Genomic DNA, 453,325 nt, shown 5'->3' on the forward strand with positions numbered 1-453,325 from the left:
ACATTCCCTGTCTTTGTTCAGTTAGGATCACTATTTTAAGAATGTGACATGTTAGAATAATAGTAGAGAGAATTATTTATTTCAGCTTTTCTTTAATTACATTCCCAGTGTGTCAGAAGTTTACGTACACTTTGTTAGTATTTGGTAGCATTGCCTTTAAATTGTTTAACTTGGGTCAAACATTTTGGGTAGCCTTTCACAAGCTTCTCACAATAAGTTGCTGGAATTTGGGCCCATTTCTCCAGACAGAACTGGTGTAACGGTTTGTAGGCCTCCTTCCTCGCACACACTCAGTTCAGCCCACAAATTTTCTATCGGATTGAGGTCGGGGCTTTGTGATGTCCACTCCGAATACCTTGACTTTTGTCCTTAAGCCATTTTGCCACAACTTTGAAGGGATGCTTGGGGTCATTGTCCATTTGGAAGACCAATTTGCGACTGAGCTTTAACTACCTGACTGATGTCTTGAGATGTTGCTTCAATATAGCCACATAATTTTCCTTCCTCATGATGGCATCTATTTTGTGAAGTGCACCAGTCCCTCCTGCAGCAAAGCACCCCCACAACATGATGCTGCCACCCCCATGCTTCATTGTTGGGATCGCGTTCTTCGGCTTGCACCCTCACCCTTTTTCCTCCAATCATAACGATGGTCATGGCCAAACAGTTCAATTTTTGTTTCATTAGACCAGAGGACATTTCTCCAAAAAGATCTTTGTCCCCATGTGCACTTGCAAACTGTAGTCTGGCTTTTTATGGTGGTTTTGGAGCAGTGGCTTCTTTCTTGCTGAGCAGCCTTTCAGGTTATGATATGGGACTTGTTTTACTGTGGATATAGATACTTGTCTACCTGTTTCCTCCAGCATCTTCACAATGTATTTTGCTGTTGTTCTGGGATTTATTTCCACTTTTCGCACCAAATTACGTTCATCTCTAGGAGACCGAATGTGTTTCCTTCCTGAGTGGTATGATGGCTGCATGGTCCCATGGTGTTTATACTTGCGTACTATTGTTTGTATAGATGAACATTGTACCTTCAGGCATTTGGAAATTGCTCCCAAGGATGAACCAGACTTTTGGAGGTCCACAATTATTTTTCTGGGGTCTTGGCTGATTTCTTTTGATTTTCCCATGATGTCAAGCAAAGAGGCACTGATTTTGAAGGTAGGCCTTAAAATACATCCACAGGTACACCTCCAATCAATACACCTCCTATCAGAGGCTAATTGCTTAAAGGCTTGACATCATTTTCTGGAATTTCCCAAGCTGCTTAAAGGCACAGTTAACGTAGTGTATGTAAACTTCTGACCCACTGGAATTGTGATAGATTGTTTCCCTTTTAATTGACTGTCTGTAAACAATTGTCCAAAGTGGACGTTATAAAAGACTTGCCAAAACTATAGTTTGCTAATATTAAATCTGTGGAGTGCTTAAAAATGAGTTTTAATGACTTCAACCTAAGTGTATGTAAACTTCTGACTTCAACTGGATATACAACCCAAATTCTGAGAAAAAGTATGAAAAATGCTAATAAAAACAAAAATGGAGTGATTTGTAAATGATATTCACCCTTTGCTATATTGAAAGCACTACAACTACACATTGATGTTTTAACCTGTGAATTTTTTTTTTTGTACAGTAATTTCAAATCAGATGATTGCAACACGCTCAAATTTGGGACAGTCAAGTGTTTTCCACTGTGAAACATCACCATTTGTTCTAATAACACTTAAGCATTTGGGCACCGAAGACAAGTTTAAGTTTAGAAAGTGGAATTGTCCCCAATTCATCCATTATATAGGTCTTTAGCTGCACAATTGTACGGGGTCTTCGTTGTCATATGGTGTGCTTCATAAAGTGCCACACATTCTTATTTGGAGACCGGTCAGGACTACAGGCAGGCCAGTCATACTCTCTGCTCACACAGCCATGCACTTGTAATCCGGGCAGTATGTGGTTTGAAGTTGTCCTGTGGAAAATGCAGGGACATCCCTGGAAAAGATGGTGCTGGATGGCAGTATATGCTGCTCCAAAATTAATACATATCTGTCTGCATTCATGGTGTTCTCACAGATGGGCAAGTTACCCATGCCATGGGCACTGACACACCCCTGGCCAATACAGACACTGGCTTTTGGACCTGATGCTGATAACAGCTTGGATAACCCTTTTCCTCTGGCCCGGAGAACACGACAGCTGTGTTTTTCAAAAACTTTTTGAAATGTGGACTCTTCGGACCAAAAAACAGTTCCACTGTTCTACTTTCCATCTAAGATGAGACAGAGACCAGAGAAGTCAGCAGAATTTCTGGACAGTGTTGATGTAGGGCTTCTGCTTTGCACAGTAAAGTTTTAACTTGTATCTGTGGATGCAGCGGCGAGTGGTGTTGACTAACAAAGGTTTAGTAAAGTTATCCCAAGCCCATGTTCATGATATCCATTACAGATGAATGACGTTTTTTAAGACTGTGATGTCTGAGGGATCAGAGATCACGTGCATTCAGAAGAGGTTTTCATCTTGCACTTGACGCACTGAGATTTGACCATATTCCTTGAATCTTTTAACTATATTGTGCACTGTAGAGGGTGAAATGCCCCAAATCCTTCCAATTTGTATTTGGGGAACATTGTTCTCAAAATGCTGGATTATTTGCTGAAGCATCTTTTTAGGATTATCTGGTTTACAATGGAAGTGAATGGGGCCAATCCGTAAACATTAAAATACTGTTTCAAAAGTATAGCCACAAGACAATATGAGTGTTAACGATTTCAGTTTGATAAAATCACTTACTAACCTTTAAGTGTAAAGTGATATCCAGTTTTACAACTTCATTGCCATGATGGGTAACACCGTAAACCATTACTACCGTGAAAACGACATTACACACAACTTTACAGCTCAAATAATACACAAGTTGTAACAGAAGAATTAATGTGATTGCTTTTATAAAATGATAAGCTTCACATTTATGCCTTTAAACCCTCCATAAATTGTCCCCAGTGCCTCACTGTAACCTAGGGTTTTGCTAATTTTAAGAAAGCAAGTCAAAATTATTTTTGTGATAATCAACATTATGCAACAGATGCTATTGACTGTGCTTAACTTGCATTTAACCAAGAATATTCCTTTAACTTGGGCCAGTATTCAACCACCCATAATCCTGCTAGAACCCCACATTTAAAAATGTCAGATTCTGGATTAATGTTCATAGTACATTACAGGTATTATTAGATTGTTGCAACTGTTGTAATATAAAGTGTAATATTTCATCCATGCCTTCTTATAAAGTGGTGTTTAGTTTGGTGTGCAAGTTTGGCTGCTATTCAGTCGTATTTTTTGTGTGAATCGGAAGTTATGTTTGAAGTTGGTGTCATGGTGTATTGCTTGAAGTTTCTCACACAGTCCTAGTGTGGCTCTCTAGGCTTTCTGAGGAGAGCATCAGTGAGACTGTTGTTCTTTTCTGAGACCCATTATGTCTCCTGAATAGTAAATCTCCTATTCCATGAGAGCACATCTCTATAAAATCCCCAGTTCACTTAAAACTGCTCTTTTCGCTCCATAGCCGTCTAAAAATAACCTCTACTGGTAAAATCCCTAAGTAGCAAACACATAAAAAAAAATTAACATTGTTCGCACACATCAGACATACTTTGTTATACATGAAGGCCAAACAGCCCGTTTTCCTTTTATCCTGTTCTTCTTTCTCCCTCACCCCACCTTGGCACATCCTTCATGTTTTCCTCCCAGCCCGATTTGTCATTTGCAATGGTGGTATTACTTATTTTCTCTCTTTCTCTGCAGGTCATGCAGTAAACTGCAGTGCTAGTTGAGGGAATATGTTTATGAATACTAAAGCCTGCTGGTTTTCATGCCCGTCAGTCACTCATAATCACGGAAACAGGCTCGGTGCTCTGTGAGGGAGTGAGCCTCGTGGACCCTCAGCTCTAAATTTAGAGAGAAGCACTTCTAGCCCATATATAAAGTTGGACTGACATGAAAGAGCTTCTATCCTCTTCTCTTGCTGCTTCATATTAAAGGGATAGTTCACCCAAAAATGAAATTTCTCTCATTTACTCACCCTCATACCATCCCAGATGTGTATGACTTTCTTTCCTCTGCAGAACTCAATTATATTTTAGAAGAATATTGAGAAGGGGTTCAATCTAAACTGGCTGGCAGAAGCTGCCACTGGTGGATCACCTGACCTGCCACCAACCACTGGCAGATGGAGTGATGGCAGTGACAACTCTCAAGACCTGCCAGTCCGTACTGATAGGCAGCCCTCTAGTGGCAGTTCACGTGATCAGCCACTTAGGAAAATATCAGGAACCATTGACAACTGTCAGGTTTATGAGGATTTTTTTATTTCTTAAATCTATTTACAAAGCAACAAATTTTGCTCACTTCCTTCTACTGTCAATCATTTATTCTCATGGATCTAATCTTATGCATTAATGCTGTTTTACAGAACTTGCCATTAAAGCTGTCAAATTACACAGCCGCTATTATGTTAAAGAGCTCCAATTTTTGCATTCCTTCTACTCTCACTACAAGGAATTACATTAATTTAATCTTATGGATCAGTTCATGAAAGTCTTTTTTATGGAATTTACTTGCCATAAGAGCTGTCTAATAACGGTGATCTCAACTGGTAAACAGACGCATGCACTTGTCGGTAAGTTCAGTCAGCCGCTATTATGTATATTAACCCAGATTTTTGCAATATTCCTTCCATTATCACTCCCAAATAATAACATTAATTACTTCTTATGGATCTATTCTTCTGCATTAAAGCTGTTTTGTCTGTATTTATTTGCCATTAAAGCTGTCTAATGACTGTGATCCTAACTGGTAGAAAATTCCGCTCGTACTGGTTAGTCAGTTCAGCTCGCCAGTTGCATTTAATTTTTGCAATATTCCTTCTATTATCACTCCCCAAAGAATAACATTAATTACTTCTTATGGATCTACTCTTATGCATTCAATTATCATGGTCACATTGTATACTACTGCATAAATTTTAAGATTCTCAACGTAAATTTTATTAACTGTATTGATCACGTGAACTGCCACCAATCACTAGGTGTGTTCGACTTGAACTGCATTTCTATTTACCAATTGGCAAGATTTGCCGTTTGCAGTCGGGGGAGTTGAAAATTGAGCAACAAAGCAGGACACTTTGCTCTTCCCATCGTTTGCTGAACCTACATCAGTCACAGAAGATCACGTAATGTTTGCAGACGAAATGGGATTCAGATAGACAGATGCTTGAATTTTACACAAAATAATCAAACATTATTCATTGGAAATGTTTATTTGCTGCTTAATACAGTGCCTATTTGGTGTGCAAGAAGAAAGTACAATAAAAGCCTGTATTATTTTAATACCAATAAAGGAGTCAGTATATGTAATCATTTTGAATGATTTAATAAACATGATGTGCGGTTATGAAAGTTGTGAGAGTTTTTGCCGAACTGGAGGTGTCAGAATAAACACCATGCGCACAACAAGCGCACAAAGAAGGTGAATCGCCAAAAACACAAGAAGAATGTGAAAGTGATCTGTTTTTCACCCACACCTATCGCTTATGAAGATATTGATTTAACCACTAGAGTCTTCTGGATTACTTATACAGTTGTGCTCAAAAGTTTGCATACCCTTGGAGAATTGGTAATATATGTACCATTTTTAAAGAAAACATGAGTGAGCAGGCAAAACACATTTCTTTTATTTCTTATGGGATTCATATTCAACTGTAGGTTATAACAGAATGGCACAATCATAAAACAAAACATGGCAACAAAGAAAAAAATGAAATGACCCCTGTTCAGACGTCTGCATACCCTTAGTTCTTAATACTGTGTATTGGCCCCTTTAGCATCAATGACAGCGTGCAGTCTTTTGTAATAGTTGTCTATGAAGCCCCATATTCTTGCAGGTGGTATAGCTGCCCATTTGTCTTGGCAAAATGCTTCCAGGTCATGCAAAGTCTTTGGTCATCTTGCATGAACCGCACGTTTGAGATCTCCCCAGAGTGGCTCGATGATATTAAGGTCAGGAGACTGTGATGGCCACTCCAGAACCTTCACCTTTTTCTGCTGTAACCACTGGAGGGTCAACTTGGCCTTGTGCTTAGGGTCATTGTCGTGCTGGAAAGTCCAAGAGCATCCCATGCGCAGCTTTCGTGCAGAAGATTGCAAATTGTCTGCCAGTATTTTCTGATAACATGCTGCATTCATCTTGCCATCAATTTTCACAAGATTCCCCGTGCCTTTAGAGCTCACACACCCCCAAAACATCAGTGAGCCACCACCATGCTTCACAGTGGGGATGGTATTCTTTTCACTATAGGCATTGTTGACCCCTCTCCAAACATAGCGCTTATGGTTGTGACCATAAAGCTCTATTTTGGTCTCGTCACTCCAAATTACAGTGTGCCAGAAGCCGTGAGGCTTGTCAAGGTGTTTTTTTGTGGCATTGGCGCAGTAAAGGCTTCTTTCTGGCAACTCGACCATGCAGCTCATTTTTGTTCTAGTATCGTCTTATTGTGCTCCTTGAAACAATCACACCGTCTTTTTCCAGAGCAGCCTGTATTTCTCCTGAGGTTACCTGTGGGTTTTTCTTTGTACCCTGAACAATTGTTCTGGCAGTTGTGGCTGAAATCTTTCTTGGTCTACCTGACCTTGGCTTGGTATCAATCGATCCCCGAATTTTCCACTTCTTAATAAGTGATTGTACAGTATTGACTGGCATTTTCAAGGCTTTGGATATCTTTTTATATCCTTTTCCATCTTTATAAAGTTCCATTACCTTGTTACGCAGGTCTTTTGACAGTTCTTTTCTGCTCCCCATAGCTCAGTATCTAGCATGCTCAGTGCATCCACATGAGAGCTAACAAACTCATTGACTATTTATACACAGACACTAATTGCAATTTAAAAAGCCACAGGTGTGGGAAATTAACCTTTAATTGCCATTTAAACCTGTGTGTGTCACCTTGTGTGTCTGTAACAAGGCCAAACATTCAAGGGTATGTAAACTTTTGATCAGGGCCATTTGGGTGATTTCTGTTATCATTATGATTTAAAAAGGAGCCAAACAACTATGTGATAATAAATGGCTTCATATGATCACTATCCTTAAATAAAAGATAGTTTTGCATGATCAGTCATATTTTCAAAATCAATGCCAAAATGTCACAATTTCTGCCAGGGTATGCAAACTTTTGAGCACAACCGTATGCTGACTTATGCGATTTTTGGAGCTTAAAAATTTTGGCACTCATTCACTTGCATTGCATGGACCTACAGAGCTGATAAATTGTTCTAAAAATCTTCGTTTGTGTTCAGCAGATGAAAGAAAGTCATACACATCTGGGATGGCATGAGGGTGAGTAAATGATCAGAGAAATTTCATTTTTGGGTGAACTATCCCTTTAATGCACCTTTGTTTTGGTTATGCATATGGACATAATGAGTGATATGTATTTTGTATAAGCCTGTATAAGTTCAGTCTCGGAATGGAGGCGAAAAAAAAGTTAATTTTGAGAATTAAATTCCCACTTGACTAGATATCTTGCATGAGGTTCACCCAAACAGTGTTTTAATACTGTCAAAAGAATGTGACATCTTACTAATACACTGTTAATCAGTGCAGGCTGTAATTTTGGGGGAAAAAAGATTATGCTTTTAGGGATATTTAATTAACTCAAATTTGTGTACAAGCAACATGAAACAATATTTTAAAGTGAAAACCTTGTTTAAAGATGCACTAAGGTATTTGTCCTCTTAAACATAATGACAGTGGCCTCTAGGACTTCAAACTGACATCTATCTGCAAGAGCAAAAGTTTCAGTTAGTGATGAAGACATACTTTAAGTGTAAGCAATTTTTGTCACCCATGATTAATTATTTTGCTAAGAAAAGTATCTGATACTAAGGGGATTACTGAGATAAAGTGACTAATATCAGTACCTTTCAAGGCAAGTCAGTCCACTTTGCTGCCATCTTGGAAGTCTTCTGGGCAACTGTTTTCTATGGAGACAAGCGGCATAAAGCTCCATAGCTCCCATTCTTATATAGGCTCCATATACTTGGATGGGGAAAGACTGAAATCTCCAAAACGGTTAGTCAAGATAATGATCAAAGAACATATTTCAAATCAGCAGTAAATACTGACAACAGTGGCTTCATAAATGGTGCTTCTTTAGCTCTGGTCATACTAAAAAAAATGCAAGTTGACTGACAGGCCATGTCTGTATGCAAAAATTGATTGGCTCTTTTACCTGGAAGACGGGACTTCATGCTCTTCATATGCCATTTTTGCCGTTCCAATTTCTCCCATTCATTTTACTACCAGTGCTCCACCTTGGACTAAATAGTCTTTGCTAATATTTAGTAGGTGATGTGATCTTTGGGTGAACTATTCTTTTAGTGGGAAAGATTTAGAGCACCATCTGGCAGCAGTCTCTTTATAGGGAATACAGAATTTCAAACCCTTTGAATATTTTTTTTTTTCACCCAATTGCGTCATTATATTGTTCTATTTTTATTCTCTTGTTAGACTTCTCTTGACGAAGCCAAATGGATAAAAGGTTTGTCAAATGCACTTTTAAACATCTTGAAAAGTGTAATAAATCAGTTAAAGTGATAATAACATACGTTTCTGCCAGAGCAGGGAAAATCATCTCAGATGCCTTTGAGAGAAAGAGATGCATTCTGTTAATACCAACACTAGGAAGGGGCTCTTGGCAGGTCTCAGAGCAGCAGATAAAGGAAGATGTGTATGGTAATGAAGATACCAGTTTGCTCGGTTGTTTCTCTGGAGTTTGGTCTGTGCAGGAGTTATGGTCTGCATTGCACTGAGGCCTTCCGTCCTTATTAAGACCTCAAACATTGATTTGGCTCAGGGGAGCGATGAATATTATCTTGTGGGCTTGCACTGGTCTACCCCTGCTTATTGTGACAAGGCTGAGGAGTACAGATAGTGTGCAGAGTGATCTCATTCCATCAAATAAAGTTAAGGCAAACTTCTGCACCAAACATTAAACTTTAAATGTATTAAACTCCTACTGAAACCTAGTTGAAAGTTCTTCAGCTGAAATCGGTCTGTGCTTATTTTAACTACTGCCCACAGTGGCCGAAGCTATGGCCTGTACTATGAAGCCAGTTTCGGTGGCTAGCCAGGAAAGTTTTAGTTTAGTTTGCCTCAACCCTGGTTTTTAGGTACCATGAAAGTTGGTCAGCTTTTAGCAGTGTTCATCGGCAAAGCAACTTACATTACACGGCTAACCTGCTCCGTAGCAGATTTCGTTCTGGATTACAGATCGCTAACAGATGCTGAATCAATCAGCTGTGAGTAAAATGACATCTAAAAAGCAATCAAGTCACTCCACCATGTCTCTTAAAGCACACTTTACAAATAAAATCTTAGAAATCCACAAAATCGACTCTTCATTCACTCTTTAAAATAACTAACATTTTTATTGGATTAGTTGTATCAATTATATAATTTATTAATGGATGCATTTCCTTTTTTATTTCTTTTACTTTAACTTCTGTTAATAAATATCTTCTTACCTGTAAATAATTTAAAAAAAATGTGAATCTGGGAGCTCATTCTTTTTTGCTAGGTTTGAAAAGGTATCCAGTGAACAGTTGGTTTTCAGACCTCTATCTGCCCAAAACTTAAATGTATTATCTAATCTATTTGGCATGAAATCAGGATCTTTAGGAATTTCTAGTAAATTAACTATATCTTTCTTAATTTTAATATTTTTATTTTTTTCTAACCAAAATAACTAAAAGTACTATTAATACAGATATTATCTATTGATCTAAATTTGTTGCTTTGTTTGGGTAGGAACAAGGATATACTAATAGGTTCCCCCATTTGATACATTTCCATACTTTAACTTCTGTTAATAAATATCTTCTTACCTGTAAATAATTAAAAAATTGTGAATTTGGAAGTTCCTCCATTTGATAAATTTCCTCCTTCCTCCATTTCACTTTAGATTCTTCATTCATCCAAATTAATATAGGCTGAATTTGGGCAGCATTATAATAATTTATTACATTTGGTAATTCTAGTCCTCCAAGCCTTTTGATAACTTAAGAATTTTAAGATTAATTCTAGGTTTCTTATTATCCCATATATATTTATAAAGTTGTTTATTCCACTGTATAAAAACACTTTTTGATATACTAACTGGTATATTTTGAAAAAAGAAAATAAACTTATTCATCTTTATAGTCTCTATTCATTTTGTAATCAATAGTAGCCTGTCTTTGTTTGTAATAGTTTTGAATGATAACGTTTTCAATTCAAATTGAAAGTTTTATATATATATATATATATATATATATATATATATATATATATATATATATATATATATATATAAAAGCTTTTGAAATGAATAAGCCTGTGTGTTCTTGAAACACATTTACACAACAAGAAGAAACAGCAGTTTCTACAAGAGCTCAAGAGGACTGCTGCACAGAAATTCTTAATGTGATAAAAAAAAAAAAAAAAAAATGAAAAAAAAGAAATAAAAAAAAACAGCAGGTATATCATTGCGTAAGTGAATTCATATAGGCTTACAACAAGAACACACAGGCTTATTAATTTCAAAAGCTTATTTTTATTTATTTATTTTTAAATATAAAAGCTTTTAATTTGAATTGAAAACGTTATCATTCAAAACTATTACAAATATATATAGGCTACTATTGATTACAAAATGAACAGAGACTATAAAGATGAATATTTTCCCTAAGTTTATTTTCCTTTTTCAAAATATACCAGTTAGTATATCAAAAAGTTTTTTTATACAGTGGAATAAACAACTTTGTAAATATATATGGGATAATAGGAAACCTAGAATTAGTCTTACAATTCTTAAGTTGTTAAGAAGGCTTGGAGGACTAGAATTCCCAAATTTAATAAATTATTATAATGCTGCCCAAATTCAACCTATATTAATTTGGATGAATGAAGAATCTAAAGTGAAATGGAGGAAGAAGGAAATTTATCAAGTGGAGGAACTTCCAAATTCACAATTTTTTTATTATTTACAGGTAAGAAGATTATTTATTAACAGAAGTTAAAGTAAAAGAAATAAAAAAGGAAATGCATCCATTAATAAATTATATAATTGATACAATACAACAAATCCAATAAAAATGTTAGTAATTTTAAAGAGTGCACTTGAAAGAGATATACAGGACACTCTGAATAAAATTATGTGTAGGTGGGAGGATGAATTAAAAATAAAAATTAGTCAGCAAGTCTGGGAAGAAATGTCATATAATACATTCCATACTACTCAATCCAGTGTTTGGAGGGAATATGCTTGGAAGATACAAATGAGATTTTTGTTATTTTGTATAACACCTGTTATTCAAAGTAAATACAATAGCATGGTAAAAGGGGTTTGTTGGAGAAATTGTGGAGAAAAAAAAAAAAGGCTCATTACAGTCAAATTCTATACCAGTGCTCTAAATTGACAACTTATTGGAATGAAGTGATTAGACAGGTTAATTTAATATTTAACTGCACAATAGAAATACATCCAGAAACCCTTATTTTGGGTAAAATGCCACTGTCCTTAATAAATAAAACTGAACAAAATATATTTAGGGTAATCAGAATAGCAGCTTTGGCATGCAATAATAAGACGTATTTGTTCTTTTTATAAAAGACGTATTTTGTGTACTACTTATATTGCTTATTGCTTATATTATTATAACCAAGTAAAATACTGTATGTTCATCTCGAATCCATGAAAGAAAGAACGGGTCTGGATTGCATTCACACCTTTCCATAGCAATCTTGAGCTTTTAATATTTTAAAAATGATTATTGTTTTGCAGGTATCATATTAATCCATCTTACTGTCTGATTTATAGATAACCTAATATATTATGTTTATATTTTCAAAGATATTTTTTGCTAAAAAAGGCTAAAGAGGGTAAATGAAAAGCAAATCAATTTTCAATAAAATACAACACTCTATCTGCTGAAAATCTACATTTAGACTGTCAAATAAATAATTTATCATGAATATCCAAATTTTGTGGATTTTATTTGTAAAGTGTGCTTTAAGAGACATGGTGGAGTGACTTTAGAGATGTCATTTTACTCATAGCTGATTGGTTCAGCATCTGTTAGTGATCTGTAATCCAGAACAAATCCTGCAACGCACCAGGTTAGCCGTGTAACTTAAGTTGCTTTGGCGATGAACACCGCTAAAAGTCGACCAACTTTCATGGTACCAAAAAACCTGGGGTTGATGCAAACTAAACTAAAACTTACCAGGCTAGCCACAGAAACCAGTTTCATGGTACAGGCGACAGCCAGACATTCTGCTGAGTCTATGAGTAAGTTAGTTACACAGTCCCCATTGTCTTGTCCTTTAAATTTGATTGTAAAAATTGCACTGACAATTATGTGGTTGGCAAGTGGAAAGCTGATACTTTTAATAATTGTTGAGATAAAATTAAACCAGTCTATGTATCCTGTGAGAAAGTGTCTGAGATTGAATTTGTAGATACAAGTGACATTGTGACTCCTCTCCTGTTCTCCTCTGTAATTGGATTAGGCTTTAGATAGTGTTTTTGTTTTCTGTTGTCAGCCACAGGATTACTAAGATGTCTTCCTTCATGCCAATAAATAATACATCTTGGCAATGATAGGGGTGAGTGTTGTTATTTTGCTGTGCTGCGTCTATATCTGTCAGACAGGAGCTTTTTATTTTACTCCAAATGTGGATCATTCCTTTTATTCAGCTTCAGTCTGTTAATCCTTGTCAGTCTGTGAAAACAGATAAATAGAATTTCTGAGAAAATCCTAACCCATCCCAGTGACCCTCATGACAATAATTTGTATGTGGATGGAATTTTGAAGCAGCTTCAAAAACACAGTGTTAACAAAAACAGTATTCTGATGTACTGCAATGTATTTGAAATTCTCCTCAACCCTTACAGATGTTTTCATGATTCATGTGTTTCTATTTGAGCATAAACTGCTAAAAACATTCACACAGTCTTTGTCAAGTAGACATGGTCTTTTAGACAAATTAAGTAGTCTGTTAATCTTAAATAGCCCAAGGAGTTCTAAAATACCAGAAAGCTAACCATTAGCATTCCCAGTAATTTCAATGGCATCTGCGTGACTAGCGCAGGGTTCCCCGGAAGTACACGGAATGTAGGCCGTCATCTTTGCTCATGGGTGCTCAGTTCTGCGATCTGGTATTATGTGACCAATCACTCGTCAGTGTCAAAAGATATGACGTGAGTCCCGAATCGCATGCTTCTGCACTATTCTACACCGTTCAAATCGCATGCTTCTGCACTATTCTACACCGTTCAAATCGCATGCTTCTGCACTATTCTACACCGTTCAAATCGCACGCTTCTGCACTATTCTACACCGTTCAAATCGCACGCTTCTGCACTATTCTACACCGTTTGATAGAGTAAGAAGTGCAAGTAATGTTTAGACTGAAAATGCAACAAAAAGAAGTGTACTACAAATACCTATGGATCATTACTTCTGGTCTAGATGGTGTATTTGATGAGTGTGGAATGTTAGACACTTCATGCACTCAAAGGTTGCGGCTTGCCCCACGTAGCGGAAGGGGTGGAGCTACCTGGCTGAGATGCTGGCCTGACAAAACGATTGCAATTAATAGTGACTAGCAATACTTCTGTAAAGACAGTACCTTACAAATGTAAGTTAAATGCTTCACCGTGACCTCACACTGTGTGAATATGTACATTATTTGTGATAAAAATGTTGAAGAATGTTTGGCTAACATGCTAAAGCTAGTGGCAATGCATCAAATATGTTTGAAATGCCACTTCCGTCAGCTGAAAAATGGTGAATGCTTCCTTATAGTAAAAAAAAAAAATTTAGTAACTATTTAACACTATTAAATAGTGTTGAATTTGGGACGATACTACACTTTGAAAATTCACATACATGGCTGAGTGCATAGTGTATATTGAAAGTACATAGTGTATGGTGCGTCATGTGGAACACAGCTCTACAAAAATACAAGTCCATTTTACACTTTAAAGAGCCACTGATAAACAATCTGTCACTGAAAAAGGATGTACTATAATGCTATGAAATAATTGCAAGTTTCTTGGAAAAACATTTATTTGTTCAGAAAACACTGCCAATTTTAAATTGCCGCTAATGGAGAAACATGCTTTTTGCCATCATAGGGTGTAGTTCTAGCATCTACCAGCAGGGACTAATTCCTGACCCCTTGGATAAACCCAGCAAATACAGAATGTTCCCCTAATGTTAGTGTATGGTTGCCATTTGGTTAATTTTTTAGAACTGCTTCCTAACGTCCTAGTAATGTTATTTAATAGGTTTTGTGGTTCTATAACATAGAACGTCCTAGAACGTTGCAGGGAGGTTTTTGTGTGGCAGCCAACAAGAACTTACAGAAGGATGTCTAGTACTTATTTTTAGGTTTTATTTTATAACCAAGAGCTAACATTCCCAGAATGTTCAAGGAACCAGAAATCAGTTATTGGTTAGACAACAAACTGGGCTACTGAAAAGGCCATAAATTCAGAAAGAAGAGAATGCAATCAAAGTATATATAGTACGTGCTATCATACAATAATAAAAGTGTATGGATTTCAAACAAAAAAGGCTTCACAGACTTAGCACGATGACATATTGTAACAAAGGTTCAGGTTGGGCAAATATAGGAGGAAGCGGGAAACGGTTTCCACAGTTCACGTGAGTCCGTTTTATTCACAAATAACCAGCAATCGCTGTACAGCTTCACTCAAAACATAAGACGGCTTTTCAGCGTCACTCAAATAAACAATCCGCTCTTCAGCTTCACACAACACAAGACTCTCTCTCAGGGGCCAGACATGAAGACTCTAGTCTGTCTGTCTCTCTCCTCTCTCTGTGAACTGGCTATCTTTTTATCTCCCCCGACTCTCACTGTGAACACAGAGATGGTCACAATTCATCTCAGGTAGATGTCCTTACCGCTTTCTCTCTCCCCAGACGGGCGCTCGAACACGCCTTCACCTCCACACATATGCTCTACAGCCTTAAAGTTTTGCTGGACTATTAATATGCATATATCACTGTAATGCATAGATGAGGAGACTACAGCGAGCAATTTAAAGTGTGTCATTGTAATGAATTAATATTTAATAAATGCTAAATGGTTACAAAATGATCTAACAGGACAGAGTTTGAGTTATGAGATATAGAGAGCTCGAGACAGATAATTTTCTTCTGGTCCTCCAGCACTGGAACATGTGAATCAGCTATTCAGAATTTAAATTACAATTCAGTAAACCGAGCTAAACCATAATGTTCCAAACTGAGATGAATAGATAGTATAGAGCAGTCTACAAATAGGAGACTAATAGAGCCATTATGATGAAACACCATATCCCTAATATTTATTGTGACCAAAGAATGTGGATTGATTTCCTCAGGATTTTTGTTAAGAGGTTTGTGTTTCTTTGCACGAAGCAGGTGAAGGGTTTGGAAGTGGGATTTTCAAGATGCACGATAAATCATGAAAGAAACATAATACAAAGGCAGAACATCAAAGGTCCGTCACATCGCTGCCGTGTCTGCGCTTCATAACATTCTCCTTTAAACCCAACTTTGAAGTTGCATTGCCCAAGTTTTGGTAATCTCACAAAAATTCCTTTGATAATTCTAGCTATTGCTTTGTATATGCAGATGTTGTAGATGCAGTCTGTGTTTTGCTTTATTTAAATTAACCGAGCTTGTTTTGTCGAGGATGTTGAATGAAATGCTAAATATCCTTGTACAATATCAATGGTACTTCTGAAACTTCCAGGAACATAGTCATTGTTGTTCAAAGTTAATTTTTTTTTTTTTGCTGGCGGCACTAGAAAGACAATATTAGCATGGAAGGTCTTTGGCTGTGTGTGATAGGAACACTACACTGTCAGGCTGTGTAATTGAAATAGCATAGCAGATTGACTCAGTTTATTTTTTCTCTTCCCCTATATTGTATTCTTGTACTCTTATATACACTGGCAGCAAAAAGTTTGGAATAATGTACAGATTTTGCTCTTATGGAAAGAAATTGGTACTTTTATTCACCAAAGTGGCATTTAACTGATCACAATGTATAGTCAGGACATTAATAACGTGAACAATTACTATTACAATAAAAAAAAAAAAAAAAAAAACAACTTCTTAAACTACTTCATAGTTCTCATCAAAAAAATCCTCCACGTGCAGCAATGACAGCTTTGCAGATCTTTGGCATTCTAGCTGTCAGTTTGTCCAGATACTCAGGTGACATTTCACTCCACGCTTCCTGTAGCACTTGCCATAGATGTGGCTGTCTTGTCGGGCACTTCTCACGTACCTTACAGTCTAGCTGATCCCACAAAAGCTCAATGGCTCATAAAAAAAGCTCATAACACTCTTTTCCAATTATCTGTTGTCCAATGTTTGTGTTTCTTTGCCCACTCTAACCTTTTCTTTTTGTTTTTCTGTTTTAAAAGTGGCTTTTTCTTTGCAATTCTTCCCATAAGGCCTGCACCCGAGTCTTCTCTTTACTGTTGTACATGAATCTGGTGTTGAGTGGGTAGAATTCAATGAAGCTGTCAGCTGAGGACATGTGAGGCATCTATTTCTCAAACTAGAGTCTCTTATGTACTTATCCTTTTGTTTAGTTGTACATCTGGCCTTCCACATCTCTTTCTGTCCTTGTTAGAGCCGGTTGTCCTTGGACTTTGAAGACTGTAGTGTACACCTTTGTATGAAATCTTCAGTTTTTTGGCTATTTCAAGCATTGTATAGCCTTCATTTCTCAAAACAATGATTGACTGACGAGTTTCTAGAGAAAGCCGTTTCTTTTTTTTGCCATTTTTGACCTAATATTGACCTTAAGACATGCCAGTCTATTGCATACTGTGGCAACTCAAAAACACACAAAGACAATGTTAAGCTTCATTTAACAAACCAAATAGCTTTCAGCAGTGTTTGATATAATGGCAAGTGATTTTCTAGTACCAAATTAGCAATTTAGCATGATTACTCAAGGATAAGGTGTTGGAGTGATGGCTAATGGAAATGTGTCTAGATTTGATAAAAAATGACTTCTTTCAATTAGTGATGGTGCTGTTTTTTTTACATCAGTAATGTCCTGACTATACTTTGTGATCAGCTGAATGCCACTTTGGTGAATTAAAGTACCAATTTCCTTTTTTCAATTATTCCAAACTTTTAACCGCCTGTGTGTGTGTGTGTGTGTATATATATATATACACACACACAAACACACACACACACACACACACACACACACACACACACTACTGTGCATACAGGTGCATCTCAATAAATTAGAATGTAGAATTTTTTGAGATAGTGAATTGGTGGGTTTTTGTTAAATGTGAGCCAAAATCATCACAATTAAAAGAACCAAAGACTTAAACTACTTCAGTCTGTGTGCATTGAATTTATTTAATACACGAGTTTCACAATTTGAGTTGAATTACTGAAATAAATGAACTTTTCCACGACATTCTAATTTATTGAGATGCACCTGTAAGTGTTAGGCACAAGATGTTTCACAAAAACATTTGTCTTAAGATGGTTATTTATATCTTCAGCTATAGTGTGTCAATATGAAATATACATTTTAGACTCCCAAACATTTTTGCTTTTGCAAATATAATAGAACAGAAAAGAAGAACAGGGAACACTGCAACAGATGGCATGGTCCCCACAAAGCCCCCACTGAACATCGAGTCAGTCTGGGATTACATGAAGAGATGGAAGAAATGGAGAGAGCCTAAATTGAAAAACTGTGGCGAATTCTCCAAGAAGCTTGGAACATCCTAGCTGCCAACTACCAAGAAAAACTGTGTCCAGGTGTACCTAGGAGAATTGGTGCTGTTTTGAAGGCAAAGGTAGTCAAATATTGATTTAGCTTGTTTTATGTTTACTGCACCTTGTATGACGTTAATTGATATATGAAAACTATTTATGGCATTATTTTTGAAGACATCCACACTATGCAACAGTTTTCACAAGTGCCTAAAACTTTTGCACAGTACTGCATATATATACAGTATATATATATATATACACACACACACACACACAGAGTTGTGGCCAAAAATATTGGCACCCTTGTAAATATGAGTAAAGAAGGCCGTGAAAAAATATGTCTCTATTGTTTATCCTTTTGATCTTTCATTTCAAAATATTCACAAAAATCTATCCTCTGGTTATCAAATATAAAAATTCTTTTTAATCCATTTTTTATTTAATTTTATTTAGCCTAAAGTTTTATTTATTCTTATTTCTTGTTTGATTTATCAATGTCTATGAAATACAAAATAGCTACTGTATAGAAATAAACTTGCTTGCCTTCTGTTCTCCTGACTCTGACCTCTGTTTAACCGCCTACTGTAGTTGTTGTACCATACAGTGCAGCTCTTAACACTCTGGACCTCTATAAACAGTGCTTTAAAACCACTCTTCCCCCAGCTTTCTCTACAGACACTTTGGTTATGTATGAGCGTTGTTGTTTTTGTGTTGAAGCCCCTGCACAGTGCGCATGAGAACTGCTGGGGATTGAGTTGAGTCCCAAAGAGGGATGGCAGTATATGTGCTGGGCAAAGACGCCTCTATGCAGATCAGTGCAGTCAAATTGGCAAGAATTTGACTAGTTTTAAAAGATTGAAGCATTTCATGTAAGAAAGGACTGAGAAAAGGAAAAACACTTCCTGAGCACTTTGGTTTGAGGTTGTGGCTTGCTGATTTTCTTTAGCATTTTTTGACATACTGATGATATCTGTGTTATGGCCTCTGCTTTAAATTTGAAAAGGATTGTTCACCCAAAAATAAAAATTCTGCCATTTTTATGTTGTGCCAAACCAATATGACTTTCTCTGTATTACTTGGGACACAAAGGGACTTATCTAGCAGAATGTCCAAGCTGCTTTTTTCCATACTCCACCTGTCCCTGTTCCCCATTCACTTTCATTATGTTGTAATGGTGGCGGCCCCTGTACTAAATTTAAATTCAAAATTTTAAATGAAATTCGGGTGCCAGACAGGTTTAGGCCCGTCAAAATTAATACCTTTATCCCAGACAGCTCTAAAAGCCACCAATTACATGCATTATATGTATTTTAAATAAATTCACAAAATAAGAGTGTTTCAAATTTCAAAGCATAAATGTATTATTCAAATAGCATAAAGAAAACAAAAGGCAAGGAGTCCAAGACTCATATGAAAAAGAACAGCATATAATCATTAGCACATAATTTACAACAGAACAAAACGCACAACAAAAATGACTAAAGTGTGGGTGTATGTGTGTGTATGTAAGTAAATGTATGAGAGAGAGAGTTCAGGCCGTAGGAGAGTTTGTGAAATGGTGCACGCTGGGTCCTGGAGAGTTTGCATGTACCTGTATGACGACTGTGGGCAATGTTGCAGGACGCAGAGTGAGAGTCCAACAAAAGGGAATAAAGGTAGGTCAGAAGAATCAAGGAATCACCTGGCACTTCCACTTTAGACCTTTAATTTACCGTCACACCTTGACCATGGAGCTCTTTGGCGATTGAAGATCCTATGAACTCATGCCACTCCACTTTCACTCAAGAAGTGCAATCAATGGCTATGAAAAATCCAGGCCTCACTCTCTGGTGATAAGCACTGTCAAATTTGTCATTTGTTGTTTCTTCCTCTCTCCTCCGATCGCATTCCTAATCCACATCACAGTACACAAAATCAGTACACTTTCTCCTTACACAGCTTGGCACACCTAAATTTCACCACACCCCAGTTTCAAATCTCTCTTCTTTCGGTGAACAAACTCTCCCCCTGTTCCTCACTGTTACCTTTATTGTTGACACCTGGCAATCTAATGAGCAGCCATTTTAGGTAGTGCACAGTACTGCTCCGCCACAATGCTGACCAACACTGAACAACATGAGAGTGAGTAAATGACAAAATTTTTATGTTTGGGTGAACTATCCCTTTAATTTGGATTTTGCCCATGAGGTGTATTTCTACACCATCTAAAAAGTCCTTCAGAAGTGCTGTGCTTGAGCTAATAAATATGGTTTTTACTGTACAGTCACAACAGAACTTGTCTGAAGTGAATTCTTACCCTCATGACTAGCTCTCAGTGGCTAGTTGTCTAATCTTAGGAATCAGATGATATATATATTGTTTGATGAGAGCAATTTTTCTACACTCATTCCCCCTACTGTTACTCTAGACTGCCCCGCTACATTTCACTTGAAAGAAATTGGCTCACTTACTCTGTCAGTTAAACCTTCTGACGATGAGGGGAAAACTCTGTCTCCGTCTATATGAATATTGTGCCTGACTGAAAGCACACCAAGATTTTACACCAGGTCAGTGGTAGAGAATTTGAAATATTATTTTAGATCTTCAAAGCAAAGGCAGATTTCAGAGGATTCCTCCAGTCACTCTTGAGTATAGTCAATAGTGGGCTAGGGAGAAGACAGACAGATGATGACTGAGTTGAAAGGTGGAGTACAACAATGAAAGAATCCTCTGCAGTCCTGTATGGAAACGTCTCAGACATTACTCTTATCTTCTCCATTTCCAGTCCATCTGTCAGTCTATGTATGACAAAAGTTCATGAGCCCCCTTTGGTCCTACCAGTCATGTGCAGGTTATTTAAGGACAACAAAATCAAAATGTACTTGATAAATGCAAAATGTTCTTATTTTGTAAAATTAACCAGTGCATGTTGTTCTAATGCGGAAAAATGTGTTTTTGAAATCTTTCATCAAAATGTAATAATCTGTCTGCCTCTTAAATGAGTTTTCATTTCTGTTCGCGTAACCAAGGTTGTGTAAGTAGGAAATAATAATATACAGATAATCAGGGGTATAGCAACCGTAATAACTTTACAAAAAGGTTCTATTTGTTAACATTAGTTAGTACAATAGGTATCATGAACTAACAATGATTTTTAACAGTATGTCTTGGTTAATGTTGATTTATCAAAATACTGTTGTTGATTGTTTCTGGGGTTTTTTCACATTGCATTAACTAATGTTAGCACATACCAATTTTACCATAGACAATATATTAGTATACAGTAAGTAGTAACTAATGTTAACCAAGATTAATAAATGCTGTAACAGTATTGCTCATTGTTCATAATAACTATTGCATTAACTAACATTAATGAATACAACTTTGTTGTAGTGTTACCAATAACTTTTTACAACCAGGTGTAACACGGCTTAAATGGGAAAAAAGGAGGTGGGAACTGGCTGAACAGTCAAAGTAATGTTTAATGTAAAATTAAAACATAAAGACAAGACAAAACAAACACACACACGGCAGCTGCGTGTGGCTCTCTCTCTCTCAAACTGCCGCATCCTGCTGCACTTATCCCTCCTCGTCACACCAGGATAAAAATTTTTTTTTTAATCTTTAATATTAACATATTTTTTAAATTATACACACACACACACAAAGCATCATATTTTAAGAGTTTTTAAGAAAAAAAATGCAGCTTGACTAATCCAGTCAAATCCTGATGGATAAAATTATGTCCTGGCTTACATTAGTTGACACTAAAAATTTAAGACAGTTAAATGCACTGCCGTCACATTGTCTTTAAGCATCCAAACCCATGGCTCTCTCTCCATAGAGTGACAAAAGGCAGTAGCCCAACACATCCAGATGTCTTTTTAGTTAGCAATGTCAATTAAATTGGGCAAATTTATTTAAATTTGGCACATATATTGCTTGTTCGAAAGCTTTAATTATTCAGCACAGTTTGGGTAGGTGAAGCTTATGGCCAAATGTGCCAACAGTCTCAGGCAGTGGTGAAGGGAATGAAGGTAAATGTGAGTGTGTGTTTTTGTTGTAAAGGGGGCTTTGTGACAAGCATCAAGGAAAAGAAAAACCAAGGTATTGTGGCTGCATAACTTTGAGTGGATATAATCATCAGAAAGCAACCGATGCCAGAAATATCCATTGGAGGGGCTTTAGGCAATGCAAAGAGGCCTGAAAAGAGAGAGATAAGAGAGTGAGTAGGCAAGGTCTATTCTCCACAGCCAAAGGCACCATGTCTGTAGTAATACTTGCCCATCGTATGCTGAAACACTGTCCTAAAGTGGCCAACTGGTGACCCTCTGTTTCCTAGTGGGGAATTGATGTTGTTGGCAGACCGTTGTAAGATGAGCAGCACAGCCTGTCCTGCAGTCTGCTTTGGAACGTGACAGGACTGCACAGACCTGTCAAGAAAGAGATATGCCTGTTTAGGTGATGTGACCATACCTTGTTAGTAGTGGTTTGCTGTGCCACAGAGAGTTAAGCTGTGGGCAGTGTGACGGAGGCCCAACTCGAGGCTTCAAAGTCATTCTAAGCAGCAGGCGAGTCCTGAACTAAATCCATCCTTTCATACTCACAGTGCTGGTTTTCTTTCCTGGTCCTGTCCTCAGTTCTCACATGGTTTTGTATGGGAGGTCTGACATAATGTGCAGACCATGCAATGGCTGTCACTGAAACCTGAATTCTACAAATAAATACAGCTGGGATGTGTTAGGCTGAATGCAAAATCTTCTGGTATCACTCCTGTGTCCTCTGTCTCACTCTCTCTCTAGAAAGATATATTGTAGATTGCTAATATAATGAGAAACAAACAATTATTTTCCAGAATAACAGAAAAAATCATATAATTAAGGTTTTTATTTGATTGAAACATTTAAATGAATTAATAATTTTATGCGCTGATTAATCAAAATAATGATCAATAATCAATATTTGATGAGAAAAGTCCCTAATGAAGATAATTCAAAGACATAATTATGGTATACAGGTAAAGTATTGATTTGACATTACAAAAAATGGCTAGAAGTCAATATATTGTAAATGTCATCATGGTTTATCAAGGCGTTCAAATTTCTGTATGGTTTTGTTAAAACCTTTTAAGTCAGTCTAATTATTTCATGAGTTCACTATTTCATACTGTCCTGGTGCGCAGTAAGATAAACAGATTTGCCCTGTGATTTTCAGACTCTGTGGTTGGTCCAGTCACAGCCTCTTTGGAAAGGACCTTTGGCTAGCAGTCTGTTAAGAACAACACAAATTAGTCATCCATGTGTCTTTGTACTGTATGTGGGCCCTAGAAACTCCCACCAGACACATTGTTCTGGCTTAGTGAGGAAAAGGGATCAAGTCAGGTGAACAAACGCATTGTTTAATAGCACTCCTATTCTGTTCTCCCTGCTTTAAAAACATGTTATTAACAATTTTTTGTTAATGTTAATGTTTTTCGCCCAAATTTCCAAGAAACAAGACAGCACCAGAAAACCACCTTGTAACCTTAAAGACTTCAAGAAATGATCTTACTGGCAGCAGACATCTCTCACTGAACAACTCTTCCCAGTTATAAATCACTTTCCTCTCTATCAAATCACTTGTATTTCAAGTTGATGAACATACATACTTGACTGGAATTTGTCATTGCTCAGAAGTTACTCTTTCATAGCTCAAGAGACTTAATGGAGTTCTCAGTTATGTTTCATTTAAGTGTCAAATTTTGTCTAAGATTCTCCTAAAATTACTAAGGAGAGATAAAAATATAAACAAATAAGACAGTTGTTGAGATACAGTACAGTACAGAGCTATGTAAACCATTTGGATAACACAGCTCAGATCATTTGTTCTTGAAGGAATTTAATGAGAAATGTTTGACTTCACAGTAAAATATCTGACTTTTGATTGAAGACTTTGGAATCTTGTATATCTGAGCAATTTTTTGACATTCTTGAAATCCCTTCTGAAACTCTAGAGGAGACATGTGAGATTTCTGCAATCTTTTTCTCAGGAGAAAAAATGCAGAAGCAGGAGACTTAGGGCTGTCCATTTAATCTCATTGCTGTCTGGAAAAACAACTGAGAAATTAAAGAAATCTTATTTTTCTTTTTCTTTCCCTGGGTTCAAAGACTGTGCTAAGGACCTCATTTTCCCGTCATTTGGCTTTTTTTTTTTTTTTTTTTTTTTAATAACATTTACCCTGCCCACAGCTGCCAATGCTGTGGCTCTGCAGAGTGGACTCGCAGATTGGAGTAAGTATCTGATTGACAGCTCAATGAGCACTCTGTCACCCTCTGCTCCTCCTAGCCAAGTGTTATTGATTCAGCTGGAATTGATTATGGCTTGAGATGGCTTTTCAATGGACTGTGGCCTAAGTAAGACAGTAAGATTGGGTGGTGGTGTGGAATGAAGGCACCACTGGACGGAACAGAAGGGGGAGATAGGAGACAGATAAAAGGACTGTGAAGGGAAGATAGGATTAGGTCAGGAACTGAGAGTAACAGGTTGTTTGTGGACAATCACATAGTCAGTGGTATCTAAGAGATGCTGCCCCGAGATCAAAGAATTTGTACACAGAGTCTGACACGACATCAAATTAATCCCCTGACACCGCAACCCTTGTTGTTGGTGAAATCAGCTTCCTAAATGACCTCAAAACAGTCTGGGACAAAACACTGCTAAAATTCTCTTAACCTTGAGCAAGACTAGCCAGGTTACAGAGAAATTACAATCTTTCGTTCCCACTTTCACCGTGGCCAATATCGCCATTGGGTTGGTGTCTATTTAACCCAGTGCCCGGTCATCGTGAAGTGAATGTTGTTTGGCTGGTTCAACTGATTAGTGTGTGGATGTGGCGCAGAATGTGTTTATTTCCATTAGCCTGGATGTAGTACCGCTCTGCTGTGTCCAGAATTGCTATAAATGCCCCCTCATTAAGCATGGTATGTATGGCCTGCAGTACTAACAGCTTATCAGAGCCTGTGTATTTTCGCTTATTGCAACTATCGATCGGTTAATTTGCTTGTAAGTAGGCTGTCGTAAGAATGAGTTTGTGCATTCTCTAGTCTTCTGAGCAGGTTTGGTGGTCTTATCTGGTCAGGCTGGTCTAGTTTGTTAGTTTTAGAGGGGTTTTGGTCATTGTCAGCTGGTCAGGCTAAACACCAGCTTGGCCAGGCAGAGAGTCCAGCCAGACCAGGTAAAGTCCAGCTTGGCCAGGCTGGGAGACCAGCTGAACCAGCTAAAGACCAGCTACACCAGGTAAAGACCAGCCTGGCCAGGCTTGTAGACCAGCATAAAACCAGCTAGACTAGCTAAAATCAGCTTGGCCAGGCTGGGGGGCAAGCTAAACCAGCTGAATACCGGTAAGACCAGGTAAAGACCAGCTATACCAGCTAAAGAGAAGCTTGGTCGGGCTGGGAGACCAGCTTGACCATGTAAAGACCAGCTAGACCAGCTAAGGACCAGCTTGGCCAGGCTGTCAGACCAGCTAGACCAGCTTTGCCAGGCTCGGGGACCAGTTAGACCAGATAAAGACCAACTTGGTTAGGCAGGGAGACCAGCTAAAGACCAGCTTGGCTAGGCTGGGAGACCAACTAGACCATCTTAAACCAGCTAAGAGCAACAAACCATTTTTTCCACAGAGTTATTACTGACTACTGATCCAATAATATACTTTTACACATGGAGCCAATGTTAGACCAGAACAGAATGGTGAATGCATTTATTCACCATTGTTAATTCCCTCCATGCTGTTGCATGGCATGCTAATCCCTCTCCTTGTGAAGTGCATTAAATGCCTTCCTAACTAGTCCAGCCTTTCAGGAGATCAAATAAGAATCATTCCTTAGATTCTACTGTCAGACATCTGACTGTCCTCGCTGCCAGCATATCGTGTCTGACAGCTAGTGGGATTATTAAGATCCCACAGTGTGACATTAAACCCGCTCAACGTATCATCTTAAACTAGTCTTTGGCTCTGTCAGGGTGGATATAATAATGCTCTTACTGTTCAATGTCAGAATGTGCTCCCCTCTGACACCTTCTGAGCTCAGTGTTGCTCCCATTAAAGCCAGATGGCAGTTAAGGCATATGGCAGTTCATCAGATTAGGTATAGTCTGTATACCATTACAAGGTCTGCATGACCTTCCTGCGTCTGCACTGATGGGCCTGTTGGAGAATCATTGGTTTGGTGAGTGATGCAGACGTGACCTCTCTTCTCAGGGTGAAGTAGGGTCAGCTCTATGCTATGTAAATGTCGACCTTCTGTCATGTTCAAAATGCGCCTTGTTGACATGCTGACAAAATGCTAAGCTAAGTAGAAAGTATGGAGAGCGGCAGACGTTTGACCTGATCCCTGCCAGAGCACTGGTGATTATTTCCCCAAAATGAGACATCTCGTGGTTTTCTACTCATGTGTCATTGTGTCAAGGCTCTCTTGTCCTGGGTGACAAGGTCAGCAGAGACACAGGGACATTCAGCTAACAGAAGAACTCTCACAGTCCCAGCACATGAAGACATCTCTCATTTGTTTGAAGTCCTTGTGGTATAGTATAAGGGTGGTTTTTCAAGTATGTTTACTTTTAACTATCTTGAAAAATGAAACTTCAAGTTTCTGTGTTAAAACATTTATCCTGAATAAAGATCTGATTATGACTTTGATCTACCTAAGTGGATTTTGATATAATGTGTGATATGTAGATTTTGATGTTGTGTAACGATAATGACAATTTTTCACTTTTTGGAGAAAAGCCTTTTTGCTTACACAAAATGGTAGGTAGCAATCAATTAACATTTGAACATTTAGAATTAAAATTAAAATTCTCAAATACTAACTGGTTTGATAAGGATACCTAATAAAGGTCCTCTCAGATGATATAAAAATCTTACAGTTAATTTAGATCTCTGATCTACAAACTGTCACTCTGCTGCCCTGGTTGAGATGTGTCTTGGTCGGACACCAGCAAAAAATAATGAAATTCGGGAAAATGTAACATTTAAAAAAACGTAATAATAAAATAAACAGGTGTTACGTGACGCCATGCAGGGATCGGACATGTGAACGGCAAGCTCTGCGCACTTTGCTAGTTTTAATACCTTTTATGACATTAAACCAGTGAGATTCGATACACTCTGTTCCATAACTGTTCTAGGAGGACAATATGTCAAGTAATTCAAAATCATTGGGCTCTGGAGACATTAAAGGACAATTACGGGCTCAAGCTGACACCCCTGAGCAGGCTGTGGGCCTGGGAGTCAATTTGGTTGGAAAGATGCGGGAAATGCAGCGGGAGATGCTGAACATTTCGGCAATGCTGACGAAGGTTGTTGCTGACTTGGAGGATCTTGCTGTGATACGTCGATCAATCACTTCCATGGAAGCGAAATTTACTGATGTGGTCATGAGTGGGGGATGTCGAGAAACGGATCGATTATCTGAAGTCATCGGAGAGGGAATTATCTGCTAATCCACTAGCGACCAATGTGGATTTGGAGCGTGTCTAGGAGAAGTTGAAGAACATGAAAAACTGTGGCCAGCGGAATAACGTCCGAATCGTAGGAATTCCTAAGGGCGAAAAAGGACAGGATATGGTGAAATTCCTGGATGGGCTCTTTCTAAATCTGCTCAACATAACAGGCCATAAGCTGGAAATCGAGTGAGCTCACAGGGTTCCAACTCGACGATCCGCAGAAGGAGACAGGCCCCAATCAATTCTGGCCAAATTTCTGAGATCATCCAATGAAGATCTTGTTATGTGAGGCGAGGAGTAAAGGAAAGCTTTCTTGGAAGAACCACAGCATTTTCTTGTTCCCAGACTTTGCGAACTCGACAAGAGAAACATGATCGATTCAGGGAATGCAAGAAACTTTTACATCAACAGAAGGTCACATCTGCACTGATTTCCGGCCAAATTGAGAATAGATGCTAAGGATGGCCGTAAAACATTCACATGCCCACAGTAAGCGATGTCCTTCATAAAGTCAATGGAGTGAGTAAGTTATCTTGTGGTACTCACGTTGCAGCCGAATGGACCAGCTCACTGAACATTCGCTTGACTGTTTGAAGATTCTGCGCGCTCTTTTTGTGCTGGTTCCACCTAGCGGCTGGAGTTTATTTTGTAGAGCAACACACCTTTTGGGACGGTTTTGTGGATGAATCTACATGCTCTTTGTGCTTATTCCACCTAGCAGCTGGAGTTTACTTTTGTAGAATAACACACTTCAGGTCAGTTTTATGGATGAAGCTACACACTCTTTGTGTGTATTCTGCCTATTGGCTGGAGTTTATAGATTATCTTTTGCTGTATAATTCTGTTTCACAAAATGTGGATAGAAACACCAGACTTAAGCAATCCGACAGCAAGGTTGTCGCGGGGGCTTTTGTAGGCGTGCAAGGACTGTTTGAGTTTGGAGGGATGGATGCCAGTTGGCGCTGTCATGCGCGGGGTTAATGCGCACATTTTTCTTTTTTTTTTCCTTCTAGGGGATGTTCAGTGTTTGCACTAATGTTGGAATGTGGTCTTTATAATCTTGTCTGACACATGATCTATATTTTCTTAAATGTCAAATTTTAATATGAGTGGATTGTCTCTCGTGGAATGTGAATGGTTTTGGGCACCCCATAAAAAGAAGGAAGGTTATTTCACTTAAGCATAAAAAATATGATATAGTGTTTCTTCAAGAAACGCACCTTTCTCCGCAGGAAGTTGAAAATTTTGGAAAGATATGGGGTGGGCATTTTTATAAAAAAAATTTATAGTGCTGGCTCGAGTAAGAGCAGGGGAGTCATTACACTGATAAGTAAATATCTACAATTCAAATGTCTCAAACAGAGTAAAGATAAATTAGGAAGAGTCATTATTGTTTTAGCTGAAATTCAGGGACAAAGTCTTATTTTGGCTAATATTATGCACCTAACATTGATGATCAGGGCTTTTTTATAGACCTTGAAGGGATGTTGCAACCTGCTGGCACCCCTTATGATATAATATTGGGAGGAGACTTTAATCTTTTGATGGACTCAGTCCTTGATCATAGTGAAGCAAAAGTGTGCAAGCCCCCTAGAGCAACATTGACACTTCTCAGGATGTGTAAAAATCTTGATCTTACAGATTCAGTTGTGCTCAAAAGATTGCATACCCTTGGAGAATTGGTAATATATGTACCATTTTTAAAGAAAACATGAGTGAGCAGGCAAAACACATTTATTTCTTATGGATTCATATTCAACTGTAGGTTATAACAGAATGGCACAATCATAAAACAAAACATGGCAACAAAGAAAAAAATGAAATGACCCCTGTTCAAAAGTCTGCATCCCCTTAGTTCTTAATACTGTGTATTGCCCCCTTTGGCATCAATGACAGCGTGCAGTCTTTTGTAATAGTTGTCTATGAGGTCCCAAATTCTTGCAGGTGGTATAGCTGCCCATTTGTCTTGGCAAAATGCCTCCAGGTCATGCAAAGTCTTTGCATGAACCGCATGTTTGAGATCTCTCCAGAGTGGCTCGATGATATTAAAGTCAGGAGACTGTGATGGCCACTCCAGAACCTTCACCTTTTCTGCTGTAACCACTGGAGGGTCAACTTGGCCTTGTGCTTAGGGTCATTGTCATGCTGGAAAGTCCAAGAGCGTCCCATGCGCAGCTTTCGTGCAGAAGAATGCAAATTGTCTGCCAGTATTTTCTGATAACATGCTGCATTCATCTTGCCATCAATTTTCACAAGATTCCCCATGCCTTTAGAGCTCACACACCCCCAAAACATCAGTGAGCCACCACCATGCTTCACAGTGGGGATGTTGTTCTTTTCACTATAGGCCTTGTTGACTCCTCTCCAAACATAGCGCTTATGGTTGTGACCATAAAGCTCTATTTTGGTCTCGTCACTCCAAATTACAGTGTGCCAGAAACTGTGAGGTGTGTCAAGGTGTTGTCGGGCATACTGTAACCGGGCTTTTTTGTGGCATTGGTGCAGTAAATGCTTCTTTCTGGCAACTCGACCAAGCAGCTCATTTTTTTTCAAGTATCATTGTATTGTGCTCCTTGAATCAACCACACCTTCTTTTTCCAGAGCAGCCTGTATTTCTCCTGAGGTTACCTGTGGGTTTTTCTTTGTATCCCAAACAATTCTTCTGGCAGTTGTGGCTGAAATCTTTCTTGGTCTACCTGACCATGGCTTGGTATCAAGAGATCCCCGAATTTTCCACTTCTTAATAAGTGATTGAACAGTACTGACTGGCATTTTCAAGGCTTTGGATATCTTTTTATATCCTTTTCCATCTTTATAAGTTCCATTACCTTGTTACTCAGGTCTTTTTGACAGTTCTTTTCTGCTCCCCATGGCTCAGTATCTAGCCTACTCAGTGCATCCACGTGAGAGCTAACAAACTCATTGACTATTTATACACAGACACTAATTGCAATTTTAAAAGCCACAGGTGTGGGAAATTAAACTTTAATTGCCATTTAAACCTGTGTGTGTCACCTTGTGTGTCTGTAACAAGGCCAAACATTCAAGGGTATGTAAACTTTTGATCAGGGCCATTTGGGTGATTTCTGTTATCATTATGATTTTAAAAGGAGCCAAACAACTATGTGATAATAAATGGCTTCATATGATCACTATCCTTAAAAGACTGTTTTTTTTTTTTGTTTTGTTTTTTGCATTATCAGTCATATTTTCAAAATCAATGCCAAAATGTCACAATTTCTGCCAGGGTATGCAAACTTTTGAGCACAACTGTATATGGAGACTTTATAACCTACATGATAGGGACTATACATTTTTTATTTTTTCATCAGTCCATAAGATTTACTCTAGATTTTTTTTTTTTTTTTATATCCAAGTCCCTCATTTCATCTGTTGTTGATTGCTCAATCGGAAACATTTTACTCTCAGATCATGCCCTGGTCTGTTTAGGGGTGTTGCCTCATATGAAGAAAAGGAAATCATATAGTTGGCACTTTAATGTATCCCTCTTGCAAAATCCTGAATTCCAACAAATGCTTAAGGCTGAAATCAGTGTTTATATGGAGACCAACTGGTCCTCAGTATCTCTGTGGGTGTGCCTTGGGAGGCACTTAAGGTGATTCTTAGGGGCCAGATTATACAGTATGCCACTTTCACCAAAATATCCAAAGCACAACAACTTGTGGAATTGGAATTGAATATTAAAAGTGCCGAGGCAGAGCTGAAGTGCCGAATGTCATCTAATGGCCTCTGAGAATTGGCCCGATTGAAATACAGATGTAATACTATTTTGTCTCGGAAGGTGGAGTTTTGGCTATTCGGGGCAAGACAGTCATACTTTGAGTTGGGGGACAAACAGGGAAGCTTCTGGCTAGATATATAAAACAGAGAGTGTCTTTTTCCACCATTCCCTCAGTGAAATCTACTAGTGGTGAAATTTACCTCAGCCACTGATATTAATAATGCTTTTAAAGAATTCTATCTTGATTTTTATAGTTCCACATCTTTGTCTACTGAAGAGGATATTACAAACTTTGTGGAACCAAATTAAGGCCTTGCCTACAGGCAAGGCTCCGGGGCCAGACGGCTTTGAATTTGAGATCTTATGCTACAGAACTGGCTCCACTTTTGCTAGAAATTTATATGGAATCATTAAACAATGGAATGCTTCCGCCAACCATGACACATGCCCGGATCAGTCTGATTCTTAAAAAGGATAAAGATCCGAGTGAGTGTAAGTGTTACCATCCAATTTCTAGATGTTTAAAATATTGTCAGAAATTGTGGCTAACCAATTAAGTAAAGTTATGACATCTCTTATTCATATAGATCAGGTGGGCTATATTCGGGGCCGTAGCTCTTCTGATAACATTAGGTGTTTCATCAATATCATGTGGTCAGTGGTGAATGATCAGACTCTGGTCGCTGCCATCTCACTTGATGCTGAAAAGGCATTTGATATGATAGAATGTTATTATCTTTTTAAGGTTTTGGAAATGTACAGGTTCGGTAATACGTTTATTTGATAGATTAAGTTACTTTATAGCCACCCGGTAGCGGCGGTACAAACAAATTGATTAATTTCAGATTATTTTACTCTGGATGGGGCACCCGGCAGGGTTGCCCTCTTTCCCCATTATTGTTCTGTCTTGCCCTGGAACCATTAGCATTCGAGATAAGAAAGGAGGATGATTTTCCAGGGGTGATGGCGGGAGGTGTGGTGCAAAAGCTTTTGCTTTACGCAGATGATATTTTATTATTCGTCTCCGACCCTACTAGATCTATGCCTTGCCTCCATAGAATTATTCATTCCTTTTCTAAGTTCTCAGGATACAGAGTTAATTGGTCTAAATCCGAAGCTTTGGCTCTGACAGCATACTGCCCACTAACGGCTTTTCAGCCGGGCACCTTCCAGTGGCCCAAACAGGGCATTAAGTATTTGGGTATTTTATTCCCAGCAAATCTGTGTGATTTAGAGTTAATTTTGACCCTTTAATAAAAAAGGTTTTCGAGTGATGTGGGCAGGTGTGCTTCATTACATTTATCTATGACTGGGAAGGTTAATGTTATTAAAATGAATTGTATTCCAGAATTCAGCTACCTGCTACAGTCTCCCCTTATAGATGTCCCCCTCTCTTTTTCAAGCAATTTGATAGCATAGTGAAGTCCTTCATTTGGAATAGTAAACGTCCCAGATTACACGTCAGTAAGAAACATAGGCCGATTGACAAAGGTGGGCTAGGCCTACACAAGATTTTGTTTTATTATTATACATTCGATCTCAGACATTTGGTTCATTGGTCACTTCCACCTGAGAGAGCCCCTCCCTGGTTTTGTATTGAACAGGAAGTTTATTTTCCCTATCTCGCCACTGCAAAGCCTTTCTATCAAACTAAGTGGAGAAATTACATCCCGTTATCTCGCATTTGCATGCGGTATGGACAAAAGTGTCCAGAATGTTTAATTCAGACATTTATTTTAATGTTGCTTCGAGCATATGGCTGAACCCAAAATTAAGTATTAATAAGTCGCTTTTGTGCCGGACAGAGTGGATTGTGAGGGAGGATAATACGCTCTGTGTCCTATATGAGAGTGGAGTGTTGAGATCCTTTGAAAATGTGGTTCAACATTTTGGGATTCCCAGGTCTCAATTCTTTAGATATTTACAACTGTGCCACCTGCTTGTCATGATGGCACCGGGCTCTCCCTCACCATCAGTCACTAGCTCTCACTCGCCTGCGTTTTAATCACTCTCACCTGCAGCTCATCTTCACCCCGAACAAAGTTCCCTCCAAGAATCAAATGTCCTGCTGATGTTCACTCTAGTTTTCGCTCGACCACGATCACATTCCCGCTTAACCAGACAGGATTCAGTAGATAAATGTTTTTTTTTTTTTTTTTTTGGCTTATTCTGAGTTTGTGTAGGAGTCGGTGTTGTGCTGTGAGCCGGACGTTTGCTGGATTCCATCTCTAAGATAACGTTACCTAGTGTTGCAGACTGTCTGTTGACACTGTTAAATAAGGAAGCACTGAGGCAAGGCTCTCGGGATCGCGCAAAATGTCACATCTTTTGGATTTTCCTGGCAAAAGCGACCCGCTCCCTTCGCATGAAAATCAGTCTACAGGCTTTAAGAGGCAACCTAGGAAGTCCAGGAAGGGCTCAGTTTTTAAAGTTGTGTTACAAGCCGTTCACACATTGGCAAAAAAAAGTAGAATATTACATTAAAAATGTTACATATTGTACCTTTAATGATATATAGCCCAGAGTGTTTTCCATTTAAAGTGAACATGTGTAATGAAAATTGTATCGTTTTAAACTGTTATACATGTCCTTAAAGCATGGTTAAAAATGCATGAAATGCTTTTAGTGATCTAAGCAGGGGTTAAATGCATAAAATGTTGTAAATGATATAAGCATGTATTAAGGTGATGTATGCTGAGGCATGTGTATTTTCATTTGGATATTAGCATCTACCATATTTCAGTTTCTGTATTTTCTTTCTTTAAAAAAAAAAAAAATACGGCCCCATCCACTGGTGTTTTTTAAAAAAAGAATTAAAAAAAAAATAAAAAATTTATTAACAGCTTCTCACCGGCTACATTAGGGTTAGGCTAGGATTAGCATTTTTAGCAAGCATTTTTGTTCAACCAGTGTCAACATAATATGACAACACCTCATCTTCCTCCGTGAATTCCATCATGTGATTCTGAGTTAATTGTACAGGTCAGCCTCATCTTTTGTAATCATCATAGCTGCTCCTGTCTCTTAATAAAAGAGGTGTTGAAAAGAACCCACATTCCCCTGTCACATCAGTATAATGGGAGTCATTATGCACACTTTTATCACTTATGCAAATGAGGGTATTGTATAATAAATGTTGTGACAGCATTAGGATAACTTCAATATTGAAGTTATAATGTTCCTAATGAGATTCTGATGCAGAGCTCTGTTCAACAAACTGAATGCATCTGTAACATGAGATCTGTTTTGCATGCTGGTCTTAGAATCAGAGAACAATATCTGACAATTTTCCAAGCCTTCAGTTTCTGAAGTGAATAATAATAGATTATCCAAAGCAATTGCAACACAAAAGCTCACTCACTTTTAGAATTACACTTTTGTGTGTGTGCAAAGGGAATATCCAAATAGAAATATTACAAATGTAAAATACACCACTAAAAACGTATTGGTCGACTGGGAGTCCGACCAAATGACTTTGTCAGCAATTTGCAGTGCCATATTTGTACACAGACAATCCATTGTTTTCCTTCTTGTGGAAACTAAATGCATGTAAGCATTTTTCGCAATGCAATTCGCATTGCAGCACAATTTCATTAACAAGAGGGGGGTATGCTAGAAGCTCATTGAACTATTTCTAATCTCATTTCTGTCTGGTGCCCTGAAATGACACTGTCTTTCATTCCAGGATAGCAGTCTAATAAATCCAGACCCTGTCATCTTTTTTTAATTAGATTTAAAGTTGTGTGTGTGTGTAATTTTTTTTATTTTTATTATTATTATTTTTTATTATTATTATTATATTTTTATATCCTTAGACAATAAGATTTTCTTGCAAAAACTATATATTATATCGTATATATTAGTCGTCTTTCATGGATGTCCTCTTAATCAGGAAGCAGTAATTCAAAGAAGATCTGTTTCATGCTTCTTGATCATTTCTGTCTTGCTATCTGTCATAAGTTGCTAACATTCTCTATGTATGAATATATGTTGTTTCTCTCGGTTCAATTATTAATTAAAATGTGAATAAACATTATATGCAAACACAATGTGAGATGGACCCTACTTTGTGTGGGTGTGTGTGTGATTCAGCCTATTCTCTGGCTCCTTAAGCAGATCAAACAGCTTCAGAGAGCACTTTCTTAATTGAACAGGAGCTGCTGTGAGGGATGTATCGAGCAGCGGATGCATCATGGGATCTCCGGGCAGAGCACTTGCCTGTCCTCGAACATCAGCTTTATTCCCCTGATCCGTCTCTAGTCGTGAATAAAAGGCAGCACTCTTCAGCCTGCCTGCATTCTTCAGGGGGTTGTTATGTGTGCAAAAGTAAATGGAAGTCTGTTTGATCTGACAAGTCTGATTTTAATTGACTGGGTTTGGGGTTAGCAGGGCAGATGGATAAGAAGGACACAGTGAGGCACTGGAGAGCTGAGCCTTTTGAACCATTGTCCCTTTCACCCTCTCTAGCATGCTTTGAACTGGGATCCAAGGTCAAATTAATATTATGATGCTTTGAGCCACAAAAGAAACATCAGAGGCATATTGGGCAACACGTGCTTTTGGTATAATAAGCATATTAAATTCTGTCAATATAATATAGCATATATAATATAAATGTCAAAATAAAAAGCTGATGTCAAGTTTTCAGTGAATTTTTATAGAACAAAGATTAAATTATTAAAAAATGTAGGTACATCTGCAATTTCAAATTTTTATTTGTAATCAATTGTCATCTTTCTCTGAATGTTTTAATTTAGTTTTGCAATTTTAAGTGAAATATAGACTTCCCTAGTGTGCCCCCAGTGTAGAATAGCTTATACACCGATCAGCAACAACATTAAAACCACCTGCCTAATATTGTGTAAGTCCCCCTCGTGCTGCCAAAACAGCACCAACCCGCATCTCAGAATAGCACTCTGAGATGGTATACTTTTCACCACAATTGCACAGAGCGGTTATCTGAGTTACCGTAGACTTTGTCAGTTCGAACCAGTCTGGCCATTCTCTGTTGACCTTTCTCATCAACAATGCATTTCCATCCGCAGAACTGCCGCTCACTGGATGTTTTTTGTTTTTGGCACCATTCGGAGTAAATTATAGAGACTGTTGTGCATGAAAATCCCAGGAGATCAGTAGTTGCAGAAATACTCAAACCAGCCCATCTGGTACTATCCATGCGATTATTTAATCAACCAATCGTGTGGCAGCAGTGCATAAAATCATGCAGATACGGGTCAGGAGTTTCAGTTAATGTTCACATCAACCATCAGAATGGCAAAAAAATGTGATCTCAGTGATTTGGACCGTGGCATGATTGTTGGTGCCAGACAGGCTGGTTTGAGTATTTCTGTAACTGCTGATCTCCTGGGATTTTCACACACAACAGTCTCTAGTATTTACTCCAAATGGTGTCAAAAACAAAAAACATCCAGTGAGCGGCAGTTCTGCGGATGGAAATGCCTTGTTGATGAGAGAGGTCAACAGAGAATGACGAGACTGGTTTGAACTGACAAAGTCTGCAGTAACTCAGATAACCACTCTGTACAATTGTGGTGAGAAGAATAGCATCTCAGAATGCCAGAATTGGCACTGTTTTGGCGGCACAAGGGGGACCTACACAATATTAGGCAGGTGGTTTTAATGTTGTGGCTGATTAGTAAATCAATAAATTAATTATTATTTTGTTAAAATTAAATAATAAAAAAAGGTTTCTGGCTGTATAACTTAGGGGTCTATTGTCTTTAAAAAGGTCACTTGTCTGATTAAAAAAAAAAAAAAATGGTGTGGTACAGTGGCATGCAAAAGTTTGGGCACCCCTGGTCAAATTTCTGTTGCTGTGAATAGTTACGTGAGTAGAAGATGAACTGATCTCCAAAAGGCATAAAGTTAAAGATGAAACATTCTTTTCAACATTTTAAGCAGTATTAGTGAATTGTTTTTATTTTGTAAAATTTTTGAGTGAAAAAAGGGAAAGGAGCACCATGCAAAGGTTTGGGCACCCCAAGAGATTTGAGCTCTCAGATAACTTTTACCAAGGTCTCAGACCTTAATTAGCTTGTTAGGGCTATGGCTTGTTCACAATCATTTGGAAAGGCCAGGTGATGCAAATTTCAAAGATTTATATGTACTCTGACTCCTCAAATCTTGTCCCAACAATCAGCAGTCATGGGCTCCTCTAAGCAGCTGCCTAGCACTCTGAAAATTTAAATAATTGATGCCCACAAAGCAGGAGAAATCTATAAGAAGATAGCAAAGCATTTTCAGGTAGCCGTTTCCTCAGTTCATAATGTAATTAAGAAATGGCAGTTAACAGGAACTGTGGAGTTCAAGTTGAGGTCTGGAAGACCAAGAAGACTTTCAGAGAGAACTCCTCATAGGATTGCTAGAAAGGCAAATCAAAACCCCTGTTTGACTGCAATAGACCTTAAGGAAGATTTAGCAGACTCTGGAGTAGTGGTGCACTGTTCTACTGTGCAGCAACACCTGCACAAATATGACCTTCATGGAAGAGTCATGAGAAAACCTTTCCTGCATCCTCGCCACAAATTTCTGCGTCAAAAGTTTACAAATGAACATCTAAACGAGCCTGATGCATTTTGGAAACAAGTCCTGCGGACTGATGAAGTTAAAATATAACTTTTTGGCTGCAATGAGCAAAGGTATGTTTGGAGAATAAGGGTGCAGAATTTCATGAAAAGAACACCTCTCCAACTGTTAAGCACAGGGGTGGATCAATCATGCTTTGGGCTTGCGTTGATGCCAGTGGCACAGGGGAACATTTCACTGGTAGAGTAAAGAATGGATTAAATTAAATACCAGCAAATTCTGGAAGCAAACATCACACATCTGTAAAAAAGCTGAAGATGAAAAGAGGATTGCTTCTACAACAGGATAATGATCCTAAACACACCTCAAAATCCACAATGGACTACCTCAAGAGGCGCAAGCTGAAGGTTTTGCCATGGCCCTCACAGTCCCCCGACCTAAACATCATCGAAAATCTGTGGATAGACCTCAAAAGAGCAGTGCATGCAAGACGGCCCTAGAATCTCACAGAACTAGAAGCCTTTTGCAAGGATGAATGGGCGAAAATCCCCTAAACAAAAATTTAAAGACACTTTGTTGTCTTCAAAAAACTTTTGCTTCGGGCCCTTTTCCTTTTTTGTTATTTTGAAACTGTAAAAGATGAAAATATAAAAGCTTAAAATATTAAAGAAATGTGTCATCTTTAACTTTAAGCCTTTTGGAAATCAGGCCATCTTTTGCTCACTTAGCTATTCACAGCAACAGAAATTGATCGGGGTCCCAAACTTTTGCATGCAAATGTAAGTAGTTAGACTAAGTATAATGACATGCTAAACTCCATCTAAAACTACTTTAAACAACCTTTTTCATATTGTATTATAATTGTGCAGTTTTCATATTAACCTATTAATTGAGAGACTACATGCAATTTTAAGTTTTATGTCACACCACAGGACCACTGAAATGAATTAGTGAATTCAAAAAGTTGGTTAAAAGTGGTGAGAAACTTTTTTTTTTTTTTGTTACAGCATCTAAAAACATACACTTTCCATTAAACAAATATACAAATTTTAACCTAAAATACTGAGGTTGAAAAAAAAAAAAAGGGTCAATTTGTCAACCACCCATTTGCTAATGTTTTCGGTGCCACTGTAGACTTTGTTCCATTGTTTTATTCGCTTTAATATCAGCAAAATTTTCACTCCAATGATATAATACTTTTAGCAATGTTACTTTGGGAAGCACCCGAGAGTCTGCATTTAAAACTAGAGAGAGTGACATGCTGGTTTTCAGCAATTGCACAGAGGTTTTGAAATTGCTAATTCATGAGGTCTGGTTTTCCTTTCCGTCTTCGCATTACATACAAACAACAATGCTGAGAAATGTCCTTAGAGGAATGGAGTTCCTATTCAGTGTGGGCCGTCAAAGCAAAAGTCTTTTCGGCAGTACTTTTTGCACCTGTGTTTCGGGCTATGTGTGTGTGTGTGTGTGTGCGTGTGTGTGGCGCGCGTGAAGAACACTGCTGTGCACTCCCCAGTGACAGAGTGCCACTCACAGGCCTGTGTTCCTCAGTGCTGTCAGCGGCATGGGCTCTGATGTGGGGCTCAGTGTCCCCCGGGCAGACCGTCAGAGTGTGATGCTTTCTCTTGCCACCATTACAGCACATGGGAGTAGTGCTCAAGCAATTTCATTCCCATATTAAAACTAAGCTGTTTCAGACTCAGATTTTGGATTTCTTCACCTTTCCCCTTCCATTTTTCTGTATAATCCCTCCCATCCCTTAAATCTGTCATGCTTTCCTGTTCTTGAAATGTTTTGGCATCCAACTGGCAGGAAAAATCACAGAAGAAATCTCTTTAAAAGTTTTCTCCTATACCAGTTTGATATGTACCTATAAATAAATATAAGTAAGCCATTTGCACGTTGATTCCCCCCAAAAGTGTAAACATTGTGGCTCTGTGGCGCTATCAATACTTTTTATTTATTTATTTATTTTAATCCCATTTTCTCTCAATTTGGAATACCCAATTCCCACTACTTAGTAGGTCCTTGTGGTGGTGCGGTTACTCACCTCAATCCAGGTGGCGGAGGACAAGTCTCAGTTGCCTCCGCTTCTGAGACAGTCAATCTGCGCATTTTATCACGTGGCTCGCCGTGCATGACAGCACGGAAGGCTCATGCTACTCTCCGCGAGATACACAACTTACCACGCACCCCATTGAGAGCGAGAACCCCTAATCTTGACCAAGAGGAGGTTACCCCATGTGACTCTACCCTCCCTAGCAACCAGGTCAATTTGGTTGCTTAGGAGATCTGGCTGGAGTCACTCTATCAATACATTGTTGACTTAACTAATTGTGTGAGTTTAGGGTGGGACAATCTGTTTCAGGAAACTTGTTTGCAAACAGTCAAAATTTTTGGTATTCCATTTATTGACGCAGAAATAACATAATTCAGCTTTAAGTGGAGAGCAAATGGAGACTTTTGCTTAAGTATCCTACTTCTCTGTTTTTGAATTCCATTTTTTATCTACTCTACTCTCAGAAAAAAGACCTCAGTAATCTCACACGTGTCTCCTCTAGAGTTTCAGAAGAAATCTCAACAGTGTCTCACACTGTTTTTCAGATTTGTCAAGATACCGAAGTCTCAGATCGAAATTTTGAGATTTCTACATTTTTAGAGAAATTAAACATTTCTAATTAAATTCTTCCAGGACTAAATTATTTGATTCATGTACCCACATTCATTTTATAGCTCAAAAACTGACTTTTGTATCATTTGTATCTATTTTTACCTCTTCCAAAGAATTTTAGGAGAAACATCTGAGACATAATTTATACTTATTTACTGTTAGTCTCCTGAGCTATGAAAGAGCAACGTCTGAGCAAAAAAAGTTTTGCTCTAGAGCCTCTCATCATATCTCACTGATAGTCTTGTTGTGTTGTGGCCTCTGCTGCCATGTGGGTGGTGTGCCTTTTCGTGCAGAGCTGTTTTGGTGCATTCATTCTCTCCAGATGGTTTGTGTGTGTGTGTGTGTGTTCGTCTGGTTCTTTATGATAACATGTTTGATAATGGACAACTGAGACCATTCAGACATTTCCCTCTCCACACTGCTGGTCATGTCCTTCATGTGTCATGAACCAGGGGAGAAACCACAAGCATGTCTGCGGACACATATTTGACCGGTCATTTGAGTATTGTGAGCCATTTTTCCTGCTTCTCGGATCACTGTGCGATTTCTACAAGTAAGCTAATAAAATACTTTTAACAGAATTCAATGTTTCATGTGCCTTTATTTATATATTTGGCAAGTGGTCTTGAAATAAGATGCATAATGAGCAGTCAGACATTCATTAATTATAAAATAAACACTAACAGAACTCAAACCAGAGGTGGATTTTAGCTGTTCAGTGATTTATTTCTTTTCACATAATTACATATTTTCAACTAAAATCAATGTTTCATGTCCAAAACTATTGCGAGGGAACGCAAAACGTATTACGAGGGAACGCAAAACATATTGCGAGGGAACGCAAAACATATTGCGAGAGAACGCAAAACTATTGCGAGGGCATGCAAAACTATTTCAGGAAAAGAAAATCCCACCATAACCTCTTAGGGGCTCCGTAATAAAGTAACTTCAGAAATAAAAAAAAAAAAAGAAGAAGAAGAAGAAGAAGAAAGAAATAATTAATAGTAAATTTATATCGGGCAATCACAGGCCTCCTAGAAAGGTTCCAAAGTACTGGTAACTGCATTTTGATAAGTCAGTTGTGTTTGTTTAAAAAATGTGAATCTGAAAAGTTTTCCAGGATAACTGGAGACTTCTAAACAATCTTATTCAATCTTATTATACATAAAAAATAAAAAATAAATAAAAAATAAAAAACACTAAAAACACTCTAAATTGTGGCTTAATTTAATTTTGTTGCAGGAAGATTCTGTAGTTTCTGTTGTTTGTTGGGTTTTTTATTGCTTCTCAAGTGCCCTCAGTGCAAATAAATGAATAAAGAGGTCAGTTTGAACAGTCATGATTTTTATTTTGAGTAAATGTGATTCAAAAGTGTGCAGTCCGCATTATCAAACTGCCTTGGCTTCAATAGGTCCACATTGCACTTTAGAGTGCATTATTATGTTGAATCACTAGTTGTGTATACAGCCAGAAAGGATGGTTTTAGGCCACTGCATGTTATGTATTTTAGGCATAAACACACAAGGCCGAGATCATAAAGGGCTGAAGTGAGTATGTACTGAATGTTGGTTTTGGTAATTTAGCTGGTTTAAAATAAATTATTTTTCTCGTACCCATACTGGCTCCTTTGTGCATAAAATCAATGTAGATATGTGTGCTATTATAGGAGCAACTAAGTCTCAAAAACATCACGGATGTGTTATTGAAACAGTCCATTAAGGGTCAGTGAGCATCAGCCCAAAACTAGAGAGGTTTGACTGAATATATAGTATATACTGTATATATATATATATATAAACAGACTTTTTGCTTGCAGAATGGTAATATTATAGCATCTACCAGTAGGGGCTCACTGTCCAACATCTCCCAGCCCAACCTTGAACCTGGTGGCCATGACCCTAACTGTGTGGATCTACTATGTTTGACTGCAGATGTAAAAGTGTAGTTACAAAGTACAAACCTAAAGGAATTTAAAGCTCTAATAATATTAGCAAGCATTAATATGAGACAGGTATTTATAAAGTTGTTATATTATATCCCTTCCCACTGGGAGACTTAACATGCCATTTCATGCTTGTAGCATCCCTCAGTAGGTTCATTCAGAAAGTGGAATGAAATGGTCCAAATGCCATGTTCTGTCATGGGTTTCATCATAGCTGTTTAAGAAACAGATCTGCACTCTGTTCAATCACTAATAAACAATTGGAAAAGATGGGTACATTACTATATTCTTAAATTGGGCCTCTTTCTCTTTTGTTGTTCTGCTTTGTCTTTTGGCATGATGTAATTGTGTGTGTATTGAAGACATTTATTTTGTGTGAGAGGCTGGTCCTCTGCAGGAAATAAAGACTTGTAAGCCCAACATAAACCATAATGAGATTTTTTTCCTTACTCTTCTAGAATTAATTATGCTATCGAGACTGATTTATATTCAGCAATTGTTGTAAAGACTATTATATTTTTATATATACTGATATTTGCTCTGCTAGAGCAAGACTGTCAGACTATCTGAGCACCCAGGAATGAGCAGGGGAAAAGCAGACAGACACAGTTTGGATTAATCTAATCTTGTTTTCGCCAAGCACAGATGACTTGCTCCAGAGATGTTATAAGGGGATCAAATGGGCCAGTCATTCACATATGAATGGAAGAAATAGTAATGTTAAATATGGCAGCTTTATCCCGCCTTATAGTTAAAAAAAAAAAAGGCAGGAAGTCCCACCATACAGTTTAAACAGCCAATTGCCTGTTTATTTAAGATAAGAAATTTTTTTAAAAAAGCAAGCGCACTACCCAGACCAGCCAAAAAACTTTTATTCTTTTTTCTTTTTTTTTTTTTTTTTGGTGTGATTTGAGCTAAATAAGCACATTTTATGATACCATTTGTTGTCAGATTTTATGGCTGATTTGAAATATAGGCTATTATTTGAACATGATCCTGACCAGTAGTTTTGGAGATTTTGGGGCAGAGGGAAGCTCTGTGGCTGACACTGATTCCCCAGCAGCTGACACTGGTGTGGAGGAGAGAGCAAATAAAGAGATGATAATTTATAGTGCGCTTCTGGGGTGAGGAACTGTGTCTAAAGTTTCAGGCTTGATCTTGGGATTTAGTCTCTGTGCCTTTGATTGTCGTCTAACAAGAGTGCAGAGATCACGAAGTGGTTTGCACCAAGCACTGGCAAGATGTGTGCTGGTAGGCGAGATAAGCGTCTTCGTGTAACCTGACTTAATCCTAAACCTATTAATATTCATCTTGTTTTTGCCTGACGCTTGATGTATATTTACTTATGCTGCTATTTGCTGCTCTTGCTTATCCAGAGTAAAATGTTATTTCTCAGATGTTACTTTTTCATAGCTCATGGAATTATCAGTTAATTTTCATTTAAATAAGTAGTAGAAGTCTCAGATGTTTCTCATAAAATTCCTTTGGAGAAATTAAATTTAATAAAAGAGAGATGATTACTGACAATCAAAAATAGTATAGGACTATAAAATGATTTTGATTGGCTTCTGATGAATTTGATGAGAAAGGTTTGAAATATTGATGTTGAAATCTTTGACTTCTGATTGCAAACTTCGCCAGGTATTATGATAAATCTAAGCACAGTTTGAGAACTTATTGAGATCTCTTCTGATACTCTTCTGAAGCTCTTCTGAAAAGATGAGACACGTGAGATTACTCTGTTTCTGTCTCAGGAAAAAAATATGAGATGCAGGGGACTTAAGCAAAAGTCTCTAATTTTGGTCTGTTCTTCACACAAAGCTATCAAATGACTTAAGAAGACTTGGAATATAATGCACAAGACGTAAGGAGTATTTTTATGGGTTTTTATGATGCCTTTTGTAATTTTTGGAGCAAAACAGCATCTGTCCTCATTCACTTTTATGAAATGTTCAAGATGGCGCCACAGATGGCTGCTTTGGTGTGGAGCTCTCTAGCGTTTTTGTTACTTTTGTTTGTTTGTCTTGTTTTTGTCACTCTTTCCTGATCAGTTTCACCAGGGATGAGCTGCTGAATATTCGGCAGAGAATACCTGATAATATTTTGCCGGTGTTTGATTATTCAGATGTTTTATAAGACATCTTATTTGGAGGCACAGCAGTGTTCTACAAGCGATCCAAAAGACGCACGTGAGGGAAGCGAGCTGGCATGCTTGTGAAGCTTCGTCAACGCGGCTTTAGGACTCCACTGCCGAGTATTAATCTGCCGAATGTCCGCTTCCACGCCAACAAAATGGGCAAACTGCTTCTGCTCACTCAAACAAATAAGGACTTTTCTAACTCCACTGCTCTGTGTTTCATGGAAACCTGGCTGAATGAAGCCATCCCGGACAGTGTGTTTTATCTGCCAGGCTTCCAGCTGTTCGGAGCTGATCGGGTTGCGGAATCACTGGGGAAAACGAGAGGCAGTGGAACATGCTTTTACATCAACGAAAGTTGGTGTACAGATGTAACAGAGTTGAAGAAGATGTGCTGTCCTAATTTAGAAGCGCTCTTCATCAACTGTAAGCCTTTCTACTTGCCACGGGAGTTATTCCATCATTTATTCTGGTGAGTGTGTGCATCCCACCACAAGAGTGCGTGGATGTGACGTTGCAACAGCTGGATGATCACATCACAGACACAGAACAACAACACCTGGACTCACTTATTATTATTCTGGGAGTTTTAATAAAGCTAACCTCACCCGTGAACTGCCAAAATACAAACAACACATCACATGCCCCACCAGAGACAGAAATATACTGGACCACTGCTACACCACAGTAAAGGATGCATATCACTCTGTCCCATGTGCAGTTTAGGACTCTCTGATCACTGTCTGGTTCATCTTCTCCCGACCTACAAGCAGAAACTAAAATCAGCTAAGCCTATAGTAAGGACTGTAAAGATATGGACTAATGAAGCATAGCTGGAACTACAAGCCTGCTTTGACTGCACTGATTAGAGTGTTTTTGAAGCTGCAGCCACAGACCTGGACGAGCTCACAGATACTGTGGCATCATATATCAGTTTCTGTGAGGATATGTGCATCCCTACTAGGACAGTTTTATCATTCAATAATGATAAACCATGGTTTACAGGAAAACAGCTTCGTCATGCCAAAGAGGATGCTTATAGAAGTGGGGATAAAATATTGTACAACCAGGCCAGGAACACAATGACTAAGGAAAACAAAGTGGCTAAAAGAAGCTATTCTGAAAAGCTGAAAAACCAGTTTTCAGCCAATGATCCTGCATCTGTGTGGAAAAGCGCCTGAAAAGCATCACCAAGTACAAGACCCTCATCGAGTCTGTCCTGTGTACATCTATAACTGTCTGGTTTGGTTCAGCCACCAAATCAGACAAAAGGAAACTACAATGGACAGTAAGGACTGCTGAGAGGATTATTGGTGCCCCCCTGCCCACCCTCCAAGATCTGTACATCTTCAGAGTGAGGAAACATGCAGGTAGAATCACTCTGGACCCCACACACCCTACACATTCCCTCTTTGAACTGTTGCCCTCTGGCCGGCACTACAGAGCACTGAGCGCCAGGACATCCAGGCACAAGAAAATCGTTTACCCTCAGTTCCACATTAACTATTAAACTGCCTCAGGACTCCCCCATAGTGCAATAATGTAAATACATATGTCATGTACATATGTAAATTCACAAATATAATTCAATAACTGTACATACACCTACCTTGCACATACATTGCCACTTGCACATGTACATACGCCATTCTGTTATATGTCCTATTATTTGGATGTCTATTTATAATCTTACGTTGTTTTATATTCTGTATCTCACTGTAATGTTCTGTGTGCACTTGTTTCTCCTAACACCAAAAAATCCTTGTGTATGTGAGAACACTTGGCAATAAAGCTCAATCTGATTCTGAAATAGAAAAGAGCCGCCTGAACATTTTGCTTCACCTATCCTTTTTAGTTCATCAGCAGAAAGTAAATTATATGTGTTTGTGTTAACATGAGTAAACGATGACAGTATTTTTCTGGTGAACTTGGTGAGACAATTGAGATCTTGTGATTTGTCTTTCATATGGGTCTGTTTTCTCACATCAGACCACTGGACTACAGCAGGGACAAGGAACAGTTGATTATGAGTGCTTCCCTCTGTCACAGAGTCTTCAGATCTCATTAGACTAAGATTCCTCAATCCAGCGCACGTGCATCGCCTCTCAGTGCGAACCCGCTGTTGTGTGGGATGGCCTCCAGCCTCTGATTAATTGGAGATTCATTATTGAGAATGTTTATTTGGTTCTGGGGGCACGAGGGACAGAGGATTCAGTGACTGGGTACAGTCGCAACAAGGTGATTAAGCAGATGTTATTGAAGGATGATGATGTTCTCCAGTGTCATTTTCTGTATTACAACACTCAGTGCTAATAATGACTGAGATTATGGGTTAATATAACACTATAAATGTCTTGAGCAACATCTGGCTCCGTTGAAGAGTTAATACACACTGGCTGGTATCTGAAACTGAAAATATAATACCCAGTTGCTTTAGTGTGCATTATTTCAGCACAAAATCATGCATCTTATTCACTTAATCACACACAATCCAGTTTAACCAGATGCGAAATGCTCTGAAATGGAGCTGCATTGTGAGTATTTGAATTAAGTAAATGTCATTATTTTCAGCATAATAAACTAGGTTTTTGGAAAATTGGACAAAAAAGACAAAGGTATAAGACTGTGTACTAAATGTTTTTAATGAGGGAATGAACTACGATCCTTCGATATAAAATTTTTGATATAAAGTTATTGATTAAAAGTATAGAATCAAAATATTTTAAACATATTGCAAAATATTCAAATATAAATAAATATAGTAGTTGGTAGTAAGTAGTAAGTAGTTGATTCAATTGTGTCAATCTCAGTGCATCATGGAAGTGGGTGGTCACTGCTGTGCTCATTTGGTGCAGTTTGTGTGCTGCGATTCTCTGATTGGTGGATCTTTCTCTTTGAGATTCACATGTAGTGTAGAACTTCACCAGGGATTTATTTATTTATTTTTATTTTTTTAAAGAAGTTGAAATAACATGGCCTGATGGTTTCAGCAGAAGCATATACCATTGATTTTCAACCTCGAACCTACCTCAGTGGCAGGTCTGTTTTTGAAAAGGTTTATAAGTTAGTGTTAAAAATGTATTCCCCGATAGAGAAAATTAATGTGACTTTACTTCCAAAACCAGACTGTTGCGCTCTGTTAACATCACAATATTACCACCCATGAAAAGTAATAAACGGCGATAAACAGGATGTTTACTGAAATTTATTGAAATTTAAGTGAAGTTTATTCTTTTTTATGGCATTAGCAGTAATTTATCAAAGGATGATGAAATAATGGGGAAGAGCATTATATCTGGGTGTATGTCCAAAAGCACTGTGTAATCAATTGAATTTTTAATGCTTTAAAGCGTTTGTTTGGCATGTTGTGCTGTTACATGATTTGCATAATGTCTTTTAGTGAATCTGGTGCTTAAAGCAGACAGCATGTGCAAATAAACAGAGCTATCAGTAGGTGCAATTCATCCTTAGTAACCCCTCCCACTTCACAATTTTTTATTTCAGGTTTATGGCTATATATTTTTGGTAATCAAATGCTTCATTTGGTGTGTGTGTGTGTGTGTGTGTTAGACAGAGGAAGAAAAGAAATAAAGGAAAGACTATAGATGGCTAAAGTTCTCCACAGAGGAAATAAAACCTGGGAATGGTTTTGTGTTTGGGAGTGTACCATGTGTCAGGCTGTGAAAGTGAGTGATTAATTGAAAGGCAGAAAGTGCTGTGTATGTCATTAGCCGTGCTGTTCAGGGGCTTGTCTCAGCTTGGAATTTGTTCAGGACTGATGGGGCTATGGGCCATGAAGTTTGAGCCCCACTTTTATTGGGTTGCCCCTGTTGAAATTGATCCGGCCTTTTAATTACAGCCATTGATCAATTGTGAGCTTGACAGAGACGGTTTCAGTATGATGCCGCTCTGTGAGTGAGTACAGTTGTCTTTTGCCAAATAATAATAAATGGCTACAGTAAATCACAGTAAAGCCGGATATACCAGGATGCACTTGACCGCGGGAGACACTCACTTAAGTGGTAGAGTTCACAGCCCGAACTCCGTTACGACAGGTTAAAACCAAATAGCCAATAAATGACTTAAAACACAAGTCAAAGATTTGATTTGAGGAAGTCTTCTCCTTTTTAATTCCTGCCATATTTCATCTTCACACTTGAGCAGGTAAAATTTGACTTCTAAAGTCAAGTAGTGCTGTGTTTAGGTGAGAGCTATAAAGCCCCTGCTGTTTTATATGCAGTGTGTCAAACTGAGGGGAGTTAGATTCAGTGAGGCCTAATGAGGCTTTCAAGCTAAATAAATAAACAGTGCCTGTGTAGAGAGGAAGGGCTTACATAAGATGATATTAGGTTTGTGATTGATTGGGGAGAGCGGGATTTGGGGAGGAAGGGGAAGAGGTGAAAAGCAGGTGCTATGACGTTTGAGTCATTTCGTTTATTCTGTTAATTATTTTCTCTCTGTATATTTCCTAGTGCTCTTCCTCTCGCTCTCTCACTTGCTGTTTTACTTTTTAATTTTCTAAAGGCTTGCTTTTAATTAAACTCACACCGCAGTGAAAGGAAGCCAATTAAAACCTGTGCATCTTACTTGCACGCTGGATTCCACATTGGAGTCTGATACTCTTTTTGTTTTCATATACAGTCTCATACACACATTGGCGCGTAAATCTGTACATTGACAGTGACCCCAAGATGTATTTGGACAATGAAGCCAATTAAGCCACTTAAAAATCAATGAATGTCATTGCATTGTATAGTAAAATATGTAACCAAGTGGCATAACCAAGCCAAAATATATAACCAAAATATATAACCAGGTGGTAAAACTAATCAGAACTCTTTAAAGCTCTTTAGGAAAGAAGTTTTTAGTTTAGTTTCAAAATTTAAGGCCCATGAAATTGCTTGATGAGCACAGTTTTCTTACCTGTAGTTAAATATTTTCAAGTGAAACAAAGTTTGGGTGGTGGAGCATATCGAATGGTTAATCTTAAAAAAAAGTTGCCAATAGGCTTTAGTTACGTCAAGAACCATGATTTGCTGCTTGTTAGTTGATCAAGCAGCAAACTAGAGGGACATTCTCATTCTAAAGAGTATTCGTTTGGACAAAAGTCTGTGTAGTGCTGTGTAGGTCATCAATACGACTGTAAATTTTAAATGTGTATACTGTATTGCTAAAGCTTACAGGAATTCCTTTAATAGCATATACGTACATAGTTTCAAAGCTAATAAACATAGACTAAAAGCCACAAAACTCACATTTTGTGAGTGTCTTTAAGATTAAATGTAAGTGGACATTTTCAGGTTGTCCATAGTTAATGTGATGAACTACACCTGTGGTTACTCTAGGACCCCAGTGTAAAATTGAGGGCCAGAGCCTTCATACATCCATTATAACGACCTTGGGACCAGATGGTTTAAAGTAATAGCAAAAATTGCTTAGATTTTTATTTTTTTTATTTTTAGATTATTGATATTATTGGAAAATTTCACCCAAAAATGACAATTATCTCATCATTTACTCACCCTTATACTGTCTCATATTCGTATGACTTTCTTCTGCATAACACAAACAATTTAGTTTTAAGAATATAAATGTCTGTTTGTCCATACAATGTTAGTCAATGGGGTCCAAAACTTTCAAGCTCCAAAAAGGACATTAAGGCAGCATAAAGGTAATTCATAAGACTCGAGCACGTGTCAATCACAAGGAAGTGTAATGGAGCTTCTCTCATGATCACGCCAAGGTGACTCTAGATGTCAAGATTTACTGTATAGTAAAAAAAGGAGTAACATTTTGGTCTGATTCTTACACAAAACTTATCGTATTGCTTCTGAAGACATGGAATAAACAACTTGAGGTGTGTGGATTATCTTTATTCTGCCTTTATGTTCTTTTTGGAGCTTGAAAGTTTTAGACCCCATTGACTAGAATTGTATGGATATAAAAACATCATACATCTATGAAAATATCTTAATTTGTGTTCTTCAGAAAAAGAATATCATATGAGATTGAGACAGCATAAGAGTGAGTAAATGATGAAAGAATTATTATTTTTGGGTGAACTATACCTTTAAGAATCCATAGACCTTTTAGGGACACTCTACCATAATGCACTCAATACTGTAGTATAATTTACTCATTCGTTCTCTCTCATATTATCTCTCCCTATCTCAGCTGCCGTGGTCCTCATCCACACTCTTCATCATTTCCCCTGGCAGCTGTAGTTCCTTGCTTCTGTCCATTGCCCAGCGAGCCTCTTCCACTCTTCCCCTCAGCCCACCATCTGTTCTACATCTGCCTCTTTTCCGCCTCTTCTCCCATCGGTGCCTCCTCACCTCAGTCCCCATCCCACTGCTCTCAAATTTCCCTTTAACCCTGTCCCCTCTGCCCTCCCTGCCTCTCACATCCACTTCTCTTTCATTCAGACGCTTTTTGAAGTCGTGAGGGGACTGAGCTCAGGTTATTTTTAGAAGCTTTGAAGCAGATCCTCCCTTGCAAATAAATGCCACTAAAATAGAAAGCTGGAAATAGAACTGCTGCTGGTTTTTTTGTGTCTGGCTCTCGGCTGCATGACTGCAGTGGCACAGTTTAGCTCAGAGGGTTTAGCTGAATCCCTAATGTGCTGCTTTTATCCCCAAATCTAATGCTTGAAATATTAAATGTTTTGAATCTAATTAGTAGATACAAGGCTATTGCTTTGTTCTAAACCCTAGTGAGCCACCTCTGTGTCTACTGCCTACAGTATACAGCCTACACATATAGGCAGCTGCCTTCTAAGGCATTATCCAACCTGAAATGGACACTCGTAAATGACTGATAGTGTTCCCCTACAGAGAATTTTCAGCAGGGGTGTTGCTAAGATAATGGTTTGAAACTTTAATAAGCAAAAAAATTAATAAAAATAAATAAATAAAATATACATACACACATACTGTTGGGTGACATTGTATTTTTTTTCACAAACTCAACTTTTCAATTTAAACTACCAGCTTAAATTTGCTCAGCGGGGCCTGGGTAGCTCAGCGAGTTAAGACGCTGACTACCATGCCTGGAGTTCACAAGTTCGAATCCAGGGCGTGCTGAGTGACTCCAGCCAGGTCTCCTAAGCAACCAAATTGGCCCGGTTGCTAGGGAGGGTAGAGTCACATGGGCTAACCTCCTCGTGATCGCTATAATGTGGTTCGCTCTCAGTGGGGCGCGTGGTGAGTTGTGCGTGGATGCCATGTGGATGGCGTGAAGCCTCCACACGCGCTATGTCTCCGCTGTTACGCGTTCAACAAGCCACGTGATAAAATGCTCGGATTGACAGTCTCAGAGACGGAGGCAACTTAGATTCGTCCTCCGCCAACCGGATTGAGGCGAGCCACTACACCACCATGAGGACTTAGAGCGCATTGGGAATTGGGCATTCCAAATTGGGCAGAAAAAATTTAAATAAAAAATTTGCTCAGCATCTTAAAACAAGTCAAAACAGCTGATTTACTGGTCTTAGCTGGTTTAAGATGGTCTAGCTGGTCTCCCAGTCTGGCCTTGCTGGTTTACCTGGCTGTCCAGCTGGTCTCGAAGCCTGACGAGATGCCAAGTACCCAAAACCCTTCTAAACCTTCCAGCAACAGACCAGCTGGGAGACCAGCCAAGAACAGCAAACCATTTTAGGCTGATTTAAGCTTTTCTTTTTTTCTGCAGTGGTGTTGCTTACCTAATAGTGTGATATTCCAATAAGCACAAAAAATACATAATATATACTGTAAATACTTAACAAAATTTGAAAAACTATTTATCATCACTTCAGTATTAAATGAAATATATTTTAAACTCTTTCAACTCAAGATTGTAGTCTCAGTATAGGACACATGTGATGCTGCCTAAGAATTTGGCCAAAATGTGGTACCTTAAAAGGCAACATAATTTTACCTAGTGTTTGAAACAACCTTTGCTTCAGGAGCATGCATATAATAAAACTCAGCTTACTAGGTTTTGGAACAGAGCTAAAATCACACTCTTCAATATTGTTGTCTTTTTATAGTGTTATTATGGCATATGACTGAGCCTCTTGTGAAAGGCTACTTGATTCACTGAATGCTGTAAACCTACATGAAAGAGGTGAGAATGTTGAATAGAGAGAGATGGAGAGCTAGAAGAGAGGAGAGATGGAGAGGTGAGCTCTTGCACATCAGAGAGAATGAGTCAAGACCCACCATGTTATCACGTTAGAGATGCTCATCAATTCAAACGTATTACTGTTTCCGTCCTCTGCCATGCAGAAAACTAACTTTTCCCCTCATTTTATTGAACAGAATAATAATAATAATAAAAAAAAGTAATTTACACTCTCACACGGGAATCAATTTCCATCACGGTGGGAGGATAGGAGAGAGGCAGAGGAAATGGGATTTATGCTGTAAAGTCCGATTAAAAATCATAATGATAACCTTGAATATCTCCAGATTTGCAGTGACACTTTCATAAATACACAGCGCTTCGGAAATGATTTATAGAGGGGTAGTTGTATGAGTTTTGGGATGTTTCGCTGATTGCACCGACATACACACACATATCAGAGTTCCTGTGCAGCACCTGTGATGTGTAATTGCTTTAATCTGTTGAATTAATAATGTTTGTGGGTGGCAATGTTCCTGAGCTCTTAGTGTAATAAAGAATATATATTAGTGACTACTTATGAATTCTGATTGTGTGTGTGCAGATCTTCAAGCTACACATGGTGACAGTGGATCCATTTCAGACCTAGAGGAACTCTAGTATAGTCAGCAGTGTTGATCCAGAGAGACCAAAAATTCTGTCATAATTTACTAAGCTTCATGTTGTTCCAAAGCCATATGGCATTCTCTCTTATAAGAAACACATAAGATGTTAGGCAGAATGTAAGCATCAGTCACCATTTACTTTCACTTTGTTTTCTATACAATGAAAAAATGGTGACTGAGACTAACATTTAGCCTTACATTTCCTTTTTGTTCCACAGAAAATAAAAGTCAATGTATTTGAAACAACATGAGTATGAATAAATGATAGCAGAATTTTAATTATGGGTGTTTCTTGCCCTTTAAGGCAACGAAGAGAAAGATGAGGAAATATTCTAACAACAGGTAACACATACACAGAGTAAATGCAAACAAACACGTTTAACATAAGAAGATATAGATTTTAATATCTTTATAAACGTTTTTCTTGTTTTTTTTGAGAACGACTTGTTAAACCATCAAATCACTAAGATGGAGAGACACAGAAGAGAGAGAAGAGAATGGGGAGAAGGAGAGGAGACTGGATTGTGCAGTTTAGTCAGAAAATGGGCAGACTAAATTAATATATAAATAAAAATTCCAAAAACAGATTGACCAAATAATAATAATACAAAATTATAATTAAGTTCTGAAGAGAAGATCTTCAGAGCTATAGGAACCCTGTTGTAATAAAAAATTTCATTAATGATGTCAGTGTCATAGTACTGATTAATATTTCCATTGCAGATTGTGATGATACAGTTCTCCTTATTTTTTACAAAGTGTGTCTTTGAACAGGAGGCATAGTTCTCCTGCATTCCAAAGCATCTGGGACAGCCGGAGTCCATCCATCCATAGTGTCCCCAGTCTTCACGTGATTGTCCCTCTCATTTCCTATTTGCATTCACTGCAGACAGAGTAGAGGCAATCAAGCAGGCCTTAGCTCCAAAAGGTCAGTTTCGGCCATGCTAAATTTGAAATGTACTTAAATCATTACATGTCTTTTAAAGATATATTTAGTTTGTAGTTTTTCGTTTTTCATTATTATATTCTTTTCTTCTTCATTGTCTTGTTAGAACAGTTGATTACACACCGCTCTTTGAAAGAGAGGTGTCTATGTTTCCAATGGCGGGCTTAGGCTGAAGGCGCTTTTCAAAATAGAGTTCAATTAAATTAGACCTGCGTCACCTCCAGAGTCAGTGCCCCCATCAAGCAGTTCATTTCTGAGTCCTCTGAGTCACAGCCAAACAAAACAAACAACACAAAGGACAAGAAACAAACACAACTCTAATTTTTTTCATAGCTTTTTATACTGGACACCCACACGCACACACATACTGTGTTTTTTCGGAAGCAGATGAGGTAAAATGGGTCTCATTTGCTTCTATAAACAATATAGCAGCGAGTATAACCATTGGCTTTTTATGTGCTGTTAGAAAAGAATACAACCCAAAATAAGGATGATTCACCTGAAGCCACTTTTAAGGGCAAAAGCAAAGAAAATATATATATAAAAAAATGTGGATGAAGCTATTGAAATGAAAAAAGGAGGTAAAATAAGGTTGTTATTAGGACTTTTTGACGATGGTAATGCATGTGCTTTTGTGCTGGCTCCTCAGTTTAGCAGCTCTGTTTTCAAAACGTTGTTTCATTTTGCGTCATTTCATTAAGTTATATAATATTCCCAACATAATGAAAGCAAATCTGTCCAAATGACAACTGACTGATATTTTTTTAGAATATATTTGGAAACAAAATGATATATTACACAGAGGACAATGTAACTTGTAGGATTGGGGGGCGTCCTCTATGTTTGATGGTCTCCCATATGTTTGTTCATTTGTTCGAAATGTTAGTGATAATGGAGTGGGTGATGATGTATGTGTGCTTTCTAAATGCAATTTCCATCATCTCGTATTCATGTTTCATCAGCTTGTGTCTCCTAGTACACATTCTTTTGCACATTTATTTGGTTATCTGTGCTTTCTTTTATTCTAATGGGTTTCAATTTAGAGGCGGAGACCAGACCAACAGGAAATGAACAAAAATAAAGTAGAACAAAAACAGTGGCAGTACAAGCATGTTCAGTTTGCTTCACAATTCTTCTCGTATTCTGTCCCAGATTTTGTGTTTATAAAATCCGCCCTCCAGTATTCTATTTCAGTCTAAATGGCAAAGCTCCATACACAATGTATTACACATTATCACTCACACATACACACACACAAACATACACATTAGTAGGCCTGGTAATGCTTGAGCTAGAGCTGATTTGAGGACTGCGGTGTATTCGTGATGCTATGATGGCCCAGCACCGAGTTCAGTGCAGAATAAGCTCAGTGCTTAGAAGCGTTTGCAGTCCCAGAATACTACAGAGAAACAGAGGCAAATGATGGGAGTTTCCCAAGTTGGTCGCTTGCTGGACCCCACTGGGGGGGCGAACAGTGGTCCGCGGGGAACATTTGTGCTTTCTACGGGTGTTCGAACCATCAGAAGATGTTTCGTCGTATTTCCCAGTGAAATCAGGGGAGGAGTACTCCTTATCGGCCATCTCCTTTAAGATGTGGACCTCATTGGGTCCTTTTCCCTTGCTGCTCCTGACCCGTTGGCGCGTGCAGTTCCGAGAGCGGCCGGGCCTCTGAACAGGCACTGTGTCTGGAGAGCTTTCCGGTCCTGCTTGTACACCATTTATAGCAGGAGGTGGCTGAGGGAGAGGAGAAGGTGGGGAGGGGTATAGTTCATTCTGGCGGGGGTGGTAGGGGTGTGTTTGTGGAGGCTGAGCAGGAAGGGGCTCCTGCTTCAACGAGACTTTATCTGTTCCTGCCCAAGTCTTGGTTTTACTCTGATGCAAGGACTCAGATCCAGAACAGTTGGGGAAGTCCTCTTTTCTTAGTTGCTTTAGATCCTTGCCCACCAGATCTCCTGGTGCCACACAGCCCACTAATGACGTGGAGCCCCGGAACTTTTTGAGCCAGTCCCACAGTGATAAAGCCTTACAGTCGCACTCCCAAGGGTTGTCATTGAGGCGGAGGTACTCGAGGGCAGGCAGCTGGGCCAGACACTCTCCAGCAAGTTCCGTTAGGGAGTTGTTGAACAAATAGAGTGTGGTGAGCCGCCGCAGGTCATGAAATGCCAGACGGTCCACCCACTGTAGTTGGTTGTGATGCAGAAGCAGCCGGTCCAAGGCTCCCAGCCCACGAAATGTGTTCTGGTGCAGGCTCCAAAGATGGTTCCCATGGAGAAACAGGTGGCTCAGGTTGTGCAAGTCCACAAAAAGATCATCCTGCAGATTTTCCAAGTTGTTGTCCTTCAGACACAGAAACGAATTAGGGGTTATTTTTTTACATTGTACAAGATATTTCCCAGTGCTATTTCATCTTGTTACATAAGCAGTGAAATAAATGAGTGGCTCACCTGCAGGTAGAGATACTGGAGGTTGCGAAGACCCTGGAAAATGTTATTGGGCAGTACACTGAGGCCACAGCGGTATAGATGGAGGGCATGGAGCCGGCCTAGCCCGTGGAAGGTTTCTGCAGATAGTGACCGCAGGTGCCGATTGTCTCCCAGGTCCAGCTCCTCCAGCAGGTTGAAGCCATGGAAGGTGGATGGTTCAATGTATGTGATATTGTTGGAGTAGATCCACAGCGTTACTGTGGTAGGACTAAAGTGGCCCCGCAGCAATCGATGTATCTTGTTGTTTTGGAGGAAGATGCGCTCACTGTGCGGAGGAATGCCTTCAGGGATGGACAGGAAGTTGTGGGCTTGGCAGCTGACGGTGCTGGGGGCCATGTAGCAAATGCAGTGACGTGGGCAGGACCAGGAGAGCTCCAGCCCACATAGTACCAACAGGAACTCCAGCCCACAGCCTAAGGAGAGACAGAGAGAGTGTTCATTGTTTTCAGTGAGTGAGCTTGAGAAAGGATCCGCTGTTCTAAAAAAGTAAATTACACAGACATTTTAAAGTGGTCTAACTGGCTTTTAATGCCTAAGCTTGACATGTAGACCTACTATTAGTTACTTTACTTCTGGTAATTGCCAATTAGAATATATGCACCTCTTACTGTACATTTACTGTATGTTGTTAAGAATGCACATTTCTATGTTTATAAATATTATACATTGTAAAATTGGTGCTTTAACGCTGATGACAGTATCTGTGTAGTAGCATGTATACATATACACAGATGTGCTGGGCTGTTGCAAATTATTCAGAGGATTCAGCATACATCCAGATCAAACATCAAGATATATTTCATCAAGCTGACACAAGCTCAGTGTCGATAGTATATGCATACCAAGCCATTAATCAGTGATAACTCTCACGCCTGGAACTGGAAGATCATCAATGTTACATATGTATAGGCCAAAAATGTAACATGATAATAACATGCCATTTGAAAGTCATTGATGTGTCTTATCACCTTTTGCTCATGAAATTGTGCTTTCTTTACCACAGTGCTTCATGGGAGTGATCACAATGTCTCTTGAATTAAATAAGGTCGGCTCTATGAAACTAAGCCCATTTTCAAAGAGAATTATACAATGGCACAAACAGAAAATTGCTTATGAGGTTATGAGCCCTTCAGGGAAGCAGCAAAATCTGCTCTTTCACACGTATTTATTCTGTCCATGTGTGTATAAGAAGAGCTCACCATCCTTCTGCTGAAACTGATCCCAGAGCCTTCAAACGGCCTCTTGAGTGCTTAGTTAAACCTGTTTTAAGCCTCTGAGAAGCATACAATACCCCTGCTGCTTCCTGACATGCTTCCTTGGAGCCATTTTGTGTAACTTATCCACCAATTCATCTACACACAGAATGGCATGGAAGGAGAAATTTCCCACTGTTATGAGAGGCCCATTTGCCCACGAATGGCAGCTTTCCTCCCGCCCTCCTATTCTAAATGCATTATTCAAAGCATCGTTCCTGTCATTCACTCAAAATTGATTCGCTCCTACTGCCTCTTAACATCACTATAATCCTCCAGGTTTCTGCCTTAAAAAAAAAAAAAATATATATATATATATATAAAAGGCTGGAATTACTCTTTTACTGGTGATGAGCGGATATTTATTGGAATAGCTTTCAGCTCCAAATGTGTCTAAGCTGTGGCATTCACATACAGACTCCGCTGATCTTTAGCGATGATTCCCTGGGTGTTTGATGACAGCAACAGAGCAGCCTGCCTCACCTTCACATGAGCCTCACGCCCAGAGTGGCCATGTAATCCCATTTGTCCTAACGGCATGCCAAAATGAAATATGTCCTAACCAGCCAACTAAATAAGCAACCGCCACCCATCACACTCCCAACACAACCTCTCCCCTTGGGCCTTGTGCATATGTGTGGGATTAGCAAACATTTTTTTGTTTCTCTCGTAATATCGGTCAGCTACCTTCGACAGTCACCTGGAGCAGAATAACATATTACTCTACTATTGCACATATGCACATTTGTTTCTTAACAAAATAACTTTGTAGTATAGGAGCCTGGAAACAGACCTTATTCACGGTAGCGCCATGCAGTGTATGACACTGAATGAAAATGCACCTGTGAGGGATAGAGATACAGTCTCTTCTATGGCATCCACTGTATAAAGCTCCTAACATCTAATTTTCCACAACTCATGTATTCTGGAGTTTTTTTGTGAACTGATTTTTTATTTATTTATTTATTATTTGTAATGTTTTTTTAATGTTATGTCAGTGGAATGATTTAAAACACTTTAAACAACAATACAACCTGTTGAAGAGTTTGTAAGTCTATCCCTTACAGCCTCATTGCCATTCCACTTAAAAATGAAAGATGTCACTACTGTAAGTAAGGTCCATGGCGGAGAGTTGGATTTTAGCATTGATAGTCCAAGATAGCCCTTGCCATTTAAAAAAATTTTTTTTTTTTACCACTTTTGGACTTTTTTTATTGCCACTATTTCACTATGTATTTATCAATCATATGACGAAATATACTGACAATGGCATATTGGCTTAATTTGCACTATGCTTTTTCTGTTTATTTAAGGTCATTTGCATTTGGATCAGAGTGAACAGAGTAACTATATTTCTAGCAGTATATTATTTTACATATGGCTTTACTTTTATGTTTATCTTTATTTTACATTCTTTGTAATGATGCACAGTCTGGAATCATACTCAAAAAATAATGGTAACACTTTCTGTGAAGGCCATGTTTATAATGCATTGTAAAGGCATTATACATGCAATATACTGCATTCATAATGTCTCAAAATACACCTTATAATAAGATATAACTTCTCATAAATAATTATAACTTAATAATACATAATAAGTGTTCACCTACACTACCGGTCAAAAGTTTTGAAACACTTGACTGAAATGTTTCTCATGATCTTAAAATCTTTTGATCTGAAGGTGTATGCTTAAATGTTTGAAATTTGTTTTGTAGACAAAAATGTAATTGTGCCACCATATTAATTTATTTCATTATAAAACTAAAATGTAATAAAAAATAATATAAAAAATGTTTTTGAAATTGATGACTTGTACCAAATAATAAAGAAAAGCAGCCAATAAGTGCCCAACATAGATGGGAACTCCTTCAATACTGTTTAAAAAGCATCCCAGGGTGATACCTCAAGAAGTTGGTTGAGAAAATGTCAAGCGTACATTCTAGGCAAATGTCTGCAAATTCTAGGCAAAGGGTGACTACTTTGAAGATGCTAAAATATAACACAGTTTTGATTTATTTTGATAATTCCCATAGTTCCATTTATGTTATTCCATAGTTTTGATGACTTTACTATTATTCTAAAATGTGAAAAAAAAAGAAAAACTTTTGACAGGTAGTGTATTTATAGTTATACTTAAGAGTATAATGCATTTTAACACATGCAACATCCAACTTTAACACAGCAGAAGCTAATAAAATTAATCGTATAAGTGCTGTCATGCAAAAGTAGCATAGTGTTAACAGTCAAAAGGCTTTATGACATGATCATACAAAAAGGTCTTTGCCTGCTTTAAGTTACAAAAGCAATATCATCTTATAAGAAGCCATAACATAAACTTGTAACATACAATACATTACATTAAACTTATACAATGGAAGTTATTTATAAAATACAAAATAAGATTCACAAACATACAATTTTATTGAATAGATTTCAGTATAGAATCATTTAGATTTTTTTTTTTTTTTTGAACACCCAAGTTTACACCCAAGAAGATTGGCTACATGTGTGATCAACACATATATACACACACACACACACACACATATATATATATATATATATATATATATATATATATATATATATATATATATACATATATACACACGTATGCATAGAGTATATATGGCCATAAATCAGCACTGATTTAGGGCCATATAGCACGATTGCAAGTGTGATATTGCTTATATACAACAGTTCATGAACAAGTAAATGTAAAAAAATTTGGAAAAACCGAGTACGGTCATAAGAAACGCATTTGTGCATGGAACTACACGACGGATCAGAATCTGCCGTTGCTGGTTCAAAACAAATGATGCATCCAAGCCTCCGATAGTAATTCAAAAATGTCACTTTAGAACTAATATCACGGCTTGGGCTGTTTCTAACAAGTTATTGCAGAAACAAGGATGTGTGTGTGTATGTGTGTGTGTGTGTGTGTGAGAGAGAGAGAGAGAGAGAGAGAGAGAGAGACACACACGGAGCATGTGCGATCACCTGTTGCCACTCCCAAGCAGAGATGCTGTCAGCTTTCTGAAGATCAGCCTTCTCAGTGGAAATATATCCGTTCAAGCAGAGGTATTCTTCCCTATTTTGTGATATCCGGTGTGCAAGAGTCTTTCACTATAGAAACCGCAATCTCCTGCGACATTTTGAACAGTACGTCCTTGTTACATCCCAGGACGTATTTCTTTCTCTATTTCTTTCCTTGTTACATCTGTGGATGTAGTGGTTGATTGTATATTGATTATACAGTGTTTGTATGTTTTCTGTTGTCTTCCTTGTTTTTCCTTGTGTTCTCTCTCTGTCATTTACCCAACCAGATTAATTGACATCAGCTGTCAATGATTAAGGTCAAGTGCTGAGCTGCTCTGATTGGTGGACAACATGGGGAACATGTGGATAAAGCTGAGGTGGAAAGTCAGCTAGAAGAGACTCCTTCCTCAGCATGTGCAACTTTGGTGTTTAGTGCTGTTGTAACTTGAAGTTGCACTCTATGATAAAGTTGTTTTTTTTTTTTTTAAAACAATCTTGTGAGTATAGAATCCTGTGTTGGGTGTGTGCTTATTTCCACCCCTTAACATTTATGGAAGCAGTAGAGAGGTGGGTGCCATTTTTGTTGTAAACCCTGTTTTTCTCATGTTTATGGCTAGATAGGGAGTAAGACTAGACTTCTGTAGTTAATTTTCCATTTCTTTTAAGGGTAAGTAGTTTGTGCCCCCCATCAGCTAGACTCCTTTTGTTTATTATTTTGGCCTGGTCCCCTCTTGAAGTCTTAATGCTTCCTTTTGTGTTTATAGAAGAAAATAAACTTGTAACTATTGTAACCTGTTGTTATTGGCTGGGACAGGAGTGAAGATTAATTTAAATAATTTTATCCTTTATCACTTGTTTTCTTCCCACCCCTAGATGGGGAGGAAATGTAACAATTAGGCTACAGCTCCTAGAGTCAGTCGTTAGTGCACCTTTTGAGGTCAGGAGAGTGAGGTTTATACACAGTCATCAACAGCATATTGCGGCTTCCACCAATGCATGAGTATGTCGTTATCCCAAAAATAACCTACCGTATGTTTTGAGACTTGTGACTTATCTACTACAGTGTCAATACAGCCCATAAATGTAAGCCGTGAGCAGTTAGCTGCTGCTCAAAGGGCAGACCCGAATTTGATGAGATGTGTTGACGCTGTAGTAGATAAGTCACAAGTCTCAAAACGTATGGTAGGTTATTTTTGGGATAATGACATACTCATGCATTTGTGGAAGCCACAATATGCTGATGATGATTGTCACATGATATATCAGATTGTATTGCCTTCTGGTTACCATGACCAAGTTTGATGTTCTGGTCACCTTGGGGTATCTAAGACTTATTATCGCATCATTAGACACTTCTCTTGGCCCTGTTTAAAATATGCTGTGTCAAGGTTTATCCAATCATGTCATGCTTGTCAAGTGGCTGGAAAGCCCAATCAGACCATTCCACAAGCTCCACTTCATCCCATTCCAATCATGGAAGAACCCTTTGAAAGACTTATCCTTGACTGTGTAGGTCCATTGCCAATGTCCAAATCAGGCCATCAGTACATTTAAAGCATTATGTGTACAACCGCCCATTATCCTGAAGCCATACCACTGCGTTCTATGAAAACCAAGGCAGTAGTGAAAGAGCTTATCTGGTTCTGCTCAATTTTTGGCTTACCTAAGGTCATTCAAACTGACAAAGGGTCAAATTTTACATCTCGTGTGTTTGAGCAAATGGTAAAAGTGTTGGAGGTGGAACACCAGTTGTCAAGTGCATACCATCCAGAGTCACAGGGGGCACTTGAATGGTTCCATCAGACTCTCAAGTCGATGATGCTTACCTACTGTGTGGAGAGTGGTAAAGACTGGGCAGAAGGGTTACCTTTGTTAATGTTTGCTATAAGGGGAACAGTGCAGGAATCTCTGAGGTTTAGTACTGCCGAGCTTGTGTTTGGTCACACAGTGCGAGGGCCATTAAAACTCTTAAGTGAGCAGTTTCTAACAAAAGATTCCCCACAAGTGTCTATCTTGGATTATGTGAACTCTTTTCGCAAACAACTTCACAAGGCATGGGAAATTGCTGGGGCTCATTTTGCTGAAGTTCAATCTAAGATGAAAGCCCGTTATGACCAGCGAATTGTTGTGTGTAGTTTTCAACCAGGTGATGCTGTATTAATATTACTCCCTGTTCCTGGCTTGGCCATGCAAGTAAAATTATCTGATCCATACGTAGTTGAGAAAAAGTTAAGTGACACTAACTATGCTGTACGTACTCCTGATCAATGTCGTAAGACCCAAGTCTGTCACATAAACATGATGAAGTCTTAAGAAATGACGCATCTAAACCTGATTTATCAGTTGAACCAGTATCAGTGGTAAATGTTGTTGATTATCCACGTACCCCTGAAATGGACGGCTTGGTGGATAAAAATGCTCAAATCTCTTGTGGGAGATTGTCAGATTCTGCTGTTCTGACCACATTGGACTCATCTGTCTTATCTACCTGATGACCAGCGTATTGATATTGTTGAGTTGATGTTACATTTCCTCCCTGTCTAGGGGTGGGAAGAAAACTAGAAAGTGATAAAGGATAAAATGATTTAAATGAAATGTGAAGGTCTTCACTCCTGTCCCAGCCAATAACAACCACAACAGGTTACAATAGTTACAAGTTTATTTTCTTCTATAAATGCAAAAGGAAGCATTAAGACTTCAAGAGGGGACCAGGCCAAAATAATAAACAAAAGGAATCTAGCTGATGGGGGGCACAAACTACTTACCCTTAAAAAAAAAAATGGAAAGTTAACTACAGAAGTCTAGGCTCACTCCTCATCTAGCCATAAACATGAGAAAAACAGGGTTTACAACAAAAATGGCACCGACCTCTCTACTGCCTCCATAAATGTTAAGGGGTAGAAATAAACACACACCCAACACAGGATTTTATACTCACAAGATTGTAAAAAAAAAAAAAAGGCAACTGTTTATCATAGAGTGCAACTTCAAGTTACAACAGCACTAAACACCAAATTTGCACATGCTGTGGAAGGAGTCTCTTCTAGCTGACTTTCCACCTCAGCTTTATCCACATGTTCCCCATGTTGTCCACCAATCAGAACAGCTCAGCACTTGACCTTAATCATTGGCAGCTGATGTCAATTAATCTGTTTGGGGAAAATGACAGAGAGAGAACACAAGGAAAAACAAGGAAGACAACAGAAAACATACAAACACTGTATAATCAATATACAATCAACCACTACATCCACAGATGTAACAAGGAAAGAATAAAGACAGAAATACGTCCTGGGATGTAATAGTCCTCTCCAATAAACTCTGGTAAGAGGTAAGCGCCTTGAGTTTGTGTAATTAATCAATCTGTTGTGTCTCTCAGCTGTGATGAGCCTTAATGCTGAAGTTGTTAGTTTAAAGCCGTTTAAAGCTATTTCCTAGCTTTAGTAGTGTAGTAGTAATACGAGCGATCACGTAGTGCTGTTGAAAATAAACACTGAGTGACGCTGACTCACTTCACGTCACCTAACTGGCTTATATTACACACAAAAATTGTCTTTTGCCGCCACCTGCTGGCTAAAATGTTATGTCAAAGAATTAAATGTAAAGTGACACATTTACAGTAGCTCTTAACACATCTGCACTGCTCTTACACTTTAGTTTAGAATGGCACGAACACAAGCGGAGTGATACAAACAGTGAAGCATCCAAGTGCTGATGGTGTGAGACCATCAGTACTCAAAGAATGTCTCGTCCAATCAGATTCGAGGACCAGAACTAACTGTTGTATATTAAAATATATGTAATATATTATAAATTCTGCAGATAAAATTGGATGTCTTTCCATACACTATATCTCCACTCAAGATCAGACAACAATCTGATGATGGCTGGTTCACAAGCCTCAGAAGGTCTCAGTGAGATATACTGTTTGTTCCGACAGACTCAATATGCAGCAATGGGTTTCAGAATCATCTTGCGAAGACAAATACCCTGCTGAAAATACCACAATATGTTGTGTTTTATATGCTGGTTTGCTGGTGTCGTCATCAGGCTTATTAACTAGCTCCAAATCAGCACTAACCAGCATAAACCAGCATAGAAACTCATGTTTTAAGAGGGTCTTTTTAGCAGGGTAGCTAACTTTCAAAAGACAGAATGTAATAAATTCCTCAATGTTGAAAAGATCTAAAATAATGAGATCTGAAGTAATCCAATATTACGCTAGCTCACGTCCACTCAGTAAAGGGTATTTTTTCATTCCTTTCCTGTGTGTTGTTGTTAGTGTGACACTTGTCTTTGTGCCATATTGCTGACGTAAAGTTAACCTTCTGGGGATTTCAGCCAAATAAATCGGAAAAGACAAGGCAAACAACTCGGCTTTGGCTGGTGGAGCAGCTGAGCCTTTTCCCTTTATTTCTCTCACTTGCCGGCTGTTTATGTCTGTTTGCAAACCCCATTGCATTAAACTTTGCATATCACATAAAATTAAATTCTTCCTCAGCACTTTACATAACAGACTTATTCCACTGGCATAGTGCTGGCTTTTGTGGAGGTGTATCTCTGAATTGCTCATACTGTGTTTCCTTGTTTGTCTCAGCTTTTTATCACACTGCAGGTGTAATTATTTTCCTCAAACTCCTGGTGATTGTTCCATTTACTTTCTATTGCTATATATAAGACTTCAACAGAACTTGGTACCACATTGTAAATGGGATCTGTTCACAGAGCACTGAGATAAGGAGTTTCTATCAACCTCAGATAAAAGACAATAGTTATCTGTGACCCACGGGCTAATCATGGATGGCACACACCAATCTGACTGAAACATATACAGTGTTTTTACATTGCACTCTGGAATGCTTGATTATAGTTGGTCAATTGCTTTGTTCAGTGGTCTACTATATTTGTACTATGACCTTTAAACCATGTAATGTACCATTGTCCCAGGCATCTAATTTCTTACATAGCTTTGCTAGCTTCATGTTTGGTATTATTATTCTTGCATAATAATATGCATTTCTACTCAATCAATATTTGTCCATTTGCCATGTCCATTTCTAAGTAGCCATTTAATAAGCAGGGTAATGTACAGTCAACCGTTCATTGCAAAAGCCTGCAGAAAAAACTTCAGCCTGCTGATTTCCTAGCCTGGTTAAATGGGTTAGGTTGGTCTGTTTGATGGTTTTAGAAGGGTTTTGGGCACTTGTCAGCTGGTCAGGCTGGAAGACCAGCTAGTCCAGTTAAACACTATGTTGGCAAAGCTACAGCTGAAGTCAGAAGTTTACATACACCTTAGCCAAATACATTTAAATTCAGTTTTTCACAAGCCCTGACATTTAATTGTAGAAAACATTGCCTGTCTTTGGTCAGTTAGGATCACTACTTTATTTAAGAATGTGAAATATCAGGACAATAGTAGAGAGAATGAGTTATTTCAGCTTTTATTTTTTTCATCACATTCCCAGTGGGTAAGAAGTTTACATATACTTTGTTAGTATTTGGTAGCATTGCCTTTAAATTGTTTAACTTGGGTCAAACGTTTTGGGTAGCCTTCCACAAGCTTCTCACAATAAGTTGCTGGAATCTTGGCCCATTCTTCCAGACAGAACTGATGTAACTGAGTCAGGTTTGTAGGCCTCCTTGCTCATACACACTTCTTCAGTTCTGCCCACAAATTTTCTATCGGATTGAGGTCAGGGCTTTGTGATGGCCCCTCCAGTACCTTGACTTTGTTGTCCTTAAACCATTTTTCCACAACTTTGAAGGTATGTTTGGGGTCATTGTCCATTTGGAAGACCCATTTGTGACTGAGCTTTAACTTCATGGCTGATGTCTTGAGATGTTGCTTCAATAGATGAATATTATTTTCTTTCCTCTTCATGCCATCTAAACTCAGCAAAAAAAGAAATGTCCTCTCACTTTCAACTGCTTTTATTTTCAGCAAACTTAACGTGTAAATATTTGTATGAACATAAAAAGTCTAAATCAAAAGTAACAGTCAGTATCTGGTGTAGCCACCAGCTGCATTAAGTACTGCAGTGCACCTCCTCATGGACTGCACCAGATTTGCCAGTTCTTGTTGTGAGATGTTACCCCACACTTCCTCCAAGGCACTTGCAAGTTCCCAGACATTTCTGGTGGGGGAATGGCCCTAGCCCTCACCCTCCAATCCAACAGGTCTCAGACGTGCTCAATGGGATTGAGATCTGGGCTGGATGAGCCTGCAGGAAGGGTACAACATGAGGGAGGAGGATGTCGTCCCTGTAACGCACAGCGTTGAGATTGCCTGCAATGACAACAAGCTCAGTCCGATGATGCTGTGACACACCGCCCCAGACCGTGACGGACCCTCCACCTCCAAATCGATCCCGCTCCAGAGTACAGGCCTCGGTGTAATGCTCATTCCTTCGAAGATAAACATGAGTCCGACCATCACCCCTGGTGAGACAAAACCACGACTCATCAGTGAAGAGCACAGTTGTTGTTGCCATCCTGTACCTGTCCTGCAGGTGTGATATTTGGATGTACGATCCTGTGCAGGTGTTGTTACATGTGGTCTCCCACTGCGAGGATGATCAGTTGTCCTTCCTGTCTTCCTGTAGTGCTGCCTTAGGCATCTCACAGTATGGACATTGCAATTTATTGCCCTGGCCAAATCTGCAGTCCTCATGCCTCCATGCAGCATGCCTATGGCACATTCACGTAGATGAGCAGGGACCCTAGGCATCTTTCTTTTGGTGTTTTTCACCAAAAAATGCTTTCTTTTGGCATCTGACTTTTGGTGAGTCAGTAGAAAGGTCTCTTTAGTGTCCCAAGTTTTTATAACTGTGACCTTAATTGCCTTCTGTCTGTAAGCTGTTAGTGTCTTAATGACCATTCCACAGGTGCATGTTCATTAATTGTTTATGGTTCATTGAACAAGCATGGAAAACATTGTTTAAACCCTTTACAATAAAGATCTGTAAAGTTATTTGGATTTTTACAAAATTATCTTTAAAATACAGTGTCCTGAAAAAGGGATGTTTCTTTTTTGCTGAGTTAATTTTGTGAAGTGCACCAGTCCCTCCTGCAGCAAAGCACCCCCACAACATGATGCTGACACCCCCATGCTTTATGGTTGAGATGGTGTTCTCCGGCTTGCAAGCCTCACCCTTTTTCCTCCAAACATATCGATGGTCATTATGGCCAAAAAGTTTAAATTTTGTTTCATCAGACCAGAGAAAATTCCTCCAAAATGTAAGATCTTTATCATGTGCACTTAACTGTTGTTTGGCATTTTATGGCGGTTTTGGAGCATTGGCTTCTTCATTGCTGAGCAGTCTTTCAGGTTATATCGATATAGGACTCGTTTTACTGTGGATTTAGATACTTGTCTACCTGCAAAGGCCCTTTGCTGTTGTTCTGGGATTAATCTGCACTTTTTGCACCAAACTACGTTCATCTCTTGGAGACAGAATGCGTCTCCTTCCTGAGTGGTATGATGGCTGCGTGGTCCAATGGTGTTTATACTTGTGTACCATTGTTTGTACAGATGAATGTGGTACCTTCTGGTATTTGGAAATTGCTCCCAAGGATGAAGCAGACTTGTGGAGGTCCACAATTTTAGTTTCTGAGGTCTTGGCTGATTTCTTTTGATTTTCCCATGATGTCAAGCAAAGAGGCACTGATTTTGAAAGTAGGCCTTAAAATACATCAACAGGTACACCTCCAATTGACTCCAATTAGCCTATCAGAAGCTAACTGGCTAATTGCCTAAAGGCTTCACATAATTTTCTGGAATTTTCCACGCTGCTTAAAGGCACAGTTAATGTAATCTAATCACTAATCTTAGTGAATGTAAACTTCTGACCCACTGGAACTGTGATATAGTAAATTAAAAGTGAAACAATCTGTCTGTAAACAGTTGTTGGAAAAATTACTTGTGTCATGCAATTAAGGAAAGTAGATGTCCTAAAGACTTGCCAAAACTATAGTTTGCTATTATGAAATCTGTGGAGTGCTTAAAAAATGACTTTTAATGACTTCAACCTAAGTGTATGTAAACTTCGGACTTCAACTGTAAGAGACCAGCTAAACCGTCTTAGACCTGCTTTGACCAGCAAACTACTTTAGGCTGGTTTAACCAGTTTTTTTCTTCAGCAGGAATAATGAAATAATGACCTGCTAACTACATTACCCCCTACACTCAGGCTTTATTCAGCCTCCATATCACACTATTTCTGAGATGTCAGGCATATATTATCTCTGTTATTTTAGTGCAGTTTCTTTTTCTCTCTCCACCTTCCTGTACAGAACAAGCTCCAGAGAGTTCTGCTGCCTCACACCTGTCACCTCCCTGATCCTGGTCCTCCATGAGCCCCCTTTGGATCCCTTACACACAGCAATTTAAACTCTCCCCATCCAGAGGCAAGTCGACAGAGAGAATGAATAAGGTATTTTTAGTGCTGTGGAGAATGACAAAGGGCAATAGCGGGATGAGAGGTAATAACACTTATACTAATACACTAAAAATAGATTATATAGAATATTAAATAGAATACATTTTTTCTTCCACCTAATTGAATTATTGAGATTGTTTTGACCACTCTTTAGCACTTTGCCAATAATGCCAATTCCAGTTCTCAAGAGATAGAAAGGGATTATGGTTGTTGGAACTACTGAAGTCATGCTGTTGTGTGTGGCATTTGCTATGCGAATGCAAGTTTACTGAATTCACTTTCAAAATGTGGGAGTGAGTCCTTCAGTTATAGAATGCGGTTGAACTCTGTGTGAACGTAACAATATTTAGCATTCTAAATCAGGACTCACAACTGTATTTTTCTGCTGTGTGAACATAGTCTAGCCTATTGTCCCTAAATTTGGTTCCAGTCCCTGAATCAACCCTCAACTGTTGAAATGACCAGTATTGCTGGCTGTTTTGGACCCGGGTCCATGGCATGGGATGCTGGTGGGCTGGTGTCTCCTACAGGCTTCTTAACCAGCTTATCCAGCAAGACTTCCTTGGTCAACCAGCTTCACCAGAAGTCTCTGGAGGTTGGCCAGTATTTTTTGCTTGTAATCAACCTGGCTATACTGGTTTACCAGTTACACCAGCATCAAAACATCATAAACCAGTCTAGATCAGCATAGAAATTCATGCTGTCCTAAATTGGCCCTTTCAAAAGGGAAAGCAAGTGTTTGGTACTTTTTTGTCTGTTTTATCATCTGACAGGCAAAAAACATAAATCCAGGGTTCCCATGATCACGGAAAACCTGGAAATATCAGGGAATTTTAAAACAGGGATTTCCAGGCTAGAAAAAATGATGGAAATTATGGTAGTTAAATCTTGTAAAATTTCTATAGTGAATACATTTTTCTAGTTATCTTTGAGAGTATGATCTCTATAAAGTGATTTTGAAAAATCCTTAACTGGTAACCCAAAAAAAAAAAAAAAAAAAAAAACAATTGGGGAAAAGTCATGGAATTAAATGTTATTAAAGGTAACCTAAGTGCGGGAAACCTTTGAATATGATTGATTAGAAAAGTAATAGCACACCTCTCCTAAACAAGCTGCATGATTTGAGGTATCAAGTCTATAGTACAATATAGGCAGCCTGATGTCATGAACATTATGTGACCACGGCAACATTTTTGCCAACAAAATTATGTGCTTTATTACACGTTTTGCTGTAGTTTCCCAGTGAAATATCCAGCAGGGGGTGACAAAAGAAAGTGAATGGTTTCATAATCAGACAGGTTTTTAAATTTAATATTAGATGGAGGTTTAAATGAGTAACATGTGCCTCCTTAACTTAAAATTTTAGTCTAAATCTAACCAATACTGTCCTGAAAGCAAATGAGAGGTAAACAAAACAGACATCCTTACCCTTAACCAACACCTGAACCTAGCTGATAGTGTAGAACAAAACTTTTGTGACACGTGAGCTTGGGTGTTTGGCTGGGCTCAGTGTAAAAATCAGTTTGCAAAAACTGTATTATAGTTATGTTCATTCTATGAGACTACGTTAAATATAGGACATAAAGCCTCTCTGTAGCTCCTCACTTTCAATAATACCAATCCCAGATCCCAAGAGAAGGATTATGCTTTTGAACAACGGAGGTCATGTTGTTGTGTGTGGCATTTGAGAGATTTTCCATGGTGTCATGTATTGTAAGCTTCTTTGTACTGGTCAGTCTCTCCCAGAACACTCCCTCGGTTACTCGTTCTCTCTCCTTTCTTTCATTATCTCCCTTTCTTTTCTTACCCCTTCTATCACTCAATGAAAGACACTGTCAAAAGCTTGTTATGCCAAGACTGATTAAACAAGCTGCTACTGGGCTCGACGTTTGACCCCATGGCCCCATGGTCACCGTGCCTTTTCATGCCATAAAGTCTCTCAGTATGGAAATAAATAAATAAAGGCATACAACAGAATGGTTTCAGTCCCCAGACAGTCAGCGCAAAGTAAGTGTGCAGAATATCAATGAAACATAGTTCACACAAAATTCGCCCTCATGAATAACACATGGTTGCTAATAGGAGAGAAATAGTCTGTCTGTTTCCCTGCATGACTCTGCCCACCATTACACTGGATAAACTCAATTTCCTGTTTCTCTCTAAGGACCTTGATAAGCACTTGCCTGTTTGTTGCCTTGCTTCGCACAAGTCCACAAATGACATGCTTTCACATAATAGGTGTTCACGCTGATATTCGGACATACACACGATGTTTGACAATTAAGCTAATGGCAATGCAATAACGATCCGCACTGATTGATCTGAGCTGTGATTGCATAGCCAAAGGGAAATCAAGATAGTTTTTAGTCATTGCAAACATTATGTGTGAGTTAGGCTAAACAGTGGCTATGGCTAGACAGACTTCAGAAGAGTTAATCATAGACTTGAAGTTTAGAAATGTATCCCATGCTGTTGCCTTAACAAAAGTGTAGTATTTCTTATGTCATACATAAACACAAGATTAATATGCTACTAATATCATTAAGGCAACTGTATATTAGTCTATGTGGTGGCCCTAAAATGTATTTGGACACTTACAATGTATGAATGTTGCATTAGATAACAAAATATCATACCAAGTGATATTTACTGTATTTTAAAGAAAGACATGACAAACCCACTTTTCAAGCAAAATATATCACAAAAAGTCTGTTAGTTTTTCAAAATGAAGATCAAAATATTTGATCCAATATCCATAGTTAATGTTATGAACTACATCTGTGGTTACTCTGTTAGGACCCCTGTATTTACTTGAAGGGAACTGACTTCATACATCCTCTAAAAATGACCTTGGTGGAAATGATTTCAAACACAAGTCTGGCATAATTTGTTTGCAGATGCCACTTGGTGTGGTATTTTAAGTGTGGCTTAAGTATGCAATTTATTTATTTTTTGGCCACTGTAAATTCAAACTGGACACTGCCTAATATCTTACTGCCTTTGTAGGGAAAGAAAAGCACCACAATGTCAATGCCACCAATGTCGTAAGGTATCCTTTTTTGGTCAGTCAAAACCAATTGCCTGGAAACCAAAGCTAATGTGTACAGCCGGACAGGCCATAGTCAAAGAAATGATTGAGGCTTTAGTGTGTAAAAATCTACAGTGTACAGTGAGTAATCAGATTTCATTATAATCTACATTAATTCATGTGCCATTTGTTTGAAGTGACGATTATTCTTGGTTTAATGAAATGATTAATGGCTGTAATTAGAGTACACATTGACATTATTACAGTACTGTATATTTGTGTGATACACATCCTTGATATGACATAGTGGTTTTGTTTCCCCAAAACAGCCCACCCTGAGCTTGCTAGTTATGTTAGCTAGCTTATGCAAGCTACAGAAACATCAATTTATCTTAATATGAAATGACAAGCTGTTTGTTTGCTTTTGACCACAGCGACATGCTAGCCTAAGCTAAAGTCATTCATGAGAATAAGCTGGCTGTTATTTAATAAATAAGATGTTGAAGTGGCAACATTCTATTGTGGTAATTAATGACAACAATTATTAAGGCATGAGATGTCTGATCATTAATAATTGTGTGTGTGTGTGTGTGTGTGTGTGTGTGTGTGTGTGTGTGTGGTTGTAATTATGAGTTCCAAGTTGTTGTAATTATGAGTTCCAAAATGTACACGTATATTACAACCTCTTGGAAGGACAACCTTCACTTAGAAAATGTTGGGCCAAATAATGTCTTAATAAAATCCCCCAAAATGCCAAAAGTTGTCTCTAAGGTGTAGGCCTTAGGTTAGGGTGTCCAGTAGTAATTAGCGTTCATGTCCCTATCACTAATGGTAACCCCAACCCTAAGGCCAACCCCCATAACCATAATCCTAATCTAGCAGCATACAAAAACAAATATTGCAATAGTTTAACAGAACAAGGTTTACCATCTAGCCATGACTGTAAATAGCTTAATTTAAGAGCAGTAGACATCTATAGGAGGTCCTCATTAGTACAGGTATACATTTGTGTGTATTCATTTGTAATCCAGCTATACATTGGAAGATATAAACATTGCTGATATATTTTTGGTGCATCCTTAACAGCCAAAATGATTTATAAATAATGTCTTTATTTACTTCTGAAGTAGCAAAAGAGTTGGGGTTAATCTGCAATAATTATAATTTGCTTAAAGTCAATGGGAAGTATCCATTTCAATATATTGTTCCCAAAAGGATGGTAAAACCTGAAATTACCCACATTGTCCAGCTAACAGTCTCCAAAAGGGAAATGGCTTAATAAACAGATCAAAATAATGTCTTAATTAAAATCTGTGAGGCATCGTTTTAAGGGTAGGGGATGGAAAATATCAATTGCTCCATATGGTCAAACGTGTGTGTGTTATTAGGCTGTTACAAGTAAAGTGCTTTTCTGTCTGTAGCACACTTTTCCTCTTAGGAAAACAAGACAACAATTATACTGCCATGTCTCTCTCATACGTAAAAACAGAACTTTTAATGATTGTTTTATTTGCATAGTGATTACAAAGAGGCCATTTGAAGAACATGAGTCTTGAGAATGTTTCCTTGCAGAGAGTGGAGAAACCTCAAACTGAATGATGCAACAGGACAGAGGAGAAAATACATCCTACAAATCATAGAGACTGAGACTGAATAGTCTGACAAGGTTAGTACAACTGCATAATACACCTATACCTGTTGAAAATATTTTTCATAAAAAGACACAAAGTGGCTGAATGAAAAAAGCACTGCTTACAGCCAGCCAGAGCTTTTAGTGCTAAATAGGTAAGTCCCAGAACATATCTTAATCGTCATCCACCAGATTGACTAAAACAGCAGAGGTGGTGCTGGCACACATCACCCATGAGGGAAGCCCTGTGCCCTGCCAAATGTTGTCTGAGTTAAGTGGACAAGATTGGATGTTTCATTATTGATGTTTTTGCTGTGCTTGCTTTTTCTGCTCGTGTTGTGTTGTTATGGTTGAAAGTCAGTGAATTTAACAAGCAAATAGGTTGGAGATGCCAATAGATCAGTTTAAGATAGGGATAGGCCATTAAATGTAATTCAAAGAGAGAGAGAGTAGAGGTCTGCAACCCGACCTGGGCCCGATGGGACCCGAGAACCCAAAGGGTTTCAGACCGGGTTCAGGTCAGTTTTTCCAAGTAGGACTTGGGTTCAGGTCGAGTTTGTAATTAATGAAAAAATGAACAGGCTTACTGAACTTGTTTCGCACACCCGCTCTCACAGACATGAGCGAACGAGTTAAGCCTGGTTTATACTCGATGCGTCCGCAATAGTGCGAGGGAGCGTGCGGCAAAAATGACGTCATCGCGGAGTGGGCGGTCGTGCGCGTTGAGTGCGCTAGACCTTATTTCGCGTGGCGGTACACATGACGTTTTTTGTAACTGTGTGCGCGACTCCGAAAATGAACAACTTGAGGCGACTTTGGCCGAACAGGTACGTCTGTACAGGCATCTCTATGATCCATCCATGCAGGACCATAGAGACAGCCAGATGGCACAAACTTCCTGGAAAGAAATTGCAGTCATGGTGGGGAAAGAAGAAGCGATTTGCCAAAAATTATGGAAAAATCTGAGAGACAAGTTTGTCAAAACCAAGAAAAAAACGTTCATGGAAGAAGCAAATGTTCATGGAAGAAGCAGTGACCCAGGCGGTTACAAGAACCAATTTTAATCGAACTTGGATGGCTGTACCAATTTGTAAAGCACTGGGAAACAGAATAGAATATGGAAGTTGAGGTGAGCAAAAAAACATTTTGGTTTAACAACATTTCAGTTAGCCAGAATATACACTGTCCTTCCTGGTGGGTCGTTGTTTGGAACATAGTGTAGATATATAGTACTGATTACTACTTTTGTATTACTGTTATTTATTAAATTCTTATTAAATTTAAATTCTAGTTCCTGGTTCATGTCATGTGTTTCTGTTTCCCTTGTCATGTGATTCCTGTTTTCCCTCCATGTTCTTGTGTCATGTTTTCATTGGGTTATTGTTTAATTAGCTTGTTATGAGTTCTGTTTGTTCATTGGTTTATGTTCTCCCATGTCTTATATTTAAGCCTCATGTTTTCCATTGTGTAGTTGTGAAGTATTGAATGTGATGGTATGTTGTTCCTGGCAAGCTAAGTTTATGTCTAGTTCATGTTTATGTCAAGCCAAGTTTCAAGTTTATGATTGCTTCATGTTTGTAGTTAGGGTGTTTCACGTTTGTAAATAAACCGCACTTGGGTTCTTCATCTTCACGTCTTCGTCATTGATATCATTGTCAGCAGCCAACCAACGTTACAATATATATATATATATATATATATACACGTATATTCATTATAATGTTCTGACCATTACTTTGTTTGTTTGTGACCCGTGTGCAGTGATCAAAGAAAGGAGACAAGATGAACCAGAGACAACACTCTTGTGACGCCATGTTTATGAGCGTTGTTCCGGCAAACTACTACTCACAGCTACTTCCTGTTGGTTTAGAGGATGATTACTCCGACTGCTGCGTTAGCACACTGAAACAGCAATGTGATAATGTGAGCAGACTTATAAAGCAATGGCTTGCATGTGATTGGCTAGGAGTTACCTAGCTAATGGTGCGATGATGTACAGCTGCTAGTCTTCCCGCTAGAACTATGCTGCGCTTACATGTCTTGTTGTCACCGTGGGATCAGAACTGCAGTCTCCCATGAGGCTAAAGCAATGCGCTTCCGTGTACTACAGGGGAAAGTAATTGCATCCTAGTGGATGCAAACATGTCTGACAGGCAGGGGTATAAAAAGTTCTCCGAAATTATACTTAAGTGAAAGTATGGATATTAAGTAAAAATTTTACTCAGTTAAAAGTCCAATTATCTAACCTAAAACATACTTGAGTGAAAGTAAAAAAGTTTTCACATTAAATTTTACTTAAGTATTAAAAAAGTAAAAAGTAACTTTTTTTTCCTTGCTAGAATGAAATCAAGATTTGATTGTGTGAGAGAGGATGTTGTCAAATTCTATTGGTTTAAGTCACCTTTTTACTGTCTACGACAACTGTCATATTTCTCCCCCAGTGGCATTTGCAACCTGGTCAAAAAATCATGTTACAATAACTACATTTTTGCAAAATTATTTTTATGTGGCCTATTGTACATAACACAGCAATTTCCTGGTGAAATGAACACTAGAGGCGCTAAAACAACGACTTTTATCCCCTTTCACTCAAATCACGAGTAAAACAGCAGATTATCAGTTCATGAACACTAACTTTTCACCCTGTTCCTCCCACAATGCTATCTTATGACATATAAACAATTTCACTATAGTGCATGACTCATTTTGACATTTTCATTACATAAACTATATTCACAAACATATTCAAACACAATCAAATTGCACGGCAGTTCAACTGATAGAGCATTGCACTTGTGATGTAAAGGCCCGGGGCACAAGTCCTGAAAAGCACACGAGTCGACACGTGAGCACAAAGTGTCATAGAAGCACTACAAAATGACGTGGTTGCTTCAGAAATTACGTTTTTCATGTCACATTGGCTTTTTATGACACTATCGGTTAGGTTTCAGGTTTAGGGTAGGGAGCTTGGTTTTGTTGATTTAAATCTTGATAGAACATTAACCTTAAACACCTCATCTGTTCGGGAGAACATTTTACTCGCTTTTAGAGCCACACAGTGGACATTTCACTTCAGAACTGCCCTGAGATGTGTAATGAACCACATAATTTTATTTTGCCACAGTCACGCAATGTTCGTTGCATGGGAGAAGGCACTCACAAATTGCTATGTCAGAGCACCCAGCCCCTTGAGACACAGAGAAAGATCCAAAAAATGTAAATGAAGCTTTGAAGAAAGTTAGTAATGTTGTTGGTTTTGTGAATTGATTTCTGAGATTTGCTACCAAACCTTGCTATAGGGCAGATGGATGAATTTAATAAAATCCCTAATTAATATTTACTAAAATTCCACTATTTTACATGACTGGTTATTTGTTATTATTATAATTAATAGTTGCCTAACAACCACAATTCAGTGAATAGGGAGGAGAAATTTATAGGCATGATTTAAATATGAAGCCAATTGTAGAAATTAATGACATGTACACATTTAATTACAAAAGCCTTTTGTTTTTATACTGTGTATATATTTGCAACGTGAATTATTATTCTTGACTTCATAACTGTCCAATCTGTAGGAGCAGCAGGCATTTAGAATAAAGTTTAGGCCAAAAACTGTCAGTGTTTCTCACTTTCGTGCTCATAGTTTTAAATGAATACATCACATTCGGTCGGGTGGTCACATACGGTGTAGTCGCACAAATATTTCAACATATCTGAAGCTCAAATCAGATCCGAAATTTCACCTCTGCAGAAGGTCAGAACTCCACACAGCCACCGTGCAACACTCCATTTGAAAAGACTGAGGTCTGACATCTGTCGTTTGCCGGATGCAGTGAAAGACGAAAGAAAATTATCTTCAAAAATGTAATAGTACTTTTCAAGTTTAAATAAAATTTTAAGGAGTAAAAAGTAGTATTATTTTCTTTGGAAATGTAATTAAGTAAAAGTACAAGTATTCCGTTTAAACTGCACTTGAGTAAAGTACAAATCCCAAAAAATAATACTTAAGTATAATACTTAAGCATAGTTATTACAGCAATTTATTGCTAATGGTATATGGCGATTATAGCAAATAAAAATAGATTTAAAAAGAAGCGTTACAGGTCTTTATAGCAAATACCATTTCATGTTGACTTTTCTGCATAAACATGTGTTACCTGCCTATATGACATGGATTACACAGCAAAAGAAACAACCGCACACACAAAGCCAGACAAAGAAAGAGAGAAAAGCTACGCTGCTCTGGTGACAGCAGCAGTTTTCAAGTTGAGGAGCTAAAAATAATCAGTCTAAACAAACAGCTGCCATATGGGGCATGTAAATAGTAGAGAGGGATTTGAGCAGCGCGTGCACATGAATACACTGCTATCGGAAGAGGATTTAGAGACACAGGGTTACAGAAATGCAGAGGCGGACAGCTGAGGAATCCACAGATGTTTAATACCTGGATTTTAATTATAGGAATTTAATAGATGTCACGGTGATGTTAATTCGATTTACTTTTATTGAGAGTAGTGGGAGGGTTATTGTTGTACAGTTTATTTAGTCTGCAGGTCCTTTGAGTCATCAAACAGAAGTGATGGGGGGGGGGCATGAAAACATCCCACTTGTCTTGCGCAGCAATCAAATCCTGGACTGCACTCTTTCATCAGAGTGCAGATGCAAAGTGAATGATGATGCTGAGGTTTGAGAAGCTGTCTATCACTGCACATTTAGATCAGCCATGTATAAATCAGACAGAGAATAAATCAGCACAGCACACCCACCCAATACTGTCCCAAATGTGCACAGTCAGATTCACATCAACGTGAGTTGTTGTATAACATAATTAATCGGGCAGTCGCACTAAGGCCTTTATGTTCTGCTATAACTCTTTGAGCTCAATGTATGGCATGCTGCTTTGAAATGGCATCTGAAGGCTAAGTTTACATCCAGTACTTGGCCTTGCTGTGTATGACAGCCTGTCTTGCATGTTCTTTTGTCTTTTAAGACACTCACAGTAACCTGCTTAAAAAGGACTTATCTATTTGTTTTGCGTTTAAAGGTTGCTTGGGTTCATCATTTTCTAATGGCTCATATCAGGCCAAATATCTGCAGTTCACTTTGACATCAATTCATCTTGGCTCTTTTAATGTTCAACCTTATTCAATGGCTGGCTAATACAATGCCTAAGGACATTTGCAAAAAGCTAATTTTCCACTCATCTCTAGTTTAAATTTAAAGCTTGATGTCAGCAATTGATCAGCCAGACAGAATCATTTGTTATTGGCCGACTCGAGCGCTGTGTTTCCGTCGTTGTATTTTGACTGAATGAGTGCCAGCAGACACACGTCACGCTTACCGAATGAACTGTCGGTAAAAGGTTTTTGTGATGAATGATTTACAGCTTGAACACACCTCGCTTGAGGCAGGCTGGCACACCCCAGTCGTGGCTGCAACTGAAGGGACCAATTTTCCAGCTCATTCCGTTTTAGTATTGGAATCCTTCAACACATTCCCGAGACTACCTTCAAAGAAAAAGGTGCTCCTTCACATGTGTGCGTGCCCATGGTGCATGCTGTGCAAGCTAACCAGTCGCATGGCCCAGATTTGGGGGCGATGAATTATGGAAACACATGCCAAAAAAACAGGAAATGCACACACACAAATACACACACTTTAAAGTTATAGTTCACCCCAAAATAAAAATTCTGTCATCATTTACTGGGTTTTACGGGGTTGGAACAACATGAGGGTGAGTAAATGATGACCAAATTTTCATTTTTGGGTGAACTATCCCTTTAAAGTGAATGTTGACCACAGCTGTTAAGCAAGATCTTCAATTTTGGTCTTTTTCACACAAAGCAACAAAAGACTTGTAATATAGTGCATGAGTCATATGGACTATATTTATGATACTTTTTGTCCTTTTAAGAACTTGACAACCCCTGGTTACTTTATCCCCATCTACTTTTATTGTATGAAAGAAAGCATCTCAGACATTCTAATTAGGGCTGTTAATTGAATGCTTTAATTTAGTGTGATTAATGATATAAAAAAATATCGCTTTAAAAAAATATATGCAATTAATTATGCCCAGTGACGCATACGTAAATTCCGTAATAAAAGTACGGATTTTCCTACCATTTGAGCAATTCAATTCAAGCAAGTACATCTGCTTTTACGATTATCTTGACACAGCATCCTAAAAATTAGCCATTTATGATGCTGAATAGCAGTGAGACGCTCCAAATGCGTCTGTCTAAGGCACGCACATGTACACAGAGCGACAATTAAAAATAGCACAGATGGAACGCAAGAATGCATACTGGACACATTGATGAACTCAAAACAGATTGCTGTCAGCTGTATGCTTGCTCAGAGATATGAGAATAAAACAAACAATATATCTAGCTCTTAAGCCACTTTTTGTATTGTCTAATCAATGCTTTATTCATCTGCCACAATAATGCAATTTATTTCAAACTAAATTTAAATCTGTATTATATATTAATTATAGACCCTACATATTATATTTGTAAATGTTTGAATTATTATTATGCATTCTTTACATGAATTAGCTTTATGTGGGGGCTTTTCTCAGCAAATCATGATGTGTGCGATTAATTCGATTAATTATTCAGCATGTTATGTAATTAATTAGATTAAAAAGATTGTATCGATTGGCAGCCCTAATTCTAATAAACTTCTTTGGTGTTGCATGAAAGAAAGCCAAATGGGTTTGGAATGACATGAGGGTGAGTAAATGACAGAATTTTCAATTTTGGGAATTACTACCCCTTTAACTGCAGACAGAAGCTATAAGTGGCCTCAATAAGAGTTTTAAGGCAGTACTCTTAGGTATACTCACACTAGGCTATCTGTACTGTGCCTGAGCACGTTTGACAACCAAAGTCCAGTTCGTTTGACTAGAGTGATCGCTCCGTACTGTGCTCGGGCCCGCTTGAAGAGGTGGGCTTGGGCATGGTTCAGTTGGACTCAAGCACAGTACGCATCTAGTGTGATCGCTAACTGTGGCCGAGCACGGAACTCGAAACATGACGTCAATGATGCGACTGTTCCATTTAACAAACATGGCGTCAAAGGGATCACATTGGTCTACGGCAGAGGTGCAGTGTTTACTGGAAATTTGGGCAGACGAGAGTATACAGGAACAACTGGATACCACACACTAGAACTCCGAGATATTTGGTAAAATTTGACTGCCTTCGTGCTCGTGGATATCAAAGAACCATTGAGCAATGTCGTGACAAGCTGAAAAAACTGCGTGTTCAGTATCTGAAGGTACAGGATGCACTCCATAAATCTGGCAGCTCATCAGACAAAAAGGATAAATTCCAGTGGTACGATGCTGTCGACAATTAGGCATGTGAGAGGGCCGTGTGTCACCGCACCCCAAAGACTCCAAATAAGCCACAAAGTAATGTTACAATGATGGGCTCCATTGTGCTGTGCGAGAGCGCTTTTCTTCCCATTTTCTTCTAAACAAAAAGTTGCATCGTAATAACATAAGGGTGCTCAGGACCGGAACGTTAAGTGCAATGTGAGTGCATGCCAGCAGGGGAGTGGGGAGGGGGGACAGTCGTGCTTGGGCATGGTACAAGGCAACCGGGCCTAGGCAGCAAGGAAAATGCAAATAAAAACAAAATGCTCCATCAGCCCATTATCTCAAGTGTAAAAAAGATCTCTGTGATAGCAGCTTGTTGGACCCTCACTGAAGAAACGCAACAGAGTACACCTGACAGCCAGCGTGCAGCATGGAGTCCCAAGCACTGCTGCTCTGACCTCCCCAATGACTGGGACAAAGTAACTGCATTCAAGACAGTTCCCATTCACTCAAACCAATACACTTATAACTTGATTTGCACAACACTGAATAATATATATATATTATCTCTTTCTTCTCTTTTCAAATGGAAATTAGACCAAATTACATTTATAAGCAAGAATTACAAATTCAACAAAACTATCAAGGGTGCTTATTGAGCTTTGAGTTTGCGACAGGTGTTGTTGATGGAACTTTACTGGCTACTATTCTTGTTCTTAGACCTGTAACCTTGTCCCAAATCAGCCCTCATGTCATTTTAACTGTGCAAGGTCCCAATCTAATTAATAATTTGACTGGCCATGTAAGCATATTTTGTGAGAGATAGAAAGATATAGAAAAAGAGAGTCTCCTTTTTCACAGTCAATGCTATGTTTAGCTGTTGTCCTTGCTACTTCATAACTCCATTTACTGTTGTAGCTCATCATTTTTTCCTTGTTTTCTATCTTGTATTTTTCCACTCTCCACTCTCTTGTGTTCATCATTCTAGCTGACTCCTGTCTCACATCGCTGGTGCAAGGAGAGAAAATCAGCATTCTCTTCTTCGTATGACCTTTACAAACTTACTGCTCTCCATAATTCCTTCTCTCTTTATCTATCGTTCTTCTTTCGTATTTCTTTTCTCATCCAAAAAAAGTGCAGCCGGACTGCGATGGCCCTCACTGATCATTCCCTGTCTTGGTCAAAGGATAGACTATGCTCTCTTAAAATGGAATACATAGACAATGAATTAAATGCCAACTAATGCCTTCATTAGCCAAATAAGAAAGGACAATCCATCTACGTGCACTTCCACAGTTAATACAGAATTAACTTCAAAGACTTTGTCACTAATCTTACAGTTCATACAACATAATTTTGTTTAAACATTGGCCCCTAACATTTACATGGCTTTACTAATTTAAATTTAGACTTCTTCTACACATAAATAAATAAAATTGGCATTATATTCATGCTGGGGGAACTGGCCCCCAAAGTGATCACTGATTCTCCCAGGGTTGTTTTTCTTGGGAATATAAAAACAAATATTATATACTTATTAAAACACAATCTACAGTCACATTTTTATCATATAGCACAATGACGAATAAGACATTACAGCTTTATTTTCTGTTATAGCACAATTTCCTGTACAGCTGCTTTGAAACGACGTCTGTTGTGAAAAGCGCTATACAAATAAAAATGACTTGACATCTTTTCGCTATACAAATTTGCAAGTCAGAGTTTACCAAACTTTAATTTTGGTATGCAGTGAAATACTAAACATTTATGCATATGCTTGTGTTCTCGCTCACTCGCATTGACCTGCCTATAAAGAAGAAAGTCGAATGCTTTTGGAATCATGACGAGGATGAATTCACAACAGAAATGTCATTTTGAGGTGTACTATACCTTTAAAAATCCAAACATGGATTTTTTTCTGCAATGTTTTGAAAATTTGAGATGCTACCTTATACTTACTGTAGACAGTATTTTTTTATTTTTTTTTGTGATAAAATATTTTTTTTATTGATTCATATATTAAACAAAGAAAAGCAAAACATATACAAAAAGAATCAATACTTAACCCCCACTATATATTATTTAGACCAATTGACTCTGTGTCCTGAGAATATAGAAATGGAATTAATAATTCAATGCAAAGCATAGATCTAATGGGGTTGGAGACAAATAATAAAATATCATCTGCGTAAAGCAAAAGTTTATGCGCCATACCTCCTGCCACCACCCCTGGAAAATCATCTTCCCTTCTTATTGTGGCTGCTAATGGTTCCAGGGCAAGACAGAACAATAATCGGGAAAGAGGGCAACCCTGCCGGGTGCCCCATCCAGAGTAAAATAATCTGAAATTAATCAATTTGTTTGTACCACCGCTACCGGGTGTCTATAAAGTAGTGAGATGGCAGCGACTGGAGTCTGATAATTTGCCACTGACCACATGATATTGATGAAACACCTAATGTTATCAGAAGAGCTGCGGCCCCGAATAAACCTCACCTAATCCATATGTATAAGAGATGTCATAACTTTAATTTTTGACAATATTTTTACGTCAAGCTGGATCAGGGAAATTGGATGGTAACTCCCTTGGATCTTTGTCCTTTTTAAGAATCAGACTGATCCGGGCTTGTGTCATGGTTGGTGGAAGCTTTCCATTCTCTAATGATTCCGTATAAACAAAAGTGAAGCCAGTTCTGTAGCATAAGATCTAAAAAACTCAGCGGCAAAGCCATCTGGCCCCAGAGCCTTGCCTGTAGGCAAGGCCTTAGTTACCTCGCCAAGCTCCTCTAAGGTTATCTCAGATTTAAGATAATTTTTTTGCTAAGTCGTCAGTTTAGGGATTTCTAATGGTTCCACAAAGTTTCTAATATTTTCATCAGTAGATGAAGATGTGGAACTATAAAGATCAAGATAGAATTTTTTAAAGCATTATTAATATTAATGTCCAAGGTAAAAATTTCACCACCAGCAGATTGAGGGAATGGTAGAAAAAGACTCTCTCTCACAGAACTATATGATTTATTTTTCTCCATATGTGGCAACATCTCTAAATTCATCAGGGCATGATCTGAGACTAAGATGTTTCCAATTGAACAATCAACAACAGATGAATTGAGGGACTTATAAATATATATATAAAAAAGCTATTCTAGAATAAATCTTATGGACTGATGAAAAGAATGTATAGTCCCTACAAGATGGGTTCAAAAGTCTCCAAATATCTGTAAGACCAAGATTTTTACACATCCTGTGAAGCGTCAATGTTGCACACTTTTGCTTCACTATGATCAAGGATTGACTCCATCAATAGATTAAAGTCTCCTCTCAATATTATATCATGAGGGCTGCCAGCAGCTTGCAACATCCCTTCAAGATCTACAAAAAGCCCTGATTATCAGTGTTAGGTGCGTAAATATTAGCCAAAATCAACCTTTGCCCCTGAATTTCTGCTAAAACTATAATGACTCTTCCTAATTTATCTTTACTCTGTTTGAGACATTTGAATTGTAGATGTTTCCTTATCAATGTAATGACTCCCCTGCTCTTACTTGAGCCAGCACTAAAGAAAACATGCCTACCCCATATCTTCCCAAATGTTTCAGCTTCCTGCGAGGAAAGATGCGTTTCTTGAAGAAACACTATATCATCTTTCTTACGTTTAAGAAAAGAAATAACCTTCCTTCTTCTTATGGGGTGCCGCAACCCATTCACATTCCACGTGGAGAGATAAATCCACTCATACTAACATTTGACATTTTGACATATTAGGAAAAATAGAATGTGTGTCAGAAACAAAATTATAAAGACCACATTTCAACATTAGTGCAACAATCAAACCCCGAACTTCCCCCAGAACCAAACAAACAGAAAAAAGAAAAACGTGCGCATTAACCCTGCGCACGACAGCGCCAACCGGCGTCCATCCCTCTAAACTCAAACAGTCCATGTACACCTATGAGAGCCCCCGCGGCAACTTTGACATTGGATTGCTCAAGTCCGGTGTTTCTATAAAATAAAAATTTGAGACAGAATTACATAACAGAAGAAAATCTATAAAACAAACTCCAGCCAATAGGAGGCATAAACACAAAGAACATGTAGATTCATCCACATACGTTACTGTCCCGAAGGTGTGTTCCTCCACAAAACAAGCTTCAGCCGTTAGTGGAACAAGCACAAAAAGAAACAAAAAAGTTTTTCAGTTTCCCCAGGTAGTCAAACGAATGTTCAGTGAGCCGGCTCATTTGACTGTTACATGAGTGCAACAAATGACCTAATCACTACAATGTCCTACAAGAAATACTCCACAAAACAAACTCCAACCAATAGGAGTCATAAGCACAAAGAATGTGCAGATTCATCCACAACACTGTCCCGAAGGAATTTTACTACACAAAACAAACTCCAACTGCTAGTCAGAACCAGCACAAAAAGAAACAAAAAAGGTGCCCAGTTTCCTCGGACGGTCAAGTGAATGTTCAGTGAGTCAGGCCCACTCGGCTGCAACGTGAGTATCACACAATGACTTACTCCATTGACTTTATGATGGACAATGCTTGTTGGGGACATGTAAATACTTTGTGGCCATCCTTAGTATCTATTCTCAATTTGGCCGGGAACATCAGTGCAAAAGCAACCTTCTGTTGATGTAAGAGTTTCTTGCATTCCTTGAATTGATCACGTTTCTCTCTTGTTGAATTCGTGAAGTCTGGGAAAAAGAAAATGTTGTGGTTCTTCCAAGAAAGCCTTCCTTTACTCCTCGCTTCGTGTAACACAAGATCTATATTGGATGATTTCAGAAATTTGGCCAGAATTGATTGGGTCCTGTCTCCCTCAGTGGATTGCCGAGCCGGAACTCTATGAGCTCACTCGATTTCCAGCTTATGTCCAGAAATTCCACCATTTTCGGACCCTCTGCTCGCTCAGTAATCCCAACAATTCGGACATTATTCTGCCAGTTATGATTCTCCATATCTATATATTCTATATATACTTTTTTTCTTTTCAATATTTTTTTTTTATTTTTTATTATTCAATTTTAATTATTTTTTAAAAGTCTTGTTGCTGTTTTGTATTGTTGTGTACTGGAAGCTCCTGTCACCAAGACAAATTCCTTGTATGTGTAAGCATACTTGGCAATAAAGCTCATTCTGATTCTGTAAGTGTCTTTTAATGTCTCCTGAGCCAGAGGATTTCTTTGAAATATTGTCTTCCTAGAACAGTTAAGAATCAGGGTGTATCGAGTCTCATCGTTTTATGACACAAAAAGTTTTTAAACTAGCAAAGAGCGCAGAGCTCACCGTTCACACATCTGAACCTCGCATGTCACCACGCAACTCCCAACTGTAGACAGTATTTTGATCAGAACAATAAATTCTCATTGAAAACCATGTATAACAGTCATATCTGACAAGGGGCCCTAGTTCTCATCTTGCACTGTATGCACCGAGGCCCCGGGGCACTAGTCCCACTGGCCCAGTTCATAATCCAGCCCTGTAGCTGGGCTCCTTGCTCCTCCTCTTCCTTTTAGCAAACTAAATCCCAATTTACCCATCCCACTGTCGTTCTCTCACACAGACTTCCCTCTTGTGTCCTATCTGCCGTATTCCTCCCACTCGGCCAGTGTCACTATCCCTGGGTTGTTTACTTTCTCTCTCTGTTTTTGTTTGGTTGTTTCTACGCAAGAAACTACACGGATGGCTCAGCTGGATAAAACACAGTCAGCATTACGGCAAAGACAATCTGGACATTAGAGATAGTACAGCAGTTTAGAGGATTCACTGACTCATACGAAAGCAACACCAACTTCAAAATTAATTCATCTATCTTAAAAATGTCTTTCTTCTTGATAATTTACTAAAAAAATTCTGTAATATCTGAACTAACTTTTTTTTCTGTTCATGAAAAGCGATCTACGGTTATTTTCATTGTGAATATGACAAGAGATAACATGAGGAATGACATGAGTGTCTTGTAAATAACATTTTTTCTACCATCTATGGCTATAAATAGGACAAATGTGACTGCAAACGTTGATGGCTCAGTCAGTCGATGACTTTAAAAGAATAGTTCACCCAAAAATTAAAATTCTCTCATCATTCATTCACCCTTATGCCATCCCAGATGTGACATTCTTTCATCTGCTGAACTCAAATGAAGATTTTTTTGACTTTTAGTCCATACAATGCAAGTGAATGAGTGCCAAAATTTTGAAGCTCAAAAAAAATCACATAAGCCAGCACAAAAGTAATCCATAAGACTCCAGTGGTTAAATCAATGTCTTCAGAAGCGATATGATATGTGTGGGTGAGAAACAGATCAATATTTAAGTCATTTTTACTAAATTATCCACCCGTCTCAATCTCCAATTTAACTTTCACTTTCACATTCTTCTTCTTTTGGGGATTCACATTCTTCATGCATATCTCCCCCTACTGGGCAGGGAGAAAAAAGGACTTAAATACTGTATTGATCTTTTTCAGTACCACACCTTTCATATCACTTCTGAAGATATGGATTAAAAAACTGGAGTCATATGGATTACTTTTATGATGCGTTCATGTGCTTCTTGGAGCGTCACAAATTTGGCACCCATTAACTTGCATTGTATGGACCTACAGAGCTGAAATATTTTTATAAAAATCTTCATCATTTGTGTTCAGCATAGGGAAGAAAGTTATACATATAAAAAAAAAAAAAAAAAAAAAACTGTGACGCTGTAAATTTAATTTTCATTTGCATTTTCAAAATATCCCAACTGGGTGTGAAAACCATGAACCTGGCAATCTGGTTTGTGTACAGCGCTCTGTGCATGCATCAGTCATGTGGAAGAAGTGTTTTCTCATAAACACTAAGGAGATTGCGAATGTCAAGGTTTATTGTGAATAAGGACTGAAATGCTACTCTGTTTTTCACCCAAAGGTGATTGCATTGCTTCAGAAGACATGGATTAATCCACTCGAGTAGTATGGATAACTTTTATGCTGTATTCATGCTCTTTTTGGAGTTTAAGAGTTTTGAATGCCATTGACTTACCTTGTATGGACAAAAACACCTCATACATCTTTAAAACTATTTTTGTTTGTGTTCGACAGAAGACAGAAAGTCATACAAGTTTGTGTTGGCATGAGGGTGAGTAAAGGATGAGAGAATTATCATTTTGGGGTGAACTAAGCCTTTATATAGAGAAATATTTTGTATAAAGTTACCTCCTAAGGAAACTGGTTTCAGACAGGCTTCCAAGGCACCATATTGACCCCGTTTACACCTGGTATTAAGATGCTGGGTTGATTCGATCACATGTAGTCAGGCGAGACACACCACCGTTTACACCTAGTCACTTAAATGCTTCTCCTGTGACTCCTTGTGATTGGATTTGGAAGGAAGGGTCTCTGATTTCATGACAACATACATCAATCACCATGTTAATGTGTTGCTACATGATATTAAAGCACAAAAAGTCATAAAAGACAAATAAAGAGCAAAAAAAAAAAAAAAAAAAAAAAAAATTGCAGCGCTGTTTCTCCCAGATGCATCTGAAAATTTATCTAAATACAAATGCAACATTTTGAGCAGAATTCTCTGTTATTTTAGTGGATTACCTTAATTACAGGAGCTTCAGACCTGTGTGCTTGTTATCTGTGTTTGTGCATGTTTATATTAGACACACTGAAGAAGATCCGTGAAGTTCTCTTGTTTGTGTATCTGCTATTTTTACATTTTCATTTCAGACGGTTATTTCCTTTTAAAGCTACTCGTAACAACCAATGTTTAAACTCTTGTTTTAGTGCAACAGTTGATTTACAGGTGTTGATTGACAGGTGAGGGGTGGTGCTTTGATGCTGTCCTGGACGCATTCAGGACATATTAGCATATACACCTCAAATGTGATGTTCACATGCGTTTTTGACCACATTTGTATGCGTTTTTTTGTGATCCAATCACAAAATGTTTTAGACCCCGTTTAGACCTGTATTTCATACTGACCACATGTGATCGGATCACCCGAAATGCATCTTAATATGGTGTAAATGGGTCATAGTCACATCTAATGATCTAGTACAAATTTTAGAGATGACCAAGAAAATATTCAATGAATACAATGCTTATTTCTTGGTAGTAGTGGAATCGTTGAATTTTTTTTAACATTTATTAATTATTACTTATTTACTTTCACCCGCTACATTGGACACGATTTTCATTCTTTTTACATACTGCCAATCTGTGCACACACAGGATTGTGAGATATCATACAGTATGCTGTGAAGGATACATCTATGCTGCCCTAAAAAAACACCAAAGGAAAGCATCTTAGTATATAGGATCTAACACACACATTGGATTTGGACATGGTGCCTTCAGACACATTCTTATTGTCTCATTTGAACCTCTTATTGTCATATGGTTTGACAGCAGAGGGAGAGAGGTGCTCCAGATAATTCCCAAACTGCATCTGCCATCCTTTCTGAGCCAAAAAAGTTACCAGAATGTCAACAAAGTGAACAATTCCAAGACCATCTGTTGTTGCCGGCTGTCCCTTGAGTGGGCGAAAATCTATATTCTCATTTTATAACACATTTCACAAAGAACTCTAACAAAAGAGTCTCTCCTCACAGGTGACCATCCTTGAAGACTAATAAAGGGATAGTTCACCCAAAAAGGAAAATTCTATCATCATTAACTCAGTCTCAAATTGTTTGAAACCCCACTGACTGATTTCCTTTGTGGACCAATGAAGTAATTCATACAGGTTTGAATTTGAACTGAGGGTGAACTATCCCTTTACAGTGCATCCGGAAAGAATTTACAGCGCTTCACTTTTTCCACATTTTGTTATGTTACAGCCTTATTCCAAAATGGATTAAATTCATTATTTTCCTCAAAATTCTACAAACAATACCCCATAATGAAACGTGAAAGAAGTTTGATTGAAATCTTTGCAAATTTATTAAAAATAAAAAACTAAAAAAATCAAATGTACATAAGTATTCACAGCCTTTGCCATGACACTCAAAATTGAGCTCAGGTGCATCCTGTTTCCACTGATCTTCCTTGAAATGTTTCTACAACTTGATTGGAGTCCACCTGTGGTAAATTCAGTTGATTGGACATGATTTGGAAAGGCACACACCTGTCTATATAAGGTCCCACAGTTAACAATGCATGTCAGAGCACAAACCAAGCCATGAAGTCCAAGGAATTGTCTGTAGACCTCCGAGACAGGACTGTATCGAGGCACAGATCTGGGGAAGGGTACAGAAAAATGTCTGCAGCATTGAAGGTCCCAATGAGCACAGTGGCCTCCATCATCTGTAAATGGAAGAAGTTTGGAACCACCAGGACTCTTCCTAGAGCTGGCCGCCCGGCCAAACTGAGCGATCGGGGGAGAAGGGCCTTAGTCAGGGAGGTGACCAAGAACCCAATGGTCACTCTGACAGAGCTCCAGCATTTCTCTGTGGAGAAAGGAGAACCTTCCAGAAGAGCAACAATCTCTGCAGCACTCCACCAATCAGGCCTGTATGGTAGAGTGGCCAGACGGAAGCCATTCCTCAGTAAAAGGCACATGACAGCCCACCTGGAATGACTCTCTGGTCTGATGAAACAAAGATTGAACTCCTTGGCCTGAATGGCAAGCGTCATGCCTGGAGGAAACCAGGCACCGCTCATCACCTGGCCAATACCATCCCTACAGTGAAGCATGGTGGTGGCAGCATCATGCTATGGGGATGTTTTTCAGTGGAAGGAACTGGGAGACTAGTCAGGATCGAGGGAAAGATGAATGCAGCAATGTACAGAGACATCCTTGATGAAAACCTGCTCCAGAGTGCTCTGGACCTCAGACTGGGGCGAAGGTTCATCTTCCAACGGGACAATGACCTTAAGCACACAGCCAAGATACCAAAGGAGTGGCTATGGGACAACTCTGTGAATGTCCTTGAGTGGCCCAGCCAGAGTTGAACCCGATTGAACATCTCTGGAGAGATCTGAAAATGGCTGTGCAACGACGCTCCCCATCCAACCTGATGGAGCTTGAGAGGTCCTGCAAAGAAGAATGGGAGAAACTGCCCAAAAATAGGTGTGTCAAGCTTGTAACATCATACTCAAAAAGACTTGAGGCTGTAATTGGTGCCAAAGGTGCTTCATCAAAGTACTGAGCAAAGGCTGTGAATACTTATGTACATGTGGTTTTTTTTTTATTTTTATTTGTTTTTTTATTTTTTTTTTTTTTTTCGTTTTTTATTTTTAATAAATTTGCAAAGATTTCAAACAAACTTCTTTCACGTTGTCATTATGGGGTATTGTTTGTGGAATTTTGAGGAAAATAATGAATTTAATCCATTTTGGAATACGGCTGTAACATAACAAAATGTGGAAAAAGTGAAGCGCTGTGAATACTTTCTGGATGCACTGTAAATTGGTAAGAGAGAAAGTAAGAGGTATGTATTGCGAAGTGGAGGAGAAGAAGACTAGTAGGAAGTACAAGTTTGCTGTAGCAGTCTGTACTCCTTCCACAACAGGCCTTGTAAAAGTACATTTGGCCTACATATTTCCCCATTGGGGTTATTATAAACTCATCTCCCTACCTCATTCCACTAACTCTGCCTCTATTGGCCACTCGGCCAGGTTTCCATTTTAGGAAAGGTTTTGGAGGGGGAATGATAGGTTTGGCCCTTTTGCCTCTGGGACTTGGTGTGTAAGCCCTTAATCAAAAACACTGCAGGCACCTGCACATCATGCTCTGCGAAGGGACTGTGAGTGGCACTGGTGACAACTGTGTGCTCAGCTGTCTCAGACGAGGTCCATCAGCAGATGTATAAAAGAGACAGGGAAAAAAAGAGGGCGAGAGATAGAGGTGGCAAAGGAGACACTCATGGGAGAAAAAGAGTGAAGATAAAGACAGGAAAATTAAAGCAGGAGAGCTCGGTGAGAGCAAATCTCTCACCAGAAGAGGACCCAGGGTCTGGGGAGGAAGATAAAGCGCTTTTGCACTAACACTTGAAATAACTGAATGCATTTGACTGTCATGTTTCTGTATTACAAACCCTGACTGCACTTTTTGATATTTTAAAGGCAAAGCCGTAACCATGTCTTGAACATTGGGGGGGACCAAACCATTTTGGGGGTGGGGGGTCACGGGTGTTGAGGTCACAAATATAATGGTCCTCTTTGGTCCTTTAAAATAGTAAAGGCGCTGAATGCAATAATTTTCTGAATAAAAGCTTGAAAAGCGATAAAGGCCCAATTTTTTACATTTTTGGTTTTAAAAGATACATGTATTTTTAAAGTTCACACAGTGCAAGACAAACACTGTGTTTGCATTGCTAGCAATTGGCCTGTTTCAGTCATCTGTTCTTTCTTTTTTGTGCTGTCTCAAAGAAAAGACGAATAATTAGAATTTCTTTTCATCATTGATATATCAGTAAAATGACATGACTGTGACAGCTGGCTAGCATAAAAGAAAATACACAAAAAGCTCGAAAGCTCTTACTCACTATAAACTCTTATTCTATGGAATAGAGCTGCTTAAAATATCTATTTTTACGTTCCAAGAAAAAACCCAGCATATGGGTTTTGAACAACATAAGAGTGAGTAAAAGTAAATTTTTAGGTGAACTACTCCTTTAATTGGTGGCTCATTTTTGAGCACAGGCCTGACAAGTACATACCCAAAATAAAATGGTCTCTTTTAAAATCAGACTTAGGAGATGCTGTATAAAATTCAGAATTAATTAAAGACACAAAGAAATTATTTAGAAAATCTTGAATTGATTTTAAATTATTACCTAATAATATTTGCATTAAGAATATATGACACTGTCCTTGCCAAAACCTAAAAGCACAACAGAAGCCACAAGTCACAGGTCTTATGTTCTAGTTCTGATCTGGGTGATAACACTCTACTTTGTGTGTGTGTTTTTTTTTTTATATAGATAATTTTCTTAGACAATGTCAAGGTAATTTTCTAAAACGCTGCTTCAAAAGCCTGCCAGATAACCACATTCATTCAGTTCCTTTACAATATACACACATTCACTCTGTCTTAAGCCTGATATGCTGAAAACTGCTCCGCTAATATTTTCATGTTCACAGTTATGAATGACATATGAATCATATACTGAACATGACATATTTTTTATTCAAAATGGCAAATTTAGCCAAATGGTGAATAGTTTGCACCCTTGGAAATTAATGTCGTTTGGTACAACATTTAAATTATAAAACAGTGGTCAAATATTGCATATTATGTAAGATACTTACATCTCACATGACACAAACACTCTTAACCTGAACTGCTTGCTGATGCATGGCGCTGGGATAATCCACGAGGTTCCTGCTTAGCGTCTTAAACTTAAGTCCTGCCTTCATCGATTTGATTGGCTATCTCAAATTACATTGAAGAGCGGTGTTAGACTACTGAGCATGGTAAAAATGACACTTTTTTTAAACCATTATGCTATTCCTGCAATAACTGCAAATTCCTGCATAATGGACTACAGCAGAACAGCAACAAGGATATCAATTATTTGGGGGGACAATCTGGCCATATGATTATTGGGGCGGACTTGAATGGGGATAGCAATAAGGCACATGTATTTACATAAACAAACAAACAATAAATAAATAAAACAGAAAAAAAGATCTGGGACTAAGGCAGTTTTGGTATCACTTTACAATAAGGTTATATTTAACATTAGTAAAAGCATTAGGTATTATGAGCTACAAATTAACAATATGGGCTCTGTTTTCATGAGTGTGCAAAACACAGTGCTACAGGTAACAACCATGCACTACGTCTTATCTAATTTTCATGAGAGCACTAATTCTAAGCACAATTTTCGTCCCAGTGCAAAGTGTAAGTGGGAGTGGGTGGAAGTGTTTGAGCTATCTGTGGGTGTATGCACGCAAACTGTAGGAATATTGTATGTTAATGAAGTGGTGCAAATTTGCTATTTTCCTGAGAAATAGGTCACTGTGCTAAGACCTTTCACAACTACATTTGTTTTCAGTGTAAAATCTAGATTCAGTTCCTACATTTGCAATTTAGAGATTCCACCAGCAGGTGGTAATAAAATGAATGTCCAAACTCTGAAAATATTGTGGAACATCAAATTATGTCCCTGATGATCAGAGTTGCGGCCGTTTTATGAAACGAACATTTATGAGATTTGTGTTAGAGGTCATGGTTTATTTTTCAGTTATTATTATTATGTTTATATTTACAATTGTATTTATGATCTAATTTGTATTAGTAATTGTCCACCTGTTGTCATAGAGTGATTTTTAAGTCACTGAAAAAGGGGCCAGTGGAAGAAGTTGGAGAGAGTAAAGTTTTGGATTTGGTATGATTTTTCTTATTTGACCGCTTCATTATTTTGATTATATTTTCGTTTTGTTTGAAATGTAATTTGAATTTAGAAGTATTTTTGGTTTAATTTTTTCATCTTTCAATGAATTAATTTAATTTTTCAAAATTGACCAGTAGAAGTGAAGTGCATTCCAATACAATCACTGTTAGTCATGATTTGTGTGTTTGTAGAGGAAAATGATTAATAATACTTACATTCTCTATAATTTTATTATAATCACATTTTCTGTGTGTATAAAAGGAGCGTGTCACTGTCATAGAAATATACCTGACATTCAACAAGGACAGTTAATGCACAAAAGGAAGTAATTCCATATTTCTGTTCTTCTAATTAATTTCATACAGTCCATTTACACAACCAACTTCTTATGAACGTGCTGTCTTTGATTATATTGCTGGTGCTTGACAAAGAATGGACAATTTCACAGGACACAGATGGTGCAATAACCGGAAATAAACCTCAGAATTAAATTGCACTTCATCCAGCCAATTAATGCTTTGCACACACAATTTCGCCAGACCCACTTGCGCCTCGACTTATTTCATGCTTGCATGAAAATACCAAAACTTCATGGCCATGCCCATTGACTTTGCATTTATGACTTAAAGCATAATGCTGCGCTTATCAGTTGCGCTCTTAAAATAGCGTTTTTAGAATAGTGTTTTTCTTGGTTATATTAATTTATTAACAATGCAATTGCTCAGGGGCCTGGGTAGCTCAGTGGTAAAAGATGCTGGCTACCACCCTTGGAGTTCGCTAGTTCGAATCCCAGGGCGTGCTGAGTGACTCCAGCCAGGACTCCTAAGCAACCAAATTGGCCCAGTAGGTAGGGAGGGTAGTCACATGGGGTAACCTCCTCGTGGCCGCTATAATGTGGTTCATTCTCGGTGGGGCGCATGGTGAGTTGAGCGTGGATGCCGCAGTGGATGGCGTGAAGCCTCCACACATGCTATGTCTCCGTGGCAACGCGCTCAACAAGCTATGTGATAAGTTGGCTGTCTCAGACGTGGAGGCAGCTGGGATTTGTCCTCTGCCAACCGGATTGAGGCGAATCACTACACGACCATGAGGACTAAAAAAGCGCATTGGGAATTGGGCATTCCAAATTGGGTGAAAAAAGAAGTTAGTTCGTGTTAGTTCACAATGCAGTAACTAATGTTAAAATATAAAAATTTAAATTTTAAAAATATGTTAAAATTAACAGTAACCAAGATTTGTGAACTGAAAAAGTATTTTAATTTTTAGTTTATGTTAACTAAAAGTTAGCCCTCAGTCATTTTTTAACAAAAGAAATTTTCCTTGTTTAGTAAAAATGGATTCTTTTATCAGAGCAGTACAAGACTTCGTGACTTTTCCTCCATTTGCCATCTGAACATAAAAAAAAAAAAAAAAAAAAAAATTGGGCTTGGTTAGATATCTAATTGGTTGTAAAAAAAAAAAAAACGACACCTTTGGTATTCGTGGTCAAAATCGACCGACCATTGAAAATTAATTGGAAAGACCATAAAACAGAGCATTTTTCTTTTTTTTTTATCTGTCACATACAATCAATAAATCAGCCACAATGAAGAAAAAAACAAAAACAGACAGAAATTACAGGGTGAAACTCTAAAACATCATCAGTGCAATACATGTTTGCAAAATACATTTTTAATATAGAAAGTTTTAAATTGCAAAATGTTAAATGTTTCAGTTCATTTCTGTTTCTTGATGTTCATTTTCTTGACATTATTATGCATTTACTTTGAGTTATTACATTTTTATGTTTTAAATAAATTATTGGTAGAAAAATGCTTATTCTGTCTTCTCTTTGTAACACCATGGTCAGATTTGATTACAAGCATAATGACATTAACTTCAACTTCAAATCAATTTTAAAATGCTACACTTTGACAAATAATAGTTTGATAATGTTTAAATATGTATCCAAATGCATATCTTGTGATAAAATATAAAATTAGGTTACAACAAGCCATCAGACTACACAGTAGGTGGCTACAGCCATGTTATTTCTATTTTGTTAATCAGATGGCAGCAATCTGCTTCCAATTTATGTCACATTCTCCTATTTTCTTCATGTTTCAACTTATAGAATTGCAGGTTCTGAATAAAAATAAATTTTTTTTTATTTGCTTATTTGGATATGCAAATTAATGGTAACATTCAGAAATGTACATGCAAATAAGATCAAAATAGCATGAAATCCCAAAAGAAATGCATAATTTGATTGTTCTTACTTAAGGGAAGAATAAATTGTATCATCATTGAATAAAAATAAAAATAAAAGGGTTACATATCTAACCCGCCCGGACAAAAATGACCATAAATACCAAAGGGAGGTGCCATTTTTCAGTACCATGGGAGGGTTAACAAATGATAACGTGAAAAAAAATAAATAAAATTATTGCTAAATATTACCGCCAGTTTTAACAACTGGTTTGATTGTTTTGTTTGAAACCGAGTTCAATTCTATTCCACTCCGCCTGCTGGTCTCTTTTCACATTTACTTTTAGGTCTGAACCAATGTACGTTTGTGTTATCAAAGCGAGTACAACCAACTGTTTACCACTGTAGCTACGCAAAAACAACTTGAGGAGATTATGCCAGTTTGTGTTATTGAGTATTTGTATCTCTGGATTTACCTCCAAAACTTTACACACCCAGAGAACGGCACTTTCATTTGACTGTCGCGAATGCGTTGTAAGAAATGCAAAGAATGTGAGTTGTTCTCCAAAGTAAATGTACTTAGAGGTAAGGCATTTAACAATATAGTAAGTATAACAGTGAGCATGCAAAGATGCAAATTTTAATTCACTATACAGTTCACTTTAGGATGGATTGCTTTCATACTAACTGTGAATCGTACTGGAGCTTACACAAACTGTACATCGGAGTACTTTTTCAAACCAAAGCTTCGGAAAACCACATCACACTAACAAAACGAACCAAAATCTTTAGTGTGAAATACCCTAAGGGTCCGTTCACTCCAAAAACGTCCTTGCATTTAAAAAAAGCTAGATGCACCACCATGAATAGAACAGAGCACATGTGTTTCAGGATGCGTTTTTAACAGCTGAAGTTCTGAAGAAAAAGAAAAAACATGGCACTCCAGTGAGATGTGATGCAACGGTCAAAGACGTCCATCTAAAGCAGGCTTACACAGGTAAACAATAATAAAAAAGCACAGACGGACTAATAATACATTCATTGTGAATGACCCCGAAGAGGCTTGTGGTTACTAGGCTTCATCCCTTGAGATAAAATCAAACCACATGTACACAATTGATTCTACTATTAATGAGACTCTTAAATGCATGTCACTCTGTCTGCCCACAGCCTGTCTCTTCCCTAATTCTCTTTTCATTAAAGGGCAACAGGGCAAAAATGGCCAAATAGAGACAAAGCAAAACTCCATCCCTCAGAAGAAGAGAAAGAGAGGCACATCTCCTCATTCTACTGTTTTCGATCAATTGTTCAATTCTCATCTCGATTCAATACACCCTTTAAAAATTAAGCACCATGAGGGTGTTGTCTGGACTCATGAAATAGATATCATAGAAGAAATTGGGCATTGTATATAATTGGTTTGGCTTGTTGTTTTCAGCATGTTCCTTTGAATAAGCAAAATAAGCTTTTCAGTGATCAAATTAGCCCAGATAAAACAGACTTGTGTTTGAAGCCTCCTCTTTTCTCCCTTCAAGGGTAGGGCTGACTCACTGTTATTGGTGCATTGAGTCCAGACAGTTACACAATCATTTTCAAATGAAAAAAAAAAAAAAAAAGCTGGTTGTAAATCAGCTATGCTTACCCAGTGCCTGCAGCAGCAGGTGGCTTTGCTCCATGTCCCTGACTGCACCTTCAGTTGTTTTGAATGTGTAAATGGCGGGTGAGAAAACACATAGTGGCTTACACACCCTGTGCTTGAGGCAAGAGTAATATCATTTTTCATAACCCCCCCCCCGCCCCCATCCAACCCACCTCTACCAGTATGGGACTAATGATTCCAGGGAGAGTAAGAAATGGAGATGGTGGGAGAAAAAAATTCTCAGCAAACGCTTTTCATTTTAGGTGAAGAATTCCCCGTTAAGCGAGGCAGGCTTATTTTTTTCATCTTCCCCTTGCTGCTTCTTTGACACAAACTTTTTAGTGCTCTGGTGGGAATTGGCTCAGTGGATTGCTCCAGTTAGAAATGACAAAACAAAAATTAGAAGCATATTTTTCACACAGAAATAAGTGAGCCAAGGGCCCACTGTCAAAATAATACTGCTGATAAGGGAAATCAGAGAGGTATATAGAGACAGCACTTATTTCGTCTTTTACGAGGCCCACTTGATGTAAAGTCTGGGTGCCTTTCTCAACACAAGCTTGAGGTAACAAATTGTGTCTACAAGGTATTTGCTGTAAACTGATGTGGCTCAGGAACTGAATTGTTCCTGATTTTATACGAGATGATAACAACATTTGTCTGCTGTGAATTTCAGAGTGCTGTTTGGGGCCATTATTTTCATATGGCCATAAAAGACATATTGAAGGCTGTGGCAGTCCATAACATTTCATCCTGGCATTGCTCAAACCTCATAATAATGACACAGACCGAGGGCTGTCCTGCTCTGCCAGACTTACTTTTTGAAAATGGAATGATAACAACTCCATATTGAGAAGTGGGTAAAATACTGTGCAGATCTCAGCACTGTTTGTTTTAGGAGCAAAGCTGGATCGTATGACTACCCTCACGCCTACACATTCTCTGGAGTGCCCATTATGTCTCAATGATGATATCTGTAAGCATTCACTATTTGCTGTCTGGAACAAGAATATACTAACTGTAAATGGAAAAATTAAAGGGATAGTTCACCCAAAAATGAAAAGTCTCTCATGATTTACTCACCCTCCTGGCATCCCATATGTGTATGACTTTCATACACTCTGCAGAACAGAAATTAAGATTTTTAGAAGAATATTTCAGCTCTATAGGTCCTCAAAATGCAAGTGAATGGGTGCCAAAATTTTGAAGCTCCAAAATCCACATAAATGGAACATAAAAATAATCCATATGACTCCAGTGGTTAAATCCATATCATCAGACACTATATGATAGGTGTGTGTGAGACACATCAATTTCTAAGTCATTTTTGTTTATCATAAATTTTCCTCCCTTTCCAGTAGGGGGCGATATGTATGAAGAATGTGAATCACCAAAAACATTAGAAGAAGAATTGGAAAGCGAACATAAATTGGAGTTTGTCTGAGCAGGGAGGAGAATTTATAGAGAAAAAAGGACTTAATATTTATCGGTTTCTCACCCACACCTATCATATCGCTTCAGAAGATATGGATTTAATCACCAGAGATGTCTGGAGTACATTTATGTTGCCCTTATGTGGATTTTGGAGCTTCACAATTTTGGCACCCATTCACTTACAATGTATAGACCTACAGAGCTGAGAAATTCTTCTAAAATTTTTTTGTTTGTGTTCAGCAGATGAAAGCAAGTCAGACACATCTTGGATGGCATGAGGGTGAGTAAATGATGAGAGTATCTTCATTTTTGGGTGAACTAACCCTTTAAGCAGAATTGCCACCAAAGTATACAATTCTGCAACAAGAAGTGCACTAGTTGTACTGTAAATAACACTAACAAAAACAAAGGATTGTTTTGGAGATGGAACCAAGGTACTACCATGTTTTTTGTATTTTTGGACATGGATCATAACTACATTTTAGCATCATGTAAAATGGTAATTATTCAGTACTCTGGTACACAGTATATCACAGTAGTATCGTAATGACTTTATATAGAAAGTTGTCTATCTAACCTGTTATTTCAGTACGATTAATTATATAAAAAATAAAGCGTAAAAAACGCAATTAATCATGCCCCCCGACTGTAATAAAGAAATTTCCTACCATTTGAGCAATTCAAGCTAGCAGTACCACATTCATGTTTTCACAAGTCTCAGTCAGGAGGGGGCAATAAGCACATTTACGGCTGTACTGCACAGGCAACAAACCACACCTCAGAGAGCACAAGATAAGGACACATTGATACAGCATCCTAAAAATGCTGCATTTATGACACAACACAACCAAAGTGAGAAGCTCCAAAAGTGTCCGTCTGATGCATGTGTACATAGACGTGTTTTTAGAAAAGCTATAATAAGCCGACCCTGGACAGATTGATGAATGTAATTACAAAATGTAGGGTTGTTGATTGTAGGTCAATGATAGGCTTGTTCAGTAATATGAAAATGAATAGTATATTGCCTTTTCAGGCCACTTTTTGTATTCTCTAATCAATGCGTTACTTGTTTGCCACAATAATGTTATCTGAATAATTATATTTATTATATATACTGGCAGCCAAAAGTTTGGAATAATGTAAATATTTAGCTGTTTCGGAAGGAAATTGGTACTTAAATTCACCAAAATGGCATTCAACTGATCACAAAGTATAGTCAGGACATTACTGATGTAAAAAAACAGCACCATCATTATTTGAAAAAAGTAATTTTTTATCAAATCTAAACAGGCCCCATTTCCAGCAGCCATCACTCCAACACCTTATCCTGGAGTAATCATGGTAAATTGCTAATTTGTTACTAGAAAATCACTTGCCATTATATCAAACACAGTTGAAAGCTATTTGGTTCATTAAATGAAGCTTAACATTGTCTTTGTGTTTGTTTTTGAGTTGCCACAGTATGCAATAGACTGGCATGTCTTAAGGTCAATATTAGGTCATAAGTGGCAAAAAAGAAAAAGCGTTCTCAAGAAACTCATCAGTCAATCATTGTTTTGAGGAATGAAGGCTATACAATGCTTGACATTGCCAAAAAAAAAAATTGAAGATTTTATACAAAGTTGTACAATACAGTCTTCAAAGACAAAGGACAACCGGCTCTAACAAGGACAGAAAGAGATGTGGAAGGCCTGATGTACAACTAAACAAGAGGAAAAGTACATCAGAGTCTCTAGTTTGAGAAATAGATGCCTCACGTGTCCTCAGCTGACAGCTTCATTGAATTCTACCCGCTCAACACCAGTTTCATGTACAAGAGTAAAGAGAAGAGTCAGGGGTGAAGGGCTTATGTGATAATTGCAAAGAAAAAGTCACTTTTGAACAAAAAAACAAAAAAACAAAAAGAAAATGTTAGAGTGGGCAAAGAAACAGATATTGGACAACAGATAATTGGAAAAGAGTGTTATGGATCTTAACCCCACTGAGCTTTTGTGGGATCAGCTAGACTGTAAGGTGCGTGAGATGTGCCCGACAAGACAGCCACATCTATGGCAAGTGCTACAGGAAGCGTGGGGTGAAATGTCACCTGAGTATCTGGACAAACTGACTGCTAGAATGTCAAGGATCTGCAAAGCTGTCATTGCTGCACGTGGAGGATTTTTGATGAGAACTCTTTGAAGTAATTTAAGAAGTTCTGAATATTTTTTTTTAATTGTAATAGTAATTTTTCATGTTATTAATGTCCTGACTATACATTATGATCAGTTGAATGCCACTTTGGTGAAAAAAGTACCAATTTCTTTCCATAAGAGCAAAATCTGTACATTATTCCAAACTTTTGACCACCAGTATATATATTATAATTATTTAAATATACTGTAATTATGTAATGATTATACTGTATGCTGAATTATTTTTTGGAGGCCTTTTGCAGCTAGAATTGAAATAAGCAATTAATTGTGATTCATTTGATTAGTTATTCAGCATATGATGCAACAAATTAGATTTTACATGTTTTAATCGATTGACAGCTCTAATGGAAACAATTTATAAGGAAAGTTACTTGAAATGAATGTGGTCAAAACAGGAATTGCACAGGTACAGAGTAAATAAAACAACTTCTATGAAGTTAAATTAATTGCACACACAAGCATACTGTATTATGCTTGGGATAAATTCATTTTGCACTGCTTTGTTTAGTAAGTATGTTCATCCAAATGAAACAGAGCCAACTCTAACAACCCCTTTTTTTCCACACTGAACAAGCTCTTTTCATCAGAAAGTAACAACATCCTGGAACAAACCACAGGGGTTCCACACTCTGCAGTACAAGCAATTTTACCAGGTTATTCTGCAAGAGTCAAACCCCACTGAAATCTGGCCATGCTGATGCGATCAGTAGCCAGGTCAAAACCAAAGAGCCAACAGAAAAAAAAAAAGTTTTCATTTAGGATTCTAAATTCTAAAAGTGAACATGAAGTCAAAATTGACCCCATTTTCTTTCTTAATACACGTGCCTGGTTTAACTGTGCATGATTCATCAATGCACGTTATTCCAAGGAACACAACTTCCTCTGCCTCTAAAACAGCTCTTAGTCCATGTTAGCTAATAGCCATTTAGCTGGTTAGACATTTCTTGTTAGACTGTTTAAAATCCAATCAATTCCCGATGGATACATTTTTTGTTTTTATAAAAAAGTCCCATCCTACAATGTTTTACTTGGAAATACGGCACATTACAGAAATATAATGGGTCACAAAAGTTGTTTCATCTTTACTAAATAGCAGGAGGCACGTCATCACACACGCATATACACACGTACATTCACGCACTATGAGGTCTCATGAGATAAAAATGGGATAAAATGAAGAAATCCTTCCAAACATGAAAATCTTGCAGCTCTTGCTAGGTTATGAAACTTGCTAGGTTATGAATGTATTACACTCCAGTGATCATCTGAAGACATGCCGGACCCTTTTCATGCACTCTTTAAGCTTTAAGACTTTGATGCTATTTGAGCAGCATGAGAATTCATGTTACAGTGCTCTGAAACAAGAACAGATTTATTGCTGAACATACAGTATTATGAAATAATCATCTCAGAAATGAGGGCTTGCACAAATACAATCTCAAATAACCATTTTGTATATTTGGTGGGGGCAGAGCATTAACATAAAATAATTACTGTCATTATTTATGACATATCACAAATATATAACAAAAACATTAGTGTTTTGTTTAAAAAGTCTTTAAGAGTTGACTAATGTTTGGCTATCTGTACTAGGGGTAACAAGACAAAATGTGGCTTGCACAAGATGAACCTCAACCAAAATTTCCTATAGAAATTCCTATAAAAAAATTCAACCCCCTTTGAAAGTCAATATATATTATTCAAACACTCAGTTTTGAGCGATTATGCATCATCACTTTCTCATGCAAGACCTTAATTGACCTCACTGAAGAAGATCTCTCACTTTTTAGTTATGAGTAATTGCATGTTTGCCTCTATTATTCCCTTGTTTATGTGTTGTTTAATTTTGGATTGCTGTGTCAAATGATTCCCTGTGCATTCCCCTGACTGTGGCACTCATTCACTGCGTGAGAGTAGTAATAATAATGATGATTTTCACTGCTGCTTAAATGCAGTGAAATGTGAGATGATGTTTAACAGTGCATGTGTGAGAGCGTATATTTCTAATAACGCCAATGCCACTGACAAGAAAGTGGAAAACCAATGAGCGACTCTTGAATAATGTTTTAATGGACTCTCCTTGCTGCAGTGTGTGTGCGTGAAAGGCCAAATTTCTGGTAGAGCAGCCTGTGTCTGCACAAGATGAGATGTTCCTCCATTCGACTGTGAATGTATTAGTAACTCATTAAAACAAGAGCGCTGCAGTCAATATGTGTTCGTGTCTGTTTGTGTGCAATGAGGTGAAAATTGCATCTGAAAGCAAATAAGATCCAGCTTTCTCATTCAAAACCAACTACAAAAAAACATTCTTGGCCTCGACAATAGCTCTGTTCAAAACCCAGTAAGCTACTTCGCTGACTACTGCCCACATACTGCCTACATACTGTAGGCAGCATCCTAACCATCATGAAATTTTTAAACCAGATAGCACACATACATCTCCGAGATGTCTGTTTTAGAACTTTTTATCTGTAAATCATCACAATCTAATTAACATCTGTTAAACATCTTAAAAGATTATATTTACAAATATTCTAAATCATAAATCACATTTGCTGAATGTCTTATTGAATTCCGAGACTTACTTTTTGACATATGCCTTATAGACGTATTGCAGATGAGCAAACAATGTAAAAAATACATCCTCCAGATGTAAACACACACATCAAATAGATGTCTGGGTGATGTCCGTGTGCTATCAGGGAAGTGACTGAATTAGAACACTATAAAGAGAACAACTCCACACAAATAGCGATCCACACTGGTGACTCAAGAGGCGTGGCCTGGGCCATCTGTGGCTGCTCCACGTCGGACTGACGCTGGGGAAGGGGTGGGGTCATCCTCCCCCACCCTTAGAGAATTCCCGGTAGGGGATTTCCCACAAGAGCAGTCACGAGACGAAACCCTGAGGCATTGCTTTTGGCCAAGTGATAGTGATTGATGGTCAATGTCTTCAGCCAGGTGTGTTGCACTCACATATCCATATTTTTCAGTTATAAAAGATTGGTTGTATAGAGTGACACAGTAAACTCGCACGGAGGAAGATACGACCCAGTTGTTGGTACCAAAGAGCCTTCAGGAAATGTTATGCTAGGCGGCTCATCATAATCCGATGGCAGGAAACTTGGGACAGGGTAAAACACTAAGCCATCTCATGGCCTGTTTCTATTGGCCGGGCATTCACTGGGATGTTCTCCGGTGGTGTGCAGCATGCCATGAATATCAGTTGGTGAATCCGCCGGCCGCCCCAAAAGCGACATTGTGCCACCTCCCGTTGACTGAGGTCCCTTTCGAACGAATTGGCAGGGACCATCTCGGGCCATTAGAACGGACCACACGCGGGCATCGCTTTGCGCTAGTCCTGGTGGATTACGCAATGCGATATCCAGAACCATCCACAAACGGACGGCTTGGTCGAACGATTTAATAAGACCTTAAAAAATATGATTTGTAAGTTTGTGCATGAAGATGCTCGGAATTGGGATAAGTGGCTAGAACCCCTGTTATTTGCAGTGCAAGAGGTCCCACAAGTCTCCATAGGGTTTTCCCCGTTTTAATTGTTATATGGTTGTAAGCGTATTAGACGCCATGAAGGAAAATTGGGAGGAGGGACCTTCACAGAGCAAAAATTAAATTCAATACATTCTTGACATGAGAGCAAAACTCTACACACTGGGGTGACTATCACAGGAGAATTTGCTACAGGCGCAAGAACGTCAGTCCCGGCTGTATAACAGGGGTGCTCGGCTATGGTAGTTTGCACAGGGAGATAAAGTACTTGTATTGCTGCCCACATCGAGCTTGAAATTACCCACGAAGTGGCAAGGGCCCTTTCAGGTCACACGGCGAGTCGGGGAAGTGGACTATGAGGTAGTGCAAACAGATAAGGGCGGGGCACATCAGATTTACCACCCCAACCTACTAAAACCATGTAGGGAGGCGGTCCCCATATCCTTGGCGATGGTAGTTCTGGAGAAGGGAGGAGCTCGGACTGGAGGTGAATCTAAAAGCCAATTAGTTCACATCAGTCCCTTGTGGAGACAACCTCTTGCCGTCACAATGTACGGAGGTTGCCAGTTTGCATTTCTCTGACATGTTCTCACATCTCCCCGGCCTCACTAATCACATAAAACACCACATCGAGACAACCCTAGGGCTAGTGGTGCGTAGTCATCCCTTCCGCTTACCTGAACACAAGAAACAGGTAGTATGGGAATAATTAAAGGCCATATTTGATATGGGGGTAATAGAAGAATCCCACAGTGACAGGGCCAGCCCGGTGGTTCTGGTACCTAAGAGCGATGGCTCTGTCCGGTTCTGTGTGGATTATAGGAAAGTTAACGTGGTGTCGAATTTGATGCTTATCCAATGCCTCGTATTGAAAACTGCTCGATTGGTTGGGCACGGCTCGCTTTTATTCGACACTGGATTTAACAAAGGGACATTGGCAGATCCCCTTAATGCCAATATCCTGTGAAAAAACGGCTTTCTCCACACCGTTTGGTTTACAACATTTTGTGACACTTCCGTTCGGTTTGTTTGGGGCCCCAGCTACATTTCAGCAAGCTGCATATGCCACTGGATGACATCATTTTTATGGTAATGATTGGCAGCAGCACATGCTGCATCTGGGGGCTGTTCTGAGGTCACTGCAACAAGTGGGGCTCACAGCAAACCCGAAGAAGTGCGCAATTGGGTGGGTGGAGGTACGGTATCTGGGGTTCCACTTGGGTCATGGTCAGGTGCGGCCCCAAATTTCCTGGGGCTGGCTGGCTATTATCGAAGATTTGTGCCTATTTATTCAGATGTCACCAGCACGCTGACTAATCTCACTAAAAAGGGAGCTCCAGACCCAGTCCAGAGGACAGAGCCATGCCAACATGCATTCACGCAGATAAAAGCTGCACTTTGTGGTGGGCCACTTCTGCATTCCCTGACTTCTCTCTCCCTTATGTTTTGCAGATGGACACATCGGACAGGGGGCAGGGTGCTGTCCCAGGTCGTGGAAAGAGACGAAGTACAGCACATAGAGAAAGAGTGCTTGGCCATCAAGTGGGCGGTCCTCACTCTCCGCTACTATTTTTTGGGACAACCATTCACCCTCTGTTCAGACCATGCCCTGCTCCAATGGCTCCACTGCATGAAGGATGCCAATGCCCGGATCACAAGTTGATATCTGGCACTCCAACCATTTAAGTTCGAGGTGGTCCACAGGCCAGGTGTGCAGATGGCTGTCACGGACTTCCTCTCCAGAAGGGGTGTAGGCAGGCCGGACAGTTCCCCTGGCCTTATTCGGGCGGTGGGGGTATGTGGAGGTGAGGGCATGGTCGAGCATTCATCTGGGGAGAGAGAAAGCGGTAAGGGTTTTCACCTGAGATGAATTGCTGGTAATTGCGGTTTCTATGTTCGCAGTGAGAGATGGGGAAATAAAAAGAGAGAACCCAGCTGACAAGCTACGTGTGAGTTGGCCGCTGCTGTTTCCATAAAAGAACCTACTGAGTGATTTATCTGAAGCTACACCGTAGCACATTCAATTGAATGTGTTTTGTTTTTTATTAATAAATTTACCTTTGAGTTGGATTCGCCATCTCCCGCTTCCTCATTTCTTGAACATGTTACAATCTCAATCGAGTTTGACGTTAGCAAGTTGATAAGCTAACAAATAATAAGCATAAAAATACTATATATATCACATCTGGTAAAATGGCTATTTTTATTTACAATTAACTATTTTTATTGATACTTTTCAGTAAAGAATAAAATTCCAATACAATTTTCTCACAATATCAGCCACTTGGATTTATTTATTGAGCTGCTTTAGAAATTGGCCAAACCAAGGTAACTTAGGAGGCAATATTATTAAGATTCATATCTTTTGGAATGTGATGCTATGATGCTCTAAAATGCTACCTCTTTAGACAGCTCAATAAGTTTTGGAACAACAAATATCATGCTGTAACTGGAGTTTGAGGGGGCATCTACACCACATTGAATTAGCCCCATATGCTTCTTTATTCACATTGACAGATAAGGTATGATAATATTGGATGCTCCAGTACCATTTTTCCTATGCGAATGTCCCAGAGAGTCGGAGATGATAAGGTCATACAAATGCACTGTGCTATCAGTGATGCACTCTACCTAAACCCAGACACACACCTGACTGTCTCGCCCCTCAGATTGAAGTCGGCCGGTTCTAACAAACTCCAATTATTTGAGTGTAACGAGATCCCAGAATGCAGCCTTTCACTGGCCCATCATCATTACCGTGGGGGCTGAGTGGCAGCCGAAAGCACCACGTTCCCCCTGGCTGACTATAGCAGCGCGCTTCTGAAAGCCGACCACCTTAACCCCCACAAACACACACACATAGAGTAGCAAAATGCATTTCACACTTAAAATGCATTTGTCTCTTTATCCCAACACAAATGTATTGCTTACATCTACATGTACATCTTGCTTTTACCAAAATAAACACACACCTCAAACTAGGACTGACAATCCGTTCAAAATGTAATCAAATTAATTACGTATGTAAGTAAATTATGTAATAAATAAGATATGCTGAACAATTAATATGAGAAATGGCACTAAAGATAAAAAAGATTATTCAAAGGCATTGCATTATTGTGGCATATAAGTAAAGCATTGAATATACATCTCAAAAAGTGACTTTAGAAGTAAAAAAACTGAATTTATACCTATCAGTGGCCTACAGTCCACAACAATCCAATTTGCAATAAAGTTTGCCAATCTTAATAGTTATTTTATTGTGTTAATTGTATTAATTGTACTAAATTAACATGTTCAATTGACAACCCTAATCAAAACACAACTCAAACTCTATGCCTGAAATTCATCTTTTGGGCTTTTATTGAGTAGACATGTATTAGAAAATGATACTACGGATACTATGTGCTTAATGCATTACCTACTCATAACCTACACTTTTTGTTTCATGGTTAGTCAACAGCACATAATGCATTGCTATTACTACTACCAACTTGCATACAAATGCATAAATTATGCAGATCGGTCTTTCAGTTATGGTGAATAGGACTCATCTCATCTCAACACAACTAGCACACACCCAAACATTTAAGAAGTGGGTCAAAAGTACAACTCATTAAGCTGAGTGAGACAAAAACCCTACTTAACCTTTATATATTATATATAAACACACAAAAACAGGCAGTGGTTGCCATTTAGGTTTATGTAAGTAAACTGCTGTACTGTTAGCTTAACATAGTAAATCTCCTGGAATGGCTCTGGTGCACTGCATGATAGGAAACTATTCAAAAAGAGATTCAGAGTAGACACGATGCTCGAAGCTGATGAGTAATGTGACTTGTGTGACTTCACAATTGCTTTCACATCCCATTTCACACAATAGATTCTGCCACAAGCTACAATATCTAAACTGGGTTTCTGAGAAACTGCCACATTCTGTATTAGAGGGGGCTGTGATGCAAGTGAGCACTTGTCCAATCTAGCCTTTCTTGGCAAAAACTGAAAGACTAAGCTCATAATTTTCACATCTTACCATGTGTCTTACCACGTACATCTTGCCACCTGTTAGTCTACTGTAATTGACTACCACAATCCATCCATCCATCTTCTATAGCTGCTTGCCCTGTGCAGGGTCACGGGTAGTGCTGGAGCCTATCCCAGCTGTCTCGGGCCAAAGGCAGGGGAACACCCAGACATACACATTCACTCTCACTCACACCTACGGGCAATTTAGGGTCTCCAGTTAACTTAATCTGCATGCCTTTTTGAACTGTGGGTGAAACCGGAGCACCTGGAGGAAACCCACGTGAACATGGGGAGAACATACAAACTCCACACAGATAGGCCCTGTTGAGCCGGGACTCAAACCCGGGACCTTCTTGCTGTGAGGCGACAATTAATTAGATGAAAATTCAGATCACACATTTACATTAGTACATGTTCCAGTTAATTTAATATGTAAGTAATGGCAATAAACAAATTTACTTTACAATTTATATATCTGTAATTATTCTATGTAGCTTGTAATAAGTGCTGCTTTCTAAGGCAAGCATTACTATTATTGCTCATACTTAGGGTTAGGGATTTGAACAAGCCCCTTACCCTAAAGCCCTGTTCACACCACCGGGTGGCATCGTGTGACAAAGTGACACAATCCCATTCATTTTCACTGAGAGTAGAGCGACTTCCAGCAACACGAGCTGCAGAGACCACTGGCGACAGAGGTCGCCGTGATGAGTGTCAAACAAAGTTGAGAAAATGTCAACTTTATGCAAATGACGAGTGACATTCGGGAGTGACTACCAACGAGAGTGAAGACAGTTGAGCTCAGGTCACCTGTCTGCTGTGAGTGCAAGATACTGGAGTCGAGTGCAAGCACGTGCAGGCAAGACGAAGAAGTTAAAAGTTTCTGTGAGTGATTTCACTGTTATATATAATTTGTCTGTAACCACATACATGGATTTAGCCTAATGAAAATGATGCATGGAAAATTGTGTCACCATTCCGAGTGAGTTTGATTCATACATTTATAGATCGTTCATCTTGTTCATGATATGATGCACGGAGCACTGGATTTGTAAAACTTGAGTCTTAAAGGAATATAAAGACATCTTTATGGGTCTAAACTACTGAGAAATAGTCCAGTATATCATAGCAATCATAGCGCGCATGTGCCAACCGCCTGTGTATGCGTGCACTGTCCAGTGAAGTGTACTTTGAAAGGCTAGCATTCGACTGTACACAGATGCTAAACGTTTGCATCAAAACCGAAGTGTACTTTGGGCTTTAAACTTTGGTATGCAACCCGTCCCACATTTTTGTGCTACAGACATATATCCCAGTCATGATTCCTTAAATTGTGCAGCTTGTTGAGGTGTCTTTTCACTTTTCTGTGATCATTTGTGCAGATGACAAAATTGGCGAAGATATCCTCTAAATTTACATTGAAGAAAGGACCTGAGCCATGTCTAGGGACCAGAATTTCATAGAGACATGGGGTATGCTCATTTGACCTGGGTAACCACCTAGAACCACCCAGAACAACCTAACAACCACATAGCAACACATTAAAAAAGACACTCAACAACTCTCAAGTGAGAGCAAATGGCACCTGTGTTTTCTTGGTTTGTTACAGGAATATTTGGGCTAGTTTGAGGCAAGAAGTGTGAATATGTAGAAATGGCAGGTCCCTTGAGTCCTGCCATCTATTAGACCATATGTCTGTCACAAAGAGGCACATTCACACCTCACACTGTGAGACACACACTTACCAACTCTGAATGCATTAGCTAATTGCAGCTCGCTGTAACATGCACACTCACATACACAAAAACAACACACACAGTCACCTGTATCTGGGAGAATCTGTGTACTTACTTAATTACTGCTCAAAATTAATGCTGACAAATACTGTACAGAATTCCACATTAAGATATAAAAAATAACACTGCCATTCAAAAAACAAACAAACAAACAACAACAACAACAACAACAAAAACATCTCAGAATTTCTTTTAGTAGATAGATGGGTGATGCTAACATTAGTCACAACCCCACAGAAAACACTGGTCTGTTTGCTGGTTTTAGAGGGGTTTTACAGTAGGCTGAGCTAGCTGATCACCAGATTGGCAAGGCTGGGAGACCAGCTAGAACATCTTAAACCAGCTAAGACCAGAAAATCATCTTAGGCTGATTTAAGCTGTTTTTTTTTTTCAGCAGGGAATTTATTCCAGGATGGAGGACATGAAAAATTGACCATCATCTAAAACCCATTACAAATTACATGAGCGAACATACTAACAGTATGTCTATTCAATTTGTTTTTCCACATATAAAGCCTTTAGTCATGCATTGTTATCTCCTTTCAGATTGCTCCCTCATTCTCTTTCATGTCCTTTTTCTTGCTTGTGATGTGTGTTTTGCTCCCCTAGTCACCATTAACACCTCACACATATGAACAAGGAAATAAATATTGTTAGGATCCCGTGATCTCATTCAATTGCCACCACTGAGCTCACCCAATAGGCATACAGTGGGGTCTGAAAGTCTGAGACCATCAGTGAAAATGCTTCTCTTTTGATTTCTTTTCTAATTTACCTTTATATAATTAATATAAAACTTTTAAAATTTACTTGTTCAGTACCAACTGATCGACTATTAAAAATACTACTTGAATATTGCTAATTGATTTTCCTTTGCGCATATGCCTGCTGTAGGCAACTCTGAATTATACATTACTATACTCTCCCTCTGAATCTCACACCAAATCTTGCAGTTAATTTTTAACTGCGGCTTGTCTTTCTGCTGTGCGACTAAGCATCCCACAACAACACAACCGCTGTGTGTTTTCTGCTATCAGCTCATCTCTTAAGCAGTGCAAATGTGCTGTCTAGATGCAGCAACTGCGGCATGTCTTCGGGTGTGCTTCTAAGCATCCCATGACACTGCATATGCAGTTTATATAAAAGTATTTAAATTACCTTCAAATGGCAAAGCATTGTTTATCTTTACAGGGGTATTGGACACTAGGAATGTGCTTTTATTAATTCACATACGAACAATAAAAGCCAAACAACGGCCGCCCTCATCGGAGGGCTCATAAACAAACATTATTTATCTTTCGGCAAAGGGTATTGCACAACAACGTCACCCTTATCGTAGGGCCCTCACATTACATTGTTATCCTTTGGTAAGAATATTGCACAAAGAACGTTTGCCCTTGTTTAACTTTCGGCAAAGGGTATTGCACAACAACATTGCCCTCACATTAAGTTGTTCATCCTTTGGCAAATATATTGCACAAACAACAGCTGCCCTCATCGGAGGGCTCATATGAAATGTTAATCATCTTCAGCAAAGGGTATTGCACAACAATGTTGCCCTAATAGTAGGGCTCAAATGCAATGTTGTTCATCCTTTGACTAAGATAATGCACAATTAACATTCATTCGCAAGCATGGCTTTCCTCCAGCAAGGATATCACACGAACCATGCCTCCATTACCATAAGGGTTCATCAGTAAATGCAAGCACAGCTTATCCTATTGCAAAGGCATGTACAAACCATGCCAGGAATATTGCATAATTCATGCACAATTAGCAAACTGAAAGGACATTGCACAAACAACGGCCGCCCTCGTCAGAGGGCTCATAATCAAGCGTTACTTGTCTTTCGGCAAATTGTACTGCACAACAAGGTTGTCCGTATCGTAGGGCTCATGCGCAACATTGTTCTTCCCTTGGCAAAGCTATTGCCATTAACATTCGCCCTTATCAAAGGCTCAAATGCAAACACTGAATATCCTTCAGCAAGGTTTTGCACAAACAACGTTTGCCTTTTCTAAGGGCTCATTCAGCATTGTCCACCCTCTGCAAAGATATTGCACAACAAGGCTCAGCCATTCGCAAGGGCTCAACAATTCTCATAAGCAGCCTACCCTCCTGCAGGGTATGGCACAATAGTAGCATGTTGTACAGTCATACACAGGCCATGTTTTCATCACTCATATTTTTTATTTTTTTTCAGATTCACCCCTCATCTTCCGAAGACCCGGTTGCTGTCCTGAGTCATTACAGACTTTATTTTCTTTTGGGGGGCATAGGTTTAAAATAGGTCTCATTCCTTTTGGGGTAAGCTTGGCTCCCTTTACATCAACACCCCGTTAGGATCTGATAGTTCAAGCAAGAATCAGAGTGCTGAACCGTAGGATGGGGCTTACGACAAATTATATAAGTATCCTTTCGTTCACATTTATTCCAACAATCTTGAGTCTTTCTGACAGAACATTCCAGCACCCACCTAGAAATATCATAGCAACCACTCAGAACACCCTAGCAACCGCATAGCAAAACAAATCACTCAGGCCATATCCACACTAATATATTTTTGAACTCCTTTATCCATTTTGCAATGTCATCACTTTCAAAAGTATGCAGTACAAATTCCCTATCTGTCACTCACTCGACGTTGTGTCGATGTAGTGACACTAGGGGTCACTCTTGGGAGCCTGAGACACCTCTGGTCTTTGATAAAAGGCCAATGAAAATTGGCGAGTGGTATTTGCATGCCACTCCTCTGGACATACGGGTATAAAAGGAGCTGGTATGCAACCACTCATTCAGATTTTCTCTTCGGAGCCGAACGGTCATGCTCATTGAGCTGAATATTACTGTTCATTCACCTCTGTTGGATCTGACGGTGCATTTCAGCGGCTTCTGCCTCCTCTGCAGTGGTGCTCTGCAGAGAACGCCCCTGGGCGCTTCGGCAGAAAAAGTAGAGAGTATATTTTCTGAAAGAGCATTTTTCCCCTCTAAAAGAGTATATATTTCTCTAAAAGAGTGCACACATGGAACGTCTTTTTAAAGACGCGTCTTTTCAAAGATGCCTTTCCGATTGTGTGTTATTCCTGGTTGCGGTCGTTATCTCTCAACTTCGGACAGTCATGATCACTGTCTTTCATGTTTGGGCGCGACCCACACGGAGGCAGCATTTGTGAATGGTTCATGTTCTCACTGCGAGAACATGACCATGGCAACGTTGTGGTCACGGCTTTTTTTTTCTTTAGAAAGCAAGCCACCCCAGCGGCTCCCTGCTCAGTCCTTCTACCTATAGGTATGAGGCCAGCGCGGCTAGCACTGGGGGCGATTTGGGGACCCCAATGGGATCGGCTTCGCCGGGTATCCCCCTGCGACCTCCCATTCCCTAGCACGCTCATCTGCCCCAATCGGGCTTCCGGATGAGTTCGCCGGCTCGTCTCACGGTGAGTCTGGCTTCTTGTTCGGAGCTCGCGAAGATGATGAGCTCTCGAGCGCAGCATCGGAGAGCGGGCTTGTCCAGTCGGATGCAGAAGCCTCAGCAGGGCTTCCCCGTCCGGGGACGATCGCCCAGTCACAGGCCGATGCCGAAATGACGGACATGCTTTCCCGGGCGTCCACGAGCGTCGGGTTAGAGTGGAACCCTCCGCTCTCCCCTGAACCCTCGCGGCTTGATGATTGGTTTCTGGGCTCACGGTGCCGCTCAAAGCAGCTGCACCCCGCTCCAGTGCCATTATTCCCGGAAGTGCATGAGGAGCTGACGAAGTCATGGGAGGCACATTTCACTGCCTGGCCCCAACTCCGCAGTTCCCCCGCTCTCACTACCTTTGATGGCGGGGCAGCCAAGGGCTATACGGCGATTCCCCCAGTGGATAAGGCGCTCGCGGTGCACCTATGCCCGCAGAGCACCGCCACCTGGCGTGGACGCCCTAAGCTCCCGTCCAAGCCCTGTAGGCTCACGTTGTCCCTGACGTCTAAAGCCTACAGTGCTGCTGGACAAGCCGCCTCTGCCCTGCACACCATGGCTCTCCTGCAGGTCCACCAAGCCAAGGTGCTGAAAGAACTGCACGAGGGTAGTTCCGCCCTAGATTTGATGCAGGAACTGCGCTCGGCGACCGACCCTCCGGGCGACGAAGGTCATGGCACGGTCTCTCGGGCGGACGATGGCCACATTAGTTGTCCAGGAGTGCCACCTTTGGCTCAACCTGGTCGAGATGGACGAGGCCGACAAGACATGGTTCCTTGCTGCCCCCATTTCCCAGGCTGGCCTATTCAGCGACACCGTCGAGGACTTTGCCCAGCAGTTCTCGATGGTGAAGCAGCAGACAGAGGCAATCCAGCACATCCTGCCCTGGCACGGCTCAAGATTCCGCACCCCATCTGCTCGTTGCCAAGGGCGTCCCCCTGCGGTGACTGCACCAGCTCTGCCACAGCCCGCCCCTTCGGCCCGGCCCTGGCATGGAGCCCACCGCAGGAAGTCTACGCCACCTGTCTCACAGCCGGCGCTGAAAAACCCACGGAGGTCCTCGAAGATGGGCAAACCTGGGACGAGGGAACCCACGCACCAGGAGCTGGTGGGAAGACCACTCCATCCCCCGGTGGAGGGCCGGGTGGAAATTCTTTTGTTGCCTTTTTGTTTGATTTTGCCGCACGCCCAAGTGGCTGCGGTACCCAACAGTTCAGCAAAAGAGTGGCTTCCTTCCTCCCTGGGCCACATACACGGTGCGTACTGTCGTCACCACAACTACCGTCCACTGGCTTTTTCTTGCAGGATCGGCGCTCCAGCGGTGCCCTTTCCACCCCTGAGCACCCAGCTGTGGCACACAGCCACCCCCGATGTGGCAGTCTCCATGGGTTACGAGGTCAGGCCTCTTCCTCCCCCATCCCAGGCTGTTCTGGGGGTGGTCACAAGGAGCCAGGTAAGTGCTTTGATGTCCCTGGACTTAGCACAGCCACGAAGTGCTGTGGCACCTCACGCTCCACCCCGCCACGAGGCCCCACCTGCCAGTACGTCCGATGACGTTGTCCCCTTGGTCCCCCCCGCGCGGAAATTGGACGCGTGGCTCGCGCTTTCCAATACGTCGCGGTGGCTGATCCGGACTGTCCGACTCGGCTACGCGATTCAGTTCGCCAGGCACCCGCGGAGATCACTACCCTCCTACAGAAGGACGCGATAGAACCTGTCCCTCCAGCCGAGATGAAGAAAGGGTTTTACAGCCCCTAATTCATCGTACAGAAAAAAAGGCGGTGGGTTGAGGCCAATCTTGGACCTGCGAGTACTGAACCGGGCTTAACACAGACTCCCGTTCAAGATGCTGACGCAAAGACGCATTCTGGCGAGTGTCCGGCATCAAGATTGGTTCGTGGCAATAGACCTGAAGGATGTGTACTTTCACATCTCGATCCTTCCTCGACACAGACCCTTCCTGCGGTTCGCGTTTGAGGGTCAGGCGTATCAGTACAAAATCCTCCCTTTCGGCCTGTCCCTGTCTCCTCGCGTCTTTACGAAGGTCGCAGAGGCTGCCCTTGCCCCGTTAAGGGAGGTGGGCATTCTCATTCTCAACTATCTCGATGACTGGCTAATCCTAGCTCACTCTCGAGATGTGTTATGCGCACACAGGGACCTGGTGCTCTCACACCTCAGCCGACTAGGGCTTTGGGTCAACTGGGAAAAGAGCAAGCTCCTCCCGGTTCGGAGCATCTCTTTTCTCGGTTTGGAGTTGGACTCAGTCTCCTTGACGGCGCGCCTTATGAACAAGCACGCCTAGTTGGTGCTGGCCTGTTTGAAGGTGTTCAAACAGAAAACAGCGGTTCCACTGAAACTTTTTCAGAGGCTCCTGGGGCATATGGCGTCCTCGGCGGTGGCCACCCCGCTCGGGTTGATGCATATGAGGCCGCTTCAGCACTGGCTCCAGACTCGAGTCCCGAGACGGGCATGGCACCACGGGACACACCGTGTGGCCATCACATCGGTCTGTCACCGTCTTTTCAGCCCTTGGACTGACCTCTCGTTTCTACGAGCAGGTGTTCCCCTAGAACTGGTCTCCAGGCGCGTCGTGGTCACGACGGCGCCTCTAAAATGGGCTGGGGCACTGTTTGCAATGGGCACGCAGCTGCCGGCCTCTGGACGGGCCCGCGACTGCATTAGCACATCAACTGCCTCGAGTTGTTGGCAATTCTGCTCGCCCTGCAGAGGTTCCGGCCGTTGATCCAGGGCAAGCACGTGTTAGTTCGAACAGACAGCACAGCAGCGGTAGCATATGTCAACCACCAAGGCAATCTGCACTCTTGCTGTATGTCACAACTCGCCCGCCGTCTCCTCCTCCGGAGTCAGCAGCACTTCAAGTCGCTGCGAGCCACTCACATCCCAGGCAACCTCAACACTACAGCGGACGTGCTGTCATGGCAGGTTTCCCTCAGGGGAGAGTGGAGACTCCACCCTCAGGTGGTCCAGCTGATTTGGATTCGATTCGGACGGGCACAGGTGGACCTGTTCGCCTCCCAAGAATCCTCCCACTGCCTGCTCTGGTACGCCCTCACCAAGGCTCCCCTCGGCATAGACACGCTGGCACGCAGCTGGCCCCCTGGCCTACGCAAATATGCGTTTCCCCCAGTGAGCCTACTTGCACAGACCCTGTGCAAGGTCAGGGAGGACGAGGAGCAGGTCATCCTGGTAGCACCCTACTGGCCCACCCAGACGTGGTTCTCGGACCTCACGCTCCTCGCGACAGCTCCCCCCTGGCGAATTCCCCTGAGGAAGGACCTTCTTTCGCAGGGACGGGGCACCCTCTGGCACCCGCCCAGACCTCTGGAATCTCCATGTCTGGCCCCTGGACGGGATGCGGAAGACCTAAGCGGTCTACCACCCGCGGTGGTAGACACGATCACTCAGGCTAGGGCCCCCTCTATGAGGCACTTGTATGCCTTTAAGTGGCGTCTATTCGCTAAGTGGTGTTCTTCCCGACGCAAAGACCCCCAGAGATGTGCAGTCAGATCAGTGCTTTCCTTCCTGCAGGAGAGGCTGGAAGGGAGGCTGTCCCCTTCCACCTTGAAGGTGTACGTTGCCGCCATAGCAGCACACCACGACGCAGTCGACGGTAAGTCCTTAGGGAAGCACGACCTGATCATCAGGTTCCTAAGAGGCGCCAGGAGGCTGAATCCCTCCAGACCGCGCCTCGTTCCCTCATGGGATCTCTCCGTAGTTCTTCAGGGTCTACAGAGTGCCCCCTTTGAGCCTTTGCAGTCAGCCGAGCTTAAGGCACTCTCCTTGAAGACTGCCCTCCTGACCTCCAGTAATTATCACTTCCATCAAGAGGTTAGGTGACCTGCAAGCGTTCTCTGTCAGCGAAACGTGCCTGGAGTTCGGTCCGGGTTACACTCACGTGATCCTGAGACCCTGACCGGGCTATGTGCCCAAGGTTCCCACCACCCCTTTTAGGGACCAGGTGGTGAACCTGCAAGCACTGCCCCAGGAGGAGGCAGACCCAGCCCTGTCGTTGCTGTGTCCGGTGCGCGCTTTGCGCATCTATTTGGATCGCACGCAGAGCTTTAGAATCTCTGAGCAGCTCTTTGTCTGCTTTGGTACACAGCGGAAAGGAAGCGCTGTCTCCAAGCAGAGGATTGACCACTGGCTCATTGATGCCATAACTATGGCATATCTCGCCCAGATCATGCCGCCCCCGGTAGGGCTATGAGCCCATTCTACCAGAGGTGTAGCGGCTTCCTGGGCCCTGGCCAGAGGTGCCTCTCTAACAGACATTTGCAGAGCAGCGGGCTGGGCAACACCCAACACCTTTGCAAGGTTCTACAACCTCCGGGTGGAACCGGTTTCATCCCAGGTAGTGGCACGCAACACAAGCGGATAAGCCCAGGATAGCCGGCCAGGTGTATTGCTTGCACATAGTGCCTTCCACCTCCCTTGGAGCTGAAGACGTGCACCATTAATTCCCAGTAGTGTTCACAAACTTTGTTCCCTGGTTGACTTCCTTCGAGCCCTGTGGCAGTCGAGTTTTCGGAGAGACTCGCTGCCGGCCCAGTACACACGCTAACCAAGAGCCCTGTTCTGGGGTAGGTGCTCCGCATGTGGCGGTTCCCTGTAAGGCTAACCCCATGCGATATATATCTTCCGCTAGTTCGTTTCCCTGTTGGCAAACTGCCCCAGTCTCCATGTTTGTAGTAACTCCTCCCCCATTGGGCAGGATCTACCTTGAAGGCTCTCCACATGGTTGGAAAGACCATGTGACGTATTCTTCCACTTAAATATCCCCCCCTCTCTTTGGGCGAGGTGTGGTCTCCGCGGTGTCTTCCCATTGGGAGGGACACCCCCAGACTAGACCTGGTGGCCCAGGGAGTGGAAAAAGAGAAGGGGAAAAGAGGCCACGACTGGGTTAAGCCTGTCTCTATCTTTGGGTAGTCGACTTGTCCCCAAAAAGGGCCGTTCGACACTCATAACTATGTTGGGGGAGGTTACGTGTCGACCTGATGCGCTGGCTATGAGGCACACAGCAGTCTGCCCACCATACACCGCCAGTTCACGTAACACAGTTCAGCCAGTTGCGGCGTTTCGTATAGGGACCCCTAGTGTCACTACATCGACACAATGTCGAGTGAGTGACAGATAGGGAACGTCATGGTTACTTGTGTAACCTCCATTCCCTAATGGAGGGAACGAGATGTTGTGTCCCTCCTGCCACAACACTGAACTACCCGCTGAAATGGCCTGACCTTATATCGGCTCCTCAGCATAAAAGCTAAATGAGTGGTTGCATACCAGCTCCTTTTATACCCGTATGTCCGGGGGAGTGGCATGCAAATACCACTCGCCAATTTTCATTGGCCTTTTATCAAAGACCAGAGGTGTCTCGGGCTCCCAAGAGTGACCCCTAGTGTCACTACATCGACATAACGTCTCGTTCCCTCCATCAGGGAACGGAGGTTACACAAGTAACCATGACGGTTTCATTGGAAGAAAACACCATTCCAGGGGGGTTGAGAAGCATAAAAATTGCAAAATCAATGCGTTTTCAACCAAAAATGCATTAGTGTGGACGTGTGGAATACCTAAACTCAAACTTGAGATAAAGAGTAAATAGACTGAATAGTACTGTCTTTGTTAAGTTCTGAGATGCCAAGACAATAAAGTGATCAATGTCAATTGTACAGAGATGTCACAGCTCTTTCTTGTTGACAAGATGCACCAAATGCACCCTGTGCTTTATGATGGAAATGGCTATAAATTGTTGTCCTTAATGTGCTGATGTGTATGTAGGTGGAGACATTTTAACAAAGTGTTTATGTGGATGCGTAATGTTCGGGTGTATGGCTTCAGTGTGTGTTAAAAAGCATCAGTCGTACTAGTCAACTGAGCATTTTATGCAGGTCTAATGTTTCTCCTATGTGTGCTCTCGTTTTTACCCTTACCAGCCTGTCATTTGCTTCCCTCCCATTTGTCTGTGGCACACAGCCTCACTCCATCACGCTATGATTGCTTTTTGATGGCTCTGCCATTTTATTTATTTCTTTCTCTCCCTCTCTCTGTCGCTCCCTCGCTTTGTTCTCTCTCTCTCTCTCTCTCCATTCTCCCATCCCTCAATTCTCAGTTGCAACCACTTCAACAGGACAGCAAATGAAAACAGTGGAGAACATAAGCGTGGAGGAAACAGTTTTGTTCCTTTTCAATAGCGAGCTAGAATAGGGGCTGCATTTTTATGTATACGACAAAGCTCATTCTACCAGCCTTTTTTAAGGTAAAAACCACCTGGGATTCCCTTAAAATGCCAAAAAAAAACAAAAAAAAAACAAAACACTGAGACATCGATTAGGACTCATACAATACAAATGGAAATGGAGAGGTCATATTTGAATTTCTATGGAAACATTCAAGTCGTAAACCATTATGTGCTCAGAGGTTAACAACATTAATTCAGGATGAACTTAATCCAGTTAATCCAGGATGAATTTCAGAGACATTAGTCATTAATCTTACAGTTCATACAAAATCTTAATTTAAACACTGGCCTTTAACACTTACTTAGTTTACTAATTTTAAACCATGACTTGCACTGCACACAAATAACTAATATTTGCATTATATTCATGCTGTTTAGCCAGAGGGGAACTGGCCCCCACAGTGAGCCTTGTTTCTCCCAAGGTTATTTTTTTCCATTAACCAACATCTTATGGAGTTTTGTGTTCCTTTCCACAGTCGCCTTCGGCTTGCTCACTGGGGTTCTAACTACAATTATTATTTAATCAAACTACACAATGAAGACTTTATAGATATTACAGTTTCATTTTCTGTTAATGCATGATTTTCTGTAAAGCTGCTTTGAAACGATGTCTGTTGTGAAAAGCACTATACAAATTATAAATGACTTGACTTGATATTAATGATAATGTTTTAACAATGCTTCCAGAATTTGAAAGCCATGAATCATATATCAGTGGATGGCTGCTTGATGCCTCTTGTTGAGTTTGTAGACTGAGGACTAGGGACCAGAGGTCTGCACAGGCCTTAAAATTAAACCCGGACCAGAACAATCTGGAATAATATGAAACAATACAACAGTCCCCTCTATGCAGCCTGAACTTGTTTAGAATGTTGAATCTTTGTGACAACTGCGCTGAAAACAATTTAGACACAGTGCAAAGAACAAAACAGAGTGCAGGTGTCTCAACATGCGAACAAAAGTTCTTTTTAACTTGACATGGTGTTTAAAATGTGCTGGTCCTGCTCGAGACACTGAAGAAAAAGCGAGATGCTGTGTAAATGTCAAAGACATTCATCCAGCATGTGTTTACATAGGAAAACAATGGGAAAACAGAACAGATGTGCGCAAAAACACGTTCAGTGTGAATGGCCCCTAACTCACGTGTTGTGTGAGTGAGAGTGCGTGCACGAAACAAGTTTGGTAAGCCTGTTTATTTTTTCATTCATACAAACCCGAACCCGAAGTCCTACTTGAAAAACTGACCCGGACCCAGCCTGAAACCCGTCGGGTTTCTACTCCGTAGACCTCTACTATGGACTGCAGTAGCGCAGTGGTCTGGATGTCTGCAGCATTAGGCACAGTCTCACACTGCAAAGAAGAGAGAAGCCTGGTTTGACAAGCAGTGCCTGGGGCTGTAAATTTCTGCTCTTTATGTTCTGGGAAAAAGAAACAAACCTTTTCGGAGCTGCTCAGAAAAACCAATACTGTCCATCAGAGTCCATCGGACTCATTCTGGGATTTGCTTTGCTCGCCTCTTTCTCTCTCTTTCTGGCTTTCTTTTTTAAACTTGCCTCCTTTAGTATGGCATAGAATGCAGCCTTTATCCAGTTGTTTACGAGGCCTGGCATTTTCACTAGTGCCCAATACATCAGAGGTGTGTGTGCTTAAGTGTCTTTTGTAAGGGTGAATTTTAAAGTACTGCTCTACACATAGGCAATCTCTTCTAGCCTTGTCCTAATCTGTTTTGGAACAAGTACACTGCCTGTTACAAAAGTCTCTCCATGCAAGTACAGACTGAACCAGACTGGTATTAATCAGACAACACTGTCTTAATCTCCACTGCCTCCTCTGCTTCCTTGTCCTTCCTGTGTCCCTTCAGTCTTTTCTACTTTATGTAGCAACTGCTTGATTGTTCAATGAAGGCTTGAAAAATGCATTGGGTCTCATTCACTAATAATTGGAGTTGGGAACTGAGAACTGCTTCCAAAATCTAATGACTTACATGACTTTCGGTTCAGTTTAGGGTTCTCGAAGATGCATTCATCCGCTAATGCGGAAGTAACACCATACTAAAATAATCTGACAGTGTTTTCTGCTACAATTAAGAGGCACTGCAACACCTCTGTTGAATCAGCTGCCTGAAACACAGTGCGACCATACTGTGTGCATACATACAGTGTATACAGAACATACAGAGCGGTTTGATTATGTTTGCTTGATTAGCCAAGAGCTATAAACAAAATATGTTGGCAGTGCAAATTTACTTGTAGAATTCGCAAAAAATTATTCTAATTTAAGAGGGTTTTGAATTAGTGGTTTGAAACCAACATACAAAAGCTATGCTAGTGAAATTATTTGCACAATTGGACTTATTGAATAAATCTTATCGTCACTGAAATATAGGGTCTGTTCCAAAACCTAGTAAGCTGCCTTTAAGACATCTTAGGTGCCCCAGACGCAAAGACTGTTCCAAAAGTTAGGTATCTTAATTATGCTGCCTCCTAAGATCGTTTTCCAAATTCTAAGGTAGCATCATATGCATCTTTCCCAGAATGCACTGTGATGAGTTCAGTGGAAAAATAAATCCTAAGTAGGCAGGAGACAGCAAGGCAGCTCACTAAGTTGGCTGCTTCCGAATCCAAAGGAAGCTTCCTTGTTGCTAGAATACAAGCATTCATTAAGTCCAACCGAACCACAATGGACTATTAATCTAGAACAGGGGACGGCAACCTATTAATCTAGAACATGGGTAATCACTGTCACAGTCACTGACAAATAGTCCCCCCTGAAATTGGGTCTCCCTCTGACGTAATTTCATTGTCTGAGGGACCTATTAATGGGTAATATATTCACTGCCTGAGTAGAAATCCTTTAAAATTGTTTTATGATGTCGATATAGCTTTGTAAATATGACACTTAATGACTTTTAAACCATAAGTTACACATTATTGTATATACGTAACTGAAGTTATAGATTGTGAAATTAAAGATGTGACGTTGTTTGTGTTTTTCAGTTAGCCTAGACTTCAGTGACATCACGATAACATGAGAGGTTTTTGCTCAGGAATTACAAATGGTTACCCCCATAGCGATTTACTAGGCAGACTCAATTTACCATGACACCGTCAGCACTTCACGATTGGTTAATCACACGAGTAAACGCGCCCGCTTTGCTTCGGTCAGGCTGCGCGTATGACAGCCTACATTCCGTGTTTCATTTCTTTCTTTTTGCTTTCAGAGCATCATGTCATGTAATAAGGAAAACACCACTATTAATCATTGAGATTTCCAACCCAGCATATAGGTACACCCTCCTTAAACCATGGTCACACTCAAAATTACATTAAACAATTAAAAAAGAAAACATAAACCCACATCATGGGGTTCAAATATCTTTTCATGTCTATTCAAAATATAAATTAAACCTGGAAATAAAGTTTTAAGATTTTGCAGGTGCGATTCACCGAAAAGGGCTAAATAATTGACTGGCTTGTGATGTGTGAATGGCTTGCATGCGCAGCGCGAGTCTTGTCATCACGTTTAAATGTTTTTAGTCTCCCATTCAGCAGATGAAAACACACTGCGTGATCATGAGGAAGGACTACATCAAGATTTAGATTGGAATGCAGGTGCGAAAAACTTCATATACATAAAATAGCCTGCTCCTCTCTCGCTGTTTCTTGCATGCTAGTGATTACATGATTACAATGGCATAATATAAGAAATATTTAAGATTCCACACAATTTCTTGATTAACAAATTTGTGACATTAACTCTGTTAACTCATTTTGTACAAAAGGACAGGTTTTCTTTCATTAAAGCACTTAAGATGCTCTGTGAAAATTCACATACAGGATCATGATTATATAATAATCATCAGATTTTGCACAAAATTTTCACTCTAACTGTTATACTGATAATATCATTTGTTATGAAAAATAAATGATTAAATTAGAAAAATGCAAAACATTTTCACAAGTGGACTACTTCGGAAAATCGCATACGCATGCATGGGGGGCGTCGGCACAATCATTGACCAGGAAAATAAAACATGGCACTCCATGTCAAAAAGGTTGCCGACCCCTGATCTAGAACAAAATCAAGAGAGTTTTGGCGATAAACAAGCGTACAGTATATTTAAAAACTACAATACAACTTTCTCACTAGAAATGGAATCAAAAGTTGGAAAAAGTGGAAAAAACAATTACATTTATACACAAACTGGCTATCAACTGCCTCTTCAGCCGCTTTTTTCTTCTTTTTTTTTTTTTTTTGCTCAACCGCTATCAGATCTCAATAGACATGATGTGGCATGAACATTGGATTCAGATGTGCTTTCATTCCTTCCTACCTCTATATACAGCTTCATTATTCAACCTCAAAAAGTTTGAATTTTCAATGAAAAAAAATCCCCATTCTGTTTGCATTGTGCTTGACTGTGCAATTAATCTCTCTCTCTCTCTCTCTCTCTCTCTCTTGCTGTCTTTCTCTGGAGTGTGTCTCATTGACCACTCTCTGACCACTGTGTCATTAAAATCACTGGGGAGGAAAGAACATTTCTCTCCCACTCATCTTTCTTTATTTATTCCATATGCATTTGCTATGAATGCTGAAATTTGTAAATAGAATGATACAATGTTGTGTGCTTGTTTGCTGGGACCAGGGCCTGTTTGTCTATGCAGTGTGCACAGGATCACAAGGTTGAGTGACTCCGGAAGCTACAGAGAGGAGACAGAGAGGGAGGGAGGGATAGAGAGACAGGAGGAGGAATGCGGCTGAGGGCCTGCAGGCTGATGTGCATTGATGCCTCTTGGATGAACAGCACCACAAGCTGCACTAATTACTGCATAGCTTGCGATCAAGGTCATAGAGAGAATTAAGATAGAAAAGGAGCAGAGCTCTGATTCTCATTGGCTGGAAGATGGATGGGCATTGCTGGGTTGCTTCTTGTTCTCTACTCCTCTTATTAGTGGTGCTTGCTAAGACAAGCTTCACTATTGCTATTTCTTACACTTTTATAAGAAGTATATTTGGTTTACCCAAAAATGAATTCTGTAATCATTTACTCATCCTCATTTTGTTTCAAACCAATAGGACTAGGCCTGTCGCAATTTTTAAATAACCATCTGATCGCGGTTATCTTATCTAACCGTGGTTATTTGAGACAACCGCGATTATTGGGCATTCTAATTCCAATCACATTTTAGTGTCAAAATAAGGGAATTTTAAGCAAATATACTGAATAAATGCCATGAACGTGCCGTTTGTGTGTCATTCAGTTGAATTTCCGAATCTGTGAATCACTGAGCCGCAACACGGACGTTAACCAGCTCCTGTCCGGAAGAGCGCATGAAGCGCTGTGATGCGAGCGCTGTCGGCAGAGGCTCGTGCCAAACTCCCATGAAAATATAAACGAACAAGTATAAAATGTGAACGTGAATGCAGAGCGCACCGGCTATATACAGTTGAAGTCAGAAGTTTACATACACTTAGGTTGAAGTCATTAAAACCACTCCACAGATTTCATATTAGCAAACTATAGTTTTGGCAAGTCATTTAGGACATCTACTTTGTGCATGACATGAGTAATTCTTCCAACAATTGTTTACAGACAGATTGTTTCACTTTTAATGGACTATATTACAATTCCAGTGGGTCAGTAGTTTATATACACCAAGTTAACTGTGCCTTTAAGCAACTTGAAAATTCCAGAAAGACAATTAGCCAATTAGCTTCTGATAGGCTAATTGGAGGTGTACCTTTGGATATATTTTAAACACAATGCCTCTTTGATTGACATCATGGGAAAATCAAAATAAATCAGCCAATACCTCAGAAAAAAAAATTGTGGACCTCCACAAGTCTGGTTTATCCTTGGACGCAATTTCCAAATGCCTGAAGGTACCACGTTCATCTGTGCAAACAACAGCACATAAGTATAAACACCATGGGACCAAGCAGCCATCATACTGCTCAGGAAGGAGACGCATTCTGTGTCCTAAAAATGAACGTAGTTTGGTGCGAAAAGTGCAAATCAATCCCAAAGTGTCTATATACACAGTAAAATGAGCCCTATATCGACATAACCTGAAAGGCTGCTCAGCAAGGAAGAAGCCACTGCTCCAAAACTGCCATAAAAAAGTCAGACTACAGTTTGCTGTAGGGGACAAAGGTCTTACTTTTTGGAGAAATGTCCTCTGGTCTGATGAAACAAAAATTGAACTGTTTGGCCATAATGACCATCGTTATGTTTGGAGGAAAAAGGGTGAGGCTTGCAAGACGAAGAACACCATCCCAACCGTGAAGCATGGGGGTGGCAGCATCATGTTGTGGGGGTGCTTTGCTGCAGGAGGGACTGGTGCACTTCACAAAATAGATGGCATCATGAGGAAGGAACATTTTGTGGGTATCTTGAAGCAACATCTCAAGTCATCATCCAGGAAGTTAAAGCTCGGTCACAAATGGGTCTTCCAAATGGACAATGACCCCAAGCATAACTCCAAAGTTGTGGCAAAATGGCTTAAGGACAGCAAAGTCAAGGCATTGGAGTGGCCATCACAAAGCCCTGACCTCAATACGATAGAAAATTTGTGGGCAGAACTGAAAAAGCATGTGCGAGCAAGGAGGCCTACAAACCTGACTCAGTTACACCAGTTCTGTCTGGAAGAATGGGCCAAAATTCCAGCAACTTATTGTAAAAAGCTTGTGGAAGGCTACCCAAAGCGTTTGACCCAAGTTAAACAATTTAAAGGCAATGTTACCAAATACTAACAAAGGTATGTAAACTTCTGACCCACTGGCAATGTGATGAAAGAATAAAAGCTGAAATAAATAATTCTCTCTACTATTATTCTGACATTTCATATTATTAATATAAAGTAGTGATCCTAACTGACAGGGAATGTTTTCTACGATTAAATGTCAGGAATTGTAAAGAACTGAGTTTAAATGTATTTGGCTAAGGTGTATGTAAACTTCTGATTTCAACTGTATATATATATATATATATATATATATATATATATATATATATATATATATATATATATATATATATATATATATACAGGTGCATCTCAATAAATTAGAATGTCGTGGAAAAGTTCATTTATTTCAGTAATTCAACTAAAATTGTGAAACTCGTGTATTAAATAAATTCAATGCACACAGACTGAAGTAGTTTAAGTCTTTGGTTCTTTTAATTGTGATGATTTTGGCTCACATTTAACAAAAACCCACCAATTCACTATCTCAACAAATTAGAATATGGTGACATGCCAATCAGCTAATCAACTCAAAACACCTGAAAAGGTCTCTCAGTTTGGTTCACTAGGCTACACAATCATGGGGAAGACTGCTGATCTGACAGTTGTCCAGAAGACAATCATTGACACCCTTCACAAGGAGGGTAAGCCACAAACATTCATTGCCAAAGAAGCTGGCTGTTCACAGAGTGCTGTATCCAAGCATGTTAACAGAAAGTTGAGTGGAAGGAAAAAGTGTGGAAGAAAAAGATGCACAACCAACCGAGAGAACCGCAGCCTTATGATTGTCAAGCAAAATCGATTCAAGATTTTGGGTGAACTTCACAAGGAATGGACTGAGGCTGGGGTCAAGGCATCAAGAGCCACCACACACAGACGTGTCAAGGAATTTGGCTACAGTTGTCGTATTCCTCTTGTTAAGCCACTCCTGAACCACAGACAACGTCAGAGGCGTCTTACCTGGGCTAAGGAGAAGAAGAACTGGACTGTTGCCCAGTGGTCCAAAGTCCTCTTTTCAGATGAGAGCAAGTTTTGTATTTCATTTGGAAACCAAGGTCCTAGAGTCTGGAGGAAGGGTGGAGAAGCTCATAGCCCAAGTTGCTTGAAGTCCAGTGTTAAGTTTCTACAGTCTGTCATGATTTGGGGTGCAATGTCATCTGCTGGTGTTGGTCCATTGTGTTTTTTGAAAACCAAAGTCACTGCACCCGTTTACCAAGACATTTTGGAGCACTTCATGCTTCCTTCTGCTGACCAGCTTTTTAAAGATGCTGATTTCATTTTCCAGCAGGATTTGGCACCTGCCCACACTGCCAAAAGCAGCAAAGGTTGTTTAAATGACCATGGTGTTGGTGTGCTTGACTGGCCAGCAAACTCACCAGACCTGAACCCCATAGAAAATCTATGGGGTATTGTCAAGAGGAAAATGAGAAACAAGAGACCAAAAAATGCAGATGAGCTGAAGGCCACTGTCAAAGAAACCTGGGCTTCCACACCACCTCAGCAGTGCCACAAACTGATCACCTCCATGCCACGCCGAATTGAGGCAGTAATTAAAGCAAAAGGAGCCCCTACCAAGTATTGAGTACATATAGAGTAAATGAACATACTTTCCAGAAGGCCAACAATTCACTAAAAATGTTTTTTTTATTGGTCTTATGATGTATTCTAATTTTTTGAGATAGTGAATTGGTGGGTTTTTGTTAAATGTGAGCCAAAATCATCACAATTAAAAGAACCAAAGACTTAAACTACTTCAGTCTGTGTGCACTGAATTTATTTAATACACAAGTTTCACAATTTGAGTTGAATTACTGAAATAAATGAACTTTTCCACGACATTCTAATTTATTGAGATGCATCTGTATATATACACTACCGGTCAAAAGTTTTGAAACACTAATTTTTTATTATAATTTTTTTTTCTTCACATTTTAGAATAATAGTAAAGTCATCAAAACTATGGAATAACATAAATGGAACTATGGGAATTATGTTGTGACTAAACAAAATCCAAAATAAATCAAAACTGTGCTATATTTTAGCATCTTCAAAGTAGTCACCCTTTGCCTAGAGTTTGCAGACATGTACTCTTGACATTTTCTCAACCAACTTCTTGAGGTATCACCCTGGGATGCTTTTTAAACAGTATTGAAGGAGTTCCCATCTACTGTATGTTGGGCACTTATTGGCTGTTTTTCTTTATTATTTGGTCCAAGTCATCAATTTCAAAAACTTTTTTTATTCTTATTTTTTTTTATTACATTTAAGTTTTATAATGAAATAAATTAATATGGTGGCACAATTATATTTTTGTATGAAAACACTTTTAAGATCATGAGAAACATTTCAGTCAAGTGTTTCAAAACTTTTGACCGGTATATATACGTATATATATATATATATATACATTCAACAGACCCATGGTATATATATATATATATATACCATGGGTCTGTTGAATGTTTGATTCTGATTGGTTCACAGACGTTCCAAGGTGTGCAATTATTTTTCAAGTAAACGCACAGCTATGAAGTAGTTCCAGGTCTTGACCGCATAACGGTTCCATATCACTTCGACAAATTGTTTCAGTTATTTCAAAGAGCGCTACAGGCTACCACAACAAAATAACCAATTAAAACAAAGACACTGGCTAAAGTAAATCGGTTAAGAATGTCAAACAATGTCTAAAATATCCTACATTTATTTCAGTTTTGGTTCAAATGAGCCCTCGTGCTCCCTCGTCTTACCCGCACTTACACACGCTCACACACATACATACACAAGCACACACACACACACACACGCACGCATGCACGCACGCACACACTATATTTTCTGAAATATCTGTGGGAAACACCCTCATGTCCCCCTCCCCCTTTCACACACACACTCCCACACATGTGGATACATATACGCATTACGTACACACTTACTTGCGAGAGAAAAACAGAGCTGTCATGTCAGCCACACCTGCATCTCAGTAGGGTTGAAAAAAGTTGTTAAGGTTTACAACAAAAATATGGCGACACTTGCTGCACTTCTCTAAGGTTTACAACAAAAATATGCCGACACTCGCTGCACTTCTCTAAGGTTTACAACAAAAATATGGTGACACTCGCTGCTGCTGAGAAGTGCTTAAATTTACATCTTGCCGATTTTGAAGCAATGTTACTTCTGACGAGAGCTACAACGAAAAAGGTAATCCCAGAAGTGATCTCTCTCAGTTTAAACACAAACTCACACACACATGCACAAATGCACTACCTCATTATCCAGTAAGTCCTTAATTAAAGCAGCGGAAGCCTCGCAATCCTCCGTTGCTAGTTCTAAAGTGATGTTTTCGAACTAGCAACTAAGGCTCGGACTGTATTAAAGCAAGATGCTGAATCAGTGGTCGAAAGAAATTAGTTACTTTTATAAGAGTGTTTTAGAGACAAAAGCCAGAAAATGTCTTGAGATAAAACCCTGAACAATGTCTTAAGGTGTGGTAACCATTGAATTGTTGAAAAATAATGCACACCCGAGGTGTAACGGGCCGCATTGCATTACCACTTCGGGTGTGCATTATTCTTTAACAATTCAACAGTATATATATGGTCGACCGATATGGGTTTTTTAATGTCCGATGCTGATATCCAGAGAGCAGAGTGGCCGATACATTGCCGATATATCACACAATTTAATATAGTAAATAACAAACATAAAATTGCTATATATATATATATAAAAAACTCTTTAGCACTATATTTACTCAATTTCACACAAAACTAAAAAATAAAATTGTATTTTAAATGGTAGATAGGAGTTTCTTCATATTTCTGTTTAGTCATCAAATTTTAGTAATTTATTTGCACATGAAGAAAATTATTCAGATATTAAGAAGATGGAAATAACAGTACACACAGTAGTCCAGCAATCATGGATGGCATGTCCACGTTAGCAATCGCATTTTCTCAAAAAATACTGAATCAAACCAATTGTACATAGAGTGCATAGTGAATAAGACATTTACTTATAGTACAAGTGAAGCACTTTTACCTTGGGCTGCATCTGAAAACACAGGCAGCTGACTTGCTACCATGCTGCCTAATCAGTTAATGGCTTCACTGACAGCTGTTTTGAATGAATGGAATTCTTAAGGAAACTGCTCTCCAAACAGTTTGAAAAGCACCTTATTTTCATCATACCTCCATATACAGCCTCTGGAGGCAGCATTTTCCTGGTTTCGGACGCAGCCTTAAAGTTGCACTCACATGCTCGTACGGATCCACCGTGAGCAGCAATCTCCTGACAGTTTGAACGGCCTGGATCACCTGCTTGGACTGACCGTCATGATTTGTGAATGAGAGGAACTTTTGATCCTGAAGTTTTTGATTCTGGCTGACAGAATACGTACTTCAGAGGACGACATTAGATGAGCGCTCGATGGGAAGAAAATGCTGGATTTTTGTGAGATTTTCATCTGTTTAAATGAGATATCTGCATATTTGCAAACAGTATATAATAAAAGTTTTATCTATATTTGTCTTTTATCATTAGAAAAGTTACAGGGAACTGTTGAGGAGAGACTGTTAGAATATGTGCTTTAGAGGTAAATAAATAAGCACTGCACAGGATGCTGGATCAGCTCAAGTTGTGTGAGGTTGGTTTATTACATCAGTTTAAACGAGATATGTGCATATTTGCAGATGGTATATGATATTAGTTTTATTGATATTTTCCTTTTTATCATTAGACAAGACAGTTAAAAGTTACAGGGAACTGTTGAGAAGAGAGAGGGAGAATGAAACAGGTGAGCACTTTAACACTATGAGGTCAAATGCGTCTGTTGTGGCTCTGATATGCGGACTGTTTAAAAGACACAGTGATGCAAACCGGTCTATTATTGTAGTAACACGATGGTACCTAACAACAAAATGAACCATGACTGGTCATTTACAAGTCTCGGTCACTTCACATGTAAGCAGGTGATTTTTGATGCCCTCAATAAAAAAATTGTCCAAACGGGAACATTTATCGCCCGATGCCGATAATTAAAAAAGTCAGAATATCAGCTGATTTTGGTCTGCCATTCCTACCTCATCATGCCATGTTGCCACGTCTGCCATGTCATGCCATGTTGCCATGCCTGCCATTCCTACCTCGTCATGCCATGTTGCCACGTCATGACATGTTGCCACGCCTACCACGTCATGCCATGTTACCATGCCTGCCATGCCTAGTCAAGCGGCCCCACCTTGCCATATCACCATGTTGGCCCCGCCTTGTCAACTTCCATGGATCCGCCCTCTGAGCCATTCCCTCATGATCCCTGCCCAGTGGCCACCTCCCAGGCCTCCTGACCCTGTCCCTGTGGTCACTCCCCTAAACCGCCGGACCCCGCTACCTTTCTGGAGCCGCCACCCAAACTGCCAGACCCCACTCCCTTCCTGGAGCCACTTCTCTGGCCACTGGCTCCGCACTTGTCTCCTGCTCCACGCCCTGTCTCGCCAGGCCATACCTCAAGGACCCCACCCCCCCAGCTCCCAATTGAATTAAATGTGTTTTTGTTCATGTTTTATGTTCATGTCTCTTATTTTGAAAGTTTAGTTCCTTGTTCCTGTTTCCTTTTTCTGGTCTTGTGATATCCTGTTTTCCTCCATGTTCATGTGTCTTGTTCTCATTGGTTTATTGTCTTGTTAATCAGTCTTGTCATGTCATTGGTTCATGTTTAATAATCTTGTTATCATGTTCATTAGTTTAATCTCATCATTGGTTGTCTGTCATGTGGTTACCCATGTCCATGTATTTAAGCCCTCATGTCTTTTGTCGAGTATTGTTGGTGTAACGTTGAGCTATTCATGCTATTAGTCAAGTCCATGTTTATGTCACTTTGTTTTGGTAATTTCACGCTGGCATTTCATGTTTGGATTTCACCTTGTAAATAAAACTGCACTTGGGTTCTCGCATCATCATCGTCCTCGTCCATTCCTGTGTTCAGCCTGTCCTGCCTGCTCTGTAATATTACCTGTTTTATTATTTGATTTATATATTTCAAGTTAAATGTGTAAAAATGACTTCTTAAGGTGTATGACGCACACCTTAAGAAATATGACAATTTATATGACAATAAATCGTGAAAGCCCTTAAAGAGACAATTAATCGTCATAGCCCTTAACAGACAATTAATCATCATAATCGTAATTATTTGTTTGACAATTAATCGTCAGCCACATTTCATAATCGTGACAGCCCTAAATAGGACTTTCTTATGTGAGAAACAAAAGATTTTAGGCAGTATGTTAATATCAGTCACCATTCAGTTGCACTGCATCTTGTTTCCATAAAATAAAAGTGAATGGTGACTGAGGCTAACATTATGGCTAAGTCTCCTTTTGAGTTCCACGAAAGAAAGTTATATGGGTTTGAACCAGCATCAGGGTGAGTAAATGATGACAGGATTTTCATTTTTGGGTGAACTGTCCCTTTAAGGTTATGGATTTTATCAAACCATTTATCTTACATTTTAAACCTAGGTGTATACCTCACCACACCATTGTGCTACGTATATAATAACACCAAATTATGCAGCTTTTTGAGGAGAGGTATGCCATTACTTCTCTAAGCCACCAAACTATTTTTGCCTAGCGGACTATAAAACAGGCAAGAAAAAAAAATTTAAATTGAAGAGGTGCCATATCGATGGACCAGAACATCTTCGAGTCACAGAGGTGGCTCTTTGATTTGGGTAACCACCTAGCAACAACCCAGAACACCTTTGCAACTACCTTTTAATATCTTATCAACAACCCAGAACACCATAGCAACAGTATAGAAACAAGCTAACAAACATTCAGAGTACCTTAGCAACTACATAGCAACACCCTGGCATCCACCCAGAAAACCCTTGAAACAGCATAGCAACGTGCTAACAACCATTCAGAGCACCTCAGCAACTGCAAAGCAACACCCTGGCAACCACCCAGAACACACTAGCAACAGCATAGCAACACACTAACAATCTTTCAGAACACATTAGCAACTAGATGGCAACACGCTAATAATTATTCAGAGCAACTTAGGAACTGCACAGCAACGCCCTGGAAACTATGGCTGCATGGTTAATCAAAATAATATCGAAACTGCGATATGACCAGAGGGCTGCAATTTATTGAAATAAAATAAATAGTAAGTTCAAGCTGCTCCCTTCTTTAAAAGGTTATGCTTGTAGTTCTGTCCTGTTTGTATTGTGTTAGTGTATTATTAGTCTTTTCAAAGTGGTTCTATTCTTTACAACTCCATCTCATGCTCAGAGTGAAAGATGTGCTCCAAGTTTGGTTTATTTTTTATTTCCTCGCTTATGCAGGTGAGTGCTGTTTGACTGACAGGCTGCATGTGAGTGTGTTAATGTGCATGTGCTCCGAGAGTGCTCGTGATAATGCCCTAGCCCTTGGAGTTCACTGTGCTTGTTGGTTCCCAAACCTGATGGGACAGCACGTTTCTGCACCGATTACCGTAAGGTAAATTCTGTCACTAAGCCTGATTCGTATCTTTTGCCTCGCATGGAGGACTGTATTGACAGAGTTGAGGCAGCCAAGTTTGTTCCTAAGCTGGACTTGTTAAAAGGATATTGGCAGGTCCCCTTGCCTGCTTGCACCTCTGAGATCTCCACTTCTGTGACTCCAGATAGCTTTCTCCAATATAACATAATGGTCTTCGGAATGCGGAATGCACCTGCGGCATTCCAGCGGCTGATGTATATGATTTTGCCTGGAGTAGAAAAATGTGACGCATACCTGGATGATATTGTGATATATTTGGCTAGAATGTAAACAGTGGAGAAAAAGCTCAGTTGCATTAAAATGTCGGAAGACTATACTGAATATGTTAGAAAATAGTAGTGGTCGACCGATATATCGCAGAGTCTGATAAATCGGCCGATATTCTGACTTTTTAATCATCGGATACATTTTCCCGTTTGGCCTATTTTTTTCTTGAGGGTGCTGAAAATCACCTGCTTGCATGTGAAGTGACTGAGACTTGTAAATGACCAGTCACGGTTCGTTTTGTTGTTACATGCCATTGTGTTACTACAATAATACAATAATATGTGCAACACAGTGTCATTTAAACGGTCCGCATATCAGAGCCACGACAGACACATTTGAGCTCATAATGTTAAAGTGCTCACCTGTTTCATTCTCCCTCTCTCTCCTCAACAGTTCCCTGCAACTTTTAACTGTCTTGTCTAATGATAAAAAGGCAAATATCAATAAAACTAATATCATATACGGCCTGCAAATATGCGCATATCTCATTTAAACAGATGTAATAAACCAACCTCACACAACTTGAGACGATCCAGCATCCTGTGGAGCACTCATTTATATAAGGAATAATTGACAACGGACCGTTGAATTATTGAAAAATAATGCATTATTTTTCAATAATTCAACGGTCAACGAGTCAATTATTCGGCTTATACCACAATTACCACACCTTAATACAATGTTCAGGGTTTTATATCAAGACATTTTCTGGTTTTCGTCCCTAAAACATTCTTATGAGTGGAACTACTTTCTTCCACCCCGGATTCAGCATCTAGCTTTGATACAGATCAAGCCTTCATTGCTAGTTCAAAAACATCACTTTAGAACTAGCAACGGAGGATCGTGAGGCTTGTGCTGCTTTACTCGAGGACTTACTGGAGGAATGAGGTAGTGCATCTGTGCATGTGTGTGGGAGTTTGTGTGTAGGTTTGTATTTGAGGGATTGAAAGACAGAAACTCATAAACTGAGAGAGATTGCTTCTGGGATTACCTTTTTTGTTGCAGCTCTCATCAGAAGGAGCATCGCTTCACAATTGCCCAAGATGCAAGTTTATGCACTTCTGTACCTGCACCCTGTAACTTTTCTAATGATAAAAGGCAAATATCAATAAAATTCTATTATATGCCATTTGCAAATATGCAGATATCTCATTTAAACAGATTTCATCAGCGTTTTCTTCCCGTCGAGCACTCATCTAATATCTTCCTCTGAAGCGCATATTCTACCAGCCAGAATCAAAAACTTCAGGATCAGGATCAAAAGTTCCTCTCATTCACAAATCATGATGGTCACTCCACTTCACTTGTCAATCCAAGCAGGCAATCCAGGCCATTTACACTGTCAGGAAATTGCTGCTCGCGGTGGATCCACACGAGCACGTGAGTGCAACTTCAAGGCTATTTTTTTGTTCTATTGTTTTTAATTGTTTTCTATTCGTTGATTTTATTTTGTTTCTTTTTCTTGTCTTGAATAATTACTTGAGAACTTGAAACAGTACTCACCACATAATTAACAATTTATAATTATTATTATTTGTTGTAGTATTGAAATTGTTATTAAGAGTCATCATATTTCACTGCCAACTACTGAAATGTTGGTATTGTGACTATACTACTTACATTTATATTGTGCATGGTAGATCTTCTTGTAATATCATTATGAAAAAGTAGATCTTATTCCATAAGTGTGAGCACCCCTGTTTTAAGCGCTCCAGATTCACTTTAATTTTTACTTTTTATTTATTCCATCTATGTTTTACCTCTACAATTTAACTAATATTGGCATTATATTTATGCCGTTTAGCCAGAGGGGAACTGGCCCCCGCACTTAGCCTGGTTTCTCCCAAGGTTATTTTTCTCCATTAATCAACATCATATTGAGTTTTGTGTTCCTTGCCACAATCACCTTCGGCTTGTTCACTGATGTCACAAAGAAACTCACGGAGGCAGACGGATGGACTCAATCGTGGGGCTTATTGACAGAGGGAATGGATAAGAGGTGTAACAAACAGGTAAGGCAATCCAGACACAGTTATGACATGAACAGCAGGTGAGTAAACTCCAAACAGGGAAATATGAAGGGAAAATTCACAAAGTCTTTTGGTCTTTACAGGAAATGTAAACGAAACAGGAGAATCCAAACGGAGGAGGAACTAACACTAAACTCTGATGAGGGGAACAATAACAGGTAAGTATATAATTACAGGTAAGTCTAGACAAACTAGGGAGTCCTTAGTCTCCGGGGGAAACACTGACAAGAACAGACAAAGAGTGAGTGTGAAGGCTGGGTATAAATATAGTCCTTGATTAGACATTGATGGTGTGATCAACTCAGGGGAGAGTGAGCAGAGTGTTGAGTGAGAGAGGGAGTCCGGTGGATCCGTGACAGAACCCCCCCCCCAAAGGGTGACTCCTGGCACCCAAAGATGGAGGAGGGCAGGAGGAAACAGATGACAGGGGAGGAGTCTGTGGATGATCAGGAGGCCAGGGAGGAGACCACCAGGCAGGGACTGGGTCAGGAGGCTTGAGAGATGGCCATAGTGCAGGGACAGGATCAGGAGGCCTGGGAGGCGGCCACAAGGCAGGAACAGGGTCAGGAGGCCTGGGAGGTAGCCACAGAGCAGGGACAGGGTCAGGAGGCCTGGGAGGTGGCCACAGGGCAGGAACAGGGTCAGGAGGCCTGGGAGGCGGCCACAGAGCAGGGACAGGGTGAGGAGGCCAGGGAGGTGGCCACAGGGCAGGAACAGGGTCAGGAGGCCTGGGAGGTGGCCACAGAGCACGGACAGAAGGCCTAGGAGGAACTGGCTGATCAGGAGGAGGAGGAGGAGCTAATGTCCTGGGTGGAGCCAGCGGAGGAGAAGGTGCTAATGTCCTGGGTGGAGCCAGAGGAGGAGAAAAGGCCATAGGTGGATCCAGAAGCAGAGCACCAGGAGTAGGAGCAGGTTGAGTCGTAGGAGGTGGAGTTTCTAGTGTTAAAGGCAGAGCCGTGGAAGACTCTGAGGGCAGAGCTGTGGAGGGCTCGATGAAGGCAAGTGGAGCCAGGAGAGGTTTGACGAAGGCAGGTGAAGCCAGGAGAGGCTCAACAGGTGGAATCATGGAAGGTGGAGCCATGGGAGGTTCGAGGAGCAGAGCCAGGGAAGGCGGAGCTGTAGAAGGATCGAGGGACAAAGCCACGGAAGGCAGAGACGTGGAAGGCTCGAGGGACGAGGTTGTGGAAGGCAGAGCCAGGAGATGCCTGAGGGGCGGTGCCATGGGTGGCTTGAGTGGCAGAGCCATGGAAGGTGGAGCCACGGGAGGTTCGAGGAGTGGAGCCATGGGAGGCTCGAGGGGCGGAGCTGTGGAAGGTGGAACCATGGAAGACTCGGGGGGCAGAGCCAGGGAAGGTGGAGCCATTGGAGGCTCAAGGGGCGGAGCCAGGGATGGTGGAGCCACGGGAGGCTCGAGGGGCAGAGCCAGGGAAGGCAGAGCCATGGGAGGCTCGAGGGTTGAAGCCACAGGAGGCTCGAGGGATGAAGCCATGGGAGGCTCGAGGGGCGAAGCTAGGGAAGGCAGAGCCATGGAAGGCTCGAGGGGTGGAGCCAGGGAAGGCAGAGCCACGGGAGGCTCGAGGGTTGAAGCCACAGGAGGCTCGAGGGATGAAGCCATGGGAGGCTCGAGGGGCGAAGCTAGGGAAGGCAGAGCCATGGAAGGCTCGAGGGGTGGAGCCAGGGAAGGCTGAACCACGGAAAGATCAAGGGGTGGAGCTGTGGGAGGCTCGAGGGGCGAAGCCATGGGAGGCTTGGAGCAAGGAGCCATGGGAGGCTTGGAACAAGGAGCCGTGGGAGGCTCGAGGGATGAAGCCGTGGAAGGCTTGGAGCAAGGAGCCGTGGAAGGCCTGGAGCAAGGAGCTGTGGAAGGTTTGGAGCAAGGAGCCGTGGAAGGCTTGGAGCAAGGAGCCGTGGAAGGCTTGGAGCAAGGAGCCGTGGAAGGCTTGGATGAAGGAGCCATTGAAAAGAGCACAGGCAGTGGCTGGGGAGCTGCCTCCATGAATGTAAATGCTAGCATCGACTGAGGACTGGGAGTCTTTTTCCTTCTCCTCTTCCTCTGGACAGCTGGGAGCGCTGTTGCGGGAACAATTGAGGCTACAGGTGTCAGCTCTGAGACGGTCGAGGTTACAGGCATCGGCTCTGGGATGGTCGAGGCTACAGGCATCAGCTCTGGGACGGTCGAGGCTACAGGCGTTGGCTCTGGGACAGTCGAGGCTAAAGGCGTTAGCTCTGGGACGGTCGAGGCTACAGGCATCGGCTCTGGGACAGTCGAGGCTACAGGCGTAGGTGCTGGCTCGATTACCATGGCAGGCGTGGGCACTGGCTCGTTTACTGTGTCAGGCATGGGTGCTGGCAGTGGGCCGGGGTTCCCATCATAACCCACAGTGTAAGGGGGGAATGTGACCTCCATGGTTGTTGCTGCTGACCACAGTGGGAAATCAACCACCGGAGCTTAGAGAGGGTTAGCCCCCCCTAAAAAAATTTTTTAGTGGGAATGTTGGGAAAGGAGTTACCTTGGGGGTCATAAATGGAGAGGGATAATGTATGGCCAGCATGGCTCGGACATAATCCGCAAAGGAAAGACTCTCCACCTCTGGAAGGACTGTGTGTCGATGAAAGTTCAGTCCCATTCCGTAAATGGATCTGAGGTAGGAGTCCAATATTGTGGTTGGGGTGACGAGTTGACAGAACTTAGTTGTGTATTCTATGAGAGGAAGATATTGTTTAAATAGCTCCATCAACACACCAGTCAGCTCCATGCTCTTGGTGATTGTGCTCGTCGGTATTGGTGGAATATAGGAAGCACCTGCTGAGTCCTATTGGTGGTCTGTTCTTCTGTCACGGAGAACCTCACGAGGCAGAGGGATGGACTCAATCGCGGGGTTTATTGACAGAGGGAATGGATAAGAGGTGTAACAAACAGGTGAGGCAATCCAGATGCAGGTATGACATGAACAGCAGGTGAGTAAACTCCAAACAGGGAAATATAACAATATGCAGATGAAGGGAAAACTCACAAAGTCTTTTGGTCTTTGCAGGAAACGTAAACTAAACAGGAGAATCCAAACACTGGGGAACATACGGAGGATGAACTAACACTAAACTCTGATGAGGGGAACAATAACAGGTAAGTATATAATTACAGGTAAGTCTAGACAAACTAGGGAGTCTGTAGTCTCCGGGGAAACACTAACAAGAACAGACAAAAAGTGAGTGTGAAGGCTGGGTATAAATGTAGTCCTTGATTAGATACTGATGATGTTTAAGTACGTGTGATCAACTCAGGGGAGAGTGAGTGGAGTGTGGAGTGAGAGAGGGAGTCCGGTGGATCCGTGACAACTGGGGTTCTAAATACAATTATTATTTTCTTATTTATTTTTATACACAATGTCAAATCAAATTTTAATGAAAATACACAATGATGACTCTAAGACTTCATAGATATTACAGTTTAATTTTCTGTTAAAGCATGATTTTCTTTAAAGCTGCTATGAAATGATGTGAAAAGTGCTATACAATTAAACATGACTTGACTTGAATAAAACTGGTTTCCTTTATCTGACAGGTACGACAGTGGATGACTTTTCGTCCATTTGATATCTGAACACACGCACAAAGAAATTGGAGTTGATTCGATCAGTCTGGTAGAAAAAGTGGTAGAAAAAAAAAGTCTTGTACACTTGTACTGTTCCTGGTCAAGAGTGACCACCATAGGAAATGAATGGGAAACACTAAAAATCTGAATTTTATTTTCATGATTTATTATATAAAATCTAAAACACAGGTCCACAATGCAGAAAAAACACACACAGACACGAAGGGGTGAGACTACCAAACATCAAGAGTGAAACACACACACACAGAGAGACTCACATTTACACACACACACACACACACACACACACACACAAAATGAACCAGTCAGACTATAAAACAGATTTATTTATATTTGTCAAAAAAATCAATAAATCATCAACAATGCAGAAAACACACACACCAAAATGAATAGGTGAGACCATTACACTTCAACAATGCTGCACACACACGCACACATTCATCTTGTTACAACTAGGGATAAACTAGGTTATTACTTGTTATTCTACTAATTTTAGGTATGCAAAAATTTACAAAAATAACTTCAAACAAATCAAACAAAATGCTTTGTCAAAAGTAGTCTTTGATAATGTTTAAATATATATAAATGCAAAACTTGTGACGAAATCAAGAAATTATCTCTTTAACCAGTGATGGATAAGTAGCTCTCAGCAGCCATCTAGTTTATACTTGGAATTTCATCTTTTTTTTTTTTTTCTTTTCTTAAATTGATAGCACAGTTTGATTCTTGAGACTTTAAGCTTTCAAATGGTATGTACTTCATGTGGATTGGTTCAGTATTTGAAAAAATTTTCATAAAAAAGTAAAAAAAAGAAAAGAAAAAAAAAAGAGTACATTTTCAAGCTCAAGTTCAAGGTCATATAAGTAAATAAATTAGTAAAAAAAAAAAAAAAAAATGTCTAAATACCTAAAAACCCACCCCAAATCCACAGCTTTAGTGTTTTTACATGATTTAATTTAAAGTTGTTGAATTTCTTTCATAAATTTTTTTTTAAAATAAATACACGTTTATTGTTTCACTTTTGAACGGGAACAACTGGAACATGATTTCATGATGAACAGTGCATAAGGGTTAAAATAAAAAAAACTAATAGTAAACCCCATGGTACCGGGAGGAGAAGTTAAAATGAGGAGCGCATTATACAGTTGTTGTGAATTCAGCTACACACAGAACCTCTTGATGCAAATGTCACCACAATAGAAGTTTGAAGATTTAGAAATCTTTGGTTTAACTGGACCACATAGCAATGCCATGTACATTACAAAAATACATAATTTTTGTATAATAAATAATAATAATCAAGATTATAATATTACATAAACAAAATATTTAAGCTGACTGGGTTTTAAAAAAAAAAAATGAATAGTGGGCTGAGACAGTATCACAAAGCAGACAAAAACAAATACACAGTAGACAGGTACAATGTGAATATTAAGTAGACAGTGTTTTCCCCCTCTTTTTTCACTGTTTTATTTATTTATTTGTGGAAAAAGGTCTGAGTTTTTTTTTTTTTTTTTTTTTTTTAAGAGGACTTAAGTGTGAACCCTCAAAAGAGTAGCCTAAGGGTGGGTTGCACCAATAAGGATTAAATTAAGCAGAGTTTAGAGCTAATCCAGGGTTTTTTGATCCAAGTTTTATTTTAATTTGAGTTGTGTTGCACCACTTAACTTTAAATACGGTTTAACAAATCAGAGATTAAACTTTTAACCTGACCTGTGATTCATTTTGTCCGCCATGATGGATTCTGAACTTAGCTGTAGATCGTTAGTACACAGGGACGATCAAGGAGGTTAAGAAAATGTTGCAGCAGCGTGTACAATGTCACAAGCTTTAAAATATGGCATCAAAAAAGGACCACACGGTTCTCGGATCGACCGCCTCCTCTCGTCAGCACCACTATTGTGGCCAGAAATGAGCAGCCCAGGCTGCCGACTGAAACGAGTATAAGAGAGGAGGGGAGCAATTACGATCATCTGTCGCTTGTAACCATTCTCGTTAAATGCTGAAATTACGCTTTACTCTCACTTCTCCTCGAGAGACCCGTCTCTGTCCGATGTCTCTGCATGTAAAGGATGAGGAAGCAGGTAATCGTGCCGCCACCAAGAAAAGCCGCCGCATTCGCACACCGATAAATGTCTCTCAGAGGGCTGATGGCACATCCACTGTTTGTTTACCTAGTCATTCATTTTTAATTGTAGGTCCATTTTTTTATTTAAACCACCTCAGCTGCAAGTTTAAATTGAATCCTTAACTGAGATTTAAATAAGAGTTTAAAGTATTGGAGCAACAGGATTAAAGTTAATTCAAATTTATTTTAAAATATAAATAAGTATCAAATTGATGGTTAAAATGTAACCCTGATTATTTTTAAATAAGGTTTAAAGTTTGGTGCAACAAAATTATCAGATAAACCTTGATTTAATCTAAATTTAAGATTAATGCTTGTTGGTGCAACCCACCCCAAGTATTTTTATTGGCAGTGGAACATGGGCAAAACATTACCAAATTTTGGTCAAATTGTGGTCAAAATTTTTCAAAATAATCACAATATGACTTTTTGTCCAAATCACACAGCCCTACTGCAAACCACCCAGAACAACCTAGCAACAGCATTGCAACATGCTAACAACCATTAAGAGCACCTTAGCAACCACATAGCAACACACTGGGAACCACCCAGAACACCATAGCAATGTCATAGCAACCAGCTAACAACCATTCAGAGCACCTTTGAAGCTACATAGCAATACCCTGGCAAACACCTAGAACACCATAGCAACAGTATAGCAACATGCTAACAACCATTCAGAACACCTTAGCAACCACATAACAAAATCTTAGCAATGATCCAGAACACCCTAGCAACAGCATACCAACAATTTAACAATCATTCAGAGTACATTAGCAACTGCATAGCAACTCCCTGGCAACAGCATAGCAACATGCTAACAACCATTCAGAGCAACTTAGCAACCACATATTAACACCCTCGCATCCATTCAGAAAACCCTAGCAACAGCACACAGTAGCAACGTGGTAACAAACATTCAGAGCACTTAAGGAACTGCATAGCAACACCCTGGCAACCACCCATAACACCTTAGCATTGTAGTGTGAGGTTGCATAGGCACCACTCATATTTTCTCCAGAAAATGTACAGATCTAGTTTTACATGTACCTCTAGTTAGTATGTCCTCTGTAGCATGTCTCAAACACTCTAACGTGTCAACCGTCTGGACTTGTTTTGACTAATAAATAAACTTAGAGAGTAAAAGAGCTGACTTAGCTTTGAATATCCAGTCCAACAGCAAATTAAAGCAGAGAGAGTGTGACAGGGTGTTCATTAAGTGTTGCTTGGGCTTTCTGAAATAGCAGTAGCAGAGAGGGAATTATGTCAGTAAGATGTTTGGTTTGAACAGCAGAAAGCCCCAGAATCATCATCCAAATACAATTCCACACACCATCCTACTGCATAGATAAGCAGAGGGCAGCATTTGAAGATGTCTGGAGAGACACCTTCTCAGTGTAATTTTCCTGTGTTATTTTGAAGCGGGTGGGTGAGGGGGGAGGGGCAATGCATTTCTCTTTTTGTATAATAGTACTGGCTTTTGGTTTGTAACTGCAACTGCAGCTGATTGATATGCATTTTGGTTGTTGGGCACTGTGCACAAAGATGGAGGGGTGAGGTGAGGTGGAGCATGGGGGGCAGAGAAGCCATTTTGGGGCCGGTAAGCACCTCATATAAGCACAGAGAAAGGGCTCGAAACATCTCCTTGGGCAACACATTGGACACTTTATTGTGCTTGCCAGATTCAAGAGGCAGAGGATAACGAGCAGTGAAAATAAAAGGTGCATGAAGGGAAATTAAAGAAGAGGGATGGTTGGGCTATGACGCACAAATGTTTTGTGATTGTTTGATTAGGGGTGTAAAAGTTACTCTTTCTATTTGAAAGCTTAAAAAGGACTGCGGGAGATCACTTTTGTTTTTGTTGTTTTTGTGATGTCTTTTCATTGTATGCCTTTATGTGACTGAAATAAATTTGTTGAGCTACAGTATATATTTGTTGCTCTTTTATGATTTTTAATATGGACAGAGAAACTGGCAAGCAATGCTGCCCTGTTATCAGAGGTGGGTAGTAACATGCTGCATTTACGCTGTTACATTTACTTGAGTAACGTTTTGGAAAAAGTTTACTTTTATGAGTATGTTTTATGGTGGGTACTTTTCAGTCTTACTCAAGTAAATTTCTGATGAAAAAAAAATTACTTGTACTTCGTTACAATGGGTGGCGTTCCTGTCATTGCATTACTGGTTTAAATTTAATCAGTGTTAATAATGAATAACTTATTGACATTTTTGAATGGGACTCTTAAAACAGCGGAACTTCACAGCTACACGCTGTCACTCAAGTTGCATTCAACACTACAGCAGCAAGCGTGCAAAACAAACATTTCTTCACTCCACACAATGCCTTCATTTTACACAAAGACAAGGACACATTTCAAGATTAAAATTGCAGCTCCAATTTAAGAAAACATGGTGAGGTAAATTTTAAGATTGTGATAATGTGGGCTTGTCTGTGTCATGGTGATACTCATTCATTTTCAATGTGAATCTGTAACTATGGGCTCTTATGACCTCATTTTCTAAGTTTACATTTTTATATCAGCACTGCAACATATCAGTGCCCACTGTATAAATACTTGTAAACATCTGCGTTAAGTGCAAATGTTTTGCGATTGAATTGCGATTGTGAGCATTTCTGCATGTGCAAGGTTGGCACGTGCACAGCGTTTGACAGATGCGGGTGGCTTTGTCTTATGGACAACAAGCTTCCAAACACAGAGATAAGGTGCAATTTACGCTTAGTGTACAGAACTAATTATCTAAATTCTTTGGACACTGAAAATGCTGGATCTACACTGAACTAAATTCACACAGGATGTAAAAAGCTGTGAAATAATGACAGAAGGCATGAATAAAGCTTGATCTTGCTTCAGTGTATAATTTAAAATGATATATAATTTGGGACTGTGACATTGTTCAAGTTTTTCACCGTAATAATTACTAGAAAAAGTTTCCAAACTTCTCTTCTAATTGACAGATTCGTCCAAATCTGAGCAGCATCCTTAAACTGATAGTTCAGCCTTTAATTCATATTCTGCCATCATTTCCCTGCCCTCAAGTTGTTCAAAACCTGTGTGACTTTATGTATTTTTTGAAAATCAAAAGATGTTAGACAGAATGTTAGGGAGTGACAGCCACCATTCCCTTTCAAAATACTATGGAGGGGGAAAAAACATGCAGTGGAAGCAAATGATGATTAAGGCTAGTATTCTGTCTAACATCTCCTTAAAGCAATAATTTTACCAAAATTGAAAATTCTCGCATAATTTACTCACCCTCATGCCATCCCAGATGTGTATGGGTATTTTTTCCTCTGCTGAACACAAAGATTTTTAGAAGAATATCTCAGCTTTGTTGGTTCATAGAATGTAAATTAATGGGTACCAAAACTCTGAAGCTCAGAAAGCACATAAAGCTGCATTAAAGGAATTGAAATGACACTGGTTCAATCTATCAGAAGGGATTTGATGGGTGGATGAGAAACAGATCAATATTTAAATCCTTTTTTACTAATTAATCTCCACTTTCACATTCTTCTTGTGTTTTTGGTGATTCAATTCTTTGTGCATATCACCACCTACTGGGCAGGGAGGAGAATTAATAGTAAAAAATGTACTTATATTTATCTGTTTCTCACCCACACCTATCATATTGCTTCTGAAAATAACTGGAGTCATATGAATTACTTTTATGCTGCCTCTATGTGCTTTTAGGAGCTTAAAAGTTCTGGTCACCATTCATTTGCATTGTATGGACCAACAAAGCTGAGATATTCTTCTAAAACTCTTTGTTTGTGTTCTGCAGAAGAAAGAAAGTCATACACATCTGGGATGGCATAAGGGTGAGAAAATGTGAGCATTTAAACTTTTTGGTGAACTATCCCTTTAATTTGATGCATGGAAGAAAAAAGTCATATGGGTTTGGAACAACATGGTGGTGAATGATGACAATTTCCATTATTAACAATAATATTAATAATAGTATTACTATTATTATTATTAATAAAAATCATCATTCTGTAATGCATGTTAAATGTGTATCATGTACTGGAATACAGGAGAGTAAACATTCATTATGTTATATGTGAAAGTAACTATAGTTACTCACTACTTGAGTATTCTTTTTATTGGATACTATCTTACTCTAATCATTTTTAGAATTTTCACTTTTACTTACAACTTGAGTAATTTAAAGTAATTGTACTTTTACTTGAGTAAATGTTTGGCTGCTCTACCCACCTCTGCCTGTTATTATCACAACAATAGGTCCCACTTAAATGACTGACTGTCATTCATGTCACTGGTATCATCAGTGGGGAACCAATAACTGATAAAATCCAATAACTGCATGTGTGCTAACCTGCTGCCTGAGAGATTCATTTATCGCTCGTGAGCAACAAACATGTAAATATGCATGTTTTGGAAGACATATGTAGCACATTACCCTTGTTCTTGCTGTAAATAGATACTTTAGTGTTGTGAGAGATAAAAGCAAACCGGTACCCCCACCTCCTCTCTCTCTCTTGCTCTCATGGTTTATTAAATGTTTACGAAAACATGTTTCCAGAGATATTGTTGAAGTATCTTGTCTCTTTGAAACCATAACAGTTTATTCACAGATACGCCGTGGCGCAGCATGTAAAGATGCAGCATTTTGAATCATTTAAAGGACAAAATAGCATCTCAGGTGCCAAGGCCTGAGAAAGAATAGCATCTCATATTAAAATTTAACAGTTTTTAGCAAAGGCCCTTTCATTAGTTTACTCTGCCGCCATATTCACAACACCTCTAGGCAGCTATTTTCAGTCATGCAAGTACAGCTTTCATCTACTTGAATGTAGAAGGACCGAAATCTCCAAAATGGATGGACAAGATTACTTTCAAATTACATAGTTACATAATAAGCAATATAGTCTGACAACAATGTTATCATAAATTTTGGTTCTTAAGCTCAAATAAAAAAAATTAAAAAAAAATTAGGCTTGTGCGATGCACTATATTAAAAAGGCGATTGACTCTTTTAAATTTAAAGCAGGACTTCCGTTACTTCAGCCACCATATTAAGCATTACGCTGTCTCTATCAAAAAGGCGATTGGCTCTTTTAACTGTAAGGTGGGACACTGGTTGCTTCAGCTGACATATTGAGTGTTGTGATGCCTCTATCAAAAAGGTCATAGAGCGCAACAGTACCTGCCCACTTATTCAGCCGCCTGGGTTCCGGAAGTATTTTCCCCATTAATTTCTTCCATAGACTTTTCTTAAAATCCTTCTTAAAAGAGTTGTAAGCCATGAATCAAACCAACCAGCTCCGAGGTAAATCACAACATTACTAACTTTGTTTTGAGGTAAAAAAGTATTTGAAAATCAGACAAAAAGACAAAGGTACAAGGCTGTGTACTTACCTTGGTTCTCTGATTGGTGGATCTTTCTCTGCTGGACCATGGGTAATGTAGTTGTTTACCATGAATTCCTCTATCAAACATGATTTTTAAACAATGCAGTTGATATAACACAGACTGATGTCTTCAACGGAAGAATATGCCATCGATGAACAACCTTGTTGAAAATCAATTTGTCAATGGGATAAATGAATGGGATTTTCACTTCCAGAAACAGACTGTTGCACTCTATTGACTCGGGACTTCCATTCCTTCAACCGCCATACTGAGCATTGCGATGCCTCTATCAAAAAGGCTATAGGCACTTTTAACTGTAAGGTTGGACTTCCATTCTTTCAGCTGCCACATTGAGTGTTGCGATGCCTCTAACAAAAAGTTGATTGGCTCTTTTAACTGTAAGGTTGGACTTCCATTCTTTCAGCCGCCGCATTGAGCGTTGCGATGCCTCTATCAAAAAGGTGATTGGCTCTTTTAACTGTAAGGTGGGACTTGCATTCCTTTAGCTGCCATATTGAGCATTGCAATGCTTCTATCAAAAAGGTGATTGGCTCTTCTATCAAAAAGCGATTGGCTCTTGTTCCTGAAAGGAGGGACTTTCATTCCTACAGCCATCATATTGAGCATTGTGATACCTCTATCAAAAAGGCTACTAGCTCTTTTAACCATGAGGTGGGACTACAGCCACAACATAGCATTATATGTTTTCTAGTATATAGCATTACAATTTCTCTCGTTTACATGTATACGAGTGGGACACCTCATCCTCTTATAATATCAGAGAATACAAATGCAGGAGGGCTGGCATCACTTTGAACTACAAGCTACGGAGGCACATATTGGCCCCTAAAAGATCCCAACAGGGGGCAACGGCAGTTTTGTCATCTGAATCAATGGTGGCCGCTCATTTAGGAGTTTATTCCACCTTTATATGTCATTGTGGAGAATTCCCTTTGTTGATTGGTATGGGAGCCAGCTGGCTGTCACGTTGATTAATGGAACAATAAAATTTACAGCAAGTGTTTACTTTATTCTCCTTATACGAGTCTGCTTTCAAAGTCCTTTTTTTTTTTCAGCAGTACAGTAATTCTGCTGTCCTGTTCTATTGTTGTGATAATCTGGGAGAAGGCGTGAATTGTACAAGCTGTTTCCTTTTCCCACGTCCGTATGCTGCTGGAGTAGAGCTGTCTAGACTGAGTTCTGGCTCTGTGGTTTGTAAAGCTTAGATGGCAAAGCTCTTAACTGCTTTGGACAAGGGCTGGGTAGTATGATGGTATACACTGTGTGATGGTAAAAATGTGTCAACTGGTAGATATTTTATATGTATACATGTAGACATGGTGTTGCTTGCAAAAAATATTTTGGCAGAATACACAGCTAAATAGCTGTCACTGGAGAAAGATGCTTGTTATATGCATAATGGTGTAGTTATGGCATCTTCCAACAAAGGCAAACTGCCTATTCTAACAATACAAATCTTTACATCATGGGTTTGCACCTACATCCTTTCCACCTCTGAAATGCTCCTAAAAAGTCCTGTAGGTGATCATTAGCTGCTCTGAGTGTCTGTCTGTCTGTCTGTTTTCAATAGCATGGTCACATTTGTCAAAGAGGCTACATGTCATCTGACAAACATATAAAAAAGCAGTGCAGATGTACTGTAATGCTCTCACAGCAGAGGAGTCAGCTTAACATAATTATCCTCTTCATGTCTCTCTTTAAAGCTCTAACTCACTCTCTATCATCTTTACCCCTCAGTATCCTTTACAAATCTTTTGTTAACTGGCCGAAGTTGAAGCTTTGATATATTTATCTGTTATATTAGGAAGATATCTTTTTTTATATGGTAAAGTATATTATTTAAAATATATTAGTTAAATCGACAGTCCTAATATTTATATTAGGCTTGGGATCTATGCCCTTTTCGCGCATTGATAATCAGAGAACATGCCCTGGACAGCATTGTATGTATGTGTATATATATATGTTTCACTCTTGATTACATGTTTGTGTGGCTCATTACAGAGTGGATTGCTTGTGGGTAAAGGAACTTTTATTTAAGGATTAAGGGCAGTTATAAACACTATTGGACACGACAAACTTGCAAAACTGCAAGTAACCAGTTTCATGCATGAATGTCTCCTCTGATGATAACTATTTAACATTTATGGTTAATGGTGCAGCTGGGCTTAAGTTAAGAGTTTGATACATTCAGATACAATGCGTTTTACTGACTTTGTTTCTATTGTTATTTTGTTTTGGATGTTTGCTATGTGCAAACCCTGAAGTATAGTTATTATTGTACTCTCTTCTAAATGAGTTCCAATCATACATGGCTATATTCGAGTGGTTGTACAGTGTTGGCCAATCATAACAGTGGGCATTTACATTGAGGTTTTCAAGGGGAAGAGAGCCAAAAACCGAGCTTTTCAGACAGTGGGCCAGAGGCAGGGTTTAAAATGATCAAATTTAACTAAATTCTGACTGTTTTTGGTGTTATAAGTGGACCTTAGGGAAAATAATAATAATAATAAAAAAGTATGACTCCTTTAAGCACAAACACATGCATACACGTGGTTACTAAATGGGACTCTTCACGTGCATGTAACATTAGTATCAACTCTCTCTCATTCTCTCTTCCTTTTCATCTCCCTCACCTAACCTGGCAGTCTTCCACAGCACACTTTATTACTTCTCTAACCTACGACTTTCTCGCTTTGTCTTGTCTTTCAGGTTAGTCCATCATCCCTCACCACAGATTTGGCCATTTCTTTCATCTCACTCAGTCCCCTTTATCTGTCCCAAGTTCCCCTATGTGAGGGCCGCAGGTGAGGAAGTCTGCACTGCAAAAAGTACTGTTCTTAATCACTGATTTTGTCTTGCTTTTCAATACAAATAAATATCTAATCATCCTTGACACAAAATAAAATTTTAAGAAGAATAACACTTGTTTTAAAGATTAGACTATACTGTCTCTTGAATTAAGTTTACTTTTCTTACCGTGTTGGCAAATAGTCTATTTTTGTTTTGTTTCAAGCATAAATCTAATTTAGTGAAGTTGATCCATCAAAAAAGTTCCAAAGGGGTTTCAGTAGTTCGCATGTTAATGTAATCCTCTTCAGACGGAGGTTCAGAAATGGAGAACAGGTGACAGACAATCCCGCCTCCTCTAGCTCTCTGTTTGATTGAATACTCTAGCTAAGAAAAAAATAAGGCTGGGCATACAGTATAAATGCATCTATTCTTTGATAACTGTACAAACTCTTCATACATGTTTTGTACAATAAGTTCGGTTCTCTGGTTTGTGTGCAACTGTATTCTGTTCTTTAGTATCAATATGGCGGACCTGTTTTTAAATGAACAAAATGCATTTTCGCTTGAACGGCCCATTTCGCCAGTGGGCTGCGTGAACTATTGGTCTTGTGCCGTCTCATGAATGCGCAAAGGAGAGCAACGGTCAGTCAACCATTTCACTAAATAATACATTAGACTTCAACATCTGGGATGGCATGAGGGACATGTTAGACAGAATACTAGCCTTAATCATCATTTACTTCCACTGCATGTTTTTTTCCCCCTCCATAGTATTTTGAAAGGGAATGGTGGCGGTCACTCCCTAACATTCTGTCTAACATCTTTTGGGTTCCACAGAATACAGAAAGTTTCACGGGTTGGAAGAACATGAGGGCAGGGAAATGATGGCAGAATATGAATTAAAGGCTGAACTGTCACTTTAAGGATGCTTCTCAGATTTGGACGAATCTGTCAATTAGAAGAGAAGTTTGGAAACCTTTTTCTAGTAATTATTACGGTGAAAACTTGAATAATGTCACACAGTCCCAAATTATATATAATGTTAAATTATACACTGAAGCAAGATCAAGCTTTATTCATGCCTTCTGTCATTATTTCACAGCTTTATACATCCTGCGTGAATTTAGTTCAGTGTAGATCCAGCATTTTCAGTGTCCAAAAATTTAGATAATTAGTTCTGTACACTAAGCGTAAATTGCACCTTATCTCTGTGTTTGGAAACTTGTTGTCCATAAGACAAAGCCACCCGCATCTGTCAAACGCAGTGCACGCGCCAACCTTGCACGTGCAGAAATGCTCACAATTGCAATTCAATAACAAAACATTTGCACTTAACATGGTTGTTTACAAGGATACAGTAGGCACTGATATGTTGCAGTGCTGATATAAAAATTATAACTTAGAAAATGAGGTCATAAGAGCCCATAGTTACAGATTCACATTGAAAATGAATGAGTATCACCATGACACAGACAAGCCCACGTTATCACAATCTCTAAAATTTACCTCACCATGTTTTCTTAAATTGGAGCTGCAATTTTAATCTTGAAATGTGTCCTTGTTTTGGTGTAAAATGAAGGCATTGTGTGGAGTGAAGAAATGTTTGTTTTGCACGCTTGCTGCTGTAGTGTTGAACGTGACTTGAGTGACAGCGTGCAGCTGTAAAATTCTGCTGTCATAAGAATCCCAGTAAATCTCAATAAATGATGCATTTATTAACACTTATTAAATGAAATTCAGTAATGTAACAACAGGAACAGTACCCATTGTAATGAAGTAAAAGTAAAAAAACAATTCATCAGAAATGTAATTGTGTAAGTCTGAAAAGTACCCACCATAAAACATACTCATAAAAGCAAATTTTTTCCAAAAAGTTACTCAAGTAAATGTAAAGCAGTAAATGTAGCATGTTACTACCCACCTCTGGATAGTATGCTCGTCTCAGTTACTAGTAACTTTCATCTTTTTTTCCACATAATGAAAGTGAATGGTTACTGAGGCTGTCAATCTGCATAACATCTCCTTTTGTGTTCCATGAAAGAAAGTTGGATTAAGAACCACATGAGCAAGAGATTTTAGGTGAACTAGCCCTTTAAGAATGTTTTATTTTTTTTGTTGCAGTGTAAACAGGATGACAGCACAAGAGAGGCTGATAGGGTCTGTGAGAACTGCTGGCAGTCTACTCATTAATTTCCCCCTCAGCAGTGTGTAAGTGGCTATTTTTGGGAAGTGTTGGTTCCTGTTAGGCTGTAGAGAGACCATCACTGGTGGTACCTTAGGCAGTTGTGAAGCTGGGTGGTGTGGACAGAAAGCTGTTTGAAACTGAAGTGGATGCTAGCTTTGATGGGACCATTACGAGGCCTGGATGTTTTCAGGCACAGTCCAGTAAGATCTGACTCACCCTGGCCAACAGAATTCACAGGCTTCCATTACAGAGCCAAATCCAATCTGTGCCAGTAGAGGAACACTGTATGTCCCCTACAGACACACTTCATCGACTGCTGTGTCAGGGGCCATATTATACCTCCCCCTCATTGAACTTGCATTGACAGGCCTTTCTCCAGTGTTGGTCCCTCTGTAGTTAGCCTGCAGAATGACATTTATGCAGTAGCTGGCTCCTGGCTTATGGGTGTGCACTGACAGCCCTGTTAATGGCTACTTTACAGATGACATTTACACTCCCGGGCCATTATCATCAGTACAACACAGCTTGATCACAGAAGGGTATAAAGGGACCTGTTGCTATTGTTTCTGGCCTGCGTATTGTCTGCTAGTGGATATTTATGCTCTGATAACCGTCCATTTGTTAAACGCAAAGGCTCGATACATCTGTCTTTTTGTCCCACTGTCCATCAGGTTAACTACAGTGAATTATGTGCGCATAGCTCTTAAAAATTAAATGGATGCTGAAATAATCAGGGGCAGAGATGCAGCTGTTGAGTCCAAAACATGAATATCAGCTAATATTCTCCAAATTAAATCAGATGGGCAGAGAGAGCATAATGCCGTAGCCAATTTTCAGTGTTTGAGTATGAAAATTTGACATCCCGACATAATATAAAGTTCTTGGGTGTATGTAACTCATAAACCAGAATGATGTTTTGAATTACACAAGACATTTAAAAGTAAATCCCATTGCATTTCATACAAAAGATGCACTTTAATATGATAAAGAAAGGCTCTATTCCAAAACCTAGTAAGCTGCCTCGTTGTCAACTGTCTACACAGGCAGCTATACCTTCAAAAGGCAGCATGCTAACCACGATGGAACTACAGGAGTCCAAACTTTAAACATAAAATAAAGCTACCCACCCAGTGCAGAAAGTTTAGGGATTTTATTTTGCATACATAAATCCAATAATGATCTACACACAAAGACCACCGAAGATCAAATTAAGTAATTTATTTTCCAAAAATAAGGTTCAAAATACACCAAGAAACTTTATGAAATACAATCAAAAAGCTGTATGCTGCTCTCCACCTTCACACGTCTTTCCCCTCCCAACTTCCTTCTCATTTACAGGGGTGATACCAAAATCAAAGTCATCAATCCATAATTTTTTATAAAAACAATACTAGATCTATACATCATCATAAAATGATACATTTTACATTTACATCAAAATATTTTGCATTTACATCAAACCAACCATTAATTAATTTAAACTTAAATGGCTCCAGCAAAAACTCTACATAGGCAACAATTCACACATTAATTAATGCGTGCCACACAAAATTCGACACTCAATTCATATTGCTAAGCAAACTATGTGAAACTTTAATGAAAATACATAGAATAAATGTTGTGTGAAATAGTCCATCTTTATTGGATTTACTGTAATTATTTCTCGCTACTAAATGAAATGTATTTAATAAATATTTCTCTTTACTCTGTCCGCCATCTTGGATAAAAAAAGAAGAAGAGTTTAGCTAAAACTAGGTACAGTAACAGTCAAAACTGAATTTGAATAAATGTTACATTTATATAGCGCTTTTCTGACACTACACTCAAACCGCTTTATATAGGAAACAGGGGAATCTCCTCAATTAACACCAGTGTACAGCATCTACCTGGAATATACGACAGAAGCCATAGTGCACCAGGAATACACACCACACACTAGCTATTGGTGGAGAGGAGAGAGTAGAGTTATAGAGCCATTTCATGGATGGGGTTTATTAGGAGGCCATGATTGATAAAGGCCAATGGGGAGAATTTGGCCAGGACACCAGGGTTACACCTCTACACTTTATGAGAACTGTCCTGGGATTTTTCATGACCACAGAGAGTTAGAACCTCAGTTTAAAGTCTCATCCGAAGGACGGTGCCTTTTTACAGAATAGTGTACCAGTCACTACACTGGGCCGTTGGGACCCACACAGACTGCAAGGTGAGCAGTCTCCCATCCAGGTACTGACCAGGCTCAACCCTGTTTAGCTTCAGTGGGCAACCAGTCAAGAGCAACATGGTGATATGGCTGCTGGCCCATATGTTACAGTATGTTTTCATCATCTCCAAACATTTAGTTCTGAAGTTGCATGTTTAAATAAGTTAAATAGGTTGTAGCAGCCAATAATGTAATAACTACCGTTAATGTAATAACTGCCAATAATGTAATACATTTTCCATTCTTAATGTAATAAAAGTCAATAATATAATAACTTACCAATAATGTAATACATTTCTGAACCAATAACGTAATAACTTTTTGCCCATAATGTAATAAGTTCTTACATTATTGGCTGGCTATTACATTATTGGTTGGGTTAATAAAAAAATAATAAAAATGTATTACATTATTGGCAGTTATTACTTAATGGTAGTTATTACATTATTGACTGCTACATAGGTTTTTACACAAATATAAATTGCGCATACAAACAAATTATTATTTATTTATTTTTTTTAATTGATGAGTTGGACCATAAAGTAAAGGAAAAGCAGTCAACAAGTGCCCAGCATACTAGGGAACTCCTTCAATACTGTTTTAAAAGCCTCCCGGGTGAATACCTCATGAAATTGGAGAATGCCCAGATTGTGCAGAGCTGTAATCTAGGCAAAGAATGGCTACTTTGAAGAAGCAAAAATATAAGAAAGATTTGTTTTGGTCACTACATAATTCTCATACTTCCATTTTTGTTGTTTCATCGTTTTGATGGCTACAATTAATTGTAGGTCTATCTAAAATGTTGGGTCTATCCAATCATTTGACTGGCAGTGTATAAGGTGGCATAAATTTGCTGTTTGGAACAGCCTTTGCGTTGCGAGCACACCTATAGTGTCAGATCTAGGTTTTGGAACAGAGCAAGAATATACTTTACACACTTTTAAATGTAAATGAAGCATAAAATTCCCTCTCATCATGCAAGATTGAAAAATAGTCCAGCCTGTAGAACTGCAATAGAAGCTTTCAACAGCTGTTATTCATGGTACGTGATGATTGCAGTTTCACACTGGGAAGATTACATACACATGCTAACAAAACCCTATGCGGCTAAACACAGCTGTCACAAAATGAAATGAAAGAGCTTTTCTTTGTTGAGATCAGCATTGCCATGAGCATTTATACAGCCACTTCAGGATGTTCTTTCAAATGGATGGTTTACCCTTTATTGAAAGCAATATCTAGTTCCTCAAAAATGCTTAAAACAGAATCGCTCCCACCAGTGGTGAGTTCTCAGTGGAATGATTTGGTAAATTCTAAACCCTCAATCCAGATGGCTGCCATGGCCTCTCTCAGGATGCATTAGTCACAAGGTAGCATTTTGAGTTTCACTGGGAAGCACCTTGTTAACTGATCGCTTCTGGTTGTAGATTCAGGCTTTGTTTACACCTGGTAATCTGATCACAAATTGTCATGAAGCATGACACATTGCTGTTTACACCTGGTAGATGAGATGCATCTAAAATGCGTCTCCTATGACCACTATTGTTCGGATATCAATAGGAGGGATTTCATGACTGCATATATCACTCACTACACACAGTGTGTTACTTCATGATAACAAAGTGTAAATTAAAAAAATTAAATAAAAAGATATCCCATTTATATGTGTATTTAGCGTCATCCCGTTGCAAATGGATTGCACGAAATGGATTATAGTACATTTCTGGGCCTTAGACTTGGTTCAAAGTCATGGTTTGATTAGCTTTTTCAGCTGTAATAAACTGAATGCACCCTGCTGATATTTTCGGGAGGGGTGGTCCCCTGATATTTACAGAGGAGTTCTCCGGTTCTGACATGTCCTTACATCCCTCTGGCATTTTACTGCTGTAAATTAAGCATGAAGTCCCAGCATGCGGCATTGTAAACAAATGCAACATCATTTCAAATACACTGAATCCATAAATATCTAGTCTTACTACACTGTTGTAATATAAGCTGGCAGACATGGCAGAGAGTACAGAGTTCATATTCTAAACTAGACAAATGAGATCACGTTTCATTTGACAGCGGATGCAATGGTGTCATCTCAGGTCAATATGTTCCTCTTTGTTAGAGGTCAGATACTATGTTCATGCCAAACAAATATTGATTTTAACCTCATCAGTTAGATAATAACAGCTCCATTTGTAGGAATTAAAAAATGTGTTTTCTGCAAACAATCTAATTATCCTTCAGACAAGATAAATTTACTCATAAATTTATGAGGAAGACATTCACCCAGCACTACCTGGGAAAACAGGGAGAAAAGACCTGGAAAGAGAGTAACAGGGGGTTTTATGAAAGAGAGATCAAATAGTAACTAGATCAAATAGTTATAATCAAATAATAGTTATCACAGAGAAAGTGGGTTACTTTTATGGTATAATATACTCCAGTATAATCAGATATTTTATACACCGTTCAGTCATAACATTAAAACCACCTGCCTAATATTGTGTAGGTCCTCCTTGTGCCTACACAATATTAGGCAGGTGGTTTTAATGTTGTGGCTGATAGGTGTATACTGCATTTTTTTAAACTATTTTCTTAAACAGATCTCTTACAATTACTCCATGGACCACTAGAGGCCTGTGGGCCCCGATTGTAAAGTACAGCTCTATACTGAGGCAACAGGAGAGATGGAATATTAATTATGAATCTTGCAATATAGGCTTGCATTCTGCAGTTCTTCCCCAGTCTGTAGGACACACACAATGTATCCCTCTGCTCGGCCCTCTTTAATCTCAGCCCCAGAGATCATTCCCCCCTCCTTCTAGACTGGCAAGTATAGTGAGTGGAAATGATAGGAAGAGTAGAGGAGAACGGGTAGGGAGATGAAGGGAGACCTAAATGAAAACAGGCCCCAACTTGACTATATTGGATTTTCATAATCTCAGAGGAGAGAAGGGTGAGGAAAATTATTATTTTTTTGTTCACCAAGAGCACTTTTAATGTCAAATCAAATGGGTTCACCTTAAGTGGTAGGGTTACATTGTATGAGTTGGATGTAAACTCTTACTTGGGAAAGATACAGTAGTTGTGTCCTACCAGACAAAATGTTAACTCTTTTAAATGCTTCAATCTGGTTAAACCTCTCTCAAATGATAGCGCCAAGGTCCATCTGAGCACTCTAAGATCCAAAGCAAGATTTACAAATAACATCACCCTTATTCTGATCAAGAACAGTCAAAGTAATGTATTCAGTAGGTCATCTAAAACTAAGGCCTAAGGCACAATGCAGAGTTGAACGGGTCATATTAGCTTCACCAGTGGGCTACCCTGCAAAACACGTATGATCTGGTCTCCCAGCCTGGCTAGGCTGGTCTGTTGGTTAGGTGTTCAGGTTGGGAGACCAGCTTACCTCCTAGCTAAACCAGCTGAACATCTGCTTTTCCAGGCTGGGAGACCAGCCTAAACCAGTTAAGACCATCTTAAACTTGCTAAGATCAGCAAGCATCTTGGGCTTTTTTAAAATGTGTGTTTTTTTTGTTTTGTTTTTTTTCAGCTGGGTAACCAGTTACAAGTATAATATAATAATCCAACATTTAATAAGGCTTGAAGTGAAATAAGGTGATATTTTATGTGGAATAAACAGATGGGGTTTAAAATATGAATATACAGTAGGATTCTACAGTAGCATATACATTCTGGATGGAGGCACAGGGTCTCCATTATTGTGGCCATAAATAATTCAGTCCTGATTATGATCTACGCTGCTGTTTTGAAGCTCTGTTAGTCACTGATATGCTTTAATCTATGGATGGAAAGCAAATACTTTAGTCTTCCTGTATGTAGTCCTGCCTCATATAGAGCTAACTGCAATGTATGAGTCCAGTTTTCTGCTAATGGAGCTGCATGGCTGAACAATCCAGGTTCCAGGTGAGGTACATGAAGCCATGCCACTTTAAGAGCACTTAGAAGTCTTCTAAATGTAACACGAATCTAATTTGGTCCCTACATACAAAGTACTCTTGCACACATACACTTGTTGTGGTGCCCACTAGTAGGGTGCAAATATAACAGCATCTGTGGTTGGAGAGTGAACCACAGACATTGGAGCCTCCTCTGATGTAGGATGCATTAGATCGCTCTGGAGTCCATTTGCTGTAATCCAACCAAAGGCCATCGCTGACCCTCCCTGTGTCACTTGTCTAATAAGGCCAGTTTGGATTGCAGACAGATGGGCTTTAGAGTTGGATTCTGAGCTCTTGTGATATGTGTCATGTTATTAATGTACAATCAGCAGGCTCTGGGTTAACCAGCATGAAAAGGAGGAAGCTTCAAAAGAGCTTTCGCTTAAAGTAGATACAGAGTATCATTGGTAATCAGATTTGAGGTTTGAGTGAGGCATGGCCTGAAATATTCCACTGTAGGCTTCTCTGCTTTGACAACCTTGAACCAGAATATATTAATAGTAAAAGTAGTAGTACCGTTAAAGGGATATTTCACCTAAAAATGAAAATTCTGTCATCATTTACTCACTCTCATGTCGCTCTAAACTCATACAACTGACTTTGTCCTGTGGAACACAAACGATAACATTTTGAAGAATGTTCACACAGTTCTTTCCCATTCAGTGAAAGCATATAGTGACCAAAGGCTGCCAAGCTCCAAAAAAGGGCAAAAGAGCATCATAAAATACTCTATACAATTCATGCACCAGCTAACAAATTTATACTCTTAAAATGTTTTCCAAAGTTACATTGTGGATGTGGAAACATGAAATTGTCCAGTTTTCAGTTTAACATAACATTCCTGAGCGTCCTGAATCTGCCTACTTTTTTTTAGGGGTCAAGCCCTGAAAGAGCAAAGACCCCTATTGTGTTTGTTAGTGTTCTACTTCTTCTTCTTATTATTCTACCATTGAAGTCTATGGCAGCTCATAGAACAGTTTGCGGATGCACACAGATAGAGGACAGTTTAAACTGATAACACAGCAAATTTGGAGTGTCTAGCTCAAACCCTTTAACGCCACCAACAGGTCAAAGTTTCACTCATGTTTACGCTAATAACATTTGAACCGTAAGTCCAAGAGACAAAATTCTTACCCTGATTCCTGAGCTTATGACGCGTCGAAAGCATACCATGGTTTCAGTTTCCGCCTGAATAGATTTTACGGCATTTTGAATTTTCAGAAAAACATACTTTTTCGAACTCGTCCTAGGCCGTTCATCCGATTTTCAAAATGTTTTGCACATATGCTCAGTAGACAGTGCTTACAAAAAGTTATGGAATTCAAGTAGATAGACCAAATCATTTTCGAATGGCACTTCAACGAATTCGATGAAGAACACGCAAAATTGGACTTGTCATGTGTACGTGTCATGGCCATTATGCCCTGAGGTGACATGCAGCATTTCGGTGCAGTGCCCCCTACTGGTCAAAAGATAGAAAAAATTGCTATCTTGGCTTATAACTCTTGAATGCTTTGGCCAAAAATCATGAACCTGGTCTCTTTAAATTCAGTGCGACATACCGAGTCAAATGATACCCAATTTACCCATGTCGGCCACTTCGAATTTTGACATAAAATAATGTATTTTATGAACGCATTGCCATATCGTTATATAACTTTGTATGTGTTATCAGCACCACGCCCTGAAGGTGATTGAGAAGTTTGGGTCTGGTGCCACCTAGTGGTCAAAAAATTAAATTATATAACTTTGTGAGCTTATTACTTTTGATGGCGGTGATCTCGCTATGTTCGTGAGGACTTGCCAAGCGCAACGATACCAACGATTAAAATGGTTTGCCTTATGGCCTGTTGCCATTTTGAAAAAAGTTCCAAAAATACTTAAGCACATTGCTTCTAGACCGTTCGTCTGATCGGAACGAAACCATCACCAGTAAAATCGCTCTAAGCAAGTTCTTTGAGGTAATAAGGAACATGGCAACATTTCGATTGTAAGTGCCAAAAACAGGCTGACGAAATTAAAATGTAATGGATATAACTCTTAAATGGAATGAGATATTTTCATCAAATTTGACACACTTATATAAGGGCTCAATCTGAGAACACACTGAAAAAGTTGCGGAGCTTGGCCACTTGGTGGTGCTATAATAGGAAATATCGTGAAAGTGGCTCTAACTATGGAGCCATTGGTCTGATTGACTTCAAAATTTGCATGCAGTGTCTTTGTCAGACTTGCCATCATTGACCATGAGCAAAGCCACGTATCTTGAGATACATAGCCACCATTGGCCAATCAAAAGTGAATTTCATTGTGAGCATGCCAAACAGGTCTTTAGGCTGTATCTTGGCAATGCTTTGGCCTATTAAAATGAAACTTGTTACATGTGATAGCCATCATGCCCTGATGGTACCTAAGCAGTTTCAGGACAGTGCCACCTACTGGACAAGAATTCTAAAAAGAAATTATTTTTAGATATTTTTAAAATCCATATTTTTTTTAATTATTGAAAACTTACTTTTTCTAACTCCAACAGCGTTCATCGGATTCTAACTTAAAACGTGTCATGATGCTTCTTTGGCTGCTCATGCTGCTGATAATGAACTTAAACAAACATAAACACACACAGTGCGAACTAGCGTCTCCGGCTCCCCTTTGTCTCCCACTGATTAGTTGACTCAGCACTGGCCGTGCACCCTCACGGCCCGGCCACGCCCTCCTCCTTGTCACACTTATCTTTACATAATGTTAGCCAAAGCTGTGAGAACGTTAGGTGGGATATTTCAAGTATTTTGTCATACAAGCCATGCAATAGCTTTGTAGAAGGAAACAAATACAATTTAAGTCATTATTCACAGATAATCTTCCTCTTTGCCATAGCTTTCAAATTGCATTTTCGCATTTGTATATTGAAAGTTGGTGTTTAAAAAGCAAAATGAGGCAGTTTTGATGTCAATGTGACCAAATACTATGTCTTGTAACTGACCACGACACACTAAATTTGAATATCAGAGCTATGGCAGAGGAATATATTTTCAGTGAATAACTGCTTCAGTCTTGGTCTTGTTCCTCACAGAAAACTTATGGCTTTAAAAGACTTTTCCATTTTGCAGATTAACAGCTTGTGGTCACTTCCATTTTATGGGAAAGAGCATTCTTTTTAACAATTATTTTTTCCTTTGTGATATATAGAATAAGGTCATACAGGTTTGAGAAGACATAAGGGTGAATAAATAATGACAGGATGTTCATTTTGGGTGAACTGTTCCTTTAAGTATTAGTTCTATTACTAACCATAAAACTGTTACTAATACTAACAATAATACAGATGTCCAGCAGCAACAGCAATTGTTTAGCTTCCAGAAAATACAGGAGAGATAGTAATAGGGACAAATCTTATGAGACAGAATTGGTTTGGCAGTTCTCTACACATCAGAAAGCTCACGACATGCGTCTGCTCAGTTCTGAGGCCTCTGGAGACGTGTAAAGATATCACAGTTTGCATGTTTCTGCAGTGTGCGGTTTCTCAAGCATTTCAGCTGAGGTGGCTAGAAATGAGGCTCTGTAAAGTGTTCCTGTATGAGGCGAATTTGCTGACTCGCTCTTCTGCTTGACATGCTGCTCCACTGATATGCTTGACATCACTCAACTGCATATAACAACTGCAGCTTTCTTCTGAAGTTCGTAAGGGAGCAATACACATTTAGGAGAATGGCTACAGAGATGGAGGAGTTACACTGCAAGTATCTTTAAAGTGATAGATAAAATCCTTATCCTCAAAATGTTTTCATCCTCATGTTGTTCCAAACTCATTTGGCTTTCTATCTTCTGCTGTGACAAACTTTAATGCTTAAAGCACCCAAAAGTGTCATAAAAGTAGTACATGCATCATATTCCAAGTCTGCTGAAGACCATAATTTATATTGTTTTTCCACTCTCAAATCAAATCATATTGAATCAAATTTTTGATAAAATGTGTAAACAGCACTGAATCCAATGTGGCTGCAACATCGACAACATCAAATCTTGTTGGTTCTTGCACATCTCGAGACCAAGCTTAATGACATCATGCAATGTGATGTCATGATGTTATCTCACATAAATATCACTACTATTGACTACTGTTATGTGTGCTTTATTAACCATGTTTTAAGTGTCTCAATACTACTGCCATTGTATTGAATTCTGCCAAAATTACTGGATTAAGTTATCATTGAAATGATCTCCTTTTGTCGCAGAAGAAAGAAAGACCCCGTGAGGGTAAGTAAATGATGACAGAATTGTCATTTTTTGGGTCTACTATACTGAGCATAAGAGATAACATACCAAAGATAGAGAGATAGGAAAGAGAGAGAGCTCGTGTTTTTCAGAGTGCAGCTGCCTGTGTAATGAGAGGTGATGAATGGTGCTCTGCTAATCACTCTGCTACGTTTCAGATAAGATGAGGAAAAGTACATTAGAAAGCCATGGTGTTTTTATGCAGAGTGGCAGATCTTAATCAAATCAACGAGGAGCACTTCAAACAGCTTGTTATCTAAACAAGAGGTTAGCAAATAGCTCCAGAGCCTTGGATTTTTAGATGCTTCTTAAAAGCTCAGGAAATCAGAGAACTCATTTGTAACCCTCTCTTTCCTAACCTGAAAGCTAATGGACAGGGAGGATCTCAAAAGGAGTGATTGAGAAAATGTAAAGAGTGCATTCGGTAGTTAATGTAAGTAAGAGTGAGCCAAAGATCGGATTGGACGGATGAAAGGATGAGCGGATAGGTGTGGGAGTAGTTTTCCTATTATGAATCAAAGGAGGAGAAGACATCAATAATGTATCTCATTCAATTCCAAGGTGTAGATTAGCACGCCCTCTGCATGGCTTCAGATAGTCTTTACATAATTAAGTTGCATTGAATAACTTGAGAGTGGCTCTATTCTTTTATTCCGCCTACTAATGAAGATGCATTGCTAGCATTGTTGAATATGAATGATTTATATGTTGAAGCATGTGAACCACTTAAAGTTGATGTAGGTTGATTTCACTTAAAGGAATAGTTCACACAAAAATGAAAATTCTCTCATCATTTACTCACCCTCATGCCATCCCAGATGTGTATGACTTTCTGTCTTCTGCAGAACACAAACAAAGATTTTTAGAAGAATATCTCAGCTCTGTAGGTCCATGCAATGCAATGCCAGAACACTGAAGCTCCAAAAATCACATAAAGGCAGCATAAAAGTAATTAATACAACTCCAGTGGTTGAAATCATAACTTCAGAAGCGATATAAAAGGTGTGGGTAGAAACAGATCAATATTTAAGACCTTTTTTTACTTTAAATCTCCAACTTTGACCAGCCCCGACCAGTAGGTGGTGGAATCGCCAAAAGCCAAAAGAAGAATGTGGAAGTGAAAGTTGAGATTTATTGTAAATAATAAATCTTGGGAATCTGTTTGAAAACAGTGCTTAATTTTTGCAATTTCATTTGGTGATGCTAGTGGTGCAGAAATTACACAATCTTTAAAAGCAGTAAAAAAGGTGGTAAAGGGAGGCAGGGGAAAAAGAGAGCCATAGTATCTCAAATTCCAACACACAGTGATGCTCTGGAAATTACCAGTTGCTTCTAGACTCAACACTTTAATAGTTTACAGTACGAAATAAGTGACAGCATCATTTATCAAATGCCACAGTAATAAAAAAAAAGTTCCCTGAATTCACATGTACTGACCCAACCACTAGCTAATTCACATCACACTCCTCTTCTGCTTAGAGAGAACTTCCATTATTGCTTTTGATTTCAGCGTGAGACAGACAGACAGACAATGAGAAAGCTGGAAGTGGTGGAAATCAATTATGCTAGCCATGAGAGAGAGTGGCGTACTTTTAAACAGAGCATGGCCGTTGCTGCTCTGAGCAGGTTAGCTTTAATCATCCACACTCCCTCAGTCCCATTCGGCTGCTCGCCTGATTTTAGCTGAAGCCCTTAAACCCTTTGATATGGATACATCTGCCACCTTTCTCAATGCTCTTTTTTCCGTTTGCAGTCTCCGGTTTAAGAACTGATTGCTGTGCTGTAGCCCTCCAAATTGCTGTCTGAAAAAAGGGGTCCCCGCTCATTCTGAAAGAACTCAAATCAAATGGAAATTTGAACGAGAGAAGGGAGGCAAACAGATGGAGGCAGACCTTCCTTGATGATGGAGGGCATGGAACTCGTGGATGTCCCATCATATCTGCGATCTGTTATGAGGTCACAACCAGTGGTGATGGACAGGTGGCTGTTGTAAGGCTGAGCCCCGTAACAGGTGTGGTGCAATTGAAACAAGCTTTGAAACTCAGACAGCAACCAGCGGTTTGCTTGAGCTGATTGCTAAGAGGTGCATGTGGCATGTAGGTGAGTGGCTTCAGCCAGACATACTGTACATATTTACGGATAGGAGTCACAAGGAATTGACCTATTCCAGTTCCAATTCATCTTAAAGAGCACCTATTATGGTTTTTAAACATGCCTAATTTTTTTTTAAAGGTCTCATACAATAGATTTACATGCATCCAAGGTCAAAAAACACTTTAATTTGCTCATAATTAAAATTGCAGCATTACCTTTTTTACCCAGTGTCAAAAACGACTCGTTCAATAATCCATTCTAAAGGATTCATTCTAAACTCCTCCTTTCAGAGAGCCTACTCTGCTCTGATTGGTCAGATGTCCCAGTCTGTTGTGATTGGTCTACCACTTAGTGTAGTGTTTGAGGGCAGGTCAAAGCTATTCGCGAGCAGCCAGTGAAGACCAGAGGTGGGTTTTTTGTTACCAAATTACGTAGGTTAGTACAGGAAGTAAGTCTGGAATTATTAACGACTCGTTTCAGGTGTTCAGAATCGTTTTTTTCTTTTGGGAGTCAATAACTCCATTTGTCTTGCACCTTGATTTTTGAAACTTTGCAGACTTTTTTACATTCACAAACAGCTATATAACACACTACATGAAAGGTAATATTTGAAAAACCATAATAGGTGCTCTTTAACTATTTGGAATCCTTTACGGTTCTAGTAAAGATTCTTAAGGAAGCAATTTTTATTTCATTTACTACCCTCAGCAGTCTGTTGCCAAATGATGAGATAATTTCAACAGATCAGATATAACAAATCAGAGATAAATGTTATACAATTCTTGCAAAAGGAGTGTTTAAACAGTTTTTAGAGGCATAAATGCAATCCAATAATTGGTCCTACTGCAACTATAGATAAAAGCTAGGGTGTGTAATCCAGAGAGGCTAACAGTTAGCGAGCTAGCTTTGAAAGCATAGAGCCCGCCCTCACTTCAGAGGTGTCTCCAAAGCCACGCCTCCTATCACACAATGTTAATTCTGCTTTTAGCACGCTCTTGATCCAGACGTTTTTTCATTGTAGAAGTTTCTAACATGGTCTTTCTTTTCTTGTTTCCTTTTACTGGTGGTTCAGGAGGAACATAAGGTAGCTGCGGTTCGCCTTCCATTCTCGCGCTCGCTCTGCACAGCATCAAGGAACCCGCGCTGATGACGTGTGATTGTCTGCGCGAACAAGTTGCGCGGCAGTATGCAAATGTAGGTTGACAGACAGGAAGGACATCCTATCATTACATTCGGACCAAATGCAATGATTGGTCGATCATTTTTTAGTCCTGTTCCTTCCACAGAATATATACTGTATATATAATTTTTTTTTTTTTTACATTTAGACCACTTAAATTATTGATTGCTATCAGGAGGTGAAGAGACTTTCAACCAGTATAACAAAAAAAATTTCTGGAAAAGATTGCACACCCTAGCTTTAAATAAAAAAATCTAAAAAGAACAAACATATGTAAACCTGTTCAGTTATCCTATATCAGCCTGAATGCATTCTAAACTGAGCAAGCTGTGAGCATGCTAAGGTGAACACAATATATGCCCCTCTCCCACCCTCCCACCAATTGACAATAGTAACATAGCAAATCGATGATTCACGAAAGGCTCTGCTCTGACACCTCTATTTCTAAGAGGCCAGAGGGCTTTCAGCACAACCCTCCGTCTACAGACATTGTGGCAACCAGCTCTCTGATCTGTCCAACATCAAACGTACCTTAATATTAGCCCTGTATACTTACACCATTACCTTGCATGTGGAATTATCAATCAGAGTGATGCACGGGAACGGCCAAGCCACCATACTGCAGAGATGTGTGTGTTGTGGGAAAGTGGGCTTTAAAGAAAGGTCATTTGAAGAGCAGTACTGGCCCGCAAGAGCAGAATCTTCCCATGAATTAGTGATGGTGTTGCTCTTCCTGGTAGTTGTACTCTCCAGAACACACACAATCTTTCTCTCAAACTCATAGTCAATGCTGCTTAACCCCTCTTTTTTCCAGAGCCTGCCAGTATATTCCATGTAGATGTGGATCATGGGCTGCCCTATATCCAATCCTCGACACCCCTGCTTCCAATTCTGGCCTCTCCTGCCCATGTGTTGACATGCAATTAATTGAAGCAGAAATTTAGTTTTAATATTTAATCATTCATGAAAAAATAAAGTTCTAGGAAAGAGGAAGGTGTCTCTTTTAGTATGCACACTTCTCTGGTCTGCAGATGCTCTCTCTCTCTCTCTCTCTCTCTTTCACTCACTCTCTCTCTCTCGCTCGCCCTTTTTCTCTACTCTACCCCATTTCTCAACTCTTTTCGGTTCTCTCCAGGGTATATGTTTGTGTGTGTGTGTTTCTTTCATGTGTATAAAACAGGAGGAGGCAATTAGAGGCAGAATGCTTAGAGGGAGACAAGGAGGACAGCTGTTTGTACAAAATACTAAATGCAGATTTTATCTACTTTTCTGTGGTTTCACTTTACCCCATAGTTGCACAAACTGTCTTAGCTGAGCAGTACATTACGAAAATGTCCTTGAGGAACAATTGATTGGATAGGTACATTATGGTTTTAATATGGTTGTTTATTAAAGCAAGTAAGACGAGCAGTGAGACCTTTCCAGCTTTCTCATCCAAGAAAAACTAGCTCAGCTGGTGGAGAGTTCCTTGTTGGGAAAAAAAACCCCATCTTAAACCAGCCTACGCTGGTTTACTGGTCTTAGTTGGTTTAAGATGGTATAGCTGGTCTCTCAGCCTGCCAAGATGGTCTTAAACTGGTCTAGCTGGTCTCACAGCTTGTTAAGATGTTCTTACACTTGATTAGTTAGTCTCTCAGCCTGGCCAAGATGGTTTTAAACTGGACTAGCTGGTCTCCCAGCCTGGCTAAGCTGTTGCTCAGCTGGTTTATCTGGTCAGCCAACTGTTCTTCTACTATGACCATGGAAGTGCCAAAACCCTTCTAAAACATCTTAAACCAGCTAAGACCAGTAAACCAATTTAGGCTGGTTTAAGATGTTTTAGAAGGGTTTTGGCACTTACATGGTCATAGTAGAAGAACAGTTGGCTGACCAGAAGATGGTCTAGCTGGTCTTCCAGCCTGCCAAGATGTTCTTAAACTGGTCTAGCTGGTCTCCCAGCCTGCCAAGATGATCTTAAACTGGTCTAGTTGGTCTCCTAGCCTGGCCCAGATTGTCTTAAAATAATCTAGCTAGTCTTCCAGCCTGTCAAGATGGTCTTAAACTCATCTAGCTTGTCTCCCAGCCTGGCCAAGACTGTATATAACTGGACTAGCTGGTCTCCCAGCCTGTCTAAGCTGGTCCTCTGCTGGTTTAGTTCTCCTAACGATGTAAGTGCCAAACTCCTTCTAAAACCAACAAACAGACCAGCCTCACCAGGCTGGGAGACCAGGTAAGACCAGCTAAAGCTGTCTTTCCCACCAAGAAGTAAAAACACAGGCAACAAATCTAAAGACATTCTCAGATGATCTCAGAATCACTAAACCTTGACTGCCTTTCCCCCAATCAACTCAACACACATACACTCATTTAGGTTCTACCAGAATTCCACATTAATAAAATATGTAAGCTTTGTAGGGTCTGAGAGATATGAATGGCTGGTTTCTAACAGTTAAGAGTCCAGTGGCTGCTGGAAGACTTGGTAGATAACCACTCGTCCTCAAGAGTCTACATGGCTTCCTTGTGACTGTCTTGTCCAATTCGCATGAATCCTCCCTGGCCTGGATTAATCCTAGTTCTGGCTTTTTTCGCTGGCCCCTATCACTGGCACTCAACTCACACTTTTCGAGTAGAGAAGTTTTTCAAGGACACATGACAGTAGACAGTGTGAGGCAGGAGAGGGAGAGCTCCAAAAAATGGCTGTCAGTGTTGTGTGCTCGGAAATGGTTGGTACAGTATGGTGGCAAAAAATGATTTGTTTTTACCTCCAAGGTCATCTAGCACTCTCCCTCCTTCTCACCACAAAACCCAACTGGCAGATATAATACATCAGTTGTGACCACAAGTGAATCTGTCCATCAGCATCAGAGTGAAGCCAATTGAAAATGTTGACGTTAAATTACTTGAGAATGTCTGTGGCTACGTTCAGTTCACAGAGTCAGCATTTGGGATTGACAGATATATTTACTCAGGTGTATACTTGAATTGTCCTTAAAGGAGCAGCTTGAATAATGTCTGTACAAATAACCAAAGTCAAGGCCCCTTACTATTCTTGTGATAGCCACAAACAACACCTGTAACCAACATGGGCTCAAAGAATCATGTTACTATACCAAAATGTTTGCAAAATGATTCTTACATGTCTTGATGTACTTATCGTGACAGTTTCTTGGTAAAATAAACATTAGAGGCATTACAACAATGACTTTAAATCACTTTTACACATATCATTATATCTCTGTCTCTGCAAGATACGAGACAAGAGTGTATGCAGTTCAAAGTGGCTGTCACATTGTATGATGTGATGGACAACCAATTGGCAGTTCAAGGCAGTCAGTTTGGTTATAGAATGTAGATGCCACTGTCGTTCATAACCAAAGTGCTTGAACGGAAATTAAGCACTCCAAAACAGACTAAAATGGACAGACAACAATATTCTGCCCTTGTGTGAATGTAGCTTATTATATCCACCTACTTATTTCCTTTCATATTAACCATAATTCGGAAAATCTGCCAAAATCACAGCACACTAATAACATTAGCCATGCTTTCTCATTGCTCACAAGAGCTGGGAAAGTAGAAATCTCAACGTCACACTGGCATCAGCTCAGAAGTTGAGCAAAAAGAACAATGTCATCACCAATCCTTTCTGACTTTCCTCCTACCTGAGGTTCTTAGGAATGAAATTGCTGATGTTTTGAGCTAGCTGACAATAGAGACTAATCTACTTGTGTGTGTGTTTGGCTGCGCTCCTTACTGCCTCCTGCTGTCTGATGCAGATCAATAAACAAATTCATCCTTGTAAAAAGATGATCAATGATATTTACCTGACATTTATGTGTTCATGTCTAAAGAAGATATGGTTATGTTTACCAATGAAAGATCATTCTGCCAAGAAGTGATTTTTTAACTTTGTGTTAGATGGTGAATGGGCTTAGGCACTTATTGTCCTCTCAGCACATTTACAATCTTGTGTGCATCATAACCAGTGCAAATCAATCTCTGGCCCTGTATCACAAAGACAGGGAGACTTTATATTCACCTCCTGCAAATCAATCTCTGGCCCTGTATCACAAAAACTGGGAGGCTTTATATTCACCTCCTATAGACCTTAGCCAGGTTAGACACCCTATTTCATTTGACCAGAATGAAAACAAGGCTGTGATAGCATAGGCAGTCCTATGGGTAATACTGTTGTTGTGCTGTTGTACTGTTTTCGTTTTGACAAAGATACACTGAAAAAAACAAAAAAACAAAACCGTGGGTTGTGAAAATAACATGTAACCTAGAACCATAAGACAACCTATTGGTCGGACTGTACTTGTATCCCTCACAGCCTTGTTTTCATTCTCTTTATATTAAATATGGTGTCTGTCTATACTGCAAAACAGTGATGGTTCTAGGGTCAGTAGATATTCGGAGAACAGATCAGATCTCTGCATATGTGCATACATATGGTGCATCCTTGAATTATTATAAAAGTTTAAATGTTATATGTGAGAGATATTACAGAAAATACAACTAAAAGGTCCAACTAACATTTGTCTCAGACTCAGATATACTCAAAGATCAGAAATTGCGTGCTTTTAACACTATGTACTTTAAAACATGAAAAAAATAAATAAATAAAAAACACAATATTGTCCCTTTCGGCTTTCCGTAGTTCGAGGCACATAGTGTACAATTTATAGTTTTATATCATTGATTCACTGTGTGCTTTAAGTTAGTTTAGAAGATAGCGGGCCATAAATAGGCTTAAATAGGTACTTTTACAATTGCCAAAATTTGCAAGGGTTATGGCATAATTTCTTTGTAAAAGAGTTAAGCAAAAATGCAAATGTTCTGGTTCGTGATTTGAAGTTTGCAAATTCCTCAAGCACATCTGTATATATTAAGCTACTCTTTGTTTTCAGGGATATAGCACGTCTAAATATTGGGTACTTGCTTCATCTGGACGGACCAAATAACAGTTTCTAATATTTCACCAAGACAGGCATTGTGACTGTTCACACACAGGCGCAATCGTGCGTTGCGAGCACTCTTCCTGCATTCGTACCATACACATGAGTACCGCTGGAAAACAGCTGCCAACAAGACAGCGTGTGTGTGTACTGAATTAAGTCTGCATTTGGTGTTACCTATACTGTAGAAAGACATGTGTCATTATACACTATATTGCCAAAAGTATTCGCTCATCTGCCTTTAGACGCATATGAACTTAAGTGACATCCCATTCTTAATCCATAGGGTTTAATATGACGTCGGCCCACCCTTTGCAGCTATAACAGCTTCAACTCTTCTGGGAAGGCTTTCCACAAGGTTTAGGAGTGTGTTTATGGGAATTTTTGACCATTCTTCCAGAAGCGCATTTGTGAGGTCAGACACTGATGTTAGACGAGAAGGCCTGGCTCGCAGTTTTCACTCTAATTCATCCCAAAGGTGCTCTATCGGGTTGAGGTCAGGACTCTGTGCAGGCCAGTCAAGTTCTTCCACACCAAACTTGCTCATCCATGTCTTTATGGACCTTGCTTTGTGCACTGGTGCGCAGTCATGTTGGAACAGGAAGGGGCCATCCCCAAACTGTTCCCACAATGTTGGGAGCATGGAATTGTCCAAAATCTCTTGGTATGCTGAAGCATTCAGAGTTCCTTTCACTGGAACTAAGGGGCCAAGCCCAGCTCCTGAAAAACAACCCCACACCATAATCCCCCCTCCACCAAACTTCACAGTTGGCTAAATGCAGTCAGACAAGTACCGTTCTCCTGGCAACCACCAAACCCAGACTCGTCCATCAGATTGCCAGATGGAGAAGCGTGATTCGTCACTCCAGAGAACGCGTCTCCACTGCTCTAGAGTCCAGTGGCGGCGTGCTTTACACCACTGCATCCGACGCTTTGCATTGCACTTGGTGATGTATGGCTTGGATGCAGCTGCTCGGCCATGGAAACCCATTCCATGAAGCTCTCTACACACTGTTCTTGAGCTAATCTGAAGGCCACATGAACTTTGGAGGTCTGTAGCGATTGACTCTGCAGAAAGTTGGCGACCTCTGCGCACTATGCGCCTCAGCATCCGCTGACCCCACTCTGTCATTTTACGTGGCCTACCACTTCGTGGCTGAGTTGCTGTCATTCCCAATCGCTTCCACTTTGTTATAATTCCACTGACAGTTGACTGTGGAATATTTAGTAGCGAGGAAATTTCACGACTGGACTTGTTGCACAGGTGGCATCCTATCACAGTACCACGCTGGAATTCACTGAGCTCCTGAGAGCGGCCCATTCTTTCACAAATGTTTGTAGAAGCAGTCTGCATGCCTAGGTGCTTCATTTTATACACCTGTGGCCATGGAAGTGATTGGAACACCTGAATTCAATTATTTGTATGGGTGAGCGAATACTTTTGGCAATATAGTGTATATTACTTAAAGTATATTGTTAAAATAATAAAATAGTGTACGTTTAAGGATCATCTTGACACCAAATCACTGGTACTTCTGACATCACTACAAGATGATAAAACATCCAGGGCTCTATGGAAAACATTCATGGCTTAAAGGAATATTCCGGGTTCAATACAGTTTACACTAAATCAACAGTATTTGTGGAATAATGTTGATTGTCACACAAATGTTTATCGACTCGTCTGTCTTTTTCTTAAAAAAAAAAAAAAAAAGCAAAAATCAAGGTCACAGTGTGGCACTTTCACTGGAAGTGAATGGGGCCAATTTTTAGAGGGTTTAAAGCCAGAAGCACTAACATTAATTCTTATGATAAAACTTATGCATTATTTGAGCTATAAAGTTGTTTAAATCATCATTTCACAGTCATTTTAGGATTTTTTAATAATTACTAGAAGAATTTGTTTAAATCTTCTCAACATTTAGATAATTACACATGCACTCACAAACACTCGTGTTGAGGAGTGTGTATGTGTGTGGGTTCCTTATGTTGAAGAGTTTTTGTGTGTGAAGCAGGTACGTTGAGGAGCCCACTGAGGAGAATGGAATGTTCTGCTGAAGTTAAAATGAGCAAAGTGAGAGGGACTTAACCTGTGACACTAATACTAAGGTGTTACTATAATGACATTTCAAAAGCACCACACCACACACAAACCTGTACTTCTGGCTCATAAAAGGTCTAGAGTAGACAAACATGACTGTCCTTCTATAACTGTTGTATTTATGTGACCTTTGTACATAAGAATAAGTCACTCAGAAAGAGGTCAGTCCCTAGCTGGTGAAAGTGAGTGATAATACTTGAATAAAAATTTCAGATAAGAAAATAAAAATGATCATATCTTTTGGGTATGCATGGACAGAACTGTAACAGTCACTATAATCTGTGTCTACAGTCAACATGAAAACAAAACTGACCCTATTTACTTTTGTGATATAGGTTTATGTTCTTACTGTGCTCATTATTCCAAAAGGTTTGTATTCGTAATCAAAATGCAACTATTGTGTTGTCTCCATTGCCTGTTTACAAAGTGTATTAACACTTTCCAAATGTTTACTTTATTAGTGGTCTATGGGAAGAGTTCTGTCTAATACAACTACTTTTGTTTGCTTTGTGTTTGGTCTCTATCGTCTTATTGAGTGAAGCATTGATGTTGGCTTAATGCTTCCAGTAGTAAATGCTGTAGCATCTCCTTGTTCCTTATATTGTCCATTAGCACTATGCTGGGTCCATCCCTATGGCCTCCTCTAGCTGACCTAACTGTTCTTATATAACTACTGTGGTTTTTCTCTGGCCCAGATATAGATAATAATAAAGTGTCAGCATTCATGTTTTTTATGTTTGTTCGGTACTTTTAGACCTTAAGATTACCGCCATATAAACATTTCTGAGCAGGCAAAGCTGACTCCTTACCTTTTAAAGATATAGTAAGTCTAGCACTTTTTAGTGTTAAATGAAGGCAGACAATGCAGAACTGCACAGATGCATCTGCACAGCTAAACTGTTTGCTTGCATTTTCAAAACACATCCAATGATAGTGGGGTTGAAGACAAAGTCTAGATCTGGGTTTTTACTTTTTGATGTCAAGGAGGACCCCCAAATATGATGATCCACTTGCAATACTAAGTTTTTTTTTATTTACTGTCTCTGGACACCACATGACATTTTTTTACTTCAAGCCCCAGAAAAAAATATCAATATGACTTTAAACTCAGCAGTTGAAAAATGTTCATAATAGAAGCGGTGTATTCAAGTAAATGGTTTGTGTGAATTGCATTTTATTTTATTTTTTATGTATTTTTAATGTAATAGATCTGGACAAAAACGAGCATCACTTCACTGACCCTTAGGACACATGGCCATAATATGCACCTGTTAACCTCTGTTATTGTATTTTATGATGAATCTTGTAAAAAGAATCCATGTTATGATTATGAAAAGTGTGTTTTTTCTAGATCGCTCGCCCACTGCAGACACACATTTTTTCTACACCAATCTACTTCTATGTTTGAAAGTGTGTGAAACATTTAAAAACTTGTGGTGTATGTTTCATGTGAACACTAGGAAGGACAAGTCAACCCATCGCAAACTCCGACATACTTGTTTTACAGTGTTTTCAGAAAACCGGCTTCTTTTCAATGGGATCAAAATCCCACCAAATGTATTGCGGTCACGGATCCAAAAATATTAAGCGTGAATCCAAATAATAAGCGTGAATCCAAAAATAATAAGTGCAGATAAAAAATAATAAGAGCAAAAATAAATATGTGTCACTGTCCTTTTCTGCATATCACTGCCCCTTCAGCATATCGCACCACTGTTTTGTGTCAGAGATTTACATTTACATTTATCTACATTTGGCAGATGCTTTCATCCAAAGTGACTAACAGTGTACTTATTACAGGGACAATCCCCCTGGAGCAACCTGGAGTTAAGTGCCTTGCTCAAGGACACAATGGTGGTTGCTGTGGGGATTGAACCAGCAACCTTCTGATTAATAGTTATGTGCTTTAGCCCACTATGCCACCACCACTCTTGTGGCCTGTTCTGCATAGACATTGTTTCCTAGAGCTGGCAGACACAAAACAGACACAAGCAGCATTTTTCACTTGTTTTGACTATAAAAACTCTGCCAGTACAGTAAGACAAAATACACGTTAAAAATACATTCTCTGAAAAACCTAAATATCTTATGCAGTGTTGTTTCTTAAACAAGATCAATCAAATTGAATAAAAAAATAAAAAAATTTTTTACAGGAAAACAATACAAAAATTATTATCAAGAATATGATTTTTGCCCTTATATCAAAAGTCTTACTAGAATAAAATAAATTATGATCCAACGTGAATTTTCTTGATAATAAAATATGATCGTGACTGGTAACGTGCATGTAAAATGGCTAGAAATAGCATTTTAGCTTAGCGTAAAGCTGACAATTTACACAATGTATTTATATTTATTGTGCTTCAAACTTCAAACTTATTTCTCTGTCTGCTCGTATGAATGTAACACATCATAAGAAAGTGTTTCACCGCTGTTCAAATGCGCTTTGGATCGCATCATTTATATGTATAAATGTTTTCCATCTGAAAGGACTAAATATTAAATGAAACAAATGACAATAAAATGCAAAGTAATCTCTTCAGTAATCAAAATACTTTTTGAATGTAACTGTATTCTAAATACCAATTATTTAAACTGTAACTGTAGTGGAATAAAGTTACTTACATTTTGTATTTTAAATACGTAATCCCGTTACATGTATTCTGTTACTCCCCAACCCTGTGTACAAAAAAATTAAAATATGAGCAAAATTTTCAGAGATCACAAAAAACAGTAATATAATGAAGGAAAACATTATTTTGTTTGCAATTCTGATAACTTTGCTTTAATTTTTTGTTGTTTTTTTGCAGCATATTTTAAATGTGTTTATATATTTTTTATTCATGCTTGTTATTTTTTGATCTGTGCTTATTATTTTGATCTGCACTTTTTATTTATTTTTGCACTTATTATTTTTTGATCTGCACTAATTATTTTTGGATTCACACTTATTATTTTGATTCACGCTTATTATTTTTTGATCCATGACCGCAATATATTTGGCAGGATTTTGATCCCATACTTTTCACAGTGGAGAGAGAGCTCACGTGCTCAAGGTTGTCAGATTGCGGGACTAAAGCGTCACCCTGGCAGCATATATTCAGACTGTAAAATTGTCCAGATCTGATTGGGGGATTTCACCTATAGAAATCTGGCAACCTCACACGTCAAAATTGAATTCTGTCCAGCTAATCACCCTTATTTAAAGTCTGTTATTTATCAAACATATTCAAATTAAATATTAAATATTTAACTTGCATGATTGAGGGGGCTAAGTAATTCATGACACAATTGATCTAAAGCGGATGATAAGGGGGGATGGTGGTTTTACAAGGGGGATGCTTTCTGGTATTACTTGCAAAAAGGGGGATGGAATCCCCTCGCATCCCCCCTCAACTCGAGTCCTGACTGTAGGTATGATGTTCTTTTTGTGGAATTCTGTTTTTGATTTACGCCAGATGTAATGGGACCCCTGTCTTCCAAACAGTTCCACTTTTGACTCATCAGTCCACAGAACATTCTCCCAAAAGGTCTGAGGATCATCAAGGTGTGTTTTGGCAAAATTCAGATGAGCCTTAATGTTCTTCTGGGTTAGCAGTGGTTTTCGCCTCTCCATTCTTCTATGGATGCCATTTTTGCCAATGTCTTTCTGATAGTGGAGTCACGAACAGTGCCATTTATTGATGCGAGAGAGGACTGAAGTTCCTTGGATTCCTGGATGAGTCGTCGCTGTGCCCTTGGAGGAATTTTAAAAGGTCGGCCACTTCTGGGAAGGTTCACTACTGTGCCAGTTGTTCTCCATTTGGAGATAATGGCTCTCACTGTGGTTCTTTGGAGTCCCAGAGCCTTTGAAATAGCTTCGTAACCCTTGCCAGACTGATTTATTTCAATCATCTTTTTCAGGCCTGGATGTGTCTAGTCTAGCTGAACACCATTATGTATGCAGTTTCATAGATTTGGGGATTTAGTAACTATGGGGGCAAATACTTTTTCGCACAGGCCCAGTTGGTGTTGGATAACTTTTTTGCTTCGATCATTTAAAAACTGTATTGTTTGTTTACGCAGATTGTCTTTGTTTTATGTTAGATTTTGTTTGAATTTTTAAACAATTTAGTATAAGATATACACAAAAAACAGAAGAAATCAGGATGGGGGCAAATACTTTTCCACATCATTGTAAATATTACTTGGAAAATGTTTACTTAGTTTTAAGCTGAGAGCATATTTTCACAATAAATATTGTCCAAAAGCAGCTCTACAGAGTATAATGCCTTACAACCCCAAGTGAGCAAGCTAAAGGTGACAGTGGCGAGCAGAGTCTCACTAGAAAGATACAACACACACACAAATTATTCTTGAAAGTATGTATGCCGAAAGGAAGGAGAGATGAATACTTAAAATAATATTTTTTTCTTCACAAAACTAGATGCAGATTTGTTTTGCTTCGTACTGTTAAAAACATGGCTGACAATAGAATAAATTAAGCATACTTAACCTAATGATTTCTCACTAGTCTTAAAAAAGCAGAATGAAAATGTATTAAATAATGTATGAATGAATTAATAAAGTACACTCATACATTTTCAACGATCCACCTAGCAACCCCTTGCGACCCTCTGGATGTCCCCAGACCCCAGTTTGAAAAACTCTGTTCTAGATAATTATGTTAACAGACTGATTCAAAAGGACCTGGTTGAGGCCTGATCATACTGACGCAGCAGCTTTCTGTCACTAATTATAACACACCTTATCCAAAGTGAACTAAAGCTGACTCCACGGATCCCAAAAGACATTGCACAAAAAAAAAAAAAAAAAAAAAATTTTTTAAATGGAACTGAAAAGCTTTTCTTTGGTCTATCAGCAGTGATTTGCAACACTTGCATGGAGGCACCAGTGGAAACCCGTAGTTTACGCCTGGTTGACGCATTCAGAATAATGAATATTTAATGGAGACCACCTGCCGTATTCATGGTAGACCTTTACATCGGTTCTTTTTGTTGGTTGGATTACCATGATCTGCAGACAATGACATATGACTCTAGTGATGTGCTGATGTATCATTATGCTTATTACACTGTTTATAGAATGATTGACCTGTGGGGAGTTTCAGATCCCATCCCTGCTGGAAAGTCCAGCATGAATTTCCATGCTGGTCCAAGCTGGTTTTTGCTGTTCATGTTGTTCACCAGCAAAGAAATGCTGGTCAACCAACATGGTCTTTCTAATGAACATTTGGTCACAAAATGTGCAAGAAACAGTGAGGTTTGATGTTATTGATATGTTGTCATATTTGTTTTGTGCTCTGAGTTGTATTAGTTTTGATTCCTTGCCTTCAAAAGTCTTGTGGGATTCACATGGACTACTTTCATGACACTTTTGGGTGCTTTTTAAAGCTTTAAAATGAGTCACTATCATTTGCTATTGTATGGAAATCAGCAAATGGATCATACTTTTGTGTTCTGCAAAAGACTTTTTGGGATACATTTTCCCTTTAAACTAGTTAAGAAGCCTGATAGGGAGACAACTGGTGGTCTTTTAAACAGTAATTTTAAGGGCTGGAGGAAACAAAACGGCGGCCATTTGTAGTGTACATCCTAGTGCTAAGTTGACTGAGCTCAGCAATGTTGCCGCAGTAGGGGCTTCTACTGCTACTGCTTCTACTGCTACTCCCAGTCATCTACCATACTCGCATTTGTGATGAAATATTGAAGACAGGTTGATCTCTCTCCGTCTCTTTCGGTCTCTCTCTCTGTCTGTCAACCTTTTGCAGAAGCATAGCAGTGGTGGATTTGTCATCTCAGCAGTTCAAAGCTGAGTCCAAGCAGCACAGCATCCATCCGGCAGGGAAGAGCTGACATACTTAGTGCCATGGATGCATGAAAGAGCTTTGTTTTGGTAGATGCACAGAGATGAAAGGTGTAGAGTGGAAATAGGAGGAGAAGGGTTGGAGGAAAGGTCAGGGGAAACTTGAGGCTCATCCTACTGTACACACAACATTGTCACGCATGGCAGCAGAATAGCAGAAAAGTGAAAAAGAGGGGCTGTGGAGTGAGTAATGGAAACAATTGGTGCCAAAACATATACACTGTCTCCCACATTTCTCTTGAAGGAATAGGTTCCCCAAAAATAATAATCAAGTCATAATTTACTCAGCCTAATGTCAGTCCAAACCTGTATGACTCTCTTTCTTAAGTTGAACACAAAATGTGGTATTTTAATTTAATATCTCAGTCCATATTTTTAATACAATGCCAGTGGATAGCGACTTACATTAAAGTTTAAAAAAAGGACCCAAAAGTATCCTAAAATTAGTCTTAGCAACTTGTGCGTCATATTTCACGACTTCTTAAAGTAATAGTTCACCCAAAAATGAAAGTTCTCATCATTTACTCACCCTCATGCCATCCCTGATGTGTATGATTTTCTTTCTTCTGCAGAACACAAATTAATATTTTTAGAAGAATATTTGAGCTCTGTAGGTCCATACAATTCTAGTGAATGGTGGCCAGAACTCTGAAGGTCCAAATATCACTTAAAGGCAGCATAAAAGTAACTCCAGTGGTTAAATCAATGTCATCTGAAGCTATCCAATCAGTTTTGGGTGAGAACAGACCAAAATTCAAACCTTTTTCACTATAAATCTTGAAAGCAGTCTCCTTGGTAATCTTGATTTCAAGCTTGATTACACTTTTTATAGCACCATCTAGCATTCTGCGCATGCGTCAAGCACTAAGAAGAAGTGTAATCCAGCTTGAAATCATGATCGTGCCTAGAGACTGCAATTGAAAGATGTACAGTGAAATAGGAGTTATATTTTGGTTTGTTCTCACCCAAAACCAACTGGATCGTTTGAAAGACACCATAAAAGGCAGCATTAAAGATATCTCTATGACTCCAGTGGTTTAATCCATGTCTTCAGAAGCGATATGATAGGTTTGGGTGAGAAACAGATCAAAATATAAGTCCTTTTTTTACTATAAATCTATATGCACAAAGAATGCTAATAGCTATAAAACAAAAGAAGAACGAGAAAGTGATAGTGGAGATTTATAGTAAAAAAGGACTTAAGTATTGATCTGTTTCTCATCCACACCAATATTATCACTTCTGAAGATATGGATTTAAACACACGAGTCATATGGATTACTTTCATGATCACTTTATTTGCTTGTTGGATATTCAAAGTTCTGCTCATCATTCACTTGCATTGTATGGACATACAGAGCTGAGATACTGTTCTAAAAATCTTAATTTGTGTTCTGCAGAAGAAAGAAAGTCTTGCACATCTAGAATGGTCTGAGGCTGCGTTAATGAGAGAATTAAAATTTTTGGGTGAACTATCCCTTTAAGTAATTTTTCAGTAAAAATCTTGATCGTCCGTTCTGCGTTTATGAGCGCTATGAGAGAAGCTTGCTCACATTAGCACTTGAATTTTTTTAGCGCTTAACAACACGTCGCTTATGTTACTTCCAAAAAGTAATCTGATTACGTACAGTGTTGCCAACTTCTCATGGGAAGTCATCAAAGGCTTGCTGAAATGTCACTAATAGTAGCTAAATCACGCGATGACGTCATTTACTACGTAAGACGTAAAATTTACATAAGTAAAAGAATTGCTGTAAAGAGCTACGGCAATTCCTTAAAGTTGTACTGTTGAAGAACTTTCATATTTTATTACTATTATTTTTATTATTATTATTGAACTAATTATTTAACTATATTTAACTACTAATCAGTTATTACTAATTTAACTTATCACACATTCAGCAAGTTGTGGTGGGAAGTGGGATAGATGTTTTGCGTGTGCGTGTGTGTGGGTGTGTGTGTGTGTGTTTTGTATTGTAATAAAACTATTTTAATGAACATTCATGCACAAGCTGGCCAAAATTAGCCTATCAATCTCTGCATAGCAAGCAGGGGAAGACAGTGGGGGATTTCTATTTATTTTAATAAAATAATGATTTTTGACAGTGACACCTTATCAGTTCATATCACTTATCTCTAGATTTTATTATAGATCAGGAGTTCATAACCATTCTCTCTCTCTTTCGCTCTCCCTTGCCCTGCTAGATAATTTCTCAATGTTCTTCTATCGCTGTAGGCTGACTTTTCTTCTCTAAAGGGAGAGTATGCAAGTGAACTGACTTGAGGTTTATACTGTTGCAACAAACACCAACAACACGAAAGCTTGTCAGTCATTTGATTTATAGAACATCCGTTTGCACATATGTCCAACTGATGATGGCATGCAGGTCAACCATATTATTTGAAACGTAGGGGGGCACTACCGAGAAAAATTCATGAGATGACACGTCATTCACGATAGAGCGATTTTTTTTTTCTGTCGCTATGTTCAAATGTTTTTTGGGAAGAATGTCGCTAAAGCAGACTACAAAAGTCACAAAAATTGTTGCTAGTCTCTAGATGGGTCAAAACGTCATTAAATCTAGTGATAAAGTCACTAAATCGGCAACAGTGATTATATAATGTGCGTCATCCACAACGCTGATTAGGAATGGGATACATTCTGTTGTTATGTTTGCATTTTTCAGCATCAGGTGTCCATAACAGACTTATTAACCCCCCAAGCATATGTGAGGCAATTTTTCATCTCCTTTCTTTCTCTCTCTTTCCCCATCTCCACATTATGAAGTGTTCCTGTCATTATTTCTGATGACACTCCTCTGCCAGACATCCCAGAGCTCACTTGTTCAGCCCACTTACCCAAGAGAAACAGACAGAGTGATGCATTAATAGAGGGAAGAGGTGGAGAAAGAGAGAGAGAGCAAAGGAAGAAAATGAGGGGAGAAATCTGATCAAATAAGCCAATCATGTGTGGAGCAGTAATGAAGAGCCAGAAGGAAACAGCCAGCGCCCTCCCTCTCTTTCTCCAGATGCGTGTGAGATACTTTGTGTTGTGATAAGGAGATAAAGGGAGTTTGTGGAACTTTTCATAATTGCCTTTGATAAGGGTTTAAAGCAAACACTGAGTGCAATAAATGGGAGAGAAAGTTTTCTCTCGCTCATCTCAATTAACTGAAACCAGGAGAGGGGGAAACATTAGAATCTCGTCATCTCTGAAACGGCTGCTCAATTTACTTCGTCTCCAGCCTTCTTTAGGCTCAATTACACTCCATTTTCTGAATGAGCACTTCAATTTCTTTGTTAACATTTTATATCTCTTCGTACCTTCTGGCCTAATAACATTTGGAAAATTAACTTCTGATAGAACCCATGTATTTAACAAAAAGCTAGAGCTTCATCCATTCCGAGCATACAAATACATCTCTGGGATTTAAAAAAAAAAAAAAGAAAAAAAATCTATGGAGTGGCTGTAGTCCATATAAGCAAACTTGTAGCACTTAATCCTGTCATGATAATCTGTCATATTCTTTTAACCCTTTACCGCTGTTCTAATCCCGTTTCTGGCCTGGATTCATCTCATACCTGTAGCATTATACTATATGGAGAATGAGATTATCAGTTTCTAAGGTAGATCCATGCTCTCCCACATAGCAATCTTGCATCAACTGTTATTTTGTCATCTTCTACTTCATTATGTTTTGGGGTTACACTCAGTTAAAGTTTGAAATCCCTATTAAACTCTATGTCAGGGCCTTTGCTGCCAGCATGTAAAGGAAGGCAGCAATTTAATTCTATTTTTCCCTGAGGTCCACTTATAATGCTAGTCAAGGTCTTTTGTGCCAAAAACAGTTCTAATTTAGTCTTTCATTACAAATTTCCATCCACTCTCTGACCCTTGAGAGAAAACATAGAAGCAGGTGCTACAGTACAGTTCTTCTGGTGTTTATGAACATCCTACTTCCTCCTTATTACCTCACAATGATGGGGTAGTCCACATTTTTATACACTGAATAGGTGTCAGTGACATTGTGCAGTGTTAAAGGGATAGTTCATCCAAAAAATTAAATTTTGACATTTTTTTCTTTCTTCTGTGGACTACAAAAGGAGACTTTATGCAAAACTACAGCCTCAGTCACCATTCCAATCTGGTCTCATGATATGTGTGCTTACACACTAGGGAAAGCTCTGATGGAGCGTTTGATGCATAGGAGTGCAAAAGGTCCGTTTGGAAGGCGTGGAGGTGGTTCAGTATGAAAACAAGCAGCAACTGACGATTTTAACTTTAACTTTTACATTTGTACTTTTCGACAATGTACCAGTAAACACTGAAACAATTTTTCAAGGCTCTCTCTCTACTATTACTATATTTTTAGCCTGGCAGAGAAAAATAATGTGATAATGTGAAAAAAGTGCAGATATAAAATAATTAGCGCAGATAAAAAAATAACAAGCATGAATCAAAAATATATAAACACATTAAAAATATGCAGCAAAAAACAACAACAGAAAAATTAAAGCAAAGTCATCAGAATTGCAAACAAAATCATGTTTTCCTTTGTTATATTACTGTTTTTTGTGCTCTCTGACAATTTTGCTCATATTTTCATTTTTTGTATGCTTATGATGTATTTTTCTTTGCATTTGTTTCCAAGTTCTGCGCTTGGCTTTCCAAAACTGTTTTATATAAATCAGGGGGTGTTTTGCACCCCTATTGATCCACTAGTTCTTGATCGACAGCTCCTCCTCTAGCCAATCATTCAAAGAGGGGAGGTGACATCACTCCAATGCAACTCCGACGGCTGCTGCTCAATATTATATTATTTGTGGTTGATAGCAGTTCATCTGAAATTCGTCAGTGACATTGGACTCATCAAGCGTTATTGTGAAACACCTTGGTCCATAAAGTTAATAGATTACAGTGGACAAAAGGGCTCTAAATCTTGCTCTCCCTGCCCATGCCCTCTTTTCTTTTCTTCAAGGCTTTGTACCACCAGCTTTCAGACCATCATTGAAGTCGTTACTTCACATCAATCCAGCATTGGCTCTTCTACGTTTGTATTGATTGACAGAGAAAGAGAGAGGGAGGGATAAATAGGGACACATGGCACCATTGGGTACGAAGGCAGAGATTCAGTTCCTCTGAGACATCTCATCTCTATTGATATTTGTACATTCATATTCAGTAAATTTGGTTTCCTCTACATATCGCACCAATAGATTCTCTGAGGTTTGTCATCTTCTGGAGTTTATTTTCCTCTGAGCCCTCCTTTCATCCTTCTTTTCTTTTTGTCTTGGCTTCTTCATCTTTTTTCCACACCTGTTTTTGCATGTCACTGTATTTAATTATCCATACAACTGAAGAACTATATTTATTTAAGCCCAGAGACAAAACAAAACCAAATAATTAAACATGTCAGAACCGCAGAAAAGAGTAAATCTCCAAAGAACAAGGAACATCTGAGATAAAATTTAAAACAATTGAAACACAGTACACACAGCACTGGCAATCAGGTGGCATGTAGAAAAGTGTATTTGATTGTATCTTCTGGCCTCAAGTGTGTCAGTGGAGAAAGTGTTGGACACAGAGCAATATTTCATGCACTCTTATCTGGGCAGAGAGAGAGCAGGTTTGGTAAACAACGGATCTGAGCTGGTACCCACTTCCCAAGAAAGGTAAAATTAATCTCCCACCCCACCCCCCTCGCCATCTACAGCTGCTACATTAAAGGCATCTATGCAGAGCCAAGCCCCCCTGAAACCAGTTTCCGGTGGGCTGAAAGCAGGAGAATTTTCTGAGCAGGCCAGAGAGGCCATGGTTTCTCAATAATATTTGGATTAGGAAATAATTTACAGTACAAACATAAAACAAGACAAATATTACACCATATGAAATGAAATAATGTGCCAAGCACTCATTTATCTTATGGAACACTGTACATTGCATTCATTAGTAGAGCGTGAACAGCCTAATCTCATAAAATTACACTGTAAAAAAAAAAAAAAAAAAAAAAAAAAAAGAATCTGTTGTTTTTACAAAAACAAACCTGGCAGATGTGGTTGTCAGAATAATTATGCAAAAAAATACAGTAAAAATGTAAACAACTTTACAGAACAACCTGTAAATTTTACAGTTGAAAACTATTGTTTTTACTGTATATTTTACAGTGCAGTACTGTCATTTATATTATTAAATGACAAACTTCATATATTAACCTTCTGAAACTAAAAATCTGCTTTTTACTTTATATTGTTAATCATTGTAGTAACTACAGAAGAGCACATGATGACATGAAGTTCACCAATAGTGGCTCTTCCAGGAGCAATGACCAATAAACATGTAGAGACTCATGAGTGACTCATGAGTGTCACTCATACAAACACTAAACACAATGTGAAACTGAAATGCAATAAACATTAACAAAACTACAACAGATATAAAACAGAACACCCCAAAGTACATAACTGATATTAAAAATAAGAAGAAACATAACTACAGGTGCATCTCAATAAATTAGAATGTCGTGGAAAAGTTCATTTATTTCAGTAATTCAACTCAAATTGTGAAACTCGTGTATTAAATAAATTCAATGCACACAGACTGAAGTAGTTTAAGTCTTTGGTTCTTTTAATTGTGATGATTTTGGCTCACATTTAACAAAAACCCACCAATTCACTATCTCAACAAATTAGAATATGGTGACATGCCAATCAGCTAATCAACTCAAAACACCTGCAAAGTTTTCCTGAGCCTTCAAAATGGTCTCTCAGTTTGGTTCACTAGGCTACACAATCATGGGGAAGACTGCTGATCTGACAGTTGTCCAGAAGACAATCACTGACACCCTTCACAAGGAGGGTAAGCCACAAACATTCATTGCCAAAGAAGCTGGCTGTTCACAGAGTGCTGTATCCAAGCATGTTAACAGAAAGTTGAGTGGAAGGAAAAAATGTGGAAGAAAAAGATGCACAACCAACCGAGAGAACCGCAGCCTTATGAGGATTGTCAAGCAAAATCGATTCAAGAATTTGGGTGAACTTCACAAGGAATGGACTGAGGCTGGGGTCAAGGCATCAAGAGCCACCACACACAGACATGTCAAGGAATTTGGCTACAGTTGTCATATTCCTCTTGTTAAGCCACTCCTGAACCACAGACAACGTCAGAGGCGTCTTACCTGGGCTAAGGAGAAGAAGAACTGGACTGTTGCCCAGTGGTCCAAAGTCCTCTTTTCAGATGAGAGCAAGTTTTGTATTTCATTTGGAAACCAAGGTCCTAGAGTCTGGAGGAAGGGTGGAGAAGCTCATAGCCCAAGTTGCTTGAAGTCCAGTGTTAAGTTTCCACAGTCTGTGATGATTTGGGGTGCAATGTCATCTACTGGTGTTGGTCCATTATGTTTTTTGAAAACCAAAGTCACTGCACCCATTTACCAAGAAATTTTGGAGCACTTCATGCTTCCTTCTACTGACCAGCTTTTTAAAGATGCTGATTTCATTTTCCAGCAGGATTTGGCACCTGCCCACACTGCCAAAAGCACCAAAAGTTGGTTAAATGACCATGGTGTTGGTGTGCTTGACTGGCCAGAAAACTCACCAGACCTGAACCCCATAGAGAATCTATGGGGTATTGTCAAGAGGAAAATGAGAAACAAGAGACCAAAAAATGCAGATGAGCTGAAGGCCACTGTCAAAGAAACCTGGGCTTCCATACCACCTCAGCAGTGCCACAAACTGATCACCTCCATGCCACGCCGAAGTAGGCATTAATTAAAGCAAAAAGGAGCACCTACCAAGTATTGAGTACATATACAGTAAATGAACATACTTTCCAGAAGGCCAACAGTTCACTAAAAATGTTTTTTTTATTGGTCTTATGATGTATTCTAATTTTTTGAGATAGTGAATTGGTGGGTTTTTGTTAAATGTGAGCCAAAATCATCACAATTAAAAGAACCAAAGACTTAAACTACTTCAGTCTGTGTGCATTGAATTTATTTAATACACGAGTTTCACAATTTGAGTTGAATTACTGAAATAAATGAACTTTTCCACGACATTCTAATTTATTGAGATGCACCTGTATAATGAAATGTAATGGGTCACGCAGGGAATTCTGGGAATGCCCGATTACTGTTTTTCACCATAATTTTAACAATAATTTACCGTAAAAAGTACATGTACTCTCTTGTTAAACATAATATAAATTTTAACCGTTAATTATATGGGAAAATCATACTTTTTACATCTAATGTTTTTACAACATTTTACCATAAAACTACATGTATTGTCTTTTAAAATATATATATATATTTTTTTTAAATTTACGTATTTTTTATGGTAACTACTGTTAACCAATTTATGTTTTTTACTGTTGCATTTTTACAGTCTTTTACCGTTAACATTACGGACATTTTTTACAGTGTAATTAACTTATTAAATAAACTCATTAAAACTTATTTCAGACTGTGGCGACATTTTTGCAACATGATATTTATTATGTGGTTCCTTAGACATTCTGAGGTGAAATGTCCACATTGTGGCACTTAAAGAGAGTTAAATGTTCTCCCAAACAGATGAAAATTTTTGCTCTATTGAGTTTTAAACAACACAGTTATCAGTCAATACTTAAAACCTGCATAATGGATAAATGGGGGAAAATTCTGCTTGCTAAACTTAAACTTGTGTCTTCAGCGCCCAAACGCTTAATCGCTTAACGCTTGCAAACATCTGATTTGAAATTAGAGTATTTAAAAAAAAAAAAAAAAAAACATTTAAGGGATAGTTCACCCAAAAATGAACATTTTCTCATGATTTACTCACCCTCCTGGCATCCCAGATGTGTATGATTTTCTTTCTTCTGCAGAACACAAATGAAGATTTTTAGAAGAATATTTCAGCTCTGTAGGTCCATACAATGCAAGTGAATGGGTGCCAAAAATGAAGATTTTTAGAAGAATATTTCAGCTCTGTAGGTCCATACAATGCAAGTGAATGGGTGCCAAAAATGTTAAGCAAAATCCAAATAAAGGGAAAATAAAAGTAATCCATATGACTTCAGTGGTTCAATCCATGAGTCCAGACACGATATGATACTGTAGGTGTGGGTGAGAAACAGATTGATATTTTTTTTTTTTTGTCATAAATTATTCTCCCTGCCCAGTAGGGGGCGATAAGCATGAAGACTGTGAATCACCAAAACTGAAAAAGTAGAAAGTGAAAGTGAAGGAAAAAGGACTTAAATATTGATCTGTTTCTCACCCACACCTATCATATTGCTTCAGAAGACATGGATTTAACCACCGTCGTCTGGAGTACTTTTATTTTGCCTTAATGTGGATTTTAGAGCTTCAAAATTTTGGCACCTATTCTCTTGCATTGTTTGGACCTACAGAGCTAAAATATTATTCTAAACATCTTCATTTGTGTTCAGCAACAGAAAGAAAATCATACACATCTGGGATGCCAGGAGGGAGTAAAAATCATGAGAGAATTTACATTTTTGGGTGAACAAACCCTTTAAATTCACAAGGTAAGACATGTGGAATTGGGGTCATAGGTATAGTAAAGTGATTCTATGAAACCAGGTTGAGCATGACTGTTATGAGGTAACCAGAGCTATGAATGTGGACTTTTAAACCCCACAGTTTAGGAATTTATATTGGACTAAAAAAGAAAAATACCAGAAGGGGACTTTGCTGCCTAATTTCAGAAGTCTACCACACACCACTGACAGAAAATCCAGCAGGTGACCTGAGCCTTCCTCCACCTATTCTTCTTCACATGCCATTGCTATCCTGTACTCTGTCACTTTCTCACTCGCTGTGCCACATGGCATTCCAAGCATCCCCTGTAATCAGAGACATCAGCATGGTGACTCCGCGCTGAATTAAGGTAGACAGATTTCCACACACGCTGCTCATCAGCAATTTTTGGGCCTTTAAACAGCTCACAGACTGTACAGTCACATCCAACTGCTCGCAACCCTCCATCCATCAGACGCGCCCATCTGCCTGTATGATTCAAATTCACAATCTCATTTTGCACACTGGGGTGAGGCAGTGCTGAAGAGCTGATGGCAAAAAAAAATAAATAAACCAAAAAAAAAAAAAAAAAACCACGTTCTCTGGAAACGGGTGAAATTCCTAATATTATTGTCTTAATAGTTTTTTTTTTTTTTACCAAATAAAAAAATGATTACCTCCTGGCCTGGTGTCTCAGGGCTACAGTTTATTTTAATGGAAAAAGATTACATATTGAATTAAAAATCGCTCAGTCGGCCAGCGCTCCAGATGGGAGTGAAGACAATCAGAAGATGGCTGATTTTGAGCTGAGGCTTTTAATAATCGCTGCTCCCCCCGACAACTCCACCCCGCAAAACCACATGATTATTTATGTATGCATATTGATGCTTATTACCAGTATTGCTACAAATGTAATTACAATGTCTAATAGCTCACAGCGAACATTAGGATCGTGAGGGTCTGTTTACCCAGCAGTATGTGGAGGACTTCTTTGGAGGACAATTTTCACTTGCTGCAAAGCCACTGTGGTTTATTTAGTGCAGTGGTTATAAAAAATTTTTTAGGCCAAGTGCCACCTTGGATGAAATCAAAACATTCCAGTTCCACTTGGTCATAACATTGTTCCTTGTAATTTTTCTTCCACTGAGAAAATTGAAAAGAAAAAAAGAAAAAATTGCTGCTGTATGTCCCTCATCAGTGCCTTGGCAATAGTATATTTTAATATGCAAATTTTACAGACCAAATTCATATAAATTCATTGCAAAAACATTTTGCAGTCCAATTCAAACACATTATTACTAAATTTACTCTGATATTTGTTCTTTAAACTTCTTGTTTGTCTAACTGTTTTCATTATTCCAGTGAATCCAATGTTTCTGTGACAAAGGCTTACGTCCACATTAATCTGGATATATTTGAAAACAGCATTTTCGAAATGCTTTCCACAGGGGCATAGCACCAAATTTTGGGCCCCCTGAAAAAATTAGGCTTGTGGTGGGAATAATATCCACAATATAAATAGTATAACATTTTTAGATGGATTTTTAACACTGCTACCTTGTTACCTGAAGTAATTCACAACTTTATTTTCAAATGCAATTTTTTTTTTTTAAATCAAGCAATACAATTAAAAAAAACAATTGTCTACAAAGTATACTTACAAAATAAATTATACATGAGTTTAAAAACAAGTTTTCTTGTTGTCACCATAACATTTCTGAATTGAGAAGAGTGTCAAGTTGTTCAGTCTATCCTAAAACATTCCTGCTCTCCGGTAGTTTTAGAAAGTCTTAACTTGCTAACTGATATTTACACAGGGTCTAAAATTAACTTAAAATATGGGTTGGGTATTGTTACAGATTTACAGATTCGACTGGATTCTGATTCACAAGCTTTCGATTCTAATTTTGATTTGATTCTTTATCAATTCATATGCATTTTGGTTGCAATGTCCATTTAACTTAAATATAAAATAAATTCTTTCTCAGCTCATGCTGTTAATTATGAAGGGACCTTCTAACTTTCTAGGTCACCCTTCTAGGTACAATATAAATATATAAATTTTACAAATAATATATTTTTTTTATTCGTTTTTCATCATATTGGTTGCAGTTTAGCTTTTGAAAAATTGTCAAATTCAGTATATACATGCAAAATCAGTACTGTCTCTTTAACGGCATCTGAGCGCAAGGACAGATGATTTTGTTCCTCACATATTCTTTTGCTGGCTTAATGTGAGGAAAAGTTCACATGTAAGGGTTGCCATCTTGGCCCTGTAAAATTCCTGGACACTTAATCAATGAACAAAAAACCTTGATAGCCATCATACAAGAAATAAAACATATTTTAAGAAACATGTTGAATTCAGTGTTTCTGATTCAAAGCTCACCAACTTTAAGCTCATTCTGTAGGTCAAGCATCTAGATACAGTACTCATAGGCTTGCAGGCAAACAGAATAATATCTCACATTTTATTTGATTGACTCTCAGTTTCTGCTGCTCTTGTTTTTGCGTACAGCGCATAAAACTGAGGTTTATAGCTCTGGACAGCATGCCGTGCGAGCCATGCGCTAAAGTGCTCCTCAGACTCATATTATATGTGTAGGGAAAATATTTAAAAATGGAATTTTATATTTCCAGGACAGATGGACAAAAACAGGAAAATCCTAGATGGGTGGCAAGCTTACATATATCTCATGGATTTCTGGAGAAATATAACATTTAGGCATCATCACAGATAAACATCCGATGGTAAATTTTGCACTGAAGTAAAATATGTTTATACAGCAGATACTGTACGTGAGTAGCACAATTTGAATTGTGCACAACACTTTATTAAGCAGGCGTCTGATTGTTGTTCACTGTTTAATGAAAAGCATGTAATGATGCAGTTGCTAATAATGTTACCTACCAACTGGTGAATATTTCTGTTTTATTTTTTTGCCAAAAGCTATTACCTTCTCGCATTTGTGGCACGCCAAGTGTACATTTTGACCATGTTTACATGGATATCAAACAAATATTCACCTTAGTTGACAGGTATGGCTCACTTTTCTTCTGTAAGAAACTCATAAATTGTATGCTACCTACCGCTCTTTCTCAGCTCCTTTTTCTTTTGTTTGGACCATGCACTTTATTGAGGGGGATGAGGGTCACTAACACAAGAGGATACAAAGCAGATAATAGGGGAACTCCCCATTTTTACAGGAGTCTTGCAACATTTTATTCAAACAAATAGTATGTTATTACTATATATAAGGTTGTGCTCAAAAGTTTGCATACCCTGGCAGAAATTGTGACATTTTGGCATTGATTTCGAAAATATGACTGATCATGCAAAATAAGTATTACATAATAAGTTTACATAATTAAGCTTCAAGGAGCACAATATGACGATACTTGAACAAAAATGAGCTGCATGGTCGAGTTGCCAGAAAGAAGCCAATGCCACAAAAAATCCCAGTTACAATATGCCCGACAACACCTTGACACGCCTCACAGCTTCTGGCACACTGTAATTTGGAGTGATGAGACCAAAATAGAGCTTTATGGTCACAACCATAAGTGCTATGTTTAGAGAGGGGTCAACAAGTATTGTGCTCCTTGAAACAACCACACCGTCTTTTTCCAGAGCAGCCTGTATTTCTCCTGAGGTTACCTGTGGGTTTTTCTTTGTATCCCGAACAATTCTTCTGGCAGTTATGGCTGAAATCTTTCTTGGTCTGCCTGACCTTGGCTTGATATCAAGAGATCCCCGAATTTTCCACTTCTTAATAAGTGATTGAACAGTACTGACTGGCATTTTCAAGGCTTTGGATATCTTTTTATATCCTTTTCCATCTTTATAAAGATCCATTACCTTGTTACGCAGGTCTTTTGACAGTTCTTTTCTGCTCCCCATGGCTCAGTATCTAGCCTTCTCAGTGCATCCATGTGAGAGCTAACAAACTCATTGACTATTTATACACAGACACTAATTTCAATTTAAAAAAGCCGCAAGTGTGGGAAATTAAACTTTAATTGCCATTTAAACCTGAGTGTGTGTAACCTTGTGTGTCTGTAACAAGGCCAAACATTCAAGGGTGTGTAAACTTTTGATCAGGGCCATTTGGGTGATTTCTGTTATCATTATGCTTTAAAAAGGAGCCAAACAACTATGTGATAATAAACGATCACTATCCTTAAATAAAAGACAGTTTTTTTTTTGCATGATCAGTCATATTTTCAAAATCAATGCCAAAATTTCACAATTTCTGCCAGGGTATGCAAACTTTTGAGCACAACTTTATAACAAATGATAATATAAAATGGAATATCAATTTAACCTTTCTGTTGGCCCTTCTCCAGTGGGGGCCCCTGTTACTCAGGTACATCATTACACCATACTGGTGGTATGCATAGCACAGTTTGAAAATCGTCATGGTTACTGGTGTAACCTCCGTTCCCTGATGGAGGGAACGAGACGTTGGTGTCGATGTAGTGACACTAGGGGTCACTCTTGGGAGCCTGAGACACCTCTGGTCTTTGATAAAAGGCCAATGAAAATTGGCGAGTGGTATTTGCATGCCACTCCCCCGAACATACGGGTATAAAAGGAGCTGGTATGCAACCACTCATTCAGGTTTTACGCTGAGGAGCCGATATAAGGTCCGGCCATTTCAGCGGGTAGTTCAGCGTTGTGGCAGGAGGGACCAATGTCTCGTTCCCTCCATCAGGGAACGGAGGTTACACCAGTAACCATGACGTTCCCTATCTGTCACTCACTCGACGTTGGTGTCGATGTAGTGACACTAGGGGTCCCTATACAAAACGCCACAAGGCTGAACTGTGTTACATGAACTGGCGGTGTGTGGTGGGCAGACTTGCTGTGTGCCTCATAGCCAGCACACCAGGTCGACACGTAACCTCCCCCAACACAGTTATGAGTGTCGAACGGCCCTTTTTGGGGACAAGTCGACTACCCAGAGATAGAGACAGGCTTAACCCAGTCATGGCCTCTTTCCCCTTCTCTTTTTCCACTCCCTAAAAAAGAAGGGGGATTATCCGACTGGGCCGCCAGGTCTAGTCGGGGGGTGTCCCTCCCAAGGGGAGGACACCGCGGAGACCACACCTCGCCCCAAGAGAGGGGGGTATTTAAGTGGAAGAATACATCACATGGTCTTTCCAACCATGTGGAGAGCCTTCAAGGTAGATCCTACCCAATGGGGGAGGAGTTACTACAACATGGAGACTGAGGGGCTCTGCCCAAGGAAGACGCAGTTTGCCAGTAGGGAAACGAACTAGCAGAAGATATAGATCGCATGGGGTTAGCCTTACAGGGAACCGCCACATGCGGAGCACCTACCCCAGAACCGGGCTCTTAGTTAGCGCGTGTACTGGGCCGGCAGCGAGTCTCTCCGAAAACTCGACTGCCACAGGGCTCGGAGGAAGTCAACCAGGGAACAACCTTTGTGAACACTACTGGGAATTAACAGCGCACGTCTTCAGCTCAAAAGGAGGTGGAAGGCGCTATGTGCAAGCGATACACCCGGCCGGCTATCCTGGGCTTATCCGCTTGTGTTGCGTGCCACTACCTGGGACGAAACCGGTTCCACCCGGAGGTTGTAGAACCTTGCAAAGGTGTTGGGTGTTGCCCAGCCCGCTGCTCTGCAATGTCTGTTAGAGAGGCACCTCTGGCCAGGGCCCAAGAAGCCGCTACACCACGAGTAGAATGGGCTCGTAGCCCTACCGGGGGCGGCATGTTTTGGGCGAGACATGCCATAGTTATGGCGTCAATGAGCCAGTGGGCGATCCTCTGCTTGGAGACAGCGCTTCCTTTCCGCTGTGCACCGAAGCAGACAAAGAGCTGCTCAGAGAGTCTAAAGCTCTGCGTGCGATCCAAATAGATGCGCAAAGCGCGCACCGGACACAGCAACGCCAGGGCTGGGTCTGCCTCCTCCTGGGGCAGCGCTTGCAGGTTCACCACCTGGTCTCTAAAAGGAGTGGTGGGAACCTTGGGCACATAGCCCGGTCGGGGGTCTCAGGATCACGTGAGAATAGCCCGGACCGAACTCCAGGCACGTTTCGCTGACAGAGAACGCTTGCAGGTCACCTACCCTCTTGATGGAAGTGAGCGCAGTCAGGAGGGCAGTCTTCAAGGAGAGTGCCTTAAGCCCGGCTGACTGCAAAACTCAAAGGGGGCTCTCTGTAGACCCTGAAAAACTACAGAGGTCCGATGAGGGAACAAGGCGTGGCCTGGAGGGATTCAGCCTCCTGGCGCCTCTTAGGAACCTGATGATCAGATCATGCTTCCCTAAGGACTCACCGTCGACTGCGTCATGGTGTGCTGCTATGGCAGCAACGTACACCTTCAAGGTGGAAGGGGACAGCCTCCCTTCCAACCTCTCTTGCAGGAAGGAAAGCACTGATCTGACTGTGCACCTCTGGGGGTCTTCCTGATGGGAAGAACACCACTTAGCGAACAGACACCACTTAAAGGCATACAGGCGCCTCGTAGAGGGAGCCCTAGCCTGAGTGAATGTGTCTACCAACGCAGGTGGGAGACAGCTTAGGTCTTCCGCGTCCCGTCCAGGGGCCAGACATGGAGATTCCAGAGGTCTGGGCGCGGGTGCCGGATGGTGCCCCTTCCCTGAGAAAGAAGGGCCTTTCTCAGGGGAATTTGCCTGGGGGGAGCTGTCAAGAGGAGCGTGAGGTCCGAGCACCACGTCTGGGCGGGCCAGTAGGGTGCTTACCAGGACGACCTTCTCCTCGTCCTCCCTGACCTTGCACAGGGTCTGTGCGAGCAGGCTCACTGGGGACAGGGGGCCAGGGGACCAGCTGTGTGCCAGCGCGTCTATGCCGAGGAAGGCCTCGGTGAGGGCGTACCAGAGCGGGCAGTGGGAGGATTCTTGGGAGGTGAACAGGTGCACCTGTGCCTGACTGAATCGACTCCAAATCAGCTGGACCACCTGAAGGTGGAGTCTCCACTCTCCCTTGAGGGTAACCTGTTGTTACGGCGCGTCCGCCGAAGTGTTGAGGTTGCCCGGGATGTGAGTGGCTTGCAGCGACTTGGTGCTGCTAACTCCGTTGGAGGAGACGGCGGGCGAGTTATGACATACAGCGGGAGCACAGACCGCCTTGGCGGTTGACATATGCTACCGCTGCCGTGCTGTTTGTCCGAACTAGCACGTGCTTGCCCTGGATCAACGGCCGGAACCTCCGCAGGGCGAGCAGAATTGCCAGTAACTCGAGGCAGTTGATGTGCCAACGCAGCTGCGGACCCGTCTAGAGGCCGGCAGCTGCGTGCCCGTTGCCAACAGCGCCCCAGCCCATTTTGGAGGCGTCTGTCGTGACCACGAGGCGCCTGGAGACCAGTTCTAGCGGAACACCTGCTCGTGGAAACGAGAGGTCGGTCCAAGGGCTGAAAAGACGGTGACAGACCGACGTAATGGCCACGCGGTGTGTCCCGTGGCGCCATGCCCGTCTCGGGACTCGAGTCTGGAGCCAGTGCTGAAGCGGCCTCATATGCATCAACCCGAGCGGTGTGGCCACCGCCGAGGACGCCATATGCCCCAGGAGCCTCTGAAAATGTTTCAGTGGAACCGCTGTTTTCTGTTTGAACACCTTCAAACAGGCCAGCACCGACTGGGCGCACTCGTTCGTAAGGTGCGCCGTCAAGGAGACTGAGTCCAACTCCAAACCGAGAAAAGAGAGGCTCTGAACCGGGAGAAGCTTGCTCTTTTCCCAGCTGACCCGAAGCCCTAGTCGGCTGAGGTGTGAGAGCCCCAGGTCCCTGTGTGCGCATAACCCATCTCGAGAGTGAGCTAGGATTAGCCAGTCGTCGAGATAGTTGAGAATGCGAATGCCCACCTCCCTTAACGGGGCAAGGGCAGCCTCTGTGATCTTCGTAAAGACGCGAGGAGACAGGGACAGGCCGAAAGGGAGGACTTGTACCGATACGCCTGACCCTCGAACGCAAACCGCAGGAAGGGTCTGTGTCGAGGAAGGATCGAGACGTGAAAGTACGCATCCTTCGGGTCTACCGCCGCGAACCAATCTTGATGCCGGACGCTCGCTAGAATGCGTCTTTGCGTCATCATCTTGAACGGGATTCTGTGTAAGGCCCGGTTCAGTACTCGCAGGTCCAAGATTGGCCGCAACCCACCGCCTTTTTTCCGGTACAATGAAGTAGGGGCTGTAAAACCCCCTCTTCATCTCGGCTGGAGGGACAGGTTCTATCGCGTTCTTCCGTAGGAGGGTAGCGATCTCCGCGCAAGGTAGCAGCGTTTCCATCTTTCACCAAGGTGAAGTGGACACCGCTGGACCTGGGCGGATGCCCAGCGAAGTGAATCGTGCAGCCGAGTCAGACGGTCCGGACCAGCCCTCGCGACGGACTGGAAAGCGCAAGCCATGCACCCGAGTTCCGCGCAAGGGGGACCAAAGGGACAACGTCATCGGATGTACCGGCGGGTGGGGCCTCGCGGCGGGGCGGAGCTTGAGGTGCCACACCACATCGTGGCCGTGCTGAGTCCGAGGACATCGAAGCACTTACCTGGCTCCTTGTGACCACCCCCGGAACAGCCTGGGACGGGGGAGGAAGAGGCCTGTCCTCATGACCCGTGGAGACTGTCACATCGGGGGCGGATTTGTGCCACAGCTGGGCGCTCAGGGCGGGAGACCGCCGCTGGAGCGCCAACCTGCCAAATGGAGTGGTGGACGGTGGTCGTGATGCCAGCCGTACACACCGAATATGTGACCCAGGGAACAAGGAAACCACTCTTGCGGATCTCTTGAGTACTGCAGCCACTTGGGCATGCAGCGCAATTAAATGCAAAAGGTAACAAAAAGAAGATCTGCTTACCAGCTCCAGAGCAGCGGGTTTCGTTGTCCCTGGGTTGCCCGTCTCAGGGGCGCTTCGAAGACCTCCGTGGGTTCTTCGGTGCCGGGTGTGAGACGGGTGGCGTCGGCTTCCTGCGGTGGGCTCCACGCCGGGGCCGGGCCGGAGGGGCGGGCTGCGGCGGAGCCGGTGCAGTCACCGCAGGGGGACGCCCTCGGCGATGAGTAGATGGGGGGATCTTGAGCCACGCCGGGGCAGGACAAGCCGGCTAACATCCATCTACTGCTCTACCATCGAGAACTGCTGGGCAAAGTCCTCGACAGTGTCGCCGAATAGGCCCGCCTGGAAAATGGGGGCAGCAAGGAATCGTGTCCTGTCGGCCTCACCCATCTCGACCAGGTTGAGCCAAAGGTGGCGCTCCTGGACCACTAGTGTGGCCATCGTCCGCCCGGGAGACCGCGCCGTGACCTCCGTCGCTCGGAGAGCGAGGTCGGTCGCCGAGCGCAGTTCCTGCATCAATCCCGGGGCGGAACTACCCTCGTGCAGTTCCTTTAGCGCCTTGGCGGACTTGCAGGAGAGCCATGGCGTGCAGGGCGGAGGCGGCTTGTCCAGCAGCGCCGTAGGCTTTGACCGTCAGAGACGACGTAAACCTACAGGCCTTGGACGGGGGCTTTGGGCACCCACGCCAGGTGGCGGCGCTCTGCGGGCATAGGTGCACCGCGAGCGCCTTTATCCACCGGGGGATTGCCGAATAACCCTTGGCCGCCCCACCATCGAGGGTAGTGAGAGCGGGGAAGCTGAAAAGATCGGGACCGGGCAGTAAAAGGTGCCTCCCGCGATCTTGTCAGCTCTTCATGCACTTCCGGGAAGAAAGGAACGGGGCGGGGCGTGGCTTTGAGCGGCGCCGCGAGCCCAGGAACCAATCACAGAGCCCTAGTGTCACTACATCGACACCAACGTCGAGTGAGTGACAGATAGGGAACAGTGATTTAGTGTATTTCCACATTTTGCGCTTGACTGAAATTCCCTGAAAAATTCCTGAAAAAAGTCAGCAGCAATTTTTCTGCGGCCCTGACTGTTCTAGTGCAGCTTCTGTAGGCACTTATCTGCTTACTTTGCGGCTGTGAAACAAGGTATTTAACAGGAGAAGGTCAGGTGTAAAATAGAGATCTGCCACACCGCGTGACGAACCTCTGATGAGGAAATTCATCAAAACCATCACCGTGTCTGACAGTTCCTTTTTGCGGCACCTATTCTCTCTCTCCCTCTCTCTCAACACAGATCTCACCTTTTAAATTCTAGATGCCTTTTAAAAGAGGAGCTCATTAAAATTGCTCATGGTATTGCATACACAGCAGCACATAGTTGGCTAGTTTGCTACTCAATCAAGATAGCTGCAATTTGTTGCTTCATCTTTCATATCTCTCTGAATGTCAAGGTCAGTGTTTTTTTTGTTGTTTTTTTTTTCACAGCAAAATCTCAACCAGGAAGTTTTCAAAAGCTTTATTCTAGTACATCACTACTCAAATATATTCATTTCAATGATGCACTTGTTGCTTACATATTTTAGGGCCCGCATGCTTGACTTGACAAATGGCATTAATAAATGAGGAAGACAGGGTGCATTCCCAATTTCAATGGTGTCATGTTTCTAGTCTCTGATATTGTTTTTGCTTTGTTTCAGGTTATAAATCAATTACCTGCATGGTGACTCTATTGCATTTCAATGCAATGTAATAGAATGCTGTTCACATGATGCCATTAGCACTGAAATATGAATGTATGTTAGTAAAAGCATGACCATTTCCATTACATATACAGTCTATTACAGCTAGCAGGGTCATATCTACCAATACATGCCCTCAAGGCTAAACCATCCTGCATGAAACCATACTTACGCTTTGTTTATTTGAAACATCTATTCATGACTGAAATCTACAACCATTCTTAAGTGTCTTAGCTTGCTTGCTGGTTCAAGTCTAAGTAAGATATTTTTGGCAAGACTTCCATTCTTGTAAGAAGGTACAGATCAAGTCCACAGTTTAATTAAATAAATGAAATGGCAATGAGTTGTGGGATCTGACACTTACATGCCAAAATCAGGCCTTGTAACCTTTCCAGCTATCTTCTAAACAACAATGGGTGCTTTAACAAAAATATCTGCCTCATATCTTGGGTTTTAAGAAAGACCTGTCTAATTAACCGAAAGCCTTTATCACGCATCTAATGAACATTAGGATCAATGTTACAGTGTTTTATTAGTCAGCTAAGCTTTACAGTTCTATTTAATAATTGTTTATGACTGCAAATTCTGATATGATTTCTACTTGTTGTTTAACACCAACAATGCAGATTGTAGGAATAACTGCCTTTTTGGAAAGGAACACATTATCGAAGTAACACATAAAACAGCATTTGACTTCTGTATAAATTTATAAACAAGTTTAAATTAAGAGCAAAATAGGTTTAACAAGGAAATAAGAACCATGATGATATGAGACCATCAGTAGTTAATGCATTAATTTATATTTTTCATCTCACACAATCATAAAAAGCTTTTGCTCAATATACAGTATTTGCATGGGCAGAATATTTCAATTAATTTGGTACACATTAAAAAAGGAACTATAGCCTTTGATATGATTTGGCAATAACAACGTGACTATGTGACTAGTAGCCAATGAGAATGTTGCTTTGATAAAATAAGATTAAAGGATTAGTTCACCTAAAAATGAACATTCTCTCATTATTTTCTCACCCTCATGCCTTCCCAGATGTGTATGACTTTCTTTCTTCTGCAGAACACAAACAAAGATTTTTTGAAGAATATCTCAGCTATGGACATCCATACAGTGCAGGTGAATGGTGGCCAGAACTCTGAAGGTCCAAATATCACATAAAGGCAGTATAAAAGTAATCAATAAGACTCCAATGGTTTAATCAATGTCTTCTGAAGCGATCCAATCATTTTTGATGGAGAACAAGCCAAAATATAATTCCTTTTTCACTGTATATCTGGCCATTGCAGTCTCTGTTTTTTATAAATTTTAATGAAAAAGTAAGTACATTTTCGGTCTGCTCTCACCCAAAACCGATTGGATCGCTTCAGAAGACAATGATTTAACCACTGGAGTCTTTTGGATTACTTTTATGATGCCTTTTTACTTGGACCTTCAGAGTTCTTGCCACCATTCACTTGCATTGTATGGACCTACAGAGCTGAGATATTCTTTTAAAAATCTTTGTTTGAGTTCAGCAAAAGAAAGAAAGTCATACATATCTGGGATGGCATGAGGGTGTATAAATTATGACAGATTTTTTATTTATTATTTTTGAGCGAACTATCCCTTTAACAGTGGAAACTGACAGTAATTTATAAGAGAGGGAATGGGATCAAGATACGTAACAAAACACAAATCATCACCCACATGAGCCACACACACCTACAGGGCTTCTACATCACTTGCTAAGCACTGCGCCATACCTCTGACATCCACCATAGAAAACTTTAAGTGATTGTTCACTCTAAAATTAAAATGCTGTCGTCATTTTCTCACTCATGTTGTTTCAAACCCAAAAGACTTTCTTTCTTCTGTGGGACAAAAAAGGAGATGTTATGCAGAATTTGTTGCCTCAGTCACCATTCAGTTTAATTGTTTGGGGGAAGAAAGATGTTATGGATGTCAATGGTGACTTAAGAATTACATACTGCCTACTTCCTTTTGTGTTCTATGTAGGAAAAAAAAATGAATACTATGAACTAGGTGAACTATTCCTTTAAGTGAATTGAGATGTATCAGACTTGATGAATTTGCTAATAACCAGAACAGAATGACTAGGCCAGCTCAGTCAGTGTGTGACATTGAAAGTTACATTAGTGATTCTCTCTACCACAGCTATGTGAAATGTATAAATATTTCAGCTGAGAGTCTCAGAGGGTGCCTGAAGATAAAGCTGGCACCATGGTCATGGTCATGCCACCACCCCACTTCCACAGCGCTTCTCACTAGGAGGGGTGGAGCGTTGGTTCTCCTGAAGATGACATATCAAAATGGGGGTGACAGCTTGTATGGGATTGCTTCACAACAACAACATCATCAGTGAGCTGTGTTCCTTTTTTCCAAACACATGCCACACACTGGGATGGGGCACTTCTCCCTGCCAGTGAAAGCTCTCAGTACTTTGATCCTCCTCTCCTCACTTCCACTCCATCACTTAACCAGCTCTAGCTGGCTGTCAAGTCTTCTTCCCAGCTACCCTACACTGCACTCTCTGCACTCCCAACCTTCTCAATCAATTTAGCTTTTACTACTGATTGGTAACCTAACGGCTTGGAGTTTGGTCTCCTTAGCTATGAAAGAGCAACATCTGAGCAATAACATGTTCCTCTAGCAATACAGATCATTCTACAATGAACAGGTTTTAGATCATGGTTCATGAATACAAAGACCTCATTCAATCTCTGTGTAAACTTGGCACTTTATCTTTACGTGATTGGAGCTTATGAGAAACATAGATTAGATTAGCATGGCTAAACTTGTTTGAAGCATTGACCTCTTCACAGCGTGTCTTCAATTATCGTTCTAAACCACCAGAATAGAGACACAGTCTGATTCAGGCACTGATCCAATAATTGTATCTGTTGGAAGAACATGCCAGTTACTTTTTATTTAGTCACCATGTTTATTTATGGGATCTCTAAATCATTCGATTAACCAGTGAACAAATGTATTATTAAAAAGCATGCAGAGAAATTATTCAGATTGTGTCGAACGAACTAAATCATATAAATACTAATCACATGAAAGCAGCTAATGTTCCCCTGCACAAGCAGAATACCATGCAACCATGGTACCAAGATTTATGCAATAAATGACAAAAAAAATAAATTTGTGTTGAAGTTATGTCTGCGAGGAACAAAACCAATGAAAAATTTAATTTAATTATTTCTTTATTATTCCAATAATTTCAACCATAAAACTGTTTTTAAATATATGTTTTTTAAATAACTGAATTTTCAAATGATATTCTTTAGTCTATATATATATATATATATATATATATACAGTATTGTGGCAGCGGGGGGCGTGGTCGAGCTTCCGTCCAGGGAGAGAGAAAGCGGTAAGGGCGCTGACACCTGAGCTAAATTATGTCTAACACCTGTCTCTAATTCCAGTGAGCATGGGGAGAGTGGCATATAAGCAGCCACGCTACCAGCAGACAGGGAGAGAGAGTCGGGCACAAGGAAGCCCACGGTGCTCGAGAAGCTGTTGTGTTTAACCCATTGTGTTTGTGAAGCTAATGTGTTTAAGTGACTACGTGCTTGTGAAGCTGATGAGTTTGTGAAGTTGTAAAGCATTGAAGTGGCCGATTAAAAAATCTTACCTGAGCCTTGAACCCGCTTCCCTGTGTCCTCCTTCCCTTCTGCTGTGAAGTCGTGTTACACTGGTGCCGAAACCAGGGACATTGAAGTACACCCCATGGAGTCCTCGCAGTTGGCTCAGCCAGGAGAGAGCCCCATGCCCCCACCCACGCTCTTGTAGATGGGGGCGGAAGATGACCCCGAAGCCTTCATCGACCTGTTTGAGCGAACCGCCGAGATCTGGGGCTGCCTCCCATTGTTGTCCAGGAAAGCCCAACTTGCTGCTCAACAACTGCCAGAGGCTAACCTCCTGGCTTATGAAGACCCGAAGAAGTCCATCCTGCAGCGGGTTAACCGCAGTCCAGAGCTGTACTGCCAGCTCTTCCAGTCCATGAAGCTGGAGAAGACCGGCCACCCGTTTGCCTTCACCCAACGGCTCCGAGACGCCTGCAGGAAATGGTTGCTGGCGGGGGATCGCGACGTCATGGGAGTGATCGACCAGGTGGTGCTGGAGCAGCTAATCCATCGACTGCCAAAAGAAACGTCGGAGTGGGTCCAGTGCCACCACCTGGTGTCGCTGGAGGAAGCTGTCCGACTGGCGGAGGGCCATATGGTAACGTACCCGAGGGCGGAAGAGCCCTCCTACTCTTTCTCCCCTCCCCCTGTGTTTTCCCCATTCTCTTCCCCCTCCCCTCTTCCCTCTCACTCTGCTCTCTCTCCAGAGCCCGTTCCTGCCCCCAAGAGGCGAGGAGTCCTGCCACCTAGGCCAGTTCCCAGTGCACGGAGGTCGGTACCCCCAACATCTACAGTGCCCCGCCGTTCTCCCCCTCAGGTGGAGGCGCCTGCTGACGCAGGTGCAGGCGAAGTGCCTGGGCCAGCCTGCTGGAGTTGCAGAGATCCAGGACACTTCTGGGATCAGTGCCCTGTGATGGAGCTGGGGACGGTGGTCCGGATCCCCGACACTCTGCAGGCTGCCCCTGACCGGGCCGGAGCACACCGCATACCGGTAAGTGTCAAGGGGGGCACTCACCAAGCATTGGTGGACATGGGTTGTAATCAAACCACTATCCACCAACGCTTGGTTCAACACGAGGCTTTGGGCACAGCTAAAACGGTGAGGGTGAGGTGTGTGCATGGGGATATTCACAACTACCCTGTGGTGACCCTTGTGATTAAATTCCAGGGAACAAAACATAGAGTGGAGGCTGCGGTTAGTTCCCGCCTCACCCATCCGCTGATTTTGGGGACTAATTGGCCTGAATTTAGAAATGTATTAAAGGGAATATGCAAATGTGCAATGCTCTGGCAGGGGAGGCGGAGCTGGGGCCATCTTTGTCAGCTCCACCTCAGGATGCTGTGAGGGGTGGGGGGGGGGGGGCTGCAGCCCCTCCCAGCCTCAGGGGATTTCCTGCATAGAATTTCCCTTTGGAGCAGTTGTGAGATGAAACCCTCAAGCACGCCTTCGTCCAAGTGAGAGTGATCGATGGTCAACAACTCCAGCCGAATGTTGCACTTTCATATCCCTATTTCACAATTATAAATGAGTGGTTGTATAGAGTGATGCAGGACGCTCATACTAAGATACAACCCAGCTCTTAATACCGCGGAGCTGCCGGGAAATGGTGTTCCAGGCGGCTCATTATAATCCCATGGCGGGGCATCTAGGGGAAGAAAAACACTGAACCGACTAATAGCCCATTTCTATTGGCCGGACATTGGCGGCGATGTTTGCAGGTTGTGTGCGGCTTGCCTTGAATGTCAGCTGGTGAATCCACCGGACCCCCCAAAAGCGCCTTTGTGCCCCCTTCCACTGATTGAAGTCCCCTTCGAAAGAATTGCTATACGTTCTTGATCTTAGAGCAAAACTCCACACCTTGGGGCAACTAACACAGAAGAATTTGCTCCAAGCTCAAGAACGACAGCGACAAGTATATACATATATATATATATATATATATATATATATATATATAATGTAAGTGAATGGGGCCCAAAAACTCATGTATTATTTTTACTGTAAATTTGTTTAAATCATCGTTTCTACAGCCATTTTAGGGTTTACAAATTGAAATGTCAATATGGCAACGAAGTTGTAAAATTGGCTATAACTTTACACAGATTTAAGCAATTTTCTCATACTACAATCATAACATGCATATTGTGTACATCTGGTGGCTATCCTTTTAGAAGTAAAAGTGTTTTAATGTGTATGGATGTCCCCATTCACTTCCATTTTAAATGCCTCTCTGTTCTTTTTTTATTTATTTATTTATTTATTTTTATGAGGGACAAGTCAAAATTTATTTTTGTGGTAATCAACATTATGCCACAAATGCTGTCGATTGAGCTTAAATTGTAGTGAACATGGAATATTCGTTTAACATGTATTTGTGATTATCAATCAGTTAGCATAGCATATGTGTCATGTACATCATTCATAAATAACAATGACACTCCCTTCCCTCTGTTTTTTAAATACAGACCAAACCAAACCAAAGCTTCACTGCTGGAAACGCCAGTCTACTGAAACATCTCATGAATGCTTCTCACAGAATACAAACTCAAATGTAATGCTGAGAAAATAATAATGGATGGTGATAGGGAAAAAAGCTCATTATGTCTTACTGATATCAGTCTCACAACACATAGCATCCTCCCCTGTTCTCTCTTTCCTCCTTTCCCTTCACTCCAGTGATTATTTTGCTCTGAGTCCCATCTGCTGTTAAAAATCTATTTATCAATAACTATTTTCCTGGCACAGAGTCACTGGATACTAATTCGTCTTTGAATCACCTCAGCATCTTAGTGTGGAGAATCCTTTGACGTGCACTGCATGAAATCCAAATGCATCCATTACCTTTATTATCTGCTTCCCAAGGCTGAATTATAGAGGATAAATGGCAGAGACTCAGAACGCTGCATGGTAACATCAATCGTATTAAAAAAAAAACTTTAAAAACATTGGTCCAAAAATGTCGGCACATGACATTTTTGTTTCTTCTCATTTAGTGTCAAATTTGCTTGAAATGGGAAGTTTCAAACAAAAACAACTAAATAACAGGCCTTTGAATGAGCAGCTTCCACATATTTATTCTACAAAGCGCTACTCAGAGATAAAGGGCTGGTAATCGCTGTGAATGAGACCTCATCAACGAGATAGGAGCTGTGATTGTAGTGTTTAATTCCACTGTGGTCAGGGGTGATGGTTTGGATGAGAAACTGCAATTAAGGTTGAAGTTATGGGCAAAAGTAGCCCTGTAATTAATGGTTTGCATTAGTAGTGTGAGCGAGTCTGCAAATTTTGAGTGGTTTTGATGGCCTCTTGTTTTTTCGGCAAGGTTATTGGTCTGAGCAAAATGTTTCAATATAAAAGTACTGGGGAGAAATCTGGTTTAAATTGAGGTTGTTATGGATGACAGTGGAGGTTGAAATAACATGGAACAAGCTGAGAAAATGAGTTTGAAATTCTCCAGCATCATAAAATAGCTCTAATGAAGTGAGACAACATCAATTAATGTGGGAGGGAGGAGGCTCAGAGGGGGGGAGTGATGGAGGGAATGTGGGCAGCAAGGGAGGGAGGAGGTAAGGAACTGATAGAGCAACTGAATTGATTTTACTGATTTCAGAGTTGGAGCGGCTGTGAAATAAAACATGAGTGTTTACTCTCTGCTGCACGCCTAAGAAGGTCAGTTTCAGATATCAACAATCTGAATCATTTATCCACATTATACGACACACAACGTTAGGCTGCATAACTCAGTCCACCCAAGCTCGACCTGCAAAAGGAACTTGTAAATCTCTGCCATATTAGATCAGGAAATTATTTTGTTCCTTTTTGTTTAAGCATTAATGCATGCTGGCATGCACGAACAAGCTTCAAATACTGCATCAGCTAATGCATATTTCATATTGCCAAACACATGGAGCAAGAACAGCAAGAATCTCCCTCTCATTCTCTGCGTGCTTTGCTGTCAGTTGGTGGCACAACCAAGCAGAGCATCCTGCAACGCGATGATTGAATTTTTCATATTACACCTGACTGACCACAGCGAGTCACATCTTAGCTTTTCATCAAAACACAGATGAAGAGGATGAACTGCTGGGAACCCTGAGTACAGTTGGAGTTGCAGTGCATGGTCCTGACTCCTGACCAATGCACTTCTGATGTTGGTCCAGTCCAGAATATTTATTTCAGTACTTTATACTGATTCAAAACCATGGAACAAAATTGAACATATATATACATTACAGTATTGACCAGGGAGGTTACTTACAGTGATATAAGGTAAAAAGTGACTGAAAGAGAGAGTAAATGCTTCTGTGTGTTCATGATTGCAGAGCAATGTGCTGAAACAGCAGATGGAGACCCTTTCGGGAATGTGTTCAAGGGTGTGAGGGACTTCCTCTCATCGAGATGTATGATGATCCATGCTATGTTATCAAGCCCCGAAAGACACGCAGAATGGGATCACATTTGTAAAATGGGTCATGGTACCTACATGAATGTACAACAATGGTCTTTGGGCGTGGAACTGTCAAAAAGTATGTGGACATGATAACATGTTGTGGTTGTGTGATAGATAGAGAGTGTGTGGTGAGCTTCACTGTAGAATCCCCCATAGCAGTATGCGGCAGATCAAAGAGACTTCCGGGAGACTCTGTCCACCAGCTTGCACTCCTCTCGCCTCTCAGTGTGTCTCAAATAGACAAGGCCTATGAAAAACAGACCTGGATTTGATGAAACTTTGCTCAATTATTGATCAGCCTGCACACTAGTGGGAAGGAGAGGAATGGGGGAGTGAGAGAGAAATGGATAATACAACAGAAGTTAGCGAGAGTGCTGTTGTTGCTATAGCATTCAGGAAAGTATCCTTTGTTTCACAGCAGCCAATAAGGTCTGATCTCTGTTTCAGAGTTTCTGACTGTCCAAATTTCTGTACTTTCGCACTACATAGCCAGAAGTATGTGAACACCCTCTTCTAATTAACTGGGTTGGCTATTCTGGTGTTTTTAGTAAAGACAAATCTTAAGGCTGGAAGATGCAATGGCATTTTAGAGAATTGTATGCTTCCAACTGTGTGGCTACAGACTGGCGAGAGCCCTCTTCTTTTTCAGCATAACAATGCTCTTGGGCACATAACGAGGTCCATAAAGACATGGTTTGACTGAGTATGGTGTGAAAAAACTTGACACACAAAGCACCTGTACAAAGCCCAGACCTAACCCCCCCAATTGAATACCTTCAAGATGAATTGGAACGCTGACTGAGAGCCAGGATGCATCACCCAACTTCAGTTACTGACCTTACTGATGCTCTTGTGTTTGAATGCCCACACCCATATTCCAATATCTAGTGGAAAGCCTTCTCAGAGTGGAAGCTGTTATAGCAGCAGAGGAAGAAGGAAGCAAAGGAAGACTGCCAAATCCCATGATTTTAAAAATCGACATTTGATTGCAGATCTTGGCAATCTTTGCATAGTTTGTGACATTGTTGAGACACACATGAGATTACTAGTGTCTTTTTCTCAGAAGAAAAATCTAAGAAGCAAGAGGAGACCACATTTTCTCCATTAATCTCATTGAGTCTCTTTCCTATTGGGACAACATTAGTTTTTATTCCTTCCTTATACAGTAAAAAGTGAGTCATTTTTATAGATACATTAAGGAAGCAGGGATTACTGCACTGTATATGCATCCATCCATAAATACAGTATTCCACTCAAAATCAAGTGCATCTCTCGTTTTATATGTCCTTGGATGAGAATGTGACATCATTAGACGATATGTTCTCTCATTATGCGTATTGTCAGCGAACATATAAATATAGCCTTGCTGACACATTCCCAGAACAATGGATGCAGAATGCCATGTGAAATTAAAGGGCTCTTAACAAATCAATTAGCAGAATCTGTGTGCGATACAGCTGATGGAAAGAAATGAGTTGGAGAGAAAGAAAGAAAAGAGGAGGAGATACTGAGGGAAGGAATAGTGATAAGGGAGAGAGCCCTCTCGTTTTCTTTCTCATTACCTCACTCTAATTAGACAGGCAAGTGTGATCTGAATACCGACTGGATGAAGAAAGAGAACGCAGAAGTGAGAATCTGAGACAGAGAGCAGGGCTTCCACTCTGCCTGAACCAAACTACAACATGCAGAATGTTAAGCATGGGAATAGATGAAAACAGACATCCATCCGTCCATCTATCTATCTATCTAACTATCTATCTATCATATAATCCTTTCACCCACTTATCCACCCACCCGTCCATCCATCCTATTACAGGTTATTATTACTAAACTAATGTTACACTGTAACACAGATTGTGGACAGATGACCCATCGACTAGTGGCAGAATTAATTGAATAGGTGGTGCAACCTCTAATATATACTACATTCTGCTGAAATATGTCATGGTTACTGGTGTAACCTCCGTTCCCTGATGGAGGGAACGAGATGTTGGTGTCGATGTAGTGACACTAGGGGTCACTCTTGGGAGCCCGAGACACCTCTGGTCTTTGATAAAAGGCCAATGAAAATTGGCGAGTGGTATTTGCATGCCACTCCCCCGGACATATGGGTATAAAAGGAGCTGGTATGCAACCACTCATTCAGGTTTTACGCTGAGGAACCGATATAAGGTCCGGCCATTTCAGCGGGTAGTTCAGCGTTGTGGCAGGAGGGACCAATGTCTCGTTCCCTCCATCAGGGAACGGAGGTTACACCAGTAACCATGATGTTCCCTATCTGTCACTCACTCGACGTTGGTGTCGATGTAGTGGCACTAGGGGTCCCTATACAAAACGCCACAAGGCTGAACTGTGTTACGTGAACTGGCGGTGTGTGGTGGGCAGACTTGCTGTGTGCCTCATAGCCAGCACACCAGGTCGACACGTAACCTCCCCCAACACAGTTATGAGTGTCGAACGGCCCTTTCTGGGGACAAGTCGACTACCCAAAGATAGAGACAGGCTTAACCCAGTCGTGGCCTCTTTTCCCCCTTCTCTTTTTCCACTCCCTAAAAAAGAAGGGGGATTATCCAACTGGGCCGCCAGGTCTAGTTGGGGGGTGTCCCTCCCAAGGGGAGGACACCGCGGAGACCACACCTCGCCCCAAGAGAGGGGGGGATATTTAAGTGTAAGAATGTCACATGGTCTTTCCAACCATGTGGAGAGCCTTCAAGGTAGATCCTGCCCAATGGGGGAGGAGTTACTACAAACATGGAGACTGGGGCAGAGGGGCTCTGCCCAAGGAAGATGCAGTTTGCCAGCAGGGAAACGAATTAGCGGAAGATATAGATCGCATGGGGTTAGCCTTACAGGGAACCGCCACATGCAGAGCACCTACCCCAGAACCGGGCTCTTAGTTAGCGCGTGTACTGGGCCGGCAGCGAGTCTCTCCGAAAACTCGACTGCCACAGGGCTTGGAGGAAGTCAACCAGGGAACAAATTTTGTGAACACTAGTGGGAATTAACGGCGCACGTCTTCAGCTCAAAAGGAGGTGGAAGGTGCTATATGCAAGCAATACACCCAGCCAGCTATCCCGGGCTTATCCGCTTGTGTTGCGTGCCACTACCTGGGATGAAACCGGTTCCACCTGGAGGTTGTACAACCTTGCAAAGATGTTGGGTGTTGCCCAGCCCGCTGCTCTGCAAATGTCTGTTAGAGAGGCACCTCTGGCCAAGGCCCAAGAAGCCGCTACACCACGGGTAGAATGGTCTCATTGCCCTACCGGGGGCGGCATGTTTTGGGCGAGATATGCCATAGTTATGGCGTCAACGAGCCAGTGGGCGATCCTCTGCTTGGAGACAGCGCTTCCTTTCCGCTGTGCACCAAAAGCAGACAAAGAGCTGCTCAGAGATTCTAAAGCTCTGCGTGCGATCCAAATAGATGCGTAAAGCGTGCACCGGACACAGTGACGACAGGGCTGGGTCTGCCTCCTCCTGGGGCAGCACTTGAAGGTTCACCACCTAGTCCCTAAAGGGGTGGTGGGAACCTTGGGCAAATAGCCCGGTCAGGGTCTCAGGATCACCTGAGAGTAACCTGGACAGAACTCCAGGCACGTTTCGCTGACAGAGAATGCTTGCAGGTCACCGACCCTCTTGATGGAAGTGAGCGCATTCAGGAGGGCAGTTTTCAAGGAGAGTGCCTTAAGCTCGGCTGACTGCAAAGGCTCAGAGGGGGCTCTCTGTAGACCCTGAAGAACTATAGAGGTCCAATGAGGGAACGAGGCACGGCCTGTAGGGACTCAGCCTCCTGGTGCCTCATAGGAAACTGATGATCAGGTCGTGCTTCCCTAAGGACTTACCATCCACTGTGTCATGGTGTGCTGCTATGGCAGCAACATACACCTTCAAGGTGGAAGGGGACAGCCTCCCTTCCAACCTCTCTTGCAGGAAGGAAAGCACTGATCTGACTGCACATCTCTGGGGATCTTCCCGACGGGAAGAACACCACTTAGCGAACAGACGCCACTTAAAGGCATACAGGTGCCTCGTAGAGGGAGCCCTAGCCTGAGTGATCGTGTCTACCATCGCAGGTGGGAGACAGCTTAGGTCTTCCGTGTCCTGTCCAGGGGCCAGACATGGAGATTCCAGAGGTCTGGGCGCGGGTGCCGGATGGTGCCCCTTCCCTGAGATAAAAGGTCCTTCCTCAGGGGAATTTGCCAGGGGGGAGCTGTCGCGAGGAGCGTGAGCTCCGAGCACCACGTCTGGGTGGGCCAGTAGGGTGCTACAAGGACGACCTGCTCCTCGTCTTCCCTGACCTTGCTGACTCCAGAGGAGGAGGCGGCGGGCGAGTTGTGACATACAACGAGAGCGCAAACCACCTTGGCGGTTGACATATGCTACTGTTGTCGTGTTGTCTGTCTGAACTAACACGTGCTTGCCCTGGATCAACGGCCGAAACCTCCGCAGGGCGAGCAGAATTGCTAAGAACTCGAGGCAGTTGATGTGCCAATGCAGTCGCGGACCCGTCAAGAGGCCAGCGGCTGTGTGCCCGTTGCAAACGGTGCCCCAGCCCATTTTGGAGGCGTCTGTTGTGACCACGACGTGCGTGGGGACCCTGCCCGTAGGAACAAGAGGTCGGTCCAAGGGCTGAAAAGACGGTGACAGACCAATGTGATGGCCACGCAGTGTGTCCCGTGGTGCCATGGCCGTCTCGGGACTCGAGTCTGGAGCCAGTGCTGAAGCGGCCTCATATGCATCAACCCGAGCGGGGTGGTCACCGCCGAGGATGCCATATGCCCCAGGATCCTCTGAAAAAGTTTCAGTGGAACCGCTGTTCCCTGTTTGAACACCTTCAAACAGGCCAGCACCGACTGGGCGCACTCGTTTGTAAGGTGTGCCGTCAAGGAGACTGAGTCCAACTCCAAACCGAGAAAAGAGATGCTCTGAACCGGGAGGAGCTTGCTCTTTTCCCAGTTGACCCGAAGCCCTAGTCGGCTGAGGTGTGAGAGCACCAGGTCCCTGTGTGCGCACAACACGTCTCGAGAGTGAGCTAGGATTACCCAGTCGTTGAGATAGTTGAGAACGCGAATGCCCACCTCCTTTAATGGGGCAAGGGCAGCCTTGGCGACCTTCGTAAAGACGCGAGGAGACAGGGACAGGCTGAAAGGGAGGACTTTGTACTGATACGCCTGACCCTCGAACACGAACCGCAGGAAGGGTCTGTGTTGAGCAAGGATCGAGGCGTGGAAGTACGCATCCTTCAGGTCTACCGCCGTGAATCAATCTTGATGCCGGACACTCGCCAGAATGCGTTTTTGCATCAGCATCTTGAACGGGAGTCTGTGTAAAGCCTAGTTCAGAACTCACAGGTCCAAGATTGGCCTCAACCCACCGCCTTTTTTCGGTACGATGAAGTAGGGGCTGAAAAAACCCCTTCTTCATCTCAGCTGGAGGGACAGGTTCTATCGCGCCCTTCCGTAGGAGGGTAGCGATCTCCGCGCAAGGTAGCAGTGTTTTTGTCTTTCGCCAAGGTGAAGTGGACACCGCTGAACCTGGGCGGATGCCCTGCAAAGTGAATCGCGCAGCCGAGTCCAGCCCTCGTGATGGATTGGAAAGTGCAAGCCATGCGTCCAAGTTCCGTGCAAGGGGGACCAAAGGGACAACGTCATCGGATGTACCGGCAGGTGGGGCCTCGCGGCGGGGCGGAGCTCGAGGTGCCACACCACGTCGTGGCCGTGCTGAGTCTAAGGACATCGAAGCACTTACCTGGCTCCTTGTGACCACCCCCGGAACAGCCTGGGATGGGGAGGAAGAGGCCTGTCCTCGTGACCCGTGGAGACTGTCACATCGGGGGTGGATTTGTGCCACAGCTGGGCGCTCAGGGGTGGGAGACCGCCGCTGGAGCGCCAAACCTGCCAAATGGAGTGGTGGACGGTGGTCGTGATGACGGCCATACACACCGGATACGTGACCCAGGGAACAAGGAAAAGCTCTTGAGTACTGCAGCCACTATGCAACGCAAAATGCAAAAGGTAACAAAAAGATGAAGATCTGCTTATCAACTCCAGAGCAGTGGGTTTCGTTGTCCCTGGGTCGCCCGTCTCAAGGGCGCTTTGAAGCTTTTCACGGGTTCTGGGCGGCCGCGAGATGGGTGGCGTCTGCTTCCTGCGGTGGGCTCCACGCCGGGGCCGGGCTGAAGGGGCGGGCTGCGGCGGAGCCGGTGCAGTCACCGTAGGGGGACGCCTTTGGTGATGAGTAGACTGGGTGCGGGATCTTGAGCCACGCCGGGGCAGGATATGCCGGCTAGGATCCATCTACTGCTCTACCATCGAGAACTGCTGGGCAAAGTCCTCGACGGTGTCGCCGAATTGGCCCGCCTGGGAAATGGAGGCAGCGAGGAATCGTGTCTTGTCGGCCTCACCCATCTCGACCAGGTTGAGCCAAAGTTGGCGCTCCTGGACCACTAGTGTGGCCATCGTCCGCCTGAGAGACCGCGCCGTGACCTCCATCACTCGGAGAGCGAGGTTGGTCGCCGAGCGCAGTTCCTGCATCAATCCTGGGGTGGAACTACCCTCGTGCAGTTCCTTTAGCGCCTTGGTGGACTTGCAGGAGAGCCATGGCGTGCAGGGCGGAGGTGGCTTGTCCAGCTGCACCGTAGGCCTTGGCCGTCAGAGACAACGTAAACTTACAGGCCTTTGGGCACCCGTGCCAGGTGGCGGCGCTCTGCGGGCATAGGTGCACCGCGAGCGCCTTTATCCACCGGGGGATTGCCGAATAGCCCTTGGCCGTCCCACCATGGGAGTGAGGGCGGAGAAGCTGAAAAGATCGGGACCGGGCAGTAAAAAGTGCCTCCCATGACCTTGTCAGCTCTTCATGCACTTCCGGGAAGAAAGGAACGGGGGCGGGGCGTGGCTTTGAGCGGCGCCGCAAGCCCAGGAACCAATCACCGAGCCGCGAGGGTTCAGGGAAGAGCGGTGAAATCCACTCTAACCGACGCTCGCGGCTGCCCGGGAAAGCATGTCGTCATCTCCGTGTCAGCCTGTGACTGGGCAATCGACCCCGAAGGGAGGAGCCCAGCTGGGGCTTCCGACTGGACGAGCCCGCTCTCCGATGCTGCACTCGAGAGCTCATCACTTTCGCGGGCTCCGAATAAGAGGTCGAACTCGCCGTGAGACGAGCCGGTGGACTCACCCGGAAGCCCGATCGGGGCAGACGAGCGTGCTGGGGAATGGGAGGTCCGCGGGGGGATACCCGGCGGAGGTGGTCCCATTGGGGTCCCCAAATCACCCCCAGTGCTAGGCACGCTGGCCTCATACCCGTGGGTAAAAGGACCGAGGCGGGAGCCTCTGGGGTGGCTCGCTTTCTTACGAAGGCGAGCCGCGACCGCAACGTTGCCATTGACATATTCTCGCAATGAGAACATGACCATCCACAAACGCTGTCTCCACGTGAGCAGTGCCCAGACACGAAAGACAGTGATCGTGACCGTTAGAAGGCGAGAGATAACGAGCACAACCAGGAATAACACACAATTGGAAAAGCATCTTTAAAAAGATGCGTCTTTAAAAAGACGTTCCGTGTGTGCGCTCTTTTAGAGAAATATACTCTTTTAGAGGGGAAAAATGCTCTTTCAGAAAATATACTCTCTAGTTTTTCTGCCCAAGTGCCCAGGGGCGTTCTCTGCAGTGCACCAGTGCAGAGGGGGGAGAAGCCGCTGAAATGCGCCGTCAGATCCAGCAGAGGTGAATGAACAATAGTATTCAGCTAAATGAGCATGACCGTTCGGCTCCGAAGAGAAAATCTGAATGAGTGGTTGCATACCAGCTCCTTTTATACCTGTATGTCTGGGGGAGTGGCATGCAAATACCACTCACCAATTTTCATTGGCCTTTTATCAAAGACCAGAGGTGTCTCGGGCTCCCAAGAGTGACTCCTAGTGTCACTACATCGACACCAACATCAAGTGAGTGACAGATAGGGAACTGTAGTTATGGTAGCATACTATTCTGAATGCAGGATTATACAACATATAGAAGAAAAAGAGTGAAGAGGTACTAAGGGAGAGAGGGAAATAAGAGAGAAACTGGAAAAGCAATAATGAACAGTACAGTGTGAAGACTGAGGGCAAGATAGAGATGGAATATATGACAGCTGCACATTGCAACATGGAGGAGAGGAGAGAGAGAGGGATATGGATAGACCAGGGAGAGAAAGAGGGAGAGACAAAATTAGAAGGATTGAGGGAGTTGAAAAGAGAGGTAGTTGTGAGCATCTCACTTGACACAATCCTGCTAAGTTGTTTATAAAATGCTAGAGACTAAAAAGTTGACGTCTCAGTGTGTGAAGCGCTGCTGGGTAGATTGGGTTCCCCTGTCAGCTGTTTAATGCTGCCTTAATCACATTCTCTCCCTTACTCACAGAGTTACCCATCATGACGCCAACTCCAATTTCAAAATCAAAGCAGCCGACCTGGAGGCAACAAAGAATTCTGGAATATTGATTGTTGATCTGGAACTATTAGAATGCTAATAGTTGGGCTTCTGCAAATTCTGTGTACAAGCCAGTAATAATAACAAGCTGTTGACATTTTGTTTTTCACCATAAGAGGCATTACCTGTAGGGTATACTGTAGGTGTTGTATTGATTTAAAGCTATGTTTGTCTTTCTGTTTGTGTTGCTTTTTAGATCTTGCTACATGAGGTGAATGGTAAAACATTGGGCAGTTTGCAGCATATCAGGCCTAAGACAATAGGGTGCATTTGTGCTCGGGGTAGGTGAGCAGATATAAGGTGTCCTTTAAAAATCTTAAAACTGAAGTGTATAATTTCTGTGACACTAGTACCATTAAACAGAATTGCAAAAATAAACATTGTTTTCAAACAGCTTTCCCAAATACTTCCCAAATCTACCTCTTGATGTAATCCTTCCTGATATTTATGCAGTGTGATATGATTATGAATCGGAAGCTAAACACTATTAAAGTGCGACAAGACTGTGCTAGTCAGCAGACAAGCACAGCATGTGCAAACCATTCGTGCATCACAAGTCGCTGATACCTTGGTGCAGATCAATGAAGGAGACATTAACTGTGTATGCTTTGTCAGTCGCATTGCGGGGTTAAACTGATGTCATCCTTCATTTTCTTATTTTATTTGTTGCTTTTTGCTTTCAGAACAACACTTGATGAATATAAGAAGATACACAACCAATGTTTAAGATTTCCAACCCAGCATACATTCAGTGTAAACCATAATGACGGTGACTCTCAAACTAAAACTACATTATTAAGGGAAAAGGAAAAATAAAACACAAACATAAACAGTCTGTTTCAAAAGTCTGATTCAGAATTTAAATTAAACCTGGAGATTAACACATTTTCAAGGTTTTAAATATTTTATGACAAAATAAATAAGAAGGGGGGTTCGTCGGCACAGTGCTTAACAAGCCGAACTCCAATCACATTATCTATGACTTTGCCAAATTTAGACTGATACGGTTCAATCAGACTAAAGCATTTACATGATATAAAATATATATACTGTACATATATATATATATATATATATATATATATATATATATATATATATATATTATTGTTGTAGTCCTACTGAAATGAAACGTTTTTGTGCATGTAAACGTGCTGAATGTTGCTGTGTCGGGTGGTTGGCACACTCAAACTAGGTGCCACAGAGACAGTGTTTACAGTTTTTGAGGAAGTCAGGCAATGATTGGCTTACTTATAGTTGTCTCTGTTTATTAAGCTGGGATAGGAGAGAGCATTTTAACATCGAGAAAGTTACACACCTTAGATTTAAGTGTTTTAAAGTTATTATTCCAAAACTAGAACGTGGTCAGATTTGACTCTGACACCATCGTTTCTAGACTAACACTGCCGAAAAAAAAAAAAGGGAAAAAAAATAAAAAATAGAAAACAGGGGAACAGGGGAACAGCTTAAACTACCACAAACTGGTTTGCTACAACAAACTCCTAAGTTTCTTCTTTCAAAGTAGACGAAATTATTTCTGTAGGGTTTATAAACTGCAACCATTTCAGTTTGGGTATGTTATTTCTTGGGATTGAGTTTAAATGGGGGGTGCAAGAATAAGAATGTTCAGCACGTGTGCTGTAAAGATGAAGAATACAAAATCATTTTTTTTTTTTTCGTAAATAGAAGAATAGATCACTGTATTCTTTGACTGGCCTTAACTTAGGAGGTTCAGACAGCAGTCTGCATCGAAAAGAAATGCTGTCTCTCAAAGGCTCAGTGGTAGCAAAATAAGTGGCAGTCTTTTGTAGCCAGTGATGAAAGATTCATCAGGCACAGATTGAAGTAAAAAAAAAAAAAAAAAAAACAGTCAAAATTTTAAACAAGAAATCTCAAACATTTCATCATTTATCTAAATCAGAATTAAGGTGAATGACTCATTCTTTCTTTCTCTCTCTCTCTCTCTCTCTCTCTCTCTCTCTCTCTCTCTCTGTCTCTATCTCTTTACCTGAGCACTGCACATGAAAGTCAGGGGCAGAATTTACGATTATTTCTTCTGAATGTAGCAATGACCTATTTTCATCTGTGTACCTGTTCTGTGGCACCACTGAATGATCAATTATTCAGCACTGTCAGAACAGAAAGGCAAAATGAAAAAGTGTTTTAAATGAGTAATAATTGGTGGTTTAAATGTGGTTTAGTTTTTCCTCTTATACTACAAGGGTGCAAACCTATGTGCAGCATTAAAGACCTTCCTATGTAACATTCAATGCCATTTAGAGCACACCAAGTTTAAAGGGTTAGTTCACCAAAAAATGAAAATTCTGTCATCATTTACTCACCCTCATGTTGTTCCAAATCCATAGGACATTTTATCCTTCCATGGAACACAAAAGGAGATGTTTCAGTCATCATTCACTCTTACCGAATGGAGAAAAAAATGCAAATGGAGTGAATGGTGACAAGAGACTTTCTACCTAGCATCTTCTTTTGTGCTCCAAGAAGCTTTGGGACAACATGTGAGTAAGTATCCCTTCAAGTCTACCATTATTACATATTTTTACCCAAAATGTGCACTGAGCCCTCTGATCTGGTGCAGCAGAAACCATCCTGGTTACTTTCGTAACCTCCGTTCCCTGATAGAGGGAACGAGACGTTGTGTCGATGTAGTGACACTAGGGGTCACTCTTGGGAGCCCCAAACACCTCTGCTTTTTTTAAAAAAGGCCAATGAGCATTGACAAATGGAATTTGCATGCCACTCCCCCGGACATACGGATATGAAAGGAGCTGGTATGCAATCACTCATTCAGGTTTTGTGCTGAGAAGCCGAGACCAGGTCCCGGCCATTTCAGCGGGTAGTTCAGCATTGTGGCAAGAGGGACACAACGTCTAGTTCCCTCCATCAGGGAACGGAGGTTACGAAAGTAACCAGGACGTTCCCTATCTGTCACTTACTCGACATTGTGTCGATGTAGTGACACTAGGGGTCCCTATACAAAATGCCACAACTAGCTGAACTGTGTTACATGAACTGGCGGTGTGTGATGGGCAGACTGCTGTGTGCCTCGTAGCCAGCGCACCAGGCCGTCACGTAACCTCCCCCAACGCTCTTATGATCTGCTCCTCGTACTCCCTGACCTTGCACAGGGTCTGTGCAAGAAGGCTCACTGGGGGAAACACGTATTTGCGTAGTCCAGGGGGCCAGCTGTGTGCCAGCATATCTATACTGAGGGGTGCCTTGGTCAGGGCATACCAAAGCGGGCAGCAAACAGGTCTACCTGTGCTCGACCGAATCGACTCCAAATCAGCTGGACCACTTGAGCCTCTTGGATATGCGGTGAAATTAAATGAAAACTAAACAAAATATTCTCCTCTCGGCCCTCCACCGGGGGATGGAGTGGTCTGCTCACCAGCTCAGGGGCGCTTCGAAGCCTTCCTTGTGTTCTTGGCGGCCAGCCATGAGACAGGTGGCATCTGCTTCCTGAGCTGGGCTCCATGCCGGGGCCGGGCCAAGGGGGCGGGCTGCGGCGGAGCCAGTGTTGTAGTTGCAGGAGGACGCCCTTGGCGACGAGCAGACGGGGTGCGGGGTCTTGAGCCGTGCCGAGGCAGGATGTGCTGTATGGCCTCCATCTGCTGCTTTACCACCGAGAACTGCTGGGCAAAGTCCTCGACGGTGTTGCCAAATAGGCCAACCTGGGAGATGGGGGCGTCAAGGAACCGTGCCTTGTTAGCCTCTCACATCTCAACCAAGTTGAGCCAAAGGTGAGCTCCTGGACCACCAGGGTGGACATCGCCTGCCTGAGAGACCGCGCCGTGACTTTCGTCGCCCGGAGAGCGAGGTCGGTTGCCGAGCGCAGTTTCTGCATCAATTCCGGGTCAGAACTACCCTCGTGCAGTTCTTTTAGCGCCTTGGCTTGGTGTACTTGCAGGAGAGCCATGGCGTGCAGGGCAGAGGCAGCTTGTCCAGCGGCACCGTAGGCCTTAGCCATCAGGGACAATGTAAACCTACAGGCCCTGGACGGGAGTTTCGGGCGCCTGCGCCAGGTGGCGGCACCTTATCCACCTGGGGGATCACCGAATACACCCTGGCCGCTCCGCTATCGAGGCTAGCGTGAGCGGGGGAGCTGAAAGACCGGGACCGGGACCGGGAAGTAAAAGGTGCCTCCCATGATCTTGTCAGCTCCTCATGCACTTCCGGGAATAAAGGAATGGGGGCGGGGCGTGGCCATGGGCGGCGCCCCGAGCACAGGAACCTATTGTCGAGCCACGAGGGGTTAGGGGAGAGTGGAGGGTTCCACTCTAGCCCGACGCTCGCGGCCGCCCGGGAAAGCATGTCCATCATTTCCGTGTCGGCCTGGGACTGGGCGACCATTCCCGAAGGAGGAAGCCCAGTCGAAGCCTCTGTGTCCGACTGGATGAGCCCGCACTCCGATGCTGCGCTCAATAACTTTTCTTCTTCCCGGGCTCCGAACAAGAGGTCGAACTCGCCCTGAGATGAGCCGGTGATCTCGTCCGAGCGCCCAACCAGGGTAAGCGACCGTGCTGGGGAATGGGAGGTCCATGGGGGGATACCCGGCGGAGGTGGTCCCATTGAGGTCCCAAATCACCCCCAGTGCTAACTGGCACGGCCTCATACCCATAGGTAGAAGGACTGAGGCGGGGAGCTGCTGGGGTGGCTTGCTTCTTACGAATGCAAGCTGCGACCGCAACATTGCCATGGTCATGTTCTCACAATGAGGACAAGACCCATCCACGAACAATGTCTCAGTGTGGGCAGCACCCAGACACGTAAGACAGTGATCGTGGCCGTCAGAAGCGGAGAGATAACGACCGCAACCAGGAATAACACACAAATGAAAAGACATTCCGTGTGTGCCACTCTTTTAGAAAGAAAATATACTCTTTTTAGAATATACTCTTTTAGTTGTTTCTGCCGAAGTGCCCAGGGGCGTTCTCTGCACTCCACGTGTGCAGAGGGGGAGAAGCCGCTGAAATGCACTGTAGAATCTAGCAGATGAGGTGAATGAACTTCATGGATGAATTCAGCTTCAATGAATAGAACCGCTCGGCTCCGAAGAGAAAATCTGAATGAGTGGTTGCATACCAGCTCCTTTTATACCCATATGTCCGGGGGAGTGGCATGCAAATTCCACTCGCCAATTCTCATTGGCCTTTTTTCAAAAAAGCAGAGGTGTTTGGGGCTCCCAAGATTGACCCCTAGTGTCACTACATCGAAACAACGTTGAGTGAGTGACAGATAGGGAACTGGCTTCTTTGTGATTTGGTCTTACTAATGTTCAGTGGCTTTATTTTATTTAATAAAAGATATGTCCAAACTCGGTTTATGAGCACATGTTTCACTTATGTAATGTAAAAAACATTACATAACATACTCACATATTGTTTGATATTCCAAGCAGAGGAGTAAAATCTGGCAGAAATATTTGTGCTGGCCCATCTTTAAATAGATCACAAATTTAAATTCAATCAGCCCTTATCATTAGAGGAATAAGAAAATAATGTTTAATTACTCAGAGCTGTAGAAAATTTGGAAATAGTTTGTAAGTTGTAAATATCAGTGCTCTAATCTTCCTTTTCAACTTTTTTAGACTGGCAATATATCTAATATGATATGCAGTATGTTACATAATAGTATGTTTATGCAGCGGTTGTTGCAACAATAAATTCCAGATTTGCACCTATTTTGGTGCAACAGGCACTTTCCATAGCTTTACTTTGTCTGTGTTATACCAAAATTCTGACTCATGTAGCTTCACCTGTTCACCCTGATAACTATAGCCATAGTTTGAGGGAAAAACATATTGTGGCACAGATTGTGGACCAGGCATGGAGAGGTATAAGGACCTCATAGAGTGCTAAATTCAGGAGGGCTTATTTACTGCTGGATAAAACTAGCACTGCTATAGCCATAGCTCACTATAATAGCCTCTATTTATGATTAAGTATCCTCATTAGATAATATTATAAATTATTAGGGAGACAACAGCCGGCATCTATATATTACAATCTATAACGACATTCAAGCAAATGCTCACTTTCCACGTTATGGACCTCTTGGAAAACTCATTATATTGGCTTGCAGCTATTACTAAACTAGGATATAATTCAGCTTACTCTGGTTCTCTTGATTACATTTCCTTGTGACCGTCTGCCACAACAGGGTGCAATGGATCTGGATGGAATTGAAGATCACAGGAGCGAGACCTCGATAATAGATTTCATCCATTTAAAGCAAGTGATCCCAATTCTATTATTGTACCTCGAGCAAATACAGTACATGCCAACTGAACTTAAACTCCAGATTCTCTGCACTGAGTTAACCAATGTGTCATACTAAAGCAATGTAAAGCATGTTTTAAAAAGAGAATACATCAGTTTCTGACAATCTCAAAACATTATTTTTTGGTAGTTAAAGGAGAATTGTGTAATTTCTGTGCCACTAATGGCATCAATAGGAATTGCAAAATGTTTCCAAAACAGAAAACTCCCCCTACCCACCGTTAGTTGGACAAAAAAGGTAATCCCACCCCAAATCACGCCATTGGTTGAGCCTCACGCCATTGGTTGAGCCAATGTCGGGCTGATTGGGATTCTCAAACAAACAGAGCAATGTTTTGAAAGTGCCACAGAACAACTAAATTTAAAATTTTTGGGGAAATCAAGCTACGAATGGCTTACTTATATTTGTCTCTTCATGAGTTGAGATTGAAGAAAAATCACAAATATCACCTTTAAGAGACCATACAAGAATATGTATGACAGGTTGGTTGCACTTATTTAGTTCAATCATTAAATCAGATGAAAATGGAGTTAGAACTGGCTACTGGTTTTTAGTATTGACCTTCTGATAAAGCAATGACTCCAAGAGAGCAGAGGGCATGATGGATATTATGTGTATCTGGTAAAAATCTGTTGTAACTGCAACCTTTGGCACTGGAGGGCACTACATGAGTGTTTGCAGTGGCATTTGTGTTGATTCAAGTGACCTTTGTTATAAATAACAATGCCTGCTGTGAACCGGAGCAACCCACTGTTTATCAACGGCACTTGGACAGTGAGAGCAGCATCCATGAAAATGGCCAAATTTATCTAATGAGCACTCACGCTTGATAAGTGTGAACACTCGGCACACCGTGAATAAAATGCGGACAGGGAAAGTGAGTTTTCACTTGACAATATTATGAGTAAGCAAACATATTCACTGAGCAAAACGTAGACAAATAAAGTAGCCGTAGAGAAGCATCCCACTTGGAGTTTCGCTTAGGCTTTACATGACAGTGCAGGTATAGGAAACGGGAGTGTGTGTACGTGGGGTCAGGTTTTGTTAACATTTCCTGCTGAAAAAAAAAAAGCTTACACCAGCCTAAGCTGGTTTGCTGGTCTTAGCTGATCTCCCAGCTTGGTCAGGCTGGTCTGTTAGCTGGTTTTAGAGCTGTTTTGGGCACTTTTAGCTGGTCAGGCTGGGAGATGAGCAGGCTGAACAATGAAACTAGCTAAGAGACCAGGATGAAAGACCAGCTTAAACCAGTCAAGACCAAAAACACACAGCTTAGGTTGGTTTCACCTGGGTAGTGCGGACATAGATATTAAAACCTGAAAACACCTACCAAAAGTTCTGATGAGGAAAATGTCTCCATAAACATATTAAATAATGTTGTATTGAAAATGCAAAAATGCAAAAAGCTTTCTGGGAGGATTAGATTTGTGGTCAAGGGTATGGTTAGGGGACAGAATATGTCATAAGCTCAATATAAATCAATAGAAGTCAATAAAAAAAAAAAAAAATGTTATAAAAACAAACGTGTGTGTGTGTATACTTACTGTACTTAGCTATAGTTTTGCCAAAAAATCCCTTTGGGGATATTTGGAGATGTCCTTAGTTGTAAAATAATTGATAAATTAAGCAAATACTATTTTAGTACTATTTTTTTGTTTTTTTTGTTTTTTGTTTTTTTTAAGGTTAATGGTAAATTTATAGTCATAAAAATTAGATAATGAACAAAAATAAGTCTATGCTATGCCTCCATTTAGATAAGTAAATGTGTGTGTGTGTGTGTGTGTGTGTGTGTGTGTGTGTGTGTGTGTGTGTGTGTGTGTGTGTGTGTGTGTGCGTGTGGGTGTGTGATTGTGGTGACAAGAGCAGAAAGGTTGTGTAGTCTGAGGGGCGGCAGTCATTTGGCCAGGACGTGATGCATCATTGGGTTCATGTTCCCCTGGAGCTCTGAGAGTCTGGCTCCTCTCCACTCTTCTTACTGCCTGCAACAACATTAGATGCAGAGGTGCTGCATTGTAGTCTACCATTGTTTTAACTCATCCATCTGTTATCAATTAATTATCATCCATTTTGCTTTAAGACTGAGAGAAAATGAGATCTGGCTACGCCTGAAAGCAAACCCTGGGGAACCGCACAGTCTGGCAGTTTGAGAAGTTTTGACTGGGAGGATGAGAATGAATGAAATAAGTGGAGTGTGTGTATACTGCCTGTTTGAGGAGGATCAAACAGAGCATCTGGACAAGAAGGCAGACCTGAAAGAGTATTGCAGACTCCTGTGTGTGTGGGCATTTGTATACAAAAGGGTTGTGGTTCATTGAGATTTGAATTGAGAATGCCTTTCAAATTGTATTTCAGCTCTTGAATTTGAAGGATGTAGAATTTGAATTTGAATTTAAGGAAGCAGAATTCAATGAAATTCAAATAATTAATATAACCGCATTAAGCGCAGTTTTTAAGAACAATTTTCAGTATAAATTGCTCATAGACATGTTATTGCACAAACCGTATGAGGTATTTTCCATATATACAAATTAGAGGATATTAATAATCAATGATTGAAATGTAATCTATATATGTATATTTCATTATATTTAATAAATTTACTTTCATTTTATGGACCATAGTGGAAAAACAATTTTTTCCCAGAATAATTTACCCTAAATTTGGAGGACATTGTGTGGTGCTTTTTGGAGTTTCGATGGCTATGGTAATTGTTTTGACATTACTGAACTTAGTTTACACTGATAAAAATGTCTAATCAGTTGAGAAAAAAGTGTATCAAGGAATCAATAGGCATAGTTAGTCAAAATCATTTATGTAATATTTACGCTTTGTTGCAAAACTTTGTGTGACTATTGAATTTCTTTAAATTGCAATTCAGTAATTCCTTTTCCTGTTTTTCCAATATAAATTCCAAGTTAACTTTCTGTGGGGCGTGGCCAATTCAATTCAAATTTCTTATCACCAATTGAAAGGGAGTCAGTTCTTCAATTCTGAATTTTACCCAACACTGATTTTCAAAGCGGGCAATTGTTGAGCTGTAAATCATCACCGCAAATCACACAAAGTATGTTTACTATCCACCAATAACGAGCACAGAACTCCAAGTGCAGCGGGGGTTGATGGGAGGGCAACAAAAACAGCCTTCTTACCAACTGTCTGTTAGTCATATTCCATACAGAGATGGGAGAAGAAGGAGACAGGGAAAAAGAGGGAGCAGAGCAAAATGACAGCAAAGAAAAGCACAACTCGGGCAGAATGAGCTGGGTGCTTGAGAGCAGGGCTGATTTCAATAGCATAGGCTTTGATGAGATAGGGAGGACCTTACCCTCATCCCTTTCCGAGATGTTTACAGACAAATAGAAAAAAAACTTGCTGCACTCTGTTGCTATTGGGGATATACTGTAGAAAAGGTTCTACACTGTCCTTAAAGCCAATAAACTTAGTAAAATCCTTTCAGAAAAGATCAGTTTGAACATTTCAGTGCTTTACACCATGTCTACACTGGACGTGTCAACACGAATGTTCTAAACCATTTAATTTGTGTAGTAGCGCCAGCACGTACAGCGCAAAATAGAACGGGACACCCGTTTACTCTCGACGAGACAGACGCGCCACAACAAATGCTTCCAGTATTGATTGTAACGGTTTCTATTGCTTTTGAAGCGACGCAACGCTTGTGTCCGGTGTAGACTGTGTTAGAGTCCCCAAAACTGACCCTTTTTACTCTCTTAATTTCCATGAAATGGCTTGACGAGCATAGTTTTCTTTCCTGTGTTGGCATATTTCCAGTTAAAATGGGAAGTTTGGGTGGGACACATGAAGGGCTTTTTTTAGCGAAGGTTTTTTAGATAGACTTTAGTTTACATCAAAATAAAATGGTGTAGAACCGCGAGTTGGGCAGCTCTTTTTAAATGTATGTGCCATAGGTACCAAAAACCTCCTTGTGGTTAAATTGTACTTGTTTTGAATTACTGGTAAATTATTTTTGCCATTGTTGTAATTGGTATGAATATTTTATACTACACACTTGCATACCTAAAGAACATACAGTACTTTTTCTAAAGGTTGAGAAGCAAGATCTTCATTTAATTTAGTACATACTCTCAAAGTATGGAAGTCCGGAGGCAGATATGGACTAAAAGCTACAAAACTAAAATGTTGGGTCTGTTTCAAAATTTAGTGAGCTGCCTCACTGTCTCCTGCCTACATAGGCAGCTGTCTTCTACTGCAGCATCCTTACTGAAATGATGCCTCCTAAGAGCGATTTGGAACGCTCTAGACAGGGGACAGCTCAGCGCATCATTCAAATGGCACTCCTCACGTGAAGCTCACGGGAGACTCGACTCGCAACTGATTTCAATACAAGTGATGCAAGGGAAAGGACACGATCCCCTAATGAGCAAAAATACGCACAGAACACACACATTTTGGGTAAAATAGTTGGATTTGTATCATATTAAACTGTTATTTATTAATACTTTTCAGTATTGAATAGATTATAAGTATATTTATAATCTAAATTTCTCTCGCTTCGTCCGCCATCTTGGATTTATTCTTCTGCCGAGCTCATCACGGTGCATTCTGGGATCACCTACCTAGGGAAGGACACATCCGATGCTACCTTAGAATTTGGCCAAAATTAGATATCTTAAGAGGCAGCATAATTAAGATACCTACCTTTTGGAACAGCCTTCACGTCAGGAGTGTGCTTATGAGGTCTTAAAATGCTGCTTCCGAAGGATGCTCACTAGGTTTTAGAACAGACCCTTTGATTTCTTTAATGCAGTCTTTAAAGCACAGTCCTGGTCATTATTCCAAAATTTTTTTGTCTTCACAGTCTTTTATCGAAGTGTTTCTCTGGCTCTGAAACAACTTTCCTTTTTGGCTAACATCACCAATGATGTTTTCAACCCCTCCCCTCCAACCCCTTGTCATGGAGTCCACCACTTGCAATCAGGTCTGGCTTCATTGTTGTATGGAACGTCCACTTTTTACAATAAGTCCTACCTCTGCCTACATAATTTTTCTTATAAAATGTTAGGGATGTCGATAAAACTTTGTCCTTAGAAAAGCCCTTTAATAAATCTACAGTACAGTATCTCGGACAGATTAATTCAATTAAAAAATGGATTTCAGTAGAATGTAGGCTAATGAAAGGCTTATGTTTAATAATATGTAAATAAACAATATATTGCCTTCTAAAGCCACTTTTTGTATTGTCTTATCAATGCCTGCCACAATAATGTAATGCATTTTAATTATCTGAATTAATATATGTATAATATATATAAAAATTATTTAAATATAACTATATTTATAATAATTATTGTAGTATATATGAAGCCCTGATAAAAATTTAGCTGACTAAAAAAAGTCAAGAGAATTTACTTCTAGTTTTATTATTATTTAATTTAATGGTATTTTATGTTTATTGTTTACAGTGTTTGTATGTAATAAGTTAATAAGAAAATAAAGTTGAATTCCTTTCATTGAAATGGGCAGTCGTGGACAAATTCCATGATTATCTCTATGGGGCCAAGTTCATTGTCCGAACTGACAACAATCCAATTACCTAAGTTTTAACCTCCCCCAAGCTGAAAGCAACAAGTCACAGTCGGCTGGCTGCTCTTGCCACATATGATTTCAGTGTCCAGTATAGGCCGGGAATAAATATTACTGATGCTGCCTTGCTGTCGAGAAGATTTGTAGAGGAAGAAGCCAATAAGTGGAGGGACATATCTTTGAGTGGGGTGAAATCCATCTGTCAGTGGGCGAACCTTCAAGTGTCCTCTGAGTCAATGCTCCGTTATGTTGAACAGCTAGGAGTTCCTCCAGAGTCAGTACCTGAGACTTATGCTTTCCCTACACGGCTGGAACTTCATTCATTGGATTTAATGACAAAACCTGAGTTGCTGAAGGCCCAGAATGAGGATCCAATGGTTAGACAGGCAATAATTGCTGTGGAAAAAAAGAAAATGGCCCTCAAAATCAGCTGATCCTGATATGGTGGCTTTGAAAAATTAAGCTTGAAAACTGGTGATGAAAGATGGATTACTTCATTGAGGAACCAAGAGACCTGGTACTGAGATATGTCAGCTTGTGCTGCCCAACAAGTTCAGAGCCTTAGTTCTCAAAGCAATGCATGATGATTTAGGCCAGCTGGGAGCAGAAAGGATCACTGATCTTTTGATAATTCTATTCTACTGGCCCAAGATGTCTCTCGACATACAAACGTATGTTAAGACCTGTGATGCCTGTGTAACTCGTAAAAGCCCGTGTCAGTGACCAGCTTCATTACACCAGATAGTGAGTAGTGGACCGATGGACTTAGTCTGTATTGATTTATTGTTGATGGAACCTGACTCCAAAGGTCTGATCATTGTGTTAGTAATTACAGACCACTTCACAAGCTATGCTCAGGCATTCCCCAGCAAGAATCAGAAATCCAGCAATTTGAGCCAGCAGATACTATACTTTGTACATGCATATAACAGTACCAAAACTGATGCCACTGGGTACTCCCCTTATTTCCTGATGTTCGGGAGAGAAGCCAGGCTGTCAGTGGACATCTGCTTTGGGACCTCACCAGATCGAGTGGATGACATCACACACTCACAGTACGTCACTAAAATAATCGGTTGGCATCTGAAGAGGCTAACAAGTTCCACCAGCGTAACAAACGTCCTTATGACCAAAGGGTGGCATTCCAAGTTTTGGACTCTGGGGACCGTGTGCTAATCCGGAACCTAGGGTTGAAAGTGAAACACAAGCTTCAATTAAGGTGGAGCTTAATACCTTATGTAGTCAGGAGGAAATGTCCTAACTTGCCAGTATACCAAGTCCAACATGAAACTGGAAATGGAGGAGAGAAAGTGCTACACCGGGATCACCTTTTCCCTAAAGGATAACTGGTGAGATTGCCACCAAGGGAAGTGGGGAAAGATAGACCTGTCAAGAGAAAGACACGTCAACTTTGTAAAAAGAAGCCCAACCCCACTGCTCCAGTTATGGTGAATGAAGATGTGTCATCCTCAGGAATGTCCCCAGAGTTCGAATGTGACTATGTGCGGAAGCCGTATAAATCTTACCTACATGGGATCTTGCATAAAAGACATGCCTTGGCCAGACCGACAGAACATGTGTCCGAAGAAGAGGAAGTAATGTCAGAGAGTACCCATTCAGATGGAGAGAACTCATCAGTAGAGGAAGCTGTGGAAGATGCTATTCAAGGACATGGAAGTTCCTCTGTGGAAGATGATGCAGAGAAGCAAGAGGATGCTAGTGAAGAGAATGAGGAAGTTAGTGAGCAAGCTGAACATGAACCTGTTAAAGAGAAAAGGAAAGTGAAACCAGTCATCAAACTCACCTATGATGAGCTAGAGAGGGGTAGTTATTCAAATTGGAAAGGGGTCCAGTCATAGTCATGGGGGTGGCTGTGAGAATGGAGGAGGGAGAGAGAAGAGATGGCTGCAATGATGTAGATTTCCAGCAGTTTATTTTAAAGCAATTAAGTGTACCATTCTTGTGAGCGACAGATCCGATGAAAAGAGTGAAGAGAGAGACTGCTGATTGTACTGTTGTGTACTGAGTCTTTAGATGTTATATTAACAATATTTACATTGCAAGACCAAAGAGGACAAAACAGATAGCACCCTGAGCTACCGGAGACGCTCAATGGTTCCTCTGTCATCGCGGGATTCATCTGCCGAGCTGACGTCATCTTGAGTGCTGCCTGTGAGTGCCGCGCAGAGGAGAGGCCTGGACTTTCTACGGAGAGGTAGACATTTTGTTTATTGTGCTCAATTGTTAATGCCTCAGCGCACCCAAGCAGCGATTCAGGCCTACAACAGTTTTATTTTCTTTTAAAAAAGGTTTTGTTCATGTTTGCTGTTACCTGTAATATTTATGGGAACAGCAATAAGCGAGTTTAATCAAAAGGCACCTCATACCCATATCAGACTACTAAGCACTATTAAGAGTTTAACAAGGGTTTTGTTCTTGTCTGAGTGAATTTGCATATCTATATGTGATATTTAAGGGTTTGAGATTTACATTCTAACTGAAGTCTGATTTCATCTATTTGAAATGTTATATTTTCAAACTTAAAATGTTTATTATATTTGAGGTCTGTTAATAGTATTTTTGTGCATTGGAAAAAAGGGTTTCAAGACCAGTGTTCAGTTTTTATCATTTAAAGAGAGAGAACAAACATTTGAGCTTTTACAAAGAATTTAGTAATTTTATTTATTTTTACAAATTAAATAATACTTTATATTTCTCCTAAATATTGTTGTGTTTATTATTTGAGTTTAGAGAAATCTTAATATCACACAAAAATAAGAGTTTTTTGAAAAACACACATAGTAGTCTATTTAAAGATCTTTATTCGGAGAGATCCAAACTTTTAAGAGCCCAGGGCCCATTCCGCTTAATCCTAGGGAATAGGGCACTTAATATAATTAAATACAAATATATGTTGATTAAATCACTGGAGGTTGCCTGTTCGCACTATTGTTTGTTGATATTAGGCGCTCCAACTCAACTGGAATATCTAATTTTATCAGCCATAGGATTACTGTCTGCACTCCCATTGATAGTTGTTGAGTTGAGTCACTGCTCAAATTTGAGGTATGTATTGCCAATGGTTGCTGTCATTCAAGTCACCAGAAATCGTCAACTCTCATTAAAAATAAATGCCATCAGTTTACTTTGTCTTGCTGTATGTAAGAATGCCCCTTAAGTTTAGCAACGTGTAGGGACTCAGAGACAGCTTGGGGAACATTGCTCTTGACCTTTCTAGCAATCGTGTGCCCCTGGTGATCACATCAGGTAAACGGTGCAGAACAAATTCCACAAATTACAATATTTTAAGTGAAGTGCTATACCTTCAGACTGCTCTGACTGCTATGCAGCAGTTGGTTGATAACCGATAGATTCGCTGAAGAAATGACCCCACTGTGACCCCTCTGTAAAATTTCCATTGAAAAATCTGTAAAAACGAGACTGGATGTAGTGCAGTGGCAGTAATGAACTACTGCAGGTACAGACATGGCAACAAACAAAAAAAAACACAGTTCTATTTTCTGCTAAGAATATTTGTGTAAGTGAAGATATTTACACCAGAGATGGAAACTATAGTTTAAGATTCAACTCAAGTCACATTTAAGTCACAAAACAATTTACTTGAGACTTGGCTTAGTCTCATAGGCGACTCATGCAAAGCTGAGACAAAAGAGCCTTTCATACACAATCTATTGGATTTTCCTGTGAAAATGAGGTTATTTCCTCACTTTTTCTAGGAAATCTCTAGAAAAAATTTGGTTGCACTTTATTTTACAGTACGTGTACTTTCAGTATACTTACAGTGTACTTACCCAAGAAAGTACTGAGTAATATTAGGTAACTACATGTACTTAATATGGGTTAAGGTTAGGGTTGGGGTTAGCTTTAGGGTTAGTACCCTGTAATTACTGTAGTTGTTGTTATGATATAATTTGTAAATGTAGAACAGTACTGTAAAATAAAGTGCTACCTAAAATTCATAAAAAATAAAACATTTAATTACTTGTCCTGATTAGTGGTTTATAAAACTAACCTGCAGCAAATAGAAAAGTGTTACTAGAAGAGATTTACAACTTGACTTGGGCTCATGACAAAAGATTTAAGCCATGACTTGGACTATGTTAGAAACTTCTGAACATGTCTGATACAGAAAAAGAGAAAAATAAAAAATAAAAAAAAATAAAAGAGCAAATAATTGCAGCTGCAGTTTTCACTTGATTTTTCATGCAATGTTTTCCTTCCTTTAATATAGTAATACTTGGACATAAGAGTCTGAACAGCAACACTGAAGTGTATTTGTGAGGACAAGCACTGTGTGAGTAAATGAAAAGCTAGATAAGACACATTAAAATTCCCCTCTAAGCTAAACATCATTATTTTTACACTTGCACAGGCACTTTGAGGAGAGAACGATGTATTACACTACACTAACACTCTGGATTAGGGGTCTAAAATAGCACAGAGGATCTGATTATTCTGTCACTTTCGGGAAATGCCTTGAGGATGAGGGAGTAGGTACATGGAAAAAGTATTTAAGCACGACAGTTGACTGGGAATAGCTTAAGGCTGCAAAAAATACTGCACTCAGAAGCCTTTCTGCCCAGCGACTGTGTCTGTGTGTATATGTGTCTTCGCCAACCTGAGATGAATCCATAAATACATTTAACCATGTCTAAAATGAAAACACATTTACATTTAGACACCACTGCACTTCCTTAAAGGAATGCTGTTGCATAATTTTTTAATGCAAACTTATTAACCCATAATAATAGGCATTGCCGTATGCAGCTAAAAGTAACTGGCTGAATGGTACGAGGGATTTAGGCAGTTATATGTGGTGATTTTGCATAGCGTGGTTGGGCTGATTAAGATGCTAATGTTCATGGCCAAATAACCAGGCAGCTGTAAACCTCAGAAAGACTGTGCAATCCTTACAGCTGTCTATGTGCCAAATTTTTTAATGAACTCTAGACCCTAAACTGCTGCATCATTCCCCAAAGCAAGTCTCTTTCTTTTGCTCTCAGGTTTTTGCTCCATCATCCCATTTCGGCCCTGTGTGTTACCAGTGAATGGAATTTCAAATGGACAATTCAAACTTTCACTGTCCCTCTGTGATTGCCTCTCTGATGCACTTCTATTTCATTCCACGTCTCTTTCAACCTGTCTGTCTCTTTCTGTCTCTCCCAATCCCCAGTCTTCCCACTCTGCCTACTGTATGTAATGAGCAGCCAGCTACACTTAATCTATTCTATCTCATCTATTTAGCCAGGCATACGCCTAATTTATCCTTCAACTCACAATTAGCCTGCTTTAGTTTGGTCTGCCGGAACCAGAAACTAGAAACATTGATCATGATCTATAACTCTGCAATAAATTGAATGGCATCTATGCTAATATTATTCTTATTCTATTTGTTTCCCTGTCTCAACCACGGGACTCCTATCCTGAGGTCACCAGAACCGGCTGGATCCAGCTCTATTCCTGCTTCGTGTTGGACTCCACTGCTACATGTCTCTGAGTGATGATGACTAATAGCAGCCGGTGCCAGCCAATCATCACTTCAGTCTATTAAAATGGACTTCAGAGGATGAACTGATGCCAACTCCAACCATAAGACATGGGATACATCATATGCCATTGCCTGAACCTTGGATTTAGTATAGACCTCACCGAAATTACCGGCCGGTTGAACTGCGATGTACCTCACTGACCTCTGCCTGCATCACCTCGGTCTAATGATGGACTACACTCTTATAATGGAATACATAGACTATCAATTATTTGCCAACAAAACCCTTCATCAGCCAACAAACAAGGACAATGCGTCTATGTGAACTTCTGCAGTTAATCCAGGATGGACTTCAAAGACATTAGTCATTAATCTTACAGTTCATACAAAATCTTTGTTTAAACACTGACCCTTAACACTTACTTAGTTTAATAATTTTAAACCATGACTTGCACTATACATAAGTAATATTGGCATTATATTCATGATGTTAGCCAGAGGGGAACTGGCTCCCACAGTGAGTCTGGTTTCTCCCAAGGTTATTTTTCTTCATTAACCAACATCTTATGAAGTTTTGTGTTCCTTGCCACAGTTGCCTTCGGCTTGCTCACTGGGCTTCTAAATACAATTATTATTTAATTACTTATTTTTAAACACAATAATGACTCTAAGACATTATAGATATAACAGTTTCTTTTTCCGTTAATGCATGATTTTCTGTAAAGCTGCTTTGAAACGATGTGTTTTGTGAAAGGCGCCATACAAATAAAAATGACTTGACTTGACTTAATGGCCAAAAGTATGGGGACACCCAGAACCACGCCCATACTATATAGTATGTGATTTTTGGGCATTTAGTTCCAAAACCATTGGCATCAATAAGGAGTTGACCCTCCCTGACAGCTTCCACTCTTCTGGGAAGGCTTTCCACTAGATTTTAGAGCATGGTTGTGGGGATTTGCTCCCATTCAGACACAAGAGCATCAGTGAAGACTGGCAATGCATATGACGACATTGCATCCAGAATGTAATTTTTAGTGTCCAGGATGCTGAATCCAAGTAAATTTTGTGTTTCCTCTTACTTTTGTGTAATTAAAGGTGCACTCAGTAAAGATTTACTCCTATAGAAATTAATTGTAATTTTAAAATACAGTATATGTATAAAATCATGACCACTCATATTAAATGAAAACTCAAAGTCATATCTTTTATAACATTATAAAAGCTGTTTTATTTTACATGGAGAGGTTCCCTTCATGGGGGCTGCCATGTTAGGATCACATGACCAGTCAAATGCTACTTGCTTAATCGCAGTAACTGCCCTGTTATTAGACATTTTCACTTTTTAATTATTCAATCATAGGTGACTTTGACGAGTGAATTTCTATTGAGATTGCTATTGAGTTCAAATGATGTTGCATTCTCGCCCCTAGGTGTGAAAAAAAAAATATATATCATAAAAACTAAACTATCAAAGTAATTGCTGAAGCTAACTAAAACAATTAAAATGTAAATAAAATTGACAATGCAAAACTACAATAACCTCCACATCAGACTTTGGGTTACCACTTTACTGACCTCACTGTGTGCACAGGGGATTTGACATGCTGTAAAAGAAAAGAGCCCTCCCCAAAGTGCTGGCACAAAACATCTTTAGAATGTAGCATTAAAGGGTTTTCATGGAAAAATATGCAAAATGTTCCTACTCCCTTAAAGATATTAATGAAATAAATGTCCTGAGATATCTCACTGGTCTGTGACAGCTTTAGTCTTTGTAAACAGCAAGCAAAAATGTGTCCGTGAACCACGGACATTGACGCTTTTAACCTGTCAATCATTTTGCTAGTTCTCATAGTGTTGTATTTGAAGCGGATCATTGAGGATATGATTCATAATGTTTGTCAGTTGAGGGCACTATTGTGCTGCTCTTTTGCTCGGTTTTGGTCTATAACACTCTCTTTGGAGGGTGGGTTTTTCAAATGAGTGGGCGTGGCTAATTCAACGGCTCAGTCACATGCAAGCTTCAGAATGCTAAAATCGCTTACAGCACCTTTAAGATTTGTCTTCAATGAAATTAAAGTGCCTAGTCAAATCTGTTAATAAGTTTTCTTGGTGTGAATATCCTGCATACGGGAAGTGCAATTAACAAAGTGGACATGACCTTATCTCTCTGTCCTTACTTCTGCACCTTGTAAAGTCCACCTAGCTTCTCTATTCCTTTACAATCATATGTCAGCTCATTCCTCTTCCTCTCAACAGCATTAACCTTTTCACAGAAAGACAAATTCAGCATTAAGCGCCTTTGAAGTCCACCACTCCTTAAAAAAAAAAAAAAAGGAAATGGCCCCTCTTGCCTCAGCCATCACACAACAAGTCCATTAGATTCTGGGGATGATGGGAGAACAGATGTCTTCTTAGGATGAACCCATCTCTCTGGGGTTCCCTTAAAAGAACTTCACTCCAAGAGCCTTCACACACCGGTGAGCGCACAGCCTGAGCATGCATGGGTGGGGGCGAGAGTTTATGATCATTACATAGTGTAAGGCATGTGGGAGGCCTTTTAGTTGTGCTCCCAGTTAGTGGGGAATGCTGTGCCATTTATCTCACTTAGTCAGATGTGTGATACCAGTCCAGCTGTGAAGGAGTCGGTACCGTCTATGCACATCCAACAACTATATTGCAGACTACGCCATGAAAACCGTGCCCAAGACCACACAAGATCTACGGAGGTCAGAGAGGTCCCTGGCTAACATCATTGGATCTTTCCGGAACATACTCTGGGCTTGTGCTGGACACGTATTAGCCCATTTCACTGAGGCCAGGGTACACAGTCTTGCTGTTTAAGCAGGCTCTAAATATAGAAGTGGAAATGGAGCAGAGCCTACAGTCAGAGGGGTAGGAGAGCTGGACTGAGTCCAGTGTTAAAGTGATGGGAGACTCTTAGCTTCGCTAATGCCTGTTCCCTTTAGAAGTCTTTAACAGACAAAATGCTGCCTTTAATAAGCCTGTAGCCTGAAGAGCAGCTTGCACTCAGCACACTGGCACTCCTTTAATGATTACTGAGTTAAAGTAACATCAGAATAAAAATGAAAAGGTTCCAGATTTCATGAGCCAATGACTCGACAGATACAACACAGTATGGTACTCAAAAACCATTATGGTTATATGAGTTCCAGGGTCAGTGTAAGAAGTCAAAAGGATCTCTTTTTCCCCTTGGCTAAATTGAATACATTTCTAAACCTAGGACTTCTTGCCATTTATTTATGTGTTTGTCAAAATATTATTTTTGTTGTTGCAGTAACAAACAATTTTACTGTTGTAAAAAAAAGTCCATTCATTTATTATCATTATAAATAATTGTCATCATTAGGCTGGGCATAAACATAAAGTTATCTATTCAATTTATTATTATTATTTTTTTTTTTATCAGTTTCAAAATGTGAAAATTTTACTGCAGTCTGATTTTTGTCATCATGGATTGTTACATACAGAAATGTAGCAAAATGAACAATGTGGATAGAAATACCATAAACATATGGCATTCTCTAAGAGGGTCTTTTTTCAGAAAGGACTAGTCATGAATTGACATACTGCCCTAAAAATTTCTGTAATATTTTGTCCTGTGGGGTGTCTCTTAAAATACATTTTTTAATTGGCAACCTTTTGCGGATCCTTGAATATTTTGGTATAAAAAAAAAACTCAACAGGTAGCAAATAAGACATTTTTCAAGATTTTAAAGGGATAGTTCACCCGAAAATTAAAATTCTGTCATAATTTACTTTATGTTCCATTTTACTGTATGTTCCAAACCCATATGACTCCTTATGACTTTCACTGATTGGTGACTGAGACTAACATATGTTGCTTTCAAGTCCTCCAGAGAATGTCATAGGTCAGAAGCTGTAAATACGATGTGATGTGCATTCACTGGTAGTGTAGTAATTTTAGTTACTGGTAATTACAATGTTGTGGTGGTACTCATGTGCGCTCAACTTGTTATTATGATCATTCCACCATGACTTGAACGCACTAATGCTACCCATCTTCTATGGAAGAAATAATTGGTAAATTATATAAATGATGACAGAATCTTTATTATTGGGAAAATTACAGTATCATTTTAAGTTATGACACATTTTTTTCACTTCTCACAACTCCAAACTGTCATATTTATAATGAGTATGGTACTTGTGCTACACCTTACCTTGCAGACACTCCAATAGTCAGTAGAATAGCAGTCATTGAAAAGCAGACTACGCTACTATGCTACTATTCTTGGTGCATGTGTGTGTGTGTGTGTGTGTCTGACAGTATTAAGGAGCCTTGCTCCCCTGTGCTCTACTGCTGGCGCTGCAGCTGTCTACTGCTGGAGTCCTCATTACCTCCCTTTATTATCAGCCAGACTGAACCTCCAAATCCGCTCTCCAGATAACTCAGGAAACAAATAAAGAGAGAACCACAATAACACTCTCAGCTTCCGAGCGTTGCACAGGTGCCATGCTACATTTTATCTGTGCCCGGATCTGTCTGTGTCTTCATGGCTTTCGCCACTGTCGTCTCTATCTCACTCTCTTTTTCTCTCACCAGCTCCATTCCTCCATCCTCTCCCGCAATACATTTTCCGCACTTATCTCCCGCTTTCAGGCAGGCAGAGGCGACAGGGTGTCACAACACATATGGTTCTCTCTTCCCACTTCACTGTCTGCCTATCTTGGTGTGTTTATATACTGGCTAACATATAAATCAATCAGTTATTGAGTGCATGAGGATGCAGATTGCAAATTATCTACATGTGTCTGTGGTCATTCTTCAATGGGTAAATTTGCACCGGGTTTATTTATGACCTCTCTGCTAGGCAGCAGCTGTAGTCTTCAGGCATACTAACCTTTTTTAGAGCTAGACATCAACATAATAAAGCAGGCAACAAAAATATTTCAAAGACTTTAATTTAGAGAGTAACATTTGGAGAGTGATCCATCAAAACAAGTGGCTAGGAGATAAAAGTACTGTTGTATTGTTGGTGGAAGTGAGCCAGGCAGAGGCACAGCCAGCCAACCTCTTGAGAGAAGAGTCATGTTTTAAGCTGAAATACAAACACACTGCCACTTATGGGCAAAGACACAAATTCACATGAAGCAGACTGTTCACATGCAACACTTCTAGAGCAGACTGTTCACACAAAGCATTCTTTTGATGCACGCTATCGATGTCCTAAGGATGAGCACTCTGCTCTCCTCTAAGTATATATTTGGCATGTACAAAGGTTGATAATGAGCACATCTGGATACTTTTTTCGTTCTCTCCTCATTAGGAATACTGTACTAAATGGCACAAAACTCAGTCACACAAGCATTGAAGTTTATGTATTTCCTTTTGACTGAATTGCTTGGCATTGTGTCTGTATTATCTGCTCTATGGACGTTTCACACCAGATATTTTGGTATGCACCTAAGTCTATTTGACATCAGAGTTCAGTTTGGGTTTGAGTGTGTTTGTGAAAGTGTAAAGGCTGTTTTCTAACCTCAAGTGCACACCAAGTAACTACACCCAAGTCCACTTGAAAACAGGGGTCTGGGATCTGTGTAAAAGCAATGTGGCCTAATTTGTGGATGTGAACCACTGTTGATGACATAAACTTTATGATTATATTAATGATGCATTTCTTATTGCTGCTTGTCTTCCCAGAATCTGCTTTGGGTGAGCAGCTCTCATTATTTGTATCTTTTGCAATGTATCCGTGACAGAGAGAGACGCAAGTGCCAATATGAGCATATTTTAATTAAGTGAAAACAAAACAAATATATGCATATTTGTGTAGCCGGTGGGTTGAAAATAATCACCACAAGATCCAAAAATATATTTTGGGGTTTTATTCTGATGGCTGTTAAAAAAAAAAAAAAAAGGTTGATGTATATATATAAAAAAAGGAAATGAATAAAAAAATTAAATACAAAAATTAAATAAATTAAAAAATGGAATACGTAAAATGAAATACAGTAGAGGCCAGTCTTCACATGTGTGCAAAACGTGGTCAAACTCCACACAGGCAATCCATATGCGTCCCAAGAATTCTCAAACGATGAACAAAACCGGGAGCTCTCTTGCAAAACGTATGTTCACACACGAGAGCGTGTGAAAAGCAGGTGTCGCAAAACTCCAGTTCTTAAAGGGGCCATGTCCAATTTATAAATGGAGTTAAATTAAATTAAATTTCTCAACGTGACTGCATTTGCTTTATATATACTGCTTCGTTACTTTGACTTCTAACTCTTAAAAAGGCTAGAATGCCTGAATATACAGTATATAGAAGGCCTGGATTCACGATACACTCTTAAGAACAAAATTCCTCTTAACTACTATTACTCGTTATCTAACTTAAGAGAAAAGTTAAGAATGTGTCGATTTTTCAAGTGATTTACAGGTGTGAGCTTCATTAACATAATTGCCAGCCAGGCAGAAGGAGATGAAGCATGCAAAAGACCTGCCAGTGCGAGGTTAATTACTTGACCGTCATGACTCCCTTCTCATTTCTGTCACTGGTGCAGGCTCTAGTGTACTCATCAAGTGACCAGTGAGCTTCTTCTTTTACTCAAGAACTGACAAGATGTCAAGCTGATCTGAACATCTATAGTGATTCTGTCACCAAGCGTTTTTCCTGCATTTTTTCTCCAACACTAAAATGACTTATGAAATCAAACTGCGGAGAAACAACAGTCTCACTGAAAGCTTTACTCACTGAAAGCTGCATATGGACATACTTTCGCAAGGTACAGTTACTCTATGAATTACATCCTAAAGCATTGTTTTACACTTGTTTATGCACGGTACTCTTGTTGTTATTTTGGCGAGCTCCAAATGACAGGGAATCAGAGAGTGAGAGTTGCAGTGAGTTGGTGTGTCTGTCACCACTCCACCATTCTTAATCGGCAAGTGTGTCATACCTCAGGCTGAAGATAGTGAGATCAGTAAGTGTGACACCCTGGGCTAAAATAGAGTTGCTTTGAGTCTGCTAGTGTGACGGCGGCTTAATGTGTAAAGACTTATTAAATACTCTCTTATCTTTTTTGATATATTGCACTTAAAGGAATGTTCTGGGTTCAATACAAGTTAAGCTCAATCGACAGCATTTGTGGCATTATGTTGATTACCACAAAAATGAATTTAGACTTGTTCCTCCACTCCTTTTCTTTAAAAAAAGCAAAAAACGAGGTTACAGTGAGGCACTTACAATGGAAGTAAATGGGGACAATAAAAGTGAATGTGGCCAATTTCTGGAGGGTTTAAACACAGAAATGTGAAGCTGACAATTTTATAAAAGTTGCTGTTAAAACTTGTGTATTATTTGAGCTGTAATGTTGTTTAAATCATAATTTTTACAGTCATTTTAGGGCTTGTTGACATTACATCATCATGGCAACGAAGTTGTAAAATTGGCTATAACTTCACACAGAAAAGATTAGTAAGTGATTTTATCACACTAAAATCATGTTTACATGCATATCCTTTATATGTTTTGGCTATACTTTTGAAACAGTGAGTATTTTAACATTAAAAAATTGGCCCCCATTCACTTCCATTGTAAGTGCCTCACTGTCACCTCAATTTTTGCTTTTTTTAAAGAAAAAGAGGAACGAGTCGAAATAAATTTTTGTGGTAATCAACATTATACCATAAATGCTGTTGATTGAGCTTAACTTGTATTGAACCCGGAATATTCCTTTAAGGAGCTTCCACATGACTGATGACGCAAACGTAATGGATTCCAAATAATACATTATGAAAAGAGGCCTGCAGGTCAGGTAGAAGGGGATGGAACTGAACTTGGGTTTGGGTCAAGCAATCGAACCAATGTGAAAACAGCCTAGGAGCCTCTATTCTTTCTACTTCAGGGTCAACAATAAATGTTGCTTTGGGTGAAACTGATTAATCACAGTCAGTTCCCACCTTCTTTTTCCATGCTTGACATTTCAGAAAGTGCAACCCTCCACCACGAGCTAATTCATGATGAATGGCAATTAAAAAATACTCAATGACATATTGGTTTTTACTCACCTTTGTTCTACTCTTTCTCCTCTTATATCGCCATAATCACATTGTCATAATGCAAATTATGCAAAACATTAGAGTAATTACAGTTTACTCCACTAAGTTTCTTTTTCCAGTTCTAAAATATGGTACTGAGGGTCTGCTGTGTTTGAGTCTATAGGCAAGCATTTTCAAGTTGATTTCAACATTAGACCTCTGCTGAGCACTAAAACAATATACAATTATTGAGAACTAAAGCACTAGACCACTAGTGACCACTAAAACTCCAGATCTGTGATGAGTACTAAAATGCTAGAACATCAGTTTACTGCCGAGTAATAAAACCAGACCTCTGGTACGTGCTAAAATATTAGAGCTCTAATGAACTCTGAAACATTAGACCTCTAGCAAGCACTAAAACATCAAACCACTAGTGTGTACTGTAACATTAAAACCTTGCTAGCTGTAATGCATGCAGCCACTTTAGAAACAACTGACTACTGGTGGGAGTATCTGGATGCAGTAGTTGTGTAGAGCCTGCTACGTTTGTGTACAGGGTCCAATATTATCTTTTTACCACACCTGCAAATAGTAAGAGAATTGAGAAAATGTATATGCAAGCTATACCTTTGTTCTTGTTATTTAGCTAGGTTTCTTTTCTTTTTCTTTTTTTTTTTTTTTTTTTTTTTTTTTTGCATATTAGCAACAAACAGCACAAGTCACTATCACATGTCTCTTGTTGAGACCCTAAACTGCCACAAAAATGTGAATAAATATCTTTGATTTTGTCCCTCATATTTTCAAGGAATATTTCACATATGTGTCGCCCTATGTTGTGGAGAAAATCCTTTAGGTATTCTAGATAAACTTCTGATGTTAAATGTCAATTTTTGCCTGAACTATCTGTTTAATTTGGGACCCTGCTTATGTACCTCTGCACTGTCTCCTCTATGCTGGGAACAGTAAGTCCTTATTTCCCTAAAGGAGGCAGGGAATGCGGGGCTACATAACCCCTAAGCTCAAGGGCTCATTGATTGATTGTCTGTGGTGGGGCATGACTCTCAGCAAGGACACTCAACAAACACATACACACACCAAACAGGAATGTCTGAATGCATTTAGCACATACAAATCTGGTCAAGCTTTCAGAGTCCCTGGTGAATGCTGGCTTTGACTTTGAGAATAAACATCATGTTAATATGAGCAGGAGAAAAAAGGCCTGAAATGGAGGGAGAATGTGTGTAGATACTCGGGTGAAAGAATGATAACATGCAACATGGGATTATATGGGCGAGCTGTCCTTGAGCTTCCATGAACATGTATTTGTTTGAAATGTAAGTGTTAAAGGACAGATTTTCATGATGACACTATGTCAGGTGTTTTGTTTATGCCTGCATATTATGTATATATTTATTACCTTGCTCTCTGGAATACTTGATTCTGATTGGTCAATCATGGCATTCTGTGGTCAAACATTTTCTATAACGACCACTAAACTGTATAATTGTCAGTTGTCCGAGGCTACTGATTTCCTACATAGCTATGCTAGATGTCTCTCAGTTCACTATCATCTGGTCTCCTCAAATAATACAATAATTTAAATGCAAATCAATATGTCATATTAATTTATTTATTTGGTGAGCAGCCATGCAATAAGCAGGATACTGTACAGTCAGCCAGTCAACCCCTTCAGGTTGATAGAAGCCCCCTCCACTTCGAATTGGGGTCCTGGTCACCTTGTCAGGTTTTATTTTGCAATAAAGACCAGTAAAATATCTTTCAGTGTCTTCTAAACTTTGATCAGCACAGTAATAACTCTCAAATGTGTTCACTAAACTGTTGCATGACTTTGTTGCATGGTATTTCAGCGCAAAAACCTGCATCTAATTTACTAAACACATGCTATATAGTTTAAGCAGGCACAACAAGTGCTAAAATAGTGCTGCGTCCAGTATTTCAATTAAGTAATTCCTTAGATATCTGACAATATATCAAGAAGTGTGTTGTAGTCAAGCAAACATTTGCCATGTTAAAGAGATTATTCAAGTGTCTGGATCACAGCAGTGGAGTGATGCAGTACAGTTCCCACTGTGTGTGCCACATCGTGTACAGTAGCACTCAGAACCGGCCCTGCAAGATCAGTAATGTGCCATGCAAAATGCGTTCAGCACAGATTTTTGTGAGCGCGTTTGCGCCGTTGCCTGATCTGCATAATAAAGTAGGGGCAAAAAAGGAGACACTGGAGGGACAGACAGCCACCAAGCAGCTATTAGACTCTGCCAGCCTGCAGCCTTTTATTTATTGCAGGGTTGGCTGGGAGCTCTGCATGGTGTCTGCAAACTGGGTCAAGCTCTCTCTTTCTCTCTGTCTCCCTCTGCTTCAGTTTTCTTCTTCCCTTTTAGTCTCTTTTCACATGCAGCCTCTATATCTATCCTAGTTTCCCACCTGTTGCTGATGATCTGTATATTCTTTGGTTTAATTGTTTATTTCTACCCTACCATATAATGGTCTGTAGTCTCTTGCTTCCCTGATGAAGGAAAAAAAAAGACAGAACCAAACAGCATTTGGTGGTCTTCGCTGGTTTAAACTGGTCTCCCAGTCTGGCAAAGCTGGTCTTCAGCTGGTCTCCAAGTCTGACCAGCTGAAACATTCCCAAAACTCTGCTTAAAACCAGCCAACAGAGGCTTAACCAGCTTAGGCTGGTTTTTCTGCAGGGTTTCTATTGTCCTAATCTGCCTAATAGCAACATATTGCACAAGCCTCTTCATGAAAGCATGGATCCAGCCTATTGATTAGTCTATATGCTGGTCCATACCAGTCTCATTTTCACAAGGAGTAAAAAGACAGATAAATATAGCTGAAGCTAGAGAGACTGAAAGAGAGGTTGCAACTCAGCTAATAAACAGCAGGCTCACCCCAATGTAGCCCTGGCCCCCCATGTGGATCATTAGCAGCCATTCGAGAATTCGAGAATCACATTTAGCATAATAAGCGTGCTGAGCCTCTCTAGGGTCCACATACAGACAGGCTCACGCTGAGAACTCCCGCTCAAAGGCGATTTTCTTTCTCCAGGCTTCCTGGATGGTGAACACAGCAACCGCTCATGAGAGAGGAATGCGACACAAGCAACGAAGGCATCAAGGTGTATTTTGTCTCTAAACCTCAGCAGGCGCTTGCTGTTCTGGCACATCTACGATTTCCACAGCTGACTAGTCTGTGCTGACTCTAGGTCTGACTCTAAATGAGGCAGCACAATCCTTCTCCAACTCCCGACACTAATAATGGTCTGAGTCCCATGGACCCTTTCCCCCCTCCTCTCTGCCCCATAAATGTCTTAAGATTGCCTGGATACAGAGCAGCCCTACTTTATGTGCTTCCACCCTGATGAAGATTATGGCCTCCAGCATATTCATAACACGTTGTCTGCTTTGTATAACCTTTTATTTGAAGCACTTATAGGTGCTGTAACTGATGTTTTGCCAACACCTCCGATTCCTTCATCCACACACCTTTACTCCATAATCCCGCCCTCCAAATACGTTAGAAAATCTAATGGTGGCAAACTCAAACACACAAAATTATTGAAATTTCTGATTGGCTAAAAAAAGGGAGGGCCACTCGACTGATTCTTTGTTTTTTTTTTCTTTTTTTTTTTTCACTGTTTAGAGCCTAGGATGTCACAAAGACAAAGGGACATTTTATGCATGGAATTTTAAAATAGCCACATTGAAGCACTCAGTTACACATAATGAAATGAATAATCTGTTTAAATAGATACACTCACATGAGATAAAGAGTCATATCGGTGTTCCATTACAGTAGGCCCCTATATGAGTGCCGACATGTTGCGATCACATGATCAGCTGAATACTACCCACTTTATTTTGATAACCCCGTGACATTACCTAACAGTTAAATAAATTAATGAGAACTGACTGTAAATAAAGTAGTTCTACAATGGCATCTGTAACTGGAAACTTTAGTGTAATGCTGCGTCCATGCTACTAGATGTCATTATATGTCCAAGACAACTGCCATATCATTCAGCGCAACATAAACAAAAATTATTGAGTGAACATTTAAGGGGCATTTTGCATTCTTCTGCACTGCTTTTGTATTGTTTTCTATGTAAATATGCTGCAGTCCAATGTATTTGACCATTGCACCACGTCTCACTATGTTTTTAGCATCTTGAGCAGGAGGCAACATAAGATACCAGCATTCTGATCTATTCGTTGCGCTGGTTCTAGCTTTTTTTAGCACAAGAACTTGTTCAGTCTGAGCAGCCCCTATAAGTCTTCCCTTTTCCTACCACTTCTTCCTATGTGAGATTCAGACATGCTCAATCTTGATAACATTCATGCAGAAAAGGACTGCACGATTATGACGAAAATCATAATAGCCAATTATTTCCTTTGATATTGTAATTGCGATTATTCATTTGGATTAATAGAATTTACATTTGCCATAATGTTTGATACATTTTGTGTGAGGCAGTTGCATGCCATATTCTTTATGTAGACCATGCATCAAAACAACTTGAGAACTACAGTATATTCCTGAATTGCTTAAACATTTTAATTGCATGTAAAACAAATTGTTATTGTTTTACAAGCAAGTGTTTTTCACATTTTGAATAAACTGTACACATTATAATTTAGATAGTGAGCATTACTGATATGCCTTAAAACTAATTTAAAAGCGTCAGATTTGCCTCTGCATTCATGCACACAACAGCCCAAAACAATATGTTATAAATAGTACATATTGGCGCAATGGGAGTACACATAAATGGAATACTGTAATCAACACTTTTCAGGTTTATATAATTGTGATTGCTGTTATTGTAATCTCGATTATTTTTCAGATTAATTGCGCAGCCCTTATTCAGAATTCAAAAAGTTGCATAAAGAGATGCCCTTATTGCACCCCTACACACACAGACACACAATTACATTGCCTCCCTCTGTTACTCGCACACCTCTCTGCAGTAGTAGGAGTTTCCGATCAGGAGAAGTGAAAGTGAGCTGCACAGCTTGGGACTCTCTCTACGGGGGACTGCTACCAATTAATGCAGGGGCTCCGTGCTCTGAAGAACTGTGGTGTACAAAGACAAAGCGTTGTGTTTGTAATCTGGCCCCAGTGTCTGGCGGCCAGACTGCTCTCATCAATCTGCTTGCAGCAGGAGGCCAGGGAGCGCATGGAGAGCCAGGCACACGCCGGGTCAGCTCATCACCACACTCCACTTTCTAGTCCTGTCCCTGCAACCCACTCCCAACACCCTTGTTTTATTCTCAAATGCCATCAGTCTTTCTAGCTCACTCCAATGTCCAAATCCTGAACTTTAAATGCATTCTAAGACAGACAGAAAACTCAAATGGTACAATAACTACCATCACACAGTCTGAGATGTTGTTTCTTTAGAGATGCTGCACCAAAACAGTACTTAGCATTGTCTTGAACTCTAGATGAAACACTGCAACTGCTACAAGAGAGACAAGATCATTTTGATAGCTCGAGTACTCAACAGGTAAATCAAATGTCTACTCCAGTACCTGAGGTGGGATCAGGGTTATGGAGCTTCAATTAAAAGTTCTATCTGTGCTATAAGTGTCTTGTACCTTAACCATCTTGTTTTTAGGATGGCATGTTAATCTAAAAATAGTTCAACTTTTGTCTGTTTTTGTTGTAATTCGTGAAAATGCCTTAAATAAAATACTCCTACTTTCTTTTGCATTCTATTCCATTAGTTGTGCTCCATGTAACCGTTCCATCTAGCATTAGTCAGATTGCAAGGTATTGTACTGCCCATAATGCCACCATAACCAACAACAAAAATACAAATTAAAGCCTTAAAAAAAATCCTAAACTTTTGTGTTTTCATGATTGATCATTGCTGTTGCTTCCAAGTAATTGGGCACTCCTGTCCATCCCTAATTTCTATGCTGACAATACAAACCTACATCAGGAACCATATAAATAACATCACATGTTTGAATCCTGGATCTATTTTTAGCTCCACCATAGGTCCCTATGGGTCTCCTTGCATTTAGCCAATCAGGGATATATACGAGATGATGGAAAGTGTAATCTGGGTAAGCCCAATATAAAGAGAGAGGAGAAAAGTGAGAGTTCAGTGAAGAGGAGTGGACAGCGATTCCTTCCCCATTCAGCTGGCTGTGTAAATCTTCCCCCAGCTTATCTTCATCATCTAACTCCTCTCTGACATTTACTCACTGCATGGCTATGTCCTGCTCTAATAGCTTTAAAGGAAAACTCTTGTCCATCTGTAATTTTTTTTTTTCATCTTGTCTATCTCCCTGATTGGTTAAATGCAAGGAGACCATAGGGTCCTATGGTGGAGCTAAAAATAGATCCAGGATTAGATCCTCCTTTTTTCCTTCTCATTTCCACCACCACCAACCTCCGAGACAAGATCTCTATTTTATTAAACCCTTATAGTAAATAGTGTTACTCCACCCCCCGCCCACCAGCAAAAACCTCTTCCCCTTTCCTTCTCTCACTCTGTAATTACCCTTGCCTGTTTGTGCTCTTCTCCTAATTTGATCTTCATTAATGACAGGGATGAATCCAGCTCATTTTCATCCTTCATTCTTCTTTCATAAGGAAAATTGATTGACACAGCTCAAATATTATTCAAATTGCTGCCCTTTAGTTAGATTAAATATGCAGTGTGAATTGTCTGTTTGTGTGTAATACACAAAAGTGTGTTTAGCACTATTCTGATGGGATTAGTTTTCTAAATGACATTTGACTTGCAATTATTAATAGATGACATCTGTGGTATCATGTACTGATATGGATTGGATTAGCATCTCTGTAGTTATTACTGAAGTGGGAGTGTCTATTGTCTGGATGTGGGTGTTAAGTAAAGGCGTGCTTTTGGATGCATGCATAAAAAATTAAAAAAAATTAACATATAACATCTGCAACAAAACCTACAGTACATTTGCAAGGTAAATTTCAGCTAAAAACTGAACGTTAATTCATTTATGTATTGATTCAAGTCATAGTAAAAGCGATAGTAAATAAACAGTTCCCAGCATAAAAATGAGCGTGTTATGAGACATTATAAACAGCTCTCTTCACTTACGCTAATGTTATTAGATGTGTAATCGCTACTTAATGAAGTTTTTCTCTTTTCAAGTGACTGTAATAATCGTTTGCCTCGATTCCGATTCACAGTCTCCACAGTTTTTAATCAAAATACCAAAATAAAATAATCAAATAACTATTTCTTTTACAAAACATTTCACATAAACATGCATTGCAATTTCACTCTTCATACCAGCCCACGTTAAAATATTATCCATTTCGTTTATGAAAATATTCTGCCAAAAACCGTGTCATTCACGGCAATCTCCCATTCATTCCAATGGGGAGTTCTACAGAGCTTGTCAGAGCAAGCAACCGTAACTAAGGGGGGCGGAGCTTGGCAAAGTCAATTAACTGAAAAGAACCTGATCAAAAGAAGTAGTCGCTCACAAATCGCACATCACTTTGGCTTGCAAGCAAGTTCTACTCTACACAAGCTCTAACCATGACTTTCTCAAGCCTGGAAAACACTATTTTAAAATTCTCTCATATTTCCATGTTTTACATGACCGTGGGAACCCTGCATATGGTGCACCAGGCAGTGCAATGAGAATGTCGGCTCTAGTTATGGTATTTGACGAAGGTAAAAATATATGAAGAGAAAATAATGTACTTCAATCACATACATTCTTTTCTGGACAGGATAAGGTTAGATTTCTTATAGCACCCCCAAGTTAAGTCGAAAAGCATTAATTTATTACTATTAATTTACCGAGGTTCAATTCGGATGGGACCAAAATCACTAATTACATCTGCAAAATAAATATACCTTACCTTAGTGAAAACTAGTCCCGTCTGGACTTTATTGTGAGTATCTATGTTTGTTACTTGGATTCTAGTGTCTATGTTTTATTGTATGCACACATGTGAATCTTGCAGGTTTGCACACTCATTCATACTTACATGGAAGTGACACATGCACTATATATAGCTGCAGCGGCAAGTAAGTGTGCATATGTGCGTTCACACATACAAGCTGTCAGCCTTTCTGAATCACATTCTTGTGACCTGCATGAATTCTACACAGACTGGCTGTCAAGTCGGCAGCGATTTTGATAAGGACAGCAACTTTGTTTGCCCACTGAATTGATCACATCTTGTCTGCCTGTGTTACCCTAAAGCCCAGTCTTATTGACTCTGACAGTGACAGCTACTGCTGGAGAAACGGTGTAGAAATGTGAGTGAGAGCCGGCCTGGTTATCAACATCCGCACCATTGCTGCTCAAAAGCCTCCTACAGCAGATGCCACACACTATACAGGCTCCTGCGTCAGCCTTAGCACAACATGGCAAAGCCCTTAAGAACCAAAGCTCAGCTCTCATCTGTTTCAACATCACAGACCGCTCCATGCGTAGTTTGGGAAGGAGCACAGCTGTCAGAAGCTTTCATTGCAGAGCCCTGCATTATCATGGCAGTCTATGTTGGATAGTAACAAAATCACAAGTACATTAATTAAGTTCTTTCTATTAGAGGTCATTACATTTTACAATACTCATAATCAGATTACAGTTATTTATTGATTATAAGGCAACGGGAATAAATTAGTTTTCAATTTACTGATTGTGCCCCTAAATCTGAAAAAAGAACAGACAAACAGGATCCCAGTCAGGTAGCACTACTTATATTGAAGGTGAACTTTTTCAGTCTTATATCCATAGCAAAAAACTTTAGTCAATGGAATGCAGTATACTATATCACTATAAAATTAAAATTCTATCATAATTTACTTGCCCTAATGTTGCTCCAAACCCATATGACTTTTTTACGTGGAGCACAAAAGGTGAACATTTATAACATATTCACAGGGTTTATTTGCCATATAATGAAGGTTAAAAATGAAAATTAAATAGGATCAAAGAATTGAAAAAGCACTGACATTAAATATGGTGGCAATAACATCAAACCTCATTGGCTCCAATCGTGTTTCATGACCAAACGCTGTGATGTCATGTCACCAGAACCAATGAGGTTTGATATTATTGAAGTAGCTGTCATATTTGATTTCAGTAGTGAACAGTAAATTTTATATTGAATAATGACAGTTTCATTCTGTTCATTGCGAGTGATAGTATGGCTTCAGAAGACTTAGAATATAGTGCATGAGTTGTATCGATTACTTTTACTATGGTTTTTATGGTGTTTTTTGTCCTTTTTTGAGCTCGACAGACTCCGGAGTCAATTACATTATGGCAAATAAACCCTATGAAGACTTCTTCGTATGGGTTTGGAGAGACATCAGGGTGAGTAAATACATTTTTAGGTGAACTGTTCCTTTAACTTGTTAACTAGTTCACTTTACTAGTTTACTAGTCTAACTAGTTTATTTGTGTTTAATGAAAGGAGTGTTAATTGGGTATTAAAATTAGGGATTCAATTTTTTTAAAAACATGCATACTTTATGTTCGGCTCTTTGTGTTTCTTTGTCAAAACAGTACAAGATTATTTTGTCTACGACACTAAATAAATGAGGTAGAACAAACGTAATGCAGATTAGATTACTTTAAAAGTGTAATCTAAAAGATTACATTACTTATGATTCAATTAGAGACATGTAATTTGTAATCAGTTTCAGATTACATTTCAGAACCAATCTACCCAACACGGGTGGCAGCTTTGTTCTCAGAAATGCTGTGACTCATAGAAGAGCCAAAATCAACTCAGTAAAGAAGATCTCTTTTGTCTCCATCTTATGAAATTCTGTTTATGCCATGGCAATTGACTCAAATGGTGGTTGAGTAATCTGCAGCCTGATGGGAGACAAATACGTTAAAGGCTGCTGTTTTTCTCTCTGATCCCACCATAGTCTAAACAAACATTCTCAAAGCCATTACAAATGTCAGCGGAAGCCAAGTATGTCTGAACGATGACACATAATCATTTAGGGCTATAATGTTAGAAGCTTCACTCCTACAACCAATGCTTTTACATTTCCAGTTAAATTGTCTCTAAATTCTTTCTGGCATCTGTAGCTCCCTTTCACAGCACACAAAGCACTTTCCTTAACTATCCCCACCATCATCCATATTGACCAGCTGGGAGAGTTGACTGATAAAAAAAAAAAAAAAAAAAAAAAAAACTGTAAAGAACTACAGTCCTTTATTTATGTATAAAATTGTAACTTAAAATCTTTTTTTTTATTATTCAATGGATACATTATGCATAAACTACCCACAAGCATCCTACAAATTATGCTGGAAAAAAATCACATTTAAAATAGAGTTATTATCTCCTCTGACTTTCTATGTCCTCATTATAAATCTCCTTCACTGTCATACTATAGAGCACCAGAGAACTCTTCATAAAAGGTGAGAGGGAACATGTCTACCGGTAGGTTCCTTTAATTGGCCAGATTGCACTGGCATTAAAAAATAAACAACCATGAGAACACCAGTTGCCCTCATCATCTCATGATGAGCAACATCTCACATTGAGAAGGGGTAGGGCCTCCTGTCTATTGACATTTATGCAGGTGGTAAGAAGTCTTTTGCATAAACAGCAGCCATGCAATTATCATGCTGGCGATGTCAACTACATACAGTGCTCAGTAAGAGGGAAATTTCTGTGTTAATTTGTACTGTATGTGCGAGAGACCAACAGGTGAAGCTCTTATTTTAGTTTGTATGATCAGAGATGAGAAAGCTGCTAGTTGGAACAACAGGAGAAACAACAGGAGATAAAAAGCAGGAAATGCCAAAAGAAGCAAAAACGTACCTTCACAACTGCATTCCTTCGTGATCTCATTAGTTTCTGTAAGCATTTGTTCTTAAACTTTAGTTCTAGTGCACATAAATTTTTGTACATTAAGAGAGACATTGATACATACAATTTACAGACAGCTTCTAAAATGCATAGAAAAGAATTGAGCACAATAAATACATATAGCCTAAATAATATAAAAACATCCATTTGGCCCAACATATAGAAAAACACTTGGACCCTTATTGGACATTCTTCCCAGTGTCAAGATCTTAATGGTCATAGACAGAAATTAAATAGCAAATTTAGAGACATGCAAATCTCTCTAGTTCACAGAATATGAAATTCATAAATCTATGTTATTGTTTTCATAATAAATAAGATTAAATGTGACTTGCAACATCATTATGAGTCACTCTGACCCAGAAACACATTTTTACTTTAATTAACTAAAGTAAAAAAAAGAAAGTATCAGCTTTCTAATGATATAATTATGTTTTTAATCCAAACTGTTACAGAGACATATCATTTAAATCATTCCGTTTTACCTGATATTGATATTGGTTGTATCATTGCCTTTCCAAAAAAAAAAAAAAAAAAAAAAAAACATTTCCCTGTAATGGACTCCTATGTTTTCTATCTGATACATTTCTTAAAGGGGTCATGACATGAGGTATCAAATTTTCATTTATCTTTTGACATATAAGAAGTCATTGTACTATAAAAACATACTGTAAGTTTCAGAACTGAAAACTTCCTCCTTAATAGAAAAAGACCATTTATTTAAACCAGGCTGTTGAAACGGCTCGTTTGGAATTTGTGGAACTTGTGATGTCACAAGGACCAAATACATATGCATTTTATTTTATTTTTTCATTGCACCCTTGGCCCCACCCACTGGTGCTCAGTCACACAGGTGAAGAGGAGAGAGTGCCTGTCATGGGAAATTCAGCTACAGCAAAGGGAACTTATACAGGAAACCTTCATGTGCCTATCTGGATTTAAATGTTTAACTACACTAGATGAATGGCTTTGATCATTATTATGCATCTCATGTCTCTTTTAAAAGATGATGTCAAGTTATAACTCTAAAAAGGAGACCTCCATTCTATTTCATTCAGCTGTGCTGTGTCTTGCTGTTTTGAAGGCATCCTGGACCATTTTTGCACCCCACTGTGCTATATTTAATTGTTGGTCTTTTATAAACATGCACTAGATCGTCTTTGATCGTTTCGATGTGTTTCAATGTGCGCTGCCTTTTAAGAGAGGTACAAGTGCAACTTTTAAAAACACATCTCATTCTGCTGCTGCCACTGACTCGTAGAAACAAATGCCTTTCTGTGTGTAAACAAACACAGAAGATGTGTGACATGTCGCTCCTGTGAACAGTGGGCGTTTACATTGAAGTCTTAAAGGGCCAGATAGCTTAAAACTGAGCGTTTCAGACAGAGGGCCAGAGACAGGGTGAAAAATGGTCATATATTATTAAATTATGACTATTTTGGTGCAAAAAACACCTTACTGACATTATAAGTGGACCTCAGGGAAGATAATAAAATTATTTAAAAAAAAGAGTATGTCATAACCCCTTTAATATTTTAATATTTGGAAAAATTGCACATATTTAACATAAAGTATGCATTTTGACTATTTAGATTAAGTACTTGCAGTATGTTCAGTATTTGACATTAAAGTAATTAAACATTATTTTTAGGGGGCAATTACTGTCATTACAGTGTCATTTCTGACACTGATGTGCATACTTTATGTATGTATACATACAAATACTAATGATATCACGCTTCATTTTTATGCAGATGTTCCAGGGAAGTGTTTGACTTCAGAGAGGACAAAGGGTTAAACTGTGACATATGATACAACATGTTATCAGTCTGGTGTTTTCAAATGCAGTGCAGTGAAACTGAGTTCGAAATGGCATACTACCCATACTTTCATTACTACTTCTTCCATATCTGTCTAAAGCAGAAATAGTATGAGTAGTATGGTAGTATGCTATTCCGAACTCGGCCACTGTTTCATCCCTTAATGGTCACACCTGATTCATCACAAGCATCTTGATTAGTGCAGTGTATCAATCAGGTATGATAATTCAGGACTAAAAGAGAAGCGCACAAATAGTCTGGTAGACCAGATTTAGTAGAGCATGAGAATGCAAATCACTGGTGAGAACAGCCGTTAACATGCAATTCACGAGTTCACATGTTCATATAATCCTTGATTTAGATGAAGGTAAACAAAGTCGGCTTGCTGTCTCTGATGGAGGATTTGAGCATGAGAATCGACACAGATTCCCTCCACAGACTACAAAATTACATTTATTTAATAGAAAACTTAACATTTATTATATGTTAGAATGAATTGAAACCAAGAATGTAATCAAATATTCAAAAGGGATGTTTCTACTAAATATCTATGGTGGTTACAGCCCTGATAGGAAAAAAGGTGGGTTTTGGGTAATGAGATGATGCTGGAAGAATTGTCACAGAAGTGAATTAAGCAGCCATTTACAGACACTAGCCTAATTAATTAGATTAGATGAACATGCTTCACCCAAACTTTAATTTAGAACTCCATTAAGCCGTTAGTACGTATCAGTGTTTAGTCATAACAGATTCAGAGGAGTATAGTTTAGTTGTTAGTAGCAGTTTAGTGTTTGGTTGTTAGTATTGAGAGCACCAGCACGTACAGAACATTTAGTAAATTGTTGAAGCATAACTTATTATGAGTTATTAAGAAACAAGCAGGCACTTTGAAGTTGAAGCATTTAGAAGAAAACAGCATTGCATGGGATTAGATTTGTGTCCAAAGTACTGAATGTAACATTTCAAATATTAGCTAAACAAAAATATAAATTGAGAGAGAATAAAATACTTATAATACTAATAATAATAATATTTTTTTTTGCAATTTATACAAAAACTTTGGAAGTATAAATGAAAACTCTAAAAGCATGGCAATCTTTAACAATAAATGGTGTTTAGGTTTGACTTTTGTGTTGTTCTTTTTTTTTCTTTGCTTGCTTTAAAGTGTTGTTATTACTTCTCAGTTTATTATTATTAAGCCAGTTCTCAATTCTTCTGATACAAATCCAATCCAAAAGCTTTGAAGCTACATACTGCAGTAAGTGGTTAAATGTGTGCATATTAGTAGTTAGTATAAACATACAGATTGTAGTCAACCAGAACAGACCTAATACCGTCGCAGTTCCTGGGGGATTTATCATTAGCAGCTCCACTAAGGGATGCTATAATCATAGAAATTCAATAGGCAAGAGCTGAGCACCTTAAAGCATTTTTCGCAATGTTACGACCATTCGGCTGGTGGCAGTAATGCAAGTTAATCTTGTTTTGCCAACCTGCTAAAATAGAAGAAGATGATGAAGAAGAAGAAGAAGAAGAAGAAGAAGAAGAAGAAGAAACAGAAAAAGAACAAACACAAGAACACCACCAAAACAGTGACTTGCTGGTTAGATGTTGCATGGAGATGCATGTTAAACACAAATGTAAAGAACATTTACATTTCATTACGCTTATGAGCGGGGTTTCAATTGAACCACTCTATGTTAGTCTACCACTACCGACTAGTCAGGACAATTATAACAATGGTTAATGCAGTTAATTTTATGCATTGTTGTTGTTGTTTTCAGTTGGGCTAACAAATCAAATTATGAATGTTCACAATGTATTTTCATTTTGACTTTCAGGAAGATTGTATGATTAACTATTATCTAGGAAGAATCCATTTCCATTTATTGAACAAGGCTGATATTCTAGCATTTTCTTCTATATTCCAGTGGTAAATTCTAGCTAAGCTATATATTTAATGCTGCCATTAATGTTGCATTGTTAGGTCTCCTACACATAAAAATGTAAAAAATACAATACAAATAATAATATTAACAATGTTAATCATAATAACTCTAACTTTTTACACACTAAACTATGGTGCAAAAAGTGTCCCTTTGCACATCCTGGCAGCGATGTTGTGAACAAGTTTAACATGTAATTTGTGTGTTTTTACTGCCACGTTAGTAAGGATCATTCTTGTTGACTACCTACTGTATATTAGTAGTTAGTAGAGAATCTCATCACACTAGATATCAACACAATATCAAGCCATGTGGCATTTAATTTAAAAAAAGATCAGTCAAGCACCCTTTTCATGCAAAACTTTTCACAAAAATATGTTTTTAATTATGAAACAATAGATATACTGTTCAGAATTTAAACAAAAACTATTTGGACACTTTCTGGTTGTCAAACGCTAGTGGAACATATCCATAATGAGATGAACTATACATGTGGTTACACTTCAGGGGAACTGACTTTATACATTCACCAAAATGACCTTGAGACAAGTTGTTTAAAAGTTATGAGCAAAGGTCTAGCATCATTTGCATGCAGATGCCACTTTATTTAATCATTTGTATGTAATGCGATGGAATTCAAGCATTTTGAAGTGAGGCTTAAGTGTCCAAATACTTTCTGGGGCCATTGTATATACTGTACAGTATATGCCACTGTAATAGGTTTCATCAGGTGAGAGAGTGGCTGGGGGTTGAGAATTGGCAGAGCAAAGAGAATGTGCAGCAAAGAGCAGACAGCAGGTATATATAAAGAGATTCCAGTGTGTTTGAGGTGAGTACTGAGATAGTAGGTGACAGCCTCTCACCGCCTGCCATACTTAGACCAGTCTTTCTCCCTGTAGCCTGCAGTGCTGGACAGGTGGCGAGTGTATAAACACTCACACACACTGCACACACAGCACTCACAAACAGACTGGGAAAGTGCAATCACCACACAAAGCTGAAATCCCCATTTAAAGTTGTCTCGGCAACATACTCACACACACAAAAAAGTCAACCACAAATAAGCAAAACAAAGACATTTTTGGTGCTTGCATTTGATTAATCCCTTGGCTGTAAAGCTAGATGTGCAACTAAATTTTTTAGCCATGTGGTGTTTTGACATGCTACATCACTGCTCATTATAAACAATATCTTGTTACGGTAAAAGCTACTCTGTTTTGAAAAAAGTAAGTTAGTAGTGTTGCTGCTTTTAGTTAGTTATAGTACAATGCCAATGTCATGGTTACTTGTGTAACCTCCGTTCCCTGATGGAGGGAACGGGACGTTGTGTCGATGTAGTGACACTAGGGGTCACTCTTGGGAGCCCGAGACACCTCTGGTCTTTGATAAAAGGCCAGTGAAAATTGGCAAGTGGTATTTGCATGCCACTCCCCCGAACATACGGGTATAAAAGGAGCTGGTATGCAACCACTCATTCAGGTTTTATGCTGAGGAGCCGATATAAGGTCCAGCCATTTCAGCAGGTAGTTCAGCATTGTGGCAGGAGGGACACAACGTCTCGTTCCCTCCATCAGGGAACGGAGGTTACACAAGTAACCATGACGTTCCCTATCTGTCACTCACTCTACGTTGTGTCGATGTAGTGACACTAGGGGTCCCTATACAAAATGCCACAATTGGCTGAACTGTGTTACATGAACTGGCGGTGTGTGGTGGGCAGACTACTATGTGCCTCATCGCCAGCACACCAGGTCGACATGTAACCTCCCCCAACATAGTTATGAGTGTCGAACGGCCCTTTTTGACAAAGACAAGATAGAGACAAGCTTAACCCAGTCGTGGCCTCTTTTCCCCTTCTCTTTTTTCCACTCCCTAAAAAAGAAGGGGGATTATCTGACTGGACCGCCAGGTCTAGTCGGGGGTGTCCCTCCCAAGGGGAAGACACTGCGGAGACCACACCTCGCCCAAAGAGAAGGGGGGATATTTAAGTGGAAAAATACGTTACATGGTCTTTCCAACCATGTGGAGTGTCTTCAAGGTAGAGCCTACCCAACGGGGGAGGAGTTACTATAAACATGGAGACTGGGGCAGAGGGGTTCTGCCCAAGGAAGATGCAGTTTGCCAACAGGGAAACGAAATAGCAGAAGATATATATCACATGGGGTTAGCCTTACAGGGAACCGCCACATGCGGAGCACCTACCCCAGAACAGGACTCTTAGTTAGCACGTGTACTAGGCCGGCAGCGAATCTTTCCAAAAACTCGACTGCCACAGGGCTCGGAGGAAGTCAACCATGAAACAAACTTGTGAACACTACTGGGAATTAACGGCGCACATCTTCAGCACAAAAGGAGGTGGAAGGCGCTATGTGCAAGCGATACACCCGGCCGGCTATCCTGGGCTTATCCGCTTGTGTTGCGTGCCACTACCTGGGAGAAACCGGTTCCACCCAGAGGTTGTAGAATCTTGCAAAGGTGTTGGGTGTTGCCCAGCCCGCTGCTCTGCAAATGTCTGTTAGAGAGGCACCCCTGGCCAGAACCCAGGAAGCCGCTACACCCCTGGTAGAATGGGCTCGTAGCCCTACCGGTGGCGGCATGTCTTGGGCGTGATATGCCATAGTTATGGCGTCAATGAGCCAGTGGGCGATCCTCTGCTTGTGTAGGCCAAGGGGCCAGCTGTGTCCATCCGAATCGACTCCAAATCAGCTGTACCACCTGAGGATGGAGTCTCCACTCTCCCCTTAGGGTAACCTGCTGTGACAGCGTGTCTGCTGTAGTGTTGAGGTTGCCTGGGATGTGAGTGGCTCGCAGCGACTTTAAGTGCTGCTGACTCCAGAGGAGGAGACGGCGGGCGAGTTGTGACATACAACGAGAGCGCAGACCACCTTGGCATTTGATATATGCTACCGTTGCCGTGTTGTCTGTCCGAACTAACACGTGCTTGCCCTGGATCAATGGCTGGAACCTCCGCAGGGCAAGCAGAATTGCCAAAAACTCGAGGCAGTTGATGTGCCAATGCAGTCGCGGACCCATCCAGAAGCTGGTGGCTGCGTGCCCATTGCAAACAGCGCCCCGGCCCATTTTGGAGGCATCTGTTGTGACCATGACGCGCCTGGAGACCAGTTCTAGAGGAACACCTGCCCGTAGAAACGAGAGGTCGGTCCAAGGGCTGAAAAGACGGTGACAGACCGGCGTGATGACCACGCGATGTGTCCCGTGGCGCCATGCCCATCTCGGGACACGAGTCTGGAGCCAGTACTGAAGCGGCCTCATATGCATCAACCCGAGTGGGGTGGCCACTGCCGAGGATGCCATATGCCCCAGGAGCCTCTGAAAAAGTTTCAGTGGAACCGCTGTTTTCTGTTTGAACGCCATCAAACAGGCCAGCACCAACTGGGCGCACTCGTTCGTAAGGCGCGTCATCAAGGAGACTGAGTCCAACTTCAATCCGAGAAAAGAGATGCTCTGAACTGGGAGGAGCTTGCTCTTTTCCCAGTTGACCCGAAGCCCTAGTCGGCTGAGGTGTGAGAGCACCAGGTCCCTGTGTGCGCACAACATGTTTCGAGAGTGACCTAGGATTAGCCAGTCGTCGAGATAGTTGAGAATGCGAATGCCCACCTCCCTGAACGGGGCAAGGGCAGCCTCTGCGACCTTCGTGAAGACGCGAGGAGACAGGGACAGGCCAAAAGGGACATGCCTGACCCTCGAAAGCAAACCGCAAGAAGGGTCTGTGTCGAGGAAGGATCGAGACGTGGAAGTATGCATCCTTCAGGTCTACTGCCGCGAACCAATCTTGATGCCGGACGCTCACCAGAATGCGTTTTTGTGTCAGCATCTTGAACAGGAGTCTGTGTAAGGCCCAGTTCAGTACTCGCAGGTCCAAGATTGGCCGCAACCCACCACCTTTTTTCGGTACGATGAAGTAGGGGCTGTAAAACCCCTTCTTCATCTCGGCTGGTGGGACAGGTTCTATCACGCCTTTCCATAGGATTTTCCGGGGGAATCGCCGTATAGCCCCTGGCCACCATGCCATCGAGGGTAGTGAGAGTGGGGGAACTGCGGAATCGGGGCTGGGCAGTGAAAGGTGCCTCCCATGATTTCGTCAGCTCCTCGTGCACTTCCAGGAAGAATGGCACTGGAGCGGGGCGTGGCTGCTTTGAGCGGCGCCGTGAGCCCAGGAACCAATCATCAAGCCGTGAGAGTTCAGGGGAGAGCGGAGGGTTCCACTCTAACCCGACGCTCGCGGCCGCCCGGGAAAGCATGTCCATCATTTCGGCATCAGCCTGTGACTGGGCAATCGTCCCCGAAGGGGGAAGCCCAGCTGAGGCTTCTGCGTCTGACTGGACAGGCCCACTCTCCGATGCTGCGCTCGAGAGCTCATCATCTTCACGGGCTCCGAACAAGAAGCAAGACTCGCCATGAGACGAGCCGGCGAACTCATCCGGAAGCCCGATTGGGGCAGACGAGCATGCTGGAGAATGGGAGGTCCGCGGGGGGATACCCGGCGGAGACGATCCCATTAGGGTCCCCAAATCGCCCCCAGTGCTAGCTGCGCTGGCCTCATACCCGTAGGTAGAAGGACCGAGGCGGGGAGCTGCTGGGGTGGCTTGCTTTCTTAGCGATCATTACCATCCGAAGTTGAGATATAACGACCGCAACCAGGAATAACACACAATCAGAAAGGCATCTTTAAAAAGACGCGTCTTTAAAAAGGCGTTCCGTGTATGCCACTCTTTTAGAGAAATGTATACTCTTTTAGAGGAAAAAAAGCTCTTTCAGAAAATATACTCTCTTGTTTTCTGCCGAAGCGCCCAGGGGATTTCTCTGCAGTGCACCAGTGCAGAAGAGGGAGAAGCCGCTGAAATGCGCCGTCAGATCCAGCAGAGGTGAATGAACAGTAGAATTCAGCTCAATGAGCATGACCGTTCGGCACCGAAGAGAAAATCTGAATGAGTGGTGCATACCAGCTCCTTTTATACCCGTATGTCCAGGGGAGTGGCATGCAAATACCACTCGCCAATTTTCACTGGCCTTTTATCAAAGACCAGAGGTGTCTCGGGCTCCCAAGAGTGACCCCTAGTGTCACTACATCGACACAACATCGAGTGAGTGACAGGGAACACCAGGGAACACTGCTGTACACACACCACGCACAAAAATGTTCTGCCGTTTTCATCCATTATTGCATACGACTGATATGTATGCACTCACCTCCTGCGTAAATGGCTGTTGTCAAAGCAGCCAGGCTTATTTAATGTAAGTTGGACTTACTGCAAGATCACACAAGTCAGCTGCAGAGGCACTTTATGGGGAAAAGGTGGTAGAAAGATTGAAAACACATTCAGGCTTGACTTGGACATGATTGCTGTGGACAGCAGTCTCTTTGATGCCAGGAAAGCAAAGGTTAATCTGAGACATTCTCACCCCCTGTTTTTCCCTCCTCTCTCTCTTCCTCCATCCCTCTCTTTCTCATACTGCTGAGCCATGCATCTTGCTTTCATAACACACTGGACGTTCACTTAATAAAGCCTAGCCTTTTTCTCATGGGTGAGAGCCTTCATTATTCCAGTGATGTATAAGGAATAATGATAGACCTCTTCAAATGGGCATTTCAGAGTGAAGCAGATTCCAAAAGCAAATTATAGTTAAAAAGAAATTCCACTTTCAAAAAAGAGGCTATTAAGCAGAATACACCATACAGAGCATGGTTTGTGACTGTACCGAAAAAAAGGAAGGGTTAAGTTTGACATCTGTGGGCTGCAGCGGGGCCACAGGTGCAGGGTTGTTTTAATGAGATGGAGGAAGCTGTGTGGACTGAAGATCTCGCATTTGTTGCCATTTCACACTGATCAGTCATTTAGTGGCCATTACGCAAGTGCCACTCACCTCCCACCATCCTACTTGCCATTGATAATTTCTCTTTGATGAAACATACACATTGGCAGCTGCCTGAGATATTGGGCCTTTACTAGGGATGTGCAAACTTACATATTTTCAGAATCAACTAGTTGATGGGTTACCTAAACAACTAGTCAGCTAATCAGTCATAAGAAATTCCTGTATAATTAGGCTGGTTTCAGATTCACCTGATCAGTGGTGGATTTAGGCATGGACGACATGGGCAGTTGCCCAGGGCGGCATCTTGCAGGGGGGCGGCACGAGGCACCCGCACACATACCCCCCGTCAACAACTTTGGGGGCGTGTTGAAGCCGGTTTCACCCAGGGCGCCATACAAGCTAGAACCGCTACTGCACCTGATGCTGCTCAGACTTGTTTCTTTGGGGGGCCTTTATATAAGATGCATTCTTGCATTCAGAAACAGCTAGAAAAAGCACAACAGAATGGAACATAAAGTAAGTGTCTCGACACCTTTTAAAAGTGCAACTCTTAAATATGCAACTCTTGTAGTGGGAAGCTCAAAAAACAGCACAAGATGTGGTGCAACAGCCAAAGACATTGATCTGAATGTGTATAGGCAGTACTTTAAAGGGGATGTATGAAAAGACGCAACTTTTCCAAGAAGGTTTTACCATGCAAACTGTTTAACAGCTAAAGCACACATAGTAAGCACGCTAGTAAAAACACCAGGGCTAAAAATATAAAACCTAAAAAAATATCAATTAAAAAAAATATCTAGATAAACTAGTCGATATCATTAATTGACTAGTTGGTTGTTGGACAGCTAGTAATTTTGATAACCATAACAACTAGGGTTGTCCTGATATAATCATACTGTATATTATTAATATACAGTATATCGCAATAATTTTTCTACTGATATTGTTTAGTTACTCTAGATTCCTGTACTGATATTTTTTTTATCTATTTGTTTATTCATGTCATGTCCTAAAGTTCAATAATGAAGAAGAAGGTCATATAAAAATACACAGCAAACACAGAATGTTCCCCTAATATTAACGTATGGTTCCCAGTTGGTAATTTTTTGGGGAACCATTTCCTAACATTCTAGGAACATTCTTTTGAGGTTTTATTTTTGTAACCCTAAATTAACATTCTCAGAGTGTTGGAGGTATTCTTGTGTGACAATCAAATAAAAACCTTCTCTAATGTTTTTTTGTTGTTGTTTGTTTGTTTGTTTGTTTATTTTTATATTACAATAAACTAACCTTCCCAGAATGTTGCAGGAACGTTTTTGACAACCTAATAAGAACTTATAAAGAACCTTCTCTAAGGTTTTTTTTTTTTTTTTTTAGCAACCTATAAACACAAACTCAGTGTGGTCAGAACCAGCAGATTCACTCAGACACACTGAGGGTCTCTTTCAATTGCAATATTATTATGATATAGTGAAGTATAGCAATATATAGTATCGTTACATATGTATCGCAATACGTATCATATCGTGAGGTGAGGTGCTATCGTATCGTGAGGTGAGGTGAGTTGGATGACTGGTGTTATATAAAGAGGAAGGAGTGAGAGACGTGGGCTGCTGTAATTCATGCTGTCGCAGCACATTGTCGGTCACAGTTTAAATGTATTCACCCCTTGCACCCTAAATCGCTTGAGTCGGCTTTGCTGACCCCGTGTGCCTGAACGTGGAGAGAGTAATTACTGTTGTCTAAGTGGTAATGGAAAATATGTGTCACACTTTTCACATAAACTCGCATGCACTGAATCGCTCGGCTGCAATCAGGAAACTGTAATCAGTTTGGATTTGTCATTACATACACAGTGCACTTCAGTAGCACCTGCTGTGCACCTGTGATATGGTTGACAGCAGTGTCCTTAAAAACAGCAATGTTCTGGTTCTTAGCTCTGTTTGCCTTGTTTTATTCCCTCAGCGAGCAGATTGTGCCACCATCCAATCATGTCCCCCCAGCTTTCCTTGCACGCAGCCGAGTGACAAGCGCAGGCTCTGTAGCGGGCTTCAAAGTACTAGCAAAAACTGCACGTAAGTTTTTCTCCTGTTTGAAATGCTTCCTGCTTGGCATGGCCAGCGTGCTTAGGTTGCAAAACAAATTGACTGAGCCCTGGACTTGTTGCATCATACATACCTGTGTGTGTAGACGAATTTATCTATTCTGCCTGTGAATGCAGATAACACAGATTCACAGGCCTGTAACGCAGCGGCTGCTAACTGTTCTTGTCTCGTGTTTGTTTCACATCTAATTAGTTATAAAATGTCAGTACATCCCTAACCTGTGGAGCCTCAGATCTCTGGCCAATTATCATAAGTAATTACAAGTGCACGGATGCTTTGACTATTGAACTCACAAAACAATCCGAACTCATTTACTGTGGCATTGTTACATGATCGGTGACAGCATCAACATAACAAGTAGCGTTGTCCTCGACACACTTACTCTTAAGGAATGCTACATTATTGTTCTACTCTAATAAAGTAACAAATTACATTACCTTGTTACATAGTTAGTATGCAACGACTATATCCTTCTATAGACATTTGCCACTTGCTGATTGTAACAGGATCTATCTAGTTTTGTTCCATCCTATTGTGCTTGTAGTGTAGACACAATGTTACACTTTTAGGTCTACAGTTGAAGTCAGCAGTTTACATACACTTAGGTTGAAGTCATTAAAACTCATTTTTTTAACCACTCCTCAGATTTCTTATTAGCAAATTTTAGTTTTTGCAAGTCATTTAGGACATCTACTTTGTGCATGACACAAGTACTTTTTCCAACAATTGTTTACAGACAGATTGTTTCATATTTAACTGACTATATCACAATTCCAGTGGGTCAGAAGTTTACATACACTAAGTTAACTGTGCCTTTAAGCAGCTTAGAAAATTCCAGAAAATTATGTCAAGCCTTTAGGCAATTAGCCAATTAGCTTCTGACAGGCTAATTGGAGTCAAATGGAGGTGTACCTGTGGATGTATTTTAAGGCCTACCTTCAAACTCAGTGACTCTTTGCTTGACATCATGGGAAAATCAAAAGAAATCAGCCAAGACCTCAGAAAAAAAATTGTGGACCTCCAAAAGCCTGGTTCATCTTTGGGAGCAATTTCCAAATGCCTGAAGGTACCATGTTCATCTGTACAAATAATAGTACACAAATATAAACACCATGGGACCACACAGCCATCATATCGCTCAGGAAGGAGATGCATTCTGTCTCCTAGAAATGAACGTAAGTTGGTGAGAAAAGTGAAGATCAATCCCAGAACAACAGCAAAGGACCTTGTGAAGATGCTGGAGGAAAGAGGAAAACAAGTATCTATATCCACAGTAAAACGAGTCCTATATCGACATAACCTGAAAAGCTGCTCTGCAAGGAAGAAGCTACTGCTCCAAAACCGCCATAAAAAAGCCAGACTACAGTTTGCAAGTGCACATGGGGACAAAGATCTTACTTTTTGGAGAAATGTCCCCTGGTCTGATGAAACAAAAATTTAACCTTTTGGCCACAATAACCATCATTATGTTTGGAGGATAAAGGGTGAGGCTTGCAAGCCGAAGGACACCATGCCTGCCATGAAGCATTGGGGTGGCAGCATCATGTTGCAGGAGGGACTGGTGCACTTCACAAAATAGATGGTATCATGAGGAAGGAAAATTATGTGGATGTATTGAAGCAACATCTCAAGACATCAGCCAGGAAATTAAAACTCGGTTGCAAATGGGTCTTCCAAATTGACTATGACCCCAAGCATACCTCCAAAGCTGTGGCAAAAAGGCTTAAGGACAACAAAGTCAAGGTATTGGAGTGGCCATCACAAAGCCCTGACCTCAATCCAATAGAAAAATTGTGGGCAGAACTGTGTGTGAGCAAAGAGGCCTACAAACCTGACTCAGTTACACCAGTTCTGTCTGGAGGAATGGGCCAAAATTCCAGCAACTTATTGTGAGAAGCTTGTGGAAGGCTACCCAAAATGTTAAATTAAGTTAAGCAATTTAAAGGCAATGCTACCAAATACTAAAAAAGTGTATGTAAACTGACCCACTGGGAATGTGATGAAAGAAATAAAAGCTGAAATAAATCATTCTCTGCTAATATTCTGACATTTCATATTCTTAAAATTAAGTAGTGATCCTAACTGACCTAAGACAGGGAAAGTTTTCTATGATTAAATGTCAGGAATTGTGAAAAACTGATTTTAAATGTTTAAATGGCTAAGGTGTATGTAAACTTCTGACTTCAACTCTATGTGATTACATTGTAGGGAAAAAAGAGGCTGCCATTTTTATTTGTCAGTGAATAAATTAAATAAATAGATAGTAGTGTGCATAACTTATTATTAAATTATTTTAGGTATTAAATGAAAACTTAGAAAGTAATCAGTTACTTGTTACTTTTAAAAAAGTAATCAGATTATTTGCAAGCAGCTTCCAACATTAACAAGCTGATTAAGCTGATTTGAAATATGTTCTTTGATCGTAATCTTGACCAACCGTTTTTTTAGATTTCGGTGTTCCCCCATTCAAGCAGATAGGAGCTGAGCTGTCATGACTGGAAATACCCTCCCGGGAGTGTTCCAAGATGACCGCCAATGGACTGACTTGCTAGAAGGACTTTGATATTTCTCAGGGTAGGTTTGTTTTAAGTCTATTTCTGCATAGTCACATACCTTAAAGTCTTGGCTACAAAAACATTTTTAACCGTCATTGCCCAGGAAAAAAATACATTGAACCCACGTTGACCTTTTGTAACAACTTGCCCCAATAGTGGGGCATGTTGTCACATTATATGGAGTAAGTTGTCAGAATGGAATCTGCCGTTAAACCTGTTGTTTCATGTAAATATTGGGTGAGACATGTTCCTCTGTCACCACTAAACATAACTACCAAACAAAATCTATGCCTATCTTTAAATCTATGCCTTATGCATTAAAGAGCCTATAGACCGTTTCAAGATGGTTTAAGGAAGTGACATCTTTTTGTTCCTTGAACATTTCCTGCTAGTTGTCGCATTCTAAACAGGATAGTAATGCTGAAAGATTGCTTCAAACAGAATTTCCATTAAATATGACTTAAAAAAAAAAAGTGAGTTCCAAATGACCCTTATTTTTGAGCCCCACACCTTTTAGCCTTTCAAATCTCTCAGACTGGATAGTAAAGTCTTCGAAGGGAATAGGGCATAGGGATGGTCACTTCTATATTGAACGCACCCTCATTCAATATATCAGCGGGAGGCACTTCATTCGACTTTAACATGATTAACGTTACTAACGTTAACACGACTGTCATAAAATTTCATTATTAAAATGTGGACCATGATGCTCTCTGGATGCCTGGAATTAACAGAAATTCAAGTGCTTAGATCTCCAATGCATGAAACGCTTCAGTGAAGTGAGACAGCTGGATGCTTGCAGCTAAGAACTAGCACACATCTTATCTCTGGTAGGTGAACGGCATTTATACCAACGCAAGTAATTTACTATTACATTTAGTCATTTAGCAGATGCTTTTTATCCTAAATGACTTACAAATTAGAAATCCCTACCTTGTCTGCAGGTCATGCAGACAGCTTTATTGAATGGCTTCATTGATTATTAGAGCAGTGATCCAATATTCCCGAGCTCTCAATTAAGGAAATAATTGTGAGCCTCTAAACTACAATACAGTTTCAACGCCTCTCTCTCGTAGACGCTCAGTATCAACAACACGTCTGGATAAATCACTTCAGGTAAACGTTTGATGTTCTTTGAGAAAATATGTTTACTCAGAGTCTTATTTAAAAGATCCATCAATTATTCCAGAAGTGCTTCAGGAATAGTTGCGTTCTAATTCCTATGTTATTGTTTACATGATTGAACTATTACAGGTTATTCAGCAAAATTTGCAAAGAAAACAATTATGAGGCACAAAACAAGTTGTGAAACAACAAAAATGCAAAAGGTAATCTACCCTTTCCAAAATATCAAAATATCTATTTAAAAAAATATTGTAATTGATACAGTACATTTATGATATTCAAAACACATGTGACAACCTGCCCTGATAAAAATGTGACAAAATGCTCCGACCTTACTGTCATTTCACACATTTAAACTTTTCAGTAAAAATCTGCCTTTATAATATAGTTGACCCTTGCCTTAATGCAGGGGTGTCCAAAGTCTGGCTGCGGGCCATCCGTGGCCCTCCGACTGCTCTGATGTGGCCAGTGAGAGATTTTAGAAATAGAACAGAATTAGGCCCGCTGTCAAGAAATTATATGAAATTCATATTCTGAACACTGGATGTCACTATCACGTACAGCCACTATTCACAGTGCGTTCTGTGCTGTCACCATAAGCTCCATTCTGCCACATCTCCATCTAGGAGAGAGCATTTAAAACACTTACACATCTATGCCTGATGAGCGCGCTCAGCTTGCACATGCACGTCAACAACATATAATGAAGTGCAACAATTTTGATCAAATTAAAATCATATTTGTAACGCAAGGAACAACAGAACAGAAGCAATAATTTAATAGCTATAAAGAGTAATTCCTTGAAAAATAAATAGTCATTTGCACCAATTCATAACAGGAAAATGTAATCAGATTCTGATTATTGTGATGGGTCACACCCATCACTCAGTAGCAACTCTATATGTGCTTTGCAGTGCTACTGAATGGACGTCAAAAAGATAAAAATGGCATCAAGCCACCAAAAGAAAATTAAGGAACAAAGGATAAAGGAACAAAGGATAAAACGTTTTAGAACAGTACATTTTCTCAACTTGCCTGCCATCTTAAGTATGGCAGAAAGTTCATTCTGGACTCATTGCATTGTGTTACACCTGTCGCTGACACTAAGATATGCTTTTATAGCTTCATTCCCAGATTTTCAGCCACAGGCAGGATTCAGATTCACATTCGGCATTTAATTCTAGCCCTGTATTAGCGCCACAAGCCATAAACCTCTGGTTCTAAATAGAAGAGAACAACTAGATCCCATGAAAGGATTCTGGGGTAAATTGACTGGTTTTGCAGGTAGATCTGCCTCCACAGCAGGGCAGACAGACCGAGAGTCTGAAACCTGTGTCTGCCTGAGCTTATCTTCACAATGAATGGTGATGATAGGAGATCAGAGCCAGTGGTGGAATATCAACAGCAGCCAGTCCGCACTGCCAGCGCTGTTAATCTGCTAAAGGTCAGACAAAGCCTTCAGGCTGATCACACTGAGAGTGGCTGGCTCTCTGATCAGAGAGGGAATGAGCGAGGGACCACACGCCTGTGATGACTATCGGACCCTGGGGGCTCTCTATTGTGTGTGGGGGGAGGGGGGACTTTCAGTTCAACTTACACTAACAGGTACTGCTCACTATAATCTCTCTAGAGCTGATAAAGGGACATGATGGAGTCGTAGGGACACAGAGGTCTCTGTAGGGCAAGCCACTGCTGTGTGTGTTTATGCGAATGCACCCTTGTGTTTGTGTGTTTTGCAATAACCTTGCAACAACAATCCAAGGTACAGATGGCTCGTGTGTGCCCCAATGCCCACAGTTTAGGCAGGTACAGCATAATTACAAACACACACACACAGTTCACCAAGGAGGCTGAGAGCCAGAGATAACACTGATGCCACCTTAGCCAGACCAAGACAAACTACAGCTGATGTTTCATCCATAACAAATACATAGCCATATACACATCCTGCCTGAAATATATCTCTGCTTGGAAAAATACTCAGTGCCAATCCCAAGGGCAAAAAAAGAGCTTTTAGATGCAGTGTGATACTGGGCTATCGGAAACTGTATCTGTGAGGACATGAATGCTTTAGATGACCAAAAGAGCCCTGTATGTAGACAAGGGTGTCAAATCTCTGTAAGACAACAGAGAAAAGTTAATAAATACAACACTGCTCAAAAGACTCTTTTTTCAGTAGGTTTTTCAGTGCTGGTGTCCTAATCAGGCTTCTTAACTTCAGTACCCAAACCATCATGGCTTCAACCATGGTGAACCAGCTTCCCCATTTAAGTTTGCTGCTAACTTGGCTAATAGTTTGGCAGCATCAAACCAGCACTAACTAGCATATAACAGCTAAACCAGCATAGAAATGTATGCATAATAGTCAGAAAGCTCAATTTAGAGGGATACAGTCAAAACAGCCTCTTCCCTTTATTAGACAATGGCTACAGATGATTACTCTGTAATTATACAGAGCATATACACTCATACTCACACAGACACACTTTTGCAGTAAGTGTAGGGCAAGACACTATTTCAAAGTAGAGCTCTTTCATTTCTTAAACTGATGTCAATAATCAGACTCCAAACACCAAAATCTTGCACGATTTTCTTAGTCGCATAATTGCATCATTTACATAATAACTTAAGCCTGAATAAGAAATGAGAAAAGCCTAATTTTAGTGTTGTTGCGTTGCCTCGATGCATTTCAAATTGTGTGTGATAAACACACACATCCCCCCCCCCCCCGAAATCCAACCTCCCACACACACACACATAGTCTGCCTCACAGCGTTTAGTGTCTATCACAGCAGCATACACTGAAACAGTGCTCAAAGAAAAACAAGTTTTCAGATGAGCACACTCAGCTGCCAAGTACACAGGCCCTTGAGCTGCAACTAATGCCACACTATTGTAAGCCTCTCTTAAACTGAAACAATGACTTATAAATAACTTGACTCGGATGGGATAGAAATAAAAAAGAGAGGAAGAAATGTGAAACCATGCAGGACTGAGCAGACAGACCTGCAGAGCACTCTGACTCCATCCCTTGCAATTATCACAATGTGGGTTGAATTTATTAAACAATAGGTTCTATTAGAAGTCCAGAGTCAAACTGAACTGCATGGTTCATATTATATACATATCAGACATTTGAAAAGTCCCTAGGCAGACCACTGGCACCAAAATAAATCTGTAAAAAAATATTCTGTATGGTCTATAATTCCTTTCAATACACAATAAAGTCATCATATATGTGCATGAGAACAATTGGCAAAATGCTCACTTTATTTTAGAATGGCCAAAGTATACATGCTGTGTCATTTTAATACACTGTTAAGCCAGCCACAGCCAAAATGAAAGTATGCAAGCCTCATTTGATTATTATTATTATTATTATTATTATTATTTTTCACCTTTATTAGGTACAGGGTTCCCACATTGGTTTTTGATCTATATATTTCCATGAAATTTCCATGTCTTTTACAACATTGTATTGTTTAAAATCACATTATAGAGATTGCACTCATTAAAAGCCATTTGTAGCCATTGAAATATTTTTAAGCAGAGAATAACTAAAAACATTTTTTTTACATTAAATATAGAAATTTCCATTACTTTTAAGATTTAACTCAATTCCATGACATTTCCAGGCCTTGAAATCCCTATTTTAAAACTCCCTGATATTTGCAGGTTTTCCATGACCGTAATGAGATAAAAAAGTGGAGAGGAAGACAGGAAACGACAAGGGAGAAGAGGTGGTACAGGATCAGTAAAGGACCTCGAGCCAGGACTCGAATGTGGTTTACCCTTGGGTCACTGGCTACAAGGCTAATTTCCCTGATCTTATAATTATAAACAAGGCCCCCACCCCTCGTTGAAGGGGCCCCCTGAATATGTTTTGTCTTGGGCCCAAGAATTTCGAACTGTAGCCCTGCACCGGGGACTCTTATTTTGAAATATATGTGCTCTCAGTTGCTCTAAAAAATGGATAAGGGAAACAAAATATGCATTATTACAATCATTTTACAATGTTTTACAATATAAACACTACAAAGTGAACATTTTCACATAACAAAATGAGCAGTAATTCATCAACAGTAAATCATCAGTGATCGCATGTTATTATTGTCCAGTGAACCGTTTGCTGAGAAAGTGACTCTCATTAAAAATTGCTAACCTGAGCTTTTGAGTTCAAACTCGTTTCCTGAATCTTTTCGGCTGATTCCTTAAAAAATCCGATTCAAAAGAGTCATTTGTCCACGAATCGGATATGGCTCGCCTTGTGTTTGTTGTTATGTGCAGGGAGTTCATCTCAACAGAAAGGGTGAAAAGCAGCATAAGACACACTGCCGCACACTCTTAAGACATAATTAAATAACTGACAAGATGATATCTGATGAAACCACATATGAATGCACACAGTTCTCAACTGTTGCATCAAAATTTTTAAATATTGTCTTTACTTATTTTTTGTTGCATTTTCAACATATGGAGCCCTGCGCCCCACTGCGACTGGTTGCTGCACAGCATTTTCCGCCTCTCATTTGCATTCAATTGAGCATTTTTGAAATTTACAATGCTTTCACCACTGGCTCCACTCCACTATCAATCCCACAATCCCCCACGCTAGCCTGTCACTCATCTCCCATAGAGAATGAATTGAAAGTGCCTGCTCATCTCCGCTCACTACACATATTGTTAAACTTCCCCTGTCAACACAAGGGCCAAATACTCTGTGTGGCTTTTGTTTTCCAACAGAAGCTAATCCCACAATAAAGATAAAAAAGACCATTAGCCGAATTTGTTCCGCCTGCCAGCTTACATTCTCAAATTCTCCTCCCGCCTGCTAGTGAGTATGACAACCCTGTCACCCCTTTGATGTGTGTGTAGAGCAGGGATGGTGCTGATAGAGAGGAGATCAGTTCAAACCATCCAGGCACTTCCACTGTTATTAATAGTCTCCAAGCTGACATTCAGCCAAACAAAGGGCACATGGAGAATAGACTGCTGATGGAGTGGATACAGAGACAAGCTGGTGTCAGTGCCTTTGCGTTTGAACAAGGTTGGTCTGTGTGTGTGTGTGGGCAGGTTTGGGTGGTTTACGAGGAATTTTTTTTTAGGTTACAAACTGGTAATTACAAGGGTATTATGCTATAAATGTGGTTTATAAGGACATTTCTAGTGTCCCCATAATTCAAATCGCTTAAAAAACATACTAAACAATGTTTTTTGAAAATGTCGTTTTCTGTGAGTGTTAGGTTTAGGGGTAAGGTTAGGGATAGGGGATAGAATCTATAGTTTGTACAGTATAAAATGATTATGTCTATGGAGAGTCCTCATAAGGATAGCCACACCAACATGTGTGTGTGTGTGTGTGTGTGTGTGTGTGTGTGTGTGTGTGTGTGTGTGTTTGTGTGTGTTGCATGTTAATTCACTCCAAAGTAAAGTGATTTTCATTGTCTTTGAAGATGTCAGTAGGAGATGAAAGTGATCTCTCATGTTCCCTCTCTTGCTATCTCTCTTTTTATTTGCACATATCCCAACAATGACATTTGTTGGCTGCAGCACAGTGTTTTGTAATGGAGAATTTGCATAAGGGATAACTTTCTACACTCACTCTGGCCACATCAGGGGTGCTTCTCATTTCTTAAATTGTGCATCCTCATTTCCTCGCTCCTCCATGCTTGAGCCTGTGGACTGTGCCTAAACTCTGCCATTATGAGGACGTATCAATTGTCTAAATGCACCTCAATGAAGAAAGGATCGAGGATGGAGAAAGCTTCCAAAGGATGCTTGGGTGAGGAAGCCAAGGAGCATCCTACGCAGAAGAATTTTTGGTCAAAGCACCTGATGCACACAGAAATTCTCCTACCCCTTTACATCTGATGCAACAGTTTTTTTTTCTCCCCTTTCTCTCCCCAATTTGGAATGCCCAATTCCCAATGTGCTCGTGGTGGCATAGTGACTGGGTGGCGGAGGACAAATCTCAGTTGCCTCTGCATCTGAGACCGTCAATCCGCGCATCTTATCACATGGCTTGTTGAGCTTGTTACCGCAGAGACTTAGTGCGTTTGGAGGCTTCACGCTATTCTCGGCGGCATCCATCCACAAATCACCACGCGCCCCACCGAGAGCGAACCACGTTATAGCGACCACGAGGAGGTTACCCCATGTGACTCTACCCTCCCTAGCAACCGGGCCAATTTGGTTGCTTAGGAGACCTGGCTGGAGTCATTCAGCACGCCCTGGATTCGAACTCGTGGCTCCAGATGTGGTAGTGTCACAGTCTGTCTCCCTCATGTCTTCCTAGGACTCTTATTTTGAAATCTTCCCCCAGACTACATCTCCCATAGTTCACTGTCATCACTTCCATCTGTTCCTTATCATACTCACCTGTCTTCCATTCCCTAATTTAGCTCCTTTTGTATAAATATCCTCTAGTTTTGCCCATTCCTTTGTCAGTCCTTGAAGTGTTACATTGTGTTGTTAGTTTGTGATGTTTAGCTTTATAGTTTGTTCCACTCCAGTGTTTGTTCCACTCTAGCATTTGTTCCACTCCAGCAATTACTATTAAAAGATTGAAAAGTACTCTACTCCTGCATCTCCTCTCTTCCTCTCCAAGAACCCAACGTTACAAAAGGACTGACTGCATAAATGGACATACCGGCCGTAAGAATCATCCTCCTTGAACAAGGAGACCGTCCAGTTAAGGACCACGTGCGTGAGTTTCTCTATCTAGCGGACCACGCTCTGGTGAGTTTCTTCAGGGCTGGTTTGAATAGTGCATTGAAGGAGCTGATGCCTCCGTCGGGTCCACACTGGACAATCGCCGACTACGTGATGGTGGCTCTGCAGCTCTGCGGCTCACCTTTCACTGTGGGTAAGGAGGATGAGGACTTTGAATCTCCTCCCACAGTGGATGCCCTCCAGCCTTCCATGGCTCCTTTCTTGAAGCCTTCTATGGCTCCTCCCTCCAAGCCTTCCATGACTCCTCCCTCCATGCCTGCCACGGTCAACAAGCCAGTGGCCACGCCTGCCACGGTCAGTGAGCCAGAGCCTATGCCTGTAGCCTCAACGATCCCAGAGCCAGTGCATGTAGCCTCGACCGTCCCAGATCCAGTGCCTGTAGCCTCGACCGTCCAAGAGCCAGATCCTGTAGCCTCAACCGTCCCAGAGCCAGTAACTGTAGCCCCATTTGTCCCAGAGCCTGCTTTCACAGAGCTTAATAACCTTGATTACATTCCCACCCGTATGCCCACCCAGTGTGCTCCTCCTCCGCTGGCTCTGCCCAACATCATGGACACCCTAGTTCCATCCAGTACCTTGGTCCTTCCTCCTCCACTGGTTCCACTCAGAACACTTCCTCCTCCTCCTCCTCCTCCTCCTGGTCAGCCGGCTCCTCCCACGTCACCGGCTCGACCTTCGTTCCCTGCGAAACCATGGTCAAGGGGAACATAATACCCTCCGACTCTGCCTAGACCCTCCGAGCCCTGGACTCCGCCTTGGTCCTTCGTTCCCTCAGTCCCACCTCGGCTCTATGTCCCTTTGGCTCCACCATGGTCCTTCAGCCAATCAGCTTCTCCGGGGTCCCTCGTCCCTCCAGCTCCGCCTTGGTCAGTCGGTCACCTGGCTCCGCCTCGGCTCTCCGATCTTCCAGCTACGCTTCATCACTCTGAGCCTCTGGCTTCACTGGGAACCTCCTTCCCTATAGTGCCTTAGGACTCTTATTTTGAAATCTTCCCCCAGACTACATCTCCCATAGTTCACTGCCCTCATCACTTCCATCTGTTCCTTATCATCCTCACCTGTCTTCCATTCCCTCATTTAGCTCATTTTGTATAAACATCCTCTAGTTTTGCCCATTCCTTTGTCAGTCCTTGAAGTGTTACATTGTGTTGTTAGTTTGTGATGTTAAGCTTTATAGTTTGTTCCACTCCAGTGTTTGTTCCACTCCAGTGTTTGTTCCACTCCCGCGATTACTATTAAAAGATAGAAAAGTATCTACTCCTGCGTCTCCTCTCTTCCTCTCCTCCTCTCCAAGAACCCAACATTACAGGTAGTCAGCATCTTTACTCGCTGAGCTACCCAGGCCCCCTGATGCAACAGTTTTAGTTAATTTTCACCTTTGCAGTTTAAACCATAATTGTCACATACTTTAACAGTACATCTTGAATTGTTCGTTTTTATTATGAAAACATTAATAAATCAAGTTTCAACAAGAAACTATCTATCTGTCCGTCCATCCGTCCGTCTGTCCATCTGTCTTACTGTAAGTTCTGTACATTTTTCAGGCCAGGATTTGTCAACATTAAAGTTTGTCTTAACAAACTTTACCTATCTAGTTTTTACTTACTACTACACTCTAACTTTACCCCAAGCAATGAAAATAAATTGTAAACAGAAAATTGTAATGTCACCATTTACTTTCATTGTATGGAAAAGAGCATGCAAGAAATAAAAAAGGAGATTTTAGGTAGAATTTTAGGGATTGACAGCCTCAGTAATCATTCAATTGCATTGCATCTTTTTTCAAAGTAATGAAAGATAATGGTGACTGAGAATGAACATTCTGCCTAACATCTCCTTTTGCGTTCCATGCGTTCCAAAAAAATCATAACGGTTTGTCACAACATGAGGGTGAGTAAATTATTACAGTCAATTATGAGTTTTCATTTTTGAGTGAACTATGCCTTTAAATTACTTCTTTATGTTGGTAATTTTTACATGGTCAAGATTCTTAGTATACCCAAAGCTGAAATCATGCAGAGACCATTTTTACACTGAGCACTGTCTCTACATGTTTATTGGTCATTGCTCCTGGAAGTGCCACTATTGATGAACTTCATATCATCATGTGCCCTTCTGTAATTACTACAGTGATTCAGAGGGTTAATATATTAAGTTCATTTATCATTTAATAATATAAATGGCAGTACTGCACTGTAAAATATACCGTTTTAAACTGTAAAATGTACAGGTATTTCTGTAAAGTTGTTTACATTTTTACTGGATTTTTTACATAATTATTCTGGCAACCACAGCTGCAAGTTTTGTTTTTTGTTTTTTGTCCTATTAGCCACAATTAGCACATTCACCCTTGCTGCTTTGGATTCACGTCCACTTCTCAGAAAATAAACACAGGCGGAAAAAATTTGAATAAACCTGTTCTTCGCCTAAGATTCTGCCTTTAGTTCTGCCAGTTGTGTGTGCTTTGTCGCTCTCTCTCCTGCGTGATCTCTCTCGGGGGCCAAATCTTAATGGGGAGAAAAAGCCGGTTTTGGCATGCTGCGCTGCACTAATGCTGGCCCAGACATTTGAATTCAGAAGCAGTGCCAGTCAGAATGGTGCAATGGAGAGCAATAGATGGAATCAGATTTAAGCCTCTCATCCACTTGCCCAACAAACTGCCACACCATAAGGCATTCTGGGCTGGCAGAGTACAATTGGGCTGCCAGGCTAATGCAGTTTCTCATTATCAAGTTACTTTAAGAAGAGGGAGGCTCGCTGTATTACACAAGCAATGCTCACACTTACTGCAGAGTGTTTAATTCTCTTCTGCAGGGAGAGCTGGTCAATACACTAGTATCTATTCCTCCATTTCTCATTCACTCCATCTATTTGTCTTATATTGGAAAAAGGAATATCAGGTGACAGCATTAGCTTGAATTACGAAGTGCACCACTGGCATTGCAATAGAGCCTAATTTAGAGACCCGTGTTTCATCTCACTACTCCTTAAAATGTGAGATTAACTCAACTGTCAGCACCTTTAAAATCTGTGATTATGTGATCTCCCTTCACATTTGTTGAAAACAGTGGCTGCAGTAAGAATCCTCCCCTTACCAGTCCTTAAAATCTTAAAAGTTTATTATATGAAGTTTTACCCTCCCTCCAGTATAGTTGACATATCTCTCATCTGAATGCTCTCCGTTCCAATGAAATCACAAAATAAATTGCATCCAAATCCGGCAGTTACTGATACACATCTACTGATAAACAGAAGAAGTTTTAATATATAATTATTTTTAAAAAATGTGTCAGTCTCACAACCTCTCACACTTAAAGGGATATTTCACCCCAAAATGAAAAGACTGTACTCATTTTGTGCTAAAATCTGCATGACTTTCTTTCTTCCATGGAACATAAGAGATGTCTGAAAAATTTTTCAATCTCAGTCACCATTCACTTTCACTGTATGGAGAAGAAAAATGAAAGTGAATCGTGACTGAGGCAGTCAGTCCCTAACATTGTGTTATTTTTTGGCGCTCAACATCCGCCCATGCCTTCTTCACCTGCCGAATTTCACCATTCTAAAGTATGTGTGACCATGTTTTCATATCTCCTTTTGTGTTCCACAGAACAAAGAAAGTCACACAGGTTTGGAACTATATGAGGGTGCATAAATGCAGAAATAATTGCAATTTTTGGGTAAACAATCCCTTTAAGCCAATAAACATTCCTCTAAGCCATATCACCTCACCCGCCGAACCCACTAAGACTGAAATCCTAGAACAGAGGAAAAACTAGAGTGGAAGTAATCAACTCCTCAGCTCTTGTCTCTTCAGGTCCTCGAGAACACAAGACAAGAAGGACAGTAGGACGTCTTTGAGTCCATCAAGAATGGGCTTAATTCGACAGCCTGTCTGCCTTTGTCAATCTGAAATGACGATCATTAATGTCTCTGTCTTGCTCACCATGCTCCACTGAGGATCTGGTGATTACAGACTCTATGATGAGAGACACAGCGGCAGTGGACATGCTTGTTTTATCTTCTAATAAGCGCTGCTGATGAAACCCTGCACAGAGCAGAGCTGCAACACAATACTTAGAGAAGAACCAAAGGGGACAGCCACTGGCCTCCTGGGGTCATTTAATGGCCTATGCTGGGTGAACAGACGAAGTGTATAAAATGTAATAATGGGTTCCAGCTACTAAAATTCTACCTGATGTTTAAATAATTTATTCGACAACCTAAAGCATTCTGCTACTCTCTGCATATAAAAAATGCTGGTGTTCTACCGCAGGCTTCCTGGTGCAGATGCAATGCTGGAAGACTCTTTCAAGATCAATTAAAAACAGGCATCACAGCAGAGAGCTTGTAATAATCATCATATTGGTTTTCAAGCCATTTCCCTCAAGCCCAGACCAATGAGTAGATACAGATGCCTAGAGAAATCAAGAGCTGGATACAAAACAGCTGTTGATAAGGAATAGAGCATCAAAAAACACTGGCCTTAGAGGTCCAGTTTTGACCTAACAGTAGAGGGCTGCAAGTTGACACCCAGCCTAAGATGGTTTGCTGGCCATTCAGTCTGGTCAGGCTGGCTGTTTGCTGGATAAGAAGGGTTTTAAAGGAACGTTCCAGGTTCAATACAAGTTGAACTCAATCGAGAGCATTTGTGGCATAATGTTGATTACCACAAAAATTATTTCGACTCATTTTTTATATATATATATATATATATATATATAAAAAAAAGCAAAACTCGGGGGTCTGGGTAGCTCAGCAAGTAAAGACGCTGACTACCACACCTAGAGTCACAAGTCCAGGACGTGCAGAGTGACTCCAGTCAGGCTTCCTAAGCAACCAATTGGCCCGGTTGCTAGGGTGGGTAGAGTCACGTTGGGTTAACCTCCTCGTGGTCGCTATAATGTGGTTCTCGCTCTCGGTGGGGCACGCGGTGAGTTGTACGTGAATGCCACGGAGAATAGCATGAGCCACCACACGCGTTACATCTCCGCATGATAAAATGCACAGATTGACGGTCTCAGACGCAAAGGCAACTGAGATTCGTCCTCCACCACCCAGATTGAGGTGAGTCACTACGCCACCACGAGGACTTTGTGCACATTGGGAATTGGGCATTCCAAATTGGGGAGAAAAGGGGAGAGAGAAAAAAAAGAAGCAAAACTCACTGTTACAGTAAGACTATGGGCTAGTTCATAAACATCTAAATATACATGGTTTCAAAAGTATTGCCAAAAGATGTAAACATTATACATGTTAAAACATTATTTTAGTGTGATAAAACTGCTTACTAACCACATCTTTGTAAAGTTATATTGAATTTTGCAACTTTACTGTTATGACGACACAACGCTGGTAAACCCTGTAATCTGGTAAACACTGTAATGCTAGTAAATCCCTAATTTTATCAAATTATGTTAACGTGTATATATATATTGTGGCTATACTTTTGAAAAACAGTGCTTATTTTAATGTTTATGGACTGGCCCCATTCAGTACCATTGCAAGTGCCTTCCTGTAACCAAAGGAAGACCAGTCGTATTTTATTTTTTTATAAAAGAGGGACGAGTCAAAATTACAGTATTTTTTGTGATAACATTATGCCACAAATGCTGTTGATTGATCTTAAATTGTATTAGACATGGAACATTTCTTTAGACACTTGTCAGCTGGTCAAGCCAGGAGACCAGTTAAACTAGCTGAGCACTAGTTTAGCCAAGTTGGTAAACCAACTTAAACCAGCTAAAACCAGCAAGGGAGACCAGCCTAAAATAGCTAAGATCAACAAACCAGCTTAGGCTATCTTCAACTAGTCTTTTGAGCAGGGCAGTACCTATACGGTTTCATTCAGCATTGCACCTGCACAGCATCAAGAATTCACAGATAGCTCTCTCAGGGTCTGTTGGTATTGCAGAAAATAGTGTTGCTGTGGTTTCGCAGGTCTTGCAGGGGGCTGTGTGAGTGAAGGCTGCACAAGCCACGATGGTTTTGTGGAGCAGCAGTCCTCTCCCCAGAGGCCTTGTGGTGTGAGCAGCAAGTACAGTGTTAATTGAGAGTGAGCGCACATAGCTGTTGCTCAGCAGGTGTGATAAAGAGAGAAGCCCATTGGAAGATGGATGATCCTGTAGTTCACATCTCAGGTTTGTTTTTAAAGTCTTGAAATGGAGACAGCTATGGAGTCCTGGGAAAAATACATCTCTTCCTTGATATTTTGTCAATGCTGAATTGGACTCCAAAGTACATCCTTTACAGAGAACATGTCAGAAATACATTAGAGGTCTGTATGCTGGCAATTAATTTTGGGCTTGTCAATTTTTGAACTGCTTCCAATAGAATGAAAAACAAGTATTTTACTGAAGACAAATTTATTTTTAAATCACTTTTTAATTGATGTCCCATATACTTTACAAGATTTAAGATATATCTTGCTTTTCCCAAATGATTTCAAATGAATACATGACTACCATCCACAAATGTCCCTAAAAGCCTTGGCCATAAAATAGGATACAGCTCCTCTGAGGTGCTCCAACAATAATCCACTACTAAATTAACTATTAAATGCAATCAAAGATTATTAAATCAATTTCCAAACTCAGAGTGTGCAAATGTACTTTCAACAAACCACTTGGTTCTGTAATAAGATGGACGTATCTGCATGTGAAATCAGATAATTACTGGAGAATGGAGTGGCCTTGCTTTAATTAATGCACAGCTAGAACACGCCCCGGCTGATGGGGGAGGTGGCTGCTGAGGTCAGGTTGCGTAGCCTTAGCGGTTAAACGTGTCTGACCCCACGCTGCTCACAGCGCAGGTGACATTATCAGCAACCTAATTGGAAGCAAGATTTGATCTATTCTGAGGATTAATTCAGAGCCATATTACAGCTTGTCAAACAACAGGCTATTTTCAATTAATGCTAAATTAATCCTTGATGGTGGAACCATGTGTTTTAGCAATGTGAGCATGGCATTTTTCTGATGTCACATTTGTAGTTTGGACTACAAAAGGGAAGTAATTATTTCACAACAGCAGTTCCTGACAGAGAGGAAGCGAAAAACAAGATGGCCTGATGCTATTCTGAAGTGCAAAGTTTATGGCAGTAGATAACAGCACGACAGCGACATTATTTAGCATTGCAGGGGGGAAATGATCACATTAAAGCTGCGTTGTGCGAGCAGCCTCAATCCATTGAGCATTTTGTGAATAAAAACCAGCCATGTGGTCTGAAATTATTAAATGCTATGTAATAAAATGTTAAAATAGATCTGATGGTGAATTCTTACAGTAAGATAATGTTTCTGTCACAGAGATGCTCGGCAACAGTAAAAATGTAATTATTCTCTGGGATGCTAGAAAAGCACACAAAGGTAAATAGTTGCACTGGAAAGGAAGGGCTGTGGGGTTTCTTCCATCAAAATCTTCTTGCCTCTGTTTCAGCTTTGCATCTCACTCTTTCTCTGTTCCTCTCTCTCTATCTATCTATCTCTCTCTCTCTCAGTGTTCCCTCGTGTGGTTCCTCTGGAAGCTGGGTGGGTTATTAATAGCAGGGCAATGCAGGGAAACTTGGCCAGGCTCAGCGTGGCTCTGAAGCAGACACTGTGAAGCTTATTGCAGTATAGTCCTACAGCTCAAGCATCTTGCATTCCTTAGGGCTGTGCTGTGTTGTGCTCTTACAAGACTACAGGCTACCCCATTAAAGTTGCTCTTGCCAGTGGGTGTTCATATAGCAACATGCACCAGTCTATATCGACCTTGGGCACACTGACATCCAAGAACCCCGCTGAAAAAAAGCGTATTAAATGAATATTCTGGGTTCAATACAAGTTAAGATCAATCATCTTCATTTGATGCATAATGTTGATTAGCATTCAAATTGATTTCGACTTGTCCCTCCTTTTCTTTAAAAAAGCAAAAATCTGGGTTACAATGAGGCACTTACAATGGAAGTGAATAAGGCCAGTCCATAAATGTTAAAATACTCGCCGTTTCATTGTAAACAATATGAGTGTTAACATGATTTGCTTGCAAACCTTTTCTTTGTAAAGTTATATCCCATTTTACAACTTCGTTGCCATAACGACATAACACTGTAAACCCTAAAACAACCCTAAAAACAACGTTTTAAACAACTTTACCTAATACAGCCCCATTCACTTCCATTCCTCACTGTAACCTCAATTTTTACTTATTTTTATGGGGGGGAATAGAAATTAGAAATTATTTTTTTATTGTAATTAACATTACGCCACAAATGCTGTTGATTGAGCTTAACTTGTATTGAACCCAGAATATTCCTTTAAACCAGCCTCTGATGGTTTGCTGTTCTTAGCTGGTCTCACAGCCTGGCCAAACTGGTCTGTTTGCTGCTTTAAGGGGTGTTTGGGACATTCCGTTAGTCAGGCTGAGTGACAAGGTGGCAGATGAACTAAAAAAAGCTGAGCACCAGCTTGAACCAGCTAAGACCAGCAAACCAGCTAATGCTGGTTTAAGACGTTTCTTTCAGCAGGGAAAGCACTGTTTCACATTTTAAATCCTAAACAGATTAAACATATATGTCAACAAATCTACATTATCAAATCTGTTATTATTCTAATCGGAGTTACTGGCTCATTTGATCTATTTGAGATTAAACCTCATCTCCATTAGTGACATAAGGATGTAATTTACTAAGAGGCTGAGCAATTACATTCAGTGTAAGACTGTTTTAGCAAGCGATTATAATTGCCTGTGCTAAGAGGTTATCGTGTCGGGGCAGGCATTGTGTAGCTTACTCTGGTACTAATATTTAGGGGGTTTACTTAAAGTACATGTTGGGGTTGAGAAAAAAAGTGGCACTCTGAATAGACCCTGCCAGGGCCCTGTGATCAGCCCACTGTAAGCATTGCAAGGTGACCCGGCTTGCGTTTGTGATTCAATAATTTGGGGAACGGATCAAGTACTTGGTGCCTGGAATGTTGCAGCTTAAAATTAATTGGTTTTTATCAACTACTTTCAGCTCTTTCGAATTTTCAAACACAGCTGTAAAGAGAGAGAGAGAGAGAGAGAGAGAGAGAGAGAGAGAGAGAGAGAGAGAGATGGGAGGGGAGGGGTAGGAAGGTGTAATTTTTCTTCCACTTGGTGTCACAGGTGAGGAGTGGGAATGCTGGGTAGAATAATGAGGCCACATGGGCTGAGCAAAAATAAGAGAGGATAATTTCTTGCAGGGTTTTATTACTGAAATGCATCTGGGGTTACAGAGTTCTGCAAAGTCTTAGAAATATATAAATGAGTAGGGGAGTATAAAATGTCAGCTGGCACAAGACACAAAGTGCTCAGTCATTGATCAGGTAGGCTGACAGATTAGCACAAGAACAGCTGCTTGATTAAATGCCAGCAGCACCTCACTGTCTCTTACACAAACATTCACATCCTGTGATTCACAAAAATCTTGTGACTGTCAAACACAGATTTCCATGCTACTATACCCATGCATTGCTCTCCATTGTTTTGACACTGTTCTGAGGTAAACACAATCAATGAATGATACTATAACAAATGCCATAGAAAGTGGCAATGGTGATTTACAATCCACTCATTGTCTAATAGTCATTAAAAGGTGAGATTTCTGTTCTTCATCTGAGGTCAAGCAGTGCAATAATTTCTCTATCTTTGTGTGTTGATTGCTGCTGATTGCAGAATTAATATCTGTTGCGAATCAAAGGCTACGACGGGTCTCACCCCACAACTCAAGACTCTCCCTGTCATGACTAGAGGAGAGGCTTCATACTCTCAATAAAAGGGTATGTTGGGAAAATTGCCTTTGGTGATTGAGGCGAATAATTTTTAATACCTTGCAAGTATCAAACAAACAGATGAAAAGAGCATTTCAAATAATAACTTGCAGTGTTTGAAGTGCATGCTTTAATTACCTGTGATTTCATTCTTTCTCCGCTCCCGTGCCCCTCTCTCCTCTACTGTAGCTATGTTTGGAACATTGTGCTGGTTCCTAGCTGGTCCAGGCTGGTAATTGTGTGGTCCAAGCTGGCAATGTAAGGGGCCGTTCACACAGAATGCATTTTTGCATCCTTCCCCACTGTTTTTCAATTGTTTTCCTATATAATCATGCATTGGATGGACATCTTTGACCCTTGTGTCACATCTCACTGTTTTTCAGCATCTCATGCAAGAGTAGCGCATTTTTAGACAGCATGTCATGTTACAAAGAACAAACTTTTAAAAATGTGTTTTGAGACACCTGTGTTATGTTTTTTTATCAGCCACACTAATGTTGGCAATAGCGCCCCTTGCAGCAATGCTGAGAATGCGTATACCCGTCTTGAGTTTTGAAATCCGGTCTAACACATTTTGGGCCACATTTATTAAAAAGTGCCTGCGTTCACGTACTTGTGTAGAGTATCTTTTGGCCTATAATGTCACTTCTTTGGGCACATAGCTATATGAGCGAGCTGAGGCAATAATCAAATGCGATAGAAAGTCTGATTCATTCTAGTAAATGGGTTCATCCTAAACCATCTTCTCTCTCTCATTTCATTCAAGTGAATCCTTTATTTTTTCAGATGATACATATAAATGAACATACCAAAATAAAAAAAAATAAAAAACTATTCACCAATTTGAGTGAACCAATTATAGAGAAATATTTAGTTAAATGTTGCTGTTCATTACATTTTTTTTGTTGTTGTTGTTGTTGTTGCATTTATATGCAGTATGTATACGATATATTAGTCTTTAAAATAAAATGTTTACATTATTGGTAACACTTTACAATAAGGTTCCATTTGTTAACATTAGTTAACAACATTAGTTAACGTGAACTAACAATGAACAACACTTATTAAGCATTTATTAATCTTAGTTAATGTTAGTTGCAACATATAGTGATACATGTTTAAAAAAAAAAAGTTGTACTTGTTAACATTAGTTAATGCACTATGAACCAACATGAACTAACAATTAACAATAATATTTTTATTAACTAACATGAACAAAGACTAATAAATGATGTATATATATATATATATATATATATATATATATATATATATATATATATATATATATACATATATATATACTGTATATATATTGTTAATTGTTTGTTCATGATACCTAATGCATTAACTAATGTTAACAAATTGAACCTTATTGTAAAGTGTTACCAAATGATTTGTTAATGCTGTCACCCTTATTGACATTGTTCATTCAAAAATCCTCATTGATTTTGTGCAAAAACATTTAGTCTTGAATAAATTATAAATGATATCATCAGATACAGTAGTTATTTATTTATAAGCAGCTTGGACCAGCTAGAAACAAGCTAACCTGTTCCAAAACATTTACCAGCTTAAAGAAATAGCTCACCCAAAAATTAAAAGTCTGTCATCATTCACTCTCATCATTAACCATCATGTTGTTCCAAACTTGTATGACTTTGGTTCTTTCACTGTACATAAAAGGAGATATTAGGCAGAGTGTCAGCCTCAGTCAGTCTTCACTTTTATTGTATGACAAAAAAAGATGCAATGAAAAGACTAACATCCTGCCTAACATCCATGGAAGTATGAAAGTCATTTGGGTCTGCAACAACATGAGGGTGAGTAAATGTTGACAGAATTGTCATTTTTGGATGAACTTTCCCTTTAAGCTGGATTTTTCAAAAGGGTCTCTCTCTTTCCCTCACCCTCACTCTCTTTCATTCTATCTGTTTCCTCCTGCCTCACTCTTTTCCCATTCCACCCACACTTTCACTTCTCAGAAAATCACCCTCCGGTGTGTGTATGTTGTTGTTGGTGTGTGTGTGTGTGTGTGTGTATGTTCTTTGCGTGAACCTTTTTCTCATCACCTTGGCTCCACATTGCCAGCCCCTCCTGTTTTTATCATGATTGCGGGCAGCACGTACATCCTTTCGCCGCTGTGCACCTCAAAAAATCCATTACTCTGGATCAGGAAGCAGAGGTCCGTGCATTCAGGGCCCACGCCTGGTGCCCTGAAGCTTACAGTAGGGAGGGAATGGATTTCTATGCATACTGTTTCTCCAGCATTTCAGAGCAAAGCATTGGGCGACTACAACCTCACATGTGTGCAGCATGTCTGTGCATGGTTCACTGGGCGAGTAGCTTTTTCATTCAATGCCACAGTGTGTGTATCGTTACAAAAGACATGTGCATGTACCCCCATGACATAGACCTGATTAGACAAAAGAAGCACACACTCCAGCTGCATGTCTCACTCCTGGAGTATGTAACATGCATTCTCAGTTTTTTCTTAAATGTACCCAGCTGATGTGGAGTGTAGCCTAGCTGCACTCACCCACCAACCAACCCAACCCAACCCAACCCAACCCAACAACCAATCAAACATATGCACCATAACACATACAGTACACATTTCTTGACAGTACGCCTATTATTTACTTCCAGCCAACTAGGATATCAAATGGCACACCTACAGACTGCCTACATAGTCCCATTCACTGACAGTCTGATGCGCAATGTTGAAATCGCCAGGTCAGATCTGACTGGCTGGCTGATACGCAACTTTCGTGAGTCAGAGTGTACAGGTTTGTATCGGTCTGCTGGAAACAAAAGCAGTGTCTCAAATGACACACTATACACAATCCACTATGCACTTGGCCATCCAGTGTATTAATTTGTATTAATCCAGTGTATAAAGTTTAGTACTGTCCCAAATGGAACACTAATGTTTTTTTGGTTTTTTTTACTACACGGAAGAATTCACCGTTTTTCAGCTTAAGAAAGTGCCATTTCAAAAGCATGTACGATCCGTTGCCACTAGCTTTAGTGTGTTAGCCAAACTTAATCCAATATTTATATCTCCAATAATGCACATATTTACACAGTGTGGGTGATTTAAAAAAAATTCAAATAACATCTGTAAGGTGCTGTTTTCACAGAAGGGTCGGTAGATGCCACATTCATCATTAGTTGCAATTGTTTTATCAGGCCAGAATCACGTCCAGGTAACTTCACCCCGCCGCTACATAGAGCAAGCTGTGAACGCTGAGTGCATGAAGTGTCCTACATTTTACACAAAAAAAATTTTTCGGTTGAAGAAGTACATTATCCAGATACTAACAGTACTCTTCTTTTTGTTACATTTTCAGTGTGATCATACTAATCACACTACTTACACTACAAAATGGCATAGAAGAGTACAGAAGCGTGCAATTTGGGACTCACCTTATAGTGAGGAAGAACAATCAATAGATTTTCTCAAATTTGTGGCATCACAGAGATGCTTAGTAGGGCCTACTCTCAACTAAAGTAGAAATCCTAAAAGAGAACTGTATATTCTGCTTTGTTGTTATATTGATGAAATAGCTGATTACATTTGGACAGACATAAATTCTAGAAAACAAAGTCTACACATGTTTTAGTTAAGAATTTTTTGTACAACCATCCATAGATACTGTCATTTCATCATTTCCACATTCGTTACACAATGATTTATTATTGTGGTCTCATCCTTTTTAAATTTACATACTCAGTACAGTCTCATGACGAAGATGTCACCATAAGGGAATGTTGCTTGCATCATGAAATCATCCATGTCATTCTGTTCTAACCTCTTCAGATTTTTGCGATACATTATTAGTTACAAGTTACTTTCATTTTGATATTTTATACCCCTAACCCAACCCCACCCCAAAACCTAACCATTTAAAAACACTGTTAAACATTTAAAAAGCAGGTAAATTTAGTCACAATGATTTTAGTTACATTAAATTGTAGTATAGATATTTTGGAACACCTAGGCCTAACCCCACTTTTACGCCTAAAACTAACCAATTCTCAACAATATAAAAGATTCAAGAAGCAGATGAAAATGCAGTCACAATAATTTATTCCAAAAAAAGCACTACAAAAGTATTTCAAATAAGTCATTCTGCATTTTAGGGGTGGGAAAAAACAGATTTTCCGATGCATCGCGATCTTCGTTTGAACGATCTCGATATCGATTCTTAAATCCCAATATCAATCTTTTAATCTATGTGCAACACTCCACTATAATGAGAGGAAATCACTTGCATTAGCAACCAAATTTTGTACTGTGCTGCTAAAATGTACATGGGCAACTGGCTGGAAATTGTTTAGATTTCACTTACTAGTAATTGTGTAGTACAGTGGTGGAGAGTTCAGCAGCTAGATCCTTTCACTGTGTGCTGAGAGTAAAAGTTGTTCCAAGTGTGTGTGTGTGTCCAAAGATGAAATCCACATCACCCATTTGTCATTGAATAATGTTTCATTTAATACCCTTTCTGTTCGCTATAGTCAGTTGTCGATTAAAAAAAAAAAAAAAGAAACATTTAACTCTAATCACGCGTAGGACAGATGAGATAATGCCGTTCAAGGCTCTTTCGTTAACATGCGTTCATTTACAGATGCAGTTTACAGAAATGCCGTCTTTCTTAAACAGACCATACTGGTTTTTAACACGTTCAACAAATTAATGTAAATACCTGTAAATAATGCAAATTATGTTATTAAACAATAAACATGTAACAAAAAAATAATATATGCAACATATTATCATATTTATTGAATGAATACATATATTTGTTCATTTTTAAAAGCTAAAATGTGACCAAAATGAATGAAAAATAAATAAAATATAATTAGTAAAATTTATATTTTTGTAAAGTACATCATTAGCAGGTCCCCTGTATTGGTTCCCTAGGAATTAATTAATTTCATATGTAAGCAAAAGGGACATTATAACTGAAATATACCCATATGAATCGAATCAAATCGGAATCGATTCGAGAGCTTGTGTATCGAATCGAAACAGGAAATCTGTATCAATACCCAGCCTTACTGCAGTAAAAGTCTTTTGAAACCATATGATATGTTTTTGTAAGGAACAGAGTAAAGCGGTTTTAACTGCTGAAAATCCTCCTCTCATTCAAAAATATACATCTAAACATAAAAATGTCACAATCGGTCAAGAACTATACACAGCGCATCAGTAACATGGATTATTTTAAGATTCTTTTTATAGGGCTTTTCTCATTTTCTGAGCCTCAGTTTGGACATTCTGAAAAATTAAATGATCAAGCAATGAGTAAGTGATGACTGCATTTTTAATTAATTTCATTTTAAAATATAGCCTTGAGCAAAGTATTGAAATCTTTAGAAATAACTTGAATCAGGCATCAGAGTGACATTTAAAAGACAAAGGGTGAAATTTTGGGGGTGCAAGGGACCGACCATAATGACATATAGTTATTACAGTATGTTGGCATGCCACTAAAAGGCACACACAAGACATTTTTACCAAATGGCAAGCTTTAATCCAACTATCTGACTTCTATACAAAGAAACAAATGGATAAAAAGAACATGTATATACAATATTTCCATTCAGTTATGTCCAGTTTCAAGCAAAAAGTGAAGTGGTCGCTTGTTTTACATGCCGATCATATGGTTTCTTTCTGTCAAAGTGGGCAGTTCTTGGCCCGGATAAGTTGTCTACACAATATTATGGGGTTGAGAGGTTAAAAATTATACTCTATCTGGGCTTGTTGACCTAACTTCACACACACACATGGACACACACATACAAACACAGTGGATGTCTTCTTGTTTTCCTTCACAGTACGCCAGGGAGGACACAGACTTGGCAGACGAATAGCGCCATCTGCTCCTTCAATTAGGTTCTCCTCTCTGTATATCTGTGTCATCTTTCTCCCTCACTTCCTCTCTCTCATTCTGTTCTTGTTCTTCTAGGGTCACCCAGGCACCTACACAGATGCGAGCACTGTCTACAACAAGGAGAAAACATCCACAATTCTGGCCTTGTCATCCAGAGAGTTTGACCTCTTTAACGGAGAAATGAACTGACTTTTGATTTCAGTTGCTGAATTATGGACAGGAAGTTGGCTAATGGTCCATCCCACTCATGGTCATGGCCCTAGAGAGAATGTCTGAGTTATCGGTCCACCCAGAGTCTTGTTTAGTCATTTGTGGCTGCATTCAAATAAGATTAAGCCCAGTGCAGACTGCACAATGTTGGCTACAATTTTGCCATCTAAAACAATTTAATCAAAATTACACTGGAAGAATGAGCAGTCAATAACTCCATCTTTGTATTTGTCTGTTTTATCTATGTGTCGTTGATTGATGACGACTAACTGCAGCCGGTGCCAGCCAGACAACTCTTCAGTCTACTACTATGGATTTCAGAGGATGAACTGAAGCCACCTCCAACCATGGGACATGAGGTACTTCATGTGCCACTGCCTGAACCTTGGACTTAGGATGGACCTCATTGAACCTCACCGAAATTACATGACAGTTGAACTGCTATACACCTCACTAATCTCTGCCTGAATCACCATAGTCTAATGACGGACTACACTCTTAAAATGGAATACATAGACTATCAATTAGTTGCCAACAAAAGGCTACATCAGCCAAATAACAAAGGACAATGCATCCATGTGAATTTCTACAGTTAATCCAGGATGGATTTCAAAGACATTATCATTAATCTTACAATTTGTACAAAATCTTGTTGTTTAAACACTGGCCCTTAACACTTATTTAGTTTACTAATTTTAAACCATGACTTACACTACACACAAAAACTAACACTGGCATTATATTCATGCTGTTTAGCCAGAGGGGAACTGGCACCCACAGTGAGTCTGGTTTCTCCCAAGATTATTTTTCTCCATTTACCAACATATTATGGAGTTTTGTGTTCTTTGCCACAGTCACCTTCAGCTTGCTCACTGGGGTTCTAAATACAATTATTATTTGCTTATTTACTTAGTTATTTATTTTTATGCACAATTTACAATCATATTTTTATCAATCTGCACCATGATGACTTTAATACTTTATAGATATTACAGTTTAATTTTCTGTAAAGCTGCTTTGAAACGTTGGTGTTGTGAAAAGCGCTATACAAATAAAAATTACTTGACATCTTGACAGCTTGCTTGGTTTTGTGTGGTATATTTACAATTGTGCATGTACAGTATGTGAGTATGGACATGGACTGTAAATGACAGCTGCACAAGATTTCACTAAGCTCATATCGTGCAATCTGATACACAACAATCAACAAAAGAGAAAAAAAATCGTACAATGTGCACCCAGCGATACTAGATATCTTCAAAGCCCTTGGAGGCTCATTTACAATCCATTGTCCTGTTAATTACTACTTATGATGACTACTCTCATTGTTTTTTTGTTTTTGTTTTTTTCACAACATACTGTATCTACTGAACATATTGTCAGTGGTTTGCATTTGAAAACAGATGGCGACGTGTATTGTTGACACAAAACAATGTAACATGGCTCCACCGTATAGAACAACATGTACCATGATGGACTAGGCAGTAAATGCATATATATTTAGCCAACGATATTTAGCAAGAACCGAGAACAATGTTTGTACGGTCCTTCTTGTTTACCTAACTTGGCCCCATTGCAAATTCACCAAATGCAGCCTTTCCTGTCGCTACTTCTTATCATTGCCTCTTTCCTCCAGAAGACACATTTAAAAATAGCAGCTGTCACCGAGTGAGGGATATAGCAGGAGACAAAAAAGAAAGGGGAGTGAACAAACACTTTTCAGATTCAAAGCAGCACACAGGGTCCTTCTTCAACAATGGAAGCTCACCTCACAAAACTGAAGGTTATGTAAAGAGGACCAGCCCTCTAGGGACAATGCTGGTATTATAAACAGTGAATGCCACACATGCGCATGTCCAGGATCCTGTAGTGCTTATTAATAATGAAATGGCAGAGAGAAAGAGGCATGCAGATGCCACAATGAAGCACTTGTGTGTGTGAAAAGGGATTGGCGCCCTGGCACACACCATGTGTGTGATGATATCCTTGAAACAGCAGGGGAACCATATCAAAAACCACATTGCCATTCATCTGCTGATGACCTAACTAAGATAATGAATCCAAAAAAAAAAAAACTCACTCTGGTGGTCCCGAAAGGTATTTCGACACTTAAAGAGATAGTTCACACTAAAAATGTTGCCATTATTTACTCACCTTCATGTTGTTCTAAGCCTGAATGACTTTATTAATTCTGTGGAACACAAAAGGAGATTTTAGGCAGAATGTTATTATCAGTCTCCATTAAATTTTATTGCATCTTTTTTCCACACAGTGAAAGTAAATGGTGACTAAGGCTGTCAGTCCCTGCATTTCTGCCTAAGATCTCCTTTTGTGTTCAAAAGAAGAGAGAAAGTCATATGGGTTTGGAACTATAGTACATGAGGGTGAGTAAATAATGACAGAATTTTCATTTTGGGTAAATTATTGCAAATTTAAGTCAAGTAATAATGGATGAATTTCACTGATTCATTTTGAATAGTATATCGATCAAATTATGTGAAATATTTTGTAAGAAAAGTGTGCTTTTCTTATCTTTTTTTTTTTTTTTAAATACTTCCCAATCGGTTTGATATATTGTTATTTAGCACAATCATACATTTTAAGTGTGGCTTAAGTGTCCAAATATTTTCTGGGGTCACAGTAGGTACAGGTGCATCTCAATAAATTAGAATGTCGTGGAAAAGTTCATTTATTTCAGTAATTCAACTCAAATTGTGAAACTCGTGTATTAAATTAAGTCTTTGGTTCTTTTAATTGTGATGATTTTGGCTCACATTTAACAAAAACCCACCAATTCACTATCTCAACAAATTAGAATACATCATAAGAAAAACATAAAAAAAACATTTTTAGTGAATTGTTGGCCTTCTGGAAAGTATGTTCATTTACTGTATATGTACTCAATACTTGGTAGGGGCTCCTTTTTGCTTTAATTACTGCCTCAATTCGGCGTGGCATGGAGGTGATCAGTTTGTGGCACTGTTGAGGTGGTATGGAAGCCCAGGTTTCTTTGACAGTGGCCTTCAGCTCATCTGCATTTTTTGGTCTCTTGTTTCTCATTTTCCTCTTGACAATACCCCATAGATTCTCTATGGGGTTCAGGTCTGGTGAGTTTGCTGGCCAGTCAAGCACACCAACACCATGGTCATTTAACCAACTTTTGGTGCTTTTGGCAGTGTGGGCAGGTGCCAAATCCTGCTGGAAAATGAAATCAGCATCTTTAAAAAGCTGGTCAGCAGAAGGAAGCATGAAGTACTCCAAAATGTCTTGGTAAACGGGTGCAGTGACTTTGGTTTTCAAAAAACACAATGGACCAACACCAGCAGATGACATTGCACCCCAAATCATCACAGACTGTGGAAACGTAACACTGGACTTCAAGCAACTTGGGCTATGAGCTTCTCCACCCTTCCTCTAGACTCTAGGACCTTGGTTTCCAAATGAAATACAAAACTTGCTCTCATCTGAAAAGAGGACTTTGGACCACTGGGCAACAGTCCAGTTCTTCTTCTCCTTAGCCCAGGTAAGACGCCTCTGACGTTGTCTGTGGTTCAGGAGTGGCTTAACAAGAGGAATACGACAACTGTAGCCAAATTCCTTGACACGTCTGTGTGTGGTGGCTCTTGATGCCTTGACCCCAGCCTCAGTCCATTCCTTTTGAAGTTCACCCAAATTCTTGAATCAATTTTGCTTGACAATCCTCATAAGGCTGCGGTTCTCTCGGTTGGTTGTGCATCTTTTTCTTCCACACTTTTTCCTTCCACTCAACTTTCTGTTTACATGCTTGGATGCAGCACTCTGTGAACAGCCAGCTTCTTTGGCAATGAATGTTTGTGGCTTACCCTCCTTATGAAGGGTGTCAATGATTGTCTTCTGGACAACTGTCAGATCAGCAGTCTTCCCCATGATTGTGTAGCCTAGTGAACCAAACTGAGAGACCATTTTGAAGGCTCAGGAAACCTTTGCAGGTGTTTTGAGTTGATTAGCTGATTGGCATGTCACCATATTCTAATTTTTTGAGATAGTGAATTGGTGGGTTTTTGTTAAATGTGAGCCAAAATCATCACAATTAAAAGAACAAAAGACTTAAACTACTTCAGTCTGTGTGCACTGAATTTATTTAATACACGAGTTTCACAATTTGAGTTGAATTACTGAAATAAATGAACTTTTCCACGACATTATAATTTATTGAGATGCACCTGTATATACAGTCCAACAAAAGGCATACAAAACATATGACTGAACTACCTAGCATACTAATGTATCAAGTACGTCATTTTGGGGGACTTGAATAATGTATTTCACACACCGTCTTATTAATCTTTTCTTCCAGGTAACATCAAAGAATCTATTCAACTCATGTAAAATCGTTGTTAAAATGAGATCAGAAGAGAAGACAAGCTTTTGTCCTGTGATTGTAGATATGACCATGAAGACAATGAAGTCATTGCAGCTGTGCAATTTATTTCTATGCTATTGTCAAGCTGCCCCAAGAAAATATCTCTTCAACTGCCTCGCTCTCTCACTCACACATGCATGCACTCTTTTGACATACTGGATTTTTTTCAGGTGTTGTCAGATGTCAAAACAAGTATTTGGATTGTAATGTGTGTGAATGTGTGAGGAGGAAAGAAAGAGCAGTGTGGATCACAGCAGGGGAGCTGTCTCTCTCTCTCTCTCCCTCATTCACTCACTCACTCACTCAGATGCACTGGCAGGCAAAGGGCACAACATTTTCAACAGGTGGCCTTAGCAATCTCTGCTTGCACGTACCCTTGAATGCAGGTCTGTATGTGATATTGGGCTCTATTTTCTCGAGTGCGCAAAGCACAGCGCTAAGTGCAACGACCAAGCGCTACGTCTTATCCAATTTTCTAACAGCGCTAATTCAAAGTGCAATTTTCAAGCCAGCGCAAAGCGCAAGTGGGTGTGGGTGTTTGCACTTTCTGTGGGTGTATGCACGCAAACTGTAGGTGTATTGTATGCTAATGAATTTGTTAGAGAAATAGGTCACTGGGCTAAGACGTTTCAAAAGCAGGTCTGTTTTCAGTGCAAAGTCCAAACTTGCAGTTCCTGCATCTGCAGTTTGGAGATTCCACCAGCAGGTGGTAATAAAGTTCATGTACAAACTCTGAAAATATAGTGGAACATCAAATTATGTCCCTCACGATCAGAGTTGTAGACGTCGTATAAAGTACAACTTTTTGAGATTTGTGTTAAACTATTTTTAGGTCATGTTTTTAATTTATTTATTTGTTATTATTATTATAAATTTTTATCAAATATTACGTTTATATTTACAAATAATTTACAAATGTAATTGTATTTCCACCTGTTGTCATAGAGTGATCTTCAAGTCACTTCAAAAGGTGCCGGTGAAAGAAACTGGAGAGGATAAAATGTTTGGATTTGGTATATGATTTTTTTGACCATTTTGTTATTTTGATTATATTTTCGTTTTGTTTGAAGTTTAATTTGAATTTTGAAATATTTTTGGTTAATTTTTTTAAAATTTCAATAAATTAATTGAATTGTTTAAATCAAAATCGTCCGGTAGATGTGAAGTGCTTGCCGATACAATTACTGTTAATACTAGCCATGATCTGTTTGTGAAAATTATAATAATACTTACATTCCCTGTAATTTAATGGAGTGTACATCCAAATCCTGATGAGAATAACATTTTCATATAAAAGAAGCGTCTATTATTCTAGTTCATTGCATTCAGTCCGTTTACACTACCAACTTCTTATGAATGTACTGTTTTTGTTTTTATCGTGCTTGAGGGAATGGATATAATAAGACTCAGATGGTGCAATTACTGGAGAAGAAACTCCAAATTAAATTGCAATAAGCGCATTGCGCATTGCGCAAACGATTTTGCCAAACCCACTAATGCCTAGACTTAGTGCATACTTGCATGAAAATACCAAAACTTCATGGCCATGCTCACTGATTTTGCACTTATGACTTATGGCATAGCATTGCGCTCAGCGCTAGCGCTCTTAAAATAAGGCCTATTGTGGTTTTTTTTATTTTTTGTGTGTGTTTTTTTAATGGATTTTCTCCCCTTTTCTCCCCAATATTGGCATTCCCAATGCCCAATGCTCTCTAATTCCTTGTGGTGGCGCAGTTACTCGCCTCAATTCGAGTGGCAGAGGACGAATCTCAGTTGCAGAGACATCTCAGAGACAATCAGCCCGCACATCTTATCACGTGGGTTGCTGAGCCCGTTACCGCGGAGATTCACGCTATTCATCCGTAGCATCCACACATAACACGTGCCTCACCGAGAGTGAAAATGTTTTTTTTCCTCCAATGTCTGTATCCATTTAAATATGGTGCCTTTACAGGTGAAGCATTAGGTTTGACATCACAATGTCAATGACCAATAATCAATGACTTCAAACATGATGCATGTAAAAGAGCTAATTTTAATAGATGCATACAGTGGAGGGCAACATTTTCACTGAATAATAACTAAAAGTGCTTTTTTATTTATTTATTTTTTATTATTATTATTTTGACAGAGTCCCCATTTATTTTTATTGTAAGCAAAAGAATGTCCAGTACATTCTTCAAAATTTCTCCTTTTATGTTACTGCTCCTGTCTGTTTGAGAGAGACCAAAATCTTCAAAACTTGAAGCTTACATTTCAATCAGTAAGGACAAATGCATATTTTCCATTTAAAATATTTTTCCTTGTATCTATCGATCATCTATGTTGCCGTGATTGAGGACAAATGAACAGTGGCAATTTTAGGGGGTGGCCTGTGGTGGCCTGGGCCACCCCTGAAATCTCATTGGCCACTCTGTGGCCACCCCAGAACTGATTGGTAGTTCATCATGTTCATCAACACAAGAACGAAGAACCAACAGAAACACCTGTCAATCAAAGATGACATCTCAGGTCATTTGTTGATTTAGAGCCACACTGACCCAGGGTCAGTTTTATATTTCTGACCATTATAGTAGTGGTGGGACTGAAGCTGTGTGAGCTGATCTTTGATCAGTGGGGGGAGGGGCAGGCCGCGGGTGGCCAGGCAGGTGCCGCAGGTCGCGGGAAGCGGGCGCCAGGTCTGGAGTATAATGGTCAGTCAGAAGCACGAAGCTGAAACGAGTTAGCGTCTACCTCCAACTTCCAATGAGTTGACGACGTCGATTTGTGGTAAAAAAGAAAGCTGTTATTTGAGAGGTATGTTCATCTAATCTAACGTTTAATTTATCCCGAATTTCCATGTGAATGTGAAAACATTTTTTCATTGTTACAGTAGCTAGGTTAAAGAGTAAGCTAGACCCTACACCATATTCAGCATGTTATCTTTATATTGACATGAAATATTAAATGCCATGTTTTCTGATTTAATGACGGAGGTGTGTAAAGCGTTTTACAGATGTATATGTTCAATAGCTGAAGTTATATATATGGCTAACCTGTGTGTTTGTGCTGTGACTGTACTTTAAGTCTTTACATGAGTTATTTATGAGCTCTTTGTGTGTATTATTGGTCAGTCAGAGCTGACCAAAGTTTTTATACCTTATTTGACATTTTAAATATGCAGAGGCAGGGCAAATTGCACTTAAATGATGCAAATGATTTAACTAACTATTTTATTTGATAATATTCAAAGTAATTGAAGCTATCAGAACATGTGGAAAATAAACCTGATTAGACACTGTAAATAGAGTTTTGTTTTTTACTGTATTCAGAGCTCAATCTGCAATTTTGGGGTTTCCAGACAGACACCTATAAGCCCTCATAGCCAATTTCACACACTGATTTGTATCCAATTTAACAATATTTCTGCTGGACAGTGCAGTTATAGCTAATAAATTAATGAATAATTGATTGAATGATTGATTGAACTGCACCTCAATCAGTTATCACCTGTACTTGTATCTTTTTATGATTATACACTATACCTGATGTAATACACAGTTTAATTCTCTACAATGAGAATAGCTCTTAAAAATGTGTAACTGACTTTTCCTAAACAATTACTGATTTAAAAATGGATGTTATGTTCAAATAACCAGAGATTCCCAGAAACTGTAATAGGTTGAAATAGAACAGGAATAGAAAACTGTCAAATGTCAAAACAACAGTCTGATATTGAATACAAACAATTCAGTGAATGCTAACATGAGTTTAAGAATTCATTTATTCTACATGTGTAGATGTTGAAGCAAAGCAATGCGATATTTACACATTTTGATCGTGTGCCATTCATAAAGGTTCTCCCGGTATCGCCACCTCACACTAGGTCTGTGCCCCATCTTGGCCACCCCAGTAAAAATTTCCTGGATATGCCACTGCAAATGAACCAGGTTTCTCTGTGGCAGTGTCACACACAGATCTAGTTTCAAATAAAAAGGGTGAATTTGCACATATGTGCAAACTTGTTACTATAAATATACCATACATCATTAACTACCATTTAAAATAAATGTAAGCCTAATAAAACAAGGATCATTTCACATGAATGTTGCTTTTTCTCCGTGCCAATGTTTATTTTACGGAATTTAAAGTAACAGTTTCTGTTCAAATTTGTGGTCAAGCTATTCAGCCTGTTTCTCTTTCAGGCAAAACCCATAAATGGCATTTTATGCCAAGGTGACCGACATTTCGGTGCATCCCTAGTTCACTAACATGTCACATTACCAATAAAATCTGGTATCATAAATGCTGCTTCTCTACCTCAAATTAGGCTAAAAACTGTATTATTTCAGTTTTGTGAAACAATTGCCTTTTCTAGAGTTAAAAACCAAGTGATGCCTTTACCAAATGTTTATGGCTCTTTTAACTAAAAGGTGGGACTTCCATTCCTACAACTGCCATATCAATCATTGCAATTTCTCTCATTAATTTTTCTGAGTGAAATGTACCCTCCTTTTTACACTGTCTCTGAGTCAGTATCCTGAAAGTACTCCCTTTTGCATGGACGAATAAAGTCCAGCTACACAAGGCGCTGTCCATTGTGCTGAACTACACTAGACTCACTGAGCAGCACTAAATGAATGGTGAATGGAGACTTCAAATGAAAGCACACAAGTTTTGTTTTAGTGAAAGGAAGAGTAAAGGCTTGTTTTGCTAATTGGTGCTTTTTATCAAGCGCAAATGGTGTCTGAATGGATAGGCTTGATTAGCAAACAGTGACAGTGATGTCTGCTGGGGGTGCCAGGAAAGAGATGGCAATCCCAAGAGAGAGAATTTATATTGACTGAACAAAGCAAAATCATTTACCTTAATGCCTCTGACAGACCGTAGTGTTATTATTACAAATAATTTACCACACCACTTATAAGCACATACTTGGACGTATTTTAATCTACACCAATGGGATCACCGATCATGGACCATTTTCACATTTATGGGTTTGGAACACAGAGTAAACTATAGTGGAGTAAACTTCCACAGCAGTGAATGGGAGACCATAGCAAATATTATTTTTGCGTTTCCATTTGCTGCAAAAAATAGGTCATTATTACATTATTACAGGGTAATATAACACAAATAATAATATTATACATTTATCCTAAATAATAAAAAAATGTACGCTGCTAAATAAGGTGGAAATGCATCATCTCAGTCTATTTAAATGGTGCGTAATTCATTCCCAACTTATGGGACAAACTCTCGTACTCTGACATTTTGATACCCCAGTGATGTACATTTGAAAAAAGTAGTAGGCCTATTAATTTCAAATAAAGCTCTCATTTTCTCTTCAAATACTTTTAATAGGTTCCTCTAACCTTTTAAAACCCAGATATTGTTGAAGCTTTAACCCTCTGTTTTACTACAATTTTAAGCATGCACTTTTCAGAAATGTGAATACATGTTTGAGAAAAATACAATAAAAGAAATCAAAATAAACTGTTAGGAGTACATTTTTACACACAGAATCTTGTGAAGCATGTGGAAATTCCTTGCATTTATTTATATTTGATACATGGGGTCATATATATACATACACTGGCAGCCAAAAGTTTGGAATAATGTACAGATTTTGCACTTATGGAAAGAAATTGGTACTTTTATTCACCAAAGTGGCATTCAACTGATCACAATGTATAGTCAGGACATTAATAACGTGAAAAATTACTATTACAATTTGAAAAAAAATGTTCAGAACTTCTTAAACTACTTCATAGTTCTCATAAAAAAATCATCCACGTGCAGCAATGACAGCTTTGCAGATCTTTGGCATTCTTGCTGTCAGTTTGTCCAGATACTCAGGTGACATTTCACCCCACGCTTCCTGAAGCACTTGCCATAGATGTGGCTGTCTTGTCAGGCACATCTCACGCACCTTACAGTCTAGCTGATCCCACAAAAGCTCAATGGGGTTAAGATCCATAACACTCTTTTCCGATTATCTGTTGTCCAATGTCTGTGTTTCTTTGCCCACTCTAACCTTTTCTTTTTGATTTTCTGTTTCAAAAGTGGCTTTTTCTTTGCACTTCTTCCCATAAGGCCTGCACCCGAGTCTTCTCTTTACTGTTGTACATGAAACTGGTGTTGAGCGGGTAGAATTTAATGAAGCTGTCAGCTGAGGACATGTGAGGCGTCTGTTTCTCAAACTAGAGACTCTGATGCACTTATCCTCTTGTTTAGTTGTACATCTGGCCTTCCACATCTCTTTCTGTCCTTGTTAGAGCCAGTTGTCCTTTGTCTTTGAAGACTGTAGTGTACACCTTTGTATGAAATCTTCAGTTTTTTGGCAATTTCCAGCATTGCCTTCATTCCTCAAAACAATAATTGACTGACGAGTTTCTAGAGAAAGCTGTTTCTTTTTTGCCATTTTTGACCTAATATTGTCCTTAAGACATGCCAGTCTATTGCATACTGTGGCAACTCAAAACCAAACACAAAGACAATGTTAAGCTTCATTTAACAAACCAAATAGCTTTCAACTGTGTTTGATATAATGGCAAGTGATTTTTTTAGTACCAAATTAGCAATTTAGCATGATTACTCAAGGATAAGGTGTTGGAGTGATGGCTGCTGGAAATGGGGCCTGTCTAGATTTGATCAAAAATTACTTCAAATAGTGATGGTGCTGTTTTTTACATCAGTAATGTCCTGACTATACTTTGTGATCAGTTGAATGCCACTTTGCTGAATAAAAGTACCAATTTCCTTCCGAAAAAGCAAAATCTGTACATTAATCCAAACTTTTGGCCGGCAGTGTATATATACATTTTATGGAGGACAGTTGAAGCATGTTAGCAAGTTGAAATTTTGTGCACATCAGTAATCAGTTCACCCAAAAATTAAGCCTCTGTCATCATTTACTCACCCTCATGTTGTTCCAAACCCATATGACTTTCTTTCTTCTATAGAACACAAAGGGGGATAAGTACAATGACTTGAATTGAATTTTATGCAAAAAGAAAAGGATGCAATGAAAGTGAACGGTGACTGAGACTACCGTTCTGCCTAGCATTTCCTTTTGTGTTCCACGTAAAAAAGAAAGTCATATTGGTTTTTGAATTTTAAATGAACTATCCCTTTATGTAGGTTTATTGACATAGCTTTGGAGTTTCTCAGACCCCAAACAGAGCATTAGCGTAAAAAATCCCACTTTCTTTGAAACAACCTGTGTCACTGTCATGTGCAGTCATCTATTGGACTGAGAATACTCTGTGCTGTCTCACTCTGTCCCCTCGAGAACTCCATCGAGACATATCACTGCCTCATGTTCATGCAATAGGATGGGCCTCGGGCCACGTTCGAGAAATATCAGGAAACTCTACACCACCAGCAGGCTTTTCATAAAACAACACTGCTGCTCATAACAGCCATTTTTTCCTAACCGATTACGTGACAGATGTGTTTAATTTGGTCAGTAAATACAATCCACCATCTGCTTGTCAGACAAGTTGCGTTTATGATATAGAATACAAGCAGCTGTGAGTAACAGCATTCCGTTATCTATGCTTAACGCTAGCCACCGCAGTGTCTACAGGGTGGCTGCTCCTGTATTATTCCCTGTGCCAGTGTGGATATGGCATAAGCCTAGAGAGTATAGTGTACACAATACAAAATAACATCTCATCAGCGCTCAGTGCTTTGATCAAGCACAAGGCTCAGGGCAGATCACAGGCCATGAAAGCACAAACCAGAACACTCTGGTGGCTGCTGTGTCATATGTAGATCAAGCACAGATCCTGAAGTGTTTTACAGAAATATATGGAAACACATAACTATGCGTAAACTTCATTCAACCGTATGTGGCAGCTGCCAGACAAGTACAAATGGCTGTCATACATGGTCACCACTGAGCTGAAACCAGATACTATTTCTCTTATTGCAGCTAAAACTATTCAAGACTATACAAGATGCAAAAAACAGAGAAGCTGAAGGAAAACCAAAATGATTCATTATAATTAATTCTATTTCTTATAATGTAGCAATCGTCATAAAAAAAAAAAATCTCCATGTTTTCCACCGACATGCAGCACTATGCGGCGAATACCTGTCCCTGAAATTATGCCATCCCGACAACATGCTGCTCTATGGTTTTGACGTTACATCCTTATTCCGGCTTGCAAAATATTACATTTGCACAGTAATAAGTGAAATAAGGCTGTTTTGGTCTCTGTACTGCTATGGTTTGGGTTAGGTTTAGGAGTATATTAATGTAATTACTACTACAAAACATTTAACTCACTATGCATTTCATGCCACATCCATTTGAACGTTTTATTCATATAATGCTTGCTCAAACTTGTGATTGCACAGTGCACCGTGCAACTTCGGCCACTTGGGGCAGTGCAGAAATTCAGAAAGCATTGACTGATTTTAGTAGTCAAAACATTCAACCTCCTGTAGCTGATCTTCCACCAAAAAAAAAAAAAACTATGCAAAATTATTAAAAATAAAAAAGGGTAGTTTCAGATTACACAAGTTGCAAAAAAACAGAGAAGCTGAAGGAAAATCAAAATGACGGCGAATGCATGTTTCCTGAAAATATGCCGTGCTGACAACATGCCACTTTTGACATTACATCCTTGTTCCGGTTAGCAAGGCACTACATTTGCACATAAGTAAGTGAAATAATGCTATTTTGGTCTCTGTACTGCTAGGGTTAGGGTTAGGGTTAGGTTTAGGGTTTGGGTTAGTTTAGTATATAAATGTACTGCATTCAAAAAATATCACACGCTCTGCATTTCAAGTTACATTCATTCAAATGTTTTATTCATATAATGCTTGCTCATGTCTTGTGCTTGCACAGTGCATTGTGCAAAGGTGGATTACTATACAAGACTATACAGGGCCATAAAAAATGCAAATTATGGTTCTAATGATGTTATTAGCTTTAATTTTCCAAAACATATCAGTTATTGTGCACTCGAAATGGTAAAAGATATTTGAGAGAAGAAAAGTGAGGAATATTTGAAGCTGTTTTTAAACATTTCTTTTTCAGCAAAAGTCAGAAAGGCGTTTTATATCCCCAGAGAGATGGCGTAAAGCATGCTTTGCCATTTTGGGAGCACCTCCCAGTGCATTCTGGGAAGGAGAAGATCCCTTTTCCCCTCTCTACAATTTGTATTTATTTGTTTTATTTATTTATTTCAGACTATATGCTGACCTGAATGTAGAAGGAAAAGCAAAACATCGAAAGGATGAGAACAAAAAACAAGCAATGCCACTGCGCTGCTGAGAGCTACAGCCCCAGATTCACAATCATTCAGTGAATCAAAATACTTTTTAATAATTCAGCATGAATAGAGGAGAGAAGAGAGAGGGAGGATCCTGCAGCAAACCAACAGCTAGTGAAAAAACATAGACTGAAAATAGAGTAATAGTAGTAATAGTAATAGTAATTAAATCCTGCTCCCATCATAGAATTATCTGCTTTAACAAGCTGTCTTAAAGGAATATTTCACGAAAAAAAAAAAAGTATTTTACTAACCTTCATGTTGTTCCAAGCATATATACTGTTTTTTTGTTGTTGTTGTTTTTGTTTGTTTTTTAATGTAAAACACAAAATGCCTTTGTTTTATCTTTACACAGCTCTTGTCATATAGTGATAGTTCATTGTGACCATTGCTGTCAAGCTCCAAAAAGGCCCAAAAAATGCACCATGAAAGTATCATAAAAGTAATCCATATGTCTTGTTTGCTATATTCCAAGTCTTTGAATTCATACAATAAGTGACAGGCCAGAATTTAAAGGGGTCATGACATGCCTTTTTTAATTATTTGAAAATGTTCTTTGAGGATCACGTATGAGTCATATTTATACAACATGATAATTTTCCACACTTATTCTGACCCTCTGTCAGAAAAGTTCGGTTTTGGTGCGGCTTCTCCTTTGAGGCTTGAGAGTAAACTCCCACTGTTATGATTGTCTCTCTGCTCTTGACTGACCTGCCATCTCACTGCTCAGCGCTGCTAGGCGGGGCTACAGGAGTGGTAAGATTAATTAGGCAAGGCAAGTTTATTTATATAGCACATTTAATACACAGTGGTAATTCAAAATGCTTTGCACGGAAATGATGAAGATAATAAAAGATAATAAGCAAGTTATGACAATTATTTTTATCTCTTCTGCATTTCTGGATCAAATTTAACACTTAAGTTTACAACTGCAATGTTCTCTGTTACTTGGTTGTGGTGTCTTTAATGGAAATATACCCTGAAAGTACCTATCAATTAGGTTCAAACTATTACCATTCATGAAATATAAAACTATAATGGATCAGTAAGCTATAAAGAGGTGTGCACCTAAAACCACAGCTGCTACTCCCATATCTAGGATCTGACTAATGGGACTGAGGTCCCCTGCATTACAAAGATTCTATACTTTCTTATCCCAAGAACCATCAAATTTATGGGACTAATCACTCTCAATCAGTACACAGATTAGGAGATTATTGCCGAGACCACCTAATTCTTTTTCGTCTTCAGCCAAAATTGACAGAACAGTCGCAGAGATATTTTTCCCGAGACTCACTAGCAATCAGTCAACAGAGAAATTAAAAGAATAGAAGATGAAAACTGACTTCTATATCTTTGTGCAAACTGAACCAGCAGATGAAAATGATTTCAACTGAGAATAAAAAGTAATAAAATAAATAAAAATTATTAAAATAAATGTAAGAAAATGATTAAATTCATAAACTACTTTTATAGGTGGTGAGATGCAAATGTCTGCGAGTCGTTTTGGCAGGTTACAAGAAAATGCTCTTTTTGCAGTGAAGAGAAAGTTTCGAGATCAGAAACATAAAGTATCTTTTTATAGTACAATGACCTCTTTTATTTCAGAAGATTTGATTCCTCATGTCATGAACCCTAAAGGAACAGTTCATCCAAAAATGAAAATTCTCTCATCATTTACTCACCCTTATGCCATCCCAGATCTGTATAACTTTCTCTCATCTGCTGAACTCAAATTAAGATTTTTAGAAGAATTTCTCAGCTGTTTTGTTCCAGGTGAATGGGTGCCAAAATTTTGAAGCTCCAAAAATAACATAAAGACAGCATACAAGTAATCCATAAGACTCCAGTGGTTAAATCAATGTCTTCAGAAGCGATATGATAGGTGTAGGTGAGAAACAGATCACTTTCACATTCTTCTTCTTGTGTTTTTGATGATTCACATTTTTCATGCATATCGCCCCCTATTGGGCAGGGAGAAGAATTTCAAGAAAAAAGTACTGTTTATCACCCACACCTATCATATCACTTCTGAAAATATGGACTGAAACACTGGAGTCATTAAAACACTGGAGTCAGATGTAATTTTGGCATAAATGATGTTGATGTGCTACAGTATTTTTTAATCTTGACATGAAAAGTGACTAGATGCAATCTTTGGTGGAGGTGAAAATTAGCAGTAATCCTTTCTGGAGCCCCTGGTCACTATGAACTGTTGTTGCATGGAAAAGAGCTGCATAATGATTTCCACTTTTGTGTTTCACAAAACAAATAACAGCATACAGGTTTGAAAGGACAAGACATTGAGTAAATAGTGACAGAATTCAATCTGTCAATTCTGAGTCAACTATTCTTTGACAGAACTCTCAGGAGCAATGCTTGGCAGACAGGACTTATTTTTTTCAAAGTTGTCAAAACAGCAAAAGAAGTCTGTGACAACAAGGAGGGTGGGGCCGGGCCATGAGTCTGCACAGCCCAGTTGGGTTAATCAGCTGAGGAGAGGGATAAGGCCGAGCCGGATGCGGCAGCTGCGTGTGGCTCTCTCTTTCCCGAACTACCGCATCCGGTTCAGCCTTATCCCTCTCCTCAGCTGATTAGCCTGATTGGAGGTCGGCCATGAGGACTCACGGCCCGGCCCACCCTCCTCCTCGTCACACTGTCATAACATGACTTTATAGAATTTAGAAGCAATTTTTGCTTAAACAAATCCATACAAGCTATAGCCTACAGAGCAGAACAATTTACTTCTCAAATCAACAACTTTAAGTCTTTTGGGCAGTTAAGCTTTGATCTGTGACAATTGGATCTCCATTCAGAAAGAAGGTTATGTTAATTGAATTTTAGCATAAATGGAACAATTGGTCTGGTGTTTTTGTACCTGCTCCCTTGTCTCTGGTCCATAATTCACGTCTTTCCCCCGGTTCCTGTTTTCAATGCTCTCGCACCGGCAAAAAGGTGAAAAAATTCTCTCCAATTAGTCTGAGCCCCTGTGATTATCCTGCAATTGCTAACAATTCCCTTTTCCATCAATTATTTATTTTGAGGCCGTGTACGCACACACAATATCCTTGCCTAAGGCCTTGAAACAGTGGAAGTAGCTAAGCTGAATTTAGCATTTTCTGTGTTTTTGTTGCATCTCTCTCTCTCTCTCCATGTCTGCTCATTACAAGAGAGTGAAGGACACATGTAAATCCATGGGTCAAGGGACAGAGCTTCCTTTCTACTCTCTTTTCATTTTTTCCATACCCTCCATACTTGTTCTGCCAGTGCATCTTCGTGCATCCTTTCTAATGCATGTGACTGCTATTGCCAGACTGCCTTGTGTTTTCTTGTATGAGTGGGTGCAAACGTTTACAGCATGCATGTTCACAGAGGTTAGCATTCACCTAATATGTGTACATAAGTCTGTGTATGTGTGGGAGTTCTTTCCCGAAGGTGTACGAGCATGTGGGCTGTGTGTTTTTGTGGGGGTTAATCTGTGGTGTCATGATTTGTGTTCTTATTTGGGTTTAGTGGACGTTTTGGTGCACCATGGCTTCTGTCGCATCATCCAGGTGGATGCTGCACACTGGTGGTGGTTGAGTAGATTCCCCCGCTACTAATGTAAACCGATTTAAGATTATTATGACTACGAGGGCAGTATCAGCATGATCATGTGCAGAGGTCAGGAACCATTTGTCCAGTCCAGCACTCCAGAGATATAGTCCTTCACCCTCCACATACTGTCTCTGCACCTCTCTGGAGTCCATGAAGAGATATGGCTAATGATAGCAGACTGTAGATTGCATGAACAGCACCTCATTGGAGCCAGAGAGATCCTGTTAGTCATGGATAATGAATGATATTTCTCTTTCAGGGTTGGGGCTTTTTGTTTCATTTTTATCTGAAGACATAAGGGACTCCAGTAGTATTGAAACTACCATAAAGTCTTTAGGCCTGTTGGGCCGTACTGTCCATCTTCAATTATCCCTGTCCCGAGTTTGTATAGAGGCATCAACGTTTAATGGGCTGTTCTCCAGTTAGATTGATGTGTCTGTATTGCACTGATAAATGCATCAATTCCATCTCTCCACTCCCTTTTTATTCTGTTTCAGGCCATTTACCATTTATGCCGATAATTTTCTAAGATAGCAAAGCATTGACACCTTCGAGGCACATTCAAACAATAATTAACAATCCACAGTGACAGATGTTTTCCACTAACATGCATTTTTGGAGAGTCTAACATAAACCACTTTGACGCTTAAGTGTGTCTAACTTTGCTTAGCATGTGTTTTACTCAAAGGAGAACCTGAACTTTCTTACGAGTGTATGTGTGTGGGTGTATGATAGTGGTTGGGATCATCCCAGTGATGAGTCTTTTGAATCCGTTCACCAAAGAGATTTGTTTAGATTAGTTCATTGATTCGTTCTTTCATCAATTTCTGCAAATTATGCCTTTGTGCCGGTTGATGGCGCCAAATCAGCAAGTAACTGCATTGAACCAAAAGCACAGAGTCATTGAGGATCAGAACATGTCTTATTATCCTTAATAAATATTTGTGTCAACAATTCTATAAAAAGACTTCAGCACTTAAGCATTATAAGTGTTTCCCCACCAAGGTTTTAATAGTTTTACATTTTTTAGTTTTTATTTCTACTTCGTTTTAAATTTTTCACTCCAATTTAGTTTAGTTTTCCTTTTGTTTGTTAGTTCTTTGTTAGTTTTAGTTTAGTTTTAGTTTTTAAATATTTGATAGTTTAGTTTTAGTTCCCTGTCTGTCACTCACTCGACGTTGTGTGGATGCAGTGACACTAGGGGTCACTCTTGGGAGCCCGAGACACCTCTGGTCATTGATAAAAGGCCAATGAAAATTGGCGAGTGGTATTTGCATGCCACTCCCCCGGATATACGGGTATAAAAGGAGCTGGTATGCAACCACACATTCAGATTTTCTCTTCGGAGCCGAACAGTCATGCTCACTGAGCTGAATTCCTAAGACTGTTCATTCACCTCTGCTGGATCTGATGGCATATTTCAGTGGCTTCTCTCTCCTCTGCACTGGTGCACTGCAGAGAATGCCCCCTGGGCACTTTGGCAGAAATAAGAGTATATTTCTCTAAAAGAGTATATTTCTCTAAAAGAGCGGCACACACGGAACATCTTTTTAAAGACGTGTCTTTTTAAAGATGCCTTTCCTTTGTGTGTTATTCCTGGTTGCGCTCATTATCTCTCACTTTCTGACGGTTACGATCACTGTCTTTCGTGTCTGGGCACTGCTCACACGTAGACAGAGTTCGTGGATGGGTCATGTACTCATTGCGTGAACATGTCCATGGCAACGATGCAGTCACGGCTTACCTTCGTAAGAAAGCAAGCAACCCCAGAGGCTCCCCGCCTCGGTCCTTCTACCCACGGGTATGAGGCCAGCGCGGCTAGCACTGGGGGCGATTTGGGGACCCCAATGGGACCGCCTCCGCCGAGTATCCCCCCGGGGACCTCCCATTCCACAGCATGCTCGTTTGTCCCGATCGGGCTTCCGGATGAGTTCGACCTCTTATTCGGAGCCCGCGAAAATGATGGGCTCTCGAGCGCAGCATCAGAGAGTGGGCTCGTCCAGTCGGACGCTGAAGCCTCAGCTGGGCTCCTCCCTTCGGGTGCGGTCGCCCAGTCACAGGCTGACACGGAGATGACGACATGCTTTCCCGGGCAGCCGCAAGCATCTGGCTAGAGTGGAACCCTCCGCTCTCCCCTGAGCCCTCGTGGCTCAATGATTGGTTCCTGGGCTCGCGGCGCCGCTCAAAGCCACGCCCCGCCCCGTTCCTTTCTTCCCAGAAGTGCATGAAGAGCTGACAAGGTCATGGGAGGCACTTTTTACTACCCAGCCCCGATCTTTCAGCTTCCCCGCCCTCACTACCCTCGATGGTGGGGCGGCCAAGGGCTATTCGGCAATCCCCCTGGTGGATAAAGGCACTCGTGGTGCACCAATGGCCGCAGAGCACCGCCACCTGGTGCGGGCACCCAAAGCTCCCGTCCAAGGCCTGTAGGTTTACGTCGTCTCTGACGGCCAAGGCCTACGGTGCCGCTGGACAAGCCACCTCCGCCCTGCACGCCATGGATCTCCTGCAAGACCGCCAAGGTGCTAAAGGAACTGCACGACGGTAGTTCCGCCCCAGGATTGATGCAGGAGCTGCGCTCGGCAAACGACCTCGCTCTCCGTGTGACGAAGGTCACGGCGCGGTCTCTCGGGCGGGCGATGTCCACCTTGGTGGTCCATGAGCACCACCTTTGGCTCAACCTGGTCAAGATGGGAGAGGCTGAGAAGGCACGGTTCCTTGCTGCCCCCATTTCCCAAGTTGGCCAGTCCGGCGACACCGAGGACTTTGCCCAGCAGTTCTCAGCAGTGAAGCAGCAAATGGAGGTTATCCAGCACATCCTGCCCTGGTGCGGCTCAAGATCCCGCACGCCGTCTGCTCGTCGCCAAGGGCGTCCCCCTGCGGTGACTGTACCGGCTCCGCCGCAGCCCGCCTCTGCGGCCCGGCCCCAGCATGGAGCCCACCGCAGGAAGCAGATGCCACCTGTCCATACAAGCTCTCTCTGGGCGAGGTGTGGCCTCCCCTTGGGAGGGACACCCCCCGACTAGACCTGGTCGGCCCAGTCAAATAATCCCCCTTTTTTTTAGGGAGTGAAAAAAAGAAGGGGAAAAGAGGCCACGATTGGGCTAGCCTGTCTCTATCTTTTGGGTAGTTGACTTGTCCCCAAAGGGCCATTCGACACTCATAACTAGTTATGTTTATGCTCCTCAGCATAAAACCTGAATGAGTGGTTGCATACCAGCTCCTTTTATACCCGTATGTCTGGGGGAGTGGCATGCAAATACCACTTGCCAATTTTCATTGGCCTTCTATCAAAGACCAGAGGTGTCTTGGGCTCCCAAGAGTGACCCCTAGTGTCACTACATCGACACAATGTCTCGTTCCCTCCATCAGGGAATGGAGGTTACGCAAGTAACCATGACGTTTTTCATTACATTTACATTTTAGTTTAGTTTTTATATCAAGAGATACACATAGAATAGGGGAAACAGGCATTTGTGCAATGTGGGTCATATAGCTGGACACCCAACAGTACAGAATAAATTACTGGATATTATATTGTTTCTGTTCTCTTTGTTTTAACATCATGCATTGGCAACACAAAAAAACAGTCATTCCAATAAAGGTTCAAATGTGTCATAATTGAAGTCCCAGACATGACTAGCATGTTTTCTACAGGGTGGCTAGATTTTGAAAGTCTCAAACTGGGACACCAGTTCAAGGAATGGAAGAGGAGATGCAGGAGTCACTTTTCAATCTTTTAATAGTAGTCGCTGGAGTGGAACAAATACAAGGAATAATCAAGGAAACTCGCTGGAGTGGAACAAACTGTAAAAGCTAAACATCAGAACAAAACAATTCAACGAAACACTTCATGAACTGACAAGGAATGAATAAAGGGTATTTATACACAAAGGTGCTGATGAGGTAACAGAAACAGGTGAGGAGGATATGGAACAGATGGCAGTGTTGAGGGCAGTGCATTATGGGAAGTGTAATCCAGGGTAAACTAAGGATGACACAAAAACCATATCAAAATAAGAGTCCACAGAACAGAATGGTGAATAACTGTGACGAAGGCCTGGGGGGCGGCATCAGGGCTGGAAATGGAACCGGAGGCCTGGGGGGTGGCTTCTGGGCTGGGAATGGATCCGGGGGCCTGGGAGGTGGCCGCAGGACAGGGATTGGGTTAGTAGGCCTGGGAGGAGGCCGCAGGACAGGGACTGGGTCAGGAGGCCTGGGAGGAGGCCGCAGGACAGGGACTGGGTCAGGAGGCCTGGGGGGTGGCTTCAGGGCTGGGAATGGATCCGGGGGCCTGGGAGGTGGCCGCAGGACAGGGACTGGGTTAGGAGGCCTGGGAGGAGGCCACAGGACAGGGACTGGGTCAGGAGGCCTGTGAGGCAGCCACAGGACAGGGACTGGGTCAGGAGGCCTGGGAGGCAGCCACAGGACAGGGACTGGGTCAGGAGTCCTGGGAGACAGCCGCAGAGCAGGGACTGGGTCAGGAGGCCTGGGAGGCAGCCACTGAGTAGGAACTGGGTCAGGAGGTTTGGGAGGCAGCACTAGGAAGGGAACGGAGTCTGGCGGTTTGGCCACAGGAGGTGGAGCCATAGGCAGATCCAGAGGCGGAGCATCAGGAGTTGGGACTATGGTCTAGATGGCGGAGTCAGAGATGGGTCCGGAGATGGAGCCACAGGAAGATGGGGGTTTTGAGACATAGGTAGTGGAGACCATGGTGGAATGGGCAGAGCCATAGGAGGTGGAGATCCAGGGATTGAGGGTGGAGCAGTAGGAGACACAGAGGGCGGAGCCAAGGAAGGTTCGATGGAGGCAGTCAGAGCCTGGAGAGGCTCAACGAAGGCAGGTGGAGCCGTGGAAGGCAGAGCCGTGGGAGGATCGAGGGGTAAAGCCATGGAAGGCGGGGTCATGGGAGATGGAGCCAGGGAAGGTGGAGCTGTGGAAGGCTCGAGGGGTGGAGCCAAGGGAGGCAGAGCCATGGAAGGCTCGAGGGGTGGTCCATGGGAGGCGTAGCCAGGAAAGGCAGAGCCATTGAAGGCGGAGTCATGGGAGGCAGAGCCAGGGAAGGTGGAGCCATGGAAGGCTCGAGGGGTAAAGCCATGGAAGGCAGAGTCATGGGAGGATCGAGGGACAAGGCCGTGGAAGGCTCGGGGCTAAGAGCCATGGATGACTGGGAAGTGACTCCCATGGTAGAGAGTACAGGCAGAGACTAGGGATTGACCTCTGCGGTCGAGAGCACGGGTAGAGACTGGGGATCGACCTCCATGGTCGTGAACACAGGCAGAGACTGGGGAACAACCTCCATGGTCGTGAACACAGGCAGAGACTGGGGAACAACCTCCGTGGTCGTGAATATGGGCAGAAACTGGAGAGAAGGTGTCCTTTTCCTTCTCCTCCTCTTCCGGCCAGCAGGGAGTGTGGTTATGGGGACGGTCAAGGTTACAGGCATTGGCTCTGGGATGGTCGAGGCTATGGGCACTGGCTCTGGGACGGTCGAGGCTACAGGCATTGGCTCTGGGACGGTAACCGTGGCAGGCATGGGCACTGGCTCGTTAACCGTGGCAGGCATGGGCACTGAATGTGGCCCGGGGTTCCCACCATAATTCATAGTGTAAGGGGGAAAAGTAAGGGTTACCTTGGAGACAGGGACCATGGAAGGCTTGGAGACAGGGGCTGTGGAAGGCTGGAGGATGTCCACTGTGGGAGGAGATTCAAAGTCCTCATCCTCCACACCCACAGTGAATGGTGAGTCGCAAAGTTTCAGTGCCACCTCCACGAAGTCGCAGAGCATCCAGTGAGGACCCGCCAGAAGCATCCGCTCCTTCAGTGCACTATTCAGTTCAGCCCTGAAGAAAACGACCAGAGCGTGGTCATCACAGTGCACCAAATTCGCGAGATGGAGAAACTCACGCACATGATCCTCAACTGGACGGTCTCCTTGTTCAAGGAGGAGTATTCTTATAGCTGGTATATCCATTTATTAGGTCAGTTCTTCTGTAACGTTGGTTCAAGGAATGGAAGAGAGGAAACACAGGAGTGACTTTTCAATCTTTTAATAGTAGTCGCTGGAGTGGAACAAATACAAGGAATAATCAAGGAAACTCACTGGAGTGGAACAAACTACAAAGCTTAACATCACAACATAACAATTCAATGAAACACTTCAAGAACTGACACGGAAATAATAAAACTGGAGGGTATGTAAACACAAAGGTGCTGATGAGGGAACAGAGAACAGGTGAGGAGGATTGGGAACAGATGGCAGTGATGAGGGCAGTGCATTATGGGAAGTGTAGTCCAGGGGAAACTAAGGATGACATAAAAACCATATCAAAATAAGAATCCACAGAACAGAACGGTGAATAACTGTGACACATACATTAAATTAAAATATGTAGCTAAATACAACAATAATCTTTTAGTATGTGAAATGTTATTTATTTTATTATATATTGTTTATATTATTTTAACCACATTTTAGATATTTGTAAAATGTACAAATTCTATATAGCCTTTTCTATCCATATGATGTCATATTGCATGTGTAATAATAATATGACTTGTCAGTGCTTGAAATTTCTTGTCAGCTACACATTTTTACACAATTTGCAACACTGGAATTTAAGTTAAAATACAATTCCACATTTCCACATTTAAATGCTTAAAAAATTACAGCTGTATGAATTTTACCTGCAATCTCTTATTTAACACTGTAGCCATGGTAAAGTGAACATTTACATTGACAGCTAAACATTTCAATTCCACTTTCACGTTTTGCAAAGAAATAGATGGGCTTCTTTCGGCTTGTTGAGCATGCATTATCATTTGGGCATTTCTAAGCGCCAAGCACCTGAGTCTTTGTCAGGGTAACCAGATAGATTCTGAGCGGATTGCTGCAAAACTATAATGAAAGTATTGTCAAATCATCGTGCAATGCAATAAAATATCTTCCCTTCCCTGCAATCGATACCAGACATGACACCAAGAAGGACGTTGATGATATTTAATTTAAAAGAAAGAAAGAAAAAAATCAGTGAGCCTAACAGCTGAAACCGGGACATTATTATATTTTTAAAGAAATGACAGGACACCGGGACACACCTCGTAAAACCGGAACCGACTTCTGGTCACCCTAGTTTTCTACCTGCTTTGCTTCTCTCCATGATGTACTGTAGCGATTCTCTCCCGCTCTTGTCTTTGCTAATGTGATGAGGGCAATAGGCCATCTGCTAGTGATATTGCCACCTAGTGGCATTTTCATGTTAAAGGATTGAAAACCTATTGCAACAAAAACGAAAACTTAATATGTTTTAAGATTACTTTTATTTTATTTTAGTTTTTCAGAGCCAAGAAAATTTATTTTAGTTTAGTTTCAGTTTTTCCAATTAAGTTGATTTTATTTCAGTTTACGAAAATGTTTTTTTACATTTAGTTTTCATTTTAGTTTTAATTTACGATAATAACCTTGTTCCCCACAAATGACAACAAAGCATATATATCATATTCTGAACTGGTGAGCATGACTTTATATTAGGGCTGCACAATTCATCGAAATAAAATCAAAACCGCGATATGACCTCGTGCAATTATTAAATCGCAAGTTTATTTGCACTGCTCTGTTCAGTCTACATTAAGTTAGAGCATTATTACTGTGTTTTCAGAGCGGTTCTGTGCTCCACAACTCCATCTCATGCTTAAAGTAACAGAAGTGCTCAGAGTTCAGTTTGCTTACATGCAATAAGTGCTTTATTTACACTAAACCGGCGTGTCCTGCGTGAAGTGGTTTTTATTATCATTTGCGGTAGCAGCATCCCAGTCTCTGCCAGTCACAGGTATCATAATTATAATGCAGAATACAAGATGCGGTATAATTCAAACAGCTTTATTAAATGATTACTGAGCAAACAGCATAAACAGTAGCACCTGTAGAGTCCAGAATCATGCGATATTTCTCAGACCTTATTCACGCTAGTGCCATCTTTGATTTCTAATGGGAATGACAACGAGGCTGTGAGTGATAGACTTAACATCTCTTCAATGGCTCGAATGGTATAAAGCTGTAAAAGCTGCTAGATCAAATCTGCTTTTCCACAACTCGTGTTGTCTGAAGTTCTTTGTGTACTGAATGTTCTTGGACAGAAATGTTATCGATGTTTTGTCAGCGGAATGATCCAAAAACACTTTAAACTGCAGTAAGGCCCACTGAAGAGACTGCAAGTCTATCTCTCACAGCCTCGTTGTCATTCCCATTAAAAATCAAATATGGCGCTAGCGTGAATAAGGTCTATTTTGTTTACTTCACGAGAGAGCCTGTTGCCCTTATTACACTCCCAGTGGCAACAAGTGAAAGCGGAACAAATATTACCAACATCCAACAAAATTAAAAGGAATTTACATATAATAAATCTATATAAATATTTATAAACTATAATATAATGCATTGTTAAATAAAATATAATAATGAATAAAAATAATTAAATGAAATGGTGATAAACTAACCAAAACTTTCATTTAAGTTTCATTACACCAATGGGTTATCAGTTCAACTTCATTTTGACACTAAGCCTCGTTCTTTAGGACTATCTTATATACCGTAGAGAATAGTTTGTATCAACCTTATTCCTACAACCCATGATGCTTTGTGCGAAATGTTTAAACACAGTTGTAGTTGCATCATAAGTTCATTTTTTCCATTGCGATGTTGATCTTTCATTCATACTTCTAGATGTGTGAGCACAGTCTGACGGATCTTAATAAGGACAATATACAGATAGCCGTTCCATCTTTAATAGAGGTTTGGGAGGATGATTTAAAGAAGTGGCCTCAGGATGTATGTAGAGCTACAAACCGCATGTGTTATCGCTGAGCTCTGTAAGGACATCATAACGTGTTCTAGACGATTTCTTGGGTGATCCTATCACATGTGGTCAGACGAGACACATCGCTGTTGGTCACACAAATGCATCTCCTGTGAGCACTTGTGATTGGTTTTTGAGGGGAGGGTTTCATGATGGCATATATCATCACTATATCATAAATTAATAAACCAGAAAAATGTCACAAAAGACAAAGAAGCATGGAAAAATAGTGCACCAGGTACAGCTCAAACTTCATCTACTATATGTGCACAAGAAGACACTGAAGAAGATCCGTAAAGATCTCATACATGCATATTTAAGCTCTTTTTAAATTTTTCCGAACGGACAATTATTTCCTTTTAAAGCCATGTGTCACCAGAGTCATGAACAGTTTATACTCTTGATTTAGCGCAGCGGTTGATTGGCAGATAAGGAGTGGCACTTCGCTGCATCCCGGATGGTGTTTACAGCATTTCAAATGCGTTTTTGACTGCCTCTGTATGTGTTTTTTGTGATTTAATCACAAAAGGTTTTGCACCCCATTTACACCTGTATATAGTGCTGATCCCTTGTCATCGGATCATCCGAATCACATCCTAATACCAGCCGTAAATGGGGTCTAAATGACCACTGCCTACATTAGCGAATGCTACAGAACGACTTCCGGCAGAAGTTCATCCTATATCCGTTTTCCCAGTAAGACGCCCAGGAATAAGATGGATAAGCCTACTTGTTTTTAAAGCCTAGAGTAAAGAGTAAAATTGAATATTTTGTGTTTAATTAAAGCTGCACTACGTAACTGTGTGCTCTCTAGTGACATCTGTGGTTGAAATTTTAAAATGGCAAGAAATTTGCGGAAGAACAATTTACATCAGTTGTGTTTTGGTACTGCTCTTCTGGCGAATGAATCTCATGATTTGAGCTTACGGTATTTTAGAGCTCCTTGGAGCTTACCTGGACATCACCTGTGTGTGATTATGACTGGAAGATGTTCAGAGCCAGAGATATAATGTGCTCTTTTTATGTTGCACAATTAAATATTTAAAAATTAAATATTACTTGCTTTGAAGAAGATAAACAACACTTTTGTTTACATATTTTGAATGACTGAATATTACACATATAGCTCTTTTCTGACACCACACTCAAAGCGCTTTACATAGAACGGGGACTCTCCTCAACCACCACCAGATGCCAGTATATTTTAATCTGATTATTCAAGTGCTTTAGCTACTAATAATGTTTGTATTGTTGCCTACTTGTCAATTTTAGAGGTGAAACTTGTGATGCCTGATACGAGTTCAATGTAAGACTTTATTATTTTTACATTATGTACAGTGTTAATCTTGTAAACAAAATCACTGATGAAAACGTTTGTTGACAGTTTATTTCATCAACAATAAGATGAAAAAGGCACATCATTATGATAATTAAATGATGTTATAGGCTACTGTTAAAAAATTATAAAAAAATTATACTGTAAGATATTAACAGTGTAAACAGAAGAAGAAACATCTTGAGAATCTTATATTATTCATCTTATTCATTTTGTTAGGGATTTCTCATCTTGAGCTGTGTGTTACGCATTAACACCGGCAAAATGAACCGCTTTAAAATGGGGTAAATACCACATTCAAACGTATCATTCATCAATATATCCTCAATATATGGAACAACTTAAATCTGCACAGTGAAGGGAATGAACAGGTGAACTTGAACTAAATGTCACACATCAGAATATGCATAATTTGTGTTGCATAACTTGTGTTGTAAATTCGCAGTTTCCATAAGAAACACACTACACGCAATGTATATCCTTTCACGGAAAATGTATTAGTCTACGAAGCATGAAGAATTCAGAATACAGGCTAACTTCTAAAAAAGTAGCTAATGATTAAGTCTATGCATTATTATTTCAGCTCAGGTTTCACAACAAGGGCTGTATGTATGTTTATAGGTTACTGTATGTTTGATACATGTGTACATTATAAAATGTTTAACATTTTTTTTCTAAATGTTTGAATATTTTATTAGAGTTTGTTCTGTTACAGTTTGATACCTTTTGTCCATTTTGCACATCATCATTAAGTAAAAGATATTATTTTCATTGACTAAAATTGTCATTTTCAGAGTAAAACTGATTAAAAATAATGAATATGACATGACGAAATATTGACTATTTTTAAAGGATATTTTCGCCAAAAGACTAAGACTATGACTAAAACGAAAAACTATCCATAAAAAAATAAATAAAAAAAACATAAAATTAACACTACAGCCTCAGTTGATAAAGCAAGTGAAACTGTAATAACACCGTAAACTAAAAACATAGAACGAGCAATAATTTTGGGGTTAAAAAATAATGGCAATTTGTTCATCTTCAACCAAAACATGTGACCCAGGGATCAATAAAACCGCTCTTTTGTTGAATTTTTGGATATCGCAGCCTCTTGGACATAAGGCGAAATTAAATGAAAATGAAACAAAAGATTCTCCTCCCAGCCCTCCACCGGGTGATGGAGTGGTCTGCTCACCAGCTCCGGAGAAGCGGGTCTCCTTGCCCCTGGGTCACCCGTCTCAGGGGCGCTTCGAAGCCTTCCTCGGGTTCTTGGCGGCCGGCCGTGAGACGGGTGGCGTCTGCTTCCTGTGCTGGGCTCCACGCCAGGGCCGGGCAACGGGGGCGGGCTGCGGCGGAGTAGCAGGAGGATGCCCTTGGTGACGAGCAGACAGGGTGCGGGGTCTTGAGCCGCGCCGGGGCAGGATGTGCTGTATGGCCTCCGTCTGCTGCTTCACCGCCGAGAACTGCTGGGCAAAGTCCTCAACAGTGTCGCCAAATAGGCCAACCTGGGAGATGGGGGCATCAAGGAACCATGCTTTGTCAGCCTCGCGCATCTCAACCAAGCTGAGCCAAAGGTGGCGCTCCTGGACCACCAGGGTGGACGTCGCCTGCCCGAGAGACCACGGTGTGACCTTCGTCGCCCAGAGAGTGAGGTCGGTCACCAAGCGCAGTTACTGCATCAATCCCGGGTCAGAACTACCCTTGTGCAGTTCTTTTAGCGCCTTGGCTTGGTGTACTTGCAGGAGAGCCGTGGCGTGCAGGGCGGAGGTGGCTTGTCCAGTGGCACCGTAGGCTCAAGCCGTCAGGGACAAAGTACACCTACTGGACGGGAGTTTCGGGCACCCACGCCAGGTGGCGGCGCTCTGCGGACACAGGTGCACCGCAAGCGCCTTATCCACCTGGGGGATCACCGAATACCCCCTGGCCGCTCTACCATCGAGGGTAGCGAGAGCGGGGAAGCTGAAAGACCGGGACCTGGCAGTAAAAGGTGCCTCCCACGAACTTGTCAGCTCCTCATGCACTTCCGGGAAGAAAGGAACAGGGGCGGGGCATGGCCGTGGGCGGCGCCCCGAGCCCAGGAACCAATCGTCAAGCCGCGAGTGTTCAGGGGAGAGTGGAGGGTTCCACTCTAGCCCGACACTCGTGGCCACCGGGAAAGCATGTCCATCATTTCCACGTCCGCCTGGGACTGGGCGACCACTCCCGAAGGAGGAACAGAATTTCTATGCCCTGCTAAAAAGATGGTTGCCTGGTCAAGTTCAAGCCTGGTACATGGTTAACAGGCTTAGCCAGGTCCCCACCTGCTTAAAGGAATGCTTTAGGTTCAATATAGTTAAGAACAAATCAACAGCATTTGTCACAAAATTATTTCGAGCCTTGTTTGCCTATTAAAAAAAGGTACTTATAATTCTTTATAATTCACTTATAACATTAATTTTCAATGAGAGCTGGCAACTTCTGGCAACACGAGCAACAGTGACCTCTGGCAACTAGATACACATCCAGTGACTTCAGAAAAGCTAATTCCTTATAATATTAGAAGGATATCTTAGTTTTACCGGCAATATATCTCATCTGTGATCAGATGTTCTAAAGGTATGGCCAGATGTGCAGTCCACCAATAACACTAGAGCGACAGCAGAAGGAAACCCACAAGCGACGTCATAGTACAGAGACTAGCGACTTCCAGCGATAAAGTTGCTGCATGTGTGAACGGATCTTAACAGTCTATCAGGTTGATGGCAACCTGAACTACTGGTAGTCCAGCTGATTATCCATTCAAAACAACATGAACCAACATATGACTAGTGTTGACTGTGAAACCACTATCTGAAGATGGTTTTAGCTGGATTTTCCAGCAGGTTTTTAAGAGGTTTCAAAATGTCCTCTAGTATCACTGCGAAGAAATTCAGTACATGTTAGTCTGAACATGACTTCCTGTGACTAATGGCACCAAACTACCTTTAAACTGAACCTAATGTTTGGAAATTAAAGCTAGACTATTTTAACCCTCAAGACCCTTGTCCCATCTTGGTTCTGTTTGCTTGTTAATGTTTAAACGGCCCCTTTCAATGACCCTTACCTGCTCTGAATAATGTATAGTATATCGTTTCAGAGTAAGCACAAGGCAGTTCTTCACTTTACTAAAGTCTTGTACATTTCTCTTTAACCCTAAAGACAGAGAGCAATAGAAGAGAAGTTTAAATAATGAAACTGTTACAGAGAAAAATGTGACCTGAAAAGGACTGGGGGATAGAACGCACAGCTTTAGATTCTATATAGGGAAAAAATGCTCTGCCCCAATTCACTGAAAATCCAGCCTGTGTTGGCTGGCTTGTCTTATCTGGTCTCCTAGCCTGGTTAGGCTGGTCTGGGTTGTTGTTTTAGAATGGTTTTTGGCACTTGTCATTTGGTCAGGCTTGAAAACCAGAATCTAGACCAATCTAAACCAGCCAAGACCAGTAAACCAGCTTAGGTTGGTCTAAGATGGTTTTGTAGCACAGTACTGTCAGAGAGAGAAAGATGGAGAAAGAGTAGAAGAAGGAATTGGACATGATCCAGACTCTAACACACCTCCATGAGAGCAGAACTTCCCTAAAGAGTTTTGATTTTGGCTACAGTGAAAGTAAACAGGGTCTTAACTTTCCCTCTGCCCTTCACTCTGTGCCACCTCCTTTATCAGCATCTGCACACTGCAATCAGTACTTACTCCACACGCTACTCCTCTCCACTTCTTTCCACTGGTCTGATTTTTCCAGTAGTTTGCCTTTAAATCTCAGTTGATGGCAGATCCTCCAGTAAATCTCATAATATCCTTCTTTGTGCAGTGTACTTTCCCAGAATTGGCTCTCAAAGACATAAATTAAGCAAAGTAAAATGCAAATACAATCAGAATGATTGAAATCAAATTCTCAGTTTCCTTGATGTGAGGGCTTGATTTCTAGCCCTAAAGATGGGTCTGACAAGGGGTGATAGGTCATTTGTGAATACAGTACAACCTTCTGATTGGTCAGGCTCTATGGAGTCAGGCAGAAATTGGCTGCCTGGCTTCCCAGTGCTGGCAAACTATGAGAGGCTGCTAACTTCCCAATCCATCAGGGGAGAGGGCACCCGTGATAAAGAAAACCAGTTCCTTCCATTAGGATCCTGACACAAGCTAGCTAATATCTGCCCTTGCAGCTGCACTCTATCCCTCATTTTCCATTTCTCTCTCCATTAAACTCACATTTTACATAAGTTTTCCTGTCTCTTCTAAAAATATGGGTGTGATTTAATCACTAGTTCAGTTGTAAGTGCACTGCCCAAGGAGTCAACCATTTCTAGGACTCTTTCATTGTCAAAATAGTTACAGTATACTGAAACATTTGCTCTCTAGAAATTTCCAGAATGCACCGTAAAAGCCACTGAGCATCGGCTGCTCTCTATATTCATTCTGTGGAAATGTTATTGTGTCTTCTTAAAGGGATAGTCCACCCAAAATTCAAATGTCAATCATCATTTACTCACCCTCATATTGTTCCAAACCCATATGACTTAATTTCTTCAATGAAATACATGGTACAAACCAAGCATTGAACAAGTTTTGCATCCATCCATGCTTTTAAATGATTTTTTATGTAAACATGCACTAGGCGGCCATCTTTGACAATTGTACTGCATCTCACCTTTTTTTTTTTTTTAGCATCTAGAGAAGGACTGCAATGTTTTCAGATGCCGTGTGAAGTTAAAAAGTGCTTCAATTTTTAAAATCGTGTCTTGAGACCTACATTCTGTTATATTCACACTGCATCTAGATTTTTTTAGTGCAAGAACACGTTTATACAGCAATGTCAAAATCGTGTCGCACATTATTGAGTCATCGGTTTCATAATATTTAGTGGATCAAGGCCCTTGTTAGCACCTAAATTTGTGCTCACAATACACTTATAAACATCATAGGGAACTAGGAAGCATAGTGAGACACAGCCCTTGTTAATCCACACCAAAATATGCATCTCTGTGACATCTTTTGTTGCAATGTACTTCTCTCTCTCTCTGTCTTTCATTCTGTGGAGAGACAGTTTTGTGTGTATGTGCTGTAAATGAACAGATGCAGGTGGGGATGAAACAGGGTTTATTGTGGCCTGAAAGCACAACATTCATGGGGGAATATGGAAGTGTAAATGAGCTGAGCAAGAAAGTGTACGTTTGCTCTTCTGTTGTTTGTGCTAGATGAATTACTTGACATGGCTGTGCTACAAGAGACAAGGGCAAATCTGCTAAACCAGTGGCTCTCCCTGAGCTAGTCTTGACACTAAAAGCTTCAATCACACTTACACTGAAATATAAAGACTTTAACGTCGTAAAAGGAAATAAAACCTCCACTACTGGACATATCAATTACAACTACACTCTCAAGTTTGTTCAGCCTTGTTTTTATTTTATTTTATTTTATTCATGACTTGAATCTCTCTTTCTGTTTTTCACCCCCTCTGATTACCATCATGGATTGAGGCTTCTGGACTATGGCCAGAGAAGGAATCTCCACCATTGCTTGACATCTTCACATCTTGATCTCCTCTCCAGGGAAAGAGAGAATGAGTGAGTGATTGAGGCCCTGAGAAAAAGTGCCAAATAGAAGGCAAATCCTCTGTGATAGGGCCTCTTCTTCCCTGCTGGTTGTTCATTGTATGATTGAAGCCAATTCAAAGATCGGCATTCGCTCCAATATATTCTGTCAATAACTCAATGGTGGTGTGCCTGGTACACGGTCCTCCTATGAGTAGAATGAGCCTGTTCGTCCATTATTAAAAGCTAATATGTCCATATAACCATGAACATCCATACACCCTATCCTACCAGGCACGACACAACCAATTTCGAGCGACATGTAATTTGTCTGTCCACACTCAAAGCAAAAAGGGTATGCGATGCTTCACAATCTCATCCAATCAGAACTCATATGTCATACATGATGTAGGTATGGATGTATGTATGTATGGATGGATGGATGGATGGATGGATGGGTATTCAAATATACAGTACTGTGCAAAAGTTTTAGGCACTTGTGAAAAATGTTGCATAGTGAGGATGTCTTCAAATATAATGAAATAAATAGTTTTCATTTATCACTTAATGTCATGCAAAGTCCAGTAAACATAAAAAAGCTAAATCAATATTTGGTGTGAACACCTTTGCCTTCAAAACAGCACCAATTCTCAAAGGTACACCTGGACACAGTTTTTCTTGGTTGTTGGCAGATAGGATGTTCCAAGCTTCTTGGAGAATTCGCCATAGTTCTTCTTTCTATTTAGGCTTTCTCAATTGCTTCTATCTCTATATGTAATCTCAGACTGACACAATGTTCAGTGGGGGGCTTTGTGGAGGCCATGACATCTGTTGCAGGGCTCCCTGTTCTTCTATTCTAATCTTTTCTATTTGCAAAAGTAATGTTTGGGAGTCTAACATTTATATTTCCTATTGACACACTAAAGCTGAAGATATAAATAACCATCTTAAGACAAATTACTTTTGTGAAACATCTTAATGTGCCTAAGACTTTTTCACAGTACTGTATATATATATATTTTATTGAGACAAAAAGTTATCCAACACCTATATCACCCATGTGAAAAACTAACTGCCCCCTTAAACTTAATAGCTGGTTGTGCCACCTTTAGCAGCAACAACTGCAACCAAACGCTTCCGATAACTGGAGATCAATCTTTCACAATGCTGTGGTGGAATTTTGGCCCACTCTTCTTTGCAGAACTCCTTTAGTTCAGCCACACTGGAGGGTTTTCGAGCATGAACAGCCCATTTAAGGTCCTGCCACAGCATCTCAATCAGGTTCAAGTCAGGATTTTGACTATGCCACTCCAAAACTTTATTTTGCTTCTTTTGAGCCATTCAGAGGTGGACTTACTCCTATGCTTTGGATCACTGTCTTGCTGCATAATCCAGTTGCGCTTGATCTTCAGCTCATGGACTGATGACCAGACATTCTCCTTTAGGATTTTCTGGTAGAGAGCAGAATTCATGTTTCCCTCAGTTATTGCAAGTCGCCCTGGCCCTGAAGCAGCAAAGCATCCCCACACCATCACACTACTTCCACTACCACTATGCTTGACCGTAGGTATGATGTTCTTTTTGTGGAATTCTGTGATTGATTTACGCCAGATGTAACAGGACCCCTGTCTTCCAAACAGTTCCACTTTCGTCTCATCAGTCCATGGAACATTCCTCCAAAAGCTTTGAGGATCATCAAGGTGTGTTTTGGCAAAATTCAGACGAGCCTTAAATGTTCATCTGGGTTGGGGGCCTGGATAGCTCAGCGAGTACTGACACTAACTACCACCCCTGGAGTCACAAGTTCGAATCCAGGGTGTGCTGAGTTACTCCAAACAGGTCTCCTAAGCAACCCAGGGAGGGTAGAATCACATGGGGTAACCTCCTCGTGGTCGCGATTAGTGGTTCTCACTCTCAATGGGGCGCGTGGTAAGTTGTGCGTGGATCACGGAGAATAGCATGAGCCTCCAAATGCTGTGAGTCTCCGCGGTGTCATGCACAGCAAGCCACGTGATAAGATACATGGATTGACTGTCTCTGAAGCGGAGGTAACTGAGACTTGTCCTCCACCACCCGGATTGAGGTGAGTAACCGTGCCACCACGAGGACCTAGTAAGTAGTGGAAATTGGGCATACCAAACTGGGAAAAAAGGGAATAAAAAATAAAAAAAAATATGCTTTTTTTATGACTTCCTGGATAAGTCATCACTGTGCTCTTGGTGGAATTTTGGAAGGTCTGCCACTTCTGGGAAGGTTCACTAATGTGCCAAGTTTTCTCCATTTGGAGATAATGGCTCTCAGTGTGGTTCTTTGGAGTCACAGAGTCTTTGAAATAGCTTTGTAACCCTTCCCAGACTGATATATTTCTATCACCTTTTTCCTCATAATTTCTGGAATTTCTTTTGACCTTGGCATAGTGTGCTACTGGGTGAGACCTTTTAGCCAACTTCATGCTGCTGAAAAAGTTCTGTTTAGGTGTTGATTTGATTGAACAGGGCTGGCAGTAATCAGGCCTGTGTGCATCTAGTCCTGCTGAACCCCATTATGAATGCAGTTTCATAGATTTGGGGATTTAGTAACTAAATAGTAACTTTAGTAACACAGGCCCGGTTGGTTTTGGATAACTTTTTTGCTTCAATAAATAACATCATCATTTAAAAACTGAATTGTTTTATGTTAGGTTTTGTTTGAATTTGTGAAAATTTAGTATGAGATATACACCAAAACAGAAGAAATCAAATACTTATTCACAGCACTATAGATAGATAGATAGACAGACAGACAGACAGACAGGCAGACAGGCAGACAGACAGGCAGGCAGACAGACAGACAGATAGATAGATAGATAGATAGAGTTACCATTTAACATTTGTTCATAAAATGCTGAATTCCTTTCAGTACAAATAAACCGTAGATCACACACACACACTGAGTTTGGCAAATATTTTCACTCAAAACCAACCCCCCGGAAACCTCTGTGCACTTTACACACAGAAACATACACACTAGCAGCACACACTCATTGACAAAACATGTTCCTACTTTACAAACTTAACCCCTCATATACAAAATGGCAAATTGATTTATGGCCTTGAAATGGCATGCAGATGATTTCAAGGTCTTAATTAAGCTGTAGGAGGCATTGTGAAGGCCACTCAAATGCAGAGGTATTCCTCCATAAAATACGAAGACAACAAAAAACAATGGTCTTATTTTGAGGATTCAAAATACAGCTCATACAAATCATGGCATGAATACAGAATGATGCATACAATTGCTTTTTCTGCTGTGTTTGTGACCCCTAAAACACAAACTTTATCAACAATAGTGGACACACATATTGGATGCTCTCCCTATTTATAGACACCAGAGACTTATATTAAATTTGGACCTTAACCAGCTTTCAGGTCACCTCATATCTCATCCACCCTCATTCTTCATCTCTATCTTTATCTCTGTATCTATGTATTATAGCACATGTATTATTCTCAAAACACTTGTTAGCCTCTAATGAATGATACAACAAAGCCATTAAAGCTTCCATGTTACACGTTCCAACACTGATGAAAATGGTTCTGTTAGGCATTTTTTTTCCATGCAATAAGGCTTTTAGAATTTAGTGTGGTGTAACCATCAAGTAAAAGGTATTAAAATACTTTCCTTGCACCTTTAAAAAAGTTTTTAAAACATATTTTTCAAGGTGAACGGAGATTTTTGAGTCAAGAATACCAAGATATTTTCTCAGAGTTACACCAAATGACTTGACAAAATATGCCTTTTCAAAATTTCAAAATTATAATATTAAATGTTATAACAAAAAAAAAAAAAAAAAAAATATATATATATATATATATATATATATATATATATATATATATATATATATATATATATATATATATATATATATATATATATATATATATATATATATATATAGTCCTGGGATTCAAACTACCGAACTCCAGGTGTGGTAGCCAGCGTCTTTTACCACTGAGCTACCCAGGCCCCTGTAATGTATTTTTGAATAATTTGATATGGGCAAAATAATGAAATCGTGTCATTGACCCATTTTCACTTTTGCCTGTACTAACCTTTGAATCGTTCTTCGAACAAAAAGCCATTTATTGAAACATATGCATGCACAATTTTTTCTGCTTGATGTGGAGGAGATTGAAAGCTTCAGTATATAGTACAGGCATTTAAAAATTTGCTCTCTCATTAAAACTGGAGCCCACTCATTCAGCTTGAGATTGGAGCGAGACTGCTGTTCCTTTAACCGTGTGAGCCATTCAAAGCATACTATACATTAACTATGGTGGATCTCAAAGAGACAAGCTACCTGTGATCGCAACCTGCTATCCTAACGGAGGTAAGAGTACTGATCACATTTGTCACAAAATGGCTGTTAGCAAAGGTCCCTTCACATCTCCTGTCTCTACATTCATTCTCATTGATCAGATAATAAAATAGAGCGCTGATAGAAGTAACAGAGACCCAAGAGAGGTGCGGTCAGCAGAGAGAGAGAGAAAAAAGAAAAGGCTCGGAGAGCAAGAGAGAGCAAGGAAATTCCTCTGCAAGATTACAGTCAGATCATAGTTCTTGGCTATTACAAGCTTCATGCTGGGAGTTTTATAATTAAACACACCAGAAAATGAGACATCCATTGGCGGCAAAGATTTAAATAAAATGGACTGGACCCTGCTATGCTAATACTGTTTGAATATCTTTTCACATATGCATTAAGGTTGGCACAGCAGGGATATAAAACTGGAATTATGGATCATAAGAAAGTGAACAAATTCTGAAGGTCACTTTCAGAACAGAGAGTACATGTTAAAATAGAAAGAGAGAGAAAGAGTATGTGTGTGTGTTCCAGTGCATCTGTATGCTTGCATATACATTGATTTATGCAGTGTACCATATATCTTTGCATGGCTGCTCCAATTCTCTCTCTCTCTCTCCCTGGAATATATGTGTCTCCCCAATGATTACGAGTTCCTCAGCCAAGGCCATCCACATGTCATGTGTTAGTAGTGCAATGTGACAGATGCCAGCCAAAGCCTGCAGCGAGGACAGCATCCCTGTCTCAGCTCTCACTGGTCATGGCACTAAGGGAATGGAAGCATCTCTTGGGCCAGTCTGTCGTTAGGGACAGTTCTGCGTTAGGGACAGTTCAGACTGAACGTGTTCTTGCATAAAAAATAGCCGCAGCACAACAAATATCTCAGAACGTAGGTGTCTACTTGTTTTCAAAAGTTGGAGTTGTTTTAATTAAAAACAATGAGATGTGGCACAACGGTCAAATATGTCTGTCTAGCACAAGTTCACAAAAAAAAAAAAAAAAAAAAAAAAACAATATTACAAAATAGAACAGATAGATGCAAAAACATGTTTGGTGAGAACCAGGGTCAGAAATTAACCAAGGCTTGGGGCAAAAATGCCACTGAAAATGCTAAAAATGCACTAGACATTTAAAATGTGGGGGCAAAATTTATTATGTTTAATTATTTCTAGGTTTATGAGTTTAGTATTGGTTTATTACCACTGCAGACACTGTAGTGACCTGTTGGTGTCAGATATCTGTATTTACCGCCTCAGAGTCGGTATTTATTTCAATTTAATTGTTTCAATAGAAGTATTGACATAAAAAAGACTTACTATCTGTGGGGGGTTTTTATACAGTATGTCTAGAAAGAAAGGATGCACTCATATAGTTAAAAATGCCTTTGAAAGAATCAGTTTCAAGAGGCCAACATTGCACCTTAATTAAAAAAAGAGTTAATTTCTGACACTGGTGTGAATGGCCCCTTAGGATGAATGTCAACACAATTGCACCATCATCCCCATCCCTGTTCTCCACCTCTTTGTACTCGACTCATCTCGCAACATCAACGGACCATACGTTGACATTGACCTTTCCACAGCAATTAGCCACTTAATCAGAAATTAAATATTAATATTAACAAAACCAACAGGGCTTAGGGTTGTTTGTCTCTCTTCCCTCATTATCATCTACTAATGACCAAGCCAGCATCTAATTTCCACTCCAAAGTGAGAGGAGAAATATTTGTGCTGAGATTTCAGGTGTTGGTAAAGGGCACTTAGAGATGCCAACATTCTATGCTGGAGATTTCCTCTCTTCAGGACACCATGGCAGCCAGGAAATGGGTAAGCTAGAAGCTTTGTGGCTTGTAGTCCTTGTCCATTAGCTTTGAAGCCATCTACCTGTATATGTTAGTGTACTCCTAAATTTGACAGAGCAGAAGTGCACACTTAAAATGAACACTTTTTCTTCCCAGGAAAACAACCCAAAAACTTATGATGACTCATCTTGCACTACACAGATTTTTGTCCAATCAAATGTTCATAGAATGAGAATGCCACTCCCTTTAATACCATCTGCAACCAGCTGGCATTTAGATTCATGGTTGTGACGTAACTAAAGCCTTTAAAAAGAATTCAGCATTATGGAGAAGAAAAACAGAAGACTGGGTTCATTTCTCTACGTGGAAGCTGATTAAATGTGAATAAAGCATCCATCCTTGTCCAGACCAACTTGCATCATGTGCCTAGTTTGAACTCTAGTCACCAGGTGCAAGGGAAATAAGGGCATAAGCGGAGAACGACACTCATTAAAATACCACTTCCTGTGCTAATAATTACTTATAATTACCGAAAGCTGGAATGATAAGAATTCCCCTCCCATGAGACAGGGTGGGGTGGCGAGAGATGCCGTTCGTTGGCCTCTGTGTTCATCCTTTGTCATTCAGTGAATGTTCTTCAGGAAATGAGCTGCTTGGCATGCAGAGAGGTCTGAGGCATGTTCCATAGCTGTGTGGTAATTGAACTCCGGTGATGTGATCAGAGGCAATGCTCTGTCTTTTAATACATGAACCTGCTGAATTACATTGAGCTCAAATTAAAAAAGTCTATAATTTAGTCTGTTAGTTATATACTGTATATATGCACATATATATAAATATTTTCTTTCACTACAGACAAGTTTGATCAAATAATATCTTTAGCCAATAAAAAACTTTATTACATGTTTTATGTGCTTGTGAGTTAAGAATATTTATAATATATATGGCACAGGTATAATTTCACAGTTATCAAGACTTCAATTAAGTTCACGTCAGTCTACTTAATTTCACTGATTAGTCAAAGAAAAATATGTTTGATTTTATATTACTCTCTTAATGTTGCAAGTAAAAAAATTGCCATGACAGAATGATGCTCGAGGTGAAACTATGTGAGTTTGTGAAGTGTGAAGTGAAAGGGATTGTTCACCAAAAAATGAAACTTCGTTGCACAGCCTGATGTTGATGAAACACAAAAGATGATGTTAGGCCGAATGTTACCCTCAGTCACCATTCACTTTCATGGCATCTTTTTTACAACAAAACAGAATAATGACTGAGGCTAACATTCTACCTAACTTTCCATGTTCCTCTGAAGAAAGTCATAGTATAGTATGTCAAAATTGGAATAACATGAGGGTGAACAATACACTATCATAAACAGCCCTAACTGTGGCAAATGTGTAGAATTTAAAGCTAAAATATATTTTTTCCATACTTTTAAAATACTTTCTCCTATCCCAGATTAATGTCAAAAACATGTTGTCTCAGACAATTATTAGAACACCATTCATAGGTTGACCTTCCCGAAGACTATACACACTGTGGCTCCAGGTCCATCCTAAGGGGACAGCCCTGAGTAGTTTAGAGGTGATTTCAAATCATAACTCTGTTTGCTTGAGCAATCCGACATGTCAATATTTAGCTCCATTAATGGAACAAGTGTGTGATAAAACTACCTGTTAACTGAATAATGGAAGATGGGGGCCTGATGGAAAGGCAAGTATATGTGTTTGGAAATTCTGTTTCGAAACCTTCATTATTTTTCACCAAAAACAATTTAGTGCTGCTTGTGGCCCAAAGTAATACTTTTAAACATTTAATACAAATCAACAGTGCTTGTAATACTGATTGACTTTTTTTCAAAGGGCTATCAGTCTTAAAAATACTAAGTGGTAGAACAGTACTAAGCAGGTGCAGGCTGTTTAAGTTGTCTGTAGGTTTGTAGTGATATAGGGGATTGATAGTGATGATTGAGGGTCTCAGAGATGAGGAACATGAGCAGCTGTAAAGGAGAGTGGTGTCAGGCCACAGGTGTTACCTCTTTTACTTACAGACTGCTGCTCTCCTCTTTCATCCATCTGCCTAGAACTGTCTAGGATCACTTCCAACCAGATCTCATGAAAAGTCGTACATAATTTACGAGTTGGCTATTTCGTATGGTCTCACACGATGTTGTTCACATAAACTTCTATGACTTCATCAAGTGGAAATTCCCAGATGTCTAATGCGGAAGTAAGCATGAGTTCCGCGCACGAGGCGCTAAGAACATACTTAATATAATTAATAAATTAATATAATTCCCTTACCCAAACCCCTTATCTAAACTTAACCAATCAGTAGATTGTGTAAACATGATAGGAAGCTGTTGTGTGTGACAGAAGCAAGTAATTGTCATATTAGATGGAAATGATGTCCAGCGATGTCATTAGCTGTAATGAAAGTCGTAGGAATTCAAACGAGTGCAGTCACACGATATCAAACGAATTAACCAAATTTAGAAAAGTCGTACGAATCCTGACGATTTCGCCGTGAGAGTGTGTTGATCCACAAAAGAGTTGTTATTTCCCTAATTTCACTCTGTAAGTTTTGTGGGAAAAATCTTTCTGTTTTGCTTCCAGGACTGGGTTATGTGCGTTCTAATTTTTCGTTTGTCTTGAGTTGAACAAGTGAAAGAATGAGCGATAACAATTTCAAATTAAGCGAATCCACTCAGGCGTAGAATATATTTGTCACTGGATGTAGATCGAGTTGGATTTCTGGGCCTGACAACGAGAGCTTTGTTATGTTTTCAGGCTGAATTTGAAAAAGCAGGCTGTTCTCTATACTGACAACTCAGCACAACAAACCAATTATAGTCTGAAGCACTGCTTTCAGATAAGAATCTGAAATCTGAATATCCCATGTAGCATCATATATACCTGATTCAATTTAACTAACTGTCAGTGATTGTAAAGTGCAAGCTGGAGATCCAGAGAGAGAGAGAGAGAGAGAGAGAGAGAGAGAGAGAGAGAGAGAGAGACAGAGAATATGAAGCAGACAAAAAGATGGGTGGGAAAAGTAGTAGCACCTTCGTATTACAAAAATGGAGACAAAAACCTCTGGGAGAAATCGAGGAAGCAATTTCAGGAAAAAGGACCCATACCCTCTCACACTTCCTTGAGAATCTGACATTCACTTGCTGAACATGTACAAAAACCAGGTGCTACCGAGACAGCTCAGCTCTACACAGCCTGGCACACAGCTCAAGGTGAGCCAGGAACCAGCTCCAGATACCAGTTTTGCCAGATGTTTGTGTAAAATCTCACACCAGTGCATCGCTTCATATTCAGTGTTCTCTCTTTTTGTCTCATCCTTATTTGTGTTATAGACACGACAGCAAACCACTGCAGAATTTTTTTTTCGCAATTTCAAATGTCAATTAATACCTGACAGAGCAAAGAAACCTCATTACACTAAATGCAACTCATCTGACTTTTAAAAAAAAAAATTATCATAATTATATATTTATATATATAAAAAATCCAAACCAAATAATAAACATCAAACCCAAAACAAAAAACATACCCAAAACAGGTGCATACATACATACAAAGTGCATGTACGTCATAAAGAAACCAAACAAGCCTCTGAAGACATCCAGTATTTGCCCTAACTGGTGAGCACAATGCACGTAACACAAAAAATGACAGGCTGGCACTACAATAGGCATAAAGACATTATGCTGTTGTCACTCTTGTGGTATCCATTTTGTTGATGCCAATTTTAAGATCTTATTTTAATTTTGAAAATATGATCATAACAGAACATACAGTGCAGTGAGTATGATTTTGCCTACATTGTTGGGGACCAAATGGATTACTGTTTCCCACAAGGATAGTAAAACAGGTTTCTGTTAGGGTTAGGATTAGGGGTAGTGGTAGTGGTAGGCAATAGAAAATATACCTACCTGACAGAGAAAATTCCAACAACTTTGGCTAACATTATGTAAAGGTTAGGAACAAACAAGTTGATGGAACATCCTTTTGATGTTATTAGTATACACTAAGGTTAGGAGAAAATGTTCTTAGTGCAACATTGTTCGTTGTAAATCCTTTAAACTATATTTCTTTAAAAAAAAAAAAAAAAAAAATATTCTGATAGCGAAAAACTGATAAAGGAGTTGGCAAATTAATTTTTCACAAAGTTTTCACATTTTCAGAAATGTTATGCTGCTAACGCTTAAATAACGTTCTACTCATGTTAAGAAAACTTGACATTTTAACGGTTCCCAAAATCGTTCAAAGTTACACTTTGAACAAGTCAACAGAACGTCCCCATCATGATAGCAACACCCTGATAGCACACGTAGCCTAAATCACCAAGATGTCTATTTGATGTGCGTGTGTGCACGTGTGCCAAGACGTATTTTTTAGGTTACTTGCTCATCTGCAATACACCTATAAGATGTTTCCTCTCAGATGTCAATAAGACATTCAGCAGATGTCTTTGAGACGTCTATGATTTAGAATGCTTGTAAATCAGATGTTTAGCAGATGTTAATTAAAATGCAATGCTTTCCAGATGATAAGAGATCTAAACAGACATCTCAGAGACATAGCCTACATGTGCTGTCTGGAAAAAAACATGTGTGGTGTATGTGTCCCAAAATGTGTGGGGCCAAATGTCCCCAAAAAGATAGTGACAATTGCAATTATGGGGACTTACCTTGAGGTACCTACTTAGAAATGAGTTGAAAATCATTTTTGAACATTCAAAAACCAACCCCCTTTGATCGTCGACTGCACCACAGGCGTTCATAAGGGTCTTTAGTGCGCCGGGGAAAGGTTTGATAGGTGCGTTTTGTTCCTATGCCAAGTTTATTGAAATAACAATTGTCTCTGCATTAAGCTTTGGGCCTCCTCCGAGGAAATTCCCTTTCCAGACTGACTGGAAATGTTTTGGTACACGACTACAGCAGTCAGAAACCCCAAAGCTAAACCTATCTGTACTATAGCCATGCAAAAGTGTAGTAAAGGAGGCAAGTGAAATGTCCTAGTTTAAACACTGGACAGTATATCATATTTCACTATATGTTCACACATATGGTTTTATCTAGTGGAAGCTGACAAGTATTTTCTGTGATCTCCCAGCCAGGTCATTCTGCTGTCTCTCACTGACAGCAGCACTAACCAGTCCATCTCCTATACTGACTTGTTCACTGTTTAGACTTCATAGTTATTTGACCATAAACCCCTCTCTATAAAGAGCTCAGACTGTCGGAGACGAACCCGTTTAACCCACCAAGGGAAATATATTGAAGCCAAGCACACAGCACAGTACTGAAAAACCGACGATGAACTGCAGTGCGGCACGCGCTACTAGCATCTTAAAAGAATATTTCGCGAAATAATTAATATTTTACACGTGACTACTTCATGCAGAGCCCAGCGGCCAAACACACATGATTCTGAGAAAATGGTCATGGGTGAGAGCTATGAGAACTTTATAACCCTTTACATAAACTTCCAAAACGCAAATAGTAGGCTACAACAAGCATCTTTTTCTTCATATATGCCATTTTTCATCTAAAACAGCTGAAATAAAAATATACGTAGCCTCCGCAAATAAATAAATAAATTTCAATCCAGCAGGAGTTCGTTTCGATACGAGATGCTTAATTCTCATAAAAATCCACTTAAAAAAAAAATAAATAAAAAAATAAAATAATAATAATAATAATAATAATAATAATTATATATATAGATAGATAGATAGACAGATAGATAGACAGACAGACAGATAGTCATTCTAAAAAAAATATAAAAATAAAAATAAAAAAAACGTATGTTTATCTAACAACAGCAGGGACAGAAGTTGTAAATTGCACTTACCCCGTTTAAACATGTTGAGATATTGTTAATTCTCTCTCTGTCCTCTCAGGCTCATTTATTCTTGTATTCCAGCTCGAGCGTGACTTCACACTGTCAATAAGATGCCAAGTACTCTATCAAATGTTGTCTGATTTAAGAATACCTTTTTAGAATACCTAAATGTATGGTGTAGCCAGATGCGTCGTGCAGAACTCCTTTAGCAGAGAGACTTCTTGCTGAATTTCAGTTGGGATCATTTATTGCAATGTCGATGTCCCTTTTCATCCTGTGCGGTCCAGAGCAAATATTTCAATAGATGCAACTGAGAGCAGTCTAAAAGGAAAACACATTCTGCAGAATTAATTGGTGCTATCCATTCAGACTTTCGGAAATGGATTAGAGGCACCTGGTGGTGTAGTTCAGCTCAGCGACCCATCACGGAATAAGCAGAACGGTATGTTATCCGAAATGCTTTTAACACTGTTATTGCCTAATTTGACGCGTTTGAAATTCGGGTATTCCTCTAAAACTGAGATGTCGGGTACATTGAGCAGATGGTTCTCAATCCGAGGCGCAAGAACTCTTGTCTGCGTCGGTCTCTCCAGCACTCTTGGTTATTAGAGACACTCTGCGCCGAACTATGGGGAGGTGTCCCGCTGCCTCCATTCAAAATTTCCAACAATCCAACCTCTTGAAAGCATTTCGTCCGTATATTTCGGGCTTCAAGACCAGGAATAATCAAACGTTAGTGTTAAACCTTCACAAATCGAGCGTAATGAGTGTGCGGTTGGAGAGTCGCGCGACAGAGTGGGAAAGGTGTTTCTCCTCTCGCGCGGATGAGGCGCTCCAACTGCCTTGATGTGGCTCTCAATCCACTTCTGGATTGTTGCTTTCTCTCTCTCAAAAATAATCTAACATTAGCATATTTTTGGTTTAGTCTGTTGTTTATGGTATGTTAATTGTGTTTCGCTCGCTCTCTTGCTCACACTGTCTATCTGTCTCTCTCTTTTCTCTCTCTCTCTTCTGTCTCTGATTGTATAGACCTTGAATGCAACCTTGCTGATACATTATATAGAGCTGCTGAACTGTACTACCAAGTGTATTGTTCTTCAAAATTAAAAATGAATATTAAACACATTCAAATAATTTTGCAATGGGGAGTGAAATTAAAAGTGTTTCTAAATGGTTTTAGGACTTAAGTTAAAGACGTGAAGAAATGTTGTCCTTTTATTTAGTTTAGTTAGTAAATTGACATCCAGTCTACACGAAAAAAGTAAATATGTTTAGTTGTTAGCTTAAAAAGCTTTTTCTACACTAAAAAGTTGTTGCCTGCAGTTGCTACTGATATTACCCTTTAAATTAGTTTTGTTGGTGTAATCTAATGTATTCAGGTTTACTCAGTGCTGTAAAATAATTATTTTTGACTTTAATAAAATCATTTAATTTATATGTTACCAAATGAAACACATTTTTAGGTTATTTGCACGAGTAAACTTTTTTATTCAATATACATTGAATAATACATGTCCTTCACAACACATTTGTTTTTGTCATATCTGTCTGTTGTTTTATGTTTTTTATGTTTATTGTTGTGATGTTTTATGCTACCCTTCTGGTCAGTTCTCTCGAGAAAAAGGGACTTACCTTTTAAAATAAAGGTTTAATAATTATTATTATTATTATTATTATTTTTTTTAAAGTAAGCAAAATAAATAACTTTTTTATAAATATACCGGAACCTAATGTTAATTAAAGCAGAACAGATGTTAATCGATCATACAGGAAAAACTGCTCAGTGCACACCATTTTCATCACACAGCTGACACAACAGTTCTGTCCCTTTCTCCCTGGTGTGTTTGCTATGATTTGTATATGCATCTGAAACACAGGAGCACTTCCACCACTGATTCATTCACTGTGAAGGACTACTGGTGACTCAAGCTAGCACTTCCCTCTCCATTCACAGGCAGGCACACCAAGCGAGAGAGCACAGATGGAGATGAGTCATGAAAGACTCTTTATAAATTTGATTAAAGGAATACTTTGTAGCTCCAAAAACCACATAAAGGCAGCATAAAAGTAATCACTGTTTGTGGTAAATACAGTTTTTTTACCGTTAAAATGTCCCAATGTTCGACAAATTAAAAAATTGTTGGACACAATATCTGCTGAAAATATTAACACAAAGCATCAGCAACCTCTTTAGTTGATGCCACAAGTGTACAGCGTGATGCCATCCCAATGATAACAAGGCTTCGCTTCCACAGAGGTTTAAACTTCCTCGACATCTTGCAAAGTTCTAGTCTGCGACTACAGCGGGTTGTATCCTGCACAATGGCAAAAACATCCTGCATTATTCCCATCTTGCATGCTCGCAGTAAGACGCTTCTCAATTCAGAATAGCATTAAAACAGCCTTGTGTTGCTGTCTTCTGTAGAAGGACACCAGACTGTTTTTTTAATGGCAAAGCAGCTATAATGAACAAACATTTATTGTTCAATTGACTCGATTGTGTCATTATTATATTGCATATTATGCATAATCCATCGTGTAACAGCTCGAAGTAAACACCAAGATGAGATGACTGAATTTTTCCCAATTTGTCTGGTAAACTTTAGCATTCCTGGACACGTTGACCGGCACCAAATTTTGTTTAGTATAAACTGCCATACATCTCAACAAAAGTCTTAAGCACATAAGATGTTTCACAAAAGTCATTTGTCTTAAGATGGTTATTTATATCTTCAGCTTTAGTGTGTCAGTAGGAAAAACAAATGTTAGACTCCCAAACATTACTTTTGCAAATAGAAAAGTTTAGAATAGAAGAACAGAAGATTAGAAGAACAGGGAGCACTTCAACAGATGTCATGGCCCCCACAAAGCCCCCCACAGAACATTGTGTCAGTCTGCGATTACATATAGAGATAGAAGCAATTGAGACAGCCGAAATAGATAGAAGAACTGTGGTGAATTCTCCAAGAAGCTTGGTACATCCTATCTGCCAACAACCAAGAAAAACTGTGTCCAGGTGTACCTAGGAGAATTGGTGATGTTTTAAAGGCAAAGGTGGTCACACCAAATATTGATTTTGCTTTTTATGTTTACTAGACTTTGTATGACATTAAGTGATAAATGAAAACTATTTATTTCATTATTTTTGAAGACATCCTCACTATGTAAAATTTTTCACAAGTGCCTAAAACTTCTGCACAGTACTGTATATGTAAGTTCTGTTTTACTATAAATGTCCACTTTCACCAGCCCTCCTAATAGCTCTTCTCTCTCTTCTTCTTTTGTTTTTGGTGATTCACATTCTTTGTGCATACTGCACCCACTGGGCATGGAGGAGAATTCATAGCAAAAAAGGACTTAAATATTGATCTGTTTCTCACCCACACTTATCACATTGCTTCTGAAGACATGTATTTAACCACTGGAGTCATTTGGATTGATTTATGTGGAATGGAATGCTGCATTTATGTGCTTTTTGGAGCTTCAGAGGTCATCACTTGCATTAATGAACCAACAGAGCTGAGATATTTTTCTAAAAACTGTCGTTTGTGTTCTGCAATAGAAAGATAGTCATACACATCTGGAATGGCATGAGTGTAAATTATGAGAGAATTTTCATTTTTGAGTGAACTATTCCTTTAATAAGTAGACTGTGAGAATAACACTGAAGCATTGATCATGGTTTGTAAAACAGTGTATAGGGTGGTATTTTGCTTAGTCTCAGTGTGGAATATTCTGCAAACAGTTATTTAGGGTAATGGTGTACAGCAGGGGTGAGGCCAGAAATCTCCAAATGAGTGGATCTTGGTGAAACTGGGTGGACCTCTATTTTGTGCCTAATTTCATTATGAATATAATGAAGCGCGCCCCTTTCCTCAGCCTTTATGAGTCAATATTCGCTCATTTACCTAATACTTAGAGTTGCAAAATGACATGTACAATAACAATAATAATTATTATTTTTTAAAACAATTATTTATTATTGGAAATGTACCTTAATAGGTCATATTGATGCAATTGTAATGGGGTTGTCTCTGCATTGTGTTGAATAAAGCATTCGATTGACACCATCTCATGCCTTTGGTGGAATTAATTCTGTTTAAACACATTGAAAAGCGGCGGTCAGTTCCAATAATCATGCTCACACATGTTCCACCACAACCACTCTATCGGCTGGTGCAAATCTTAATCTTTATGTATGAACAATATAGGACAGGTATACAATAATTACACATATTATTTAAAATATAAAGTCTGTACCTGTTTAAACACATTGAAAAGCTGTGGTCAATCCCAATAATCATGCTCACGCATGTTGTATAATGAGGATGAACATTAAATCAAACATTACTACACATAAAACATGGTAGCTTGAGAAGAGAGCATATAATACACTTTCATACATGACAAAACAAAATATATGTCGATCTTAACCCCCCAAAAATAAGATAAAATTAATTCAATTATTTTTCCGGGGAGCACTCACCCACCACAACCACTCTCTGGGCTGGCGTGAATCTTAATGACCCAGCCGGAACCAGTTCGCTACACAGCACCAGCCAATGGGTGGAGACTGCAGCTTAAATATAATTAAATGGTCATACAAAAAATATACCTGTTAACGTGCATTAAAAATTACAGCTAAAGAACTGTCAATAATCATATACAAATACCAGAGACTACATGGAAATAATAGACAAACATATATTTTTGTAATCATCTGTTTATTTACAATAAGTCTCAGCAGTCAACTGATTCGTTTTATGCTTGATACGTAATTTATCCTACTATGGGATGGGATGGGGAAGTCCCTGTCATGTGAGCACTGAGGTTGGCATGATGTCATAACTTCATCTATCTGTAGACCAGTGGTTCCCAACCCCATTCCTGGAGGCCCCCCAAACACTACACATTTTGGATATCTCCCTAATCAAACACACCTTATTAAACTCATCAGCTCGTTAGTAGAGACTCCATGACCTGAACTGGGTGTGTCAGATAAGGGAGATATACAAAATGTGCAGTGTTGGCGAGCCTCCAGGAACAGGGTTGGGAACCACTGTGACCATATTTAGACAGAGAAATGAACTTTGGATTGGAAATCTTATGAAAGAATTACAGCATGTCAGCGGATCATATCGCATAATTTAGTGGAAAATGGACACAAATAATAATTCTTTATGAAGCAAATATGAGAATATGTCAAAATGTCCATAAATGTGTACACTGTTGGACTAAATGTTCTATTGGAAGTTGTTCACTGAAGCCTGCTATTGACAACTCATATGGAAATGACATAATTGAACAGGTACATGTGTCTTTATAACAGTTTCATTTTCATTTCACAGGTGTTGAGGTCACAAATATAATGGTCCTGTTTGGTTCTTTAAAATAGTAAAGGCTCTGAATGCCATCATTTTTTGAATAAAGGCTTTAAATGCGATAAAGGCCCAAAATTGTAAAATTTTTGGTATTAAAGATAAAAAACAATTTCACACAGAAGTTCACACAGTACGACACAGGGACGACAATCTGGCCATATCTGATTACTTGTCACCCTCAATATATATTGTGGTTACGGCCCTGACTAAGAAAAACATTAGTAGCACTTAAGTAGTTACTGCAGGGTCACTTTACTCACATATGTCTACAGAAATCTGTTTAATAAGATGATATTTCTATTGCTATCACAGTTATGATTATCAAACAGTTATGATATGATTTTGGGAAACGCACCGTAGAGATTAGAGTGCTTTCACACTAGCACTTTTCGCACTTGAGTTCGGAAAACAGCGTTCACACCACCCAAACGAACCGAACTTTGACGTCATTCGAACTCAGGTGTACACTAAAAGTGCTAGTGTGAAAGGTGTGTTTCCCAAAAGCATCGTTATCTAAGTAAAAACGTTTGTAAATTAACGACAGCTTTGAACCATTCTTAAGTCCATTAAGTGCAATTTAAATGTACCTTTCTCACATCTTTTACAGTTTACCAGAGACAAAGGGACATTGAATAAATTATATTAATATATTTTGATCATTGGAAAGCCATTGTACACTGTTCTAGAGGATGAAAAAGTGTGAAAAAATCGCATTAAAATCAACTGGCAGTCTCCACAGTCTGCGCATGCAACATGATTGGTCTAAATTAGGTCTAAAGATAGGCCTAAATCTAAATTTACAAATAACATAATACAGTATAACATTTTATTGTCCTTATTTGATAATCATAACTGTGTTAGCAATAGAAAGATTATCTTATTAAACAGATTTCTTAAGACATATGTGAGTAAAGTGACCCTGCAGTTTAAAACTTAAATAAATAGGCCTAAATAAATAAATAAAATACGTTTATCAAAAGAGGTTAGAGTGAGTGTGCAATGAGAGATTCCCTTCATTATGTTTTGAGTAGTTCAGTACTGATGTCCGTCATTTTAATCCTGTTCTTTGTGCATCTGTTCAGTTTCAAGCCAAAGAAACAACACAGGCTACATGAGATCCCCTTATTATGATGTGATACTCATCGGGTACATTCCCATTACATGCACTCATTGCTTCACTTTTATTAATCTCTATAAGCTGAGCAAACATCTGAAACCCTGCCTTATCAAAGCCCTAATTATTTATTTAATTGAATTCTGTAATTGTTAATAAATTTCGGTGCCTCGATAAGTTTACAAACAACTTCCATGTTTGTTAGTATTTCCACATGATTTTCATTTTGAGAAGGCAAACACTTGGACATATTTGCCAAAGTGATCAGCACCTTTGGACTGGACAGCTCCCATAACGAAGCACTTAAATTCAACTTTATATGAGCGATCTACGTGCTGGTTTGGGAAACAGGCGTTACTCCATTGTAAAATAACGAATGACGTCAGTTAAGGTGATCGTAAAGGCTTAAGTTGCAACGTTATTGGGAAACACAGCGTTGGCTATTTCACCAAAGATTGAATCTTTAAAATCTGACAACTCTCCTTTGGCTTACGTTCTGGGCTTCATGGAGCTGCTGCAATATTGCAAAATATTTATTGTGATTAGTAGTCTATGTAAAATAAGAGGTCTGGTGAAAAACGTGAGTGAATCAGATGTTCTATTTAACAGCTGTCCTAGAGTTGGGGAATTTTACATTCAAATGGAGGCTACAGGGTAGACAAGCACAGAAGAGAAACTTCTTGTTCAAGAACCATTTTTGAGGTTGTTGCTACTGAATTATGACACATATGACAATTCATCTGTCATCTCAATGTCCTTGCATCCTGAAATGGTCTGAGATCATATTCAGCATTCTCATAAACAACACTATTCCTGCAAATTGTTCCCAGATTATGAACAGGGAAGAAATAGTGAGAACTCATCATATGCGTGTGAGGGCCAATGTGCCAATAAACCTCTAAACACACAGCGAATCAGACACCCGCATCAACGGCTTCTCTTTCGTCTATTTTCTAAAATATGATCAAGTGTGCTTCTTCAAGCGCACGTACTCGTGTCTAACAGCGTTTCTTGTCATTTGTCACTCCTAGGAGTTTTAAAGGTCGCCTGCCACACAGTTTCAGGTAGACGACGAGCAAAATTACCCGCTAATTTCATACCCTGCCATGTCACCTACAGTAATAGGGTAAATGTCAAGTCGGGGTAAGTTGTCACATTTTTATTAGGACAAGTTGTCATTTAGTTTAAATGTTATAAATGTATGACACTTATTAACTACAACAGTTTTAGGCCAAAACAATGGTTTGATATTTTTGCACATTAGCTATATTTTACATGTTTGCTTCACTAATTGTCTTTGGCTTCATTGTTATTGTTATTATTATTATTACTATTACTTCTATTGTTATGAGAATTTACTGTATAGACTTAGAAGTCGCTTTGGATAAAAGTGTCTGCTAAATGTCTAACATCCCCTGTGTTGTCACAAAAGGTAGACCTTTTGGGTTTAATTGTGTCTTTTTTTCCCCCTAGGCAATAACAGTGAAAATGTTCTGTGGTGTTTTTTTATTTTATTTATTTATTTATTATTGTAGCCAAGATTTTAAGGTGTGTACCTATATAGGAATTGACTTTCAAAAACAAACTTACCCTGAGAAATATTCTCTGGAATAAGAAGTGTGACATCTTGCCCCGTTTCCCATACCTGAATGTGATTACGGTTTTTAGTTAGCGTGGGAGGGAAAGATAGATAGGAATTGAGAGGTTCTGTTATTCTGATGCATGATTCTAGTTATGAAAAGGGCTAAATGTTTTGCAATTTTATGCCCTTTCACGCTTCAAATGATCGATGATATCGAGCCTCGACTTGCTTACGTCAACTCTGTGTTCGATGACTAATGCCTTTTCTCATTCCACATGTCAATAGTATCCAGAGAAAGATGGCGGCTCCCACGAACGAGATTGAAGTGATCTCTAAGAAAAAACCTAATGGTGAGTAATGATATTTCGATTTCTTTGCGATGTCTGTCCACTGACAAATACACAGTTGCCTTGTAAAGAAACGTCGCGATAGATCTGTAAGCACAAATGCTAACCGACGCTATGGGACTTATATAAGACTTATGTCATTCACTTTATTTATGGATTTTTATTAGAAATGTTCTAATGCAATATTAGACATTAATTGTACTAGTTGTCATAAGGGAAATTTGTCACAAACGCTATCTGTCCGGTGACAGAAATACTTCTCAAGCAGTGCTTTTGTATGATGGTTTCAAACGCATTGTTCAAAGCTGTCATAAAATAGGATACTTCTGAATTTTGTCTTGAAAGTTAAAATTCCAATATCATCATCATTGTTTTGTTGGGTAAACAAGAGAACAAAATAAAACCGCACTGGAAAGGGTCAACTATGTGAATATAAAAATGGATTTAAACAGAATGGCTGAACTCTGTTATTAGGAAGTATTTTGTTTTCATAAATGTCAGGTTGGGGTAGGTTGTCACGTGTTTTCATATGCTATTATTTTGCACAATTAATCAATTACACTTTCTGGTAATTTAAACAATAGTCTGATATTGTATGTTACCTTTCCCTTTTTGCTATTCTAAGCTATAAGCACCCTATAATACATTTTATATGTAGTTGAAGAAGGCTTAAATAGTATTTATATTGTAGCCTATTTAGTATAACTTAAAAGAGTATTTTATTTTTCAAATCAGGGTGTTATTTTAAAATTAGTATTGTACATAAAGAGCCTGTTCCCATTTCCCCCCTTTGCATGACCACATTTTCCTTAGAAATATTCAGTAGTTTAATAGAAAATCAATTTCAACACGAATCACAGAAAAAATGAAAAATAAAGGAATATTCCATGTTCAATACAGGTTAAGCTCAATCGGCAGCATTTGTGGCATAATGCTCATTACCACAAAAATTAATTTCGATTCATCCCTCGTTTTCTTAAAAAAAGAAAAGAAAAATCTGGGTTACAGTGAGGCACACTGTACAATGGAACTGAATTGGGCCAATATATAAACGTCAAAATGCTCACTGTTTCAAAAGTATAGCCGCAAGATGTGAACGACGTGTGTTAACATGATTTTTAGTGTGATAAAATACTAAACGTTTTTGTGTAAAGTTATATCCAGTTTTACAATTTAGTTGCTATGACGAAGTTACACTGTAAACCCTAAAATGCCCATAAAAATTACAGTTTAAAAAATGTTACAGCTCAAATAATACATAAGTTTTAACAGAAGAATTAATGTAAGTGCTCTCATAAAATTATAAGCTTCACTTTTCTGCCTTTAAACCCTCCAAAAATGGTTAAGTGTCTCACTGCATCCATGATTTTTTACTTTTTTAAAGGAAAGGAGGGAGGAGTATTTTTTGTCAATTATTTTTTGTGGAAATCAACATTATGCCACAAATGCTGTCGATTGAGCTTAACTTGTACTAAATCTGGAATATTCCTTTAGTCTTAAATCATATATCAATTCACTCTGCCAGTAGTAAAACTGGAATAGAATTGCTTTACACACACACACACACACATACACACACACACATATAGTGGGTTTCAAAAGTCTTAGACCACTAGTGAAAATGGTTCTGTTGTTTTCTTTTCTATTTTATTAAACACTTTTTCATAACAAAGTATTAGCATAACATTTACAGTGCTGTGGAAAAGTATTTGCCCTCATCCTAAATTTCTATTGTATTTGTGTATATCTCATACTAAATTGTTTCAAAAATTCAAACGAGATGGGGGGGGGGGGGCCTGGGTAGCTCAGCGACTAAAGACGCTGACTACCACCACTGGAGTCGCGAGTTCGAATCCAGTGCGTGCTGAGTGACTCCAGCCAGGTCTCCTAAGCAACCAAATTAGCCTGGTTGCTAGGGCGGGTAGAGTCACATGGGGTAACCTCCTCGTGGTTACTATAATATGGTTCTCTCCCTCGGTGGGGCACGTGGTGAGTTGTGCGTGGATGCCATGGAGAATAGCGTGAAGCCTCCACACGCGCTATGTCTCCGCGGTAACAAGCTCAACAAGCCACGTGATAAGATGCGCGGGTTGACGGTTTCAGATGCGAAGGCAACTGAGATTCGTCCTCCGCCACCCAGATTGAGGCGAGTCACTACGCCACCACGAGGACTTAGAGCGCATTGGGATTGGTCATTCCGAATTGGGGAGAAAAGGGGAAATAAATAATAATAATTCAAACGATATAATGTAAAACAAAGGCAATCTGAGTAAACACAAAATACAGTTTTAAATAATAATGTTATTTAATGAAGCAAACAAAGTTATCTAATGGGGCTGGGCCTGTGTAAAAAAAATATTTGCCCCCCCCCCCGGTAACTTAATCCCTAAATCTATGAAACTGCATTCATAATGGTGTTCAGCTGGACTGGACGCACACAGGCATGATTACTGCCAGCCCTGTTCAATCAAATCAAAACCTAAATAAAACTTTTTCAGCAGCATGAAGTTGCCTAAAAAATCTCACCCAGTAGCACACTATGCCAAGGTCAAAAGAAATTCCAGAAATGATGAGGAAAGAAGTGATAGAAATACATCAGTCTGGCAAGGGTTATAAAGCTATTTCAAAGACTCTGTGACTCCAAAGAACCACACTGAGAGCCATTATCTCCAAATGGAGAAAACTTGGCACAGTAGTGAACTAGGGATGTCAATTTTCAGACATTTTCATAATCGATCGTCATGGAAATTAACAATCGATTAATCGTTAATGTTAATATCGCAAAACGCACGTGGAGGACTCCAGGTAATATGTGCATATAGCCTATTGTTTAGATATAATTTCAATTAATACACTTAAGAAATGCGAGTATTGGCATTTTCCTCTTAATATATTCTTAGTTCAGTGTATTTAAATACATTTAGGCTGTTTAGTTCAAATTTGGTAATTGTTTAATTACTGTTAATGAAATACTGTTAGTTGTAACTTCTGTCGTAAGATACTTAAGATATATCATTTGTAAACATATTTGAGTTAATTAAAACTTCACATTGTGGATCATGGGATATTTCAGACCTTTGGGCTTATTTTTTTTATTAGAAATGAAGTCAAATTATAACACCCTGCATAAACAGTACATAACACAGGCTACCGCTTCTGTGGTGATGGTGAGATGTCAGCTGAATGTACCTTTGTGCTTTCCCAGCGATCGCTGACATAATTGTAGGTTGGGATGAAACAAGGAGATCAACAGTGCTTGTTGTCATGTTGTACTTTAACACACCATCATGGTGTGTGCAGAAAACATTAATGTTCATTTAAAGAGAAACACTCCAACACTGTTTACATTGATCTTCTTCTGTGAACCGGATAATGACATGCGCCCTCTAGCGGCGGGTGACTGTATAGACAGCCTTATCAATGTCTGCTGTCATGATTACTGAATGCATTTGTCCTGAAATTAATTAATCGATGATCGATAAGCTTAATCGATCAAATTGTAACGAAAATTAATCGATTTTCGATTAATCATTAACATCCCTATAGTGAACCTTCCCAGAAGAGTCTGACCTTCCAAAATTCCTCCAAGAACACAATGATGACTCATCCAGGAAGTCACAAAAAAGCTAAGGACAACATCCAAGGAACTGTAGGCCTCAATAAAGGTCACTGTTGATGACTCCACTATCAGAAAAAACTGGCCGAAAATGCCATCCGCGGAAGAGTGGTGAGGCGAAAAAACACTGCTAACCAAGAAGAACATTAAGGATCATCTGAATTTTGCCAAAACATACCTTGATGATCCTCAAAGCTTTTGGGAGAATGTTCTGTGGACTGATGAGTCGAAAGTGGAGCTGTTTGGGAGACAGGGGTCCAGTTACATCTGCCGTAAATCAAACACAGAGTTCCACAAAAAAGTACATCATACCTACGGTCAAGCATGGTGGTGGTAGTAGTGTGATGTGTGGGGATGCTTTGCTGCTTCAGGGCCAGGGCGACTTGCATTAATTGAGGGAAACATGAATTCTACTCTCTACCAGAACGTCCGGTCAGCAGTCCATGAGTTGAAGCTCAAGCGCAACTGGATTATGCAGCAAGACAATGATCCAAAGCATAGGAGTAAGTCCACCTCTGAATGGCTCAAATGAAGCAAAATGTAAGTTTTGGAGTGGACTAGTCAAAGTCCTGACTTGAACCTGATTGAGATGCTGTGGCAGGACCTTATAAGGCAGTTCATGCTCGAAAACCCTCCAATGTGGCTGAACTAAAGCAGTTTTGCAAAGAAGAGTGGGACAAAATTCCACTACAGTGTTGTGAAAGACTGATCTCCAGTTATAGGAAGCATTTGGTTGCAGTTGTTGCTGCTAAAGGTGGCAAAACCAGCTATTAAGTTTAAGGGGGCAGTTAGTTTTTCACATGGGTGATATAGGTGTTGGATAACTTTTTTGCCTCCAAAAAAAAAAAAAAAAAAAAAAAAAAAAAAAAAAAATATATATATATATATACAGGTGCTGGTCATATAATTAGAATATCATCAAAAAGTTGATTTATTTCACTAATTCCATTCAAAAAGTGAAACTTGTATATTATATTCATTCATTACACACAGACTGATATATTTCAAATGTTTATTTCTTTTAATTTTGATGATTATAACTGACAACTAAGGAAAATCCCAAATTCAGTATCTCAGAAAATTAGAATATTGTGAAAAGGTTCAATATTGAAGACACCTGATGCCACACTCTAATCAGCTAATTAACTCAAAACACCTGCAAAGGCCTTTAAATGGTCTCTCAGTCTAGTTCTGTATGCTACACAATCATGGGGAAGACTGCTGACTTGACAGTTGTCCAAAAGACGACCATTGACACGTTGCACAAGGAGGGCAAGACAAAAAAGGTCATTGCAAAAGAGGCTGGCTGTTCACAGAGCTCTGTGTCCAAGCACATTAACAGAGAGGCGAAGGGAAGGAAAAGATGTGGTAGAAAAAAGTGTACAAGCAATAGGGATAACCGCACCCTGGAGAGGATTGTGAAACAAAACCCATTCAAAAATGTGGGGGAGAACCACTACGCACAGACGTATGCAAGACATGGGTTTCAGCTGTCGCATTCCTTGTGTCAAGCCACTCTTGAACAACAGACAGCGTCTGAAGCGTCTCGCCTGGTCTAAAGACAAAAAGGACTGGACTGCTGCTGAGTGGTCCAAAGTTATGTTCTCTGATGAAAGTAAATTTTGCATTTCCTTTGGAAATCAGGGTCCCAGAGTCTGGAGGAAGAGAGGAGAGGCACACAATCCATGTTGCTTGAGGTCCAGTGTAAAGTTTCCACAGTCAGTGATGGTTTGGGGTGCCATGTCATCTGCTGGTGTTGGTCCACTGTGTTTTCTGAGGTCCAAGGTCAACGTAGCCGTATACCAGGAAGTTTTAGAGCACTTCATGCTTCCTGCTGCTGACCAACTTTATGGAGATGCAGATTTCATTTTCCAACAGGACTTGGCACCTGCACACAGTGCCAAAGCAACCAGTATCTGGTTTAAGGACCATGGTATCCCTGTTCTTAATTGGCCAGCAAACTCGCCTGACCTTAACCCCATAGAAAATCTATGGGGTATTGTGAAGAGGAAGATGCGATATGCCAGACCCAACAATGCAGAAGAGCTGAAGGCCACTATCAGAGCAACCTGGGCTCTCATAACACCTGAGCAGTGCCACAGACTGATCGACTCCATGCCACGCCGCATTGCTGCAGTAATTCAGGCAAAAGGAGCCCCAACTAAGTATTGAGTGCTGTACATGCTCATACTTTTCATGTTCATACTTTTCAGTTGGCCAAGATTTCTAAAAATCCTTTCTTTGTATTGGTCTTAAGTAATATTCTAATTTTCTGAGATACTGAATTTGGGATTTTCCTTAGTTGTCAGTTATAATCATCAAAATTAAAAGAAATAAACATTTGAAATATATCAGTCTGTGTGTAATGAATGAATATAATATACAAGTTTCACTTTTTGAATGGAATTAGTGAAATAAATCAACTTTTTGATGATATTCTAATTATATGACCAGCACCTGTATATATATATATGTATATGTATGTATGTATGTATTTGTTTTATGTTATATCTTGTTTGAATTTCTAAAACAATTTCGTTTGAAAAATACACAAAAATAGAAGAAATCAGGAAGGAGGCAAATACTTTTTCACAGCACTGTACATTGAAAAAATATATTGACTTCAACTTGACTTTGAACCCCCCCCCCACGTGCAAAATCTGATGATCATATACAAGTTATACCAGCATGATTTAAGAATTTTTCGAAGAGCATCTTGCATACTTCAGTGGAAGCAAGGAAATCTGACCTTTGTGCATACGTGTCAAAAATTTGCTGACATTTTTTTTCGTGACATAGAAATAGTGCAGAATCCTAAATAGTTCTCCTTCAATACTTTTTTAAAATTTTCAAATCCTTCTTTATATTTATATGGAACGAGTGGATTGATTTCCTATTCAGGCAACTTTTTACATCAATTTTATATATATATGTTTTTGTCTGTAAATTAAACAACACTTCAGTATTTGTATGAATTTCTTTAGATATTGCTTCAGCTTTACTCCCAAGCATGAGACGTACACTTCCAGAATCTGCAGTGATTACTGTGTGCTTATGATAAATGATCATGTTTTCATGTATTATATATCAGTCCTGCTGCTGTCAGATCGCATGTCTCTCCTCTTCATCTTATTGTAACCCCTCTTCCTGTTCCTCTCTGTCTTTACAATCACCACAGATATGTAAACAATCTTTATGAAAACGCAATGGAAATGGGATTTGTTTGGGTTTTTTCCATCACGTTGTCTAAATTCCATAAGATGGATTGCAGTATAGTTTCTTGCTCTGAATATAGGCCTAATGATTATGAATAATAGAATGATTGTAATTGTCATTCATATGTTTTGTAATTAATAGCCGTTGCATAATATGAATTTATCAGTTTAAATAATAAATTCAGTGTACAAGCCTTTATTTAATCGGCTTCATACAAAGCTGGGGCTTATTTTACAAATGCTCTATCTGTCACAGCTTTTAAAATTCAATGGACATCACTGGCACATACTCGTCCTCTCAGTTCAGGTGCTGTCCTCCTGTGGGCTTGCTGATTGATTTATACAATGATTAATTTTGGATCTGAGAACCTTTTGTCAGGGCTTCCCTGTCATTGTGCCCATTATAGGCATAATCAAAATCTCTTTAACAATAAGATATTTAGTGGTTATTGCAATCATGGAAGCATTGCTGTTATTATTGCTTGGGGGATTTGAACAAACCCTTAAGCCTAAGTATTATACTTTTTTACACCATTGGTGCTACAGATATAAATGATGCTGTACCTCAAATCATGTGGATTACTGAGGAGAGATGTGCTATAATTTTTCTAATCAATAGGCAAACAATGAAATGGGGGGGGGGAATATATACTTATATTCTGGGTTCCAGGTTCAATACAAATTAAGCTTAATTGTCAGCTGTTGTGGGATAATGTTGATTACCACAAAAATTAATTTAGGCTTGTACCTCCTCTTCTTTACAAAAAGCAAAAATCATGGTTACAGTGTGGCATTTACAATGGAAGTGAATGGGGACAATCCGTAAACGTAGACATAAACAATATGCACGTTAACATGATTTTAGTGTGAAAAAAAATCGCTTACTAATCTTTTCTGTGTAAAGTTATATCCAATTTTACAACTTTGTCGCCATGGCGATGTAATGTCGTAAACCCAAAAACGATTATTTAAACAACTTTTCAGCTTAAATAATACACAAGTTTTAACAGAAGAACTAACGTTAGTGCTTTTTAGAATTCTAATCTTTTCTGCATTTAGATTCTCCAGAAATTGGACCCATTCAGTCCCATTGCAAGAGCCTCGCTGTAACCTTGATTGTTGCTTTTTTTAAAGAAAAAGAGAGTGACAAGTCATGAATTTTCCATCTTCAATTGGTCACACGTTTTCTCGTCATCCAGATTCGCAGGTCAGAGTACACCAAATTTGAAATTTTTTATGCAGCGTAATGCAAAATGTATTTCTGGTCTCCTGCGTTCAGCTGTGTTTGAATGGGAGTGAATGGAGCTCAAAGTAGGGCTGAAATGATTATTCCATGTTATTGACAATGTCGACAATAAAATAATTGTAATATAAAAAATGTTCATTGTCGAATAGTCATTTGATCTCATTTATCGTAACATGAGATCACATTAAACTCTAATGATGACGCGCTAGTGGAGAGGAAGAAAACACAGCTCACATGTAACCTGTAAATAACTACAAACTCCGAAACTGTCATTTCTCTGTGCGGTCAGCGCCTCTTCTATGAGTTGCGCAAAGTGTCCCGATCTCAGGGGGAAGAGATTGAAACTGCACCCGGCTGATGCACACTCTGTCGCAGGGATTCTCGTCCCTCGAGCGTGCATTGCTGCAGCTAGATTATAACGTGATGGCTCGCGACTTATTGAATCGTAATATATGTCACTTTGCATTTCTTATCGTGGGGAAAATTGGCTATATGCAGCTTTATTAATAATAATTTTTTTTGTAGTTAAAGATAGATTGAAGTGAACAGAAAGGTGAGAGGTAGTCTTCTCCCCATTATACACTGCAAAAAAAATACATTTTCTATTTGTTTTTGTTTTGGCTTGTTTTCCTAAATAAATATCCTAATCTCCTTTAAAACAGCATACATTTTCTTTAGCAGCTACACTGCAGAAGGAAAAATTGTTATCTGAGAATGTTGAATATTATATTAAAAATACAAATATTTTAAAATATCTAAAAATCCTTTAAAAAAAAAAAAAGACGCATTCACCTGAGAAGCAGCTTATAAGATATTTAGACTTGCTTTTAGAGAATAGATCTTGAATATAAGTATATTTTTTCTTTACTGCACTCGCAGATGTATAACCAAGTGAAAAAATACACTTATACACAAAATACACTTATATTTAAGATACATTCTCTTAAAGCAAGTCTAAATATCTTATATGTTGCTTCTCAAGTAAATGTATCTTTTTTTAAGGATGTTTAGACCATTTTAAATGGAAAATAAGACAAAAACACTTTAACAATATTGCTGATTCTTTTGCTGTGAATTTCTTTGCTGAATTAAACTTAATAAAAAGTAGTTTTTTCCCCCTTTGATTCAGTGAATGTCATTTAGAGGTATTTTTAAAAGATGATTTTGTCCTTTTTAATGTTAGTAAGCACGTTTAATACAACATTTTAAGTTGGGGCACAAGCTGAGTAATCGTTTAAGAGCTAATGATTAATCGTTGCAGTAATCGCCGAACAGTCGAATAATCATTCTAATAATCATCAGATTAATCGATTATCAAAATAGTCATTAGTTGCAGCCCTTAAGTGTAGTGTAACCAGGGCCTTGCATTGAAGGAGAGACCGAGCCATATCTATAGAGACCAGAACATCATAGAGTGGTAGGCTCTTTTGACATGGGCCAGTAAGCAATCACCAAGAACACATTAGCAACTGCATAGCAATGCCGTAGCAACCACCCACAGCATCCTAACTTTGGATGGCAACAACTTCTGTATGGGCAAGCAACACTCATATTTTCTTCAGAAAATTTTCCTGCCGCTGGAATATTTGTGTATACTTTTGTAAAATATCTCCAAGTTTGAACATTTTCTCAGCAATGATGTGCTGTATTTAAGGACCTCTGCCCAGATGATCTCTTGATTTTGGAGCAAATGAATAACTTAGTGGTTTGCGAGAGACATCCGCCTTAAAGTTGGTCAGAGATCTTTGGAGTTCAGTGATGCTTGCAGTAAACTCCACTATCGGTCTACTTCTAATTAAGCAACTCTCATATTGTGCTTTTAATGTAGTGCGGGGTCCAAGAAGAGTGGCCAATCAGATTCCAGATGAGATCCTCAAAGATCCAGAGCTTAACGAGGCCATTAAATCTTTACCTGCTAACTACAACTTTGAGATCCACAAAACAATATGGCGTGTGCGACAAGCCAAAGCCAAGAGGGGTGAGTACATTTTAAGTCTCTCAGTTGAAAATGAAAGGGGCAACTTTATAGATGGAACCTAATTTTCAAGATTGGGGGACCAAATGCAAACATTTAAGAGTCGGTCACTGAAAAACCCATTGCCATTTAGGAGGGACATATTCCCCAATAATCAGATTAGTGGTTGATTATGGGTTTTTCAGTGACTGGTTCTTTAACATTTGTTCCCCCCAATATTGAAAATGTGGTTACATCCTTGGAATTGCCCCTTTGGTTGAAGTAGGCAACAGCGAAGTGTTTGTGTTAAATAGTCTGAGTGCCTCAAATGGGAGGTATGTAGTATTTCATGGTTTTACGCTAGGCTTACAGTTTCTTGTAGATCATTAGTTATTCTTATATTTTGAAGAGAAATAAGTAGCCTAGAGATACAGTATATTATTTTTTTTGCAATAATGCAGCATCATTTCATAAAGTATATGTCATGCTCATTGTTTTTTATGAGAGCATGCATGGTTGCATTATAGAGATTAATGTTCCGCACAACTGACTTATTTTAGTTATTACACCAGCGTCTTATAGACCATGGACAGAGTCAAGCAAACTGAAAAGTCTTAGATATTTCTACAGGCATACAGTAATTAAGGGGGAAAAAAATACTTGTAACTCCTGGTCTTCTTGCTGTTCTTTTGGAACAAAGTGCAAGCTTTAAATTACTGCATAGGGCTGCTTTAAACCAGCTGGGGAAATTGGTGAAATTTATGATGACATTTAAAGGGTATAATTACATAATTTTGCTTTAGCAAAATGGTGAAGATGTGTTTTTATTACCTTATTAACCATTTCGCCACCATCTGAAGAACTTTTATTCTTAAGAGCACACCAGCTTGACATATGCTCTAGACTGTGACTTGGTATTCGATTTGTATTCAGTTTTCTAACATGGTTTAAAAATCAAACATGCTTCATTAAACTGCCTAAGGTTATTTTTGGGAGAATGCCCTCAGTGAAATGCTTCCTCTGATGGTAGTGTTTGTTGCATGCACTGTCTGCGTCGATTGAGTGCTTGATTTAATAAAGGAATTATGTAAATAATGTAACAGTACGAACACCCCCCAGATTTTTTTTTAATGTAATTTGCATTCTGCATTTCCTCATCTTATAGGCCAGTTCTGTGGACATGGTTGTGAGGTGCAGGTTTTTGTGCCGAATACCACATACAAAATATGTCATAATAACTGTTTAAGGAATTTGTTGTACTGTCTTTATGGAATATGTGAATTAATTCATGTCAGTCTTGAGATGTTTGTTGTGGTGGTTTAATGCATGTCCACATTAGACCAGTGTTTAGTCTCTTAGGCTGAATTACTGTGTGGGCTGTTTTGTATGAAAGTACTGTATGTTATATTTTCTGTGGTGACTTTCATAAGTGGTGTTTACCAAGATGCTGTCAGATTGGTGTGAAATGATTCCCCTCGGAACACTTTTGGCTCATTTGAAACTGCTGTAATGAGATGTCATACTGTTTCTTAGTGAAATTTAAGCAATTGTAAGTGGTCAGGCCTTTTTCCCAGGCTGCTACACATGCTCTGTTGGCTAGAGTTTACATAAAGGTTAATGGCATCATAGTTTTAAGTAGTGTGTCCTGTACTTCTTGCTTTATTAACTTGGGCCCCTCTTAAAAATCCTTATATTTGAAAATAATTTTGAAGTTGATCTCCGTTTGGTAGTGCAATAAAAAAAATCTACAACCCCAATGCCGAAAAAGTTGGGACAGTGTGAAAAATGCTAATAAAAACAAAAGGGAGTGATTTGTAAATTATATTCAGCCTTTGCTATATTTAAAGCACTACAACTAAACATTATATGATGTTTTACCTTGTGAATTTCATTGTTTTTTTTAAATGTACAGTAATTTCAAATCAGATGATTGCAACACACTCCAAAAAAGTTGAGACGGGCAATTTAAGACTAATAACAATTTGACGAGTTGAAATAACAAGGCAATGGGAAACAGGAGATGTTAAACAGGTGAGGCAATTGTGTCATAGTATATAGGGAGCCTCCAAAAACAGCCTAGTCCTTCAAGAGCAATGATCATTCGAGATTTGTCAATTTGCCAACTGATGTTTCAGCAAATAATCCAGCACATTGAGAACAATGTTACCCAAAGACAAATTGGAAGGATTTGGGGCATTTCACCCTCTACAGTGCACAATAGAGTTAAAAGATTCAAGGAATATGGTCAAATCTCTGTGCGTAAAGGGCAAGGCGAAAACCACTTCTGAATGCAGATGATCTCTAATCCCTCAGACGTCACTGTCTTAAAAAACGGCATTCATCTGTAATGGATATAATGAACATGGGCTTGGGATAACTTTAGTAAACCTTTGTTAGTCTACACCATTCGCCGCTGCATCCACAGATGCAAGTTAAGACTTTACTATGCAAAGCAGAAGCCATACATCAACACTGTTCAAAAGCGCTGCCGAATTCTCTGGGCTCGTTCTCATCTTAGATGGAAAGTAGAACAGTGGAACTGTGTTTTTTGGTCTGAATAGTCCACATTTCAAAACGTTTTTGACAAACAAAGCTGTCATGTTATCCAGGCCAAAGAGGAAAAGGGCAATCCAAGCTGTTATCAGCATCAGGTCCAAAAGCCAGTGTCTGTATGGGCCAGGGGTGTGTCCGTGCCCATGGCATGGGTAACTCGCACATCTGTGTGAACACCATGAATGCAGACAGATATGTAAAAATTTTGGAGCAGCATATACTGCCATCTAGCACCATCTTTTCCAGGGACGTCCCTGCATTTTCCAGCAGGACAACTTCAAACCACATACTGCCCAGATTTCAAGTGCATGGCTGTGTGAGCAGAGAGTGTGGGTGCTAGATTGGCCTGCCTGCAATCCTGATCTGTCTCCAGTTGAGAATGTGTGGTGCATTATGAAGCACCCCATACGACAACGAAGATCCCGTACTACTGTGTAGTTAAAGACCTACATAATGGATGATTGGGGGACAATTTCACTTTCTAAACTTAACAAACTTGTGTCTTCAGTGCCCAAATGCTTAATAAGTGTTATTAGAAGAAATGGTGATGTTTCACAGTGGTAAACACTCGACTGTCCCAACTTTTTTGGAGCGTGTTGCAATCATTTGATTTGAAATTACTGTAAATTTAAAAATAACAATGAAATTCACAAGGTAAAACATCATATAATGTGTAGTTGTAGTGCTTTCAATATAGCAAAGGGTGATTATAATTTACAAATCACTCTTTTTTTTTTCTTTTTTTTTTTTTTTTGCATTTTTTGCATTTTTCATACTGTTCCAACTTTTTTGGAATTGGGGTTGAAATACATGTGCTATACCTCCTAAAACTAACCTCTGAGAATTTCTTCACAACAGGAAAAAAAGCTGGTGAAATCAGCTAGCAGCATGCTAATCCTATTATTTGTGCCATATAATTTATCGTTATGCAAATTTAATCCTCATTTAGTTTGAAGCATCCAATTAAGTGCTGTTTATCCTCTATGTTGATGATGAATTAACTCCACGTGATGGCTTCATCTTGGGTGCTGCGGCTTAGATTTGTGGGTTGCGATTCAGCAACCCTTTGTCTGTTTTTTGGCTTTGGTTGTTTAGCCTGTGCTCCTAATCTGTCATAGCCATTGTGATGGCCACGGACTGCGAGCAAAACATGTTATACCAATGACACTGTCCCTGTTCTAACATGTCAGAACAGCCAAGTCAAAATAGGCCAGTAGAACAGTTGTGTGTACCAGTGAGTTTCTGACATTCCGATTCTAAGAACTGTCACCGCTTTGTGAACTTTCATGTTTCTGGGCTACTAATTGCACCATGTATGTATGTTTTGATTTTGCCTCTCTTGAGAGAGTGTCTGCTCTCACCCCGAACCCGGACCCCCTCCCTTTGGCCGTGCATCACACTTATGATGCAGGCTTGTCTCGAGGGCCCGTCACAGCATGCCCCATGTGTCGTTCTAGTACAGGTGTCAATGTGTCTTCAGAAAAGCCGTTACACAGTTGCACTAATCAAGTGGGAGTAAGATGAGAAACAAAGGTTGTGTCCGAAAACCTATAGCTGCTGCCTCGCTGACCAGGTAGTCGTTAAATAACAGGCTGCATTTTGTGAATGTAGGTATGACAATGTGGACAGTCATGATTAGTTAATTGTGGCAGCTGTGGGGGGCCTGGGTAGCTCAGTGGTAAAATACGCTGGCTACCACCCCTGGAGTTCGCTAGTTCGAATCCCAGGGCGTGCTGAGTGACTCCAGCCAGGTCTCCTAAGCAACCAATTTGGCCCGGTTGCTAGGGAGGGTAGAGTCACATGGGGTAATCTCCTCGTGGTCGCTATAATGTGGTTGGTTCTCGGTGGGGCGCACGGTGAATTGAGCGTGGTTGCCGCGGTGGATGGCGTGAAGCCTCCACATGCGCTATGTCTCCGTGGCAACGCGCTCAACAAGCCATGTGATAAGATGCGTGGGTTGACTGTCTCGCCAGGCAACTGGGATTCGTCCTCCGCCACCCGGACTGAGGCGAATCACTATGCGACCACGAGGACTTAGAGCGCATTGGGAATTGGGCATTCCAAATTGGGAGAAAAAGGGGAAAAATCCCCCCCCCCCCCCATATATTGTGGCAGTAATTGTAATTGTTACATTGATTTTGTACTTGATTGTACAGCCCTATTTCTAAGGCAACAAAACATGTCTAATGATTTAAAGCAAATTCAATTGTGCTTTAGACCTAACCAAGCAAATATTTAGGCACTACAGTCCTTATTTCTTAGTAGAAATTGAATTGTAATTTGAAAAAAATAAATTAAAAAAAGAATAGAAAATGTACTTTTGTAAATAAATTTAGCTCCTTGTTCCATATTAGTTGTTCCACCAACAGCCGAATTGGAGGATTTCATAGGCAGTGAAAGACACATCTGAGGTGCCTTCAAAATCCGACCAGATGAAAGCATTACTCCCAAACCCCAACCGAAAAATTGAATCTTAATGGGAAAATACAACTTCCAAATCATGCTCATCATTGATTAGGTGAACGTGATTACTTCCTGGTTTCCACGGGTCTCGAACCCATGTCTCTGAGTCTGCTCACGCAACAAGCTATCAGTTGTGCCACAGGAAAAGGTAAACAAATTTGAATTGTTGCTAAAATGTCTGATGGGATATTCATCTATTGGCTTCAGTATCTTTGGACGCATGTCCACTAGTACTATAAAGAGTGTGTCTGTGGAGGCCAAACCTACAGTGATGCAGCATTTTTAATCATTATAAATCTTAACTATGCAGTACAGCAGCAGATATTTGGACACATGTCCATTCTTATTATAAAGAGTGTGTCTTTAGAGGCCAAACCTACAGCGATGCAGCGTCTTTAATCATTAAAAATCCTAACTATGCAGTAACACCGCAGAAATGCCCAATTTCAAGCCTCCATTGATGTGAATGACAGCAAACTAGTGTTTGATGTGCTGAATGTGTTAGCAGGTGGCTTGTGCCGAGTACTGTCATGGGGATTGAAGAGAATGCTACAGTCTGGTGGGCTCTTTGTTGTGGAGTTTTTCATTTTAAAAGCCTCCCTTCTTTCTGGACTCAGTGGGCAAAGATTTCTCTCTCTATTCCCTCCTTTTTTCTTCACCTTCCCTTGTGAGGTTGTGTTGTTTCCCACCATTATTTTTTATTGTTATTTATTTTTTTATTTTTTACAAGAATACTTCTAGCACAACAGTTGCAGTCAGTCTCAACCAAAAGGTCAAGGTTTGGCTGGTTGGCATGCTTCAGCTGCCCCTGATGGTAGATGCTACACCAACCCAAAACATCTTTCTCCATTGATAGCCATTCAAAATTAGCTGTGATCTTTGACTAAATAATTGTTTGTTTGTTTGTTTGTTTTTTTGCAAGCAACATCTATATCACTAATATTTAATTATAGCAGGGATTGGCAACCTTTTTGGCATTAAGTTTCATTTTTCATTTTCCTTGTTAAATGTTCTGTTCTGTGGCTTCATGACAGTTCATGGTGTCCTGCTATAGAGAACCAATAAAAAGGAAACTTTTCAGTGGCTTGAGCAATATGTCATAATTGAAAAGTTCTCTTGATTGTAGTATACTGCATGACACAAATGAGTCATGCTTGATATATAGAAATATGTCATAATAATAATATATGATAATATATATATTATCACATTTGTTTATGGTACTCGCAACCTGACAGAGTTCAGAGGGACAGCACATTTCAGACAAACATTTCCTATTTGCAGTAGGGCTGAGTGATATAGCAAAAAAAGTTATTATTATTTTATTTCACACATGTGATTATATTTAATATCTTGATATTTATATATTTTCTCTGAAATGGCTTAAAGGCTTTTTTTTTTTTTTTTCAATCCAAAGATTCATTGTAAACAAACATCCATTGTAACCAAAAAGATTCAAAATATTTTATGGAAATATTAAAATACAGTAAAAAAGAAAAAAAAAATATATGTATATATCTAGCTAAGAATACTCAAGGCATGATTTCCACACTGTTTTTCACTATAAATAGAAGGAAGAATATTTAATTGTTATCATTTAAATGCAGCAATATAACAATACATAAAATAGAAAAAACATAAAGTTGCAATAGTTACATACATATCATTTTACTAAAATATTTTAGTACATGAAAAATGCCACAAAGGGGCTTCTGTGATAATTTTTGGTACAGAGTGATGGTACAGATGAATCACTGAATCAAAGTTTTGAATCAATTCACTGAAACTGACACTAAACTGATTCATGGAAAGGAATCAAACTTACTAACTGAAGTTCAAATCAGAGACTCTGAATTTGAATTAGACTTAAACGACTTTAGAATCAGAGCTTTGAACTTGGTGCTTCCAATCAGAATTTAGAGTTGGAAAATCCTTTTCATAAATGCATTTTGAAAATGAACCAACAGGCGTCTTTCTCCATTTCAGTGATTGGCTCAGTGGGCTACATCAGTAGCACAAATATTTGTGTATGTTCATTTCACATAATGAGGATGTATTGGTTTCTTGACTTGATTACTTTTGAATTTCTTAGGGCCTAAGGATGCTGAGGATTAATGCAGATGCTACGACTTGCAGCAGAGAACACTTACAGTACCTCTGAGATTAATTATTCTTGTGTTTGAAAAATTAGTCCATGGTGTCTTGAAATGAATGTGAACATAATACAAACTCTGTCTGCAGTGTCATCTGTTTATATTTGCCCACAGACGGATAATTGTACAGTGAAGAGTGAAGATCTCATGTTCTCAATAGAATGCAAAAACGATTGATTTGAGTTTAAGAAAAGTGCATCTGTGTGTTCTTGAGTTTGTGCAGAACACTGTCTTTATAATGAATTTAAAAAAGATGTTTAGACTAATAATTAACACTTAGTTATTTAGCTGGTTTTTACCGGTTGAAAGTGACAGCCCTTGCAGCAAATACAGAATGTAATTTCATGAATTCGTCAGACTGGAAAGTGGAATTTGAGGATGGGCTATGTCAAATCAAACTGCTCTGCCATGGACAATATGTGGCTTATAAACCTGACTTCCTATTATAACCTACAAGGATGGGAGCGCCCCCTTTAAAATAGGCATGTAACGGGGTCTCTGTAGCACCCCCATTTTCACCTATATTCACCAAACTTCGTACATATATTGTTCTCATCAAGCCGAACAACTTTCATACTTACAGTCATTAGCTCGCCAGGCTGTTGTGCTTGAAAATCCCAGGAGATCAGCAGTTACAGAAACCAGCCCATCTGGCACCAACACTTATGTAATCCATGCGATTATCTAATCAGCCAATCGTGTGGCAGCAGTGCAGTGCATAAAATCTTTCAGATATGGGTCATGTTCACATCAACCATCAGAATGGGGAAAAAATGTGATCTCAATGATTTGGACCATGGCATGATTGTTTGTGCCAGATGGGCTGGTTTGAGTATTTCTGTAACTGCTGATCTCCTGGGATTTTCACGCACAACAGTTTATAGAATTTACTCTGAATGGTGCGAAAAACAAAAAACATCCAGTGAGTAGCAGTTCTGTGGACGGAAATGCCTTGTTGATGAGAGGGGTCAACAGAGAATGGCCAGACTGGTTCAAACTGACAAAGTCTACGGTAACTCAGATAACGGCTCTGTACAATTGTGGTGAGAAGAATAGCTGAGATGCGGGTTGGCAGTGTTTTGGTGGCACGAGGGGGACCTACACAATATTGGGCATAATGTGTATGTATGTGTGTGTGTGTGTGTGTGTGTGTGTGTGTGTGTGTGTGTATGTGTGTGTGTGTATATATATATATATATATATATATATATATGTAGATGTATATATGTGTGTGTGTGTGTGTGTATAAATATGTATATTTATTTATGTATTTTTTTAAGATTCAAATCCCTAATACCAAACTCATCCTGTCTGTGTACCAACTGTGGTTGTTGCTGTGCTCTTTCAATCATTCAGATTTGATTTGGGCTCACATTTTGTTTGTCAGTCCTTGTGCTGTGGTAACAGATGTAGCCGAACACACTAAACACACCCATTTATCTGTGTGTGTGTGTGTGTGTGTGTGTGTGTATGTGTGTGTGTGTTTGCGCCATGTTTCCACACTAACCCCGTCAGTCGGGGGCTTCTGGCATTTTGGCATTTCCTTGAGCTCCTATGACATTTCTGGATCTGTGCCGTACAAATGTGTGCTCACTTAGCCCAAAGCCGGTGCCAGCCTCCTTAGCGTGAAGGAGCTTTTCAGCGGTCAGCCAAGGATGGATGGATGGATGGATGGATGGAGAGATTTGTCAGGCAAGGCTGTACTGAGCTGAATAACCTTTTACTGTTAATAAACTCGCCCTTTCTCAGGTAATGACCTGTCTGTTTCTGCCCGGACTGAAGGAGGCCAGTCTTTTAACCTTTCATCAGAGAGTTGCACAGTGCAGTTGTATTCCTCCTCTCTCTTTCATCCATTACTCTTCCTGGCCACACTTTACCTTGTCTGCACTCAGAACAAATTGCTTATGTGTGTTTTTTTTTTTTTTTAAACCATCTTTCCCTCTCAATTATTGCCCCAGCTGATCCATATTCATGTAAATCCAGTGTTTCTTAACAGAGGGTATGAACTCTAAGTAGGGCATTTGCTCTTGAGCAGAGTCTCTAGACATAAATGGCATCCTAGACTCAACAAAAAGGGTGGCCTGCTGTCCCTGGGCCAGTGTGAGAGAGTTTCGGGCCAGTTGTCTTTCTCTTTAAAAAAATAAATAAATAAATAAAAATAAAAAATAAAGCAAAAATCTAGGTCACACTGAGGCACTTGCAATGGAAGTGAATGGAGCCAATCTTTTAACATTAAAATACTTACGGTTTTAAAAGTATAGCCACAAGACATTCAAAATATGTGTGTTAATGTGATTTAAGTGTGATAAAATCTCTTATACTTTTTCTGTGAAAAGTTATATCAAACTTTACAAAACCCTTAAATGATCGTAAAAACGCTGATTAAAACAACTTTACAGCTTAATACACAAGTTTAACAGAAGAATTAATGTAATTGCTTCAGTAAAATTATAAGCTTTAGCCTACATTTCTGCCTTTTAAAAGGAGGAGGGATGAGTTGAAATTATTTTTTGTAAACTTGACTTGTATTGAACCCATAATATTCCTTTAGTATTTTACTAGTATGTTCCTTGTCAGTGTTTGTACTCTTCTGAAAAATTAGGTTCTACGATTATTTACTGACAGAAAAAGACTCCCAGTATCATATGTCACAGATGTATGACATCATCATGACAATATAGACATGTAGAATGGTGATAATTACAAATTTCACTGTTCCACACGCTCCAGTTAGTCTGTATAGTACATGTAACAGTTCCAATTTTAGGACATCAGTCTGTTTCCAAGACAACAGCGCAGGATATCTAAGCGTGATGCTGCCGTACAATGAAGAAGATGAGAGGGAAAAAAAAATGCTCGTTAGACATGTGTTTGTTTTGAGCTTCATCAAGCTCATTTTATTCAAAGACATTGTCTGAATGATTTAAGAATGAAGCACAGCACAAGAACATGATCTCATTAGAATGCTGCTGTATTGGCTTATGGGTTGTAATTCTATTTATGAAAAATTACGGCTTCTTAGTGCCCTTCCAATAAAACAGAATTATCCTAAATAATATAAAAACTGTCTACAATTGTATTACTTAGAATAGAAAGACTGATCTCTCTCAAGCTGCTATTTTTCCATTTATATTAGATAGCCAGTTACAGTTAATTTATCATCTTCTTTGAAAAGTGATTTTATGCAAGATAAGATCATTATCTCCACGACTGAGCAAATGCAATGTTACATCCGTCTGTGTTTTAATTTAGTAAAGGAATATGTTATTTCATAAAACTTAATTAATACATGGTTTTTTTCTTAAGTTAACTGCTTTGCACTTTTTAGTAATATGTAATCACTTATTGAATTATTATCATTTAATTGAATTTAGGAGTTCAGATATGGTTTATATGAATGTGTCCACAGGTCAGTGTCCTTAATAAGGGATAAAGTATTGATTAGTCTTGGCTTATGACATCGTAATGGCTCCAACAATGGTATATAATTCTGCTTTCATATCATACATGGAACTATTATCATCCCTCTGTTGATTTATGCACTTTTATTTCACACTGATTTAATGTGGTCCTTGTTTAAAATTTAACTGCACTGTGTAGCTGTTTCAGTCTTTCCACGCTGAGAGACAGCTTTTAATTTTTTGGTTCTTGAGGTTCAGGAAAGTGTTTTCTGATGTTGGCTCAACCCAAGTAAATTAGGCCTAAGTAGAGTAAACATAAATTGTAACATAGTTCCTCCATTACATACATTTTTTGAGTTTGGTGGATGATTTTAATGATTTATCTCATTTTACTGGAATTTTTGAATTTGAATTAATCTGAGCTTGTTTTAGTGCATTCTCATTTAATCAGTTTGTATACCCAAGCTGAATTAACAAGTGTATTTACCAAATCAACTCAAAAACATATGTTGAGTCAACTAAAATTTTTGTCAGTTAACTCGACACAATTTATCGCAAAGTCTTCGATTCTGAGAAATGAAAATTACTTTGAATCTTAACACGTTAGACAAACTAGATCACCCTAAATGTTATCCCAACTAGCTTAACAAATTTGTCTAAAACTATTTAATATTGAACAATGTTGCTGATGTGCCAGATCCCATCATGCATTATGTTATGAATATATTTTTTATAGTTAGTGATATAGGCTCATTGTTTGCTGTTTGCATGTTGTTGTTGTTTTGTCATCACTGTTAGTTTATGGTTGTGTGATGTTCAGAGCTCAACTTTTTACTTAATGATGTTTGTTGATTGTCACCATTACTGAAGTGTGTGTGTCAAGTGTTGAGGTCTATGTTCCTCCCTCACTAGTTATCACATACTGTGTTTGCTTTGCAATATGTTAATGCCTTGAGAGGCAAAGATTGTACTGTACTTCGCGTAATGTATGCCGATAAAGTGCAAGAGTGTTTAAAAAAACAAGTTAAATTAAATATTCAAGTCAAGTCAGCATTACTAAAATCAAAAAGTTTTGTCAATTGTTTTCCCTGTCTCAACAAGATTTCTTTAGTTATTCTTTTTTAATTTTTTATATATATCTTTACATCAATGTAACTTGAGTCAAAGCCAAGAAAACACTAAGTTAAGTTAAAAGTTTCCTTAAAATTTTTATGTTTAGTGAACTTGTCCGGGCTTACAGTGTTATGGTGTAATTTTATTGTGGCAAGCATGTTATTGCAGCTGTGTTTAAATGGTATGTGCCAAATTTGCATTTATGTTGTATGCCAACTCTGTAACTCTGTATGTATGTATATATATATATATATATATATATATATATATATATATATATATATATATATATATACTGGATGTATATATTTTTTTCATATGCAATTAATAAATCTTCATTCATACGCAATAAGTCTTGAATGTGTTTATATAATTGTCACAGGACTACCACTTAGCCAATTTTAAAACACCTCACGCACTTATAAATCATATCATATCATATATCTCCCTTGACGCAGGGCTGTTCTAAGAGGGTTTATTTGGTTTGGAGATGGAGTATAGCAAAAGCATGTGTCTCACACCAAATGTATGATACATTTTGTACTTTAGTTTTTCACAGCTAATGAGCTAGTAGGTCTCAGGTATTCCAGTCATGTTGCCTGATACACATGAAATCATTATTGATGCTGAACAGAACGCTAGACAAGCCTTTTTTATGCCATGCATGCTTCACTAGAGTAATATATTGGAGGTCAGGGTGGCTTTCACTAATACTTTAGGCTACTATATTGCACTGACCTGGGCTCTGTCTCTTTCTCTGACCTGCAGTGGCCTTGCAGTTGCCCGAGGGTCTGCAGATGTTTGCCTGTGTGATCGCTGACATCATTGAGAGGTAGGTACTACACACACCCATGCTGCATCCGAAACCATGTACTGTCTGAATATGTACTGTATTTGATGGGGAACGCACTTATCTACCGCCAAAACAGTACGTTCTTTTAGGTATGCATGTGAGTAGTATGAATAGATTTCGGACATACTTCATCCGGGGAAATGGGTATTGACCCGTGACCCGCAGATATGGCGTAAGAACAGTCTCACCGGAAATAGTAGGCCATCCGGAAATTTCTTGCTTACTGCTTCATGAATATTGTGGATTCAGACATACTACTCCATTGGCATACTGTTTTTGGCACACTGTATATTAGAGAAGTATGGATATTCGGATGTAGCACCAGTCTCTCTCACAAAAGCATGCCTCAGGCACTGCCGTACGGGACTGCCCCACAGCATCAGCGTGCCTGACCTTATCTAGGCATCCCCTCATGGGGTTATGATCCTAATACACATTATTATGGTTAAATTTGCCCTATCTAGTGCATTTTTTTACTTTGCATAGAAGCGGAGCAGATCAAAGTGAAAAATGTACTGTATATTTATGTAGACTTTTTAAAACCTTTTCCCACGTGAGTTTTTCCTGTAAAAAAATAAAGATATTGTGATGTTGAAAAGACTATTTGAGCAGCTGGTTCATTATGACAACCGCTTCAGTCCTTGTTTTGCTGGTAAGCTTGAATGCAGATCACAACAGTTTGATCGTATTCATCAAAGCCCAATCTAGTGTAATCACACTGGTTTGATTGTAGGTGCGATAGGGTTGCTTTATAAGGCAACCTAAAGGTATTTACACAAAATCCCAATTGCATTAATGTATCACATGCTTGAATGTTGATTATTGATTCGAATGCAGACAGAAAATAAGACACATGCTGATTGTCATGACGGAGTGGCAGTGTAAAGACATGTTTTCAGTCTTTGCCGGATCAACTGCATTTCTGTGATGCAAAGGAAACATTTTATAATGGAGCTCCATTCTAGAATCTTTTCTATGGAATCACTTTCCTCTCATATACATCATAGTCAAATGTTCACTGATTAAAATGTAAATCTCCTGCACTAACCCACACTGTAGACTTGCTATAATCCATTAACTAAACGTCTAAATGACAGAAATCTAGAAAGATGAATAGACAATATTTCAGCACAGAAAATATTAAAAAGTATTTGATCGGGCATAATTGCCCAGAATGACGTCATTGAGTGTGTTTGCATGCACAATTTTACACCGATTATGCGTAATAACTAGGCAACCTATAATGTCATGTAAACACCTTAAAATGGTTTTCTGACACATTTTTTGTGACACAGATCTTTTCATTGGATGATGGTTTGAACAGCCACAAGCATGTTAAATATGACATTTTCAAATGTGATCGAATATTTTTTTTACTGTGCCTTCAGTGTGAACAGACAGGTTGAATTTAATGTGTTTTTGTTTTTTTACATCTTACTCAGTTTGTCTTTTGCACATGTGGTTTACCCCATATATAGGCCTGTTATGGTTTAAAACATTTAATTGCAAGTGTTAACGATTTCAGTTTCTTTTCAAGGAATGAAAAAATTATAGGCTTCAAGAGTTTGGTTCAGTGATTTGTTTTGATTACACGTAAAAAGTAAAATATGTGCACAAAAAGATACCAGACAGAGGCAGATTTATGTAACAGTGCTCTTTACTTGAATGTCATTAGCACAGAAAACACAGTTTATATATTTCACAAACTGTATTAAACCGTGAATGCAAGCAACTCTGTGCAAATGTAAAATAATTATAAATAACAAGTCTTCTTAACAAACCTTACACAGTATATATGTTGTGTTTTCCTGCTGGCCTCCGATTTTATGCAAGTAATATTACATTCGATTGTAATTAAATTCCACCATATGACTGCTAATACCTTATAAATACAACATTAGCCATAAAGAAGTATTTCTCCATAAATCGCTGATATATTTTACAAAAAACATTAAAAACAAAAATAACTACCAATTCTAATTTTAATAATTATTTAAATGCTTTAACTGTACTGTACATATTATAACAATGAACTTGCCAGGGTTTGTTATACGCATGGGAGTGTTAAACGCATGCAGTTTAGGAGCATTGGCTGTTCAGACCAGTATATGGGCTACATTTAGGGTGCTTTCACATTGGCAGTTTAGTCGAAAACAGAGCACGGTTGCCATGAAAATTGGTAATATGAAAGCTGTTTTGCGGACCGGGGGAGAGGACCGTGGTTCCGAATTTGGGACTGCCTTTAGGAGATGTTCTGAGTTCAGTTGCAATGGTTTGTATGAGTGAGAAAGCAACCTGTACACTGGTCCACATTGTTCAGTTAGTAAAATAACTAGGAAATGCGTTTTTCACGACTAAAGCATCACAACATTATCATTTGCACAAACACACACTTGTGCACCATGAGTGACGGGAAAATAAGCAGCGCTGCATATACACTATATTGCCAAAAGTATTCGCTCACCCATCCAAATAATTGAATTCAGGTGTTCCAATCACTTCCATGGCCACAGGTGTATAAAATGAAGCACCTAGGCATGCAGACCACTTCTACAAACATTTGTGAAAGAATGGGCCGCTCTCAGGAGCTTAGTGAATTCCAGCGTGGTACTGTGATAGGATGCCACCTGTGCAACAAGTCCAGTTGTGAAATTTCCTCGCTACTAAATATTCCACAGTCAGCTGTCAGTGGATTATAACAAAGTGGAAGCGATTGGGAATGACAGCAACTCAGCAACGAAGTGGTAGGCCACGTAAAATGACAGAGCGGTGTCAGCGGATGCTGAGGCGCATAGTGCGCAGAGGTCGCCAACTTTCTGCAGAGTCAATCGCTACAGACCTCCAAAGTTCATGTGGCCTTCAGATTAGCTCAAGAACAGTGTGTAGAGAGCTTCATGGAATGGGTTTCCATGGCCGAGCAGCTGCATCCAAGCCATACATCACCAAGTGCAATGCAAACCGTCGGATGCAGTGGTGTAAAGCACGCCGCCACTGGACTCTAGAGCAGTGGAGACGCATTCTCTGGAGTGACGAATCACGCTTCTCCATCTGGCAATCTGATGGATGAGTCTGGGTTTGGCGGTTGCCAGGAGAACGGTACTTGTCTGACTGCATTGTGCCAACTGTGAAGTTTGGTGGAGGGGGGATTATGGTGTGGGGTTGTTTTTCAGGAGCTGGGCTTGGCCCCTTAGTTCCAGTGAAAGGAACTCTGAATGTTTCAGCATACCAAGAGATTTTGGACAATTCCATGCTCTCAACATTGTGGGAACAGTTTGGGGATGGCCCCTTCCTGTTCCAACATGACTGTGCACCAGTGCACAAAGCAAGGTCCATAAAGACATGGATGAGCAAGTTTGGTGTGGAAGAACTTGACTGGCCTGCACAGAGTCCTGACCTCAACCCGATAGAGCACCTTTGGGATGAATTAGAGCGAAGACTGCGAGCCAGGCCTTCTCGTCCAACATCAGTGTCTGACCTCACAAATGCACTTCTGGAAGAATGGTCAAAAATGCCCATAAACACACTCCTAAACCTTGTGGAAAGCCTTCCCAGAAGAGTTGAAGCTGTTATAGCAGCAAAGGGTGGGCCGACGTCATATTAAACCCTATGGATTAAGAATGGGATGTCACTTAAGTTCATATGCGTCTAAAGGCAGCTGAGCGAATACTTTTGGCAACATAGTGTACCTTGCTCGCAATGAGCTGTCTCCTCAAAAAGAGCGACATAGTCACCTTTTCCTGGACATGCATATCTGCTTAATTATGGCATGCAACGCACAGAGGTGCAAGTGTCGTTCACTCTTGTGTGCATAATAACATCATATTAATAAAAAACATACAGATATAGCGACCTACGTTGTGTTCTCCTTGTGCATGTTTGTGAGGATGCAAGTTGATGACGGAAAAGCAATGGGGTTTCGACAGAATATGAAAGTGTCTGAAACCAGACCAAGGCTGCGGGGGGCTCCAACAATAATCAGATTCGGACCACAACAAACGTGCCCAGTATGAAATCACCTTAAAATGTAATGTGAACAACCTTACAAAAAATTCAGATTTGAGCAAAAAATCAGATTTGGCTACTTATGAATGTAAACGCCTTTATTGACATTATGGCAGCTTTTTCAATGTGCGTATGTGTTGTATGCATCTATGATCCTGTTTGACATCAAAACCAGAGAAAAAAACGTAATCATCAAATCTAATGGTTTTCTTGCGTCGTCTGGCATTTAGCCTAAATCAAGCTGATTTTTCAGTTATCAGAGTTTTGTTGTACATATAAAAGCACTCAGTATCTGTCCCCATCAGGGATACTGTTTAACCCTCAATACAAACGCTTATCTGTAATGTCACTGCTCGTGAGGTGGTGCCTCTTCTTATGGTTCATGTCAGGCTGATGAGTACAGTGGACTGAACCTGAGCAGACATTCTTGGTTAAATGGAGACAGGACAGAGCCTGCAAAAGGCCTTTACACTCATTGAAAAAACTCTGTGCTTATCATCATTCTGCCACAGCCTATATCTGGGGCTCAGTAGAAAATTAGACACAAGTGCATACACAAGCTAGCTGTAATGCTCCCGCTAGTTAACAGCATGAAGTGGGCAAAACCATTATTCTTCTCAATTACATCTTTTTATATTCGGAACAGAATGTACTGCATAAAAATATTCTGCACACACACTTATATACAAACACAAATCATGGTCCAGTGCAGAGAAGGAAAGAGTCTGGCCACTCCTCCCACTTCCATCAGGTTTAATGTTAATGCAAATGAGGGCTATCAACACAGCACTTGATGACAAATGGTGCGCCGTGAAAAGTATAGTCACAGTATAGTCTCAGGGCATGCAGAGCACAGAGCCCATGCCCGGCATTAAGAGCCTTAGCTCCTTTTTTATTAAACATTCCATTTCTCTTACACTCTCCTGGGATGAATGTTCCCTATGTTTGCTTAAAACATATTTCCACATTCCTTAGTATAAGCAGAGTCCTGTTCTAGATGTCTGCTCAGTACTAATGAGAAACACTCAGAGGTGGAAAGATGGGTGAGCGCTTCCATTGAGGGATGTGTTTAGCCGCGGGCCCACACTCAAACTGTCACATTCCCAGAGGATTCATCTGTTTTACGAACACATTATGGGACTATGTTTCCATCTCAGTAGGTGCCGCCAATTCGATTTGGATGTGAGTGTAGAGTCAGTGAGGTGAAGCAAACAGTTTTGGGGTATTTTGAATGTCTAGATATCTGATTACTCTCCTCTGGTTAAACACAAATCCCTCTGTTTGATCCAGTTTTGCTGTCAGCTCTTCTGCAATTAAATCCTGTGTTCAACTTCACGCTCTCTCATTCCTCTATTGCCATTCCGTACCGATTTAGTTCCTGTTCATTTTTCTATCTTTCTATGACTTGGTTGTCTCCTTCCTGGCCCTTAAAGCACTATGGTACAGTTATTGTATCAAATGGTAATACCATGGTACTTTGATTTATACACGTATAGTGTATGATTACATATTCATTGTCATGGTATATGTATGATATTCCATGGTTGTGGCCAAAAACCATGGTACCATATCAAAATACCATGATAATACCCAAGAGGTCAAGGTTTGGTTTGCTAGTGTTGTCCGTTAGCTCTGTTGGTAATGCCATAACCATTATGTGGGAAAAAAGTATTTTTCTTTTAATAGCTATTCAGAAGTAGCTATGTATTCTGATGAAATAATTGTATTTAAAGAAACATATAAATGACACATTTTATTATATTACAGTAGATTTTATTTTCATTTTGCTGTTTTTTTTTTCTTTATTTTTTTTTGTAAGGCTCTTAAAAGCTTGAAATTGCTTTTTTTTTTTTTTTTTTTATAGATATTTTTCCTGTCTGTCACCTTTGACTTCACAGCTCAGGAAAGTCACTAGTGAAGGGCTTGGGACTGTGCGTAATCTTGTGGTGCCTTCAGCCAGTCAGCATTGCCAGGACATACTTTTACTGTGGCTCCGGAGTGATTAGTCAAATGAAGTATGGCTAAGGTGGTTGGTTATAAATAAAATGCATAACCAGAACTATGAGCCCATGAGCAGTTTGTGTCAGCCAAGCAACCACCCTTGAGAAAAATGGAAATTCTAACGAATAGCTTTCTCCAGGTTTTTTAGACCCCTTTGGTAAAACCATGGTTCTTTTTTGTAAGCATTTAATCTATTCTGTCTTTGTCTCTCTCTGTCTGTCTACATAAGTGTGTGTATTGTTTTGAGTGTGTGTAGTGTACTCTTCCTTCTCCTTATCAGACAGTTATAGTGCTCTCAGCTAAAGAGTTGCCTCTTTCTCATTGTAACAGGGCTTAACATCACCGAATGTACAGACACTCTTAAAACTGTTTAAACCAGTCAGTGTTTATTGAGGGAAATTAATGTCTGTTAATTAACTTTCCGAACCCCCCCCCATTTGCCGCAGCTCTCCATCTCTTACTCTCTCTGTCTTGTGAATCTTCTTCCCCTCGTTCATGCAGCGAGATCTCTAGATCTCAGCCAGCAGGTTATCTTCGATCTGCTGTTTCTTTGAGGGGCTTTAATATGGCTTGTATAGGACATTTATTCCTCAGTGGTATTCAGGGCTCCAGTTGTTCAGGTGCAGAGCACTTGTTGGAAGAAATGCTGTCTTTCCTCATTATTAGCCTTTGGCTCTGTTCAGCATGCTGGTGAAATAAAGGTGTTTTTCTGGAAAATCCCCAAACCTGGGCAGATATTAAAGACAAGAGGCCAAACGCAATGCTGGGCACTATAGCTAAAAAGGTTTTCAGCCTTTTGATGAAATTCAGTTTATACACAATACATAATCTCATATGTATTTACTATATATATATATATATATATATATATATATATATATATATATATAAATTATTTGTTTCGATCAGAGGAACCATTTTGCTATTTCATGTAATTTTCATCCGGAAATGTTGCGATTTCCCAATGCGCTCTAGGTCCTCGTGGTGGCTTAGTGACTCGCTTCTCCGCGGCATCCATGCACAACTCACCACGCGCCCCACCGAGAGCGAGAAACACATTATAGCGACCACAAGGAGGTTAACCCAATGTGACTCTACCCACCCTAGCAACCGGGCCAATTGGTTGCTTAGGAAGCCTGACTGGAGTCACTCAGCACGCCCTGGATTCGAACTTGCGACTCCAGGTGTGGTAGTCAGTGTCTTTATTAGTGTGAGATTTTTAATTTAAGTCTCACTAATTATAAAGTGCAGAATAACAAAATGCTGCTTGATGATGATATTTTTGCTGGTTTCACACGCGCTCAATGTCTTCGCCCATGGAATTTTGCAGTGAGAAGGGATGTGTTACTGTGCATTTAGACTGCAGTTCATAACACAACGCAAGTATGCGTTGCATTCTCAATGTTACCACAAGGGGCACGGTAGTGGACATTATTGGGAAATGTCCGCTTTAACAGTGAGTTTTCTCTTTCAAGTCAACTACTGTCGGAGCAACAGTTTGAAGAAAATATTGCTGAGATAGTAAGGTAAAGTCAATATATTTACAGCAACTTACCTAAATAATAACACCTAGTTAAATGGCACAGGCTTTTTAACTCTATCGCCCTCTTGAGTTTTGTTACTGCCACAGTAACGCAAGAATGCACGGTATGTACAGTACTGTGCAAAAGTCTTAGGTACATTAGATGGTTCACAAAAACATTTGTCTTAAGATGGTTATTTTCTCCAAGCTTTTAACAAATGATCTGTCAACAATCTTAAAAAAACTGTGCGCAAATGTACCTAGGAGAATTTTTTTGTTTGTTTGTTTAATGCTCTTTGTATGAAGTAAATTGATAAATAAAAAGTATTCATGGCATTATTTTTGAAAAAAATGTTTACAACTGCCTTGTGATCTGTAGAAGGAGATGAACATGAAAGATTGGAGTCCACACAGGATGTGGTGACTTTATCATGTGATCCATGATGAACTCAGAGCTTTGTGTCAGTGTGTGGAAAAGAGGTTGTGTAAATGTAGGCAGAGTTTAAGCTGATTAAACAAGATGAGGTTTTAAGCTCTAATGAGAGCAAGCTGCTACATATTATAGCAGATCTTTAGTTGATATACATACACAGTCACAAATCAGCATTACTCCCTGTCCCACCTCAGTCCTACTTGGTTTAATAAATGTTGTGGTCCATCTCAATATAATGGCAGTGGAAAACTATTATGTTCTGGGGAGAAATAACCTAAAATGCAAATCATTTTCAGTCTTCAAATCTTGATGTCCTTTGCACATTAGAGAGTTAGGAGAGAAGCTCATTCACAGCAGCTTGTGTGTTCATATGAGAAATAGTGGTGTTTAGTGCTAAAAACAATGCGAGTTCTTGCAAGATCAAAAATGAAAAAAAAAAAAATGGAAAGGATTTATTTTTTATTTTTGATAACTTATTCCTTTAATTGTATAAACTGGTGTGCAGTTCTCAGAGAACTGAAGGTTGTTCCCCAGGTAAGTGCTAGGTATACACTAAATGGGACAAACACGCCCCACCCCCACTGAGAAAACTTCAGATACACAGAGCCAAAGATTCTCATGTTAACAGGATACGGTGTTAAATATATATTACAGAACTCTGTAGTACTGAGTTTGTCTTCTGCCATGTTGCTGTTTAACTCATTTAAAAGAACATCTATATCTGCTGTTCAGCTTTGAGTTTTGGCTTGTTAAGAGACACTGCAGCAAACCACGAGAGCCCAGCATACGTCAGTCTGACTTTGATACACCGACAGCAGATTCCAAGAGTGTGAAAGAATTTTATGTGAACCCCATTGAACATGTACACGGCACTGGGCCGAGACTCCTGCAGTTTTCGTCATGTTCGAGACCCATAAGGAGTGCAGAGAAAACTCCTCCTGTGCTGTCTGTCACTAAGTGTTATGTTCTTGGTAATGCCGCCTTCACAGCAAAGACAGCTCAGAATAGCAACACAGGCTTTTTATCGAGTTTCCTGCTTAAAGGTCTAGGCTTTTTATTTTATTGATCACTGTTCATAATGTTTCATAAAAATGTTGGCATATAGTTGCAACTGTTGCTTTTCAGTTCTCGTTCATATTGGAGGGGATGTTTTTCATCAATCTATCAATCTAGCATATATGAAATGAGTGTATGCTATTTCAGTATTAAGGTAATATGCCTGGTGCTTTTGCATACAGAGCATTGTATGACTTCAAGCTTAAGAGAATGTATTTTCTTAAGTTAATCGTCCTAAGAATTCTGTTCACTGGAGTGCATCAGCATAATGGATCATTAAATGAATAGTTCACCCAAAAATACATCTGCATATGACTGCCTCTTCAGCAAGACATCAATGCCTATTTTTCATCATTGCACCCTTGGGCCCCACCCACCCACTGGTGCTCAGTCAGTCACAGGTGAAGAGGAGAGAGGGCCTGTCATGGGAGATTCATCTACATCAAAGGGGACTTACACAGGACACCTTCATGTGCCTGTCTGGATTTATTTTTTTTTCTACATAAACATGCTCTAGACGAACGGTTTTGACCATAATCATACATCTTGCGGCACTTTTAAAAGACGCAATATCATGTTAGAGCGGCTGCACTGTTTCTTGCTGTTTTGAAGTCGTTCTGGACCGTTTTTGCACCCATCTGTGACATTTTAATTGTTAGTCTTTTGTAAACATGCACTAGATGGATGGTTTTGATGCATTTCCAGCGATGTGTGCCACGTTTTACAAACGGTACAAGTGCAACTTTTAAAAGTGCGTCTCATTCTGCAGCTGCCACTGACTGGGAGAATCACATGCCGTTCTGTGTGAACAAACACGGAAGATGTGTGATGTGAAGACCAGTGCCTCTGCTTTGGCCTGTTGAAGCACCCAACATCACCATGGATTGTATTACGTTTGCGTGTTCAGAACATTTCAGTGTGGGTTGTATGTGTTATCGGCTGATATCAGTGTGGATTGCTTGTGAGCCAGTCACAATATTCAAGCTTTGCAAAGGAACTGTAATTGAATGAGCATTATTAAAAATGGGGCAGTTAACCAGGACCAGACTCAGAACTGTAAGTAAACATTCACGAACTTTTCAAATGTCATGACTGTTTTATAATCAAGGTGCCACTGTGCTTAATGTAATCGGATGCAATGTATTGCGTGTACGTTATGTGTTAACCCTGAAATTGTGTTTTACAATGTTGTGGAACTTGTTGTTCATTTTCTTCCGATTGAGTTTCAAATATGGCTATATTTGAAGGGCTGCACATTGTTAGCCAACCATAACAGTGGTTGTTTACATACAAGTCTTAAAGGGCCAGAGATCTTAAAACTGAGTGTTTCAGGCAGGGGGCCAGAGACAGGGTGGAAAATTATTATATGTTACTAAATTATGACTGTACTGGTGCAAAAAAAAAAAAAAAAAAAAAAAAACTTTAATAACAGTGGACCCCAGGTAAGATAACAAAATTATTTAAAAAAAGAGTATGTCTTGACCCATTTAAAATCGAACAAATTTATTTTTGTGAAATGTTTCACATTAAATTATGTTTCTCAAAATTCTAATAAATGCCACTTGGTTTGATATTTGTTATATAATGCATATGCATTCATACACATTAATGTGTGACTTATGTGTCCAAATACTTTTCTGTTTTTGAGTTCCATGGAGGAAAAACAAAATCAAACCAGTTTGGCATAAAAGGTGAGGAGATTATAACAGAATTTTCATTTTTAGGTGAACTTACCTTCTCTTTCATTGAATCTCTCCCATCAACGCAGTATGCTCCCTTGGTCAGTCAATGTGGATAGGGGCAGATGCCACCTCACACTCTTTCTCCGACATTGCTGTGAGTTTCGTCCCACTATGTGAGCTCCTGTCTGAAGCCTGGCCTCATTTTTGTTTGTTTTGATTCATGTCTCCATGCTGCGGCCCACGGCTCCTGCAGGGGAAATGTCAGAAATAGTGTGCAGGAAAGATCCTGGTAGGGGCAGACAATCCCCATTTTCCATTCACTCTGCACAGCTGAGCATGGTGTCTGTCTTCCTCAGCCCTTACATAAAGAGCTTGTATGGGAGAAGAGATCACCATGCTCACAGCCACTGGGAGAACAAGTCAGTTCACTCTTTCCCTTTCTTACACTTATTTTCGCTTTCTCTCGCTATGTTTTGTGTGCCCTGTCTGTGTCGATGACTAATGAGCTACTGTGCCATTCTGTGTAATGAGTTACTTGCCTACATGCCCAGTGTGTTTCCTCATCTTGCTGACACGGACTACTGTGAGAGAAAGAGGGTGACAGGAATGAAGAGGGAGAATGAGAGAGATGCTAAGACTTGAGTCAGCCAGCGCTGCTTGTTGTCTCTAATACTGTTGAAATCACAGGTGAAATTTCTTTCACACAAGTTAGAGAGAATTTAAAACTAGATGGCCAGCAGTCATTGTCTTTCACTCTTGATTTGAGGGATGTGTGTAAGGTCCAAAATGACATTTTTGCCACAACTGCCAATGGTAGCTGAATTAAACATTCGCCAGTCTAAATGTTTCCAGTCAGCTAAGAAATTGTGTTTTGCATTATTTTAAAACGATATATATATATTTTTTTTGGTCCCTTAACAATATAAGAATGTAAAAAAAAAAACAACAAAAAAACTATGTACTCTTAGATATAGTCACTCTTGATGAGCCAGTCTCCATCTCTGATCCTGTCACAAAAAGGTGAAGACCCATCAGGATTTTGTCTCATGTGTGTGTGTGTGTGTGTTACTTAATAGGAATATAGGAATATTCCATGTGACTCAACATGGAGTTTTAGAGAAAAAAAAAACTTTAAGGGTAGGTTGCACCAACAAGGATTAATTAATAGGTTAAATCAAGGTTTATCTGATCATTCTGTTGCACCAATCTTTAAACTAATTTAAACTGACTTTAAAAATAATCAGGGTTACATTAGAACAATAATTTTGATCCTGATTTATATTTTACAGTAAAAATTAACTTTAATCCTGTTGCTCTATTTAAATTCAGATTTAAATCTCAGTTATGGATTAACTTTAAACTTGCATCTGGGGTAGTTTAAATAAAAAACAGCCCCCTGAGAGACCTTTATCATAGTATTTATGTTTATTGTGGCCTGAAATTCTTGGCCTGTTTGCCTCGATGTGTGCTTTCAAATCTGGGGTGCAATGGCTTGTCTCAATGGCTGCGCGATTACCGGCTTTTCCGCACATACGGGGACATGGGACAGAAACTGATCTCTCAAGGAGAGCGTTAATTCGGAATTTAACAAAAGTGTTTTTAAGTGACCGGTGATCGTTATTGCTCCACTGCTCTCTTATGCCATCTTCAGCCAGCAGCCTGTGCTCTTCATTTCTGTCCACAGTAGTGGTGCTGACACGAGGGGAGGTGGTTGATCCGAGACCTGTTAAATTTGTGTCTTATTATCTGTCCTTTTTCTTAAATTATGCTGTACTACTATTACCTAGTAAGAGTAGTATGGTAGTATGTTATGCTAAAGGTAGCCTCAGTTTGCATCGCTCATGTCACTTACATCCACAAGGGGCAGACTATAATTCTTACAATTCTGCTTAAACCATGTAATGTTGCAGTTCTTAATAAAGTTACCAGCCAACTGTTGAGTAACTCAGTTACTTTTATTTTTAGTTTTATTTACTTGCCAATGCCAGGTTTCACAAATTTTGGACCCTGGAATTGTGGTTTATCAAATACCTTTTGCCTGGAACCTACTGCAGTCACAATAGCTTTTTAAATGGCCGCAACAGCATCTGCTGATCAAGCCATTTTCAGCTGAGAGATTCACTCTGTAAACTTTCCTCAGTTTCTATCACTGTCCACTCTGTTGGATATTTCACAGGAAGCAACAGCAGGTGGGCAAATTATTTTATGTACGTTTTTAGGAACTGGAATGGTGCTCTTTAGATCCATGCTGTGCACACCTGCAGGTCACACCTGAGCATCACTTTACCTACAACATGTCCCAGGAAACCTCTAGCTACTCCAGCCTACAGCATGATCTACTAAATAAATCCTCAAATGAGAGTGCATGTGACTGGCATCACAGCTTTCTTGTATGAATCTGTGAATCTCTCATAGATCCAGTCCACGTTTCTACTGACTAGAGAGTCACGCACTGACATACTGTAACTACATATCCTACCCACAAATAAACATGCTGCTGCATCACCTCACATCATCATCGTCTTTGTTTACGAGACTTATGAATTTTGAGAACATTAACTAACATTCTTAGTAATTTATTCAGCTTATTTTGCTATCATAAGCTGCTGTTAAAGAAATTAAAATTCGGTCATCATTTTTACTCATTTTACCTCGAAAAAACATGAGGGTGAGTAAATAAAGATCCCTTTAAAGCGGTCTAAAGATATTAAAATGTATAACAAATTCACACATTTTATCCCAAATAATTTAATTATTCACCTTTATGACATTACAAGCATTCACACATGTGATAATTGTAAGTAAAATCATTTTCAGAAACCAGCACTGGCTTACGGTAGGTGGAAAAGGGGCATCAGACGAAACTCTTGATCTGCGGTAATAAAGACAAAAGGCTGGACTACAATGATTACACTCATCTTGGCAAACTTGTACAGCAAATAAGTCCCAAAAATATAGGTCAAAGAAAATGGGAAATAATGATGACCGAAACTTGGAGAAGGTTTTGAGCAATGGTGGAAAAACAAAAGCTTGATATGATTGCTCTTGTCAGGATAGCAAATTGCAGGGTTGAAAAAATGTGTTGGGTTCAAGTGAAGTCGTACAGGCTGCAAAAGCAGACAGTACTTAGGGATTTTTATCAGCTGTCTGTTTGACACTGGTTCCCATCACAGTCATCCTGGAGACAGACTGACTCTTCTAGAAGTTTGTCAACACATTTGGATTCCATCAAAGTCACCCCACACTAACACTCTTGTAGAGCCTCTGAGCCCTCCATGTTTACTAAGACACGGTGTAGCCCTACTTCACTCACCATCGTGTTATTTAATATGTGTGAGAGTATATGTGGTTATGAAATATGAAGGTGCCGTGTAGTCAGACTGAGCTAATTACACACAGAGACCTCATCGGCAAGGTCCTCCATGTTGTCCCAGAAATAATTTTTATTATTTATGAAACAATAAAATAAACATCCTTTGCCCTTGCACAGCAGTGTTGCAGTGCAATAAGGAAGGTTACAAATACGTAGGTCGTTACGAATTCAATTCAAATCAGGCTCTGACTTAGATTCCAGGTTCTCACAACTGCCTTTAAGGAATAGTTTACCCCAAAATAAAAATTTGGTTATCATTTACTCACCCCCATGTTATTTCAAACCCGAGTATCTTTCTTTTTTTCTTTTTCTTTTGTGGAACACAAAAGGAGAATTAAGACAGAATGAGAGTCATCCATCAATTTCATTATATGGACAAAAGATGCAGTGAAAGTGAATGGTGACTAAGACATCTCCTTTTTGGCACAGCATGAGGGTGAGTTAATAATGAACTATCTCTTTAACGTTACTTTGGGTAGAAGAGATTATGTCCTTTAAATAATTCAGATTGTATTTATTGCCCTTTTAGTAGCCATTTTCAAACTACAAGAGACTCAATTATTAAACATGATCTATGGCTTAGTAGCCTAATGAAGCACACTTGATTTAGTTTTATTTTAGCATGTTGCTAAGTAGGGCTGGGCGATAGGACAATGTATTTATTTATTTCCATGGAACAGTTTGAGCTCAACCTGCATTGTGATCCCAACTCTGCAGGTTCACAAATCATAAAATAATACAAAAACACCTTGAACCTAAAATGTATTTATATTTCAGTGATCATTTTTATTATGTTTACATTTATAATTTTCTTTAGATCTTAATTTGTATAATTGTCCACCTGTTGTTGTAGACGGATACTTGCGTGACGGCAAATGAGAGGTGGTTAAAAATTTTGACCACTTTCTTATTTTATTTTTCGTTTCGTTTGAAGTGCAGTTTGAAATGAGAAATCTCTCTGCATTAAGTTTTTCATGTTTCAATCAATGAATTTAATTTCTAAAGCAAAATAAATAAAGCAAAACATTACATAAACACTCTGCAGAGGGATTGACTATGTAATTGGATATCACAATATTTTTTTATAAAATATTGTGAACATATTTCTTGCATTGTTGCTAAGCTAACAATGTGATGCTCTAATAAGCATAAAATTCATGGCACAAACAAATAGTGATTTCAATACAGAATTGATTTCAATAGTTTGATGTTAGCATGTTGCTAAGCTAACAATGTGATGCTCTAATAAGCATAAAATTCATAGCACACACAAATATTGATTACCACCAAAGTCTTTCAAGCAAGTCATTCCACTATTGGCCATCTTTGGAACACTCTCGGGAGGCTATTTCCAGTCATGCCAGTGCACCTCCTATCTACTTGAATGGTGGGACACCGAAATCTCAAAAACAGCTGGTCAAGATTGTGATCAAAGAACATATTTCAAATCGGCAATAAAATTTGATAATATTGGAATCATAAATTGTGCTTCTTTACCTCATATTACCTCAATTTTTCCATATTGTATATAGAAATAGAAGTGACCCTCTCCGCTAAATAGTCTCTGTTACCACACAGTTGATTTTAATACTTTGATATTAGCATGTTGCTAAGCTAACAACTTGATAATCTAACAAGCATAAAATACAGAGCACACACAAATATTGATTTCAGTACATAATTGACGTCAATACAGAATTGGTTTCAGTAGTTCGATGTTAGCATGTTGCTAAGCTAACAGCATGAAATTCTGATTACATTTTATTATTCTAAACTATAAACTATTTTCATCGATAATTGTCAATGTTGGATGAAATGTAAGCACATAGTCGACATTTCTCGCAGTACATTCTAGAATTGCATAAATGGCTTAAAATTTGGCCAAACATTGGTATCTTAGAAGACAGCATGAAGTTGCTGGCTAGCTTTTGGAACAGTCCTCATGTCAGAAGTGCACCTATAATGCTTCAAAATACTGTCTAGGTAGGCTGCTTTCTGGGTTTTGGAACAAAGCTACTGCCCAGGCTTTGCCTACCTGGGAATGGAGAAATGTGGGCAGATGTTGATGTGAAAATTGGACACTACTTAATAAAATTTTTTTTTTTCGGATCACAGTAGTACAGCGAGGGCTGACTCTTCGGTGCTCACCTTCTTTCCTCAAGGTTGCACACACATACATTTTCCTGCAAATATTATTTGGTTTAATTGAAGTGCAAATGCCCAGGCAAGTATCTTACCATAATTTCCTCCTCTTCTTCGAGCACATACTCCTCTGCTTGTGCCTTTTCAAATCCAATTTGCATGTTTTTCTCATTCACTTACCAACATGATCTCTCTGCCTCTGGTGCTTGACAACAAATGTCTTCAAATTCACTTTCACGCTAATGAGGTGAAATTATTTAGCAGGGCTTTAAAAGCAAAGTTCAGTGTTGATTTGTTTTGTTATAGAAAGCATCCAAACTTGCTTTTATATCACACAGCCTCTCCTCATGTTGTCCTCGGAAAGCACTACCCACAGAGCAGTTTTGGCCTCTTGTCTCGTAGACTTTCGTGTGGTAATGGAGCACACAAGGCAACTTTGCACCTCAAATCAAGAAACCTCAAGGAACCTCTCTTGAGATTGTATGGGTGAGGTGAAGATGCCTTCAGATTGGAGATGTTTGACGTGTTGGCTAGCCGCTTCATCCCCTCTATCACGAAGATTCGGTCACTCTCTTCCTGTCAGAAAGAGAAACGCATTTTCTGAGGAGTAAAACAGGCATTAAAGCCATAGTTTACATAAAAGTGAAAGTTCTGTAATTATTCCCCCTCTTGTTGTTTTTAAACCAGTATGGCTTTCTTCTATGGAAGACAAAAGGTGATGCTAAGCAGAACACCATTCACTTTCATTGCATCTTTTTTCCATACAATGAATTGGAATGGTGACTGAGGCTAACACTTTGTGACACTAGTTACATTTTGTGTTTAATGGGGAAAGTAAGTCATACGTATTTGGAACAACATGGTACCATAAATGGTGGCAGAATCGTAATTTTTGCGTGAACTAGCACTTTGCATGGATGCAAATCGATGTCCTGACTTTTTTTTAATTGCCAAAAAAAAGTGCATTTCATCTTCACTCAGGTATCTGAAGCTTTGTTAGAGAATAACGAAAATCCGCCATCACTCTCGGTATTATAGGTGAAAAAAATTGCTTGCACAGATTTGATAATGTAGAATGTGAAATGGGGGGAAAGGAGTATATTTTTTAAATTTAAAAATGATACTTGAGGGAGATAACAGCAAAAAGGATTGCCGAAATTTGTGAAAGATGTTGTAAAAGAGATGAGAAAGGGACAAAAATGGGTTTACAGAACAGAGAAGCAACTGTGAATAGAAAGATAAGTAGATTTCTGTGATCAGAGTGACTTGACTGACATGCTGAATGAACTAAATGTAGATAAAGACAGTCATTTATTTTCATTGTGATTCGGCCTTGAAATCAGATGGCTTAATGAATAAACTTAGACCTCATTATTTCAGCAAGATGTCTGAATGTGAGACTAAATCTGCAACAGAATGAACCTACCGCCATGTGTCATATATAGCTTGCCTTTTGCAAAGGATGCTCCAATGTTCTGATATGCTCTCAACATGGTCAGCTTCTGGAATACTGTCCACATACTTCAGCCCGGCCAAAAATTCAGTTCACCTCACTTAGAGTTTGTCTTTCTATTTGTGAATGATCTTTTTCTGGGGTTGTGGCTGCATATGGATGTATGTGACTGGATTGAGTTTCTTTAAAAAGTGTGCGTGTTTGTGTGTGCGTGTGAGAACCAGCCATTTGCATACCAACCTATCGGAGGCTAAAAGCATGTCAGGGCCAAGGGCTCTGAGATCCAGTGTGCAGAATGGCAGTAATGATGTTGTTTTTCGTGGGGTTAAGGGTTTATCTGACAGCATTAGAGAAAACATCTGTCTTTGTGTGCTGGAACCAAGTTCTCTGTTTACTTTACTTATGGCGCGCCTCATCACTCAACCAATCATTAGCGGAGGTGCTTGACCATGCTGCCGATGATCCTCCTTTCTCGGTTTGTAGAAGGTGTGTGGGTACGAAGCCCTGTGGGTCTAACAGGAGATGCAGACAGCTTTTATAGGACAAAAAAAGAAGCCTTAGAAGCCAAAGTGGAGAATGTTTGATCTTCACAATGTCATGCCCCCTTGATGGTTTTCTTTATGGTGTGGTTGACTGAGTTTTTTATCCCCTTATTTTATTAAAAGGTACTTTTGTGCTCTGTGTGCAAAGCAGATAAAAAATATCCGATTCATTAACATAACATACCCTAAAGCAAGCAGCTCATCTGCTCAGCTCTCAGCTCTTTATACTGTCCCACTCCTCACACCTCCTTTTATTTTTTGTGTCCTTATTCTTATTCCTCCCAGTCCTCTTTTTCTCGCTCATTTGTTTGTTTGTTTGTTTTTTTTTTTTTTTTTTTTTTTGCTTTTTTGGCATGAAGAAAACTGTAATGTTTTAGTTCCAAAGCATTTGCTGCATAGTTGCATACAATGAGAAACTGTGCAGTTACAAACAAATTAAATTAAATATCCATAGCGCAAAATTATGTAAAAACAGAAGTAAATGATATATAGTTACAGTGGAGAGTACACTAAGAAAGTAGCAATTAACTATTGTAAATAATATGCAATAATAAACAACTAATATTAACAAACACAATATCTGTAGTGCAAAATAAAATAAATAAAACCAAAATAAAGTAAAATAAAATGAAATATAGTAACAATGGAGAGCAAACTAAGTAACAATTAAAAATTGTAAACAGTAAGGAATAGTTAACAAGTAACAGTAAGACATAAAATTACATATATGTAGTGCAAAATATAATAGGAAAAAGTTATAAAAATGAAAAATAGTAACAATGGAGAGTAAACTAAAAGTAGCATTTAACTATTGTAAACAATGAGTAATAAACAACAAAATAAAATGAAAAATTTTAACGGTGCAGAGTGAACTAAGAAAGTAGCATTAACAAATTTAAACAAAAAGGAATACATTAATATATACAAATTACACTAGTAATAAAGAGAGAAACTATAGATAAAAAGACTAGATGTGCCAATAGTAATAATGCGCACAAGTTTAGTGAGAGATGCAGATCTCTCTCTCTCTCTTTCTCTCTCTCTCTCTGACTCAATACTTTAAAGAGGAAATAATGAGGCAGGTCCTCTGTAGCGTTGCTCAGATATCATGGGGGTGACACTCTCTGTCTTAGCGATAATTTCTCCTCTCCTAGTGTCCCCATGACATGCGTTTCTGCCAGAGAGAGGAGGGAAGAGCCCACGCACCACAGAAGCAAATGAAATATGAGGCATCAGCAGGTGCGCCGTATAAATATTTCACATCCCTAACCTGATTTGTTGTGTAGAGGGTTATGTGCTGGGCAGCACCACGTGTGTGCGTGTGTGTGTGTGCGGAGGGTTTCGTCAAAGTGTTTTGGTTGTAAGTGGAGTGTTTATGTATGTACATATGTTTATGTATCTTTAAAGGATTTTTAGTTGAGCTGTACGTGTTCTTATGCGTATTAATGAATGCACGTTCATGCAGGTGCATGTGTTTGTCTGCGTGTGATTGTATGCGTGAGGATGTCTCTGTGTGAGAGTGCTGTATACAGAATGTAGTGACAGCTCTTCACGTACAGATGCACCAGAGCACTTCCATGCTGCTCTGCTCACCTGCCTTTCTCTCACTGCTCCCATGGGATAATGCATACATTTTGCTGTCTCTTAGAAAGAGAGAGAGAGAGCTCTCGAATATCTGATGTGTGTCAGACCTGGCTGCAGACCTGTAGTTGTAACAAGTGGGCTGCACTTGCCCTACCAACAGGTTTGGGCTGGAAAAAAAAAACTAAAAAGGAAACAAACAGGCAAATGTAATAAAAATGACACTGCATCAGCACATCATTTTGCTGCCCCCAGGTGATGTAACTGCACAGTGCCTCAACTGGATTAGGTCAGAGACAGGCTTTGCATTGATGTTTGTTTAAATATAGAAAAATGGTTTGAGCTGTGGCTTATGGCACTTTTCCACTGCACGTTACGGTTCGACTCGACTCTGCTCGCTTTACTTTTCTGAGCTTGCTTTTCCACTGCAGTTTAGTGCCGCCTCAACGTGGGTGGGATTATAGGCTGATCATCATAGTTGCTCCCCCTCTACTGCCGTGACATCATCTTAAACGCGACACAAACATTACTGACCATAAACAATAACACGACCGCTAGCTGTTAGCTACTAGCTCATTGTGCTGCATAAAGCAGTTGTTGCATGGTGATTTTACACAAATGTAACAGTTAAATTGGCCTGGTTGTTTTAGAAGCAAGCTTTCCAGTAGCTGGTCAACTAAATAAAGTGAAGCTTTCAAGCAGAATATAGAGTTAACGTAACAAAACGTAACATCCTCCATTGTGGACTCCAGCAACGCTGTGGCCGAGTCCAGGGCACTCTCCCTCCCATTGCTCGCTGGTCTATTGCCATAGATAGCGTCCATTTGGTCGAACCACTTCCACTTTCTTTTGTTTGAACCACTCTGGCTGTTGTGGTCCTTGATGGTTCTGTAGTCACTTTTAAGTTTTTTTAACTTTTCCCTACACTGTTGATAGGTCCGGTGGTAGCTGTGTGCGGCCAGCAGCTGAGACACTTACTGAAAGACTTTTTCGTTTCACGTCGTTTCGTCCGTCGCTAACGAGAGGAACGTCTGCACCTCGTTTATTGACCATGCCGTGGTTTTGTGCACAGCCATTTCTTTTTACAATTCGGAAGTCGCGTGAACAAACGATATTGCTATCGCTGTTGCTAACTTTAAAACTAGCGGGTTGATGTCGTGTCACAAATCCAGTGACACTGGTAGTGACAATTCTATCTGACCAATCAGTGATCTGCAGGGTTTTGACATCACATTTAGTATCGGCTCGGCTCGCTTGGAACCTCAACCGAGGTGGTACTAAAAGTACCAGGTACTATCCACAGTGGAAAACCCCCAAAAAGCGAGCAGAGTCGAGCTGTACCGTGCAGTGGAAAAGCCCTATTAGTGGTTAGTGCATAGGTTCAGACTCTTTGAACCTTAATATTTCCTATCCCTGTCATTTCCTGTCCTCTCTCTTACATACTATCAATATCTTAATTTTTACACTTTCTGAAGAAAATCTGAGTGGTGTTTGCTCATGCAAATCTTGCCACTTATGTTCTAGTTAGTTATTAAGGTATTTCTATGTGGTTGCTCGGGTCTTCGGTGTGGTTGCTAGGTGGTAACTTACTGGTGCATTGATCAAGTCTCTATGATTTTTTGGTCCCTAGATATGGCTTGGGTCCCAGCTTTAATGCCTATGGGATTTTTCAGCTGATTTAGGGTCTTCTGAACGCTCAGAAAAGTAAATCGTAATATAGTAAATATAATGGTGATGCTTCATTTATCAAGCACCACTGATATGGCAAAAAAAAAAAATGTATAAATAAGATCTTGCATTATGAATAATTTCTTGGTTTAAAGAATTTCTAGAATCGCTCAAAGCAGTCCAAAAATAGCAAGGAAACACAGTCAAATCTGCTTAACACTTTTCTCAGGTAAACAAACCAGTGGACACTTTAACAAAAGCACTCTAAAAGCAATTACTCACCAGAAAATTAAAATTCGATCATCATTCACGCATAGTCATGTTGTTCCAAACCTGTATGACTTCCGTGGAACACAAAAGGAGATGTTAGACAATGTTAGCTTCAGTCACCATTAAGGCTCATTTATACTTACTGGATGAACAGGCTTTGCTTGGTTTGCCTACAAATGATGACAAAGTGCAGTGATGTTTTTGTTCTGCCAAGGTGTTCTTTTGGTGAGATTTCTCCAGTTTGCGTACATCTCTGAAATTCTTGACCTTGGAGAACTCGGCTAGTCAAAGAGCATTGATGATTGGTTAAAACTAATCGTAGGTGTGGTTTGAACGTGCCGTTTTTCTTATTTTTATATTTTTTATTTACAATCATGTGTGCCAACTGAGTTGTTACTTAGATTACTGTCATTAAAATGGATAACTTTGAAGCCTGCCTGTAAGAGATTGTGTATATGATTTGCAACACAAACTCTACAAAGACAGCGTGGCCACGACAAATGAGTAGATTTGAACAGAAGAAGGGTATTTTTTGCCCCCACATTTGAATTTCAGGAGCATTTTTATGATTTTTAATGCCATTTTTGCCCCAAGCTCTCCTTAATTTCCTACCATAAAGTGGCCACGCAGCTGTATCAAAAGGATTGAGCACGTTTGACTCGCGACAAGAGCGCTACCTCGAGCTGTCATTTGCTTGTGAGATAGTGGCCATCCGAAGGGTTCAGTGAGAGTTAAGAATGGAACGGAGAGCAGGCGCGATCCCATGAAGGGTGATGGAAGAGTGCAGAACGCGTGTGAGGGGAGAGCTGTGAGGGTGCGTGCTCTGGGATGCGCTAGAGAATGAAGCCGCTCATGTCTCATTTAAATTGCACATGTAATTATTATTTATATATTCTAAAATATTGTACACTAATTTGCTGAATCGATATTCATGCGATTTTTAACAGTTTAAATCGATTATTTACCAACACTAACAGTTCTCGATTCAAAACTCATATTTCAAGATCGATGCATATGAATCGGCAGGAATAGTTATCTATGCATTGAGAAAACGAGTGAATCGTTATATCCCTAGTCACCATTCACTTTCATAGTATGGAAAAATGTGTGAAATTTGTCAGAAGATGTTAGTAAAACTCAGTAGACAAATTCTTCATTAGTGAGGGTGCATTATTGTCACCACACAAATTTTGAAAAAATAATAAAATAAATACTAAAGAGAAATAAAATAACAAAATAAATTGGCCAAAATGCAAGGCAATGACTCAAACTGGTCACACTGGTAAATATATACAGTTCTGTGAAAAGTATTTGCCCCCATCCTGATTTCTTCTGTTTTTGTGTATATATCATACTAAATTGTTTCCAAAAATTCAAACTAAATCTAATATAAAACAAAAGCAATCTGAGTAAAAACTAAATACAGTTTTTAAATGATAATGTTATTTATTTAAGCAAAAAAGTTATCCAATACCAACTGGGCCTGTGTGAAAAAAGTATTTGCCCATTAGTTACTAAATTCTCAAATCTATAAAACTGCATTCATAATGGGGTTCAGCTAGACAAGACACACCCAGGCCTGAAAAAGGTGATTGAAATAAATCAGTCTGTCTAGGGTTACGAAGCTATTTCAAAGGCTCTGGGACTCCAAAGAGCCACAGTGAGAGCCATTTTCTCAAAATGGAGAAAACTTGGCACAGTAGTGAACCTTCCCAGAAGTGGCCGACCTTTCAAAATTCCTCCAAAGCAATGACTCATCCAGGAAGTCACAAAAAGGCCAAGGACAACAAGGAATTGCAGGCCTCTCTCGCATCAGTAAAGGTCACTGTTCATGCCTCCACTATCAGACACTGGCCAAGAATGCCATCCATGGAAGAGTGGCGAGGCGAAAACACTGCTAACCCAGAAGAACATTAAGGATCGTCTGAACCTTGATGGTCCTCAAAGCTTTTGGGAGAATATTCTGTGGACTTATGAGTTGAAAGTGGAACTGTTTGGAAGACAGGGGTCCAGTTACATCTGCCGTAAATCATACACAGAATTCCACAAAAAGAACATCATACCTACGGTCAGTGGTGGTGGTAGTGTTATGGTGTGGGGATGCTTTGCTGTTTCGGGGCCAGGACGACTTGCAATAATTGAGGGAAACATGAATTCTGCTCTCCACCAGACAATCCTAAAGGAGAACGTCCTGTCATCAGTCCGTGAGTTGAAGCTCAAGCGCAACTGGATTATGCAACAAGAAGTAAGTCTACCTCTGAATGGCTGAAAGGAAGCAAAATTTAAGTTTTGGAGAGGCCTAGTCAAAGTCCTAACTTGAACTCGATTGAGATGCTGTGGCAGGACCTTAAACGGGCAGTTTATGCTTGAAAACCCTCCAATGTGGCTGAACTAAAGGAGTTCTGCAAAGAAGAGTGGGACAAAATTCCACTACAGTGTTGTGAAAGACTGATCTCCAGTTATCGGAAGCGTTTGGTGGCAGTTGTTGCTGCTAAAGGTGGCACAACCAGCTATTAAGTTTAAGGGAGCAAAGTCAAACCGAACGCAATTTTAGAGTTTTTAGGAAAAATAGATTTTAAAAACCTTTTATAGAATTCCTTACACATTTCTCGCCATGGAAATAGCCATAGAAGCTGGCATGGCATTAAAAACAAACAAACAAGGGAGCAGTTATTTTTTCACATGGGTGATATAGGTGTTGGATAACTTTTTTGCTTCAGCAAAGAAATATATACACTACCGTTCAAAAGTTTGGGGTCAGCTGCCTGAAATGTTTCTCATGATCTTAAAAATCTTTTGATCTGAAGGCGTATGCTTAAATTTTTTAAATTAGTTTTGTAGACAAAAATATAATTGTGCCAACAGATTAATTTATTTAATTACAAAATTGTATTTAAAAAAAAAATAGTTTTTGAAATTGATTACTTCGACTGAATAATTAAGAAAAGCAGCCACTAAGTGCCCAACATAGATGGGAACTCCTTCAGTACTGTTTAAAAAGCATCCTAGGGTGATACCTCAAGAAGTTGGTTGAGAAAATGTCAAGAGTACATGTCTGCAAATTCTAGGCAAAGTTTAGCAATTGAAGATGCTAAAATATAACATAGTTTTGATTTATTTTGGATTTTTTTAGTCACAACATAATTCCCATATTTCCATTTCTATTATTCCATAGTTGTGATGACTTTACTATTATTCTAAAATGTGAAAAAAATAAAGAATGAGTAAGCAACCTTAAACTTTTGAACGGTGGTGTATGTATAAATTTGAAAACTGCATTTTGTGTTTACTCAGGTTGCCTATGTTTTAGGTTATATCTCGTTTGAAGATATGAAAAATACACAAAAATAGAAGAAATCAGGAAGGGGGCAAATACTTTTTCACAGCACTGTGCACATTTTTACAGCTTGGGAAACTCACAGCAATATGCCCTCATTTTTACCCCTCAGGGTAGAAATAACCCTTTATATGTTCTCACCCAATTACCCTAAATCGACTAAACCATCATCCAGAGTGAAATTTATATTGCCTTGCATGCAAATGAACTATTGGCATATATATTTACTAACAAACAAACAATCATATTCAAATCAGAAAACATATAATTTACTATTAATTCTTGATTTATGTCCAAAATCACAACAATCAGTTTACACTACTTAAACATTGCGCTCAAATTAACCCCTCAAATTACACTATTCGAACAGACCATATAGCACAACTCGGAATAAAAGAAGCGCGTTTGACATTCCGTGTACATTTTTGCAGATGAACACAAGACAGATTGACTTGATTAGGTGAGAAATTGACCATGCTAGCTTCACATTACTGTTTCCGTATGTGTTAGACTTTCAATAATGATCTGTTGTCAATGTGCTTAGACTTCCCCAATCTCTAATAAAACACATAATAAATTAAAGGTGTACCTTAGTAATATTTTCCCTTATTCTCATTAAGGGAAAGCTGTAAAGCTGTACTCCTTAAGAAATTAATTGCAATTATGAATGTGTAAAATCATGAGCACTCGCTCGAGATTAAGTCTACAGTCACATCAGTAACCTTGAAAAAGCTATTTTATTCCACATGGAGAGTGTCCCTTCATGGGGGCTGCCATGTTAGAATCACATGACCACTCGAATACTACTCACCTGTGCTGCCTTCATGTGCTATCGGAATCATCCTATTTCCCACTTCTGAAGTGGTAATTATGAGTATGTCATGTTCACGTGCTTTGTTGTCGGAAAGAACGGGAAACATGGACGACGCCAGGTTCATTCATACATATTTCTTGAGGAACTTTTGACACCATAATACATATTACTCAGTTAGCTTGCTGACGACACTGGAATTTTGGTAAAATACAAGCTATTTTCACGGTGTAAAAATGTAAAACATGCATAGAATGGTTGCTTATATACATGAATGAATTTGACCATAACGGCAAGCGCAAACAATTAGCTGTATTTAGAAAAATGAATAAAACCTGTCATTCACTACAGAAACTCTTCTCTGCCATGTTGAAAGTTTAGAACTCCCTCCATCTCGGAAACTCTGTGTCAAAATTATCTCAGAGTTTCCCAGTCGTAATTACGCCTTGAGGGGTCATTCATGTGCAACTTCCGAGTACGAAACTGGTATTTACGATAATTCCGATAGCACGTAAAGGCAGCATTAATCTCAGTAACCTCCCTATTATTGGACACTTTCACTCATGGATTAAATAAAAAAGTTACTGAGTGCACTTTAAGGCTGCGCACTCATTCTTACTCTCACGCCATGGAATTACTACAGGGCTTTCATTCATTACATATAGATAAATAGTCATATTTAACACAGATTTAAACATTAAGACTCCATATGTCTTGGACTCATGATGGTGCCGAGTATGGCTGCTGCGTTGCGAGCTCTCATACAACATGGTAGTGTTTTGTTTGTTTTGTTTACAATTCTTATGTTTTTTGTCTTGGATGTTGTCTGCCTTATTGTCTACGACAGACAAACACTTTTGGACATTGGTTCAGCAATTTCGCACCGTAAACAGGACTTCAAATTCCTCAATGCCGACCCGCTGTTTACAAACACGCAAGCGGAGCCCTTTGTCTGGGCAGTCCAGACACGGAAACGCAGGAGGAAAAGGGGAAACAGAGCCGGCGTTCTCATCAGAGTAAGACGCCGCGCAAATCGACCCCCGCTACACAGTATTCTACTGGCAAATGTTCAGTCTCTGGATAACAAGCTCTGTGAGCTGAAAGCGCGGATCTCTTTCCAACGAGAGACGAGGGACTGCTGCATTATCTGCCTTACGGAAACTTGGATGTCTGCTGAGATTCCAGATTCAGCCATTGAACCCGTGGGGTTCTCCGTGCACCGAGCAGACAGAGCGAAAGATCTCTCAGGTAAAAGCAAAGGTGGTGGTGTATGTTTTATGATCAACAAATCCTGGTGTGATCAGAGGAACGTACATTCTATCAAGTCTTCTGCTCTCCTGATCTGGAATTTCTCATGCTTCTGTGTCGACCATTCTGGCTACCGAGGGAATTCACAGCAGTCATTATCATTACTGTGTACATACCACCACAAGCCGACACAGACCGGGCAATCAAGGAACTGTATGGGAGTATAAGTGAGCAGGAAACCGCACACCCTGAGGCCGCGTTCATTGTGACCGGGGACTTTAATAAAGCCAGTTTCAAATCAGTCGCACCAAAATACCACCAGCACATTAGTTTCAACAAACGAGGGGACCGGGTTTTGGACCATTGCTACTCTCCCTTCCAGGATGGCTACAAATCCCTCCCACCCACCATTTGGCAAATCGGACCACTCTTCCATTCTGCTTCTGCCCACTTACAGGCAAAAATTGAAACAGGAAGCACCCACCCTCAGAACGATCCAGTGCTGGTTGGACCAATCAGACTCTACGCTACAGGACTGTTTTGATCACACGGACTGGGAGATGTTCCGGTCCGCCTCTGATGACGACATCAAGCTTTACGCTGATAGCGTAATGTGTTTCATCAGAAAGTGCGTAGAGGATGTCGTTCCGACCAGAACAACACGGATCTATCCGAACCAGAAGCCATGCATAAATAGCGATGTTCGCGCTGCACTTAATGTGCGGACCTCCGCTTTTAATTCCAGGAACGCGGAGGAGCATAAACAAGCCAGTTATGCCCTCCGCAAAACTATCAGAACAGCAAAACACCAGTACAGGTACAAGATTGAAGGACAGTTTAACACCACCAACTCTAGAAGCATGTGGCAGGGAATTAACATCATCACGGACTTTAAAGGGAATAAAAACTCTAAAATAAAAAATTACTCTTACTCTTATATCTCACACCGGACTGTCATAAATTATATTATTATTATATTATATTCTCTCTTAACAACTTACTATCAACCGACAGCCTGAATGTCAATACAGTACAATACAACCTACTGTACATTCTATATATACTATATATACTTTTTTTATTGAATAATGTGTATCTATATTGTGTGTATTGTATACTGTACAGTGTATGTTATTATTTGTATAGTGTTGTGTGTAATTATGTGTATATTAGACTTTAAATTGTGCTGTGTTAATTTGATGTTATTGTAAAATGGTATATGTCTCATCACTGTCACGACTGCTATGTTGATCGGAACTGCACCCAAGAATTTCACACACCATTGCACTTGTGTATATGGCTGTGTGACAATAAAAGTGATTTGATTTGATTTTGATTTGATATTTAACACCCTTTGATGACATCAAATCCTTATGTTTGCTTAACAAAAAGTCTGATATAGAATATGATCAGTGCGATGTCTGAATTTAAAGCGCATCATCACAAAAAGATGCAGTGAAATTTCCTTTTGTTTTTCACTAAAGAAATAAAAGGCATAGGGGTTTGGAACAATATGAAGATGAGTAAATTATGACAAAATTTCCATTTTTGGAGAACTATCCCTTTAAAGAGGAGCTCACACTCAGTTCAGTTAAGGTCTTCGCACAAAAACAGGATTGCGCTAGGGAAAGCTGAGGATGTTGTGGGATGGGGATTCTGGTGTTCTCAATAGAGCATCTCTCTCCTGGGCTGAGTTCTGCCCTGCACCGAACTAACAGGATTTCATAGATGGTGTCTCACAGCCAATGATGCTTCCCCTCCAGACACTGAAACCTGCTCACACAAGAAGAAAACCACTAAGCTGGTTTGAGGCTGGCTTTCCAGGCTTTTCATCAAAACACACATACACTCGCCCCCGAGCTGTTCTGAGGGAAAACCTCAATCCACCAAGGCACACAGCTGGACAATTATAATATGTATTTTTTACTTTCATAAATCACTGTGACACAAATGGCTTCATATCATGATAAAAAGGAGCAATATGCACAGAAGCTTTGCTAATAAGGCCTTTTAGTATCAGACCTTAGCCAGACTTTTGCTGCTTATTCTGAACAAGAACCGCTAATTAAGACTGTGTCTTAATTATTATGTTATAATAATAATAATGTTTTTGCATGCCATTTATAGGTGGGTTTATCTGAGATAGATTTTACAACAATTAAAGACTGATATGGGGAATAAAAATTTTTTTTTAAAAAAGAGAGAAATTGGCTTGACAATCTTGAATGATTGTGCAGAAAAATAACGAAAAATGTATAGACTCTAAATACAGTACATTACAGAAAATAAGTACAGACTGTTTTACAGACACATAAGAAAACCAGTCTGATCTCATGAGCATTACATGACCATGGCAACATTTTTGCTAAACAGAATTACTTGCATCATCACACTTTTTGCTGCAGTTTCCCAGTGAGATGTCCAGCAGGGGGCTCAAAAAGCGAGTGAAATGATGTCGTAATCAGAGGTTTTTAAGGTGAATATTAGATGGAGGTTTTAATGAGTAAAACGTACTGTACCTCCCTAACGTAAACTTCAACCTAAACCTAACTAAATGTCTCCTAAAAGACAATGAGAGGTGAACAAAACAGACATCCTTACCCTTAACCAACACCTAAACCTAACCAATAGTGTTAAGGCAAATGTGACTTGAAAAGCACATTTTCTGAAGCAACCACATCATTTTGTGTCACTTCAATGACACTTTCATCTCACGTGTCAGCATGTGTAATTGGCTGGGCTCAAACCGCGGTCTTCCGAGTCCAACACTCTGTCAGGTTAGCTACCACGGAAGGAAATCCTGTTGAAATAAGTGTGTAAATATAGGTTGGTCTGTAATACAGCGTTCAAATGTATAGTTTTTCAAATGATGCATTAGGGTAAAAGTGTTTTAATATCATAACATAGCTGTGTGAGAGTAATCGTGCAAAAACATTAGTGTGTATAAAGTCACAATCAGCCATTGTAGTCATTTTGTGAAAGTGAATAAAACGCACAGTTGTTGTAGTGCCTCTTGTTTTAATTTCTCCAGGAAACTGTGAAAAATTTTGTAATAGGAACATTCATTCTGTGTGACTAGGTTGATGAAAACTAAGCAGTTTTGCTCAAGGAAATCTAGTTTACTTGCTTCACATTGCATCAAACAAAACTTTGAAATATCTTTCAAAGATTTCATGTCATTCACCTATCAAATTTTGGCAAGTCCAATGATTAGTTCTTCCTCCAAATCACTGACTGTATTAACTTAGTCTCTTGTAAACACGATTTTGTTGCCAGGTGGAATGGTAAAAGAAAGCCTTTTAAAATGTCCTTTCTCTTAAAAGACGTTTAAAGCCAGCCAATCAGATTAGAGCTTACTCGATTGAGAAAGTGTTTTCCAGTTTTGTGTGCAAGATGCTTTGGACAGTTTGTGGGTGTGCCGTCTATGGCTGAGATAAGGCCTTTTGTGTCTTTTAAGGGCTGTTTTGCGGTTGTGTAGGTTAAGCATGTACAAATAATGTCCTTTGTGTGTTTGTGTGTAGTGCTTTGTTAGGTTGTTAAGGAGTTGTTTATAGATTGTGGGAAGCAGGGCTGGGATGTGGGAAGTCCAGAGGGATGGCTTTTTTGTGACAGGCCCCCGTCACTGATCTAATATTAGTTCTTGTGTCAACTGAGCCCAGCCAAGTGAGAGGCTATACACACACAGTATCAGAGTTATTGAAACGGAGCAGAGGGTACACCATTGCACCACCCAGGGGCTGTTGTCCCGGTCTTTCATCCATTGCCTCAAAGAACACAGAGGCTTTCTGTTGGTGTGTGCATTTAAAGGCATTTGGGATGGTCCTCTTAACAACCAACTAGTCAGTTAGTGGGGTTGATTAATTTATCTAGATTTTTGTTTCTTTTCACCTTCAAACTTTTTGGAGAGGGTTTTAGCATGATCTAAATTTAGTGTCTCTACATTCATTTCTTTAAAGCCAGAAAAGCATTTTTGTTACAAATTCACTGGCTTCAATACATTTCATGACAATTACTGTCAAGCTTTAAACCACCTGTAAGCTATTTTCCCGTAATGATATGTTATATATTATAATCTGTAGGCCTCTGATTTTCTACGAGGACTATGATAGTACAATTAAAATGTAGTTATTACAATTAGTTATTTAGCCTATTTATTGGTTGAATATATGAAATTTCATAGTGATCAAGGGCTGTCAAGCTAAAAAGACAAAAATCTACATAAAAGCACCATAAAGGTAGTCTGTACTCTTGCATTATGTACTGTATAAGTCTTCTGAAGCCATATGATATATTTGTATGTGAAACAGAAAAAAATGTAAAGCATTATTTACTGATAGTATTTCCCTCCGCCCTACCTCTTAAAACTAATTTGCGTCTGCATTCAGATTTTAAAAAATGCAGCACTGATGCGTCCCGACTGGTTTGACATCAAGCGCCATTGGTTCTTGCATGTGTCAAAGCTGAACGCAGTTTGAAAATGCTGAATAGAGAATGAGATTTGGGAGCTGCAGCGCATGGGAAGATTTTTAATGAATAACAACTTAAATTTCTGTCTTCCTAACAGAATTTTAAGTTTTGGGTAAACTATCCCTTTAATCTTTCATCTTTAAAGTGTAAATCATAAAGCCATAGCTTGTCTGTATCTCTTCACAGCTATCTGAAATATGCTTTTATATTTGATAATTATCACTTCCCTAACTGTGTTGGGTATCTTTATTCCAGACAATTACTGGTCATAAAAAGGCACATCGTATTTGAAAATCATTTGCTGCGGAAGGCTTTGATTAAGTGGCCAAAAACAAAGATCCGTTTTCTTCAGGCTTTCACAAGCATGAGAGCTTTGAGTCACCAGCCCCCCCGCTCATGCTGAGCTTTGATGAAAGTCCTGTCAAAGCCAAGTAAAGATTTCACCTCTGAGAGACAGGAGGAACAGCTTGAAATGGATGAATCTGCTTCGAGACACAGCACACCCTAATGTTCATTAACTGAGAGAGTGAGAGACACGCAGAGACGCTGACCACTGTGATTGAGTCAGAGAGACATGATAGAGACAGAGACACATGAACTGTTTGTGGAGCTTATGAGAATATGTGTGAGAGAGAGATAGACACATCAACCATCTGACATAGAGGGGCGAATTCAGCAACTAGTTTCGTCACTTTTTTGAATGGTATCTCAGCGTGAAACCCTGTGTTTTATTCACTAACCACCCGGCATCTTGTTTAACCAGGCATTAAGACCCCGTTTGCACCTTGTATTAAGATGCGTCTCAGGTGATCCGATCACATGTGGTCACTTGAAACACATCACTGTTTACACCTGGTCGCTTAAATGCGTCTTCTGTGACCACTTGTGATTTGGAGGGGAGGAACTCTCTTTCATTTTACTGCATGATAATAAACCATAACAAAGTCAGAAAAGAAAGAAAGCGTGAAAAAACGGCACACTATTTCTTCCAGATGCAGCTGAAATTTAATATTTTCAAAGCATATTTAAACAATTAGAAAATAATATAATACAACATATTTTGTTATATGTTGATGTTTTATTTTTGAAATGATTGAAATGACATAGTAGTCATATGAATATAATAGTTATTTGTCTTGTAATAAACAAAGAAATAGATATCCTGTGATAGTAAACTTATATAGATGTGAAATAATTATAAAAAATATGATTTACGGAAGTACAAATATATATTGCGTCACCATTACATATCTCAAGGTTGCTAGCGACCCTATATACTTTTGGTAATTAAGCAATTAGAATGATTTTAGAATTTTGGCATTTTTTATTGTTGCATTATTCATTTTAGAAAGGTTGAGGAATACTAAAGGGATGGGGGCATAACTACAAAAAATTAATGAGGTAAAGGGTTAAAATTAGGTCCTGGGTTACTAAAGACCCGAGATATGCATTTAAAGCTGAAGTATGTAATTCCTGTGACACTAGCGCCACCTAACAGAATTGCAAAAATAAACGTTGTTTAACAGCTTTCTGAATACGCCATTGGTCTAACAAAGAGATTGTCCCGCCCCCAACTCATGGAATTGGTTGAGTAACATTGTTAGGGCGGGTCAAAGCGGGTCGCTCCAAACAAACAGAGACATTTTCAAAGTGTCACAAAGACAGTGCTTACAGTTTTCAAGAAAATTAACCTATGAATGGCTTATTAATAGTTGTCTCTGCATATTAAACTTGGATAGGAGAAAGTATTTTAACACAGAAAAAGTTACATACATCAGCTTTAAGGGTTAAAGAGCTGATTCAGGTGCCTGGTTGCTTGTATTAAGTAAGGTATGTCAAATTGGGATAGTCTACTGCATCCTCCACAACCAACACTCAGAACTGACCTGCAAAATGGCAAATTGTGCAGTGCAAATTGCGTTCAACACAAATTTGAGGTGTTTTGACTGCTGCAATTTATTCTTAGCTAATTCCTCCCAGAGCGAGGGAGACAGATATATCCATACATCCATCTTCGATCGCTTACCCGGGATCAGGTCGCGGTGGCAGCAGACTAAGCAAAGTAGCCCATACGTCCTTTTCCCTGGCCAAATCCTCTAGGGGATCCTGGGGGATCCCGAGGTGTTCCCAGGTCAGCCGAGAGATATAATCCCTCTAGTGTGTTCTGGGTCTTCCCCTGGGCCTCCTCCCAGTTGGACATGCCCGAAACAGATATAGCCCATGGCTAAATATGTGTGTATGGATTTCTGCATGCCCACTGCAGCAGTACATGTCTAAGAAAAGCATAGGTTATTGTCCCTCCTTGATCTGCGTTTGTGCATCTCTCTAGCTTGACTGCTTTTTGTGTGACACGAGCTGGCTGCTACAGAGACACTAATTAACAAGCCATGTTATTGAGATCACAGACTTCTCTACATCTTAATTGCATCTTAATGACATTTCAGCTCAGATGTTTCAGCTGGAGCCAGATAGCATGACAGAGAGAGAGAGAGAGAGAGTGGATTTGATTTAGATGGAAAAAATTTAGAGCAACAAAGCAGACGGGCTAAATCTGACAGTGATTCTTATATCCTGCGGTCAACATTTCAAGGGGCGTGCGTTGCACTAATCACAGCTAAAACCCTCATCTCGCACTCTCTGAGCCGCAGTCCCAGCGGGAGCGTGAACTTGATCCACATTCCTGCTTCGTAATTACAGCATCATTCCCAGGTAGCGAGCACTATCTCGCTCTCACACAAGTGCCGATAATCTGACGCTCTGAATTTATATTAATGTATTTCCGTGTTTCATCCACAAGCTCCTCTCATCTGTGTTAATCGGATACACTGCACAAATATCCTGAAACCTGACAATAAGGTTTGGCACATGTGGTTTGTCGCTGCACGCTTCTGAGGTAGTCATCGTTACAGGCAACAGATTCAGATTTGGGTCCTGTTTTAAGCAGCCCTGTGGATCACAAAAAACATAGCCCAAGAAAGTATTTAAACGTTTAAGCCACGCTTAAAATGGTAGTTCACCTAAAAATATAAATTCTGTCATAATTTACTCACCCTCATGTTGTTCCAAGCCCATATTGCATTTATTTCCTCTGTGGAACACAAAAGGAGATGTTAAGCAGAATGACAACCTTAGTCACCATTCACTTTTATTGCGTCTTTTTTATGAAAGTGAATGGTGACTGAGTACTCAATACCTTTTTTTTCTTCATTTAGTATGTCTAATTAAAAACTTCCTTTTTGTGAAATGAAAACTTTGCTTAAAAAATGTAGTAAGTGCCACTTGGTTTGATATTTTGTTATCTAGTGCAATGATATTCATTGTGGCTTAGTGTCCAAATACCTTTTTGGAGCCACTTTTGGAGAACTGTCTCATTCATGTGTATCTGACCATTTTTGCCCGGTGATAATATCACCCATTTATGTGTGTGTGTGCATATACAAACCTGCAACAGATGGGTGAAAAGAGAGGGACCTTGATGAGAGAAAGGATGAATGAATCTAGCAAGGCAAATATTTATTTACCAGATGAGTTCTGCTTGTCCATCTCTCCCTGCTTTACAAGCGAAGGCTGCTGCCTGCGTCCTTCACATGAGAATAACTGAGTGTGGGGAGAGAGGGTGTGTTTGGGGGCACTGGGTTACAGAAGTAAGCCATGCATGAGAGACACAGACAAGGGATTGTGTTAAGTAGAGGAAGAAGTGATGATTTGAATGCTTGTGAGTGTGCATGTGGAGCAGACAATGAAGGCCAGGGTGAATCTTGTGAATCTCGTGTCCAGATCACATTTCACCCCACAGTCAAAAGAAGAAATATATAAAAATTATATTTTTCATAAAGATTTTTCATAAAGAAGCGTATTTTTAGGTTTATTGAGATTTTTTGCATTGTGACATTATTTTCATTTACATATTGCATGCAAATTTACTTCCTTGTAATGTGTCGACATGTTTTGTTTTTTGTTTTTTATCTCAATCATGATGTCTGTATTACAGTAAATCATTACACCATTATTCTCAGTGGTGACTCATTATTTTCTCATTACTGTAATACAGTATATTTACTGTATTAATGAATATAACTCATATTAAAGAAAAATTACACCATTATTTTCAGTGGTAACTCTCATTAGATTTTCAATACTGTAATACAGTATTTCTTAGCATAAATAAAATCATACTACCATGATATATATATATACTGTAAATACTTCAAAATGTTCATAATATATTATTATTTGTTTCAAATGACCTTATTACGAATGAGTTTTATTGTATGGCAGTAATAAGAATGTTTTAATAAAATTCAGTATAGCGGAGAGGCAATATGGCCGATATGGGAAAGATTGGTATAGTTGAAATCCTCATGACCCAAGGAATCTATAGACATCGCACGTGATTTTTGGACATATGGTGCAAAAGTTACTGGCAAAATCAAATGTTTGACCTCATTAATTTTGTGTTTGCGTAACTTGTCAATACAGTAGAAAATCAGAATTCAGTATCATTAATTCTGTGAGGCTCAGTCTGGAGATTATTTTGAGACATGTTTTGTGCAAATCAGGCAAAGTTTGTAGGAGCTTTAGGCAAAAAATTAAAAAGAACATAATTCAATATGGCGGCCACCGTAATGGGAGTTTTTAATATAAAGGGTCCATTTAAATCATCAGAAATAAATTAATCAGATGCAAAAGTAATTTAGTTTCTAGGACAAACAGTAAAAAATACAAAAAATAAAATAAAATTACAAAAGAAAAGTAATTTTTTTAACTAGTGGTGGTGTGTTGATGTCACTTTCACTTGGTGTCCTAGAGACATATTTTCCCATATTATCCCATATTTTGTCTGGGGGCTATTCCTTCCCATTGTGAATATGTGCCAAAACCCCTTCAGGGCTTATAAGCCTTTTGTAGGTTTATTTCCTCAAAATGTGTGAACACTTTGCCTCTGTGCTTTCAAAACATTTATTTGATTGAGAATCCAACCAGCCTGACAGAGCAACATTTGCTCAACCGATGGCTTGAATTTGGGGTGGGGCCAAACCCTTTGTTCTTTTTTTTTTTTCAAGAAACACTGTTTGAAAACAATCATTATGTTGACCTGTTGTACATTTTAGGCCTATTTTAGGTTTATTTATTTTTTTTAGGCTTATTAGGTTTTACCAAAATCCCAGAACAAAGACAAAATTATGAAATGTAACTCGTCTTACAGCTACAGCCACTAAACTTGGCACAGACCTTCAGACTGTTCTGACTTAGTGATATATCTTTTCTAACTAATTGGACTCAGTGTTTACACAGGGGACAATTGAATATCCTAAAAGTCCCTTAGACACATATTGATTAGGAAAAATTCCACAAAAAAAAAAAACAATCTGACTAACTAACATGCTATCTAATTAGCAGACTCTTTGGTTTTTTTTGTAGGTCTGTAAAACCTTCAGACCTCCAGTTAAAAAAAATTTTTATAAAAAAAAACATGCCAGGTTTTGTCAAGCGAACATCACAGTTTGTCTTGACGAACTTGCCTGCGTAGTTATTTTTGCAGTTCTGTTTGAGACCCTTGTGGTCTGGAAATTATATACATCACAATTACACTGTTTAATAAAAACATTTCTGATTTATTTCTTTTAATTCTGAGGTGAAATATGACATGTTCTTGTCAGTTTTCATGAGATTCAGCCTCACAGCGGATGGCAATGTGAAAAGAGGGCCACTTCAGGCAGGATAAGAACGCATGGCACAGCATACAAGAGAAGCAGACAAGTACACAGACTGACAGACAAGGAAAACAGAAAGGCTATGGCACTGAGACAGAGCACTCGGTCCAGACAGGTAGCAGGATATGCGTGTTCTTCTGTTTATAAGCTGCCCAGTCGCAGAGACCTGCACAGACTGTCCTATGTGTCACAGAGTTGTACTGGCCACTTTAGATACAGTAGCTGAAGTCTGAACAGGAGGTTACAAGGTGAATAAAATGGAGCGATTTAGAACTGCTACTGTTTGTATGAGCATATAAAGAAAGAGAGAAAATGTGCCTCTGTCCTATTAATAATACCTGTCCTAAATGTGTCTGATTCGAGATAGCCAGCTCACCATACAGCAACCTCTCCTCTCTTTTTCTCTTTTCCTTTCCTCTCATATTGTTCTCTCCCCCATTTCTCCTGCACTCATAATTTATGTGCTACTGTTTCATGTTTATCCTGCATTTAAATTTCACACAGAGGAGAGGCGGCAGAAGTGCTCCAGTCAATATATGGGCTAACACTTAACAACCCCTGCTGAAGCAAACAAAAACAGATTGTTGGCTCTTCAAATGGCTCCTCAGATATCCACCTCTCTGGAATGCTTGTTACTGTCCTGCAAAGTGGCGGAAGGAAGCCAAGGACGACTTGTAATAGCATCTCTTCAGAGTGTGCTGTACTGTAGATGATGGGATCGCTACATTATGGGGTTACTCACTAATGTCCTCCAGTGATCATTTTTCTATTTTGTTAGTTGCATAGTAAGTAGGCATTTAGCACAACAGTTCTCAACTTGGTGGGTCGTGACCCAAAAAATTGGAGAACTGTTCTCATATGGTCATGGACAGCAGGGAAAAATACAATAATAAAATGCAACTAACTATTTAATCGTGCATAGTTAAGATAAATAGGCTTATTAACTTTTAAAAGGGAGAATGAAAATGCTTTTCATGTGTTTTGTTGTTGACCTTATAGGCTATAGTATGTGATTAGTCAAACTCTATGGTATTTTGGTGCAAATCCATCAGTCAGTTTGTAATGTGTTTAATACTAATTCAGAAACAGATTCAGCTGCTAAATACCTTTGTTGTTTATGCATTTACAAAACTGCCAGTTTTCCTTTTCAGCCTACAGTATGTCACATTGTTAATTTTGCAAAATGTTTGGCCTATGTCAGTATTTATTCATTTTAATCTTTAAAGGATATTTGGTCTATTTTTTTACAATAAACAATTCTTGTACTGTATTGGGTTGCCACATTACCAAGCAATGAAAGCTTTTCCATGTAAATAAAGTTTTTGTCCTAACCAGCCACAAGCTCAACACGAGACAAGTGATGAGAAAAAGGCATTTCGTTGGCGTTTTATAGAGCTCAACAGTCTGGTAAAGGAAGTAATAATTCCATTTCTTTTTTTCGATAGGGGAATTGATTATTAAAAATAAGCTTTAAAGACCTATCATGAGCGCTGAGTTTGTTAATCGGTGGTAATGCTTTTGTTGAAGCCATCTGTCTGTTATTTCAACATAATTTTTTTAAAAACCATGTTTAATAATGGAATTCCTGGTGAAGTACTACACTACCTATGATCCTGAGGAGGAAAATCCACCAATCAGAGAGTCATGGCAAACAAACCACGGCAAAAGAGCCCAGCAGCGACCGCCTACTCCCATGACTCACTGCAAATGTCACAATCGAGTCAATGTCCTTTCATTCTGTAGTTATTCATATATTTGTATTCACCGATCAGCCACAATTAAAACCACCTGCCTAATATTGTGTAGGTCCCCCTCGTGCCACCAAAATAGTGCCAACCCGCATCTCAGAATAGCATTCTGAGATGTTATTCTTCTCACCACAATTGTACAGAGCAATTATCTGAGATACCGTAGACTTTGTCAGTTCAAACCAGTCTGGCCATTCTCTGTTGACCTCTCTCATCAACAAGGCGTTTCCATCCTCAGAACTGCCCCTCACTGGATGTTTTTTTGTTTTTGGCACCATTCAGATTAGATTCTAGAGATTGTTGTGCGTGAAAATCTCAGGAGATCAGCAGTTACAGAAATACTTAAACCAGCCCATCTAGCACCAACAATCATGCCACGGTCCAAATCACTGAGATCACATTTTTTCCCCATTCTGGTGGTTGATGTGAATATTAACATAAGCTCCTGACCTGTATCTGCCTGATTTTATGCACTGCACTGCTGCCACATGATTGGCTGATTAAATAATCGCATGGATGATTGTTGGTGCCAGACGGGCTGGTTTGAGTTTTCTGTAACTGCTGATCTCCTGGGATTAACTTAACTTTTAGTAAGGTGAATTGCATTCCATTCAAAGTACACCAAAACAAAGCAAAACCTCAGTGTAAAACTTATAAATTAACCTCTGTTTTAAATAAATTCTTATGTTAATTTTTGTCTAGCACTTTATCATCTCTGAAGGTTATTTCAAAAGACGTTCCCTTCGCATTCATGCTGCTTCCATATTGTTCATATGGCTAGCAGGGGCCCACTCTACTGGAGACATGGATGTCTGTCTGACTGACATTTCCACTTTAGAGCGATTGATCTGGCGACTGTGCGGACCCTTCTGTTCACTTATGGCTTGATTGATTTGAATTGCTATAGGGTGTTGATCAAGTTCATTGATTGGTTGATTGTGGTGTTTGTCAGATTCACAGATGCGGACACTCTGGTGATGGGAGATGTGACATATGGGGCCTGCTGTGTGGACGACTTCACTGCCCGCGCTTTGGGAGCTGACTTCATGGTGCATTACGGGCACAGCTGTCTCAGTGAGTTATGCACACACTAACACAATCTTCCTTCATATATAAATTAACATAGTTATAAATTACATAACCTAACATTAAAGGGATCATTCACCCAAAAAGGACAATTCTGTCAACGTTTGCTCAACCTCGTGTTTAAGTAAACTATCCCTTTAATTCTTATACAGGAAGACATCTCAGGTTTCCCCTCATCTGTCATCTTTTCTACATTTCTCTGATTTCTCTTGTGCCCGTTTCAGGGTCTTTTATTAACAGATAACCGCTAAAAGCAAAAATAAGTGAGAGATAGATGGAGACTAAGAAATCTCCAGGGTGTCTCTAAGAGCAAAGGTTGGAGACAGTCGGTCGTGGTAAGGAGTGGCAACATATAGATTTTACTGTTGAAGTGCTTTGCACAGCCACTCTGAATAGCTCAGTTTGGGAGCTGGTCCAAGCTGTTATGTGTAAGGGATAGCAGAGGTTCTGAATGGACCTGCCTGCACATTTACTCAGCAGATCAATAGCTGAACATGCATTAAGGTTATCCTTTGAAAGGCTTGGAGGTGCTGTCCAAGAGGAGGCCGCCCCTTCACCCCCCGCTGTCTGTCAGCAACACAACATACAGTAGAGGAGATGCTAAATCAATAGGGCCAATATATCTCCAGCAGAACAATCACACCTTGCCCAAATACCAGAGCCGGCCAAGGGAATATTAATCCAGACCTTTAACTGTGGACTGAAGCCTCTTGCAAAACACAACACACACATATTCAAAGGCCGCGTTTATACATGTGATCACAAGTGCTTAGAACTATATACAGGTGTAAATGGGATCCAAATTGTTTTGTGATCAGATCACTGAAACCACATACTGCAAGTCTGAAACACATGTGATTTGCAGTGTTTTTGAAGTGTAAATGCTCATCTAACAGTGAATGACAGCCAACTCACCTGTCAATCAACCAGTGCTGTAACAGGGATTTTGAATGCCAGATTTTCAAAGTGGACTTTTGAAGAGTGGTGGTGATTTTTATTCATTTTATTGACTCGATTCTTTTGATTCCGTTCAACAAAAAGGTTTGTTCTGATTTGTTCATTGATTCGTTCACTGACCATATCTTCAAGTTAAGCCTTTGCACCTGAGATGGTGCAAAATGACCGTCTTCTAAGATATTGCATTGAACCAAAAGCTGTCAACATTTCTAATTATCCTTTATTAAAATTCTACTAAGAGACTTAAGCACTGCAGTGTGTTAAAACATCATAACTCCCCACAAATGACAACAAAGCATATCTATCATACTGTGAAATGCTGTGCACGACTTTTTTTATCAAGCTATACAAAAAAAGGACAACACTACTGCCTAAAAACAATTATGAGTTTCAATAAAAAACTTTATCATTGTCATTGTAATGTGTGGTCATCACTCACTTTTATTAATGATTCATCCGGCACCTTTTCTTGTTGAACAAGATTGACGACATGAATGAAAGACATGCAGCTCCTCCTCTCATTCAGCAGATCATGGTTCGTGATGACTGATTCGTTCATGTTGGTTACGACTCACAAACGAGTTTACCAGTACATTCAGTTTGCTCACGTCACGAACGAAATGACCAACTAGTTCAGTGAAGGGGTGTATTCGCTTAGTGGGTCAAACCAACCAATGATATACTCCTTTACAGCCCGCTCTCTAATGCTATTTGCTCATGCTGAAGTCGGTCTTTAAAAGCACGACACAGGAAAACAAATGGAATTTTCACAAATGTTCTACAAATGTACAAAGACAGTTTAAAAATAGTCTAAACACCATAACCATTTTCACTACAAATGGCAGGTCTTTTTTCCCTATATTTAGTCTAATTCTTGGCTTAATTATTACCAAAACAAAGAAAAAGTTCAAGAAAAGACTAAACATCTTACACTGTGCATCAAAGCACAACATTTCCATCTGTAATTCATGTTATTTTTACTGAATGGTCTTCAGTAATTTTTACACATTCATAAATTGGGAATCATGTTTTGTGTATACCTGTAAACTTGTACTAAGTGCATTTCACCCATTTCACTCCTTGTTGAACGTGATTGACTCACATGCCAAACTGAACGAACGACAAGCCTCCATCTCATTCAGTCGTTCAGCAGATCTTCGTTCACGAGTCATTCGCGAACGTGTTGTTCAGACTCAAATGACCGACAAGTTTAGTGAAGGGGCATATTCGTTCAGAGGGTGAAACCAATGATATTCTCCTTCACAGCGTGCACTCAAATGCTGTTGGCTCACACTGAAGTCAGTCTTCACGGGGATGAAAAGGAGTAGAGATCATTGGCTTCGAAAGGGAGAGACGTCAATGAACAAAAAATATGAGTTAGTGTATGGAGGTGAACGAGAACGATTAATTCACTTGTTCAAAAAGACTGATTTGTTCACGAACAAAACATCACTACTTTTGAACCCCACTCTATGGATATACAGTATATAAATATACATAAAACAGGGATAACCCAGCCATGTCAAACCAGGAAATATCAGGGAAATTACATGGAAATTAATTTGTCAACCTTTTGGGAGCCCTTATATTGAGCAAATTCCTATTTTCCTGTTTTGTTTGGGGGGTTTTTTCAGCTTTTGCTTGGCAGATCACTTTTCATGGCTCTGCTTGTTTGTTGCCAATATACCTTTTTTATTTTCCTTGTACTTTGAGAACAATAATATGAATATCTCGCAATCTACCCGGAATATCGCTTCTCAAAACATAAGCTAAAAGCTTATATGCAGTACAGTAGAAAAATTGCAGTACATTTTTAACCTTTGTGCTCTGTGTGAATAAGTCTTTAAAGTGAAACAAATATGAATTACAATTCAGAGTAAATTCATTGTGTTGTATTACAAGAACATGTTGTTAATTAATTCATTGACATTAACAGACTTTAATTGATTTATTGAAAATTGCACTGAAAGTTGCACCTTGTCTAAAGTAATATTTCATAAGTTAAAGTAAAATTTTAACACATTTTCTGAAAAGGAAAATGACAGGCTTGTTGACTATAAGGCATACGCAGTTTAAACATGGTAACACTTTACTATTAGGTTCCATTTGTTGACATTAGTTAATGCATTATGTATCATGAACAAACAATTAACAATATATGTTTTACAGCATTATTTAAACTTTATTAATGTTAGTTAATAAAACATTTTTATTAATTGTTTATTATTAGTTTATGTTAGTTCATAGTGCATTAACTAATGTTAACATATAGGCTACCACTTGTGATTTTAAAAATGCATTAGTATGTTTAAATTAACATTAAGTGAAATTAATAAAGGCTGTAAAAGTAATGTTCATTGTTAGTTCATGTTAACTAATGTTGTGAATTTATGTTAACAAATGGAACCTTATTGTAAAGTGTTAGGCTACTTTAAACACTGTAGTACACAATATGTTTGTTGTGCTGTGCTGTGCCTTCAAGCAGTGATGTAGCTTACACGTGTGTGTGTGTGTGTGTGTGTGTGTGTGTGTGTGTGTGCTGTATGACACATGTTGTGTAAGCTGTTCTGCATGGCTGACACCTCCATGTGCTGCAAGATGTGGAAATAAAAGTCAATAAGGTCCTCAAACGCCAGTATAAGATTAAAGAAACTCTACCTGACAACCAGGACACACACTCTTGCCCTCTCTCAATCGTCCTCTCTCTCTCTCTCTCTTTCTCATACTCTCACTTTTGCTTTAACCCTTCCCCCAGGGCTCGACAAGGTCTTTCTTCAGTCCAAGAAGGCTTGGAAGTTTAATGCTCCTGGAAAATTGAAATCAGGACTATATTATGATTGTATTCAGTTAGTAACCATACCAAGTGCATTTGAAAGCAATATTAAATGTAATAATAATCCTAATACTAATAGTGGTTCTAGGAAGAATGTAAGCCATCAGTTTCATCTGTCTAAAAAACAAGTACCTGGAAAATCAATGTCGAGCTCTGCCTCCCCCTTCTTTTTCAGATGTAAGCAGTCTTTCATTTTCGCAGACTTTATGAAGCTCCTCAATCATATCTGCATAGAATTTAACTCAGAGAGTGGTGTGTGTATATGTGTGAGTGCAAGAAGGAGAGAGGAAAGGAGATGAGTTGCTGGAGACGGTGACTGAATCCACGACTCTTATTGACAAAGCTGTAATTGCAGTGAGTAAGTGCTCTCAGTCTGTCGTGCTAATTGGATAAGAGAAATGGGTCGATACCACTTAACTCCCCCCGGCCCCTCCCCATTTTTTCTTTTGTTTTTTAGCACCTGCGGAAAGAGGCTGCCACCACAAGTGTGTTTATGTCATACGTGTGTAAAAATAACCCTCTCTGCATATGTGCTCATTCTGACACTGACCCACTTAAACACTTAACAAAACTTTAGTGCCACAGCCAATGAAATCTCTCTCTCTCTCACTCTCTCTCTCTCTCTCTCTCTCTCTCTCTCTCTCTCTCTCTCTCTTTGTCTCTCCTCCCTCCATCTCCCCCTACCGTGTACATCACCTCCTCCACTAACAAATCGAAAGCACAGGGCTCCTACTATTCCTATTCTGTGCCCTTTTCGGATCTTCCTCTGTTTGTGATTATGGATTGAAGTTCCAAACGCTCCCAATGTTTTCCCGTCACCCACTCCTGGCTTTCCCATCTCTATACCATGAAAAACACATGCATCCCAAAGACATCTATTCAGTGTGTGCATTTTCAAGACAAAACTATCGTGAGCTCCAAGGTTGTTCGTGGAATTCTTGGTGAAGAACTACACTACATAATCGTAAAGAGAAACGATCCACCAATAATAGAGAAAATAGTGGCTAACAGACCACAGCAGTGACCGCCCACTTCCAAGACACTGAGATTGACGCAACTGAGTCGGTCTTCCAACACTCTCAAATATATTTATATATATCTGAATATTTTGCAATGTACTTTAAATATATTGATTTTATACTTACCACGTGGCACCAACAAGCATGCCACGCTCCAAATTACTGAGATATGTGCATGTACATTTTTCCACATTTTGATGGTTGATGTGAACATGAACTGAAGCTCCTGACCCATATCTGCGTGATTTTATACACTGCACTGCTGCCACACGATTGGCTGATTAGATAATCGCATGGATGATTGTTGGTACCAGATGGGCTGGTTTGAGTATTTCTGTAACTGCTGATCTCCTGGGATTTTCATGCATGACAGTCTCTAGAATCTACTCTGAATGGTGCCAAAAACAAAAAACATCCAGTGAGGGGCAGTTCTGCGGATGGAAACGCCTTGTTGATGAGAGAGGTCAGCAGAGAATGATCAGACTGGTTCGAACTGACAAAGTCTACGGTAATTCAGATAACTGCTCTGTACAACTGTGGTGAGAAGACTGATATCTCAGAATGCTATTCACCTCCTTTTTGGTCTTGAGCAGGCTGCAATCGCTGTGGTTTTATCAGTTTGGGCCCTACCAGCCCGTGACCCAAATGGAAGCCCAGATTCCATACTTCCACCCACCCAATTGCACACTTTGGGTTTGCCGTGAGTCCCGCCCATCTCAACCACCTCAGGACAGCCCTTAGAAGCCGCAGGTGCCGCTACCAATCATTACTGAAAATGATGACGTCATCTAGATAGGCAGTGGTGTAAGCAGCGTGCGGTCTGAGGATTCTGTCCATGAGCCGCTGAAACGTAGCCGGGGCCCCGAACAAACCGAACGGAAGTGTCACGAATTGGTGTAATCCGAACGGTGTGGAAAATGCCATCTATTCATGGGACTTGGGAGTTAAGGGGATCTGCCAATATCCCTTAGTTAAATCCAGTGTTAAATAAAGTGAGCCTCGCCTAACCGATCGAGCAGCTCATCAATCCGAGGCATCGAGTATGCATCAAATTTAGAAACCGCATTTACTTTTCTATAATCCACACAGAACTGGACTGTCCCGTCGCTCTTAGGAACCAAAACCACCGGGCTGGCCCAGTCACTGTGGGATACTTCTATTACCCGATAGCCAGCATGGCCTTTAATTTTTCCCGAACCACTTTTTTTTTTGTGCTCGGGTAATCGGTAGGGACGACTACATAGCACTACCCCAGGGGTCGTCTCGATATGGTGCTTTATGAGATTCATATGGCTGGGAAGAGGTGAGAACACATCGGAGTGTGGCAACCTCCTTGATTTGTGATGGTGAGAGGTGGTCTCTGCAAGTGACCGGGGTGACTCGATCGGTGGCTTTTAAGTTCACCTCCGGTCTGAAGCAATACAAGGAATTTATCTCCCTGTGTAAAGCCAGCTTTGGTGTTCATGAGCCTGGAGCAAATTCTGATGTGTTACAGTTGCAATCAAAATTATTCAGCCCCCCTGACCAGCAATACATTCTGGTGATGTGAATTAAAACACATCAACTAAAACCTCAGTAAAAAGTCAAAGTAAGTTTTTAATACACATTTGAGTGATTTTGAGAACAAAGAGTTCAGTTTACCCAAATTTTAAAATAAAAAATAACTAATTCTCTCCACAAATGTCATGTCAAAAATATTCAGCCCCCAAATTCAATCATTTGTGGAGCATCCTTTATCCTTAATAACAACAAATAAATGTTTCAGGTAAGTGTTCTCAGGCTTCGGACACCTCTCTATTAGAATTTTTACACATTTCTCATGAGCAAAAGCTTCCAGCTCATTGACATTCTTGGTTTCTGTGCTGCCACTGCTTCCTTGAAATCCCAACAAAGGTTTGCAATGGGATTTTAATGATGGACTGAAAGAGCCATTTAAGGACATTCCACAACCTATCCCTGAACCAGATTTTGAACAACTTGGATGTATCCTTGGTGTTATTGTCTTGCTGGAAAGTCCAGTGATCACCGAGCTTCAGTTTACACACTGAAGGCATCACATTTTTTATGCCAAAATGGCCTGATACCTGAAATAATCCATGGTGTCAGTCACATAGTCAGGATAGCTGTTTCCTGCAGCTGCAAAACACCCCCATAACAGGACTGTGGGGATGGTGTCGTTCCTGTCATCACCTTGTCATCTTACTCCAGACGTACTGCTGACCCATGGGTCTAAAACTCATTTTTAGTTTAGTGTCATACATCTATAAAACCTTCTTCCAGGACTCCACAGGTCTTTCCTAATTACTTCTTGAATATTCAAGTCAACATTTCCCTTCGTGAAGTTTTGCTTTCTTCCACACCCCAAGAAGGTTGTTGTTGTACCATATTTAAAAAAATGTATGAATGGTGCTGCCAGTTTGTCTATTAGAAATTGAAGTGCCTTAAAACTTATATTTTAAAACTTAAATAAGTGCCATTGCGGATTGATGACTTAATTTTGTTTTAAAACAATTACTTGTGTAGCCTTACATATTTAAGAAACAGTTACATGCAATAGGTGTTGAATAATTATGACATGGCTGTATTTACATAAAAATCCTGCTATTTACAAATATTAGGTTATATATTCACACTATGACTTTGAATGTGTCACTCAACTGATATAGATGTAAAGTTTAAAAATTCTGGGTCATCAGAAAAGCTTACCTTTGTAAATCCTTACTGTCTTGTGGGGGTTGAATAATTTTGATTGCGACTGTAATTGTCTCAGTGTGTGGAGTTTTGCTCTCAGGTCCGGAACGTATTGAATTTCGTTTTTACTGTTTGAAAGTCCCTCCTCCCAATTTTCTTGTAGGACGTTGAGCACGCTGCGTGGTCGATGCCCATATAATAATTCAAATGGGGAGAACCCCGTGGAGGCTTGCGGGACCTCTCGTTCTGCAAATAATAGGGGTTCGAGCCACTTGTTCCAATTTCGATCCCCTTCTTGCACAAACTTACGAATCATGTTCTTTAGGGTCTGATTAAATCGTTCGACCAAGCCGTCCGTTTGGGGGTGGTAAACACTGATCTGAATCGATTTAGTCCCCAATAATTAATACAGTTTGCGTAGTGTACGTGACATAAACATAGTGCCCTGATCAGTGATAATTTCTTTCGGAATCCCCACCCACAGATAATTCTGAAGAGTTGCCTCCTCAACACTTCGTGCTGAGATGTTGCGCACTGCTTCCGGATATCGCGTTGCATAGGGGACCTGGATCAATGGAAGGGGGCGCAATGGCGCTTTTGGAGTGGCCACCGGATTCACAGGCTGACATTCACGGCATGCCACACACCACCTGCAAACATCCCCGCGAATGCCTGGCCAAACAAAATGGGCCATCAGACGGTTTAGTGTTTTTTCCTGCCCTAAGTGAACCGCCAACATTTGCTTTTCAGCATAACATAAATAATGGCACACATGATCACTGCTGCGTGCGTCTCTCTCTCTCCCCTCCGGCAGTTTTGACTGCCCTTTTATCCCCCTCCAGCTCTCACTGCAACACAAAACAGCTGTTAGAGGTGATTTCCCACAGGAGTTAATCCTTACCGTTTTTCCTTTCCCAGCCTCGCTCTCCACAGATGTTGCCCGGTCACGCCCACATAACCACACGGAGGGATAATAATTTTTTTTTTTTTTCAAACTATCGACAACTATCAACATAGATTTTTGCAGATAACCAATAGTTCCCTAAAGCAACTATCGGCACTGATTAATCAGTAAAACCGATATATTGGTCTACCTCTACTCATAATCCACATTTAATCTAGTCTATCTTATTTTCTTTTTACTTTTTGTAATTTGTTCATGGTTTTTGAGAATCAGACAGTGTCACGCAACCTGTCCATGTTGACATCTACCTAATTTGACTAGTTTTTACCAAGTGCAGATGAATTTACATAAAAAATTCTGCAGAGAGTAATTGGACACACAGCCTTTGATGTCAACCACAAAAGATACTTTTTATAATTTGATTAGCCTTTTTGTTTTGGTATTCACGATTATATGGTTAGTTGCATATTATTGTTTGCCTTTAGCATTGTTTTTCCTCTGCTCTCCACAACCCTCTCAGAACAGACCTGTGACCCACCAGTTAAGAACCACTGGTTTAGCAGATGTTTGTATACAATTAAAAATTTGCCATGCTTTCCAGAATTTGTGCACTCTTTCACAGACATCTTGACATGTATGCAGCTTGGGAAGCCTGGGATCATTTTTCGGTTTGAGAGATAAATTTGCCTTCTCTTACTGTATTCGTCTGTTCACGTCCTATACTTTCATAGTTAAATGGGCTCCATGTTTTAAAAAAAACTACTCTAACTGTGGCATTTGCCTAATAGCAGTGAAATGGCCATTAGAGCAGGAGCTTTAAAGAGAATGCAAAAATAAGAGCAGCAATTATGACCATCAGCAGTATATGATAATGTAGATGGGTGGAGAGTGACCCCGCCCCCTTTTTCAGCTCTGCCGTCCTTTTAAATGGGGTGTGAAATGAATGGCATTATTAATAATCATACTGTCTTCTTTTTTCATCAGTTATTGTCATCCTCAGATTTGATATGGGCTGACTAACACAAAGTTTTCAGACTTTAAATTACATTTCTTACATTTTCCTTGTTTTTGCAGTTTCTATAAAAAAAATCTATAAAAATCTATAAATCTATAAAAAATTTATGAAGCTGTTGTAATTTGATGGAAGTGTTTGGGAAAGCTTTTTTAAAACCATTTTTTTCTGCATTGCTTTTGGTTATGCTAGTGATGCAGTAAATTACACACTTCAGCTTTAAAGGCAAAATAACAGGTTTCCCAAACACTCCTTACGCCCTTTCCGCTTTATACAATGGGTTCCGGTAAGAAACAACATGTAATTTTTAGTGAAAACTACTCAAATCAATTACACGTTCATGAGTGCAACTATTCCTTTAAATTTGTGGGTATGATGATTTGAAAGTGCATTGAGTAAAGTGTGTTTTAGAAAGTATGTTGTTCATTTTGTTTGTTTCTTTAGTCCCCATAGATTCCACTGAGGGCATCAAGATGCTTTATGTGTTTGTGGACATTCAGATTGACACTGCCCACTTCCTGGACACGCTCAAGTTCAATTTCCCCCCCGGCCACTCGCTCGCCCTCGTCAGCACCATCCAGTTTGTCGCCGCTTTGCAGGTGAACTTCCACCCCTGTTGCTTACTTAAACATAACTGTTCCCTGCAGTTAAATATGTTCTCTGCTTTGTTGATGGAATCTCTCTTTCTCTCTCTCTCTAAATATATATATATATATATATATATATATATATATATATATATATATATATATATATATATATATATATATATATATAATTTATCTTCCTGCTGCAAGGTCTCGAACACTATATAAGGCCATCCGTGTGTGTGTTCGCATCCATAATGTGTGTTTGTGAATGTGGGTGTGCAATGCTGTTAAGGTTATTTTGAAATGCAAAAGGAGGAGGAATTATCTCTGAAGAATCAGAAGTCTCACTCAGTACTCCACCTTACATAAGTGTGATATATCCTTTCTTTCCTTTTCTGTCTCTTCCTCTCTATAAAATTAACTTTCCTTGTGTAATAATGGCCCTTATTATTTCTGTAGGTGGCACGGCCTGGGTGTGTCATGTATATGGGCCTTTGCTGGGTGTTCTGGGTGGGTGCTGGAGGTCAGAGGAGTGTGTGAATGTGTGTCTGTTATTCCCTGCGCTCCTCAAAAAGAGCTGCTTAACTGTAATGTCCCACCCCCGTCTCGTTACTGCAGATTTCTTGCCTTAATTATTTGGCAGCGATTCGCTCTTTTCCTCTTTGTGTAAGAGGAATGCCTGTATGTGTTTGGAGATATGCTGGATGACTGTTCCTTTCCTTTGGTCTCATCTTCTCTTTCCATCCTCTTTTCCTCTCCCTCCAGGCAGCCAGTGCAGAGTTGAGGCCGGATTATGAGGTATTGGTGCCTCAGTGTCGGCCACTCTCTCCTGGGGAGATCCTTGGGTGCACCTCACCTCATCTGGAGAAACACGTCAACGCCATCATGTAAGAAAAAGGATTTCAGGCCATCTAGAGTGTATTTCTGTGTCAGAAAAAAATCCCTTAAAAGGGGAAAAATAATACTAACCAATAATATTATAGGCTACTTTTCAAGATCCAATCAAATCCAGGTGGATAACATCAAGTCTCCAACTTACATTTTGCTACCAGTCATAAGTTTGGACACATTTGACTTGAATTTATGTTCACAGTCATTAAAAATGATATATCTCTCCTACATTGTTTTGTAGATAAATAGTATAAACTGTGCGTATGTACGAATGTATGAATTCAAATGGATGAGCTGAATCAGAGAGTGAAGGAAACCAGCGAACAAGTGCTCATCATATATGGAATCTCCTTTAATTTTGAGAATTCCAGGTGGCACATGAAGTTTGTTGAGAGACTCCCAAAGTGTGTAGAACTTTAACCTAGACAAAGTATGGCTACTTTGAAGAAGCTAAAATATAGGATTTTCACTACATTATTCCCATACTTAAATTTGTCTTATGTCATTGTAAAGGGGGTACAAGGGAAAGGAGGAGACGAGAACCGGCTTAAAAATATAAATAATATTTCATTAAATAAAAAGACACACAAACATAACCACACACAGGGCAGCTGCTCTCTCTCTCGAGCTGCCGTCTTCGGTCGCCTTTAACCCTTGCTCGCCTCATCAGGCTGATTGGGGTCCGGGCGTCCGTCATTCCGCTCGGCACCGCCCTCCTCCACACTCCTCCGCACTACACTCCTCCCTGCGTTGCCTCAGGCCGGGGAGCCCCCGGCATGATGTACATCCCCCCCCACCCCCTCTCCGGGGTGGGGGCCGTGCCTTGCGCCCCGGCTGCCGGCAGGTCACCCCCGCTTTCCTCGACCTGGGAGGAGACAGGAGAAAAAGAAAAAAAAGGCGAAGGAAAGGCCAACACGAATGTCATAGTTTTGATGACTTCACTATTAGTCTAAAGTGTGGAAATAGTAACAATAGTAGGTGTCCAATCTTTTGACTGGTATTGTATTTCCTACTGAATATTTTGTTTTACTTGGAAATATATCACATTGCAGAAGTCATTGCAATAGTTCACCCAAAAACATAAAGTTTTGTCATCATTCACTCACTCTCATGTTGTTCCGAACCTGTATAACTTTCTTTCCACAAAAGGAATCACAAAGGAGATTCACTGTTAATGCATCTTTTTTTCTATACAATGAAAGTTTATGGTGACTGAGGCTGTCATTTCCTGCCATTCTGCCTAAAATCTCTTCTTTTGTTTTGCCTGAAGAAAGTAATACATTAGGGCTGAACAATTAATCAAAATCGCGTTATGACCCAGTGTGATTATAAAATTGCGAGAGCGGTTTTGTGCTCGATACACACAAATTCTATGTATCTGATGCCCTGAGTGACTGATGTGCTCTGACTTCGGTTCGGTGTGCTAACAATATTTAAAGCACCTCAGTATTACTTTAAATGAACAGTTGTGTAAATTTACATTTTCACATTTAAAATAACCCCATGACAGCGTTTTTTTGTGATCAGCAAGGTAGATGAAAGCATTTCACTGGATTAAAAGGCTGTTGTCAACTTAACTACAAACATCAGAAACTTCCATTCTTTCAGTTTTCAAAATAAAAGCTTCTGCCAAAATAAAGACTTAAGGGTTTAACTGGACTGCATAGCAATGCCACAAGCAAGTTAAGAAATTATTAAAGAAATAAATTACTACTGAATAATAATACATTATAATAATAATAATAATTATTATTATTATTTATAAATTATTTGTAATATAAAAGATTTATTTAATAAATTCTTAACAATTTTATTATATTGCAATAATAAAATTCAAATTGACTGGGTTTCAAAAATATTATGATGAAATGTGTGCTGACCCTTTTACAAATTGGATAAAAAAAGTACAAAGCAGACAGATGCGGTCCCCTCTGTTTCAATGTTTTATTTATTTATTTAGTTTGGTTCTTTTTAAGAGGACACAAGTGTGAAAACCCTTTCTTGAACAGTATTTCAGGTCAGCAGTAAAGCATGGGCAATACATGGTTTAATTTTGGTCAAAAGGAATCACACTTTTTCATATCGCAGTTTAAATCGCAATTACAATTTTTTTGTCCAAATCGTTCAGCAATATCATACATGTTTCGATCATCATAAAGATGAGTAAATGAAGACTGACTTTTCATTTTTGGGTGAACTATCCCTTTAAAGGCCTTGTAAATGTTGTTTCATGCTGTCTTTAATGAAGAGTGTGACAAATGCTGTGTAAAATCAGATGCTGTCCACACACTAAATGAAGAGCAGACCAAGAAGGTCTATCAAAAATATTTTTTTAATTTAGACTTGCATAGTGAAAAAGTGCAAAGATCAGTGAGTTAAAAACAGACCAGTAAGCAAACGTTTCAGCCCATAGCTTTCTTCAGTACTCACCTTTCAAACAACTCATCCCTTTTATAAACACATGATTACAAATTGAGACCAGCTGAGCTTGATCCAAAGGAACTCTTTGTGATTAACATTTTTTTATTGATTCATATATTAAACAAAGAAAAGCAAAACCTATACAAACAGAATCAATACTTAACCCCCACTATTATTGGATCTTAACACACTACCAAAAAACATGGGTTGTGTCTCCATCTTCTGATTGACATCGCCAGCAGGTGGGTGTGACTTTAAGACCAAGCCTATACAATCTAGTGGGTGTCCAATAGAATCGATGTAAAATCTGGAATTGCATAAGGCGCACCCTTGCATCCCTAGATGCAGACATGACTTTTTTTAGAATCCTAGCCCACACTCCCTCCAAATTGAAATCTTTCTCCCATAATCTCTTGACAGAAGTTAAAGCTCCGTTCCCCAGACTCTGAATTAGCAGGGAGTAATATACTGATGCCTCATGACCATTTCTAAAAGCAGTAATCACCACTCCCAGAGTGTCTGCTGCTTTAGGGGAGTTTATGCTACTCCGAAAAATAGTACAGAGCAGGTGGCGCAGCTGTAAATGCCTAAAAAACTGAGATCTGGGAATCCCAAAATGTTTAACCAAATTTTCAAAGGATCTCAACACACTCCACTCTCATATAGGTCACCAAGTGTATTAACCTCCCTCACAATCCACTCTGACCAGCAGAAAGGGGACTTATTAATACATAATTTTGGGTTCAGCCATATGCTCGAGGCAACATTTAAATAAATGTCCGAATTAAACACTTTGGACACTTTTGTCCATACCAAGTGCAAATGTGAGATAACGGGGTGTGATCCAAAGGAACTGTTAAAGGTGCTATATGTAATATTTTTACTGTACTAAATCATAAAATGACCATAATATGTCATTAGAGAATTAGGAAACATGCTAAGTTGAAATACTGGCTTCTCCAATAACAATGCTACAGCCTGTATATTCTACTTTGAAGCTTCCATTCCGGCTGGAATTTCTGTTTTATGTTTTGGCCTGTGTGATCCCGCCCACTGCCCACTCACCAATAGTATTTCGACACTGCCGGGTTGCCATATTTGAACAAGTTTGCAGGCAAACAACACTGCGTGCTGCAGCCATGGAAGCCAGCAGACGAACTGGATCAGAGATAACAGATTCCACCCGACCTAAAAAGCCTCGCCATTCATCTAAAAACCACCATGACCAGATGCGTAGTAAAATAAGGATAAATATTGGAGATGCCTTTGGAAGATGGAGACAGCTTAAAGCCCAGAAATCCTTTAAAGCGGTGAGTTGGCTAATTTGCGTGTCAACATTCTGGCAACCCGCATGGGGCAGACAGCTCTCCAGTATTTTGAATTTGGACTGCAGTACCCATTTCAAATGCTTGTTGTCAATCTTACATATAGCACCTTTAAAGTTATAGAGCTCAATTACAGACTTCGAAATAAAGGTACATAGAAGAAAGAAAAAAAAAAACTCTAGAGAAAACAGGAAAAATCCATCTCCTCATTCACGCATTACACACTAGAATCATTGAACACATGAGTGCTGTCAGGAGATCAGATCACACACCTGTTTTCACTTTGAATCTGCCAAACATTCCCTTTCAGATTTGAAGTTCCTGGGCATTTAGAGGGTCCTTCCTCATAGCAGAGGATGGGATCGAGACAGGAAAGTATTACAAAGAGAGGCTTTTTGGATTTTTGAGTTGAATGCTTTAATCCCCAATGGCATGAATGGAGGATATGGATTTTGCCTGTTTTCTCGTGTTTTTTTTTTTTTTTTTTTTTTTTTTCTGTACTTTTATGTTGAAGTCTCTGTAACTGAGCTCTTTAACTTTAAGAGTTCCTCTGGATCAAGCTCAGCTGGTCTCAATTTGTAATCATGTGTTTATAAAAGGGATGAGTTGTTTGTAAGGTGAGTACTGAAGAAAGCTATGGGCTGAAATGTTTGCTTACTTGTCTGTTTTTAACTCACTGCACTTTGCACTTTTTCACTATGCAAGTCTAAATTAAAAAATATTTTTGATAGACCTTCTTGGCCTGCTCTTCATTTAGTGTGCGGACAGCATCTGTTGCGGATTTTGGATATTATCTTTTTTTGCTCCACGCACCTAAGGATATACGAGTCCTATTTGAGCGCAACAATTCTCTCTACTACAAATGCTGTGTATAAAGGTGTTGTGACCCAAAGATGAGACATTACAAAGCAGATGTGCGCCTGTGATATTCTCTGTATCATACAGCAAAAGTGAGCAGCAAGCTCTGTGAGATATTTGTATGATTCTGTATGCACATAGACTTCAGCTAGAGGGATGTGTGTTTTCTGCCTCTTATTCCAGTGTTTTGTGTGTGTGAGAGGAAAGAGGAAGAAAGTTAATTGATGTCTGCGTTGTGTTCTTTAATTTTCACCCGTCAACTCTTCATCAGGGCGTTTGCCAACTTCAGGCACACAAGTGCCACTGTCACTGACACCCAAAATGAACATTATGCAAATACCCTTTTTCATAGATCATTTAGTTTCATTTTTCGCTGTGCCCTCAACCTAAGTGACTTTCTCTGACACCTACGGTCGTAGTAATGTGATGTTATATTGCAAAACCAAATCGCAACCATATAATTATCTGCTAATTAAAGCTTACAAGGAGCCTGACTTTCTCATAAGAATTAATATGTTGGCCAGGGGTCTGAAAAAGACCCTGGGAGAAGATGATAACAGCTTTCCACTAAAAAATTACACAGGTCTTTGGCATTATCACCACCTTCATAGTCCCTTTAATGAGTCGGGTGTACCATAAAGCGTTCTGCTGATAATTCACTATGGTCTGAAACATATTCTACACAAAAATGTGAATGCAGACACTCCTTGATTTTGTGTGTTCTTGCACGTGCTTTTCAGACTGCAATTCATAACAAAACGCAAGTTCTCCGCTTCGCCACAAGGAGCGGACATTAGAGTGAACTGCCCGAGTTTTCTCTTTCAAGTCAACTACTGTATTGGTGGAGCTATAGTTTGAAGAGAATATTGCTGAAGTTAAAGTCAATATATAATAGCACATATGGTTTAATGATACATAATTTTGAAGGTAACTCTATCGCCCTCTTGAGTATTGACATTTGTTGCTGCCACAGTAAAACAAGAATGCACGTTCAACTGAATATATATAGTCTGGATACATGCCAGGTTATTATGCTCTTCTCCATCATTTGATCATAATTTGACGTACACACAAATGTACCGCATGATTTCCGTAGATGTTAATAGTGCATAGTTAACGGTGCTGGGCAAAAAGCAGAGTTTTGAATTTAAATATTCAAAATGCAGATTTATTTCAGCATCAATTGCACATGGTTAAATTGGATTGCAAATGTATACAGCAGGTTTTTGTTTGTTCGCTGAAATACCATGCATAAAAGTGGTGCTACTGTTTAGTGAATTCACCCCTTTGTATTCAAAAGAATTTGAGAAATGCCATACATCATTACACTATTGTATTCTCAATAGTGCCATCTCTAAGAAATACATCAATTTGTCACCGTTTAAGTTATACTGTTAAATGCTGAGCTGGGGAAGCGCAGCGAGTTTAATGCCTCAGCCATAACTGCTACTACTATTTTTTTAATAGAAACCCTTGAAAGAGACAGTACAGTAATTCAGGGAAATTGGTGTGTTTTATTACGCTTACATATAAAGTAGAGAGAAGTGTTGGAAGTTGGGATTTTTTTCTGTGAGTGGCTGTGTCCGAGACCTGAGAATGTTGCAGATGATGTTAGGAAGGCATCAAGGTATGTTAAAATTCAATGTTTGTGTAAGATCATGTCTGTTAGAATGACTTCATCTGCTAAATTTTTGAAGGCAGCATAGATTTGTCCTTCACTGCCTATGATGTCCCAAACTTCTGTGAGTGTGGTTTGGTGATTGGTTGAAAGAATAAATTTGGCGTCTAATGGAGTGGTTAAAAGAAGTATAATACTGTATGTCTACATATCTACAAGTGGCAGATGCTTTTACCTAAAGCTACTTACAATAAGATTAAAGTATATAATTTGTCAATTTGTGTGTTCCCTGGGAATCAAACCCTTGACCTTGGCATTGCTAGCACCATGTGCTACCAGTTGAGCTACAGGAATGCAAAGATACTTTTTAAACTTTTCATAAATTTCTACCAAGAAATAAGCATTGTAGTCATTTACTGTATATATTCACTTGATTGTCTTTAAAGCTCACTTGAATTCGTTCTAGTTCATCAGACTTTAAATTACAGTGCCTAGGAAGCCGGTCTTAAACTAGTTTCCTTAGGAGGTACCTTCATGCAAAAACGCTGTTTGTTAAGTCATTGACTGATTAGGCAGCATGGCAGCATCCTTTAGTTTTGGACACAGCCAGTGTGTTTGAAGAGCAAAGCAGAATGAATGATATAAAGTGTGTATTTCTGTGTGTGTGCATGCCAGAGTAAAGGATGGTTGGTTTAGCCTTTGCTCCGGTGGGCCCAGGGGGTTCCCACCCACAGCATGTTCTGTACTTTTTCGTAAATGTGTCTTAATTAGCTGCTCTAATTGTGGCAGCGCTCCCCAAGGCATGCATCACATTTGCCAGGTTAATATATACTTACATTACCTATGGCAGGTCTGCACCACAGAGGATAATCAGAGTCTGTCAGCAGGGACCTGGTGATACAATAGTATATATATATATTGATGTCTGAGTTGTGATACTATAATAATGTGATTCTTTATGTTCAGTTTATTGTGATCCGAAACTGTCATGTATAGATATCTTTTACTCACTTGCTTCTCATTTATCTTCTTTGTGCTTCTGTGCTTTGCGCAACAAGTGCTAAACTCCCTGCTTTACTTCATCGTAGTGCCATAGAAGTTGCATGGAGCATAGGTATGTCAATGTCAGTAAAAAAAACAACAACAACAACAAAAAAACAACGTGAGGGAAAAGTGTATACTGTATTTGTATCGCCGTGTTTATCATTACACGAAAACCTTTGCAGTCTAGCTGCACAGAGGATCTGACAACTTTACAAGTGAAACAAGGTATAGACTTCAGTGCTGTTTTCACAGAATGCATTTTCACATCTGTTTGTGGTGTCTTCTTGTTGTTTTTCTATGTAACCATGTACTAGATGGACGTTCGACCTTTGTGCAGTCTCTGTTTTTTCTGTGTCTCGTGCTGGAGTGCCAGGTTTGATGCTGTGTCAAGTTAAAAGAACTTTTAAAAACACATCTCGTTTGTAGACACTTGCGTTCCATTCTTTGTGCTGCAGCTAGCAAGACGCGTTCAGTCACTTTTTTGCGCACATCTGCAGTGTTTTGTCTTTTTTTTTTTTATCTGAACACATGCTAGATGCATGTCTTTGACCACCAAAAAACAGCATTTTGTTCTATTTATTGTGCTTCGTCTTGCGGCCTCTAATATTCTTATCTCATTCTGACTTTGTGTTTTGGTCGAATAGAAGCAGTTTATGTCTCAGTTTTTTTACTGAAAATATTGGTTCTTGTCGTTACGGTAACGTAAAGTAAAATATTGCGATACTTTGAAATATATATTTTCCCCCACATTTTGTGTTGAATTCTGTCATGACCTAATCATATCACATAGGTTTACTTGTGGAGGATCTGGATGATAGCCAGTCAGCCTCCATGAACATGACTCACCTTATGGCTGTTTGTGTTAATGTTGCCGTGACTTCAGAGTGAGTAGGTCTCACCCTGTTTGCTTTCTGAATGTTAGGGTGCTGCTCTGGCCTCTAATCCGAGACCCTGTTTGCCTGAAATCAGTCATGATATTGTTTTAAACAAATCCCAGAGAGAGAATAGAGTTGTCCATAGTATTTTTTTTCCATCCTCCTACCCATCCACCCACTCTCTCTTTCTCTCTCTCTCTCTTTCTCTCTCTCAGATAGTTGTGTTTGTGTCTATAGATATCTTGGGGATGGAAGGTTTCACTTGGAATCCATCATGATTGCCAACCCAGAGATACCTGCATACAGGTAAATCAGTGTGCCATTGTACACTTTTTATCATTAGTGGTGTTTGCCACAGTTATTTAATTAAAGTGTTAGTTCAGCAGAACTGAAATAAAGAATTTTATAAGCAGATTTCAGCTCAGTTTGTCCATACAATGCAAGTAAATGGGTGCCATCAGGCTGCTGGCTGTTTGACGTACAAAAGGCATATTTAGGCAGCATAAAAGTAATCAACACAACTCTAGTCGATCAATTAATGTCTTCTGACCGAATTGATATGTTTGTGTAAAAAATAAATCGATAATTAAAAATTTCGGTTCTGCTGAAGAAGGAAAATCATACACATCTGGGATGGCTTAAAGATAAGTAAATCATGAGAGAATTTTCATTTTTGGGTGAACTAATCCTTTAAATGATCTTATTGTTTGTAAAAAAAAAAAAAAGAAATTTGTTTCCCTCAAATTCCATATCTGCAGGTATGACCCATACAGCAAAGTGTTTTCTCGAGAGTATTATGACCATGAGTCCATGAGGGCCACCAGACTGCAGGCCATAGAGAGGGCCCGCTCCGCCCAGAGATGGGGCCTCATCCTAGGCACCCTTGGCCGACAGGGCAACCCCAAAATCCTGGAGGTGAGACAGTGCTACCCCATGTCATTCCAAGGTTTTGTGAGATTCAGAATTTATTTGAAAATGCCTTTTAAATTCCAATTCAGTTTGAATTAAAGCAGCAAACAGGAGACAGACTTGTAATTCTAATTATTTCCAGAGACATCAGATGGCTTAAGAAGTGCCACCACCTCATTCCACAGAATGCTTATTTACTCAATACGTATATCAAATAATCGAAACATTTACATTTTGATGACATTGTTTATTTTTTATAAAGTTATCTGAGTTTAGAGACATATGTCTAATCAGTTAATAGTTCACTGAAAAATCTAAATTCTGTCATCATTTACTCACTCTCATGTTGTTCCAACCCCATAAGACTTTCTTTCCTTGGAACATAAAGAAAGAATTTCAAACAATATTGCATTCTATGATATCCATGCAATTGAAGTGGTTAGTGACTCATTTTGAAGCTTTTATGATACCAAAAGTATCAAAAAAATAGTCCATACAACTTGTGCATCATATTCCATGTCTTCTGAAGGCATACAAGTGTCATGACAGTAAATGATAACAGAATTTTAATTTTGTGGTGAACTATTCCTTTAAAAAAATAATTGTTCATCAAATCAAGGAACAAATACACTCACCGACCACATTATTAGGTACACCTGTACACCTACTTATTCATACGATCAGCCAATCATGTGGCAGCAGTGCAATGTATAAAATCATGCAGATATGGGTCAGGAGCTTCTGTTAATGTTCACATCAACCATCAGAATGGGGAAGAAATGTGATCTCAGTGATTTTGACCGTGGCATGATTGATGGTGCTAGATGGGCTGGTTTGAGTGTTTCTGTAACTGCTGATCTCCTGGGATTTTCATACACAAAAGTCTCTAAAGTGTACAGAGAATGGTTCGAAAAACGAAAAACATCCAGCGAGCGGCAGTTCTGTTGGCGAATACGGCTTGTGAATGACAGAGGTCAGAGTAGAATAGCCAGACTGGTCCAAGCTGACAGGAAGGTGACAGTAACCCAAATAACCACACGTTACAACAGTGCTATGCAGAAAAGCCTTTCTGAACATACCATACAACACATCGAACATTGAGGCAGTTGGGCTACAGCAGCAGAAGATGCTCTCTCTCCAGATACCTCAACTGTCAGCTAAGAACGGGAAACTGAGGTTGCAGTGGGCACAGGCTGGACACTAGACGATTGGAAAAACATTGACTGGTCTGAAGAATCTTGATTTCTGCTGCGACATGCAGATGGGAGTGTCAGAATGTGGTGTAAACAACATGAATCCATGGATCCATCCTGCCTTGTGTTAACGGTTCAGGCTGGAGGTGGTGGTTTAATGGGGTGGGGAATGTTCTTAATGTTCTTGGCACACATTAGGCACCTTAATACCAATTGAGCATCGTTTAAATGCCACAGCCTACCTGAGTATTGTTGCAGACCATGTGCATTCCTTTATGACCACGGTCTACCCATCTTGTGATGACTACTTCCAGCAGGATAACACGCCACACCACAAAGCACACGTCATCTCAAACTGGTTCCAGGAACGTGGCCATGAGTTCACTGTACTCCAGTGGCCTCCACAGTCACCAGATCTCAATCTAATAGAGCACCTTTAGGATGTGGTGGAACAGGACATTCGCAGCATGAATGTGTAGCCAACAAATCTGCAGCAACTGCGTGATGCTGTCATGTCAGCGTGGAGCAGAATCTCAATGAAATGTTTCCAGCACCTTGTTGAATCCATGCCATGAAGAATTCAGGCCATTCTGGAGGCAAAGGAGGGTCCTACCCAGTATTAGAGAGGTGTTCCTAATAAAGTGGTCGGTGAGTGTATTTAGTTAGTAATAGTTTATGTGCTAACATAGTCAAAATTAACTTACAAACTAATGGACTTCCTCTGTTGTAGGACTGTGTTAAATTTCTTCGAATTGCAATTCAATGAATCCATCTTGTCATTTCAATTGTAATTACAGTTCAACATCCTGTGGGTGTGGCTAATTCAGTTCATTTTACAGTTCATGAATTCAAAGAGAGACAATTCTTAAAGGGGTCATGACATGAGGAATTAAATTTTCTTGATCTTTTCACATGTAAGAGTTCACTATAAAAACATACTGTAAGTTTCAGAACTCAAAACTTCCTCCTCACCGCAGAAAGAGCATTTGTTTAAATCAAGCTGCCAAAATGACTCGTTCTCTACTTCCTCCTCATTGTGATGTTACACTGTGGTAGATATTTTAATGTGACTGCCTCCACAACAACACATCAATGTCTTCTTAACCTTATCACTTTCACAGCCCCACCCAGTAGGGGTGTGCAATGAGATGGCAGGACAGTCAAGAGCAGAGAGCAAATCATAACAGTGGGCGTTTAATGTCAAGTCTTAAAGGAGAAGCAGCACCAAAACTGAGCATTTATGACACAGGGTCAAAATGTGGGTGGAAAATGATAATATTTTATGAATATATGAAAACAAAACATTACTAATATTATAAGTGAACCTCAAGGAATATAATAAAACAATAAAAAAGGCATGTCCCAACCCTTTGTCATACAGTACAATTAGTCATGTAACGATACACAAGATTCATGATACGATACAATTCTTTAAAAAAAAACACAAAAAAAACAGTGCCCATAAATATTTCGCTTATACTTATTCAAGGATTTGACACAAATGTATTTTAAATCTTAAGTAACACAACAGTGTCTGACATTGGCAACAAAAAGCAGACGTCCGTAATAAAGTAACTTAATCAACAGCACTGCGTTTATCAGCAGATTATGAAAAAAAACAATTTTCATGTTTTTTCTTGAGAAAAATTAGTTTGTCTACACTCAAATAATTTTTATTTAATATTCACTTTTCACAATGCACATTGTTTTAAAGCGTGTTTGAAGAAAATTATGTCTTAATGTCCAGTGAGCAAGCTAAATGTGACTGTGGCAAAGAAAAAAACTCCATTCAGTGTTAGTGGAGAGAAAAAACTTTTAGTGGAACCTGACCTCTGGCTTTACAATATACTGTATTAACATAATCCAATATTATTTATCAGTTTGAGCAAAAAACAATCTAAATTTTTAACCTACTTTTTCCCTGATTCCATGTTGTAAACACATTTACTGGCGTTCTTACCTTTACTAGCCGCTCTGTTCTGCAGTTGGATACTACTTGGCTGTTAGCACTCAGCACTGTATTTCATTGCTTTCAGTGTTGCACTGCTTGGTCTAAACACTTCTTAAGCAGTAGTGGTAATAACACTACCAGTTATTTATGAACTGAACGATACATACGTATTGTATTGTGAGCGTCGTATTGTACGATACAATATTTTTTACATCCCTAAGTACAAAATATATTTCTGTTAACGTAAAGGTGTCTATCCAAACAATTCATGAGCTGGGTACACTGCTCAGCACCTGTGCTAGTGGAAGTGCACCTCACATCTTTCGTGGACACACACAAGTGCACACACCCTGGTGCATTTGGCTGGAGGGAAAGTAAACCAGGGGCCTTAATCCCTTCTTTTTTTTTCTCCCCCCTCTTCAAACCCTGCTCTCTTTGTTCTCTCACTCTTTTCATCTGTTAATTTGTATGTGTTTGGATTTGACTTTATTTTGGCAGCCTTTTCTCCCATTCTCGCCTCATCCGCTTTTAATTGGTATGCATAGAGGAGAGGAGTGAGATGAATTCAGCGCCTAGACAAACACACAGTGGATGGCGATTCTGGCGGAGATCTCTTTAGCTCTGTTTGGAGGGTTTTTTCATTTCTGAAGCTCATGGCTAGACCATGAATCTGTGGACTTTTTCTTATTTTGTGCACTGGTTTGGGGTGAAAATCTTCAGAATTCTGCAGAATTGACTAAAACATTGAAAAAATGTGTTATTACTGTTACACTGTTACTGAAACACAATATTCTGAGGAAATCTGTAAAGCTTTCTGCAGAGTTTTGTGTGTAACATCCTCACACGGAATGTTCTGTGTATCTGTCACATAAAACATACTGGGTTCATAAAGCAGTGCGATTGTGACCTTTTCCAAGGTTAACTAATCCAGCTAATTTGCCCATACACTTTGGTTGGAGGAGAAGAATAGGGCCTACTTTTTTCCATTTGCCTGCCTTTAAAAAAAAAAAAAAAAAAAAATATATATATATATATATATATATATATATATATATATATATATATATATATATAATGCCTGTGCTTTGAAGCTGGCCGTTCACCTGCATACCTCCTCACTGATGTCTGGAGGTTTTTTCTGGTAATATTTGTGGTCCACTGGGCTTCACACTTCAAAGTGTGTGGGGAGAGTCTGGTAATGCCTTGCACAGTTCTGAAGTGGCAGACCCATTGCTCATATTCACCTTTTTCACCTACTTATCTCCGGGGAATGAATAATTAGAATTGATGGTAAATTAACAAATGAAAGGTGCATTAGATGCACAAACATTTCTTATGTAACGGTGGGGACTTTGCAAGGGTTTTGCATCAGTAAGGACATTTTAAAATTAGACTATTCAGATGCTATATATCTATATGTACCATGGTATCATGTCCAAATTAACATGGTGTTACCATGGTACTTTGTCTCCAGATACAGTACGCTTCCCCTCCAGCCAAATGTGTGTCCATCTGTGGATGAAAGATTCTTTACACAACAGGGACTCCAACCAAGGGTTATGTGTATCCCAGTGGAGTACTCTAGGAGGTTCCAGTGAGTGTTTGAAAATATTTTGTTTGTGCTTTTTTAAAACCTGTAAAAAGGAAATTAAGTCTTTTATTATTATTTTCAGGCAATGTAAAGGCTGTCAAAAGATTAAAATAATTTATCTCATTATTATTTTGTTCTTAATTCTTTAACACATTTAGTGCCTTTTAAAAGATGTCTAAGTGTGATATTTCATACTTGTTCAGCTTCAATGATAATTAAATTCTATCTACAGTACAAAAACCATTAAGTTTAGGAAGGTTTTTCTCAGAGAAAGATTCTCCCTGATTACCCTGTTAACAACCATTAATGATAGACAAACAAGCCCAGATGTCTCAGAGGAAGCAACTTGGTGAGTCTGTTTTTCACCCACAATCCATCTGAGCCACAACACACTATTAATCTAGAACAAAATCAAAAGAGTTTTGGCAATAACCAAGTGTACATTTAAAAACTACAATACTACTTTCTTGCTAGAAATAGAATCAAAGGTGGAAAAAATGGGGAAAAAAATTACATTTATACACAAATTGGCTATCAACTGCCTCTTCGGCCGCCATTTTTGTTCTTCAGCTCAACCACTGTAGATACGCATGCACAGGATTGTGGGATTTCATAGGCAGTGATGGATACATCTATGCTGCCTTCAGAAATCAGTCAGATGAAAGTATCTCAGTAGACAGGATGTGACGTGAACACTGGATTCGTACATGACTTCATTCGTTCCCACCTCCATATACAGCCTCCAGAGGCAGCATTTTCTTGGTTTCAGATGCGAACTGTGTTACATGGAGAGAAGCCGAAAGCAGTCAGAGTTTCTCTGCCACAAGCAAATAAACTAAATGAAAAAAATATCTGCGATAATTTCACTATCTACGCAATAATAATATTTTGATTCTCCTAGTTATCGGCCAATAAAATATTGGTGTCTGATATATTGTGCACCCAACTAATTGGTTTTCATTATAAGATGAGTTAAAAGGAACATATTTGGATCAGGTTTGGTATTGGAGAAGGGGTACTTGAGCCATACTGATAGGGACTGTGGGGTACGCAAGACAGAAAAGGTTGGGAAACACTGATTTAAGCGACGCCAAATGTGGATTTGGACTGACAGCTGAAAATGTCTTTGGATGACAAACTGTGAGACAGTAAATCATCTCAATATAATTTTTAGCAGAGAGTCAGATCAGACAGATCATAAAAACAAGACAACAGTACACTTTGCAGCTAGCTGTATCTCTCTCTGATGGTACATACAGTACGTAGGTTAAAAATTTAGTTGTTTCATGATCGGGTGATATGTCTTATGGGAAATCTCTGTTAAGTTATCCCTCTGCCAATGCTAAGTAATGAATGTCTACTTTGTAATGTAATGTATTTTTGTAACCCATTATTCGTTGTTTAATGGCTTTTAGTAAGCTTTGCTCACTTGTACACAATAGTGGTTTATTTGAATAGGCCTCTGGGAAACTAATAATCAAGGCATTAACAACAAATGTGGCTCTATGTTATTAAAGTAAAAAAAAAAAAAAAAAATCAAACTAAAATAGCTGTTTATGTTTTTAACACACTACCTGTTTTGAAGACCCTGTTGGTTAAGCTTTAAAGAACAAAGCTTTTCATCAGTAAAGCAGATTACACAAAAACAGCATCATAATAGGTCCTGTGAAGATTTCTCATTAGGAATGAGAAAACGGCTTTGTGTTCCTCAATAAATTTAGGAATTTCTTGGTTGTAATGATTTTCTGTTTGCTTTCCTCCTACATTGTCAAGTCATTTTGATGTGGGCAACTGTTCTAACTGACCTTGAGCTCCATGCATGAAATTAGCCGGGTTTTTTTTTTTTTTTTTTTTATGTAAATCTGTTTTAAATTCAGGATTCAGCTCCTCTCTCTCTCTCTCTCTCTCTCTCTCTCTCTCTCTCTCTCTCTCTCTCTCTCTCTGTGTAGCACTTAGAATCTCGGTTGGAGTCTTTGGGCAGGTCATACACTCGAGTGCTTCTGTCTGAGATCTTCCCTAGCAAACTGGAACTCCTGACAGACGTGGACGCGTGAGTGCCACCTCCATCTGCATGCACAGTCACGCCCTCCATTTCACACAATTAAACAACAGCTCCTGTGCATCACATAAAGAAGGTCTTCTCCAGGAAGGTGCACATTAATCTGAACCTCAGCACATCCTGAAGACCAGCTAGGAACTGTAGAAATATCACAACCCATGGGGTCACAGTTTTTGTTTTGTGAGAATCTCCTCTGCTGCATATGTCTTATTGCTATGGTCAGTTTTGAAATTATTGAGGTAGAACAAAGAAAATTTTGTTTTTTATGGGCCCTGTGTCCCAGTGTACCTTCAAGATGCATGCAAGTAATTTTCTGTTTATGTTTCAATGGTCAGTATGACAGTGGTCTTGGATTTTAATTATACAGGTTTCCCATGGTTATGAAAATCTGGAAATATCAGGGAATTTTTAAATTGTGATTTCCAGGCCTCGAAATGTAATGTAGTAAAAATTAATAAGATATTTACAAGTCATGGAAATTTCTATAAAGATATCCTGTAATTTTCTTTAGAAATACTGGATTATGTAAAATATTTTATTGACTAGAAATTGCTCTTTGTGAATGCAATACCTATACAATTATTTTTATCAATACTTATCCAGTAATCACAAACAACTGGTCTAGTCATGGAATTTCTTAAGTCAAAAGGAGTGGGAACCCAAAACCAATTAATTTTATGTATGTGCTCTTGGTACTGACACCTAGAGATGTCATATTCGCAGATGCATTTGTCAACCATGAATGGATTATTTAGAAACTGAAGCTTCCAGTAAAGATAATGTGAGGAACACCATGAAATCCAAACTGACATTATTTAATTTCGTAACACAAGTTATACATATAAATGCATGGTATTCAAAAGGAAAAATGTTTAGTGTATTTTATTTTTTATTTATTTATTTTTTTATTTTATTTTATTTTCAGAATGCCAGTGGCTAATAGAGTGTCAGGAGTCTGGTTTCTGATGTGAAAATCCCTTTAATTTTTTCCTTAGGGAATTTATTTATCCTAGTTGCCTCCGCATCTGAGACCGACAACTCGCGCATTTTATCACGTGGCTTGTTGAGCGCATTGCCATGGAGACATGGCACGTGTGGAGGCTTCACGCCATCCACCGCAGCATCCACGCTCAACTCACCACGCACCCCACCGAGAACGAACCACATTATAGCGACCACAAGGAGGTTACCCCATGTGACTCTACCCTCCCTAGCAACCGGGCCAATTTGGTTGCTTAGGAGACCTGGCTGGAGTCACTCAGCGCGCCCTGGGATTCGAACTAGTGAACTCCAGGGGTGGTAGCCAGCATCTTTTACCACTGAGCTACCCAGGCCCCGGGAATTTATTTTTTAACAATAACCAGGCCGAGATTTTTTTGCATTTTCTTTGCTGATTTTGAGGGAAAATCTGCAGAATTCTGTAGAAGAGATTTTAACAGGGGGTTACTGTTGCACGTTATTGGGTGCAAACTTTACACCAACTTTTTGCACTTTTTACCTATGCTTTTTTCACTCTGAAATACATCCTATTATGGAAGTAAAATTAGATGTTACAGTGAAGCCCTGCATTGTACATTTAACAACATACTCCCTCACTGACTGGCCTCTGTCTCTGAGGACATGAGAGGGTGAACATGGGAAAAAAGGTCTATGTGAGAAAGTGGGGGAGGTGGAGGAAGGTGTGGAGGCTGTTAAAAAGGGATTGAGAGCAAAGAAAGAAGAAAAGAGAAAGAGTGCGATCAGCCGCCCCCGTCAGTCGTGCTGCTCTCAACATGCCACGTGAGTGACACTGCATATGTAGTCCAGGCATAACCATGACCAGAAGAAAGTTACACCTCTATCTCTCCTACTCTATTTTCCTGCATTAATGTCAGTAGTTTGTACTTGTGACTTTTGCAAATTGGTATCATCTTGACGGAAACATGAAGATCTGAGCAGAGGAAAAGAGAATGTTGTAAAAGGAAGACATTTCAGAGGTTAACGCGAGTGTTGATTAATGCTGTCATGACTATGTAAATGACGTCCTGGTGAAGATAAGATGAGATGAAAGAACTTGCAGTTTGCCTTGTCACCATAATAAGAAGGTTAATCGAACTATCCATTGCTGATTTGCCAGACAAAGAAACATCCAGAACAAGGGTAAATCTGAAAATGATGCCTGGCCCATGACCACTGGATGCCTTCTAGTCTATAGGAGGCCATTCTTACTGTTAGGGTGTTTGGCTTGGAAATGCTGTTAAACTAGTCTTTAGTCTTTGAAGATACAACTCAACTTTAATACACTGAGATTTTTTTGAATCCTGTGCTCAATCCGAAGTGTTTGATGTGTGCTAATAGTATGGGTTCTGCATGGAGGTCCAGCTGAATAGAAATGCTGAGAGAACTGTGGGATGGAGACCTGTTTTATCTGAACTGTTTCATTATACCCTCACAATTGAGTTACCATTGACCAGGCACTTTCTTCATCTTGCATCCATCATATTGTTGGAGAGCAGACCTTTTCTAGGAAGACAGAAATATACATCCAAGAAAGTCATGCCAGGTAGGGTAAGGTGCCTGAATTTGATTCTAGTCTTACCGATGGTGCAAAAGTGGCTCATAAGTGTACAATATGTACCCTATATGTGAACATTGACTTCAGATGAACTGATAAACTGTGAGAGCTTCGCCCCATCCACAATGAACCACCACTTTTCCACAAACATAAGGATGCACAACACCTCGTCCTAACTAGATGTGAAGATGAACAGCTATGTGGGAGAGGAATTTGGAACAATGAGATTTCACTCTGGGTAGGACTTCCCAGTGTCACGTCAAATATGGTTACCAAATTTCTGTCAAAATGTGTCATTGAGATCTTGATGGTCATGACTGGTAAGGACAAAAGCCCAAATTAACATGGACGAGGTGAAACGTTATAAAGCAACAAGTAGTAAAATCTATATCTTCCATGTAAATCATGTTTTTTTTCCTAACCAACGAGCATCAGCTATTTTTTCAGTCACTTGAAGTGCTTTCCACCATTGGGCTGAACAATTCTCAGCACTGTGAGTTGCGGTTCCAGTAGCATTTCCACTTGAGCACATTTTGGTGCATTATGATTGCAAACTAGCCCGAATTTCTCAGCACAGTTAAGCCAAAAGTATACTTTGGTTAGACGCGAACGCTGAGCGTCCGCATACAGGACATGTGACGCAAATCTCGTCATCAGCAGGGTGCTCAAGCACTGAATGCACGCAGCCCTATTTTCTGCAGGAAATAGTGGATCCACAAAGTGGCAATACTCACATTTGAGCCATTGCTGTCACAAAGAAACACTAAAAGATGTAATTGCCGGAAATATCAGGAGATGAAGGTAAAAACAATAACAGTAGATATGCATGTCAAGAGTGCGTGTCAGGAGATACCTGCATTTGTATAACTTGAGTCTGAAGGAATATAAAGACATCTTTATGGGTCTAAACTCCTGAAGAGAAATAGTTTGGTGTCTTACTGCAGTCGTAGTGCACATACGGCAACCGCCTGTGTATGAAGTACACAGTCAACTGAAGTTTACTTTGACAGGCTCGCGTTCGACTCTACGCAGACTCTGAGCCTCAAAATGAGATTGATGAGTTTTGCATCAAAATCCAAGTATACTTTGGGCTTTAGCACACCATGCTGGTGGAACGTCTTCAGTACGTGGCGACTCACAACTTGCACTGTCACTCCATTTTCAACCTGATTACATAGCACCACAGCTGCTCAGAATAGGCTTTTCAATGTTACACTATCTTTATTTGTATTTTATCAACTTTAAAATAATCACAGAATAATAGAATATAAGTTTAAAGCTGTTGCCATTTGAACTGGCTGTTTTGATGTTTTGATTTTTTATATCAAACTAAGAATGTATTAGGTAACAAGTTAGTACATTTGAGCCTTCTGGTTCATCCATCAGTTATTTTCACCACTTCCGGAGCAACAAGTGTAATGGCTTGTTTCTAAGAACCACTATGACAAACTGTGTTAGGAATTAACACACTATCGTGTGGTATCGTGATACTACTTGGTATCGTGATACTTTAGCTGGTATAGTATTATAAGATGTGATTATGGTATCGTGACAGCCCTCGGACAGACAAACAACTTGCTGCAAGAAACTTTAACAGCGATTTATCTAAGTTAACAGGCTATTAGCTAACCTGCATCTCCCTGCTTATACATCTAAAGCAATGGGAGAAATGTTCATGCCTTTGTGAAAACTTCAGACAGTTTTCATATTTTTTTCACCAGAGCAGAGCATTCAACCAGCCTTCATTGCCTTGTATATGTGCCCTTTATTGTAAGCCTAATGTAATTACATATCTCTGTCAGCTTTAAGTGATGTTTGGAGGCACCGGCACCCATTTCCCTGTGGATCGGAAAGGTTAATTGCGCTATTGTATGCAGCAGGTCAAGTAGCTAATTAAAATCCATTATGTTCACGGCAAGAGAGGAGAGCCGTCTGGAGCTGCAGCTACCACCAGTGCAAGAAAACCCCCCACAGTCATCGCAGACCTTCTATTCCACTTCCTCCTCCAATTAGACTCTTTCATGTGAAGTCTCAGCCCCCAACCTTCTTTCAATGGGTAGGGGATCAGCAGGAAGGTGCCTTCATCAGGTCTGCCTTCACATGCTGATGAGACCACTTCAACGGAAGCAAAACAGGCATCATTACCCGTCTTTGACCTCTCCTCTTCTCCCAGCGGATGGCACAGAGCAGAAGTGGATTGGGAGAATGGGCTTGATGTGGACAGACGGAGGAGTGAGTCTCTGCTAGTATGGCTCCCTGCAGCGAGGGCTGTCTCTGGCAAGGGGACAGATGCTGCCTCTGATAGGCCTGTAAATTGAATTTGGTGGCTTGCTGAGGTTCCCGATGTAGCCTAACCCCTCTTGCTTATTTGTGAACCGATTCTACTACAGATGATAAGTTAATATTTATTTTAACTGAGTATTTACTGCTCATCCCTATGTCTGTCTGGGTTCTTTATATGCCTGCACTGGACTTCTGAGGAAGGGCACCATTCCCCTTCTTCTTGCAAAATCTCTGTATGCTTTCTGCTGCTTTATTTTGTTCATGCTTTTATGGTCTTGGCTTTGGGATTTGTCTAAATCTAGACAAAACCCTTGATGGGAAGTGCACACAGTAGTCAAGAAAAGAAGCAGTTGTATATAGTGTCAACTCAGATGGCCTGCCCATATGTCTAATACATACTTTACTCAAATGTCAAGTGCACACTTCAAGACTGTGTCTTGTCTCCCTGCGCACATTTAAAGACTCACCGTTTGTTTTCTGTTGTGTTGAAGTGCAGATGAGGTGCATCAATTACAAGATGATTCTTCTCTCCGAAGGTTTCAATCTCTGAATTAATTCTCACACAGACTTCCGCACATTTTAACTTGAACGTTAAAATACTCGCTTTTTAAAAAATTATAGCCACAAGACATAAACAGTATGCATGTTAACATGATTTTAGTGTGATAAAATCACTTACTAACCTTTTCTGTGTAAAGTTGTAGCCAAATGTGCAACATCGTTGCCATGATGATGTAATGTCAAAAACCCTAAATTGACTGTAAAATTTAAAAATTAAACAACTTTACAGCTCAAATAAGAGTTTTAACAGAAGAAAATCATGTAAGTGTTTTTAGAAAATTATAAGCTTCACATCTCTGTCTTTAAGCCCTCCAAAAATTCGCCACATTCACTTCCATTGTAAATGTATACTATAATCCAGAATTTGTTTTATTTTCTTTTAAGAAAGGAGGGATGAGTCAAATTACATTTTTGTGGTAATCAGCATTATACCACAAATGCTATCAATTCAACTTAACTTTTGTTGAACCCAGAATATTCCTTTAAAGTTCTTCAGATCCCCCTTTTAACACATTTGACCTCAGATCTTCCCCAAAAATAAGCACAGAAAATGCGGGGAAAGTCTGCAGATTCAGTCTGGGTATACATGAACTAGAGCTGTTGATTTAATTTAGTGAGATTTAATTATATAAAAGATAACGCTTTTAAAAAAGATTGGCTGTGGGGGGTGCGTCTCAGCAAACCTCACGAGAAGCAAAGCAACGTAATTACAGTCGGTGTTACACAGGACGACAGGCTCTTGACAGCTGGACGAAGTACAACAGAATGCAGGGATCTCACGATTTTAAAAGTTTTAACTATTTTTAACCTGACAGTGTCCTAAAATGCAGCGTTTATGACACTAAAAACCAGTGAAACGCTTCAGAAACGTCCATCTGGCTCATATGTACATAAATCGGCGATTAAAAATAGCATGGACGGAATGTAAGAACAGTGCAGATTGAAAAGCTCAGTTGCAAAATAAATAACTGTCAACTGTTCAATGGTTTGGGAATAAAATAAATAAATATATTCACTTCTTAAGACACTTTTTGCATTGTCTCTAATCAATGTGTTTCTCGACTTCCACAATAAAACAATACATTTCAATCTGAATATATTACAAAAATGGTTTATAATAATTTGAATCATCTATTAATCATATAGAATTATCTTTATTTAAGGGGCCTTTCTCAGCAAATATTAATATATGTATTAATTTGATTAATCGACATGTCATGTAAGGAACTTGATTAAAAATTTTAATCGATTGATAGTCCTAATATAATCACATTTCTAAATACATGTAGTGTACACACTTTTTGCACTAATTTCTTAGTGTTGTCTGTATAATATTTTTGCGGAGGTTTTGGCTATCACTTTGTTGCATGGCAGTCTGTTATTATGTTAGCATTTATTCAGATTTACACACCATTAAACATCACGTTAAAAAAAAATAACTTTCTGGGCTTTACTTGTCCATCAGATGACTCCTTTCTACCTACTGTAAGCAGTTCTTGGCTACAGTGAGCCCTAATATGGGTCAGACCTTAAGCAGAAAAATCTGGCTGTGCAAGACTAACTGAATTCACATAAACAGTAGTTAAGAAGGGCAGCTGTTGCATCAATCTGTGCCCAATCAAAAATAACTTCTGCTCATAGTCTAATCAGGTTTTTTATAAATCATTATCTGGGAAAAGGTTTCAGTAATGCACTGTCATGATTTGTTTGCCTTTGGGGAGTGTGGATAATTTGGCAACAGGCATGCCATGATGCAAACTTCTGGAGCAACTAAGGATTAATTGTCATGCTCAAGGCAAAGATGAGAGAGGGGTCATGAGGTTCCAGTACTCGCAAACATCCTTGACAGGGATTCAAACCAGCAACACTTTGATTTGCATTATGGATCTATTTACTCACTGATACATTCTTAACCCAGTTATCAGAATTCAAGGTGAAGCCACAGTCAATCCTGGAGAGAGGAGAGAACAGCAAGTAAAAATAAACTTGGCAGCATCTTCCACCTTTATAAACCCTTAAATAATGTTGTGCATCACTGTTTTTTCAGCGTCTTGACAGCAAACCTGCAGAAATGTCCGCTTTAAGGTGTGTCGAGTTTAAAAAAGGCACACTGTTTGAATGGTAGAATGCGTCCCGTGTTAATGCCCCCTTGTAGTATGTTTATATTTTCTTTTAAGATTTGCAAGTGGGTAGTTTATCCACAGGTGTGCAAAGACCTGAAGATGTTTTATTAATTTGCATTAGTTATCGGAATACCCACAATTCCAGCTCCACTGATTCTGTATTCATAACATACATTCTCAAGACAAATGCAGCTTCTCTAGACTCCCTCTTGCTCTGCTTGCCAGCGATCACTCATACTATTCCTCCTGTGACTTCCTCAGCCCAGCCTCACCTCCCATGTCACTGTTATTCTTTTCTGTCCCTCCTCTCTTTCATTCTCTCTCTCTCTATCTATCTCCCTGTCTCTCTCTTTCTTATTCTCTCTCTTCCTCTACCACGCAGTCTGGCTGCTATTTAGGGTAGCTCCGTGGAGACTAGGGCATTGCAGTGTAGTTGTTCTTGCTCACCTAACCTTTCTTATCGCTGTCTCTTTCTCTCTCCCCCTCTCACCTCAGCTCTCTCTCTCTCTCACTCTCTCTCTCTCTCTCTCTCTCTCTCTTGCTTTATTTTATTTGACTCCACAGTTGTCTAAATAATAATGCTTTGGATGGAAGCTTTAGGGCAGTGCAGATTTGCTCTCATATTTACAGGAGAGAGCATCAGTTCTGCACATCAATGCAGCTCATATTAACATTTACATTCTCACTGCAAGCCAAAGTGTACTCTTCCTCCCCAATTGTGTGTGTGTGTGTGTGTGTGTGTGTGTGAATGTGTTTCTCCTGCTCCCTTTCATTCCCTTGTACACATATATTCAATAATATAAGGCCTTGGCTTTAAATTTGATCAAATTCTTTTAAATATTTCATAATTTATTTGTTATAACGGTCATGGAAAACCTGGAAAAAACAGGACATTTTAAAATTGTGATTTCCAGACCTGGAAATGTCATGGAAAAAGACTTGAAAGGTCATGGAGAAGTCATTGAATGCATTTATATGCACACCAACTACTGCTAACTACTAAAGATCAGCTTATTCAAAAAAATCTGACAATGCAAGAAAACCATTGATGAGAAAATCTGATGTAAAGTGTTTACATCAGATTTGGAATCATCTGATTATTCTCTGCTTTTGGCATCAAAACGTAAACGGGCATGAGCGTAACTTGCGCACATTGCTAACATCTATTGGAATAATGAATACTGCAGGGACAAAGAGCAAATAGAGTCTGAATTACAGGCTTTCAAAGACTGCATAATAAAAATGTATGTTTATCATAAGATTGTAAAAATAAATAGTATTGTTTATGAATTATTGGAATCTTTTTTTTTTTTCTTTCTTTCTTTTTTTACTTTGGTTTTCTGGAAAATGAGACCAGTATTTTGCAATTGGTCCACTGAATGTGTGTAATGTATGCTTTTAAATTTGCTTGTGAAAAATTGCAGGCGACAGCCAAAATATGCAGCAGAGTTTAAGGGGTTAATGCGTTTAGCATGACTACACGTTATCAGCTTAAGCATAACTGTTGTAAGAATATGAATGTAAATGCTCTTATTGAGAATTCTATAGTCAGTATAAGCTTTTCTTGTAAATCTCAGTTCATCTGTTTGAAATTTCTCTATAAAGGGTGTTTACTTTGTTTTATCCAGTAATCACAAACAACTGTAAAATTCATGGAAAAATCATGGAAATTGATTCGAAAAAAGTGGTGGAAACCCTGGATAAGCAAATATAATAGGTTTGAAACTTGACTAAGGTTAACAGTATACAGATTACAGTCAGCATAGCATGAAAATTGACATTATTTGCTTTATTCATACATCCGTCAAAATGTAATAACTTGCTCTGTCTCTAAACTGATTTTCCTTTTTGAATGAAAGCACCAAGCGCTCTTATTTTTCAACCACCTGGCATATAGAGACCACGTTTCACGATCCAATCAGTTCATGATGGATAAAATCAAGCCAAAAGTAAATATCATGTTTCACTTTGAAATGTGCCATTATACAGAACTAAAATGTGTTTCATGTTGACTATAAAGGCTAATTTATACTTACTGGGCGAAAATGCTTCTTTTAGTTCACCTAAAAATTATGGCATATTGCCATATGTTTTTGTTCAGCATTCATGTATGTTTGGTGATATTTCTCCTTTTCGTGCACATATCTGAAAAGAATTGTTCATTATATAAATGAGGCTTACAATGTCTCTCTCTCTCTCTCTCTCTCTCTCTCTCTACTCATCTTCCCCTATAGGTGGGTGCAGATCGCTTGTCCCCGCCTCTCCATTGACTGGGGCACTGCTTTCTCCAAACCCTTGCTGTCTCCTTATGAGGTACGCACCACCAAGTCCTCCATCCACCTTCATTATCACTGACCCCAAGAAACGCCTAGCCCTTCGCACACGCCACACATCTGCACTTCTGCTGTTCAGATCCATTGCAGGTGTTCACCTCTCCCCTGTCTGTCGTGGTTGTCTGGCATGATAACAGGCTGTCTGATGGTTCGATTGCCGCCATTCATATTTGCCAACCTTTGGAGTGAATTTATGAGTGTCTGTTTTTGTGTGCACGCCTGTAGGAACATAAATGCTCTGTATGCATTTGTTTGTAAAAAAACATGTCTATGTGCTCTCCAAAACAAACAACTACACACACACACACACCTTAATACTAGTGGTGTATTGTGCTCTGCAGAAGGAGTAGGGTTTGTTTACCTACCATTTCTACTCCACAGAGACAGATAGAAGATTCTGCCAGCTCAGGATAGAACAGTAGCTCCTCCCACTGGCCGACAAAGTACAATGCCTCTCCAAATGCATCTGTCTTTCTCTTGGTCACACTAATCAGCAGAACAGTGTACACTAACACATCCAGAACCATCTCACGTCAAAACAGGCCAGAATCAGACACCAAGGAAAGTGGTTTTTCATGGATATGTGTGTCAGTTAAAGTTAGTCACCCGTAAATGAAAATTCACTCATACTAGTTTAGTTTATCAATAAATCAGTGTTGTTGTTGTTTTTTTTTTTTGTTTTTTTTTTAACTAATCTTTTAAGTGAACGAATCTTTCTCATTCACTTCCATTGTTTCGAAGGTAAATAACAAATGCATCAACAAATCAGTTGTGTCAATAATTGAATGACTCACTCATACCATAAAAGACACTCATTTGTCGCCACCTGGTCACTAAACAAATCAGTGAATAAAATCAAAATGAACAATGAATCAAAATCCTCACCACTGTTTTGAAAGCCATGAAACTCTAAGAAGCGGAATGATACGAATAATGAAACATCCTGGTGCTGTTGGACTGTATATCAGCACTCTTGGAACACCATTTGTCCAGTCAGATTCGATGACTAGCTTTTGTTGAAATGTAAATATATTTACTCGAAATTCACAAAAAAAGATGTGCACTTTCCAACTAACTGACACACTTCTTTTAATCGGTCAGTGGCTATACTATATAAATATCATATATCAGCCAAATATCAGTCGATTAAACAGCTTGGCCAATATTTCGGTCTATCACTACAGCATACCCACTGTACCAGTAGAGGCTAATTTATGTTGAGATTTTTTTTTATGCCATCATAGCTCTCAGTGAATAATGATACTGCTCAGTGGAACCATATTGAGGCACTGCATAATCTTATGTGGCTCTCATATTGTACGCGCCACTATAATCCATTTTCATTGCCGCTTGGCCCGCGCCAGAATGCATTTGGTGTCATAGAAGCTTAAAGCAAATACAACATTATGAGAATACATTAGAATGCAGCAATGACATGTTGATGTTTTGTGAAGGCCCACCCTAGAATAATAATAGGAGTTGCCTTGTTCCTGCTCAGCCAAAACAAAAATGAATGGCGTCTGTAGTGCTAGTTTTCTCTGAAACTGCCACCTTAAAGGGATGGTTCACCCAGAAATGAAACTTCTGTCATCATTTACATACCCTCATCTTGTTCCAAATCTGTATGACTGTCTTCCTTCTGTTGAACACAAAAGAAGATGACAGAACATTAGTATCCTTCACCATTCACATTCAAAATCACTGTGATTGTCATTATGCCTAACATCTACTTTGGTGTTCCTCTTAAGAAAAAAAGTAATATGGTTCTGAACAACTTGAGAGTGTGTAACTGATTTTAATTTTTGTGTGAACAGTCCCTTTAGTGCTTCTTTACTTGTTATTGCTCTTTTTGTGGTGTGATGATGAACAGATGAGGTAATGTAAATTAGTGTTTAAGAGAAGTAAGAAAAAGAGAGGTAGAGAGAAGCCAGCAATTTTCAGAGTGTTTCATGTTATATTTATAGTCAATATGACACACTTGCCTCTCTTGTCAGTGTCGGGATTAGCAGGTAGCTTGTGCACAGCAGTGATGAAAAGCCTGTGAAAGAGATGGAGGGATGGATGCGTCAGAATGTCAGGGTTAATAAGGGAGGGAGGAATGGAAGAACAGAGAATGAAGGACTGAGCATGGTAGCACATGCAGAGCAGGTGAGATTTTCATCTAAAAGCTATTTATCCCATGACACACATGGATGGATGGATGGAAGGGAGGGAGGAAGGAAGGAAGGAAGGAAGGTGCTAGGCCACGACTTCAACATAATTATTTCTTTTACAAATAGTTTAGAATGTTCTACAAGTTTTCTCCAGGATTAATAAAATGTATAAAAATAAATTCCTATCTTGGATTGATAAAAGTGCTTGCCACGTTTGTCACACATATACTGTGGATCAACTCATCCTCAATGATCCTGTAAAGATTCAGGAATGAACTTCCACTGAAGCTCTTCTTACTGTTCTTTACTGTTCAGTCAATAAAAAATAGTAACTGTGGTATTAGGATTTGAAGGGTATTTAAGAGAGATTTATAGAGAAGCATTTGTTTGTGAGGTATTGTAGTATTGTCAGTGGAGAGAGACAGTCCCTCACCAGAGACAGGGGCCGTTTGTCATTTCTCTCAGGAGTATTAGAGCCGTATATTACAGCGTGCCGCACGGAAGAAGTGGGCAGACGTGCCCACAGGCGGCTACAAACACAGCCCATCGATTATTCATATTAGCAGCTCAGTCTGACGAGTGAGATCCTCCCGAAGTTTATATAACATATCTGTCTAGATGTTGGGGTATTGTACATTCAGTCTGTCATTATTGCAGAATAAACCCCAACAGGTTTAGACAGAGAGACTAACTGACTGATTGATTGATGGGTTTGATGGATTGATTTGATTTGATTGATTGATTGATTGACTGACGGACAGACTTTTAAAATAGTTCAAAATGTTTTGTTTTTAAAACAAAAAAGGAAAGCAAAATGTCTCTCTGGGATTAAGAAAAGTGTTTGTTTATATGTCAAGTACATACTATTGTTTCAGAAGCCTCACGTATGAAGTGAGCAGACATGCCCGTGGGTGGAGACAAACACGGCATATTGATTATTCATATAAGCAGCTCAGTCTGATGGGTGAGATCCTGGCGGAGTTTATATAATGTAGCCACATGCAAGAGGAACCCCTGCATTCCTCTGGAGGCCTGGAAATATATTCATCTCCATTTGTAGGTCATATGAAACAGCACGGATCTCACGTGCACTCAGTCTCTGCTTGCCGTATTTCACCAGTGGGGAAGATCTTTTGAGCATTGGTAATATATCGAGTCAGCCTGGAGATTTGTTTGCAGTGTGTGAGCCATGTGATGTGGCCTCTTAGACTAGAAGTGCTGTGTTTGACTAGAGCTCCCTTTATATCCGACTGCGCTCATGGTTGATGCACATATCGACCCATCAGCTGTTGGCAGCTCCGCCATGTTGTTTTCTCAAGATTCTCCCCGTTCCTCAGGCTTACAGCCACAGTGGTTAATGCTGCAGTCAGTTGATGTCTTTAATTAACAATGTGTCTCTCTAACTTGCTCAGGCAGCAGTAGCCCTGCAGCAGGTCGGATGGCAGGAGGTGTATCCTATGGATTTCTATTCCAATCAGAGCCTGGGGGCTTGGACTCCTAATCACCAAGACAACCAACCAAAAAGGGCTGTACGCAAGTCCATGCAGGTGTGTGTGTGAATTTCTGTTTCACTTGCGTTGTGAGGATCAAATGTATCTCAATTGCTCCTTTCAATGAAACAGCTTAATAAAGGTATTAAATAATTCTTAAATTAGTATATAAAAATGTCATAAGGTATCTGTGAGGGTTAGGTTTAGTGTTAGGTTTAGGGTTAGGGTATAGCTCAATTAAAAACAACACAAAAAAAAACCAATAGAACAAGTCCTCGTAATGATAGTATACCAACATGTGTATGTGTTGATGTTTGTGGAAAAAGTGCATGAGTGTGTCATTGCTTTTTCATATGCGCATATGAGAGACATGACAGTGATGTGTATGTATAATACTAGGTTTAGAGAGAATTGTATTAATAAATTACATCTTTGCAAGGCAGATAGAGGTGAGGAGAAATGCAAAATAATGTTATATTATATTACAGTGCCACCTAGTTATACACTGCTAACAGAGTGATGGGTACCTGTTCTTGAACTAAAACTTGACACAGTTTAATTGGCTGTTTACAGCAGTTATTATTGAAGTGATTGCCAATTTGGCATTTCTCATGGAAGACCTGGAAGTATCAGGGAATTTTAAAATATGGATACTACAGTCTTTACAGTCAGTTGTTGATCAAAAACAAAAAATAATCATTTAATTCTTATCGCGCATAGCACGGTTGAGGTACAGCCATTTGAGGTAATATTTGCTTATTAATAGATGCTCTTTACAGAATGGCCAGTTTTTTTAAAGAGACAGTACTGGTTTTTAGCAAGACTTCAACAAATCAATTTAAATACTTATAAATAGTAAAAATGATGCATGTAAAAACTAAACATGTCACAAAATACAATTTATGCAATATTATATCATATTTTTTTGATGGAATACATGGATTTGTTCCTTTTTGTAAAGCTAGAATGTAACAAACTATGATATAAAATATCATTAGTAAAATGTATGTTTTCGTAATGTACCTAGTTAGAAGGTCCCCAGTATAATTGACAGCATTAACTTGGAGATAATGTCTTTCATATGTAAGCAAAGTGGACATTGTAACTGAAATATACCCATATAAATCAATATCGAAACGAATCGGAATTGAATTGAATCAAATCGAGAGCTTGTGAACCGGAATCAAATCGGGATATCTGTATCAATACCCAGCCCTATTACACATTAATCCAAATGACTGGAAAAATCATGGAAACTTCATGGAAATATCATGGAAATTAATTGGTCAAAAAGTGTGAACCCTGTATGATGCATTAGCAGAACCACATGCAATCTGCATCTGCAGAAAGTTCAACAGATTTTCACCGAATTTAAACACTAGTCATTAAGAAAGTTCTACACATTCCCAGCTCTTTCCATATTCATTTATTAAATATTTTGGTTAGTTTGATTATGATTTCTTTCAGTCACAAATAAAAATGTAGTACTCCCAGCTCTGTCTACAACCATGTTTAAATCCAATTGCATTTCATCTGGGCTTGCTCTTCAGTGAAAGGCAGGTGTGAAATATTAGAATATATTTTACATGAAATTTCTTATACTTTACATTCTTATATAAAATAACATTTTAATATTTATCATTTAAAAATGTATTTAGAATGAGTGTTCATTGTGCTCTTTTGTTGAAATTGAAAAGTAAATTTCAGTGTTGTTGTTCTTAGTTGGACAATCTGTCATAATCTTCACCCTAATCTCCCTTCCACCTCCCACAGAAGCCACGTTCAGATGGCGGTCAAGAGGAGAAAAGCTGTGGCCGTGAGCAAAGCGCCCCCTGTGGCTGTCAGGCGGAATAAGCTCAGCCCTCAACACGAGTGGTCCGCCAGCCAAGCACATCATCGTGGTCATCTGCAGGAGGCACAGGGGCAAATCAAAGCTCACATCTCGGCTCTGTTGTCTCACTGTGGAGTTGTTGCACTGCCCTGTGTCCCAAAACCATTTGACTATTTCTTCCACGGATCACAAAGGAGTTGTTAGACAGAATGTTAGTCTTATTCAACATTTACTTTTATTGCGTCTTCTTTCCATGTAATCAAAGTGGATGGTGACTGAGGCTGTCATTCTGTCTAACATCATCTTTTGTGTTCTAAAGAAGAAATAAAGTAATATGGGTTTGGAACAACACAAGGGTTAGTAAACAATGACAATTTATATTTTTGGATGATCTATCCCTTTAAGCAGAGAGAGGGAGATACAAAAGTGGTAGAGAAAGAGAGAATGTGTGAGAATGCTCGAGTGTGAGGAAGTCTTTTATGTGTGTGTTTTGTGTGCTGTTATGTCGCTGGTGTGTGTGCGAGAAAGATAATCCATTAAAAATATTGCTGACCCTGAATGCACAGTGTTTCATTTTGCGCCATGTGGGAGGCTTTAGTTAAATGTAATCATCTTGTCCCTCAGTTAGAAAGGAGCTGCCATCCACTTTACATTCGTGACCTTCAAACGTTCAAATGAGCGTGTATTCAGAATTATTCATCTGCAGAGGAAGATAATACTCATTCTGAGTTCCAGCTCAGGCTTTTGCCTTTCCCATTATGCCATCGGTAGTTCTGCAACAAAAAGACTTTGTATCAGACTTTCAATGTTTTGTAGAGAACACATTTAATTTATACTGAGAATAAAATTACATGTTTACTGTTTACTGTCAGACTTTGAATAACTGGTACAACATAAATGCCATTTTCTTTTATACTCGGTGAACAATGAAACCCTGGATGGATCAGTTGTCAAGTGAGACTCACTGAGCCAATTTCCCTAAACCGGATTAGGCCAAGTCTTGGACGAACTTTCACTGTCAGTAGTGATTATTCATTGTAAAATCTTTTATGGTCTGAGACTACACATGATCTTTGTCCTGGAAAGCAGCTGTATCCCTTTAAATCTGGCACTGAAGATGCTGACTCGGTGTAATCATCACAGGCCTGTCAAAATATTTTAAGCCCCTTTAGTTGCCTTCTTATAGATTTCATGTATTTTGAGAGGACATTATTAATTATTGATCTGTTAAATTATTATATTTTTAATCAGGAAGCTGCTATGAATGTATTTTTTGGTGTAGTTTTGTTGAGTTTGCCTGCAGAATAAATCTTCAAATTGGTTTTAATCATTGTTAATATATTACCTAGATCATTCTCTTATCCAGCCAGTATTTATAAATGATCATTATTTAGACATATTACCAGTTCTTTTGGTCATTGAATATCTTTAAAGCAGTGGGTCTCATCTGGTGGGTTGCAGGTAAATAAAATGAGATTTACCATATAAATCTTGCATAGTTTTTTATCAGTGTTGGGTAAGTTACTCAAAAGAGAGAAATCTTGTACTCATAACAAATTACTACTCTAAAACTTCAATCAGGTTAATTAACAGATTGCTTAATGGTATAAGTAATTACATTACTGATTAATTTGCTTTTAAAGTTACACAATTTTAAAAGAAAATTTTGTTTTGGTCTCCAAAAACTCAAAATGTCTACATTTCCTCCTTGTTCATTGTCATTGTTTCTTAGCTGTCATAGGAACACAGACGTACACACAAACGTAATTCACGTTTTAAATGTGTTCCACGTAAATATTATTTCCTAATCCAGGTAATGTACTCAAAAGTATCTTAATTGAAAGTCAGTAACTGTAGTTTGATTGCAAGGATTTCAATTGTAGTTTGTTACACAATGTTTTTGTTTTTTTTTACTAAAAGTTGTACAATTACAATAACTAATTACTTTGTTATCTGATTACACCCAACACTGTTTATGATAGCAAAATACATAAGCTTATCAACTTTTAAAAGGGAGGAGAAAATGCTTCCAATGTTTTTGATATTTTATAAAAGTTGTACATCCAATCAAACTCTTTGGTTTTATGGCGGTATATCTGTCACATGGTGGATGCCATAGAAGGTAGAAGCTAGCTGTGGACAGGTTGCGTGGCATGCCCTCAAAAACTATAAACAAAACTAAGCAAGCTAACAGAAAATATGAGCCAGACTATATTAAATACAGATAAATACATAAATACTTTTTCATCTGGATCTTGATCCTGAAGCAAAATCAGTTGAGAACCACTGTTCTAAGGCTTTTTTGTTATTATTAAAAATCTTTAGACCTATATAAGAGATAAAGTGTGTAATTTCTGTGACACTAGCATCACAAAACAGAATTGCGAAAATGATCCCCGTTTCAAACAGATTCTAGAAAAAAGCTTTAAATATCAGTATCAAATTGCAATGTAGGTTTTCAGAATTCTCTGTGTCCACTAGATGATGCTCTCTGCCAAATCATACAGCGAGTGTTTCCTGATTGTCAAGCCTGTGCTGTTTTCTGTAGATTGATTTAATGCTTTATTTTGCATGGCAGTGTGTGAGAACCCAGTGTACTTTAGTTGCTGGAGTGCAATTGCTTCCAGATGTAATGAGGATATCAGGATTTGCCTGAACCCCTCTCTCACACACACACATTTCTGTGGCTGTAGGCATTCATTTCCTGTCTCTTGGGAAGGGCACAAGAATTGACAGGAAGAGCGGAGAGATGCTCAAGTTTCCCTTCTCCTCTTTGCCAATACATGCACACTGAGCTCATAAGAAAGAGCAGCAAAAGTTCATTAAGGTTCTGTTGATGTCTACCATATGTGCATCTGTTCTTCTGAAGCAGCGAGATATTTCCATAGCGTATTTTCACAAATAGTTGACTCAGTAGTAGTTGTCAGCATTTCAGTGGTTAAAATGTTTAATTCGTAAAATAAATTTTATATTATCGGTACATTCGGGTCAGCTCTGCTAAGATTTTGAGAGAATGTAATCAAACATTCTAGTGATTCACTTAATGTAAAACTTAAAAAACGTAATTCAGGGACCTGGGTAGCTCAGCGAGTATTGATGCTGTCTACCACCCCTGGAGTCGCAGTTCGAATCCAGGGTGTGCTGAGTGACTCCAGCCAGGTCTCCTAAGCAACCAAATTGGCCCGGTTGCTAGGGAGGGTAGAGTCACATGGGATAACCTCCTCGCGGTCACGATTAGTGGTTCTTGCTCTCAATGGGGTGCTTGGTAATTTGTGCGTGGATCACGGAGAGTAGCATGAGCCTCCACATGCTGGGAGTCTCCGTGGTGTCATGCACAACGAACCACGTGATAAGATGTGTGGATTGACTGTCTCAGAAGCGGAGGCAACTGAGACTTGTCCTCCGCCACCCAGATTGAGGTGAGTAACTGCGGCACCATGAGGACCTACTAAGTAGTGGGAATTGGACATTCCAAACTGGGAGAAAAGGGGATACAATTGTTTTTTTTTTTTGTTTTTTTTTGTGTTTTTTTTATGTAGTTCAAAAGTCCACATAAATGGAGCAATATTCTTAATATTAAGTGGTTACAGCCCTGTTGTAAGGTTACTCCACCCTTACAAAAACATTGGTGGAGCTATGGCATATGGAAGGTATCATAATGTAAAACCATTTGGATATGAACTGAATTACATACATGTACTAAATGATTACCACATATAGCATGATATTTACATGGTACTCTAAGG

At 39.7% G+C, this 453,325-nt stretch overlaps 2 protein-coding genes and 1 long non-coding RNA gene across 4 annotated transcripts; 2 read left to right on the plus strand and 1 right to left on the minus strand.

Annotated features, from left to right (window-relative positions):
• Positions 1-53,568: 53,568 nt before the first annotated feature.
• On the minus strand, positions 53,569-336,808 carry LOC127430274 (reticulon-4 receptor-like 1). The gene is made up of 3 exons (XM_051679976.1): positions 336,393-336,808; positions 56,532-56,983; positions 53,569-56,424 (listed from the first exon to the last, which is right to left on the minus strand). Exons 1-3 carry the CDS (start codon positions 336,403-336,405, stop codon positions 55,438-55,440), a joined length of 1,452 nt encoding a protein of 483 aa, XP_051535936.1. The 5' UTR covers positions 336,406-336,808; the 3' UTR covers positions 53,569-55,437.
• On the plus strand, positions 273,556-292,444 carry LOC127430296 (uncharacterized). Its single transcript, XR_007895431.1, has 2 exons — positions 273,556-273,805; positions 291,236-292,444. It is a non-coding gene; the product is annotated as an uncharacterized LOC127430296 (long non-coding RNA).
• Positions 336,809-344,745: 7,937 nt separating the features above from the next.
• Positions 344,746-451,052, plus strand: LOC127430280 (2-(3-amino-3-carboxypropyl)histidine synthase subunit 1-like). 2 transcript variants are annotated; one of them, XM_051679983.1, is made up of 12 exons: positions 344,746-344,810; positions 354,713-354,862; positions 367,290-367,353; positions 407,377-407,498; positions 417,371-417,525; positions 418,282-418,403; positions 426,786-426,854; positions 427,307-427,463; positions 434,142-434,242; positions 444,007-444,085; positions 447,671-447,805; positions 449,522-451,051. In XM_051679983.1, exons 1-12 carry the CDS (start codon positions 344,759-344,761, stop codon positions 449,600-449,602), a joined length of 1,287 nt encoding a protein of 428 aa, XP_051535943.1. In that variant the 5' UTR covers positions 344,746-344,758; the 3' UTR covers positions 449,603-451,051. The 2 variants fall into 2 exon arrangements, with proteins under 2 accessions (XP_051535943.1, XP_051535944.1); XM_051679984.1 differs by lacking the exon at positions 354,713-354,862 and having other exon boundaries at positions 344,751-344,810; positions 449,522-451,052.
• The last annotated feature ends 2,273 nt before the right edge of the window (positions 451,053-453,325 follow it).

Source organism: Myxocyprinus asiaticus, chromosome 39 (assembly GCF_019703515.2).
Source record: "Myxocyprinus asiaticus isolate MX2 ecotype Aquarium Trade chromosome 39, UBuf_Myxa_2, whole genome shotgun sequence".
Lineage (NCBI taxonomy): Eukaryota > Metazoa > Chordata > Actinopteri > Cypriniformes > Catostomidae > Myxocyprinus > Myxocyprinus asiaticus.

Excerpts from the sequence above, each read along its gene's own strand:
- LOC127430274 (XM_051679976.1), bottom strand. Across the intron at positions 56,425-56,531 it reads TCCAGTATCTCTACCTGCAG|GACAACAACTTGGAAAATCT; the intron begins GTGAGCCACTCA and ends CTGTGTCTGAAG.
- LOC127430280 (XM_051679983.1), top strand. The coding sequence starts at position 344,759 with ATGGCGGCTCCCACGAACGAGATTGAAGTGATCTCTAAGAAAAAACCT. Across the intron at positions 354,863-367,289 it reads ACAAGCCAAAGCCAAGAGGG|TGGCCTTGCAGTTGCCCGAG; the intron begins GTGAGTACATTT and ends TCTGACCTGCAG. Across the intron at positions 426,855-427,306 it reads CCAGAGATACCTGCATACAG|GTATGACCCATACAGCAAAG; the intron begins GTAAATCAGTGT and ends CCATATCTGCAG.